Raw genomic sequence first — 517,071 nt, forward strand, 5'->3', positions numbered from 1 at the left:
ATAAGTATTTTTTGAGTTATGGTGTATAACATTTTTTGGATCTTGCTTTGCAGCGCAAAGTTTGGCGGGCTGTAACTCTAAGACGGATTATTCAAATGCCAAATGTTATATAACATTGAACTTGCAATGAAACAGAGATTAATATGTATTTTTGAAATTTCGAAAAATACGCAATTTTTGATATATGACATATCGAGTTTTCTTTCATTTGTATTTTTTGGACTTTGGGACCATTTTTTTTAGAATTTTTATTTCTTTAAAAAAATATTTGGCTCATTGTTAACAAATATGCAAAAAATTAGGAAGGTGTTCTTTCTATAAATGTATTTATTTTACGTCACAATAACGGTTTCGAATAGTGATTTCGGGAGGGGAGCTTACAAATGGCGTGGTAAAGCTGCCTAGTGACATCACGGGTTACTGAAATTTCAATTGAAGTCTGAGTCATCTGAAAAAAGTGAAAAGAGGGTTCATTCCAACCCTCTTTCCTATAAGCGCGAGGGTGAAAAGGCTGTTTGGTTCTGACATTGTTTTAGACGCCAACGACCATAGCTGTCCGAGATGAAAGTTACAGGACGCATACATGGTGTCCTCCAGAGGTCTCACAACTTGTATATCTGGGATTTTTTAAGGTTACGTGAGGTCAGGTCGGTCACGTGACATCACTGTTATAAGTCAATGGGGAAATATAAAAACTGTTATTTTGGCGCCGATAATGATCTAAAACTATCCCACGCACATGGTATCGTGATTTCATGCACTTCTTGCAAAGTCCAATACTTTTCTTTTGCATTGGTAACCTTGCGTGACGTCATCGTGACGTCATTTATGACGTCACTAGGGTCGTACGAGTTTTTCGTCAATAACTCCCGATCAAATGGAGCTAGAGAGTCGGGAAAGCCACCAATGGACTCGGGGAGACCTTCCGAATCGAATGATATGCCATATGATACCCTTTGCCCAGCTTCGTGACATGAAGGGCTCTGACCTGACCTTGATCCGAGGTCAACTACTTAAGTTGACCTCACCCTAGCAAAAAGTATACCATTCGATGCACCTGAGCTAGGCGAACACAATGATACCAAAATCGCGGCTCTGCGGCCATTTTTTGCGAAGTTATTTACTAAAAACTGAACCCGTAACTTCAGTCACTTGACCTGACCTCAGACGCTACCGGTTAAATTGAGACCTTAAAATCGGGTACCAATCGCTGCGACTTGTTGCGGCACACACGCTCGTTTTTTCCGCGAGGCTCTAGCTCTATTAGAAGCGAAACGGCGTGCTGGGGTCGTATCAACCCCTCCGAAACCCATTTTGTTCGCGGGAAAATGAGGATTTTATAGAAAGAACACCTTTCTAATTTTTTGCATGTCGATTTGCAATGACATGAAGTTTATTTTGAAAAAATAAAAATTTGAAAAATTTTGGTCCCAAAGGTCATTAGATGCAAATGAAAAAAGATTAAGGTTTTTGCTCAACAATGAAAATTTTTCTTTGGAATTTTTAAATGGTAATATTAATTTTTGATTCATCGCAAGCTTAGTGTTCTTTACTGTTTGTTGGTAGCTTAACCCGTTCTTGAGTTATAGGCCATCAAACTCACCGTTACAAACCGAAGTTAAAAAAATGTAATGCAATATAACTCAAAAAGTTTTGATCTGAGAAGTCTGATATTTTGCCAGGCGTCTTTGGGGCCTATGATTACCCCTAGGACGGATTTTCATTAAAATCTGAGAGATGAGGGTGACGGGCCTGGTACGATCTATCGTGGAATGCCCCATATACGTCATGATAATGACAGAATTTAGATTTGGGGCAAGACGGCCAGCGGTGTAACTTTCTATATGTATGGGGGTGCAGGTGCACCCCCATCATCTGAAAGTGCACCCCCATCACGTCAAAGTGCACCCCCATAGGATAAGCGGCGCCCCACACGCCGCCCGACACCGATAAGCTCTTTAGCAGATGGCGAGGGTGATTTCCCGGCTACATTCCGTCTCGTGAACGGCGTCGTGCGGCTTTCGGGCTTGGGAAGCGTCCAGTCGTATCGTTCCCCAAAAATGGGTGAATGGGGGCACCCCGGCAAAACGGGACTTTTTCAGCCAAAGTGGAGCGCCCGAGGCAGAAGTGGGGCACGTCCAACGTAGGTTGGGATCGTCAAGCATAAGACTGGCGCCCTAGCAGAGGAGAGCCCCCCCCCCCCAGTAGGAATGAGGCACCTCAAGCAGAACTTGGGTTCGCCCAGTAGAAGAGCGCCCTCAGTAGAACACGGGCGACCCCAGCAGAAAGGGGCGCCTCACCAGAGGAAGGGCGCCCAAGCAGAAGAAGGGCACCCCAGCAGAAAGGGGGCGCCCCACCAGAAGACAGATGCCTCGGCAGCAGAAAAGGAGCGCCCTCAGCACAAGAAGGGCTCCCCAAGAAAGGGGGCGCCCCACCAGAAGAGGGATGCTTAACCCTCGCCGGCCGAGGGGGGCGGGTGCCGCCCCCCCCCCCCCATAGGGTTTTTTCGCGATAGCTCCGAACACGCTGGCGATAGAGAGCTGAAACTTGGCATACCTGACCTTTGATCCAAGTCGCATCTTTTGACACCAACCGCATTTTTGGGTCAGGTCAGGTCACTGACCTATGACGTCATAAGTGAACCTCTGCACGGTCTTCAGATGTCGCAACTTCGCAACGCCCTCACTGCCAGAGGAGATGTCACAGGGAAATGAAACTTGCAGAATCTAGTATCCATTATGAATCTCACAACTTGTATATCTCGGATTTTTCCTAAAGGTCATATGAGGTCAGGTCATTTTCGTGACCTCACCATTATAAGTCAATGGGGAAAAATGAAAACTGCTATTCTGGCGCCGGGAACGATCTCAAACTATCTCAAGCACACAGAATCGTGATTTGATGCACTCCTTGCAAGGTTAGATGCGTCACTTTTGCAATGTTGACCTTGCGTGACGTCATTTATGACGTCATCAAGGTCATATTAGTTTTTCGTCAATAACTCTTGATCAAATTGAGCTAGCGAGTCGAGAAAGCCACCAATGGACTCAGGAAGACCTGCCGAATCGAATGATATGCGACATGACCTCTTTCGACCAGCTTCGTGACCTGGGGGTGCTGACCTGACCTTGACCTGAGGTCAACACCCCAATTTGACCTGACCCGGACAAAAAGTATATCATTCGACGCGCCTGAGCGAGGCGAACACGATGCTACCAAAATCGCGGCTCTGCGGCCGTTTTTTGCGAAGTTATTCACCAAATACTGAACCGTACCCTGGGGCACTTGACCTGACCTCAGAGGTCACCGGTTGACCTAGGACCTTAAAATCGGGTACCAATCGCTGCGTCTCGTAACGGCGCACACGCTCGTTTTTTCCGCGACGCGCTAGCTCCACCAGGGGCGAAACGGCGAGGGGGGGGGGTCGTACCCGCCCCCCCCCCTCGGCCGGCGCGTATGTAGAAAACCAATAGGTCCGGCGAGGGTTAAAGAAGAAGAGAGGCACTCCAATATAAATGGGGCACCTGAAGCAAAAGTTGGGCTTGTCCAGCAGTAGTGGGGCGCCCCCAGCAGAAGAGGAGTGCCCTCAGCATAGGGCGGCCCCAGCAGAAAGGGTGCCCTACCAGGAGAGGGATGCCTAAAGAAGAGAGGCGCCCCAATACAAAAGGGGCACCTGGAGCAAAAGTTGGGTCGTCCAGTAGCAGTGGGGCGGGGGGCGCCCCAGCAGAGATGGAGCGCCCCCAGCGGCCCCGGCGGAAGTGGGGCATCCCCAGCAGCACAAGGGCTCCCCAGCAAAAGAGCAATGCCCCCAACAGACATAGCCCAGCACCTTCAGCAGAAGTTGAGCTCGCCGAGCAGAAGAGGGGCGCCGCCACCAGAAGATGGGCGCCTCCAGCAGAAGAGGGACAGCCCCGCAAAAGAGGGGCGCCGCCTGCAGAAGGGAGCGCATCCGATAAAAAATAGGTCACTGCAAACGTCAGTTGGGCTCGCCGAGCACAAGAAGGGCGCCCTCAGTAGAAAAGGTCGAGCGACTTAACCCTCGCCCGCACATGGGGGGGGGGGGGGTTGCCACTCCCCAGGTAGTTTTCTGCTCTGCACTCAACATTTTTAGAGCTAGAAGCCTGATTTTTCCTACAGCTGCTTCTCTATCCTTCCTTGATGTCCACTGAAAATTTCAAGTTTCTGTGGTTTTTGGTTTCGGAGATATGACCTTCTTCTTCAGGTCATGTCATGATCCAAATGACAAATACCCAATATCTTGCGTTGGCTATGTGTCTTGTGAGCTTGTGACACCTTGATTTTGGTCTTTTTTGCCAGTCTTGCCTCCCACCTATCATGCATGAAACATGTTGTTCGACGATGTACAGATGTCAAGGTCAGGGTCAAGGTCAACCTAGGTCATCTAAAAACATTGCGTTTTAGGCAAGCTGAATTTACTTTTCGTGAAGTTTCTTTGACTGTATTTTTGGTAAAAGCTTCTCATTTCATGATCTCATGTAATATGGACACATAAACAATCGGTGCACACATCAGTATACACACAGACACACACAGACATACAAACACATATCATTGACCTTGCCTAACTTGACCTGAAATGACCTCAGCAGCAAAAACTTGGTCGGATAGTGTGACAAAGAGGTTCTAGCTGGCTTGGCACCACAAAACGGCTTCGTCAGTGGTATATGATGAGCAGCGCACTTGATATTCAACGGTGACCCAAAACAGCAACATTTTTTAGTTTGACCTGACCTGGAAGGTCAATGACTGACCTGAGAAGGTAAAACTGGGTATCATTGGATTCTTCTCTTCCCAAAGAATCTTTTTGGTCTCTACCGCGAAGCTCTATCTCCAACAGGAACGAAATGGCGCGGGGGGGATGGCAACCCCCCCCCCATGTGCGTTCTAGGATGGGAAAATGGCATGTGCGGGCGAGGGTTAAGCAGAAGTTAGGCTCGCCCGGCAGAAGAGGGACGCCTCTAGCAAAAATAGGGATATCCGGGAAGGGAAGTGTCAGACTCCAGCAGAAAAGTGAGACTCCATCAGAGGAGGAACGTCCATCAGAAGTAAGTCCCGCCGAGCAGAAGAGGGGTGACCTCAGCAAGAGAGAGGCGACCCCAGCAGAAGAAAGGCGCCCAATAAAAAGGTGATTCTAGCAAAAGTGGGTGTCGCCAGTCGCCGAGCATAAAAGGGCACCCCGATTCTATAAAAGTTTGGAATAAAAAAGTAAAATGCAATTTCGTTATAAATGCAATTGATTGATTGATATTGGTGCCAACGAATTTAATGTAATTTCGTAATACCCAACTTTGTACCATTGGACTCTAACATTGGGGTGTTTAGTGTTCATACAATTAAAATCGTACATGCAAAAAAAAATATTCATTTTATTTCAAAAGTTCTTGTACCTACAAGCAGGAGCATCGACATCCGTTTATCGGTGCGCCGGTGGGTCTTGGGTTAATTTAAATGAACAAAAGGCGCCAATGGGCCCTGCGCCGGCGTTAAACGCCTCCGAAGGCGTCAAAGGGCCCTTAGCTGGCGTCAGAGGGCCCCCAGCTTGTGTCAGAGGGCTCTCAGATAATGTCGAACGGTCCTCAACTGGTGTCAAACGGCGCTCAGAGGGCCTCAAAGGGCCCTCGGCTGGTGTCAAAGGGTCCTTAAAAGGCCTCAAAGGGTCCTCATATGGCGTCGAAGGGCCCTCAGCAGGCCTCAAAGGGCCCCAACTGACGTAAACGGCCCTCCGAAGGCCTCAAAGGGCCCTTAGTTGGTGTCAGATGGCCCCCAGCAGGTGTCAGAGGGCCTTCAGCTGACATCAAATGACCCTCAGCTGGCGTCAAATGGCCCTCAGAAGGCCTCAAAGCCCAAAGGGCCATCAGCAAGGTCCAAAGTGCCCTCAGCTGAAGTCAAACGGCCCTCAGAAGCAATGTCCCAAAATTTGTCGATTTGGGTGGGAAACGACATCCAAATGAAATTCATTTTCCACTCTCACCACCATTTTTGAAGTACAATTTTTCACTCCCGAGTCCCAACCAAGAAAACCTAGATTTTTTACCTATAGAAAGACAGTTGTGTGGATGCCCAGTTAGCATCAAACATTCTACACCCTAGAATAAAATGCATGTTTTTGTCATTTCTCACTCCTTTTGGATCTAATCAAATCAGCAGTTTTCCACTCTCTCCCCTCTTTTTGGTGGGTAATTTTCCCCTCTGACACCCAAGACAAAACTCAATTTTGGGACACTGCTCAGAAGGCCTCAAAGGGCCGTCGGATCTTTGGGCCCTTTGAGGGCTTCTTCGTTGCGACAGTGCTGCTTTGCCGACGAGGTGCGCGATTGCCGTGGGTCCCTCGCTCGCCGCCGGGACAGCGAAAGGTGAGTGATCGGGGCCGCCGTACGTGCTCCGGTACGGGCTTCCTGAATATCTGTTACGACTGGTACTAGGAAAGTAGGCATGCCGCCTGAAAATTGTGTCTTTGTAGTATAAATTGTTTTATGATGTTTCAACAAAAGTTAAGTTTCAAGTCAACCGAGATAGGTATAATCGCGTTGGGGAACTTTTTCGGCTGGGGCATGGGGTCCTTCGGCATGGGGGGCCCAATTTACAGGACGTACCTTCCCCGTTCAAAAATCCTGTGTGCGCACCTGTTGAGAGATATGCACTATCTATGCTCCTTGGAAGCGCCCCTATCCTCATTGAAGGTCGCCCCCATCACCAAGTGCACCCCCATTTCAAAAGCAAAAGTTACACCCCTGAGACGGACCACTGTGGTCCATCTTACCCTGTGGTGGTCCATTGTACCCTGCATATGGAAAGTTCTTTTCCAAAACATTGACACAAGTTTAAGTAAGCTAATTTTTCAGGAAGGAGTCTTTGTTGCATGTGAGCCATGCATGCAAGTGCTCAGTTAGCATGCATTCATGCCAAACGACAATCAACACACATGTTCCTGGCTTTTAGCTGCACTTCCATCACACATGAGTAAAGAATAAAGGCTCATTTTGTTATTTTACCATTCTGGTTACTTTTTCTTACAAGAGTACAGAGCAGAAGTGTAACACACATGATCGGATTGCGGGCACTGCTGGGTGGTCCGTCTTACCCCACGTTTTTTCTTGTCTGAGTTTTTGACATGTCCCTCTTTAAGAGCATCCACCACCTAGATGTCTTTAATTTGAAATTTAGTCTTTACACATATCAACAGAGGAAGGATTGAGCATTCCGAAGACTATAAATAATATGAATTACGACAGCAGTGTAGCAAGATATGCGGCCTCAAACCTTAGCTGGTCCGTCTTACCCCACCTTCCCCTACGTACCTACCTCTGCGATACGTACTTCTGTCCTTGACGTACTTATGCCATACGTACTTTATGCTCGACGTACATCTGCGATACGTACTTTTGCCCTTGACGTACTCTTGTCCATACGTACTTTATGCTGTACACACTTTTACGATGCGTGCTTTTGTCCTTGACGTACTTTTGTCCATGCGTACTTAATAATGTACCTACGTACTTCTTCGATACGTACTTTTGTCCTTGACGTAGTTTTGTCCACGCGTACTTTATACTGTACGAACATTTGCGATACGTACTTTTGTCCTACGTACCAGGGGCGTCGCCACAGATTTTCGACAGGGGGGGGGGACGGATCGGCCGACTAAAAACCCAAAATTAGGTATCGTTACCGTACTTTTTCAGGCCGATGCACTATCTGTTCAACGATACTGTGCTGAGTTCCTACGCGGTACGCGTGTTAAGTATTCATTTTTAAACGGTTAACTAGAGCCTCCGGTCTTCTATCAGGGTATAATTGTTGACACATGCCGCCAATCTGATAGTTAACTGTTAATGTATACATCATACGTGGTGGTTGCTTTAGGTATATTTGTCACAACTCTGAACTCAATCTCTTTTGGTCTGCAGTATGAATGGGCGGCGCGGGTCGGCGCGAAGCGCCGCGAGATTTCGTCGAGGTCGGATTTCGGAAATGTATATGCATAGATGTCGCTACAATAGCTTGACATGCAGTGCAAATTGTAGCAGACAGCAGTAGTTTCCCCTACCAAAGTGGTGTTTTTCTACCACAGACGCTCGTCGAGGTCGGAAATTCCAAATACGCCCTGACTGTGCAGTGTGCAATCAGCAATGTGCTCACCGACCTGCCTCGGATCTCTCATATGACCGTGGACCGTGGGATCTCTGATCTTGGACATCCCCATCGGCCTGATCATCGAGTAGGTGACCAGGGTTCGAGTCGCTTTGGTGTTTTATATAACTGTTGGAAGTGATTGTGCAAATATTTTACTGGCACTGGCTTCTACGCCCTTTTGATAAGAAACGCATTAAAGTTACTGTCGAAGCAGGTAAGTGTGTATTCAGCATATTAACTACAAGCGACGGCACCCAATATACCTATTCATGCTTCAAGATGACCTATTGCTGGCAACAGTACCTGTACAGTGTACATACATTTACTGACAACTGGCCCGAACTGCGGGAGTCTCCGACATACCCACTCGTCCCCTCCCAGTCGTCGCTGCCGCTCGGGCGTCAGCGCGGCTGGCCGATCACCATGGTCTGGCCGGGCCGCAGGGTGACCGAGTAGCCCTGGCCGGCGGTCATCCGCTGGCCGTCCGGCAGGCGCAGCGTCATCCTCTGCAGCAGCCCCGCCGCGAACAGGAACAGCATGGTGCGACTGTAGGGCTCCGCCGGACAGGAGCGCGGGCTCAGGCCGAAGCCACGCACCCGGTGGCGCAGCCGGGCGCCCTCCTCCCCGAGGAAGCGGTCCGGCCGGAACACGTCCGGGTCGCCCCAGACGTCCGGGTCGTGGTGCAGCGAGTTGATGTCCACCAGGATGACGCTGCCGGCGGGGATGTGGTAGCCCTGCAGGGTGGCGCCGCCGGCCGCCGCGAAGTGCCGGTTGAACGGAGTCAGCGTCGCGTAGCGGAGTGTCTCGTCGATGGCGGCCAGGGTGAGCGGACAAGCGTGCTGGTCCTCGATGGTGGGCGTCCGGTCGGCGCCCACGACGGCGTCCAGCTCGTCCTGCACGCGCTGCTGCACGTCCCGGTGCTCGGCGAGCAGCAGCAGCAGCCACGAGAGCGTCGTGTACGGCCCTTCCAGGCCGCCCACGATCAGGTCCTTCATCAGCACCCGCAGGTTGGCCCTCGAGAGGTCCTGGTCCGTGCGGCCCTGACTCCGAGCGGCGAGGTAGGCGTCCAACAGGTCACGAGGCTCCTCGTCTTCATTGAAGGTTTCCTCGTGTTCAGCGATGACCTGGTCAACAAACTCGTAGAAGGTGTCCATGACTCGATCGAGTTCCTTGCTGACTGAGTCTTTGCCGGCGAGTTTGTTCAGCCATGGCGCGAAGTCCAGGTACGTCTGAATCTTGGCCATGATGCTGAACAGAGTGACGCTGTCACTCCGCATCCTCAGCACCTGGTGGTCGTCGAGCTCGAACCTCCTGCTCATAAGGAGCTGCAGTATGCTGTTCAGCGCCGCCGCCGGCAGGATCTGGTGCGAGTCCACCGGCTGGCCGGCCGCTTCAGTCAGCTTCTGCGCCGTCATCGCGCACTCGTACGCGACCAGCGGCTCGATCTTCCGCCTGGTGAAGCCGAGCTTCCCCAGCGTGTTGATGGTGAAGCGCCGGTTGTCGTGCCAGTTCTTGCCCTCGGCGAAGCTGAGCCCCAGGTTGTGCCACGCGCTCATCTGACGGTACAGATACGACCCGCCGATGGCACCCAGCTGCAGGTCCTTGGACGCCTCCTGGTAAAAAGGAGGAAATGGGAGAAAAAGTCACCGGAAATGAAGTCGACTTAGTGCACTTGATCTCGTCTCATCTTTCCTCCTATCGCAACTGCCTTACGTTTATTGATAGGTAAACCATTGGAGTCGTTCGCACGTGGTGCCCGGGAAACTTGTACCGCTAAACATATTCATTTATCGTTTTATCGCAAAAACATGCCCAATCAATCACAAACCTACATTTACTAAGGACGTGCTAAATACTCATATGATATATCGTCACTTTTCCTTGGAGTCACGCGTGCGTGGCACTTCGCGACTTGCCTTGATGGTCTCGTTGGTGCGGATGGCCACCACCGGCGTGTCCATGGCCACGCGCAGAAACACGACCGGTCCGTAGCGGGCGCCGAGCCGCTCGTACATGCGCGCCATATCGCCGTCACAGAGGTACAGCTTGATGAACTCCCAGCTGCCCAGCAGCGGGATGTTGAACGGCCCTGCGGCAGCGGCAGTCCGGATCAACATGGGGCCAGGGGAGACTCCGTGCCGGGGACTTCTGGGAAGTCCTATTGCCGCAAGGCACTGAAACGCCTTCTGGTAAATACACTCCCAGACAACAATCAGACTGTCTACAGCAGGCTGACTTCGAATTGCATCATGAGGAAAGTGCTTTGTCGAGCTATCGTATCAGCTTACCATGTCGCTAAATGTTGTGTCATGCGGCCTCATGCCTACCAATGGCAACGTTCAGCAGCGAACCGCTAAACCAGTCTTGTACTTGCGCTGGCCGCCGAATAAATAAAAAAAGACAACAGGATGTGTGATAGGTAATTGTTACGAGTAGAGGTGGCAAAAGATGAAAATTTTGGGAACCAGACTCGAACCAGACCCGGCTGGACATTTCTGGAACCAGTCGGACCCGGTCTTAGTTGGAATCGGAACCAGTTGGACCCGTTCCTCACAAGTCAATTAATGCAAACTACTTGTAGGTATCATTAGTTGCATAATGTAGAACAGCCTATTTCCCACTGGGAATACTCATGAGCTACTGTGTGTAAAGAAACATTCACTCCATTCACTTCATATTTTTCAATAATGTGTAGTGTGCAAGATGTCTATAGTTTATGGTAGTACCCGGTTGGACCCATCAGAAAATTTCCAGGAACCGGTCTAGACCCAGATGGGTCCACACTGGGTCTTTTGACCAGGTCCTCGGGTCCACACTTTGCCACCTCTAGTTACGAGCGAGCGAGCGCAGCGAGCAAAGCGAAGTCTTTTCAATATAACGGAAAAATCTCAGTATGAGCGGCCCGGCCCGGCCTGGCCCGGCCTGTAACGCTTTTGAAAGGCTTATATCTCAGCAACCGCTGGACCGATTGGCCTGCGGTCTTTCTTGCTGGGTAGCCCCATCCCTTCTACCCCGTTATTGACTACTTTTGACACATCTCAGTGACCGTCGTGGCACGTGCCACGTGAAAAGTCAAGGGTGTTCATGCTGTTTTGCAAAAGTAGTGATTTTGAGAGGCTCATATCTCAGCAGCCGCTTGGGCGATTGTCTTGCGGTAATTTTTATAGGGTAGCTGCATCCCTTCTACCAAAGGTCGGATACTCTTGATCTATGTGAGTGACCCCTGCTGCACGTGCAAAATACAAAAAGAAGAGGTGCCAAATTTGTTCCCATTTCAATAACTCGGTAATTACTCGAGCGATTTCGCTGAATTGGCATACAGGTAGGCACCCACCAGGCAATGCATTCCCATGTGTTGCGGTTAGGGTGCTACTGCACGTGCGCACGTGCAGGGGGCGCTTCCAGATCTCGAGAACGGCTGCGGCGATTGCGCTCAAATTTGGTACACGGTTGGGGACCGGTTAGTAGGGTGCCGTGCAAAAGTTAGTTTGGACCCCGTTTGCACGTGCGCACGTGCAGAATGCCGCTTCCAGATCTCAGGAACGGCTGGGCCGATTGCGTTCAAATTTGGCACACCGCTAACGACCGGTTAGAAGGGTGCTTTGCACAAGCCCCGTTGGAAGCAGTTGGAAGTACCCTCTTGCCCTTCCGCACGTGCAGGGCTCACTATCACGCTCGCTCGTCCTTCGCCCAAAAGGCGTTTTACTGGTTTAGGTATGTTTTGCTTGTAACGTTGCACACCTCGATACATATAAATGCTTGGGTATTTAACCTACTTGTAACTCCATCTATATAACTGCAATTCGGTGATTGTTCGAGAGGTCAGACAAAGGTATTGTGAAGAGATGTGCCTAACTGGTTTATGTAGTGAAAAAATGCATTCAATAGATATCGTCACCTTATTGAAATGAAAACTAAACAGCATTGAGAGCTAAGAGGAGAATACAACTGTACAATCGTCGTTTGTGAACAACACGTTGATAAGATATCACGGGTGGGAAGCGTATTATATGTATTATGCATACCTGGCGGCAGCTTGCTAGAATGATTCCGAATCCTCTTGCAGACGTAGAAGGCGACAAGACACACCAGTACTGCGATGGCCCACATGGCCCTGATGTGCTCTCACTGTTCTGACCGGCGCTATACTCTCTGATCTCCTCTCCGTCGGCAGCGCTCCGTCAGAGAGAGGAAGGAGACTGTGCGTGTGCGCCGTGCAATCTGATCGCCAGCCGGCCGTCCACCGCTGTTTAGGTGGACTTTGTCCGCTCCGCTAAATATATCTGTTAGGTTATATAGCGACTGCAGCGCTCAAGGCTAGGTTTGAGCGTAAGCATTGGCTGCAGCTATTTGACTCGTACTCGGTCACCGCCGGCAGGAGAGAACTCACAATTAGGTCACAGAACTATTTTTAGTCCTCTTGAAAGGCTGCTCTGCATGCTGAAGGATCAGTCATTGCATCGAACTTACAGCGACGGCCCTATAATGTACCAAAAGCGATAAGACGGGTCATTTATTTGCCAACGGTTCCTTTGAGAGCTTCACTTGTCGCAATTGTTGTTACGCCCTGCACGTCAAGAAGGACAATAGATCGACCAACAGAACATACCTATCGATCATCAGTCACTTCTTCAAGGATAACACGAGCTGTAAACCAAACATACAAGTCGATATATCCAGGGGCGGATCCAAGGGGGGGGTCACATGGGTCATGGCCCCCCCCCCCTTGAAGCCCGGGGGCCCAAAGACCTGCCAGGGGCACCACCGGCCTATCAGGGGTATCACAGTCCTGACAGGGGCACCACAGGACCACCAGGGGCACCACAGGCCTAGCAGGGACACCACGGGCCTGGTGCCCCTGGGCCCTGACAGGACTGTAACGCCCCTGACAAGCCTGAAGTGTCCCCCGCAGGGACGTGGTGCCCCTGACAGGCCTGAGGCGCCCCTGCAAGGCCGGTGGTGCCCCTGGCAGGCCTGTGGTGTCCATGGTAGGCCTGTGGTGCCCTTGCTAGGCCTCTGGTGCCCCTGACAGGCTTGTAATGCCCCTGGAAGGACTGTGGTGCCCCTGGGCCCTGACAAGCCTGAGGTGCCCGGCCATGACAGGCCAGTGGTGCCTTGCTAGGCCTGTGGTGCCCCTGGCAGGCCTGTGGTGCCCCTGGCAGGCCTCTGGTGCCCCTGGCAGGCCTCTGGTGCCCCTGACAGACTTGCGGTGCCCTTGGAAGGACTGTGGTGTCCCTGGGCCCTGACAACCCTGAGGTGCCCCTGACAGGCCCGTGGTGCCCTTGTTAGGCCTGTGGTGCCCCTGGCAGGCCTCTGGTGCCCTTGCTAGGCCGCTGGTACCCCTGCGCCCTAAGAGGACTGGTGCCCCTGAAAAGTCTGAAGTGCCCCTCGGCAGGCCCGTGGTGCCCCTGACAGGCCCAAGGTGCCCCTGCGAGGCCGGTGGTGCCCCTGGCAGACCTCTGGTGCCCCTGGCAGGTCTGTGGTGCCCCTGGCAGGTCTGTGGCGCCCCTGGCAGACCTGTGTTGACTGGTGCCCCTGCTAGGTCGCTGGTGCCCCTCACAGACCTGTGGTGCCCCTGGGCCTTGACAAGCCTGAGATGCCTGGCTATGACAGGCTCGTGGTGCCCCTGATAGACCAGTGGTGCCCTTGCTAGGCCTGTAGTGCCCCTGGCAGGCCTCTGGTGCCCCTGCTACCCCTGCGCCCGGCCGAGGACTATGGTGCCCCTGAAAAGCCTGAAGTGCCTCTCGACAGGCCCGTGGTGCCCCTGACAGGCCCAAGTTACCCCTGCAAGGTCGGTGGTGCTCCTGGCAGGCCTCTGGTGCCCCTGGCAGGTCTGTGGTGCCCTTGGCAGGCCTGTGTTGACTGGTGCCCCTGCTAGGCCGCTGGTGCCCCTCACAGGCCTGCGGTGCCCCTGGAAGGACTGTGGTGCCCCTGCCCCTAGGGGTGCTCATGGGCCCAACAGGCCCGTTGTGCCCCTGACAGGCCTGTCGTGTATACTTGCTAGACCTGTGGTGCCCCTGCTTCCTGGCGGGCCTGTGGCGCCCCTACAAGGCCGTAGGTGCCCCTGACAGGTTTGTGGTGTCCCTGGAAGGACTTTGGTGCCCCTGACAAGCCTGAAGTGTCAAGGACAGACCCTTTAGACGCCAGGGTCAAGTTCGTCGGACTGACAACGATTCGCTTACCTGATAACGTTCCTGGTAAGTACTCACTACTCAGCGTCCACAACATATATACACATAGCACATTCATATATACTTGCTTACAATTGGTAAATGTGGTTGTGGCAAAAGTTAAGATACTGACTAAAAATAAAAATTAAAAAGAAAAAAACTGAAAATGGGGGCACCACCAAAATGAAGTGGACGAAATCCGTTGAGTTTTTAATTTTGGGTATAGGTAGGGGCACCACTTCGATTCATGACCCTCCCCTTGGAGTTTTCCTGGATCCGCCCCTGGATATATCCTACATTGAATAAGTCCATCGGACCTTTTAAAGGGCCACGAGTTTTATACGTTTCCTTTATGATTTGGTGGGATGAAATATGGTTTTCGATGACATTTTGGACAATTTTTCCGAAAAAGTTTGTAAAGTTATCTAGTTATATTACATAAATAAAGTCTAAAGATGCGTTTGATTCTGCTAGTCAATGACAAGATTGTCAAAGATACGTTTAAAACGTACAGCTAAGGCTTTTGATAAGTGGAACTTCAGTTCGAGCGGCCATTTGGGTGGAGCAAGTCCAAATCAAGTAATTAAACCAATAAATCAATAAAGGCACTCGTGTAAGCATAGCTTTATACCGACTTCAAGCGTGAAGTGCGCGGCTAGATCACACATAATACTCCGTTACACGTGGTGCCTTCTAAGCCCGAACCGACGTCACATTGCGCCGCACGCCGTTCGCGGTGACGCCGCCTACAGACCGATCTCGGATATAAACACCGGTCGAATGGCCAACGCCTTCGGTCATGTGTTGACACTGGTCAGGAGGGAACAGAGTCCAATCTATATATAGCCGGGTTCACGGGGAGCCTTGCAGTCTGCGCAATACCTACACAGTACACACACTCTATTGAGCATTGAGCCCAAGTTGTTTAATCGGTACTAAACAGCCATCAGTATCAGAGCACTTTAATCAACTAAGTGAAATATATCGACATTGTCCATGACCTGAGGCACCCTATATAACATCTGAGGGTAGGCATACCCATGGGTTCACTTCACTTCACAGTGATGTCACCATAAAACGATAACGCTACCGGCTTCCAGCATTCAGCTTCTGCTGTCCCGCAGCTACGTTATAAGTATGCCCAATGCGTCCTATAATTATAACGGTTAGGAAGCCTCTGCTTCGGGTATATGAAGCTTACCGGCCCTATTTGAAAGCCGACGATGCCTAAACAGCTTCCCGTAAACTTACCTACCAGGAACTTTTCATTACCTATTCCGCCGTAAGAGTTCATTTTCACCTCTAGTGCCTATGAATAATAGTTACGCCGTTTCCTAGTCCTTACCCGCTCGGATGAGGCAATCAATATCCATGAGAAGGTCACTACAGTGATTAGGAGTCGTTCCTTGCTTCATGTACCTTAGGTCCTAAGGTCAGAGATCGTAACAAACAGAAGTAATCCTGACGTTTAATCAGCGGGAAAGCCGACATCTAATAAAGGTCATATGGTGCGGACTAGCCATGGACCTATTACGTCAAGGCGCGTAGTGCTTCCCGAGATTTCTTAGATTGATTTTGTTTTTAACGTTCAGGCTTTTTTATTTAACCCGCGCCCCACTGGGGGAGGGGGGCTATTCATAGACCCCCCTCCCGTTTTTCTGCAATAACTTCAAACCACTTGACGTATCGACGCCAACCTTTCAGTACCTTCGGCTGCATCAATTTGACACCTTGTGTCAAAATTTGAACTTCGTAGCTACCATAGGTCGGCCGGAAATGACGTCAGAGTGACGTCATGTTCGGCCGATTTCGACGCAAAACATTGAACCACGGCAATCGCTCCCAAGAGCTCAGTTTTTAAGCTAGATCCAATTTCTTTGCATGGAAGGACTCAAAATTGACTGCGCTATCAAACTGCTATCTCGGATTTTCAAAATTTTGAAAATTACGAAAATCCTATATAATAATATTCAAAATTTATATTATTATATTTTTTCAAAAAGTTTTTGACTTTTCGAAAAAACGGAATATATGTGACAGAACGCATGCTTATGACTAACTCTAGCAAGTTTTAGCTAAATATCTTGAAAAATGGCCAAGTAATACGCATTATTGCAAAAAAATTCACAATTATTAATTTTTCAAATCAATTTTTCCGTACGTATTTGACATCGTACACCAATATAAATAGCACCATCGTGTTCCTGAGCTCAAACTGCATCCAATAGACACCTTTTTTGTTGAAAAATTTAAACTTCAAAATTTGACCTTTTTTGACCTGAAAGTGACCTGACCTAAGCTAAATTCGCCTCAAAATGACCTCGAATGACACAGACGACATCAAATTCTAAATCTATGGCCTAAATGGACCATAAAACATGTGTCACGTGACCGACGCATGATATAATATTTCCGTGACCTGTGATGACCTGACCCTGACCTGAAAATCAAAGTACAAGTTTGGTACCCTCAAGATATCTAGAGCATCTATTCACGAGTGTGTAAACCGAGGGCGGCCAGAGCCCAAAATGTGAACAAGCCGAAATGCTATTAATTTTTATTTTGACCTGACCTGTGACGTCATCGGTGACCTCGAGGTCAATGAAATTAGGTTTCGCTCGACAGTTTTTCGGGGGCTATCAGACGCCGTTTGAATTTTGACGATCGGTCCAGTAGTTTCGGAGTTAGGAGGGGGGCTATGGAGAGCCCCCCCCCCCAGTAGGGCGTGTTATACGCAGACCCCAGTGGGGCGCGGGTTAAAGCAGGGTCGGTTTCGCTATTTCACCTTTTATTGAATTAGTTTCTTAGTGACATTTTTATCGTGACATTTTTAGCTTTGTATTCTGATGAAGAGCTGTGCTGGAAATTATTAGGGTGTTTGGATTTAACTTTTTTAAACTACGAGGGTAAGGTCACTAATTAAAATGCTTTATTGAATTAGATCGTGACACAATAACAACAATTGCGGCGCTCGTTGTGGAATAAAGGAGCGTTCGTTACACGAGTCAGAAAATAAGACGTAACTATGTAGATAGTTACGTCTTTTCTTGCAAGCAATAAAACGCGCCTACAAACGAATCTTGCGCTGCACTGACCCGCGTCGACCGCAAGTCCGTTTGAAATGAGCTGGTATCTACTGTATAATATACATACATGCCTACTTCGAAATTGTTTCCGGAAAACGTTACAAAAAAAGTATGCACCACCCCTCGCATCAAGCTTGCTTACAGTCACCGTCAACTTTCCCGGGCAGTATTGATCAATAATGGGCCGCATCGGCCAATGAAATCTCATCTCAATCGTTTCCACTTCATTTTTGGCATCGCCATCTCACCGCAGACGATCATCGATTCAACTGCGGAGTGATTTTCATGCCAGCCTGTTCGACTCCATGTTAACTGAAATTGTTTTGCCGTTAGGTGTTATTTCGGAAAAAGGTGCGATTGAACTAAGGGGTTTATTGTGCAGCGAAAATGTTGCAAGATCCTTGCTCTGCCCTCCCAATATCCCTTCCTGTTCCGGATCTAAATTCTGCTCGACCCCGTGGCGGCCACCACCCGCCTGACCTTTACGCCGGTCCGACCACCCTTGGGTCACGTTCCCTCCTTGTCGACCCCTCCCCTCTCCCACCCCCTCCTCGGACCGCTCTCGCCGCGCCGGCCGCGTCCGAGCTGCATGATTAGAGCCGTCACAAGATCATCCAGGTCGGCCGGCCGTCGGTGGCGGCGGGGGCGGGGGCGGCGGCGGCGGCGGGGCGGCTGCAGGCCGCCGCCGGTCGATACTCGCAGCAGCGTGGCCCGGCCGGCGGCTGCTGCCGCCTGCCCCAGTCGGCCGCTGCAGCGTCCGTCGGCGACACCCGGGGCCGGTCCGACGGCGCACGCAGGCTCGCCACTCGGCTGCGGAAGGCATTGGGACACCCCAGTGAGCTGTGACGCAGAGCCGGACCACGGCATCTTTGGGTATTCGTGGTTTTGTGGTATTCCGTGGTGCCTCTGCGGCGACTCCGGCGCGCAGTGTTCCTGCATCTATCATTGATCGCCGTGCAGCCTTCCGAGCGGACGATTTGAATTCAACGTCCAGCAAAACTCCTGCGTCGCGCCGGATCCAGTGCTCGGTCACCCTCCCGAGGTGGTCTCAGTGCGGTACCGCGGTGACCGGCGCGGCCTCCCGGTGCCGCCCGGCGCGGCGGTGCGCGTGCCTCGTCGGTCCGTGTGGTGGATGCGCGGTGGAGGCCGGGCGCGACCATCGCAGAGGTCCCGGCGCCCGGGCGCGCTGCCGCGGAGGAGCCGGATGCGCCGGTAGCGCGCCGGGGGGCGCTCGGCCGCGGCGCCCCTCCCGCCGGCCGCCCGGCGCCCTCACACCGATGGATGCCGAACGCACCAGCGACTAGGTGGGTCCGGGAGTCAGTTCACAGACGGAAATTGTTCAGCATTGGTGCTTAACGGGGAGTCTATTTGCATATACATCTACTTGGCCGCAGCGAATGTGATTTCAGGTATCTACTCGTGACTTTCTATACTGAACAGAACGAAGCAATGGCCGAATGGAAGGAAGTTGAATTGTTGCTAAAATAATATTCAACGAACAAATACTATATATCCTTCTGAAACGGACGACGCGGGTTTTAACTTTTTAAACCTCAGGCAACAGTAACAGGACTCAGGAGCCCAAAATCAAATTCAACTTCCTTCCATCTCTCATTGAAACCAGCTACAAATCTGCCTGCAGAAAACACATGAAATAAGAATGAGGAAAAAACGTACAAAAAATGTGAGCTTCAAGTAGTTTCAAAGCTCTTTAGAAAATGCGGGTTGAATAAATATTTGCAAATCAGCGACGGACGGTTAAATGAGGACGATAGGCATATTCCTTTTCTTTGTTCTAGCAATAAGAAGGGAAATTGCGAGCAAGGGTGGACCGTACGTCTTGAACTAGAAACTGACGTCGCTCCGGCTCATGTGAATATTTCTGCTGCGCAGTGCACGTTTCATCCGAGCTTATTGCCTGGATTGTGACGACCTTTCACTTAACTGATTACCCCAAGGCACAGCGAAGGGAGTATATGATTTGCAATGTGGATGTGCGACGAAATGTAAAACGTACTCGTCGAGGTACCTGTCATGTTTAGGAATGTTGCGGCCTGCGGGCATGGGATACAGAAAGCAATCAGTGTAATTCGACTTCAGTAGTAAAGTGGAAATGATTAAGGACCATATACGAAGAGCTGTAACATAGTTTGACATTGTATTTGACTAATGACTAACGATGGTCCCACTAATAAATTTCGCTACATCCGAAACATTACTGATGACTGTCACACAATGTTCGAAGAGGTTACAGGTAGCATTGTGTGACTAAAATTTACGGAAACGTCTTCCATACCAACCATTCTCTAAGCTCAGCCGGTAGAGGCTGCAAAAGAGAGCATTGCCTAAACCTGTGCTCTTATATTTTACACAGTTTTCGGACTCGTTAAAGGGACCCTCCCACCTTCAAAAAAGTTAATGAATTGGCATGAAAAGGATGTCGCTCGGTTCAGAAAGAGCAAAAACGAATATCTACCAAATTTCATCGAAAAATATTCACCGGTTTTCAAGATATTAGACTTTTACTTTTGTTTACTTTTTGGGATCTCCGCTGTTCCTAGCGACTTTATTTGAAAGTGCGGCATTTGTTGCGCGCTAAGCAGCATATACCACCGCGTGCTACAAAACGTTTTAGTCAAACATTTGAAAATCGTTAGATATCTGCGCTGACGTCACACATTCAAAGGGGTATTCCTATGCATTAGGCCCTCTGAATCAAAATGCTGCAATTTTGAAATTCAATATTTCCGATTTAAGGCATTTCTCGATGTTGTAAGTGCCGAAACCGGTAATTGTGAGCCAGGGACCCCATTTTGGCTATCTCAACTCAAATCTAATGTTAAGGTGGGAGGGTCCCTTTAATTTCGATGCGGGAATCGATATAACCGCCCATGGTCGTTCATTCACAGCGTCTAAGCCGACGCTGACCGCGTTTGGCCGTGTGTGACAGAGCTGCGGACACGGACCAGCTCCAGTAACAGTCCCCACAGGCAGCCGCCGCTAAACACAGCCCTCCAGTAACAGTCCCCACAGGCAGCCGCCGCTAAACACAGCCCTCCAGTAACAGTCCCCACAGGCAGCCGCCGCTAAACACATTACCGGTGGTAATGGACCTGTGTACTGTGGGTATTGGGGGCCTCTCGGCCCAGCAGCCAGCGGCTGTGAACGCGAGGCGGCCGCGGAAGTACAGAACACTCGGGCATTCAGAGGGTTCTGTGTCAGATAAGTTCAGAGGGTTCTGTGTCAGATAAGGTCATTTGAAAAGCCTCGTTGGCGGGCCACGCCGGAGCGACGTTTGGATGACTGGGCCACGGATATCCCAACTGTCACAAAGTCCGTCACGACTCTGGCGTGCTGTACCACATGAGCCCTGGGAAGTGCTCTCTGTCCCGGGGGAGGCTGGTCCACTCCTCAGCATTAGCCTGGCGCAGCTGGGGGCCACAAGGCGGCGGTTTTCACGGAGAAGGCTCGGGGGCAGGCGGGCCGCCCTTCGGAGCGCAGGACTCAGCTGGGAGGCGAGCGGACGAGTCATCAGCTGAGTGGTACCGTCGAGATGGCGGAGCGGGTCAAATGGTGTCGGTCGGGTCAGGTGGTGTGTGATGGGTCGACTGTGGGTGAGGCGTCAGACGACTGTACCTGCGCCGGGTCGTATAAATATGTGCACACAGACTAGAGTATGCAAAGCTCGGCGGACAGACTGATGACGGCGTGTTCCCGGCAATTGATCACCGAATAATGATCATGCTAATGTGCAAGGAGTTTCTCGATAACCCCAGAAGTAGGCATGCCTAGCTGCATAACACTTTTCCAAACGGCAACTAAAACCAGCATTGCAGCGAGCCCGCAGTTTCGTGGTCCATTAGATGTAATGCTGATTTATCACGGATTAGCGGGGCGCGGCAGAGTCGCCTGCTGACACGACAGATCATGTCTGTCGCGCCGGCTCATCACCACCGACCCGACCCGAAGTTACCGTCTCCCCTCGGCCCTCACCACAGGCCAGACGCATTCCTCTCGTGTCGCCATCCGTTCTCATGGACCCGCGATATCGGCGGCGCCGGACCAATTGAGGCGAGATAACACCATTAGCCGGGATGACGGCTGAGTAGCACAACCAAGTGGAGTCGGCGCGCCGCTGCCGGCGCAGCGGGATGGCGCTCTGCCGCCGGCGCCAGCCGCTGATGTCAGCGCGCGGCGCCGCCGGTAATCAGGGGGCGGTCCGCGGCCGGCAGACGCCGTCACCCGAGGTTTCTGCAGCGGCCACAATGACACGTCTGGTGGCGCGCCTAGCGAGGGTGACGGCCGCGGGGCGGGTACAAACCATCTCTGACGAGCGGCGAATGGAGGCTGACCGATGGAAGGTCCCAGCAGATCATATGTCCCGGGGCGCAACTGATCGATAGAGTCCTCACCAGATTGTCTGTCCTAGACGGGGGCTCCGCAACGTTCTCAGGATTGGGGGATCCAATCCAAAAATGCACACCCTTTCACATTAAGCTATATTACGGTAGTGAGATTATTGGAGGGTCCGGAAATTATTGGGGGTCCGGAAATTATTGTGGGGGGGGGGTCCCCCGGTGGTGAAGCCCTTGTCCTGGACCTCGCAACAGTTCATTTCCTAATCCTTACTTTTGTTACCGTTTCTTAGTTGCGTTTCGCTCCCGCAGTCCGTTCGCTATTTTGGTTACCTGTTCTGACCAATTCAGAAACAGTCGGCTCGCTATGTCTCATCGGAAGATAGGCATTGTTTATACACGTTCAGCTTTGATCAGTCAGATAATTTTAAATTAAGTAGAGTAGATTGTAGTTACATCCTCAACCACAATGCGAGTGGTCCATTGTCGTCTATCCTTCCTTTGAACGGAAACGGCATTCTCTCAATTCCTTTGTACGGCAGGAACCTCTCTGGCACTTGACTTACAATGGGAAAAACAATGGCGTAGTCACACACAATGTCAACTGAAAAAGTGAGTGTGAATAAGAGTGAACAAACGCAGTTTTAAGCTTCAATGCGAAATAAAATAACAGTGAGTGGAGGTCACATGTTCCACTAAGAGATTGAGATGAGATTTAAGTGAAACAAAATAAAGCAACATGCTCATTGCAATACCTACAGGGTGGGGCAGCATAATCGGGAATAAATATCAAACGGGATTATTTGGTCATGAATCTAAAAATATAGCTCCAAGCACTATTTTAGCAACATCCTATCAATCGGTCACCTTTTACCTATCCCTCATCCTATTTGACCGCCCTCGGCGTCGATGACCTTCTCAAGGCGGGTCCAAAAGCACGCGCATGCACGTGCAACCTCCTGCTTGTCCATGATCGCCCATCAGCTTCGTACCTTGCACTGAAGACTGTTTTTACTGATGATAAGTTGTTCATTAAACTTCTACCAAAAAACGCTCCATGTAAAGAATTTGGTCGGATTTAAATCGGCGGAGTTGAAGGACCAGAAGTTTTTGGTTCATCTCAGGTGGAGGTGCCCTACACAATAACATGTCGTCCTCACTGCAGTACCAGCACGGACAGAGTCCTCGTAAGACGTGATTTGGACCGTCAGTGATCCTCTCTTCCGACGGCTCCACGTGAGTCTGCCAGAGTGCGGTTGTATTTACCAGAGGTGCTCATTTTATCCGGGCTCGATGAAGTAGGGTGCACCACGTGCACCTCCCTTGAAGACCACCCATAGGTCCATCACCCCAACAGGATGTTTACTTTGCATGACCGCTGGAATATTCTCGATACAATCCCCTATATGGCATGCCATTCTTTTTTATCGTATTCCAGTCGGTGATAAGATTTTTTGTCGCTGAAGTTTTGAACATTGTTTCTTTTTAATATGCTCAAGTGCTTCTTCCTTATATTCAAGTGAGTCATCTTGTATGTCCTCTGCTAAGAGTTATTTTACGACGATTACGTTAACCTGTTGTCCTAAGTATCCCCACACAATCCTTATCGTCCGTGATAACACGTTGACCTGCCCAGCAACCTTTACGTGGAATTGCAGGGTTTTAAACAAAATGTTCTTGTTTTACTTGTTTAACATTAGTGTCTATGGGCGCGCGCAAAGCACTTGGAGCACCGTCGAACTATTTTGCTGCTCTTTTCCAGGAAGTTGCATGCTCATGGATGTAGTCATGTCAGATGATGCACAACTTTTGGGCGTTTCATTGCCATAATATAATTTATAAAAATAATGCCATGCCTACTCATGATCAGAGCCCAAAAAGCATTCCCGATTATGCTGCCCCACCCTGTACAAGGAAACATCTCCGACAAATTCATGTACAGTCCACAGCAGAAGTAATGTGTGGTTTCAGTCATGGGTATGTTCTGCTTCTGAAGCTTAGGAACAATTAGCCAGACTACAATGAAACTTTGAATGTAGCTTATATGTATCGTCACCCTTGCAGCTGCAACTTTAGCTATTGGCACCTTCTTTTCGATCACTCCGCATTAAACAATCGCCAGTCAAAGCCAACCGTTGAGATTGGTAAAACCCTACATTACTTTAGCGGTGGGCTGTACCTATGCATATCGAATCACAAATTTGAAGAGAATTTACGTTATACGAATAAGTTAGATAAACGCATATTTCAACACCACCTGGCACCTTCAACCAGTTCAACCTTAACGTACACGTGTTTTCACACAGGACCTTTCGGTGTTAACTGCATACATAATGCCTTGGCCCCACTGAGTGCAAACTCATTTGTATCTGTTGTGTCGTGAAGACAGCGTCTTGGTGCTACATGGGCGGCAAAGTACCCCCCCCCCCCCCCCCGGAAAGTTACCCTTACGGAAGCTCCGGACACCAAGCTCCAGCGCGGAAGTGCCAACTCAAAAGTGTTAGTTACGGAGAGCTTTCTCTCCTCATAAATCACAAACTTCGCAGATCTACAGGTGTGGCCACTTGTGGCCCTTAGCCGCCTTTTTACTTTCGCACAACTTTTTGCACTAGTTAGGCACCATTATCACCACGATAGAGATGACCTCGGCGGATTGTGTCACCGCTGAATCTTTCAGTGCCGTAGATAGAGCACCTCTTTCGCGGTTCATTACCGCTGCAGCACAAAGATCATTTAATATAGCCGGCCGCCGGTTTCCGGGCCATTCCTGGCGCGGACAAATGAGGCCGTGTCCACGGGCGCAGGAAGGAAGACGGCCCGACAGCGCGGCCACATCCGTAATAAACGAGACATGGAAGGGGCGCGGGCGCTGGCCGGCCGCCAGCTCCCGGCCATTGGCGGCTCGTTGTCCGACCGATCGGCGGGTGGGAGACGGCGGCGCCGCTCCCGAGGCGGCCCCTGTTGGCACCGCTCACACACCCGCGGCTCCGACTGAGGACGCTCCGGTCCCCCTGTGTCGGCGGTACTCACACACACACACTCGCCATCGACAATGGTCATCAACCGGATGGTTGGCTTGGCGAGGTTCCATAAGAATTCGCCTCTGACCTGATCCCTGTCCTGTGTGCATTTGTGTGTGGGGAAGGGGTGTCTGTGATGCTATGTAGGATTGTGTGTGTGTGGGGGGGGGAGGGGTGTCTGTTGTGCTGCGTAGGTTTGAGTGTGTGCGTGTGGGCGGGTGCGTGGGTGTGGTTTAGGGTGCCGACTATGTGAGGAGCGGGCCGGGTCGGCGGAGCGCTGCCCCGGCCCGGCCCGACCCGGCCCGCGGCGGCGGCAGGTTCCGCCGGTCTCTGATCGATCAATACTCGAGTCCGGCGGCGGCGGAGCGGCCGTGCTGCCGCTGCCACCGCCGCCGCTGTCCGTCCGTCGGTCTGCCCGCCGGCCGGGCATCACCTGAGGTCACACCGGCGGCCGGTGGAGCAAGGTCAGAGGTCAGCTCAGAGGCCACCGTCTGAGGTCAACCGGCGCCACTCTTTCCATTCTGGATTGGCTACCGGCCCAAGGCGGAAGGTGGATTTGAGGAACGCTTTAGGACGCCGTAGAAGATAGAGATCTAAAATATGGCGGTGTTTGCCACATTGGAAAAGTGCCGAAAACGAAGCCATCTGGAGAATTGAGAGCACTTTGGATCTTCGATGAAATTTATTAGCGTCATAGGTATCTGTTTTAGGAAAGGGTTAGCTGAACGCTGTGGGACAATGATCACGTGTGAAGTACCTACACGATACGATCAGAGTGCTGAGAGCTATCGACGCATATGCTTTATTTCTCAGACAGAATCTATCCTTCAAATACGTTTACCTGGCCCAGACGGTTGTTTTGAAGCACTTCTGTTATGTTACGACATAACATATGGAGTAATCTATGGCTACGATGTTTGTAATCAATTGCAAAACATTTTAATGTAATATTGTATGGACATTCGATATTTTTTTGTGCAATATAAGAAAAGCTGAAGAAAGTTAAATTGACACAGGAAATGTAGAGTTCCGCGGCTAAATTGGGGGTAGGGGGAGGCTCACTGCTAGGTAAGCCATCGGGGCGGCACTTAAACGCGGCACGGTTCGATTGAGGACCGCCAGTCACGGCAGGCGCGCGGCATATTGTGCGCTGGGTCAATATCCGAGTGGCAGCCAGGTGCAGTCCCACGCAGTCTGACGTGGCGACACGACGACCTCAGCGGGTATGTGCGGGGTGACAGGCGTCCAATCTGACAGCAGTCATCAAATCTGACAGCCACCCATAGATCAGACATCGGCAGTGACCATGAGTGATGCCAGTGCATTGAAGATAATGGGGTGCGTTCAGCAAATGGCAGCGATTATAACACATGGACCATATGGAACGCATTAATAGTCCACAATCATCGACCTGTGGTCGGATAAGTGAACGTCACTTACCATTTTTTTTTTTTTGTATGGGCAAATAGATAGCCTTTGCAACTGAGGCCGAGTCAAGAATTTTGGCCGGATCAACGAGCGGTCAGATGCTACATCATTGGTGAAATTCGATAATTGGCGTGGAAATCATCGAATTTCACCAATGAGGAGAGAGGGAATAATTATAATTAATGTATATTGTATAACGATGAAATTTGCTGGAGTGTAAAACAGGAAGTAGCATACCGACCGCAAAAAACGGAATTATGTGGTCACTTGTGATTTGCTAGTGTTTACTTTAACCCGCGCCCCACTGGGGGGGGGGCTATTTATAGCCCCCCTCCCGTTTTTCTGCGATAACTTCCAAACCGCTTGACGTATCGACGCCAAACTTTCAGTACCTTCGGCTGCATCAATTTGACACCTTGTGTCAAAATTTTAACTTCGTAGCTACCATAGGTTGGCCGGAAATGACGTCAGAGTGACGTCATGTTCGGCCGATTTCGACGCAAAACATTGAACCACGGCAATCGCTCCCAAGAGCTCAGTTTTTAAGCTAGATCCAATTTCTTTGCATGAGAGGACTCAGAATAGACTGCGCTATCAAACTGCCATCTCGGATTTTCAAAATTTTGAAAATTTCGAAAATTTGATATAATAAAATCCAAAATTTATATTTTTACATTTTTTTCAAAAAGTTTTGACTTTTCGAAAAAAAACGGAATATATGTGATAGAACGCATTATTATGACTAACTCTAGCAAGTTTTAGCTAAATATCTTCAAAAATGGCCAAGTTTTACGCATTATTGCAAATAATTCACAATTATTAATTTTTCAAATCAATTTTTCAGCACGTATTTGACATCGTACGCCAATATAAATAGCACCATCGTGTTCCTGAGCTCAAACTGCATCCAATAGACACCTTTTTTGTTGAAAAATTATAACTTCAAAATTTGACCTTTTTTGACCTGAAAGTGACCTGACCTAAGCTAAATTCGACTCAAAATGACCTCGAATGACACAGACGACATCACATTCGAAATCTCTGGCCTAAATGGACCATGAAACATGTGTCACGTGACCGACGCATGATATAATATTTTCGTGACCTGTGATGACCTGACCTTGACCTGAAAATCAAAGTACAAGTTTGGTACCCTCGGGGTATCTAGAGCATCTGTTCACGAGTGTGCGATCCAAAAATGAGCCTGATCTGACTTGTAAGACGGCGGCCAGAGCCCAAAACGTGAACAAGCAAAATGCTAATAATTTTTACTTTGACCTGACCTGTGACGTCATCGGTGACCTCGAGGTCAATGAAATTAGGTTTCGCTCGACAGTTTTTCCGGGGCTATCAGACGCCGTTTGAATTTCGACGATCGGCCCAGTAGTTTCGGAGTTAGGAGGGGGGGCTATGAATAGCCCCCCCCCCCCAGTAGGGCGTGTTATACGCAGACCCCAGTGGGGCGCGGGTTAAGCATAAGCATGTATTTTCTAAAATTTATATACCTAATTCATTTCTTGTAATATTTTCCTTTTTAATCTTGATCCAGCATACAAAAGCGCCTACTTTGGCCTGATTACTAGGTGCATACCTAACGCCAATTACAGTCGACAAAATAAATAACCTCTTCATTCTCCAGTAACATGAACATACTGCACGGTGTATGTCGCGGTATTATCCGTGTAATCAGCGTGTGTACGCCAGTGACAGAGATTTACAGCGCTAGTACTGTCTGAATGGAGCGGTGTCGGACACTGCGGCCGCGGCTCACAATGAACTAACTGAAATGTGAGCTCCGCGGCGGACCACTGTGTAACCACCGCCTCTGTGGGGCGGACATTGCGGGGTCGTGGCGGAGTGCAAACAACCGTCGGTGTCGGCTCAGCCACTGAATGGAACATGCTTCAATGGTAAACAGGGCCCTTGTGCGTGTGTTAGCTCAGTGTAATGTCGTCAAATGGATTGATTGATACACCAGTTCGAGTGTCGTTCAACCACCGATTGGAGGAAATGAATAGAAGTATTGTGCGTAGTGACAGGAATCAAAACTACAAGAAATGTGTATAACTAACGTCTCGTGGCGGCTAGCACTCGGCAAACTACACGGTGCCGTGGCCTGAGCGCACGCTTCCGACTACTATCGCTAGATGGCACTAGTAGTAACGCCTGGAGTTATACTGTGCCGCAATACAGTAGACTGGCGCCGACTCTTCAGCGCGCGCTTTCTTATACCGTCGCTAGACGGCAGCAGCAGTAACGCCTGAAGTTATACTGTGCCGCAATAAAAGATACTGCCGCCGACGCTTGAGCGCGCGCTTTCTAATACCGTCGCCAGATGGTAGTAGCAGTAACGCCTGAAGTTATACTGTGCCGCAATACAAGATACTGCCGCCAACGCTTTAGCGCGCGCTTTCTTATACCGTCGCCAGATGGCAGTAGCAGTAACGCCTGAAGTTATACTGTGCCGCAATACAAGATACTGCCGCCGACGCTTGAGCGCGCGCTTTCTAATACCGTCGCCAGATGGCAGCAGCAGTAACGCCTGAAGTTATACTGTGCCGCAATACAAGATACTGCCGCCGACGCTGGAGCGCGCGCTTTCTAACACCGTCGCCAGATGGCAGCAGCAGTAACGCCTGAAGTTATACTGTGCCGCATTACAGCAAACCGGCAACGCTCGGCGGCGCGAGATGGGATTGGATTATGTATCGATCGAAAGATTCTGACCGTTTTGCCGAGGTTGCAACTGATGTATGAATGTAAATCTGGGTTTGGTTACAATTTTAGCCCTCCATTCCTGAGTTAAAGTTCGCCAAATAGCGGTTGAGTTACCGGCCTATTCCCATTGTGTGTTCCGGCCAATAACGTCTAGAAAAAACAATATTGCGTGATTATACACATTGTTAGAATTAGGTGCTAAGCTTGTCTTGGCGTGCTGCGTCAAAAGTAATTTGTAATTTGTATCTGTTTAATGTATGATTGCTGACCCCCCCCCCCCCCCGTGCCGTCAGATGTGCCAGCCGAGCCGCTGATGGCGCGACTCGGCCTCGCCCGGTGTCGGCCCACGTCATGCTCCTGATGTGCGCGGCCCTGCTCGTGCTCACACCCTCTGTCGGTGAGTAGGGAGGGCCCTTTGGACGCCTGGTAGGGGGAAGCTCCAATACTCTCACCGCAGAGTAAGCACACTCAATAAGAAAGAAATATGCTCTCAGGAAATCGACCGACAAACAAAATGTGCTTATATACTTGGATTTTTTCAATTAATCCCTCTACCTTGTGCGTTTTGAAAAGCACTTTGATGACCTTGGCGACACTAACATCACAAAAAAGGTCCTTAGGTACATTTTTGACGGATTACGTCTCTGGCTGACTCTAGCTACAAAGCATCTCCATTTTCAATACGCTATATTAAATACCACGCGACAAAGGTCTCACCCAGCATACCCTGCATAAGTACTTGCCTTCTCGGAGAATTTCTGACTCCGTTTCTAATTAGGTAAATCCCGCGCCGGTCTCAGTGGCCTGATAAATGGTGGCGGCTTTGGGCCACTAGCATCTGTAAATGGGCCATCAGTTCTCGGCATCGATCGCCCAGATTATGGGCGCTGGTGTGAGAGTCTAGTCTGCGCCTCACGGCCTCAAAACTCGGCCACACGTAACCTGAACTTTATAATATAAGGTTACTCCAGTAAGTAAGCTGCCGTTTAAAACAAAACCCAACAGTGCTCTGCGTTCTGACGCAACCTTGGTGACATCTGTCCATATAGGAAGACGGGAAATCCAGACTTAAAGCTCACAAGTCACAACCATCCAACTGGGGATTATTTCTAAAGTTAAGGCCGTCCACGGCGACCTTTGAAAGAAGATTATCTATCAATATCCACAGCGTTACATTCCGCAAAAAGACAATCTTCAAATGGAAACATCCCAGTTGGCACAATTGTGTTAGTTTCTTTGCACTTACTGTTCTGCCTTCGATTAACACAGCAAATGGTAGGAACTTATTGGTATGGGTTATTTGACAAGTCATCATTTGGAACATATATTAAAGATTGCGTTAGTTATGAACTCACATAGGTAAGGTGACCTTACTGCGAATGCAGTCATCACGGCTAGAGCTATTTACTCGTGCTGGGGCTTATTGCCTTAGCTATATGTCTCATTACATAGCAGCAAGCGTCTGTGAAATTCCGCACAGCAGCAGGCATAATATACCAGGTCCCTGTGCCGGGAACCTGTCCAATTAGGGGCTAATTCGACAGTGGGGAAACAAGGCTACATAGGAGCACACAAATACATTAGCACAAGGCCCATATCACGCCCAGTGCCTTGCCCAAGGGGTGGATAAATCATTTGAACGGTCTCCTCTGCCCTGAATGCGGCTTTAACAGCTTGAAATTAGGTCACTGCGTTTTAACCCTCGCCGGCCGAGGGGGGGGGGGCGGCTGCCGCCCCCATAGGTTTTTTTTTAGCTCCGAACAAGCCGGCGATAGAGAGATGAAACTTGGCATACCTGACCTTTGATTCAAGCTGGATCTTTTGACACCAACCGCATTTTCGGGTCAGGTCAGATCACTGACCTATGACTCAAGCACACAGAATCGTGATTTCATGCACTCCTTGCAAGGTTCGATGCGCCACTTTTATAATGTTGACTTTGCGTGACGTTGACTTGCCGTGTACCGTTTCAGGCCTGGAGGTGCCAACTGGACGTCACGTGACCGCCCTGGTGGGGTCGAACGTTATACTCGAGTGTCCGCTCAACTTTCCCAACGACGAGCACGTGCCCTACGTCATCGAGTGGAAGAAACAGGTGAGCTGACACCGACTGGTCGGCGGAGACCAGACAGAGCGCTCACTCTGTGTCTGTCAATGCGCCCGGCGTCCCTTTATAACTTGGCAGCAACTGAACTTCTAAAAACTTTAAAAAAACTTCTGAAGTGGGATGATGACACGAAACTATATATCAGATTCTATTGTTCCCGTTCATGAGATATCGATCACCCTCCTAGCATGAGGAGCTCTGATTATTAACATCTCAGCCGAGCTGTCAAAGGCCGTGGCAAAAGGTCATTTGGGTCTCGGGCGACAAGTTGGCTACAGTTTTTCGTCAAAAAAGATATATCAGGGCTGGCAACTTTACATGTTAAAAACATTATAGGTGTATGGCATGCACCTATGTAAAAACTGTGTACATTTCATCCAAACAAGTAATAACATATAGCCGTCATTTTGTTAACGGTTGAGAACGGTAGAGACGTTCTCCTTTCAAGTGTTGTGAAGTGGTGCACTTTCACGGCCAGTATTTGTGAAACATTGGCGTCTTTAACTGTGGCCGGTTTCATTGTGCCGCCTTGAGTGGGCCACTTTGCCGGCCGTGGAGCCCGCCTAGGGCGACGTCCTCCGAGTGCCGGGCCCTCTCCAGTCGAGAGATACGCTCCACTGAGAGCCTCTTCAGACGCCGCAACCGGCCTGAAAGGGCCGGCTGAACGCCGCAGAGGGGGGCGAGTCTCTCCAGGCGCCGCCACTGGCCGGAAAGGGCCGGCTGAACGGTGGCTGGGGTAGACAGAGGGCAGACGGAGGGCCGGCAGAGGGCGATTAGGGCAGACGGAGGGCCGGCAGAGGGCGGTTAGGGCAGACGGAGGGCCAACAGAGGGCGGTTAGGGCAGACGGAGGGCCGGCAGAGGGCGATTAGGGCAGACGGAGGGCCGGCAGATGGCGGTTAGGGCAGACGGAGGGCTAACAGAGGGCGGTTAGGGCAGACGGAAGGCTGGCAGAGGGCTGAATGGGGCCTTTAAGAGTCAACGCAGGGTTGGCTCGGTCGCGTGATGCGAACTGAGGTGTGATTTAGCACTGCACTAGCCGTGAGAGCCATCAGTATTCAGAGCCATATTCAGAGTTCAGACCCATTGATTGATTGATTGATTGATTGATTGATTGATTCATATTTTATTTATTAAAAAAAAAAACATTTTTGCAGTCATACATTTACACGGATTGGTGCAGAAGCGACAAGCGCTTATCTCTAAGCACCTCTCCCAGTTCCCTACAAGGTAGGGGGCACAACCACCGCCCCCGACCGCCCAGCCAGCAGACCAAAAGCAGAGCCGCCCGTCGCCAGTCCGCCTATTTTATGCTCAGAGAAATTACTTCCTAAAGCGTGCCTTTTATATGAACCTACCAGTGCCAATGATATAATTTTGAATGGCCCTGACCAGTACCCCACTGTCGCCGCCGCCAATACCTTGACCTTCTAGGAGAATTTCGAGTTGTCTTCTAAAAGAAAAAGCGTCAAAGTCGTGGAATACAGGGGAGACAGAGTTAAAAAGAAGCGTCCGTTCGTCAGCGTAAAGAGGAATCCCCTAACCATGACAGAGTGCAGCCGACTGAGAGGGCTGTTTCGGCTGGAAGGGCCGGACCGAGCTGAGCTGACCGGGCAGCGCCACCCCGGTCAGCTGGTAATCACTGAGGATCGGCCTAGTTGAAAGAAGCCGATTGAGAGCCGCGGAGCCGACTGTGTCCGATTCAGAGCTGGATCGGGGGCTGGGACCCGACGGTATATCCGCCACGGCCATTTTGTAGAGTTCACAGCTCTCTCAAAGTGACTTGGAGGGTGAAGGCGTAAGGCTCGCTCTCGCACCGCTCTATAGAGCCGCAATTCCTCCTTCTTTCGCGGACTAGTTTCCCGAAGAGACAAAGAACATCACACTCTCGGCTCAGTCTCCAGCGCAGTCTGCAGTCGATCTCTGGGTATTCTGCCCATTCAGCCCATCATGGAGCTGAAATCTCCGTTACGGCTCTGACGAGTCGGTCCGACGGCTCGTGGACCGGGCGGCGCGGCGCCGCCGGTCGCTCGGCCGCGTCCTGTGTCGAGCTGCAGCCGGGTATTTATTGTCGCCATCCTCCGGGCGCGGATATTCTCGGGCCCATCGTCTCGTGGCACGGCCGGCGATGGACGACGCCGGCCGCGAGCGCCAGATTGGAATGTACCGCCAGCATGGATCACTGCTGCTAGGCAAATGGCCTGTTCAAGGCTGCAGAGCTAAATCCTGACCCGCCAATGGGGGAATCTGAGGGCCGTGACAATGGACATGCTTGTAAGAATGGAGAGGAGCGCTGAAATGGTATGGTGGAAGGCTCGCAATTCCTGTAGGTATTTGAAAGATTTTGTTTTTGAGCTGTTTGAAATGGGTTATGATTGCAAAGAAGTGGCCGATGCCGTTCTTTCCAAGTTTCTTCGATGTCAAAAGGTTTGACGTCAAGTCACCCGCGTTTTCGATTTGCTTGTATATACCTAAATGTGTAAGGTTAGGTACCTCAAAAACTCTTCTGGAAATATGGACGTTTCGTTAGGCGGCACGGGCGGACATCGATAGCAGCGCCTCTATCGGTCACTAGGAAAAGCTGGGCTGTAGGCGACGAAATACCGGCTGAGTTGTCACACGTTGAATAGGTTTATAGCCATCCGTCTTGTGAAAAAGTTGAACTTTTGCCTTTAATATTTCTACAGGCAATTTTAGAAGTGTCTTCACATGGATTACAAAACCGTTTAGATCATTGTATTCACTTCAAGCCTTTCCTATTGTTCTTGATGATGCGGGAACTATTTATAATTAGTGTTTCTAGCTTAGTAAAAGAACATACTGTGCAAACGATGAAAAAAGCATAAATGGAAGATTTTAAATGCAATTTTCTCTAACAATTAATGGTAAATTCTCTACATATCAAGGAAAATGTGCATGCTAACTGATAATATAAAGTTCTTGGGGCCAGTTGTTTTCTTCTTTTCTTACGTCGCCCCAATGGCCGCGAATACACTTGTGATAACGCCTATCGTATCCTCGTTTTTAGACGTCAACAGGATCTGTATGCAATCATCTGTAGAACGATAATCAAAGCCAAGGTTCGTGAGAAAATGACATAATTTCTGAGTGTGCGCAATCATAAAGCTCTTCAAGCCGTCCGATAAATGAATATTTAGCGCCACAATTCCGAAACTTTTAATTTTCAGGGCTTAGAAACCGGACATAGCACTTATTTTTTACGACCATAGATGAAGATGCCATCCTAAAATAGGCTGTACAAATCTGTGGCTGTACCTAAAAAGCACTGCGTTTAGAGCCTCTTGAATATTTTTGTAAGAGCCATAGAGATAAAGATGCATCAACGTCACACAAAGCTGAAGAAACGTTCTGCATAATTTTAACATTATTCAGTTCTGTCATGTCAAGTCAAATTTATCTAGAAACGGTTTGGACGTTTATTCTGAAAAATCTCAGGTTTGCGCTCAGATTTTTCAGCCATCCATTTAAAGCCTTCCGTCATTGGCATTAAGCAGAGGAGGCGAATCTGGCGCGATGTCCGCCAGTTGGGGCAAAACTGTCGCGCCGCCATTATGCCGCCACGTCCGGGCCCATTGAGCGCCGGCCGGCCGGGGCGCCCGCCGCCCGCTGATGGCCAGTTAATCCCCCCGGTGACGTCAGCCAGGCGGCTGTGACGTCATCGGGGGGTCGGCCGAGAGCCGGCGTCCCGCGGGCCAGATCGGTGGCCGGCCGTGAGCGACGGTGTGCGAGCGGCCAGCTGCGCTCCGCCGCCTTATGGCCCATCAAAGGGTTCACTGGAAATAGGCTGCTCGATAGAGCACGAAACAGCGCCTAAATAAGTGATGACCCAGCCGGGAAACTGCGGGAACGGTCATGTGCTCTTACGGACCAATAAAGGAGCGGGCTGAATTGTCCCTTGAATTTGTTAAAGTAAATGGCATTGCCCACATTACCACTGACACGACTCAGCCACAGTTCAGAAAGGTGAGCTGGAGCAACTTATCAAGGTAACTTTGAGCTTTTTACCTTAAAACGTATCTGTAAGAGGAATCTACGGCAAAATTATTAACAATATCAACCTACCAGACAATTTATATGAAGACGGTTTTGCTATTGAGGAAGTAGCTACATAACACATCACATATCTTCCTTACCACAAGCCACCCCATCTGAACACAAATGTGGCTCTTGCCGTATAATGCCTGTCATCCTGAACACCCGCAGTGAAACGACTGGTCTATGTGAAACAGTTGCAATGAACCCAGCATGAGGCCTTGCGTAACACACGTTGACAGTCCCAAGAGACAAACCATATCACAGTAAAAATCGTATCACAGTAAAAGTATAAAAATCGTTAGCACGCCCGTACCACTTTTCAGGACATCCCGTCCCAAGTGGAAACTTTGTTTGCCAAATCGACTAGAACAGCGGTAGGTATCTCTGATGATAAGGGTTGCATCCAAATGCTTTGCAATCCCAGGGGCGAAAATGTTCGAAACAGTGCATCATAACTTTTATATGATGTTCGCTGAGCTGCACGTCGTCAGCTCGACTGTGACGGGAGAGGCGTCACAATTCAGACGGCGCCGTCCGCGCGGCCCGTCCCAGGAGGGGCCGCCGAGCCGAGCCGACGGCCGCGCCCGATTCGAAGAGTTGCGGCCACTCGGAAAGTTGGCCTACTAGTGTCTGGCCTTATTCATGGCGCTGTTGGGGCGCCTGTCACTCGGCCCGGAAGCGCGCCGGCCGGCTCTAAATTACTTCTGCTGGACGCTGACTCTGCGATGGGCTGGCTCCACATTAGCCGGATCGGCTCCTCTCGGGAACAGAGTTGGAAACTGAGCGGCGGAAGCAGCCGCCGTTCGGGTCCGGGCCGACTAACCGGGCCGGGGATTGGCCCGATCACTCAGTGAAACGGCGGCCGTCCCAGCCGGCCGCAGAATCACCCCCTCCAATCAGCTGGCCGGCTGGAAATGAAATATAGGAATACCAATGAACCGCGAGGAATAAATACCAAGCGCGGCTCATTCAGTCCAACGGACGGAAACCTCAATTGAAAACGGATTGTTCCGAGGAATTAATAACAATAATTGCTCAGCCGCTGTTTGCTAAGAATCGACAAAGATACCGGAAATAATTAAAATGGGTCAATTCCCGATTAATTTCATTCCTTGTAGTTTCCTCGTATTCAGTCAGTAATGAAGACTGAAGACAAGACTATGTAACTGAAAATCAGCAAGTCATATTTGAACACAACCAGTAAATAATTTACAATGCGGGTAACTTATAACTTCTTTACTTTTTGTTGACAAGATTTTGACATTTAGTCTCCTTCTCCGTTGGGTCTACCCAGCCCATCTGACGGCCCTCTACCCTGCCCACAGCACCTGCGCTCTCCACTGTACATTTGGTACGACGGGTACCCGCCACACGTAGCCGACAGCTACCGGGGCCGTGTGAGCCGCGTCAGTGTCCGCTCCAGGGAGCACGGCCTGGCCTCGCTGAACGTTACCAACGTGACCGAGCCGGACGGCGGCTGGTACGAGTGTATCGTGCACTTCCTCAACCAGTCGCCGGCCGTGCTGGGCAACGCCACCTGGGTCCACCTGGACGTTCACGGTGAGAGGGGGGAGGGGAGAGAGGGAGAGGGAGAGGGAGAGGGAGAGGGAGAGGGAGAGGGAGAGGGAGAGGGAGAGGGAGAGGGAGAGGGAGAGGGCGGGGGAGAGGGAGAGGGAGAGGGGGAGGGAGAGGGAGAGGGAGAGACAAAGGGGGATGAAGGGCATGCGTGTCTTGGTTAACTCCAATGAAGAATAGGGACCTAATTTAGACATTTCGCTTTTTATTGCCGCAGAAAATGTGAAAATGACGGCTTCGCAGAAGTGTGGTACTGACGTGTCCGTGCAGTTGCAGGGTTTAGTAATTTTCTTGGGCTCAAGAAGTTTTAGAACTAAAAATCTCAATAAGATTTTACTTGTACCACTACTGTTTTATACTGTTTTATAACGATTTTTGTAGGTATGTCGAATCGGGTAAGCCGGTTGCGGAAAAGCACACTTTCCAAACATGAACTTGTGATCCCAGGCTGAATATGCAAATTTATGGAAGCTCCGTCGGCGTGTGATTTGCATCACCGCTCTCTATTGCCGCGAAAGCAGGCGCGCCCGCCGATAGCCCGTGGCAGAGCTATCCGGCACAGCATCCTCTCAGGCGTACGACGCCCCTGCCATCTAGCGGCGGAAGCGAGAAACTGGTACGGTAGCGTGGCCGGAGCACGCAGACAGCAACACAAATGCGTCGAATTGCACTGTTCGACCCTTATTTGTTCGTGTGTCACTGACTGACTTATCGTTAACATTTTATGTGTACCGCATTTGAAAGCTAGCTCAGCATTCCCGAACACAGCGTAATGAAGTTGTTGACACGATGGCTAAGAGATTCACTTGGATACCTACACCTTCCTCATTTCTCGATTGCTATGGTTTGGTTGGGCTTTTGCAAGTCACGTAAACGCTGATGATTTTTTTTTCAATACAGCAACAATGAAAATTTAAAAATAGCAATCCAGTAAAAGGCCAACAATGCCTCCTGTCACCTGGATTATCGACGTTCGGGGTGCGGGCTGCACTGTAAGTGACTTCCACTGACCCGAACCGCTGCACAAACCATAACTGACGGACGGGCGGACGGACGGACAGTCGGTTTGACCATGAAAGCGGTACGTGTGATGGATCGACTGTCAATTGATCGACCGGCTCAGTGCGGTCGACTGCGAACGACCGCGGCCATTGACCAAACGACCTGCCGTCAGCGCGCCGGCTGACCGATGGTCCACGACCAGATACCAGCGGTCTGAGACTGGTCTCAGTGGAGAGCCCTTCAAACCCAACCAGCATTTTCCTATGGCCACCGTTTGTGACGGTTGATTCTGTGGCAGTGTGTTTGTGGCGGTCTAGTCCAAACCGCGCCACTGGGACTATATAATACTGAACGAGGCCGGTGTAAATAAATTTTCAAGACCGAGGTCCTTACTGGATTTTTGAACGAGGCCGAAGGCCGAGTTCAAAAATCAGTAAGGACTGAGGTCTTGAAAATTTATCACCGGCCGAGTTTGGTATGTATTTTACTGTATGCCAACGATGCCAACGATAAATTTATTTTCTGGACCGAAGCTCTTAGCCGACTTAGGAACGAGAACATCCCAAAATGTTGGCTTAAGTGCATTCTGGTAATGCATTTTTGACCGTGGTCAATTTGCTTACACCAATTATTACCACACCCCTCTGGCTAATGTATTTGAATAGACCAGGCATACAGTAAAGAGTCCTGACACACTGACAGACCGTCAGACTGACAAACGGACCGACAGGATGACAGACTGACAAACAGGCTGACAGTGGTCCCGGGCCTGTTTTTCAGCCGCGCCCCGACTGGTGCGGACCCCGGCCAGAGACGTGTTTGTCAACATCGGCGACTCGCTGACGTTGACCTGTCAGGCGCGGGGCACGCCGCAGCCCGTCATCAGCTGGCTCAAGGTCAGCCACACCAAATCCTCAATGTAATGAACTGTGTCCGCATTCTATGTATGTCAATCAGCTTGGGTGTGTCTGAATACCTGTTAATTAACGTCAACCAATTATTGGGTTTTGCAATTTATTACTAGTTACTACCACAGATCGTGAATAAGTAGGATAGTTTCCAGCCGAAATCTATTTTACTGATGATCTGGTATGCCTTACCGATTATAGCAATACAACGTGCAACTAAAATGATACATCACCATGTTTTACAGGAGGGTAAGCCGGTGAGAAAGTCGGACACCATCAGCCTGGAGCGGGGCGGCTCGGAGCTCAGGATGACCAAAATAGCCGCCGAGGATATCGGAGACTACGCCTGCGTGGCGGCCAACGCCGTGGGAGACGTGCAGTGGAAGTCCAAAATTATCATGGCAGGTACGACGAGCTCACCACACCGGATACATGTGCCGGCTGATTAAATGGCGCCGTTGTGCCGTGAGCGAGACATGAGCTATTCATTAGTCATGGTACGATCGTTTGGGAAATAATGTTGGAATGGAAAGCCATGCTGCGTAGTAGATGATATCTCAGGGGACGTTTTAAACCGGTAAAATGTCGAAATTTGCTTATCTTTTGATTATTTTCTGGCGTTGTCGTTTCATGCATACACTTCGCCCAAATTGTTATTTATGTACCAGGCAATATTTGTCACAGAATCTGTAGGCATTGGCCAGCCGGTACCGGTGTGACTGGCCTGTAACCCTTCCTCCTCCTCTCCGGCCTCAGGCGGCGCGGAGATCGAGAAGGGACCCAGTAACGACACAAAGCTGGCCGGCGAGCAGGCGGTGCTGCAGTGTCGCACGCGCGCCCGGCCAGATAACGTCACCGTGCATTGGCTGCGGGACGGGGTGGACGTGACGCGGCTGGCCGAGCTGCGCGGGCGACTCAAACTGGCCGACAACGGGTCACTGGTGCTGGCCGCCCTGCAGCCCGACGACCACGGCCGGTACACGTGCCAGGCGTCCAACGGGATCGGCACGGCGCAGCGCGCCTCCGCCTACCTCACCGTCCACTGTGAGTGAGATTCCTAAACCTCACCGTCCACTGTGAGTGAGCTCCCCCACCTCACCGTCCACTGTGGGCGAGCGGGGACTGTGAGTGGGGCGGGAACTGTGAGTGAGAGGGGGCTGTGGATGAGCTCCGCCTACCTCACCGTCCAATGTGAGTGAGATTCTCTATATCTCACCGTCCACTGTGAGTGAGCTCCCCTACCTCACCGTCCACTGTGAGTGGGACGGGGACTGTGAGAGGGGACTGTGAATGAGCACCCCTACCTCACCGTTCACTGTGAGTGAAACGCCTTGTGTGGTGAAGGAGCTCCTGTCCACTCTCAGTGCTAGACGGGTGGGGCGGCGGCCGTGGAATTTGAGACGGAAAAGGTGACCGGTGTAACTAATTTGACGTGGAATCCGGAAGAGTGAGTGTCGAGTGCTGCCTGTTCTTGGACAGGTGCCTTGTTATGTTATGTGTGTCAGCTGTTAGCTATTTCATATAGATCTGATCAACTACGAGCAGGTGCTGCCAAGTGTTTCGCGTCCGTTTTCGGGGCATTACGCTGAACCATTAAAGTAATGCTAATGCAGAGTTGATTCAGCATATGCAAATTTCAACCCCTTTCATGAAGCGCGTGTTAAGTAGACTTACCATTATCTGGAGATCCAACTAAAGCAGCACACTCGTTACATTCCGACAGTCACTCTCTCTGGGTAGTTTCATTGGTTTCCGAAAATGTGCACCAACTACCGCGGGCATCTGCCCACCTAATCACCTGGCATGGAGCGCAGTTTCCATTAACGACTCTCAGAGGTCACATTGAAGTAAACTACAGCCGGCACAGTGTCAGTTCAGCCGACATTTCATTGCAAGTATCACAGTTAAATATTCAGCAGGATCCCAAACGATCGGCCATTCAGTGTCGAGGGCATTTTCTACGCAGCTCTCTCTTCTAGCCGAAACTTTGGTCTGAAGTCTGATCACCGGACCTCTTTCTACGTTTATCTCACTCTCTGCAGCTCGCTGTGAGCCCGGATGTCGCTTTGAGCACGGAAGCCAAAATGCTTTCTAAACACTGAATCCCCGGAAACGCGGAGTGAACTATAAGTGCGGAGGTTACTTTGAGTTCAGAGTTGGCCCTATTCCCGCAGTCTGTTGCGAGTCTGTAGCTCGCTGTGAGCTCGAAATCAGAGTTCCTCTGAGCTCAGCGATCTGTCTGAGTTCTGAGCTCACTGTAATCCAAATGAAGTCTGAGTTCTGAGCTCAGTGTAATCCCAATAAAGTATCTCCCACAGCCTGGCGGCTGACGCGCCTGTCCGGACATCGGACGTTGCATTTGGCGGCGCTAATGATTAGGCACCAGCGGCGGCAGTGGCCGGGAAATTCATTAGGGATTGTGGCCGGGAAATTAATTAGGGATTGTCACAGCACGGGCTGCGGCGTCAATTCCATCGCCCCGGTAAAAGAATTGAACGTGATTTATTGCGTGGCTGAACGGTAAAGGCCTGGCTACACTAGGCGTTTTTTGCGTGCGTTTTTGCAGGGTTGCGTGTTTTGCGTAATATCGTTCTAGGAAAAAAGTTATAAACAATATAATTTTTACTTTGGTTATATACAAAAGCTAATATAACTCTTATGTAACTAAAATTTAAGGTGAAAAACATCACAAAAACGTAATATCGTTCTTTTTTCTAGAACGATATCACGCAAAACACGCAAACACGCAAAAAACGCACGAAGAAAACGCATAGTGTAGCCAGGCCTTAAGAGGTGTGTAAGAACCGACACATCACATCTAATCGTGTTGATTGTAGACAATCTCTTCGGGTATTATGTGGTTAGTTTCTAGCATCACAATAATCGGCCTGCATTGATGAATACCTACGTCTAAAAGCTGACGAAACCCATTGCCGAATTGTCCGCACGAATCATCTCATTTCTAACGAATCATTTTGCCGGAGTGCCTCAGTCATTCAAAGTTATTACGCCAAAAACACATTGGTTATTCAGCCACTCTTTTGCTGAAGGGTCGTACACCGTATTCATATAGAACGCGAGATGGCTGGGTTTTAGTTTGTGGAATGCAGTTGAACGGAATTGAACAAAAATGAAACCCCTTCAACCACCTATTCCTGTATTTAAGCAAAATTTCGTTCGTCGGTGGTTGGGAAAGCAATGTAAGAATACTAATTGGTTTCAGACATCGCACAACATATGTATATCGGTCCAGTCCATCTGAAGTAATGTTCCACTGTTGTCAGTCCCGGCAGACGTCCCGTACATACACCCTTGCGGTCCAGCACCTGACGGCCGTACCACATATTTCAGTCCCGGCAGACGTGCCGTACACGCCGGCGGTGCAGCACCTGACGGCCGTACCGTACTGTTTTCAGTCCCGGCAGACGTGCCGTACACGCCGGCGGTGCAGCACCTGACGGCCGTACCGTACTATTTCAGTCCCTGCAGACGTGCCGTACACCCCCGCGGTGCAGCACCTAACGGCCGTACCGTACTACATATTTCAGTCCCGGCAGACGTGCCGTACACGCCGGCGGTGCAGCACCTGACGGCCGTACCGTACTGTTTTCAGTCCCGGCAGACGTGCCGTACACCCCTGCGGTGCAGCACCTGACGGCCGTACTGTACTACATATTTCAGTTCCGGCAGACGTGCCGTACACGCCGGCGGTGCAGCACCTGACGGCCGGCTCTCCGGGCGTCATCCGGTGCCACATCCGCTCCAGCCCGCCGTTCCAATTCGTCACCTGGTACCACAACCGGCGCAGCCTCGAGCCCAAACACACCCCAGGCGTCAGCGTGCTCAAAAACGGGTCGCTGCTCATCGAAAAGGTGAGTAGGATAACTCGCTCGAGTGAGTTTCCCTGTGACGGCCGACGGGCCCGACAGGCGACAATGCGAGCGAATGGCATGGCGGAAGCGAGTTAGATGACAGGAATTTGTTTTGAAAGTAGTGAAACACAGATAAGAAAAAAAAATAAGGAGCTCGCTTTGCATGTGTAGGTGCAAACCGAAATGTGTTGTGCCAAAATTGGCAAAATATGACGCGTATTTTTCATCAAGACGAATTGATACCATCTTCTCCGCATCCAGTCACCTTTGAAGTGCGTTCTCCGACCATTCCCGCTGCGTCCTCTGACCACTACTGACCGGTACCGACAGGTGACCACCGACCACCGGGGCACGTACCGGTGTCAGCCGTACAACCTGCACGGCACGGGCGGTGACTCGGGCGAGATGCGGGTCGAGGTGCGGGAGCGGCCCCGGTTCCTGGTCCGGCCGAGGAACCTGTACCAGCGCCGACTGCAGGACACCGTACAGATGCCCTGCGTGGTGGAAGGCACGCCCGCGCCAGAGGTCACGTGGAGGCGGGTCAGTAGGGGGAGGGGTCAGTGGAGGGGTGGGGGTACGCCCACTCCCACGCCAAACTTTCAAAGCGAAAGTGTATAAAATGAAATGTATGGATAGGCACAAGCATTATGCTGATTCGTTCATCCATAAAAACATGCCAGTTTCAGTAAAGCGCAAACTTGGAAGCTGGTTATTGGTCCCGGTAAAGTTTCCTCCAACTCCTATTCCCCAATGCCCTAACGCTGATTAGGGATTTGGCTTGCCTCTGTTCGATTTGCATATTTAATTTTACCCGCCAGACATTTCCCGTTTCCAAGTAGAGATTTTGTGAGTGCATAGTCGTCTGCTGCGGAAATAATTCATCAGTTACTTCGCCAAACAATGCATACATATTTGGGTGAGGAAAATAGACTTTGTTTGAAAAGGACTTCTGAAAAGGACTTCGATCAATGGGACTGCAATAAATTGAATGATTGCTGTGTCCGACGCGATGAAGTCACCGAGCTACTTTCTCTCCCTCAGCACGACAACCAGAGCCTGCCGTCGGACCGGATCAGCCTCTCACAGGGAAACATCACCATCCGGCTGCTGCAGAAGTCAGACTTTGGCTACTACGAGTGTGTGGCGCGGAACAGCGCGGCCACCATCGTCACCTCCACACAGGTCCGTCCGCGGCCAGGGGAACTCGGGTCGGTCCGCGGCGAGGGGAGCTGGGGCGAGTCCGGGGCGAGGGGGAAGCCAGGGTCGGTCCGCGGCCAGGGGAACACCACAGGCCAACCCAGGGACCTGTTTTACTATGACACGGGGAAAGACTCCGGAAACATTTCTTCTCGTTAGAGCGATTTCCCGCTGCAGGTTGCGTTGGACAATAAAGGTTCCTTGCTGCCTTCGTAACAGCAATTATTTTTCCATGTAAAAAGTGTTATGAGACTGCCTGTGACCGAACTTCCCTGCACATCTTTCCTGGCTGTATGAGTGACGTATGAATGGCTGTATGACGATAGTCTCATCCAGTATACGTACATAGGGGAGAGTGGGGCAAAGCGGCCACCCGGGGCAAAGCGGCCACCCATCGTTTTAGCCCTTCATAGCTGGCGTCAGTTCCAATTTATGGTTTCCAATTATACTTCTCTTCACGGTCGTTCGAATGAGCCAGACCGGGGCTTCAGGCCCATCACCATTGTTCTGTGAAACACGGAAAAGCATTTCTTGCCAGGTTACCAACTATGTTTACAATTTTTAAATGTTATGTTATTCCATAACCGTTTTGGAATTTTTATAAGCGTTCTTGTCCATGCATTGCATGGTTATCGTACATGTATTCTACCAATTTTAATGTTTTTTACCCCACTAATAGCTAAGCTGGAATATTTTTGTCTCGGACGGTATGCGCGGGGCAAAGTGGCCGGGGCAAAGTGGCCACCCCCCAATTGGCCATAAGCTGCTTCCATCTGGATAAAAAACATTATTTATATTGAAATGTGTCGTCATGCATTCATCTTGGCCACTTTTCAGTTGCATGAGTTACCAAATAATGCAATTAAATGTTTATTTTCATGAAAATCCTTTCTTTGTTTACCTACAGGTGGAAGATGATAAAGTAAACATCCATCCTCGATTAACCTTGTCACCATCAAATACACTAGTCGTACACGAGGCAACTATTTTGTTTCTCATATCGGGACTTGAGAAGACGCCGGTGGCCGGCCAATATGCGTAGGTTTAAAGTTTTGTCAATATCTTTCATATGTGAACGCCTTTGGAAATAAAACGCAGTTGAAATAAAGGCAACTTACTAGGGATCACATTGGTATAGAAAGAATCTTTCCAAGTTTAAAAATCAAGCGTTGGCATCGCGAGAAGCGTTGGGGTGGCCGCTTTGCCCCACTCTCCCCTACATGTGTCAGACCCTCTCAGTTGGTGACGCGTGGTGACCTCTGTCGGCAGCTGGTGACGGAGGGCGCCACCAGCCAGGCGCCGCACAACATCAGCACCAACGTCTCCAGCTCGGCCATCACGGTCCGCTGGCTGCCCGGCTACAGCGGCGAGCGGCTCTTCGACCAGCGCCACTCAGTCTGGTCAGTGACAGCCCAGGGCGGAGTGCGGTGTACGCTGGATAATCGGTCAGAGGAGAGAGGAAGCCCATAGAAGACTCAAAGAACAAATGGGCTATTGATCAGAACTGTTTACTTAGAGAACCAACCAGACTATCGAGCAGTCAGCGCCTGTGAGTCCGAAAATCAAGTAGAAAAATCGGCCCGTGAACGGGAACACATATGATCGCTCCCCACAGTAGGCAGATGAGAGGGCCTGTACTAATTATTTTGTCCCCAACGATGCATCGATACGCCCAAATCTATATGCTCTTCACTTCAGTACCTATCGTTTTCCAACTCCTCACCCCCTATCTGTGCGACCCCCCAGGTACCGTGAGGAGGGCGCCAGCAACTGGAACACGTACGAAATCAAGGCAGGTGACGACGTCACGGACCAGGTGACCATCTACCACCTGCCGTCCGGCACCGTCTACGAACTCATGGTGGCCGCCAAGAACGAGCTCGGCGACAGCCTCTTCTCCGAGCAGGTCTCCGTCCGAACGCTGAGTACGTGGTTGAGGGGACTGGGAGGGGATCATGGTCTCTCTGGGCGGAGAAGAGGCTGAGACGGCGTGCCTCGCATGTAAGGACGTTGCTAAGTGCAAGAGAAGGGCGGAGCGGGGTATGTTGTTGAGTGAGTGCAAAAAAAGAATGGGCTGGGTAATAGATATGCCAGATCAACGAACTCGGGCCGCCTGTTCGGTCAATTATATGTAATGTCCCGCTTCAGCGCTTTATACGTAATACGTGTACTCTGTATGACCCCTTGTGTCTGTTTCCACCAGCCACGGACGAGGTGGCTGGAGTGGACGCCGGAGCAGACACGGCCGCATCCAGGAAGGAGGCGCTCGACGGAGACGGTAACTGCTCACTGTTCCTTTCCATCTTTTTATCTTTTTGCACCGATGGTAATTCTCGTATTGCAAACTCTGTTTTCAGACATGACTAGCTGGGACAGCATGTCGATCATCTTCTCGAGCTATTTTCTCACAGTAGAATGCCTTTACCCGAAGGCATAACTTGTTTTTAGACTTGCTGCGCTTACTTGCTATTATTAGTCCACGCCCAGACGCCGTCAGACACCATGCTCCTTCTGAGACGTTCCCCTGCCACTGCCCCGCCTGACCTGACCCTCCCTCCCTCTGTCAGACAGTCCCTTTGCACGGTCTGACTTGACTTCCTCCTTATCTGACAGGCCCCCTGCCCGGAGCGCCGGTGGACCTCAACGTCACCGAGTCTCACGGCGGAGGGTTCCTGGTCTCGTGGAAACCCCCCGTGGAGAGTACACACGTGCCGGTGCTCCACTACGAGGTCCATATGAAGGTGGCGGACGGCAAATGGACCAACCAGGGAGACCGGAAAATCACCAAAACCAAATACATAGGTGAGGAACTGATAGGCAGCAAGTGTAGACTTTAGAGCTAGAGGCTAGGGCATGAACTAGAGACTAGATGAACGTTTTCAACCCAAAGCAATGCTTCCTCTCCTCCGACCGTTACACAGGCCTTTGTCTCCTCCCCTGGTCCTGCCAACTGACATGTCTTCTGAGCCCTTCCTTTCCGCTTCGCAGTGAGGCAGCTGCACGGCGGCCGCAAGTACTACTTCAAAGTGCTGGCGTTCTCGGCGGCGGGCAGTACTGCCAGCGAGGAGCTTATGTACGAGGTGCCCGAGCACGTGCAGCAGAAGGCCATCACTGCCGCGCTGGTCGGCGGACTGCTGCTGCTCATCGTCTCTATCATCCTCTCCATCTGCACCGTGAAAATATGCAACAAACGGAAACGGCGACAGCAGGAGAAAGGTGGGAGAGGGAGAGGAAAGGGGAACGAGGAGGAAAGGAGGGAGACGTTGGACTTTGGACGCATTTTTACATGTAACTAAATATGCCATCTCGATTCTCAAATTAATTCAACATCAGGTTCCGTGAACATTTCTGATACAAAGCAGCCGTTATAAGTCCGCAGATCGAGCTTGCTTCTCTGGCTGTTGGCAACTCAGACCCTGAGTAACGCCTCCCCCCCCCTCCCTCGTCAGAGTACAACATGGTGGCGTGTCGTGTCACCGAGAGCCGCAGCGTGGTCAACAGTCCGGCTCCGGTACCCAGGTCAGTGGGGAGCCGCGACAGGGAGTCGTTCTCCGGATCGGGTGGCACTGCCATATATATACATACAGTGTATCAAAGACCGTCTGATTCGACATTTTAGACTAGAGGAAAACAGCTGTCCTGTGTTTACGGAGCGAGCGAAGCGAGCGGAGTCTTTTCTTAGATTAACGGAAATTTCTGAGTATGAGCGGCCGGCCGGCCGGCCGGCCGGCCGGCCGTGGTCACGGTTTTGCGACGCTTATATCTCAGCAACCACTTGTATTACGGAGCGAGCGAAGCGAGCGGAGTCTCATACTGAATTAAGGGAAAATCCTGAGTATGAGCGGCCGGCCGGCCGTGGGGACGCTCTTCAAAAGCTAATATCTTAGGAACGGGACATCCGCAGGGTTGGCAGGGGGTGGCAAAAACTGGTTTTTGCCAGTGGTTTTAACCGGTTTAAACCGGCTGGCAGAAACCCTGGTGGCAAGAACTGGCAAAAACTGGCTAAAACTCAGATGGCCAAACCTACAACTTGTCTAGTTAGGAATGGATTTGAAATGTACAAATGCATTTCTGGTAGTTATATAGATGCACTAAACATTCTAAAGCTGCCTCATTACTTATCCCTGCTTAAAATGTCTATGCATGTCGGTAGACATCCACAACGGAACGTATTTCCATGTAGGGGAGAGTGGGGCAAGACAGCCACGGTAAGTAAGGTGCCATGCGGTGCCGTGCGCATATCAGTGGCAGATGCCCCTTCGCACTTCTGATTGTGCAGGACTCACCCAGTCACCCTTGCACTGGCTCTTTTGTCACCCCAAAAGGCATCTTACTAGCTCCTTATGGAAAGCCCATGAAAATGTTTGAGTTATGAAGCATTTCAATGGTCAATGTCACTTCTGTTTGAAAGCATAAAGCTTTCACCGAATTCTCCTTAAAATGCTTCATGTTCAAATTCATGTCCAAGCATAGCATTGTGATATTTCTTAGTTTTTGCCAGTTTTTGCCACTTTTTGCCGGTTAAAACCGGTTTAAACCGGCAAATGGCATAAACTAGTTTTTGCCGGCAAAAATGCCAACCCTGGACATCCGATTGACAAGCGGTCTTCTTTACTGAATGTCACTTGGACGTAAAAGTTCTGTGGTGTGTTGGCCACCATGCGTTCTTCCCAACCACCGCACGTGGCGCGTGGTAAAGTTGGACATTTTTTAAGAACCCCCAAAATTGCAACCTCAATAACGGCACAACGGTTGGGCCGATTGAATTGAAACTCGGTAGTGGTACACAGTTAGGTCTCCATCAGATAATTCATCTGCATGTGTTAAGGTTGGGGTGCTACAGCACGTGCGCACGTGCAGGGGGCGCTCCCAGATCTCGAGAACGGCTGGGCCGATTGCGCTCAAATTTGGTACACGGTTGGGGACCAGTTAGTAGGGTGCCGTGCAAAAGTCAGTTTGGACCCCGCTTGCACGTGCGCACGTGCAGTGTGCCGCTTCCAGATCTCGAGAACGGCTAGGCCGATTGCGCTGAAATTTGGCACATCGCTAAAGACCGGTTAGTGGGGTGCAGTGCACAAGTTAGTTGGAGGTGCCCCCTCGCAATTTCGCACGTGCAAGGCCCATCCTCTCGCTCGCTCCGTTGGTCGCCCAAAAGGCGTTTTACTGGTCTCTATGACGTGCGCATTCGGAGACACTTGGGTTGAAGCGAGGTTGTTCAGGTAAACGTTTAACTATTATCCCACGTTGCGTATGAGTTAAGTCCGGTACCATTTGGCTAAGGTCTGTGTGAGTTGATCCATATTCCATGTATCTATCCATACGTCTGCTTTATTTCAGAGCGCTGGAGCGACGTGGAACCATTTCGCTGGATCATTACTGAAGACAACTGCCAAATGTGTACGTGGATTTCAGGAAAGCAGATTGATACAAATTCATCTATCGTTTTAATCAACGTATCCTACACAATCGCCAACGTTTTTATCCAAAAAATGACCGTTGTAGAAAGCGCCATACGAGTGAAGTGTTTGAATACGCGACAAGCGCGCTGCCGACTAATTCCCACTCCTGTTTCTGTCCACAGCATTCCTACAGTTCCATGAGGAGAGGTGCCCAGTCAGCCTCGGTGGATCAAGTGTGCATTAGTGGACTCAAATTCCATTGACAGTGGCCCCACCGCGGCCTGGCCCAGACAATCGACAGGGAGGACTCCCAGGACGACCTCACTCAGTGTCACACGGTCCGTATTCCTCTTTGTGGGCCTGCTCCGCTGGGAGTGTGACGGCTGTCGGCTGGCGGTCGGCCTGCATTCGGAGACTCCGTGTCTAAATAGAGTGATTTGGAGAGATCTCCAGTGTTAAATGGCGGTCGTGTGAGATTTCCACTGCTCACTCGGTGAAGGTTCCAGTGTCATAAAGACTAATATGATCGTTGAGGCGATCGGTGACTGTCCGTACAACACCGTACGTACGGGGTACGGCGCTGACGTCAGCGCGGCTCATAGGGTCAGACGGCCAACGGTACACGCTTCTGGTGCGGAACTCTGACAGACGCACAAAATAGTATGCTGCTTTCAGAGAGTGAGTGCGAATTATGCTGAAGTGAATGACTTGAGCGAGAGCTTCGAAATATTACGAGGTGTGATCCTTCGCGGCAGGTGCGTCATGTTTTGTTATGAAAGAGAGGAGAGGTTATGTTGTTTGTGGCTATATGCACGTTAAATATGAGCTGTTATACATAAACAACGCATGTTACAATGATGCTTGGTCTCAAAGATCGAAAATGTTGACGTAGGGCTGCTGGTTGCATTTCAGCAACGCTAGTGAGCGCGTTTAGGACATGGCGAGCTCTTTCACTTAGTGAGAAATGTTGCTGCAAGTGATCTACGAGTACCTACTTCTGGTGCGTGAGGGCTCCGCGGCCACGTCTCCTATTGGCCACACGATGGCAGCGCTAAGCATAGATGCCTTCTGTGAAGCTGAAAACTACAAGGCATCATGTGCGCTGTCCAATAAATTTGTTTACGGTGAATCGGCCAAGACTCATTAAACGTTTACCACATGCCGAGATATCCCTTTAACATTAGCACGTGCATTTGGGAAATGGCTTCGGCCCGCCTCGGCTAATGTTGAAGGTATTTGGGAAACGATTCGGCCCTAGGGCTTTTTGATTTTCCCAGACAAAGTTTTACTGAATATTCTGAGCGGAAGAACCAATTTTTTTTTCTAAATAGTCCGCCATCCATTAACAGATGGCCAGGAGTGCCCCCACCGCAGTCCCAGCGACGCACAGAACCTTACGTTAAAGGGACCCTCCCACCTTAACATTAGTTTTGAGTTGAGATAGCCAAGTTTGCGGCCAGGCTCAGAAACCACCATTTATCCTGGTCGCAACCCCCGCAGCTTTATGGTGTTCAAGAAATTTCTTTCCTTTACTTGCAGGGTGGGACCAGCGTGGTCCCTATCTCTTAACCATTACGGGAATCTGATGACGTCATCAGGCTTTCGAACGTCCGTTAAATGTTTGACTAAAACGTTTTGTAGCACGCGATGGAATATGCTGCTTTGCGCGCAACAAATGCCGCACTTTCAAATAAAGTCGCTAGGAACAGCGGAGATCCCAAAAAGTAAACAAAAGTAAAAGTCTAATATCTTGAAAACCGGTGAATATTTTTCGATGAAATTTGGTAGATATTCGTTTTTGCTCTTTCTGAACCGAGCGACATCACTTTCATGCCAATTCATTAACTTTTTTGAAGGTGGGAGGGTCCCTTTAACCCAGAGAACATAAAAAGAACTAGTCGCGGCACTCCCTGCTAAGAAAGTGAAATAAACACAAAAAAAAAACAGAATGATATCATGATACCATGCAAACAGATAAGTAGTCACGCCAAATCCAGCAATGACTGACCGCTATACCGATGCTACCCCATAGGACCACATACATCTCAGAAAGCAAGCATGCAATTTAGAAAAGTGATAAGCAAGTGAGTAGATTCGCATGCACAAAGCAATACCAAAACAGGTAACACTCTCACTCACATGCACGCCCAACACATGCATACTAGATATATATATACAAGGGTAGAGGCAAGTGCTGGTCAAAATTCATGCAAGGTCAATATATGCCGTCCTCCGGGTCTCATCCAACTAAGCGAGGCTTGTTGTTGGATGAAGCCCCAGTGGACGTTATGGCGTTTTGTTTCAAAGAATTCAAAATTTCAAAGAAGATATTTACGAATTGTGTGTTCACTAACAGCAACAGCAAAAGTGAGTGACTGCGTGTTTACATACTTTTGCTGTCAACGTAATTCAACTAAACAAGAGCCCTGTTCGGGTCCGCGCAAAATATTTTGCTGAGTGTGAAGTCACACATGCGATGATGTCAGCCGCCTGACTCCGCCCATGCTCCGCCCCCTCTCCGCCGGTTCGCAAAGCCGAGGGCCACGCGACACGCGGCGAACCGTGGCGCGGATGGACTGGTGTGTTTCGTTCAGTTACTAAGTAAAATGCGTTCAAATGTGGTTAATAGCAATGTGCCACTGAAAAGAAAGATAATGATACCAAAACAACACCATACTAACCACTTACAATAAGAAATATATGAGGGTAAACTTTAATCCGCGCCACTTTCGCCTCCTGCAGCTACTATTTTCTTCTTGCGCAAAACTGAAAGATTTTGCGCGAGCTTACGTCACACGTGTGACGTCATACGACGAAGGGCGGAGCTTGGCACCCGACAGACCCGAACTGCGCATGCGTGGTGCAAAATTTTGCAATAGGATGTGCTGCCCGAACAGGGCTAGCGTTATCGTTCCAATGCCAATGTATTTATTGCTGCAGAACATGTTCGGAATAATAATCATTTCTACATAATGCACGCAAAAAAAAAAACGAACAATTTAAATGCGTGAAGCATCTTAACGTGCCACAATGAAACATTTGATATTGTTCCAGCTGGGATCCAAGACGCGTTTGATTCAGCGTTTCACCCAATTTTTAGTTTTCATCACGGTTTCCTCACTCCTGCTGGACTCCATATCTTTATTCTAAGTTCTGGCGCTTCACCATCTTCATCCTCAGCCTTTTCAAACCCTAAATAAGGGGGAAGTAGGAATTTCATCTTTCATACTCAACGCAGCCTAATAATGAAAAACACACAAAAAAATAATCACGGTGACTATAAATATGAACATAGTATTAATATAATATTAACACAATATTAAGATTTAAGTGTAAAATATCAAATGAATATGATATCAACTGTTGCGCCGGTACGGCATGTGGTAAATCTCTTCCCAACCTTGGGCTGTGAAAATGCAGTTTTATTCACCTCGGTTTTTGGCTACGGACCTCGTGCCTACCGGCACTCGGTCCTCCGCACAAAAACCTCGGTGAATAAAACGCATTTTCCCAGCCCCGGTCGGGAATATATATTGCCACACGATTATTAATGTCGATGTAATAATGAATGACTATGAGTGACAATGACATTGTGGTTCGAGGTGTGGAAATAACAGCGCTTCTCAAACTGAGGAATCGCAATCGGGTTACTCAAAATCCGTGGGATGACCTTTTGAGAGGTCGGTTATTGAATCGACCATCATACCGACTGAGGGGAGTAAAGTGGTGGTCGCCCCAAGCGTAAGAAAATAATTTGTGTGATTGGCTTGTTTGGGGCATTTGCGTGCACTTAGATTAGCAAGCGCACCTACAAATATAGCACATGTACGAAAAAAAATATGACATGTGAAGTCAAACCTACATTTCGCATTGTGCAAAACCATTCGAAAGAGGAAAACAACTTAACAAATTTTCTTTCGCGGCAGGAGCATCGCTTGCCACAAGAAGGTATCGGCATCGATCTCACATCTACCCTTTGCGGTCACAGGATACAGGTAGGAGTGCTCTTCGACCATCCATCCTTGGATACGATCTGACCTTATCAGGTATAATGTCGAAGGCTTCACGAAGAGGAGCAATGTTTTACAGGATCTGCCTGTCAGTGTTATTACTTGCATCAATATCCTGAAACAATAAAGATATTTTATTCCCGCAAGCCGTCCTCCTTCTGTTGGTCAATAATGAGTGATGATTTCTTCGGACTTATAATCCCCGAAAACAAAGCAGCTAATGGAGTCGGTCTCAGCAGAAACTGTGATACTGAAGCACGTCGAACTCACCATCCCCGGTACCATGGTTTTGCAGCTGTCTGAGCCACAGCCGATTCAGAGCAGCGCTAACAGAGCGCGGCTCTATAATAAGGAAGCCGTACCTATTATCCCTACAGCCTCTGCCGGAGACAGTCGTTCCGACGCACTGCCATTTACCGGACGCAGGAGAGCTTTGATTGCGTGCCGCAGATCCGGGAGCTAAGTACCTACCGACACGCTCAGCGATCGGAACAGGCGGTTCTGTTTTGTTCAGCTGGATAATGACTTTCGGCGGTATTTAAGAAAAGTTCTTAAATTTGTGTACCAATTAGGTTCAAGACTCTACAAGAGCAAAAACTTTCCTAAGCTGACGGGCCTGAGCGCTTTTTAGCCATTTCGTTTACTTTATTGAATTGAAACGATTTAATAAGGATATTTAAGCATAAATGATTAACAAACATGTGGGCTTCTCTTAAACAAAGAAAATATACATATGCGTCGATATTTATTTTGTCATCGGTTCCATGAAAAAAGATTGATACAAGTCCACAATTTCACAAAAGAACATCTCACTCTGCATCATTCGCCTTATAGGTTGATTACCTAACCCGCGCACCGACGGGGGTCTGCGCCAACTTCGCACCGACGGGGGGGGGGCGGATGACCGCCCCCCCCCTGAGATCTCGAGAACGAAGCAAGATAGCGACAAGCGGTAAACGGCATCGGATACGCACGGTCAAGATCTACAATTTTTACTAGGGTCATTTTCAGGTCAGGTCAAAGATGACGTCACAGGGGTCGAAAAAGTCAAAATGGCGGCGCTGGATAAGGAGAGAGTTTTTCTCGAATAACTTTCGAATTAGTCAAGATAGGAACAAACTAAGGGCAGAATCGTGATCCCCTCGTCAATCCGCATCGAATGATATATATGTTGACCTCGAAAGGTCAAGGTCAAAGGTTGACCTCAGGTCACGTGACCTCGAGGTCATCATGTATATCATTCGATGCGTCTTGACGAGCTGAACACAATGAGACCATCCACGCGTCTGTATCTTGTTCCTGTACGGAGTTATTGGCCAAAAACCTTTGGTGACCTTTGATGACGTCACATGACCTCACAGCTGCCCAACAGCAAAACAGACCTCAAGGTAGTGAAGGTTGATCGTATATGAAGTCATGTATGGTATATGGGGCCATTCCGACCCGTTTTAGTGGTAAAAACAGGGAGTTGATTTTCCCCCATTGACTTATAATGGGGAGGTCGCGAAATTGACCTGACCTTAGGTCACCGATAGCAAAATTCCGAGATAGGTATACAAATTGTAGCTACTAATGACCTTATAACATCCTGCGACTTTCAAAGGCCTCCGACATCTACTGTAGCTCTGGCACGGTGACAAAGTTGCAAAAAAGTGACTTGAGGTTGGGTCATTCAAAGTGACCTGGTGACCTGACCTTGAAAGGTAGGAGGTTCAAACTTGCACACCATGTGTAAAATTGATGAGGGTATAGTCATACCAAATTTCCTCCGGCCTTTCCACGGAGTCCGAGTCGGTCGGTCTGGCTGTGAACAGGTCGCTGATCTGCTCCAGTGAGAGTCCCCTGGTCTCGGGCAGAAATCCGGCGGTCAGCAGCGCCATACCCAGACTGGCGGCCGTGTGAACCACAAACGTCCCGCCGAGGCCGAGCGACTCCCGCATCATCGGGTACAGCTTCAGCATGAGGAACCCGGCCGAGTTGAGGCACGTGACGATGATGATGGCGCCGCGCTCGCGCAGTCCGCTCGGCAGCAGCTCCGAGGCGTACGTGAACAGCACCGGGCCCAGTAGGCAGAAGTGGGCGACAGCCACCAGCAGGGCGCCGGTCAGCGCCAGGCCGCCGAGCCGCGCCTGTCGCGCCGGCTCCAGCAGGCAGTAGGCGGCCACGGTGGCGCACCCGGCCGCCGAAAGCGCGCCGCCCAGCCGCAGCAGCGTCAGCCGGCCGTACCGGTCCACCAGCGGCAGCGCCGCGCCCACCAGCAGCAGGCCCAGCGCCGGCACCAGCAGCGCGCGCTGGTAGCTGCCCAGCGGCAGCGCCAGCGGCTCCAGCACCAGCGGCGTGATCTGCACCAGCGCCGAGCCGCCGCACCAGCCGACCAGCGCCATCGCCACGCCGCCCCGCACCAGCGGCCGCAGCGACTCGGGCCGGCACAGCGACGGGGCGCCCTCCGACCCGGCCGCCGCCGACTGCACGGCGGCCAGCTCGACGGCGGCGTCCGCCTCCGGCCGGTAGAAGGTGATCGCGCGGCGCGCCTCCTCGGCCGGCCGTCCCCGCGCCAGCAGCCAGCTGGGCGAGTCGGGCAGCAGCAGCAGGCCGGCCGCGCACAGCGCCGGCGGCGCGCAGCCGGCCGCCAGCAGCAGCGTCTGCCAGCGCAGCCAGGGCGCCGCCAGCAGCACCGCCACCTGGCCAACGCCCAGGGCGGCGTTCAGCGCCGTGGCGGCCAGCGCGCGCCGGTCCGGCGCCACCACCTCGGCCAGCAGCGCGCGCGCCGGCCCCTCGGTGGCGCCCAGCGCGGCCACCATCAGCAGCCGGCCCAGCAGCACCCAGACGAACGAGCCGCCCAGCGCGGCGGCCAGCGCGCCGGCCGCGTGCGCCGGCATGGCCAGCAGGCAGAGCCGGCGGGCGCCGAGCGGCCCGGCCGCCGGCGCCGACACCAGGCCGCCCAGCAGCGCGCCCAGCATCGTCACAGACACGGTCCAGTTGAGCTGGCCGTCGCTGAGGAAGCGGTCCGGCTGGCGCGGCACCTGGATCAGGGTGACGCTGTTGATGCCGAAGGTGACGCCTAGGCAGATTAGAACCTGCGATGTCACCAGTAGGGCGAACGCCTGGTGGGATCGAAATGGAGATGTCAGAATGTCTGTTGGAGGCAAGACTACTAGGAAACATGAGCAAGGAAGGATTGAAGTGGTTGGCTAGAACGACAGGATAAAGGTACGAACTCGTGTGCATTTGACCGCGTAAGTAATGGCATAACCACAAGGCGAATGACTTAGATGTCCCCAACCCCGTCAGACTTTTCAAAGTTGAGAACGGAGAGACATCAGACTAGCGATCAAGTGCTTGCCCAGCGTCCGGCCAAAAATGCTGGGATGTATCAAAGAATGCCTTAACCCTCGCATGTGTGCGGCGTTTGCCAGCTTCTAATGTGTAGTGGGGGGGGGTCGGTTGGACCCCCCCCCCTTGCCGTTTGGCCCCTGATCGAGCTAGAGCTTCGCGGAAAAAACGAGCGTGTTGCCCGTGACGAGAGGAAGCCGATGTTACCCAATTTTAAGGTCCTAGGTCATTCGTTGACCTCCCAGGTCAGGTCAATGACCCAAAGCCGGGAAAATTGGGACCTATTCGAAAGTCGTAAAGTGTGGCTGCTAAGGGGTTTTCGGGGTGCTGATCACGAATATCGTGTTAGTTTTGATCACAGATGATGCCTTTAAGCATTTAGACCAGGTCGGGTCAGGTCAGGTCAGGTCAACCAGTAGGGGATGTGACGGGTATTCGTAGTACGTGTCAACCGCCTCTGACAGCTTCGTAACATGTTACGAAGGCACCAAAACTACTTCGTAAATGTTCAAATGGTTGCTAAATTCGAATTCAGCTCCAAAAACTAGCCTAGAAATATGTAAAACTCAAAAAGTGAGTCGAGGTCACCCGAGGTCACCAAAGGTCAATGACCTGACCTGACCTTCAGGTGACCTTGACACCCACCCTAATGCATGGGAGCAACATCAAATCACATGTTTGAACGTTTGAAACCACGAAAAGCTTGCAAACGCGCGGCTAATGCGAGCCGACATACGCCGAATCGCGATTCCGGCGAAACATGGTCTCGGAAAAGAGGTCACAGGTCAAAGGTCATTTGGGTCAGGGTCATGGAATTTTCAGGGTAGGTGTAAAATTGATCAATGCGAGGGTACTCAAAGTTTCGTCGCGATCGGCCGCTTTTTACGCGAGTTACTCGCGAAAAACCATGGGGGGTCCATCCGACCCCCCCCCCCCCCCCTACACATGCGAGGGCTAAAGTGAAGAGAAATTCAGCACACAAACAGACCCCGGCATGGTATTGTCAGTGCTCGAATGGATCGATCAGATCCCGGTGTCGGCCTCAGTTTTTGTGATCAGATGGGACACAGATCTGGCCCATTGTTGCTGGGCTGTGCGCGCGGCGGGCGCACGTGCCTGGAATGGTCTGTCTGACCTTGGTGGGTACCGGTGAGGGTAGCACCTCTCACTGGACAGTGGACACCCATAGTCTCCCGCGTCCCGCCCGGTGACCTCGGTCTGAAACATGAGGCCATGAGATCGTTACGGCGCACGCCCCGTAATGTCGCATGTATCGTGCAACGGCGTTTGTCCTGGAAGTTAGGTTCCTAACTTGGTTCACTCGCCTGAACGACACAGCTTTTTTAGAGACTGAAACAAACATCGGTGCACATTCTACACGATTAGAGACTGCAACGATGCCTCATGCTCAGCCGGCATGAAACCCAGCAAAAAGGCAACGGTAAACGATGCACAGTTGCCAGTTGGGTCCAAGACTTCCTCCGGATCATAACCGACAACGATTGGAAACAAACAATATCCCATCACGCGGAAGGCTGTAAGACAGTGGCCCTGGGCTGGTTTCAGCTCTATAACCGCTGCTCGGTCCGCTGTGGTGCCGGCAAGCTCTAGTCGCTGGTCGGCCAGCCATGGTCCCAGACCCCAGTAACGATCTTACGACGTCTGGAGTTGATGAGAGACCCGCCCATCAAGGCATAAATGAGGTGCAGGCTGCGGCTGTGGATGATTGCTGCCTGCTGGCACCCTGTAACCGTCGCCATGGTGACGAGATGTATAATATACGCGGAGCACAGTCTGTAGGTTTCACTCTGCCGCTCGGCAGAATAGACGGTGTCATTCGGCAACCAAATGATTTCAGTGAACCTATCTAGCTAACAATGCGTTTGACATGCCTGCGTCTGATCCGAACAATTGGTATTTAATCTTATCGGAGACCGTCTAAGTCGAATAACTTTATTTTGTTGCATGAATTGATTTAAAATACCCAACGTCCAGGAACGACTAACCGACACAACCAAACGCTAACAGCAGCATTATTTTCCGGCTGCGAAAAAATACAGATGACTCGATCCGAAGCTTCAATGCGCGACAAGATTACCCTCCCAGGGACCACAATCAGAACGCAATCAGCAATTATGCTGTTTCTTGATCTGGCCGTTGACGCCCACACACTGCTCATAAGGTGCTCAGGGAGGCAAAGTTTGGTTTTCGCTGCCATGACAACAGAAGGATGCCGGACAAATATCGAGCCTCTCAGTACTCAGCCTACTGTTAGTACTGCATGACTGCAGTAACGAGCAGCGTTTAGAGTTTGGCTTAGTTGCACCATGGTTACGGGCGTGGAATAAGAGGCATATCAAGGCAGAGAGCCTCAGTCCACTGACGCCCCACACACCCGGCGCAGTACTCGTCTGAAGCGTCCTCGATCATGTCGAATCCGCTCGTGAAGGTAGTGCTGGGGCTGCTGCTGACGGCCAACTTCGGCGCCCCGCTGGTCGCCGTGGTCACCAACCGCCACCTCTGGGAGGAGCCTATGGCGCTGCTGGTCGGCAACATCTCCCTGGTCTGCATGCTCATCGGCGTCAACCTGTTCACGGTGGGCGCATACGACGTGCTCCAGCTGCGCGCCGGCGGCCTGTGCCGCGCGCTCCAGTACTCCGGGTTCGGGTTCGGCGGCGGCTTCAAGATGGCCCAGCTGTGCGTGGCGGCGGGTCAGCTGGCGGCCATCTCCCGGCCGCTGGAGCACCGCTCGCTGATGGCGCGCGCGCGCCGCTGGGTGCTCGCCGCCACCTGGCTCACCTGGGCCGCCCAGGTCACGTTCGGTGTGATCGCCGTGTCCCTGGGCCTGCCGACCGCCGCCGACAGGGTGGGTGGCTACGGGAACAGCACGGTCGGCCGCTCCGAGTGCCGCTGGGAGAGCTCGCTGGCGGCCGTGTACGCCGTCCTGGCAGAGGTGCAGACCCTGCTCTTCTCACTGGCCACTGTCGGCACCCTCGTATTCACGGCCGCGGTCGGATGTCGCTCCAAAGCCCGCCTCACTCGAGAAGTTGAGGAGGTGGGATATAGGGCAGCCGCATCTGAAGAAAATCGCCAGTTGGTGGATAATTTCAGCGAGTTCAGGAAGATCGTTTGGGTGTTCACACTCACCGTGCCACTGGATATCATCACTCCGATGCTGCGGATATCTAGTCTGTGGTATCCAACGCCGACTCAACGCGATCCTTCTTCAGCTGCGCCTTTTCGGCTTGATCTTTGAGGCCTGGGGATACGGTCTGCTGAACGAAAAGCTGCGAGCTGCCTATAAGAAGACCCTGTGCTGTGGCAGGTGTGATTCTGACGCCGTGGAGCCCCTCCCCGCCGCTCCTCAGAGTGTGCCGCCGTTACTCACCAACAGATGAAACAGTGGGGGTCACAGGAACGACCCACAGCCACCGACAGCGGCAGCAGAAACCCCAGCACAACCAACAACGGCAGCAGCAGCAGAGGGAACATCGGCACAGCAGCCTGAGCTGGCGGTGGGGCCGTCACAGGCGGCGGAGAGCAACCAGAAACCAGACAGCAGCCAGAGCCCACAGCAACCAGGAACGGCAGCGGGGACATAAGCATAGCCTTCGAGATCGCGTTGCAATCAAAATGGCAAAGGGGAGTCTGAACATTCATCAGTGAAGCAATAGCAGGGCCACCACCGCAACAGCTACAACCAACAGGAACAGTTCCAGAAGCCCATGGACATGCTGAGAACATTTGTTCAAAGACGAAAGGTGGCCTCGAGTTTTTAGCAGTAGAAGGTAACCATCTTAATTTTGATATTCCAGTCATGGCAGAAACGATACGCTGGTACACGCGTCTGGATCTTTTTATCCGGCTCCCAAGGCCAGAAGGCAAAACAAGTGTTCATCCTTTTTTCTTCTTCTATTTTGCTTAACTTAGGCATATACCTATAAAAGTAACAAATTGCCATATAATGAATTGTGAAATAAATGTTTGAAATGCATTCATTGAAGCGCATAGGTTGGTCTACATTTAGGCGTTTATGTGGATGGTTGTTTACTGATGGATGGACTAATGACTTCTGCACAAAACGTTGCAACACCTGATTCCAGATATACCTAACGACGGAGTTAGAATGAGAATATAGGACGCTGGAAACAGAGCATGCATTTGGAGAAGTTAGAATGGTTGTGCTTATGCTATATATAATCCGAGGCTGAAATATACCTATAATTTAGGTAGGTACTAGGCAGGTAGCTGCCTACATGTTATCCTGCAGATTGACGATATCTATTTGAACGCTCCAGTGAATCACTTTTTGCCATGTGTCTTGAATAAAGAACTGTTATCCCCATTTTAGCATTATTTTTCATTTAGACGGCATTGAAATAATGTTACACCACTGGAAATAAAAGTGAGGTTACTGAAAATTACTCACCTGCCTGAGGACACCGCTGCTGATCCCGGAGATCATTTTCCCACAGAGCGGGGTCTCAGTGGGCGGCCGGTGAAACTGATCAGAGCGGCCCCCCGCCCGTAGCTCCCTCACGCGGTGGACTGAGCATGGGAGGAGACGCGCGGCGACCTGGCACCCTGCCCGGCCTGCCACCCGCCCCCTCACCCTGCCCGGCCTGACACCCGCCCCCTCACCCTGCCCCGCCTGCCACCCGCCCCCTCACCCTGCCCGGCCTGCCACCCGCCCCCTCACCCTGTCCCCATCAGATAGACGGCCGACTGAGCACTGCCGCCTCTGCTGGCCCCGTACTGATGTCACCCATCCAATCACAAATACATATATGTACAGATCTCGCGAGATTAAGTGGTAGGTTTTGCACTTTTACATTTCCGGTTATATCTTAGAAACTAATCGATCTACGATGAAGCCATTTTACACGATCATGGCCGGCTTGTTACCCAACAAGTCGATCGCATATTTAACACTTAAAAGCTGGCCAGGTAAACTAAAATGTTTAATGTCATGTTTTGAGAACATGTGCGGTCTGCGAAATGGCATCTGAATGAGTTAACCCTAGCCGGACCTATTGGATTTCTACATACGCAACGGCCGAGGGGGGAAGAGGTTGGTACGACCCCCCCCCCCCTCGCCGTTTCGCCCCTGATGAAGCTTGAGCGTCGCAGAAAAACGAGCTTGTGCGCTGTATGAGACGCAGCGACTGGTACCCGATTTAACCCTCGCCCGCACATGGGGGGGGGGTTGCCACCCCCCCCCCCAGGCAGTCTTTCTGCTCTGCACTCAACATTTTTAGAGCTAGAAGGCTGATTTTTCGTATAGCTGCTCGTCTATCCTTTCTTGATGTCCACTGAAAATTTCAAGTTTCTGTGATTTTTGGTTTCGGAGATATGACCTTGTTTTTCAGGTCATGTCATGACCCAAATGGCCAATTCTCAACATCTTGCGTTTGCCATGGGCCTTGTGAGCTTTTGACACCCTGATTTCGGCCTTTTTTGCCAGTCTTACCTCCCACCTATCATGGAACATGTTGTTCGACGATGTACAGGGGTCAAGGTCAGGGTCAAGGTCAACCTAGGTCATCTAAGATAATTGCGTTTTAGGCAAGCTGAATTTACTTTTTGTGAAGTTTTTTGACTGCATTTTTGGTAAAAGCTTCTCAAGTCATGATTTCATGTGATATGGACCCAAAAACAATCGGTGCACACATCAGTATACACACAGACACACACAGACATACAAACATATAATTGACCTTGACCTAACTTGACCTGAAATGACCTCAGCAGCAAAATTCTGGTCGGATAGTGTGACAAAGAGGTTCTAGCTGGCTTGGCACCAGAAAACAGCATCGTCATCGGTATTTGATAAGCAGCGCACTTGATATCCAACGGTGACCCAAAACAGCAACATTTTTTAGTTTGACCTGACCTGGAAGGTCAATGACTGACCTGAGAAGGTAAAACTGGGTATCATTGGATTCGTCTCTTCCCAAAGAATCTTTTTGGTCTTTACTGCTAAGCTCTATCTCCAACAGGAACGAAATGGCGCGGGGGGGGTGGCAACCACCCCCCCCCCCCCATGTGCGTTCTAGGATGGGAAAATGGCATGTGCGGGCGAGGGTTAAGGGCCTCAGGTCAACCGATGACCTCTGAGGTCAGGTCAAGTGACCCAGGGTACTGGTTCAGTTTTTCATTTATAACTTCGCAAAAAAACGGTCGCAGAGCCGCGATTTGGGCAGCGTCGTGTTCGCCTCGCTAAGGCGCGTCGAATGGGACACTTTTTGTTCGGGTGAGGTCAACTTGAGGTGTTGTCTGTTGACCCCGGGTCAAGGCAAGGTCAGCGCCCCCCAGGTTGCGAAGTTGGTCGAAGGAGGTCATGGTGCATATCATTCGATTCTGCAGGTACATCTTAAGTTCAGCTAGTCGCATTGTTTCCAGAGGTCTGGGTTGCAATGGTAAAGTAAGGAATCTAGTGGCGTTTGAATTTGATATCGGTATAGTTCTAGTAGAGGATAATTACTGTTTGCCTTGGGTGTTGGATGGTGAGCGATGTATGACGCGTGTAAGGTGTTGGGATGTTAATGGTATCTATGTTGCAGGGCAGCGGAAAATACGATTTCGTGTGCTTGAGATAGTATTAGATCGTTCCCGGCGCTAAAATAGCTGTTTTCATTTTTCCCCCATTGACTTATACCTAATGGTGAGGTCAGGTGACCGACTTGACCTCATGTGACCTTTAGGAAAAATCCGAAATATACAAGTTGTGAAACCTCTGGAGGATATTACATCCTCCAAGTTCATCTCCCTCTGAAAGCTTCTCTGGCACTGAGGGCGCCGCGATTTACGACATATGAAGACCGTGCAGAGGTTCACTTATGACGTCATAGGTCAGTGACCTGACCTAACCTGAAAATGCGGTTGGTGTCACAAGATGCGATTTGGATCAAAAGTCAGGTATGCCAAGTTTTAGCTCTCTATCCCCGGCGTGTTCGGAGCTATCGCGAAAAAAAACCTATGGGGGGAGGGCGGCATCCCTCCCCCCTCTCGGCCGGCGAGGGTTAACTTGGAATAGCTATAAGTCCCCAAAGGACTGAAACAGATGGACGGCGCACCTGGTTCATTGGATTATCGACTAGCGTATTCTGTGAGCCTGCTCGGTTCAACCATTGTCAGTCGTGACATCTGTTGGCACCGTGCTGCTGCCCTCTGCAGTCGGCCTTCTGCAGGGTCAGATGGGCCGACCGTCACCGCCCTGGAGGCATCCAGCTCCACCACTCTGAGCGTCAGGAGACAGGAAACCAAGCAAAGACTATCAACAGAGAATCTAGCAGAATTATTTATATCGTATTTAACTGCAAATTACTCGCAGTGAGCCACTTCAGGAGTTATGTAAGGACTATATCTAATTGACCTTATCTGACCATCCTCTCAGCTAAGCACAGGTTTTAGACTTATGACTTATCCCATTGCATCTAGTCTCATAAGGCCAAAAACTAAAAAGGTTTCAGCCGTTTACGGCTTACAACTCTTTTTTAGCACTTTTTTTTGCTATGCAATACGTTTTGGTACCCGATACGCATAAAGCAGAGACCTACGTGGACGGTGCAATATAAAAATATAACAAATAAAACATTCATTGATTTGATGAATTGTGCTTGTTTGAGCCGTTTTCACGACGTGCTTTCCGGCGAGTGCACCTGATTTGACCAAATCTGCACCATCTCTTTTACAGTAAATATCTTTATTTCATGAATTTATTTCAGTGTTTTAATCGATGATGCTCTCTGATAATATGACAAAGCAGGCATATAAGCAGTTCGTGCAATTCTAGGTGATAGCTACTAAGAGACGCACTGAACCTGATTTGACCAAATCTGCACCTGATCTGCACCAGATGAGCACCAAATGTGTACCAGATGGCCGTCGTAAAAACGGCTTGTTAAATCGCCTGATCGCAGTGGCGGATCCAAGGGGGGGGGTCACATGGGTCATGGCCCCCCCTTGAGGTCCGGGGGCCCAAAGACCTGCCAGGGGCACCAACGGCCTATCAGGGGTATCACAGTCCTGACAGGGGCACCACAGGACCGCCAGGGGCACCACAGGCCTAGCAGAGACACCACGGGCCTGGTGCCCCTGGGCCCTGACAGGACTGTAACGCCCCTGACAAGCCTGAAGTGTCCCCGGCAGGCACGTGGTGCCCCTGACAGGCCTGAGGCGCCCCTGCAAGGCCGGTGGTGCCCCTGGCAGGCCTGTGGTGTCCATGGCAGGCCTGTGGTGCCCTTGCTAGGCCTCTGGTGCCCCTGACAGGCTTGCGGTGCCCTTGGAAGGACTGTGGTGTCCCTGGGCCCTGACAAGCCTGAGGTGCCCATGACAGGCCCGTGGTGCCCTTGTTAGGCCTGTGGTGCCCCTGGCAGGCCTCTGGTGCCCTTGCTAGGCCGCTGGTGCCCCTGGCAGGCCTCTGGTGCCCTTGCTAGGCCGCTGGTACCCCTGCGCCCGGAGAGGACTGGTGCCCCTGAAAAGTCTGAAGTGCCCCTCGGCAGGCCCGTGGTGCCCCTGACAGGCCCAAGGTGCCCCTGCGAGGCCGGTGGTGCCCCTGGCAGACCTCTGGTGCCCCTGGCAGGTCTGTGGTGCCCCTGGCAGGTCTGTGGTGCCCCTGGCAGGTCTGTGGCGCCCCTGGAAGACCTGTGTTGACTGGTGCCCCTGCTAGGTCGCTGGTGCCCCTCACAGACCTGTGGTGCCCCTGGGCCTTGACAAGCCTGAGATGCCTGGCTATGACAGGCTCGTGGTGCCCCTGATAGACCAGTGGTGCCCTTGCTAGGCCTGTAGTGCCCCTGGCAGGCCTCTGGTGCCCCTGCTACCCCTGCGCCCGGAGAGGACTATGGTGCCCCTGAAAAGCCTGAAGTGCCTCTCGACAGGCCCGTGGTGCCCCCCAAGTTACCCCTGCGAGGTCGGTGGTGCTCCTGGCAGGCCTCTGGTGCCCCTGGCAGGCCTGTGTTGACTGGTGCCCCTGCTAGGCCGCTGGTGACCCTCACAGACCTGCGGTGCCCCTGGAAGGACTGTGGTGCCCCTGCCCCTAGCGGTGCTCATGGGCCCAACAGGCCCGTTGTGCCCCTGACAGGCCTGTCGTGTATACTTGCTAGACCTGTGGTGCCCCTGCTTCCTGGCAGGCCTGTGGTGCCCCTGGCGGGCCTGTGGCGCCCCTACAAGGCCGTAGGTGCCCCTGACAGGTTTGTGGTGTCCCTGGAAGGACTTTGGTGCCCCTGACAAGCCTGAAGTGTCAAGGACAGACCCTTTAGACGCCAGGGTCAAGTTCGTCGGACTGACAACGATTTGCTTACCTGATAACGTTCCTGGTAAGTACTCACTACTCAGCGTCCACAACATATATACACATAGCACATTCATATATACTTGCTTACAATTGGTAAATGTGGTTGTGGCTAAGAGTTAAGATACTGACTAAAAATAAAAAATAAAAATAAAAAAACTGAAAATGGGGGCACCACCAAAATGAAGTGGACGAAATCCGTTGAGTTTTTAATTTTTGGTATAGGTAGGGGCACCACTTCGATTCATGACCCTCCCCTTGGAGTTTTCCTGGATCCGCCCCTGCCTGATCGTTGAGTTTTTCAATTGACCTCAAAATACGAATAAGTGGAATAGGGGAAATAGATTGCGCATCGGTTGATAAAAACAGCTCTCCCCACGGCGACGAACTTTTTGAACATGTGCCAAACCGTGCTGCTCCTGCACCAGTTTCACCTTCCATCTTTTTCTCTCTCGACTCTCACTCTTTCCCCTCTCACTCGTATTAATTATGACGCCTACCTCACCAAGAACCCAGGCCTGGCTATAGAAGAACTCTGTTCAACAAACCGAGAAGTGAAAAGAGAACAAAACATTATCTCGTGCTCTCATTGGCGCGACTGTTACCGATCATATCCGGTTGGCGGCGACTCCTTCGGGCGTCTGTCCTATCCGATCCGCACCCCGATCGGCCCACGGCCGCCTACGTCCGGCCACGGCCGCCCACGACCGAGCACGCCGAGCGAGAAAGTGGCCGGGGGACGAGAGAGGCAGCGCCGGGGACGGGCAGACGGCGGCAGTGGCAGCGGGGCAGCGGACACCGGCGGCCGGCGAGACAGGACCGTCTCCAGCCGTTCACTCGAGGGCCGTATTTGTATGTGTCTCTCCGTGCACTGTGATTGTCTAAACGTACCCAGTGCCGGTGCAGGGACACGCGACAGCGTGTGGAGAGATTGAGCGACGTTAGCGACAGCGAGACACGAAAGAAGCCATACGGTGAGTTGAATCAGAGTTGAACGACGTCTGAAGACCGTCTTTTATTTATACGGTTCAGTTGTCAAGTAGCTGTAGGTAGGGTGACTGACTCCTTGATCTGAAGCCCTCCATGCACGTTGCACGAATTATTAGGTAATGCTAGTAGCCTCGATTATATATAATTACCCGTTGAGATTTAATGCATCGATTATATTACGAATATTATATGGCTTAGTACACCAAAATGTGAGAAAGGCACACTGGTACCTTTTGTGCTTGTCACTTTAGCACTTTGTGATCATTACTGTGTGACCGGAAGAGTCATTGTTGTATGGAGGTCATAATACAAGAATAATAATAATAATTTTACGTGTAATTTCATGTGTCTGAGGCACAGTTTACCGCTGATGCCCTTAATTAAAAAGCGCAGCTCATCGCTAATAAAATCACTTCTTTCCTACGCCGTTGCCTATTTTAGCAAAAGCAATGGGTAATTTTCACACATAAATTTCTTTCCTTTTGACAAAAAATCATATTTTAACGCACCTTTAAATGCATGACTTATATTTGGTTGTAAAAATCGGGAAATCTTCCTCAAGCACCGTACCGCAATCGAGGCGATCAAATCAATTGAATGATTTACGGAATGTGTTTGCGAAATGCACCTGTGTCACTAAAGTGGGAGGGATCACTCAGCTTAATCCAAACAGTATGGTAGTACCCATATTGTTATGATCAGGTTCGACCGGATTACTGCCGTTTCGTAATCCTCTGTTGCAACTTGCATGACCGTCTATTTGTGCATCATCCCATGCCTGTTTTATGCACATTAGACACGACAAGAACCCGCTTTCCCTGTATCTCATCAGGGCTAGTGCGGCCCCTGACCAGGTCTCGCCTTTTCTCAGGTCGGCGACTGCAGAGATTCCGTCACCGAGGCCGTCCGCCCCGGTCAGCGGCGCCAGTTTCGCCCCCGGTTTGGAGACCGGCTGGACCTCGGCCCGAGGAGCGGCGCCGCGGTGGAAAGTCGCCCGCCGCCCTCCGCACTCCGCCCGCCGCCCGCTGTCCGCCCGCCGCCCTCCGTCCGCCCTCCACCCGCTGTCCGTCCACCGGCCCACGCACACCATGACCCGACTCGGAGCAGCGCCGCTGCTGGCGGCGGTGACGGTGGTGATGCTGTCCGCCTGCCGCGCGGGACGGATCTACTTCCCCGGCCCGTCGATCGGCCCCGCTCCGCCGGCCCTGTGGCAGAGTCTGCACACGCTACGACAGGCGCGCCGGCTCGACGGACAGGACGACGGGGCGCCCGAGCTGCGGGCGGCCGGAGTCCGGATCGGGCAGAAGTACAGCGACCTGGAGCGGCTGCCACCCCAGCAGCCGGGCGGTGACCAGGTCCCGCCGCTGGGGGACGGAGAGCCGGCAGATCTGCAGCCGCTGGGACCAGTGGATATTCTGGGACCGCTGGATATCAGAGACCTGTCTGACAATGAGCAGACCAGTGCTCCTCGACCGGTGCGGGTCAATGACGCGGAACATCAGCAGAGCTCTGAGAACCTGCAGAGTCTGTCACCATTGCCGATCATCCTGGCCGTTGACCCCAAGGATCCTGAAGGTCCCACGAATGTACCTGTCGACACGCCAGAGCCTAGAGGCGTCAACTCAATTGTCGACCTGCAGAACCCAGAGACATTTGTTTCCTTCGGAAACCGTCAGCCGGACCCAGCGAATGACGACTTCAGACACCAAACTCCCGACGGTTTTTCCAATCCCAATCCAGATGACGTTATCACCTTAGACGAAGCCTTTGACATCAACAAGCCGGCGTTTATCTCCGGTCTGATTCCCGAAGGAGTGGTATTCGCAGCGGCAACTGCGGACGACTTCAGCAACAACGAAGAGGAACTCAGTCCGACGGACGGAGAGGATCAGCTTCCTCGGCGACCAGATCTGCAGAGCTCAGCGTCAGTGTTCGACTCGACCTCTGTGGACCGTCCGGAGCCAGAGGGGTCCTTCGACCGACCTCCGTCCGACCGAGACCCGGCCCGCACCCGCCCGGCCACAGTTGCCGTGGCCAGCGGCCCGCTGCGCTCCGACCAGAACCTGCTGAACCTGCTGGTGACCCAGGGCGTCCTGCGGCCCGTCGGTAGGGTGCGGGTCGCGCAGCTCAGGCTGGTCAGCGACACAGAACAGGAGGCGGAGGACGAGAGTGGTGTGTTCTTCGCGCCAGCTAGGTCGGACAACGACGTCGCCGTGGAGCTGGTCGGTGGGGAGGAGCTGTCACAGGCGTTTGACGAAAGGCGCCAATACAGAGCAGAGTCTAATCCTGGGCCTACTCTTGAGGCTGACAACACCGAACCTGACATCCAGCCTGACGAAGAGGAAGGGTGGGAAACATCAGCCACGAGTGACGACGCACGGGAGCAGGTTTTGGCGAGCAACATCGTGCCGATACTGTCAGAGAAGGAAGTCTTCGACCGGCTGGTGACTCCACGGGCCTCCAGTTCCAGCAGCATCGCCAGCACGGACACCACATCCCCGCCAGAGGAGTTAGAGGACGTCCCACCGGTCGCAGAGGACGACCAACCGGAGCAGCCCACTGTCACACCAAGAGTCGACTCACTAGCGGCGCGTCTGACCGAGCTGAGCTCTCGGGTCAGCCGACAGGGTACCTGGGGTAGGAGGGTGTCCAACGCGACACCCAGGGGAGGCGCTGACGGTGCCGACAGCGGGAGACGGTACCGGTGGCAGGACGCGCCCAGGAGTGGCTGGCAGCGACGGGACGATGTCGCAGAGCCAGTGTTTGTCGACACCGCTGCTCTTGAAGCATCGGAAGATCTGAACGCCGCTGGGAGCGAGCGCCACGAAGAATTGGCTGTCCTGGAGGATAACGAAGACGCGTTGCAAGAGTTGGTGATGTTAGATGAGGAGACCAGCGACCAGACTGAAGAAGTGTCAGAAGATGACGAGAATAACGGCGATCGATCGAATGCCTTGGTGGAGAAGGAAGAGGACAGGAAGCCAGCGCCCAAAAGCAAACACACCAGGGCTGAAATTCTTACCGAGCGCACGGCCAGCTTTCGCACAGAAAACAGCACCGAAGGTGAGTGGCGAGCGCACTAAATAGCGAGCACTCAGCACATGTTCATGAAGGCATTTCAAAAGCCAAGATGAGGAAAGTCCTCGAATTTTGTCAGCAGTGAAGGTCATTTGTCACTTCTGCAGTTAAATGTCCTACTTATATTTAACATCGAATCTAAATTTAACCTTTTAATGCTTATGCTTATCCCCTCATATAGCTGTTTCAGCATTATTGCAGGCGACTGGTTTACTGCAAATGACGTTCCTTATTATCACTGTCCACAGACGAGGAGGCGGGACCACCGCAGCTGGTTGGCGAGATGCACAACTGTCCGGAGCTCGGAGGGAGCGTCACTCTCGAGTGTCGCGTCAAAAACCCGCCGCAACACGACCAGATCAAGGTAACTAGTAAAGTCCACAGATGAGACATGCACCCCGCAGAACTCACCGGACGCTAAACCGCTGAATTGAGCTTTTCATTGTAAGGCACGGAGCGCAAACGGGGGTGAAAAGGGCCCAGTTTCTCGTTCTCGACTCAGTTACTGGGTCCTATACGACAGTGGCATATCAATCCTGCAGTACGATCAGTGAAACTGAAAGCTGAAAAACTGGTTTCACATGCAGACACGTAAGCATGAGTAGGTATGCCATACTTGTTCCAATATCTCTTCATGGCAGGCTGAATACTCGACAGTCGAGTGCCTTGTATAAAAAAGTGGAATCAACCCAAACCAAACCACCATCCAACAACGTTAAATTCATTAAACATCACAAAAAAACTTGTGGCAATAAGAGAAACACGAAACGAGTTTGTAATTTGCACCGTGCACAGCTTGAATTGGCATAGTTGACCATGATTTGGCGACTTAACGGCCGAATAGGTATAGTAGCTGCGCCAGATGCGGCAGCCCCAGTTGACGATCGCCGCACCCCATGACTCGGATCAGTGGGCGTATTTCGTAACATCCATCGGGAGAGACGGTCAATGACAGGATGTCTTTCCCAAGATCCTATTCCTGTCCCACAAACCCAGCCGATATCCTGTTTACGCGTTACTCCCGAGCCCCGGGCAGTGTGTTGTGGGTGGAAGGTGCGCCCCGTCCCCCACAGTGACGCGGAGATGGAGCACAGACAGTGGCCCGTCCTCAGCTGGGCCGGGGACCCGCCGGCTCCTCCCTGCCGTGCGCGCGACTCCTTTCACTGACCCGTGACGTCACCAGTAGCTGGCCACTCGGCCAAGGACCGCAGCGCCGCGGTTGCATTTGATCAGTGATGCACGGTGAGCTCAGAATGTTACGCAAACGTTTGTAAACAGCGTAAACCTACATTGAGTGACAGCTTGACACAAATGAGGCGAAACGACATGCAGCGAAGTGATGCAGCCAGCGTGGATTTCAGGTCTTGTGAAGGAGGCACGAGATTGTTGCGTGAATGAGACATGAGTTGACTGCTGAGCACCGACTGCGATATAACTTTCTCCAAACACACTCAGCCCGCGGTCAGCTGACGGGTGATGTCATACAGCATACGATGCCGGCTGGATGGCAGTCAGTCATCCGTGTGCCTAGTGTCGCCTTCTGGTTCACTAATATCTTAAAACGTGTAAACCAGCAGCATTAAATAAAAACCTGTTTGTTATACCTACATAGCACGGCTGCTGCCAAAGTTCATCAACTTCGAAGAACTGTCCACTCTCTAGTGTCGAACAGATATTTGTGATCAAATGTCTTCGAATGTCTACCAATGACCAGACTTGAGACTCTCCTAACCTTCACCGAGACTGGGACACTAACGGTTTGAAAAAAAGTAGAGCATTTGCCGTGAGACATTGCAGGGACATTGCATCAACACTCATCGGGCGAGTGCAAGCTGACACAGCGACTCTGCCTTGTTTTTCCAGCGGTTCTGGTGGGTGCGGCGCCACTTTGACGACGACCACAACGCGGTGAAGGACGACCTGCTGGCCGTGGGAGGGGTCAGCCTGTACTCGGCCAACAACACCAGCGTCCAACAGGTGGGAGGAGGGCGGCGGGACGGGGAGAGGTGGGAACTGGAAGGGACGAAGGGAAGGGAGGGAGATTAGGGAGGGAATAGAAAAGGAAAGGGAGAGATAAGACAATCTTTCTTGGTATCAGCTCACAGCTGTTATAAGACATATTTAATTATCTTTCAGCTACCAGCTGATTGCACATGGAGCAGTGACAGGTCCATGACAAGTCTCGAGGCTTCAAGGCAATCACCAGCACACAACAATTAATGTGCAGCATTGCCCTTCATTATAGCACGACCTTTTTCCCGAGCGGGATGAAAATATTTACATTCAGTTCAGCAAAGAAAGCGAATGGCTCATGTATAGGATTGATATTATAACGCATAGGTAAGTTCGCACATTAGTTGAGCAATGAACATCGCAAATAAATCACATTGATAAATAGGTACCATCGTTGGGAGTCAAAGTGACAAACATCCATAATGGTCGTAAAGTCTCTTTACACCCATTCGTGAACGAGCAGTTCAGCATTATAACCGTATATAAACTCAGAGACGCTTTCAGAACCACTGTGGAAGCCCATACATTTGTAACAACGACCAAACTCGTGTTCGCATCAATAAAAACAATGTTTTGTGCATTTATTGTCTCTTGCAGAAGTCTTCAGACTCTAACAGCACATCCATTGTCTATTGGGTCAGGTCAAATGACGTAGTGTTAACAAATCATCCTAGCGACCCGCGTCTACCGCGCCACGCCCAGCGCCCGGTCACACAGGCCGCCCAGTATCCGCTCTAGGAACGAGTCCTGCAGCGAGCGTCCCATGTGGATGGCGTCCGGGCACTCCACCCAGCTGAGAGGCCGACTTCGCGCGCACACGCGGAACATGTGCCGCGTGGTCTCCGGAAGCAGCGACGACCAGACGGTCAGCTCCGGAATCTGGGGGTGACACATAGGGACAGAGGAAGGTTTAGTCCGACTGTAGCAATAAATGGCGATACATGCAAAGCAAGCACTCTTAGCTAATCGGCGCCATCAAGTCATGAATTAGAGTAAGAGCTTGTGCACTCTGCAACCACAAATTACGCGTGTTGGGGGTCACACGACATTCGCTACTTATTTGAGTTGCAGAGAACCGATTAGGTCGTTTAAAAATGACATGTTCGTATGAAGGCTATTCAGTGCGTCAGCTTATGTCAGCTACTTACATGTGCGGTGACGTCATACAGGACGGCCTGCTGCACGATAATAAGCCCGTTTATTTCCGTTTTGGCATTCTCCGGATAGTACTTGTCCTTGACAAACTCGGAGAACATGGCCTCCTCCAGTTTCCAGACGGTGTGTGTGCTCCGGGCGAGCCGCTGCAGGCTGGGCAGCAGCCGGAGTAGGCCGGCTCTGAACAGCGCCACCAGCCGCTCGCGGCGGTTTCCGCTGTACACCTCCACTCGGAACGAGTACCAGAGGCCGCTGTTGACCACCACGGTGTCCGGACAGTCCTCCCGCCGCATCCGTGAGCCGCAGTCCGCCGCCACACCGTCCAGCACGGCAGCCATGTAGTCGTTCATCTGCGGCCGCCACTCGAGCCGCGAGGTCAGCACGCTGCCGACGACCCGCTGAGAGCACATGCCGTGTCGACACTGGTACTCGGGGCTGCTGGACGGCTCCAGGCACGTGTCGGGCTCGGGCCGGCGCGGTGGCAGCGCCGCCTGAGGCCGGCCGCTGGCGTGCACCGCTCTCACGAACAGCTCGCGCGCCCGAGAGTCGCCCACGAATGTCACGGAGGGAGGGCGGCCCAGCGCGCGGCCGGCACGCAGCAGGCGCCCGGCCAGCGGCTCAGGACGGAGACAGCGGCCGGCGGCAGCATCCCACGGCAGAACGGCCTCACTGATCAACAGCGGGCTGTCGCACTGTGAGCCGAGGCCAGAGGACGGCCGTGACCCTGAAACAGGCCACATACAGTCGGTGACTGGGGCAATGCTACAATTGCATCACCCCACTGATATGGTGTCCTATTGCTGAACACGCATACTCGCACGGTGGGATTTTTTTTTGTAGAATATGATAAAAACTTTGCATTGAAATAAGAAATTTTGAAATATTTAAAGGTGCATGATCCTAAATAGGTTAAACTGTAAGAAAATAGCATCATAAGTAATTTTCTAGCTTGAGTTGAAGCGTACATACCTGGATCCAGAAACACGCAGATGCAAAACAGCGCCACCAAACACAAAACAATCACGGTCCACTGTCGTTTTCTGCGAAATACGAAGTACAACTTCAGACGGCGGCCTTGGAAAATCGTAAACCCCATGGAAGAAAAGATCAGTAGCAGATTCGTGCAACTGCGCTACCGAGTCTGAAATGGTCGGCAAATACCTGGTGAGCCGCACTCGGGTGCCGAGACCCATCGGACAAATTTTGGCCGCCCGACCTGCCGCCTCTCTATGTATAGCGGAGCCGTCCAGTCGACTATCGCCTACGCCGACCGTCGGACTGCGTATCTCGCGAGTCGCCACCCAATCTCTGCGACAAAAACTGCACACTGTCCCGGCCCGCGTGTCGCAGAGGCGCAGAACGACTGACCTGGGTACTAATAAGGAGCGGTCCAGCTCCGCTGAAATGCTTTCTTATATTCCATAGCCAATCATCCGGGCTCGAGTCCCGTCCGGGGCACAAGCAGAGGACGGCCGGCTACAAGACTTCAGGAGCTGTTTGCTGCTTACACCATTCAGCAGCACATCAAAGACGCTACATTCAGGTCATCAGGCTCCACCATCGATGTGATTGCCACGAATCGGGGTGTAGAGCGGGCCGGCACGCTGCACTGCCACTTCAGTCCCCACAACTGGACTCGTGCTCTGGTACTGGTCCCCGGCCGCCGCCCGGCCCAGTGTGCGGTGACGGGGCGGTGCTGGCGCAGACTGGACACGACGGAGGCGAACCGCCGCCTCAGTGACGTGGACTGGACTTGGAGCCCTGTGTTCCACACTGCCGACCCCGGTGAGCAGTGGGACTATTTTACGACCGTGACGGTGCCCATTGTGAACAGCCTAGCCCCCATTCGGAGGGTCAAAGTGCGCAATCCGACGGCGCCCCCGGTGACAGAGAACACAAAAGGTCTGATGTCACAGCGGCGCGCGGCGCTCCGAGCCGGTGACCGGGATCGTTATAAGGACTTAAACCGACAGGTCAGGTCGGCTGTCCGCCGTGACACGCGCGAGGAGATCGGCCGGCGTATAAGTGAGGGCGGACCGAGCTCCATGTGGCGCAATGTGCGGCCGGTTATATCGGGAAAACGGCCGACCCGACCACTACCGGACGCGGACGTGGACGCGATAAACCAATACTTCGCCAGTGTCGGTACCTCCACCGCCCGACAGGTGGACTCTGGTGGCCCGCGGCTGGCAGTGCGCCTGCCCCGTGTCAGCACCGGCCGGTTCCAGGTAGCGCCTGTTACACCGGAGCAGCTGCGGCGCGTTATCGGCCGGATGGCGAGCAGCACGTCGTGCGGGGCGGACGGACTGTGTGTGCGGTTCATCAAACAGTGTTTCGACTCCATCTGCCCTGTCATCACCCACATTGTCAACACCAGCATCAACTCCCACACCGTCCCAACATCATGGAAACTAGCCCTAGTCCATCCTATCCAGAAGTCGTCCAAATCCACTGACCTATCCAATTTCCGTCCCATATCAATCCTACCAACCATCGCCAAAATAACCGAACGTGTCGTTTATGAACAGCTTTTTACGTACTTTACAACCCATCACCTTTTCTCCTCTAGTCAACACGGTTTTAGATTGAACCACTCGACCGACACAGCGTTACTCGCTGTAACTGACAGAGTGTTTGAGGCCATGGACCGGAAAGAGATCACCCTTCTGTGCCTTTTAGATCTATCAAAGTGCTTTGATGTTGTACCTCATGATGGACTTCTGAGAAAATTGGAGCTGTACAATGTAGACACTCGCTGGTTTAAGAGCTACCTGGCGGACCACTACCAGCAAGTAGTAGCTAGGAGCCAGCGAGGCTCATGTGATCTGTCGTCGCCTCTGCCGAACCCGATCGGAACTTACCAGGGGTCAGCGCTCGGTCCGCTGTTGTACAGCATCTACGCCAACGACTTGCCGCTGTATGCTGATGACGCGTGCATAGTGCAGTACGCGGACGACACTCAGGTTCTCGTGGGTGGCAGGCCCGGAGACATTGGTGCCCTTGTTAGCTCCATGGAACGTAGTCTTTCGCAACTTGCTCACTGGTTTGGCAAAAATGGCATGAAAATCAACGCTAAAAAAACACAGCTCATAGCTCTCGGCACTCGACAAAATCTTCGACAGGTACCAACCATTTCTATCAAGTTCATGGGCACGACTGTCTCCGGTTCTCTCATGGTGCGGAACCTGGGTGTCGTATTCGACCAATTTATGACTTTTACCGCGCACATTGACGATGTGGTTCGGCGCTGCACAGGCATTTTAATCGGTTTGAGTCACTGCCGTCATAGTTTACCTTCTGCGACGCTCACAACTCTAGTCCAATCTCTAGTCGTATCACTTATTCGCTACTGGCTTAGTGTCTACGGAACCTGTAACACCACACAAACTGGTCGGCTACAGAAAGTGTTGAATTTCGCAGCACGCGTCATCTCCGGGCGTCGAAAATTTGATCATGTGAGTGACATCCTTCATGAACTGCAGTGGCTTTCGGCGCGCAATTTACATGTTTTTCACACGCTGACATTGTTAAAGCGCATTCTGTCTACCTCTCAGCCCGAGACGTTATCCGCCAGCCTCACGCTTCGACGACATGTTCATCAGCGCGACACGCGACAGAACGAGCTGCTGAATGTGCCTATCATTAGATCAGAATCCGGTAGGAGACGCTTTTTATACTCAGCCGTGACCGCTTTTAATGACTTACCACAAACGATTCGCGACCTAGGCCTGAGCCCATTTAAAAGAGAGCTGCGGAGGTATTTGCTCCAGCAACAGACCGATGCCGGCTAGTGACGACCCGCTCGCGGGAAGTTTGATTGGGTGTGCGTTTGTGAGAATGAATTCGTGTACGATGTGTGTGACCAACTATCCTTATTTTTTAATTGTGACCCTGATCCTAGAATAGCCACGCTTGTGTGGAATGGGTCTATGATGTGAAATAAATAAATAAATAAATAAGCTTCCGTCACTCGCTGGTCGCTAGACCTACAGACTGAGAGCTCTTTTTGGTCCATGACAAGGAAGGATAATTTTATGCTTCGATAATTTGGTCCATGACAAGGAAGGATAATTTTATGCTTCGGTAATTCAACCAGCCGGTTGGCCAAAACGACCGAATGACCGACCAATCATTTAGCAAACCGATCAACCAGTCGGCAGTCAACCACCAAAGTTTCCATCACGTGCCATATTTTTTTCAGTCTCTTTGCTCCCCTGAATGACAGTCCAGCTGCTGTGCCCATTGCACATGCTGTGTTTCTAGGCTCGGATGCCGCTCTCCAAAGCTTCATCGACAGCCTGTATATGCTGATAGGATACCGCTGAGGGTTTCCTCGACAGCCCGTATGTGCTGATAGGATGCCGCGGAAGGTTCTTCTGACGGGCAGTATATACTGACAGGATGCTCGGCTACTGAAGGTTTCGTTGACAGCCCGTATGCGTTGACAGGTGGCGGCGTCGCACCAGCGTCTGACGGTGACGGCGGTGACGGCGGCCGACACCGGCCTCTACATGTGTCAGGTCGGCTGGCGGGACACGCTACAGGAGGTCGAGATGCTCGTCTTCCTCTGCCAGTGAGACGATGAGCACTGAGCAGGTCTTCGTGTCCTACATAGTAGTCAGTGTTCGAGTCAGTGTCAGTGCCTTCGCCTTCTGTGCAGTAAAACGATAGACTGGTCTTCGTCTGCGACCAGTATGCTGGTCTTCTGCCAGTGAAGCAATATGCTGACCTCCCTAAGCCAGTGAGACAAAATGTGTCCCTCTTCCATTAAGATCGGTTCAAACTACGTTTCACCACGGGAAGAGAGGTTATTGTTATGAGAGGGGTCATTGAACGCCTTCTGAGCCTCTGTCGCGCAGGAGCCGTGCGGAACTGTGTGGTGCTTACAGGAGCCCCGGGATACCGCGCCGTGGGTTACCTACAGAAAGGGTGACGTCGCGTCTCTCGCAGCCCTGTGATTTTTACGACTGTTATCGAGAGGTGATTTTTGTTTGGAAACTCGCGTGTTGTAAATATAGACATAAAGGACGATGGAGTGGACGATGGAACACGGTCATAGTTGTGGCATGTTCGGTTTGGATCTGTATATCGTAAGTCGTAACGCATAACGCTGATTTTGCGTTTTATAATAATAAACCATGTAGCACATCCCGCGTAAGCAAATAATTGTGTGACATATGTAAGTGTAAAATGTTAAGCATTAACAAGCACTGTTATATACAGTACATGCATTTGAGCATGCGTCAGGATGTCAGATAGTGGACAGTTTTGAATAGTTGACTGGCAATCATGTGAAAATGGTGATAGGTCAGCATCAAATGTCAATTGTCACATGTCATTCCAGTTTATAATATAAGATCTATAAACATAATAGTGTCCACCTGTTTTGCGTTCAGACTTCAGATCCCAAGAGTCGAGTGCCGACTGGCAACACACTGGAGCACAGACCACACTGGAGCCGACCTCGAATAAGTTCCACTGGACGTGCTGACCTCGAACGCAGTACACTGGATGTGCCGACCGGTACCACACTGTAGAAGGACATGTCGAACGAAAACACACTGAAGTAAAGTAGGAAGAAGCGACCTGAACCACACTGAAGTGAGGATCTGGCTGAAGTAAGACGTGGCAACTGGTAACACACTGGAGTAGGACGTGCCGACCTAAATCACGCTGGAATGTGAGCGGAGCACGCTGGCAGGACGCGCCAATTGGCAGCACACTGGAGTGCGGACTGTGTCTGCGGAGGTCGGAGCACAGTGTGGACTGCGTCTGCGGAGGTCGGAGCCACAGTGTGGTGGGACGCGCAGACCAGTAGGTTCGGTCGCCCATGTCCCAGCTGCAACGTCGAAAACACACAACTAGGTTCACCCTCACTGACTGCAACCGAGTTAGCAGCTTCGCAACCTACTTCGTCGAAGCCCACTGTCGGGCAATATGGTCGCGGCGTGGCGGGAAAAATAGAAAGTAGGTGCAAACTACAGACACAGGCATCTTCTTTTTAGAACCAGACATCTAGGCATGAGCCTAAAGGCCTGGCTACACTATGCGTTTTCTGCGTGCGTTTTTGCAAGTTTGCGTGTTTTGCGTAATATCGTTCTAGGAAAAAAGTTATAAACAATATAATTTTTACTTTGGTTATATACAAAATCTAATATAACTCTTATGTAACTAAAATTTAAGGTGAAAAACATCACAAAAACGTAATATCGTTCTTTTTTCTAGAACGATATCACGCAAAACACGCAAACACGCAAAAAACGCACGAAGAAAACGCATAGTGTAGCCAGGCCTTAAGGAGGTGCATGCAAACAAAAAAACATTTTATCTGTTTGTCTAACTAGTAACTACTAACTAGCCATAAAACGGCTTCAAAGTTCGAGGCGTCCGCCTTTCATTTGCTGCTACCCGGCAGTGTCGCAAAAAGGCAGCAAAATAGAAACAGAGAATGAGTCAAATACTACGCGCGACAGGCAGTTTCCGGCGCAGCACAAGTGTAAATATATCAAACATTCATTGGCTAGATATATAGTAGATATACACAAGCTAAAGTGAAACACGTATTTTCTACATATTATCGCATTCAGATATAATATTTTTAGCAAGGAAAAGAAGGCACCATATTTCTTAGCGACCATGAAGGTAGTAGTCCAGAGGGTTGCCCATGCAAGCGTTTCAGGTGAGTTTTTTTAATACCAGTTTTTTAGGAGGTGTTTCAGTTTACCTACCTTACTCATACAAACAGTCAACCTTTTGAAAAGATAATGATAACAATAAAGGGGAAATGTTTCATCTCATTATAACATTTAAGATGCATTTTATTATAGAAATGAGTGGGTTCACTCAGAAGTCAGAACAGTCCAAGTCACCAATGTGTATGTTCCTTGCGCGGGTTTGCAGGCTTACGTGGTCAATAGACATACAATGTAGATTTTTTTCACTCTGATTATGCTGCAGATAAGGTTGGCCATATTTTCCATGCCCTGATTCAAAATTAGATGCTAGGTAGTTCCACAAATATGATAATAACCCATTGAGGTAAGATAAACCAACCCAAACTCAGTAAATCCAAACCACTGGTTTGTGGCTAAAGCACCTGTGTTCATAAACATTCTGCCTCGATTATCATACTTAGTAATTATATAGCATGCCAACTCACTTTAAAACTGAACCATAAGGCATCAAATGTACCTAACCTAACATTATAGGCTTAATGTACCTTACCTACCCAACATCCAACAACTACGTCTGGTGAAAGATTTTAGGAACCCTAGCCATACTGCCAAAGTTAAGGTTGCCATTGCCAGTAGATTATTGAGTCAAGACTGGCATCTAACACCCAAAATCATTTTGTCATCCATGTCCTATTTTTCAGTTGATGGGAAGCTGATCAGTGAAATTGGCAAGGGAATATGTGTCCTAGTTGGACTATCCAAGCATGATACAACAAAAGATGTTGAATATATGTGAGTATCTATGTGGCTGTCTGGAGCTCGGTCTTAAGGCTCATTTTGTGAATCTTCAAATAATATAAATGAGCTATTTATTGTGGAACATAATTGTCATTCACTTGCTGCTTTAGATTTGTGCATGGAATATTCACAGCAAACAGCATTTATCTCACCTTCCTGAAATAGCCCAAAAGCATAAATGTAGATATCATGACATCATTATCAATATCAACAGTTTAAATTTAATCTGAAATATTTATTCTAAGTCAACTGCTGACGCCTCGCTCCGCCCCCAGGAGCCGGAAGCTGCTGAGTCTGCGCGTGTTCGAGGACGCCGAGGGGCGGCGGTGGGCGCGCGGCGTGCGGGACGCCGGCCTCGAGCTGCTCTGCGTCAGCCAGTTCACACTCTACTGCCAGCTGAAGGGCAACAAGCCCGACTACCGGCACGCGATGGGCGGCGAGGAGGCGCGGCAGCTCTACCAGCAGCTGGTGGACCAGCTCCGAGCCGACTACAGCCAGCACAAGGTCAAAGGTCAGACGAAGACCCCATCCCGCCCGTCTGCACCGTGTCCGCCGGGAGGTCCAGTCATTTTCCAGGAGGTGGTTCGATCATACATATCTTAGGGATGGTTGGGGCGAAATTACCAACACTTACGTTAGAGACAAACAAAACGCTCATTACTTAGCTCATGTTGAGCACATTCGTCCAAAGGACCCGGTGTACGGCAGGCTGCACTTGGTCGAGTGAGAGCACCAATTCAGAAACATTGTTAGATGTAGCCATCTTCGCTGGTGGTAAATGTCATGAGAAATACGATGCATCTCCCCCACCGCAGTGATGTGCATCCAATAACGGCACCCTCACTATCCGAGTTTCCTTTTTCAGATGGTGTGTTCGCGGCTTACATGCAGGTCTCGATTCAGAACGACGGGCCCGTTACAATCACGCTGGAGTCGCCATCGTCTGGAGGCGCGGACAGCAAAGCCGGCGACACCGAGGCGAGTTGACCCGACCGCAGTCGAAGCAACCATTCGACCCATTCACTGCGCTTGAGATGATTCGTCGCCACTGACTTGTTGTTTTACCTTCACAGGTCCAATTGATAAAACTTAAAATATATTTATACGCATATGTACGTACAGTGTATCAAGACCGCATCTCTTCGCAAACCATCGTATAAAATGATCAGGACTGATGAAGCACAGGGATGCTTCAGTCCCCACATCACGCAACCAGTTCATGCCACTTTCGAGGATGGGATGTCTTAGTTTGGATACGAGTTGACTTAGAAATCACGGGACACTTTCAACAACGCTCTAATTCGCAAACAGAAAATGATAACCACTTAACAGTCGACGCAAGCTAAGAACGTGACTAAGCCTGTACGCATCTAAAGAGCATGCTAAAGGCTTATAAAAATAAGCTCAGTTTGACCTCAGTGCGAATGACCCCATGACGGATCAAATATAGCGCCAGGCTTCCATTTTGCAATCTCTTGGGTGTTTCAGTATTCCACTTAGAATTCATGCAAGCTAAAAAGGGCAAAGCACTTATACGTAAAAGCAAAGCACGCCTCGCGCATGATAAATATGCAATTTTATAATAGTTTTCAGACTATCAACTAATTATGGGAACGAAGTCGCGGCACACTCACGCAAATAATTTTTTCACTTGATGTCTCAGAATCCGACTAGCACTGAGCGGTCAAAGCCATTGGAAAATGGTTTGAATTCAACATCAAAATATAGTTAAACGACTCCATGAAGTTAAGCTTCCGAAATGTACTACAAATGACTAACATGAATTATTATTGCAACCGTGGATAGGATTCAGAGTTGGTCCCGAACGTGGTTCAGCATTATCTCGTGGTGCACATCTGCATTTCGCGCTCCAAATAATGGTAATGTACCGTCGAATCAACATTACTGACAAATGAACAAACCAATGAGCTTGACTGTAGCACAACATGCCGGTGGGGGCTGCACAATGGCACGCCTATTCATCAATCCACAGATAGTGAGATCTTATTTTTGGCAAGCTCAACGAAGCATGGTATTTGCAACCTAAGCTCCAGCAGTTGTAGACTGTTAAGGCTGAGCTAGTGACAACTAAATCTGACAACTCGAGGAAGCAAACACGTATACCATTCACGCTAATTCATGCGGCATTGTTGCGCTATATCAATGAATTCCACTAAAGTGAGGTGTCACCTGTGCAATGCCAGCACAGGACAACTTAAATGACAGCTTCCTCGCAAGGCTCACCCAAAAAGAGAGGCGCGTGGTAACTCATTTTCCACGAACCCCCTTCTCTCGAGCTCACATTCCGATTCGCACGTGCTCCTAGGAAGACTGCGGTTGTCGCCACGGGACGCCGGGGGGTCGGACTGAGACAGAGGGGAGCCGGCGGACTGGACTGGGTCGGGGGGGGGGAGAGGGGCCGCCGGTCGGGGGAGGGTAGGAGGCGGCGCGGTCGGACCAGGACTGACCGGGAGACGGGTGCGGCGCCGCTCAGTCGCAGCAGAAGTCGTAGTTGGGCGGGTCGGGCGGGATCGGCGGCGGCTCCTGAGGGATCTCCAGGCCGTCCGTGTCCAGCAGCCGCAGCTTTATCTCCATGGCCAGCAGCATGTCCAGGTCGCGGCGCGCCTCCTCCGAACTCATCTTCTTGCCTGCCGACACAGGGAAAACGTGTGGAGAAATCTGATCGACACGAACTGAGCTGAAAACAGCCACAGAGGGTCTCATGGACGTGCAGCGGATACATCTGACCCCCAGATGACTGCAAAAAAAAATACCTTCCCTGAAGCTCAATATACCAAGAATAATCCTAAACGAAAAAAGGAGCCAACGAGACACGCCTCTAAATAAATGGACTCCTATGTCTGATTCAGGAGTGAACATGAAAGAATATCACCTCATTTTCACAATCAACCATAGCGCACTTCAATCAATACGCATCATGACCGCACGCAGGCGCTGTTTCGCTCTCCTGGCATCTGTAGACTTGAATAAAAGTTAATTGATGGAGTGAATTGCTCACCGAGCAGGGCGTTGATGCCGTCTGTCCAGTAGTCGAACGTCTTTCCATCGGGAGCGACAAAGTCCAGCGAGCCGCCCTCTGGCGACTCGTACAGCAGCGAGAACGCCAGCTGGAAGGTCGACTTCTTACCCCTGCGGTCGATAGGAGCACCCACACGGTCAGTGTACGTGTGTCCAGCTACACTTTGCCTGGGGCTAGGGTGTGCGGAAAGGGCAAGTGTGTAATGTAAATTGCTGAGCTGATGATCGAAAAACGGATGCAACAGTTAGAGTCTCAGTCGCTTGACTCAGCATTTCATAAGAATGCAATATATCTCCTCAGATTCCTATGTCGAGTCGAAAGTCAATCCAATGGTATGGTGTACTCAATAGATAGGCTGGATATGATCTTTAGGAGATCCTAGGCCCAGCACCTTGCAAGTGCCCACCTCTCAGACACCCATGAGGGTACCCACTCCCGCGACTGGGACGTACTTGCTGTCCTTCATGTGCGGGCAGTCGCGTCCGGTGACCAGCGCGCGCACCTCGTGCACGGCCAGCTTGTTGGTGAGCTCGTCCAGCGTCGGGGTGGCCAACTCGCTGCAGTCGCCGTAGTGGAGCACCTTGTGGTTCGGCGACAGACGCACCATCCAGAACTTATCCTTCACACGCTAAAACCGCATCGACGAGTGGTCAGAACAGACTAAGATATTTGGAGGTGTACGTGTTACACATGTCACTTCGACACGGAATGGCCAGCTCGATATTCAACAGACCCGTCGTGCATCAGATAATTGACTGACAAATCGCATTACGTTCCCATCATTCAGTTAACCCGCGAGTTGCTGGGGGGGGGGCGGCGTTAAACGCCCCCACTTTTTCGCCGGGCCATAGCATAAAAACGGCGCGCCGCAGGCGCGCCAAATTTTGGGTACCTGTAGGGAATTGATTGAAGTTTATTGTGACACAGTTTCAAAAAAATCGGTCGGTAAATTTTTGAGATATCGAGGTTTTAGTGACGTCATGATTTCTGAGTTTTCGACCAAAAACGGCATATGTTCAAAAAATCATATAAAATCACAGAATAGACATACAGACATGCTGTAAACGCCATTAGACTGCCAATACCATGATCAATCAAATGGCTATCTTCGATTATTGATTATCGTTCCGCATTTTCCATAATCTTGAACTGAATCTTGGCAATTTTTCGTGACTACTTCACGACCATGATACATGAATTTCTTAAATTGAACTTTTTGAGCCAAACACGTACACATATGATAAAATAAATGTCACCATCGTGTTCTACGCCCCAAATTACCTATAAAACATGTGTCACAGGCTGCGAATATCAGTTTTGATTTTCGGGGATATGTGCCTATCCGGTTGACCTGACCTTGACCCTGACCTATGCTTGACTGACCCCTACATGGAGCTGACACTCTTGTAGGCCTTATAAGATGGATTGTGCACCGTTTTGACAGAGTTTATGGCGAGAGGCGCCCATTGCAAAGTCCTGAAGTCCATGCTACTGCAAGCCCGATTTCAGGTGTTTGACCTGACCTTGACCCGACCTGTGACCTCAAAATTCAACTTTAAAGTACTCATCTGAAGCGTCACGTCGCGCTCTTTCGTTTGCCGCCTCGTGCGTTTCGCTGCGCCTATTGGTTCTCGAGTTATCGGCTGGGGGCGTTTAACGCCCCCCCCCCCCCCCAGCAAACGGTGGGTGGCGAAATACCCCAGCAACTGCCGGGTTAAGCATGTGTTGAAACATTTCATACTTTCAAAGCCTCTAAGAATATTGACTCGTTCTATCGCAAAGAAGGCAGCGGCCGCACCTGTCCGCGCGCCGTGTACTTTGTGAAGCGCGTGCCCTCCACCATGTAGATGAGGCGCTGCTTCTGGATCAGCTCCAGCATCTCGGGCGTTATCTGTTCGCGCAGCTCCACGATCGGCCGCGCCTGGAACAAACGAGCAAGCGCACATACACTTTGTTAGGAATTAATTCAGTCAGTTTATGACAAGATAAGTAAGCAAGGGATTTATTATTTGCTCCAGTTAACAGTCTATTAAGAATAAGCAACAGCAATCTCAACAGATATCACGCTGATGTCCGGACTCAAACGCTAAATTGGCGTTAGCAGCCACATACGGCTACATTTCTACATGGTAAGGTCTGCCGCCGGTCGGTCGGTCGGCCGCGCGCTCACCTGGCTCTCCCACTCCTCCTTTGTGTTCTGCTCCTGCTGCCAGATGGCGTTGATCTGAGAGTACGTCAGGTAGGTGTTCAGCCGGTTCCGGAACGCCTCCAGCGTGGCCGGCGGGTCCGGACGCGACTGCGGCTCGTGCTTGCCGCCGCCGCCGTCGGCCAGCTTCTGTCCGCCGTGCAGCGCGCGCGTGATCTGCTCCCGCACCACCGACATCACCTTGTCAAAGTCTTCCGCCGTGGCGCGCATCTCCTTCCACGTTTTGTTCAGCAGATTGATGCAGATGCAGAAGAACTCCTCAAAAGGCCTGTCCTGCGTGAAGAACATGGGATAGAAGGTGTTTCCCTCGTCGGAGGGCGGCACTCCGACCTTCAGGATGTCGCACAGAAGCGCCGCCAGGCGGATCGAGGTGCGCCCGAACGGACACTCGTGGTCGGAGCCGCATGAGTTCTCCAGCACCAGGCGCGTGTAGAGCTCGCGCTGCCAGCGCGCCAGGTACAGCATGCAGTCCAGCGCCAGCACCCCCGGCGGCGTGGCGCCAAAGTCGTTGGCCGGGTTGATGCCGTCCTGGAAGCCGAGCTGCTGGTAGTCCTTGGCGAAACTTCCCGGCTTGCGGTTGGTTGAGCCCTTGGTCTCGTCGTCTAATGCCAGCTTGCGCAGTTCTTTGATCTTATCTAGCACGTCCGAGTCCTCGGGCCGCACCGGGGTGCGCATCCGCGTCTCCAGCAGGTTGAGGTTCAGCGTCTGCAGCACGTACAGCTGGTGCGCGAGCTCCTCGCCCAGATCGTTGCCGCCCTTCAGGTTGATCACATACGTCTGGATGACGTTACGGAAGCCCTTGGAGTTGAGCATGGTCGTGTACTCTCCCTTGCGCTCCCCGTCGGCGCGCGCGAACAACGCGTTGATGAGCGCCAGCGCGTTCTGCTGGACGGTGGCGTCCGAGCGCTGCAGGTGCGTCACCAGCCGCGACATCTCGATCTCGTCTCCGATCAGCTCGTGCCGCTCGGGCACGTTGACGATGACGCTCTCGAGGATGGCGAGGGCGGCGCGCAGCGTCTTCTGGCTGTGTACGCTGAGTCGGTTGGGCGGCGTCTGCAGGTCGATCTGACTGCAGCGCTCGCTGATGCGGCTGGTGCGGTCGGCGGCGCGGCTGGGCGCGTGCTCGGCCGCCAGCCGGTTCACCTCGGAGGCCACGCGCGACACCAGGCTCGGCTCAACACTGTCCCAGAGCACTATGCCGTGCTCCATCAGCTCCAGGAAGCTGGTGAGCGCGTTGGCCAGCGCCGCGTCCACGAAGCGGCCGTGCTCGATGCCGGCGACCAGCAGCTGCAGGCCTTGCTCGCAGACGAACTCGGCGGCGAACGTCGGGTCGGTGCTCAGGCGGCACAGGGTCTCCAGGCCCTCGGCGGCCAGAATGTCGGGCGACTGGCGGCCCAGCTGCTGCACGATGGCGGCCGAGGCCCGCGCCGGCGAGACGTCCATGTACAGCACCGAACCGTTGCGCACTTCCAGTTTGTTCTTCTCGGTGATGTAGCGCTCTGCATTGTCGGTGAACTTGAGGGCGTACTGCGTGGAGTCTGCGAGGCCCCAGCTGTTGGCCAGGTCGAGGACGTGTTTGTGCAGCGGCAGTCGCAGGTCGAACTCGGTGAGGATCGGCTGCTTGCCGTCCATCTGCACGGCGATCTTCACCACACTGGCGTCGCTGGACTCCGGCATGGTGGCACCGACGGCCCGCGGCCCGCCTGTAACCAGACCGGAGACTAATGTAGAAAGCAGCAGCCGACTGCTGAGTCAATGCATAAATGGAATACTTGTGGAGTGGCAACCACACCTGCTTCATTCCGCCCAGTAATCTTGTTCCACCCCTCACTACGAAGGGTAAGGTAGGTAGGTAGGTACCTATTTCCCAGCTCAATGGTACTGGTAATAAATATGGAGCTAAAAGGCAAACTATACGGCCATTCGGTTTATCAACCCAGTTGGTGCCTCACAAGACATGGTTCCAACAGATTATAGAAGATAGAACTAGGGTTGTGCCACCACCAATAGCTGATTGTCAACTTAAAAAGAGACACATCAATGGAACTGACAAAAAAAATTGCAAGAAAAACAAAAACAAGTCAAAGGATGCCTGTGGCAACATGTCAGTGTAGCCTACGCTGACATCACTTGACATGTTGTCACCAGCACCCTTTACTGTGTAGGTGATATAAATGATTTCAATATTCTTTCATTGAGTTTGTACTCAGCAAAATTCAGATTTGGGTGAAAATCGTCATTTGCCCCTGGACCCCAAATTGAATTTGTAAAAAACATAAGATAAGGTTGAGTTAGGTTCCCGCCTCCTTGCCGATCGGTTGTCCTCCCACTGGTCCTCCAAACTTGGGTGATTTGTGCATAAATCTGCAAGATTTTTGTTGTTGTTGCTTTGGAAAGTAACAGAGCATTGGATATTCATGCCTGAAGCAAAAGCGGGAGATAAAGTGCCAGGTAAACTCAAACTGGCCTCTTCCAAGACTGCGCCAGGTTCGTCAAAGAAGGTAACCTTCATGTTGCGTGGAAGTAAACAAGGTGGAGATGGAGCCAGAAGTGATCAGGGAGGTAGAGATGGACAGATGGGGGAGGAGGAGGATGAACTTATTTGCCGTGGTAGTTCAGGGAAGGCTTGCCATAAGGAGATTAAGGAGGACACATGCATATGTTGTGATGTCTGCAACAGGTGGTACCACATGATGTGTCAGCTTCAGTCAGCCGAGGAGTTTGATGCTCTCAGCAGGTTCAAGATATTTTGGGTCTGTTCATTCTGCCAGGCGCTCATCCCATCCCTTGTTACACGGGCAGGACTGGACCTCTCAGAGCAGGTTGGGAGATCCCTGACCGAGTTCAAGGAGCTGCTGGTGGACCAGGCACGAGCAGTTGCGGGTGTAGCAAGTAGCAGCAGGGACCTATGTAGAGTGCAGGAAGAAGTGTATAATGATCTCAAGACGCAGTTTGAAGAACAGGCAAGCGTGATCAAAGCATGCCACCTGTCTTGTGAGGAGCAGACAAAGCAAGTATCAGACATTGTGCTCCGCATTGAGGAAAAGATCAAGTGCCAGGAAGATCAAGCTGAAGTAGTTGTTTCTACAGAACAAGAGCAGAGGAGAACCTATGCAGAGGCAATCAAGTCACTGGGAGCCAAGATAGAGGCCATATCGGCAAGAGAAGTGAGAACTACAGCAGAGTCTGGATCAGGCGAGACTTTGGTCAAATCTGTTGGTGACTTCTTTGACAAGGAAAGGCGGAAGCAAAATATTGTGGTGCATAACCTTCCAGAGAGTGTGGACGATGACCCAAAAAGAAGAACTGAGAAGGACATTGAGGCATTTAAGAATATGATCCGGGAAGAGCTGCACATCTCAACCAACATCAAGCAGGTCTTCAGGGCAGGGAAAAGGCAGCAGGATCGACCACGACCACTGATAGTTTCACTGGTCGAAGAAGGGACAAAGTGGGACATACTGAGGATGGCTCCACAGCTGCGAGACAGTGAGAGGTACCGAGGGGTGTTCCTCTCTCCGGACAGGACCCCTGAGGAGAGGGAGAAGGACCGCAAGCTGCGACTTGAGGCGAAGAGGCTCCGAGAGGAAGGAAAGACTGTCCGTATACAGAGAGGAAGGGTCGTTATTCTGCAGCCAAACCCTGAGGCAGGACAGAGTGATCGAGCTGATCACGGGAGTACAGTCTGACTAAATGAAAGAGTAAAAGACATATTGCTAGGATATCTTCGCATGGAAGGTGTGGATGGGGCCCAGCTTGCCCATGCTGCCTGCAAATCGCTTTTACAAACTGCATGCTGGAGTGATAATGTGAATGTGGCCTGTCCCATGTTGCATGACAACAATTTCACAGCACCTATGCAGAATGTGTGTGTAAATGGCACAAACCTGGGTGACGTGTTGCATGCTGAGGTAGGGGAGAGTGGGGCAAAGCGGCCACCCTAACGTTTCTAACGATGCTGACGCTTGATTTTTAAACTTGGAAAGATTCTTTCTATACCAATGTGATCCCTATTAAATTGTCTTTTATTCCAACTGCGTTTCATTTCCAAAGGCGTTCACATATGGGAGATATTGACAAAACTTTAAACCTATAGCATATTGGCCACTTTGCCCCATCCCTGAGGCAAAGCGGCCACTGGCGACTTCTCAAGTCCCGATACGAGAAACAGAATAGTTGCCTCATGCACGACTAGGGAATTTGATGGTGACAAGGTTTAACCCGCGCGGGGCTGGGGTCTCCAGCCGAACGCGCGGGGCTGGGGGGGGGGGTAAATTTTACCCCCCCCCCCCTGTTATCTCCCAAACTAATGGTCCGATTTGGAAAATTCAAACGCCAATCGAAAGCTCTCATCACGAACTACTAAAAACATGTACTTAATTTAAAGTTTGAGGTCAAGGTCAAGGTCAGGTCAAGGGTACAAATTGCAAGTTTCTACAGTATCGGCCTTGCACCGTAGTTGCCGAAGAATGGAGTCATGGACTGAGACTGATCGCCCAAAACGTGTTCTTAGGCTACCAAGACAATATTCGTTGCATACAACATCATTCAGAGGTCAAGGTCAAGGTCAGGTCAGGTCAGGTCAGGTCACCAAAAAACAAAATATAGAAAAGGGCATGTGCGACACATGTTTTATGGGTCATTTTACTCATAGAATTCAATAGGCACACTCAATAAGTGATATGGACCACCTCTGGATGAATTTCAGGTCGAGGTCAGGTCAAGGTCAGGTCAAGTGAGGTCAAATTTTGAAGTTGGTTGTTAAGGCCTAAAAAGGTGTCTATCTGATGCAGTTTTTCACGGCGAATCGAATGGTGCTATTTTTGTTTCCGTACGAGGTCTAGAACTTCCAAAAATGTCATTTTTCAAAAATTTTGTGTGTCGTGACGTCATAAAATTTTGAATAACTCCCACATTTTTGAACCGATTCTTCTAAAATTTGGTATGTAGGTGCACATAGACTACTTCTCTGACATATATTCCGGTTTTTTCGATAGACTCAAAATTTTGGATTTTGTAATGATTTTCCCAAAAAAGACAGTTTTTTGAAAAAATTTAGGCCAAAATCCAAAATTTTCAAAAAACCGAGATAGCCATTTGATAGACAAAGTAAAAAGACGTATAACCTTTTTTGTTACGTCTTGATTCCTTTAAAAATGAACATGTTAGCGGCGTTTGAACTTTTGCCGTTTTTGAGGCGAAAATGGCGAACATGACGTCACTAAAACGTCAATTTCTCAAAAATTTTCCGACGGATTTCGCTCAAATTTTCAGGGAACGTGTCAAATTGATGTAAGAAAAGGTACTGAAAGTTTGGCGCGCCGCCGTTTTTGAGATATCGCAAAAATTCGCGAGGGGGGGTAAAATTTACCCCCCCCCCAGCCCCGCGCGGGTTAAGGGAAGATGGATGTTTACTTTGTTATCTTCCCACCTATTGCTAAACAAAGAAAGAATTTTCTTGGAAAAACATTGAATTGCATAATTTGGTAACTCATGTAACCGAAAAGTGGCCAAGATGAATGCATGACGACACATTTGAATATAAATAATGTTTTTATCCAGATGGAAACAACTTATGGCCAATTGGGGGCTGGCCACTTTGCCCCGGCCGCTTTGCCCCGCGCATACCGTCCGAGACAAAAATATTCCAGCTCAGCTATTAGTGGGGTAAAAAGCATTAAAATTGGTAGAAGGCATGTACGATAACCACGCAATGCATGGACAAAAACGCTTATAAAAATTCCAAACGGTTATGGAATAAAATAACATTTAAAAATTGTAAACATAATTGGTAACCTGGCAAGAAATGCTTTTCCGTGTTTCACAGAACAATGGCGATGGGCCTGAAACCCCGGTCTGGCTCATTCGAACGACCGCAAAGAGAAGTATAATTGGAAATCATAAATTGGAACTGACGCCAGCTGTGGAGGGCTAAAACGATGGATGGCCGCTTTGCCCCGGGTGGCCGCTTTGCCCCACTCTCCCCTACCTAAGGTTTTAAAAGTTATGTACACTAACATTGATGGGCTCCCAAACAAGATGGATGAACTGTTGGTGAGAATTGAAGATGATAAGCCGGATATAGTGGTCCTCACTGAGTGTGTACCTAAAGCGCAACGAAGACCACTGTCACTGTCATTCTTTTCAGTTGGAGAAGACTACACAACATATCTCAACTTTGATCCGGAACTAGAGAATTTGGGACTGCTAAGCATAAGAGGTGTCGGAATCATGGTACGGTGTGAGCTAAGGCCAGCAGAGGTCAAGTTTGGCAGTCTCTTTCAAGAAGCTGTGTTTGTTAAGCTTAAGTTGAGGAACAGCGACATGTTAGTGCTCGGTGCTGTGTACAGGAGCCCCAGCGGGGACGGCCATAGATCCACAGAGGCCCTGTGTACCCTGTTGGAGGAGGTGTGTGACAGCCAGCCAAGTCACCTTGTACTAGTTGGCGATTTCAACTACAGAGAAATTGACTGGAGTCTGGGAATGTCAACTGCAGGAGACCAGCACTACACGCACAAGTTCATCCAAACCATCCAGCACTGCTTCTTGAGTCAACATGTGTGTTCACCAACCCACTTCATGCCCAACCGAACACCAAGTCTCTTGGACCTGGTCTTGACGTCAGAAGAGAGCATGATACAGGACCTGAACCACCGGCCACCTATTGGAAACAGCCACCATGACTGCTTGATTTTCAAGATAAGATGTTATGCTGATGTATGTTCGAAGCGTGCTCTTGTGAAGGATATGAGAAATGCGGATTTTGAAAGCATGGCCCATGATATTGAAACATCAGATATAAGTCACAGGGTGCAGAACCTAGGAGTTGAAGAGGGTTGGAACTGTCTAAAGGAATTGATAAAGTGTCTCGAAGCAAGGTACATACCAATGAAGACTGTAAGGAACAAGCGACAACCATACAGTAACAACAAGCTGATACGAGCCAAGAGGAAGAAGGACCATCTGTATGGACTCTACCGCCGCTCTGGAGATGGAAGATCGTTGGCGGATTTCAAACGGGCAAAGAATGACTTAAGGAAGCTGTCAAGAAAACTTAGAAGACAACATGAGAACAACCTGGCGAAGAATGTCACAAGGAACCCTAAATGCTTTTGGAAGTATGTCAGGTCTAAACTCAAGACGAAGGCGAGAGTAGAAGAGTTGAAGAGAGAGGACAACTCAAGAGCCCACAGCGGTAGAGAGAAGGCAGAGACACTCAGTCACTTCTTCAGTGGTGTGTTTACTGTTGAAGATCAACATACTCCACAGGCTACTTCCAGGTTCAACGGTACCAGACTAACTGAGGTTGAGATATCTGCACGAGAAGTGAAGAAGAGACTAGAGGCACTGAACATAAACAAGTCCCCAGGACCAGACGAGCTCCACCCACGGATCTTGAAGGAACTGGCGAGCCCACTAAGCCACCTCCTGAAGACAATCTTCCAGAAATCGCTGGACTCCGCAGAGCTCCCGGCGGATTGGAGAGCTGCAAATATCGCGCCCATCTTTAAGGCTGGTGACCGGAGTCTGCCTGGAAACTACCGCCCAGTGAGCTTAACCTCCATCTGCTGCAAGGTGCTGGAGTCTTTTGTAAGGGACGCTCTGCTGGATCACCTGATAACGGAGAACGTACTGTCTGAGCACCAGTTTGGGTTTCTACCTGGACGATCCTGTGCACTGCAGCTGCTGGTGGTAATTGAAGACTGGCTGAGAACTGTTGACGAGCGCAGTGCTGTGGATGTCATTTATCTTGACTTTCGCAAAGCCTTCGACAGCGTGCCGCACAGGAGGCTCCTGCTGAAGCTGAAGGCTTGCGGAGTTGATGGGCCCTTGTTACACTGGTTTCAGGCCTTTCTCGGTAACAGGAGACAGCGTGTTGCTGTTGAGGGTCACTTCTCAGAGTGGACTGATGTCATCAGCGGGATCCCGCAGGGGTCTGTCCTGGGACCTGTCTTATTCCTGTTATTTATCAACGACCTACCGGACGCCATCAGCAGCACCGTCAAGCTGTTCGCAGATGACGCCAAGGTGTACAGGAGGGTGTCCAGTGACATTGACAGAGGTCTTCTCCAGGACGACATATCAGCACTGGAGGCTTGGTCAGCTGTGTGGCAGCTCCCCTTTAACAGGAGTAAGTGCAAAGTCATGCACTTGGGGAGCACAAACCCTGGTTTCGAGTACCGGATGGCCGAGACTGAGCTGACCGTTGTCAAGAAGGAGAAGGACCTCGGGGTGCTCGTTGATGATACCCTCAAGTTCCATGAGCAGACAGCAGCAGCAGTGGGACGCGCCAACAGGATTCTTGGACTCATCAAGCGCACATTCCTGTCACTGGACAAGACTACACTGCCCATCCTCTTCAAGACCATGGTGAGGCCCCATCTAGAATACGCCAACTCAGTCTGGGGACCGACGTCCAGAGGTGATCAAGACGCCGTGGAGAGGGTGCAGAGGAGAGCGACAAGGTTCGTCCACTCCGTGCGACATCTCGAGTACCAGGACAGGCTCAGGGAACTGAAGCTCCCCAGCATGTACTACAGGAGGCTGAGGGGTGATGTCATCACAGTGTATCTGATGTTGACGGGACGCCTGAAGGTGACAGCTGGTGACCTGCTGGAACGAGAACCGTCCCAGAGAACGAGGAACCACGGCCTGAAACTGAGACAGCCCAGAGTCAACACCCAGCTGCGTCAAGTCTCCTTCTGTTCGCGCGTCATCTCGGCCTGGAATGGACTCCCAGCGGACGTTGTATCTGCCCCAAGCGTCAACGCCTTCAAGAATCGACTTGACAAGTTCTGGGCGCACCGAGTCTACGAACTGAGACCAAGGCAGTGAAGAAGACGCTTGACGAGTAGGAAACGAAGTCACCGAGAACAAGACGGAACTAAGAAGACATTGAAATGCCACTGATCGGAAATCACCCAGGTCCCTCAGGACCTTTCTTTTCCGTATATACCTAACCTAACCTAACTTGAGTGAGGTTTGATTGTTTTTATCTTCACCATAATTTACACATATAGGTACTGACCCCCACATATTGAGAACAGAACGATTAAACCTTGTAATTGGGTATCCCTCCATTAAAAAGGTTAGGGCAAATTTATAATGATAATAAAAATATTTCATAAATCAAAATGTCTTTGCAAAGAGCTTCTATTGCTTAATCTAAGTTCTAAAACATATCTACTGTGCACACCCAGTGTTAACTTGAACCCTTTAGGTTGCGCTGAAATGCTACCTACTTCAAATTGCAAACCTAGACCTTAAATGACATAAGTATAAGGTGCAAGACTGTCATTTATTTTATATGGTCTCCAGTCACAGTCAGTCCCTTCATATTAATATTAAAATTAGCTGAATGGCAGTGTTCGGGGGTTTGTCTCAATATCGCACCTTCATCAAGCCCGACTGGAAAAAATGCACGCTTTCGTCGAGAACTCGAGCGTAGTTGGGCGTTTGCGCCGAAAATTTTCGGCGTACTTCGGCGTAAATCGACGGCTTGCGCCGAAATTTTCGGCGTACTTCGGCGTAAATCGCGAAAAAAACCGTCAGGGGGGTGGCACCAACCCCCCCTCGGCCGGCGAGGATTAAATGTCTTCGGGAGTTAAACATCTTAAATATCACTTATCTTGTCTCGTGTTCGTCTCAGGGTATTTAAGTCATGTTCAGTGAACCTGATTGTGACTCTCCCACGGCGGGAACAGTTCACCGGTCGAGAGTGAGGTTATGGATTGTCGGATTCCCTTGTTCAGATAACGTATGCTATCGTGTGCGTATTGACCGTTGTGATTCCTGTATTTCCGGCGTGTGGTTTGCGAGCGGACGCTGGCAATCGGTCCCGCGTGGCCTGGTATCTGCCCGATCCCATCGGCCGTGCTTGCACCACGCCTGTTGAAGGCCCCGTCAGGCGTCAGTCACCGGTTGGGCACTACTGCTGATCAGAGCCGGGCAACAAAATAAAGGTTACATTATGGAACATGCCAGTGAGTTTGTGAGTCAGGAGATTTTGTGATAGCGAACGCTGGTGCTCGGTCCCGCATGGCCTGCTGATGTCTATTGTCTGCCCGATCCCGTCGACCGTGCCAACAACCGTCTGTACAGTAGTCACTGGAAGACAGCCACACACACATGCCAGCCCCCCCCCCTCGACGAAAAGTGCGTGGCTACAGCCTGCAGCCATCAGTAAGCCTTGAAAATTTTTGGCGCATGAAGCATGGCTTGGTAAAATAATTTCGGCGCATAAACCCTTGCGCCGAAATTTCGGCGCATCACCTCCGCCGAGAACTTCAGCGTAGTGGAGGCATTTTTTCCAGTCAGGTCATCAAGCACCAAACAAATTTTAAGGGAACTGTAATATTGTACCATAATAAAGCATGTTTTGATGATTGCTTGGTAAAAGAAAAGGCAGTCAGCCAAAGGCATGTCTATCCCAGCCAATCGGCTTCAATTGGTGTGCAAATACCCGGGTCAGTGGGGTCGGAGAGTGGAGACCGCACCGGGCCCAGTTTCACTTCACTGGTGATAGCAGCATGCTGCTATTGCACGTGTCAAATTGGGTTTCCATGGAAACATCAGCAAACCATGACGCCATCAATCTGTGTGATGTCATCAAATATTGCTGCTAACATCTTCACGGCCGTGCGATCAAACAAATGTTATCAAACGCATTCAATGAGACAGCACCTCTGTTCCAAATGCAGCTCACGGATTACAAGAAACGTCATTTAGTGTGACCTCATGGCTCATCACATTATGTCAGCTCATGCAATTTGATAGTAGCGTGCTGCTATCACCGGTGAAACAGGGCCCAGATAGTGCAGGCAATAAAGCATGTTATGACACCCACGGTATTGGTATATAGGTAGAGAACTCGATGACAGCTTGGGTATCTACACCTTGATCTTAGCTAAAAAGCCGAGAAACAATGGCACTGTAATATCATACCATCACTCACCTTGCTTATCTCTCAGAATCCTCTATCTCGTTGCTATTTTATTAAATCCAAAAATTACCAAAGAAAAACAACGCCCCATTTCTACTCCTCACAGTGCACTATGCTCTGTATGTGAAGGTTTTGCAATTTACAACTCCTCCTGATTTATTGTAAGCGACAACACAATCCGCAAGCAGGTCATCCTTGCCTCTAATTGGAGCACGCTTTGCCGCTTCTGCAATCTTTTCACTGATTGGTTATCTGTTTCTTCGGAAACAGCTTATTTCGACAAGCGAAGGCATAAGCGAATAGCCAACGCGCTGTCTGTAGCAGATGCGTCACTCTTATTGTGAGTAGTCGACTACTAATTAAAATGTTCTGGTTTCTCATTTAATCTTGCGTCATAATTTGATAGATTTATTGGCCAATATTGCGGTCGACGCATATAGGAGAAAGCACTGAGCATTAAAAATGCAACTTTCTGTCGGTATTTCACAATCATTGTTTGCGAGAAAAAGTATTTGAGGACTTCGAATCAATTTCGAGCCGGTTCGTCAGTGAGGTCAGTGACTCCTCCCCGCTCCTCCCCAGTCCCCCTCTTGGCTCCATAGCCACGTTGCGAGTTGCGACAGGGGATGAGATGAGCGCGCTCGGAAATGCGATAAAACAATGAAAGTTACCTCAGTCATTTTAATAAGATCAAAAGTCAGCTCAGGTCAATAGAGGTGTACGGTTTCGACGTTGTTTGGCGAATCGGTTCATTAGCTCGGGCATGAAAAACAGCGAATCACAGCGAAACGCTCAGACCATTCAGTACCATCGAGATAATCATACATCCCTGAATATTGCATTACCCTGCTGACCAAATGGCCCTTTACCTGTGACCCCTCGACCGACGGTTTTTCATAAAGTTCGTTTTCTTCAGCAGTAAATACAGAGAATGTTTAGGCTTTGGAGTTTTATAAGTAGGTAGGTATTATCGTATTATCTAAACCCGCGCCGTGCCAGGGGGTGGTTGAACACCCCCTACGGTTTTTCGCAGATATCTAAAAATCGGTGTCGCAGAGTGCCACCGCGTTTTCGGCACACTTGTTATGCACTTTTTTTTAATTTCAGAAGCAGAGGTCAGATCACCAGGACCGACTGAACGATCGCTTTGAATTACTTCCAGTGCTTGATAAGAGTGACAATAATAGGTAGTAGGCACAACATGTTCTCGGAATTTTGATACCGGTGACTTAAGGTCAGGTCAGCTATACGCCCTCGATTAGGCAGGTATACCCAAGTCAATGCAATGGGAGGAAAATGAAAGGCGTCTCTTTTGGACGATCGTCATTTTAAATACTCTCAAGCAACGGGTTACAGGTGAGTATGACACACCGAACGGGAAAATTGTACCTACCCGTGACCCCTCTTTATGCCCCTGAGGTCATTGCAGGTCATGAAAGGTCTCCAGCAGTTTTTGACAGTAACTTTTTATAGAGACATGCTACTTGCTAGGGTGCTGAAAACGCTTTAGTTTTGTTAAGGTCTACGGTACGGATCGACTGATATGCAACATGACCTTTTCCGGTCAGGTCATGACCTTGGACTAAGGTCAAACTTTCAAGATGACTTTAACGTCAGAGTATAGTTCATTCGACACGTCTCGGCGAGGGAAACAGTGCCGTCAAAAGGATATTACATAAAAAACATTATGGCTGTTTCAATCCGCGGCAGGTGCTCAGCGTCAACCGGGCCGGGCCGGGGGTGTTGGTTGATTCCCTCCCTCTAACTCGGCTCCTGGTCCACGTAGCGACACATGGTAAACGGCATCCGAAAGTGTCAAAAGTAGTGACAAAAGTGAGGGCACAATGAGGACATTCATTGCCCCAGTATAGGTATGCTACTTGGGCTTCGGCGGTCAATAGCTATAGCTGTTGGCTGGTGGATGACGGTATTTAATGTCCCAAGCTGCCAACCAGAGTTGCGAGACTTCCATGTCACATAAACAATAAACAAATCGGATTTTAAAGTTCACTGTGTGACCGTATAGTTCAGGCGACAGCTCATATCAATATAAGCCCGGCTCTATGTGGCCAGAAGCACAGTGGCGGCCGGGTCGACAGACGGCGACCGGTGCGCCCCAATCGCCGGCCTCAGCAGAGCCGCGCTGTTGAAGCCGTCGCTGCCGTCGAATATCTGCGGCAGCTCTGAGCCGACATGGCCGGCCGCCGGATCGTCAGCCTCGTGGTCCTGCTGGTGGCAGGCGTTCACCGCTCCCCGGCGGATGACGACCAGCAGCCGGCGGATGACATGCAGTCGGCCATCATGGCCCGGCTACTGGGACGGCTGGGGGCTGCATTGGTTACGGAGGCGAAATGTGAGAGGTGGCCTTTGGCACTGCCAGTAAACGTGGGGAGAGATTACATCCAGCCGAGCGGGAGCGCCACGGCCTGCGCCCGCTCCTGTCTGCAGCTGCGGAACCAAGGCGGCGCGCCACAGGACGGCGTCTACTGGTTCACCGGGATGCCGGTGCCGGTGATGTGCGACTTCAGCCACGACGGCGGCGGCTGGACGCTGCTGTTCGCCTCAAAACGAAGGAATAACTGGGACATGTTGTTTATTCTCAGTTATAACCCCCTATCGCCCTCACTCATCGGGCCCTACTCGATCCTGCGGCACGCCGACGCCATCCGAGACCTGGGCAACAGCTCCCGGTTCGCCTACCGGATCGAGGCGCAGGCGGCGGAGCGGGGCCGCCGGCACTGGGGCGGCGTGTGGTCCGCTCCGCGCCACTACAGCTTTGTGGACGAGACGGGCAACCAGACCGATGTGGAGCTCATCACCCGCTTCGACAGCTGGGAGTACAGTGAGAGGGGCATCGAGAAGAGGATGCCGTGGCTGAGAGGCGGAACAGACGTAGTGCTCACCACCAGTGCCCCAGACGGTGAGTTCGGCTGGGGCACTCTGGCCACCAGTCGGCTGAGCGACGACTACCACTGGAACAATGCTCCCTGGATGGAAAAGGAAGCGGAACATTCCGGCGCCGTCCTGTACTGGATGCGCGAGGAGGAGCGCTAGCCAGCGGGCGCGGCTGCTCCGCACTGTCAGACTGGACAGTTCAACAGCCTGCTCGCCAACTACTGCAGCGGTGTAACAGCTCGGGAGCTGCTTTTGACAATCATTGTCATGCCAGAGTTCGTTACCAGTATAACGCCTTTTGGGGCGACTAACGGAGCGAGCGAGAGGGTGGGCCTTGCACGTGCGAAATTTCGAGGGGGTACCTCCAACTGACTTGTGCACGGCACCATACTAACCGGTCTCTAGCGATGTGCCAAATTTGAGCACAATCGGCCCAGCCGTTCTCGAGATCTGTAAGCGGCACCCTGCACGTGCGCACGTGCAAAATGGGTCCCAACTGACTTGTGCACGGCACCCTACTAACTGGTCCCTAACCGTGTACCAAATTTGAGCGCAATCGGTCCAGCCGTTCTCGAGATCTGGAAACGACCCCTGCACGTGCGCACGTGCAGCAGCACCCCAACTCTGGCACATGGATATGCAGTGCCTAGTGGGTGCCTACCTACATGCCAACTTTCAGCGCAATCGGCCAAGTAGTTACCGAGATATTGCAACAATTACAAAACTGACACCTCTTCGTTTCGCACGTGGCACGTGCATAAGGGGTCACCCACATGCATCGGGAATAGTCCAATACTTGGTAGAAGGAATGAAGCTACCCTACAAAAATTACCGCGTGTAAATCGGTCAAGTGGTTGCTGAGATATAAGCCTCGCAAAAGCGTCCGCACGGCCGGCCGGCCGCTCATACTCAGAAATTTCCGTTAATCTAAGGAAAGACTACGCTCGCTTCGCTCGCTCCGTAATTAGCCGATGCTTAACCATATTTTTTCGCTAATACATTATACTGAATTGGATTCATTAGGTATACCCTTCCCGGAAAGTGGGAGGTGAGTGGTTACTGGTGAGTATACCTACCGGATATCAGGCAGCGTTACGGAAGATACCTCCCAAATATCGGGGAGGCCTGCCAAATGAATATACCTGCGGGATATTGGGAAGAGCCATTCATGCATACCTACCGGGTATCGGGGAGGATCACGAAATGTGCCCTTTCGGAGCCTATCGTTTCCTACTTCTTACGACACTTTTCTTAGTCTATGGCACTGTTCCAAGCGCTTTAGTCGAGACTATCTCAAGTAGATGGAATTTCAATTTCTTACCCTCCTTATATAATATGGAACTTTGAGCCAGCTTCCTTTTGAAGAAAAAAAAAACGAACTATAGGTATGGAGAGTTTTTCTCGTAGCGCAAAACACAGACCACCGTTAGACTCCCCGTGACGAGCTGCATCGAATCGATATCCATTTTATGCAACAATATCAAGTATGAAATTTGACCTTATTTGATCTAACCTTGACCTGACCTTCACTGCAGAACATAACCTAAACTGGCCCGAAAGGCTGCCTGATCCACATAATCGCATTTGTCGTGTAAAATGAATCATAAAACATGCATCACATGATATTTTCATATTTTGACCCTCAGTGACCTGACTTCTGTGACCTGACCTGGTATCAGTAACCTCAAATAGCAAAATATGTTTAACGGACAATGCCCAATCGATGATTTTTTGTTTTCAAGGACATGCATTTTACTCGATTTTACAACGCATTTCTTGAAATGCCTGTAAACGGTGAAAATTCGACATTTGACCTGACCTGTGGGCTGTGACGTCATTGGTTAGACCGGGGTCAATGAAGTTGGGTCACAAGGTAATTCCCCGTTGGGGCTATCCAACGCCGTTTTCCGCTGTTGCTATGTTGCGTGGTTCTCGAGATCTTGGGGGGGGGGCAAAATGTCCCCCCCCCATCAGACCGCGTTGCGTTTATGATTCATTCATTAATTCCACATTAGTTAGAAAAAGTGTATTTGTGATGCAAATATCCGACCCGGGGCCAGCCAGGTGGCCCTAGTACGGACCCTCTGGGCTGCTCGCGTGTTTGCTCACTGGCGTGCTGAATTTATTCCCAGCTCAGAAGACTTAGGTCACGTGTAGTGATGAGACGCCCAAGTTTCAAATGAACTTCTCTCGGCACTATTTGAACGTCAGACTACCAACTTGCTCAACTGAATCGTCGGTAATGCGCGGCTCTCAACGTTTAATTTGATAAGATACCCACCCGTAACCTTCATGTGGTATTCAATATGAGCAATGAACTCAGGAAAACTTTGATAGGCCTGATAGACGTTCATGACATGCATGGGAATCCTTCAAATGTATGTAGGTACACTTCACAGTTAACTTGTAAATTATGATCTGCTTCGAGGGGTGTCGATTTGTGAAAATGGTTGGGGTGCCCTCGCCCGTATACATTGGGGGGGGGGGGTCGAACGGACCCCCCTCGGTTTTTCGCGAGTAACTCTCGTAAAAAGCGGCCGATCGCGACGAAACTTTCAGTACCCTCGAATTGATCAATTTTACACCTACTCTGAAAATTTCATGACCCTGACCCAAGTGACCTTTGACCTGTGACCTATTTCTTGAGGCCATGTTTGGCCGGAATCGCGATTCGGCGTATTATACTCGTATATGTCGGCTCGCATTAGCCGCGCGTTTGCAAGCTTCTCGTGGTTTCAAACGCTCAAACATGAGATTTGATGTTGCTCCCATGTGTTTGGGTGGATGTCAAGGTACCTGAAGGTCAGGTCAGGTCATTGACCTTTGGTGACCTCGGTTCACTTTTTCGAGCTTTACATGTTTCTAGGCTAGTTTTTGGAGTTGAATTCGAATTTAGCAACCATTTGAACATTAACGAAGTAGTTTTGGTACCTTTGTAACATGTTACGAAGCGGTCAGAGGCGGATGACATGTACTACGAATACCCGTCCCGACCCCTACCGGTTGACCTGACCTGACCTGACCCGACCTGGTCTAAATGCTTAGACATCATCTGTGATCAAAACTAACACGATATTCGTGATCAGACTCCCGAAAAACCCCTTAGCAACACACTTTACGACTTTCTAACAGGTCCCGATTTTCCCGACTTTGGGTCATTGACCTGACCTGGAAGGTCAACCAATGACCTAGGACCTTAAGATTGGGTATCATCAGCTTCGCTCGTCATGGGCAACACGCTCGTTTTTTTCCGCGAAGCTCTAGCTGGATCAGGGGCCAAACGGCAAGGGGGGTCCAACCGACCCCCCTACACATGAGCTGGCAAACGCCGCACACATGCGAGGGTTAATCCTCGCTTAACCCTTGCCCTCGCGTCAGTGCGTCTTCCCTCAGTGGTCCTTACAGCGCGCTCCTGGTCGCGCCAGAAAGAGGACCTTGACTCGCTCCCTGTCCCGGACAGAGCAGTGTGTTTACGATGGTGAGTCCGCCCAGACCGGGGCGTCTGGGAACCGCGCTGCGCTAACTGGTGTGCTGTGCTCTCACCACAGCTGTGTTCTGTGTCCTGTGTCCTGATCACGGCTGTGTTCCGGCGCCAGAGCCTGTATGTAAGTACCTACTAAGTACGTAGAGTCTCGTCACTAGCCCCGGTGTGTTCGGTGCTCTGACCACGGGTGTGTTCTGTGCTCTGACCACGTTTGTGTTCGGTGTTCTGACCACGGGTGTGCTCCACGATCTGCAGAGCTCCACGATGGAGTCTGGCCGGCGGCGGGCCGACTCGGCGCCAGCCGAGGATCTCACCTGGTACCAGTACTACGCTCCCGGCGGCCAGCCCGCCGAGGGACTCGTGGCACAGGGAGACTACTTCACACTCAACGGACAGCAGTTCCAGGTTAGCCGGCCCTTACAATATTTGTCACAATTTCACCTGCATGGCCGTCATTTGCCGGATAGCTATTACGGTACGCGTATTTACTTCAACTTTTTAACAGTCGTTAACTAACATAGAGTTAACACAACTGTTAACCCGCGCCCCGTAGGGGGTGGGCAGAAACGCCCCCTTGTCCTTTTCCGTCGATATCTCCTAAACAACAGCAGATATCGCCACCAAACTTTCAGGACCCCTCCGGGCATCAATTTTACACATTGTGACCAAATTTTTCCAGAGGCTAGGATAAGTTGGCCACAAACGACGTCAGAAGTGACGTCATGTTCTGCCATTTTCGACCGAAAAAAGAGCTTCGCGAGAAGCTGTCAGGCCTATCAGCTTTGAAAATACAGAAAAATGATCCAGACATAAAAGGTGTAGAATTAATAGGGCTACAAAACTGCTATCTCGGATTTTTTTAATTTTGACCCCCCAAAATAAAAAAGTATTTATGTATATATTAGACAAAAAATCCATAAAGTGTTTTGAGTTTCAAAAAATGGAATATATATCAAAGTATCTTCCATCTTCTATCTACATACCAAATTTCAGATCGATACCTCTTTTTTTGGCCAAGTTATAGCGAGAAAAACTGTTCAAAAATGATGACGTAAATTTTTCAAACTCAATTTTTGGCAATTCTAGACCATGCAGGGCAAAACAAAGACCACCATTAGACTCCCCGTGACGAGCTGCATCGAATCGATACCCATTATATCAAAAAATATCAACTTTGAAAATTGAACTAATTTGACCTGACCTTGACCTGACCTTCACCAGAACGTTACCTAAGCTGGCCTCAAAGGCTGCCCGATCCACATAATCGCATTTGTCATGTAAAATGAACCATAAAACATGCATCACACGACACTTTCATATTTTGACCCCCAGTGACCTGACCTCTGTGACCTGACCTGGTATCAGTGACCTAAGATAGCAAAATATATGTTTGACGGACAATGTACCATGAACCATCGATGGTTTTCAATAACTCACCAATTTACTCGATTTCACAACACATTTCTTGAAATGCCTGTAAACGGTGAAAATCCGACCTTTGACCTGACCCGTGACGTCATCGGTTTGACCTAGGTCAATGAAATCACAAGGTAGTTCCCGGGTGGAGCTATCGAACACCGTTTGAATTTTGAAATTCGGCTGATAAATTTCCGAGATCTTAGGGGGGCCAAAACGCCCCCCCCCCCTTACGGGTGGTAGAGTCCGCCGATAGCCCTACGGGCTACGGGGCGCGGGTTAACTCTAAGACGGCTTAGACGGTTAAGAAGGCTTGTTTAAATTGCAGCTTGCGACATGTTGGACGTACTGTTTCTGCCAGATGTTATATTTTTATACGGGCATAGTCACAGAGATAAATATGGTTTGTTGGCGTTCGATGCCATTTGAGTGGTGTGCCGGCATAGTTGGCCTTTCACCTGACCTTTCACACTGTAAACAAACCGTCAGCCGTGCTGGTGCATGGTATCTGTGACCCTCGCCTGAACGACCTGTGTGTTTACTGGCGGACAAAGCTGGGCCAGGGGTGACAGCCGACGGAGCTAGGGGATGGGCCGGATTATGGTCAGCCGAGACGGAGGTATCTCTCTTTACCCCTATCTGCGGAGGTATCTCCATATCTATTCCCGTGTACTTACCTACTCCCGTACACGCGAGGCCTCCTTAGCTCGGCTGCCTGTCTCAGAACCCCCGTCGCTGGAGCCGCTGTCACCGCTAATGAGGCCTAACGACCTGCAGCGGTCATCACACCTCACCCGTCTGTCCTGTCGCGGTCTCTGTTAGATTTTCAGCGGCGCCGTGCACTATTTCCGGATCCACCCGGCGTACTGGCGCACCACGCTGCGCAAACTGCGAGCCGCCGGACTCAACACGGTCGAGACGTACGTCGCCTGGAACCTGCACGAGCCGCGAGTCGACGTGTACGACTTTGGAGACGGAGGGAACGACATGTCCGACTTCCTCGACCTGCCAGGTCCGTGTGGGCAGCTATAGGCTGTTTGTGTGTCCATACTTCACTTACCAATGTGTTTGTCCGTTTCTGGAGCATCCTCTATCCTCTGCTAGATACGTGTGTGAACGTTTAAATTTTATTGCATCGTAAAATATAGAACATTCTCAATTGAAAATGTTCATTAATTGTGGGAAACTTAACCCTCGCATGTGTGCGGCGTTTGCCAGCTTCTAATGTGTAGGGGGGGGGGGGGGTCGGGACCCCCTCCCCCTTGCCGTTTGGCCCCTGATCGAGCCTAGAGCTTCGCGGAAAAACGAGCGTGTTGCCCGTGACGAGAGGAAGCCGATGATACCCAATTTTAAGGTCCTAGGTCATTGGTTGACATTCCAGGTCAGGTCAATGACCCAAAGTCGGGAAAATCGGGACCTATTAGAAAGTCGTAAAGTGTGGCTGCTAAGGGGTTTTCGGGGTGCTGATCACGAATATCGTGTTAGTTTTGATCACAGATGATGTCTTTAAGCATTTAGACCAGGTCGGGTCAGGTCAGGTCAGGTCAACCAGTAGGGGTTGTGACGGGTGTTCGTAGTACCTGTCAACCGCCTCTGACAGCTTCGAAACATGTTACGAAGGCACCAAAACTACTTCGTAAATGTTCAAATGGTTGCTAAATTCGAATTCAGCTCCAAAAACTAGCCTAGAAACATGTAAAACTCGAAAAAGTGAACCGAGGTCACCCGAGGTCACCAAAGGTCAATGACCTGACCTGACCTTCAGGTGACCTTGACACCCACCCTAATCCATGGGAGCAACATCAAATCATATGTTTGAACGTTTGAAACCACGAAAAGCTTGCAAACGCGCGGCTAATGCGAGGCGACATACGCGGAATCGCGATTCCGGCCAAACATGGTCTCGGAAAAGAGGTCACAGGTCAAAGGTCATTTGGGTCAGGGTCATGAAATTTTCAGGATAGGTGTAAAATTGATCAATGCGAGGGTACTGAAAGTTTCGTTGCCATCGGCCGCTTTTTACGCGAGTTATTTGCGAAAAACCATGGGGGGTCCATCCGACCCTCCCCCCCCTACACATGCGAGGGTTAAATCGGAAAATTTAACATTAAATCAACCAAACGCATTATACGTTTAGTTCCAAAAACGGCGAAAAATTGTACCTATTTCTGTGCTTTCAGTACCCATAGATATTGTGGTAACTAATGAACGATTAAATGCAGACCTGTCGTTTGTCGCAGCGACTCTGAAAAGCGCTTCTCCATACCGCCGCAGGATACCTGCGTATCGCTCAGGAGGAGGATCTTTTCGTCATCCTGAGACCCGGGCCGTACATATGCTCAGAGTGGGACTTTGGCGGCCTGCCCAGGTAGGTATACATCAACATGATGTTTGTGCCCTTTATAAATAACTAGAGGTACAGGTTTACGCGATAACTGTATGTTTTGATATGTATGATTAACGGATGCATTAGTTTGGGTGTAGAAACTTGCATTTTTATTGGTATTATTTGTGAAGAACTGGGTAACTGCTTTTAATTGAACTGTAAAATATGATGGTGATGCATGCGACTTGCGAGTTCTTCGAGCCCTTTGTAGGTTAGGATGTTACTCAATTCAACCCTACCCTACCCTACCCTACCATACCCTACCCCTATCCCTACACTACCCTACCCTACCCCTACCCCTACCCTACCCTACCCTACCCTACCCTACCCTACCCTACCCTACACTTACACTACCCTACCCTACACTACCGTACCCTACCCTACCCTACCCTACCCTACACTACACTACCCTACCCTACCCTACCCTACCCTACCCTACCCCTACACCATCCTAATCTACCCTACCCTACCCTACCCTACTCTACCCTACCCTACCCTTACACTACCCTACCCTACCCTTACCCTACCCTATACCCTACCCTACCCTTACCCTACCCTATACCCTACCCTACCCTACCCTACCCTACTCCTACACTACCCTAACCTACCCTACCCTACCCTATCATACCCTACACTACACTACCACCGACAGTCCAAGTTTCAGCTAAATCGGCCCAGAAACGGCTGAGATATTGCAAAAACAAATTAATTGTATTTAACTTCTTGGAGGTAAGCTATGGTATTTCTGAGCATGATTAATAATGTAAATAGAGTGAATAACCTTATGCTCATGTTATATGTTGCAAATTGATATAATTAAAACTAAATTGATATATTTCGATATTGCACCGTCATCAGAATAAACATTATTCTGATAATCAACATTATTCATAATAATCATTATTCTGATGACGGTGCAATATCGAAATATATCAATTTAGTTTTAATTATATCAATTTGCAACATATAACATGAGCATAAGGTTATTCACTCTATTTACATAATTGTATTTACTGGCGAATCCCCTTGGCGAGCGGTGCCTTGTGTCGGCCTTCGTTGTCAAAGGTCAATGACCTCCCGGCTCTGATGCTTTTCACTCAGTTTTGCAAGCGAACAACTGAGCCTAAAGCACGTGCCCTCTGCTCGGCGCCGGTCGCGGCCCTATCACGTGCACACCGCTGAACCCACACCCTCGAAAATTTAATACGACAAATGAGTGCACGCGCTCGACTTGGCGTGAAAATTTCACCCCCGTAGCCCTCACCGTTTCCGAGCAATAGCCTGTTTAATAAGTGTTTATGCCGATTCTAATGCTAACCCTATGGCGCACATGAGCACGCGCCACGGGCGCACCCCCGGCCGCATCGTGCCCAAAATTTAATACGACCTGTTTTTTGACGTGACCCACGAGTCGTGAAAATTTCACCCTCCTGCATGAATCGACGGCGCCTTAATAAGCCTTTTAGGGAGTAACCCCGACGGCGGCGTGGGCGGCGGACTTTTTAGGATTTATAATAGTAGACGAGCCTTTTGCTCGGCGCCGGTCGCGGCCCCACCACGTGCACACCGCTGAACCCACACCGTCGAAAATTTAATACGACAAATGAGTGCACGCGCTCGACTTGGCGTGAAAATCTAACCCCCGTGGCCCTCACCGTTTCCGAGCAATAGCCTGTTTTGCCGTTTTTAATGTTAACCCTATGGCGCACATGAGCACGCGCCACGGGCGCACCCCGGGCCGCATCGTGCCCAAAATTTTATACGACCTGTTGAATGGCGTGACCCACGAGTCGTCAAAATTTCATTTTCCTGCGTCCACCGACGGCGCCGCAATAAGGCTTTTTGGGAGTAACCCCGACGGCGGCGTGGGCGGCGGCGGACTTTTTAAGATTTATAATAGTAGATATCATCTGCTCTCAGAAGTCTCGTCATATCAGCTGCGTGCCACTAGCCATGCGACGTAGTTATTTGTTCTTTTGGCATGATAAAAATGGATATTTGAGAACCGCCACCGTAAATGAAACGAAATTTAATTGTACGAATTCGTATGTTGTTAAAGGAAGCTCTTTTCATGCGTCATGTCCCAACTACATACTCATGATTGCAGTTATCTTCTCCGCAAGTACAACATTCATGTGCGATCTTCCGACGAGTACTATATGGATCGGGAGAGGAAGTGGCTGGCAGAGCTGCTACCCCGCGTCGCCGGCCTTCAGTTCACCCGCGGGGGATCTATCATCGCTGTGCAGGTGGGCTTATTTTCTTATAATCTGGTGCAGAGTCGGTTATTGGCTTATGTCGCGATCGTGAACCGTACTCGCATGATGTACCCGACAGTTGATTTAGTACGAATGTCAAAGTCCGACTTATCCATTTGTAACAATATGCCTGCCGGAGATCGATAATTAGATCGACGGACGCTGAGAACCCGTTCCGGCACGACACACAGCAGAACCGTTATACCGCTATATCAGAATCGGTATACCGCTATATCAGAACCGTTATACCGCTATATCAGAACCGGTATACCGCTATATCAGAACCGTTATACCGCTATATCAGAACCGGTATACCGCTATATCAGAACCGTTATACCGCTATATCAGAACCGGTATACCGCTATATCAGAACCGTTATATCGCTATATCAGAACCGTTATACCGCTATATCAGAACCGGTATACCGCTATATCAGAACCGTTATACCGCTATATCAGAACCGGTATACCGCTATATCAGAACCGGTATACCGCTATATCAGAACCGTTATACCGCTATATCAGAACCGGTATACCGCTATATCAGAACCGTTATACCGCTATATCAGAACCGGTATACCGCTATATCAGAACCGGTATACCGCTATATCAGAACCGTTATACCGCTATATCAGAACCGGTATACCGCTATATCAGAACCGTTATATCGCTATATCAGAACCGTTATACCGCTATATCAGAACCGTTATACCGCTATATCAGAACCGGTATACCGCTATATCAGAACCGTTATATCGCTATATCAGAACCGTTATACCGCTATATCAGAACCGTTATATCGCTATATCAGAACCGTTATATCGCTATATCAGAACCGTTATACCGCTATATCAGAACCGTTATACCGCTATATCAGAACCGGTATACCGCTATATCAGAACCGTTATATCGCTATATCAGAACCGTTATACCGCTATATCAGAACCGGTATACCGCTATATCAGAACCGGTATACCGCTATATCAGAACCGTTATATCGCTATATCAGAACCGTTATACCGCTATATCAGAACCGTTATATCGCTATATCAGAACCGTTATATCGCTATATCAGAACCGTTATACCGCTATATCAGAACCGGTATACCGCTATATCAGAACCGGTATACCGCTATATCAGAACCGTTATACCGCTATATCAGAACCGTTATACCGCTATATCAGAACCGTTATACCGCTATATCAGAACCGTTATACCGCTATATCAGAACCGTTATAAATCATAAGTGAGTCGCTTTTGGCTTAGTCTTGGATTTCAACATCATTCGCCAACATCATTCGCTGAAGTGTGTCAAAACTGTCTTTGCCGCTACTTATTGGATTTTTTAAATTATTTGGTGAAGTGTATCACCTCTTCACGTGGTCATTTTCTGTCGTCAGTCGTGCTCACTATTGTAATTCGATATCCATGCAATCAGTTAGATTAAGAGTGAAACCCATTTCTAAAATCTAACTACCAGTATTCTGTCAGGTGGAGAACGAATACGGTGCCTTCGGTTACGGCGACTTTCCGCGTGACCTGAAGTACCTGGAGCACGTGAAGCAGCAGCTGGAGCTGAACGGTGTGGTGGAGCTGCTCTTCACCTCCGACTCGCCACGCTACTCGGCGGATCTGGGAGCCCTGCCCGGCGGTACGGGGATGGCACAACAGACGGGGGGAGTGGAGGGCACTGCTGGTCATCGGCACACGGATGAACCATAATACACCGTTAAAAAATGATAACACGTTTTAACCAACAGGGTGTTTAAAAAAAGCATAACAGCGGCATTGTGACCTAGAAATAGAAACGAATAACGATACCTGCATAATTGGTGAAAATCGGGACGATATATCAAGACTCATGAATAGAATAAGCGGAATGATACACCTAGTGGTGTTGAAGACTGATCAGTTGTTTCGATTTGATATTTGCTATTCTGATCACACTTTTAGACTACGAGCGCATTTTCGAGCGATGAGTTATTGTGAGAGACTGTAGAGTGGCACGTGATGTAATTAAACCCAATCAGGGTGATGACGAAGCCTCTCCCGTGACGCAGCCGTTTCTGGTCTCCAGTTCTGCAGACGGCCAACTTCCAGAAGGACCCGGAGCCGCAGCTGGAGGCCCTGAGACGGCTCCAGGCCGACCGTCCGCGGCTGGCGATGGAGTTCTGGACGGGCTGGTTTGACCACTGGCTGGCCCCCTTCAAAGCCGGCCTCGCCTCGGACGGTGGGTCAACGCTTATTTGGCGATTAACCTTCACGAACGATCTGTATTCGCCTATGTTTGGCTGTAATCACGTGTGGTTAAAGGTATGACGTGCTTGACTCGAAAATACGAGGCTTGGTGACATTCGGTGCTATATGCGCCGTGAGATGTGGATTTATTTCACGTCCGTCAACTCCTACTGACCACAGGGTGTCATTTCTCAGAGTTTCGCGATGTTCTGGAGACGATCCTGCGCAGTGGCTGCTCGGTCAACATGTACATGTTCCAGGGTGGAACCAACTTCGGCTTTCTGGCCGGCGCCAACCAGGTCGACGTCAGCCCGTACCTGCTGACCGACGCCACTAGCTACGGTGCGCGCACACAGGCGATTACCAGTAGGGACGCTGCGTCAATACGATATTAACGCGTCGGTACTCACCATTATGTACTTACAAATTACTTCGATTGATAATAAAAATACTATCCGTAAGGTGAATATCCTTTATATCTTGTTATGCGCCAATAGTTGATTGTGATTCAGTAAAAATGCATTAAAACCCCGCTGTTGTCAATGATTTATACTTTTATTGCGAAGTAGCATTTGCAGTGTTCCGGAAGTGGGAGCTCCCTTTGAAATAAAAATCAACAACCAAAGCTGGATGTTCCGATGGCCGCCCCCCCCCTCCGCCCCCCGCAGACTACGACGCGGTGCTGACCGAGGGTGGCCGGTACACGGAGAAGTACAACATCACCAGGGAGCTGCTGGCCCAGTACTCGGTGGTCAAGTCGATCCGGCCGGTGGCGCCGCCGGACGAGTTCGCCGTGGCCGCGTTCGAGCCGGTGCCGCTGACCGAGACCGTGCCGCTGGAGGGTGTGCGCGCCCAGCTGATCGGTCAGCCGAGCGACACGCTGCTCAGCATGGAGCAGCTGGACGTCAACGGCGGCTCTGGCCAGAGCTACGGCCTGGTCTGGTACCGGGCCACCATCAGCACGGCCACCGACTCCCAGATCACCATCCGCGGACACGTCAGGTCAGTACTTGTCACGGGGTCACGGGGAGGCCAGGCCAGGTCAGGTCAGCCATTATCGTGGGGTCACGGGTAGGTCAGATCGGGTCATTGGCGGACACGTCAGGTCAGTAATGTGGTCGGTCACCAGGAGGTCAGGTCAAAATCCGCGGTACGTTAGGTCAGCTGTACAAGGGTCACATGGAGGTCAGACCAGGTCAGGTCAGTACTTGTCGCGGGGTCACAGGGAGGCCAGGCCAGGTCAGTAATTACGATGGAGTCACAGGTTGGTCAGGTCGGGTCAGGTCAGTACTTGTCGCGGGGTCACAGGGGAGGTCAGACCAGGTCAGTTCAGTCATTGTCGCGGGGTCACAGGGAGTTCAGGTCAGGTCAGGACAGTACTTGTCGCGGGGTCACAGGGAGGGCAGGCTATGGTGGGTCATAGGGAGGACAGGCCAGGTCAAGTCAGTAACTACGATGGGGTCACGGGGTGGTCAGGTCGATTCATTCGCGGACATGTCAGGTCAGCTAATGTGGTCGGTCACCAGGAGGTCAGGTCACCATCCGCGGTACGTTAGGTCAGCTGTAGAAGGGTCACATGGAGGTCAGGTCAGGTCACCATCGGTGATCACCTCAGGCTAGGTATAGTAAGGTCACACCAGGAGGTCACGTCAGCACAATGCCCTTCCAGCACAGGACAAAATGCTGCTGTGGCTTTCACAGAAAGTTCGATGTGATTCACTTGACGCTGAGTTATTGGCTGTGTGAGCGTCTGTTTTATCTCCAACAGGGATATGGCTCTGGTGCTCGTCGACGGCCAGCTATTGACGGAGAAACTACAGGGCAGCGTCACGCTGAACTCCTTCGGCTACTGGGTTACCAGGTGAGAGGCTTTCGGCTACTGGGTTACCAGGTGAGAGGCTTTTGGATGCCGGGTTACCAGGAGGGATCTTTGGCTACTGGGCCACCAGCCACTAGGTGAGGAACCGCTGATTAACGGACTCGTTAGCTCAAATAAGCCCCGTTTCTAGAATGACTCTTTGATTTTGGTACTCAATTATGTCGCTCAAAATACATATACATACTGAGTATCGTGTTCGGGCAGGGGATAGGTCTCCGTTACGCTCTAAGTTCAGTGGGACTTTGCCTGCCGTACTGTCTCTGTTTGCCTGTGGTGATGCCGGCTGTGCCGCTCCCCCAGGGACGCGTCCATGACCCTGCCGTGTGCGGCCGGGGCGCACACGCTCGATATACTGGTGGAGAACATGGGCAGGGTCAACTACGGAAAGCCACACGTCCTGAACGCCCAACGCAAAGGTACATACGACTTACAACATGTGGCTTGTTAGTTCTTAGTTGTAGAATGCAATGATTTAATGTCCCCTAGGTATTCACTTATTGTCTCGCCAGATTCACATTTGGGATGGACCGTGCGGACCGAAATATGGGTAATTTTCGTTACCAGCTTGAGAGATATAAGCATCGTGTTTAGCCTAACAGGTGATCAATATCTCTCCTAGCTTTGTTTCTTTATGCTACATCGATCCCTCCTTTCGCAGGCCTGTACGAGGGCCCGGTGCTGATTGATGGCGTTGCAGTCACCGGCTGGGAAATCTACCCCATGGAGATGAAGAAGGACTGGATCAACAAGTAAGGACTTTTGCATGCACGTCTCAACATAGTACGATAGATCTAGCGATTCCAATGCGTTCCTAATTACTCATTTGTTGTCTCAGTTTCTCTTCTATGTAACTGTTCCGAGTACGGTGCGCGTTCTGACGTTTTCCGGGTGAACTACCTCTGCAGCCTGGAGGGCTGGACTCCACTGGAGGAGGGCAGCGCCGTCTCCGTCCCCACTATGCTGAGGGGCACTCTGAGAGTGGACCAGCCGGCCGACACCTTCCTCGACATGAGAAACTTCACCAAGGGGGTGAGTGCCCGCCACACGGGGTATCCGTAGGGTGGGTGCTGGGAGTGGGGACTCACTATAAATGGACCGTAAAACTACTGAAGACGATCTACTGCTCTATTAAGCGGCGTTTTTATAACTGCGCCTCCCGTGTGCTGCTAGTTATGTTGTCCCAGTGATCTGACGGCGTATGTTGCGGCGTGTTTGTGTTTGTGTTTGAGCAGGTGGTGTTTGTGAACGGCTTCAACCTGGGCCGGTACCTGAGCGCCGGGCCCGTGTTCACGCTCTACCTGCCGGCGCCGCTGCTCAACGTCGGAGACAACACGGTAAGATGGGGAGACAACACGGTAAGATAGGGGAGACAGCATTGTTAGATGGGAGAGACAACCGGGTCAGACAGATAGGGGAGAGGACTATACGGTAAGATGGGGGAGACAACACGGTAAGATGCAGGGGAGATAACAGGGTGAGATAGGCGAGATAAAGACAGGTCGAGGCTACAAGATCAGAGGTTGGAAAATTTGATATCGATGACACCATTTAGTTGTTGCTAATTTTGATACAGTGTTGAAACTAACCAGGTATCTAGCAGGGAAGATTTAGTGATAAACGCTTGAAACTGTATTATCGCTCTTTGATCAAAGACTGACTGTTTGGCTTTTATTGACCGTTACAAATTCCTAAAGTAACATAAGATAATAGATGAACGTCGTAGTTACTTAAGTCCGTTATCACATTCTCATCGAAACTGATTCTATGTTGTTTGTTTGCAGTTGGTGGTATTTGAAGAGTTTGCCGCCGCCGATCTCGTGCTCCGATTCTCGGCCAAACCCATGGCGCTGGAGACGAGAACGGTCAGTCCCGATTGGGCGCCCATCAGCCCCTGAGCTGCCCGACACCGGCCCCATCAGCCCCACAGTTAGCCCCGGCTGGGTGCCACTCAACCCCTGGGAGTGAAAGGTTCTGATCGGGAGCTGTGATCAGCTCAGGGGAAGCAGTCAGTCATACCAGGGCACACCGATCTGTCCCTGGGAGCAGCCAACTTCGACTTAGCACCCAACAGCGCCTGAGGCCTGAGAGCAGCGGTCGGACCGGACAATACCATGCACTTAATACGACGCGTACATACGAGATCAGATGTGTCTTATAGATATCCAGCATGCATACGATAGACAATTATATGCTATATTTGTAGTGTGTTTCAACATAGTTTTATTTAGGGCAATGTATTCTATTATGAAAGCTGGCTGGACTTTCCAGATCTGCCTACTTTGCTTACAAAATGTTATGCTAGTGTTATTTCGATGTATTTGTCGGATATAGACGGGTCTATGGCATTCGTGAGCCGTTACAGCACTTATTCCTATTTCATTCAAAAACAAAAATCGACAATTATTTATTGGGATTGATGAAGACATGTAGATCGTTAGGCTGTATTGCCGTATTGCCCACGGCTTCAGGTCAGCACAATGACTACCGTATCTGCAATCACTCATATCATTCCAACACAACCGGCGCGGAACCGGGCACTCCCGACTCGGCTGGCCTACGGAGGCACACCACTAGGCCCGTCTGCTGGCAGTGTCTGTCTGCAGGACGCACACATGACGTCACTAGTGCGCGTGACGTCACCGCCGCGCCGCTGAGCTCTGCCGCGAGGTTTTCGGTGGAGTTTCGTCAGTCGGTGACGGTGGGAACTCAGATGGTGATGTGCTCGCTGGAGAAATTGATCACCGGCGTCTCGGAGGCAAACTCCTCGAACACCACGATCTGTGGAGAGAGAGAGAGAGAGAGAGAGAGAGAGAGAGAGAGAGAGAGAGAGAGAGAGAGAGAGAGAGAGAGAGAGAGAGAGAGAGAGAGAGAGAGAGAGAGAGAGAGAGAGAGAGAGAGAGAGAGAGAGAGAGAGAGAGAGAGAGAGAGAGAGAGAGAGAGAGAGAGAGAGAGAGAGAGAGAGAGAGAGAGAGAGAGAGAGAGAGAGAGAGAGAGAGAGAGAGAGAGAGAGAGAGAGAGAGAGAGAGAGAGAGAGAGAGAGAGAGAGAGAGAGAGAGAGAGAGAGAGAGAGAGAGAGAGAGAGAGAGAGAGAGAGAGAGAGAGAGAGAGAGAGAGAGAGAGAGAGAGAGAGAGAGAGAGAGAGAGAGAGAGAGAGAGAGAGAGAGAGAGAGAGAGAGAGAGAGAGAGAGAGAGAGAGAGAGAGAGAGAGAGAGAGAGAGAGAGAGAGAGGAGAGAGAGAGAGAGAGAGAGAGAGAGAGAGAGAGAGAGAGAGAGAGAGAGAGAGAGAGAGAGAGAGAGAGAGAGAGAGAGAGAGAGAGAGAGAGAGAGAGAGAGAGAGAGAGAGAGAGAGAGAGAGAGAGAGAGAGAGAGAGAGAGAGAGAGAGAGAGAGAGAGAGAGAGAGAGAGAGAGAGAGAGGAGAGAGAGAGAGAGAGAGAGAGAGAGAGAGAGAGAGAGAGAGAGAGAGAGAGAGAGAGAGAGAGAGAGAGAGAGAGAGAGAGAGAGAGAGAGAGAGAGAGAGAGAGAGAGAGAGAGAGAGAGAGAGAGAGAGAGAGAGAGAGAGAGAGAGAGAGAGAGAGAGAGAGAGAGAGAGAGAGAGAGAGAGAGAGAGAGAGAGAGAGAGAGAGAGAGAGAGAGAGAGAGAGAGAGAGAGAGAGAGAGAGAGAGAGGAGAGAGAGAGAGAGAGAGAGAGAGAGAGAGAGAGAGAGAGAGAGAGAGAGAGAGAGAGAGAGAGAGAGAGAGAGAGAGAGAGAGAGAGAGAGAGAACCAATATCATTGCGTGGTTCTCTTATCATTAGGTACAGCGTTAGGCGTTTTCTATCAAAGTTCATCTCCCCAATGTAGCCCGAATTTCTCTTGTCAATGTCTTTCTTGTCTAACCCGGTTGTCTCCCCTATCTCACCGTGTTGTCCCTCCCATCTCACTGTGTTGTCTCCCCCATCTTACCCTGTTGTCTCCTCCCATCTTACCGTGTTGTCTCCGACGTTGAGCAGCGGCGCCGGCAGGTAGAGCGTGAACACGGGCCCGGCGCTCAGGTACCGGCCCAGGTTGAAGCCGTTCACAAACACCACCTGCTCAAACACAAACACAAACACGCCGCAACATACGCCGTCAGATCACTGGGACAACATAACTAGCAGCACACGGGAGGCGCAGTTATAAAAACGCCGCTTAATAGAGCAGTAGATCGTCTTCAGTAGTTTTACGGTCCATTTATAGTGAGTCCCCACTCCCAGCACCCACCCTACCGATACCCCGTGCGGCGGGCACTCACCCCCTTGGTGAAGTTTCTCATGTCGAGGAAGGTGTCGGTCGGCTGGTCCACCCTCAGAGTGCCCCTCAGCATGGTGGGGACGGAGACGGTGCTGTCCTCCTCCAGCGGAGTCCAGCCCTCCAGGCTGCAGAGGTAGTTCACCCGGAAAACGTCAGAACGCGCACGGTACTCGGAACAGTTACATAGCAGAGAAACTGAGACAACAACTGAGTAATTAGGAACGCATTGGAATCGCTATCATTAGTGTTGAGGCGTGCATGCAAAAGTCCTTACTTGTTGATCCAGTCCTTCTTCATCTCCATGGGGTAGATTTCCCAGCCGGTGACAGCAACGCCATCAATCAGCACCGGGCCCTCGTATAGGCCTGCGAAAGGAGGGATCGCTTCAACATAACGAAGCCCCAAAGTACGTCTCAAAGAAGCCTAAAAGTCCCAAGCTCAAGGGAAACTAGTCATGAATCTTGATGGAACATCCATTGGAGATGTTACCCTCCTGAGAATTTATACCTACTATACCACACCATATCATTTCACGGACCTTTGCGCTGGAAGTCAAGGATGTGCGGCTTTCCGTAGTTGACCCTGCCCATGTTTTCGACCAGAATATCCAGCGTGTGCTCTCCGGCCTCGCAGGTCAGTTTCTTTGTCGCGTCCCTGGCGGGCGGGCAGAGGATGGTTATAAATCGCAACAGGGGACAGATACAAATAATGCTGAAAGCTTGTGACAAGCTTAATCAGCACATTTAGTTGGCATACCTACCTATTTCAGAGTAAATCTTCAGTTCTAACTATTTGAAAATGAATGGGATTTAGGTATTAATGATGTAGCTTTCCAGTAAGGAAGGCAACAAACTGTTGCCTTTTGGTAATTATGCCGTGACGCATTTATGATCATAGCTCGTCATTTCCCTTACTCCTGCAGGCTGCAACCACCTGTTACTTTGGTTCAAGTGTTAGGTACTTACTTGACGGGCCAGTATCCAAACGATTCCAGAGATAGAATGCTGGTCATTTTCCTGGTGAGCAGCTCGCCGTCGACCAGCACCAGGGCTACGTCTCTGAAATAAGTGCACAGATATTGGGTCATATTTCGGTTATGGTTTGCTTGACTCCTCTGATCTCAGACTCTAACTTGCTTTGATCTCCCCTGATTCCTCGGATGTCACCAGAGCTCGCTCTTGACCTGATCTGCCTTGGCCTGTAGACCTGAGCACCTTGTGACCCATAATTCTTATTGACCTGACGTGTCCGCGGATGGTGACCTGACCTGACCTCCCTGTGACCCCACGATAATGACTGACCTGACCTGACCTAACCTCCTTGTGACCCACCATAGTCAATGACCTGACGTGTCCGCGAATGACCTGGCCTGACTTCCCTGTGACCCCACGACAAGTACTGACCTGACCTGGTGTGACCTCCCTTGACCCCGCGGCAATGACTGTCCTGACCTGGCCTGGCCTCCTCGTGACCCCGTGACAAGTACTGACCTGACGTGTCCGCGGATGGTGATCTGGGAGTCGGTGGCCGTGCTGATGGTGGCCCGGTACCAGACCAGGCCGTAGCTCTGGCCAGAGCCGCCGTTGACGTCCAGCTGCTCCATGCTGAGCAGCGTGTCGCTCGGCTGACCGGCCAGCTGGGCGCGCACACCCTCCAGCGGCACGGTCTCGGTCAGCGGCACCGGCTCGAACGCGGCCACGGCGAACTCGTCCGGCGGCGCCACCGGCCGGATCGACTTGACCACTGAGTACTGGGCCAGCAGCTCCCTGGTGATGTTGTACTTCTCCGTGTACCGGCCACCCTCGGTCAGCACCGCGTCGTAGTCTGCGAGGAGCGGAGGGGGGCGGACATTGGTCACACATTCAGTATCGACTTATGTTTTTGGTAGATAGGAATAGTACTGCGCTATATTCCGAAGAGCGAAAAGCTTGACAAGTAGGACTATCTCCATAGTAGCTCCACAGTAGGTACCACCCGTGCCGTATTCGGTCCGTACCTACCCCATGACCCGTAGGACCCGTACCGTACCGTAGCTAGAGACGTCCGGCGTGTAGCTCGGGTTGACGTCAATCCAGTTGGCGCCGGCCATGAAGCCGAAGTTGGTGCCGCCTTGGAACATGTACATGTTCACCGACGAGTTGTTGCTCAAAATGGTGTCCAAAATGTTGCGGAACTCTGCGGAACAGGGCGATAACTGGTTGGTGTTTTTTCCTAGGCCATATTCATTGGAGGGTTGAAAACATCACTTTTTGCTCGAGATTAGAGCACCCATCGTTTGATGCCTCACAAAAATAAAAGCGTTTGCGCTTTGTTAGCGATTAAACCTTAGAAACTGCATCCTTGACCACAAAATCCTGATATTTAAAGCTCTGTCATTTTTAATTGGCTCGACTTTGGCTCCGAGTTATACCTTCGGGCGAGATGCCGGCCTTGAAGGGCGCCAGCCAGTGGTCGAACCAGCCGGTCCAGAACTCCATGGTCATCAGGGGCCGGTCGGGCTGGTACTTTTTCAGCGCCTCCAGCTCCGGCAGCGGGTCCTTCTGGAAGTTGGCCGTCTGCAGGACTGGAACAGACGCGCGGGCGCTCCGTTAGCTGAATCTTACCGCGGCTGGGCGGTAAACTAGACCGTCCAGGGTCCAGGGTGACATCAGACATGAATGTGTTCAAGTAGGTACAGTCGTTAGACGTTAGATACCCAGTATGCACTGAAGAAGTTCCGTTTATTAGCCATATGTAATCTAATCCGATGCAATTGCTCCCGAATCTTGTCGGGCCTGGCGTGTGGTACGCTGTTCATTTGGAGGATGTGTGATGATCCCAGAGCTGATGTAAAGATATTAGATATACAGCTACAGCTGACAGTATTGTGGTAAGTAAACGCCGGGCAGTGCTCCCATGTCTCCGGTCTGGGCCGGTACAACTGGAGCTGTGTTATGTTCACGTACCGCCGGGCAGTGCTGTCATGTGGCCGGTCTGGGCCGGTACAACTGGAGCTGTGTTATGTTCACGTACCGCCGGGCAGTGCTGTCATGTGGCCGGTCTGGGCCGGTACAACTGGAGCTGTGTTATGTTCACGTACCGCCGAGCAGTGCTCCCATGTCGCCGGTCTGGGCCGGTACAACTGGAGCTGTGTTATGTTCACGTACCGCCGGGCAGTGCTCCCATGTCGCCGGTCTGGGCCGGTACAACTGGAGCTGTGTTATGTTCACGTACCGCCGGGCAGTGCTCCCATGTCGCCGGTCTGGGCCCGTACAACTGGAGCTGTGTTATGTTCACGTACCGTCGGGCAGTGCTCCCATGTCGCCGGTCTGGGCCGGTACAGCTGGAGCTGTGTTATGTTCACGTACCGCCGGGCAGTGCTCCCATGTCGCCGGTCTGGGCCGGTACAACTGGAGCTGTGTTATGTTAAAACGTACCGCCGGGCAGTGCTCCCATGTCGCCAGTCTGGGCCGGCGAGTCGGAGGTGAAGAGCAGCTCCACCACACCGTTCAGCTCCAGCTGCTGCTTCACGTGCTCCAGGTACTTCAGGTCACGCGGAAAGTCGCCGTAACCGAAATGGCCGAACTCATTCTCCACCTGCACAGATTGAAATTGATTTAGAAACTGATATAGGCATGTAAGACAATGGAAGCTATGGGTTGCGAAACTGCCAAAAGTTAAACTTTTATTTTAACCCTTGCCGGCCGAGGGGGGCGGGTGCCGCCCCCCCCCCCATAGGTTTTTTCGCAATAGCTCCGAACACGCTGGCGATAGAGAGCTGAAACTTGGCATACTTGACCTTTGATTCAAGCCGGATCCTTTGACACCAACCGCATTTTCAAGTCAGGTCAGGCCACTGACCTATGACGTCATAAGTGAACCTCTGCACGGTCTTCAGATGTCGCAACTTCGCAACGCCCTCACTGCCAGAGAAGCTTTCAAAGGGAAATGAAATTTGCAGGATCTAGTATTCATTACGAGTCTCACAACTTGTATATCTCGGATTTTTCCTAAATGTCACATGAGGTCAGGTCATTTTCGTGACCTCACTATTATAAGTCAATGGGGGGAAAATGAAAACCGCTATTCTGGCGCCGGGAACGATCTCCAACTATCTCAAGCACACAGAATCGTGATTTGATGCACTCCTTGCAAGGTTAGATGCGCCACTTTTGCAATGTTGACCTTGCGTGACGTCATTTATGACGTCATCAAGGTCATATTAGTTTTTCGTCAATAACTCCCGATCAAATTGAGCTAGCGAGTCGGGAAAGCCACCAATGGACTCAGGAAGACCTGCCGAATCGAATTGATATGCGACATGACCTCTTTCGACCAACTTCGTGACCTGGGGGCGCTGACCTGACCGTGACCTGAGGTCAACACCCTAAGTTGACCTGACCCAAACAAAAAGTATATCATTCGACGCGTCTGAGCGAGGCGAACACGATGCTGCCAAAATCGCGGCTCTGTGGCCGTTTTTTGCGAAGTTATTGACCAAAAACTGAACCGTACCTTGGGGCACTTGACCTGACCTCAGAGGTCACCGGTTGACCTAGGACCTTAAGATCGGGTACCAATCTCTGCGTCTCGTAACGGCGCACACGCTCTTTTTTTCGCGACGCGCTAGCTTCACCAGGGGCGAAACGGCGAGGGGGGTCGTACCCGCCCCCCCCCCCCCCCCCGGCCGGCGCGTATGTAGGAAACCAATAGGTCCGGCGAGGGTTAAGTTGTTACTTTCAAGCACACAGAGAGAGAAGAGTTCCGTTATATCCACCCGAATGTTACCTGGACTGCGATGATGGGTCCTCCTTTGGTGAACTGAAGGTCAGTGACCTGCGGCAGCAGCTGACCAAACCACTTGTCGAAGCGCCCCAGGTAGTAATTGTCCACTGAGCGGACATGAATACCGTACTGGCGCAGCAGGTAACTGCGGGCGGCACACACGGCCGTGACAGACGCAGGCACAGCCGGCTAAACGGCGGGCTATAGGTACAGCAGGTTACTGCGGGCTGGACACGCGTACGGCACACAGGGTAAAGGCACGGCCGGCTAAACGACGGAGTAAACCATTGAATTGTCTTATATATGTATGTGTTCTCTCTTTCTTTGCCAATTAACTGACGCGCAGTATTGGAGGTGTATTTGCATTTAGGCACATTCTCATAATATGTACACGCGATATATCAACAGGTATGAAACTGTGCTTGCTAGCTTTGTTCTTGTGTGTTCGTATTGTTTTGTCGATATTCGGGTGTTGGAAAAGTCTCTGACGAAACGCGTCCACCCATGTGCTGTATGTTTTTCCTACTCAATATATATCTAATTGTCTATACATCACTCAATACTTCAGTGAGTTTGGCGCCAATTAGTTGTTACGTTTAGGATGTCTCGGATGGCCCTTGAGGCAGCAGAGAACATAAATGTCTGTGGTGCACTCGTTTTTCTTTTATTATTACAATGATAGGTATGTATAGTCGACTGCAGAATGATGTTCCACTTTTTACAGGCAATTATTTGCCTGGATTGGTAGGCTGTGCCGCATCACACGGGCTGAATTCACAAATTATAGCTTAGTCCCAATGCTCACAATCGACATGCTTAATTGCGTGATAAACGGCACAACTTGGCGCTCTGGTCAACTGATAGCTTCTGAGGAGTGGAACATCATTCTGTAGTCGACTATACACTTCGCTAATATAAGCCAGGGCTAATATGTTCGGTTCATCTGTGTTTACCCCGGCGGTTTGCAACCATACTGGCATATGGGTGCTATGTTCTGTCCATATTTTCTTACCTACCACAGCAGACCGCCGAACTGATGTGAGGCCGGTATGTTCGATACTTACCTGCGGCAGTGCGCCGAACTGATGCGAGGCCAGGGGCGGAGCTTCCTATACAGTTGGTGGGGTGGCTGCCCCACCAACTTTGTATTTTGCCCCACCAATAAGCGTTTTGCCCCACCAACTTTAGCTGATTTCTAAGACTTTGTTGCTTTGCAAATTAATCTTCTTCGCATTGAAGAGCTTTGGAATGTCTGTTTAATGCAAAATGATATGTCTTTAATGATAGGAATTGATTCAGTGTGGCATTTCATTCAACTTTATAATCGGACATTGTGGGTTTGACGACTTTTTGCCCCACCAACTTCCCTGAAAAAGCTCCACCTATGTGTGAGACCGAAATATTCTTACCTAGGTAGTGCGCCGAACTGATGCGAGGCCGAAATATTCTTACCTAGGCAGTGCGCCGAACTGATGCGAGGCCGAAATATTCTTACCTAGGTAGTGCGCCGATCTGATGCGAGGCCGAAATATTCTTACCTGGCAGTGCGTCGAACTGATGTGAGGCCGAAATATTCTTACCTGGGCAGTGCGCCGAACTCCCACTCGCCACAGATGTACGGCCCTGGCCGGAGAATCACAAACAGATCCTCCTCCTGGGCGATCCTTAGGAAACCTGGAACGTGCCAGGCAAGCTGTGATATAGGCATAAGGGACGTGTCTACACACCACCTGGACCTTTGGGCGCTACCCCAACCGATGCGTAATTCACTATGCTCGGCAAATGGAGGCCGTATATCGTTTCCTGCGAGGTGTAAAGCGGTACGCGTTCACACGTGAAGGTCGTCACTTGCGAAACCAAGCAGCTGTCTCCTGCAAATCGAAAACACATTGGCGTCGTAGGAAGGATGGCAGTTATGAAATGCGTGTCGTTTTTAAACTGCAACCGGCACGGCACGGCAGCTGTGAAGCCTTAAATGCCGTTTACAGTACGCTCACTTAGTGGGAACTTCAGCTGCTAAGTGCTACGTGCAGTTTTTTTTTTTGTCGCCAAAGGGCGTCAATTTGCATACAAATACCAGTACCGCGATGCAAACTGTCTTATGAAGCATGATGTCGATAAGTTCATTCGAGTCTCGCCTGAGCGTTTAAAATTATACACCGACTGGCGACTGACCTGGCAGGTCGAGGAAGTCGGACATGTCGTTCCCTCCGTCTCCAAAGTCATACACGTCGACTCGCGGCTCGTGCAGGTTCCAGGCGACGTACGTCTCGACCGTGTTGAGTCCGGCGGCTCGCAGTTTGCGCAGCGTGGTGCGCCAGTACGCCGGATGGATCCGGAAATAGTGCACGGCGCCGCTGAAAATCTGACAGAGACCGCCAGAACAATGGGATCAGGGGCCTGCTGGTATTATGTGGTGATAGTAAATAGTGATCAGAAGTCTTATATCAGCTAAGCGGTGGCCGAGACTCAGCATTCATGTGGTAAGACGTAAGCCGTGTAAGATGCGTGTTATCTCCGCTGCATGTCTGGACGGTCGGTACTGGGTAGGTATACTGTGCCGCAGTACACAGGAGCACGGCGGTACAGCCTACCCAGCAGGCGGCCGGAAAATGAGAGCGCAGAACAGCGAGAGGGCTAGGCTGCCTACCGCAGAAGATAAATCGAATCATCGAGAATGCTAGACAGACATGAGAGCGAACCGGTTCAGTTCAACCACACACAAGTAAGCTATGTATTGGGAAACCAAATAAAAAGGCCGATCTGTTTGATCGGTTCGCTCAGCTTTATGGTGTGGGCTGTTGGATGTGCCACGGTGTAGCGAGTGGGGGCCGGCTGACCTGGAACTGCTGTCCGTTGAGTGTGAAGTAGTCTCCCTGTGCCACCAGTCCCTCGGCGGGCTGGCCGCTGGGAGCGTAGTACTGGTACCAGGTGAGATCCTCGGCCGGCGCCGAGTCGGCCCGCCGCCGGCCAGACTCCATCGTGGAGCTCTGCAGACCGTGGAGCACACCCGTGGTCAGAACACAGAACACACACGTGGTCAGAGCACCGAACACACCGGGCCTAGTGACGAGACTCTACAAAGGAGCTCTAGGGATGGCACAACACGGGGGTCGGTTGTCCAGCTCTGTGGTCAGCCCTTACTGGTGTCTCATTTTTCCGTCTCCTACGACCCGAACTCATCGATCGTGTTGTAGGTGTAAGGTGATGCTCGTGATTAGCGCAACGAGCTTTGCATGACGCTGGCTGCTAGCTCTGGCGCCTCTGGCTGCGTCAATTTGTCTATTCAATATGTTCGAACATTTTAAACCCTGCCAAAAATGTCAGTAATGTTGCCATTTTCCTCAAAAGTAGGCATGACATTTGCTGAATTCCCCAGCATCGCAATAAGCAATGTGTGTTTGAGCTTCCCGCACAGCGCGTGAAACCGTCACACGTGTCTGGTGTGTGGTGTCCCTAATCTTGTGAGATACCGCACAGCTGTGCCTTTGTGACGGGAGAGCGACTGATGACGGCGAGGCCTCGTCCAACATGTTAGGTAGGGGAGAGGCGGGAGAATTGGGACTTATTTCTCAAGCCATATTTACTGAGATATTATTTGAAAAGTATTGTTGCCAAGCTGCTTCGTGCAGCACCAATAAAAGATAGGCCATTTCTCTGCAGCATACCATCATAAAAAACCGAGCCTATGCAGTGGTGTGGTTATGTGTGGAGAAAAACAAAAACACTCATTTTGGGGAGAATAGGGACACACGCAGGAGAAAAGGGACAGACACGAGGCTGAATTGGGACACATAAAAATGAGATATTGGGACAACATTTTTATCTCGAATTATTGATCTGTCTATGTCTAGGCAATCAATTGATACGTTGGAACTTATATTCACACTATCTGCTTCGTTAAGGCCGGGATTGTCATTCACGATCACGATGTTCCCATAAAATGAACATTTTCAGACTTCTTGGTCTTCGCTTTGATGTATTTGTGGATAGGGGGCGCAGATGCAAGCCCGTCCAAAACATGAAGGTAAATACACATCTTTTTGCACCATTTTACCATTTTCACCATTTGGTGTCCCAATTCTCCCACACCACCGCCATATCAAATCGCGCAATTTTTCTGTCATTTGTCAGTTACAGAGCGTGTTCATGCAAACTGGCAATCGCATAAAGACGGTGTTTAGCTAGCATCGCAACATCTTGAAAGAAAGATAGTTTGTCATATGCAATACACAGACAACTCAGAATAACACTCGAAAAAACAAGTTTTTTGGTGCTCAGACAGCACAGCCCAACCGACGGACACAAAAGGGTTGCTGAGGCTTCCCATCGTTGCACGACACATCGAATCAAAAGGTAAAGGCAAAAATCGTGCAAGGACGCTGCCCATTTTTTAAATATTGGCGTGTCCCTATTCTCCTGCGTCCCAATTCTCCCGCCTCTCCCCTACTAATACTATGGTTGACAAAGTTCCACAGTCATTTGCCTTCCAAGTTTATGCAAAATGTCTGCGTTTATAGTTTACTACGTCATACGTTTTCTGAAATTACGAGAAAAAAGTCAGTTCCGAGAGCATTCTCTCTCTCTCTCTCTCTCTCTCTCTCTCTCTCTCTCTCTCTCTCTCTCTCTCTCTCTCTCTCTCTCTCTCTCTCTCTCTCTCTCTCTCTCTCTCTCTCTCTCTCTCTCTCTCTCTCTCTCTCTCTCTCTCTCTCTCTCTCTCTCTCTCTCTCTCTCTCTCTCTCTCTCTCTCTCTCTCTCTCTCTCTCTCTCTCTCTCTCTCTCTCTCCCTCTCTCTCTCTCTCTCCCTCTCTCTCTCTCTCGCTTTCTCTCTCTCTCTCTCCCTCTCTCGCTTTCTCTCTCTCTCTCTCCCTCTCTCTCTCTCTCTCTCTCTCTCTCTCTCTCTCTCTCTCTCTCTCTCTCTCTCTCTCTCTCTCTCTCTCTCTCTCTCTCTCTCCCGTCGCCCGATTCTGACCAATCGTCGCATTGTTTATGCTGCCCAGCTTTGAAAGTCCATTGAAAGTTACTGACGGTGCTGAAAGCTCCTGAGATGATGTCCCGGAAGCCAGACTTCGACAATCTTACCGACTGGGACAGGCTGCGCACCAGGCGCCGTATCTTCTGCATGGTTGCGGCGGTAACCACAGAATATACAGGCGGTAACCACGGAACCTCACTGTGCTGCTCGGGGGCGGGCGGGCCCGCACGGTACGCTCTGCGGCAGCTCGGCGTGCCGGAGGAACTGTGGCACCGCCCACCGCCCCGAGCGACCGGCGCCCCGCCGCTACCGACACGGCTGACTCAGCCCTGCTCAGACAGGTGCACCCCCCCCCCCCCCCCCCCCCGACCGACCCTCCCCAGAGGGGAGACCTGCTAAGGTGCGTGTGTGTGCGACTTGCGTCTGTGAGGGGAGAGGCGTTTAGCAATAGCATTCCATCGACCATCCTAATCGTCTATATTAGCTCTTGAAACCCCTATAGGTAAAGCTGGTAAATAGTGGCTATCACTGGATGTATTTTCATGAAACTACAAAATAATAGGTTTTTAAACGCATAGTGCATACAGACCCTTTATAGGGTCATAGGGTTTCCACGCCCTATCTGTTACATGAGCACTCGTATCTGGCACTACTCCCGGATAAGTTTCGTTCATTCCGCCCCGTAAACGGTCCTTCGAGCCAATCGATACAGTCTGTCCTCGGGTGTATGTGTGTTATCGCCAATTGAAATATTGATTTTATGTCCCAGCGGGCAGACTGCTCCCTCCTGCCCCGCTGGCGAGAGTGAGATATTACCTTTCCCGTCAGCGAGAGTGGATCATTGTTATTATTCGCTGACCGAAAGCTGGTATATTTATGCCGATTCGTTAACCCGCGCCCCACTGGGGTCCTAGATTTCCACGCCCTGCTGGGGGGGAGGGGGGTGAAAACACACACCCTCTAACTCGCCTCCGGGGACACGTAGCGATACGGGGAAGGCGATGTTCGAAAGAGCGTAAAAATTATGACAAAATTATTTCGGTCACTTATTTGGTCAGGTCAAAGGTCATCTCACCAGAGGTCATTGAGAGCCACATTTCGCCGATGTTCAGGTCAAATATCGACAACTTTCAACAAACCTTAACCGACACATAACTCGAAAAGTGATGGAACTACAGCGCTCCAGCAAAGTGCATTCGATAGCTCTATTTAATCTCTTTATGACAACTTTCCTCAGATTTGACATAGCGTCAACGGTTTTGCCTCCAGGGGGCAAAAACTACCAAAATAGACGATTTTTGCGGAAACAGCTTTTCTGCAATAACTTTTGACTCAAACCTTGCACGAGCTTGCTAAGTTTTACCGGCATCGTGTTCCTCCCGTCAAGACGCAGCGAATGAACTATAATTTGACCTTGAAATGTTAACTTGAAAATTTAGCCTCAGATCAAGGTCATGACCTAACCGGAAAGAATAAATATCAGTCGATCCGTATCGTCGAGCTGAACACATCTGAAGCGCTCTAGCATACCTCTATCAAACGTTAGGCACTCGAGAAAAACTGTTAGATACCTACCATTCGTGAACTGAGATGACCTCAGGGGCAGGGGTCACGGGTACCATTTTCATGTTCTATGTCTTAGCGTGTTAAGAATGACGTTCGTCTAAAAGGGGCGCCTTTCAATTTTCTCCCATTGACTTATAATGGGGAAGTTGCAAAATTGACCTGACCCATAGGTCTATACAGAGGTCTTTACTCTTTGCCTGACCTTAGGTCATCGATAGGTATTCAAATTCCGAGATAAACATTTGTACACACTGTAGCACTTATCGATCGCTGAAAGATTCAAAGCGATCAGTCACTCAGTGTAGCTATGACAGACATTGAAACTTTAGTTATGAGATTAGGCCACTTGAAGTGACCTGGCGACGTGACCCTTATTGACCTTGGTCTGAAAATTTCACACCATACGCGGAATAGATGTATGGAGCGCCGCCCTTTTTTAAGATATTCGCGAAAAACTGCAGGGGGTGTTCAAACACCCCCTTCTCGCAGGGCGCGGGCTAACTAGAGTTTTTTACCATCAGTTTACCATCAGCGTTAGTTTGCTGTTTAGCATTACCCTTTGCTCGTTAGTGAACGGCGATAGAAGTCCATTACAACAACTCCGCTTGCAAAAGTGAACTATTAATTAGGTACATACCTACCGTCAGTTTGTTAGCGAAAGTCGTGCCTTGCTATTACTCCGTTAGTGAAAAGGGAAGTGCCTTATATGTAGTAGTCCATTTAGGTATACCATTACTCGTTTAGCGAGAATCGTTCATTGCTGATACCCTTTAAGAGTGGACCATAACTGCTACACAGCGAGTGTGGTCCATTGCTGTTACTCGGTTGGCTAAGCTGGAGGCGTGTCACTGCCGTTGGTTACCTGGGCGGCCAGCGCTCCGAGCAGGGCGCAGACGGTGACGGCCCGCATAGCGCCGCTGATCTCTCTCCTCGGTATAGGATGTTTCTCCGCAGCACCGACGGAGCGCAGACAGACGCTGGCGGCCGACCAGAGGGAACAGAGACCGGTCTGGGCCGCCCGTGGCCGGGCTCACACCTATCGGCGGCCCCGGACGGAGCCAGGTGCCAGTCTCCCACCGGATATCGGATAGCAGGGGGGCGTGTGGAGATGTCACACCACCTATCCAAGGAAACGCCCCAGGAACCCGCGACTTCTTACTATTCATGCTTAGAGACAAGTGTTGAAAGGTGATAAGACCTGTATCGTTTATACGTTCATCCCGTGATATATTATTGCCGTCAATATTTACAACATTCGGACAAACCTATTAGCTATCTACTATCTAATATCAATAAAATGCCGAGTAAGCGCTCTTACATTCTAGCGGCACTCCTACCTTCTGACATGAAATTCGCATAATCAGGACACGGAACAGAGCAGCATCATAGCACCGGCCGTCGGGTGCGATCGAGTTTTCTGCCACACGCGATATGATTCCTCGCCACACACGCAGTAGCTCAGGTCTTTTATCAACATTTGAGCACGGAGCAAGCCCGCTGAAGCCTTTCCATTTCTTTATACCACTCGGGTTACACCAGACCACGCCATTGAGCAGACACACCTGCTGATATCCCCCTCTGCAGACCGACCCGGGGTCTGCGGGCGGCCCTCTCCTGCCGCTCCTCACTCCTCCTCCTCCTGATCCTCCTCCTGGTCCTCGGGCTCCTCCTCCTGGTGTCCGTACTGGACGTGTTTGGGCGGCGGCGGCTGCTCCTGCTGCTCGAACCGCGCGTTCTCGTGCATCTTGGGCGTGATCTCGTAGACCATGCTGAGGATGCGGGCGATGATCTGCTCCCGGTGCGTGGCCACGTCGCTCTCCATGGACTTGAGGCGCGCCTCGGTCTCGCCGTCCACCCGCTGCACCATGGCGTCCTTGCTGCCCGAGTGAGCCGACTGCACCTTACGGAACTCGGCCTCCTGCTCCCTGCGATAGGAAACAGAGAGACGGATAGGTCAGAACTGTTCCCGAGTGAGCCGACTGCACCTTACGGAACTCGGCCTCCTGCTCCCTGCGATACGAAACAGAGGGACGGATAGGTCAGAACTGTTCACTGAATGTAATACTACGAGGACGGTGGGTCAGTACTGCTCCCTGTAATGGACACAGGCTAGGGGACGGGAGACTGGTATCTATCGCTCTCCGTAATGCCAGGGGGATGTATGATCCCTGATGGATCTTACATCCCACAATGAGTGGGCTTAATTGAATTATACCTATCACCTCTAAAAGTTTGTTTGAAGACCTCATCTCTTTCGATTCACTTTAATACAGCTTCAAGATAAGATCAAACGTAACAAGCAATGCGATAAGAGGGGCTTGCATTTGGGCTAGGGCAGCCACCATCTGGTGTACCGCGCTGCTCAGCCCGTCTCGGAGCAAGAAAGGTCTCGGAAAGGTCTCGGAGGAAAGGCCACCGAGCAGCGCTGACCGCCACCCCGGCGGGAGTCGGGGAGATAACTTCTGTGGGAGTTAAAGGCTCTCCGATTTGCTACCGGTGACCGATCAGTCCAGAACAGAGGATGATTAGATATGATCCAGAGAAGGTACATCTTGAATATGAAAAACGGTTAGAGAGCTGCATGGAAAGGAAATTGCAATTAACGACATAATTATTTTTATAAGGCAAGTTTTCCTCAATAGACGTTAAATTAGACGTTTATTAGATACACCAACCGACTGTTTTGTAATTTACAGTTACTTATCTTATTGCTAAATGAGCCATATCGCTAAACCTGCCAAAAGTATGATCCATTTAGGTATCATCCTTTGTGTAAAAATGTAATATCGAGGGCCGACAGAACTGCACGGAGCCGAGCCGGCGCCCTCGTGAGTGCTGATAGCGCCTCGTCGTCATGTGACCCAGATGGCGCTCTCGACACTCGGAGCTCACGTGAAACGGCCGATAAGACGGACGGACGACTTTTTGTTGACCACCAGCCTTATTAGAAATTGTGTTGTAAAATGTGTCCTAGGAAAATATTCCGAATATGGATGATGATATATTTACATTTTATTCAGTTTAGCAAAAAAAAAACACATTTCTTAAAATTCCTTCTGACGACCTGCCGTCTGACTGTCGTCTGACGACGACTTAAAATTTCTTCTGAGGTGGGTTGGTAACTTACGTCTACCGCCGAAGATGTGCTTCTCACAGAAATGAATCGGATATAAAAGTCATCCATCCACATAATTAATGCCTATCCGGATACACCGATGCGAACTATGAACGCTACAGCAATAGCCTAGCTTTCGTTGACCGTTTTAAGCACTCGAGAATTTAGACTCCTGTATCAAACATTCAATGCAACATCGTTTTATCAAACCTCCATCTCTCTTTCCCCCTTTCTCACCTCTGGAGTCCCTCGATCTCCCTGTCGGCCTGCTCCTTGGCCGCCTTCAGCCGGCGCACCTTGTTCTTCTTGGCATCTTCGATCTTCTCCACAGCCTTCTTCTCGGCCGCCAGCAGCGAGCTGATGCCGTCACTGGTGCGGGTCATTGTGACAGTCACGGAGGGGTCACGGAGGGTCACGGGGTGACGGAGAGTGCGGCGAACCGGACGGGGCAGGAGTCAGTGCGGCGCCCGCCCGCCCGCTCCGTCCGAGCCGACGCTATCGCGCCGCCGCTGATACGGTTATCGGCTCAGATCAGAGGTCGGCCACCCACCGACAGGCGTGTCCCAGCCAGACCGGGCGGGGACGTTGCAGTTCAGAGGTAAAAGACAATTGTCTGCAGGTTGACTGTCCGAGTGTTGAGCCTGGTGGCTGCAGCAGTCGCTGATCTCGCGTACCGGGGATGGGTTTCCGTCTGCATCCGTGGCGACCGGGAGATTCCGGCGTCTTGGTGCCCGAGACGCGCTGCAGTTGGAGGTAAGACGCTCTCTGCTGGCGCCTCTGGGCGGCAGGATGGAGTGGCTGCGGCGGAGGTACGAGGGCGCGGCCTCCCGGTGGCGGGTGCACCGCCTGCTGACCCGCTGCGGCGACTCCGGCGCGCGGCTGCTCGTCGACTCGGTGCTGCCGCTCTATGAGACGCCGGTCCATCCGGCCGGCCTCGTGGCCGACCTGGCACGGAACGCCGTCAGCGACAGGCTGGCGTTCCTGCGCGACCTGCCGCTCTGGGGCGCTCTGCAGGACGGCCGCAGCGCCACCATGCCTCTGCCACCGGGCCACTGTGGCCGCTGCGCTCCAGCCGAACCACTGAGGGTGATCAGCAGCAGCCGCTCGGGCAGCAGCGCCGAGGGGCTGGCCGACCTGCTCGCCGGCCAGCCGAGCTCATCCGATTACGACGCCATGTTTGAGCTCAGTGGGGAGTTCCGCTGGATGGAGGCACCGCTGGCAGCGCCGGGCGAGGAGCCGGGATGCATCAGCGCGCGGGACGCGCCGCAGCTGTGGGCCCGGCCCACCGACAGTCCGGGCTTCGTCACACTGCACTGGGCGCGCACGACCGAGTGTGAGCACGAGTCTGTGCTGCCGGCGCTCCCCGCCCTAGAGGTGCGCCGACTGATGTCCGAATTCTGCCGGGCCACGAGCTCGGCTGGCTCTGTCATCACCACCCCGGGGCCGGCAGTCAACGTGTGCCTGCCGAGCCAGGGGCACGGCGGACTTGACCACGTGCCCTGCCTGAGGCTGCCCGTGTGGCCGGGGAGGGAGGCGTTCCTCTCGCGCCGCCGAGTGACCGAGTTCCCGGCGGCGGCGGCGCGTCAGGAGCTCTGCCAGTTCGGCGTACACCTGGTACCCACCGGCCGGGAGGGCAGCGCCACAGAGCTGTACGAGTGGCGCCTCTCCTTCTCCCGCGCCGAGGTGGTGGCCATTCACCAGCTCACCGACATCCAGCGGAACGCCGTGCTCTCTGTGAAGAGAATAAAGACGGCGCTGAAGGAGAGCGGGGACAGCCCGGCGCTCAAGTCCTACTACATCAAGACGGCGGCGCTGTGGCTGGCGCAGGACCGGCCCGCCGACAGCTGGACGGGCGTGGTGGACGGCGTGTGGACGATACTCGACTGGCTAGAGCAGCACGTCGCCGCTGGCAGTCTGCCCTGCTTCTTCTGGCCCGACATCGACCTGCTGGCCGGAAAGGGAGCGCGAGAGCTGAGCGACATGGCGTCTACCATCGCGCTGATGCGCCGGCGGGCCGTGCCGCTGCTGCTGGCCTGGTGTGAGGCGCACCTGCACGACCTGCGGCTGCTGCTGGACGGCTGGCGGCCGCTGCCGGAGCGCCGGCTGCGGCTGCGGCTGGCGCGGCTGCTGCTGCGCCGCGCCGTGGTCGCCGGCCTGGTGTACCGTCCGGCGCTCCCCAAGTGGGCCGACTGGGCGTGCTGCTTCGTACCGCCGCTGGCGTCCGAGGAGCAGCTGCTCGAGTGGCGGCACCACTGCCACGCCAGCGCGTACGCCCAGCAGTGCTACCTGCTGCGGGCCCTGCTGGTGGCGCCGGCCGACCTGGTGGGCGCGGCGCCGCTCAGACACCTCGGCGGCGGGATCTTCACGTGGGACGCCGCGCCGCTGATGGACCTGCTCGACGACACGGACCTGCACTACCTGCTGGGCGACCCGACAGCGGTGGCCGCCTGGTGTCGCCGGCAGCTGCGGCGGCCTGAGGCCGAGCGGCCGGCCGGCCTGACCGCCGAGCTGGACACACCGCGAGGCCGGGCCGATCTGCTGCTGCGGCCCGAGCTGCTGCTGCGCGCCATCAGCGAGGCCGTGCCGAGCATGGGTGACTGGTGGCAGGGCGTGGAGGAGCGGAGCACCAGGTGGTCCGACCCCTGTCCCCCGCTCCTCCCCCTGCAGCGGATCCGTGATGCCCTGGAGACGCTCCTCAGCTGCTCCGAACAACTAGACTGGTTCCTGCGGCAGCGACTGCCGCACATGGACCGGGAGACGGCCGCGATCACCGCCCGGTTCTGGCGGCTGCGACTGCGGCGGCTGCTGGCCGGCGACCGGCTGCAGACCGAGTACTCGGCCGCTCTCGGTGGAACGGACCGGTGGTGTCTGCGGCGGCACGTGCTGACTGAGGACGGAGCGGCCGCAGAGGTCCAACCCCGCCTCCCTGAACAGGAGGAGCGGACCTTCGACGCGCTCATACAGCGACTGGTAGAGCTGGAGCGACGCCAGCTACGGGAGCGAGACGCAGTGGGGCGGAGGTACCTTCACCCGTCACTGGAGCTGGGGGATCAACAACTGCCAGAGCATGGGGTGCTGGGTCAGCAGCCAGAGGACCGGAAAGTGCAGGACCAGCAGTCAGAGGACCAAGGACGTGAGCAGACCCACTGGCTGCAACGCTTTCAGTTCAGGCGGCTCGGGTCCGGGCGGAGAAGTGAGCCCCAGAGGAGGCAGCGTCAGGGGATAGAGCAGCAACTCCAGCAGGAGATGCTGGAGCTGAGCCAGAGACACCAGCAGGAGCGTGAGTCGCTGCTCCTGCAGGAGCCGCTGGAGTAGGATCAGCGGCACTGGTGGCGAGCGGGGGAGGAGTATGAGGAGGAGCCTCTATCAGCCTTTTCACAACCAAGTAGTGTGGCACAGTCTATACCCAGAACCGTTTAGTGCGGCATAGCCTACATACAGGAGCGTGTAATGCGGCACAGCCTACATCCAGGGCTGTACAATGCGGTGCAGTCTACATCCAGGACCGTGAAGTGCGGTACAGTCTACATATATCCAGGACGTGTAATGCGGTACAGCCTACATACAGGCCCGTGTGATGCGGTACAGCCTACATCCAGGGCGTGTAATGCGGTGCAGCCTACATCCAGGATCGTGTAATGCGGTGCAGCCTACATCCAGGACCGTGTCTTGCCGCACAGTCTACATCCAGGACCGTGTTACGCGGCACAGCCTACATACACTGATATTCCTTATAAATACCTGGAATTCCATCTCGCATGTAGTGACGAACAAGATGGTCAGATGTCATCACAAAATGTTATCAGATACCACCCAGTCAAATCTCAAACTACTATTTGCATCGGAATATATATTAGAAAAGGTTGGCCATAGTTTCTGTTGGTCTATCCGTTGATACAATAGGGCCGCTCGCGCACAAAAACATGAATAACAAAGCAGTCATACGTCCGACAAAATGTACACAGCTGGTCGGGGAATGTCACAAATCGAAGGAAAAAGTACAAATCGAAATAATGACATCGAAAATACACAATGTCGACGACGACCGAAGCATTTCCGATCACAAAAACGTCCGTTCACACGGCTAAGTACGGCCGACGTGGTGCCGATGGAAGAGCCAGTCGACTGAAGACTGCTGTCTACAAACTAACAATACGAGCGGCCCCGGTGTCGGCCAGCACATCAATAAAAATTCGTTACGTCCAACAATGAAACAGTGGGCGCGGACGGAGCGCCGGGAGGCGGCCGGCTGCGACCGCGGTCCGTCAGAGCAGGCGCGCTGACGAACTCAGCCATACCGCGGCCCGGCAGTTCAGGGCACCCTCAGGGAGGACACAGCCCGGGCCGGGCCATCAGTGCGGCACGGGCGGCCGCTCCCGCCTGCAGGCCACTCCATTACATCTGCCTGCGGGGAGCGGCCGGCCCGGCCCCGATATGTCCGTCTGTCTGTCGGGTCGTAACAAGTCACATCGGACGGCGATCGGTTCCTCGGCAAGGCACGGCGGCAGTCCGGCCACGGTACCGCACTGCGTTACTGTACCAGTAGCGGCGCGGTACGGCACGCTGCGGTATCGGTATCACGATACCGGTAACGACGCCAGGGTAACGGCACGGTACGACACACCCTGGGGTCAGCACAGGACGGCATTCAGTAAGCGGGTGTGGCCAACGACACCTCCCGACGGGCGGCATTGGACCAATGCGGCACTGTGTAACCAATTCGGACATGACAACCATATTCAGGACGGTACACTAATCAGACGACTATACAAGGGCAGTCGGAATCTCTCAGAGCTGCGGTAAAGCGCAAGGGAAGAGCAGACTGAGGGTCTCATCTCTTCCTCGCGTTAAGTCAGTTGGCCGCACAGTTTAAGTAGAGTACGTAAATGCATCAATTAACGACTTGCTAGCCGCCTTCAGCTACCATGATTCGAGACTGCGAGTCTGAGTAGCTGCTACAAATACCTGATACAAATACAACCCGTCCATCCGTCGGGCGGCGAAACTCGCCATCGGCAGCGGCCGCGAACACCAGAGGCAGGCGGGGCTTGTGGGAATGATCTCTATGATTCTGGCACACATCACTCGCGCGCACTCTCACTCACTCAGTATTACCACTCGATCTAACTCGCCTTCACTCATAACTCGCGGCCTGACCGACCGCTCACTCCATGCGCGCCAAGCGGACGCCGCTCCTCGGTTCATTTCGTTGAATCTTTGAACACACCCGAGCCCCGGCGCCGCCGCAGCGTCCGGCGGAGGTACCACGCCCCTCGCTGCTCTACCCTGCTGCTCTCGGCTCTGCCCTCACGTGCCGGCGGCCATCAGGGGCAGCAGCACCTCGGGCCCCTTGGCCTGCGTGAGGAACGGGTGTTGAAGCAGCTCGAAGGCGGTGGCCCGCTGGCCCGGGTCGCGGACCAGCATCTTCTCCAGGAAACCCTGCATCCGAGCCGACACCTGGCGGGCAGAACGCGAAACACAGTTAGACGGGACATGGGACGAAACACCGTCAGATGGACAGGGCACTAAAGGACCATCCGAGCCGACACCTGGCGGGCGGGACACGAAACAGCGTCAGACAGGGCACTAAATAACCATCCGAGCCGACACCTGGCGGGCGGGACACGAAACATAGGGTCAGACGGCCAGGGGACGGCGTCAGGGCGTGAGGCGAGTCATAACGGCGGTCAGTCAGGTAGGACAGCGGTCCGACCGTCAGTCCGAACTACGATAACGGTCCGATACCGGCAATGCAGCCGGGATGGAAGGGTCAGACGATTACTGAGTCAGACGGTCGGCCCACAGCTTTCCCTACTCTTAGCACATGGTTTCTCCTTCTTACATAGTTACCACATACATCGCCCACTAGCCCACGGTACACCCACAACAGCTAATCCGCCAGTTTCCCACTGCCACCCCACAGTCAGCCGCCTGTGGCCGCACGCACCTTGTTGGTGTTTTTCAGTTTGGGCGGCGGCATGTCTCGGATGCGTCGCATGGCCTGCAGCGGCGGCTCGTTGAAGAAGGGCGGCTCGCCGTCCACCATCTCAATCACCATTATACCTGCCCGACAGGTCAGACGGTAGTCAGAGGCGAGGGTCATATGGCCGGTAAGGGGTACATGGTAATTGATATGGCACTTAGGTCGAACGATCCCTTTTCAATTCTGTTCCGTTTACAAACGCAGTTATGATTGAGAGGCATTATCACCGGGTCTAATTTATCTATCTATCTGGTCGCAGCTCCTAATTTATGTAAACCAAGGAAACAAACATTACAGCATAGGCTCAACAACGATCCGTCAGATTTAAGCGCGTCATTCAGCAAGTTTCCTGGACCTTTCAGGCCAACAGGCTCCCTGAATGGCCCAAGTTACGCAAAAAGCATAACATACACCAGCTGCTTCGTCTATCTCAGAGGGATGGTGCCTCCCTGGGCTCTGCTCTGCTGGGACTCCCTGGCCCGCCCCGCCGCCGTCCCCCACTCACCCAGTGACCAGATGTCCACCTCTGGCCCGTACGGACCAGATGTCCCCCACTCACCCAGTGACCAGATGTCCACCTCTGGCCCGTACGGACCAGATGTCCCCCACTCACCCAGTGACCAGATGTCCACCTCTGGCCCGTACGGACCAGATGTCCCCCACTCACCCAGTGACCAGATGTCCACCTCTGGCCCGTACGGACCAGATGTCCCTCACTCACCCAGTGACCAGATGTCCACCTCTGGCCCGTACGGACCAGATGTCCCCCACTCACCCAGTGACCAGATGTCCACCTCTGGCCCGTACGGACCAGATGTCCCTCACTCACCCAGTGACCAGATGTCCACCTCTGGCCCGTACGGACCAGATGTCCCTCACTCACCCAGTGACCAGATGTCCACCTCTGGCCCGTATGGCAGCCGGGAGATCACCTCCGGCGCCATCCAGTACGGCGTGCCCACCAGGGACTTGCGGCGCGGCAGCTCCTGGGATACTTGGGCGCAGAAACCGAAATCCGACAGCTTCACCTGAAAGATGGTGGGTAGTTACGGGTCAGCACGTGGTCAGAATGGGTAAGGTGCAGGTCAGTACGAGATAAGCACGCCATGAATGGACAAGAAATACTAAGGGGCAAGAGCGTGGGGCCATTACCCAGGGTCGGTTAACAGTGAGCGTTTGGAGTCAGTAAATGATCAGGACGGTCACAGCAGATTTTCTACGCCCAATGTAAGGGCTACGTATGAGTGGCGGGTCGGTTGGAACTCAGTAGTGTGGTCCCTTCCCTCCATCGAGAATGGCCCGTCTCTTCCTCCTTTCCCCCGTCTCCGGTCCCACCTTTCCGTCAGCGGAGAGCAGGATAGAGTCCGATTTGATGTCGCGGTGGATGACGCCCTGCGAGTGCAGGTAGGCCAGCGCCTTCAGACACTGTTTGCAGACGGTGGCGATCTGCACCTCGTCCATCCGCGAGTGGGTGACGATGTCTGTCAGCGCGCCGCCCTCCAGGAACTCCATCATCACCCACAGCTCGTTCTCCACCAGGAACGAGTTGTACATCTCGACAATGTTGGGGTGCGGGTAGTCGCGCATTATCACCACCTGAGGGAGAAGGCGGGGGAAGAACCAGTTAGAGACGGGGACTCTGTCGTGCAGAGCCAGCATGGGAAGGTAATGGTTGGAGACGCCAAACAAATGATTGGGGATAACGAGGAAATATAGAACGAGTCGTCAACGGGTAAGGTAATTCGCACATCTTACAGTTTATAGTGGGCACAAAGCAGTTGTAACTCATCTGAATGCTTGAGACGAGGTGTTATTATCACTGATGTTAGTTGTCTGACTTTCGTCCCCGTCTTGAGTTGCAATACATCTCCTACCTAACATCTCAACTCAAGACGGTGACGAAAGTCCGACAACTAACATCAGTTGTAACTCGTCCACAGTCTGACCACAAAAGCTCGACACTACGGTTGCATCCTCTATCCTCCACTCACTTTACCATGTCCTTGAACTCAGCTGTTCCCCAGCCAGCCCCATCCCACCCTGCCACCTGCCGCCGTGCCGTACCTCGTTGAAGAGCAGCTCCCGCCGCTGCTGGCGCTGCAGGTCCATCTTTTTCACGGCCACCTGCCGGCCCGTGGAGCGCTCCGTGGCGATACATACGATGCCCGTGCTGCCCTCGCCGATCTTGACGAACGAGTGGAGGTCGCCGCGCGGGTCGCCCGGACTGACCACCATCTGCAGCGCTGCGCGGAACTGCGGACAGGGAGCGGGGGGAGGGGGTCAGGGGTGGGACCGGGGAGTGCTGAGCTCGGCCACACTAGGCGGAAAATAGGCATTTTATATCTCGCTAAGGTTTTATGCATCCTAAACGGTGGCAGGCTGACAGCTATGCTGCGCAGTTATAGCCTAACTAATGCAAAGTAATGTGAAACAGCACATCGTTTGTATTAGCAAGTTGAACCACCACGATCGAACTATTAGAAACTCTTTAACAAGCAAACAATACTTCAGACAACGCTCATCATATTTTCATTTGAAAGTCAGACCAGTTTTGCTAACACTATACGTCAAGCATACCCCTGTCGAGACGAGGAACCGATACAACGGTAGCTAATCCCAGTAAAATTGTCAAAGTTCACCATCATGTGCCCATCCATGCGCCAAAGTGCGTACAAAGTCAAGTGAAAGGTCACCAGACTGAGACTCATTCCGGGTAGAGATAACCAGTTGCCAGCCAAACTTCGCTCGTTAAATTCAGTTTCTGGGGCATGGTGTACGTTTCTTTCCAGATTCATTAATATGGCACAGAAATTCGAACAAATATCAAACCCAATTTGACAGAGTACTTATGAGTAGCCCGAAGCAAGAGACGACGAGCACGAACAGCTGAGCTTGTTTATTAATGTTTATGCAGACTGTCACTTGATGCCAAAGACACTGTTTCTATGCACCCTGCGCATTCCTAAGACTGTTGCTAATGAGAGTTCAGTCAGCCTTCTAGGAAACCCGCATATCGTGCGTCTGAAGAATATTCTCCAGCCAGCGTCCGTAAGAGGTCAGTCGCCTGTGAAGACATCCGGACAGATCTACAGGAGTCCGCCGCCGCCGTCTGCCGCGCTCACCTGTTCGTGTGAGAGCCGCTGCGGTTCGTGCTGTTTGGCGTCCCGGGCCGGGCCGGTCGCGCCGCCGCCGCCGCCGCCGGCCGCCGCGCCCGCCGGCTTCAGCACGCTGTTCTGGTTGTGGTCCTCGGTGGCGGCTGAGGGTGGCGCCGGCTGCGGCTTGGGCGGCACGTGCGGGGGCGCCGCCGCCGCCGGGTGGTGGCCCGCCGGGTGATCGGGCAGCGGCATCGGCGGCTGGCGGGGGGGGGGGGGGCGTCAGCTAAACGGGACAGGGAGACGGCGAACAGGTAATAAGCAATATGTGAAAACAACAGGTAAGCGCCACAGAGCGACAAGACAGAGGAAGAAAAAACAGATTAAACTACAAAAACATCAACTTACTCCAGCCATCGAGCAAATTGAACGCAGCGTACGGCACTTTGAATCCAGAGAGTCTCTGGCTCGAAGTCGATCGTCCTACCTTCGGTAAGTAGTACTGATGTGGCTGATGTGGCTGCTGCGGCTGCTGCTGCTGTTGATGCTGCTGTGGGTGCTGCTGCTGTGGATGCTGCTGCTGGTGCGGTGACTGGTGCGGTGACTGGTGCGGCGGCGGCTGGTGCCCGGCCGGCGGCCCCGGTCGGTAGGCGTCCTGCAGTGCCGGCGACTGGTGCGGCTGGTGTCGCGGCTGCGGCAGCGGCGCGCCGCCCCCGGACAGTGCTGACGCCGGCCGGTGCGGCGCCGGCCAGCCCTCGCGGCTGTCGTTGAGGTTGGCCGGCGGCGGGCCCGGCGGCCGCGTGTTGCCGTAGAGCGGTCCGCCCGCCTGCGGCCCGCCGTAGCCGGTCGGGTCGGACGGCCCGTAGCCGGGGCCGCGCGGCGCGCCCTCGTGGCCGGCCGGCGGCGGTCCGGGCTGCGGCGAGGGCCGCGGACCCAGGCTCTGCGCTGACGAGTGCGGCGGGTGGCCGGGGTGGCCCGGGTGACCGCCGGGGTGTCCTGGGTGTCCGGGGTGTCCCGGTGGGTACCCGGGGTGTCCGCCCGGGTGCCCGCCGGGGTAGGTGCCCGGGTGCGCCGGCGGTCCGCCCGGGTGACCCGGGTGTCCGGGGTAGACGAGCGGTCCCGGCGGCCCGGGCCGCTGGTGCCGCAGCAGCGGCGACGGGTGGCCGGGGCCGGGGCCGGGGCCGCGCGGGCCCAGCTGGGACGGGTGCTGCTGCGGCGGACGGCCCGGGCCCGGAGACCGGCCGTCCCCGTACCCGAGCGGGCGAACCTGCAACAGAGCGGCGGGCCGCGTTAGATAGAAGAGAGCAAACAGGAATTATCGGTCAAACTATAAGGAAAACGGTTCCGAAACATTTACATCGGTCCTTTACATCAGACCGTCGGTGAACCCAGATGCGTCTGAAGATGCAGCCATCGTTAACATTATCAATGACAAATGGCAATCCCCTATGTTACGTCTGAAACTAAATAAACAAAAAAGAACCTCAACTTCGATTCACAGTTTACTGCCAATATATAATATATATAATAATATTATATATAATAATATATAAATGCCCTTTGAATCGTACTCTCGTATCTTCAGCTTGTACATCAAAACGAGAGGACGCATTCCTCTGGGTACCGGCACCACCACGGCAAATGTTATCTACAAGTCTGCCAGCCGGCTTTGACAGCATGTGCGAAACCCAGCAAACTTCTCACGATAGGTGGCGACCAGGCAAGATAGGTGGGTTCGCTAAGATCTCAGAGTTTTTCTATCGGACTGCAAACGAGATACGGGCCGACTATACGTCCGTTCCCTCGGCGGGGAGACCGGATATTCAGACGGTGACCGTCCGGAGCTGAGACAAAACGCCTCAGACACAACACTGACTGCGACCTTATCCCGATTTACTACGGAAACCGTCACATGCCATCATGACGGAAGAAAAAGAATAATTTACTTTAAAAACAGCAACACTTGCAAGTTGCACCCGATGTTGATTCATTGGTCAGACATCAATCACATACACCATAAATTTCAATACGGTTATTTTCTAAGGTCATAAAAGTCGAACTCATTGCCGGCGGTGGCAGTATGACGCTCTGCCGTGCTCTGACGTACAAAGCCAGACGACAGCAGATACCGCACCGACCGACCCCTTTAGTACGGCACTCGACCTTTGGAGCAGTATCAACGGGCCACACACCGACCACAAAACTCGAAACCACGGCATCTGGAGCCGAGCCTGTAGCTACAATAAACTTAACGGATGGCCTTCCCGCACATTGAATTTTTGACGGTTGAAGCAGGAATTGCGAGTGAAATATTGGCAGAAGTATTTCATTCACACAGTCAAGGTAATCACCCATTAATACCCTAAACTTCTGGAACCGTTCTTGGAAGCAACGGGGATATTTTTACCCCTAGCATGCTACAGATTGTAACCACACTATCTCTTCCGTTGAAGAGTGTACATTTTGACGTCACATATCTGTCGGATTATTCACAAAGCGCCGCATTCCTATCGCACAAAGCCTGTCAACAAACGAGGGAAAACAGGACGGCACGGCTCAGCGGCCGACGCCGCACGCGACGGATCGTGTTTCACGCGACCGGGGCGGCTCGGCACCGCCTCCCTCCCTCCCGGCGCCCGTCCCCGGTGTCCGCCTCACCTGTCCGTCTCCGGCGGGCCCGTGGCCGGGCCGCGACTGGCCCAGAGCCCCCTCCCCCCGTACCCCTCACCTGTCCGTCTCCGGCGGGCCCGTGGCCGGGCCGCGACTGGCCCAGAGCCCCCTCCCCCCGTACCCCTCACCTGTCCGTCTCCGGCGGGCCCGTGGCCGGGCGGCTGGCCCAGAGCCCCCTCCCCCCGTACCCCTCACCTGTCCGTCTCCGGCGGGCCCGTGGCCGGGAGGCGGCGGCCGCGGCTGGCCCAGAGCCCCCTCCCCCCGTACGCCTCACCTGTCCGTCTCCGGCGGGCCCGTGGCCGGGCGGCGGCGGCCGCGGCTGGCCCAGAGCCCCCTCCCCCCGTACCCCTCACCTGTCCGTCTCCGGCGGGCCCGTGGCCGGGCGGCGGCGGCCGCGGCTGGCCCAGAGCCCCCTCCCCCCGTACCCCTCACCTGTCCGTCTCCGGCGGGCCCGTGGCTGGGCGGCGGCGGCCGCGGCTGGCCCAGAGCCCCCTCCCCCCGTACCCCTCACCTGTCCGTCTCCGGCGGGCCCGTGGCCGGGCGGCGGCGGCCGCGGCTGGCCCAGAGCCCCCTCCCCCCGTACCCCTCACCTGTCCGTCTCCGGCGGGCCCGTGGCCGGGCGGCGGCGGCCGCGGCTGGCCCAGAGCCCCCTCCCCCCGTACCCCTCACCTGTCCGTCTCCGGCGGGCCCGTGGCTGGGCGGCGGCGGCCGCGGCTGGCCCAGAGCCCCCTCCCCCCGTACCCCTCACCTGTCCGTCTCCGGCGGGCCCGTGGCCGGGCGGCGGCGGCCGCGGCTGGCCCAGAGCCCCCTCCCCCCGTACCCCTCACCTGTCCGTCTCCGGCGGGCCCGTGGCCGGGCGGCGGCGGCCGCGGCTGGCCCAGAGCCCCCTCCCCCCGTACCCCTCACCTGTCCGTCTGCGGCGGGCCCGTGGCCGGGCGGCGGCGGCCGCGGCTGGCCCAGAGCCCCCTCCCCCGTACCCCTCACCTGTCCGTCTCCGGCGGGCCCGTGGCCGGGCGGGGCGGCGGCGGCCGCGGCTGGCCCAGAGCCCCCTCCCCCCGGTGTCCGCCTCACCTGTCCGTCTCCGGCGGGCCCGTGGCCGGGCGGCGGCGGCCGCGGCTCCTCGCCGCCCTCCTCTGGCAGCGGGCCCTGCGCCGGCCGGCCGCGCTGGGCGGCGCGCAGCCGCAGCGGCGGCGAGTGCTGGCGCAGCGAGTTGCTGCGCGCCACACTGCTGGAGCGCGGCAGCACGGCCACGCCGTTGTGCACGGGCTGAGCGCCGCCGGCGCCCGGACTGGCCGAGCCGCGCACCACCGGCTGCGGCCGGCCGAGAGCGCGTCAGAACATCAGACAGACAGAGTGCACTGGATTGGATAGATTGAACACACTGGATCCAAGGTAAAGATTTACCAAAAAAAAAATTAATAATCTGTAAAACATTTGTAAATGATCTACAGATGATGAAGTAATTGAACTAAAATCAAATAAATCACACAACTATAATCTATCACATTCCCTAGTCATTTGAGTACAACAGCAAACATGAGCTATGACACAATACCATTTTCCTGTCACACCTGTTTAGCTCAGTGCCACAAATGTCAGTCTTCCCTGTAACCCTAGCTGCACTGACCTAGCCCAGTACATGCTCCCAGTCCCCCCTCCCCCCTGTCACAGATGACACTGACCTTGTTGAGGTCCATCATGTCTGTGGGTGTGACCTGCAGAGGGTCCACCACACCACGAGGCCGCGTCTCCAGCGCCTTGGCGTTGCGCTCCACCAGGGAGACCCACTGGAGCGGCAGGCCTACATACTTATTTTGCCGCTCATCAAAGTCAGTGTGCACACGGTGGCAGAAGTTTGTTGGAGCCGATATCTCCAACTTCTTTGACTTTCGCTTTGACTTGAACATCTTGACAGGTGTGGTGCTGCAAAAAGATAATGTTTTTGTTACAAGTAGTTTAAGTGCATGTATATTCCTGTAAAATAAAATAAAAAATTCATGAAAATTTGTGGTAAATATTTACTTTAGGTCCGCAATATTATTTTAACAAGAAAAAATGCACATTCTTACACTATTTGATGTCCTGAATTCAGATATCATGCTTAAATGCATCAAAAATGTAAAATAAGATACTAAAACCCCAGCACATTACACCGCACTGCTGCACAATACACACTGAAGAAAGCACGCTTCCGCGACAAAAACGAAACATACAACGCTGCCCTATAAAAGAAAAAATGATGCGGATATTCATTAGTTTTCGACGTTATGAAAATGACGTCATAATACCAAAGCACAAGAAAAACGGTGAATAAAAAAGAGAAAATATTTAGCAAAGGTAATAGAGCATGAGAAAATGATCAGAACATAACCAAACCTTACCTAACCTGACCTACTGATGTTTGCCTACTGGGGGAAAAGGAAAAAGTGACTTGCATGAATAGATTGCAAGCAATGGTAAGTCAAATATTTTTAGGTTAAGTGGTTATGCATCAGGCTTCAGGCCTTCGGCCTGAAGCCAGATACACAACCACTTAACCTAAAAATATTTGACTTACCATTGCCTGTAATCTCTCCTAAGGCATTGCCTTCGGCACTGCACCGCTCCGCCTCGATTATTTTGACGTCACTTTCCTTACAATTTATTATCATCCGTAATTTCGCTCAACCTTGGTTGGACCATTTGTAGCGGGTGCGCCGCGCAGACACGTGCAGTTCCGGTCGGAGGTGGGGCCGTTGGTGGTGATACTGGTGATACTAGTGTACTGGTGCTTTTAAATTGGTTTCTAGAAGGAATAAGTATCAGAAATGAAATCAGGAGGTCTTAGAGTATCGTGTGAATGACTTTTATTTACCCTCTGTTTTGCGGACCTAAAGTAAATAAATACCAAATTTGTTATATTTTTATTATAAAAATAAAACCAAGGCAATGCAACTACCCTTACTACTGGAATTGCATAGCAAAGCATGAGGAGTCAAAATTAAGTATATTTTTTCTAATGAAGCTTCTGGGTCTGTGACCTCTGCTGCAGAGAAACTCCGGAGTCTGAATTGGAACATGCAATTCAATTGCTACCCCACAAGCTTCGTCAAATGAATTTAGTGTGGACTGTGGAGTACCAATATACACTTTATGGTTTTGGGGATAGATTTAATTGATTTTTAGGATCAATAGTTGAAAGGATGGCTTACGGCCTGAGCAATGGGCCAAGATTGAGATGATTCACCAGAGGCGATAACGGGAAGACTCGGTGCCCTGATCGACTTATGAAACAAGCGAGAACACAAACTGAGAATTCAGGTCCTATCTCAAATATCAAAGAGGTTATAATTTATTTCCAGCGGCTGGAACCAATTAATATAGCAGGAAAATCGAAAAATAGCTCAAAAGAGACTCACCCAAAACGCTCTCGAAGGAGAAATCGTCGACGACAGCGACGCCTCAACTCAAAATGGCGCAATGTTTTGTTGATAGCGAGAAAGTCTCTAGTATATGTATTATTTCTCCAAATTTTGCGAGTTAACGAAAAATATTCGTTTTTTTCAAAGAAGAAAATGAAGCTTCTTTTCAATTACGGAATTACCATTGGGCAAAAATACATTGATAAGATTACCATTAGGCCTATATTGATTTAAACTTGTCATCCAAAAGTAAATTGAATAGAAATTTTTCCCTAGTCTCAAACTTCCCAAATGTGTTCTAGGAAGCATATTGTAAATATGCTGAAATCACCTCGGGAGAATATTTGCCAATGGAACCGCCAGGGAAGCCGAAGGCCGATTATCATTGGTGATTTTCCGCTAGCGCTAACCTACGAATATCAACATTTCTCGCATGCCAAACACACGTGGCTCCCTGCCTTGCTGTAGCAACGTGTAGCAGTAGGGGGCGGGTCGGTAAACAAGTTCAAGTGTTGGAGAGACTGCAGGGTTTTATTAGTGTATTGGGGAATTATTGTGTAGGTATTCAAGAGCTTGTAGTAAGTAGGAAACAAAAATACACAGTTTCTTTTGTCAATAATTATCTCTCCTGTTTGAACCAAGGCCATATTGATATATGCTTGAAAGTTGAACGCTCCTGACCCCGGAACCCTGTGGGCTGTGCTCACTGCTCATGAGCTGCTTTCATTCACATTGACATTGCTTTTCACTTTGCACATCTGAATCTCAATTCTGAGCTAATTGATAATTCAAATTTGAATCAACTGTAATGACTTCATGCAATTGTTAAAAATGCTTAATTTGACATGCAGATGTTACTGACATCCCGACTGGAAAAAATGCACGCTTTCGTCGAGAACTCGAGCGTAGTTGGGCGTTTGCGCCGAAAATTTTCGGCGTACTTCGGCGTAAATCGACGGCTTGCGCCGAAATTTTCGGCGTACTTCGGCGTAAATCGCGAAAAAAAACGTCCGGGGGTGGCACCAACCCCCCTCGGCCGGCGAGGGTTAAATGTCTTCGGGAGTTAAACATCTTAAATATCACTTATCTTGTCTCGTGTTCGTCTCAGGGTATTTAAGTCATGTTCAGTGAACCTGATTGCGACTCTCCCACGGCGGGAACAGTTCCCCGATCCAGAGTGAGGTTATGGATTGTTGGATCCCCTAGTTCAGATAACGTATGCTATCGTGTGCGTATTGACCGTTGTGATTCCTGTATTTCCGGCGTGTGGTTTGTGAGCGGACGCTGGCAATCGGTCCCGCGTGGCCTGGTATCTGCCCGATCCCATCGGCCGTGCTGGCACCACGCCTGTCGAAGGCCCCGTCAGGCGTCAGTCACCGGCTGGGCACTACTGCTGATCAGAGCCGGGCAACAAAAGAAAGGTTACGTTATGGAACATGCCAGTGAGTTTGTGAGTCAGGAGATTTTGTGATAGCGAACCCTGGTGCTCGGTCCCCCATGGCCTGCTGATGTCTTTTGTCTGCCCGATCCCGTCGACCGTGCCAAAAGCCGTCTGTAGACAGTAGTCACTGGAAGACAGTCACACACACACGCCAGCCCCCCCCCCCCTTGACGAAAAGTGCGTGGCTACAGCCTGCAGCCATCAGTTAGCCTTGAAAATTTTCGGCGCATGAAGCATGGCTTGGTAAAATAATTTCGGCGGATAAACCCTTGCGCCGAAATTTCGGCGCATCACCTCCGCCGAGAACTTCAGCGTAGTGGAGGCATTTTTTCCAGTCGGGACTGACATTTGAATTGGAACGGATGGCCGATGGGAAATATGACCGCAGACCGAGTAAACCCAAATCTGAAGTCTGAACCACTGCAGATTGGAAACGGGCCATTTCTCCAGCTGCAAGATAACCCTATTGTCTCAAATACATTATTTTATTGGACAGTCATGCCCATAACAGGGTTTCTTCACAGTAACCCATCACTTCATGAGAAATCTGAACCACGGCAAATTGAAATCCTCACCTTGTATCAGTATATCCACAATGGGAAATCCCCATTTTGCATACATCTCACATTGGTTCAATGTCAATTGTCAGGTGGTTTGCAACAACCAGACTTGGCTGCCCGCTAAGCCAAGCTCGTATGTCACAGATCCACAGCTGTGACCACCCCACTGGCATCCTCAATCTTGATCACAGGTATCGAATAGGATGGTAGCGGATGGTAAGACTCAGGAGATTCTTAAAGATAGGTAGGCAACACAGTCCTGACTCCTGCGTGCTGGGTCCTGGGTCCATTGCCAATAAGTCAGTTCTGGCTGTCAATCGCCTCTTCATGCTGCAAACCGATTGAATGGACATGTTTGCCCGTCCCGTAGGTCAGTCGGTAGAGCGCTGGACTCCCGGTAGTGAGAGCCCGGGTTCGGTAGTGAGAGCCCGGGTTCGAGTCGCCCCGACGCTCGATATTTGAGACTCCTGACGGGGATGGTCTGCAGTTCGTGAGAGCAGCCGCAGCCAGTTGAAGTCAGTTGAGTGGGACAGGCCGTGTCCGGCTTTGAAGGGCACGTTAAACTTTGGCATCTAAATTCTCCTGTTACCCGGAATTGCGCGATAGGACGGTAGGGGTCGGGTTCTACGCAACAAGCTCTGCTTAGCGTGGGCTCCGGCTCTGTCAATCCGTACATTCAAACATTCGAGCTAATTTTTGTTTAATGTTCTGATTTGCTGATTTACCAGCCTACATGAATGGACATGTTTTGATTTGCTGATTTATCAGCCTACATTTAAGCCAAAAACCTGATGTATGGCAGCTCAGCCTGGGTTTAAATCAAGTCACCACTCCAGTCTCTGGTGCTTGTTCTTGGGGATTTTCTGCAGTTGATGGGAGCGGCCGCAGCCATTGAAGTCAATGCATCGGACGAGTTGGTTGGCTTTGATTGGTACACTGAAGTACACATCCTAATTATTTCAATTACGAAGGCCGCATGACGGAGTCTGTTTATCAAGCTCTGCTCAGCGTGGGCCTTACCGTATAAGAATAACAACCTTACGGTATTATAAAAACGAAATGTTTGAAGGCCATACATACGAAATGTCCCAGAGATCTGATTGTGAGTGTCTGCTAGGAAGCATGTCATCCGCCGGAATACGAACATTCTCTGCCAGTCACTTGAAGCGGCCTCAACCGCTAGGTGCCTCAGCAGCATTCCAGTGTCGTTTTTACGACAGCTGGCGCCATTGTAACGGCTGCATCGCGTGCTGCTTACATGAAGCGTACAGGAAAACATGACCAGTCTGTATGGATTATATCAGTTTCACCACGGGCCGATTGCTGATTGTCACCTTATATGCTTGACGACCACCAATATGGTGGTCGGTCATATTGTGATTATTTTTGACAGCAACGCGTTAGAGTCGTACTTCAGCTTATCATTGTATCTTGATAAGAAATATCACATCAACGCTGTTTAACTTAGGATTACAGCTCATCTTATCCAGCGTAACCGACGCATTAGCGTAATGTCTGGTTTTCCTGCGCCTATCTCAGTGCCTGATATGACCGCCGATTCACCGAGCTTAGTCGAACCAATATGTTCCAGCTGCCCTTCGTCCTTTTGTGTTGGTTTCTTTGCTATATTGTATTCAGCTTTGTTGTGAACCTAAGGTGCTTTGTTGCTTGCTCTAAGTCCGAAAAGCTTCTGTTTACTCTTGTTGTGGTATCCAAAAAGACGCTGCTGTAGCGGTATACCGTTGTCAATACAATATTTCACAGATGGTTGGTGACGTTTGGGTCTTATTACCCGATATTTGATCGTCCTTCATAAACTCACTAGGACAACCTTTGAACGCCGCCCATTCAGATCTTTATCCTGCCCGTGTTTTGGCGATTTTTCCCGTCCATTACCTCTGCTTCCTCCTTTTTCCGTCCATGTCTGTCCTCGTCTCGCCACCGTTTCACCCTCGGCGGGTGCTCTGTGCCGGCGGGCCTTCCTCACGGTCCGGTGGTCACGTGACATGACGCCCCGTGACGGCCAGCTGACCGCCGCTGCTGCCGGCCGGCTACCGTTCTGCTACCGTGCGGGCCCGCACGCCCGCCCCTGTCCCTCCCCTCACCCTCCCGCCAGCCCCTCCCCTTCCCCGCCTTCCTCCGCCGCCGTGGCTCCTGTGTGAAGGGTGCCCGCCCCCTCAGTCTGTCGGGTGGTGCTAGGGCGCCGGGTTTGGGTCATATCAGTCTGTTTATGACCGGCACGCTGTGATGCCGCTGGGTCATAGCCGGCCTGAATCTCCCCTGTGTATCCTATCTCAGTGCCGCAGCGACTGGTTCGTACCGTAATCACTCGTGTTTTCCGTCACTGGCCGCCGGATAGGTCAGTCTGTCGGACCTGTGGAGACTCTGAAAAAACTGCCGAGTGCGGTGGGGTTACTGACACACAGTGACGGTCGTCGGTCGCCCCCCGTTCAGTGAGGCCGGCGGTAGGTACGGTGACCCCCGTCTCTGCCTGCAGTGACGGGACACGGGTCGGCCGCCCGCGGGACCCGCGGCGCACCGCCGCCGACCGACTGAGAGACGCAGACAAAGGTGAGTGGAAACGGGCGGCGGGAAGACGGTAGTAGATGCGGTTACGTGGTATTTCACTCGTGCGTATATTCGTCCCAGTGTGGTTTTGTCGACGGTGTGACTAGCAGACAGACAAGGAAAGTCAAAAAGAAGGCTGTCGGCTGAGCTGAGTCGGGCAGGGCTTAGTTAGTTGATAATTGATATGCACTGTGGGGCTGATGCATCGTCATTCGTCCCCGATAAATTGCTAAACTTTGTTCCGTTTTTTTTTCGGATCGGGTCTCGGCAGTCGTAGATCGTGCCTCGATAGCTGTTCATGATTGTAATGTAAATTTGTTGAGGCAAGGCCAGTGCTACCCCAAAACGCGAGCTACCAAGAGCTGTTTGGATACTTCAACCGCATCGAGCGGATCAATGTGCCATTGCGAATACAGACCACACGTGCAGTTCCGTGATCGTTATGGAAAGGCCTGCTCCGGCCGAGCCCCGGGCGGTGTAATGTCGCGAACTCGCGACATTGCACCGCGGTCCGATATGAGACATTGGCCGGCGGCCTGCCGCGCTGATGGCAGAAGTTGACCTCCGCCGGCAGACGGCCGAGCTCGAGACGGGTCAAAGGGCCCGTACAGTGTCTCCAGTATGGAAACGGCAGGAATGGTAATAAGGGACGCTCGTGGTGTGGTTAGAGGAATCGGTCAACGACGAAAGTTGTGCAAGATCTCTCTCTCTCTCTCTCTCTCTCTCTCTCTCTCTCTCTCTCTCTCTCTCTCTCTCTCTCTCTCTCTCTCTCTCTCTCTTTCTCCCCTCTCCCTCTCCCTCTCCCTCTCCCTCTCTCTTGCACGGCGAGCCAAACATTTTACTCAAAAACGTCAAAAGATGTGTAAAATTCGGCGAACAGCAGCCCTCTTCCACTGTGTCGTCGACATGGAAACTCGGGGACAGGGCAGAAGCTGTCCAATGCCTGCATCGCACAACTTTTTAACAGGGATACCAGAAAGTTTGTTTACTCACCGTGTTTCACGCGGATTTTCCCGGTAATACACTGCACGCTAGTTAAGTGGGAATCGGGGCAGAAGTTTGGTTATTACCGTGGTTGGCAAGTGCATTATTGCTTAGTTGTACTCGCTGCATTTCTTAAGAAGTTTTTTTTGCAGGATTGCGTGGACACGTGATGTCGTGGAGTGTGTCGCTGTTACCGCCGGGTGTTGATTTTGTGGAAGATTGTGAAGACGTACGCTAACTTTCACAGATGTTGGTGACTTGGCATTGCATCGACCTTATCAGCTTGTGATCTGAGCTCTAACATGGTGAAAGATATTTAACCTGGTGATTAGTCAGCTATTTGAATTTTGATGGGTTGCGTGTCGATTGTCGAACCGTCGAGACTCGTTTTCGTTCTCGTTTTGAGATTTGAGTTGTCGACTAACAGGCGCGGGCCGTGTTCTGGTTTCAGATGTTTGTGTCTGCGGGGTGTCAGCTGTCGGAGGGGAGCCGCCCTCCCCCGTCCGTCCCGGCGTGGCCCGCGCCCCTGAGCGCCGCCCCGGTCCCCGCTCCACCGCCCGCTGCTCAGCCTCAGAGCGTGTCCACCGGCTGGGGACAGTCGCCGCAGCCACCGCCGGCCGGCGCAGGGGGCTGGGTGGACCGGCAGCGGACCGGAGTCGGAGCACCACCCGCTCCCGGTCAGGGATACGGCCTGCGACAGCAGCAGGCGGAACCCCAGTGGAGACCGCTGCCGGGTCCACCGGGTCCGCAGCAGGGCCCGCCGGGTCCGCAGCTGTATCCGCCCGGCCATGGCGATAGGACCTCGTCGGGGTACCGATGGAAACTGCAGGAACACTCCTACTATAGACCGCAGCAGTACCAGCAATACCAGCAGCAGCAGCAGCAGCAGTATTACTGTCAGCAGCAGCAGCAGCAGCAGCGGCGGCAATGGCGGCCGCGGGGCCCTCAGCACATCCCGCTCTCAGCACCACCAGGCGGACCGACCCCGCCGTGGGCTTCCACCGCCCCAGTCCGCCCCGCCGCCCCGGGTACCGACAGTGACCGCCGCTGGTCGGCCGAGTACCCCGCCTGGACGGTACCCGCGGACACCCGCAGAGCGAGGTGGTACTCGGGGAGCGACCGGCCGCTGTCCTCCGCCGCCGGGCTGGGGAGAAACGCCGCGGATAACCCTTCACACTTCCCAACTCAGCGGGGAACGGGCCACCCAGCGGAGTCTGCGTCTTACGAGCCCCGTACCGGGGGAGAGCCGGGTCACTCTCAGCCACCTCGCCCCTCTCTGAGTGGACTATGTGCGTCCTCAGCTGCTGCTTATTCAAACGGCTCGCCGGGCAAATGGACGGGTGCCTATTATAGGGGTCTTCAGAATGGACCAGTGTTGCGAGCAGGGACACAGGGCACTGCGACATTTGGAGATATGCCTAGTCACCTGGCTGAAACTGGGTACAAAACATCGGGTAGTTTGACACAACATCAATATGCCGTCAACAGTACAAGAAGTGTGAGCTATCAAATGTCCGTTCAGAGCTCACCAGGAAGTACAAAAAGCGCTCCGTCCGTCAGAAATGGCGGCGTGGTTTACAGCAGTCTGCAGGAAGCGGCCATCTCCAGTGTAGCCAATCTGGTGCCGTTGAGCCAGCCGTCTGGCCCCAATGTCGACCGTGGGCTGTACGGCATTTGGGGACGTGCACCAAGCTCTCAGCCCGTCTCTGGTAACGCTGCCTGGAGATTGCCGAGCTCTACGTCTATTGCATCACATGACCAAGGGGTCCCTGCGATAGCTGACACTACCTCCAAGCTCTTCACTGCCAGTATCAATGCACAAGCTGGCCATACATTCAATGGTCCCTCTCAAACTCCTCCGTCCTCCAGTCGCACAGCGGCGCCTGGACGGGCGTCGGCCAGTGACAACGGAACTGCTCCGGACTGGCCGTGGAGGGGTCCTGTCGGCGGACTGCCGACTGGAGAATCTGACGGACGGGGCGAACCACCGTCTCTCGGCCCTGACGGCGCCGGCGGCTCCAGAGCCGACCTCGACGAGAGCCGCGGTCGGAGTCTGTCCGGACGCCTGTCTGTCCCCGACACAACCTCTGGTATCGAGCAGCGAGACCATGGGAGAGCGACCACCGACCCCACGGAGTCAGCCTTGCGTCTCATTGAGCCGGTGGGCCGCATCAGCCCGTCTGATAAACCCCAGCTGGAGGCGGAGGATGGGGAGCTGAAGATCGAGTCCGCCCTGAAGGAGGAGCCCCCGGGCTGTGACACGGCGCTGAAGACTGAGGCCGGGGCGGACACTGGGTGTTCTGAGGCCGGGGCTGACCCTGACCGGACAAAGCTGACGACGGAGCCGGCGGCGGGCGGTCCGGACGGAGACGGCGACGGTCCGTCCGTCTGTCCGCCGCCACAAAAGGAGATCGTCAGCTGCGACTGCGACGTCAAAAACGGTACGGAATCGTTTGAACTTTCTGTTTTTCGAACTAATGCATACTTTCACCATAGCGCTATAGCTTGAAAAAATCAAACTATGGCAATGATCAAATATATGTCAGAAAAATTGTTTCACCTACATAATATTTCATACTTTTCCCAACTAGCCATTTTGTTAGCAATTCATGAAAGAGTGGAATTCGTTACAGATCTGCACTCAATCCTCACCGTTGGTTCATGGGTAGTTACTAACTTCAGGAGCTGCTCCACTTTTGTAGCAGCGGCCCCACCTTAACGTGTAATTTGTCACCAGTGCGTGCTTCCCCATGCAGAGGTGGACGTGGACCCGGTGTACTGTCGGCTCCGCGGTACCCTCACACTGTTCAGATCTGTGTACGCCCCTCTCTGCCCTCAGAGGTGGACGTGGGTCCGGTGTACTGTCGTCTTGGCTCGGCCGCCACCCTAGAGGAGCTGAGACAGCAGCTGGCCGAACAGACTGGCTTTTCCACGGAACAGGTAGGAGGCACCATACTGACTCACCATGGAACAAATAGGGTAGCCGACCAGGCTGACTTTACCATGGAACAGGTACGACGCTGTCTAACAGCGTCCGGCGTTTACATTCATAACTGCGCTCGATAGGATGCCAATCGAGTTTAATGTCTTGAGGGTAGTTGATTAGTTTTTTGTTCCAAAGTAGTCCGTTTTTAGTCGTGACTTAGTCTGTTGAATAATGCATCTTGTAGCGCGAAGGGTGTTTTCAGCATCGGTTTAATCTCTGCTCGGTGTGATTTTATGACTACCCCTTATGATGGTACATACTCTGCTGTCGGTGACTCTCGTGTTCCCTGTGTTGTGCAGGTGCGCCTGGAGACGGTCAGATACACGGGCCACGAAGGGAAGACCGAACAGGGCTGTCCCATCGCCAAATGGGTGAGTGACGCTCAGACAACGGAGCGCGGCAGCGATCGGGCCGGTGGGGTCTGCTTTTTACCCGTGTGTCGGCTGTGGCACTCCTCAAGCGGCACCGACCTGGGACTGATCGTATTGTGATAACTATTTCTGCGTTATTGCGGAGTACACTCCAAAGCGTTAGGAAAATTTTAGCTACGGTGGGCGAGCGTGTCTTTGTTTTTGCTTGCTCCCTCATTAGGTTGAGTAACTATGAAATTACAGCCACAGATTCACCCAACTCTCATTATTTATTCGTCCCATTTCTCAGCTTATCGTGCACCATTAAATACACCAGCCCCGCCCGTCTGACCGACCCTGTGGTTTCCTTCAGTTCCTCGTTCCTGAGCCGTGTCCGCCCGTGTCGTGTCGCCCTCGGGCGGCCAAGGACGACCCCGCCGGTCAGTGACCCGGACAGTGACCCTGGCGCTAACCCGGGGGTAAGTGACCGACCTCTCCAGCGGTGGGTCGGCTCAGTCCATTAGTCCCCTCCCCCCCCCCCACACACACACACCACCACCGCCTCAGCGCCACACGACGCTCCCCCTCCCCCGGGTCTGTCTTTTTCCTCGCTCCCGGGCTCCCAGGGATGGGCCTTCACCCGTCCCATCCCGCCCGAGTCACGGCCCCGCCCCCGCCGGGCCGTCCGGCCTTCAACCCGTTCTTACCGCCGCGCTAGGCCGCCGGACCCCGGAGGATAACCCAATCACGGCGCGGTCTTGACCCGCCAGCAACTGAGGCGACCCGAGCCAGTGAACCCAGATCGATCACAGACAACCTTGCTGCGTATGTGGCGCCAGGAAATATAGGTGGGTAGATAAACCACACTTACCGTGGGCCCAAAGTGCTCCGTTTTTTTTTTTTTTTTTTTTAGGTCGATTTACCTTTAAACGCATATAATTATTTCCTTGGCTGCTAAGAGTTTTCCTGAAAGATAAATGTGTAGGAAGGAGACAAATGTTGGTGACGCTTCCCACCAATATCCTTATGAGGTCATCGTGGTACCTATTCGCAGCAGTTGTAGCTCCATGACGTTACTGTGATTGACATGTTACCTCTGTGCTGTTTCTTATTCATTGCCACCGCGTGGTCAGTGAGTGTGTTCTCTCGCATGCCCCAGTCTCTTCTACATAGTCGTGTCCGCTTCCCGAATGGACTGCACTTCCGTCCGGCGGAATTTACCGCTGGGATCCGCCTCCCCGGCCGCTCCTTCCCTGTGGCAACGTCCAATGTGCGCCACATTTGTCTGCGGCCGTGAGCCGCGAGTGCGCCACCAATGTCACCGCGGCGCTGACGGATGGCGCGGTGGCCGGCTCGCTGAGACAGTTTGGGGTCGCGGCGACCGGTCCGCCGGCCGGCGCTCGGAGCCGCTGCCCGGTACCCGGAGTCATGCAGAAAGAGGTCAGAGGATCACAGATGGGTGCGAAGCACGCTAGGCGTCCTCTCCTTCTTCCCTGTCCCTTCCTCGCTCTACTGCTCAGCCTGCTTTATTGAAACGCGGCCTCTAACGGCCGAGGTTGGTTCGAACGGGCGCGACAGCCTCGCTGTATTTTGCTTTTGTTTATTTCGATCATTGTCAAATATTCATTTTTACTGCCAGTTTTGCTGTTTTATAATTGATAATCTGTTAAATCAGTAAATGACTGACAGAGTTTTTGTTCGAATGTCATGGACACCTTGGCTTTGTGAGGCTAGACTGTGGATTGTTCTACTCACGTTGCGTAATTTATTTGAGGCGGAAGCTCGGACCAGTTACCTTGCAGCGCCCACGCAAAGGCTAACGGGTGTAGTTTGGCAGGGTCCGAACGGATGGCACGGGACCGACCCGAAGTCGTATGTACCAGGGGTCGTCCACAGGAAACGATACCTCAGTGGCCGAGAGCCATTGTCTCGAGCGTGGGCAGACAACGTGAGATTAAAGCAGGCATTCCCGAAACAGCACTCTTGTCGTTTAACGGTAAACCCGGGCCATTTGTAAAATGGATGAAGACCAAAATGCCGCCACGAAAACTTTTGTTCCTGACACGCATACCGGATCGGCTCACGTTTTGATAAGTTGGTCTGGCGGGATGCTCTTATACGATTAATCCCCGTTTACACCGGCTTCGGTGGACCTCGGCTATTCCCGAGGCGGTGGAAGTCACCATGCTGACCTCTCAGAGACGCTACTACTGCGTCGTGGCATGCTGGGCCATGCAGTTGAGATGTTCAGTTCTGCATCGGACATGTTTCAATTAGACACGTGTAATTCAATTATGTTAGCGGGCTTATTCGACCCAAAGGTCACGCAGTTCCGTGTCTTTGATTGCCGATGATGCGGTAATAATCCTCGGTTGGTAGATGGCATCAAATAAGTTGCGTCGGAACATCTCCTCATAAAGTCGTCCGCTCGGCTCCGTTCGAACTTATCCCGGACCTGGTGTGCCATTTCATCTCCAGTTTGAATTATTTACCTTCGGCGAATTGAGACGACCCAAAGAGGGAAAATTGTTGCTAGCCCGCCGAGTTTAACTAATGAGCTTCTGAATTCGGTATGTTCTGCGCCATGTAGCTAAATTTACCGCCGGCTACTAAGGCCCACAGAGACGGCATACGCCTGTAGTGTCGCCCTCCTCTCACTATATCATTTATCGATGGGCCACCCTTCCCTCCGGTCAGTTTCCCGAATATGGTGCCGCTGCGACCCTCGCGGTACTTAGTGGCAGTGTTGCGTGGTATGTTATCGGGGAGCCATCGTCCCCACTGCAGAATGGCGCTGGAGCGCACTATGTAGAAGCTTATTTGTGCGCGTACTTTTTTAGGCTTTGGTAGACCTATAGCGTATTCAGTAGTGGTAAGAGTTTTCATTGTCGTCTAGTGTATTATCGTCCGTTTTTGGCCCGCATTGCAGCAGGCAGCGGACTGGGCAATCGCTGCCGTTCCTGTGGGCAGCTCTCTTTTGGCAATTGTCAGCACATACAGCCGGGCCACATTCAGACTATTTTCCGGGAAATGGCCGAATTTAGCAAATGACAGCTCCTTTGCAGAATCCTGGTGATACCAGACATCGCCATTCGAAAGTGAGCAGGAACTTTACTATTTTGAGAAGCATTGTCGAGCTGTTGAAAACCGCAACAAAAATAAATTGTGCTTTCTCACGTACCATTGGGCATACTCCAAATTCCATGCCATCGTGGTGTGTGAATGCTTCGCTGGCACCGACTGGTGGGAGGTGTCGATTTTTACTCGTTTTACGTCACGGCCACGGAATAGCACGGTACTCCTGTCCAACATTAACCCTGTATCGATGCTCTCAGTAAGGTAATGGTTCCGTTCATTGCTCGCGGTTAATCGCACTGACCGGCCGGAGCTGCCTCTGTACCTGTTCGAAAGTGATGAGGAGCTGGACTATTTTGAGGAGTGCCGTCGAACGGGTGTCTCTGCCCGGTGGGCTGTTAGGTGTTAGCTGCTGAGGCGGCTTCCTGAGCTGACGGAGGGACTCGACCACCTCCCCAGCGCCGGAATAGAACCGGCGCGCTGGCTTGTCAGATAATGTGCGCCATTGTGGCAGTCACATCGCGCGGAAGCCTCGCCTGGACCTGTGGAGGCCCTGTCACCCAGCCGGATCCCTCGCCTGGACCTGTGGAGGATGGCCCTCCTGTCACGTGGCCGATCCCCTCGTTATGGGATTATGGAGCTTCTGTCACGTGGCTGGCCCCCTCGTTTGCACCGTCGGAAATCCGTGGCGCTGCCTGAAGACACCCGATACCTGTCCCATCGGGCGCCGCAGGGCCTCGCAGATACTTACATAATGTGCGGCGTTTCTAATATTAGATGGAACCGAAGAAGGCAGCAGAGCTCAGAGCACGAGGTCTTTTTGCACGCTACAGTCCAGAAAGTTCGTCCTCGTCGAAAGATAGTGCGACGAAAAAGAAATATTAGTAGGAATTCGCGGAATGTTTGTATTGGAGTCTATTTACGTTTACAGATCAGTGCACTTTCTCCCTGGATTTCCCATCCGTAATTGGCTGTCCGTGTTGTGCGAGTCTTGTAAAGTTTTGCTGCCCCAGCGCCAACAGCATCTGAAAACAGCCTGAGCAGACTGTCAACTGTCGTAGGAAACTGCTTGGAATAAGTATCTGTATCCGAATGGTGTGCTGATTTCGTGTAGTGTTGCGATTCCTATTGCGCGAGGAGATGCACAAAAAAGTCGCTTGTCGCTATGCATTTCACTGATGTCTGAGCACTCGGTATATCAGTTTGTTTTAAAGATGCTCTACGGCGTTACCATGCCGGTTCAGCTTCTGATAGAGGCGCATGCATGCATCAAACGAGATATGTCACCAAAGTTCCAATCAAAGCGGTCTGTTGTCATACAAGGAAGTGTGGAATCTAGTGATCGTCGATAGTTACACATTCCTTGACCAGCTTCTCGGAGCACCTTGCATAATCAACTGTCTCGGAAGGTGTCGGATCAATAATTCGCGGTGCCTGGTAGATTGTACTGTGTCGTCAGTGTGCCGCTCAGCAGGTGTTATTGTGTAAGCCTATTCACCAAGCGTTCAGGACCTCCCCTTTTTCATCCTAGTCAGCCCTCCTCCGTGTTTACTTCGTCCCCCTCTCAGAACACGCACATCCCTCCGCTCACAGTTTATCACTCAGCCTCTCACAGCCCAACCCCTTACTCACTCACCACTCAGTGCTTTGTATCCTTCTCGCTAACAGCTCGCAGCTCTCACCCGCCTTTCTCACCGCTCCGCGCCCCCTCTCACCCCCCTCTCTCTCTCTCTCTCTCTCTCTCTGTGTCAGGTGCTCCGGCGGCGGGACGACTCCGAGCAGCTGCTGGCGGTGGCCAAGCGGCGGCCCGGACACCGGTGCCGCTTCACCTTCCTCGTGCTGATGCTGGTGGTGTGGGACGCGCTGGCGCCGCGCCGAGCCGACACCCTCTACAGCTCGCTGGTGGAGCGGCTCAACCGGTCAGCCACGCCCACCAGGAGAGGGTGGGTACGGGAGGCACGCCAACCAGGAGAGGGTGGGTACGGGAGGCGAGAGCACACCAGGAGAGGGTGGGTACGGGAGGCACGCCCACCAGGAGAGGGTGGGTACGGGAGGCACGTCCACCAGGAGAGAGGCGAGAGCAAGCCCACCTGCAATTGCATGGTAGGTGGAACCACGCCCACGTCTGGAGATGCTCGCTGAGGGGGTGGGCTACCTGAGCAAAACCCACTGCTGAGTCTGTTATTAAAAGCACGCCCACACAAAGAGGCGAGCTGCACTGACCACGCCTGCTCATCGAAGGGGTTTCGAGACAACGCCCACTCGGAGGTTCGGATTACATAGGCCACGCCCACTTCAAATGCGGTCAGCTAGTGATCAGAATTTGAGCTCACATCCGTAAACGAAGGGTTAGCTGTAACGAACTCGTAGTAATTTGGTGGCATATTGCATTACATATTAACGTTTTCCGTGCAAGTCGCCGGCTAAAACGCGTTGGGTTGCGTTACAAAGTCGCCGCTACCTCCGCCTATCTGGCTGAGTGGTCTGCGGCCCGCGCCGTCTCGACGGCTGAGGTGGCATTCAGTAGTCCAGTGGAGTGTTTTCACCCGGCACTGGCCGCTCAGAGCGTCAGCGGCAGTCCATTGGCTGGGAGTCCCAGGTCGATTTGAATGGAAAACCCGACAGTGACGGAGCCGGACCTCGTCTTCCTATACCGGACGTAGAGCCATGGAGCGATGGGTCGAACTGAGCGTACTGGGGCTGAGCAGTAGGTGCATTTGTGTAACACTATGGATAGCTCAATGGATATTGCTGATATTGATAGACGAGCTGCCAAAGGTATGCTGACGTCATGACTTCTGTTTAGTCAGAAATGATACCGTTTTTCGCTGTATATTTATAGCGTAAATGGCTGTATCTATTGTTCAGGGCCACCGACCCGCATTATGACTTCTGGGCTTTCCTCGTTAATTCGCTGTGGACCAACCATCACTAAAAATACGCCATCCAAATACCCAGCCGTTACAGAACGATCACCATTGCGTAGTACGCTTGCTTTGATGACGCCTGTTTGCTTTGATGACGATCACATGACCGCAAATGATAAGCCGGTGTAAGCGGTCAGCGCGGCGGCCCATTTAGCGGCTCTGAGCCGACGCCAAACTCCGATCCCCGGCGGGGACTGCTGCGGAGCTGGTGGGGGTGCCCCCCCCCCTACCGGACGGAGGACGGGCGCAGCACTGGTGCCCCCCCCCCCTCCCCCCGATAGAGGACCTCCGTGGAGCTGGTGTGACCCACCCCCTCCCCTCCCCGCCAGGTGCGGCGCCAACCGGCCACGGACCTGCATGTGCCAGGGCCTGGACTCCCGCTCCGAGGGCGCCTCCTTCTCCTTCGGCTGCTCTTACAGCATGTACTTCAACGCCTGCAAGTTCGCGCGCAGCCACCAGGCCAGGAAGTTTCGGCTCAACCACCCCGATCAGGTCAGTCGGGACGCTGGGCGGGGCACCTTTTGGTCAAGGCAACTGAGCTTGTGGCCACTGAGACACTGTATTAGGATAATTTAATCTTTTATTGGGTTTAGTTTATCCACGTACATGTTCAAGGAAAGCTCACTGTTTGTGTAAACTATTCATTGGTTTTCAAATGAGATAATGAAATTGATTGGCATATCCTTTTTCTCATTTGTGTGACAATTTTGTTGGAGTTTTCCATGTTACGATAGACGGGGATGAAACGCACTCATCCGTCCATCGATTGAGTTCCAATGAACCAACCTGAAGGAACTGAAATACCGGATAACATTGCAAATCTCTTGCAACGAGTTACCCCGAAGATTTACGAAAGGCAAAGTTCTGTTGTCACCTGGTGAAGTTCTGTTCCGTGGATGTTCCATCGGTGGGGTAGTTACATAACGCTGGGTCATTTCATCCTCATTTTACGGCTTCAGAGGAGCGCCGTTTCGCCCACCGGGCCGACGCTCTCGTACAGTGTGTCTAAAAAGAATGTACCGTCGCCACTACGTGGCGCTGGTGTCGCGAGCCGGTAGTTGGCTGAATCCGCACCAGACCACACATTCCCAAGCGCTAGGTGACAGCTGCGCAGCGGCCGGTAGTAGCGTAAGCCCGAACTTTCGTGACACGACCCCGGGGGGGGGGGGGAGGGAGGGGAGCGGGCGGGGCAGCGCGTGTAGGGAGGGGTGCTCCAGCAAGCTGGCAGTTGTCGCGGCCAAAGGTCAAGGGGTCACACACCAAGCGAACGGACGCTGATGTGGGTTCGTGGGGATCATGAACTTGTGTGTGATAGGTGCGTCTTGCGATGCACGGGTGATACGTCAGGTCTAAGCCAAAGGATTCAGGGGAGAGCTGAAGAAAAACATCTGGTCAACTACGGCGAATAATGGTGCTGAAAAATGGAAAGTATGGGTCAATGCAAGCCTTCATGACTATAAACAACTTTTCTGAGGACGCAAAGGCCAGCATTGAATAACGATATCCGGATCGAAATTAGCAATGATTTATATATAATTAAATGCCGAACTAATAGCGCTGCAAAACCCTCCTAGTAAATTGTCAAGTCGGATTATACCCACTTGAATTAAACTATCCTAAATAAAATTGTAAATTAACTTTCTAACACTGACGTTCTTTATCATACGATAAGTATGGGGTTAACCAAGATTCAGCATCTTCCGCATTCAAACAATCACCTGTAAGGCTAGAACATTAATGGCCAGGTAAAAACATGGTCGGGATTTGAATAACCGGATTATAAGTCGATTTTTTTTAGTCGGGATTTGATAAGTCGGATTTTTTTACGCCAACCGCATTTTTAAGTCAAGTCAGGTCACTGATCTATGACGTCATAAATGAGCAGTCCTAAAATGAACTGTGTGAAACATTTTAATAATGTATGCTATAAAATGATGCTATATAATGCTATAAAATGAACATTTTAGGACTGTGCTAAAATGTTCCAACTTCGCAACACCCTCAGTGCAGAGCTTTCATAGGGAGATGAAACTTACAGGATCTTATAGTATGATCGAGAGGTCTCACAACTTGTATAAATGTATATCTAGGATTTTCTGAAGGGTCGCCTGAGATCAGGTCAGTCTCTCACCATTAAAAGTCAGGGGAATATGGAAATTGCTAGTTTGGTCCGGAAATGATATACAACTATCTCAAATTCTCAAGCACACGGAATCGTGATTTCATGCGCTCCTTGCAAGGTCTGATGCTTCAATTTTGCTTTGTTGATCTTGCGTGACGTCATTTATCACGTAACTAAGGCTATCAGTTTTTCGTCAATAACTCCCGATCAACTAAAGCTACCGAGTCGATAAAGCCACTAATGGACATGAAAAGACCTGCCGAATCGATTGCTATGCAATATGACCTCCTTTGACCAGCTTCGTGACCTGACGGGCTGTGACCTGACCTTGACCCGAGGTTAACACCTTAACTCTCGCCCGCATTGGTGTTTTTCCAGCCTCAAACGTATAAGGGTCCGTTGGACCCCCCTTGCCGTTTCGCCCCTGATCGAGCTAGAGCTTCGCGGAAAAAACGAGCGTGTTGGCCGTGACGAGCGGAAGTCGATGATACCCAATTTTAAGGTCCTAGGTCATCGGTTGACTTTCCAGGTCAGGTCAATGACCCAAAAGTCGGGGAAATCGGGACCTGTTAGAAAGTCGTAAAGCGTGGCTGCTATGGGGTTTTCGGGGTGCTGATCACGAATATCATGTTAGTTTTGATCACAGATGATGTCTTCATGCATTTAGGCCAGGTCGGGTCAGGTCAGGTCAGGTCAACCAGTAAGGGTATTCGTAGTAGGTGGCAACCGCCTCTGACAGCTTCGCAACATGTTACGAGGGCACCAAAACTACTTCATAAATGTTCATATGGCTGCTAAATTCGAATACAGCTCCTAAAGCTGGCCTAGAAACATGTAAAACTCGAAAAAGTGAACCGAGGTCATCAAAGGTCAATGATGACAAACCTGGTCAAACCTGACCTGACTTTCCGGTGACCTTGACACCCACCCTAATGCATGGGAGCAAGATCATATCCCATGTTTGAACGCTTAAAACCACGAAAAGACTGCAAACGCGCCGCTAATGCGAGCCGACATACGCCGAATCGCGATTCCGGCCAAACATGGTCTCGAAAAGTAGGTCGCAGGTCAAAGGTCATTAAGGTCAGGGTCATGACAATTTCAGGGTGGGTGTAAAATTGATTAACGCGAGGGTACTGAAAGTTTCGTCGCGATCGGCCGCTTTTTACGCGAGTTATTCGCGAAAAACCGAGGGAGGGGGTCCGTTCGACCCCCCCTCTATACGGGCGAGGGTTAACCCGCGCACCGACGGGGGGCGGATATCCGCCCCCCCTGAGGTTTTTCGCGAATAGCGGGAAAACCGCGGCGCGTAGCGCCGCGAAATTTGGTATGACTATTCCCTTATCAATTTTACACATGGTGTGCAAGTTTGAACCTCCTACCTTTCAAGGTCAGGTCACCAGGTCACTTTGAATGACCCAACCTCAAGTCACTTTTTTGCAAATTTGTCACCGTGCCAGAGCTACAGTAGATGTCGGAGGCCTTTGAAAGTCGCAGGATGTTATTAGGTCATTAGTAGCTACAATTTGTATATCTCGGAATTTTGATATCGGTGACCTAAGGTCAGGTCAATTTCGCGACCTCCCCATTATAAGTCAATGGGGGAAAAATCAACTCCCTGTTTTTACCACTAAAACGGGTCGGAATGGCCCCATATACCATACATGACTTCATATACGATCAACCTTCACTACCTTGAGGTCTGTTTTGCTGTTGGGCAGCTGTGAGGTCATGTGACGTCATCAAAGGTCACCAAAGGTTTTTGGCCAATAACTCCGTACAGGAACAAGATACAGACGCGTGGATGGTCTCATTGTGTTCAGCTCGTCAAGACGCATCGAATGATATACATGAAGACCTCGAGGTCACGTGACCTGAGGTCAACCTTTGACCTTGACCTTTCGAGGTCAACATATATATCATTCGATGCGGATTGACGAGAGGATCACGATGATGCCCTTAGTTTGTTCCTATCTTGACTAATTCGAAAGTTATTCGAGAAAAACTCTCTCCATATTTAGCGCCGCCATTTTGACTTTTTCGACCCCTGTGACGTCATCTTTGACCTGACCTGAAAATGACCTTAGTAAAAATTGTAGATCTTGACCGTGCGTATCCGATGCCGTTTACCGCTTGTCGCTATCTTGCTTCGTTCTTGAGATCTCAGGGGGGGCGGTCATCCGCCCCCCCCCCGTCGGTACTAAGTTGGCGCAGACCCCCGTCGGTGCGCGGGTTAAGTTGATCTCACCCAAAGAAAAAGTATACCATTCGACACGCCTGAGCTAGACAAACACGATGCTGCTAAAATCGCGGATCTGCGATCATTTTTAGCGAAGTTATTTACCAAAAACCGAACATGTGCCTTGGGCCACTTGACCTGACCTCCGAAGTCATCGGCTGACCCTGGTCCTTAAATCGGAGACCAATCGCTGCATTTCGTACCGACGCACACGATCGTTTCTTTCGTGAGGCTCTAGCTCAATTAGGGGCGAATCGGCGAAGGGGGTTGTTTCCTCACTTCCAACCCCCAACGTCCCCTCGGTATTCAGAAAACCTGAAGGTCCGGTGAGGGTTTAAACGTTTCTCCTGAACGAGGAAGAAATGTGAAAGTCAAAGCTCTATAGACGTCCTGTAAAAGTGGCCATAATAATAAATTCGTTAGAAATAAGATGCTTTTTAAACGACTTCCTCATATAAAATCGGGTGCTGGGACCAATCTTATAAACGCTTTAGAATGGACAGGGTGTCACTGGCTAAAGTTTGGGTGCAGAAAACGGCTATTACCTAAATGCAAAATGGTTTTCATGCATTTCAGTCAATTGTATATTGTCGGTCCCAGTGGCCGAGCTAATAAAAAATCGGTAGTGTTTTGCATCTTTCACGCCCTAAGAAACTACACCATCTATCGAAGTGGGCGGGCTTATTTGAATGGGAGGGCGCATTATGCACGAATCGTGTGCTTTCGTTTATTTTGGACTGTATTTTACCACATCCACTGCTGGTATCACTATTAATATTATCTAATGCCGTGAATGCGACAGCATTCCATTTATAAGATTGGGCCAATGGAGTCGCGCCCAGCGAGCTCGGTTTTCCGCTCGGCCGCTACGGGCCGAGGAAGTCGGTCTTCGCCTGAGGGCAGGACGAAGGTCAGCGAGGGAGCGCGGGGTCAGCCAGGTATCGCCAAGTGCCGAGCGAAAGCCGCTCCCTCCCCTCTCTTCCCCTCTTCTCCCCTCCCCACCTCGGTATAGATGGGGAGGGACCGAACTGCCAATGACATGCGAGCGGTCAAGGCCGCTCTCGCGGCAGCGACCCTGGCGGCCGGGTGCCGCAACTGGGATTCAGCCAAGTTACCGATTCGCCTCCTGTGGGAGAGCCAAACCAGGGGACATACTTTTTAGATATACTGTACAGCGCCGGCTCGCTCTCGCCCGGCTGGGCTTTCCTCAATAGTGTCGATTAGAGTTGCAAAGTTTCCCTACCGCATTACCGGCATGCCGGTAATTTTTCACTACCGCAGGTTTTTTTGTGGTATCTGGCATGTCTTGCCGGTAGCATGCCGGTATTTTTTGTTTTGCACAAAAAAAATTATTAGCATATGATTCAAACTTTGGACACTAAGAGGAAAATGTGGCATCTCTTGTAGGGGTAAACTGGAATCAACAATGCAGGTTTTTTAGTATGCCGGTAATTTGGTGGTGTTTTTGCTTTGGGCGTGGTAGCATGCCGGTATCCCCAAAAAAATTTGTGGGGCGGGGCGGTGCCGGTAGCAGCCTTTGGGGGAAACTTTGCAACTCTAGTGTCGATATCAGCCGGCGCTTTGGCCCGCTGCCGAAAGGTGATTACAAGAGGCAAGGCCGGCGTATTAATCCTGTACGAGCTGTTATTAACGTGAAAGGATCCCATCGCGGTGTCATTTCGGCTGAGAGCGCTCTGTATCCGCTGAAAATGGAACGGCTGGCTGGCCTCGGCGATTTAATTGGGCAGCAGGGCAGTGCTACACGGCTGTGACTATTGTGCTGTTTTATATAACTAACTACAGAAATTCGTTTTTTCCAACAGTGCTTGTCGGAAAACGAGATCGCGGGACGGGTTGATTAGTTTAGGGTTACTGGACCTACAATTTTGACCTTCTAAAAAGCATGGAAGGCCTCTTGTATTGCGATTTATGACCAACCTTCAGTAGCTGCTCATCACTTAACGCATAAATGCGAATTGCAGGAGCAAAGCCAGCAGAGAGTGGATTGCTCGAACTGCAGAAACTGAATGGAAACCGGGGCCGTTACCCGGATGTCAGGTGTACTGTATACGGTCATGGCTGCTCGTCACCGTTATCAAAGAAAGCACAGCTCTCCCCATAGAACGGTCCCACCTTTGCTGGCTCTGATCAGCTCGTCGCTCTGCCCCGGTAACTGGCCTGCGGTACTGTGATATGTGGTGTATATGTCGGCTGTGGGCGGCTTCCGGGGCCGGTCTCGTTAGTTCTCCGACACACGGCGGCCGGCGGTGTCTTTTTAGGACAGCGCAGATACAGAAATACCTGGAATACAACAGAGACAGAAATAGCGGCCGGTGATGAGCCGGTTACAGTGTCGGGGCGGCTGTGTGATGAGCCGCTGTCAGCCGGGCCGCTGTAGTGAGCCTGTGGTGCAAGGGGCGGCTGTGATGAGCCGCTGTCAGCCGGGCCGATGTGGTGAGCCTGTGGTGTGAGGGGCGGCTGCGATGAGCCGCTGTTAGCCGGGCCCCTGTGTTGTGAGGGGCGGCTGTGATGAGCCGCTGTCAGCCGGGCCGCTGTGGTGTGCCTGTGGTGTGCCTGTGGTGTGGGGGGCGGCTGTGATGAGCCGCTGTCAGCCGGGCCGCTGTGGTGTGCCTGTGGTGATCCTGTGGTGTGGGGGGCGGCTGTGATGAGCCGCTGTCAGCCGGGCCGCTGTGGTGTGTCTGTGGTGTGAGAGGGGCGGCTGTGATGAGCCGCTGTCAGCCGGGCCGCTGTGGTAAGCGCCTGTGGTGTGAGGGGCGGCTGTGATGAGCCGCTGTCAGCCGGGCCGCTATGGTGTGAGGGGCGGCTGTGTGATGAGCCAGGCCGCGCCTGTGCCGGCCTGTGTCGGCCGGTACGGCCCGGGTCTGCGCGCTGTCGCCCCCTGAACTCCGGCCCGGCGTCGGTTTGACACGGCGGGATTCCCTGCCGAGGACACAGAATGGATTACCTGCGGAGGGACCCGCCGTTCCTGGATCCAGTGCGTGGCAGACGGCCGGCAGTTCATTGCTGATCGGTCCGGGAGGATCGATGGGGCTCGAACGGTTCCGAGAACATGAGGCAAGTCGGCGCTGGCAACTGAAGTAACATATCTGCATCAGAACTCAGAAGTCCGTGTTGGCAATTGCAGAAGCCAATATAACCAGAAAGGCTGTTTTGAAAACCTAGAAGCTACTCGCGCCAATCGATGTCAATGTTTAGAGCTTGCTTAGCGGAGAGGGTGACATTGTTCTTTATTTTATTATCCAGTTTTATAGGTACTGACTAAATCATGATAAAATGATTGGTTTTGCCCACAAATAACTTACTAATGCGAGATTTGCCCCCGGGTAACCACCTATGCTCGGAAAGCTTTCTTGAAGAAGCGGACTTATGCAAAGGTAAAGGGTAAAAACGACAGAGAATCTGGTATGTGCATTATGTACTATGTAGTGCACCCACATCCTGGCCGAGGTCTTATCCTCCGCCTGGCAGTCAATCCTCTGCAGTATCGGGCCTTCCCTGTGGCCGGGAAGGTCTTACAGATCTCCCTGCATAGGATATTACAGAGCTCGATATAGACATGACTCTGGTAATATTGACCATCACATGAGCCGCTGTGATGCACCGACTCCAGGACTTTGCCTGGATATAGCTCCTCTGGTCGGTGGCTACCTACTTATGTTAAACGGTTTGTCTGGCTGGCTGTGTCTATTTCCATGTGTTTTGTCGATAAACGTGGGTATTTTTGTCATGTCTGAGCTGTGATGACCAATAGTGGGAGCACTTTAAATAAACGAAATGAAAAAACGAAGTTAATAACGTATTAGTACAACCGTCTTCTTGTCATTTCCATAATCGATATTCGATTGCTTGCAATCTTCGAATGCTGTACTTTTGTTTTATCCAGTCATTTACTTATTCCATTCTACAGCATCGCCAGAGGATATCTTGATAACGCCTAGCTTATTTCCGTTTGTGAAGAACTGCATCTTGGTATGTATATTCCTCGAAGCCGGCAGAAAATGGCAGCAGTTCCTTGGACCGTTTGTTGAAGCAGCGCGTCCCTCTCAGGCGGAGAGGGATCACGCGGCCCTTACGGCCGGCCCGCCGGCGCTCCCCGCTGCTCCGCGCAATCATTGCGCCCTCGTTAGTCGGATCGGTCGCGGCGACTTGTTGCCGCCTCTGCCGGCCTCCCTGAGAAGTGAGAGGTACACGCTAATGAGCGCGTGTGGGGGAGGCCCGTGCACCGCCCCGCGGTGGATAGAGGCGCAGTGCAGTCGTGACATCTGCACCCCTGATCAATGCGAGTCATTATACTGACACGAGGATAGGCAGAGCGTGCTTTGATCTCTGTGGAAAGAGGTCCGCTCTCCTATAACTGGCGTCTGTATGGGGTGAAAACGATCCGGCGTGCACGTATGATCCTTGCCCACGGCTGCTCCGCCGGGCAGGGCTATCGGTGACCCGGGGACAGCACCGAGTCTGTCGTTTTTCTACCACCGGTGTCCTCTCCACCCTGAGGGCTGATGGACGCGTGGCTGATGAAACCGGTATCTAGCTATATGAACTCAGTGGGAATAGGCCACTACCTGAGCCCAGTTTCGCGGTACGCCGCTACACGCCGCTACCAGGTAATAGAGCTCAGTTTCCATGGAGACATAAGCAGAATTGCCCATTTAGCCCAGGTGTCCGCTGCCCGAGACGAAGCCATGTCTGGCTGCCGTCTAATTTGTAGAGCGCAGCTCGGCGCTAACTGCGCGATGGAAGAGCTCGCCTTTTGTTTGGACGGCGAGGTCGGGCACTATATTTGGCCGGCGACAGGCTCGTAGAGCGGCCAAAGTTGTGGTCGTTTTCACCCCATTGGTCGGTAATGATGCTTGGTCAGGGGCGCTGCTCCTAGCTAGGTCAGGGTCAGCCACACGGCGCGGCGAGTGCTCAGGACTTACTGCAATCGTAATTAAAAATTGAAAGGACTCGAAATGGTGCGGTGTCGGTGAGTCCATGAATTGCCTTCTATCCAAACGGCCTTTTATACGCAGCTTTATCAGAAACTGTTTCATAGCACCTGAATTATGTTTGTAATTCTGAAGCAGTAGAGCAACACCTCATTATCTGTTAACAGTTCTTACTTTTGTTTCTTGCTTAGATATACCTACTAGTTTGTGGCACGCTCATGTTTTTCACAAGAGTATTTACGTATGCTCAGTGCCCGTCTGACTTAAGTAGGTATATCCGTAGGTACCTAAGTATAAGCGGGACTATTGTCTGGACGGGTATTGTCGGAGATCCGGTGCTCATACTCTGGGCCACAGGTGCTCGGCTATGGCCGGGGAATTGGAGCTCCTTCCTGGGCCGCAGGTGGGTGTGTATTTCGGCCGGCCCTCGAGCGGCGCCCGGCAGTGCGGTTCGCTGGAACGACGACTGGATTAGAGGCCGGTATGAGAGGCTGCCGCCGTCCGCGGCACCCCACCCCCAGCTCACAGGGAGGGGGGGAGCTGTCGGCAGGAGCCGCGGGGGAAGGGGCAGGAGCCGTGTTACCCTGAACTCACGGAGACGGGGGACTGTCGGCAGGAGGCGCCGCTGGAGCAGGAGCTGCAGGAGCTGGCCACCGAAATGGCGCCGCTCTACCGGCGAGTGGCTCCCGTCGCCTACCAGAACCAGGTGAGAACCACGAGCAGTGATAAGAACCAGGTGAGAACCACGAGGACAGGTGAGAACCTCCTGAGAACCTGTCGAACCCTGTGGCGCTGAGTCCCCGAGTAGCTAGAACTCCCTGCTGGTCCAGGTCGATATCTCGGAACGATAGATCCGAGATAAACAGCATAGTCCAAATAAGCACTAAAGGCGGATCAGCTGCGCGCTTTGAAGCGATGTCGGGTGTCACCGGTACCAGAGCCAAGAGTTCCTGGAAGGTGGGACTGGTAGACGCGGCATTAATCCTTACGTCATTAGGAAGGAAGGGAAATTAGTGGAATTTTTATGAGAATTTAGATGGTGATTGAAAAGCTAATGCATTTTGGGATCTCTTCGATGAAATAAAAACATTTTTTTCGCTGCTTTGAGGTACAGTCCTATTTTACTTGGACAATGAGTTTATTCGATAGAATGGATCTCACGTGTCCGAAATCCTAGCTGCTTTGAATACTCTGCCCTCGACGTAAGCCATTTTCTTTGGCATGCACCCAGATAGGGAAGTACCGTTGGCTTTATACAGGCAGATGAAGAGAGGGCACGCTGAGAGCTTCATTGGTTTTGTTGACAGCCAAACATCGCATGTAAATTGATTTTGATTTCGAACTTTTTAGAAAGTCTTGATAGAACTGGTCTGGTGTTTTCATCTGTGAAATTTGTATTAAATGTGGTTATTTCCCCGGTGAATGTCCGATGAAGTCTGGCAGAGTAGCGCTATGGTGACAGCCGATAATCTTCCTATACGTTATCAGTTACATAACCGTGCTGAATAGTTGGCTTCATTTCTGACATCTATCATTGGTCGGCGCTCATTTGAACGGGCTGGACAGGCTTTCCGTTTGCCACTTTGGTCTCCCGGTCCCAAATAGTCTGTCATAACCAGTAAGCATCCGTCATTAAGTAAAGGGCTGTTCATTCATGCCTGGTTGTGTTCCTCTTTTGTACGGAAATAATAGGTATTTTGGACACTTATATTTGTGACAGCTTTATAGTCCATTGTCTAATAACGTCGCTGGCATATGACACGTCCCATTCTCTGTTACCGGTTATATAGATGACAGGAGTACGCTCCGTCCAGTTTGGGCGCTCCCCACACCACTGTGACACCCTGCTAATCAGCGCCCTTCCCTCTGCCCCTCTGACCCCTCTCCCGCTCTCCCCAGGTGCGCTCGGAGCAGGCGGCGCTCGAGTGTCGTCTCGGCCTGGCCCCGGGCCGGCCCTGGTCCGGCGTCACGGCCTGTCTGGACTTCTGCGCGCACGCCCATCGCGACATCCACAACACGCGCGACGGCTGCACCGCGGTCAGTGCAGTAAAGGGGTGGTTAGAGCGGTCACCGGGCGGTCGGCATTGGTATATATTTATTTATTTACACCGGGCGGTCAGCATTGGTACCGGGGCGGGACACGCTGTCGGCGTGTCCTGCCCCGGTGGGATTTACCGTCACTCAAAACTCATGGTAATACACCGCCTTACTGAAGCAGATGGATATCCCAGCTCTATCATCCTGCCTGATGTGCGTTGCTGTATTGCTTCATATTCGTCTAGGCAGAAATCAGCGTGTCATATTAACTCGGGTAGTTTCTCTGGCGTCCTTTCATAACTTGTATCATCATGTTACGTAACACGGGTATGGGTTTCTTATTGTGGGAGCCGGGTGTTCTCCCGCCATGTGTCCGTGTCCGGCTCTGAGAGAGGTGCCCCGTGTGTCGACCGCAGGTGTTGACGCTGCTCAAACCGCGAGCGAGTGACGTGGAGGAGCCGCTGCCGGGCCAGGGTGGTCCAGGCGCCTCAGTGGGGCAGCCGGCGGCAGTTCAGTCGGGCACTCAGCTAGACCAGACCGACACTGCGGACGGAGAGAGAATTTCTCAGAACACGGCTCCCGCTGTAGGTGAACGGGATGACGGACTGAACGGGTGGTTTTCGGACGCCCAGCTGAGCTCTGCCGGACAGCTAACTCCTAACGGACTGTTGGAACCCAACGGACAGCTGAATTTCTCAAACGGTCATCTAAATCCACCAGACGGTCCGCCTGGTCTGTCAAACGGTCTTCAGTCCCCTGGCGTTCAGCCGGGCCCTTCTGATGGTCAACTGAACACTTCTGATGATACCGATCAGCCTGCTCTGTGCCCTGGCCCGCCGGACTCTCAGCCCGCGCGCCCGACGGCGGACCCCGCTGAGGGGGCGGACAGCCCCTCCGAGCCCCCTGACGAGCAGCTGCACGTGCTGCCCCTGTACGTGCTGGAAGAGAGTGGAGAGGAGCAGAGGGACGGCGTCCAGCGACTGCACAGGTGAGCACGACTAGCCGGAGCGGCTGGGGTTACAGATCCTGGACTATTGTTACATCCTGATCAATGGTCTACGTGTTAATGTGAATTATATAAGCACAACGAAGTTTGATGATTCATTAGTTGATGGTTTGTAATAACTTCTGCGAAGTTGCAGAGGAAGTCCATACTATTCGTCATATTCTCTAGATTAGAGTTGCCCGAAACTATGTACAGAAGCGGAATGTCCGTGCCCTCTAAACTCAAACACTTCAAATTGCGATAACTTCGATTCTGCCCCCGCGTCGTGAACTCAGTGCTCCCCCTCTGAATATTCGTATCCGCCTTTTCAGTTACCCGGTGGAGATCCGCCGGCGGGAGGTGCCTCTGGCCACATGCACGGTACGTAGGGCTGCCAAGCGGCCGCTCTCCTCCCGCCCGGGCCCGGCGGCGGCTGCTCCCGGGTCCGCGCTGAGGGGCCGGGTGTCGGCCGCCGCCCGCCCCGTCCACTGGCCGGGTCTGCAGGAGGCGCTGGGCAGCTGCGGTCGGGCCGTGGTCGGCTGGCTGGGCGGCGAACCCGGCGCGCTGTCCGAGCTGCAGCCGGGAGCGGGGTCCGGTGGAGGCTCCCCGTCCGGCTGGTCCCCTCAGGGGAGTGCCTGGGAGGCCGGCGGGACGCCGCAGAGACTGCTGACGGCCGCACACTGGACCCCGGCCGCGGGGAGGGGGGTCAGTCCCCTGTCCGGGTACCGGACACCCGAGACGTACAGCGGTGAACTGCACTCTCCCCAGCCGCAGCACACCGCTCCTCACTGGAGTAACGGGTCCTCGCCGCTCGTCCCCGCCGGCTGGACCTCTGCCGGTGTCGTGTCCCGCTCTGCTCCCATATACCCCGAGACCCCAGCTCTGCCCCGTCTGTCCGACCCCGCGCTGTACCCGGGTACCCCGGCTCTGTCCCGTCCGTCGGACGCCCGTCAGCCGCTCGGCCCGGCCGCCGGGTCGGCTCGGACCGCGCCGGGTGACGGCCGGGACGTGCCCGGTGCTCCCGCTGTCGGCCCGGCTCGGCAGCAGGGGCAGAGTGTACTGCCGGGACAGGCAGTCAGTGGGTCGCCGGGCTCCGGCACAGCCGGCGGACGGGCTGAGATGGACGGAGCGCACCGCTCCCACAGCGGGTATCCGTCCGACGGTGGCGGTTACATGACTGGAGCACACAGTGCAGGGTATTCTACCCCAGGCCTGTCCAACTCTTACACCCAAAACGGTGACGGTCACGTCTCAGGTCCGCATAGCTTCGACACAGCGTCGATCGGACCTCTTGCCAACGGTGTTTCCAGCCATTACATGCACTCTCCGGTACCCAGTGATTACAGTCCTGGGTACAGCTTTCCTGGCATGTCAGCCTCCTTTACCCAAGCGTTTAACACCTCTAGTCCTGGTTTCGTGACGAATGGCTACGGTATAAACCCATTTACCCTTGCTGAGCACAATGTTCACCTTAGTACACCCGAGTCTCCCACGATGGCTTCGAATGGCCATACGCCCTACTCTCCAAATACCCACACCTTCAGCCCAGGTACATCCCACTCCCTCCCCTTTATATTGAACTCCCCCGTCAGGCACTCTCCTCTCCCCGAGACTCCCAGTGCTCCTCTGGATCCTACTATGGCTCCTGACGTCCCCCACTCCGGATCTTGGACTGGGGCCGGCGGGGACCGTTCGGAGGCCGGCTGGGACCGTACGGAGGCCAGCGGGGGCCGTTCAGGGGCCGACTGGGAGCGCACGGAGGACGGTGTCCGGGTGCGCCGGTACCAGTCGGACTGCTCGGCCTCCTTCTCCGACCGCCGGGCGGGCGGCGTGGCCGTGGCTCTCACCCACGGCTCGCTGCTGCTCGAGTGTGCCGTGGACGAGCTGCACGCCACCACGGCGCTGCGCCGGCCCGACCGGCGCCGGCCCAGTCGCCTGTCGCTGGTGTTTTACCAGCACAAGGGCCTGCAGCGGCGCCGGCACGGCTGGATCACGCTGGAGGAGCGCCGCCGGCAGCGGGAGGAGCGCCGCCGACAGCGGGAGGAGGGGAGGCGGGCGGCCGGGGCGGACCGTACCGCCGCCGAGACGGGCGGGGGGACCTCCACCACACAGACGTGGAGCACAGCGCCGCCGGCGGCCGTCCCCTGTCTGGTCACCGGGCCGTACGCGCCCTGGCAGATGGGCTACGTGGCCGCCATGGCGCCGCACCGGCCGAACCAGGAGCTGTTCATCGTGTGAGCGCCGGACGGCAGAACCACTGGTGCCGAAGGGAGCGGGTCTCCCAGTCCCGGTTCTTGGCTCCCAGCTTTTAGCTCCAAATCCCGTCTCTGCTCTCGAGTCTGCCATGTCCCGGTTTTACGCTCACTACTTTCGATTCCTGGTCGACCTCCGGCTATTGTCTCCGGCTGTTGTACCCCCGGCTCCCGGCGGTCAAATGGATGCGGATGCGGGGGTTGCCAGGTCCACTGCCTAGGGGACAGACGTGATCAGCAGAACCGCCAGTCGTCTGTCTGGATCGGTGTCAGGCTGTCCGGGTGGCTGTCTGGTGGCAAATGACAGGCGACAGACACATTGGGGATTTCTGCGGCGCCCACGGCAGATGATTGCCTGTGGTGGAATAAGACCCATATCGGATAGTGGCGCGGGTTTTCACCTGGTCTGACATCTGGTAGTTATTATATGTCGGACATGCTCAGCTCTCTTGTTCGCCAGGGTATGATAGCTATGTGCTATGCCATAGTCATTATTCTTTAGTCTTTACTGAACGCAGCGATGCGTTGAGATGCCGCCTTGTTTTAGCACACCACTGCCAGTGTTGTACAATTTTACGCAACGGTACAACGTGAGGCGAACTCTAATGTCGGCGGATGAAACTGCCGTCGGTTCATGTCATACGATACCCGCCTCAGACCTCTCCGATAATAATGGCCTACCGAGTAATGAAGATGCGTCTTTCCACTCACATGTCACGCGGAGGATAAATTTGTAAAAGCTTGATAGAACATATAGAGGTCAATCCATTTCTGAAGGTCAATGTTTTGGGGCATTAGCATTCAGTGGATAAGTATAGGTACCATGGCTATCGCGTTTAAATCGGATTTAATTTTGCGACGGTCGCTATAGGCGGTGAGCTGATTGCGACTGGCGGTCCGTGTGCCCTGTCTTATATCTGTGATGGTACCGGCGCGGAGTTTTATACCGACATCCTCCTTGTGCACCTGTTGTCGTCCTGTGAGCCCTTTTCCGGCTGTGATAGGTCTGGGCGTAATTCGTGAATTTCTGGGAGCTGAGACGTAGCGATGGCGTCTTTTATTGATGATCGATTCGTGTCATGTTTGTTGCATTGTATGCAGTGCTGCCGCTGTCTGGTTCTTGTTACGACGTCCTCTATAAGGGATCTGTCCCCGTTTGTAGTTTGTCAGTTATGCGGTGTGTAACATTTTATAGGACTGTAGCCGTTGTTTTTAATGTATCTGTGTGTTACCCGTTATATTTGCCGCCGGTACCGAATTGCCATAAACACTAATATGAGTGCATACAGTCACACTGAAATCAGCGACGCCACTACACTGCCAGAGCTTGTTCAGCAGTCAATAACTGAGTACAAAAACGACAGTACCTTTATACCGAATGTTCTAGCTGAGTCATCAATAGTGGCTCTCTGAATGACTGATGTCATAGGAATGTCGCCGCCATAACTGCTTGTTTCAGTTCTATTTTAGCTTGCCCTCAGTGGGATTCGGTGATATGGCCGGCCTTTGAGGTCGGATTGGGGCCGACCCCACAGCGGTTGTTATCTATAGGATTCTATCTGCGTTGTTTTGCATGCGTGTGTTGGGTTTTAATTTGTGGCTTCGTAAACTGTCTATTTGTTTACCGTCGTCGTTTTATCGGATCGTGTGATTTTATTGGAATATGTCGAATATGGGTAACTGTGCGTCATATCATTTTTCCACCGAGATTGCCGTATGTTTGACAATACAGGGTTCGGTGCGAGTTCCCGTCTGTCTCTGTCACTATGCGCCGTGTGGGGGAGACTGAAGCCCTATAATCCGTCCCGGTCCTATCCTCTGTTCCCCGACACACCCGGCACCTCCGACACAGACAGTGAGGGATGGTTTGAGCGTATATTGACACCGAGCATTTGTCCTGGACGGACCACGGACACAATGTATCACACTAAGCGCCGGCGCGGTCACAGGGGCTGTGTACGTAACTCTGTTACCACCCGAACCAACATTCGCGCCGACATACCTGACACACATCGGGAACACCTTCCACCTGGCGCCTGCCCGTGAGGCGGGAACAAGAACTGGCGACACACCAGCATCACGAGATTGATGTGTTACGTACTTCACAAACTTCTGACACGGCGTTGCTGCCTTCCAACTGATTGAAGTCCGAAGATAGAACAGTTCATTGTTCATGAATGATGGTACAGAATAGCAACCAGGCTAGAGGCACATGCTTAGGGTGCTTCCTGAAGTTATGTTCTGTGATGTAAAGACGGTGAAATATTTATTTCTTCTGACCTGGTTCAAAAAAAAAAAAAATGATGAGGTTAAAATGAAATAAGCACAGAGTCGGAAAACCTTGTTACGGAGGGGGAGGGATGTGCCTAATTCGCTCCCCCAAAGAAAACGTATTACAAAGCTTGTGACAGAGTCCAGCGAGGATAATTGTTATTGTACCATCTACCGGAACATGACGAGTGTGTCCCTTTCTTACATTCACAGCCACGCGAACCGCAAGGACAAGCGAGATAAGCTCTCATTATTTCAGTTAGGTACAAGGTGGTATCACGGTGCTGAGTCTTCATCAAAACTATTCTAACTATTTCACTGTCACCTTTAGGACACAGTCAGGCAAGCTCCGAGATCCAAATGACTTTTGCAAGTTGACCTGCTGCCCGGGGGCTGCACCGACTCTGGACAGCGGGGGCCGCTCAGTTCCGAGATGCCCGGCTTCAGGCGGATTCCGCCGCTCTCCTCTGCCCCCCCCCCCCCCGCCCCCGTCTGGTCACCTGCGGTGGCGGTGGCCACTTCTGAGGAAGCCCCGGCTGTCGATAATCCGGCGCGGTAGGAAACCTGCCGCCGCCCGTCCCAAAACCGTCACGAGGTCAATAAATCAATGAGTTCACGGGAACTGTCTGAGATGGCCGGCCCGGCTGACCAGGTGACTAATCTGTTCTGTGCCGCCGCTGCCGGACACCTCTGTGGCGGCGGCCGGCCGACCGTAAAGCCCCTGAGAGAGCCGCTCCTATTGGTGGACGGCGGCGGCGGCCGTCAAAAATACCTGCACATTAACACTCCCGGACGTCCAGATTAGCTCGGCGTGGTTCGCGGGACAACTGGCGGAGAAGACGGGAGCTCGGGGTCTCAGGAGGTCAGGGGCGCGGTCCGGAGAACTGACCGTTCCTGGCTTCCACTCGTCTGGATAGATTGCTAGAAATGTACAGATTATCTACTCTGGACGGTTTGGCCGCGCCTCTCGACAACAGCACACGCGCATACAAGATCGACAGATCAAGTAGAAAAACACCACAGATCAATGACAGGACATCGTTGAGATTAGATTGTCGGAATATCGTATCCAGGCGCATCAGCAGTGCACTGAAAATTGCCACCTGTTCAACAATGGCCCTGAGCAGAACCTCATACTTGACGATTATAGACCCAAACACACACGATTTAAATACGAGATCCATTGGTAAGGTTGGCGTTCCAGTGAAGTGTGTACACCCGTGCAATTTCTGGCATTAATCACTGAGCTGTACAGTACATGTTTTATATGACATACGATACGATCTTTCCTGAGATCAACTTTGATCACGGCATTGCCAATTCAAGGCATTGAAGAAACCGATCCAGCGACTGGAGCAGATAGCATCAGACTTGTCTCGGGGATAAATCTGAGACATGTCAGAAGTGAGTCTGACAGAACCGATGCCGAAACACCGCCGAAGAGGCAGTCTATTGGAGGGCGGAAATAAGGTGGATATTGTGTAACGATCGGCGAGACGTCTGCTGGAGCCGATTGGACGTCAGAAGACGGTCGAAGGCCGGAACAGACGCCTGTGCAGGACTTTCAGCCGGATATTGCGCTGTTTCCAGTCGCGCCAGAGGTGTCTGGGCGCGGGACGGCAGCCCGTTCACACGACGGTGGCCGGCGCGTTGACGGTGACGGTGCCTCCGGTGCTGACCGCCTCTCGGCTCACCGTCAGGGCCGCCGTGGCCGCGTGCAGGGGAGCGACCAGGAACGGCTGGTTAGCCGCCACCGCGCACAGACGCACTCCCGAGCCCACTCTGTGGAGAGGGAAAGAGAAACGGTCACTGCATGTCCAGTCGTGTGCTGCCGAGAAGATTGACTCGACATTCCCAAGTGGATATTGAAATTAGGCAAGTCCGACCGACCCGTTGGCTCTTCCTCTTGACGGGTTGTCAATACGGTATCATTGCGTATTTTTTATGGTATTCATAGATTGTACGAGCAAATAAAATAAATAATAAAAGGCGGTATCCGCAGCATCGACTCCGGTTGCCGGTCGGTGCTGACCTGAGCGCCACGGAGGTGGTCTGTGCGGCGGCCGCGCGCCGCCGGCCCACCCCCAGTCGGGCGGGCAGTCCGCTGAACAGCTTCCTCAGGCCGAGCTGCAGTTCGGAGCTGTTGAGGCTGTACAGGAACGGGTTGGCGGCTGCCGAGCAGGCGGCGAGCAGCAGGAGCCAGTCGCGCGGCGGGCCGCCGCAGCCGAGCCAGCGGGCGCGCAGCACGGCGCCGCCGGCCAGCGGGCCCCAGCACACCACGAACACGGCCACGACCAGCAGCAGCAGCGCGCCGCAGCGGCCGCCGGCCGGCGAGCCGCTGCCGCGCACTCCCAGCGACGCCTCCACCGTGCGGATCGCCTTGACGTGCGTCCGGGCCACGCAGTAGACGTACAGGTAGCTGGCGACCAGCACGCAGCAAGCCGGGATGAAGACGGCGCCGGCGGCCACGGCGGCCAGGCTGCGCTCGGCCGGGTCCATCCGGCAGCCGGCGGCCGGACCGGGCCCCAGGCAGGTGACGCCGGCGCCCACCAGCAGGCCGCACAGCCACACGGCGGCCACGTAGCGGGCCACGGCGCGGCGCGTCACCAGGCCCGAGTAGCGCAGCGGCCAGGCCAGCGAGGCGCACCGGTCGCCGGCGATGGCGGCCGTGGTGAGCACCGAGCAGACGGCCAGCGCGGCCACGGCGGCGGCCGGCAGCAGGCGCAGCGGGCCGGCCGGCGCCGGCGGCGGCACCAGCAGCGCCGTCGGCAGCGCCACGCCCAGCAGGCCGTCCGAGAGGCTGAGCGCCAGCAGCAGGCCGCTGCCGGCCGTCTGCGGCCGCTGCTGGCTGCGCGCCGCGCTGGCCGCCACCAGCAGGTTGGTGACGACGATCAGCGCGGCCATCAGCAGCGTGACGGCGGCGAACAGCGCGGCGCACAGCTCGGGCCACGGCGGCCCGGCGGCGCGCACCGGGCCCGACTCGGAGGCGGCGGCCGTGGCCGTGACCGGCGGACCGGCCACTCCGGCCGACGCCAGCCGCGCGAACTGGAACACACGAGAGACAGTCATTGGACACTGCGCAACTCCTTCAGTGACGCCTTCATTGAATCTGTCAAACGTCTGAGCCAGCACTAAATGTGTTTTCATGCAATTATCATGAATTTAATCGTGCCTGATTGCATTGCGCTGCTTATTTCACTAAGCCAAAATGTGCTGGAGCTGCGAATTTCGCAGCGACAGACCGGCTTCGGCACTAGCTTGCTCTCGCACGGACCACCTGAGACGTAGGCTGTGCCGCAGCGCATCGCTGCTCGGCGGGCTAGTCTAACTGACAGAGGTTACAGGCGGACTCGGCACTCGGCAGTCCAGCGAGCGAGCCAGCCGGTTTGCTAGCGGTTTACCTACGGCATGTTAACCTTTGTGCGTTTTATGCTATATTTTTAAGTGTGAAGGCATACTTTTAGTCTGCCGTTCTCTTTTCTAGATTGGTTTTAGATGGTTTTATTACCTAATGAGTAATGTTCCTCTAAAGTCGGCCAAGCAGGTCCTGTGACTGTGTCTTTTTGCATGGCCAGGCTCAAGAGTAAATGAAACTTGAGTTTATTTCGGGTCAATCATTTTATTAAATGATGACCTCAATAGATCTGGTATGCTTGGACTGGACTCTAAAGATAATTCATTTTAAAGTAGGTAAGATACCCGATACCATAAGACGGCCAGGTCTATTTGATGCCTTGACTCGCAGTTCGGTGATATTCTGGTTCGTTACCGAGAATTGCAGCCTGCAGGCATCATTAGTTGTGAACTAGGATACCTAAACTTTTTGCTCAACATTTCATCATTCGTATGTATGAAGACGGACACGTATAATGATATGCGCACTGACAGAATGACCAGCTCAAAGCCCCTCCTGATATGCCCGAGTCATAATAACTAGTTCATCCTGCGCTATTTTCGCATCTTGAATGGATAGTGGAAACGAAATTATTGGTGCGTGTCAAACTGTTAATTGTTTTCCACAGAATTGGTTAATACACATACCTAAACCTACCTCCACGTGGGTGGGTGCCTACCTACTAGGCATTGTCTGAGCAGTAGCCACTCGTCCTAACACCCTAACATAAAAACAGCGAACATTGCGAGTCGATTATTGCGTTGTGCGCACCGTTTTTCGACAGATGCGGTGCATTAAAGACCGTCTATGTTTGTTTTGGGCTACATTACGTCTGATGGCTCAGTAATGATTGTGTGCGGATCGGATGTGATTTATCGTGACAGTCTGTCTCTAACATTATCCCTGCTCGGCCCACGGCCGGTAATCCGTGGCCAACTCACGGCTATACTGCTGAGACTATGGGCTGAGTCTCTGGGGGACGGATACCATATCGGATAAATGCTCCAGGAATGGCCGCGATGCTAAATATACACAATATTGAGAGACGGAGAACTGAGCGCTCCAGTGTCTACAGCTGGTGCAGCTGCTGTTTACTATATATGGCGGATATTAGGCTGTGAGCCGCAGCCCGCTATTTGTGCCCAAAAATATCCCAGACATGGTCCAAACAGAAATGGTCCTTTGTCCTTTGATGTTGTCTCTGCGGTTACTTGGCTGGGACATCCGGGTGATAGCACTCGTTCAGAACCAAAGTCATCACGGTGCTCGAATATAAGCCATTGTGTCGGTTATCTAATCCCCACTGGCTTGTATGTGTTCAGTTAATTTTTTGCAAACTGCAGTTGCCAGTTCCGGCGGAAGGCACACCAATGGCGTACAGTCTGACTAAGCCGCCGGCCGATAATCCGATTAGCTTTAAGCCGACGCCGGATGTTGTGTTTGGGAGGAGAGCGAAATGCTCGGTTGGTTAATCTTCATTTGCAATATTACAGGTATAGCAGCCTCGACTTCATCTGGCTACGTCGCAGCAAATGGCAAACGTACGTAAATCTTGTTTGTTTCAATGACTCCGCTTAAATTCACTTGTAAAAAGAAGGGACACGCTCTAACTGTCCCCCAGTGAGGCGTGATGTCCAAGGTGCCCATCTTCCGGACCAGGAGACTCTGGGGGTCCGAGGGAGACTGGAAGACGCGCCCTGTTCGACGACCCGAGATTACTTGGCAGTGCTCGACCTGTGCTAAGTTTCTAAAGTCCAGTGCCTGTGGGAGGGAGTGGTGGAACGGGAGGGCCGTCTATTTAAACCATATCGATAAAAAAAAAAATATAGTTGACGTAAGCAATGTATGAAATCTGCGTGCAGTATATATTTTTTTATGTGATAATGAACTCGGTTATACATCTGAGTTTGGTTCTTATACATATACCTAGTATGAACAAATTTGAATCGATCAAACACTGAGCATCGTCATCCCTTAATGACCACGAGATTAATGAAGTCACAATAACTGTTTGTTTGCTATCTGTAATAGCATCTATGTCACCTGTGGGAATGCCTGATACCTACTGAACCTTTTCGTGGCAGTTGGCACAAATCAGGCTAATGTCATCGACTGTCCAAGAATGGTAACGACGGACACTTGTGTCGGTTTATAAATGGGGTTATGGGACTCTAACGTAGAAACAGGTCAAACATATTGAGATAGGTGATGTATAAAGCACTCTAGATTGCCGTTGCTTTTACGAATTTTGTTAGGACTACCTACGCCATGAAAGGACGAAATTTTAAGTAACATTAGAACTAGACAGCTTTTCCATTATTGCACAGTGTAGAGACAGACCATGTATCCGAAAGTCCTAATAAAAGCTATTTAGTTTTAGTTTTATTCTCGAAAGAAACGTCACTCTTCGTCGATTTCGGGTGCTGCGGGGGGGGGGGGCATTTGCCAATGCCCCTTTCCTTGATCCGCTAGTGAGTACGTAAAATATGCAGATGGAGGATGTGAACACGCGGTAACTCACCATTGCCAGACGGCCGGAGGGTAGTTCCATGGTAGCGGTGCTGACCGCCTCCAGCAGCTGACTACACCGGCTGGTCCGGTCCGTGAGGACCTGTCCGTCACCTGACCCCGGTGAACTGCCAGCCAGGGGCGGCAGACGCGCCTCCGTCACCCCGGTCCGCCCTCCCAGCCAGTGGCGGCAGCCGCCGCGGTCACCCGGACCAGCAACGACACCGTCTGTCGACCCCGACGCGCCCGAGCCGTGCCGAAGCGTCGCTGCCGACGTCCGACGAGCGACTGCCCCGGGCCGCCGCACCTGGCCGTCCCGACCGCCGTCCCCATCGTCGCGGCCGGCGCAGCGTGCACGTGGAACACACGGAAGCAAGCCGGCTGTCCTCGGATGTCCGTAAGCGGATTTGCTCCCTGGGAGCAACCACAAGGCAGCGATATAGCTAATGACCATTTTATGAATTTTGAGCTAAACAAATTGCACTGGATTACCTCGCCGGACGAGGGGACATTGGTGCTGTTTCCTCATGAAACGTGATGGCTAGGAATGGGTCAATAATAGCTCGGCTTGGTGACCTGAGCGACTTTGGCAAGAACAAGATTTCGACCTGATGTAGAATGTCACTGTACGCTCCTGAACATTTCAAACACGATGGTTCCACGGCTCTGCGGCCATTTTGACCATTTTGACGAAATTATTTCCCATAAACCGGACCCTGCTGCCTATTGTGCCTTTAGACCTTTTAAACTGATCTCAGCGGTCACTGGCTGACCTAAACCTAAAAATTGGATAGGCAGGTAGGTATGCGCCAGTCGTTGGGACTCGTAGGTAAGTCGTAATAGCAGTAGCGCACACGCTCGTTTTTCGCGAAGTTCTAGCGCACCTAAGGGTGAAACAGCAAGGAGGAATGAGCAGCCCGAATCGTGATCATTCTTCCGTTCGGGACAGAAGAAACAGCAAAAGCAATCTGAATTCTGAACTCTGAAGACATTCTATTTACCTCGCTGCCGCTGGCGGTAGCTTATCGAACTGTCCATAGATGGCAGCAAAATCGAACGCCTGAATTTATGCTGTGCCGCATAGACCAAATTGGGTGTCTGGCCATGGATGAAGGAATCCCTTCATCTATGGTCTGGTTCTTGGCCACCCATCCATAAGAAGTTTAAATAGAGCGAGATGTTAAACAAGCCGGTCAGTTCTGAAAATTTGCTATTACAACTGGTGTATTAAGAGGTACAACATTTGTTTTCTTTTCAGATTTACGGATCATGAAGAACCGTTGGTGAAGGCTATGACGTCATTTTCTAGAATCATTTGTGCTACCAGATTAAAATTTTTATATATCAAAAGCGCCACTTCTGTCTATTCACATGTCTTCAGGCGCGTAATGTGTTTGTGGTTTATATTTATATCTTTTTTTTTGCCGTAACTATCTTGATCTAGGTAGTGTGGATTTGGGTTTGAATGTGGCTGCAATTATATTGTTTTGAATACTTCGTTGTTTGTTTTTATACCTTTGGGAATCCCCGATTATCTTGGTTTATTGTTACCTATTGGTAATTTCAAAGCTAGTCCGAGGACATTAAAATGACAGCTGGGAGGAACGTTGACGTGATCTGAAATGTAAGTTGCATTTTGGATGTATCAAATGTTTTTAATTTTTTTCCATTTTAACTCCATTCAATTTTCAGCCACCCATTTGTTTGGTTTTTGGGCCATGTAACACTCAAGTCTCAGCTTCAGTTTCTTTACAGTGCTCAACAATCAACATTGGTTTGCATGGTGGCAATCACAATGCCCTGCATATTGTCATGGTCAGGTGCGTCGTGCGAGATGCAGTTATTTGGCTTCATAATGTTGTGCTTGGATGGGCACTCCATCCAGGACTGCCATCCACTGTTTGAGTACGTGCCAAATATAATGTTGGATTCTAAGGGCTGCGCGTGCCGCCTAATGTGCGATGAAGCACAGTCAGCTGAATATTTGGCAGCTGTTGGGTGCCAAATCATGCACTGATGACTCAAGATTACTTTGATTCACCTGGCTACTTGAAATACTTCACATTTTCAGCATGCAGGCACTGTATGATTACATGCAAAATGCATGCCTAGCCGGTGGACAGCCACCATTTAGGCTTTCAAACTATCTATGGTAGCAAGGTTTAGTATCTATTGGTCCAGCTGATATGGGTGTTGGAACTTTATGTAGCTAAAGGCATTTGGATTTCTGCTCACAATTGTAAAATGAAAGACTACTTCTTAGATGCCTACACACCAGTTTTTAATTTTTGCAGGTGTAAGGTTGAAGGTGCATCTCAAAACATCTGGCAGGTGCCCTAGTCTAAGGGCATGTTCAGTATTTCCTTAGATGAATCATATTATTCACAAAATACCTATTTTACATTGCTTTTGATTTTTTTTATGAAGGACAGAAGAAGGATATATTGGCACAGAATGGGGTGACTGGTGACATGGATGGCCATTTTGTGCACCGCTTACACATTGTGCTTCAGTTTCAAGCAAACTCAACTCATGAACAGGTCCACAGCATGCTGCCAGCTGATTTACCAGTTGCCTCTAATCAAGGATTTGAACAATTGACTTTGAGATATCCTGTGTCACTATACAATAGGAAAGTAATGTTACAGTTTTCCCAAAGAAGAATAATATGATAAAAATATAAATATGAAAGAAGTTAAAAAAGGTGGTAGGTAATGAATTAACAATAAGTATAAAATAGCCTGAGTAATGTTTCCCATTGTTTCTTTAAAGTCAGGCTAAGAAGAATTAAAATGAGTGTAATGCCCTTGTCTCCTGTTGACCCACTGGGTGTGTGTTCCTCTCTGACTACCTGTATGTGTTTATAGGTATCTTGGCCTGTATTGCCTCACTGATGGTGTGCCGGCGTGTTCCAGGCAGCGGCGGCTGGCCGGGGCCGTGATGCCGGACATTGTGCCCAGCGTGGTGCCGGCCGTGCTGCCGGCCGTCCCGCCCGCCGTGCCTCCCGCCGTGCTGTCGGCCGTGCCGCCGGCGGACGGCTGGGATGACTCTGATGACTCTGAGGAGTACGACGGCGACTCGGGTGCCGGCGCCGAGGGAGACGAGGGGACCGCAGATGACGAGGCGCTGCTGGGGAGCGTCGCCTGCGGCCACCCGGTCCGACACCCGAACAGGTGAGTCCGGGAACCGCGGGGACGGATAGGTCCGGTGGGCTGACTGTGGGGCACCGATCGTACAATATGGGCCACTTCACGTTTCAAAGTGTTGCAGGTGTCCTACTTAATTCGTCAATCCAGTCTTTACTGATGTCTGACATAATAAGGCTTTGCAGATGCAACTTCGCGTGGATTTGAAACCCATCCGGCTGCGTTACTGCTGCATCCGTGTTCGATGAACGCCTGTTGTAGGGTGACAAAGGACGATCCTTATCAGGGCGCTCGGTCCGACGTCAGATTGTTTACGGTCCAGTGCATGCTTTGAACCGAATCGGGAAGTCAAAGTCCGGCGCCGTCTATTGGGGTTACATGAGTTCTGAGGCAGTGTTTATGTATCGGTCATAGATGATGTCAGCGCACTGGCTGGTAATGAGACTGGTCCAGTTCCGATGGCCTCCAACTGTACTGCGGCTGTCAAGACTGATTGATGAGTATCATGCATCGCGTTATAGGCCGGCTAGCAACACCGCACATCACTGGGATAAAGGGATAATGATGGGCAACCGTGCAAGGTAGGGCTATCGCACTATCTCTACATAGTGGCAACTAAGCCACACCACTAAGGTAGACAGCTGCTCCGTACCATATGTAAAGAAATGCTGAGATACTTTGGTGGAATGAGAGTAGCTGGCCTGTGCCCACCTTCATAGACGTCCTGGGGAACCTCTCATGAACCGGTAAATGGTACGTTGCCGATGTTTGGCGGTGACAGACTGATTTGTCCTGCCACCTGCTGACAGTCGCTCAAACTACTCTGCTCAAACGCCAGGTGGCGGTGTAATCTCACCGTGAACATCTGAACGGTCTTGCGAGAACCAAAGATATAATTCGACTCCCACAATGCAAAGGTGTGCGTGATATAAGGTGTATGCCGTCCACGACTTCACATGGTAATGGTTGGCAGTCTTCTATGTCCGTGGCCTAAGCAGCCCAGTTGGGGGATCGTCCGATCTACTTGTACATCAGCTGACTTGCGTTGTAGATAGACGAGAGTGGATGCTGACGCCTCCGTTCCGACGTATCCATCCGCAGGATGCTGAAATCCTTCTCCTCCACGCCGCAACCCCCACTCCGGGCTGGACAGGCCCTTCATCGCATGCGGGCTGCTACCTTGGAGCGGCACCGCTGCTCCCGAGGGAGCGCACCCCGTAGCCGAGTGCAGAGAGTGCTTGGGGGCTGGTCGGCCTGTCCATTCGGACAGGCTCAGCCCCGGTGACTCTAGGATGTCTACCCAAGCCAATGTCTCCCCCTAATTCCTATCATCCTTCCGGCTCTGAAATGGTCTTGTCAGACCAAAAGGGGCTGACCCAGCAAAAAAAAAAAAAAAATGACGGCAGCGGCGTTTGGTCAGCGGCAGAGGTTTATTTACGGTGAATGACAAGATGAAGTCGGTATCCCAGGTCGCCCGTGTCCGATTACGTGAGTGTGCCCAACGTTCGACTCTATTCGGTCGTCTTCCTGGACTTTCCTGCTCTTGGGAATTCGCAGGTTAACATGCCACTTACAGAGGGCTCGAACTTTTCGAAAATCTTTTCGTTCAAGTTATTTGAACAAAATCTATAAGCACTTATTTTAACTTCATTTTTTTTGTATTTCTTAAGTCAGTTTTTGTATTTTGTTCTTTCGCGATTGGCGTGCCAAAGTGAAGGATCAAAAATCGATTTAGCACACAAGTTTGCTAAAAAGGTTTTCTTCACTTTTCTCTTGACTTTTCTTTTTAAAAAATCCAAGGATAAATGGCCTTGATCCAAGGCCTCCAAGATTGACTCGATTAACACCTGTAAGGTTGCTGCAAGGTATTATAATTTTAAAGACGGTGGTTCGCGCCTAGCGGTAATAATTTGGTATTTCGAGCGTTCTGTTCTGGTAATTTTGCTTCAGCTACATTGTTGGCACACGTTTGGCAGCGGCGGCCTCCTCTCAGGTCGGCCGGACTTTGCCGCGCCGAACCTTGGCCGGCTATCTGAGACCACGGTCGGTCGGTCGGCCGTCCCATGAGCCCGGCCACTCCGCCCGCCGCCGCCGTGGTGCCCGCTGGCCGCCGTGGGGACACCCAGTGACTGAGGCGCGCCGAGCTGTCGTGTGAGGAGATCCTGCTGACCGGGCCCGACCGGTCTGCCCGCCCGGCCATGGAGTCGCCGCGGAGAAAGAGTCTGGAGCCGCGGAAGAGTCTGGAGGCGCACAGTCTGGAGCAGCGCCGAGACTCGGCCGTGGCGGCCGCCTGGGGCCGGCTCAGCATCACATCGCTGCAGGCCAAGGCAGAGCAAGCGGCCGACGACGAGCCGCCCTCGTAAGACAGTCGGTCGGACGTGGGTGTCAAATGGACGGGACTGGGAGCCTGCTAGGCGAACGGGGACTTTGGAACGTGGCCTTTTCCCGGTCTACCGTCAGAGACCGTGGTCTGGCTAAATGATAGGGCCCTGATCCATGTTGACAGATCAACAGTCTACAGGGGCATTTCAATTGACTGTGCGCGGAGGGAACAATGCGTACCTGCCTGATTTATGTTTCAGCTTTGCTGAACTTATGGCACCGACCGATGCGCATAAACACGTACAACGGCCTTTATTCAATTTCCTTTTTGTCCAATGCGATTCCTGTTTTTTTTTTTTAGGGTTTATCAAATCGCAAAGCTGAAGTTGGCCCAAAATTTGATAAAAGGTGCTCTTTTTCTTGACCTATCTAATTTCTTCGCACCTTCATTCGCTACCGTAATTTTGCACACTTGAAGATTTTTTTTTTTTTAATGTTTTAATCTTCATATTTCGTTATACGGAAACCATGCTGCTGCGCTAACTCATCCCGAATGCTCGTGGCTTTATCTTGCCCTATAAATGCATCCTTATGTAAGGAAACGGAGTCATTGATATGTGCGAGTCGACACTTGTCCCTCATCCATTACATTTGTATCACACTCTCTGGATCCTGCAAATCGCACGGCCTGCCACTGACGACCCGTCTCCCTGCTCTGCTCATTGTCAGGTCGACTGTGATTTACTGCATCTTCTACCTCCTCGGCATGGGCACGCTGCTGCCCTGGAACTTCTTCATCACCGCCGACTCGGTAAGACTCGCGAGCTCGCTCTCATTGTGGATACTGGCAACGATTCTGTCTGTTATCCCACCCTTGATTTTGTTATTATGTTCTTCCTGGACTGATTAAGCCCATTGCATGTCGCTGCTACTGTGGCGCTAAGCCGGTGTTTGCCTTGACAAATGCAGTGGCTTTGTTCGGCCTCTGTTGGACTATCGGCCCGGCAGAGTTGAGTAGCCGGAGCAGTGGGGCCACTCGAGCTATCTGCGGAGCCGGGCGCCCCTCTGAGCTGCCGATTAGTGTTATCGGGCCGAGTCTCTGCACTTCAGCGCCGCAGCGAGGCCCGCTCTGGCCGGGATTAGCGAGCGACTGATAGTCATTGGGTCCTCCGCGTGGCATCTCGGAGTGTGGGGGGGGGGGGGGGTCGTAGGGGATGCGATCCAGACCGAGATCGTTAAAGATAGATGTAATGATGGCGACGGTTTCCATCGCGGTGTTGCTTTTAGCACTGTTTGGCACTGTGACGAGCCGCCCCAAGTTGAGTTGGAGCTCCTTGACTCCGATCGGGTGGCCTTTTCGCAAGCTGAGTCGGCACTTTTGCCCATGGAGGTCTGGAAATATCCGACGGCAGATTGTAATTGTTACTGAGCTCCGGTAAGCAGGTTATTCAGTGTCAAGTTAAAGCGGATATTTTGAACCTGTGGATGTTGTCTGATTGGGCTTGACAGCACTAAGTAGTCGAACATTTTTGGACATAGGAAGTAACTAGTACTGCGCTACCAAGTCTTTCTGTCTCTGCAGCTCTTGCGTGGCTGCGCTTTTACATATTCTCGAAACAATCGTTCACAACGCTCCGCTGTCACCATATCGTTTGAGCTGACGCCATTGCCAAGCCGCATATTTTGAGCCGTGTCCGATGCCCCTTCTCTTTTCCATTGCAGTACTGGAACTACAAGTTCCGGAACGTGACCAGTGACAGCACCGATGACACGGAGCCCACCGAACTGCAGTACAACTTCTTCGGCTACCTGAGCGTGGCCTCCATGGTGCCCAATACCATCTTCCTCACACTGAACGCAGTGCTCGGCCACAAGTGAGTCCACGCCGCGGCGGAGCGGAGGTACGGGGCGGGAGGGGGGTGGACGTCAAGGTTTGACCCTCACCAGTTAGGTCAGTCCGGGAGGCCCGTGGTCCCTACTCCTTACTGGCTTTTACCAATAGCTCCTAGTACAGTCGTTACAGCGAAATCTAGTGAGGTGTAGCTCAACATACCACACGCATCTGACTGCTGTGTGTCTACCTACCTCTCCACCCTTCCTGCCGGCAGCATCAAGCAGCAGGTGAAGCTGGTGTCGTCGCTGATGCTGGTGATTGTGTTTTTCATCATCACCACTGTGCTGGTGCCCATCGACTCGGACGACTGGCAAAACACCTTCTTCGCAGTCACCATGGTCATGGTGGTCATACTCAACAGTGAGTGATCGGAGGGAGGGGAAGGGGGTATCCTCAATAGTGAGTGGGCGGTTGGCTGGGTAGTAGTTATTGGCCTGCATAAGGACATAATCTCGTCAATTTTCTGGATGAGACGCGTGCGATGCGATGCTTAGTTTTCACTCTGGTATTCTCGCTGGCCGATTGTGTTATTTATTTTCGTGTCTGGCTGTTCGCACATCTATACGTGCGGTGTGAATCTCGGCGGTGCGGTCAACTTAAAAAGCCGCCGGCATCTATCAGTTCTCTCTTTTTTGCCGCGATCGTTTTTCAGATTCTGCGTCAAGAGGGATAAGGCGCCTGTCGAGAGCCGTCTCCCGTTTTGACATATCATGCCACTGTCGCAAAAACGTCACAGGCTCATGTTACGCCGAACACTTGAATAAAGTGGTACTTTTGTCGCTTATGTAATAGATACGATTTTTTTTCGTTTCCTAAGTTTATGCATTGTTCGCTGCCATCCCCCTCCGGGTGTAGCATATCTTATGCAGTCTGATAACCCAGAGAACCCATCCTCCCTCGTGCCTATATAACTGATCTTAGTCTTCTCCTCTTCGCTAGGTAACCCCTCTCCATTGTTCCGTTTTCAGTGGGCGCATGTAGCAGTGTTTTAGGGCGGCATGCTCCCTGGCTGTGACCCGGCCTCCGTTGTGTGTTCCAGGGCTGTTCCCTGTTAACCCCTCCCCGCTTTTCCGTTTGCAGTGGGCGCGCGGTGTTCCAGGGCGGCCTTTTTGGTTGTCTGTTCGTTATCTCTGTAATGTTCCGTTTGCAGTGGGCGCCGCGGTGTTCCAGGGCGGCCTGTTTGGTCTGTCTGTTCGTTAACTCTCTGTAATGTTCCGTTTGCAGTGGGCGCCGCGGTGTTCCAGGGCGGCCTGTTTGGTCTGTCTGTTCGTTAACTCTCTGTAATGTTCCGTTTGCAGTGGGCGCCGCGGTGTTCCAGGGCGGCCTGTTCGGTCTGGCCGCCCAGTTCCCGGCCCGGTACCTGTCTGCCGTCATATCGGGACAGGCGCTGGGAGCCGTGTTCGCCTGTGTGGCCAGGTCAGTCAGCGGGAATACGGCTGCCCGCGACGGATATAGATTAACGGGGTGGCACCGGGTACCGTGGGCTGTACCGGACCTTCCGGGGTCGAGGACCGTTTGTTTCGTGTCACATTTCATTACCGGGCGCCGAAATGCTGATTGAAGTAAACTCAGTGATTTTAATTTTTGTCGATCTGATTAATTTAACTTGTGAATGCATTACAGCTGATTGTCTGCGCTGTTTGGCAGTCGCGGGGGAGTCGCTTCCCCGGCTGGCTGGACCCAGATCCGTGTGACTGAGTCTGTCTCTAACCCCTCTCCTCGCCTCTGTATAGGATCGTCTCTATAGCTGTATCATCTGGCCAGGACCCAGACTCCGCGGCCGTCAACTCGGCGCTGGTCTACTTTATCCTGGCTGACGTGACGCTGGTCGTCTCCATCGCCTGCTACGTCTGGATGTCTCGCATGGTGAGATGGCGTGGTGTCCTTGGTGTGGGTTGGGGTCCAGCTACTGTTTCAAAGCTTTACATGAGCCAGGTATTTACGTACGTCCCAGGAAGAAAGTTGAAGCTACGGACCAATTGAGGAGACCTTGCGTCCTAACTTAATCAATGTCAAAGCTAGTGTCTCGGTCCAAGATCACTTGTCGTCAATTGGCGTGGTCGTCTAATCTGTCCGTTGCAATCTGCGCCAGTCTGCCGTTGAGAGGTGCTGTGTCAATAATGAGCTAAGATCTCGGTCCACGGTGGCCACTCGGCGCCGAGGGCTCCAAGGACCCTGGCCTTGTACAGTCACCAGCACTTGCTACTAATCACCTCGTTTTTGTTCAGTAGTTTGAAGACCGATCAATTTTCAGTCGCGCAAGATACGTCAAACGATCCGTTTGGTCCCCCGATTTTCGAATATCTAACTTGTTTTTGTATATTCGAAGCATTTTGGGATGGAGAGCCAAAAAACCTCTTTTCTGCCGTAAAGTGTGCCCCAAGAAGTCGTAGAACCTAGCCCCGCCTCTGATCCACAGACCACTAGTGCCATCTCTTGTCAGCCGAACAAGCCGCAGAAGTAAATAATGTCACGTGACCTTTGCACACGCTACAACTACTACGCAGCTGTAGTGGGGGAAGCGGGGCGGAGGCGTGGAGGGGGACGCGATCGGTCGGCTGGGGTCAGGTCGCCGAGGTCAGAGGTCATCCGCCGGAGGGCGTTTGAGCGGTTGGGCCGTGTGGGCTGGGGCCTGCGGAGTGGAGAGCGCCTGAACCTGTCTGGAAACAAGCCCTACAGCGCTGTGACAGTCGAGAATATTGTGAGGAAAGAGAGAGAGGGAGAGGGAGAGGGAGAGGGAGAGGGAGAGGGAGAGGAGAGAGAGAGAAAGAGGAGAGAGAGAGAGAGAGGGAGAGAGAGAAAGAGGGAGAGAGAGGGAGAGAGATAGAGGGAGAGAGGGAGAGCGAGAGAGAGAAAGCAAGAGAGAGCGAGAGCGAGAGAGAGAGAGAAAGAGAGAGAGAGAAAGAGAGAGAGAGCGACAGAGAGAGCAAGAGAGAGGGCGAGAAAGAGCGAGAGAGAAGGCGAGAGAGAGAGAGAGGGCGAGAGAGAGAGAGGGCGAGAGAGAGGGCGAGAGAGAGAGAGAGAGAAGAGAGAGAGAGAGAGAGAGAGAGAGAGAGAGAGAGAGAGAGAGGAGAGAGAGAGAGAGAGAGAGAGAGAGAGAGAGCTAAGAATGACTGGAGGGAAGGGATAAGGACGGGAGGAGAGAAAAGAGAGACAGAAAAGGAAAACCAGAGAGGGTAAAATGAGAAAGAGGGCAATGGGTAAATCAGTGAGAGGGAGCGAGAGAGGAAATATTTAGTTGTGTCAGCTTGTTTCACATGTAAAACGCAAATTTGCTTTTCATCATTACAGCTTCGGATTGGAAATTAAATCTTAGCATTCTTATGATAAACCCACGTTGACGGGATGCAAAAGCGGCGGAACACCTGCAGTTAGGGGAGGGGGGGGGGACTCTTGGTCCTATTATTTCCATGCAACGCTCATAGGGCTAATGTTGAAATGCAAAAATCAAAGGGGGGCACGGTGCCCCGGTGCCCTCCACGTTCCGCCGCCTATGACGGGATGGGGACGCTTTTATGGTCGTCGTTGGGAGCTCGGCACTAATGGGGTCTGGGGATGATGTTGAAGGTTTCGCAAATGTTTCATAAAAGAGATGCTATTTTTTGCACAACCTATAAAACATTTTTTACGTTTGATATGAAAATGTTAGGCCCAGTTCATTCAAGATCAGGTCCACGACTCCACAGCTTACAACAGGAGCTAGCTAGCATAACAATTAAGTTAACCCGCGCCGTGTTGGTGGCATGAACTTTCCGTCGGGTGCTGGGAGGGGCCGGGGGGCGTTTCACGCCCCTTCGTCTAACTCGGCTCCTGGGCCACGTGGCGACACGCGGTAAGCGGTAATGGAAAGAGCGTCAAAAATAAGGACGAAAACACTCGGTCATTTTAAGGTCAGGGCAAAGGTTAGGTCACCAGGATTCATCAAAGGTCAAATTTTGTTGATTTCAACGATTTTGAACACCCGACGGCTAACTCGGGAACCAATAGAGCTACAGCGCCGCAGAAAAGCGCATTCGATAGCTCTTTTAACGCTCTTTCGCCAGCATGTCCTCAAATTTCACCTCAGATCAACGGTGTAGCCCCCAGCCAGTGGACACCGCTCTGATTGACCTCAAATTTGACCTTCAGATCAACGGTGTTTTCACCGCTCTAGCACGTCTCTGTCAAAAGTCAAAAAACTGCTGAATACCTTTTTTGTCCTAAAATTAACCTCAGGGGCACACACAGGGGTCACAGGTGCGATTTTCCGATTCAGGGTGTCATGTTTATTGTTTACCTATGGACCGATGTTTTGAGTGGGTGTAGAACGAAATTCGTCCAAAAGAGGCGCATTTCAATTTTCTCCCATTGACTTATACCTAATGGAGCAGTCGCAAAATTGACCTGACCTTAGGTCACAGACATAAAAAATCTGAGGTATCCATTTTATATACACTATTACCCTAAGCAATTACTGAAAGTTTTAAAGTCCGCTCAGTCGGTGTAGCTACAGCGAGCTTTCGATTTTTTTTTTCTGAGGCAAGGTCACTTGACGTTACGGTGACCTGACCGTCGCTGTTTTTTAGATATTCGCGAAAAACCTGAGGGGGAAGGGCGTAAACCCCCCCCCCCCCCAGCACGGCGCGGGTGGTCGACATAGCGACTCGGACTGAACAAATGCCTTTAACGTTTTAACGGTTGAATAAGGTGAGAGGATTGAGGTAGGCTTGTATCGGATTTTCTTCTGCTTGTCGGTAGTTTGGGTTGAAGTTAATTTCGCGAGCTGTCCATAATCATTAAACAGGGAAAATTCAGCTGCACATCATTCGGGTCAAAGTAATACCAAACATTCTCAAATTTTGTAGTAAAGAGCCAGTAATCTACGAATATATTTAAAGAACAATTAGAAAAAGAATAAGCGGACCGGTTTCGTCTATCAAAGACTTCTTCAGCGCTTTTTCAAAAACGTATAAGAAAAAAACTAGCAGTGACAATCGTTTGAAATAAAATTGGATTCAGTAAGAACTAAGAACTTCATTGTCCGAAAACCGCTGACAGTTGATAGCTCAATGACACTTAGAGCCGTGCATAAGGAGGCGTGAAAACACTCTCCTCATCTCGTTCTGTTACGAGAGGACCATGTCATGGCGTGAGAAAGGTGTTCTCAAAATAAATGACACTGTATGAGTGAATAAATAATCCGCGCCCCCTTGGGCTATTGGCGGACCCTACCACCTGATCGGGTGGTGCAGCCGTTTCGCCTTCCACCTGAGATCTCGGAAAGTTACCGACCGATTTTGAACATTCAAAGAGCGTTCGATAGCAGGGAACTACCTTGTTGCCAGGTTTTGTTGACCTAGGTGCAACCCATGACGTCACAAGTCAGGTCAAAGGTCGCATTTTTTCACCGATTTAGTCTAAGGAATGCGTTACAGTCAGTTAACACATCTAATAAAAGGCATGTAATCGAAAAACATCGATGGAGCGCTGGTTGTCTAATACATATGCTGCCTAAAGAGGTCATTGATGCCAGGTCAGTCTCAGTTCACAGAGGTCAGGTCACTAAGGGTTACAATATGAACCCAACTATGCTAGGGTCGTGTGATACATGTTTTATGGCCAATTTTACATTTAGAATTCAATGGTGTGGGCTAGACGGCCATTGGGGCCAGTTTAGATTACATTCTGGTGGAGGTCAGGTCAAGGTCAGGTCAAAGAAGGTCAAATTTGAAAGTTGATATTTTGCATAAAAGGGGTATCTATTCGATGCAGCTCATCACAGGAAATCCAATGGTGGTCTTTGGCTTGCTCTGTGTGTTCTCTGACGGCCAAAAATTGAATTTGAAAAATTTTACGTAATAAATTTTGAGTATTTTTTTGGCCATAACTTTGCTAAAAATGGAGCTAACGAGTTTAAGTTTGGCATACCTAGAGCAGATAGTTCTATAACATATATTTCAGTTTTAATTTTGAAAGTTGTTGGTATTTTCGGGGTGTTTACTTCTATAGTTTTGATGGTCAAAATCAATTTTTGTTTGGAAATAAGAGTTGCAGTTTGGTAGCGCTGTTTATTTTACATCTTTTTTATTTTAAATATTTTTCGTTATCTTCAAAACTGTAAGCGTGACAGCTCTTCCCGCAAAACCTTTTATTGGGTCGAAAATGACAGAACATGACATCCCTCTGACATCATTTGTGACTAACCTTTCATAAAAGCTCTAGAAAAATTTGGTCACAAGGTGTAAAAATGATGCCCGGAGGGGTCTTGAAAGTTTGGTGGCGACATTTGCTATACTTTAGGAGATATCGACTGAAAAGGAGAGAGGGGGCCGTTTCGCGCCGCCCTCTCCCCCCCCCCCCCTCAACGGGGCTTTCAGTTGCTGCTCTCACAGAACTATTGGTTATATTACAACGTAGTGGAATTGCAAGTGGCAATGTAAGCTTCCTGCCAGCGCCGGACCAGAGTTTAAACATGCAGGCTGAATTTTAACATTTAACTTTTGAATTTTTAAACCGTTGAGCTTTTTAGAAGTTGTATGAACTGTTCAGCTCCTTTTGTGGTCCATCACAGCGGGCTTGTATGTCATTTGTCAACCAAAATCGAATTAAAAACTTTTTATTTGGTCTGGCTACCTCGCCAACTTCTTAACTGGATCGTTTAGTAGCTTTTGATTGGGCACTGCCCACGTTGTCTGTCTAGCTTTTCGTGTCATAGACACTGTCTATGACACGAGAAGAGGCTGCTGACATCGTTTGTCGCGGTTGGATAATACCAATCCACGTCCCAGTGGCTGCTCGATCGCACTTTCCCTGGCCCACCTCTCCCACCAGGCTAGACTTTGCCCGGCACAGCCGTCGCCTCAGTGCCTCGGGCGGTGACCCGTTCAAAGGGGCTCACAATTCGTATGGTGCCGTGGCTCTCAAACCAATACAGAACAGTTAAACGCAAAGGCTCACTTTCCATATAAGGCGAACGGCTAATTCTGGCGCCGGGGCTTCATTCATGCTAAGGCGCCCAATCACAGCGCCGCATTTCAGTTAGTGTCGGGTGCAAAAGCTACTATGCTCCGCCCCTCCATCACGTGACCCTGCCCTCACGTGGCCTCAGTCACGTGGTGTTTCCACTTCTTGGCGCATGGCGGCGCTAGTCTCGCAGGGGCGGTGGTAGCTTGCTCCCCCGCCGTCCGGGGGTGATGGGTAGCAACTGCTGGTGACTGTACGTTGGATGCGGTCGAGTGGGGCGACCGGTAGCCGCCCACAGTCGAGTGCAGTCTCCGAGCACGGAACACTCGCGGTGCACGGGAGGACAGTCGGACAAGCAGGCCTTATCGAACAGATAGAAAATGGGGGTTCGTCGGGCACAGAGTCTCCTCTCGACAAATTTATCGGCAGAAATGAGGACTTTCTTACGTAAAACAGAAGCTATTTACTTGTTCGAGGCGACATAGTCTAATTCATGTCATGAAGTCTTTTTGAAATGAAATATGAAAAGCTTATATAAACTTTTTGTCGGCATCTTTTTGTCCACAATACTCGGTAACGGCCCTCTGGATGCAATGTCCTGCGTATAACTAAAGGGATCGGACTGCAGTGTCACAGACTTGTCTCCATCATGAGTAGGTGCACAATGGGTAATGACTTCATGCGATGCGCCCACATTGTTCTGGCATGCGACATTTGCGCACCAGTCCTGGGAGCTGGGATGGTGACGGTGACGGTACCGCGGCCTCTGATCATCTGCGAGGGATTCGTATCTCTGGTCTGGAGGGCGACTGCCGCCGCGGCGGTGCCTTCCAATCGATTGCGCCCGGTCTGGATAAGATTGGCTGCGAAATGTGAGTCACTCGAATACAATTACACGGGAGCAGTCAAATAAAACCACAATGTACTGAATCGGGGAAATGGGAGGTGCCATAAAGATTGTCACATGTCACAGTTTGGTTTTATTTGGACACCGCTGTCCTGGACTTAACACTCCCTCCACATATCTTCTCTGTCGCTCTACCGCCCGCCGTCATATAGATGATATATGTCTCGGCTCTGCACCCAGTCGTTTAACGAGCACTACAATCCCGCGGCCTCCGATGAACTCATTCCCTAGTCCCTACCCTCTCTGACCGTCCCTTGTGTCTGTGTCCCTGTCCAGGCATTTTACAAATACTACTTGCGAAATGACGAAATGACAGACGGCGAGGGCTGGCGTCTGCCACCGATGAACTCATTCACTCACTCACTCCCTGTCCTGTCTCCAGTCGTTTTACGAGTACTACACTCGGGCGTCCCGGCTGACGTCTGCCACTCCCTCCCAATACTGACCGGTGACTCGGTGTCTCCCCTCCCAGTCGTTTTACGAGTACTACACTCGGGCGTCCCGGCTCACGTCTGCCACCGATGACGAGTCTGTGGCACGGGCCGACTCAGAGAGGTCTAACGACATCTCCGTCTGGAGAATCTTCCTCAAGGTAGGGCGCTCCGTGATTACGGCGACTGTATAGTTTCTTTATTGACAAGTGTCTGCTTTTGCTGTCAGAAAGGAAAGAGATCGGCGTTATTTGTTTTATTAAGCCTTTGTTCCTCAAAGTTCAGTAAGAATGCTGCCTACGCCTCAGTATTAGGCCGGTGCCCAGCCTCGCACTTACAAAGCACGATAATGTATGGCATAGTCTGAGCCACAATCACGGCGAGCAGCACGTCTCGTCGGCCGGCTGTCCCCGCCGCCTGCCCGTTGTCGGTACCCGTGCAGCCCGCTGACGCTCCGTGTGTCCCCGCCGTCCCCGTTCCCAGATCAAGTGGTACGCGCTCTCCGTGTGTCTGGTGTTCGTCGTGACGCTGGCGCTGTTCCCGGCGGTGACGGCCAAAATCATCCCCAAACGCCAGGAGGACGGCGACCCAAACACGTGGACGAGTAGGTGGCGGCGAGAGGGGAGGGAGCAGGGGTGACCCCACCACTTTGGCCAGTAGGTGGCAGCATTTTCGGACGGTGGAGGGGAGTGGGGGAGGCTGCGCTCTGCAGCGTTCGGTTCTTGTTGACGGGCATTGAACATGATCGGGATGTGAGGGTTCAACATTCGGATCAATCGTTTTATAGTTCAAATCTACTAAGATGAGAAAAAAAATCAGAAAAATATGGTTATCGATATATTTTGTGAGTGTTAACGTTTTTAGTTGTTGTTGTTTTTTTTTGCAGTGGTTGACCGTGTCATGTCGTGTTTCAGGGGATTACTTCGTTCCCGTGTGCTGTTTCCTCCTGTTCAACGGCTGTGACTATATCGGCCGGATCCTCGGCGGATTCACCGTCTGGGTGAGTGTTTAGTGACAGTTTTGGAGCAGGACTGGGGACTGGGGACTGGAAGGCATCAGCTAACCTAGCCTCAGGTTAGAGCCTTCTCTAACCTGTGCTTTGTGTCTCATCACAGCCCAAGATGAACCACTGGTACCTGGTGCTGGGGTTCACGCTGTTGCGGTTCGCCTTCTTCCCGCTGTTCATGTTCTGCAACAACGGCCAGAAGAACCTGAGCATCGTGTTCGAGGAGGACGCCTACTACATCGTGTTCATGGTGGTGTTCGGCCTGTCGAACGGCTACCTCTCCACCCTCTGCATGATCTACGGACCCAGGTGAGATGGGTGGACGGCTAGCCGGCTGCTGTCGGGGCAGGGCAGAACCGGATCGAGTGAGTCATGATTATGTGGACGAAATAGCTCATTGAGTTTGAATTACTCAAACCCAGCTAGCTCAATCATGTACCAATCTAGGCCATTGATTTTACCTCTCGACAGTCTGACGGCCTTGTTTACCTCAGTGACAATGCGTTGATCCAGTCAGCAGTCTGACACTCTCCCCCCCCCCTCCCCGATTGCCAGTCTGGTGGAGCCGGAGGAGCAGAACACGGCCAGTTCTATGATGGCCGCCTTCCTCGGCCTCGGATTGTGCTTGGGCGCTCTTCTAAGTAACCTGTCCATCAGTCTGCTCTGACCTCCATCGGTCTGCTTTAACCGAGACGGAGGCAGGACGGACGGTCAGTCGGCCCTAGTCGGACTGAGGTAATGTTGCGCGGTGCGAGGTACGCAGACGCCGCGAAATGTCAGTCGCTGTGAGACTCGTGACTGAGGTTCTACTGAGCAGGGGCTACCCGTCCGCACTGACTGGCCACAGGACGCCACTGGATGATAATGATAGGGGTGGGTCTAGCCGCGGCGACCCGATGTTGTGAGGAGAGTCGGCACGGTCGAAGCGTGCTGCTGCCCCAGTCGCGACGACGGCGTCTGCTTTTTTATTCCACGGGCGGTGACAATCTTACCGACAGCGGCCGGTGCCGAGTATTGCGAACTTGCCGGCGGTATATCGGAGTGTTTTTGAAGGCGTACTGAGCTTATGAGGTCAGACTGCAGAGCGGTCAGGTCGGAGTTGATCAGGGCTCTATCGTAGTGCCTGTGCTATTTAATTTTACACGACTTATCAAATAATCGTGAGTTCCTGCTAGATTTCTGTTTTACTGCCCTTTGAACAAGTTAAGGGGAATGTACCATTGTACATATAGGTACCAATTACTATTTTGTGTGCATGGTTACCCGGCAATAGGTATGCACCTTAGGTCCGAATTAAATTGTACAACAATCGTCGGCGATCTCACGTCACCGCGCTACGTTGCCATCGTCTGTTGATACCGTAAAGGTCCTTTGACGTTTAACCAGAGTCGAAGTCGCTGGCCGCACACTTTCTATCCGCGGTCAGCGCTGTACTTACATAATTTTCTAACCCCAACGTTTACCGGGAGTCGAACCAAAGCATTTGTGTGGAGCGGGGATCGTGTTGTGCGCAGGGGACATCAAACGACAGTAGATAGCTGCCGCCTGTTGGTCGCATTTGCGTCATCCGCAAATCGTCGGATGGCGACACTACTATTACGGTGTATTGTTGAAATGTGCATATGTCAGAAATGGTGTTTAAGGAGCTGTGATCGCACAAAACGCGACACCCGTATCATTCACGGTCGTTATCCCTCACACTGCTGCTGAATTTCTGCGGATTCGACCACAGCAGGGCCGCGGGGACAGCCTCGGACCAACTCATGGGACCAGTGCCTTATCGTTGCGGGCCTCCAGGGCTAAGCGCTCATACAGTACAAGGCGAGCCGTTTTTCCGCGCGCTCCTGTGAGGATGGGCAACAGTGCTGTTGTGTGAATGCGTTGGCGTATATTGCAGTGCGTGATATGATATTTAATAGCCGAACCGAATACATGGTTATCCCACCGAGATATCGTGTTGACAATTATGCGTCGGAACTCCTGAACGGTTCGTTTGCCTACCAAATCAGTCAATTCTCAAAACAAATAAGACGTCCTCCTACTGATGTATTGCACTTCGTTCACCAAACCCATAACGCACGCACGGGTAAAACGTTGCGCCCGCACATCACAACCCAAAACCAACTTACAAGCTCAAGGAAGCCCCACGGTTCCGCACATGAACGCAGCAAATAACCTTTCAGGCTCCTTGCTCCCATACTTTTTTCTGGCCACCGAAACCCACACAATATGGAAGTCCGTCTGGGGATCCTCGGTTCCATTGGCAATTCCGCAGAACAAGCAGTGATAAATAAAAACAAAGTGCTTAGATATAGACTGCCAAAGAAAACGTCATGATAAACACTAGCCTGAGCAGCGAGCAATGTTTCCAATGATATACTACAATCCACATAGATTTGTGCAATTGAAATCGACATAACGTTGACAGCTTGTGTAAATAATTGAGTGCCAATATCATATGTTCATCTATCGATTCCCCCAGTTGTCCGCTCGTGAGCTCCACAGGGTCCTGGCCGGCCTAGTCACCTTGAAAGACTTCTATCATATACGGCACAGATGTCACGGACACTTACAATGCCTCGATAGGCGAATAACCGTTACGAATATGAGACAATTCGGATATCATTCAGTGTCGTACAAACGCACAATTCTCGGTTAGGCAGTCGCCAACATAACTGTCGGGCGTCGGCGCATGCTCTATCAAAATACTTACTTTCCGCCACAACTCACAGAGTCGCTGGATACTCACTGTTGAATGTAAACACTATAAACTGCAGCTACCTGATGTCGCGGCACTAACGCTGACCCCGTCAGCTTACTACCCCGTCCACGACCGTCGCCGGATCCGCCGACCTCAGCTGGCCGAGTCTCTGTCGGCGCCGCTCGCCTGCAGCTGCTGCTGATAGGCCCTCCAGGCCGCGTCCAGCCGGCCGGCCAGCTGCGAGAGCTCGCGGATCTTGGCGCCCTGCTCCTCCACCGTGAAGCGCAGGTCCTCGACCCGCGAGTCGAGCTCTGCCAGCCGCTGCTGCTGCGCCTCCTCGCGCGCCTCCTCCTTGGCCGCCGAGCGGTTGTACTCGTAGATGAGGATGGTGGCGGCGATGGCGAACACGATCCCTGCCAGCAGCAGCAGCGCCGCTCCTGAGGAGCGCGGCGACACCGCCATCGGAGCCGCCGGCAGCCAGACGCCGACACAGGGGCAGGAGTAACGAGTACCTACTGCTCCTCAGGAGCGCGGCGGTACCGCTCCTGAGGATCCGCCCAGGCCGAGACACCGACAAGGAGGGAGGGGGAGGCGTAACAGGTCTAACAGTACCGCTCCATGAGGAGCCACCCGGACTGAGACACTGAAATTGGAGAGGAGGGGAGGCATTATTGGGAGAGGAGGAACCACATGTGATGGTAGAATGTACAGTGGGGGGGGGGGGGGCATGAGAGCAAGGTTTGGGATGTGGCATGATATGGAGTAAGAAAAGCAATCCATCATGAGAGTACATTTAACAAATCCATACTTTTTCACAGACCTTTCATTTGTGCCTCACAGTGACAGGATGACACCTACCCCATTTATTTCAGGAAAGCAGTAGTAACTAATGGGTGTAAACTGAGATGTGCTAATCTTCAAAGATGGTCCATCTAGATATGCAAAGACCAGTAGGCTCAAGGGAGACAGTATAAGTAGGCAAAAGATATCTATTAAAATCCAACTGATGACAAATCAAGAATTGTATTTGCTATCAAAACAGTGTTTAATATAAACAGCAAACATACACACTTACCCTCTCCAATCATGTTAGCTCCAATTTCAATAGCCATGGTCTCATTAAGCTTGGGGATTTCTCCAGATCTCCCAAGGCCAAGAACCCATAGCCGGGTTTTCACCTCACACCAGTGGTAGACTGAACAAAAAAGCATGTCAGTTATACATGTCAATGTGAGACATCAACTTACCAATGAAAATATTTTCAGGATTAAAATTTTATAAATATTAATTGAACATGAGAAAATGATATCAAACACAATATAAAAGGAAAATTAAGTATTATTTCAGCAGGATTACTCGTGATTACAGCTTAGTTTTATGTACCTAGTGATAAGCTTACATTTTTCAAATCAGCAGTGATAAAGAAAAATTATGTTAAACGATTGGCACAACAGCCTTGGCACAGCATATACTTCAGATGAACATTTACTATTTATAAAGATATTTAACTTACTTTGAGCAGGTGGCATGCACACATAAGTGCGGAAAAAGTAATGATTCTTTGCCCTTTCCTTCATCGAGTTGGCAATGGGTCTGCTAATTTGTCTGATAATAAGTATTCCCAGCTTTGAAAGCGGAAATGATCCACCCATTGTGGCTAAAAATGCAAATAAATAGCCCTCAGATGCAGCTTTGATCTCTCCGCCCACCAAAATCTATGAGCCATATTTTGTCTCATCAACACCGTTTTCGTAGCACGTTGGGCTGCCATATTTCTTCGGCACATAAGAATCCCCCTACGACCGAAGAACATTGGAATTTGATTGGAATCTAATCCAGTCACTCCTTCCCGGGTTCGTTACATTAGCCCTGCCAATTCGCTTTGGAATCATTGCATAGCACCAAATAAAAAAAAAATCAGCAAAATCGGCTAAAGCGAGGTAATACTGTATTTCAACAGTGCCTGTAGCGGTAAATGTGTTGTCCTCTGAGTCTGGTGTGCTTTTTTCAAATGGCACGACAAACCCCGGCACCATATGGCCACGTTCATGACCATACGTCCTGTTTATATTGGCCATCTTTCTGCATTTGCTTTACCGTAGCCTTCGCCTCGTCAAGCGGCACCCCCTTGGCCTGGGCTACGGCCTCGACTACGACCTCCTCGACCCCGGCCGCCATCCCCCTGGCGTCGCCACACACGTACAGCAGCGCCCGGTCCTCGAGCAGCCAGCGCGCCAGCCGCTGGCTCTCCTCGCTGAGCACGTGCTGGACGTAGCGCTGCGGTCCGCCGGCGCGCGAGAACACGGCGTCCAGCCTGGTGAGCGCGCCGTCCCTCTGGGCCGCCTCCAGCTCGTCCCTGAACAGGTAGTCGTGCTCGCGGCTGCGGCAGCCGAACACCAGCCAGGCGGGGCCGGCGAGCCGGCGCGCCCGCCGCTCCTGCAGCATGCCGGCCAGCGGCGCCAGTCCGGTGCCGGCGGCGACCATCAGCAGCGGCCGCGCCGCCTCCGCGTCCGTGTCCGGCAGCCGGAACTGGCCCGGCCGGCGGCGGTACAAGGGCACCGTCAGCGACCTCGGCTCCTCCTGCGGCTGCGGGCCGGCGGCGCGCAGCAGGCCGTCCAGCCAGCCGGTGCAGAGGCCGCGCGCCGGCTCCTCCACCACCGAGAAGACGATCCGCAGCCGGCCCGGGTGGAGCCGCGGCGAGCTGCTGGCCGAGTAGGGCCGCGGCGCCAGCGGCGGCAGCTGCTCCAGCAGCAGCTCCAGCGGCGGCCGGCAGCTGGGGAAGGCGGCCAGCAGCCGCAGCGTGCCCACGCCGCCGGCGCGCACCAGCCGCAGGTACTCGGCGCCGCCCTGCCGGCTGGCCAGCTCCTGCAGCCGGCGCCGCTGCCGGGCGTCGGCCGTGTGCGCCGGCAGCGCCTGCAGCAGCGGCTTCTTGGGCACGGCGCGCACGTCCAGGCGGTGGGTGAGCAGGCGCCGCGGCGTGTCCGGCGCCTCCAGGTGCGCCGGCACCCGGGCCGCCTTCTTGGCCGTCTCCGGGATCAGCGTCACCCGGCAGGGGGTGTCGGCGCGCTCCTCGGTGCCCGTCAGCCGCAGCAGCTGCGCCACCTCCTCGGCAGAGTTGGGACAGAGCACGCCGACCGTGTCGCCGGCGTCCACCTCACCGCCCAGTCCGGAGCCGTCCAGCGTCACCGCCCACACCGTCTTCAGCGCCTGGGGCGCGGTCAGCCGCTCGGCCCGCAGCACCGGCGCGCGGCACACCGGGCCGTCGGCCAGCGGCAGCGGGCCGCGCGCCAGCTCCGAGTCGGCCGCGGCACCGGCCGGCCCCTCCGGGAGGTACTCCAGACGGAGGAAGCGGGCCGGCGCCGGCGGCACCGTCAGCTTCACGGCCGCCAGCGCCTCCGACAGCTGCGTCAGCGCGGCCGGGACCGGGCCCGCACCCTCAGAGGAGACCATGGCGGCGGCGGGACAGCGAGCTGGCTCCCGAGACTGCAGCTGGCCGACTTCTGCGGCTCTGGCGGCGGCGGGCTCAGCCTCTGCGACGGTAGCGAACTGGCTCCTGCGCGGTGATCCAATCCAAATGTCAGGGACTTCGACGCAATCGCAGTGACGATAGCGTCAACAATCAAGGGTTCTTTGGGATCAGCTATGGATGGTATAAGGGTACCATGAATGGGGACGCAGCTACCGTACCTGCTGTAGTCCGACGCCCCAGAGGAATGGAAACGCACATAAAGTTTCCAGACCAGCGACCATTTTCCCAGAGGCGAGTCGCTGCATGCACCGCAGACCAGTAAAACAGCCATTCACTTCAATCATGTATATCGAGTTCATGTCACGGATAACCAAATCACACCATAGGAAACGTTACGTCAAGCAGAGCACCACAAGAACTAAAGCCTCGCTGTAAGCGGGTACAGCAGACACTAGAGATACTAGTCGAGTCGTCGGACGGGCCGTGCCGACTCTGTGCCGTACGGACCCGTACACTTCTATTAGGATTGTGTTGTACCGACCGTCCATAAACACGATTATTTGTCGAACGGGCAGTCCACGTAGCGAAATGTGTTTGACTCGACACACCCTGAAGCCAGGCCATGCCTCACGGCCGACATATGCGGCCCTAGCCAACGTTGTTTATAACGGAACACCCCAGCGCAGGTACTATCGAATATTGCGACGTACCCATCTAGGCAAGTACAGCTAGCGCGGCATCAGTGGTGATACCTTCATAAACTTATCCAGACCTAGAACTGTGTCACCTAAGACTTATCAAACTTCCATAAGATATGCATGGCAAATCACAAACTACAGACACAGAGCTAACAAAACCTATGATTGTGTCGTTACGCCGAATTTTCCTAAAACATTGCTCCGGGCACGTCACATGCACGATGGAGGCCGCAGCGGCGCACCCGCCAAAGGCCACAGTCGTCCTGAACTGACCGCCGATTAACCTACCTCTGCCGACCAGACTCCCGCGAGCCGCGACACTACCACCTCCCGCCCGCTCGCCGCCGCCCGGACACGAATCTGCGCGTCATCACACTACCTCTACGGTCCGCCGGTCGGGGCCGAGCCCCTCTGCTCGTCCTTGGTTATCGCCTGAGCGGGTGACAGGCGGCCCGGCGACGGGCCGGCCAGCGGCCCGCCAAAGCAGGGCGGAGACGGGCCGGAAATGGCCGCACAATGCACAGACAATCAGATCTGAGTCAACTGGACGCATCGGGAACTGGCAGATACTCGAGACGTCGATGATTTTGTAAGATGCTTTAACAGTATAGAAAGTGGAGCGGGGTTGTTCTTGACAGATAACGTACACGCACAAACAACATCTTAAAGCAGCTAGGCATTCGTAGACAAAGACATTCATTATCATGGAGATCCTACTGGTAAAAACATCGAGCAATGTCCTGCGATTCCATGACGATCATCTAGTGAAATGTGCGGTAAATTCCGTACACCTGACCCCAGCCCAACCGTGGCGGGCAGTTCAAACACTCGCGAGCGCGCACACAGGCGTCACGTCGGCTTGAACTTGACCGAGTAACCGCCGGCCTCGTTCTGTTCCATCTGGAAATTATCCGTGGATAGTCCGAACGGCCGCATGAACATGTTGCCCAGCTCCTTCAATTTGCCGAGCATCTCGCTCTTGAGCTTCTCGTTTCTCTCGGCAATGAGCGGCGGCAGGCGGGTGACGGCGCGGCGCGCCTCGCCGCAGTCGGGACGCAGCTCCAGCAGCCGCTTCCAGTCTTCCAGCGCCTCGTCCAGCCGCTCGGTGCGCTCGTAGATCTCGGCGCGCCGCTGCAGCGGCCGCGCGTACCCGGGGTCCAGCTCGAGCGCGCGCGAGCAGTCGGCCAGCGCGCCGGCCTCGTCGTCCGCTCGGGCGCGGCAGGCGGCCCGGTTGGAGAACATGACGGCGCGCTCGGCGCCGGCCGCCAGCGGACACAGCTGCAGCGCGGCCGTGTAGCGCTCGCGGGCGGCGTCGTACGCAGCCGCCGCGTACAGCTGGTTACCGTCGGCCTTGAGCAGAGCGGCGCGCTGCCGGCGCTCCTCGCGCTCCTCCTCCGTCTGCTGCTCGTCCAGCTGACGGAGCGCCGCCTCGTCCACCGCGTCCGGGTCCGCCATCAGCTCGGCGTCGTCGTCACTGTCGCGCGCCGCCGCGCCGGTCGCCGCCGGAGCGTCAGCGGCGACCGACGGGTCCGGGCTGCGCTCCGAGTCGTCCGGACTGCGCTCCGAGTCGGACGCCGGACGGGACTGGGAGTCGGCCACGGCGTCCGCCAGCTGCGCCATGTCCGGGGCGGCTCCGGCCGGCCGCGGCGCCGCCTCATCCAGCGGCGAGCCGGCGGTGGCGGCCGCGGCGGGCTCCGAGCTCTCCAGCACGTGCCAGCTGCGCGCCATCGTCTCCGGCGTGGAGCCCGACTCGGAGGAGTCCGCCTCAGAGGACTGGGAGGCGCGCGGCCGCTCGTCGCCCTCGGACTCGTCCCAGTCGCACTGGCCGGCCACCCCCGGCGCGGCGGGCGCCTCGCTGACACTCAGATCCCGGCCGACTCCGTCGGGCGCCACCTCAGCGGGCGGCGCCGGCTCACTCCGGCACTGGTGGCTCTCCTCAGCGGGCGCAGAGGGATCAGCCGCCGCGGCCGGCTCATCTGAGGGGGTTGCTACCTCAGAGACATCTACAGCGCTGGAGTGGGACGCAGGCTCACTCGCAGGAGATTCTCCTGAGCAAGGAACATCGGCATCGGGACTAGGAGTATCTTCTACTGAGCTGAGCCGGTCCGCCACTGAGTCGGTACTCTTCTGACCCGGACCGGCAAGGTCTTCTGATGGGCTTAGGCGGTCCTCCACGGGACTAGTCCGGTCCTCAGCTGGGGTGGTCCGGTCCTCAGCCGGGCTGCTCCGACCCGTGGGTGAGCTGGTAGGGGCTCCCGCTGAGCTAGTACGGTCCTCCGCTGGGCTAGTACGGTCCTGGGCCGGGCTGATCGGATCCTCCGCTGGGCTAGTCCGGTCCTCTGTGGGACGGACCCGGTCCCCATCTGAGCTAATTCGTTCCTGAAGCGGGCTGATTCGGTCCTCGGCTGGGCTGCTCTGCCTCTGAACCGGGCTAGTCCGATTGTGGACCGGGCTGGTGCGTTCCCCCGCCTGGCTGATGCAGTCCCCTGCCGGGCTGGTCCAGTCCCCCGCTGGGCTGGTGCGATCGTCGGCCGGGAGGCGGCAGTCCTCGGGAGTCGGACAGTCCTCGTAGATCTCCTCATCCTCAGATGAGCTCAGACAGTCCTCAAACACCTCTTCCGGTGCCAGGACGTCACACATGGTCAGACTGCTGGCGCCAGGACGTCACACATGGTCAGACCAGGATGTCACACATGGTCAGACCAGGATGTCACACATGGTCAGACTAGGATGTCACACATGGTCAGACCCCCTGCATCAGGATAGGATGTCACACATGACCAGTAACTCTTACAAAGCAGAGGTTAAAACTGCAAGTAAATTCACTTGGCTAACAGTCTGCATGTTTGGGTTCAACACATTGTCTGAGTATGAAGGTGTGCATCTGAGCTGCATGTTTTTTTCATACCAGGAGTGAGGTAGGCACTAGGTATGAAACATGGGGCCAGTTCAGGGATAGGAGGAGTACGTATTATTTATCACTTATCAGTATGGTTTGAGTAGTAGAATCCAGTACAAGAAGCACAAGAAAGAGCAGTGGTGGAGTAAAGTTAGATGGAACTGGAACTGGAAAGGAAGTAAGGGTTCACTACAACACAAGTGTAGCAATAGGGGTAAAGGTAATTAAAGTGTCATGGCTATGTCTCTTTATCTTTTGCAGGCTTACTTTCTGATCATTTGAGCCACAGCCCTCATTCTCACACCATTCAGGGCCCTGTTTCACCGGTGATAGCAGCACGCTGCTATCAAGTTGCGCGAGCTGACGTAATGTGATGACGCCATACTAATGACGTTTCGTGTAATCCGTGAGCTTTTTCATAGCTACGTTTGGAACAAAGTTGCTGTCTCGTTGAATGTGTTTGATACATTTGTTTGATCACACGGCCGTGAAGATGTTAACAGCAATATTTGATCAGATGACATCACACAGTTTGACGACACCATGGTTTGCTGATGTTTCCATGGAAACCCAATTTGACACATGAAATAGCAGCGTGCTGCTATCGCCGGTGAAACAGGGCCCAGGAGAGCACAAAGCAGCAGCAGAAAGCATTGGCCATTGGACATCAGCGTCTGTGACTGCAACATTAAATTAAATGAAAAGGAGAATGCAAGCAACAATTTTTCACATTGAAAACTTACAACTTCAATAAAAAATGACCAAAACATGAACAAAGACACTGGATCTGTTAGGTAGGTACCACAAAAAGTGCATAAATATTACTAGCCATCACATCAAAGATTATAAGCAATATTTTGTAAACGTAGTACCAGTACATACCGTTACTTTTGTAGGATGAAAAGGCACCAAACAATAATTGAACGATTGATAATATAGCAATGCACACGTATGTCCAATCAGTCCCTAAAACGCAGTTCACACATGACCGTCAGTCTGTCGGTGTCGGGCCCGTCACCGTCGACCTGACGGCCTGCAGCCCGTCAAACGAAAGTTGAGATTTGGTAGCTCCCATTGGCTGCCATATGTTGTGACAGAAATGGCGCACCATTTTCGAGATGGACGCAGATGGGGGAAGGGGATGGGGGAGGGTAGAGGCCGAGAAGTTAAAAATATTCTTTGAATTACGGAAATAAAATACCGCGCTTTTACATTTTTATATCAAATAATGCTGCAATTTTATTTTAATGAAAGACACATCGGTTCGCTGACTTAAATCAAGGAGCGAATCTCAAGATATTGCGCCGTAATAAACACTTTCATCTCAACAAATGGATAGAAAATGATATAAATTATCTTAAAAATGTATTTAAGCTTCATGCTGCATGATAACGTTCCTTTTTCTCTTCCTCCAACACGCAGACATTCAAACCGACGGGCCCGTCACCGTCAAAAGTTGAACATTGCTGAACTTTCCAAAGCGACGGCCGTCAGGTCCGGCGCCGGCGCAGTCAGCTGTTGCCGGCCGTCAAACGCTGCCGGTTCACACATGCCCGTCGACCTGACGGCCGTCGCTCCGTCGGTTTCGGCCGTTTTGACGGTGTCGGGCCCGTCACCGGCAGACCTTACGGGCAAGTGTGAACTGCGTTTAACTCAACTGTGACCAGCTGCGCGATAAATAACATGTGAGAAATATTTTTGGTGAGTATTTTCTATCCGACCAGTGGCTTCTATCCGAACAGTGGAAGCTGGACAGCCACGGCTGACTGTTGTTCTGTTGGTGGGCCAGCGCCGCCTCCCACCGGCCACCATACGATGACGGCCGCCGGAGACCGAGCACCGGTACCACCGGACAAAAAGTGGAATCGGCAAGGCCGGGCTAGCGACTGTCTGCAGATCGGCAGAGAAGAGCTGAGCTGCACCTACGCTGCAGGGCAACTACCGACTGCAGTGGCTTTACCTGTTTTTGTGTGACCAGCGAGGAATAAAATGGGCGCGAGACCGAGCAGCGAGACACACTCCTCACACAGTCCACACCACGTTCGACAACACCCACTCTGCAACACTCCACTCAACATGCACCAGTAAGTACCTACGTAAGAATGACTCAGACCGGACGGTCTGCCCCAGCCAGCTCTCTTGGAGCTGTGCTGTGGGGACAAGGTGACGTGATGTCTTCTAGGAAGTCCGTTTAACTTGCCGAACTATTCGGTATATGGTTGAACTGTTTGTTTTGTCTTTCGGCTAACCATCCGGTTATCTCTTTCGGCTTTTTGTTTGGTGACCGTTGACCGCCGTTGTCCGGTCTCACTGCGCTGCTTGTGTTTCAGCCTGCCCGCCATCATGACGCTGACCAGGGAGCCGATTGGCTCGGCTTGGCGGCAGCAGGCTGTTCTTTCGGCACTCTTCCGGCCTCTCCAATATCGGCATACTCGAGTGCGATAGCAACTCGAGTGGGACTGATTTTCGGTCTTCTTTCGACACTCTTCCGTCTTCTTCGATATCAGCCTGTGCTAATGCAATGGCTATTCGTGCAGGACTGATTTTCGGCCTTGTCTCGTTTAATGACTCGATCGCTTCCTTTTGACATTTTGGTTTCGACCTCATCTTTTGGCTCATTTCAATATATCTACTTTTAACTCATGTTCACGTCTGTATGGTGGATGGTGTTGGGAACGAAGGAGGGAAAGGAACCAGAAACACACATATATCGATCGCGTTTTCATCAGTAATACCCCTAGACAGCATATAGAGTAAAAGATTGAAGAATATAATCCCCTAGACAACAGATAAATAATCAGGATGCAATGTAGGCTATACAAAGGGACCACTTTCAAATTACATTGGGGGCTCGTCCGGGATTTCAAACTCTGTTCTGCTCGAACAGGACCCTGATTGTATATGCCGTTGATTCATTGCATGTTCTTGCTTGTAAAGTTTTCAGGTTCTTTGTTGTTCCAGAATGATTCGTCGTTGGTGTAACTTGCTGCTCGTGGTTCGTAAACTTTCCGTTTCACCGTGTTCGTGAATTGACTGGTCACAATTTGTGTATTTCCAGTTGCCTTTATTTGATGGTGAATGGCTCGAGTTCCAGACTCTACTAGGTTCGTCAGGCCAATTGTTGGTCCGCATGCTGCATGGACAACCTACATTGGACGCACCGTCGAGGTCGCCATCTCTTGAAGTTCATTTGATTCAGGTTAGTCTTGCTTGCTTCTGTGGGTCTACTTACTTTGCCTTCTGGGTATACGCTATTCGGTCGTATGCCTCGCAAATTAATTCGTTCGCATCGTTGGCATGACAGCAAATGGCTACCTAACTTCATAGGAGGTATAAATGAATGTCCTGATATGCGCCATTGATTACATCCATTCGATTCCTTAGACTTGAAAATATGTTTGGATGATACAGGACTTGGTATTCTTGAACTTTATTAAGAAGTTGCCCGTATAAGGTGCTCATATAATGCCGACTTGGTGTTGTTGAGCTGGTCCGTAGGTTTGATCTGATAACTTCGACTTGGTGTTATTGAGATTTGTCTTGACCTTTAATGCTCAGATGTTACTGACTTGGCTTTAGGGAGCTAACACTGACTTCGTTGCCATGACACGTTCTGATGATACCGACTTGGTGTCATTGAACTTTGGGGTAGCTGCCATAGGACGTCAGTGACCAGGTGCATGGCAGCACAGTGGTCAGCTAGCGTATTCGGGGCAATAACCATCCACAGATAAAACATCGCGAGTTCGATCATCTGATCGCCAAACCGGATATGCGATTTGATCAGTGTTTTCAAGATCGCGGAAGTATCCCATGATCAAGGTTCCGGAGTTCAGAGGTTCGTTGTCAGAGGTCCGTTGACATAACCTTACATGGCCCTGACACAGTCCGAAGTGTCATTGTGACTGAGTGGATTGATGCCTCGCTGACATGATTAGTTATTCTTTTGGGTTTTTTAACTGGTTGGTCACTGGTAGAGTTGCATTATGGCTGAGTTGTTGACAAGGTTCAGTGTACAAGATCGGTTCAATGTTTCACAGTTTGAGATGTCATTTATTTGTGAGAGTACAACGTCGTTTACATCTATTCAGTTCTTACACAGGAATTTCAATATTTCAGAGCATGTGGCAGGTTTCCGGTAAGTTCAGGTGAAGTAATTCTGTGTTAGACCCTTTGCCCTAGTTGATAGGTAAATTTTGTATTAATTAGTCATTATTGGTTAACATTGGACGGCAATATACTTTAACTTTGCTTCGGTTCAAACAGACAGTCATCTCATCAGTCAGTTGAGGGTTGTGATTTGTGAAGATAATCCCAGTCAACATTGGTGATACTCCCGTCCAGTTGGGAAGTATTTGACAGAATGATAAACGCATTTGTTATTTGGCGGGTGATGTGCTGGGCCAGAAATGTGGTTGGTGATACTCCCGTCCAGTTGGGAAGTATTTGACAGAATGATAAACGCATTTGTTATTTGGCGGGTGATGTGCTGGGCCAGAAATGTGGTTTCCGTTTATTGAGTAGGTCGTGCCGTCTGCCTACGTCCCTGAGAGAAGGGCGAGTGCTAGGTAGGACGTGCAGCCTACAGACGTCTCTTGGAGGAGGACGTCACCGGACCGTCTGCTCGCGTGGAGCAGGACGGCAGTCGCTGCCCGGACGCGTAGGAGCTGAGGAGAACTGGTGATAGGGCCTGCCCCACCTATCTACCAGAGTGAGTAGCATGGCAGAGGGTGGTCCTCTGGGGGTCCATGCCCACCGAACATACACCGGCCGGGTATGGGTGGAAATTCTCGGTCAGCTTACGCTCTAGGCATAAGGGCTGGGCGTGCAGTGACGGGAGCAGCAGGTCACTGGCACATGCGACACAACAATCCATGCTAATAAGGTGGCATGTGGATAACGGAACCAATGGAGCGTGTAAGGCGGCAAACCCCACCGCAACTGCACTGCTACCGGAGTATAAAGAGTCGAACACTCCGGCGACTACAGGAGAGATGAGGCCAGCAGCGGACCCGACCAACAATTTACTTGCTTCAGCTGAGGTGACCGCAGCATCGATAAGGAAGGTGGGTTGTTTTATATCCGAGATAGGATGACTCGGTTGACTTGTTTGGCACTGCTCAGGAGTTGCTGGAGCAGCAACCCGACTTACAGCTTAATGACTTTGGAAGGTAGTCGCAGCAGTCGATCGGAAAGGTGTGATTCACATTCAAGGTTAGATGGTTAGATGATTAATTGGTTGCTTGTTTCATTGCACAGGTGTTGCAGAAGCAGCAAACCCGACCAACACCATAACTACTTTAGGAATTGTACTTCAGGAATTGACCAGTGTCGGATAATTGACCACAGTGTCGATAAGACAGGTGTCTTAGGAAGATGACTCGGTTGCTTTGCTTCGTAGTTCGTTTTCACAGGTGTTGCAGAAGCAGCGATACCGATCGACGTTAACTTGTTTCAGAAGATGACCGCAGCGTCGATAAGAAAGGTGACTTGTTTGCTGTGCTTCGTTGCAGAGATGTTGCAAAAACAGCAAACCCGACAAACAGTTGAAATGTGAGTAGACTTCAGGTGACTGCAGAGGGAAAGATAGTGTTTAAGACGGAAAGTGGTTTTCGTCTCGTTTTATCTCCATTCCATGGCAGGAGGTAGTACGACTCGAATCCTTGCTTAGCTGCACTTTGCAAGTCATAGCAAGTGCAAAACTCTTCAGGAGTCCATCCCGTGGCTCATCTCCAGAGTAGGAAGATAGACATAAATGCTTCATGTTCTGCTTCATCGTGAATTACTGCGTGGGTCTTGCAGTTGAGATAACAAGGCAAAGAAAAATAGTAATTCGGCCGTCAGCAGTTACCATGTGAGCTGACTGAAGCCGAAAGGGTTCGATTTCAGCGCAGGAACGAGGCACGAGACGTCCCGAGGGAAGGTCTTTCCAGAAAAGCTAAACCGAGCAGAACCGCAACGGTAAGGGACAATACAACATTAACGAAATATTTGCTTGATTCGTTGTCTCGACTTTCGAGTAACACTTAGGTTAATGTTTTTATAGCAAGATTCTGGAGTAGCATCAACTGTGCAAACTGACCACACCTTTTCCTGTGGAACGATTTAAATATGAACCCGAAAGCCTATGCAGTTAGAACCTGCAATCCTATGTGAACTCGTTCAGCACTCATGTGAATCATTTGGCAATCCCAAAGCTGAACGAAGAGTCAACGTCATATTGAATGGAAGGTGTACCAGTTACTGTGGTTGACTTTCGTTGTATTGTCTGCAACAGACACCGCGCTGCCGAGTGGAGGTCCTGATGGATTTATCCAACCCTGCATGGAGCGCCACCGTCTCGTGAGTGACCAGCGACGGTGATGTCGGGTCACGAACAAAAGTAAGAACAACCTTGGAGATCGAAAGATCAAAAGCCAACGGGCATGTGCTCACTTGTTAAAGTAAAGCAGATGAGTTTGCTACAATCTACTTCAGAGTATGCATGAAGGTCGTGATAAGGGTCAGTTGGTGCTTGAGGTACAAGTTATGGTGAAGCAACAATCTTGTGCATTGCCTTGAATCTAGATCCAGCGACAATCAATGGATCTGTGCAGACCAAAGATGCGCGGGCATAGTACCGGCATAGCCATAGGACATGGACAAACTGCTCGTGTGCTGCGATGCTGGCATCGTCTGGTGCCTCTCAATGTCCTCAGGTCATTGGCGCCATAGCAGCAGAGCGAGTCCTACACAGGTATCTGAGATACCAGAAGGTCTACAGGCACAACGAACCTCTCGGCATGACAGATTGACTTCAACCCTAACAACTCACCCGAGCCCTTAGGTCCCACATCTCGATGCTGACTGCTGCCAGAAGTCTGAGCCGCATCCTTCTGTTATGACAGAGGCAAACGATCACTCGCCCATTGACTGTAACTTATCTTCCTCCATGCGTGGCAATTCAGAGCAGACGGATGGACACATCACGCTAACGCTCGGGAATTTTAAAGCCCAAGCCCGTATTGGGAATTGTTAACATGAGTACCTTTCATATTACATGGCGTGTTCCTCTGCTAATCCTTTTCGGTTAGCCCCGATATTCCTTATCCTTGAAACTGTCACAGGTCAGTAGCAAGATGTGGTTCCCAGAATAGCATAAATGTAAATATGCTTTGGTTGCTTTACCAGTATTTGGCATCAAGCAGCAGTACCAATTTGCAGTGCTTGGGTTATTGAAGCCATACGATCTGATGAAGTTATGATCAATTAAGATTCAAGCTACTTAGTACTTTGTATTTTGTACTAAAGTCATATTTTTAGGAAGATACAAAACGGTTTAAGACAGAGGGTTTGTCGCATTTGACTTATCAACGAGTCAAACTCAATTTAGACTGTGAACCATCTAACTATTACGTATGTGTACCCGTTCATCCCCAAAGGTTACAGTTCTTCGTTCGCTATAAAAATGGAAGGGATGTGAGAAATATTTTTGGTGAGTATTTTCTATCCGACCAGTGGCTTCTATCCGAACAGTGGAAGCTGGACAGCCACGGCTGACTGTTGTTCTGTTGGTGGGCCAGCGCCGCCTCCCACCGGCCACCATACGATGACGGCCGCCGGAGACCGAGCACCGGTACCACCGGACAAAAAGTGGAATCGGCAAGGCCGGGCTAGCGACTGTCTGCAGATCGGCAGAGAAGAGCTGAGCTGCACCTACGCTGCAGGGCAACTACCGACTGCAGTGGCTTTACCTGTTTTTGTGTGACCAGCGAGGAATAAAATGGGCGCGAGACCGAGCAGCGAGACACACTCCTCACACAGTCCACACCACGTTCGACAACACCCACTCTGCAACACTCCACTCAACATGCACCAGTAAGTACCTACGTAAGAATGACTCAGACCGGACGGTCTGCCCCAGCCAGCTCTCTTGGAGCTGTGCTGTGGGGACAAGGTGACGTGATGTCTTCTAGGAAGTCCGTTTAACTTGCCGAACTATTCGGTATATGGTTGAACTGTTTGTTTTGTCTTTCGGCTAACCATCCGGTTATCTCTTTCGGCTTTTTGTTTGGTGACCGTTGACCGCCGTTGTCCGGTCTCACTGCGCTGCTTGTGTTTCAGCCTGCCCGCCATCATGACGCTGACCAGGGAGCCGATTGGCTCGGCTTGGCGGCAGCAGGCTGTTCTTTCGGCACTCTTCCGGCCTCTCCAATATCGGCATACTCGAGTGCGATAGCAACTCGAGTGGGACTGATTTTCGGTCTTCTTTCGACACTCTTCCGTCTTCTTCGATATCAGCCTGTGCTAATGCAATGGCTATTCGTGCAGGACTGATTTTCGGCCTTGTCTCGTTTAATGACTCGATCGCTTCCTTTTGACATTTTGGTTTCGACCTCATCTTTTGGCTCATTTCAATATATCTACTTTTAACTCATGTTCACGTCTGTATGGTGGATGGTGTTGGGAACGAAGGAGGGAAAGGAACCAGAAACACACATATATCGATCGCGTTTTCATCAGTAATACCCCTAGACAGCATATAGAGTAAAAGATTGAAGAATATAATCCCCTAGACAACAGATAAATAATCAGGATGCAATGTAGGCTATACAAAGGGACCACTTTCAAATTACAAACAAAAACAGTTCCAACTGCGTAAAAAAATGCTTCGTGATATGGCACAACTGCGTCGACACTGTCGAAATTATTCGCGGGCAAATTCCTTGGAGTAAGAATAATTCCTTCTAAGACGTTTATAAATACTCTGCAGGGAATTCGATAATTTTTAGAAACTTATGTTATGTAGGTTTAGTTATTGCAAATAGGATGTGATTCTAGTAATTTTTGAAATTTAATGAATTACAATCCCCCAACATAATAAATAGCGAACAGACCAAAATTTGGTTTGAAGTAAGCCAGTAGTGCATGGAAAGTTTTCCCCCTACCAGTGAATCATGATGACATCATATGGATCGATTTCAATGACGTCAAAAAATACTAACCAATCACAAGCCAGATATTTTGTTTCGAGATAACTACATGACGTCATAGCACCAAAAGGTCGACCCGACCCCCACCGGACACGATTTGGTAGCCGAGGTCTGTGACGTCAGCCGGGCGTGAAGTTTTCCCTTCACCATAGCCTTCACACACAAACCGGCCGAAGTTCATGCCAGGATAGCCCGGCTTGAAAGGGCAAAAATGATTAAATTTTGCCCTCAATAGATTCATTGCTTCATTTTATAACTAAAAACGTCCGTTATCAGGACTCAATGAAGGTAAAAAGTACTCAAAATCGAAGTTTAAGAAAATGCTGTCCGAGCACAATCTGGTAACATCACGTGACCTCTTTTAAGCAGAATGTATATAATTCAAGGATGTTATTACACGATTGCTGCCTAAAACATCATAAATAATACGCTTGTAACATTTATTGCTTCTGTTTAAGTCATAACATTGCAAAACGCAAAGTTTATCATGGAAGTCACGTGACCAAAGGTATAGCAGGGGTTGGGACAAGCACTCAAAGGATTTCAAGTTTTTTAATTAAATTATATAAGTTTCATGATGAAATTGATAGAATGTATTTTTTCCTAATGAAATACAAATTTTCGTATGTAAAATATTTTCCTTATGGGCGAAATTCTCCATATAAGAAATGTCAGTGACGTCACCAGGGCTTTACTGGGCTTTACTCAAAACATCGGACCTACCTGTTTCTTATAGGTATCTTGGGTCGACCATGCCCAGCGGCGTCAGTTTGTGACATTTCGGCTGGGGGCGTCCAGTGGTGTGCGTTGTTTTGTGTTGGAGGTGTTCGTGTTGAAAACATCCACGAGATATCTTTCATTATCCACTGAATGCCTGTCATCCTTGCAAGAAGCTTAAGTGGAAAGTAAAGGATGTGCTAACAAGTAACAAGTTAACAACACCACTTGTTGCACTTCTTTGGGCCGTCGTGGTCGTGACTCGTGATTGCCTTGTCTCAGTTTCAAGAGTTGGTGTTCTGGTTTAATCGGGCCCTTCACCTTCTCTAAATTTCCTGGACATTTGTAGCACAATAAATTTTAATCCATTGAAGAGACTCAGACTTCAGCACTTCACAATTTCAATAGGTAAGAGACACAGTTGCATGTACCTACAGCTCGAGTTGCAATGACCAATGATCAATTGATAAAAACTGATTTTTAGTACGTAGGATGCAAATTAAATGTTCAAATGTGTGCAAAATGCAATGTCCATCAGTTTGACTGCTTTTCTTTTTCAGGTCGCAACTGCAATTTCTCAACTCACTTGAGTTTGTGTTCAATGTATTCCAGTTTGGCTTTCAGCAGGCATGAATGAGTTGCTTATTGAATGTCTTACCCTGTAAGTTATTGAAAGTATATCCTGGTGTAGCTGATTGAGTTTAGTTATTGTTGGACACAATACCCCGAATAACTAATAGCAATTACCAAAAACATTAGCCACCTAAAGGTGCTTGTGTTGGATTGGGAAGTGTTGCAATACCTACACCTACCTGTCTGGAGAAATTCAAATAATTTAAAGTGTTAGGGAAGTACACAATCACAAGCAAAGTATACTTTCACATAAGAGAGATATGTATGTCCCTCTTTGCTCTAATGTTGAACATTTTAAGGTGATGTCATAAGTGGTAGACTTTTGTTTGTTTTGACTAGATTATGTTGCAGCAGTTTTTGTAATGGTAGGTGGTGACTGGGACCATACTTTAAGAAAAATTACAAATAAGTAAGAATAGTTGTCATGCAAAATTTTGATCAAAATGAGATGAATTGAGTGAAGACTGATGACCAAAAAATTTAACGAATAGGTTACAGACAAGTCCCTTGCACATTAAGTGGCATTTCCCACAGCCACCCCAGCTGTTAGCAGTGGGCCAGCGGCTGAGTACCGGTGACGCCCGCGGTCGGTGCGATCTCTGGCCGGCTTTGTGGGCCTGGGCCGTCCGTCCACACTCGGCGATGACGTGATGGCCGGGTGGCTGCCAGGCCGACCTGGCACAGGCCCGGGACGTGCGTGACGCGTGTATCCGACCCGGCAGCCGCCGTCACCGCCGGCTGTTGTGACAGGTCGGGGATGCGGGGGAAAGAGCGTCGAGGGCATACGAGGGAGAGAGAGGGACCGAGCGAATACGGGAGAAGAGAGAGGTCGAAGGGATACGGGAGAAGAAGAGGTCAAAGGGGTACGGGAGAAGAGAGAGGGCGAAGGGATACGGGAGACGAGGGAGGTCGAAGGTATACCTACGGGAGAAGAGAGAGGTCGCAGGAATACGGGAGAAGAGAGAGGTCGCAGGAATACGGGAGAAGAGTCGAGAGAGAGAGAGAGAGAGAGAGAGAGAGAGAGAGAGAGAGAGAGAGAGAGAGAGAGAGAGAGAGAGAGAGAGGGAGAGGGAGAGGGGGAGAGAGAGAGAGAGAGAGAGAGAGAGAGAGAGAGAGAGAGAGAGAGAGAGAGAGAGAGAGAGAGGGGGGCCTAGGGATACGAAGGAGAGAGCGCGCGGGAGAGGTACGAGGGCATAGCCCGAGGGATTGTCTGTGCAGGGAGGCCCGCCATCATTTATTGATGTCCTTAATTTGCTTCGGTGTCATAGTTTGTGTGAAATGGGACTTTCTACCCAACCGTCATGCCCAAATCGATGGAGCGTAGGGATTTTGCTTCGTCACAAGGCTGGAACCTGCCAGCGGATTAAAACAGATCTGTTGTCGCTTGCCTCAATTGCCCCGGAAAGTCTTCTTTTTCAGGAAACAGTTTCTTGTAGGTGTGGTGGCTTACAGATTGCATGCGTAAGGTGCAGGTGCAGAATAGTTGGGCCTCATCGGCTCTCTAAGTTTGGTCGTATCAATGTTCATTGTTCATATTGACATCTGGCCTGATTCATGATTATTCTGATTTAGCTTAGGTGCTCCACGAAATAATGAATGGTTGTGTCCAAAACGCACGGTTTGAAGCATCATTACCCGTTGTTGCATTTGCATTTTCCTCCTTCTCTTCAGTCATCGTGCATCGCGTGCCACTTCAAGTCCTTTTTCCGCTGTATATAAGAACTGGTTTCAACTGGCTTTAAGCTGCTGCGATTCATAGTAAATTCATGTCGTTATAATTGCACAATGCGGCTCGATTGTCCTTTCCAAGTACTGATTTCATCTCTTTGTACGCAAATGACTGGTGAGTTGAACTACCGCGCGCAGCAGTGGTTGTTAGTGCTCTGCAGTGACGGTGAGCCCCCAATCGGGGCGGCGGCTGTCGGCGTGTTCCCAATCGGTGCCCTGATAGCTCGTCAAACCTACCACTCCATTATCTGATGGGCGTGCTGCGGCGCCGGGAAAAGTCCCGCGCGGCCCCGCCGGCCGGAGCGCCGCCTCTCCCCGGCGCGGTCTGTTGGCCGCCCCCACCTCCCTCCGTCTCACCTCCTCGGGAAGCCCGCGCTCGAGTCACGCCTTCTCAGTCGGCGGCGCCAGAAATCCCGGCGGAATCGACACCGGCGAGGTCAGCCGAACGACCGGTGATCGGAGCGGTTGGCGGCCCTCAGCGGCGTGGGGCGCCATCCTCATGAAAGAGTAATCATCGGTGTAGTTTCTTTGTTTCTTTTCCCTCTAGGTTTTGTTGGAGTGCCTCCGCTGCCACCTGGCTTAGGCTGCAAAGACCCGGAATATTGGAGAGCTTATAAGCCATCAAATCATGAGGGACATGACGGACCGTGCTTAGTCCGAGCGCGGTTAGTCTGTGACCTCTGGAACTCTGGACTGGTTGCGTTGAGTGGTGTCAAAGTCGCGGAGTCGGCCCCGCCTGTCCTGAGTCCTGAGTCCTGAGTCCCTCGTTGACCTGTGTACTGTGTCTTAGAGAGACCTGTCTGCCATGGAGACTGACTTGTGTTCTGTGTTTCAGAGCACCGGTGTCACCATGGAGACTGACTTGTGTTCTGTGTTTCAGAGCACCGCGGTGCCACCATGGAGTCGGCGCCGGCGGACGGACCCCGGAACGGGAACCTCAACATCAGCGATGTCTGTGAGTAATGAGTATCCTACAACGGCCGGTGACTGATGTCGGCCTCTTTACCGGTGTCACGCTGACAGACAACATCCTCCAAATAGCCGGGGTACCCCTACAGATACATACCGCACGGTGTCCAAGGTATCGTACCCTTCAGCCTTCAGGTGCCAGCTCTTCATTCAGACGGAGATCATGTTTTATACATTAGGGTGGCTGATCGACGACTGAGGTGTCTGGCCCGTATTGGGACCTCGGGTGTCGTCCTGGTTTCACGGCCTGCCTGTCCGTTCCATTCAGGACAGTCTGCGTCCACGCCACACGTGGCTGCTAGTGAGTCTGATCACGGGCCTCCGGAGGGGCGGGGGGTATAGAGTGCGTGACTACGTGTCCTTGAGCGGGCCGTGTGCGCACGGCGCGGGCCCGGGGTCGTGATGTGACCCTGGCCAGGTAACCCGTGCCGAGCTGCGGCCCACGACAGGAAATCCGTCTCCGCATCCGGCCGGGCCCTGGAAATGTGTGTCGAAGTGTATTGGATGTGCCATTCGAAGCAGAATGGCAAGATTGCTGAAGTTCTCTTCATATATTCGAATTTGGGAGCTCTATATTCCTTGGTTTGTGTTATAGGTCCCATGCATTCAGTGGCGCGGGAACCGGGGGGGGGGGACGCTAGCGGGGGCTGAATCCCTCCAACTTTTCGGCTGGGGGGGGGGGGGGCACAGTGATACAAATGGGGTCCACGAGTGGCCATAAATACCGAAAAGGCCCAAATTTCAAGTTCACCCAATCGAATAAAACGTAATATGGCCAGTCAGGCAAATGTTTGGGGTGTCTGAAAAAGTATGATTTTCATAATTTTGTCAAAACCAGCCTCGTGTATGATTGTCAGAAGTCGTGACATTTTCTATACCGTAAAATGACTGTCAGATACTCGCAAGTTCACAGGCCGCTAGCGTGCGTTCATTTCGTACAAATGGCAAAAATTATACATGACAATGATCCCCAAAGTCTGCTGCTTCTAATGCAGGGTCACAAATAGCCGTACCTTTTTTGGTTTGGCGTTGATTTCACTATTTGTCATCATGTTGCAATCGCTGTTTTTTACTAAAAAATATTTGCTTTCGTTTCACCTACAGCAGTTTACACAGTGTGTGCCCGTTAGTGCACCATACCATAGCATTCCCTAATCATTTCTGAGCCGCACTGTGAAAAAAATTAAGGCGCTAGCACAGGGCTGACCGGCGCTACTAAGGTTTTCGTCCGTTGCGGTCGGGTGCCGCGGTGGGCGGGCGGCCGCGCCGCGGGCGGGCGGCCACAGCGGGGGTTCGCCGGTGCATCCCTCTCCTGTTCCTAAACGAAGTGCCCTAGCGCCTTGCAATAAAAACCAACGGATTGCCCTTGACAAGATCTCGCGAGTGAGCATATTACTTTTGACTTAAGGTCAATATTTGACCTACTTATAGCAGGTCAAAGTCAAACGTCTGTCGAAATTGCAATCCGCGGTGAAAGCAATCCGCCCCGACCGCGGCACCCGACCGCGCCGGACAAAAACTTCAATAGCGCCGGTCTGCCCTGTGCTAGCGCCTTAATTCTTTCACGGTGTGGCTCAGAAATGATTAGGGAATGCTATGGTATGGTGCACTAACGGGCACACACTGTGTTAGCTGCTGTATGTGAAAAGAAAGCAAATATTTTTCACTAAAAAATTGTTATTACAACATGATGACAGATGATTAGATCAGCGCCAAACCAAAAGAGATACGGCTTTTTGTGACCCAGCATGAGAAGCAGCAGGCTTTAGGGATCATTGCCATGTATAATTTTTGTAGTTTGTATTAAATGAACGCATGCTAGCGGCGTTTGAACTTGCAAGTATCTGACAGTCATTTTACGACATAGAAAATGTCACGACTTCTGACAATCATACACAAGGCCGGTTTTGACAAAAACATGAAAGCTATGTGATTTCAGATGCACCAAACATTTCTTTCGTTAGCCATATCGCGATTTACTCGGTTTGGTAAACTTGACTTTTTGGCATTTATGGCCACTCGTGAACCCCATTTGCATCACTGTGGGGGGGGGGGGTCTTGTAATGTATTTGAGCCCCCCCCCCCCAGCTGGAGGAATCGAAATCGGAAATCTACCAACATAATTTCATAGATTCACACATAGGCGCGGGAACCGGGGGAGGGGCAGTGGGGGAAGCTTGCCCCCACAACTCTGGGGCCGTGGGGGCGGTGCCCCACAACTTTTCATGAGGTCAGGAACCGTTGGGGCAGCTTGTCCTCCCCAAATTAGGGGTTGTGGGTCACAAAGCAAGAAAGCATGTAAGTGAAAAATCCACCTCTTTCACTGGCTCGGCAACTCATTGGCAGATTAAAACCTTTATTCCAGGCTGCCAAAACGGCAGTTTCTTCACTCAGCTGAGACGGAATACCTCACTTTTTTTCTTTTTCGCTTTTTTTCCGTTGAAAAGGCCAAGGTCTGAAAAATGTGGCCTAAAACCGGTGAGAAAACTAGATTTGGGGGTACCCTAGGTTGATCTCTATTATGGTTGAGCCCCCCTCCCCCCCCCCAGTCTTGAAGAAGTTCCTGCTCCACTGCATGCATTGAGTGAGTTTTCTTTCATTGGGGACTTTTTCATGTGAGCCATGCGCGTATTGGGTAGTTCCCAAAATGTAGGCACGCCTGATGGCTTGCCAGACCCCTATTCGTGCTTTGGAATGATTCGATACCAGTGAGGTGAAGAGCCACAGTCGCTGTAAATGAAGGCTCACGGTAGGATGGTCACGGCTCGTAAAGGAGAGTTCAGACAGGTTTCGCGGTATTGACTGCATTGTGCCGGATCCATTAATGCGTGGCGAATCGGCGCCGGGCGGGTCAGAGCAGCGCGACATGCTCGGTTGTGAGGCTCTTTTGTCCCTTCCGCCCTCCCGTTCAGGGCTGTTATGCAGGCTGTTGCATGGTTCCTGTGTTTTCGCTGATAGCGGTGGGATGCTGTGTTCCGGGTAGTTAGGTCAGCTGGGTGAATAGCGCCCGGTGCTGCGCATGTGTTTGGTGCTGTTTTCTGCCTCTGAAGTTCCGCTTTTGTCGGATATCCGTATTTTATTGGCAGCCGATGGGAATGGGTTCCCGACGAGTAAATCATGCCCGATGGTGAGGGCCGTTTTACCATCCCATGGTGGTACTGTGCGGGGTTTAGGTGGTTCTAACGGCGCCGACAGTAGGTGCGGAATTTCATCGGTCGGCTGTTTATACGCGCTCTTCGTCCTCGGCTCGCCGGCGATAGCTGTTTGGAAACGACTCCAACGATAACATCCGGCACGGTGAAGGGCGGCCAGCGGAGGCAGACGGGCGCCGGGCTGGCCGGCCTTTCCACCTCTGTCGCAGGGGCAGCTATCGGCCGCAGCTTCTGACCGGTCAGCCCGTCCGACGGCAGCCCTCCCAGTGGCGGGCAGCTCGCTCCTGTAGCTAAGGCCGACAGCTGTCCCCTGTAGGGCTGACAGCTCGTCCCTGCCGGCGCCGCTCCGTCATTTTGTGCCCCATTGGCCACACTGTGTGTTGGCTGGGAACCGTATCGGTCGGCCTCGCTTTGCCGACCGGTCACGGCTGCCTGCGTCACCGTCAACAGACAGCGAAGAACTGGTATCGGACTGAACATATTGAACAGCGGATATTGCACAGGCAGTGGGTGGTGAATATTAAAGAGAGGATGCGGGACGATAGGTTATAAACATTGAACGGAGAAGAGCAGATGTGGGACAGGCCAGCGGGTGGACGGTGGGCTCCGAAACCCAGAGCGCTGCGCCATGGGAGCCATGATCCGTGACAGTTACATATGTAGTCAGCCAGTCACACCTGACCCGACCGCCCCTGATCGGCCTGCGCCGTCTCGCGGCAGACGTTTCAGCGCTCCGAGCCCAGTGGCGCGGGCTGTCGGTCCGCTCAGTGGAATGAAGGCTTAGTCGCCGCTCAGTTACAGCGCTAATCCGACCAGTTTGTGATTTTCACGGCTGCAGACGGGTCTCGAGTAGGCAGTGTGGCTGCAGCCAGTTGATGAGTTGATGACCTTGTGACTGCTGAGTATCGGCCGAGAGTCCTAACCGTAATTTGTGGCACATGGCCATACATCATATGCCACATAAGGGCTTCATTGATGTGGTCTGTGAAAAAAGAGGATTAGATGAACGAGTAACGCCTTTTCATTGAGGCAAACTTTCATGCCTTCATTTTATTGTCCGATGCTTTGTTCAAGCCGTGGCAGACATGTGAACTACCTATCGGATATAAGTCGTTGCTGGGTACCGAGCCCAAATGCAAGGATTTGTGGCGGCTCGTAAGCAGCGAAAACCAAGTACCAAGTACCAAGTCCTTTGATGCATTACAAGATCATCTGCCCAGCGGCGGCCTCGACTTACTGCGTAGCGCCTGAATAAATTGGCACGAGGGCAAATCGGCCCAAGATTCTTACATATAGGCCATCGACGGTAAATGTGTCGTCGCGGCCACGTCACCAGCTCTGCGAAAACCGCCGAAAGCTCCGTCAGCCGCTCTCCGGGAATCCGCCCACGGGTTCGCTGAAGGCAGCGGTGGCTGTGCGCGGCCGGCCGTGGGCGCTGGGCCGCCGGCCGGCCGGCCGCCCGCCGTCGGTCCGCGCGCCGCGCCGGCGCTCCCCTGGCCGCCGGCCAGTCGGCGCGTCGGTCTGGCCGACGGCCAGGTTCCGGCCGATCGTCGGCGCCGACGGCCGCCAGCCGACGGTCCGTGGGGGTAGCCGGTCTGACGGTCTACAGGGGTCGCTGGTCTGACGGTCTATATACAGGGGTCGCTGGTCTGACGGACCGAGGGGGTCGCCGGCGTCGGGCCAGGTCATGTAGGTACCGCTGGAGATGGGAGAAGTGCAGTGCAGTCCGACACTTTTCACGGCTGAGCTGCGACGTCAGACGTGATTTAGCCAGATGTGCAACATCAAGTAATTTACGTTGCTAAAGTATCTAAAAAAAGATAATGAGATGAGATTTAGCTGGCAATTTATAGGCTGTTTCTATGATTGTATTTTAGTGACTCTAGCATCCGGTAAATCTGCAAATCACCCCAAGCGACGGATGCAGCACATCTTTGTTGGTAATTCCCGAAGTATGGCTTTATTACCGACTGAGGTACGGAATGCATTGCTGCTATACGGCCGAGGGATCGGCCATGCCCAAGGTGATGGCTGCGGGGCTGGGAAGGTCCCAAGGGCAGCGGACACCCCGAGGTGCTGATGTTGCGCCGGTTCATCCTCCTCTGTACCCACTCTGGAAGTCCCCAGCTCAGGGCGGCCTTCTGCCCCTCGCCTCCCCCTAGTGGTGACGGCTGTCTGAATGCAGCCAAACAGCTTGGAGCACTTTTTGAATATGAAGAATCATAGACCACTATATACCAAGGTATAATACATATAGGTATATAGTGGTCTATAGTGGTCTATAGTAGTCTATAGTGGTATATAGGTATTGAGGTATATAGTGGTCTATGGAAGAATGCAAAACTGGTATAGCTATTGCAGTTTATTCCAATGTAGTGTCAACTGACTGCGCAGTGTCCAGCATAGTAACTAATGCATTGTAAGCGACTCCCGAAGTACTGTGTTGTTCCTGAATTGTGTCAATTTTAGACACATAAGTCATAAGTGGCTTCCTGTCAGCTTTTTGGTGTGCGATGCCATTTTATTTGTCAAGTAATTGTGGGGAAGTTTTACGACTTACAATGTATAATATTACACATGACGAGCGAGCCTAGGCGGTGACAATCAGGCACCTCCGTTTGTCATGGTAGGTACTGTAGCGTACAGGCGCCGCGCGCGCTCTGCAATTATGTGGGTAAACCCGGCGATCGGTACACCTATCCGTGCTTCTATCCTCAGGATACTGAAATCCTTCTCCAAGCCGCAACCCCCCTCCGGGCTGGACAGACAACTTTATCTCATGCGGGCTGCTCCCTTGGAGCGGCACCGCTGCTCCTGAGGGAGCGCACCCCGTAGCCGGGTGCAGTGAGTGCCTTGGGGCTGGGTGGCCTGTCCTCTGGACGGGCTCTGCCCCGGCGACTCACTAGGGTGCCTGCCCAGACCAATGTCTCCCCCTTATTCCTACCATCCTTCCGGCTCTGCAATGGTCTTGTCGACCGAAAGGGCCTAACCCAACAAAACAAACAAACAAAAAGATCGGTACAAGTTTCTCTGACATGCCGCTCGTTAGTCGGATCTGCCCTTTGGTCTTCAGAGCTGGGTTTTGCGAGTGGGCGAGCTGTTCGGATCATATCCGCCCATTAAGCACCCGCCCAGTCCCATCGTACCCGCAGCAGTCCCAGCGTACCCGCCCAGTCCCAGCGAGTACCCTCTCAATCGAGCCCGGCCGGCGTGGTGGTCCAGTCTCACCTGGCGCCGACGGGAAAACCCCGCCGCCACGCCGCGCCGGCGAGCAGTGGTGACAGCCGGGCCCACGGACCTCCTCATGGTGAGGACCGGCGGCGGGGCGGGCCCGCAGACTCCCGGGCGGGGCGACGGCGCGTGTCGACGCCCCGCCGCCGCCCACCGGGCACCGAGCTGTACTTTACCGAGTATTGTGTTCTGAGTCTGGTACAGACAGAGTGCTGAGTGCTGAGAACCTCGGCTGCTTTCATGGTGTTTGATGTAGTTATGCTTACGGTAGGTCGGTATATGACAGATCTGGCTGCTTATCTTTGTCGCGAGCTGCTACTCTATCCGCAGATTATTCATGGCATAGTGCCTCGGAATGGTGGGAATTTCTCGTCGTCGGTGCGCTACCCCATAGATTAGCTGCGAAGGGTCATTAGGTACGTCGGTGACGAGCAGGCGCTCCCTGGGGTCATCGATCTAGTGCCGGACGGACCACCGTATCGTGTAGTATTGGGTGTGGTTCTGTCTATCACGGTACTGCCACCAGACCTTGGGATAACCCGGGAATGGGATTACCAGCCCGGGTCCTGCTCGTAACGAGCATTTGGGGCCAGTTCGTCATTCACGTTATGGAGGCATGCCGACCAGCCGGCTTATGGTGAGTTACATGCTGAGACGGATGGCTTAAGTTTTTCATGCTAGCTATTTTATCATGCGTCTGACTTGCCAAATAAGTAAATAAACGAATGAATATTATCCGTGTTGCGGTGCTTCGCTCAAACCACGTGACTCGGTTCTTTAGCTCGGTCATTTAACTCGCGATTCGGTTGCCGCACAGCGGTCATGCATCACGTGACTCTCAGCCCGTCGGCGGGTGCCGGCGGAAGTTCAGTGTAAGCACGGTGCTCCGTGTTGATGGGGGGAGACGGTGCGCGCCGTCCGCCGCTGTCCCGACGGCGCAGCGCGTCTGTTGTGTAAACAGGGCGGAGGGTGGAATCCGCCCCTCCCGCCGACTGGCTGCGACCGGTCTGGACCCATCCCCCGCGCTGCCTCTTCCCTGGACTTGTGCGTGCCGCTGTCCGTAGCTAATGGTGCACCCGACACGGTACCGTAAACCGGGGTGAGTTGATATGGGGTGGTGAGTTGATATAAATTGCTCGAAAAATGTTAAAATGTGTGCTGCTCATCCATTTGTAAACCAATTTTTAGTTTTATTTTTCTGTGAAGTGAAGCAACCAATAAGTGATGCATATAGCTGAGAAAGGCATGCATGTGGTGCAGTGCCTTCTTAACACATTACTTTTTTCAAAGTCCTTTTTTTCTTCTGATTTTGAAACTAAGGAAAAGTCCCCACCCTACAGCAAAGACGGTGGATATTCATGAAACAACATGCACTGGGAAAGAAACTACCATCAATTTACTGTTGATCCCAGGTAGTTTTGGGTTTCACCTATAACAACGCTTTTTTATAATTTTAAGAAAAGTGACAGGTGGTGAGTTGATATGCCATCAGGTGGTGAGTTGATATGCATGATAAAAGCTGATACCAGGCTGGTAGGCATGCAAATTAGCATGAAATATGGGTCTGCAGTAAGAGAAAGTCAATTAGACCAACTCTTCTCCTTTTCTTTCCCCACATCATTCCATCAACCCCAAAAGCTTTAGTTTTTTCTGAATGCTTGAGACGAGGCCTGTTAGTATCACTGATGTTAATTGTCGGACTTTCGTCCCCGTCTTGAGTTGAGATGTTAGTTTCACAACGTTTCAGCCAGTAGCTTCTCCGGCCGTAGTCAAGCCTGCCTCGATAGTGGAGTGGTTACAACCGTGGACCATCACCGGGGAAACCCGAGTTCGATTCCCGCTGACTACAGGAGCTTTCGAACTGTTTGACGCGTACGGCGCAACGCCACCAACATCCAGGTCCTTGAGGGTCAAAGAACACCTGACGAGTGACGACGGCCGGAGAGTAACTGGCCGAAACGTTATGAAACTGAATCTCAACTCAAGACGGGGACGAAGGTCCGACAACTAACATCAGTAACCCCAAAGTTTTTTTTTTTTCTGTGGACATACCTAACATGCAAAAGGCACAGCACAGCTCCCTGTCAAGTCTCAAGATGGCTCCCTACAAGCTACAAAGGAACACTATAGAACACCTATATTACATACAGATTAAAAAAACTGTTATATTTATTCGTAGTTTCGAAAATGACAGAACTGTCATTTCTGTATGGCTAACAGCGCGGGAATTCTGATCTCGTGAAACTGATTAGTTTTCCTGCTTGGCAGTTGCCAACCGAGAATGAGAGGCAAAATGAAATGGAACAAACAATATAAAGAAATTGACTGGTGTTTAGCCCTCGCCCGTATTCGTGTTTTGCCAGCGTTTAACGTATGGGGGGGGGGGGGGGGGTCCGTTGGAATCCCATCGTCGTTTGGCCCCTGGTGGAGCTAGAGCTTCGCGGAAAAAATGAGCGTGTTGCCCGAGACGCGAGGAAGCCGATGATAACCAACTTGGTCATTGGTTAACCTTCCAGGCCAGGTCAATTACCCAGAAGTCGGGAAAATAGGGGGTTATTTGAAGTTCGTAAAGCGAGTTTATTATTTTTTGGCTGTTGCTGATCGCGAATGTCATGTTAGTTTTGCTCACAGATGTCTTCGTACATTTAGGCCAGGTCAGGTCAGGTCAGGTCAACCAGTAGGTGTCCTGCCGGCTATCCATAGGGAGTGTCAAGTGTCAGCTACCACTGACGGTGTCGTAACATGTTACGAAGGCACTAAAACTACTTCATAAATGATCAAATGCATGTTAAATTCGAAATCGGCCCGAAAAAAACTACCCTAGAAACATGTAAAACTCCAAAAAGTGAACCGAGGTCACCAAAGGTCAATGACCTGACCTGACCTTCAGGTGACCTTGACAGTTGACACCCAAAATACTGCGTGGGACCAACATCATTTACATGTTTGGACGTTACAATCACAAAAAGACTGGAAATGCGCGGATAATGTGAGCCGACTACGCCAAATCGCGATTCCGGCCAAGCATGGTCTCGAGAATCAGGTCACAAGTCAAAAACCATTTGAGTCAGAGTCATGAAATCTTTAGAACATGTGTAAAATTGATAAACTCGAGAGTTACTGAAAGTTTCGTCGTGATCGGCCGCTTTTTGCGCGAGTTATGTGCGAAAAGCCGAGGTGGTCCGTTCGCCCGCCTATAAGTGCGAGGGTTAATTTTGGCTTTTGATGCCGAATTCTGTTTTATGTCGCTTAGAATACAGTCCGAATTAGATTCGCTTCACTTCACTTCATTAATATTTTGTTGACTACCAGTCAACAAAAGCTCAGAAGTATATGTATTCTTTCATTTCAATCCATTATTTCTGTCAGAGGCATATCAACCTTGACCCGCAACTGACAATGTGTTTTAATTACAAGAAAATACACTTGTAATTCCAAAATATATTGCCAGTTTTGATACCGTTGGCTTGAGGACACGTGACTAGCCAAGTTCAGAATGTTCTAAGTAAAACTAAGTATCATAAAGCGAAAAAATGATGCTGCTAAAATCAAGCCATTTTGATCGCGCTGTGTTGGACATGATTGGGTTTTCATGAATGTGAGGTCTGCTGCCAAACTACTAGCATTTTTCTAATGGTTTCTTTCAGGATGTGTTCTCTCATCCTTTTTTTAAACAGTGGCATTTTATCAACTCACCTCTGAGCTTCTTTAGCCGAGAAATTTTGAAAAATCCAAAATCATATCAACTCACCCCCTGTGGGGTGGTGAGTTGATATGAACTTTGGCGTTTTAAAAAAGGGGCTTAATATATACATTTTTTATTCATTTTTGCTGATTGCCTCCCCAAGGCATGTGCCATGAAACTGGCACAAAAAGAATTCCGTAAATGAATGTGGCTTTTAACGAAATCTAGAATAACCTCAAAATCCATATCAACTCACCCCGGTTTACGGTACTTGCAGAAGACACGTGTTGGCCGGCCTGCACTCCTAGTGGAAATTCCAGACGAGTGGACGGTCATGCTCCAGATTTATGTGAAAAGTGGAAAGCTTCAAGTCACTGTGTTCTGCCTAACAATATGCCAGTTTCTTCACTTGCGTATCTTAGGCAGCGTGAGCTGCATATACTGAGATTTGTACATTTTTGTTGGAGCTTAGGAAACGGCCTTGCTCGCTCATTTATCTCGTGAACCAGGGGAACCCGCAACATTTTGCATTGAACGGATGAACACACTTATAAAGGAATCCAGTTGAAGAAACTGCTCTTTCCTTTCACTCGCCCATCATTCGGTGTGTAGTTAGGCCTCTGACAGGGGTCACTGACCTCTGACCTCTGACCGGTCAGCCGGCCAATGGACGGGGTTGGTCAGATAGGCGTCATCGTGGAGACTGCCGGAACATCTGAGCCGGTCTGGCGGTGCACGGTGGCGGCGGCTTCCACTCTAATTATCACTTCCCGTAGCCGTCTGCTGGGTAACATTCCGCCGTCCACCGTCCACCGCCCCGCCCCGCCCCGCCCCGCAGTCTTCCCGCCCGGGCGCGCACAGCTGTCCCGTCGCCGTGCTGGACTTCCCGACGTTTTCGGGCCGGCTTTCAGTGGTCCGGTGCCGCCGGCTGCGGGCTGGCCGCGCCGGACCGAGTCAGACCTGAGAACGGACCAGAGGACGGGGGCCACACCGCCAGACGCCGGAGCTGAGGTGGGGTGGTGTCGGAGCTGAGGTGGGGTGGCGCCGGGAGCTGAGGTGGGGTGGCGCCGGAGCTGAGGTGGGGACTGGGGTGGTGCCGGTGCTGAAGTGGGGTGGTGCCGGAGCTGAGGTGGGGTGGCGCCGGGAGCTCTAGTGCCTCCCTGGTTAGAAGTGTCACCGGCGCTCACCGTGTCGGTAGACATTTACCGCGACCAGAGCACCGCTGCCCTGCACGCTGCCGGTGCCTAGTAGCGTGGGTCAAAATGTCCTGTCTTTTAGCTGTAGTTGTAGCCTTTGTTAGCTATTACTTCGTGCCTATTAGAAGGTTCGTTACTTATTTCTTCATCTCTGCATGGTGCTTCGGTAGTGATATGGTTGCTTGTTTTCTTCGGACTCCGATATTGCCAAAATATCACTTCATGGAGCAGGTATGCCTAGAAGGCCACTGATTGGCCACTAATGAAGTGGCTGATGTTTCCACACTTCTTCAAAGCTTGGGCACTACTAATCGCTATGTTGGGCGTTGGTGTTTCAGTCCTTGCAGTTGTTTTGGGGGCTTCGTTTTGTAACATTGTGGATTGTTAAGACGTTGAGGAGAAAACTTTCTTACTGTTCAAGCGCATTTGATGGAGAAAGCTGCGTAACAAGCATTGCTATCGGCCTAAGAACTACAGAACTGAGCTGCTCCCTGTGCCTCTGCCGTTCTTGGCTCGGCCATTCTCATTTCCGACCCTGAATAGTCAGCTATGGGAGCTGAATCGCTAACTTATAATAATTTTACCTGCCTTGTGGTAGAAATGGCTGAACCTGCTCGTTAAACTATCACATTATAGGAAGCAACTAATTGGCACTTCCACCTTCGACAAAGTACCGTTTACGTGTGGCCCGGGTCATTCAGGGCTCTGAGTATCCCTCCTACAATAACACCTTCTATCTTCATACACTCCGACCGCCTCATCGTTTCTGCACTCATTCCGCCATCCGGTTTGAGGGCCCCGGTTTGAGAGCCCCGATGCGTGACGTATTCTGGGTTTACCCAGCTGCGGCCGTGGCTAACTATGACGTCATGTTCACGCCGGCTATCGCAGGGCGGCGGACCGGTGCCGCACACCTGGTGAGGAGCTGGGTGCCGCCCCGCGCGCTCCGTCCGTCGGTCAGTTAGCTGCAGCTCTGACCACCAGTCAGTGCAGCGCCGTCCGGTGGACTCTGTTCAGACGACGGCTCAGCTCGTGGTCCGAGGACCGTTCACAGGGTCCGGAGGTCGCAGACAGGTGTGTGCGGCTGACCCTGAACTGAGCGTGCCGGCCGGCGGGGGCTCGGTGGTTACAGTCAGCGATCAGTGCCCGGCGCGGAGGTGTCAGGAGCGGAGCGGGGAGGACGGTGACGAACTCAGGGACTGTGGCAGGGACTGTCGACCATCTGTGGCCGGCGCGACTCTGTGGAAGTCGAGAGGAGCACCCAGACAGGTGTGGAGGCCAAGGTCAGGAGGTGAGTCGGCGGCGTGTCTCATAAGCTCATACAGACCGGAGGTTCGTACCCACTGCCCAGGCGCTGATACGGACTGCGGCTGTTTTTGGGAATGTTTGGGGATCATATGCACTGCTCTATTGCCGCTGTCACACCGAAGCCGAAATGAAGAGGCTCTCCCCGTAGCATCGTACCTCGACCCAAGGGACACGCAGCTGCCACATGGCGTGTGTGTGCGCCGGCCATAGGGCGAGTACCCCGTGGCTAGCTCGCTCCCAGGGACTGTGGAATCCTACCACAACGGTGCGTGGTGTGAGTGCAGCCGTTTTCACCGAGACTGTGTGCACTCGGGTTATTCCGGCACTTTGTGCGGTCCAAACTGCTACTCATGCTGAGGCGAGCTGCTGCGGTTGCTGCGACGGATGGCCACTCCGACCGCAGAGAGAGCCTCCGACCGCAGGGACGACGCACGGTGGTTGGGAGCCGTTCTTGTGACACAAAGTGACTGCGGCGAGTACGGTGGGGCTGGAGAGCGGCGCTTTTAACATGGGAACGGGAAACGCCCAGATGCCCGTGTTCGCGTGGGAATATGGTGCCATTAATAAATAAGATAAATAAAGATGTCCACCGTCCAATTTCTGCGGCGATCCTGCTTCCCTCGTCGATGGACGGGTTTCTGGTGGTAGACCGGAGTTTCTCACACTGTTACCCGGGAGCCAGCCTGCCCGGACTTCAAAGCTACCCACATGGCTTCTCTCGGGCGTACCCGCGCCGGTTGCACAGATCGTTTGGCTCATCTACACACCTCACCCAGATCTGAAACCCGCTCTGCTGTTTCCCAACGAGCGGGATTGATGTGGAAGCCGTATGCGCCGGTGCGTATTGCGGACTCGGACCCGTGCTTACGGCTGACCGTGGACGGGGGACGGGACGGGAGTTTTATGCGCCAGTGCGTACCCGGATCCTGTTCACTTGTTCAGTGTCCACGGTCTACTGAGCTGCCGACCTCTGAGTCACTGATTGTCGAGAGGACGGTCGGGTGCCGCCCCGCCCTCCACCCCACCCCTCTCTGTCTTCTGCGGGCGATTTCATGCCACCGTATGAGTGGCTGAGTCCCGGGCCCTGTTAAATGCGAAATGCTACCTGATGCCACCAGGTATTGGTGCTCGATTACTATGGATATGTGAGAAAAAAAAAATGGACAATCCTGCTGATATTTCCATAGAAATCGAGCGTCAATACCTGGTAGCGTCGGGCAGCGGCGTGCCGTGAAACAGAGCCCGCACGGTGCTGCCTAGCCACACGTCAGCCGTGTTACATCACCGGAGCAACCGGATTTGATCCGGTGACGTCATTACGAGTAGGCCAGTGACGTCATCAGCCGACCGAACGGCGGACTACCTCTGAGCGCCACGGATCGCTTCCCGATCCGCCGTGAGCCATGGGCATAATGATGGCTTTCTCTGGGGTTATTACCTTCACTTATAGCGTCATTCATCAATGCATCGCGGCCGATATTCCTAGAACCCCGGATCGTAAATGAAACCGGTAACCCGACACTTGGTCCCGTGGTGGGCGGAATCCAGATTACTTTACTACCAGGTGGAATGGGGTCTCGCGGTGGGTATCGTGTGAGCTCTCTGAGGGCCCACAGTGCATGGGCGCAAAATGACCGGGGACCCCAGTAGTCGGCGCGCCCTAAAGATCCAAAAAACAAACCCTTGAGGCTGTGTTTCGGGGTGTGAGCTATTGCCGGTTGATATCGTCTCGATAGCGGGCGGACCCAAACCGGTGGTCCCGATAGGACCCGACGGGCCGTCGGGCGGGGATATCAGATCGATACGCACGATTAAAGATAGGCTGTGGTACGGGGCGGTATGGCAGTGGCTTGTCGGCGCGCTGGCTGGCAGGGCATCCTAGGACCTCTCCCGCTGCAATCACGGTTTTACGCTTGTTAGGGGACATCTGGTGAACACTTGTGCTTAGTGCTATTATCGACTTTCACGAATGCCGATCTACAAGTCTGAGTGGGCTGGGCGGGATTCTAACGTTTCTGGCTGTCTCGATTCACCAGTGTGATCGTTTTCACCTGTCTTCCGCTGTCATTTTGTGTTCCTATTTCTCCGGCGTTACAGCGGCTGACTGTGGTTTTTCCGTCTGTTTGCAGTGGATGTAATACAGACGGACCTGGACTACGCTGACACAAACATGGCTGGATACGCGCCGGCCGGACCAGTGCCGCGGCCCGACGAGTTCGACCCCCTCATCCGAGCCAGGTGAGATGACTGTGACCCCTCTCCGCGCGGAGCCTTGACAACTCAAACTCGGCTGATCGAATATTTCCCGAAGATGTGTAGATTATTTGCTGTAGGATAGGAAGGAATATTTATTGACTGATATGCGATTTGAACAATAGGACCTGTCGACCACACACCCAGGCTGCCCATTGTTGGTCCGTTGGTCCTTTGATGCCGTGAAGGCCGGCCTGTCTCCTGTACCCCGCCCGGCGGCTCTGCCGGCCTGCTATCACAATGGCGGTACCCATGAGCTGCGTGCCGGCCGCCATTGCGGTGCGAAGGTCACGGCCGGTGCACTGCAGGTGACCGTGATCAGTCGGCGGTCTGATCAGATCCGATCGGACCGGACCCGTCCGACCGCGCCGGCCGTGCGTGCGTCCGTGTGTGTATGTCTGTGCGCGCGGCGCGTGTGACCTTCACGGCTGTCTGGCGGCTCCGGGGAGCCGGAGCTGGAGCCGGGGCCGACCTTGGGCAGCTGATCGGGGACGGAGGGCCGGGTTTGTGCGTGCAGCCTGCACAGTACACACAGACTGGTTAGGAGGAGGGAGAGGTGGGGGGAGGGGGAGCGGTCTGTGCGCAACGCTCACAGAGCCCTGTGGGGTGGAATGGATGGTTGTCTTATGTGGGAATGTTGAAAGGGTATCATAGTTCGGTGTCAGGTAATACTGTCACAGATTCACACACGATTATTTTGGCGATGAAACAGATTTACACACTGCAGCTATCTGATGATCGTTACCACGTGAATGAAAAACGCACTTTTCAAGTCAGTTATTTGTTCATCCCATGACGATGGAAGGTAAGGTTAAACGAAAATTTTTATCGTTTTCAGCTCCGAATAGATAAGGTATGTTTATCATCCGCCTTATGTCGGTCCATCTGACCTGTCTCCCTCCCTGCAGGCCGCAGGCCGATGTCCTCCCCCCCCCCCCCTCCCCCGGCAGGCGGTAGGCTGACGTTCCCTTCCCATCCCTGTAGGCAGCAGGCTGACCTCCCCCCTCCCTCCTGACAGGCGGCAGGCAGAGGTGGAGATCACCGAGCAGCCGGCCTCCAAGGCACTCCGGTTCCGGTACGAGTGCGAGGGCCGCTCGGCCGGCAGCATCCCCGGCGCCAACTCCACCGCCGACAACAAGACCTTCCCCAGCGTGCGCGTGGTGGGCTACCAGGGCCCGGCCGTGGTGGTCGTCTCGTGTGTCACCAAAGACCCGCCGTACCGGCCGCACCCGCACAACCTGGTCGGAAAGGACGGCTGCAAGAAGGGCGTCTGCACGGTGAACCTGAACGTGGAGACGATGTCGGTAACGTTCCAGAACCTGGGCATCCAGTGCGTGAAGAAGAAGGACGTGGAGGAGTCGCTGCGGCTGCGCGAGTCGATCCGAGTCGACCCCTTCCAGAGTGAGTAGTCGGGGGGTGAGAGTCTGTCCGTCAGGGCCCCTTCCAGAGTGAGTAGTCGGGGGGTGAGTCTGTCCGTCATGGCCCCTTTCAGAGTGAGTGGTCAGGGAGTGAGAGTCTGTCCGTCTGGGCCCCTTTCAGAGTCAGGAGTCGTGGAAGAGAGGGTCCATCCCTGTCCTCTCAGAGAAGGAGGTCGAGGTCGTCTCTGGCAACGGGGGTTCCCTGCCTGCTGAATGACGTGACATGTCCTTGCTGTTCTGGCGCTTACAGTTTATCGTGTAGTTAGTGGGTCAAAGATGGGGATATCCATTCAGCGAAAACGTGCGATGTAGGCCAGAGGTAGAGCGTCATTACAATTGTAAAGAAACGGCTCAAGGCAGATGGGTAGATTTCATGGCCTGTGTAAATCGTTAGTCATTCCGCCGAGCACTCTGCTTCCAAGACTCTAGGCTGGTATTCATGATACAGCGCATACGTAAGGAGTTTATGTCGGTAGTTATACGAACGGTCCTACGCTCCGTCCGGCCGCGGTGCGCCGCGCGCTCCACCGCCTCCATCTCCGGCCGGTCCCTGCGGTCTGGCCGCGGGCCAGAGGCGCGGCCCCCTGCGTCGGAGGCAGCGGCAGAGGTGGCGAGGGCGCCTCTAGGGCGGCCACAGTAACGTACCGGGGACGGGGGTCGCGGCGGCAGCTGGGGTGGCCGCCTGTCGTTTTGGCAGATACAGGCGGAATACAAGTCACAACCGGTAAAAGTGCCTCAGTTTTGCTGTTGGCAATGCCAAAACAGCTTGAAAAGGTCTGAAAATAATTGATATTTGTAAAAGGGAACGGATCGCGACAAAATTTGAAGAACGCGGTAAACGTGGGCCTTATGAAATAAAAAAGAACGACCCAATGCACATTTATTTGGCTTCGGTCGTAGCATTTTGGGGCAGAAGTCAAGCGCTCACTCTGCGACTGGTCGCTGGCCAAGTACCAACGAAAAGAGCACGCGGCGCTCGGTGAGTCCATATTTCAGGGAACGGTTGTCGACCAAAGCCCTCAACAAATTAGCTGACAAAGGCTATCAGCCCATCAATATCACAGACTTTTCAGAAAGGTCAACATCGGAGAAAGCCAAGAACACAATGATCGATGATAACCGTGAAAATATTAAGTCCAATGCCGGCGAATTTGATTTCGGTTCACCTGCCAGGTTAGACAGCGGTTATCCACCGTTTTATCTGCAGAAAACCTGCAGCTAATGGCGGCTGCTGCGCGTCCAGTTATGTTCATCTGACCTTGACGCTGCCTGGATTCCGCTCATTACTGCCAATATTCATTTCTTAAAACCAACGTTACACACATTCGACGCTTCAGGCATGTATTATATATCCCATATCATACATATACAAATGCAATCAGTCTGCGTTGGTGCTCCGCACGGTCCGGGTGCTTCCGACCGACCCGCCGGTATTCGAGGCGGTGTCTCTCCTCATGGAGACGGAAGTCAAGGAAGTCAAGGAAGTGGTCAGCAACCTCTCGGCAAGGTTTGCTAAGCTGGAAGAGGCAGTGGCAGCTATTAGCCAGCAGCTATCATACGACAGCGCCGGTCGTCGGCTAGTCGTAGAAGACGGCCATTCACAGGCTCAAGACGCAACTCCCGGTGAGTTCGAACTGGGGTCTTCAAGGGACCTGCAAGCGGATTTTAAATCAATCCGAGATAAAGTGGCCAAAATCAAGCTGCCTGCCGACCTAGTCGTAGGAGATTCGAGAACTGGGGTAGGACGGAACGACTGGCCGAAGTTCCAAACTATTCAGCGTTGTGCCAGATTTCAGGAGACAACTTTAAAGATACTGTCTCAGTGTTCAAGCGCCAATTCAGAGTCGGTCATCGCTGACGTCACGACAATTGCGCTTGCGCAGCTCAGATTTTTGCAAGAAGAGTATACCAACCTTCTCGTGGCGAATCAGTTTGACGACGGAACGACGAAGTTGTTCCAGACGCTCCAGAACAACCCAGCGTCGTTCTCGCCTGGAGCGCTGGAAAATCTCCAGCGGGCTGTCTCTATCTCCGGAGCGCGCCGCCAGGTCAGTGCCGCTGACAGATTCCGCGGCCGAGGTGGCTCGGGGCCGAGAGCTCCAATGTGGGGCCGTGGGAGCTGGCGCCATCATCCGCGATACAGGTAACTCCGCACGAACCTCGCTCCCAACACCGACTATAGCCTACATCAACGGAAACAGGAGCTTCTGCTTAAGCCACACAGAAACTTAACGAGCGCAATCATCCGCGATACAGGTAACTCCGCACGAACCTCGCTCCCAACACCGACTATAGCCTACATCAACGGAAACAGGAGCTTCTGCTTTTGTTTGTTTGTTTGTTTTGTTTGTTTTGTTGGGTTAGGCCCTTTCGGTCGACAAGACCATTGCAGAGCCGGAAGGATGATAGGAATTAGGGGGAGACATTGGTCTGGGCAGGCACCCTAGTGAGTCGCCGGGGCTGAGCCCGTCCGAAGACAGGCCACCCAGCCCCAAGGCACTCACTGCACCCGGCTACGGGGTGCGCTCCCTCGGGAGCAGCGGTGCCGCTCCAAGGGAGCAGCCCGCATGAGATAAAGTTGCCTGTCCAGCCCGGAAGGGGGTTGAGGTGTGGAGGAGAAGGATTTCAGTATCCTGAGGATAGAAGCACGGATAGGTGAGCTTCTGCTTAAGCCACACAGAAACTTAACGAGCACCAACGCAGACTGCCCCGGCCCGCGACCCAGCACCGGGTCGCGGGTCGGCCACCTTGCGGCGAATGTGGTAACTACGGTTGAACAGCGCCGGTACGATGGTCGCTCTTCGCAGATACCATCTGCACCAAAGTACGGTCATGAGCTGTCATTCACGCAGATGCAGCTCCGCGTCGCGACCAGTCCTGACTGGGAGCCAAATGCCTGGATGCGCCTTCTGTTGAGTGTCGGCCGACCCTCGTACATAACTGTGATCCACATTGGCCCCTTGCATAACGCTACACTGTGCTGTTTTCCGTGGCGGCCCCTAATGTATTCCGCCGTTACACGACTGTAAAGTGAGTACTCCGCTGTTCCGCCTCAGATGACCTCGCGGTCGGCGCGTCTGTAAACTCCCGCCGTCCGTGCCGCTCATCCAGACGGCCTCACTATTCAGCGTATGGAGCCGCCATGCGCCCTGTCGAGCCGCTGTCTGACGTCCGATCCGATACCCCAGCGGCAGTGATTTCCATAACTGTCACGGTGACGCCGTCTGTCCGGTGTCGGTGCCAATGTTTACATTAACCACCTCCTATCCCCCTCCCAGGGGAACCGGGGGACGTCATTAATGGGCCAAAGAGCTGAGAAAGGGACGGACAGGATGTGGAGGTTTCGTTCACAAACCGAAATCAGTAGAGCTTTATTTAAAAATAGACCCGCGGGATGACTTAGTTAAGACGATCCCTGCCTCAGGTTCCCGTACGTACCACGGACCTCTGTATCCCCCTGGTGTCAGTTGCCCCGCCCCATGACACTTTCTGACCCGTGCCGTACCCATTGTTCCCCCCCCCTCACATAACCCATTGACCTGTCGGTCCTGCCCCCCCCCCCCCCCCCGCTCCCGTCTGTCCGTCCGTGGCGGTCCGATGTTATCACCGATCGCCCGTCCGCTGAGGGCACGGCCTGCCGGATGTATGTACTGCAGGCCGGAAGGCGTGGCTGGCGATTGTGTTATCGAAGCGACTCTGTGTTATCAGGCTGTAACGGGGGACAAAAAAGGTCCGCAGCGCTCACTGATGTGCCAGCACTGGTTATCGGAAGGGTATGTCAGCGGTCGGAGGAAAAAAACTACGGTCATTGTTTAACCCTCGCCGGCCGAGGGGGGGGGGCGGGTGCCCCCCCCATAGGGTTTTTTTCGCGATAGCTCCGAACACGCTGGCGATAGAGAGCTGAAACTTGGCATACCTGACCTTTGATCCAAGCCGGATCTTTTGACACCAACCGCATTTTTGGGTCAGGTCAGGTCACTGACCTATGACGTCATAAGTGAACCTCTGCACGGTCTTCAAATGTCGCAACTTCGCAACGCCCTCACTGCCAGAGGAGATGTCACAGGGAAATGAAACTTGCAGGATCTAGTATCCATTATGAGTCCCACAACTTGTATATCTCGGATTTTTCCTAAAGGTCATATGAGGTCAGGTCATTTTCGTCACCTCACCATTATAAGTCAATGGGGAAAAATGAAAACTGCTATTCTGGCGCCGGGAACGATCTCCAACTATCTCAAGCACACAGAATCGTGATTTGATGCACTCCTTGCAAGGTTAGATGCGTCACTTTTGCAATGTTGACCTTCCGTGACGTCATTTATGACGTCATCAAGGTCATATTAGTTTTTCGTCAATAACTCTTGATCAAATTGAGCTAGCGAGTCGGGAAAGCCACCAATGGACTCAGGAAGACCTGCCGAATCGAATGATATGCGACATGACCTCTTTCGACCAACCTCGTGACCTGGGGGTGCTGACCTGACCTTGACCTGAGGTCAACACCCCAAGTTGACCTGACCCGGACAAAAAGCATATCATTCGACGCGCCTGAGCGAGACGAACACGATGCTGCCAAAATCGGCGCTCTGCGGCCGTTTTTTGCGAAGTTATTCACCAAAAACGGAACCGTACCTTGGGGCACTTGACCTGACCTCAGAGGTCACCGGTTGACCTAGGACCTTAAAATCGGGTACCAATTTCTGCGTCTCGTAACGGCGCACACGCTCGTTTTTTCCGCGACGCGCTAGCTCCACCAGGGGCGAAACGGCGAGGGGGGGGTCGTACCCCCCCCCCCTCGGCCGGCGCGTATGTAGAAAACCAATAGGTCCGGCGAGGGTTAATGTAATGTGCCGTTTTCAATGGCGTGTAAATTTGATGAAATGGTCCTCCACCGACAGCGTTTTTCATGGGCAGACAAATAGGGTGTTTTCTGTGCCCGACCTTTTTTGCGAAGGTAAACCACATCATACCGTTATGACTTATGTTTGAGTATCATGCATTGACGTCAAGATATATATCATGCATTCTCTTTAGGCTTTAGTTCAAAATGTCTACCGTTTTTTCTGCTTGTTCCAGTGCGACAAGGTCATGATCGCTGATAGTACACGACCTGTTGTGGGGCTGTATTGGACGATGTGACCATGTGTGACCTGGTATGACCCTACGTTCCCTTCTGTACCATATGTTTCTTACTGTGACCCTGTGCCCCCGCCTGTTCCAGCCGGGTTTGACCACCGCCTCCAGCCGACCACCATCGACCTGAACGCCGTGCGGCTGTGCTTCCAAGTGTTTGTCGAGGGCCACAAGCGGGACCAGTACGTGGTGCCGCTCAAACCTGTCATCTCGGACGCCATCTACGATAAAAGTGAGGCGTGAGGCACGTCCGGTCCGTACACCCCGTCCCCTTACCGCTCAGAGGTGTGCCGGGCGGAGTGGCACCGCGCCGACAGACGATACGGATAGTGCTGAACAGGTGGACAGGTGGTGCGGAACGTGGGGGGTGGGGGATAAGGATTAGATATCACGAGAAGGGAATGTGAAGATGAAAGCTTAACGCGTGATATCGGCGCCGGAGACAAAGTTTGGCTCTGCTAGTCTGAGACTGCCTTAGGGAAGACGCGTTTGAGGAATGCCCGACAGCCGCCGCACACAGGACTCCGTGACAGAGGACCGTTAGCTGACCTTGCTGGGATGCTCTCGCCAAGGCCACCAGGCTAGGATCGCTGTGATACCATTTGCAAGTGTTATACTGATACATCACTGATCTGATTTAGCCTCCCATTCTCACGGCTCTACAAATTCACGGCCAAAGCCAGGCTCGGTTGCAGCCCGTTCCAGGCGATCTGGTGCCATCCGCTCTCTCCCGGGGAGAGTTGTGCAGAGAGTGGGGCCCTGCCTAGTTAGTATGTACGGAGCTGAGGCTCCCAGCTGTCTGCAGTACCGGGGGGAGGGAGATGGGCCCACTCTGCGGCGCCGTGTCGGTCCACAGGGAGGGGAGGGGAGGGCGGTGTGACTCAGTGCTCCCAGCTGAGTGTGTCAGCGGCGGCGGCGGCGGCGGCTCTCCTCCGCCGGGGAACCCCCGACTCTGAGTCACTCCACGCACTGCGCACGAGATCGGTGGCGCCTCTGAGACCGCCCGACCTTTGGGTAACGACCCTGGGCGTGCCCCGCGGCCATCCAATGGGTCACTCTGTGTCACCGCTGACTCAGGCAAGGCCGGCCGGCCGGCCGGGCGGCCGTGCGGCGCCGTTAGGGGCCGATCGATGGGCTGACGAATTCCGCTGTGACGTCACCGCCCATTCAGCCGGGACCGTTTCGGGGTTGGATCGATGGGGCTGACGAATGGCGCCGTGACGTCATCGTTCATTCATTTCGGAGGAGCGGAATTCCGCGGAGGGCCCGGTGGACTGGGGAGGGCGGGGTGTTTGGGTGAGGGAGGTCGGCTGTTTGGTGGTTGGTAGGGATGACAAGTCCGTATGACGAGCTATGAGTAATGTGGGTCTGTGTGCTGGGAGGTATGTAAACTCAACTGTGAGAGGCACAGTCCATTCGGAAACGATAACAGAGAAGTCGTTCAATGTATTTGCGTCTTACAAACTTCTCGGTCAGCTATTACTGAGTTGATAAGGAAAAACCATATCTGATGTCAGTTTTATATTGCATGCACAGTTGATCGGTGTAAAAGAACCAACTGATTGAGCCGTTTGTCACCTCTGGCGTCATTGGCTGCACAGTGCACACTGCACATTTGACATGATGCCAGCTGTATCAAACAAAAATGTAGATAGAGTCCCGGATTTATAACGAAATTGTGAACCCGTCTGTAGCTGTCGACACAGCGGGCGCCGCCCAAGGCCGAGATATCGTATCAATTTCTCCCGAAATCTGCCCATGTGGGCCCCCATTGTTTCCCAGTAAGGCTTAACGTTGAGTGTTGACTATCTGTCAACACCTGTTTGGTTAACAACGCTTTTGATAGTGTTAATCTACAGACTACAACAGATCAAACGGACCTGATTACCCAAACGTGTGTGTACGACTTGTGACAAACCTGCGCCGTTTTCCTGCTCAGGTAACAGTTTCCCCGTCATCTCTGCTATAGCGCCTTCAGCGCACGTTACTGAATCTTTATCGGCCCGCTGACGTGGTCCGTTGTATTCCAGAGTCCATGTGTGATCTGGTCATATACAAAATGTCCGACTGTTCGGCCTCAGTGGCCGGTGGAAAGGATATCATCCTACTCTGCGACAAAGTCACCAAAGGTAAACAGGTGGGCCGTGGGTATCACGGGGCTGGAGAATGGACTGGGCCGGCCAGCTGATCCCTCAGACGCGTCACAGATACAGGGTGTCCCATAAGTTCCTTCTCACCTAAATTTTTCGTTTAGAGGCTCTCTTGTTTAAAGTCACGCTAATTTTATTTTGTAACTGAGCTTTTGGGGTTGCCATGGCAGCTGTGAATATGCTCCACAGTAGCTAATTCGTCTAGATAAAATATTTTTTGCAAGAGAGTTCACTTCCTGTGGGGACGGCTTGCGCCGCAACATAGAGGTCTCCGATACGGGTACGTCTCGTTATTTAGTCCGCACGTGGGCCATTTGCGACGTTGAGGGTGATTGAGGCCATCCAGTCTGTAGCCAATGTCTGCCGCTAACTGGACGCACAGTCGGCAAGTGATGCCGATGATTTGTCGGGAGTCAATCGCTGCAAGGCTATGCTCTTTTTTGTCAGCTCTCAGGAGTGAGCCATGTGGCCAAAACGGTGTGGCGCCAAAGTGGCCGTCAAAAAGGTCTTAGCGTTAGAAAGTTGGTAAGCAGTCTTCAGGATGGATTACCAGCTGTCTGAGAGTATTATTTCGGGGTACATAACTCACGGTCACTTAGGCTTAAACTTAACGGAGGACGCAAAACAGTCGAAAATGTCTTAAAATGGCCAAACATTTGTTTCGTTATGCCTGAGGCTAAACATTTGGAGGGCCGATGACATCAATGTGGTCATCTGGACTACCTAGTCCGTGTTCGAGATAAAACACCCGTCTAAACCCCAAAACGGTCCCATATGGGCGACGGAAAAGGCCTTCGTGTCATCCCGCTTTATTCCTATGCCAAAGGCCAGGGTCACGGTAAAGTGGGGTAATATGCGTCCAGACGCTGAGCAGGTTGCGATTGATACTCCAGAAACAGTGTTGGGACGCAGAATGCTTCTCCAAGAAAATCTAGGAGGAGTTTCAGCCTTCTTGCTTAACTCGAACCGCAAGTATGAACACATTTTGGGAGGAGAAAATGGCATCCGGGAGGTCGTAGGCCCATCTTCAAGCAAGACAGTGCATCAGTGCAGAAGTCAAGCAAAGCTTAAAAGCAGTGCCAGGAGACTGTGCAGGCGTCTGTGGCAAGACCACATCCCAGGCAACTCATCGGATCCAAATTTCATAATAATGTGTTGGAAATATTGAAATTGAGGCTCGTCGAAGCGAAGCGCTGTTCCAGCCTCGAGGAGCTCACGGTGCATGTCAAGTCAGTCTGGGCTAACTTCAAGCCTGCTATACTGCCAAACATGCCGGTTGGCATGCCGCAGAATGTATTCATGTGTTTGCCTATGAAATGGGGAGCACATTGAGGGGTCATAAACATATCAAAACGCTATGTACTCTGTTTTACATGCAAATATAAGGTGAGAACGAACTTATGGGACACCCTGTATATCAACATGTTGCAGAGTTTATCGCATCGTGCATCGCCATCAAGTCCATACTGTGCTATGCGCATTTACTTCGTTGATTGTATCTGGGGTAATTAATGCAACCGTATTTGTAGTTTGTACGTATTAGCACGCTAGTTTTCGCTACAGCACAACAGGCACAAAAACGCTCTCATTAGATAGACTTTGCGGTGCGTAAACTGAGCATAAATAACAGCTACACTGGTGTGCAGATATAACCGGCGCAGCATTGTAACACACTCTCAGCTGACGGTATATCGGCCGTATTCCAGACGATATTGAGGTGCGGTTCTTCGAGGTTCGCGACAACCGACTGCACTGGGAGGCATTCGGCGAGTTCTTGCCTGCCGATGTGCACAAACAAGTCGCAATCTGCTTCAAAACGCCACGCTACGCATCACTAGAGGTACGCTCAATCTTACCACTAAATCTTAGCAGCAAACCTTAGATTGGCACGCTACCCAGTTTATTGCGGCTCAGCATTCACCTTCAGCTGGTAATGTAATACCTGGCTAGTTTTATAGCTGAGCCCCTTCAGCAACGCTGGCTTCGTGCAGCTGTTCTTCTGAGCCAAATGCTAAACTGGTGTCCTGTAAACCCCCGGAACATGCCGTGCTAGTACGGCAGGGAATATGCTCCCTGCACCGAGCTGACGGGATTCCGTCCGGCTGGGATCCGGGCCCCGTTAGCCGGGTTTCCTGGACGGAGGCGCCCCGTCTCCGTGACTTACCTCACCGGTCGCCCAGTTTACCGCCGGGCGGAGTCACGACATGGCTGCATACCGCCGGCCAGCGGCGTAGTAGTATAGTAGAGGCCTGGATCAGTGCAGTGCATGGGATACGGTTATATGAGTTACACGGTAATGAGTAACAACAGTACCTACCTACCTGATATAGATCAGAAACTAGTTGAGTTCCATATTCATTAAAAACATATCGATTGGATATCGATCCTTGTCCTGTCTTTTCGTGTAATGTGCTGTCTGTCTACGTTCTTCCCGCTGACGGTGACCTACCGTGGTCCAATCCTACCATATCTGCCCTTTCTACCTTGTTGTCGGTCCCTCCTATCCTATGTCATGCTCTGACCTGACCTGACGTGCCCCTTTCCCCCGCCTGCCGTCAGCTGGAGTCGCCGGTGCGCGCGCAGATCCAGCTGCGCCGGCCGTCCGACAAGCAGTGCAGCGAGGCGCGTCCCTTCACCTTCACACCGCTCGACTCAGGTAGGCCCTTCTGGTCGTACAAGCGCGCCAAGACGCACGTGTCGCTCTTCCACCGGCTGCTGAGCTGGGAAACGGGCGACGAGCCGAGCGCCAAGCGCGGCGCCTCGGCCGACGGCCGGCGGTCAGCCGAGCTCACCTCGGCCGTGCTGGGAGACCTGCCCGCCCCCGCCCCCGCCCCCGCCCCCGCCCCGGCCGAGGTGCAGCCGCCGCTGCCGCCCAAGCGGCTCCACCGGGTGAAGCGGGACACGGACTGTGCCGACTACGCCCTGCCGATGCCGGGCCAGTCGCGGGTGGAGGCGCCCACTAAAGCCGAGATCCTGCTGAGGCGGTACACGGCGCCCAGTCCCGGCGGAGAGACCAGCCCCGGCCGCGGCCTCCTGGCGGCCGACTTCAACAACGGAAACTACGAGCGCGTTGAACAGATGGCGCTGTACGCCGGCGTGGCGCCGATGGCCTCCGCGTCCGAGTTTGACGAGGCCAGTCTGGCCTACTATGATGTGGATAATAACGTCAGTGGGCCGCCGCCCAAACCGACCCACGACGACGAGGAGATATACGGCGCGTGGATCCGCCGCTGGGGCAGCGTCACCTCCATACCCACCACCGTGCTCGATCTGTACGTGTAGGGCGCCGCTGAATTTTGTCCGTGGAGGTGGTAGTCTTCTGGAGCACGCTCACCGCGCTGCGAGCGTGACAGTAATTGTTTGCTCACCAGGAGCCATAATGTTTGTTTTTGTAGTGCTGGGCACTCGCTGTTATTCGAAGGCAGCGGCTGATGTTCGGAGCAGCGCTCAATTTTGTCAGTTTCGTCTGTAAAAAGCGCCTCTCACTTTTTGTTTCGGGAGGCTCGTTCAGACAGGCGAAGGTTTTTATAGGAGCGGATTCCCGCGTGCGTCAAGCAGACCTCACTTGTTTGCTCCCGCGGTGTTTTGTGAGCCGGTCTCGGCCTGTTGTCTGTTTCCTTTGAACTTGTTGCAGGGTAGGGCGCCGGCCGGGCGGTGCTGGATGCTGCTCTGTCCGTTTTGGACCGGTTCGACCTCTGCGAGTCGATCACGGCTGGTCGGTCGTGCGCGCTGTCTGCCGTAGTGACCAGTCTGTCTAGCCGCGGTGACCAGTCTGTTAGCCGCGGTACGATCTCCAAGTGTGGGTGGGAGCGGTGGGAGGCGGCCGGCCGCGCCGCTGGTCGGACGGTGGCCGGCGGACCAGGCGGGACTCCCAGTGGTGTGGAGCACCTCTGCCGTCCCCAGGGACGCGCTCTGAGGGCCGGAGGGGCCGCCAGCTGCGGTTTGTGCAGTGTTCGGCACTCCGCCGTTATGTATACGGGGTGTGGCGGCGGTAGTTCATTGTTTGCACTGGAGGGTGACGGTGTTTTCACCCGGGCTCAGTTGAACCGTTGTCGCGTTTTCGCGTTTTGTTATCCCCGTAGAAAGACAGCTGAAGCAACCCGAAATCCCCGCGCTACCCCGTATTTTCTAGGCAAACTAATCGCAATGATGCATTATTTGATACTAGTCCTTGTGCGCTGTTGATAAGTATGTGTGAACCCGTTTTTATACCGACGAGCTTTTATTCGTCTCGTCGTAACCATCCTACATAGCATAAAGTGTGATATAATGACAATGGGTGCGTCTGCGTATGAGAAGTCACCGTTTTCCGTGCGTTGTTTGTGTGTTTTGTCTCTCGACCCCGGTCTGATCTTGCCGCTGGCGCTGACCCCTGCCCGACCTCTGACCTGTGTGTGTGACCTCTGACCTGTGATCTTTGTCTGACCTGTGTGTGACCTCTGCAGACGGTATAGAGGAGAAGAAGAGGAAGATGGCGCGCAACTCTGGCCGTCTTCAGCAGTACCTGGCCGATAACCTGGGCGGCGATCAGGGTCCCAGTGAGTTCTTAAGTCCCGGGCCTCCTTGCAGGGAGCGCTTTGGAGGACGGCGGAGACTCGGGTGGCTGTCTCGGGTTCTCTCGGTGCCTGTCTCGGGCTCTCGGCTTTACAGGTGGCGGCGGACGTCTCTCGGTCCTTCCCTGTGCCCTCTGCACCGGTGGTCGGTCGCCCGCCCGCCGGCTGTCGGCGGGTCTCTGTCTCCTCCGCTTGCCTCTCTGCGCTATCGCTTCTGGCTTTGGGTCGGGACTGTGGAACGCTGGTATCGCTGCGGCTTCTGAGGATTATGGTGACTGTGGTGGTGGGGTGTTTGTTCTCTGGTGATGTTTCTTGCTCTGGTGACGGTGTGGTGTGTTTGTTGGCGTGGTGTCGGTAATGAGATGGCTGAGCGCTGTCCTGAGGTTTACCCTTCAACCTTACTTGCGAATTCAATCCTACAATGTCGCGCCTGCTCTTTTGGGTGGGTCAGTCATGCGTCACACAAATTTTTGGCAAAGGTGGCCTTTTATCTGGCTGATAAAAGACTCTGGAATGTAGCCGAGATGCAAATAACCGATGCAATTTTCTACACCGTAGCTATGTTGTACTGGAACTGTCTGGGCTGACAGTAGGACAGTCCGGATAGTTTTTGAGACATTTTATGAGTGGACAAGGTGGACTTTTGGAATTGATGCTGTGAGCTTGGTGTGATTGTTTGGAGCTCCCTGGCACCCCGCCTCTGTCAGGGGTCGTGGCGTTATTTTACAGAAGGCCGCTGCTGTCCACCCCAATCCGTCTTCCCTATAATATCAAATCCCTTTATGTAGGACGTGCTGAGCGCGGAGCCCTGGGTGTGCTTGGCTCGTGAAGTGCCCGATGGTGTGCCAACCGAGACTGTGTGGTAGTATTTTCGACTGTTGAGAGTGATGAGATGATGACTTTGATACTGGCCCCTCCCCGCGCTCCCCCACACCGAATCAATGCGCTTGTTGCAGCTCTTGATACCGCAGTTTTAATAAAGGCTGTTTATTTAAGGGAATGTTTGCATCCTATTGTCAACAAAATCCACACCATATACTTTATAGTACCTACGATCTCGGTATTTCGATCTCCATGGAGTCCCAGCTGGAATAATGATGGCAATGATCAGGCAATGATCTTCCCCGAGCCGGCGATGACCAAGCTAAGTGAGCGGCATGAGTTAGTTTTGTGGTGCTGCATCCACATACGAGGCTAGTCCTTCCAACCCGTTTCAGTTTGTGATGACCTCATTCGTTATGTGATGGCTCGACACCGCCATCACAGCTCTTTCTGCACTTATGTAAACAACGTTTTCATACTACGATTTGTAGGTGTTTTGTATTTCCAAGTGTTCTCAGAAGTGACCCCAGATGTTTGTGTTTTGCATGTTGCATGGTGTTTATTGCTTATTTATGCTTTCAGTTTCTCCTTTTTGCTTTGCATGCCTCACATTGTACTCATTTGCTTGTCCGCTTTTGTTGATTTAGTGGCATCAGTTAATTGTTTTGTTTTGCTATCTAAAAGCAGTGCGAAATTTCGCAATGTAGCTTTACCTACTTGTTGCTCGATATCCTAGCCGGTGATCAGATATGTTCAGCAATCATGTGTCCCACACTTTTCAGAGTGGCGGTTAGCATATTTGTATTATTGAAGTATCGTCACATCTAGCTAGTTCATCTTCACAGTAACATAAGTACGGTCACACTCAGTTATATTCTCATGGTTCCATGTGTTGTTCTTAGCGCTCACACAGTCGCACAATGAGCTCCGCACCCACCACCCGCCCCAGCCGGCACCCTACTAACCTCTGTGGGACCGACAGGCGTGGGCCGGCCGTTCGGCGATCTCGGCGCGCGACCCAAGGTCAAGGCCGCCGCCAAACGGATGAAGCAGATCAAACCGGAGCCCGTCGGTGAGTGATAGACCGTGCCCGCAGCGGGCGGTGATGAGAGGGTGATGTTGTTGGTAGTGTTGTGGGCCCTAAAAGTATGTCGGCCAGTGACTTACCAGTGATTTTGTGTGGTACGGGGACGGGAGGGAAGTGATGGTGGACGAAAATGGGACAATATTGGTAGGATAGCGCGAAGTCAGCTCAGTGCAATGATGCTGTGTCCCCTGATATGCCCTGTGTGCCCCTTCCTCCCCTCCCCGTTACCTCCAGCTCGTCGTTCCCCGTCTGACGCCGTCTGTCGTGTTCACAGACGCTCCGGCCGCCTCCGATCCGGTGTTCGTGCCCTCCTCTGCCGGCCGGGGGGCGGCGGCCGCCGGCGGGGCGGCCATCGTCTCGCCGTCGGGGATGTCGGGCGGCGGCATCGTGCAGCAGACGCAGTACATCCGTCCGGGCGGCGCGGCCGGCGCCGAGCCCATCAAGGCCGAGTACCTGTACCCGGTGCCGGGCGGGCCGCAGTACCAGGGCTACCGGTCGCCGCAGCACCCGGCCGCCACGCCGCCGCCGCCGCCGGGCGCCGTCTCGCCGGGTCCGCCGCCGCCGCCGCCGCCGGCCGGGCAGCACCAGCTGTTTGACATGGACGCGCAGCGACCGGTCACCTCGGCGGCCAACATCGAGCTGGACCTGAGCCAGCTGAACTCTGCCGACCTGAACCTTCTCAGCTTCCCCTCCGACCTGGACGCCAACCAGCAGGCCATCGAGGGCCACCTCTCCAGTAACCTGTCGCAGAGTCTCAGTTTCCTGGAGGAGGGCGACGCGCCGCCGCCGCCGCCGCCGCCGCCGGCCGCCGTGGCCGTGGCGCCGCGGCCCGAGCTGGCCGGTCAGGACGAGCCGCAGGACGCCCAGATGGACAGCTTCACCCGCAACACCATCAGCGAGCTCGAGTTCCTCAACCAGCTGAGCAAGCGGTGAGCGGCGCCGCCGGCCGGGCGGGAGTACAGTGATCTCCGGAGACGGGTGAAAGGCTTGTGAGCTGGGCGGTGGGCGCCGCCAGAGGTGGGCGGACGGACTGCGGGCGGCGGGACGGCCGGCCGCTGGGAGTATCCGGCCGCGCAGTACTGCTGTGTGGACCCGCGGACAGAGACCGGCCGACGCCGGGCCGTGCCGGTCAGAGAGGTTGTGTGACATCACTCTCATCTCATACGAGATCCACGGCTACCGGCTTTGTGGAACACCTAGTGTTCAGATCGCACCCATCATGTTGTTTAGTAGACGCTTCGTATGTGCTGTATCCGCCGGGAAAGAACTTTGCGCCATCCCATGTGAAATCGCAATATTGGCGTGCCGGTGGTCGGGCGGGTCGCGAAGCGCGCCCTGCAATCTATTTGATGTGATTTGTGATGTGTTGTTTATCAGTGCCGAATGACGTTACTTGGTGCATAATTGGTGGTCGTTTGTATGACGTGCAGAGCGCTGCCATTGGTGGATAGCTAGTATTTTCGTATTTGTGTTGGTGACATTGTCGAGGCAGTATTTGCGGAGCCGGCCGCTGTTTTGGCCGGTTCGTCCTGCTGCGTTTTTGCAATAAAATAGTGTATGCAATCATACCCAGTGGCCACTTTTATGGAACTCGAGGCAGTGCTGCACGAGGCGAAGAGCGGGTAGAATTAAATCGTTCCCGGGCTCTGCTACTGGCGGAAGTCTCACGCTACTCGCTAAACAATGCTCAGTAACCATATGGCATGACCGTGCGAAGCCCTTGGGGGTCGAGCACGTGAATGATGCGACGGGTGAACCGGTTACTGCCCAGTCACTGACTTCATAACCACATCCCGATAACCCAGCGGGTGGTCGCGTGCACACTTCACCCCCGATCAGCCATCGGTGTCATTTTTAACTGGTCACGGATAAGCTCACGAAACACGACATGCGAAATGGTTTTTACGATCTCAATTTGATCCGGTGGGAAGTGATCGCTTGTGACTAGACTTTCCCTGCCTTCACGCACCTTCTTTTCTAAGGCCATCTGGTAGCACAGGCCAGAAAACATGGTGCCTTCTCGGTCTTGTTGAGCAGAAGCTTTTGTTTATGAAAAATTCAGTCAGTTATCAGTATCATGAATATTGAATGCTGCGCCAGAAATGAGGAGCGAAGGGGCTGTGCCTTGGGTCGAGATTGTCATTGGGATAATGGTAATTCACAGAAATTGAAGAGAAAAATACTGGCTAGAAATCGGTTAAAGTAAATTTTTGAATTACTGCATGCATATGCCTATGAGAAGCTGATTCTTATGTATTATAAGGTTGATCTGCTCACATCATTCATTTAGCGGCCTCAACCTAGCATCGGTAAAAACTGGGGCACCATTTGAAAAGAAAACATCTATGATACTTTTTCTTGAAATATGATGTTTATACCAAGTTTATACAATACTTTAATACATATTTGTTCCATGATGGATAATTCTTGTTGAAAATTATCAAACAACTAATAAGTATCAAATTTGTTTGCAAAAATAACAAAACAACAAAAATATAAAACGAGGAAGCTATAAATGACGTCATGTTATTTGATGTAAACATCAGTGACCTTGAACTTTGGCTCCAAATTTAAAAAAGGCTGTCTGACGCCAGGTCTGACGCTACACGTGGTTTTGTGGCGCGATTGCTGCGCGTTCTTTTGTGTGCTAGAGAGCAAGCTAGATAGAGTGTCTGTCGTAATAATTTTAGTTACACATGGATGCCTTTTTATGTAAATCCTATTACTTGTACTCTAGGTAGCTAAGCATTTAAATGTCACATCAACTCCCGCTCTTGTAAGAATGACATCAAGTGGCGCGCTGTCTATGGAGGTGCTCCCCACCGAGGTGCTGGAGCGCATCTTTGCTGAAGTTGAATTAGAAAACGTTCCTGCACTCTCAAGAGCTTGCAAACGATTTGAGGCTATCTTTGGATCGTGTGATATAATATGGCGAAGACTCTTTCAACTGAGGTAAGGAATGGAGGATGTCCAAAGCTAAGTAAACAATTCAAATTGCTCTTAAAGTCTTAACATAACTGAAAAGAATATTATCAATTTTCAAAGAGCTGTGGCCTGTTTGATATGGTGCTTATGGTTTTCTGTGCATTTGTCCTCAAGCACATCGCATTTGTCCATCCTGCTCACCGGTGGCGGACCTGTTGCAGGTTTGTGCGCATGTGTCAGTCGTCAGAAAAGGAGGAACTGGAGTTGCTTTTGGCATCCCAGGGCCACAGCTGGTACGGGCTCGCCCAGCACCGACTGCAGATTGGCAGAATGCTGCGCGAGCGTCTCGACTACCTGGCCGACCGGTACAACGGACTGGGTGAGGCGCTGCCAGACCCCGTGATGGAGGACTTCCGAGCGATGGTCCGCCACCACGGCTCACTGATCATGAGGGACGCGTTGCTGGATGAGGTCGTCCCCAGGCAGCAGCGAAGGTGAGAAAGGAGAAATTAAGTACCTAGGTCTCATGCAATACCTGTTGTACCAGACTAGGACAGGGCAGGGTAATAAAGCCGATCAAGAGATCAAAGCTATCAGCTCTCAAATAATGAATTTGCTTTGTATTTGTTATGCTTGATTGTGTCATTTCATGAGTCATCTTAATTTCTGTAATTAGGGTAGATATCAATAAATCCATTCCAACCACTGGCAGTGGCCCAGAAACAAGTGGCACCTACCCCCGTCCGATGTCTGACCGGGTGCTCTTTCTGTCGGCCAGGGGCGCGCTGGCCCGCCGGTACTACGCCACCATGGTTTACCGCGAGATAGAGCGCGACCTGGTGCTGCTGCCGATGATGCGCTCGTTCACGCGTCTGCCGGAGCAGTCGCGCACAGTGACGGCCACCTTCCACCTGCTGAGCTACTGGCTGCGGCCCGAGCTCGACCCGGGACCCACGCCCGACATCGAGGGGTGAGCAGACGCCCGCCGACGGACTGGCTGGGCTTCACGAGTCTGTAGGGTATTGGCGATATTTGAGGCTACTCGGGGATAATTATTACAAATTACATAGTGAGCATGTCATTTTGAAGTAGACGGGCTCACAAAGATTCCCACCGTTACTGTAATCACCGGGAATGACCTGCGGGAACACTGCGGTAGAGGGCCACCTCTGACGACCTTTGATCTTCGGACTTATGATTCTCTGACCTCTGGGTGACCCCTGACCTCACTCGCTGTAGGTGCCGCGGCAGGTGACCGTTAACCTCCCTCCCCCCCCCCCCAGGTGTCACCGCCAGGTGGCGCGGCGGGTGACCTCTGACCTCCCTCCTCCAGGTGTCACCGCCAGGTGGCGCGGCTGGTGACCTCTGACCTCGCTCCCCCAGGTGTCACCGCCAGGTGGCGCGGCGGGTGCTGCGGCTGGTGACCTCTGACCTCCCTCCCCCAGGTGTCACCGCCAGGTGGCGCGGCGGGTGCTGCGGCTGGTGCGTCAGCGCCACCCGCGCCACCCGCTGTCCGGCTGGGCCGACTGTAAGCTGACGCCGGACGGTCCCGGCGGCTGGACGCTGACCGAGGGCCGCCAGCTGCTCGACTGCATCAACCTGATCGTCTTCGGGCAGATGGAGCTGACGCTGCTGAAGGGCCGGCTCGGCGGCGAGCTGAGCCGCATCTGCGACCGGGTGAGTCGGCAGCTGAGCTGAGCTGAGTCGGGGACTGGGAGCTGAGCTGAGTGCGCCAGGGGGCTGGGGAGCTGAGCTGTAGACTGTAGAGCCGATCGCTGATCCAGTGGCCTTCCGTCCCTCATTCTTAGTAGTAGAGCGATGGAAAAACAGATAGCCACGTAGTCACTAGTGTGCTTACACTGTAATGTAACTGTAGTTACAGTTATAGTAACTCTGCCATAGTTTCATTCGATAAGGTGGCTGCACATCACCTCACGCTTTGCGTAGCTAATGTGCCTCGGCGGTGCAGCTGCCTCGAACACTACCGAATAGTGCCGTTGTTCGTTCTGACCCGTGTAGCCGGCTGTCGTATTGTAGAGGAGTCGGTGTTGGAGCCCCGCTACCACGCCGTCCCGCCGCCTATACTTACCCCGCCCGGTCCGCCGGTCCGATACAGAACTGCAGCGTCTATGAGGAGGACGATTTTGGCGAGCTCTCCGGCCAAAGGCTCCAGCGCGCCGGGCCAACGCGGCAGAGACCGCCCGAAGGCGAAAAGGTCAGTCACTGGGATATTCCGCAGTGCGAGCGCTTGACGGTAAGACTTGAGCCTTGGACGGCCTAGTAGTTGGCTTTGTGGTGTAGTTTGTACCTTAGTTAGCCACAGGACGTGTCCACCATCCGCCGCCTGCACTAACCTCCTCTCCCGGTCTGCCGGTCCTCCGCAGAAACTCAGTGCCTACAAGAAGTACATGAATAAGCTCCAGAACTCGCACTACAGGCACACCGAGCCGCGACTGATGCCCCCCGAACGGAGAAAGGTCAGTCTAGGGGACACTGAGCCGTGAACACGATCTGAACCGCTGGCTGGTCACAGGGAAGTACGGTCCGACGGAGCGGAGCTCTGATGCCGATGGCGATACCGGTCGGCACCCGACTTCAGACTTGCGTCCGTCCTAGTGTGTTCGTTCGGTCGTGGTAGTTTGGGATTGGTTTCAGTGGTGTCGCAAATTAGATTAGTTGGTATTAGAGATAGTCGCTTAGTTAGATTAGTTACTTAGCGATAGCTGCTATTCATATGATTTTGACGTTTGTTATGTGTAATGCCTTTGAAATGTGGATAATCACTAATGTCGGTTCCTCTAGCCCTGGTTGTGCCTGTGTTGACTGCCGACCCGCGGCTCTCAGATTCGTTCCCTGTGTACCGCACTGCGCCACCCAGCAGTCCCACACCCCCACTGCGCCGCCCCGCTGTGTCCTCACGGCCGTCCGCGCCGCAGGTGTTCTCGGCGTACTCGTCGTACCTGGCCGGCGGCGGCCACTTCCTGGGTGTGGTGTCGGCCGTGTACGCGTCCGTGGCCGGTCTGCTGGGCCTCGAGCTGCACTTCATCCTCTGTCCCGACACGTGGCTCCTCTGCTGGCCCATCGGCACGTGAGTCGACGGGAGGGGAGGGGGGGCTGCTGTCCTGGGAGGGGTCGGGACTCGGGAGGGATGCCTGCTCTGCTGGCTGCCGGAGCAGATCGGGACGTTTGCGAGGGTCGGTGCCTGATGGTCTGTTCCAAACGAACGAGAAGTTTTGTCAGCGATGTTGCGTTGAATGCTGAACTAATTACAGGGTAACCTCAAATAACACGCCTGCTTATATATAGCATATTAAGTAATGATTTTATTTTACTGAGATGATTCTTTCTGCTTGCTTCTGAGCTGCTGTTTCTTGTTTTTATGTTGTAGGTAAAATCGGTTATGTATTTGGATCGGGCGCAGCGAGTGTGACACTGGCTGCGCGCTGACCTCCGAGGCTCCGACTGACACCAGTCCCCGTGCGTCACCCGCTGTCTGACACCGGCCCCCGTGCGTCACCCACTGTCTGACACCGGTCCCCGTGCGTCACCCGCTGTCTGACACCGGCCCCCGTGCGTCACCCACTGTCTGACACCGGTCCCCGTGCGTCACCCGCTGTCTGACACCGGCCCCCGTGCGTCACCACTGTCTGACACCGGTCCCCGTGCGTCACCCGCTGTCTGACACCGGCCCCCGTGCGTCACCCACTGTCTGACACCGGTCCCCGTGCGTCACCCGCTGTCTGACACCGGCCCCCGTGCGTCACCACTGTCTGACACCGGTCCCCGTGCGTCACCCGCTGTCTGACACCGGCCCCCGTGCGTCACCCACTGTCTGACACCGGTCCCCGTGCGTCACCCGCTGTCTGACACCGGTCCCCCGTATTACGGCAGCGAGGACCGCCACATCTACGTGGACATGAACCAGAGCGGCGCGCAGCTGACGCGCAGGGAGGCGTGCCTGCAACTGATGTTCCAGTCGCCCGACCACGCGCCAGAGGCCCTGCTGGAGCCCGTGCCCAAACACAAGGTGGGCTCAGTGGTCTGGACCAGATCCCTGGGAGGGTGCTCATTGGGTGGTCATGATCTAGACATGTCGCAGCGTGCATTGACAGTCGTATGTATGACGGCAAGGGAGTCTTCTACGGTCTCTAATACTGTACGCGGAATGATGAATGCTGCCATTTTCATGTGCAATGTGTGTGATATCAGTTTGTCCCTCTAACGGTGGCGCCGATTTGCAGCTGCTGTGGCGGCTGGTGTCAGTAGGGTCTCACATCCGCTCCCCTCTGTTCACAGCTGCTGTGGCGGCTGGTGTCAGTAGGGTCTGACGTCCGCTCCCCTCTGTTCACAGCTGCTGTGGCGGCTGGTGTCAGTAGGGTCTGACGTCCGCTCCCCTCTGTTCACAGCTGCTGTGGCGGCTGGTGTCAGTAGGGTCTGACGTCCGCTCCCCTCTGTTCACAGCTGCTGTGGCGGCTGGTGTCGGGCATGTTCTGTCCCAAGGATCACGCGCTGGCGGTCGCCGACCAGGTGTCCATGCGACTGCTGCACTACTGGCTCTTCGACAACTGCGAGATCCACGAGATCTCCATGTGCTCCATGGTGATGGTGCTGGAGAGGAGCCGGCCCATGTACCTGCACAGACTCTCCCAGGTCAGTCAGGGTTTCAGAAGCCAGACTCCGCGTCGGCCCATGTGCCTACACAGACTCTCCCAGGTCAGTCAGGGTTTCAGAAGCCAGACTCCGAGCCGGCCCATGTACCTGCACAGACTCCCCCAGGTCAGTCGGAGTTCAGTAACACAGACTCTCCCAGGTCAGTCGGGGTTCAGTAGTGCAGACTCCGACCCGTCCCATGCACTTGCACAGACACAACGCATGTAATGAATATTGTGTATTCAGTGTTGTGTAATGGATATGCAAACAAAAAAAAAAAAAATGCATGCATTATTTTCACTTGAACCCAATCTCAAAAGAAAACAGTTCAGCTGACTGTGTTTCTGTAGCTACGTGTCTGCTGTATGTTACGCTCGTCTAGAGGTGTCTCAAGTCTCAGCTCTTTGTGTGTGTCTGTCTGCTGTGTGACAGACGCGTCTAGAGGTGTCTCACCTTCTGTGTGTGTCTGCTGTATGACGGACGCGTCTGGGGGTGTCTCATCTCCTGTGTCTGTGTGCGCGGGTGCTACTGGGTGTATGTCTGTCTGCTGTGCGACAGGCCCGTCTGGAGGCGTCTCACCTGGTGGAGAATCCAGTCGCCGAGCGCACGGCGCTGCCCGCCTACCTGGACCGGCTGCGAGCCGACCACCTGCGACTCGTGAAGTCGGTCAACCTGCAGCGCTCCAGAGACGAGCAGATGGTCAGTGGATGGTTTGCCCGGGGGCCGGGGAGCCAGGTACAGTCCACAGCAGAAGTAATGTGGGGTTTCAGTCATGGGTATGTTCTGCTTCTGAACCTTAGGAACGATTAGTCAGACTACAATGAAACTTTGAATGTAGCTTATATGTATCGTCACCCTTGCAGCTGCAACTTTAGCTATTGACATCTTCTTTTCGATCACTCCGCATTAAACAATCGCCAGTCAAAGCCAACCGTTGAGATTGGTAAAACCCTACATTACTTTAGCGGTGGGCTGTACAGGTCAGGGGTCGGGACAGCTCCCTCCACGGCTGGTCAGTGGCGGTCCGACCGGGCCGGGGAGCCGGGTACAGGTCAGGGGTCGGGACAGCTCCCTCCACGGCTGGTCAGTGGCGGTCCGACCGGGCCGGGGAGCCGGGTACAGGTCAGGGGTCGGGACAGCTCCCTCCACGGCTGGTCAGTGGCGGTCCGACCGGGCCGGGGAGCCGGGTACAGGTCAGGGGTCGGGACAGCTCCCTCCACGGCTGGTCAGTGGCGGTCCGACCGGGCCGGGGAGCCGGGTACAGGTCAGGGGTCGGGACAGCTCCCTCCACGGCTGGTCAGTGGCGGTCCGACCGGGCCGGGGAGCCGGGTACAGGTCAGGGGTCGGGACAGCTCCCTCCACGGCTGGTCAGTGGCGGTCCGACCGGGCCGGGGAGGGGGGGGGGGTGTGAGTACAGGCCAGGGGTCGGGACAAATCCCTCCACAGTCCACAACTGCCCTATAAGGAAACTCTTCAGTACCTTTTCTGGGACAACTCTGGTGTATCTATAGGTCCGGGAAGCCCTCACACACCGTGTTGGCGCGGGCCAAACGGCTGCGATGCTGATTACTCCCACCACCACTCTGTTCTATGGGCATATTTGATAGCTGGTGCATCTCTAGCTGTTTATTGATCGTTTTGTTTTGCTGGGTTAGGCCCTTTCGGTCTGACAAGACCATTTCAGAGCCGGAAGGATGATAGGAATTAGGGGGAGACATTGGTCTGGGCAGACACCCTAGAGAGTCGCCGGGACTGAGCCCGTCCGAATGGACAGGCCGACCAGCCCCCCAAGCACTCTCTGCACCCGGCTACGGGGTGCGCTCCCTCGGGAGCAGCGGTGTCACTCCAAGGTAGCAGCCCGCATGAGATAAAGGTGCCTATCCAACCCGGAATGGGGGTTGCGGCGTGGAGGAGAAGGATTTCAGTATCCTGAGGATAGAAGCACGGAACGGTGATTTATTGATCGTTATATTGCTGCTCGCGCCCTGCCGCTGTTTGAGTGGGTATATGCCGTAAGGTGTTGGCTCTCACTAACCGTGGGTGTCCTCCGGCCCGCAGATGGAGGCGAAGCAGTGGCCGCCGCCCGAGGGCTTCTGCCGGTTCCAGGTGGGCGACATGGTGCAGCTGGGAGACCACCCGCACCGGCGCGCCGTCGTCTACAGCGTGGTGCTCCGACTGCACCTCGTCGCCGGAAACGTGAGCTACTGGTCGGGTCGGGGGAGGTGGGCCATATTATGGCTGCTTGTTAGGTCGGCGGAGGTGAGCCATATCGTGGCCGCTGGTTACTGCTAGCGACACGAACCAGCTCAGTCTGATACTTACCGCAGAATGTTGCCATGGGATACTGTGGGAGGGTAGATAGTAGAAAATATATTTGCTAATTATTTGAGGGCATGCTACCAAGCCGCGCTACCCTACTGACGCGCCGCCCCGCTCCCCAACCGTACTGGCTGTCCGACAGTACCTTTCTATCCGTGCTGACGCCCCCTGCCCCACTCCGCCCCGCAGCCGTGTCAGCTGTGCGTGGTCGGCCGGCTGAACCCGCCGCCGCACCATCTCCGGGTGGGCCGCTACCGACTGCTGCTGGACGGAAACGAAAAGATGGACGTCGAGGAGGGTGAGTAGGGACTGAAGGAGCCCCCACCCCCACCCACCCCCTCTAGTAACGGGTCAGGACGGCGGGGATCGTCCTCTACCGTGGTGACCCCAGAGTCCTGACAGTGTTAGACTCGGTAACCAAATAAGCCTCAGTTTGTATGTGAGATATCGTTCGGTGGAGACCCTGAACTTGAACAAGTGTTTCAGTTGTTTCGGACGGTTGGTAGGTATCCGCTGTTCCCCCGCTGTCCGCCAGCCCGGCCCCGTCTAACACTCTCATGTGGCCCTCAGACTCCATCTGCGCCAGTCCGTGGGCGGCTCCCATTGAGAACTGCGAGCTCGGGCGCTACTTCACGGGGTTCGATGGGCGCCGGTACGTGCCGCTGCCGTCGCTGGCTCGGCGCGCCCGGGAGCGGCCGGACGCCGGCCCGGTGGAGGAGCACCGGCCCTGGCCCCGGCCGCTGCGGCCGCCGCCCGTCTCCTGGCGGGTCGCCTGGCCGCGCCGGCTGCCCTACGACGTCGAGTTCCAGCCGGGCGATGAGGACGCCGTGGCGGCGCCGCAGGAGATAGAGCTCGGCGGACTGGTGCTGCACTAGCCGGGCGGCCTGCGCTCCACACTAGTGAGGCCCGGTGCTCCACTGGCATGTGCTCCACTAGAGATGCTGATGCGGTCTGGTACTCCACCAAGCGTGTCGAGCCCGACCACATGCTTTTGAAGAGGAGCGCAAATATGGTCGTACCCGAGTGCCTTATGATCCACTGAAGTGCCCAGATCCGGCTGTTGTTGAAGAGAGAAGAGTGGTGCGGATGCGATCGTACCGCGCTGCCCTACACCTCGGCGGCTGGCTGGGATGCAGCTGTACCGGGTGGAAGGAGAGGCGGATTGGGACGTTCAGCTCCTGGCGGCGTCTGAGTGTGGGGTGGTAATTTCAGCTCCTCCTTCTGGTGGTGGTCTCTATCCTTCGGCGGCGGGCTTTTCTCTGTGTGTGCTAGTCTCTAGGAGTGGGACGGCCGAGGACCCCTACCTCCGGGCTCCGACTGACCTCAACTCAAGCAGGGTAAGATCAAAGGGCGCCCGTGTGCAGGTTTAGGTGTGGTGTTTCCCGCGGCCGGCGTCTTTCAGCGAGTTTTTGTGTGGGCGATCACGCTGTCAGCCGCTGCAACATTCTTTCAATCAGTTACCGGTAGGTATCCATACGGGTGGAGTAGTTCATATAATCAGGGTTTGATATTTTGTTTACCATCTCAGGGTTGCGTCTCGTTTAGCTCAGCGGCAGTGCGATGGAGTAGGTAGAAACGAATGGTCATGGAGCTTTTCAGGGAGTACAAAGGTGGTTATCGTGTCGAGCCTTAGGTCCCCTGCCTGCAGGGAACTACCGAGGTGTAACCGTGCGTATCTGCTCAGGACCAACCATGGATGGGCCAATGTACTGCAGCTTTGTATTGGTTATACTGCTCTTGCATTATTAAGTGGACTTTCTTATTTTAGCGCGTATTTGTCTCATTTTTATGTCGCATTTACAGCCGTGTGTCTCGATCTCGATGGGTTCCAGAATTGTAGGAGATTAGAATCAGTGCCATTCCGCCATCCCGGCCTGTGCCGTGGTTCCTGGATTGTCTTTCTTGGGTGACTGTTTATCACCAAATTTACAATCTGATCTCGTTACGATCTCGGGCATCGCCATTTACATGTAGTAGCAAACATATCTTAGCTCAGGTATAGCTCAAGTTTTAGCCCGCCTTGTAACTCAGGTTTTAGCTCTCTAGTAATGTTGGAACGTACAGCTTTGAACCCCGTATCCGCCGTTTTGTAGCTGCGTGGATGATGCCTGAAATATGTGGCGTGCCTGTAGCTGTGTACCAGATGTGAGCCGCCCGGCGTACCGGCGAAGTGTTACCGTCTTTCACAGGGTTTTACGGCTCCGCCGAGGTCTTTCACTACTCGGCGTGGGTCACCAGCCGAGGTCTTTCAGGGCGGAGGCCGTCCGCCGCCGCCGGTGCCGTCCGTGTACTGTGTGACGCTGTGGTGCTCCAATACATGGTCTTCCATAGCTCTGTGTTTGCCTGGTGGGCCGCGCGGATAGCTTTTATGGTGTTTCCTCGCCTGCCTCATTGGAGAATAGGACATATCTCTGGAAATGTCAGACACGGGTCTCCGGACATCTTTTTAGAATTCACAGTGTTGTCAAAAGAAACACCATAATTAGCTAAACGTGTATTTCAGATCAGTCAGCTGTTACAGCGGTGAGTTATATAACCAAGTTTGACATTGAATATTCTCGATGAGGCCGCAGTCAGTTGATATAAATATGAACATATTACGCTGAAATGAATAGCCCCAGTTGGAGGCGGACGTACCTAATGAAACGCACTCGTACCACTAAGCGAGCCCCACTCATACAACCTCATTCATACAAAGCTTGGGTAAAACTCTGCAGTTTCGGAGGGCGGGTCAGGTGCAGGTTGATGGGCGGAACTCTAAGGAGGATGAGTGATTAAACCCAGCTGTCGGACTGAAAACTGGTGGATCTCGCTTTTAAAATAATGCACTTTCTATTTACAAGATTGCGGTAGCTCCGTATTCCCCACCGTTATCCTTACATGAGAGCACCTCTAGCACGTGGACACCCCCGCGTCGGTCGCGACTGTGAGGACCCCGCTCTGTCCCTGGTTGCCCCGTCCATCCCGTGCGGCGTCCTCGGCCGGCCGGGACGGGTCGGTCGGCGTGTCTCCGCTCTCCGGTCCGCCAGCAGCCGATTCCTGCCGGGACGGAGCCGCGTCCTGCTCCTGGGGACCGGCAGCTCCTCCCGTCAGCGGAGCCGCCTCCTCCTGCTCCTGGGGACCGGCGGCTCCTCCCGTCAGCGGAGCCGCGTCCTGCTGCTCCTGGGGACCGGCGGCTCCTCCCGTCAGCGGAGCCGCGTCCTGCTGCTCCTGGGGACCGGCGGCTCCTCCAGTCAGCGGAGCCGCGTCCTCCTGCTGCTGGGGACCGGCGGCTCCTCCCGTCTCGGCAGGGTCCTCCCCGGGGGAGCCCCTCCCACTGTCGGCGCCCGCCTCGGTCGCCGGGCAGGGGTCGGCCTCGGCGGTGGCGTCACTGGCAGCGTCACTGTCCGGTGGTGAGGCAATGACGTCACTGCCTGACGCGGTGGTGACGACACTGGCCGGTGCAGTCGTGACGTCACTGTTTGGTGTGGCGCTGACGTCACTGTCTGGCACAGTCGTGACGTCACCGGCTGGCGCGGTGGTGACGTCACTGGCCGGCGGTGAGGCAGTAATGTCACTGTCCGGTGCGGTGGCGACGATCTCCGTAGAAGAGGACTCGGTGGTCTCGGCTGGCGACTGCAGCTCTGGTTCTGGTTCACTTGTGACGCCAATACTCGAGTCAGGTCCGCTTGTGACGTCAGAGCTCAGCTGGGCTTTACCTGTGACATCAGAAGTCGTGTCGGCTCCATATATGACGTCAGAGCTCTTGTCGGGAGCCTCTTCAGAAACTTCACAGACCGTGATCTCCGGGGCAGCGTCGTCCTCCGCCCGCTGGTCCTGGCTCACCTCGGCAGGTTTCTCCGTGGCCTCACTCCTGGGGCCCTCAGATTCGCCGGTACCGCTTGTGACGTCATCGGCCGTCCCCTGCGTGACGTCACACATGACCACCTGTATCTGGGGGACCGGTGCGGGCGCCGTCTCAGTAGCGTGTTCCTGTCCCGTGCCGTGTCCCTCGCCCCCCGGTCCGGCGGCGTCCGCGGTCAGCTCCGTCTCGGCGGTGGTGCCGTCGGCTCTGGTGCGCCGGTGGTGCCGGTGGTGGTGGTGGTGCCGGTGCTTTCCCCCGTGGCCCGGCGCGCCGCCCTGGCGCAGGATGCCGCGCAGCTGGTGTCCGGAGCCGGGGTCGTTCAGCCGCGAGAGGGCGGCGCTGTAGCCGCGGATGCTGTCCCTCACGGCCTCCCGGTGCAGTTCCAGGTCCGCGAACAGCTCCAGGAGCGCCTCGCGGTGGTCGAACAGCACCGGCTCCGGCTTCCCGGCCGGACCCGTGACGTCATTGGCGCTGGATATGTCCCGGTACACGCCCGCCTGCGAGGTGTCGCTGCTGGACCCCTCTGGAAACACAGCACACGTCAGTGACGTCATCGAATGTAGCTGAGTCGGTTGTGATTATTGATAGGCATCGCGGATTTAAACGGCTGTGCGTCGTAATTAGCGTAAGCAAAATCGTTACCCTGACGTTGGCACTGTGATTTGATGCAGTTCTACTGCGAGACATCATGAAATTAAAGCAGCCACGCAACCCAGTAGTCCAGGCGTTGGCCACTCAGTTCTGGCAGTCAATCGACTCACCCTCCTCGCAGTTCCACTCGCGGTCGAAGCGGCACAGCCGGCGCCGCAGCGCGCGCAGCATCCGGCGGGCCTTCTCGCAGAGTCTGTGGCGCGCGTCCGAGCCGCAGTTGGTCTCCTTGTGGAAGAACACCACCATGCCGAGCAGCAGGAACAGGAACAGGAAGATGCCGAGCACCTCAGAGATCAGAACACCTGCAGGTACAGGGCAGAGTGCGTTACAGTGGAGGTCAGAAACAGGGGGGGGGGGGGTAATTAGCGATTGTCATCTAATATCAGACGTTCCATGACCTACCACCATCTGCCGAGATCTATATCACAACGCCATGACCTACCCTCTCCCGAGGCATGTGTCACGGATCGTTGACCTACCCTGTGCCAAAGCCCACCGGCCTCCGATCTACCCTCTGCCGAAGCCCGTGTCGCGGGTCTATGACCTGCTCCCTGCCGAGGTCCACTGATCAGTGACCTACCCTCTGCCGAGGCCTGTGTCATGGGTCGTTGACCTACCTTCCGCCGAGGCCTGCATGACGGGCGCCTCGATGAGGTTGCCCTCCCTGACCAGCTCCAGACGCGCCTTGGCCGTCAGACGCTCCAGCAGCTTCACCGTCCGGCGCTTCTCCTCGTACGTGAGGGAGTCATCTGAAACGGGTAGTGACGTCATCCGGAGCAGGGAGGGCATGGGTCGCCTGGGAGGGTGTCCTAGGTGGCGCTGCTGGCGGCGTAAGCTGGTGGCGGCACCTGGGCCACAGCCAGACTAGGTGAAGGCAGAAAAGGCTAAGGCACTAATAGCCACAAGTGGCGACCCTGACGCCAGCGATATCCGAGCTTTGCTTAATTTCAGCAATTAGTTTAGTAGTGCTAGTTATAAACACGCCATGCAAGCAATATTGCGCGTTTCTATCGCTCGTGGCCTGGCGGCCGAAAGGTCCTGCAACAAACCGATTCATGGCAATGACAACACAGAAAATCAAACACTTGCAATGACGTCCGCTTCCCAACTCTCGCCCAGGTACGAACACGAACAAAGAGAAAAAAGAATATGCAGTTCTGCTTTTCGGAATCATGCCCCGGTGTCCGGTTCAGGTGCACTCGGGGTCCCGGGTCTGTAAGAGACTGCACAGCCCAAGCCGAGTCCTTCCCAGTCTCACTTACCGCCGTCCATAGGCAGCAGGTCGTCCTCAAAGTGAGGAGCCATGACGTCCTCTCCCGTAACCGGCGCCGTGGTCGATGGTAGGCGCTACCGCTGTTACGGAAGCTCCTCCGGTCCCGGCAGCTGCTGCTGCAGAAGATCCTCCCGACTCACTCCTTCGGATGTCTCTCCAGCACAGGGTTAAATGTCCGCTCAATAGACGGTCAAAGTGTTCAAAGTGTCAAAGGTCCAGTGTCCGTCAGAATGCCTCTGGCGCTGTCGCTCTCAGCTCAGCTCACCACTCACTGCAGCGGCCCCACTCGGCGCCTGAGGCCGAACCGTCCAGCGATGGAGCCCCGGGCAGCCAACAGAACCCTCACAAATACACACCGTCCGTTCAGCGACCCGTCCCAGCCGCGGGGGTCTGACCTGACCCGGTCAGCACTCACGGCGCCACTGGACCCACTGACCCAGGTCACAGAACACAGCGACACGGGCGTCCGCTGACCCTGACACGCACAGCGCCGGCCCGCGACTGGCCGGCCGGGCGGCGCGGGTCCCTGCGTGTCCCTCCTGTCCCCCGGCGTCCCGGGCGGGTCCCGGTGGGCCCGACAGAGCCGCGGCCGCCCCGCCGGGACGCCCACCCAGGATTATCCCCGTAGGTGCGCCCCTCCGACCTGTCAGCTCCCGGGAAGCCGCTAAACCCGGCTAACCCTGGGCCGCGCCGCTCGGGACTGAGTGCCGGCAGCGCAGTGCACGGGTCGGAGTGTGAGCGTATAACCGCCGTGTGACAGGTGCAGTTCAGCAGCCAGGACAGCCGATAGCGGGCAGTGGGCTTTAAAAACGCATGAAACAGCGTCTGCATCGAAAAGATGAAAACATGATCCCTTATTTCACTGTCATACTGAGATTGTGATGCTGGTATTTATTTGAGTTCCCTACTTTCTGTTTGAGAGTTGGTGATTTGGAATGCCTCCCTGCGTAAAGATCTTTGCATGACACTGACATTCTGGAAACTACCCGGAAACTATTGGAAACTAGGTAATTTCACCCAAACTTATCTCGGCAATAGCTGCAGATTACAATCTCCGTCGGCGCCCGTTCCATTCACCCCCTAACGAGCTCCCCGCTGTTAGTGGGTGGGCCAGGAGTCATTTTAATTCCGGCGGAATTAGGAGCCCACCAAGACGGTAATCTTCGACTCGGGTTTCGGTGATACCTGACACCACAGGCCGGGGCCGCAGGCGGACCTGAGGTCCATTGGCGGCGCCGGATAGCAGATCTCTCCTAATAGCTGCTGACGTGACATCAGGGACATACGCGTCACCCCCACTGGAGATTAGCCTGCTACAATGCTGACCACCCTGCGCGGACCCACCACCACACCTGGGTATTTCAGGGGCTTACACAGCGGCCGGGCAGCTCCCATGGCCCCAATTATATCACTAAGTAGGCGTTAATTACCGAGCCCCAAAGTATGCGGCATTAAGAGTATTAACAGGTGATGCTGCTAACGGGTACCCTCATAGAGCCCCAATGCCAGTAATGGTGGGAATCCGGCTACATTCGCGGTATTTACGGAAATGAAACAAAGGCAAGAGGAGTCTGCCATACAATCTTATTCGGAGATGTAGCGTTGCATCCAATTTTATAGTTCAAAAGCCATGCAATTTGTGTGTACTTTGTTGTAATTCCAAAGCTAGGCACGGATTCGCCATACCGGTCAGCGGTGTCCGTGTCCACGGGGCGCTATCACTGGCTGAATCAGGAAGGATCGGCTCCCTATTGCGCGGGTCTACACGTCGGACCGAGAGGATCGCCCTCAGACCCGCCGCCAGTGAACCGTGAACGGGTGGCCTGATTGGCAGGCAGGGGTTCAAAGGGGCGCCGGCACCCCCCACAGCGCGGCCGCTGGGGTCAGACGTCAACAGAACTCAAAGGGCCGGGTCCACGACAAAACTGGGAAAATTAATCGTGACGGGGCAAGAGTAGGATGTAACTTCTAGTCCTGAAATTGACAACGGTCAGGAGTCAGGACGAATTAGGTTCAATGTCGACTGGCTTTGAGTAGGTACTCTGAAGGACCGTTCGCTGCCGATAACAGTACACGTAGACAAGAACCGGAGTAGCCTGCCACCTGTCCTGTCCAGGGCCGCTCGCGCCCGGCACGCCCGCGCGGGACGCCCAGGGCCGCTGGGTGCCCGGCACGCCCGCACGGACGCGGAAGTGCGTGTGCGGGGGTCGCCGTGTCGCTGAGGTGACCCGGGAGGACAGCTCGATCAAGTCGGCGTCTAATGAGCAGAGCAGGGCTATCGCCCGCCCGTCGGACCTCCTCCCACTCAGCACGGGACAGTGTGCGTGCGGGCTGCTGCCCTATCGGAGCATCTGCCGTACCAGAGACACCTGGCGGCGAGAAACACAACTAAAGGATGATGAAATGGTCCCCTGACCACGGCTCTGTAAAATGGGGCAGCATTATCCCCAAATCCCAGCCAGTTCGTACCGGTAGTGGACAGTGCAAATAAGTCCTCCCAGCCTACAAAAATACGCGCCCGAAAGCATACGTGTCGCCGAGACCCAACTTCATAAAATAATTCGCGCCGAGCAAACCAGTCAACAAATAGGCCCGGTTAATCTTCAGCCCAGAGATCGAGTATTTTTAAGAATCGATGCCTGAATTCGTACGCTACACTAGGAAAATGGTCCATACTGTTTATTTCACGCAGCTGATGCATATACAACAGAACGTAGAAAATCAATGTTATCGCTGTCTTTTGATAAGGCCCCTCTCACAAAACCTACGGCACACAAAACGGAGTGAGTTCTAGAACAGCCAGGCATCAGGAATGACAGGCGGTGCCGGCGGCAGCGGCCAGGGCGCCCGGGGCGGTCCGTGCGCGGTGACCCGCACACGGACCGGCGGCGAGACGACCCGACCCCACCGCCGGGCCCCCTCCAAACGAGGTGTCCAGGTGACAGAGAACGCCGCGTGCAAAGAGCCTTAGTGAGAAGGGCGGTTGGCGCAGAGAGCGGCGGCGCCGGCCGGCCGGAGCTGCCGTCAGTCCGACGGCCCTCCCGACCCGGCGGCCGCGGACAGCATCGTTTGCCAGTTTGTACTCTCAGAAAGCAGTCTCCTCTACCCAGTGGCCACCCTATCGTGAAACGAGTATAACAACAAAACTTCGCCGAAACACGGAAAACGGCGCCTATCGCGCCGTATTGAATTTCTGAGACTACTATAAAAACGAGCATTGTCCACCTGCCTAGCTGACTGCGAGATTCCCAGTTCTCACTCTCTGGAAGTACAAAAGTACAAACAACACTGTCGCCTCAGTTTGACTAGAAAGACACATCCATTTGGCGGCGCGGAAGGCACTGAATGCGACACTCACCGGCGGCATCCCCGGCAGCGGCGACTGGAGGGCGGCACACAACACCCGCCCGGCCCGCCGGCAGCGGAGGAGGCGCTACTTTTTCACCAGGGCGGCCAGCTCGCGCATCCGGTGGGTGCGGCACACCTTCTCTCCGTCAGCGGCCTTCACGGCCTCCAGGGCGGCCGGGCTGGCGCGAGCCAGAGACACCAGGAACCCCTCGAACGCCTTGATGACGCTCTCCTCGGCGTACCCGAACCGGACGCTGCCGAACATGCGGACAATCTCCGTCACCCAGCCGCTGTCGAGTATGAACTCGGCCAGCCAGTCCACCTCGGCCGCCAGCTGCGAGAGCACCTGCAGTCCGAGGAACCAGAGCTCCTTGAGGTCGTCCCAGACGCCGCGGTAGCGCGTGGCCACCACCACCGACTGCTGGTTCAGCGAGTCGTCCACGTTGTGCGCGTCCCAGAGGAAGCGGACGGCCGCCTGCGCGAACCGCACCAGCTCTGTCTGGTGCTGGCGGGCGGCCGCCGCGTGCCGGTGCAGCAGCAGCAGGCCCAGCACGGTCAGGTTGCTGCGCAGCAACAGGTGCGAGCCGTCCACGCCAGCCAGCTGCTGCACCAGGAAGCGCTGCAGGCTGAGGAACTCGGAGCTGGCAGTGACCCGGTCCGCCTCCATGACCACAATGTTCATCAGGCAGCCGCAGACGGTGGTCAGAGCCTGGACCGGCTCCGACGGCGGATCGTCCAGCTGGGCGGCGGGGCGGGGCTGGGAGAGGAGAGGCGCCGCCAGCTCCCACCTGAGAAATGGCACAGCAAATAGCGTCAGATGTCACGAAATCATTCATTGTAGAATAAGCATGCAAAAAGAGGAGACAAGACAAGGGTATAAAGCAGCAATTTCCGGCAAAAAAAAAACAGTCCTTCAGTCCCAGCCTATTACTCTACCAGTCCGCACAGTCCGGTCACAGACCCCCGGCGGGTCCCCTCCCCTTCTCCGTTCCGTACCGGTGATGGAAGTACTCGATGAGCGTCTGGTCGCAGTCGAGCATGAGCAGCACGTATCGGGCGCGATCGTCGGCGGTCAGGTGACAGAGCGCCGGCAGCAGCATCCGCAGCAGGTCGGGCACCTCGGCCGCCGCCGCCGCCGCCGACTGCTGCCGCCGCATCTCGAACGTCTCGGTGCACATGCGCAGCAGAAAGGGCACCAGGTGCAACACCTCGTCCGGGTACGCCGTCTCCTGGAGGGAGGGAGAGGTCAGGTAATGCTATCTTGCCAGCCCGACAGACACTGAATACAAATATACACGTCAGAAGCATGCTCCTGAGATAAACAATCTTTCGTTCGCTCGAATAAAAACAAAATGCGGAGAGTGATCCTGACCCCTGACCCACCTCGGCCAGCCAGGCGAGCGCCACGCGGATGCAGCTGTAGATGAACATGGTCTGCGTGCGGGAGAGCTCGGGCGCGTCCTCCTTCATCACAGCCGTGAGGAAGGTGATGACGGCACCGCACGCGCCGCGCATCGCCACGATCAGCTGACGAACAGAGCCGGGGGGGGGGGGGAGGGGTGAAGTGACGGGGTGTGAGGCAGCAGGAGTGCCCCGTGGGTGGATACACCGGGTTAAGGTTTCACACGATGCCGGCTAGTGCGCTAAAATCTAATGAAGAAAGAAAGGTCAACGGCAATGGCAAAGATTCGAAGCTAACACCCAGGCTGAGACCACAATAAAAGTCAAGCTGACAAAAGATGACATCGCATGCCCGAGCGTTCCTTCCCGTTTCCACCTCCAAGCACCCCTAATATCCAAAGGCCCTCCAATCTATCAATCAGGCGAATCATCACGCCGGTCCTCCCGGTGCCATCACCCACCTGCTGCCGCTGTTTGGCGTCAAACTCGATCGGCGACTCTCCGATCAGCATCTCGAACATCTTCTCCAGCACGAGGAACGAGCTGGTGAGCAGCTCACTGTGTTTCACCGCCTGCGCCAGCGTGCGGTCCTCGAGACCCATCCGGATCTGATGGAGGAGAGGGGAGATTAGACGGCGTGCGGTCCTCGAGACCCATCCGGATCTGGGAAAGGTTGCGCAGAGTTGATCTGACGGATCGCTCTGAAGGATAGGTAGTCTGTTTATAGGACGACAATTCTATGGCTTGTTCATAACATTTTGGCTAGCAGGGTTCGACCAAACATCCATTAGCAGCATCACGTAGTTACAAGCTCCCACACTGACCTCAATGCAGAAGAGGTTGGTGTAGACCATGACGAGCTGGCGCTGTCTGTCGGGCTCCAGCGCCGTGTGCCGCACGCCCAGCACCTCCACCACAGCAGCGGTCAGCAGCAGCACGGGGCCGCGCTGCTGCGCCGTCAGCCGGCTGGTCAGCATGGTCAGCAGGGCGTCCAGCAGCGGACGCCGCCACTGGTCCGGCTCAGACTCGGGCAGCGGCTCCGGCGCCGAGAGCAGCGCCACGCGCAGGTCGGCGCACAGCGTCCAGCGCTGCTCCGTCTCCTCCAGCTGCAGGTCCATCGTCAGTGAGCGCATCAGCCGCGTGAACAGCTCGGGCCGGCCGCGCCACACGGCCGCCCGCTCGGCCCGCAGCAGGCGCCGCAGCAGCCGCCAGGCGGCCTCGGCGCCGCACAGCGTGCTGCAGATGACGTCCACCAGCAGAGTGACGGGCGCGGCGGCGAGCAGCGCGGCGCGCGCGGGGCCGCCGGCGCGCGCCGCCGCCTCCAGACACTGGTAGCCGTCCGAGAGCATCACCAGCTGCTCCTCGTCGCCGCTGGCCTCGCGCAACACGTCGCAGATGAGCGGCACCGCCTCGGCCATCGCCGGAGAGCCGCTCACACTCTCGTCCTGCAAGAGGTACCAGGGGGAGTTAGTTAACCCCCGCAGCGGTGAGCCGCTCACACTCTCGTCCTGCAAGAGGTACCAGGGGGAGTTAGTTAACCCCCTCAGCGGTGCAGCGTCCCAAAATTATATTTCGGCTTGAGTGTCGGAGGGGAATATTTGTCACTAGAACGAGTGCTGAGAGTGGAAAAATGCCAGTCAGAAAGGTACAAAAAGAGTGGAAAACACGGATCAACAATGTATTTGTGAATGTTGAAGATTGTGGGAGCTACTTTATAAGATAATTGAATCGAAAATGGAGGGAGGTAAAAGGTACCCGCAGAAAAAAGCTCTTTATTGGTAAAACAGGGAGTGAAAAATTGTTCTGGAAAGCTTAAGGTGAGAGTGGAAAATTATTTCGATTTGGATGTCATTTCCCACCCAAACTGGCAAATTTTGGGACACTGCAGCGGTGAGCCGCCCACACTCTCGTCCTGCCAGAGGAAACAGGGGGAGTTAGTTAACCCCCCACAGCGGTGAGCCGCCCACACTCTCGTCCTGCCAGAGGTACCAGGGGGAGTTAGTTAACCCCCACAGGGTGAGCCGCCCACACTCTCGTCCTGCCAGAGGTACCAGGGGGAGTTAGCTAACCCCCACAGGGTGAGCCGCCCACACTCTCGTCCTGCAAGAGGTACCAGGGGGAGTTAGTTAACCCCCTCAGCGGTGAGCCGCCCACACACTTGTTCTGTCAGCGGTACCAAAGGGGAGTTCAGTAACTATTCGGCGGCGAGCCAGCGAACACCTCAGTCCGACGTGGCGACGTCATGATGAACAGAAGAATACGATAACTTATGAATGGTAAAATAAGAAACCTATGGGTGCGAAAACACCTCCGCAATTGACCTCAACGCCATGCAGCCTCACCTGTGAGAAGCAGCTGAGAATGGTGAGCGCGATCGACCTGAAGAGCTCCGGCGGACAGCCGGGTGGCGCCGGGCTGCCCAGCATCCGCAGCAGGTATTTGAAGCCGATGGCGTCAAACAGCTGTTTGCGCTCCTCCTCGCCGCAGTCAGCGGCGTTGACCAGCTGACGGGGGGGGGGAGGGGTCAGGTCAGGTCATACGGCGGGTCACAGGGCAGGGTGTATTTGTTCATGACACAAGCTCGAGCAGGGACCGGTGGCAGGTGATCAGTCACCGGTGTCAGTTCGACACACCACCCAACACAGCCACACAGACTGGGTACAACAACAGACAGACACGCCCGTCCGGCCCACACGCCGGCTGAAACACCGCGGTAAAACACAGACGACCTGCGTACAACAACAGGCAGCCTCGTACAACAACAAACAAAGTGCGTACGCCAGACAGACTGTGACGGACGAGCGCCGACGGCTCGTTTTCACGCAGGGCAGGAGCAGGGCGCAAAGAAAATAGCACTGTGTCGATCGCGGCAGGACCGAAATCGAGTACCGAAGGGTCAGCCGGCACCGCTCTACCCAAGTATGGGGTGACCGAGTGGTCACTGACGGTGTTGACCTAATCTGAACAGCAGTGGATATATGGTCAGCAGGGGTTAATGGTCAGCAGCGGTCACCGATGTCACCGACCAGTACTGACAGCTGCCCCGGTCTCTGACCACGTCACTGTGCTGACCTGGCCACCTGGCCAGTGACCAGCTGCTGGCACTCGACAAGGCACATGCGTCAAACGGGATCCTCTCGGGGAGAAGAGACAATGGTCTCCACGCCATCGGCCCAACTGACACAGGGCGAACTTTAAAATTCCAGCGTCGTGTGTTTGTAGCGAAGGTGCAGTGATTCGGTTTAGGTTTAACTGATAATGATGACGGTAGTAAATGTAGCTCGTGCGCTATGCAACGGTTAAAAAAATTAGTGGACAACTTTAACGCTTGTTACATTTGGTACCCACGACCCAGAAACGACTACAAACATGAGACTGGTTTGTTTCGTCATTTATCCACGCATTTCCCATTTGAATACGGAGAGTTGCCACCACTAATCACCACCAACTCTGCTCACTTCCTTACCTTGGTAACCATGAGCAGGGCGGCGAATTTTTCCGTGTCGCTGCCGGCCTTTTTCAGCATGTCGGCGCAGCGCTGTACGTCGGCCTTAGCACTCATGGCTGGCTGCTGCCGTACTAGAGACGACGGCCTACGGCTGTGGTACGACGATGGCACGGCCGAGGTACGGCTGAAGTACGGCGTGGTACGGTGGAGGCAGCTCAGCGCTGCCGAACACAGACGGATACACAGACAAAGGTTACACTGTGTTACAGAGCTCAAACCGCGGGGTGACACAGCGGCCAGACCCAGGTATCGACGGTAGGACCAGGGGAGGGAGAGACCGATGATAGACGGAGTGTCGGGGAGGGGGAGGGGAGGGGGAAGGTGGTCCGGCGGCGCACAGGTCACTGACCCCGACAGTGACAGAAATAGCCGCCCGCCCGGGGGCCAGAGCGTAACGAGGGCAAAAAGGAAGCAGAAAAAGTAGCAGGGCGTGTTTATTTATTTTCAGAGTTGCCGAGACGGAAAGCAAGTGGCAAAAGACAACACATTTGGACATAGTTATTTTAGCTTGCACAGGTGCAAGAAATACGATAAGGGTAACAGAGCTAAGCACAGGCAGTCTGGCGGGGAGTACTTGCCAAGAAGCTGATTCAGCAGGGGCGTTGTTCGGGGAGGTCTGTAGCGTTTTCGATTCACTTAGCACGGTAGTGTCTATTTAGCTACTATTAACCGGTATGCACAAGCCACACTTTTTGTGACACTACCTATCCGCACTTCCCGAGGCTATGCCGCCGCCACCCGAAGAGGCGCCCTCTGGCCAAAGATCACAGTGCCGCTCGCGTGAACTTCCACATCTAACGGGCTCCGCACACCTTCCCCGACTAGGGCCGCCTCTTTGGCACGGTTCCAGGGAGCAGCCGGGCACCCGGGGCGGCTCGGTGGCAGGGTCCACGCCCCGCCGACTAAACCAGCCGACCGCCGGGGAGGGGGGAGTTCGACAGCACGCAGCAGCCGCCGGCGGCGCTCAGCTCTCAGCGCGCGGCACCCCGCCGCCGGCCGCCGGCCGACCCAGAACGGAGCGGTGCCAACTGGGCGCCGGCGGCCCCGACCGGGCGGGGAGGGAGGGGCGACACCGCCCGACTGGCCACACAGTCGGGGGGGGGGGGGGGTCCGCAGCCGACCGCCGACGGGTCTCACGGGGTACCGACACCGACCGACCCGGTCACAGTCGGGGGGGGGGGGGCCGCAGCCGACCGCCGACGGGTCACGGGGTAGAGACACCGACCGACCCAGCCACTATGAGCCACACAGTCGGTGGTGAGCTCCGCGGGGACGTCACGACGATAAAGAACTGCAGCTTTCGTACCGCTAAACTGAATGACATCAGCGGCAACGAATTTGTTGTCATTCCAGAGATGGATACCAGGACAATTTTTGAGAACCTTCCCACCTATCTATCTCAGCCTGCTGGCATAGCTCAAGACGCACCGAATAGCCTTTACTATATAAGAACTGTTCACCACCAGTTATAACAGACCCCAGACAGACTGAGAACCAGCTTTCATTATCACCCAGCGGACGGAGGTCTCAGTCACCTCGGCACGGACGGGGGGAAATAACTTCACTGATCACTGATGTCCGTAAAAAAACGACATAAAAACGACGTTTGTCGTTCCGGTGAATAAAACAGGTGATGAATCTGCAGGTGCTATGCATCACCAAACCTGATACATAGCACCAGAGATAGCCATACACCGAGAATAACTTGTAGGAGCCGGGAGGTGTTGCGAACTTACCAGGAGGCTTTTGCACCTTTTGGCAATCATCATTATGGATGCGCCTCAATAAATGAAATTCATTAATTATATCTCATCAACAACAACTTAGTCGGGCTTTGAAGGGCAAGGGCTGCAGTGCTATGGTGCTGTGCTAAGGTGTTATGCAAGGAAAAAAACTCACTCATAAATGATCTCCATTATAAGAAAACGAATACGACAGACACGAAGCTTACCGCGTCTCACCCAGTTGTTAGCTGGACGCGGCACATCGTGGAAGCCGCCATGCTGTTAGACCTGCTATGGCGGAGCTGATAGAGCGCAGCTACTCGAAGCAGCACACCGCTGTAAAAAGAAATTGAGGAAAACGAAAATAAATCGGTATTTCAACATTAATATGCAGCTTTCTGAGACAATGCAAATACATGCGGCTAAAGGTTATATGAGATGAACACTAGCTCATCTCCTGTCAGACGTGTTAATACTATAGTGGTGTGAATAAATAAGTTATAATGCATGCCACACATCAGCAACACACTAGCACATAGTAGGTCTAGGATAAACTATCAATGACACGCTTGAATCATTTCAAGCAATGCTTGCATACATTTTGGATGGCACAAATGGCAGTGGTACACTAGTAAGTACCATTAGTTGTATGCAATGGCTTGCTGCAGTGCCCAGGGTTAGGTCCTGATCCACCATCACCTACTGGTTATAATATAAGAAGGCATGAAGAGCAAAGAGTGCCATTAAACCCGACCATCTTTGTCCTGTATACATTATTTTCATTTCATTAGCCAGACCATCACAATACTCTATTGCGTTTTGTCCTCCCCAAGTTTGTCATTTGAACAGTGCTCCTATTAAGCCAGCTGGCATATAGCAAGAGAGGGTCATGCTGGACCTGGGAGAACCATGCCACCATCTATATGTGGCACATTTAACTTTCGATTAATAGGTACCTAATGTTACTATTCACCAGTTAACTGGGAGTGGGCAAGGTCGGGAGATGGGTCCGTGGCGTCATTTGCCACAGGCACTGCCTAGCAGGGCACCCAGGCTGAGTACCACCCATTTGTCCATTTGGACAAAGTTCCAAAAAAGGCTGTTGGTACTGGTAGGTACTGTCCTAAACCATTACAGATCTCTACCAGTCAAACACAAGACGATTTTCACCGACCAACAGTTTGGTTATAAGCATGGGTCTCACGCCAAACACAAGCACAAGCAGGTCTCATCGTGACACTCCATAGTTTATCATCACCTCTGCAAGGCATTTAACCCTCGCCCGTATAGGGGGGGGGGCGTACAGACCCCCCTCGGTTTTTCGCGAATAGGTAACTCGCGTAAAAAGCGGACGATCGCGACGAAACTTTCAGTACCCTCGAGTTGATCAATTCTACACCTACTCTGAAACTTCCATGACCCTGAGGCCTGACCCAAATGACCTTTGACCTGTGACCTACTTTTCGAGACATGTTTGGCCGGAATCGCGATTCAGTGTATGTCGGCTCGCATTAGCCTTGCTTTTGCAGTCTTTTCATGGTTTCAAGCATTCAAACATGTGATATGATGTTGCCCCCATGCATTAAGGTGGTTGTCAAGGTCACCTGAAGGTCAGGTCAGGTCATTGACCTTTGACGACCTCGGTTCACTTTTTTGAGTTTTATATGTTTCTAGGCCAGTTTTTGGAGCTGAATTCGAATTTAGCAGCCATATGAACATTTATGAAGTTGTTTAGGTGCCTTCGTAACATGTTACGAAGCTGTCGGAGGTGGTTGACACTTACTACGAATACCCAGCAGGACCCCTACTACTGGATGACCTGACCTGACCTGACCTGATCCAACCTGGCCTAAAGGCATGAAGACATCATCCGTGATCAATACTAACATGATATTCATTATCAGCACCCCAAAAAAACCCATGAGACAGCCACACTTAACGACATTCTAACGGGTCCCGATTTTCCAGACTTTTGGGTCACTGACCTGACCTAGGACCTCAAAATTGGGTATGATCGGCTTCCTCTCGTCACGGGCAACATGCTCGTTTTTTCCGCGAAGCTCTAGCTCAATCTGGGGCGAAATGGCAAGGGGGAATCCAACAAACCCTCCCTCTTGTACGTTCCCGGCTGGAAAACATCAATACGGGCGAGGGTTATATTACCATTCTTAATTGCAAACTTTGAGTTAGCTTCACACTCAAATCTCAATGGCTTGAGCACGGCTTGAGTACCTAGGTAGGTACGTACCTCACTAACAGTCAAGTGAAGAAAATGACATAAATTAGTGATCATTGAACAACCACTGACCTTGACCTCCTGTGCAGTCTTATCTGAAATATTAATGCTCTTTTGCTTAGGGGTTGGGGCCTAATTTGGGCCTAATCAAAACCAAAAATAAAAAACTCCACGTCCTACACTACACACGCCTGCAAAAAACGTGAGCGCCATATTATGTTCTGAGTTCGCCACAAATGTAGTCAGAGGAATAGCTTCCAAGTCTATTTTTCCCTTCAATATCTCATACTTCCCCTCTTTGTATTTTATCAAAATATTGGTTTTTGTTGAAATAAAAGTAAGTTTTCTTCAAACAAGTTTTTTTCAAAAAAAAATTCGAGGATGTTCAACTATCAAATACTGGTCAACTACACCAAAAAATGCATAAATTGGAAAGCAAAGAGTAAAAATATTTTTCCCAAGGCGAAAATACCACTGCTTGTGGTAAAAACCTCCAATTTAAAGCTGCCATATCACCACACGTCCTCTTGAAAGCATGGCGCCCACGCGTGCGGATATGGAGGACGGAGTTGAAATAAAATTTGCCCAAAAATTGGCAGGGAATGAGAAGGAGGGACGAGATAAAGCGCTAAGAAAGCTGAAGAAATGGATACAACTGAAAGCATGCCAGGACTCGTCGGACTCTGGTAAGTAAAACCTGAAAGAACCGGTTTTACTTTCTGATTCCGATTCACCCTGCTGCTGCAGCCAATCTGGCTTCGCATTTGATGCTGTATCAAGCCTCTGATGAATATTGAATCTCTAAGGATGACAATTTGCAAATTTTTCAGCGCTAGATAGGTACTGTATGTCTGGTGCATAGTTTGGGTAGCTTGCTTGCAATGTTCAGAAATCGGAATTGCAATCTGTTATCATGAATTTACAGTTACTATGTGATGCTGAGCTGTTGGACATGCCATGGATGATAATTGTGAATAACATTTTTTAAATGTAATTCTTAAGTACTGAGCTATTTAAGAGCTATTCTTCTGAGCTATTCTTTATTTGGACGGTAGACCTCCCTCCAATCATATTATCCCATTTAGAGGAGAGCTGCTTCTCCTTCTCCTATTCCCCTTCTCCCAGGCTACAGCTGAATGGAGAGCCTGCCCCACATCTGGTGATGCTTATTGTTATCAGGTTCTGTTGCTTTTTCTTTGTCCAATAAATAGTGAGAATATCAACATTTACAAAGATGCATTTTGCTAAAGTTCAAGTCAAAGAAAATGCATTTGATATTGTTCTTTCATTAAAGTCTGCTTGTGATGATCAGGCAAAACATTTGAGTGAGAAAAAGAAACATTCAAGATTGCTTGTTATTTCAGCCAATTATGTCTGCACTATGGTGTTGGTAAGACTACCAGATGACACCTCAGCCAGTGACAATATTCTCTGTCCTAACTTTCAGGTCATTTTTAAAGGGATCTATGGTTTCATGGACTGAAGCTTATAGCTTTGTATTCCTTATTTAAAGAGTAATGACTTTGGCATTCAACTAGAACTTTCCAGCTGATTGTGCCCCAAATAAAGCAACCTGATCACTTTGAGTCCAACCAATATTCCTAAAAGTTTGTTGAGTATCTTATTTCACATGTGTTTCTCCTGAGCTGTGTCTGTTCATGTCAAAATGGTGTTTTAAGCTATCGCCATGCTACAAGGATCAATATGTGTCATGTAAAATATGTACCTACCTAAGGAAAGATCAATTTCTTTAAAGACCAGCCTAGAGTCTAACTCTGGGGCTCTGATATGAAAAACTCCATCCAATGGCATAATCCAAGTCACTCCCAGTTCCAACTTCACTACATTTTGTCTCAGTTGCTTCTTAAATAAGTTCTGGCCATAACACTGGTTCAAATGTTATCGCTTCACAGGCAGTGTTCCATTTTCACTTGTGTATTATGTTCCTCATCTTTTTCTGAGCGATGGAGTAGGTAACAATGGCAAAGCTCATGTAAGCAAGCTCAAACACCCTTGCACCTTGTCTCTGAGTTTATCACTCATATACCTATGTGACTACATCTACCAACATGCCTGGCTCTGAGGTCGGCATGATTATCGTGCTGACATCAGATGATTCTGATGATGCCATGTCAGAATCTGCCTTTTTGATAAGACGAGATACCGTCGGCGACCCGGCGGCTCAAACCCCGCCCGCCGCTGCGGTCGTCCGGTCCGCTGTCTGACCGTCCGCCGTCCGCCCGCAGCGTTCACCGAGCTGGAGCTGCTCAAGCTGTGGAAGGGCCTGTTCTTCTGCATGTGGATGTCGGACAAGCCGCTGGTGCAGGAGCAGCTGGCCGAGGAGCTCAGTCAGCTGGTGCACGTGTTTCCGCACCGGCAGGACGGCGTCACCTTCTGCCGCACCTTCTTCACCACCATGGCCCGCGAGTGGCACGGCATCGACGTCATCCGACGCGAGAAGTACATGATGGTGAGTCCAGTCGGCGGCCACAACAGTCGGGCGATGGTGCGCAGAACTTTGAACTCGGTATAGTGATTACATCGTACGTTGTACTTGCGGTGCCCTCGTGTTTCTTATATTTGTGATGTTTTGAACTTGTGTCGCTAATGTTCTCTGCCATGTGTATGTCCTGTCTTGAGTGTACTTTTCTGGCGTGTCCGCCGTCTCCCGCCGTTTTGTCGGCCATATATCCGCGGTGTGTCTGACCTCCCCCGCTCCCCCCCTCCCTGTGCGGCTGGTGCGCCGCCCGTCTCCGGCGTGTGCGCTGTCCCTGTCCGCCATATATCTGCGGTGTGTCTGACCTCCCTCTCCCCCACCCAGCTGGTGCGCCGTCTGCTGCGGCAGACGCTGGCGCTGCTGCTGCCGGCGGCCGCCGGCGGCGGCGGGTCACTACCCCGGCTGGTCGCCCTCTGTGAGGAGTCGTTCGCGCGCCGCGAGGACCCGGCCACTCTGCCGCTGGGCCTGCAGCTCCACCTGGTGGAGATCTTCCTGGAGGAGGTGGCTAAGGTGGCCGGCGACCGGCTCACTGAGGACGACATGGAGCAGCTGCTGGCACCGTTTGTACAGGTAAGACGCCACTGCAGGGTAGAGACGTCCTCTGCAGGGCGGAAGTGGGCCTACGATGTGCCCTGAGTGTGTGCTAAGCTTTCAGACGCTGTGGGTGCCCAATGACCACCGAATACCGTCCTCAGGACGTGACCAACTTACCTACCGTACGGCCTCGGAGGCTAATTATTACCGTCTCTGCGCCGTCCTCAGGTTCTGAAGGTGACGAAGCAGTCGGCGCTGCGCGGCACCATCACCGACAGCGTCTTCTACCACCTGATGCGGCAGAGCGACGTCGGCATCGCGCACGACGCCATCGTCAACGGCGAGACGCTCGGGGACGACAGCGACGACGATAACGACGAAGCTGAGGTAGGAGGGGGAGAGATGGGAAGGGTGGGCTGAGGAAGGACGTCAGAAAGGGTGGCATGGTTCTTGTTTGGGCTTTTGTGCTAAGGAAATCCAAAAAAGACTGTGAAAGAAACATGTTACCATTTTGATTCGATGCTTTTGCAATGCTAGTGGGTTAATTGGTGTATGTTTTTTTCACATCCCGCACATTTCTGTCTTGTATCTCCCATTGTGTTTTATCCTCTGTCCCCTTGTGTCCCCTCTCTTTCAGGACTGTGACGGTGGCGGTACCGATACCGACTCCCCGGCGGGTGATCTGGTGCTGGGCCCCGTACTGACGCCTCTCCCTCTCATCCCTCCTCCCCCTCAGGACAGTGACGGTGCCGGGTCTGACTCCCCCTCTGGTGATCCGGCGCTGGACCCGCTCGCGCTGACAGCCCCTCCCCCTCCCTCAGGACAGTGACGGTGGCAGTGCCGGGTCTGACTCCCCCTCTGGTGAGGCTGTGCTGGACCCGCTCGCGCTGACAGCCCCCTCCCCCTCCCTCAGGACAGTGACGGTGGCAGTGACGGGGAGGACTCCCCCTCTGGTGATCCTGTGCTGGACCCCCGGGCCGGCGGAGTGGACGTGACGCTGCCGCAGCTCTCGGTCGACTACGGCCGGCTGGCCGACTCGCTGACCGCTGCCGGAGCCGAGCCCAGCGTGCGGCAGAAGAACCGGACCGCACTCTACCGGCTGGCGCAGCAGTGAGTGGCGGTTACGGGGTACTGGGATATACTGTAATAGTGGCCTGGCGCAACAGTGAACTATGAAGGAAAAAACTATGCTTGCAGTTATTTAGATTCACGTGGCGCATCTAGGCTAGGTGTGAAGAATCGCGGCGTATCCTCTGTTAGTGTTGATTCCAGTCATGCTCCCAGTCTGACCTGTGCCCTCGTCACGGTCAGGTTCCGCGATCTCAGTGAGGGCGAGTACCCGCTGGCGCTGAAGATCCCCGACAACATCGACTCGGACTCTGATCTCAGTGACGAGGACCTGGCGGCCGCCGTCCTCCGGCTACAGGTCAGTATAGGGTGGCACGGGTGGAACTTTGTGCGGAGCTGGGAGGGCCCAGGCGCAGCAAATCCGCCGCCGCCCTAGCGGTGACCTTGACCTCCGCGGTCTGTTGCGGCTCCAAAGTCAAGCCGGCGTCGAATTTGGAGAGCTCGGGCCCTCCCAGCTCGACACAAAGTTTCACCTATGCAGGTAGGTCAGGGTACGGGCAAACAGAATCGGTCTTAGTGTACGGTCAGACAGGGGATCGGTCATGGGGACCTGGCCGCCGCCGTCCTCTGGCTTCAGGTCAGCGTCTGCTGCTGTTCTATCCCGCCCCTAAAAAAGTATGCATCAATGCAGTAGCATACCGTCATGCATCTATCCAAAATATATTCTTAGTAAATGCGATTAGGGTCCTATATTTGCTTATTCGAGTTTCTTTTGTTTGCAGTCAACAAAGAAGAACCTGAACAAGGACAGCAGGAAAAACCAGAAGAAGCGCCAGCTGACTGAGGCCGCTGAGGAGCCGCAGCCGAAGAAGAAGAAGAAGCTGAGGCACAAGCAGGTGCTGAGTAACGGCGTGATCGACACGGGTGACGAGCTGATGGCCGAGGCGGCCGGTGCTCCGCCGCCCACCGAGACGCCCGCCGAGGAGGCGGACCCACAGACCGGCCGGCGCCGGACGCTCAAGGAGAAACGCCGCCTCAAACTGAAGGAGAGACGCGAGGCCGAGCTGGCCAAACAGAAGAAAAAGAACAGGAAGGAGGCGAAGAAGGCCAAACTGAACGGGGACGTGCAGGAAGAGCACCAGGGTATGGCGAACGGGGCGGTTTTAAACGGTGATCACGACACGGAGGAGGCCGCGCTGGTAGTTGATGGGGGCAGCGGGGAGCCGGCCGAACCGACCCCGAGCTCAGCAGAGCCGCAGGAGAGCGCGACCCCCGTCACAGCGTCCAAGAAAAAGAAGAAGAAGCGTGCTGCGGAGGAGGAGTCTCCAAAGACAAGCATCGTACCCGCTAGTATAGAGGACGACTCCACCTCTCCAAAGACAAAGAAGAAAAAGAAGAAGCAGCTGAACAAGTCAGCAGCCGAGGCGCCATCGCCAGCAGCTGAGGTTCCATCTCCCGCGCCGGCTCCTGTCCTAGAGAACGGAGCCGCATCGCCGCCCGAACAGAAGAAAAAGTCCAAGAAGAAGAAGGCGGCGGCGCCGGCGGACGGAGCACCGCCGGGTGACGCGCCTCCCGCCGCCGCGGCTGTATCCTCGATCGACTGGTCGCTGGGCACCGAGGACAACTGGGACGACGCCGACCCGGCCCCGGCGGTACAGAGGCCGGCCAAGAAGGCAGCGGCCCAGCCGTCTGCCGTGGCGCACTTCGTACCCTCCAAACCGGTGCCGGCCTTCGTCAAACTGCGCACCGGGAAAAAGGGCGCCGCGTCACCAAATCAGGTCAGTCAGAACTCGGGGCGAACTGAGAAAACTTGCTCAAAATAAAGTAATGTTTTGCGTTGCATATTGATATTTTTGCTTCAAAACATAATCTAGTACTTCCATTCCTTCCATACGGCGAAAATAATTAAGGCGTTTTCTTATATCAGCCTGGGACAACTGTTGCTGTGTCACTGCTGACATTGTACCGCACATCCTGCAGAAATCTCCGGCCACGCCTCGGACTCCGGGCAAGACAAAAAAGGTCATCATCAACCTGGCCGAGAACAAGGCACAAGGTCAGTCTCTGAATACACAAAGGGGTCGGTACCCAAGGTGGGGCTCTGTGATCGTCTGATTAAGGGTGATATGAAGCCTATCGAACAGTTACGGACAAGTGCAGCCTTAGCTAGGGGTGGCTGAGGTGGTTGATGTCTATTCTTGTCCTGCCTCGTGTACGCAATGTTCAATTACTATGTGCGCAATTCTCTTCTCGCCGATTTTGTAAGCGTGATTGGTCCTTACGTGATCACCAGTCTTTATGCCTTGCGACATTTTACACTCTGCAGTCTGCACCCTTCCTCCGACAGGTTTCCAGGAGCACCTGATGTTTAACTCTACTCTGATTTCCCCGGCAGGTTTCAAGGAGCACCTGATCACGGTTCGCAACTCGCCGCAAGTCCCGCACAACCCGAGCCTGCGGCCAGTCAAGGGCCTGCTGAAGCCCTCCCCGGCCCCCTCCCCGGCCACCCCGGTCGGCGGCTCGGCCGGCGGACGGCGCAGCCGCGCTGCCGACTTCTTCAGCGTCTGAGCGGGGCGGGGAGGGTAGCGAATGGTCCAGTGTCGTCGGTGACTGCGGGAGGGACGGTCCTCCAGTCGGGGTGTTACGGTGCATGTGTTGGTCTGACTGGTCGCGGTTGGTTGTTTGCGCGCCGTGATTTTGAAACTGTTGATGCGTTATGCAGCGGTGAGATGTGATTAGGATGATGTGGTGCCGACTGCGTGTGACCTGTGACCTGACCTGGGTCAGTCCGGAGTCACAGCGGCCTCCCGGCCGGTCTCTGGGTACAATTTCCGCGCGGGTCGTCTGTGGTCGTTCGGCCGCCTGCAGCGCTGTGTGTTGGGTGGCACCGAGCCGCCCCCCGCGGCGGCTCAGCCGGGTGCAGTTACGGCGGCAGGTGCCGCTGTGATCGCCCAGTCGCCGCCGTGCTCGGCGTCCGCCGGGTACCTGTCTCCGCTGGACGGCGGCGGTTCAGTGGACGGGTCGGCGCCTGGCGAGTCGAGAGGAAGGTGATGTGTCCCCGCCGACCCGGACCGCGCTGTCCTAATGCACTGACGGGTCCGCGCCGGCCGCCACTGGCCCGGCGCGTGTGCCGGTTTTATCTGAACATTTTGATCCATATGCAATTTGACAATAGAAAGGTCTAATTTTGGCTACTGTGTCTGCTGTCTGCCGGTTCGTGTGAGTGATCTCAAAGCATAACAACTTCATTTACTCTACAGGGTGATGGTCAGATCGTCACTCGGAGCTTTGAAGCACTTGCCCAGCCCCTCACAATGCGCTCAAACATGCAGTTTTATTGCTTTATACGATATACACGCATATACAGCCTGACGAGTCGCTATGTACACCGCAGTTTAAACACTAATGCGCAAACGTATCACAGCTTGGTCAGCTTACTGTGAGAGAGAGAAGTGAGAGACGACTGGCTGGCCGAGCGCGCGCCAATACCCTGGTGGCGCGACGCGGCCACCGCACACCCTGTCTGGTTCGCGCGCGCGCGCCAAACGATAACGCAATCCCTGAACCCGCCTTGGGCCGCGGCGTGGCGGAGCGCCGGCACCGCAGCCGCTTCACACGGGCAAACGGAGGTGTCACACTAAATAAAACACAGGCGTATCGACCACGAGGCGAGTCGATTTCGAATAAAATTCGGACCAGGATTAGATCGGTGGTGGATTCATTAGTTCTGTTCCGCGGCGTCTTCGTCGAGTTAAGGTAACCAATTGTCTGTTAGGAGTCACCGGTCGGCCGTTCCTGTAATGTACTTGCGGCGCCCGGACGGAGCGCCCAGCGGTCACCCTCCGTCCTAGACTGGGCCCGACGGCACGGGCTGCTCCTGAACGGACGCGCCAATGCCCGGACCAGGCGCGTCACAAGTCGCCGAGGCGCGCGCACACCCGTACGCACGGCGCGCCGCCCACACATGGCTGAGCGGCACAGAGTTAGTTCTATATCACCAGGTACGAGTGGACGCACCACACTCCGCGCACTGAGCGCCACTGAGGTTCATGGCACAAACTGAGTCACCCGCGGCGCGGGCACGGAACACTGGGCGGGGGCGCGGCTGTCACGTGACGGTCAGGTCAGCCGGCTCCTGGGACGAGGTCGAGCCGCCGCCGGCGTCTGTGAACGAACACGATACGGCTTTAGTAAGCAGACACACGTGGAGATAATAAACTGATCAGCTTTAATAAAGATAGGGTGAAGCTCGAGATTTTCGTGCATCACGCAGTTTAAGACTTCAGCAAGCAAAACTAAAGTCCCGAGAAACAAGCGACCGAAGTACCATGAATAGTGATTTTGTGGTTGCGCCCCCTGAGAACTTATGCACACCGTATCAGGCATCAGCAGCAGCTCGATAGAGCTTCACACAGCCTCTGATTCGCCGCGCGGCGGACTGACCTTGTGACGTGTCGTCGCCGGATTGGTCGGCGGCGCCGGCCTTGGCCTCCATCTGTCCCAGAATTGGCTGCAGGATACGGCGGCGGGCGTTGATGAACCAGTTGTTGACCTGGACCAGGCTGAGCCGGGTGGCGGCCGACAGCTGGTGTTTCTCCGCCTCGCTCGGGTACGGGTGCTGCCGCAGAGAGAGGGGCAGGGGTCAGAGAGGCGGAGAGAGCAGAGAGAGGACAGAGGAAGGGAGGGAAGAACAGAGGTCGGAGAGGCGGAGAAGACGTAGGTGGAGAAAGAAAAGGCAAAGTTACATGAGTGTGGGTCGTCGTCGATGCCGACCCTGTCACAACTGACAAATGACTGGCACGGAGACGCGTTAGACACGGAGAGTGCATTGAAGACTGGAGGCATTGAATGATGAAAGCAAGAGAAGTTGCAGATGTTTGATGCAAAAAGTGATAAATGTTTGGCTTCGTGAACTAGCGGCATGCCGGGCATAAGCAAGCACCATCGCACCTGCAGGTAGCAATATTCCCGTCATCTGTCCACACATGCAGGCCGTCACGCTGCAGCGTATAATGCCCATTGCCCACTTACCGCCATGTGCTGGAAAAGCCACGACTTGAGCACATCGGTCGAGTGTTTGGGCAGCACGCCGCGCTTCTGTTTCCGGCCGCCAGGGTCGCTGTCGTCGTCCGTACTGAGCGACGACGGCGACCGGCACCCTGTGACAGCAAAGTGAGAGGTCAGGACAGCGCCAGCGGCACGGCGGACGACTCCTTGAGGGGATGCAAGGCAATGAGCTAGAGTTGACCGAGAGTCGACAGTCATATTAACACCAGACAACACGACCAAACGTCGGAATGCAGTATAGGTACTCGAACAGCGAAGTGCGAACTCATAGTAATGTTCATGACTAACAATCGAACTACTGATTACGCAGACACGGTTCGAGCTGTGTTGAGCGTTTTCTCGCTCCTATTCACGTACCTGTGTACCCGGGCAGTGCGCCGCCGCCACCACCGTCGTCTGCCGCCCCGCCGCCTCCGCCCGTCGTCTCGCCGCCGTCAGCCGACTCAGTTTGTGCATGACCCAAGACTAGAACCTTCCCCCTATCGCGGACTGCCTGGAACAGTGCCGGTGACGGAGAATCCACACCACCAGGGGCCACAGGGGGGGGGGGGGGGGGCACAGCAAACACTGGAGGTCAAAACGTATAAAGACATATCATCCTCGGCTCTCGAGCAATGTCATGTCTACGCATCTATTCGCAAGGAATGGGCATATGATTGCGTTAATTCTGAAACCACACGACACAGGCATATCATCCCCACCTTAACATTAGATTTGAGTTGAGATAGCCAAAATGGGGTCCCTGGCTCACAATTACCGGTTTCGGCACTCACAACATCGAGAAACGCCTTAAATCGGAAATATTGAATTTCAAAATTGCAGCATTTTGATTCAGAGGGGCTAATGCTTAGGAATACCCCTCTGAATGTGTGACGTCAGCGCAGATATCTAACGATTTTTAAATGTTTGACTAAAACGTTTTGTAGCACGCGGTGGTATATGCTATTTGCGCGCAACATCTGCCGCAAACGCCGCACTTCTAAAATAAAGTCGCTAGAAACAGCGGAGATCCCAAAAAAGTAAACAAAAGTAAAAGTCTAATATCTTGAAAACCGGTGAATATTTTTTGGTGAAATTTGGTAGATATTCGTTTTCGTTCTTTCTGAACCGAGCGACATCACTTTCATGCCAATTCATAAACTTTTTTGAAGGTGGGAGGGTCCCTTTAACCGCAGCAAGTCATCGGACATTATGAATGGCGGTCACCGTCATTCATAAAGTCGGTGTTGTGGTATCCCCGTGTTGTGGTCAGAGTGGAAGGCAACCGTGTTCGCTGTTGATCGGTGTGGCCAGTGGGCAAAGGACGCGAGATTCCTGGCCTGTATAGTCGACTACAGAATGATGTTCCACTCCTCAGAAGCTATCAGTTGACCGGAGCGCTAAGTTGTGCCGTTTATCACGCAATTAAGCGTGTCGATTGTGAGCGTTGGGACAATGTTATAATTTGTGAACTCAGCCCGTGTGATACGACACAGCCTACCACTCCAGGCAAATACTATGCCTGTGAAAAGTGGAGCATCATTCTGTAGTCGACTATACGTGGGAGCTCCTAGATATCGATTATCGAGGAACTGCAGTCGTGAAGAGTCCAGTGACCGAATTGCACGAAATTACAAATGAGAAAACCCGACGCGTGAGCCCTTGTCTGAGACATGCGTGCTATACCATCGTATGCATAAACTGATCGTAGGTACATAACTCACTTCTACACACAGTAAACGCGCTATACTGTCGGCAGCCCTCCCCCCCCCCCCCCACCACCACCACCTGTAAATACCGAGCACCACCTGTACATACCTACATGTACCCCACCCCTCACCCCGGTCCCCCGTCGGTAACGGCTCCCGTCCCGCGACTCGCTCATTTCGTCCCCCGCCGGGCGCTGTGTGCCGTGGCCCGGTGCAAATTTCCATGTTGCGCGCCGCAGTGCAGTGCAGCTCCGGTCGCTCGACCGGCGCCGGTCGCGGCCCGCCGGTCCCGTAATGGCCCGCTCCCATGATGAGGCGCGTTACGGCGCGCACTTGGCCGCGTCGGCCGGCTCGCGCGCCACGATTGCCGTCAGCACGCCAGCGGATCGTTTGCCGCGCGGCGCCACTCCGCGGCGCGGCGCGGCCCGCCGCCTTTGACGCCCGGCCCGCCCCCCGGCCGTTTTAACGGGGCGCGCTTCACGCCACTGCGAGCCGCCCGCATCGAGCCGGGGTCCTGTAGGAGGCGATGGGCCGGAGCTAACGAGCGCTGGTGCACGCTGCACGGGCTCCGTGCACCAGGCGGAGCGGGGATCGGCGGCCAGGCCCTGCGCGCGCTGTTTGGGTTTGGCTGCGCGCGCCCGCAGGGAGCTGAAGGGTTGAACACCCGCAGGAGACTGTTTGTGAGGTGTGAGGGCGGGCGCCTGTGGGTGCGAGCCGCACAAGATCGATGCTACCGCGTACCTACGAATACGTGAGAAGGACGGCTACTGTCGCGGCCCGGTGGCCGGCTGACGTCAGGAGCGGAGCGGCCCTTTATGGCCCCTTATTGGCCATCAGGTGGGACAGGCGGCAGATAGGACGTGGGGCGCCGATCGGCGACAAGGCCATCGCTGAGCTGAGCGTCATTTACTACCGCAGGCCACAATAGGCACCCTCCCTACCCTACAGACCGCGTTTCAAACGGAGCATGGAGCATGCATTGTATCTGTCACACAATAGAAACAAAGGGATCCGAATGCATACACTTGGTCCGGCCAATGCACCGGCAATTGCAGGCGAACGAGGCCTACGGAGCGCGCTTTTGACGTCCGCCGACCACGTTGCGAACTTAATTGGTCGTACTTGAGGCACTCGAGTGGCTGTTCTATGACTGTTTTTACCGCACGTCAGCTACTATAGGCGCAATTTGTCTCGGATGAGCTCACAGAGACACTTCTGACCCCATCCCCACCCCTGAAGGCAACAGGTGCAACGAACATGCCTTCGAATGTCAGTCGTTCCGCATACATGACACCTTAATCACGGTGCATCTTAATCGCAGATCGCCGCTGAATGCACCACTGAGAGTGAGCTCGACAGGGTCTGGCGGCTCATTTCCGGTGGATGGCTGTACAGTGTACGCGCTGTATACGCTCGTACATACGGTGCACGGGTGAGTGCACGGGTGCCGCCTCCGCCCGGGGCCGCGGTCAGTCCGCGTATACCCTACGCCCGCCCGGCGGCGGAGCACGATGAGCCGATTGCGTGAGGCACCGGCCGCGGCCAGCACCCATTTTCCGGCGGATAAATTCGCGCAGAGTAATTAATGTCACACTTGCGATTCATCCGTCTGTTCGGACATACATGCAGCATGTGAAAACTGAAATAATATTGCACAATCATAGACCCATTACGGCCATCCGCTGGGAATTAAGGCACATTGACGAGCTGAAATTGGTGTTTGGTGTAATTTTACAGAGCTGTAACTGCGCCGGGCGGCCATTACGTTCGGGCCGGCGGCGCCGTAAGTGGCGTGCTGTGCAGCCGGTAACCGCGACATTAGCGGCGCGCCGCCGCCGCCGCGCCGTGCACCGACCGGCCGCTAACGGCCGCAGAGATGTTGCCCTGTTAGTGGTATGTGATAATTTTACTGAAATGGATGTATCCTCGTACGGGCCAGATGGCCGGCCGGCCGCCGGCCGTCACGCCAGCAATGACCCGCTAACGGCCCCGTAAGCGGCTCTGATGGCCGCACGGGTGGGAGTACGAGCAGGGGATGATGAATGCCGCGCTCGCAGCGGCGGCCGGCCACCGCACGTGTGGAGCCCGGTGACGGACAGCCCGCAGCGGCACTACACCTGACCGCGGCGTCACCGCCGATTTGTGCGCCGAAGATACACCGTCCCGCGTCAGCCGATGACAAAGCGCCGCACTTTACGAGCTCGGCGATAGTGGCCATATACCTAAATCAGCGCTATATGAGCGGGCCGGGCGGGACGGGATGTAAGTGATGTGCAGGCGGCGGCAATGTGCTGCCCGGCGCCGGGGAGGCCGACAGGCCGCTCTGCTACGAGTCAGATTACCGCGGAATGCAGCGATAAACAAACCCGACGAGAGGCGCCGGGCCGGAGCTAACACGCCAGCTAGGACCGCCCGCCCCCGCCGGCAGGGAGGGCACTGGTGCAACTGAGCACACAGTGAGGAGGGACTGGAGGGAGGCGGTACCTACTCGGTATGGGGCCATTTGTTGATACTGTGGTGTCAGTGTCAGTGTCAGTATCAGTGTGTGTCACTGACACAGTGCCTGGTGGTGCAGCAGCTGCTCGCTCGCCCCGTTGATATACTGTGATGTCAGTGTCACTGTGTCAGTCAGTGTCAGTGTGTGTGTCACTGACACAGTACCTGGTGGTGCAGCAGCTGCTCGCTCGCCCCGTTGATGCTGTGGTGAGAGCCCGGTGAGCTGGCTGGTGAGTCGTAGTAGTCGGACCTCAGCAGGTTTTCACTCTGCATTTTGCCCTTGAGGCAGGTAATGTACCGGTTACAAAAGTCCTTACACAGCTCTTGCACTTTCTCCAGCTCTAACAAGTGGATCCGCAACACCTGGATCGCCTTGATCATCTGAAAACACAGCAGGATACAGTTTGTGAACAGCAGCGCCCGGTAAATTTGGGAGTGTCACGGACTTTTGATTTGCTTAGTGAGCGTTGAGAACGGAAGATAACAAACGTCAACAGTGAGCGTAGACAATTCACGCCTTAGTGTTCGTACAAATGAAACGACTGACTACGCTGTGCTACTTAAATAGACCATCATTAAAACTGGTTATTTAATTATTTCGTGCGACACAGTCATCTTATAGGGCAGCATAGCCCTGCAGTAGACGCAAAACGTACGATCGCTCATCCCATCCTGTCATCACTCCCTGCGTGTCCCGTCCCGTGGCCCGTTCCCTCCCGCTCGTCCGTCTGTCCATTTCGTGTCCCGTCCCGTCTTATCCCCGCGTTCCGTCCCGTGGCCCGTTCCCTCCCGCTCGTCCGTCTGTCCATTTCGTGTCCCGTCCCGTCTTATCCCCGCGTTCCGTCCCGTGGCCCGTTCCCTCCCGCTCGTCCGTCTGTCCATTTCGTGTCCCGTCCCGTCTTATCCCCGTGTCCCGTCCCGTGTCTCGTTCCCTCCCGCTCGTCCGTCTGTCCGTCCCGCATTGCTTCCTGTCTCATTCCGTCCCGTGTCCCGTCCGGTTTGGTGCCATGTTGCACCCCGTCCCGTCCCATTGGTCCCGTCCGTCCTCTCCCCACTGACCAGCTGGTCGACCTCGGGCTGGTCAATGAGGAACGGTTTCCGGTCGCGCTGCTGGTGCTGGATGAACGCCTGCACGTCGGCGCTGAACGTCTCCGCCGAGCACACGTCTGCGGTCTGTGTGGCCAGCTCGCACTTCTCCAGCAGCAGCGCCAGCAGCGGGAACAGAGGGTGCTCGTAGACGGCCCGCTTGTCGGCCTCGAACTGCGCCTGGCTCTGGTGGTAGTGCGGCGCCGCGGGCGGCGCGGCCACCTCGGCCGGACCGCCGCCGCCGCCGCCGGCCGCCACCGGCGCCGGCACCGAGCCGTCGTGTAGCTCCGAGTAGCCCGGCGACATCATCTCAAACAGCATCGGGTCCGACGCATGCCTGAAACACAGAACGACGGAAGGTCAGCGGGGAGCACGGCGACGGGACGGGAGACCGTCTGGAAACGAGACAGACCTCGTGGGCGACATCGTAGACCTCATGCATCATAGCTCGGGTGTTCAGTTCAGTGATTCTGCAGTTCACGATTTGCGGATGATGAAATGGCGCTGCTGGTCTGTGGTCATTGCCAAGTCAAACCACGAGGGCAGCCATGCAGTTCTGAAGTGTCAACAATAGATTTCTGTAGAGTGTGAACACTATCGTCAGCTCGAAGACCGATTACCGGCCCGCTCCCTGCAGGCGATCATATGACGCCGAGCGGCGTCCGCTCCGTGATGTATCCAAATTGAGCTCAGACCGCGGCTCACGACTCCCCGTCCGCTAAGCCGGGCTCCATTCCCGTCTGCCGCCCCTGGGCTACGCCTGGTGCTTGGCACCGACTGCAGGGGCCGGCGGCCACTCGGTGATTAGCGTGATTTATTCGCGCCATTTAATACCACCCACCGCAGAACTATTTACCGCAATAAGCCGGCCTCGGCGCCGCGAATGCTGCAAATATTAAACAGGCCAGCGCCCTGCAAATAATTAAGAGTAGAGCCCTAAGCAGCACGTATACGGTGGCGCCTTTCCATTATGCATGCTAATGTCCGCCGGGCAGCAGCGTTCGGCAGTCAGAGGTTACACGCCAGTCGCCACGTAACTCCCGAGTTCCACTGCGCGATCGTGGCGTGGGTGGCGCACAGGAGCCGCGAGCCGCGCAGCTATCCCGCAGTACCGCCGACCGGGAGGTGACCCGCCCCGACCCCCAGCAACACCCCCGCGTGACCCGCACCGAGCCCCAGCGACACCCCCGCGTGACCCACCCCGACACCCCCGCGTGACCCGCCCCGACCCCCAGCGACACCCCCGCGTGACCCGCACCGAGCCCAGCCGCTCCGCAGTTGTAAACTCATCAGCCAAACACCGCCATAAAAGCATAAATTATGATTGTATATCATCCATAAACTGGCGCTATGTCGCCGTCGCCGCCGGATTCTGCCGCATTAATTAACTGGCGGTTGGCTGAGCCACCATTCGCCCCAAATCTCGGCGGACCACCGCTTTTGTCTTGGTGCGCTGAATTGGACGACTTTCCGCAGCGCTGCTCAATGAACGATGTCCGAAATAACTCAAACTAGTGTGAATTATGTGCCGAGGGCCATAAAAGCGGGTGTGTAAAGACCCGGCTCATAACATAACAAGCGTCAAGACAATAGAATGACTAAGGTAAGTGGATGATTCATTAAGTTGAGTGAGGAGTGGAGTCACCCACCACCCGCTCTATATAAGCGCCGGCCGCCGGGCTGGGATACCGTCCGTCGGCAGCTCCCCACATCTCGGTCAATATTTAGCACGGGCCAAACTCCCGGCGGCCGGCCTGGGTAAGCACACATCCATCACCATTGCCGATTGGACACACATTCCTGAGCAGGTGGAGGGCCGCAGGCCGGCCCGAGGGGTGTCTGTCGCAACACTAACCGCCGCTGAACGACCGGCTGACCGCGGAGGGAGACCGGCTGGCCGACCCCACTCGGTGACGGCATTGGTGAATATCCAGCCGATGAGTGTGTATACTCACATACCTAAACCTGCCACAGTCACCATACTCCCCGCCTCCCCCCACCGCACTGCGGCTGGCTGGACCGTCCGGCGATCGTCAGCGGGCACAGGCCAGATGAAAAAGGCCGCCCGGCAGGCGATCAATTGGTATGCGCTCATAAAGAGTCGGTTATGCTGCAATGTTTCTCGGTTAACGGGGCGCGCCGGCGACCACCTAGGGGGAACGGCGGCGGCCGCTCGCGGAACGGCTACATCACAATCAGCCGACTGAGACCGACGTAATGGGGCGGACTGTGAGGAGCCGAGCCGGGGAAATGGTATGTGACACGTCTTCAGCCAGAGCCTGAAATGGTCCACCTACTCACTCTCCCATGCCCTCCGTCGCCCTCACACGCCGCCCAACCCTTCCTCGCCCCGCTCTCTTTTCCTTGCTGTCACCCTGGATCGGGCGGTGGTCGGCGTCTCACGCCTGTCACCGTAAATCACATTCAATAGCGACTTACGGCGGTGGACGGCGTCCGGCATATGGCGGCTGGCGCCGTCACTTTGAAAACCGACCAGCCGAGCAATACAAACACATCGTTCACTAAATGAAATTTATGTTCCAGAAACAAAACTCCTAACGACACTATGCCAATGAGCTTAAAATGCATGAACGGGGTCCACTGGCAGCTAATGCAGTGTCTTCCACAAAATGCGTCAGATTATTACTCCGATGGTATCTCAGAGACAGCGCGTACCAGACAGGCTAAGTTCAAAGGAATACGAACGCATAGGCCGTACCGATCATAAATTATCTCAATAACCGACGCCCTGTCCCTGCACCAGAGTTAGAGACAATAGACATCCTAAACTCCCCAGCTATGAACATTGGACAGTGGACAGCCGCCCGTCTCCCCGTTCCTCCGCGGACCGCGGTCCCCGCCGTTCCCACGTGGCGGCGCCGGCGCGCGCCCGTCGGCCGCACGCACATTAGCACCGCGCCAGAGCCGCCTGTTAGTGCCGCCGGGACGCTGTTTTTGTGGCACCACCGGCGGTGACCGGAAGGAGAGGTAGCTGCCGACCGATCCGCCCCCTCGGCGGCACCGCGCCGATCGGGGCTGATCAAGGAGCACGGGAGTCAGCGACTCGGGGAGTCTGAGTCGTCAGCTGAGCTGTGAGTCAGTGACTCGGCGAGTCCCATCCCCGCGCTGACTGCCGTGTGTTTTTCTGGGTAGGTGAGTCACGCTTTCGGCGGTGATATCGGCCGGCCTCGTTCCCCGAACTCCCACCTAACAGCGCCGGTCCGTCGGACACCAGACTCGACTACAGACAGTTTCACCGGCAGCGCATATTGGACACAAATACAGAGTTTTCCGAATGGATTTTACAGAAATTATACAGGCATGAGCAACTGGAGGCGACTCTTTACCTATGTAGATCATAGCTTACGTGGTTTGTCATACCTATGATAAATGGGTATGCATCGCAATTATCAGTAGGTACCGAGCAGGCAAATCAACTCCAACTCGTTTGACTGAACAGATATGTCAAAGGTATCTCGTAAACGTCATTCTAACATGCAATAAACAAAAGCTCGTCGCCACAACAATGCTTGAATGACATCACCACTGACCCAGCGACAAGCTTGCAATTGTCAACCATTTGGCGACCGCCTGCGGTCCTGGTCACCCCTGGTGCCGCCCTACGGACCTCAACCCCTCCCCGATACCGTGGCGGCTCCGCCCCTCCGCCCTGGCCCCCGTCGCCCTCCGCCCACCGCCGCCGCACCGTGCAGCCCCACTGCCCCCGCACCCCTCCCCGCCGCGCCGCCGCCCCCGGGCCATTACCGCGGCGGGCATTCCCGTTTCGCCGTAGTTGGTCGGTGCAGAGTCTGCAGCGCGCGTCACGGACTCGCGTCACGGGCCCGTGTCACGGCCCTGCGGCGTGACGGTCCGACATCGGCTGTCGTTACACCCCCGGCGGGTCAGAGGGGAGGGGAGGGCGCCCCCGGACCCGGGTCAGGAGCCATTGAGCGCCTGTTTAGCGATCGGTCTCAATGGCGCGCCGGTCGGCGCGGGGCGGTCGGTGGCTGATTAGCGATTAGCCCCGGCGCGGCGGCCGATGGAACGGATTAGTGTACCGACGACCGATGAATAGGGGCGCACACCCGTCCCAATGGACCTCCATCCGGTATGTGCACTCTATTAGAAAGGTAAAACACTACACGACCCCGCCAACCATATCGGTCATGACAAACAAATGAACAAATAGCGACGAGCGGTACACAATGGGTCATGTTTGTAGGTGCTGATGGTGCTTATGTTTGTTGACGTCAAGGCCCGTAAACATGCATCAGCTTCGGTAAACATCGATTAAAGAGCAAGGCTAAATGTCTACCGAAGCGCTTGGTCGATGATGCACTGAAGTGCCGATCTGCGTAAAACGGTACAACGCTCGCCTATGAAGCGCACGTTTGTGTCCCGCCGGGCCAATGAAGGACACTGTCCTATTCACCCTTTCCCTCGCTCCCGACTGTCCTCCTGTCCCTCCCCCCCCCCCCCTCCCGTCTGTTTGTCGTTCCGTCCGTCACCTGTCCCTCTCCTATCCGTCCTCCCCTATCCTCCTCCGTCCTCCCTCCGGCCGCGGCCACGGGGACCGCCGGTGATAACACGCATTAGAGCGGTCGGCGCACACCCGATTGGCGGTGACGACCGGTCCCCGATGATGGACCAAGACGGACAGAATGGAAAATAATCACACCGGACGCGGCGCGGGACGGACGGCCGGCGCACGGCGGGACGGGGATGGACAGGTATACATACAGGGCGTCCGGTGTCGGCTCTCAGACAGGTGACGGAAGGGGACGGGGACTCGGGCGGTGGAAAGGTCAGTGGATCGGTCAGTGACCGGTGGTCAGTGATCGGTCATTAGTAGTCCACATAACCCTCGCCTGAAATGCCGTCAAACTATACCTACATATACGGCATGCAGCGCCGTTCTCCTGTCATTAGTTTCACACACATTAGCCTGACTGCGCTACCGCACCGGCCATGGGACGAAAACAGCGGCGACAGGACAGTAGAGCTAAATACTTCATTGAGCTAACTACACCTACCTACTGTCGACATCAGTAACTACAGCCCCGGCTGGTATCAGCCTCTATTGGCGCAAAAATGGGAGCCTGCGCATCGCCGCGGCATTACCGTCAGTGTCATTTGCGTTCGCTTCAGTACGTTGATGAGGCCAGGTATTACCAACAAAGCCGCGTGGAAATAAATAAATTACCTGCTTTGCTAGACGGAGCGTATCGTTGGTGAACTAGTGTTCGCCTCTGCAGCAAAGAAGTGTTTGCACAGTGCCTCGCCAATGCTCTATACAAACACAAATGACTTTATATCATGAAAACGAGCATTGCCCTCCGGTCACAGGCCAGGCCGGCGCGGCCCTCGGCTACCGGCGCGGCCGAAACGACCTCTAGTCAGCCAGGCCGGCCGGCTGAATGAAGTTGCTCCCATCAGTCGGCGCGTCACGGTACTGTGAGCACCAGGAGGGGGAGGCCGCCGCCGCTCGGAGCTGTAACCGCCGCGCTGCAGCGCCGCGGCAGGAAGTGGGTGACTTGCAGCCGGCGGCCGAGAGCCGGCGCAGCTCTGTCACAGGTTCAGAGCCCGTCACCGATCCGAAACAGAATAAACTCAGACATCAAACAGAGACGCCCTTATAGACCAATCACAGGCCCATCGGGCAGGCGCTACCACAAGAGCAGCCGACGACCGAAAGGGTCTGGCTGATAGTGAAACAAGACAGACTGATGTTCACGAAAATCTGTGTTTCTATACACATCAAACACAATGGTAATTACAGAAAAGCAGTACCTATGTCCGATAAAGGCTCATTTTGGAGTAATTACTACTTACTTGCAGCCCAAATTGCAGGGAGAATCAGCTGTCCTGCTCTGATGATCATGTATATTAGTCGGTAGCAGCGTATGTCGCCTGGAGCCGTGACGGGCCGCATAGCATGACGCCCGGCTCTGCACTTTGCCCAAAAATAATTGAATGAAATGAAATAGACTGGAATGAAATGCAATGAAATATAAATAATTGAGGCGAGGAAACGGCAACTAGCAACGGCGGCCCATTTGGTACACAAACTAACGATCGTACCTAACAAACCGTCCCGTTGAATCACACAATCCTGCCAGCTGATCGGTGCGATGACGAACTCACTCACCTACCGTCTATCTGTCCCCACTGCCCATTAATATCAGTGATGCAGTCCCAGGCCTCCGTTTGTCAGATTTCCGCCGGCCGGCCGATTGTCGGCCGAAAAACTCGGCCGGCGGGACCGTCTCTTCAATCGCCATCAATTCTGAGCGGCCGGCGCCGGGGAGCAGGGCTTCATCCCGGTCCGGGCGGCGCGACATCTCTGGTGGCCCGGCGGCGCCGTGACGAGCGGACAGAGTATCACCTCTCGGCGGAGCGGCCACCGTCCAGCCACCGCCGGCGTCCAGTCAGTATTCCATAGGCGCCAAATAAGTCTGCCGTTTAATACCGGGCTCGGCCGGCCGGCCGGCGCGCCGTCCGAAATGGCCAGTGGCCAGGCGGCTCACGTCTGCCCGGCCGGCCGCCGGCCCGCCCAGCGCCGTAAACTCTCCACTAACACGCAGTTTAAATGCAGTGAATAACCGCAGCCCATAGCGCGGCATTAGGCTAGGCCCTTTAACGCACTCTTTGAATGCATAACGTGCCGGCCGCCTCAGCCGGCCTGGGATGACCACTGGCGAGGGGGCGTGACGTCACCGAGGGCCGGCCGCCGGCCACGGGGGACGGACGGACGGGGGCGGGTATGTGGACCGGCCACAGGGGTATATGGACCGGGCCGGGATGGATAGCGGACTGAGACTGGTCACTGGAGACGGCAGGGCGGTGATTGACACTTAGACAGCGGGATGAACTGAATGAATAGTAATTGATTACCTAATGGTTAGTCTGAAACGTGAGAGCTGTTTGTGAAAAGTGTGAGAGGACAGCCGTTTCTTTGGTTATTAGTCGTTTTGGGTTACCGCAGGCGCCCACCAGCCCCCTGCGGTCGCCCCCGGCCGGGTCATGGGGCTGACCGCAGCCCTGCAGCCCGCGCCGCCGCTGGCTGGCTGCCGTCGCCCCAGCCGAGCTCTGTTTGTTGACCGTCAGCCGCCAGATGGATGGACCGGCCGCCGCGCCAGGCCCGCTTATTAAACACTCCACTTATCCAAACTTCGGCACGAGTTTCAAACATTACGATTCGGACGCGCGGCCTGGCCGGGCGTCTCTGCGGCCCGACTGTAAATCGGAACACACTGGGACCGGGCCGGGCCGGACACAGTGACACCGCCGGCCGACAACTTTTCAAACGGCATAACTCGCCCGGGAAGTACACTTCATTACGGCGCGCCGGCAAATGGGCCGAAATGACACGTTGTCGGCGCGCAGGCGACACGGTGCGCGCGCCGGACAGCGCCGCCGCGGCCGATATCGCGTCACTCCGTCACGTCACGTCACTAACGTCACGGCCGCGGTCCGTCCTGGGCAGGCCGTCACGGGCGTCACTGGAGCTCGCCGTGACGGCGGCCCACTCCGCCGGGAGAGACTGTACAGCCGGCGGCACCGACCGGCGGTTCGCCATCAAAATCCGATCGGTCATGTGACGAAATGGCAGCGTGTGCTGGGCAGCTGGTCGACAAACCAGCGCTTCCGGCGGCGGCGCGGACAGGTCCGAGCAGGGCTCTCACGGCGGCACAAACGGGCCGTACTCCGTGCTGGGCAGAATACAAGGTCGATCGGTAATCAGTCGATACGAGTCCCTCGTATGAGAGCCTCGCTCCTCAACACCACAAACCTGATTCTTGTCGCTCATCCCCACAAACCGTCCTCTACTTAGCCGTTCGCGGCCGAGCAGACCCGCCGAGTCTCGGTCAGTCCCGGTCCGCCCAGCCCCGCTCCGATACAATAGCAGCTCGCGCCGTCATCACAGCCCCGGCCACGGTCGGATCGCGTGAGCCGCCGTGCTCAGCGCCGCTCCGCGTCCAATGGCCGCTCCAAAGGGTGGACAGAATCGCCCTCTGATCCGGTAAAGGTGCAATTAACGCCCGGCACACGACACCGGGCAATGTGCCGGCCGTCGCTGCGGCCGTACCGCGCGGATTACACCGGATTAAAAACACATAAACACGATGGAGAGCAGCTTTAGAGCGGCTCTGCGGTCGGAACGGTCACCGGCTGTCGCCAGGTACACGTGTTTCGTGCTCTGTTTTTGTTCTGTCACGACTGGGGGCGAGGGAGATGAGAAAACAAACAAAGAACGCTTTTGTCATGGTGTTTTGTGCTGCCGTCCTCTGCCAAACACGGCTGGAAACGTAACGTTTCAAGTGCCGCACGGCGCCGCACAATAATCTTGACTGAAATTCACCTAGGGTGGATGGCATTAAGCCGTCCAGCAGCACTGGATGAAAATACATCACAGCCGAGTCATTTAGTCCAGCACTTCATTTCAAACGTCAGATGCATTTGTCCAGGGTTCCATTTAAACCGCAGATGCATTTGGCAGAGAGCGCGGACAATTAAGTGACATACGTCCTGTGGCGGTTTTCGGGCCGGCTGAGTCGGTCTCATTTGGTTGGATTTATGGTCGTCCAATATATCATGCCGAGGCCGGATTCGGCGCCCTGCATCTCCCAGCGCTGCAGAAACCGCGCGCGGGCTAATGATTCTAATTCGACTTTTAACTGGCAAAACATTTCTGAGGCGCGGCAGCGGTGAGGGCATAAATCACGCGGCCTCGTCTATTCCCTGCTTAGCATGTCGTTACCAGGGATGAGAAGAACAAATTCTTAATTACCACCGGATCAATATTCAAATTCGGGAGCCCATTGCAGGCAGCGGCCAGGGTTTTAAACGGCAGGAAACTCTGATGGAAAAGAATACCGGAGCCAAGAAGAAATTAGAAGACCAGGGGAAGAGCAGTCGATGATTAACTTCCCCCAGTCGGGAGGGGCCTTTTTGCCCTCGGATGATGCAACTATTGACGTATGCGGCGCCACCCCAATAATCGCCGCCCATCACCGGTGGCTGTTTGCACATTCTCTGTCACGGACATTTGTCCGGTGATGTCAGCGAATGCCGGCGCTGATGTATTTGTCGCGTTCGCGGAGACATAAATATTTACTGGGCTGTACATCGCCGGCCCTCCCCATCGCTCGGTGCGCCGAATATGTGATATGTTCCAGATAAACAATACCTAACGAACCACAAAATAAGGACATTATTATAAAGAATGGGCGGTGAATATATAATAAACAATAAGTTTAACTAAAATATGGCAGCATATCCAAACGATGACAAGCAAACATTGACTGATTATAAGGCATTTACCACATCTTAAGTTTGGAATAGACTGCTCTTTTATAACTAGTAATTAAATTGACTGATGATGACGGAGCACCACGAAGATCCCAGCATCACCATCAGCATCAATTGGAGCACGAGAACCCCACTCTTTAACACCTGCTCGCCACGCTTTAACACTCGTCCTCCTGAGGTTATACTGAAGTCCCAGTGATTTTACTCCACCGAGCCAGTACCGCAGGTCACAGCCTCCCGCACCTCACCAACGCACGTTCACGTAATGCCAGTCGTATACGGTTCATAAGTACACGTTGTCGCCCGCCGGAGACGCCAATCACACCCTCCTCTCGCAGTGCAGCGTCTGGGGAGCCTGGCCGACCCCACAGCCCCCGCGGCACACGGCGGGGGCCGGTACCCCCGCACCGCGCCAGACGGTGAGGCACGCCGCCCGATTACCGCACCCTGGGGACATCCATCGAAGGGCCATACCAGACACACGACTGGTGGCCTGTGGCAGCAGTAGCAGTACGACGAACTGGACTGGCGCGATCCAGGCGCCGCACTCAGCGGGCCAGCGGACGGCGGGCGGCGGGCGGCGGGCGGCGGGCGGCGGACAGCGGGCGGCGGGCGGCAGCGGCGGACAGCGGACGGCGGGCGGCAGCGGCATGCCTGGTCGCCAGCCAGCCGGCCGGCCGCGCCGCCGAATTCACACTGAATGTATAATCAAATACAATCGGCGGCCGCGGCGGCAATTAGGAACTTCCTGACGTGACGGCGGGCGGCGCGGCCGGGCGCCCCTCCCTCCCTCCCCACCAGGATGGGGGCGGGGCGGGCGTACCGACAGCCCGGCCTGTCGGACCGCCACACCACTGTCGGTACGGTCCGACGGCTCTGTCCTGTCGGCACGGCCCTGTTCCGACTGACACCGGTCACTGGCCAGCCAACATAGGTGGGCACGATCCGTTCCTCCGTTCCTCCGTTCCGGAACGCCGTTACAATTTTTAGGAACGGAGGAACGGACTCGTTACATTTTAAAAAGGGTAACGGACCAAGTAACTTCCGTTACATTGGTTGTTCGTTCCTCCGTTACAAGTTAACAGTTAAGTCCGTTCCTTCGTTCCTCCGTTACTTTTCGTTGTCCGAGCGGGTTGATCTTTCAGCTAACCCACAGACATTAATGCAGCAGCGGAATAGTGGATTATTGAGCAGCCCTGACTTGAAGAGGGAAGATGGCCTCAGTGTAGTGTACATACAGTGTACTGGCCTTCCCCAATGAGCCGGCGTTGCAGTATGTGTTCGCAAAGTTCAACACGGGCGTCCCTTCAAGCGCCTCAGTAGAGCGCATGTTCTCAGTCAATGGGAAAAGATGTGCTACGTGCAAAAAGAGCTACCATCTCAGAAAGTGGCAGCGGAACATCTTCAATTAAGGGAGAGGGGGGGGGGGGCACTGCCGACTTTTGGTCCCATTCTTTCCATGCAACAAACATAGGGCTAATGTTAAAATGCCAAAATCAAAGGGGGCACGGTGCGCCGGTGCCCCCCCCCCGTTCCGCCGCCTATGCTCTCAGCTGCCAACCTGGAACGTCTAGTAGGTATTCGTGAAGGGCAACCGGCATCTGGCCGGGGACAAGTGATGCGCATCAGTACCACCAGACGTTCCAAGGTTTAGTGTCCAATCAGGGCCCACTGTCTTGGTAGATTTGGTGGGCATTCCGCTTTCTCGGTAGGTTTCGTTTGTGTCAGAATGGTCTCAAAAATGTGTAAAATACACCACATTTTAACGTTTTTTATTTTGCTGTAACGGAGTAACGGACTAAAAGAACTTCCGTTACATTATATGCATAGGAACGGAGGAACGAGTAACGGAAGTCACGTTTTGAGGGAACGGAGGAACGAGTAACGAAGTTACAATTTTGGGGAACGATGCCCACCTATGCCAGCCAAACAGACTACCGCCAGCGAGCTCAGCTAATGCCAGGCCAGGAAAGCGACCAGGGCCATCTGGGTGTCTGGAATATTCACATGCACAAAAAACAGCCATACATCACGTGAAACCAGCAGTTATCGTGAGCGTATCGCCGTGATAACTGGCACCGGGTGGCCGGATCGAGCAGCACGGTGGTGGTGGTTAATGTCATCACTAGCGACCGTGACTTCCCGTCTGCGCTGTACCAGATCTGCCAGTTCGGACCGAACTGCGGCAGGCAGTATCATCCGCCGGCTCCGATCACAGCTGGACTGCCGATGAATATATTCATCGGCCGCGGTATCTCACCTGGAGGAGCCCAACGGAGCCATTCATCACCGACCAACCAACGTCATGAAGGTGTTTCACGCCCCGGCAATTTCATTTCGCGGCGGGGGAGAGACGGTATGAATATTCAGGGAATGCGGGCACGCGAAAAAAATGTCTATTGGACCGACAATACCTAACAAAATAAACTGGCACAAAAAAAAAGCTAAAAAGACTACTTACACTATGCGTGGTGCTGACCCGGTGTTAGTCTTCAGAGTTATATTTTATCGCACTGACGGACGATAGCTAGCCATGAGGATTACGCGAGCATTAAAAGTACGTATACTCGTATACAAATGAAAATGTATAATTCAATTCATACCAAATATTTTGCTCCAAAGACAACTGATCAAATTTCGAGATTCCGGCACGTTCCGGTCCCTGCACCAGCCACCGTACCGGCTTTATCACCATTTTCGGAAGGCGCTCTGCTAAACGCCACAGAGCCCATGAACACTGCAGCACACCGGAGCCCATGGAACGGCCGGAACATGGGTCCGGGGCGCGGCCTTTCAGCCGGCCATCGGGGTCGATGCATAATGTCGTCCACTTCGAAGTATCGCCGGGACAATCAGCCGAAATACGCGTACTCAACGGCTGCACGACACGCGAGCGTCCCGGGTCAGCGCGGCGGGCCGGGGGCGGGCGCGGCCGCCACTGCAGCCCGCCGCCCCGGTCAGAGTTCATTAGTCATACGACCCCGGATCGTTAGCCGAAATGATCACTTGGTAAAACACGCTGCAGCAGCGGCCGGCGCCGGGGTGGTTAGCGCGGGGCCGGCGCCGCTCGGCAGCGAGGAATAATAATGACCCGACGCTGACCTCGAGACGGCGGGCCGTGACGCGGCCTGGGACACCGCCGGACAAACAGCTTCAGTCCACCGGCGCAACCAGACAGCTACTTAGTTAGTGCCCGATAACTGTATGTACACTCGAGGGCAGATTGATGTTCCACCACTCCCTACCCATCGGGCTCCCATGGCTCAGCACTGGCTGCTGCCAGTGGCAGCACTGGCAGCACTGGCACTGGCAGGCAGTGCTGAGCAGTGCTGAGGGCAGGCAACACTGGCAGCAGCCAGTGCTGAGCCATGGGATCGCCCGATGGGTAGGGAGTGGTGGAACATCAATCTGCCCCCGAGTGTACAAGGTGGAGGAGACTACCAGGCCTTCATGTGCGGAAGTAAACTACAAAAGACAGTGATCGTGTCAAATGATATCGCAGCGGCACGAGGGCTGAGTGGAATGAACAGCGACACAAAGTTGACTAGGTAGCCCTGATTCTCAACATTCATATGTCAAACTCCTAAGCACAACCATATACGACACTGATAGAAATAGTAGAGTCATCCATGCGATCATTTATCAATTTTGTCACCTTTTGACACTAATGATAGCTCAGAGAAGTAACAGTCGAATAGCACCCGGCTTCTCCAGACGAAGAAGCACAGACAGACCGTGTCTCTGAGGCCAGACCTGCGGCCTGCCGCTCGTTCACAGACCGGTTAGAGCCGTTCAGAGCCGGCTCCTTTAGTCGGAAGACGGACAGACCCGTCCTCCGCTCCGCTCGCGTCAGCGGCGCAGCGGGAGCGAGGCGCTCCCGTCAGCCGGGGGCGATGTGACGCAGCAGTTCCAGTTGTGGCGCGTCAGTTCCACTCGCGGCGCGGCGGGGACACAGCCCGCCGCTAAACGCGAGGGTGAGGGTCACAGTGAATCAGCTGGAGCCGGCTGGAATTACCCGGGCCACAAAGAACCACTGAAAAGGCTTGGTCCGCCCAGTGACGCCGAATAGCACGTGCAGCGTCACTTTGGGACGCGCCGGCCGAGCGGAGGTGCCACCGCTATCGGCCGGATCGGGGACCGCCCAGAAACAGCACCGCAGTCTGGCGGGAAAACTGGAATATGCTGACAGAGTGGCGCATCGCTCCAAATCGGGGAGCCGACACGGCGTCAGCGTGCACTGCAGTTGCCAGCATCATCACCCACCCATGGCGCGGCCGTGACATCCACATAAATCATGCAAATTCGCGGCCGATTGCAACTGGCGGAGATAACGACGGTACATTGCCAGCGGCATATTGACACCAGGAGCCATGCCAACAGCCGGCAGCTGGCAAATGGGGATACCTCCCTGGCCTGGCAGAGGCGGGACGCGGCCCGTGACCCCCGGCTACTACCAGTGCACAGCAGCACGGTCAGACAATGCCCGGCGGGACCGTCTCAGCACAGCCGCTCCGGTGGCCCGGCAAACGCATGGCGCTCCGGCGCGGGTCGGCGTTTTCGGCGGCGCGTTTCTGCGCGGTTGGGCGTGTTTACAATATGTGTGCGTGGGTGGGTGGATGGGCATTTGGGGCCGATAGCCTCTCGACTGCACGTCTTCCCGATGGTAGTGAAATGCTCGCAGTCTGTCCCACTACGGATGGCTCTGAATAGTTCAAGCGACAGGACAGAGTGATGAACGCTGAAGTCCCAAATGAGTTCTTCAGTCGCAGCTATGCTTTAATGTCGAAACCATGACGCATTCACTCCGATATTCATAAACCAAATCTGCCGATCATTCCCCTCAGATTACATGAGCACGGTACACCATTCTGGCAATCTGACTCGATTGGGAGAACGGCATGTTCCAGGGGAGGGTTTCTGACAAATCACAAGGCACCCGAGCTCCTTTGGCGGGTCATTCCTCAATCACTTGCCGTTTCCGTGAAACTGTTTGATGTGCACCGTCCTCTCAGAGCCGGTGTCCCAGGAGTCCGCCCATAGGTTCCAAGGACCCCGATGTTAGGTCCGATACTGGGACCGACTGCAGCGGCGCGGGCACAGGTCCGAAGCACGAACTGAGTCGGCCCGCAATACGCCGCCAGTCACGCGCACAAACACAATTCATATTCCCGGCCGGGCCCACTCGCCAGATGCAGCGCTCGATATCTTTGGCAGCCACTCCGAGAGATGTTTGTGATCCCGGCGAATGCTCACCGGTCTGCAGAGGCCGGTCAGGACGTGGTCCACGGTCAGCAAACGGCCCCAGGAGCAGGGGTGCCGCGGCCGGCCCGGGGCTGCGGGACAGGAGCTGTACAGCCCGGCCCCAGAGACGCAGACTGCAGGGCCAGTGATCCGTGGTCCGCCCGACCAGAGATAACACGCCCAGTCAACTGCGAGTGTTGATGGATTCAGTTACCAGTAGCCTACTCCTCGCCGAAACCAGATACGGCCAAAAACAGCCCTGCTGCAAGGTCCCACCGATCTGCTGGACAGCGGGGCCTCTCCCGTGCCGTGAGCGCTCCCCATGGCGCGGCGGCGGTCCCAGTTTAGTAGCCCGTAAATCACTCATCGGACAGACCGGCGGCCGCTCCACAAAAACGTCGTCCGTCGACGGCGTTCCGTCCGCCGGGGAGCCCTGTGGCCGCAGCGGCGGCAGATGCGTGATGTCACCAACCGGTGCGGTGCGCCTTATGGACCGCAGCGACGCCGGCTGACCGCGGCCGGAGCGGGCGGGGGAGAGACGACTGGACGGACAGGGGAGAGGCGACGGAACGGGAGGGTATAGACCGGGGAGACGACGGGACGAGAGAACACGGCCTGACACCGGACGAGGAGGGCGACCCACGGGGCACGGGGAGACGGGGAGAGACGGACGGTGCCGAGTAGCCGACGGCACGGTCCAATGTTCGCTCCCCGGGGTAACGTATCGCACCGAACACATGGGGCGCATTTCCGAGCATGTTCAACTAACTACAAACACCTGCACGGCAATCATATATGACAGAATGGCGTGAAAGAACTGAGGATTTCTATCGTATGCACTATATAAAAAAAATAGCGGCAAATACCATAATATACATTCGTTAAAACACAATCTGAATCACCAAACGAATGCCAAGCACCAAACGAATGCCTGCATTACGTTATAATGCAAAACAATTCAATGAATGAAAATAGATTGTTTTACGGTCAATAAGGAATCTGTGAACCAATCAAAACACGAAATAACGGCATCATTACAAGCCGTGCAAGCCACCGGCAATCCTTTGCCCATAATCTGGTTTACGAGGTGGTAATATTTAGCGGAATGGCCGTAACTTTTTTATCGCCGTGCCACGCCGCTCAAAATGGCGCATTGACTCGCGGCGCTCGGTCGGCCAGCTTTAACCTCGCTCATAGTTTAATATTTGATGGACTGGTCACGGTGCTAAAGCCGTTCGCTGTTCACGTACTGGATTAAGTACTCCATACACGACGATATGGACTTCAACGCCACACAAACAGGGAATAAGTGCAGGCCGACCCTACTTTCACTTCACCAATCTACAACAATGCGTTTAGTGAATAGCATGGTGATACAGAAAAACTGCTTAGTGAAGTTTATGAGAGCATAAAGATGCCCAAATTGATGATCATAATCAAAAGAAAATGAACCATCAGTGACATAGAAGAATAGCATGAGAGTTCCGTTGATGAATATACTCCTGAGTAAATATCATATTTAATGGTGCTTTTCATAAATTAAGGTAGAACACCAACCGCCCAACCCAAGTACCAGAATCCTGTCTGATCCTCGCATAGTCCCGAATCATCCTCAGTTGAGCCTTTTAGTTTATCCCCGGGCAGACGGCTGCCTAGCCGCGGTTAACACCTGCCTAACCCGGAGCCGGCCACGCGCCGACCACTGACGGTCCATGGAGACCACTGACGGACCACGGCGGACCGCCAATTGACCGCCGACAGCCGGTGTGGTTTGTGGTCCGTCACCGCGAACACACCTGGTTTGAGATTTGTTTCCGGTGGATAAAAACAACAGAGACGCTCACAGGCTAGACAGTTTTCTGGTTTAGGTAATAAGGTGGCTCCATAAACTTTGATTTTTACTAGTTTGAAGTCGATGTCTGAGGGCATGATATAACCGTAAAAATCTACTTATCCAACTCAAAACTCAATCCCTATCAATCCTGACCGGAAGCACCTTCAAAAACATCACCCAACATCATCAACTGACGCCATAAGCCGTCCATCGTCACTTTTGCCGTCATCTTTAACCCGGCAGTTGCTGGGGTATTTCGCCACCCACCGTTTGCTGGGGGGGGGGGGGCGTTAAACGCCCCCAGCCGATAACTCGAGAACCAATAGGCGCAGCGAAACGCACGAGGCGGCAAACGAAAGAGCGCGACGAGACGCTTCAGATGAGTACTTTAAAGTTGAATTTTGAGGTCACAGGTCGGGTCAAGGTCAGGTCAAACACCTGAAATCGGGCTTTCAGTAGCATGGACTTCAGGACTTCGCAATGGGCGCCTCTCGTCATAAACTCTGTCAAAACGGTGCACAATCCATCATATAAGGTCTACAAGAGTGTCAGCTCCATGTAGGGGTCAGTCAAGCATAGGTCAGGGTCAAGGTCAGGTCAACCGGGTACGCACATATCCCCGAAAATCAAAACTGATATTCGCAGCCTGTGACACATGTTTTATAGGTAATTTGGGGCGTAGAACACGATGGTGACATTCATTTTATCATATGTGTACGTGTTTGGCTCAAAAAGTTCAATTTAAGAAATGCATATATCATGGTCGTAAAGTAGTCACGAAAAATTGCCAAGATTCAGTTCAAGATTATGGAAAATGCGGAACGATAATCAATAATCGAAGATAGCCATTTGATTAATCATGGTTTTAGCAGTTTAATGGCGTTTACGGCATGTCTGTATGTCTATTCTGTGATTTTATATGATTTTTTGAGCATATGCCGTTTTTGGTCGAAAACTCAGAAATCATGACGTCACTAAAACCTCGATATCTAAAAAATTTTCCGACCGATTTTTTTGAAACTTTGTCACAATAAACTTCAATCAATTCCCTACAGGTACCCAAAATTTGGCGCGCCTGCGGCGCGCCGTTTTTATGCTATGGCCCGGCGAAAAAAGTGGGGGCGTTTAACGCCCCCCCCCCCAGCAACTCGCGGGTTAATTAACCCGGCAGTTGCTGGGGTATTTCGCCACCCACCGTTTGCTGGGGGGGGGCGTTAAACGCCCCCAGCCGATAACTCGAGAACCAATAGGCGCAGCGAAACGCACGAGGCGGCAAACGAAAGAGCGCGACGAGACGCTTCAGATGAGTACTTTAAAGTTGAATTTTGAGGTCACAGGTCGGGTCAAGGTCAGGTCAAACACCTGAAATCGGGCTTTCAGTAGCATGGACTTCAGGACTTCGCAATGGGCGCCTCTCGTCATAAACTCTGTCAAAACGGTGCACAATCCATCATATAAGGTCTACAAGAGTGTCAGCTCCATGTAGGGGTCAGTCAAGCATAGGTCAGGGTCAAGGTCAGGTCAACCGGGTACGCACATATCCCCGAAAATCAAAACTGATATTCGCAGCCTGTGACACATGTTTTATAGGTAATTTGGGGCGTAGAACACGATGGTGACATTCATTTTATCATATGTGTACGTGTTTGGCTCAAAAAGTTCAATTTAAGAAATGCATATATCATGGTCGTAAAGTAGTCACGAAAAATTGCCAAGATTCAGTTCAAGATTACGGAAAATGCGGAACGATAATCAATAATCGAAGATAGCCATTTGATTAATCATGGTTTTAGCAGTTTAATGGCGTTTACGGCATGTCTGTATGTCTATTCTGTGATTTTATATGATTTTTTGAGCATATGCCGTTTTTGGTCGAAAACTCAGAAATCATGACGTCACTAAAACCTCGATATCTAAAAAATTTTCCGACCGATTTTTTTGAAACTTTGTCACAATAAACTTCAATCAATTCCCTACAGCTACCCAAAATTTGGCGCGCCTGCGGCGCGCCGTTTTTATGCTATGGCCCGGCGAAAAAAGTGGGGGCGTTTAACGCCCCCCCCCCCCCCCAGCAACTCGCGGGTTAAAGTCAATTTTACCGGGGACTCCGACCCAGCGGCCATCACCTGCCCGATCGTTACCGGTGTCACCTTAACCGTCACCTTTCCAGTGCTCACCGGCCGACCCCCGCCACCGACGGCCAGTCGCCGCCGCGAAATTTAGTTTTATTCCCGGTACAAATGGCGCGGCTTTGGCGGGCCTCTGGGCGGCATTAGGGCGGTATTTGGGCGGCATTTGGGCGGCATTTGGGCGGCGGCGGGGCTCGGAGCGCGGCTCGGCGGTGCCGCCGACGGCCGCCGCGATTACACCTAACAATTTATAGGGCACCTAACGGCCGGCCGGCTCACCGAGTCATTATGTGGGACCGACCAGCACCGCCGGACCGGCCGGAGGAGGACGGGGAGGGGCGCCGGAACAGGACAGGGGACAGGGACTGGGGACAGGGGACAGGGGACAGGGGACAGGGGACAGGGGGAATACAGGGATGAGCGGGCAGCGGCATTGTTAGAAGGTGGACACTGGACAAAACGGCTGATGGACCTTGGATTTGAAGGGAAGGTGATCGGTGGCCGGCAAATGTTGGCCGACGGACGGTGGGTGCATGACGTTGGCGATAGCAGGCAAACAGAGGCGGGGTCGTATTCCCTCTGTGTTCCAGTCTGAAGCTAGGAATAGAACACCATAACGCCAGACAAAGTGTTCGAGTAGACAGGACTGGCCGGAGGACAGAGCGGGACAGCGCTGCGGGCCAAAACTGGGCACCGAGGACAGTGGAGGCCGCGAGGACCACAAAGGACCGCAGAAAGGACCGCCGCAGACCCGCCTACGCTGCCCTGAAAGGCTGGGACACAGGCGGGAAACGTCCCGGCTGGTGCCGGGCGGACGCCGGCCGGCGGGGGGCGAGGGAGGAGAGGGGAGGGGAGGGAGGAGACGGACCGCGGGACGGGTGACGACGAACGGAAAGAGCAGAGAGAGAAAGGGACGGCCCAGATGGCGCCATTTGGTTCTAATGTAGCGGCTCACAGCCTTCGGGAGGGGCGCAGACCGCCGCCGACCGGCCGCCCGAGCCGAAAGGAAGCTGCCCGGCGGCACGGAAATTCAAATGTGCCCTCCAGTTGGGCTGATTGGGCACCAGTTGAGCAGTTAGGCCGGTTAAGCCATGCAATGGCTTATTGCTGGCTGCTGGTGGTGCAAAGAGCCGCTAGACATAGTCCAAACATACCGATCCGGTCCCCAAGGACGCAGCATTGTAAAAAAACGGCCGTCAGAGCTGTATAAAGTTGAAATTGGTGGCCAACTTTAATCACCAGTCACCCCTGGTCGGCACCGTCCATCCTGGTCACCCTGGGACGCTCAATGTCTCTCACTGGGAGCCGTATGGGCCGTCACGTGCCGGGCCCAGAAGTCCGCATCCAGCCGACGGCCACCTTTTCCCGGGCGCCAGAGGCCCCGGCACAAGTTCTCCCATTCATCTCCGACCAAACGGGCCCGTAAATCTCATCCGCGTGTTTTAATGCGCCGCAAGGCGCGCTTATTTGTCTTGATATAACGAGCGTAAATCAAAACCCAGCGCCATAACTTTTTGGCCAAACCGCTGTGACCACCGTTTTATTGGAGTCTCTCAAGGGACCACGTCTCGGGCGTTATGAGAGCCATTTAAAGTAAGCCAAGTTGATATCCATCAAGATTTATTTCCCCATAAATCCGGACGATTCTCATTTCAGGACAAATTCTATAGCAATGTTATTAAATCAGATGGCGGAACAAAACAGGCGTGGCGCGCTCTGCGCCCGGACCAGCCGACTCGGTCTGCAATGTGCGCGGCCGCAGCGAGACGACACCAAATTAAATGAGCGACGAAACTTTCCCCCTTTAATATGGCACTGACCACGCCTCGAGAGCCAAGTTCGACCGTTATAAACTAGCGCAGAATGCAATTTCGGCGCCGTTTTAGCCACGTGCCCGTCGCCGCGCGGCCAGTTATGTTTGTTTTCGTATTTCATAGCACGCCGTTTGGGTCCGTCGCTCCGCGTCGCCGCCTCTTATGAGACCGGTTGGCCGCAGACGGCAGTGACAGCGGTCACCGCAGAGGGGCCGAGGGGTGCAGAGGAGAGCCGAGACCGCCGCTAGGAGACCGGCACAGGCATCGCAACAAAGACAATAAACGATGTCACTGAGAAGTTTTACATTTACCCATTTGTCATTTACCCGAATATTTACCGCAGAAACAAGTTGCTTGAAACAGAAACGTCAAAAGACCGACAACTTCCGTCTGCTACCTCCTAAAAGGACGTTTATTGAGTGGTTTGTTGCGATACGCCAAACAACGGCCAACTGAAGGCTCACCAAACTCAGCAAAACAGTGCTGAAAGGTGCCATGATAGGCAGAAATCAAAGAAGGAATAAACCGAAACTTCAATTGAACCAGACACAGGAAAAAGAAAAGCAAAACAATCCCACACAAAACCTGGTCGTACTCGCTAGAACCGCTAATCAGCCGGGCCCAGGCATATTCGCGCTCAATGGTGTTAGCGCCCTAACGAAACCATTGCCGCTAGATGGCAGTCAACAAACGCCTGGAACTAGGCTGTGCCGCATTGCACCCGGAGGCCAAAAGGCCGCGGCGGCCAGTATCATTAACTGGCAATTGACACTTGTGGCATTGTTAGGGATGGAGAAGAAGCGTGTCAATGCAATAGCGTGGATTATGTGACTGAATCAGCACACTGTACTGCGCAAGCTATGATTGATTATGTAAGCAAGCTGAAAATACAATGTGAAGAGGCTAAACGCCACCTAAAATGTGGACTCCCTCTTATCGCTACAACACAAGACACAAAATCCCGAGTCACGAAAAGCATCCACCAACGTCAGGCTTTAAGCCGATATGATCGGAGGTTTGCTAATGGTCCCAGCTACGGGGCACAGGTATGACGAGGTCTACCGCCAGATCTATCCCAACTGGGGAAAAGGGAATGTCACAAGCCTGTGCCGAACTCCGGCAGCGTCTCAGCCGCGCGATGGATCACCGACAACATCGCAGACCAGTGCTGGAACATCGGGAATGTCGCGGCCATACGTTAGACCAGGGGCGGGCAAAGTCCGGCCCGCGGGCCGGATGCGGCCCGCCAAGCTCCGGCGTCCGGCCCGTGGCCTGGATAGGCAGCCAGCATTGCAATCCGACCCGCGAGACCTATGATTTCTAGTGCGTGTGTGTGTGTGTGCATTTTACATAAGCACCCTTGATTTTTAGTATGGTTGTCATGGGTCAAAAGTCATTCGTTTGTAAGTGTAACTATAGGTATTTGTCTCTGTCATGAGCCAGTCATTGCCCGTCGTTGGTCAGTCGCGTCATAGCAACATAGCATCCATTTTAGTCATCGACAAACGAAACTATGGCGAGCTTAGCACTCCGGCCCCCCAGTTGCTCACAAATGCAACACCCGGCCCGCGCTCCCAAAAGTTTGCCCGCCCCTGCGTTAGACCAATGGGATGTGGCGGATAAGGACCATCGGTATTCGGTAATGTGGCAGTGCTGTGCGGGACAACGCGGGGCCCGGCTGGCCAGGGCTGTTTGGACAGCTGCTCGGGGCCAGACAGTCGGTCCAGACTATTCAAGGCCGCGGAAGCCTCACTGGGCTGCCAGGGACCACTCTGGGCCATTATGGACCATCCAGGACCATCAAAGCAAACTGGACAGTCAGCATTGTCAGTTAACTACCGCAAACGGCATATTACAAATATCGGGAATGGGCGCCATTCTGAAGTCAAAGGTGGCAGAAGGGCCCACCAGAAGCGTCATCTGACGCCCCCCTGGGTGTGAGCCCGCAGGGCAGCGACGCCCGCGGGTTGGGGGGGGGGGGCTGCTGGCGCCCACAGGGGTGATGCAGGCGCTGCTGGCGCCCACACAGTTCCAGATGCGGTCCAGCACCCTGCCTTTATGTGCACTGTGCACTGTTGATGTGTGCTTTTACACGATATGTGAGAATGTGTGCCATGCAGTAGACGCGTGCAATCTTGTCCGAGAACCGTCTCGATGGGACGGAGACAACACTTAACTTGACTTAACACTTAGAAGCTATTAGCTAACACAAAAGCTTGTTTTTTATCTCACATTTGGAAAATCTGCCTGTGACATGGTATAGGAACTGCTCATGTTTTCTTCTCAAAAGTAAAATATAAAGAACAATGAAGTCGTAACGTCAACAAAACATGCTAGACATTTTCCTATAGATCACGTATTTTCATCAGAATGGGAATGAAAATGATTCCAGCTATTCGATGTCTTCAACTTTACGTAAGAAAACTCCCGAATTAATAACCAAATGAAATGAATTGTTGCACAGTTTAACGAGTATTCACCCATCGATATAGCTCTATTTTGACGAGTCGGCGCCGATTGGCCGTTCACCCGGCAGAGACCGGCAGCCAGGCGGCCCACCCAGTGATCAGTGTCCCCGGCGCGGCTCCTTTGAACGCTCTGCACAGCATGCCGGCCGGCCGGCACACCAATGCCAAATGACATTGTGGACATAACGCATCGGCGTGATTGACGAGGCCCGCGGCGGCGCTCTGCGATAAAGATGCACGTAATGCACGGTGTGCAGCAGCTTTGGACCGGTCCACGGACCACCCCTGGGACCGTCCCCAGGACCACCTGGTCTGCAGCTCATTTCGGCCCAAAATGGACCGCATTGGCATAATTGACAAATCGATGTCTTTCCTTTAGCGGAGCCCTATTACTCCGAGGGCCTGGCGACACTTTGTACGTGTCAACATGCAGTCGAGGCCTGCCTACATTGATCTACATAAATGAATGAAACAATTATTCCGAGTGTTTGCACAGCCTAATAAGAATACAGTTCAATAAAGCGAAACCATAAACGGTTCCCCTCCTCAAATATTGATTCATAATCCATCCATTATAATAAAAATGCATCAAACTTTCCATTTAGGGATGCCTACCTACCTACTGTTACTATCGCTATAAAAATAAATGTGCACTTATTAGTACGCTCTTCAGATTTTGGTTGCTTGGCACGCCAGCATGACCGAATCAAAATTTCGTTTAAAACAACGAATTCATAATAAATTATATCGCATAAATTGAAAACAAGAAGTGGCGGCCGTGGGTCGGCAGTAAAAAAGGGTAGGTGGGTGCCGCTGCGATATTAGAGGTCGTCCAGTGCCGCTGAATATAATGACCATATGACCAGGGCGTGAGATCCAGAGAAGTCCAGATAGCTTTTAAAGCTAGGAGCGAAAATGAATGACTAACTTCAGATCCCGTCCCTGAATTTTATGTGGAATATTTATTCCGCATTCACCATTCTAGCCATCACAAGTGCAGTGTTTTCATTTACCGTCTTACCTATCAATAATCGGTTCCAACTTCTAGTCTAACCCATTGGGGCCCTTGGGGGCTTATGGGGGCCTACGTTGGGGCCTATACAGGGTGTAACTGCATTATGTACATATAAGCGTCCCAAGTAATGGGTTGAGCAATTTAACCAGCGTTCAGAACCTTTTGGCACAGACATATAGGTAAGCGTCAAACCGCGCGCTTCAAATAGCGATAGAGCGAGCTGCGAGGATGATGTGGTCCGACAGGCACCAATAAAAACAAAGAACCCAGTTCGCCATTTCAGTGAGTATATATCTCCGGTCAGCCCCCAATAATGAACAGCTCGGGGCCCGCCTGCAAATCGGCGCTCCGTCGGCTATCGCCGGCGTGACCCGGCCGTTCCATTATGTGACGGGCGTTTGTCCTCCATAACTCGGCCGCCGCGAATGTCAGTGCCGCGGGCGGCGGTCGCTCCTGTGGCACCCACGCCGCCGTTCGGCCCGTCAGCGTGCGATCCGCACCTCCGACTCATTGGTGAGGCACCGCCGCCGGCCGAGCTGCCGCCGGGATATAAGGGCTGCCGCAGCTCAATAATAGAGCGGCGCCGGGAGAGGAGGCGGCCGCCGGCGGCCCAGGCACGGCGCCGATCGGCCCCCGGAGCCGGCCAGACGCAGAAATCGGGGAGGGGAGACCGCGCCGCCCGTCCCTCCAAGGTCACGTGACACACAGCCCGGCGGCACATGGCGACAAACAACAAAAACACGCCGCCCTGAGGTGCGCAGGAGTGGCCGGGGCCGGGGCCGATGGGCTCTGAACGCGCCCATCAGCAGTTCGGACCGGTCTCGTCCCACTCCGCCGACAATAAATGGACCCGCTGGCCATTTGGTGCGAAACTGCTCCTGCGGCCAGCGGGCCGTGACCAACAGCCCCCCCCCCCCCCCCTGCACGGTCGCTCCCCTGAGCCCCAGGCGGTACTCACGGCAGAAGTCGGTCCGGTCGTGAGCCGCAGCGTCGTCCACCGCCAGCCGCCGGTCGCTCCGCGTGTCAGCCCGTCGCGGCGCTCACTCGCTCCACGGTAGATAAAAATACTAGGTAACGCCGAGAATTTCCTTCAACATGGACCCTATTGGTTCACATTCCTGGCATTCCATTAGCAGCATTTACATTTTCAAAATCGATAACTACACTACAGAATTCGCCCAAACTGGCAAAAAAGCCGCATCTTTTGATTTCATTGGTGAATTATTTATCTCTTGCCCATCTAAATTTTACTTACGCAGAAAAGTAATTAAAATCAGGCACTCAAAAAGCCTTTTTGCCAGCGTCGATTTCGTGAAATCCAAAGATTGGGTTGATGATATTAGGACACTCGTAAATTCAAAATCGCTCAGAGATTTCAATAAGGTACAACAATCCCCTCAAATAAGATGTTAAGGTTAATTAAAATGCGGAAAACCCTGGGGCACCCTCAGCCATCACCTCCTATTTTCCAGTATTTCAGCTATTTTCTTCGCTAAAGAGGTCTTGCTTTGATGATTTTTTTACTTCCACGAAATCCTCAGTTATTGATTATTCCAGCTATATGGTCAGTAACCACTCAGTTAGATGTTATCGGCTATAACTGACCCTTTCTTCCAAAAATTTTGCTATGAAAAAAATGATAAGTACTAAGGAATTCGCCCAGTTTCGAGACCATGGGCTTCCGTTTGATATTTTCTCAGCTGAATCTAAATAGAATACTAGAAACAATTTTAACTGCATTGACGTTTTACCAAAGTTTAGATGTTAAGGAATCACAAATTGGAAATAAAATATTATAGAATTTCGTCGGCCGTAGGGAAAGCATGCTTCTATTGTTTTGGAGCTGCGTCTCGTGCGTCTCGTGTGCGTCATTTCCGCCGCACCGCCAAAACATGAGAGAAGTGGGGAGGGTGTCACGAAGCTATCAATTATAATTAAATTATCTCGTTATCAGGTGAGACAGAAGTTGAATTTCGTGTCTGAAATCAGATATGTATTCATATCAGTTAAACTTTGAAATATTTTTCCATTGGTTGTGGCAATTGTGCTTGCTGTTGCGTGAAATAATAGGTATGCCTGGTTACATCGCATTTTTGACTAGGCTCTAGCTTATTTATTTTGTGATAATTTCCATGCAGTGATCTTCGCATATTTAGAGGGGATCATTCTGTAAATTGTTCAGCACCATTGCCATCTTTTGCAAGATAATGGATGAAGCCAAGGCCCTAAAAACAGATGGAGCTTGCAACGATCTCTATGTAAACACGGCTATTGTCCTTTTAGCAGCACCAAAAAAAAACAAAAAAACAAACAATACAAACAAAGAAGGCAAATGTAAAGATAAAGTCCTAAGAAGATTTCAAGGATATTGTTATTCATATTCTTACATTATTTAACATCCTGAATCCTAAAATGATACTTACGTGTCTCGCAAATAAAAGAAAAACAATCAAACCTGACCTTACCTTACCTACTTACCTATAACCTACCAACCTACAACCTACAACCTAACAACCTACAACCTAGCAACCTAAAACATACAAATCTACAACCTAAACTAACCTAAAACCTGAAATTTCTGTTGTTGCATATCAACAGTGTCACAATTGTAGTTAGGACTTCATGTTGACAAATACCAGAAAGAAAATAATAGCCGACAATGTCCTACATTTTACCAGCTACAAGAATTAGAAATGATATTATTTTTGAGAAGTGCTTTAGCTTGTGATGTAACATCCAAATATAAATAGGTATGCGCGCCCATATGAGGGTGCATATTTGGCTTCACATGGCTCAGGCAACCTCTCCATAATGGCCATTCTTTGTATGACACCCACACTGAAAGTGCATCTTTGCTGTAGTTATTGCTGACATGCATTCTCATGTTTGCAGGACAATCTCCTATCATTTATGAAGAAACCAGGGCTATTTTGAAAATATATCACTCAGAAAAAGCAGCAAGCCTATAATTCTGGCCAGTTATCAGTGGGTAAGTTTATTAATAAGCAAAGGTTTCCTCTCTTTCTTCAAACACATGAATGTCAGTGAGGTCAGCCTTCTGGTGGTACAAAAGGAAGCAGCCACTAAATATTTACAAACTTTTGGTTGTGCTTTGCATTGTTATCATTTTCATTTAGAAGCACATGTTCACATTGCTCATTGTCATCTCAGCAAATATGAATTGCTTTAAAACATCAAATTTGAGTCAGTTAGTTGTGCAATCAGCATAAAATGTTCATGCAGTTGAAAATATGAAAAATTGTTGACTTTCCTGGATATGGTTGAGTCATCAACAATGACTTGAGCCTGGAGTACTTGGGTGGCCAGTGGTGTTGGGTTGCTGTGAGCATGTGCTATTCTTTATTATTGCAAATAATACTGAATGTATACAATATATGTTGTATGGTGCTCCATTATTCTTATTAAGCCCAATGTTAACTTTTTTGTTCTGTGTGGAATCAATGCAGGTTGTATTTTTAGTCATGACAAGGTTCACTGGCAATTGACTTCAGTGTGCATACCTTTTGAAACCACTTTTGTTTGTTTGTTTTCAGATTAGAGAAATGAGCTTATCAAACAGCACGAATCCACGATGCTGGCGGTCTAGGCCAGTAGCCAGCTTCAGCTTCTGGCGATGGAAGGGGCCTTCGGCTGATGCAAGACAGCCCTGGCCCCTGCCAGCCTGCCCCGCCACTGGTGACGAGCGCTAGCGCGTCAGCGACCGCCCGAGCGACTCTGATCATCAAGCTGTGCAAGTAATGCTCTACCTGCTGATCTACCACCGAGGGCTCCGCGCCGGCCGCATCCGAAGGAGGATGCGCCATGTACTGCGCAGCCGAGGAGACCTACTGGCCACTCGTGAGGCCTACAATCTGCATGACCATCAAGTACGTCCGAGGCGCTCTTTCTCCCAAGCCACCTGGGTATGGACGGACGGGCCGGCTGACGCAAGAGTCCGCAGCGGAGGGGCCGGGGCCTTGGCCAGCTCTGCACCAGCTAGAGCGCGGAGATGGCTGCGCTCCGCTCAGCCATCAGCGCGACCACCTGTGGCACCTGAGCGCCCCGGTCGTCTTTTGCACAGGCTCCCAGGCGGCGCTCGCGACACTGAGGGAGGGCCCAGCCACACAGAAAACCTCGATGGGCGCCGCCGTGTGGACGGGGCTGGCAGTCCTGTTCCGCCAATTCCACCTGCAATTGATGCCGTCCCATTCCGGCATAGATGGTAACAAGCGCGCCGACCAGGCCGCTAAGGAGCCTCGAGCGCGAGCCTCGAGCGCGGAGGCGGCCCCGCTCCCCCAGGCGACAGTCCCGGGGGATGTTGGCACTGCCCACCGCGCGGCCATCAGATTGGCCCGCCACTGTGCCACCGCCGCCTGGCCGGACAGTTGGTGCCAGTTTCTGATGGGGGGGGGGGGGCTGCCTGCCGCCGCTAGCGGTTGCGGAGTACCGAGCATCGGCTGCCGATCTCTACCGGCTTCGTACGGGCCAGTGGTTGGGCTTCCGCCAGTATCTTCACTGTATAGAACAGAACCCTACTGACGAACGCCGCCAGCGCTCCGACATCGACTCCCCCCCCCCTCCCCCATCACCTATTCTTTCGGTGCCCGGCCCTCATATGACGGAGCCTCCGTCGATTCGGCACCGTCTTCCTGAGCCCCGAGGCGGTCCGTGAGCCGTGAGGACGAAGAGGTGGCGGCCCTGACGACCGCCGTGAGAAACCTCGAGAGCTGTACCATTACGCCGCGGTAGCGGCTGGAGGAAGCAAGGACAACAACACTGAAGGTCACAGCCGCCGCGTGGTCCCGTGCGGCGGCGTGCTGGCTGATCGTAAAATGCCCACGCCGCGCGGCGGTCCTGGCAGTGGTGGACCGGGCTGTGGTCCAGTCGTAGCCCGACTAATGTTCAGATTGGCGAGGTCTGCTAAATGCCGCCGCGCGCCGTCCGTGCTCCGTGACCGGGACCTCGTCCGCCCACTCCCTCTCCGAGCTGACTGATACGCCGATGATACTGCCACCCTCAGCGCCGGCGCGACGATCCAGACAGCACTAGCTGCAGCTCAGCACTCGGCGGACTTCATGGTGGGGTGGGCGGCGCGCAACAAGATGACGATCGCCAGCCAGAAAACGCAGATAATGGTGTTGTCCCAATGGAGCCGGGACGCCAAAGATGCCGTCATCAAGGTATCGGACGTTCCTGTCCGTGCGACCTCCACCATCAAGCTGCTTGGGGTCACGTTTGTTTGACAGGCTGCTCCATTTTGGAGAGCACTGCACCAACCTCAAGAGGAAGGCTGGCCCTCGCACCACCCAGCTGCGCAAGCTCACAGGACACTCCTGGGGACTTCAGGAGCACCACCTACGCGCGGTGGCCAACGGCTACGTCCGCGGCGCCATCGAATATGCGGCGGCCGCGTGGCTCCCCGCAGCATCCCGCTCCCACCTGGAGCTGGTGGACCGGGAGCTGCGCGCAGCGGCCCGCGCCGTGACGGGGTGCCCCAGGTCAGCGCCGACCCACGCTCTCATGGCGGAGGCCAGCCTGCCCACCGCGGAAATGCGACGCGCCACCCTCGCGACGAGGTTGCTGGCGCGCGCATCCGCACTACCCGCCGGAGATCCGCTCCGGGAGCTCGCCGAAGCCTCACGTCCCTGCCGACTCCGCAACATCACAGGATGGCGCGACGAGGGCAGACGGACGCTGGACGCCCTGGGCGTCACCGCCTCCCAGGTGGAACCCATGGTCGTTGCACAGCTCCCTCCGTGGACCTCAAGTGAGGGGATCACGACTTCCTGTGCCGTTCCGCCCGACTGCGTCCGTAGCGCCGGCGACCAGGCTCGCCGCGCGGCAGCGGAGGCCATGCTGGCCGACCTCCCCGGAGCAGAGCGGGCGACGTGGGTGTGGTCTGACGGCTTGGCGGAGGGAGGCACCGTGCGAGGAGGGGGCGGCGCCCTGATCGTCCTCCCCGCCGGAGCCGAGTGGACGGTCAAGACCCCCGCCGGCGCCCTATGCTCCAGCACCAGAGCTGAGCTGGTGGCCCTTCGTGCTGCCCTGGAGGAGATTGCCGAATCAGACCTCACACCAGACCAGGACACTCACCCGGACACCATCATCGTCTGCCTCGACTCCAGGGCGGCACAACAGACAGTGGATGCGGGACCGGCGGCGCAGACGAGCCAGCTAGGCGACGCTATCTGGCGGCTCCTAATGCAGCTGGCCAACCGCGGTCGCCGTCTCCACCTCCAGTGGGTCCCGGCCCACTGTGGTCTGCCGGGCAACGAGCGGGCCGACATGCTGGCGATGGAGGCCGCCGAACTCGAGCAGACCAACGCCCCCCCCCCCCCCTGGATGTCAAGAGCATCACCCGCGCCGCCGCCAGGTCTGCGCGCCGATCATGGCAGGAGAGCCTGCCCGGCGGCTGGTACTGCTCTATCTTCCCGGATCGGACCCTGCCTGCACCGGTGCGACTCGACAGCAGAGAGGCAGCGGTGGATATTCACCAGCTACGGGCCGGCCAATGGAGCGTATCAACACAGTACCTCCACCGCATCGGCCGCCGGCCGACCCCCGACTGCCCCGGCTGCATGGACACCGCCTGCCCTGCCGCTCGGTGTCTAGTGTGCGGGGAGGAGGCGGACACCCCGCAGCACGTCTTGCTGCGCTGCCCGTGCCTGTGCGGGGCCCACCTGTGGCTGGCGCGATGTCTGCCCCGATATGCTGATTACTCGACGTGCCCCGCTCCTCGATGGAGCATGTATGGACTGCCTCATTGCCGACTACTGGCAATCCTTGAGTCCTAATTGTCCCCTAGACAGAGGGCTGCCGTTGGGGACCGGGGTCGCGTTATGCTCCTGCTGCTAAATTAACAGGCCACAGGGTTACTCTTAAAATGGAGTGGTTGCTGGATAGCGTAGGACATATCGGGCTTAAATAATATTTATGAGATCTGCGCTAGGAGCAACATTTTTACTCGTGCCAACAATCATTCGATGCGTCAGGTACAATTATGTTGTTGACTGAATTGAATGTGTGTAAGGATATGTATGAGTTGTACTCGTAATTTTATTGTGTCCTGTATTTGTTCATGAGTTGTGTGAGGGTCAGTGAACTCTCTCCTGCGTGGCCTTAGTGATCCGAACCGGGTTTTTGACGTTCAATAAACGACCGATGATCTATATCGATTTATTTCTACTTGTGAAACTGTGTCACATTACCTGCGTATAATAAATGCAGTGTGAAGAGACATGGTTTGCTCGAATGAGTATTAAACGGAGGCGTGGGTTGCGCTCGCTACCTTCAATCATTGGCTGACTGATCCTAGTTTGGTTATTGTGAGGACATTGCTTAAGACTTCCTGGATTTCTGAAACATTTCTGATTTCCCGATCGGAAAATGTTAATGTTTCGCCACTGGTTTCAATGGAGTATACACGAGTTCACAAATGGAGTTCGGGTACGCGGCGCTTCACCGTAGGAATCACAACAGTTTCCTTTTCGTCATATATTCTAAAATCGAAACCTTCCCAAGAATCAAACCGTTTGGAGTCATGGCGTAGTAATATCTTCGGGCTATGTATAGGTATTGTAGATGTTCTTCGTGACCGGTGCTTATCCAAACTCTGGCTTTCAATCAGAAATGAAGTTGCGAATGCACATCAAAATAGATAAAGGACTAAAATATCGACTCTTCTTATTATGAAAGTAATAATCTGTTACTTAATCTCAATAGTAGTTCAAGCATTCGGATCCATTCTTGTGGCATGTGATGATAGTAGGTATTATTTACTAGCCACGACTAAACACGGAAAAAAGTGAACCAAGGCATCCCCAAAGTCTGATCTAAAATTATTTTTATTATTTTTATTCTTTTAGAATGTAGATAATAAAAATTGTAAATGTGGTGAAGTAAAAAGAAAATTATCTATATGTCAATTTAAATAAACAACTCAAGAAATTCAACACTTCTAACTCCATTACCCAAAAATATAATTTACTAGCCACGACTTACTCCGTACAGTAAGAAAAACAAGGTGTACCCGTAGATGACGCAGTTCAAAAGCAGCAAACACATAATCAGTTGGCGCTGTTTTCCCGTTGAAAATGCTCACGGTGCCCGCCTGACTCGCTCCTTTTGTCCGTCGGCGGCCGGCGCATTCGATCATGGCCGCCCGTTCACCGGCGCCGCGGAACGACGCACGGGCGGCGCCAGCACACCGGAGTAGGGGGCAGGGGCGGCGCCAGCGCAACGGAGTGGGGGAGCAGGAGTGGCACCTGTCAACACTGGTGTGAGGGAGCAAGGGAGGTGACAGCCGACTCCCGCCCTCAGCTACTGTATATGTCAGCTCACCAGGTGTGACAGCTCTATAACGGTGACAGCCCACCGGCCGTGACCTCAGCTCCCCAGCCGTGACCTCAGCTCTCCAGCCGTGACCTGTGACCCGGTGACCGAGCCGCTGACGTGGATCAGCAGTGTCGCAGGGTGGGGACGCGTCCAGGCGAGACGGCAGCGGGTCACACTGGACTGAGCTGACTCCTCAGTTGGCTGTATTCTGCAGTCGGCACACGGCGGAGCGCCCCGGGACGGGCCGGGCGACAGAGGGACGCACCTCGAGTGCAGTGTCTCGGCTCGGGTTCTGCGCTGGTCACCGCTGCACCTGATCGGACAATGCTGACGGCTCCGCTGCGCCTCCTGCCTCTGCTGGTGCTGCTGTCGCTTCCCCCGCGGCTGGTGGGCGCCGGCCGGCCGCTCGGCCGACTGGGACCCGGCCTGGCGGCGCCCCTGCCTGACCTCACGGAAGTGGACGACCCGAACGGCAGTCGACAGGCGGCCATCGCAGCTGCCGCCGCCGCAGGTCAGGTCAGGTCAGGTCAGCCGTGAGAATGGCTCGGTTTGACCCGTAATACACAGCCCGATTAGGTACGGGTGTCGGCACTGTTCGTGTAATGCAAGGCCTTACAGGTCAGTATAGAAAGGAATTTACATAGTGCGATTCTGCTGGTCCTCGCAAATCAGTGTGGCCTTTGTATGTTCCACAGGAACTCCCGGCGCGGTGGTGCCCCCCACCAGTCCTGTGGACGCCCTGCTGGGACCGCTGAACGCCAGCAGAGCTGACCTGTGGACTCCCCCCGCTCCCGGCTGTGAGGGGGAGGACTCCCGGGTGACCGGGTCAGCCGGCGGCGCCGGGTCCTCCCCACAGGCGTGTCGGACGGTGGGCTTCACCGCGGCCAAGGCCAACTACCGCCGACGCAAGGCTGGAGACAGGGGCACTCAGGTTAGTCTGAGAGCGGGGCAGGGGTACCTACACACTACACAGGTCAGTCTGGGGGCGGGACAGGGTACACAGGTCAGTCTGAGTGCGGGGCAGGGCACACAGGTCAGTCTGTGGGCGGGGCATACACAGGGCAAACTGAGGTCAGGTCAGGTTACACAGGTCAGACTGATGGCGGGACAGGGTCCTAGTTTCAGTTTCAGTTTGTTTTGATTTGGGGTATACAGGGTGCTACCCATTTTGAGTGTTTTAAAACCATATGTACGGGTGCGTCTGACTCGCACTGTATACTCCGAGGACCGTCTCACATACCGAGCTAACCGCGTCCCCAGGTGGTGTTCGACAGGGTGGTGACATCGGTCGGTCGCGGCTGGGACTCGGCGCGCTCCCTGTTCCACTGCTCCTGCCCGGGGCTGTACTTCTTCACCTTCCACGCTCTGTCCCCGTCCCAGGGGCGGGCCAGGTAAGGTAACAAACGGACCGCGGGCGGACTTGCGAGCTGCTTGATTATCACTGCAGGTGTAGTTAGTAGGATCGCTAATGTGCCGAATAGTTGGTGCTTCTCAGTGACCAGTGTCTGCCGCCATGCCTAAGGTGTGAAGAAACGGCGCTATGCTTCACTTATCACTTTTTATTGTCCGTGTATAGGTAATTAATCACTTATGCAATGCTGACTGAATGCACCTATTTATAGTGGTTATAAGTTATAACTTATTTAGCTGCAATGCAAGAGGGAACCTCAGGGTAGATTTAATTTTTAGCGCCGAAGTTACGCAGAAAGGATAACAGCTCGGCATCCTCGTTTGTCCGGCAGGGTGGACCTGATGCTGAACTTGAGTCGCGTGCTCAGCTCGGAGGCCAATTACGGCGGTTTCGACTCGGGGTCCAACTCGGCGCTGCTGCGACTCGGTCGCGGAGACATAGTGTTCCTGTGGCTGGCCGAGGGCTTCCTCTACGAAAACGACGCCAGGTTCCGGGGCTACAACTCACTCTCCGGGTACAAAATCAACTAACATGTCCATTTTCCATCTGATGTGCCCAGCGCAATATGTTCACCGTTTGCATGTCTAGGTATACAGTACCTACATGTCTAAGGCCGTCTACATGTCTGAGAATAAGGGGCGTCTGAATATGTTTGTTTTACGTAAAACAGTGACTAAGTCTGACTAAATATGCACCGATATGTGATAGCTACTTATCCTGTCCAAATATACTTAGGTATGTACACGTCTAATAGGTGTGTCTATGGACTATAGGTATTAGGAAGGAATATATATATATCGAAAATATTCGTAACATTTCTGACGGCTCTATCTGAGTCCGTTTAAACATGTCATGATCTAAGAAACCTAGCTGTATGGAAAGTTGTAAGTAGGGGTAGGCGTAAGTAGGTACTGAGTACATACTCATCTCGGAGGTCAGTCTATCAATATTTGTGAAGGTATTTTCGTCTCAGATAGGAATGTCCGACGTCCGCCTAAGCAACCATGCCGGCCTGGTGCTAAATGCCCGTCTATCGTTTGACTGAAATGTCCATTTAAACGTTGCTTACATATAGCCGCTCGTCAATATATATATATATATATATATATATATATATATATATATATATATATATATATATATATATATATATATATATATATATAGGGGAAGCGGGGGGAGCACCGCCACCTTAAGTATTTCTGCTCACCGAGCTGATATGCGTAGTAAAAACGGAGCTCTTTTGCATTCATGTGAAAGTAGGAATGTTTTCCTACATGTTGGCATAGTTTCCAGCGCTCCATTATAAAATTTCGCTACTTTACAGACGTCAAAAACAAGTCCTGCATTTTTCGTCCTCCAAAAAATGTGCGGGTAGCACCGCCACTGATGGCGATGTTATCCACAGATCGGCCTTACGGTGACAGCCACCCTTGGAAGCGTTACTGCTGTCTGAAATAGTAACTCAAACTCATATAAGACACACAAGAGTTGGTTGTTAGTTTGTCACAGATCAGACTGTTTGTTGCGGACAATATGCATATAAAGCATGACCAATTCACGTTTATTTCGAAACATCCAGTGAAGTCAAACGCGAGGTTAAAAAACAGACGACGTTTGCGGCCTAACTAAAGCTCTTCTCCGAGCTGAGTGAATCATCATTGCGGCTTTATCCATTTTGCCACCCCTTGGGGTAGCACCGCCGAGCATGGCGGTGTTACCCCACTCACAGTCATGGACCGACAACGCCCCGACAGCAAAACAAGCCGGGATGCGATTCTTCTGTAATTCCTTTCTCAACAAAGAGCACTTCATGCCCTCAAATTTAACGTAAAAATCAAGGCATTTTGACTTGAAATGACCACTTACCTGCTGCTCAAACATGCCAAATGATTACAACGATGGTTTGAAATTCACAAAATGGGCAATTGCGATCTCAAAATCAAATAAATCTTAGCGAAACCTACCTCACGCGGCGTCCCGTTTCCGTTCGGACACCGAAATGGCGGGTGTTTACATTTACAATTCAGAGTTTTGCCGATGGAGAGGATGGCGGTGTTTCCCACATGGCGGTGCTACCCCCGCTTCCCCTATATATATATATATATATATATATATATATATATATATATATATATATATATATATATATATATATGTATATATATATATATATATATATATATATATATATATATATATATATATATATATATATATGTATATATATATATATATATATAAAAGTACTCGGCTATTCCGGACAGTTTCGTGACTGTATTGTTGTCACTTCGTCAGCGGTAATAAGTAATATAAACATTTTCGAGATCACATTTTCAAAACACAAATCTTCACACATTTTTCCTTTGGACCCGCTTCCATCCAGACAAATCCACACAACCCTCAGGTCATCCCTATATAGCGAGAATTACTAACAATAATTCCAACCATTTGCTGTGACACGACATATGTGATACGACATAATATCAGACCATTACACGACAGAGCCGCCTAATTTCACTATTACACATTACAACTTACATACAGTCACGCCTACGCCAATTTCTTATTGAGCCCGCCCTGACCCCTATGCGTATTAAAAAGTCCCACCCATCTCTGTTCCCGTATTCTTCTGTATGTAACCCAATTCCTCCAAACCTTTTCTAGTCCGACAAATTTAGCGTTCGATAAGTGATGACCCTCACCATTGAAATGCGCCGCTACCTCAATCTCATTTCGCCTGCAGCGTATAGACGACAGATGGTTTTGAATTCTGTGATATAGGATCCCCCCTGTTTCTCCCACATAAACAACACAGTCACACACAGTACAGAATGCCGTAAACAACATTACTCGATTTACATCCAATCGTTAAGTCGTAGGTGCACACGTCACCCCCCGTTCCCCGAATCCTCATTTGCTCTTTGTACATAACCTTGCATACCACACAATTTTTTCCACAGCTTCCATGATTTCCCTCCGTTGTCTGGCTTACTCGTTTCGTTTTTTTATGCACCAAAAGATCCCCAAGATTGCATCCCCTCTTAAAAGATACAAATGTTCCTTTGTCGGCACCAAATGCGTCTTTAAGGTTATCAGAGCGCATAAGTAAGTGCTTCTTACTCCTAACAATGTTCCTAATATCAGGCAAGTGACTAGAGTAAGTGACCACCAAAGGGACCCCCTTCTTGATAGACCTCCCCACCCTACCCTCCAGAGCTGCTTTTCTGTCCACATTCTTGACCCGGCTAAGTCCACTCTTAATTATAGTTTCCGGATAACCCCTGTCTAAAAGATTGCGAGTGATCTCATTGGTTTGGTCCAGGAAGTCACTCTCAGAGCTGCAAATTCTCTTAGCTCTCATGGCCAGACCTGAAGGGATAGCCTTCTTAACGTGTAGCGGGTGATCAGAGAGGAAGTGGAGGTGAGCTTTTGTGTCCGTAGGTTTCGAGAAGATTGTGGTGTGTAGTTCTCCTTTGTCTATAGTCACACGTACATCCAAAAACTCTATTTCCGTGGGTGAAAACCTAAGGTCTAACTTGATGTTGTCGTGGATGCTGTTGGCAAGAGTATGGAATTCCCGTAGCTTTTCTTCACCATGAAGCCAAATTCCAAAAATATCGTCTATGTATCGTAAATACAAAAAGGGTTTTAGTGTAGAAGACTCCAGTAACTTGCCCTCCCACATTCCCAAATACGTGCACGCATAGTTTCTACCTAATTTTGACCCAATTGCCGTGCCATTTACCTGAGTGTAGTGGTAGGAATTCCCAAGGCTAAAGTTATTATTATCCAAAACTAGCTCTATCATTTCGATTACTTCTGATGTGGGAATGCTCGGATTTGATCTAGAATCTAGGGCGTCTCTACAGGCTGCAATGCCCTCGTCTCTCGGGACACTAGGATATAATTTACTGACGTCCATACAAAAGAGCAGCGGTGTCGTCGAAACAGGTAACTGAGTTTGACCTATTTTGTTAATAAAATCTGTAGTGTCTCTTACAAAAGAAGGCTGGTTTAAGACATGTGGTTCAAGCTGCTTTTCTGCTAGTTCGGCGATCCTTTCTGTCGCGTGACCCCGTCCGCTTACTATTACCCGCAAGGGGTGCCCCTCCTTGTGAAGTTTGGGGTTCCCTTGTAGATATCCCGGCGTAGGATGTGTCGGGATGAGGTACCTGTGTAAATGTTTGCCAATGTAACCACCTTTAAGGAGCCTATCTGCCAGGTTCTTAACCTTTTTGTGAATAATCTTCGTCTGGTCTCTGTCTTGGAGTCTGTAGGTGGAGGAGTCATCAGTTTCACGCTTAAGCCTGTCAAGATAGTCCGCCGTGTCCATGACAACTACCCCCGATCCCTTGTCAGCCGGCCTAATTACAATATCCTGGTCGTTCATCAATTCTACCAGTGCCTCCTCCTCCTTTTTACTAAGGTTACCCTTTCGGTTCTTTGAAATCCCTCTGACAGCGCTCTGGATGACCTCCTCTAAATATAAATCCAGCCATGGGTCCCTACCCTTTTCAGGTGTCCATCGAGATTGTTTATATTTCGAATCTTGGTCAACTAAGGACTCGCCACCAAAAGTCCCATTAGATGGTACGCCCAACTCTTCACCTTGATGACCTGCTGACCAGAATTCACGCAGTCTCATCAACCTCTCCCATTCTTTGAGCTCTGCAAGAAGGTGCGTAACTTTCTGTCTCCTTACAGGTACAAATCCTAACCCCTTACTTAAAAGCGATAGCTGGCTAGGTGACAGTTGTTTGCTGGATAAATTAGTAACTTTAACGCGACCCTTTTCTACCATGTACCTGCCTTTCCCTTTGCGTAACGGACCAGCTGAGCTATCGGTGGCCGTAGCGGTATGGGACACATCGCAACCCCCAGCTGTATCATTATCCCCCGCCTGGGCCGCACTGGGACAAGAAGCCACCTGAGACGGTGCGGGACCACCTGATCCACCAGCTACCTCCTCACCAGGGTCAGCTAATCTAGGCACTGCAGTAGGTGCCACAGCGGCTGGCGAGTTCAGCTGCACAGGGGTCACAGAATCATCCACAGGGTGGCAGGCCGCCGTTCCAGCCCCGGGCACTGATGCTTCATCTACAATACCCTTAGTGTTCACACCAGTATGCAGCCCCTCTCGAAGTTTGGTAAGCTTGCCTGTCTTTACCCGCTGAAGGCGGCTACCTATCCGTGTTCGGTCACGACTTAGCTGGGTTGACAGAGAGCTCAGATCAGCTGCAGACAGGACGATGGACAGATGCCTCCAACCCCGGTCGTACTCCTCCTTCAGGGAGGTCAGCTTCCTACTGGCGAGTTGTTGACAGGATCTGACGAGGTCGTGAGAAGCCCGGTCGACTATCTTCATCGTGATGCTGTCCTCTTCCTCAAACTGCGATCTCCATCTTAGTTGAAAGCCTTTCGGAATTAGATGCTCTTTGACGCAAATGGATAAGAAGTCCTTGTGTGACTGAGTCCGAGTTATCTTGTTGCTCAAATTCCTGAGTTTGCTGGCCGTCATCGGGCCACCGGTAGGCACCGGCAGGGGGGCTTGAGATTCAGCACCGTCTTGTTGATGCCGCTCTGGCTCATCCTTGTCGCACAGCAAAGGACTGTCTGAGTGAGTGGTAGTAGAAGGGCCTACTGACGGAGGGTCTTGGACGTCGTCACACAACACCATACGCTTGCTGGTTCCACATATGGGGACCTCTTCCGAATGCCTCACAGGGCGCGGCACCTGGGATAAACCCGCTCTAAGGTCCATGAGATGAACTGATCTTTGTACAAAATAGATATTGAGAGCTTGCTGAAACAGTCGTTTTCTGCTGACGTGCTCGTGGAACCCACGCATGTCACAGGCACCAACTATACCCATGCCCTCGTCCGTCAGGCGTAACCACTTGACGGTACCAAATGTAGGCGCACAGACTACTGCCACTGCATCATTCAAAAGGGCTTGATAAGAGTACTGAGTATGAACATCGATACTGCTTAAGAAGGCAGTTTGAGTCGGATGAGTATGTATCCAGCCGACCACCGAGAGGTTGGTTTCAAGAAGTTTTTCAGCCACCAGTTGATCATTCAGCATCTCCACCGTGTTACAGGTACCCGTTTGTGGTGGAACTAGCAAATGGGTGACCACAATGCTGTCTTCATCCACCTGGCCACACAAGAGCCCACAGGTTTCGATACCCTGAACGGTATTACCTTCAGCCTGAAGCAGAAACTGCTCTTCAAAATCTCGAGGGACGAATAATCTTCTAGGAATATCCATGTCGAATCGATCGAGAGAATCGTGTCGTTATCGTACGTAAGGATTATGAAAATGTGATATCGTCTTTTGTTTACGATTACTGGTGAAGCATAATAGTTCTCAGCAAGTATATAGAAATAAAAATAAAAGTACTCGGCTATTCCGGACAGTTTCGTGACTGTATTGTTGTCACTTCGTCAGCGGTAATAAGTAATATAAACATTTTCGAGATCACATTTTCAAAACACAAATCTTCACACATTTTTCCTTTGGACCCGCTTCCATCCAGACAAATCCACACAACCCTCAGGTCATCCCTATATAGCGAGAATTACTAACAATAATTCCAACCATTTGCTGTGACACGACATATGTGATACGACATAATATCAGACCATTACACGACAGAGCCGCCTAATTTCACTATTACACATTACAACTTACATACAGTCACGCCTACGCCAATTTCTTATTGAGCCCGCCCTGACCCCTATGCGTATTAAAAAGTCCCACCCATCTCTGTTCCCGTATTCTTCTGTATGTAACCCAATTCCTCCAAACCTTTTCTAGTCCGACAAATTTAGCGTTCGATAAGTGATGACCCTCACCATTGAAATGCGCCGCTACCTCAATCTCATTTCGCCTGCAGCGTATAGACGACAGATGGTTTTGAATTCTGTGATATAGGATCCCCCCTGTTTCTCCCACATAAACAACACAGTCACACACAGTACAGAATATGCCGTAAACAACATTACTCGATTTACATCCAATCGTTAAGTCGTAGGTGCACACGTCACCCCCCGTTCCCCGAATCCTCATTTGCTCTTTGTACATAACCTTGCATACCACACAATTTTTTCCACAGCTTCCATGATTTCCCTCCGTTGTCTGGCTTACTCGTTTCGTTTTTTTATGCACCAAAAGATCCCCAAGATTGCATCCCCTCTTAAAAGATACAAATGTTCCTTTGTCGGCACCAAATGCGTCTTTAAGGTTATCAGAGCGCATAAGTAAGTGCTTCTTACTCCTAACAATGTTCCTAATATCAGGCAAGTGACTAGAGTAAGTGACCACCAAAGGGACCCCCTTCTTGATAGACCTCCCCACCCTACCCTCCAGAGCTGCTTTTCTGTCCACATTCTTGACCCGGCTAAGTCCACTCTTAATTATAGTTTCCGGATAACCCCTGTCTAAAAGATTGCGAGTGATCTCATTGGTTTGGTCCAGGAAGTCACTCTCAGAGCTGCAAATTCTCTTAGCTCTCATGGCCAGACCTGAAGGGATAGCCTTCTTAACGTGTAGCGGGTGATCAGAGAGGAAGTGGAGGTGAGCTTTTGTGTCCGTAGGTTTCGAGAAGATTGTGGTGTGTAGTTCTCCTTTGTCTATAGTCACACGTACATCCAAAAACTCTATTTCCGTGGGTGAAAACCTAAGGTCTAACTTGATGTTGTCGTGGATGCTGTTGGCAAGAGTATGGAATTCCCGTAGCTTTTCTTCACCATGAAGCCAAATTCCAAAAATATCGTCTATGTATCGTAAATACAAAAAGGGTTTTAGTGTAGAAGACTCCAGTAACTTGCCCTCCCACATTCCCAAATACGTGCACGCATAGTTTCTACCTAATTTTGACCCAATTGCCGTGCCATTTACCTGAGTGTAGTGGTAGGAATTCCCAAGGCTAAAGTTATTATTATCCAAAACTAGCTCTATCATTTCGATTACTTCTGATGTGGGAATGCTCGGATTTGATCTAGAATCTAGGGCGTCTCTACAGGCTGCAATGCCCTCGTCTCTCGGGACACTAGGATATAATTTACTGACGTCCATACAAAAGAGCAGCGGTGTCGTCGAAACAGGTAACTGAGTTTGACCTATTTTGTTAATAAAATCTGTAGTGTCTCTTACAAAAGAAGGCTGGTTTAAGACATGTGGTTCAAGCTGCTTTTCTGCTAGTTCGGCGATCCTTTCTGTCGCGTGACCCCGTCCGCTTACTATTACCCGCAAGGGGTGCCCCTCCTTGTGAAGTTTGGGGTTCCCTTGTAGATATCCCGGCGTAGGATGTGTCGGGATGAGGTACCTGTGTAAATGTTTGCCAATGTAACCACCTTTAAGGAGCCTATCTGCCAGGTTCTTAACCTTTTTGTGAATAATCTTCGTCTGGTCTCTGTCTTGGAGTCTGTAGGTGGAGGAGTCATCAGTCTCACGCTTAAGCCTGTCAAGATAGTCCGCCGTGTCCATGACAACTACCCCCCATCCCTTGTCAGCCGGCCTAATTACAATATCCTGGTCGTTCATCAATTCTACCAGTGCCTCCTCCTCCTTTTTACTAAGGTTACCCTTTCGGTTCTTTGAAATCCCTCTGACAGCGCTCTGGATGACCTCCTCTAAATATAAATCCAGCCATGGGTCCCTACCCTTTTCAGGTGTCCATCGAGATTGTTTATATTTCGAATCTTGGTCAACTAAGGACTCGCCACCAAAAGTCCCATTAGATGGTACGCCCAACTCTTCACCTTGATGACCTGCTGACCAGAATTCACGCAGTCTCATCAACCTCTCCCATTCTTTGAGCTCTGCAAGAAGGTGCGTAACTTTCTGTCTCCTTACAGGTACAAATCCTAACCCCTTACTTAAAAGCGATAGCTGGCTAGGTGACAGTTGTTTGCTGGATAAATTAGTAACTTTAACGCGACCCTATATATATATATATATATATATATATATATATATATATATATATATATATATATATATATATATATATATATATATATCCTTTTGTAAAGTGTCTGTCCAAACATATCCTTGGGCCGTGGCCGATAAATGTCATCGATTTGTCGATGAACACTTACGTAGGTATATTCCGTCCGTACATTTCCGTCTCCCTTAATTTACGTTCATGACTTTCAAACAGCAGCGGATCATAGGTATTCTACTGTTGCACAAACACGTTGTTGCTGTTTTTACAGGAAAAAGCGTTTAATCTATATCTATTCTATGACTGAAATGACTCGGTTGCCGCGTGAATATTTACATCACTGACATGTTGTCGAACTTTCGAACTTCACGGACCTCGTCCCCGGAGTTGAGATGTTAGAAGGGGACGAAAGCCCGACGACATTATGTCAGTGATAGGCACTTATACCTTGACCTCATGTCAAACATTTCGAAGCCCGTCCGATACGGAAATGTTCGTGCGTGCTCGTGATCGTTCACTCGTTCTCGTACTCGTTCTCTTTTGTCACCCGGAGGACCATAAAGTTATTGTTCATATATGTAAAAGTCTATTCTTGATTGATAGCGAAACGATTAACCCTCGCCCGCACATGGGGGGGGGGGTTGCCACCCCCCCCCCCAGGTAGTCTTTCTGCTCTGCACTCAACATTTTTAGAGCTAGAAGGCTGATTTTTCGTATAGCTGCTCCTCTATCCTTTCTTGATGTCCACTAAAAATTTCAAGTTTCTATGATTTTTGGTTTCGGAGATATGACCTTGTTTTTCAGGTCATGTCATGACCCAAATGGCCAATTCTCAACATCTTGCGTTTGCCATGGGCCTTATGAGCTTTTGACACCCTGATTTCGGCCTTTTTTGCCAGTCTTACCTCCTACCTATCATGAAACATGTTGTTTGACGATGTACAGGGGTCAAGGTCAGGGTCAAGGTCAACCTAGGTCACCTAAGATAATTGCGTTTTAGGCAAGCTGAATTTACTTTTTTTGAAGTTTTTTGACTGCATTTTTGGTAAAAGCTTCTCAGATCATGATTTCATGTAATATGGACCCAAAAACAATCGGTGCACACATCAGTATACACACAGACACACACAGACATACAAACACATATAATTGACCTTGACCTAACTTGACCTGAAATGACCTCAGCAGCAAAATTCTGGTCGGGTAGTGTGACAAAGAGGTTCTAGCTGGCTTGGCACCAGAAAACAGCATCGCCATCGGTATTTGATAAGCAGCACACTTGATATCCAACGGTGACCCAAAACAACAACATTTTTTAGTTTCACCTGACCTGGAAGGTCAATGACTGACCTGAGAAGGTAAAACTGGGTATCATTGGATTCGTCTCTTCCCAAAGAATCTTTTTGGTCTTTACTGCTAAGCTCTATCTCCAACAGGAACGAAATGGCGCGGGGGGGGTGGCAACCACCCCCCCCCCCCCATGTGCGTTCTAGGATGGGAAAATGGCATGTGCGGGCGAGGGTTAAAACGGGTAAATACGGCGGTCACAGATGCAGCGCAATTCGTCGTACTCGGCACGTCGTTCACGTTAAATCACGTAAGGCCGCGTCGGCCACGTCGTAACACCGGGCCGTGTCGCACCGGCGGAGTCCCGTTGAAGACTGTCGGGCCCCCGTCCCGTCTCAGCCTTCGTGGTACGCACAACACGTGGGTATGAGAACCAGGACAGGGGCCAGATGACACATATGTGAGCGGCGTGGCGCGGCGGACCGACCGCCGCGCTCCGAGCGCCGGCCGTCTTTGCGAAGATATCAAAAATGCCTATTTGCTCGCTAATACCTATACCTAAATAACAGCCTATGGTGGTTACAGGCACCTACACATGACAGACCGACTGAAATTGCCGCACCGGCTTATAAACAACGGCAGCATTGTGCGTTATGGCCAAGACGCCTATATAAAGTATAAACCTTATAGGGTTATGGGCTGGCCTTATGGGGTAGGCGTTGCATGAGTAGGGGTAGGTTATTTCAAAGCAGGTTCGAAACAGTCATAAAACTTTTAGTGTTAGAACTTAGAAGGTGACGTAACTTAGGGAGCGCAAGCCAATTTTGCAAACTTATAGAACCATTGATAAGATCAGTTTTTTTTATACCGTGGATTAGACTGAGATTATCAGTTGCTCTTTTCCTCTCCTGTGCCTCTCAAGATTCCTTTCTCTTTCTTCTAGCGTTTTTTGGTATTCAGTGAAAATTTAAATTTGGAAGCAACCTACAGTGACAGTTTAGACGCACAAGTGACTTTTAGGACAATGGCTGCCAACTTCCGCAAATTTTACACACAAAATCGGTTGAGAAAATTGGGACGCCGGTGAAAACAGGGCGCCGGAGGGCATATTAGTCACGTGGTATTTTGAAGTTCTCCCCCTACAGCGGCCTTCTACATGCTAAACGTCACGTGTAAATTTCACGAACCTTGATCAAATCGCCCCAGGCGCCCTGTTTTCACCGTCGTCCGAAAATTGCGACACGCGTCGCGCGGGCGCCACGTGGAAAAGTGCGAAGGTAGAGCGGAAAATTAAAAAATCCACAGTGTATATAAAAAAGTCAGTGTAATTCACTATTCAGTTTGTGAGTCCCGGTTGTACCTATCCTATCATCATCAGTTCTGTGCCTATTCCGTTTGGTACTGTTTTTCGTCCTTGCTTTTCAGTAGGTAAATGATGTAAATGAGTATTGGAAGCAACTGCGCAGATTGAGATAAATTTTATTAAGATTCATCGTTGCCTGCAGGCACTCTGCTAGCACAAAGCTGATTAAAAGTGACATTGATGTTAGGTTATTGTTATCACCTGTGCTGGTCAATGATTTGAATTAGCACCAGGGCTGCGGAGTCAGAGTTGGAGTCAGTTGGAGTTGACACTTGACAGTTCTGCCCGGAGTCAGAGTTGTAATCAGAGTCGCTAAAATCTTATCAACTCCAAATCCTGAGTCAGAGTTAACGCTGCATGGCTCTACGTTATGCACTGCACCAGTTTGACGATACTGCGCTCAAAATTTGTCGATAAAAGGCCATTTTGCTGTTTTGCACGAATATTTTCAGCAAAAGAAGCAGAAGATGGTGATTGGTGAATGCCCAGAACCTGCTTTTTAATACTGCATGTTTTTTTTTAATGCATTGTGCAGCGCAAAGCCTTGGAACGCACAAGGGATTGTTTCAGGCAAGATAAAGACATCTCCATTATTAACTTTGATATGATGCAGATTTTAATAGAACTGTCCAGAGTTGGAGTCAGAGTCAATTCTTGTAGTTGGAGTCAGAGTCAGAGTCACCCTAAAATCCATCGACTCTGCAGCCCTGATTAGCACGGTACTGTTATTGCTAGTTTCTCTAGATTCTGGAAAGCTGCCTTCCTTCTGTCACTTTTTGTGCTTGTTGCCAGTGCTTTGACACATTTGTGAATTGTGTTGCATTTTGGGGAGTGTCATTAGTTATGGCTTCATACTATCATTTTTTTCCAGATAAGTTGGAGTGAAGTTGATCAGGAATTGCTGGTGATCAGTTCCAGTTGGTGAGTACAGTGTTGCTATTCCCTATTTGGGGAGTTGCCACAGAACAGATGGATTCATTATTGTCTGGCTTTCTTAACCGTTTCAACTATCAACAGCAGCATAGCAAGCTATACTCCACCCATATGACTATAGGCAATTAACCCTCGCCGGACCTATTGGTTTTCTACATACGCGCCGGTCGAGGGAGGGGGGGGGGGCGGTACGACCCCCCTCGCCGTTTCGCCCCTGGTGAAGGTAGCGCGTCGCGGAAAAAACGAGCGTGTGCGCCGTTACGCGACGCAGAGATTGGTACCCGATTTTAAGGTCCCAGGTCAACCGGTGACCTCTGAGGTCAGGTCAAGTGCCCCAAGGTACGGTTCAGTTTTTGGTGAATAACTTCGCAAAAAACGGCCGCAGAGCCGCGATTTTGGCAGCATCGTGTTCGCCTTGCTCAGGCGCGTCGAATGATATACTTTTTGTCCGGGTCAGGTAACTTGGGGTGTTGACCTCAGGTCAAGGTCAGGTCAGCACCCCCAGGTCACGAAGTTGGTCGAAAGAGGTCATGTCACATATCATTCGATTCGGCAGGTCTTCCTGAGTCCATTGGTGACTTTCCCGACTCGCTAGCTCAATTTGATCAAGAGTTATTGACGAAAAACTAATATGACCTTGATGACGTCATAAATGACGTCACGCAAGGTCAACATTGCAAAAGTGACGCATCTAACCTTGCAAGGAGTGCATAACATCACGATTCTGTGTGCTTGAGATAGTTGGAGATCGTTCCCGGCGCCAGAATAGGTAGCAGTTTGTATTTTTCCCCATTGACTTATAATGGTGAGGTCACGAAAATGACCTGACCTCATATGACCTTTAGGAAAAATCCGAGATATACAAGTTGTGAGACTCATAATGGATACTAGATCCTGCAAGTTTCATTTCCCTGTGACATCTCTTCTGGCAGTGAGGGCGTTGCGAAATTGCGACATCTGAAGACCGTGCAGAGGTTCACTTATGACGTCATAGGTCAGTGACCTGACCTGACCCAAAAATGCGGTTGGTGTCAAAAGATCCAGCTTGAATCAAAGGTCAGGTATGCCAAGTTTCAGCTCTCTATCGCTAACGTGCTCGGAGCTATCGCGAAAAAACCCTAGGGGGGGGGGGGCGGCACCCGCCCCCCCCCCCTCGGCCGGCGAGGGTTAAGACTGGTAACCTGCTCTTTTTCTCTACATTGTCTTGCAGGTAATATGTGAATGTGGCAGCTCAGAGCTGGACTTATTTTCTCTGCTTTCAGCATTTCACTCTGGCAAGGGCATTTAACTGCACAAACCTGTGATACTATAAATACCAATAATGCAACTAATAATGTAGTTGCATTGCCTACGGCCTACCCAGTACCTAAGGAAAATAAATAGGAACCTAGGAACCTATGCAACATGCATAGGCATGCAGGGTGTCAAAATGGTTGGCAACTGCTAAATAACTATGATGCAAATTGCAATAATACTGTAAAAATCAAAATGCCTCTATGTATGTTTGGGATATAACCTCGCTGCTGGTGTGCCCTAAAACTACAAATCATAATCTGCATGTATGCCACGTGCAGTGCTGTAAATGAGGCCGCTTTCTGGTCCCGGCGTTTTATTCTCCTGGTGGGTTAGCCCCATCTAGCGCTTAGCCTTTCGGGACCCTCTCAGAGCCGCGGTTGTTTTCGCCGCTCGGCCCATTCGAGATGCAAAGTTGATAGTCACACGAAGTTTATTTGGGGCATGTGAATATACGACTTCGAAATTAATCGATTCAACAAAACCTTTTTCTTTCATCTATGTGCATACATTTAACAGTAAATCCAGGCTAGCCTGGTTTGGCTGACCCTAAATAAGCTTCGTTTGACTATCAACTTTGCATCTCGACTGGGCCGAGCGGCGAAAACAACCGCGACCCTGAGTGGGTCCCGAAAGGCTAAACGCTGGACGGGATTAACCCGCCCGGAGAATAAAATGCCGGGACCAGAAAGCGGCCTCATTTCCAACACTGGCCACGTGTCAATACTCTTTGGCAGGCAATTGCTCAGGAGCAGTGTGGGCTATAGGGTTGAAATTTTCGTGCGAAGTCGGACTCGTGCACTTCTTTGTTGAATCAACTTTTCGAAAGGGTGGGTTCAGTGGTGTGCACGTGGTGGGCGCATATTTGCTGCGTTTTGGGCCGTGGCCCGTGTGGAGCAGAGGGAACGTACTTTAGGCTCAGTTGTTGCCAAAACTGAGGGAAAAGACTCTGAGCTCGGCACGTCATTGAATCTTCGACAACCATCGGAGACATGCGATACGATGCACCGCCCGCTGAGGGGACTTTGTAAACGCTTGAAAGCTCACGAGGAAATTAAATATATTTGTTATTGCAATAAAGCAGCCATTACTAGGCCGATTACGGTAAAACTTGGACTGTCAGTGGGCACATCGGACGACGCATTACCTACCGTGTGTGGGGAGCTAATGCACGTGCATAGTTCCTGCTTGTGAATCCATAGCTCTAAGGTATCTAAGGTCCATGGTATATCTGAGAAATGCTCTCAGATTTAATGCACAGGCAAAAGCTTAGCCTCCAGAGAGTAAAAACTAGAAATTTAATGTTTTTATTGAACTCGTAACTATTTCTGCAGTAGCTGCAGACACCAAGCTTGTATTACGTTGTTTTACCGGCATCGCGTTTCTCTCTCGAGACGCGTCGAATGAACTTTACATTTACATGAAAAGGTCAACTTCAGAATTTTATCTCAGGTCAACGTCACGGAAAAGATCATGTTGCATATCAGTCGCTTCGTATCGTTGAACTAAACGCAGCTGAGGTGGTGTTTTCGTGGCTCTAGCATGTTTTCTCTGAAGTTATTGTTAAAAAACATTTGGACATGTTTCATTACCTGAGATGACCTCAGGGGTCACGGGCCGGTATTCTGATATTTATTATAGTCAAACACAACTTTTAAATATCACTCACTACATACGCCAGCTGAGGCGGAGGTCGGCGACAGGGAAAGGCAGGGATCGGGCCGGCTGTAGTGAGTAGTCAGTGAGTGGGAAGTGACATTCAGACTCTTAATTTGCCAAGCATACAGACTGCACTTCATGAAACTGTCCCGTATTACTTTGTACATGGACAGTTCCCTCAGTTGTCAGAGTGGTCCATCTGTTGAATTGGAGCCGGTGCACACCACCCCACTCTTATCGAGGCTGGAGTCTTGGCAATTGGCATACACACTTAAACTATGTATTGATCGCCGGGAGCTTTATCTTGAGACCAATGCGCTGGGCACAGTGCCTTCAGTGCTCAGACCAAGCTCAGACAACAGCTGGACGTTGCGTCGTGAATGGTGAATCGTGCCCTCTTTGTGGGGTTGAGTCCCTCGGCCGAACTTTGTGCGCATCTTGGGCAGCCAGCAACTCAAAACTCTCCTTTGAGACGTTTTCACCTTTTTTCCTGAATGTGACAGTGAACCACCTTGTATCCTTGGATTCCTGCATTGAATGAACAGGTATGTTTTTTTTTTAGTTTCATCCTTCCATCCTACCTGTTGGGGAATACTTTGCTAGCATTGTTATGTACCCTCATGATTGTACGGTCTTTATTTTTACATGTTTGTATTTATGCGTGTATGCTTGCGGTATGTCTATTACCTACTTAATGGGATTACTTTGCATACGATAGGAGATAAGTGAATGTCTAGCATTTGTAGATCGGATGCCAATTATAAATATTGTTTGTTATGTTCCTCTGGATTGCTTTTTTGCCAGTTTTCTTATTTGCCAAAAACAGAATTTACTTCTCTCAGTTTTATTTATGTTTGCTCACACACAAAGACTCTTTTGCATAGGTGGCGGTTTTTATCAGCTTCTGTCTCGAAGAACAATAAGGTTATAAGTAAGTTGGCATGCACATTTGTTCAGTTACGGTTTTATCTACTAAAAAAGCATGACCTTCCATATATGGGGCGTTTATCGGCATGTTCTTTAGCGATAACCACTAATCCATCGTCGTCGCTGGAGGAAACTAGATCACTTTGGACAATGCCAATGCTTTGGTGTGTTACCAAGGAATTGCTAGGTTGTAGTGCTCAAAAGGTTCACAGATTTTTTTTCCGGCTGAATTGGTAAGCCATCATATACCTCGTACCTATTTGTTTGTGTGATTTACATAAATGTCATCGATTCTTCTCCATGCAACCCTTGTGCCCCTTCCCTGCAGGCTGCAGTGTAGGAGTGTTTATGGACTTAACCGTAATCTTGTGGGGTGCTGCTATGAGGTCAAACTTGTGGGGTGCTGCTTTTATCGCTTTCCACATCATATTTTTATTTTTTTGCATGAATCCTGGTAACTAATTCTAGGACTTGCAAATACCACAATGTCACTTGCTTAGTATTACTAGGGGTGGTCATGAAAGTTAAGGTAAACATCTAAATTTTGCCATATTCTTGGCTGTTTTGATGATCTGACTTGAATTGAGGGAATGTGTTGGCCTGCAATGCTGGGTGACTCGGTGTTTGTTTCCAAGTCTGGCCGGCCCTTCTCGGAGGGGCCGGCGCTCAGCTGACCGCCAGAGGGCGCTGTCTCAGTGACCCCGTGCCGCTGTCTCCGGAGGAGCTGACCTCGGCGCCGCCGTCCCCAGATGGGCGTTTCGGTCGGCCGGCCGCTGTGTACCGCCATGTCGGGTCCGGTTGCGCGCGCCTGCCGCCCCGTGGTGCTGTGCGGCCCCTCGGGCGCCGGCAAGTCCACGCTGCTGGGCCGGCTGCAGACCGAGTTTCCGGGCCTGTTCGGCTTCTCCGTGAGCCACACCACGCGCCAGCCGCGCGCCGGAGAGAAGGACGGCGTGCACTACCACTTTGTGACGCGCGAGGCCATGCTCAAGGCCATAGAGGACGGCCAGTTCATCGAGCACGCCGAGTTCAGCGGCAACCTGTACGGCACCAGCAAGGCCGAGGTAGGCAAGCCACATCGCGCCTGTATAGTGGCACACTTCCTTAGGAAATGACCGTATAGGTGTGCGGTATAAGAACACTGTGCTCTATAAGTGGAATGCATAATTGCATGTTGCATGTTGTTTAATGCATTTAGTCAAAGTGGTGAAAAAGGTCGCGTTTTGCTTTTTTAATATGGGTCAACATGTATCCAATGTCACTGTGTTACGGAAACCTGAATGCTCTGCCGGGTGCTACTGTTATTCGGCGGCTGTGGTCAGGTTGTCTGTCTGTCCGCCAGGTGGAGCGTATCGACAGAGGTGGCGCCATCTGCATCCTGGACATTGACGTGCAGGGCGTGAAGCAGGTGAAGCAGTCGGACCTGAGCCCTCACCTGGTCTTCATCCGGCCGCCCAGCATGGACGAGCTGGAGCGCCGTCTCAGGTGGGCCGCCCATACGCGCCACGGCTTCCTAGTCATACAGCCGACCGAGTGGCTAATTTAACTCTGACATCTCGAATGTTTGTAGTATTTAGTAACCTGTGTGGTTCCGTTGCCATGCTGTTTCCGCGAGAGTTCGCTCCCAGTGGAGTGTGACCTGTCGCTGCTCGATTGGCAGAAACCGTAAGACGGAGACGGAGGAGACTCTACAGAAGCGTCTGGCGGCGGCCGCGGCCGAAATGGAGTACGGCCAGACGCCGGGTAACTTCCACGCCACCGTGATCAACGACGAGCTGGACCACGCGTACGAGCAGCTGCGCCGTATTCTGCTGCCCATCATCGAGCAGAAAAAGGCCAACGGCGCGGCGCCCTCGTAAGGCGGCGCGGAAACGGAGGCCGCCCGCCGAGACCTGCTGTACAAACCGATACATACAGACAGACTCCTGAGCCGGATTCAGAAGTACGTGATACGAGCGATCTTCATCTGGACTAGTTCGGACGACGTCAGGTCAGCACCCCTCCTCCACAGCCAAAGTTGATCGCCGTCTGCGCGCGACCTGACCAAGACATGCACCGTTTTCGCCGTGCCATTTCGACGTCCGCTCAGGGTTATTTGAGGGCAGCAGGTCTGTTCCACCACGTGGGCCCCCGTTCTCCGACCGGTAGTTTGTTGTTAGCGTTCGCTGTTATCACCGACACAAGTGATCACACTATCCACCGGCCGTCAGTGGATTCAGTTGGCCTCGCTGGCCTCAGTAGTTTTAGGTGCGGCACTCATTTTAGTGACTCGCCGGAGTTCCGGATAAAGCGGAGTGTCGAGTTACAAATGGAATGAGGGCGGTACAGTCTCTAGTTCAGGACGAGTTGAGGTAGTGGCCTGTGGTTTGCAGTCTTGGTGGTGGAATAACGTTTCGAGGTCGATTTGGGGTGGCTGCAGGGTGGTAACAGTCGCTGGGTTTCTAGTTTATTTTTGACTTCCCTTTAAGTCAGAAACAATGCAAACGCTTCGATGCGGCTTTTTGCTTTGGAAGTGTCTTTGGAAGCGGGTGGGATAGCTTTAGCTAACTGTGGTGCACACTGTTTCGCCGTTGCATCCACAATGCGGGTTTTCCGTTTTCATGTCGTTCTCAACTGCATGTTGACGTGTGTCCAAAACTGGCACCTGGGTGTTGTGGCCAACAACAGATCTATCTAACACGGGTTACGTGGGAAGGCGGGGAGAAGCAGTTCACGTGCGCGAGCCTGAAACGCTAGTTGCTACGGTTGTACACTGCTTCACACGGGGGACCAACCAGCCACATGCTTCCACTTGGCTATTAGCTTTGCGACTAACATTTATGCATGAATGTCCGATGACCACATTTTCTGTCAAATATTTATTCAGTACAGACAATAACGTTTCATTGCTGCTTTGTTCAAAAAAGCTGGTGTAGATAACGGCTCACGAATGACTTGCGCTAAGCAGGAAGTGATAAGATAAGTATTACGTTTGACAGCTTGTCTTGCCTAAGTCAGGAAATGTTATTGTTGATGGTTGATGTGACACCTGATTCTGCGCGGCGTTGTTCGATGACGAAATTATGAGCACACTTTAGACCCACAATGCGGTATCTTCAACTGTCAACTTTACCGCTATTTGTATTTTTTATGTTATGAATACTTCCTGCTTTGTTACGTTTCTTACTTATCCTGGACTATTGAGGCCGACAGGTTGTAGGCGCGTTGACTGGTTTTCACGCTCTGCTCAGTACCGTGATGCATCTTATTAGCAGAATCTGTTTCTGCAGACCGTTGGATGTGGCTCACCGACCGGGCATACGCTTTGCAACAGTTCCTTTTTGCGTGATTTTTGTGTGTGCTTGGTTTTATGCTTGACGGCATTATTTGGTTGTAAAAATGCGTGCCATTTGCTAGCTCAATCGTTTTTTCGAAATATTTTAGTTAATGGTTGTGAGATGCCACCAAACCTAAAGCGAGATGTTGTTCGAGCCATCGTTTTTTTTTGTGTGTGCTCATTTCTAGTAATTGAGGCACGGAATGGTAGCAAGCCGCTTAATTTCCACAATATCTGTGGAATACCATCAAGTGCGGACTTGCACGTGGAGCCCAAGCAAGTGTAGTAGCGGTGATGTATGTGACTGCGTTTCACGTTCACCGCGCGTTGCACCATGTGTAGCAATAAATAACATTCATGACTTCCTGTCTGACCGACTTGAACGCGGGAAGAGTGTGCCTGCTGAAGTTTGATTTGAATGGGCTGTCGGTGTCTGCCGAGCCAGTTGCGGAGGCCTCGATCGAGTTAAACCCCCGCACTTCTGGTCCATACGAGCTCAGTCACGCCGTAGGGGCTGAATCAAGTGTGGTATATTTGCTGATATGCATATTTTCACAATTGGGTACCACATGGGAACCGATCGCATTGGTCAGCTGCATCATGTGCGATAACAATTCCATCAGTCAACTTTGTACATCGACTCGCGGCTGTTCACCTAGTCACAAACATTACCTGCAGCACTTGGTTACAGAGTTCGTACACAGGTTGGGAATTAGTCGTCTGAATCGAAATGCTTCTGTGAGTTAAAGGGACCCTCCCACCTTAACATTAGATTTGAGTTGAGATAGCCAAAATGGGGTCCCTGGCTCACAATTACCGGTTTCGGCACTCACAACATCGAGAAATGCCTTAAATCGGTAATATTGAATTTCAAAATTGCAGCATTTTGATTCAGAGGGGCTAATGCTTAGGAATACCCCTCTGAATGTGTGACGTCAGCGCAAATATCTAACGATTTTTAAATGTTTGACTAAAACGTTTTGTAGCACGCGGTGGTATATGCTATTTGCGCGCAACATCTGCCGCAAACGCCGCACTTCTAAAATAAAGTCGCTAGAAACAGCGGAGATCCCAAAAAAGTAAACAAAAGTAAAAGTCAAATATCTTGAAAACCGGTGAATATTTTTCGGTGAAATTTGGTAGATATTCGTTTTCGCTCTTTCTGAACCGAGCGACATCACTTTCATGCCAATTCATAAACTTTTTTGAAGGTGGGAGGGTCCCTTTAACGATTGCCTCGTTCATCAGCGTGATCCATCATGCTTCTTGGGTTCACCTCTATAAATCATTAGGACATAGAACAAAAATATTAGTGAATGTGGGACAATTGGTAATCTGTTTTTCAAATATATCCAAATCCGGTGTCCGAAAGGCACAGGAGAGGACCTTCTAAATCCTACTTTACCGCACTCAGGTCGGTGTGATGGCATTCCATGCGATGACGATACCTTACGCTTCACACCGCTCAGGACCGCGGCTCGCTGCCAATAAACAAGCGGCAAGTGTGCCACGTGACCGACATAAGTCGTGTTTACATAGGGTTCCCTTAATCTTCCCCTATTTCTCCCCTATTTTCAGATCGAATTTTAGGCATCATAGCGCTCGCGTGTAACGTTGCTATGGACGCTATTGTTGTTAGAAGCATACTAAGCATCGTTTATGCTGTAAACAATATAAATTGGGCTTATTTAATACTCGAAATTCAACAATTCATATTTTGAAGTAACTTTATCCTGCCCTTCAATTCCCTCTTTAAGCGACAAATAGGGGAGGATTTGGTAGCGTAGCGCCTTTCCAAAAGCTGCTACGCTACCATATCCAGTGGTTCTCAAACTATCACATCACAAAAGCGGCGTGCTGATTGGCCGGCAGTTCCGAATCGTCCGACTGGTGGTCCCCGACTCGACAAGCGTACGTGCGCCGACTGAGGATTTTTAAAGTGACCATCCCACCTTAACATTAGTTTTGAGTTGAGATAGCCAAATTGGTGGCCATGGCCTGCTAATGCCGGTTTGGGCACTCACAACATCGAAAAATGCTTTAATTCGGAGATATGGAATTTCAAACTTGCAGTTTTCGGATTCTAAGGGGCTAATGCATTGGGATGCCCCCTTAGAATTTGTGACGTCAGTGGTGATCTAACGATTTTAAAACCTTATACTAACATCTTTGTGAAACAGTGGTGGATATATACTATTTGCGCGCAACATCTGCCGCAAACGCCGCATTTCCGAAATGAAGTCGCTAGGAACAGCGGAGATCTCAAAAGGTAAACAAAAGTAAAAGGCTAATATCTTGAAAACCGGTGAATATTTTTCGGTGAAATTTGGTAGATATTCGTTTTTGCTCTTTCTGAACCGAGCGACATCACTTTCATGCCAATTCATTAACTTTTTTGAAGGTGGGAGGGTCCCTTTAAGTGGCATTAACGCATAAACGGCAGAAAGTCAAGGCGGAAATTCGACAGGTGCGGTGTTCTGATATTGCCGTGGATGTGATTACACCTACTTGAATAATAGCTCAGCCGTTTAAAGTATGTTAAATGCCAGATAGTTTTCTGATTTTTCTTGCTTTGAGCTTTCATGTGCTATCACTTTTACCTCAGTGTCTAGTCTGGAAGCTATTTGGGAGAGCCCTAAAGGTAAGTAACAATTGCAAACTGCTTCTAGAATGACTTAGTTGCGCCATATTTGTAGTGAAGCGAGGTAAAGGAGACAGAGGATTCCTTTATAAGGGACATTTAAGAGACAAATAAGGGAAGATTAAGGGAACCCTATGTAAACACGGTTATAGTAGTTTCCTTACACGCAAGCATAAGACTATGTGCAACACTAGGAATGATGGACACTACACGCTCATGATCTCTAATGTTAGCATTCATGTGTAGCATCAATGGATTTACACACAACTCTCAGCATGAGTGGCGTATGCAAAAACGCATACTTTTAGCGGGATATTTAACACTGATTCCCGGCGTCAGTCGGCAGGGACTCAGTCTGAACTGTTCGGGGGGTACGTCTGTACCGCGCAGCTCCGACAGCACAGTTTGGTACCGCACAGCTCCGACAGCACAGTTTGGTACCGCACAGCTCCGACAGCACAGTTTGGTACCACGCAGCGACCTCCGGCCCCAGTCCAGGGCAGCCGTTGCGGCGCGCCGCCCTGTACAGACCACTCCGTGCTATCACTGATTGGCGGCTCACGTCCGCCATTCGACGCTCCAAGACCTGGCCGTCCGTTCCTGATACCGAATTTCCTGATTGGACGTATACCTCCTGCAGCGCACTGAGACATCAGGTCACCTGTCCTGGCCATTACTTCTCTGAGCACTGTTCAGCGGCCACACGACAAACACTAGTGAGTGATGAGTGAGGCCTAACAACGGACCCATGCGTTCTTCTGACGCACAGCCGACCAACACCGCCCTGGGCCGGCTCCTCAGAGGTGAAGACGCGGAGGACCTCCGCCGTCTCGTGGCGCACAGCCTTTGAGTACCTCGCCTGCGGCAGCCGCCTCAGAGTATGTAGACGTTAAAATTGTCGTTTCGGAGTGACATCTGTGCCTCCTGGAGGATCCTGAGGCGCGGTCCGATGGGGATGCCCAGCTTCTGCAGCCGGTCCTCGGTCATGTAGGGCAGCTCGATCATCCCGATCCGCTCCCGCTCGAACAGCGCCGCGTACTTCTGAAAACGGGCGGAGAGACACATACCGGTCATGGCATTGTCTGCTTGCATTATCCGCTGAGGTAGATTCTAACGGATAGCGTTTGTCTAATGAAACAACCTACGGTTACTATGCACATAGAGATCAGTCGGTGCGTCGCTTTCATCAAACTGGGCTCTTTCGCACACTTTCTAATTCCGCAGAGTGTTTCAAATAAAATTACAACCAACTTGTATTCTCGTTCTCGTACAATTGTGTACATTGTCTTATTCTGAAGAAGACCTGTTGGTCGAAATATCAATACAGTAATATTTGGCTATTCAAATAATTTTTAAATGTCGAGGAGAGGTCATTTTTTCATATATTTTCTCTCTCTAATATTCATAATGTTCCTCGCAAGAGCGCTCCAAAGAATAAGTTCTGAAAATTACAACCAAGCTAGAACAAGTGTTGTGGTACCTATTTAAGCTTTTAGATACCGGGACCGGAATTTGACAGCAGCTGATGTCATACAGTCAGTTGCCTCCATCCACTATCCACTTCTGCTCGCTCCTACTCCCCTCTCGCCGTCCCACGCACCTCATAGCCGAGCTTCTTGAGGAAGATGCGCAGCAGCGGCGGCTCGTCGCCGAAGAACTTGGTCAGCTTTCTCACCCGGCCGGGGTGTGTGAGGGAGGGCACCGCGTCTCGGAACGCCTCGAACTCGTTGGCCGGCCGGTGGGGGCGCAGCGCGCGGCCCGGCGAGGTGCGCAGCTGCGTCAGCTCCGTGCGGATACTCTCCAGCTCCTGGGGGTGGTCGGAGGGTCAGATACAAGGCGGGAATAGAAAGTAGGAGAAGCGATCGCTCTTGGGGAACCTGTTGCAAGTTTGATTAGTCAGGCACAGCCGCTTATGTGTTACCGCTTCAGGGGAAAAAGCTAACGAGATGTAGTAGGTATAGGTATTGTGGCTGGTGAATGGCGGTGTAACCGAGTATCAAGATTGGCAGCAACAAATGAAGTGTCTACTCCGTCAGACACTGTAAAGCCCAAAGTCTCCCTGGTTCCCGTCCGAGCGGGTACCTGGAACATGAGGTGCTGTGTCCGCATCTCCGAGGACAGGTGCGCCACACTCCTCGCCAGCGTGACCACGTGACTCTCCAGTCGCTGGAACCGCTTGTTGACGCCCTGGGGACAGAGACAGGTGTAAGGGTCATCTGATCTGTTGGTGGATATCATGTCTATATCAGGGCTGAAGAGAGAAGAAGCTGTGTGCTAAACAGTGCCCATTGCCTAGCATGCCACCTCTGGCGTGGCACATTTTTTTTTTCGTGGCTGCTCATCTAGTTGTCATCTACGATATTCGCTAGCTCTATTCAGCATCCGCCTTATGATGGACGTACCTTCATGTCCTTGAGTTTCTTCCGGTCGTCCCTGCGCCGCTCCTTCACTGGCCGGGCCCCAATCGAGGACGGCAGGGACGACATGCTGCCGTACATCCTGTGTTTGGTGAGCCCGGAGCGGGGCAGGCGCGCGCCGGGAGGAACGCGGCGCTGGCCGCCACCCAGCAGACGCAGCACCTGGCGAGGGACGAGATTGTCAGCTCCATCAGTCATAGACACTCCGACATCCCCCAAAGTCACAGACAGCTGCCAGTTCCACCCCGCAGTCCCAACCCCCGCCGCCGCCGCGCAGCACCTGGCGAGAGACGGGACTGTCAGCTCTACCGGTCATAGAGACCCCCGCAATCCTTACAATCACTGACAGTCCCCAGTTCCACCCCGCAGTCTCAACCCCGCCGCTATCCTCCACCCAGCACCTGCGAGGGGCGGGATTATCAGAATTGCGGGCATACACCAACCATGAGTGGACTTTCAGGGCCCAGCACCTCCCACAAGCGTCACCAACACTAACTGCCACACTCATTGAATGCATAGTCAAAGGCTCCTCTCATCGCTACCATCCCATGTCTGGCCAAGTCCCAGTATGTCACGGAGAGCCGAACGTAGCCCGTTGTTCCGTCCGTCCCCCGTCCGTCCGCCGCCCGCTCACCTCCGAGTACATGCCCTCGAGGCTCTCGAGCTGTTTGCGGATGGCCGGCCCGTCGGCGGTTGCCTCGAGGACGGTGGACTCGTCGTCGGTGGTCTGGTCGGTAGTCGCGTCCAGCATCGACTCCAGGTCCAGACCGGTGGTCATCGAGGTGACGTCGCCGTCCGTCCGACCCGCGCTGCTCACCGACGCTGCAGAGGGGAGGTGGTGGTGTTCTGATCGTGGCTGTGTTTGGAGTAGTTCGTTTGAAGGGGAGGATGCTGAAAAGGCTGCCCAGCCAGCTTAAACAACACCAGCGGATTTAGTTCCAGCTGTGGAGGAAGTCGGCCAACTGCCATACAAGATTGACCCACCAAAGACCTTCGTATGTCGATACCGGTATACAGCTGAACTATGAACTAGCTGAAGAACAAGCGTGACCTACCCTCTCCCACGTTCTAACCGGCGCGGACGTACCGAGTCGGGTGTTGAGGGGGATCCGGTGTCGGCTCCTCATATCCCGCGGCTCCCTGGTGAGCGGTACCTCCTGCGCGCGGCCGGGCCAGGCGCGGCCCTGGCCGGAGCTGCCGGAGCGGCGCACGGCGGGCCCTCCGTCACCGCCGCCTCCCCCTCCCCCTCCGCCGCTGGACATGGCCTCCAGCAGGTCCGGCTGGCTGAGGCCGCCGCCGCCGACCCCGACCGACTGCCGGGCCGGGGACGGGCTGCCGGACTGCGAACCGGCCGGCGAGTCGCCCAGCGGCAGCGCCGGCAGCGGGGGCGTGCCGCCGCCCCCGCCCCCACCGGAGCCGGATCCGGGTCCGGGCGCGGGTCCGCCGGCGCCCGTGGAGCGGAACAAGCGCGGGTCCAGGATCTGGCGCAGCTCCGTCTCCACCATGTCCACCCACTCCGAGTCGTTACCTGACGGCGAGAGAAGGAACAGACGTCACCGTCACATCGGAAAGGGCGGATGCACATTATAAGCAAACAAACCTATCCCTCTTGACTATCAAGACGTGATGTGTAAAACCACGGCAGGGCACTATCAAGTCTCGTCTAGTCGTAGCGCGCGCTGCTCACCTGAGGAATGGCCTGCCTGCAGGGCGGCCGCCATCGCCTGCTTCTGCCGGCTCGACTGCACGTCCGAGTCGAGGCTGGAGTCGAGCGGCGCCGGCGAGGCCATCTTCTGCGGCCGCTCGCCGCCGGCCGACTGGCTGCTGCCGTGGCCAGAGTCGGACGAGTGGCCCAGACCGCCCTCCTTCTGCGCCTCCTGGCGCGAGGCGTACGCCGGCTCGGCGGCCGCGGCCGGCTGCGGGTCCTCGGCCGGCGGCGGGCTGGCCGGAGGCGGCGGCGGCCGCTGCGCGGGCGGAGCCGCCGTCTGACCGTACACCCCCTCGGCGGCCGGCCGGGCCGGGCTGTCCTGGCGGCCCGGGGTCTGCTGAGGGCCCCCCGCGCTCCCGTTCGCCGTGCTGGTCTGTTGGGAACTGAACGCCGGCGTCTGAGCACCGCTGAATTGAGGCACAGAGGTGGGAGGGCCGCCGAGCTGAGGTGCAGATGTAGGCGGGCCGTTGAACTGTGATACAGATGTAGGCGGGCCGTTGAACTGAGCTGCGGAAGTCGGCGGACCGTTGAACTGTGCCGCAGAGGTCTGTGGACTGCTGTAGTGGGCAGTAGAGGTCTGCGAACTACTGAAGTGAGCCGCTGACGTCTGGCTGCCGCTGTAGGTCGGCCCGGCCGGCTGGCCGCCGCCGTAGGTCGGTCCGGCCGGCTGGGTTCCGCCGTAGGTCGGTCCGGCCGGGTGCTGGCCGTTGAAGTGCGCCGCCGCCGGCAGCTGTCCGTACAGCGGCTGGCCGCTCAGAGGGTGACCGTTGAAGTGCGGCCCGCTCGGCTGGTGTGTGCCGTACGCGGGCGGAGCCGCCGGTCGCAGCGGGTGCGCTCCGTGCGCCGGCCGCGGCGGCGTGGAGCCGTAGACGGCCGGCCGGGGCGGCGGGCCAGGGTACGGCTGCGGGGGCAGCGGCCGCTGCTGCTGCCACGGCGCGCCGCCCGGCTGCGCCGCCGTGCCGTAGATGGCGCCCGCCGCGCCGGGGCCGTACTGCGCCGCGCCCGGGGCGTGCTCGGAGGCCGGGGCGCCGTAGCCGGGGGCGCCGCCGTACTGCGGGTGGCCGGGGTGCGCGGCCGGCGGCGGCGGCGGCTGGCCCAGCCGGCTCTGCGGTCCGGCGCCGAACCCGCCCGTGTAGCCGTACGGGGCGCCCAGCGGGCCCCCCGAGGGCGGCGTGTAGCCCGGCTGGGCGCCCGACTCCAGGGAGAGACTGGACATGCTGTACAGCACGCCGCTCTCGTCGGTCAGGTTCGACTTCTGCGCGTTGTGCTGCATGGCCTTCCGGAAGCTGGAGTTGATGTTGGACGCGCGGCCGTTGACGGCGTTGTTCTGGGCGGGGGCGGCAGCGGGGGCGGGCCGGCCCGTCTGGTCGGCGCCCAGCTTCCCCAGCCGGTTCGATATCATGTCCTTGATGTGGTAGTACTTCTTGGTGAGCGTGCCGTTCTTGGCTCGCTCCTGGTCGCCCTCCGTCGGGTCGGCGCCGGACGCCGGTGTCGGCCCGTCCGCTGCTGACCGGGGCGCCTGCGCCGACATACCCTGTAACGGAGGGGTGCAACCGGTCAGTTCAATGGCACTGACACGGAATATAGATCCAGTTTACTCCTACGCGTCTTCTTTTACAACTCCAGTCAGTATAAAACTGCTGGCTTTACGGCTTGTGCCTTCTGAAGCACATGAAAATAAAACCTAATAAGATGACCTTTTTAAAACGGTCACCTGAAAAGCCGAAGAGCTCTTATATCCGGTTTAGCTGAAGACACCAAACCACTCCCTTCCGAGCGACCTGTAGAGGCGTTTTATTGAATGCATAAAGCCCTCCTTCAGAGAAGGCGCGCCAACCTAACTGATGGGTGCAGCCCCAGGTCAGACAAGCAGGCCTGACACCGTTCAGCCTATATTCTTTTTACAAGGCTTGATATATCGAGCAATATAAATACAACCGCAAAATGCGACCGTTTATGTCATGGTATACTTTTCATTAGGGAGTGCTTGCTCCCTTTCCATAAAACGATTCAAACATGCGGAACATGTTACTCTATATGACCCCAAATATATGAGCAAGTATAAATGCGTATTAGGAACAGATTTTCCAATCGGCTCAGCATTGTGAACCGTTCGTAATTCGCTTTTTCTCTGCTCATGTATCCCCGGTCAATGAAACGGCGTCTAATAATTAATTTTGATTTTGTATGCATTACTTTTAATATCTCAAATATTGTTACCTAGTGACTGGGTCAGAGCGAACCAGTTGCGCTCACTGACTCTCAAAGGGCTGTTGGACGCCGCGCCGGCTGTCGGCCACGGTCCCTCTGTGACCGAGACCGTTCCATCCGGCCCAGTTCCGGACACCGGTCCCAGTATCGTACCTACTCGACAATAGGCGGCCATCGGGGGCGTATTATCAGACGGCGCGACCCGGGCCAGAGGTTCTCAGGCCGGCTACCATTCGGTCCAGCGAAGAAGACATTGTTTGGTGTCACTGTAACTGTTAACAGACTGCCGACTGTTACCGTCATTTGTTACCTGTTGGTCGCGGCAGTGTCGGAACTATCGCCCTCAGTGGTGTGAATCACAGTGGCCAAATGGCCGCGCGTGAGCCCGAGCCCGCAATTATCCGGCGACTGGGCCGGGGAGACATGCGTTTGTGTGTGTGAGAGAGAGAGAGAGAGAGAGAGAGAGAGAGAGAGAGAGAGAGAGGGGGGGAGGAAAGAGCCCAATGGTCCCAACATAAGGATAATGTCTGTGTGAGAGCGACCTGAGCTAAAGGCTGATATGCACTTCCTCATTTACCTTGCACTATATACAATATACATACAATGGCGGTCTCAAATTGAACCGAGACTGCATTAGCACAACAACCAAACACTGGTGACTGCAATCGCACATGAAAAAGTATCATTGGTAACTGCAGGACGGAACACAAAGCTAAGGCCAGAGTGGCGACTGCAGTTTCAAACATAAACGTAACACCAGCAAGCGTGAAGACTGCAGACTCGAACATAAACGTAACACCAAAATGCGTGGGCGCTTCTCGCATCCTGTGTAGAAGCTCGTGATGTTTTTGATTGATAGTTATGACTATCCTCACCGCTGTGGGTTGTGGCGCGCGCACCGACTGCGAGCCGCGCCCCCAGCCGTCCCGCTGGAACATCCTGCTGCAGGCGTCCCTCAGAGTATCGGAGCCGCTTGCGCCGGCCGCCGCCGGGCCCGGCGCGTACTCGGGCTGACCCCTGCCGGAGGCGCGGCCCGGACCCTGCCGACACACACACACACACACACACCCGTCACCGGTCAGCGCGTCACATACATGCATGCATGCATGCATGCATGCATACATACATCATACATACATACATACATACATACATACATACATACGTACATACGTACATTTACACGTACATACAGTTATACACATTGCCCCTTGCCGTGTAGGTACTAGCGCCAGATGTTCGGCTCTTCTATGAAGTGGCGTCGCATTTGCTTGGTACGACACAACAGGTTCTCCGTACTACAATAGCGACATTTCCACTAATCTAATGCACAACTACTACACTATATAATCCACTTAGCACGATGCCATTGTTGGAAAAATTACATGTTCTCAGAAAGTCAGTAGGGCGTGATCCTTCTCAACACGTACTGTATCAGAACGCGCAGCGCTTCAAGCTGCGACCAAAGATAGATATTAGATAGACTGGGAATTTCATCTAGTGGAGTGTTGGTGGAGCATGAGCACGAATTAAGCATGTCCTCTCTTACCCTGTAGACGCCGTAGGGGTCCTCCCCTACCCTGTACACGCTGTGGGGACCCTCCCTTACCCTGTAGACGCCGTAGGGGTCCTTCCTTACCCTGTAGACGCCGTAGGGGTCCTTCCTTACCCTGTAAACGCCGTGGGGGGTCCTCCCTTACCCTGTAGACGCCGTAGGGGTCCTCCCTTACCCTGTAGACGCCGTACGGGTCCTCCCTTACCCTGTAGACGCCGTACGGGTCCTCCCTTACCCTGTAGACGCCGTACGGGTCCTCCCTTACCCTGTAGACGCCGTAGGGGTCCGAAGGGGTCCTCCCTTACCCTGTAGACGCCGTAGGGGTCCTCCATGGCCGGGTTGTCGATACCGTCTCCGAGGGAGGCAGAGGACTGGAGCAGCTGGTCCCTGCTACCGGTCGTCTGCCGCTCCACCTGGAGAGAGCGGAGAGCGGCTGTCAGGGCAGATGCAGAGGAGACGTGACCTGTTCCTGCTCCTATGAGACCACCTGGGTAATGCAGGAACAGTTCCAAGGTAATACATGTCCGCTCCTCATGTCCGCTGCTTTCTGTCTGCCTACGCTGTTTTGACTTATGCCAATGCCGGTTGAAGATAATTGAGCGTTGAGCACAATTATTTCTGTGATACATCAGTCATCACCCCAACAGTTTCCTGACAAGGCTGATTGATCGTGCCGTCAGCAGCAGCGGATATGCCGTACTATGGTCAGCCGACCACGCCGGCGCTGGCTCTGGCGGCCTATATCCGAGTGTATTCAGATCCTACATCAGTCCTGTCGTGCCGCGGGGGTGACATCGGCCCGGAGCCTTCTACATCCAAAGAGGGAGCACTAGTGGATTACTGAGCCATGATCAACCATATACTAGAGGGGTGGCTCAAGCGATGCAGTAGGCATTTAAACCTCCGTAGTGATGTAGCGGCGATGTCTGAGAAACGTCGTCATCGGAACAACAAAGCATCACTGACTTTCGTGAGCTGAATACCAAATGGAGAATGAAGCAGCGCTGACGTCAGATAACTCAATTTGAATGCATAGTTTGATCTCTTCTGATATTTCTTCTCGCTTATCAGACAGTCATGCAGAAATTCGATGGCATAAAAGCTATTTCATTTCGGAAACCCTTGCAACAACTCGCTACAAACGCATACTTTCGCCCAGCTGCCTGCGGCCAAAGCTATCTTGCGCAGGCTGTCCCGACCACCACCATGATCTCGCCGAATTGCACTAAAAACTGTGGGAGAATCGTTCGAGCGTTGTATCTGCAGTTCTTTCGGTGCAGTGTTGTCACACTTACAGGGCGTTAGAAGCCGTTCACAGGGTGTTGGGCGAGCGTGAGATAAGGCATGGTTCACACGACTCGCGCTGAGCTGAGATTATATCGGCCCGCTCGGTAGCTGACTTCTCCCCGTCCGCCGCGGGAGGCTGGGGCCACCGACCCTTCTGTGTCACTGCTGCACCAGTGATGATTGATGAGACCGCGGGTTCGAACCTTAAGCTACACTGCTGCTAGTTTTTTTTCTAATGTTTACTGTCCTAATTTTACTCACACTCGGCTTCGAGTATTGCTGATTCATCTTACCAGGGAAGTGCATAGGATCTCACGCATCTTCACCCCCTGCAGATCAGATCGTCTGACAGGTCTAACAAACTTTGAATATAAAACTACTTGTCACCTTTCAGCAGCATGCGGATTGTTAAGCATTTTTGAGATTTGTATGTCTTTCAGACCTGCAGCCCTTGCCACTTATGACCTATTCACTTGTCTTTGCCGAGGAAGTCGCGCTATCACCCCTGTACTTACGCTTGTGCATCTTCAAAAGCAGCTTGCACAACACGTTCTTCTATGTTCCGGCATAAGCGACCAAACTATTCGCTGATCTCCGTTCCAGCTCACACCACCTCACCGCTACCTTCACGCCACTCGGATTCACTGAATTCCTCTTCCAGAGGACACCGCTCCTCTCCCCACAAGGCACCGTCTCCCGCCCCTCGCTAGCCGTCTCCGCGCAGCACTGCCGCGTCTCGTGCAGCGCCGGGCGGCCAGTGCACACTGCGCGCCGCCCTCCGTGCAGTGTGCACACTGCAGACGCCGTCCGCGGGCGGTGCATACCAGCCGAGCGGACTGGGATGCTGGGCCGAGCGGCGGCCCGCGGGCTGCACTGCATGCCGCCGCCGCCCGGCCAGGTCCGGCCCGGCCCGCGGTACAATTAGCCGCCGATTAGCCCGGCACAGGAGATGCAGCCGCCGAATCGCGCCTCAGATCTCGGCGGCGGCGATTCGAGCCGCGGCGGGGCACTTTAAGAGCCGCGCAGCGCACTTTAAACCGGGCGGCGGCGGCAGTGTTTTGACCTCCAGACGGGCGATTCTCGTGCGCGCGCGCGTTACGAGTGGGTCGTCATACCGGCGACCTTGGCTGTGAGGTGCCGGCGGATACCGGCAGAGCCCCAGCTCTGAGCAAGACCGACAAAGGCCGCACACAGGTGGGCGTGCGTGAAAAAACAGACGTGTCTGCCGGTTACTGCAGCGATCCGATCACTGAACGTCGACTGACGGTGACGGTGATCGGCACACGTCAAACCCGCTTACCAACAGCATATCCAGACACGACACGGATGGAAATTGTGCAAGACTTCATGTTTACGGTTTTGTCACAACCAGTCGTCGGCTGCCAAACAGTGCAGTGTACGGAGCACAGACATAGGTATGTGCGCTGTCGTTTGCTTCAAAATTTTGTTGTCCAGTTACTTATCCATGCCAAGTTGAAAATCGGTCGTTTGATCGAAGAATGATTACAGCTAATTGAAGTTCAGCCTGTGCTGGACGGTTTATCCGAGGCCGCAATAACCTCATTGCGTTATCTCTGTACACCCGCTGCGCCACGGTTTGTGTGCGCCACGGATATTTGTGTGGAATGTACGGGGTGGGAGTAGCCACGCGCCCGGGGCCGCGGTATGTCGGCGCTGCATGGAGATATCGCGTGCAGGCCGGCCGGCGCTCGGGGAAGGTCCCTCCCTCCCCTCCTCCCCTCTCACTGCCGGCGGCACTGTGATCGATGGAGCGCACCTCGGCGGCATCCTAACCGGGGTGAGACGCGCCCCTGGCCCGGAGGAGGGCTCCGGTACCGTGCCGTCATCACGGGTCAGCGCGGCGGACGGTGACGGACACAGAGATACGATCAGAGATACGGCGGCACACCGAGCCAGTGTGCACGTCAGCGGCCTGATCTGTGATGACTATCGTAATTAACATCTCCATCAGAACACCATGCATGCTGGCCACCCCAAGATCGATCACTCCCGGCAACTCAACCACTGACAGGCGAACATGCAACAGAGTCCAGACTGAGAAAATGAGATAATCCGAGAGGTGCGAGCATGCAGTGAAGAGGAGAACAGCGGAAATCGAGCGGTGCAGACCATAGTCATGTGCGCGCTGGTGGTGCATTGGTGCAGCATCTTGGTGCATGGGTGCAGTGCGGGTGCCGACCGCATGCCCTTCCTCCGCTCGTGGCGGGCGGTGCTGTGCTTCCTCGGTAGCCAGCTGAGCCAGCAGCCGCGGCAGCTGTCGGCTGGAGCCGCGGCAGCTACTCACGCCGAGGTTCTCGGAGCTGCGTCCGCCGGCCAGTCGGCCGCCGCGGGTCAGACTCAGGCTGCGCGCAGCGTCTGCCGGCGTCGGGCCGCCGTACCGGCCTGCCGCGGCCTCCTCCGGCAGGCGGCCATCGCGGCCCAGACTGCGGCTGTACTGCTGGAAACTGGTCTTCTCCACCGTCTTGTCGACCAGCGAGAGCTCGCGCTCCACCTGGCGTCGGCCGGGGCGGCGTCACGCCGGGGAGGCATGGGGAAGGCGCACATCGCATAGAGGAGACTCAACATTCTTTTGGAAATCTGTTCAAACACTACTGGGATTTTTTGAAAAGTGCAATGCACTGGAAAAGCTTCCAATATGATCATTTAACCCAAATACAAGCTATCGGATTGTATTATTAGGTGTAGTCATTTGCAGATAGCTTTATTCTTATTGAAGTTAATGTGTTAAAGTACGGCCCAACGTATGCAACCATCCCCAGAATTGAAATAGCAGGGAGGCTGATCCTCCATCACATTATGAAGCTGTTCACCGTTCTGTTCAGGCTGCTACTTCTCTCCCCCTTCACTTGTGATGTCAGTGTGTGCCTATCATCTGTCTGGTGATGAATCTTTCCCCGACACACAGCCCCGAAGGCCGAAATCCCTCAGCAGAAAACGCCAGATACCATCTCTGGCAGGCGGATTTCGGGCCCCGCCGAGCACAAAAACTGGACGGACAATGGCGATATAGTGATGGAGTGTGTCCCATGGAAGTGTCAGGTGGGCGGGAATGTCCACTGGGTCTGACAATGGGGTGTGTGACAACATTTCTCCGGGGAAAAAAGAGCAAATGTTTCAGAAGCCGTGGGTGCTCGCCTAAAGGATGTTTTGTGTTGTACCGCAATTAGTTTCCTATTGCTGGAACTGATATAAAAAGGGACGCGTATTTATCAAATGGTCGGAAAGCTGAGTGTTTGTGTTACGTAAATAAATCACGTGGTATAACAGATGTTAGCTAAAATGGTCACTGACAGCGCGAGGTATTTCACTCCAGGCCAACTACGAACCATTGCTGATGAACTGTGTGACCCCCCGGCGAGACGGTTTCCCCGACCGTCCTCGGTCGTCACTCACCGGGAACTTGCTGGAGTGCAGCTGGATCTCCTGGCTGGCGAGCATCGGATCGCTGCCGGAGAGCCGGCCCGGCGCGGCCCCGTTGGTCACTGGCTGCTCCCCCAGCTGACGTGGCGGCGGCACCGACTTGTACACGCCCAGCTCACTCTCTGAGGGGGACACAACGGCACGGGGTTAGGACAACTGACCCACTCTGAGGACAACACGGCGGCACCGACGGCACTCTGCGATCCAGCACACTCTGGAAAACGATAAAATAGAACAGGGTCACAGCGACGGGCCGTTCAACTGCACGTCAGTGAGGCGCAACACAATGAAATACCGAAGTTTTACGAAATATGCAGACTGGTTATGTCTAAATATTTGCAACAAAAAAAAAACAAACAAACAAACAAATATAATCAATTAGAAATGTAGCCGAGAGAGAGACGAACCATAAGTATGTGCGTTTGGTTTGAGGAGTTGTCAACTGCGCTGAAAACCGAAGTTGAGGTCACATGACCGTTATTCGGAGACTGCCGCGAAGTCACGTGCCGCCACCCGGAACAGAGAGGCGTCATGTGGCCGTCCGGACGGGCAATTTGATGATATCGGGGTCATAAAGTGAGCCGCCCAGACACAAAGGAACGGCACACGACGGGCCGAGCGGGACACCATACCGAGCGGGACACCGCGCCGGGAAACGGGCCGCACGGGAAACAGGTCGACCGGCGGCACACGCAAACACGCACACAGGCACTTCATAGAGCGTGGAACGCGCGGTATTTTAAGATTTTTAGATTTTAGATAAAGTTATGACAGTATGTTCAAATTTTAAGACGTACGGCTGGTGCCTGGTACTGTTTTCTGGATGGGGGACTGTTTTCTGCTTCACCTATCATGACACCAAGGATTTGTTTTATGGTTTAAGTGTACTTATAGTTATTTTGGTGTGTTTCAGCCTACCGCCGAGTACCTACTGCTACTGCTAGTGTCGCCTGTCGGCCAATACACGGGTTGGTAAGTACCGAGTGCCTAGCAGAGCTCTCTGCCCGCCAAGTACTGCTCAGGTGCTCAGTGTCCGTCCCTAGGCTCGGTACCAGCTAGTCGGCGGCTCCCAGTCCGTATGCCGGGGTGTGCGGTGCCGTCTGATGCCGCCGCGGGAGGCCTCCCGCCTGTCCCCGGGGCGGTCTCCCACCCTCTCCCCCTCTCCCTCCCGCTCTCCCTTTGTGCTGTCCCTCTCTCCCTCCGCGCGGACACACGGTAGTGTGAAGGCGCTCCCCGCCGAGCCATCGGACAGACCAATCCGCGGAGAGACGGCCTCTGTACACTGGTGAGCCGCGGAGCTGATTAGCGCAGCCCCGCGGGGTCCCAGCCAGTCACCGTGTGATGACCAGACACCGAGCGGACACCACGCAGCGCTGGGAAACTCCCAGTCGTGCATCACGGCCAGGGCAGTTGGCTGAATAAAACTTTGACCTGATGATCCAGCACTGAGCTGCCAAGGCTCCGGCTCGCGGCTCCATGAGCTCTCTGAGCGGACTAAGCTCCGACTCCCCGCCCCCTGAGCTCTCTGAGCTCCGGCGGACGCCGGGCGCGTGCCGTCACCGGCGAGCGGAGTCTCCAAGGCCAGCCACGCGCCGCGCGCCGGCCGCCACCGGTGATTACCGGCAATTATGTCGCCGGCCGCGGCGGCACCGGCGCTCCGCGTCTGCCCCGCGCCGTCTGGGGCCGTATGGAGTGGTCTGGGACCGTCTAGGTAGGCCTAGAGCGGCCTGGGGTCGAGTTAGTCGGACACAGTACCCGAGGTTCCGGATTTGGAGACCGTTTTACACAAACCGACACGGCTTGATCACGCCGTCCAAGCTGAGATCCTCGCTGTGGGAGTGCGTTAAATGTATTTCGAACGAATACATGCATCCCTGGAATAGATGATTCAGACCATAGTGTTACTGGCTATTGTGTTGCGTGTTCCGGTCAAGCATATTGCAAGCAAAGAGCTAGGCACGGCGCTACCGGAATGTTCTGCCGGAAACAACCATTGAGAACGATGTCATGTTGAGTGTTTGCCCCACACCGATGACTTCCTGCTACTAACAGCCCCCCCCCCCCAATCAGCAGCGGCGCGTCACGTGACCAGGAGGTGTGACGTCACGGTCCGCTGTGCTCGGCCGGAGGGGGGGGGGGGTGGAGGGCGAGCAGGTGCACCTCTGAGGCAGGTGTGCGAGGGGCGGGGGTCTGTGATTACCCCGTGGACCGCTGCGTTTGGGGTCGGTGGAGGGTCTGCCGCCGGTCCATCCGTAAGCGCTGTATGGCACTGAGAATGGACGGGATATCACCAACAACAGGAAGAACAGAGACGTTAGGCTCCGAGCGATCACAATGTGCCGGTCACGGAACGGTGGGAAAATTAGGCTATGAGCTGCCGCGGTCAGGGTCAGACTTCCTGCCCGCCGGCGATTGTTCGCAGCCGCTCGGTATACATATGTAGACGAGACCTGACCGAACAGTCGCTCCTATGAGCCTCCTCCGACGCTGAGCCGCCTCTCATAGGCGCCGTGTTGAGGCTCACGGTACCCTGGGTTTCCGCTGACCGGCCACTAGAGGCAGAGCACTGGTGTTGATAATCGGCACTGATCAGTGATCCGCATACAGTCGTCAGTCGGTGGGTCTGCTCTGTGACCCGGCGCTGTAGTGACCTCCTCACCGACACCCTCCTCCCCGGCGGCTGTCCCCAGGGAGGTAGTATCCCCATCCCCGGACTAGGAGGCGCCGCCGGCCGTCTCTCTAGGCCCCGTGAAAGCCGACCCTGGCCGCGGCCATTACCGCGTCTCTGCGCGAGCCTCCGGCGGGGTGAGAGGTCGGACGAGAGGACCTGCCTTCTGCCTGCGGCGCTGGCCCGCTGCTCTCCACTGAGCCGGGCCGGGCCGCCATTATATAGGGCTGCAGAGCACCCTCCGCAGAGACCGGCGCTTAATTTGGCGCATTTAATGTAATTATAGGCTAGAAAGTGAACTACTGGGTAAGATGGATGGGGCTGTATCAAACGATTTCCGCGCCCTGAACGATCACCGGAAAATGGGCCTCTGAAGTGTTCAGTTCTGCTAAGGCGACAGCATCCGAGTTCCGCCGTTGTCCACAAATACCGTACTTCTTGCTTTTACTATTACTTCATTGAAATGATTGTGGAATATTGTACCATGAGGAATACAATCGCAAATGGCAGCGTCAGAGACGGAAAATAACAAAGACTTCAAAGAACAAATTGCGTTTCCCATCTAACATAGTTCCTTCGGCATATAGATCACCCGCACCCCTCCGTATAACAAAGGTCCTATCAAAGTTACGATGACGGTATCGTCGAACAGCGCCGCCGTATCACAATATCGGCGGATTCCCGGCCGTATATCCCGGCCGCTCTGACCCGCCCCCAGGGTGCCCTCTGCCGCAGTGGTGCGCGCTCGGCGGCTCCCAGACGACTCCCGGACGGCCCGCCGTGCCGCCGGAATGCCCCCGCTCTATACGGCCAATCACAAACAGGTCACGCGCCGGCACGGCTCGCTAATCGGAAAATCACTTGTCACACGGGGATTGACGCGGAGCTGGAGCGGTCGGCAGACAATCAGCGGCGGCCGCGGCGGTCACCGGCCCATCGGCGGCGGGAGGGGTTACCGGTAGAGAGCGGAGGATGGGGAGGGAGAGAGAGGCAGAAAACGGGATAAGGGAAGGATACAGAACAATGGAGAGAATGGTGGAAAGCGAGAAAGGATAAGGTTAGAAAGTAGGGAAGAGAAGGATAGAGCGCATAAGAAGAAACGTTAGGGCAAGATTCAAGGTAAAGTCAGGGAAAGTCGGATAAAATCAGTAAGGGAGGACGGGAAGGAGAACAGTTCAGTCATCAGTGAGTACCTAGTTCTGATAGAGAGGCAAGCAATAACTACGCTTGTCGCTGGCAGCAGACACACGCGGGAGCTCGATGACGGACTCGATCGGGCGGGACACCCTGACACGTGCTGCGTGCTGTCCCTCTTCCCGGCGACGTGTGGCGTCTCCGGCAGCGGCTTCCGTCTGCCAGCTGTCAGTTGTCACCCACAGACGGAGACAGAGAAACGAGGCACCTGGGTACGTCTGTTCCGCGTCCGATGGGAAGATAACCGGACCGTCACCACAAGTCATACAAGAAACGGAACAGAGCAGAGACGAGGGGCGAGGAGCAGGCGAAGACGAAGAAAGACAAGGAGAGAGAGGGAGGGAGAGAGAGAGAGCGAGAGAGAGAGATTGGGAGGAGTGAGGGAGGCTCGGGGAAAGAGACAAAGATAGAGAGGAAACAAGTGAGTCTAATGGCCCTTGCAGTGTATGCAATATGATGGAATGATTAAATTAAGGGCAGGACTGAGCACTGACAATAAGGCCAACCCTGTGGCGCAGCTAGGCCCGTGGAGAGGCCCCGGGCGCCTGGCCAAGGTAAGCGGTGGGTAGCGTGTGACCGGCGGCCGGTGTGGGAGCCGCGCCGATCTGCGGTTTCCGGACACACTGCCCAGCCTCGTGGCCGGGGAGCGGGCGGGCACGGCCGGAATGGCCGCAGGCAGAGCTGGACTGGCCAGAGGCCAGACGGACTGGCCAGGGGCGCAGACGGACTGGCCAGAGGCACAATAGGACACTCCATGCTGGGGATTGTTGGTCGGCACACAGTACCACTGCTGTATGGTGGCTCAGTGTGACACTCCCTGGATGTGCTCGCATCACTCAAGACGCACTTCGTTTGCACGTAAACACACGCCATTTTCCTGCAGATGTGATTGGATTGCGTAACGAGCGCCACTCTGTCACTCGATGTGTAATAGCAGAGTGACAGACAGGGAATTACCTGCGCTTGTATGCACTGCAATTAAGTCATGTTCATGTGATCCTTCCTCCTACTTGTTTTGCCTTGTCCTACAGTAAAAATGACGAGCAATGAAAATGTGTAAAACTACATAGCACCCCCCCCCCCCTCCTCGCGCATTGTGTTAGTCACCTGTTAATTGCATCGTATGTACCAACACAAAGACTAGGAAATGGAATGCGTAATGGTCTCTTGCCCTGCAATGGAACATATTTCTATGAAACAGCGTTTAGCTGGATGATTTTTTTTTTCAATTCCGCTACCTAACTAGCCAGACTGACCGTCTGAATCCCATGCAGAGCCGATCGCCTCGCGCACTTGCCTGCGTTTCCGAAGGTGTGGATTGGCTGCAGACTCTGACACCTGCGCAGGCGCACCTGACGCATACGGCGGGCACTGGCCATCGCCGACCCGACCGCAGCCCACTGGTCACAGGTCACCGGGGCTAACAGCCCACTGACTACCCGTGTCCCCCAATCAGAGACAGGAGGGAGTCAGCCCAACTACTGGGCTCGGCAACACACCGGAGTCATACCGCTGTAAGGACAGCTACCGCTTCAATCACTGCTCCAACCACCACTCTGATCTCCATGCGCTGCTAAAACCACTGCTCTGAGGTTTTTGAGTAGCCAGGATCGACTCCCGAACTATCGTCGAACTCCACACTTTGAGCTGACTTTTATTGCAGGGTACTGCGCCGCCAGCTCACTGACAACACTTCGACTCAGATGTCACAGCAGCTTCCCTCGCCGGCCACTCCGCTAACCATCACAGCTACCACAGACACCGGCCGGCCAAGGCAGCCAGCCAGCGCTCCGCCGCCGACCACCGGGCTATCACTGTCCGGCGGAAGGCAGCTCGCCACCCCTCGCTGGCCGCCGCGCGCCACTGACCGCCGCCCCTGCGCCGCCACCCGCCGCGTTACGACCTGGCGATCGGTGGCGCGGCGGGGGCGCTCACAAGGCCCGTCGGGTCACTCATAAAACACACCTCGGGACCGCCCGGCCGGGGGTGGCTCCTCCGTCAGACCTCTGCACGGCCGACCGGCTGCCCCGGAGCACTGCCTGGAGCACTGCACTTCCCTGCGCTCCCCGCGCGCTCTGCGTCGGTCCGCGCCGTGGCGGTGTCGGCGCTGGCGCTACGGCCGCCACTGATTCGTGACTGAGCCCGCCGCCGCCGCCGCCGCGGGCCAACCCGACACGCACCGCGTCCCGTCGGCGTCCCGTCAGCCCCCGGTGGCGTCCCGTCGGCCGCCGGCGGGCTCACAGTCACCCGGCGCAGTCAGACGCGACGCCACTCCGACAACACCAGAGCAGGCGTGGTCCGGAGCAGGCAGGGACCAGATGGTCCAGGACTGGACGAGACGTGACGATAGCCCTACGGTCCAAGACCAGACGAAATGACCAATTTACCAGACCACTCACACATGCTGACATCCTTGAACGTCTGGTTTAGAGCGTCGAAAGAACCAGACACCGTCGATGGTTTGGGGGCCTATGTATGAGTAAATTACAGCTGGGTTTATTACAGAGGCATTGGTAGGTGGTAAAGGCTGGCCTGGGACAGGTGAACTATGATCAAACAGTACAATTTCAGGTGAAGTTGTTCTCCGTGTTTTTGTTAAGGGCCTATTGTATGGAGATGAAGAAGCACGAATGACACTGTTCTTTGTCATCGCTTCACCTTCATGGTTCTTTTGGTGGTGTTTGGTGATAGGCTCTCGATGGGCAAAAGAAGTTCCAATGTTATCCTTTTGTGACTCACTTCAGTCTCTCGTAGTATTTTCGTATCTGTGTTACCCTTATGTGAGTTTATACAGTTCCTAGTGTTAGTCTTATGTGACTCACTGCAGTCTCGTGGTATTCTCGTCTCTGGAGCTACCCTTATGTGAGTTTTTGCAGTCTCCAATGTCAGCCTCATGTAACTCATTGCAGTCTCTCGTAGTAACTTTATGTCTCTGGTGCTACTCTTATGTGAACTTTTGCAGTCTCTAGTGTTTGCCTTATGTGACTCATTGCAGTCTCTCGTAGTAACTTTATGTCTCTGGTGTTACTCTTATGTGAGCTTTTGCAGTCTCCACTGTTAGCTTTTTTTGACTTGCTGCAGTTTCTTGAGTAAGCCTCTTGTTTCTGGTGTTACTCTGATGCGATTGTTTGCAGTCTGGTGCTATAGCGTTATATGACTCGCTGCAGTCTCTCGTGGTAGCCTTTCTGATGTCTTTCGTCCGTAAATGTGCGGACTATTCCAATACATCATCAGCTGACATTCAATACCATGTGTCGACTCCGACTCACGACTCCGGCACCAAACCTGCCGGTAATCACCTGATGACCGGCTATAGCTAACAGCTTGCCGGCGGCGCTGTTCGCCTTGGCCCACTGTTTTGGCTGGCCCGGCGGGCAGTGAAAGGTTCGGACCGTGTCCAGACTCACACGGAACCCAGCGCAGCGAGACAGACGCGGCGAGTCACGGTCGGCACTCACGACCGGTGACGACACGTATCACGGCCAGTGACGGCACGTATCACGGCAGTGCGTACGTGTCGTTACTCGCGGCGTGCTGGAAGGGAGGACAGGAGGGCCGATCGGCTGACTCAGTGACCCGTGGGATTAACGTCTCGCACGCAACAACACCTGTCAGGGAGAGGTGAAACACCATCGAGCTGGAATAGTTCACACGAGGGGAGGGGTATCAAACGTTTAACGCATACGATAACTCCTCGTATCAAATCATAGTGTTCAGTGAAGAGAAACGAATGAGATTCGACTGCAGTCAGCACGCCGACTGATGAGACTCAGCGCGACGCAGTGGAGGAGCTAATTACCACCTCGTTTTCTAATTACCCTCTGGTCATTAGCCACTGCATTGTGAGCTATGCGATCGTATCTGGGGCCGTGGGGTCACGCGCCGCTGAGCAGGGCCGGCGGAACGGAAAACCGGCGCCTTACCGTGCGAGCGTCGCCAGCTGCGCACACTCGGATATATGACCAGGCCGATTAGTGAGCAGCCTGAAGAAGGGGTTCACATGCCTGTCTAGCAAATCTCAAATCACTCCAAGAAGATATGTGTTGTCGTTCAGTCTGTATAAGCTGGCAGAACTGAGCATTAGCTGCTCAGAGCAGTTTGGCCCAGACGCATCGACAACATAAGGCCATACGAGAGGACTCAATGACTTGCAGAAAATTCACTGCCGCCTCAAGGATCGGTCATAAGCGATCTGCCTCTGTGAAATTTCTGCGCAAAAATACGATAAGTTGGGCTCTTGGTGCGGGTGCGTTGAACCATTGTTCCGGTACATCGGTCCGGCGGTGCGGGTTCGGCGGTCCGATGGTCTGTTGGTCCGGCGATCCGGGTCCGGCGGTCCGATGGTCTGTTGGTCCGGCGGACCGGGGTCGGTGGCGGGCGAGGTGCGCCGTGCGGCCACCTCCTCCGCCGGCCGGTGGCATGAATATGGAGCATGGGTCGGTGCGCGGATCGGGCCCGCCTCATTGACAATGCATGGGCCTGGGAGACCGGTAGGTAACTGCCCCTACGGCCGAGGGAGGGGACGGGAGGGGATGGAAGGGGGTGGCAAAGTGGGGATCGTTACGGAACTGGCAGGTGTCGAGTCAGTCACAAGGTGATGTGATGAGGCTCATCGTCCCTGTTAAGCTAACCGTTCATATTTTTGTCATACTGGTGAAGAGTCAGCGGTCTCTATACATGAACTGCATTTTTAGAGTTCGCAAGAGCCGATGTAGTGATGGATCATGATATTCGCCATGATAACCCTCCAGCAGATGATTTACTGTTATTGCATAATCAATGTCGGCGCGAGGTAATGTGACGGGCGCTACTTCAGTGATGGACGGCCGCCCGCCCGGATCAGAGATTGATGGCGGATTACACGCACTAGTCACGTGCCTGCACCGACTAAAGACTCGCGCAAGGGGCTCTTAGTACAGACAAGGGTTTTAATTACGCAAACTGGCACATCAATCATTACCCTATCCATTCCTCCCGGGAATGGCGTCATGGTCAGCTCTGAGGGCAATCTCCCCAGCGGTGCCAGCTGCTGCTCTGCCACGAGCGCCACTTGGGGGCGGTACCAGCTCATCAGACCTCAGCGGCCTGAACGCCACCTGGGGGCGGTACCAGCTCCTCAGACCTCAGCGACCTGAACGCCACCTGGGGGCGGTACCGTACCCACCAGCTCCTCGCCCGCCATGAGCGCCACCTACCCTTGTGAGCCAGTCCAGGTCCGCAGACCTCAGCTGCCGTGAGCGCCACCTACTATGAACGTCAAACCCCTTGAGACCCCACTTTTTTGCGATAATTTTTAAATGCGTCAACTTCCGCTGACAATATTCTGGCAATGTATGTTTCAAAACCTGCCGAAACTTTTATTACTAAGGTATTTTGACGCCAAACGATTATGGAAGGTACTTCTCATTCACTCGTAATGTTAAGGTCAATTCAGGCCCGGGCAGAGGCTTGCGCTCGGCCACACTCGACCCCCGCCACCAGCGCCATCTGCTCTAAATGCCATCTACCAGCGCCCGCTACCGCTACCAGCTACCGCCCACCATCAAGCCTGAATGGAGCGAGAGACGCGAGTGACCGGTCGCCGGGCAAGGAGCGCCGGAGGGGTAGGGCGGAGCTTAACGCTGACGTCATTACGTGGCTCCGCCCCATGAGCGCGTAGCCTCTACCCAAACAGCAGATTCGTTCCGTGAAATTTAACATTACGAGTGAATGAGAAGTACCTTTAATAATCGTTTGGCGTCAAAATACCTTAGTAATAAAAGTTTCGGCAGGTTCTGAAACACACATTGCCAGAATATTGTCAACGAGAGTTGACGCATTTAAAAATTATCGCAAAAAAGTGGGGCCTCAAGGGGTTTGACGTCCATAGTAGGGGACGGTACCAGCCCCTCAGACCTCAGCTACCATCAGCGCCACCTAGGGGTCATATCAGCTCCCGAACACCATGAGCGACATCTGCTTGGCAGAGCAAGCGTCTAAAGTGAGCGTTGGGCATGGAGCTATCGCTTTGTAAAAGTACGTATCTGGGACATATTTCTTTCAATCTAAGTATCCATGGATATCGCAATCTCAATGATCCAATAGGAGTCTTCAAATAATGTTCCCACCATTCCTATACGGCTTTTCAGAACAGAGGCACGTCAACTACCATTACCCCCCAGTCCATACACACTGCAGAGAGCGCACAACCCACCCCAGCCTGCGGGGGGCGGTGGCCTTATCTCCCTGTGACCGTGTCTCCACCACCACGTGCATCCATCTCGGGGCGCGCGTGCGCCCCTGACAGGCCGGACCAACACAAACAGCTCGGGCCGCGTGACCGTCCCACCGAGCCGCCGTTTTTACAGCCGGCCGTCCTCAATTAGTGAGAGCAGTTGCGTCAGGAGTCGACCCTGGTCGGCTGGGTAATAGACGACATGGGAGATGGACCACGCCGTGTGTGTGTGTGCGTGGTGTGGGGGGGGGGGGGGGCTGGGGAGGGCTGATTGGTATCAGCGTGTAGTGTCGGCTGTTAGCGCTGTTAGAGACAGCAGCGAGCGACACGTCATCACTCATAGAAACGACAGCCACCAGTCAAACGGCGCTAACAAGAACACTGCTGTGAATTAGCAGAAGTAACAGGAGCTGATAGATGTTAATGAGGTGAAGGCAGCTGATATCTATTGATAGCAGCTGTAACCACAGTAGTCGGCAGCTCACACTGCCAGTGCTACCGTCCTGGCCCAGTGCACTCAGCCGCCGAGGGCCGCATTCGGCTGGGCCCTGCTGGCTCGGTGGTGAATGATATCCCGCAGAATGGTTCAATCGCCGGCTGTCATGTGCTCCGTCTCTGGCTAACTGAGCGTGAAGCGGCGAATTTTTATTGGCAGTGATTGATTGCCGGGGTGTTATTGATTGTCTGAGGTGTCTGCCGGACCAACCGGTCCGCGGCGCAGGTTATTTACAGACTCTTAACGGGCCCAGAGCTAGGGGCGACGCCTCCACAGTGTCCATAGACAGATACCACAGTACAAAAAGCGCTCCTATTTTCACAGCACGCGTCAACCGTGCTACTGTAAAGGCTATCTTGCCCCAGATCGGTTCTATTGTCCCCCATGTTGTGCATGTAAAGATAACATTGTATGCTGACCAGCAACTATGTACGAACTGTTTGATTGTTCACTTGCTGCAAGTTTAATCAAGACAATGAATTATGCAATATCCATGGAGTGGCGAGCCGCTTACCAAGTGAAACAACAACTGGCGACTGAAATATGTCCGCGCCTCTGACAGCGCGGCGATCCAGATCTTGGCCATGAAAACACCTGCCAGCAGTGACAGGCAGCAGCACAATCACCTCTGTCGGCTGTTTTCACAACACGGCGCCAGGCCAATCTCATGAAAAGGCGAGCCGACGGGTCGTTTGCCGGCCGGCCGACCCAAACAGCCCTCTCTGCTAAGGAGCAGCCGTGCGTGCTGAGCCCGTCCCTCCGCTGAGTGAGACGCGCGCCGGCAACTGGAGCGAACAACAGGTGTCGTCAGCTCAGCTGGCCGACGCGCCGGCCGACCGTGACTGTGACCGTGACTGTGACTGTGACTGTGACTGTGACGGCGCGCCCGGCCGCGGTCTCAGTCACTGTCCGTGACCACCCGAGCCGGATCAGACGGCTGGTGGACCTGATGAGTCTGGCATAACATAGGCCTTCCAGCGGCGGCACGGGGTGGTGGGGGATCCGAAATTAGGGGGTGCGGAATTCCGTACTTCATTCTCAAAATAGAACAGAACTATTGAAGACAATATAAGACGCGTCATTACTCCAAATGGGCAAGTTTCTGAAGTTACCCCAGTTACTAAGGACCCATACACGGTACAGATTACAAGAAAACATTGAACGCTTTACAGCTTTCCAAACTGAACTCAGGTGATGAGGCACACGCCGGTTAGGGGGACGCCTCTGGGCGTCTCTGGACACCAATAAAAGCTGCCGGATGCCGGTGGGCCCAGACGCCAATGGACGCTCAGCCGTCCGCCATTCCTTTGTGGTTCGGCGTTCAGTGATTTGGCGATGATGGCCCTCCCCCGCCTGCGCACCCTCGCCGGGCAGATAGGAATTACCTGGCGACCCTTCCCGCCGCCCCCAGCCGGGCGGTGCAGAAAAACAACGCGGGCGGCGTCGGCGCGACTCGAAGGACTTTCTCCGGCGGCGCGGCCGGCGGCGAGGATCGGCGCAGCGGCGGCGGGGATCGGCGCAGCGCCGCAGCCGCCGCGCCGGGCCGGCCGCGACTCGCACCCGGCTGTCGTGTGCGCCAGCGTCCCTGCCCGCCCGATAGGCAGTGCATTTCCACGGGAAAATCGGTGAAACATTGACCCGAGCAGGTCACCGCTCCATCCGTCAGCGGATCAAAGGCTCTTTAACACGGTCACTAACAGACCATAGCCGAGCTCAATCAAATCGCTGCCATGAATAGCCTGTACCATTTTGTACGACGACGTTCAATTGTTTTGGTGAGTAATTCGAGGATGATTTTGATATGGTTGTAGGTTCTGCATTCCTGCCGGACCGCAGGGTCGTTAAGTTTTAGTTCTGGCTGACCCCTGCGACCCTTCTCGCGACACCGTAACAAAGGTGACTCCGGGGGTCAGCTGGCGCACCTGGCGGCTCGCCAAGGCCGCGCCAGTCATGACTGAGTAAAACAACACACGCAATATTCCGGCCGGTGAATTGAGTGCACCGAACGAGGTCAGGCGTGCCGCAAAAGACAAACTGAAATAGCGCACTCTGACAAATTGAATGTACGTAATACATCAAAAGAAACTGTGTTCTAAACCTATTCATGTAATTCGGATGTTGCCAGCAAGAGTTATGCTCACATTACGGGATGTTTGCAGCTTCATGCATGGATGCACATGTCCGCCGGCCTACCGACCGAATTCAGGGCGTCAGTGTTGATCAGTGGCGCTGCAGCCAAACGCCCGTGTTCTGCAACTCAATGCCTGTTTGCAAACATCTCACAGACAGGCTCTCCTCTTGTCTCTAAAGAAACCACTTACAAGCTCTCGTGGAGACAGGTCCTGAATGCTAACGACGTTTAAATGGTCGGCGGCGGCGGCGGCCACTGGAGGAGAGCCTTTCGGCGTCCCTTCCACACAGACTGGCTGCCCTTTAACCCGGACCGCTGCGCCCGCTAAATGTACTGTCTCGAGGTCACGGCAGAAGGCCCTGTTATCTCAGCGTGCTGCTCCTGGTTGCCTAGAGTCACGAACAGTGAACTGTGAAGTGACGTCAGCAAGGGAACATTTGAGTGAAGTAAACCGTTTACGAATGTTTTCACTTCTCTGCTTGAGAAGTTAAATCTGTCTGTCAGTCTTGTTGAAGAATGAAGCCTACTAGATATGCTATTGCTGCTCGGGGCTTCCACTATAGATTCAGTCAACTTGCATCACACTGTAAGCCCCCCCCCCTCTCTCTCTCCCCTCTCTCTCTCTCCCCTCTCTGTCCCCCCTCTCTCCCTCCCTCTCTCTCTCTCTCTCTCTCTGCCTCTCTCTCTCTCTCTCTCTCTCTCTCTCTCTCTCTCTCTCTCTCTCTCTCTGTCTCTCTGTCCCCCTCTCTCTCCCTCTCTCGGCCGTCCTGCCGATCAGGCGGCCCGGCGCGGTCCGGTGGTGCGGAGCGGACCGTCGCTCTGGCGCATCTAATGGCTTCCTCCATGAAGCCATCTCCGGCTGCCGTGACGTCCAGTGAGGCGTGTACCCGGCCCAGCTCGGCACTGACGGCCCGGCGGCCGGTGGGTGAGTGACCGCGGCAGGCAGCACGCCGCCGGCCCCAGGCGCTGCAGCGCACCACCCGATCACCTCAGCCGAGAGGCGACGAGCCCCGCTGGTAGGTAAGGCCCACCTGACCGAGCCCTGTCGGTAGTTGTGGCCCACCTGACCGAGCCCGCCGGTCAGCTCGATTAACCCGCCGACCGCCGACGGTCCCTCGCTGGCCGACTGTTATTGGAGTAGAGCGGACCCGGCGGTCGGCTATAAAAAGTACCTACCGGGTCTCGGGTACGCCGTCGATAGGTAGCCCGCTGAGGCAGACGCTAAGGATTAGCGCACCCCGTTCGGACGCGGCGCACCGCCAGCCAAGGTCGGCCAAAGTAGCTTAGCACGGCGGCCGACCGGGCGCTGAATTTCACAATCCCGTCAGACGGGATAGGTGGCCGGCGATGCGTCGTAGACGGGTGTAGTGCTGCGCTGCAGCCGCAGTTGCCACGCGGGCGCTCATTGAGGCACTGGCTGCCCACTGAATTAAACTGGCACCGTGACTGAGGTGTTTTGATGCATTATCATAAAGAGCAATATTGCGGCCTTCAAAAAAGCTTCAAATAAACTTGAGGCACTCTCTAAGCTGCCAAATTATTATTTTATGCTCTGAATGTGCCAGAACAAATAAGCTAACTACATACTTCTTTGGTAACCTAATTTCGGTTGAAGATGTTTCGCCATTGACAGTAATGAGAGGTTTCGTCACCTAAAATGCGCTCTAGTCATTGACCCTTACATCACATTAACATCTTCTCGCGCTCCGAACAAGAGCTGGGACAGTCGCCCCGCCCTCCCCGGAAACGTACACCGTCATTTGGCTTTCACACTCTGCTGCCTCTGGTCCCCCTGGCGACCCCACGGCGACCCCACGGCGACCCCACGGCGACCCACGGCGACCCCACGGCGACCCCACGGCGGACCCTCGGCAGGTCCCCGGAAGCGGGCACATTCCCCGCCAGAGGGGGGTTTCCGGCCCGCCGCTCAGCCCCGCCGGCCGGGCAGATAGGTCACTCACGTCACCTTTGGCTGTGACCTCCGCGACGCCTCGGAGTGTGACGCTGGGCTGTCGGCGCGGAGCAGGACGGCTGTCAGCCCTCTCCCGGCCTGTCTTTAGTTACTACAGAGACATCATACTCGATAGTTTAACCATACACTCCGAGGGTCTGACCCTGGAGGGCTGACTCATTTGGAAGTGCACATTGCACGCCTTTCGCCCACCCCTCCTCTGAGCCGTCACCGCCCGCCCGGTGTTGTAGGAAACGTCTGTGTGGTATCTGAGTCAGCACATTAAAATCGGCCGCACGGAACCGACGGCCTCCGGTAGAGCGGACGCCGCGGCTCGACATGTGAAGGGCACCCCCACCTGGCGTGACACGACAGAGGGCCGTCGGCAGGTGGGGGAGGGGGGAGACACCCGGCGCTCCACGCACTGGGGAGTAGCCGGAGGGGGGGGGGGGCAGCACGCCGGCACAGGTGCCCCAGCGCCGACACCCCCACAGCTGACATACCGACATACCGGCCGGCCTATAGCTGCCGTCGGCACCGCGCCGCTCGAATTCCCACACGCCGGCGCTGGGCTATCGTGTCAGCATGCACACAAGGCATGTGGGGCACGCTTAACAGGGCACTTGGACGGGGCAGATGAGAGAACATGGTCGCCTGGATTTATCATCGGGGTGGCGTGCGCCGGTGAAAATGCCAATTTGGTTGATGTATCGCGCCGTGTGTTCAGCTGTGGGAGGTATGCCGGGCGTGCACCCTTTACCAGCAGACTGGTGGTCCGGCTGGCGGTCAGCGGAGTGTCTACAGATCCCGCCGTTTGGCAGGGGCTCGGTGCCTACTGTAAGCAGCTAACACCTCACGCAACAGGACCTTAGATAAAAGAACCATAAGCCTCTGTATAAAGTAGCAGATAACCTGAATCATCATTACACGGCTCCAAAGGTTGTTCACATGGTGCTGCCCTTTATTATAAATGTGGATTGTTATTCTTCCTCGGGGCCAACTCTCGCCTGCTCTGCTTTCACTCTCGGGCGCCATTTGCCGCCATTAATCACAACATCTGCTTTAGTTAATTGCTTATTCCGTAATTAGAACACTTAAGGGTCTTAATGGTACGGTGGCAAACACCCGAGCAAGATAAATTAATATCAAAATAGAGCAATTAATTTATAAATCTACAGAGCTACACGCTTTTACAATGGTGTGGCAAATAAGAGGAGCGGCAATATGCTCGTCACGGTACAAATGTAAGAACCTCTGTGCGCGTGCCGCTTCCCACCTTATTCTCTCGAGTAACAGGAGCGCAAGGTGGCGAAATACGAGACAAGTCCTGCAGATGCCCAGAAAGCCGGTATGTAGGACTGATCTTGCGGGTGTCCAACAGGGCGATACCTAGGGGGTAAATGCTACAGGACACCTTGTCCAATTAATTCAAGTTGACAACGTTTATTTGGCCAGGTGGCCGGCGCCCACAGGACCAGAAGGTGCACAGGAGGGTCCTTTCAGGAGTCTCCAGTGCAGACCGCACCCCGGGAGTGTAGTATCCTGCCTCAATGGCTCGTCAGTCACCTGTGCGTCTCCCTGCCAGCAGGCAATGACTGAGCTATCCGCGGAGGTGGCTGAGGTATCGGATCAGCTCCTCTGCCCGGAGGTGGCTGAGGTACCGGATCAGCTCCTCTGCCCGGAGGTGGCTGAGGTATCGGATCAGCTCCTCTACCCGGAGGTGGCTGAGGTATCGGATCAGCTCCTCTACCCGGAGGTGGCGCGTGGACGGCACCAGGTGTTGGACGGGCCGACTGACGCCCGCTGACGTTACATCACAGCCGTGTCATGGACTGACAAAGCCCCCTCCTCCTCCTCCGGCGGCTGGATGCGTCAGTGAGGAGGAGGCGGCGCCCGAGCGGTGCGCAACGCGTCTGTACCGGCACCATCGGTGGCCGTTCGAGACGGCGCAGCAAAGGGCAGGGCCAGTCGAACAGAAAGGGCAGGGCCAGAGCCGGAGCGGAACAGTAAAGCGACGGATCAGAAGCGATGGCAGCGAAAACAGAAAGAGCGGTTTCAGCAGATATGCAACTAACAAGGTCTACCACGGTGACTAAAAACTTCGGACAGCGTGGCGTACCTATCACTTAGGTGAACATGGCCTTCCCTGTGTCGCCCAGCTCTGGAAGATGCTGCGTCCATTACTCATCTGGAGAGCTAGATATACGAGCGAATGTTTCATATTTGACGGCCGAAATAAGCGGGGCGAGCAGATGTTAATGAGGATGAGATATGGCCTCATTAAGTGTTTACCATTCATTACGGCACCTGTCGAGTGTTTGCCCACCTGGACAGACACACATACAAACGCCGACACGTCTCGGCGGTCACGGCCGTCCGTTCCTCCCACACATATCCACCGGCCGGCGGTACTGTGGACCAGCGATCACGAACGTACCGCCGTCAGTGCCGGCAGCGGCGGCGTCTTACCTGGCCAGGCCAGTCGTCACGAGGGTGCTCCTTTCACCGCCGGGGTTCACCAGTCGCCACTCCAAACAACCACGGCCGTCCGCCCACCACTGGCTGTACCACTGACTGTCCGCACCGGCGGAGTGCCCAGTGTCCGAGCCGTCACCCACGGAGCTCACTGCGTTCGACACCCGCCGCCCACCGGCCTCCGCTCGCCGCGCACTGAAGACGGCCCTCGGCAGCCGAACGGCCGGCCGGCCGGCACGCGCGTGCCTCCGCCGCCCGCGACCTTGGTGGGCACTGCCATCTGTCGGCGGACAGCGGAAACTGACGCCGGCCGATCGGGGACGGAGGCTGCTGACCGATCGGCCGATCGACTGGGGTAGTTCACCGCTGACCAAGTGCTGCTGACCGCTGACCCAACTGCTAACTCCTGACCGCTGACTGCTGATGTGACTGCTGACCTGACGGCTGACTGCTGGACTGACTGCCGAACGGCTGGGGTAGGCCACTGCTGACCTTTGACCTGGCCGTCCACTGCTGAGCTGACTGCCAACTGCTGACAGCAGCTCCAGGTCGCCGCCGGCTGAGCGGCTGAGTGCTGGACTGCTGCTGACTGAACACTGACATCGTGCAATAACTTAGCCGACTACAACTGACCGATATGCTTTGGCTAATAAAACTGATCAGCCCTTCTCGTCAGATCGGTGACAAAATTCATTGACGGTGTCGGCCCGCTGCTGACTGCGTTGATGCCCACTGCAGAGGCCCTGCACTGGCTCAGGCCTCAGGCAGTCAGTTTGAACAGCAGTTCGCCATTTCACGTTCAGAATCATTGACTGAATTCGTGGACTCGGCCACGAACCGGTTAACCCACCAACGGTTACGGAGGCAGTCGCCATTTGCGGAACTGATGGTGTTCCACGGGACATCGAGACCGGTCCAATGTTTTAAAACAACGGACACATTACATCTCGTCGATTAGCAGCCGGCCTGTCCGCCCTATCACCGAGATCGTTTGTGTTTACGCTGCCGTTGTGTTTTCGGAGACAAATTAAGGCATTACCGGCCGACGCGGACGGTCTGGTGCCCACCAACGGTTTCCGTTTAACCCTATTCCTGGCGGGGGGGGCCTCAGGAGCCCCCCCCTGAGGTTTTTTGGTTATATCTCCCAAACGCGTTGAGCTAGGAAGCTCAAATTTTCTGACTTTTCCTAAAAGGCTTCTACGCAACATGTCTGAAAATTTTGAGTTGATCTGACCTCAGGTCAGGTCACCAGAGGCGGTTTGGTGACGCTACCTCAGAAAAGTTTGCAATCACGCCAGAGCTAGAGTTTTTGACCGATCAATGTCTTCTCTTCAGGGTTTAGTTAGGGTACCAGTATGTGCAATTTGTATGTCTCGGAATTTTGATATCGGTGACCTAAGGTCAGGTCAATTTCGCGACCTCCCCATTATAAGTCAATGGGGGAAAAATCAACTCCCTGTTTTTACCACTAAAAAGGGTCGGAATGGCCCCATATACCATACATGACTTCATATACGGTCAACCTTCACTACCTTGAGGTTTGTTTTGCTGTTGGGCAGCTGTGAGGTCATGTGACGTCATCAAAGGTCACCAAAGGTTTTTGGCCAATAACTCCGTACAGGAACAAGATACAGACGCGTGGATGGTCTCATTGTGTTCAGCTCGTCAAGACGCATCGAATGATATACATGATGACCTCGAGGTCACGTGACCTGAGGTCAACCTTTGACCTTGACCTTTCGAGGTCAACATATATATCATTCGATGCGGATTGACGAGAGGATCACGATGATGCCCTTAGTTTGTTCCTATCTTGACTAATTCGAAAGTTATTCGAGAAAAACTCTCTCCATATCTAGTGCCGCCATTTTGACTTTTTCGACCCCTGTGACGTCATCTTTGACCTGACCTGAAAATGACTTTTGTAAAAATTGTAGATCTTGGCCGTGCGTATCCGATGCCGTTTACCGCTTGTCGCTATCTTGCTTCGTTCTCGAGATCTCAGGGGGGGGGCCGAATCGGCCCCCCCCCCGCCAGTTTCTTGTCCCGGCGGAGCCCGCCAGGAATAGGGTTAAGGACGGCGTTCCGACGGGCGTGTCCAAATGTCAATGGTCGGCCACATTCCTCAGGATGGGCGGACAGAGCGCCGGGAGAGTTTCCCAATCCAGCCCCCGGGAAGAACTCCCGAGGCCCCACACCGCTTCTAAGCCGACAGAATGACACACCGTCACGCACCGTCTAAGCTGAAACGGCTTATTCATACAAAAAGGTAAAATTATTATGAACCGAAAGTTACCTATTTAAAAAGATAGGAATTCTGTGGAATGTAAATTCACATGAGCCACCCTAGGTCAGCAAGAACTCTTAAGATGCCGGTTTAATTCGATTACCTGCGGGTCGGCGCCCACCCGGGTCTAAAACACGAGGTAAACATGTACCCATAAAATGCAAATTGGCCAGGCCGGTCGGCAGCCTCCCATACCATTATAATGTAAATGAGCCGGCTTACGTCATCACTGTGTAACGCATTCCTGGACGTTACCCCATTGGTGCGAGCTGGCTCATAATTATTTCGACAGCAGAAACTTTTGATGGCTTACCGGGCGTCCAAAACGTAAGCACGCTGCACGAGCGCAAGATGGAACGCTGAAGGAATCTTCACCCTTCTCTATGATGAAATCAAGCATTTCTATGCAAGTAAAGCTTTGATCTGATATTGATGTTGAATGAATGCTACCCAACCAGCATGGTTGTAAGCTGCACGGCTAATTAACAAGCAGGTACACGAAATATTCAGATGATTATCTCGCACAACATTGGGGCACCGCCAAAAGGGACTGCCAACGGATATATGGAATTGACAGAAGGATTATCCGAGACCAACTCATCCTACCACAAGAGGAGGGTCCCGGCGACATAAATATAGACCAAGAGAAGCTCTACTTTACAGTGCAGGTTGGAACCAACTGAACACGAACTTACCTTCGGCGTGCCCGCTGGCTATCTGGGCAGGGGGCGGCGGCTTGTGACGCATTCTGGGTGGCAGCGGGGGGCACTGGTAGACGGGCCGCCCTCCTGTGGAGTGCTCTGACGCGCCTCCTGAGGTCACCTGCCGTCGGAGAGGGACTCAGAGAGTGACCGGCTTCCCTCGGAGGTCACAGAAGAGTGACCGAACGTGCACTCCCCCCAGGAAAGTCACAGAACAGGGATTCGGAGTGTCACAGACACAGGCACTCGGAGTGTGGGACTCCGGAGTGGCACAGACGCATAAACTGCACGTCAGGGCAGCTTTGGGTTATCCAAGTAGGTATGCGACCGAACGAATATCAAATAAAGAACTTGCCCTGTCACGAGCTCGTTCGGCGAATGACATACACGCTCATTAGAAACATGTGCGCCAACTCTGTACTAGGTAGGTACTTAATTCGCTTATTTTCGAGGCATGCTACTAAAAAAGTACCGAGCCAAATAAAACTATTAAGATGCCTTCACATACACCTACACGTCAAACAAGGTAACGGGCATCCCGCGACCCCGCAAATTTGATCCAACTTGGATATACGGAGTGCTGAGTGTGACTGACCTTGTGCTGAGCGAGCTCCTCAAAACTCAGCGTCGGGTCGGCGTTGTTGTTTTTCATCTTCATCGCGATCAGCGTCGTTCTTTTCCTGAAAACACAGCCACGAGCTCGTGTTACTGCATATCGGTTTCGGTTGCACTTTGCATCATCCTATGCGATGCACGATGTCGGTGAATTGTGAAAGATCCCTCGATACGGTGCGATGTAAAACAGAAAGCTAAACGGTAAATTGGTACAACGGAAGAGGAGTGGTGATTCGATCACTCAGCACAACACCTTTATTGGTAACACACCTGTTCCACGCTTTTTTGTGTGATAGACAATAAATCATGTCTGTAAAAAAAAACTTTGTGCTTAAAGTTCACACATTCGCAAGAGCTTCAATATTTGTCGTACCCGTGTTAAACATAATTTGATGAAAATAACCATGTGTAAAAAAGAGAAAACGACCACCATCTGACTGTCATTGATGCGTGTCTCTAACCGAGGAGGCCGGCAGCAGGAGCCGGTCGGCTGCGAGCCGCCGCCCCCGGGCGCCGGTCACGTGACCAGACCGGGCCGGGGTCGGATTACGCCGCTCTCGGGGCGCCCGGCGGTCGTCAGTTCCAAGCAGGTCAGTTCAGCGCCGCCAGCTCACGCCAGTTGTGCGTGAGGAGGCGGGGCGCGTGTTGTGGGCGGGGCTTGTTGTATCGGTCTTTTGAGAGAACATGGAGGAATTGGGAGAACATGGAGTCTGGAAGACGAAAGTGCATTGTTGATCTTGTTGTTACGTGAGTATAACATTCTATCACGACGATGGAGGGGCCCAGTCTAGAAGCAACCAGACCAAAGGTGAGTTGAACATCTAGTAAGAGACATCTGGTTGTTTGAACTTGTATGTTTGTTTTTGTTTGTTTGTTTGGCAGTCGTTTGGTTAGTTCATGTCATTGTTGTTGTGTTTGCAAGCATATCAGGATAAGCTTCTTTTACTTTATATATTTTGCTCATTTTTGTGTACTTTGTTTACAACTTAACATCTTCATAAAAACCGTGCACATGTCGAACACTGCTTATTTAATGCGCTTACAATAATGTTCAAGATGACGCGTGAAATTCCTCGTGCTAGCATCAGAAGGGGCAATTGTGCTTCTGTGCAAAGTGCAAACGACCATGGTAATTCCCGGCTGGCTGACCAGGTGCTCCATGGCAATGCGTCAGTTACTATCGGCGCCGGTCGTCAGCGAGTCGTTCCGGGAGGGAGGTCACCGGCCCAGCGTCACACTCGACTGCGCACAGCGGTCAGAGGTCAGAGCGGCACACGGTCAGCGGTCAGAGGTCAGAGGGACACGCGGGCAGAGGTCAGAGGTCACAGGGGCACGCGGGCAGCGGTCAGAGGTCAGAGCGGCGCACGGGCAGCGGTCAGAGGTCAGAGGGGGGCACGGACAGCGGTCAGAGGTCAGAGCGGCACATGGGTAGCGGTCAGAGGTCAGAGGGGCGCACGGGCAGCGGTCAGAGGTCAGAGGGGCGTTACGGTCCAAACTCCATAGACAAGCGGACATACGGTTTTACAAGAGTTAGGCGACGAAATACTCAGCTTAATTATTAAGTAATGGGCACCATTAGGTAGGCCATACAATTTTCTGTAGTACCGCATAGTCGCTGCAGTCAAAGGTGTTCTGGTTTTTATGCTATATGCCAAAGAATTTTTGCGTGTAATCACCGGTGACACGACATATTTCTGCTTTATTGGGTTGGGCGGTGAAGTCGATGACGTGATCACAATGAAAATGGCTTAGTTTTGTAGAACATTGAATTCTGATTCCGGCACGACTGTCGCTAGTCCATTTTTTATTATAAATAAACCATTAATTGCGGTACAAAGTCAAAACTAGCCCGAAACGGCGCCCGCAGCGGCCGTTAGCACAGCGGCCTTATGGTAAACAGGATAGTTCACATTCCCGCCGCTATGCGAGTGGCGGCGGCGCCACCTGTCCTCATGTCCGCCTTGGACCGTAACGGGGCACGGACAGCGGTCAGAGGTCAGTGGGGCGCACGGGCAGCGGTCAGAGGTCAGAGGGGACACGGTCAGCGGTCAGAGGTCAGAGGGGCGCACGGGCAGCGGTCAGAGGTCAGAGGGGGGCACGGACAGCGGTCAGAGGTCAGAGCGGCACATGGGTAGCGGTCAGAGGTCAGAGCGGCACATGGGTAGCGGTCAGAGGTCAGAGGGGCGCACGGGCAGCGGTCAGAGGTCAGAGGGGCGCACGGGCAGCGGTCAGAGGTCAGAGGGGCGCACGGGCAACGGTCAGAGGTCAGAGGGGCGCACGGGCAGCGGTCAGAGGTCAGAGGGGCGCACGGATAGCGGTCAGAGGTCAGAGAGGCGCACGGGCAGCGGTCAGAGGTCAGAGGGGCGCACGGGCAGCGGTCAGAGGTCAGAGGGGCGCACGGGCAACGGTCAGAGGTCAGAGGGGCGCACGGTCAGCGGTCAGAGGTCAGATGGGCGCACGGACAGCGGTCAGAGGTCAGAGGGGCGCACGGACAGCGGTCAGAGGTCAGAGGGGTACGGTCAGCGGTCAGAGGTCAGAGGGGCACGGTCAGCGGTCAGAGGTCAGAGGGGCATTTATCTCCTTTCTTCGCGTGTGACATGGACTTTCGTTTCTCCGAGCTACCCTTAGCTTTGCCCCGTTGATTCAGTTTTTGGTGAATCACGATATGGTTCACACGGTCTCTCACCCAGTCCTGGCAGCTCACTGGCCCTCACTAGTCCTCTTCAAACCAGCACACAGGGTTGCCGTTAGCGCAGCTCCAGCTCTCCGCCGTCAGCGGGCAGCTGTCGGCTCTGCCGTGGGCTGCCGTCTCCGGCTGCAGTTTCGGGCGGCTCTGCGGTGCGGTACCGGGCCGCAGCGGCCGCTCGTCACGGCAGTCACCCGAATCGGACACGGCTCTCGGCGCACCGCGGGGGACGACGGGGCCGGACCGTCTCCAGACCACGGACAGACCGTCTCTGGACCACTGACAGACCACTGGACCACTGCCGGACCACTGGACCACTGCGGTATCACAGACCAGCCGGAGCACGGCTGATACAGATACAGATACAGATACAGATGTATTCAAACAGGATCCCCTCTGAGGAGGGGCTTTTCACATGTTCACGTCAATGAAAAACCGAAAATACAAACAATGAAGCGCATACATAACTCTTTCACGCACATGCATTCGTTCAACATACGTTCATGTTGGTGGCGTGGCCAGCAGCACATTTTTGACTTTATAGCGGTACGACAGAATACCTGGCTCGACTCCCAGCTCGTTCAAACGAGCTATGCCACGGTAGCAGAGCCTACGGCGGCCTGCTTCCGTACGAATGGATGGGAGTGTGAAATAGTAGGCGCGCCTGGTGTCGTGTCTATGACGCTGGCTAGCCCGCTGGCCAAGTGTACCTCGGAGATATTCGGGCTGTCCGGACGTGATGATGCGCTCTACAGCGCTCACAGTGTGATACGTTACTAACTGTTTGGCAGTCAACCACTTCAGCTCCTTAATGACTGCCACAACATTATCGCGACGCCGCCGACCGGATACGACACGCGCACAAAAATTTACCACTTTCTGCAGTCGACAAAGCTGCGTCTCCCCACACGATCCATACACCGATAAACCATACCGCAACACTGACATGACCAGCGCTCCGACAATCTGCCTCAGGGCTGATCGTGGTATCACGTGCCGTGCGTGTATCAGCGCCGTGAGCATGCCTGTGCATTTCCGTGTTACGGCATCTACATGCGGCACAAAGTTGAGGTGGCGGTCTGAGGCACAGCTGAACGCACGCACTGCACTGAACCGCGCCACTACTGATGGATTATCACGGCTCCTGTGACCTCACCACCCGGTCCGCCTCTTCGTGCCGTCAGAGCTCGGCGGCGCGTGGCGCGGCGCTGCTCAGTCTGTGTGCGCCTCCCTGGGGCGGCTCCCGCCGGCCACTGTGCAGTTGTGCGGCCGTGTCTGCCGGCGGGCCTCACCGGACGCCGGCCGTGGGAAGGTCTCCGGTAATTGGCCGGCTCGGAGCGGGTCACCGCCACCGGGCGAGCCGGGCAGGTGCGGCGGACGCGCGCCCCACTTCCGGCGGGCGCGGGGCGACCCTCTCCGTCCACCGTCCCCCTCCCCTCCCCCTCCGCCACCGATACCCGCCGTATCCGGCCACCCGTTCCTGCCGCAACACCCGCGAGGAAAATAGGGAGAACTGGCCTTTGTTTGTGCTTGTGAATATGCCTGTGTGATATAGAAGGGAGCATTCTGAAATGCATTCAATTAAATTATGATTTACCATCGGTATCGTAAATGCACTGAAGCAGCCGCCGACTATTGCCGTGCTGTTGGCTTTCGATCCTAGCGGCTCACTCGCCACCGAGTCGGTTTAATGCCGATTTTTCCACCGGTGCCGCGGACCGCCTTCCATCCGGCCGATAATGTGCGGGGCCGCCGCGCGCCTCAGTCCCGACTGACCGTGACGCCGCTCCTTTGTTGTGCCAATGGAGCAGGTGGGCATTACTGGTCTGATCTCCTATTTTTGGAAAAACGGAAATTGAAAGGGTATGCAATGGGTGGACAAGTTTTTGCTTGATAATATCAAATGAAGGCAAACACTCGCATGATTTTTCATGGTTGATTGTTCGATCGGGGTCAGATATTCGGAACTGACAAATGGACCTTTATGTCGCAGCTGAGAGCGGGGCAAAGCGACCCTCTCTACACTGTGGCAGGGTTATTACCTTTTTAGCCATTTAAAATTCGATATGGAAAAAACTCAGGTCATTAAGTTTGCATATTTCAAAATTGCATAAAATTATTACGCCAAAATTGTTTTTATGGGTAAAGTGTCAAAATATTGGACGCCTGGCAAAACATCCGCCCTGCCCCACCCACATCGGATTTTCGTATTTTTTATTTGCATACCTATTTTTGGGCAATTTACGAGTATACATATGGGACCGTACTGAAACAAACCATTTCATTCACCGAAAACGTGTCGCAAAGCTTCCAATCTTTCAACGAAATCGAATACTGTATATACACCGGATAGATATCAGATAAAGACATTTGAGCTCAGATCCCACATCTATCCAATCAGATCCATGCAAATATCTGACTCTAAGTTAGATAGATGTGCTATACATAATTACGGAGCGAGCGAAGCGAGCGTAGTCTTTCCTTAGATTAACGGAAATTTCTGAGTATGAGCGGCCGGCCGGCCGGCCGGCCGGCCGGCCGGCCGTGGTCACGCTTTTGCGAGGCTTATATCTCAGCAACCACTTGACCGATTTACACGCGGTAATTTTTGTAGGGTAGCTTCATTCCTTCTACCAAGTATTGGACTATTTCTGTTGCATGTGGGTGACCCCTTATGCACGTGCCACGTGCAAAACGAAGAGGTGTCCGTTTTGTAATTGTTGCAATATCTCGGTAACTACTTGGCCGATTGCGCTGAAAGTTGGCATGTAGGTAGGCACCCACTAGGCACTGCATATCCATGTGCCAGAGTTGGGGCGCTGCTGCACGTGCGCACGTGCAGGGGTCGTTTCCAGATCTCGAGAACGGCTCGACCGATTGCGCTCAAATTTGGTACACAGTTAGGGACCGGTTAGTAGGGTGCCGTGCACAAGTCAGTTGGGACCCATTTTGCACGTGCGCACGTGCAGGGTGCCGCTTCCAGATCTCGAGAACGGCTGGGCCGATTGTGCTCAAATTCGGCACATCGCTAGAGACCGGTTAGTAGGGTGCCGTGCACAAGTCAGTTGGAGGTACCCCCTCGCAATTTCGCACGTGCAAGGCCCACCCTCTCGCTCGCTCCGTTAGTCGCCCCATAAGGCGCTATACTGGTGTGTATTGTGTTCTATGCTCTATTTTTATGGTATATGTACTAGGACGTACTTGTTTTTGTTTTTTTACTTAATGTTTTGTGCTCTAAATTTAATATGCACGCTATGCTTTATGTTGTAGGCACGCGTCTTTGTTACGATTTTTTTCTGGTGTGCTCTTTTTTGTTTGTTCTATGTTGTGCATGTCTTCTATGATTTGTTCTATGTTGTAAATATGTGTTATTTTATGTGCTCTATGTCGTATGTCCTACTCTATACTCTGTTATCTGCTATATGTTCTATATCATGTTTTCTATATCATATGTTCTATGTTCTATGCTCTGTTCTATGTTTTGTTTCTTCGTGTACAGATGGCGACACATGCCGGCCATCCCGACATGCGAGGACGGGTTCCCAGTGCTCACCATTCACCTCAGAGGCCGCCACCGTACCGTTTCACCACCGCTGGCTGCATGGTAAGTACCCATCGACTGGGACCCGGCATTGTTCGGAGATAACTTACACAGTTGGGATGATGTCCTGTGATACACACATGATCTATACGGGCGGGGGGAAGGGGGGGTACGTAGGTAACGACCAAATTTATGGGGCAACGTCATTGTTAGATGTTCACTTGGCATAAGAATCACGTAAAATGGGAATACCTATGACCGGCTTTGTACCTACCTATTTTGAGATATCAAACAACCATATTCCCTAAATTGAACCATAGAATCACTAGAGCTGTAAAAATGCGATGTGTGTAATTATGAGGGTACAAAAAATATAGGTAGGTAGAAGGTACAATTAAGGTCATACCTAATCCTATGTGAGGTAAAATGGACGTAACATGCTATGGGTTAGGGTATGATGGCCACTTGGCTCAGTTCCTTATGTTACCTTGTGGTTTGTTAGCTTAAAATGCTTTCATGGTTCGGAATGTGTTGTGCATCGATTGATCGAGGCATGCAGGTATTTTATGTAATTTTCTAGTGGATGAGTTCTATCGTCAGATTAAAATCCAGCTGCAGGTAAATGAAGATAAACATTCAGTAGATTGTATTCATTTTATGATTACTTATAGGTACGAACATGAACGGCCGCAGGGAAACAACCAAGGACCAGGCTACCCTTTGAATCACGCTTTGGGTTCGCACAGCTTCAATTCATTGATACAATTGCTCACAAATGCAACAAACATTTACACGATCAAGTCATTTCTACACATATGTACCATATTTACACACTCAGTGCGTGGTCGTGCACTGAGCGCACAGCGAGACATTATAGAACATGTCATTTATATAAATCCGTTCTGAATCTGGAATCCTATGCTTTGACTCCGTATCTTCCGCACGTAGAAGTTGTTGACGTAGAAGAGGTTCTTGAGGTCGTTAAGCGAGTACTGGGTGCCCCGCTCGTCGTGCTGGGCGAACATGAGGAACGTTTCGACCAGGTTCACTTCCACCTCGTTTTTGCCGCCGTCTGTCCAGTCCTGGGCCATGTCATAGGTGCGCTGCAAAACACGGCCCAACGCGCTGTTAGTGGGAGCGGCACACCTAACCATTGGTGGACGCGCCAACACTCGGGCTCAAATTAGGGGTAAGGGATTAGTGTAAATGCGTATATCTTTTGATTTGATATTCTATTAGACGTCTAATAAACGCGTAAATACAGGCGTTCTACAGGAAAATTTAGAGAAATGCTCGTATACTGCAAGGGACTAGTTCCGTCATCCAACTCGCATGAACTTGACCAAAACACCTATGTGGACTGACCTTCATGAAACACTCGAAGTCCATGAAGCATGTTTCGGGAGCTTCGCCATCCTCGGCTTCCTCAGCGGCGCTGCAAACAGGTTAAATTTAGCTACCGGCGTACAAAGATGGAAGGAGGCGCGTGGTCGTTGGTCATTGGGCTATGTCAGTTATGTATCGCTACTTCCACGCGTCTTTTACAGGAACGGAAGAGGGTCAGTGAATATTAACCCGCGCACCGACGGGGGTCTGCGCCAACTTAGTACCGACGGGGGGGGGGGGCGGATGACCGCCCCCCCCTGAGATCTCGAGAACGAAGCAAGATAGCGACAAGCGGTAAACGGCATCGGATACGCACGGACAAGGTCTACAATTTTTACTAAGGTCATTTTCAGGTCAGGTCAAAGATGACGTCACAGGGGTCGAAAAAGTCAAAATGGCGGCGCTAGATATGGAGAGGGTTTTTCTCGAATAACTTTCGAAGTAGTCAAGATAGGAACAAACTAAGGGCATCATCGTGATCCTCTCGTCAATCCGCATCGAATGATATATATATATATATATATATATATATATATATATATATATATATATATATATGTTGACCTCGAAAGGTCAAGGTCAAAGGTTGACCTCAGGTCACGTGACCTCGAGGTCATCATGTATATCATTCGATGCGTCTTGACGAGCTGAACACAATGAGACCATCCGCGCGGCTGTATCTTGTTCCTGTAAGGAGTTATTGGCAAAAAACCTTTGGTGACCTTTGATGACGTCACATGACCTTACAGCTGCCCAACAGCAAAACAGACCTCAAGGTAGTGAAGTTTGATCGTATGTGAAGTCATGTATGGTATATGGGGCCATTCCGACCCGTTTTAGTGGTAAAAACAGGGAGTTGATTTTTCCCCCATACATTGACTTATAATTGGGAGGTCGCGAAATTGACCTGACCTTAGGTCACCGACATCAAAATTCCGAGATATTCAAATTGTAGCTACTAATGACCTAATAACATCCTGCGACTTTCAAAGGCCTCCGACATCTACTGTAGCTCTGGCACGGTGAAAGTGACTTGAGGTTGGGTCATTCAAAGTGACCTGGTGACCTGACCTTAAAAGTTAGGAGGTTCAAACTTGCACACCATGTGTAAAATTGATGAGAGAATAGTCATACCAAATTTCGCGGCGCTACGCGCCGCGGTTTTCCCGCTATCCGCGAAAAACCTCAGGGGGGGCGGATATCCGCCCCCCCCCCGTCGATGCGCGGGTTAACAAACGGCATTTACAAATCACCTTAATTTGCAAGCAGCATTTAGGTATACTTACAATTCGTTCATGTCCAAAACGCCGTCGCCGTTGTCATCTAGCATCTGGAAGATGCCTCGAACATCAGCAATAGTTGCATCGTCCCAGCCACTGCAGAGGGATCGGAGTTTGTCCATACCCTCCTGCCCATCAGTAAACTTTTCCATCGCCTGTTGAAAAAAGGCGTGTCAATCGGTGTTCGGTTACGCAAATAAAGTGTCACAAAACTATTCATTAAAGGGACTATCCCACCTTTAACATGGGGTTTGAGTTGAGATAGCCAAGTTTGCGGCGAGGTTCAGAAACCACTATCTATCTAGGTTGCAACCCCCGCGGCCTCTTGGTGTTGAAGAAATTCGTTCCCTTCATTTGAAAATGGGCCTTGTGCAAGGCCCTATCTTTAACATGGAGCGACCGTTAGTGTGACGTCACCTCGTTTAGTCATTCTGATTTAAATGGGTTTGTTCGTTGAAAAATCGCTTAAAACTTGGTCTGAACTTTGTTGTGGTGCCTACAGAGTAAAAAGAATCAGCTTTATGGCAGTAGGTAATGTGGCCTGGGGAAGGAGGTAATTTTGGGCTGTGACGTCACATATTTGAAAGTTTGTGTTTGGAATATGGGAAGCCTAAGATGTTTAATGAAAAATAAATGCCAGAACCGTGTTCCTGGTCCTACAATCTATAAAGTCGGGCACAATTTAACTGGTTTTAACAACATTTTAGAAGGTGGGATAGTCCCTTTAATGACGGTATTTTTAAGCGATTTTGTATTAACAAAATAGTACGTACTCACCTCATGCAGTTGTCCCCTGGAGATCTTCATTTGGTCATAAGCTGACGCGGGAAGACAGTCAAAGCGTTTGACCACGTCTTTTGCTGACACCTGGTTGAGATCTAAAAAATGAAATAATTAAGGTTACGAAATAACTTAAAATGCATTTTCACATGGAGTTAAAACTGAATAGGTACTCTACAAGCAGCCAAATAGGACTCGGCATGTAGTTTTTGAACATGAACCTACTTTACCTACCTACTGTACTGCACACTGTGCCTACAGGAGTCTGGGTATAATGTCATTTTTAAATGTTATTACTCACTTACCTTTTAAAGGAAGGCCGTATAATATTTTCGTCTGTTGGACCGGAAACGAGAAGCTTCGGAGGGAAAACAACCGGATTACTTTGGAAAGACATGTGCCCATGAATCATCATGATTTGCTAATAAAGCTCTAATTTGCAATGCTGGTTCAAATAATTGAACGTTGTTTTTCCTTTCACCTTGGTCATGAATTTTACGTTAAGCTTAACAGATGTAAAATGATTGGTGCCAAGTTATATTCAAATAATACTATAGTAAACACGGCACGCCATTAATCGCCGCCTAAAGGAATTTACCGAATTCACCGACTTGCTTTTTGGATATTGGATGACGAGCACGTGCTTTCCATTTTCACTTCCTATCAAAGAAAATGAAAAAAAAAATGTTAGGCAAATAAAGGCGTATCATAATGTTGAAAATGACCTTATGCTCATGTTACGGTAGTGAAATGATAGTGAAATAAGGCAAGAAAATATATAAAAGCATAAGAAATGTACTAAAATATATTGTACCAGAAATAAATCGAAACTAAACTTAACTTAAAAACCAGAAATAAAGCAGAACTCCGGCTTATGGAAAGGTTTCGTACCTACCTAATTATTTAATCTTCATTATAATTTTGTCAGTGATACGCATGATATTTTATGGCGCTTTTAATGCATTAGCTCTACGTGTCCTTCGTGTGGACTAGAAGATGAGGTAACTCGTAACTCGGTTTGTCTCATAACTCTGTTTGTCTCGTAACTCGTTGGTAACAAGATCGCTGCCGGAGAGATCCAGTTGTTTGACCCGTGCTTCGATAATCAGCCCCGCGCCTCGTGTAAATTGCGAGGGAACTCTAGCGATAGGTGTGACGTTTTCAACCATTCGTGGTCGGTGTACAGCCCTTTCGCATGTACTATGTAGGCCGTCCGCGTTATGAAAAAGGCCTGGCCTGGCGAGGGTTAAGGTACAGTCCACCGCTAAAGTAGTGTAAAAAGTTAGCGGGTAGTTAAGCTTTGCATCTGTATCTTAGGAACTGCTTGTCAGTCTACCATCAAAATTGGAATATAACTTGCAAGTACCTACCATCATCCTTGCAGCTGCAATTTCGTCTTTTGCTCTCTTCCCCTGGATCACTCTGTATTTGAAAATTCAGTCTAAGCCATCTGTTGAGATTGACAGAACCTCACATTACTTTAGCTGTGGGCTGGACCTGAGCCATGTCTTTCTCGGCTGCTCTTCCAAACTCTCCCTTCTGCGATTGTCTAGTTTATTAAATCGCAAAACATAATAAAACATAATAAAAACACTAACAATAACAAGACAGGATTGATGTAGCAATAAATAATGATGCGTAACTCAACAAATGCACATTAATACTTTTTCACATCGATGACGTAACAATACAGTACCTAACGGGAAACGCTGCGACACAAGCTGTAAAATAGCTCCTTGAAAGAAATACGCTTGATAGGTACCGACATTTTATCTACCAATCTTGCACTCTATTTTCATTCTTGTCCGGGTCATTAAGATAAAATTTGCGACAATTTGCAGCATGCGTTTTCATCAGGGATTCTGCATCCTAAGCGTTACAGAGACAACAACGTCACCAAGGGACCTCACTCATGAGATATATGTAGCTGACATACACAGACATGCCCGACACAAACGCTGGACACTAGTTAATCATTGAGGCTTCGACTTGCTCTTTGCCGATCGAGCGGGCACATACTTTTTGCCGTGCTTCCTGAGCTCGCTTTTGGAGTGCCGCGGCTCGGCCGGGGCGCTGTGGTCCTCCTCGGCGGCCGGCTGGCTGCGGTCCTCGGCGGCCGGCTGGCTGCGGTCCTCCTGGTCTTCCGGTCCGCTGTGGTCCTCCTGGTCTTCCGGTCTGCCGTGGGCCTGCTCGGCGGTCAGCAGCTGGTCCAGCATGGCGTCCAGGTCGATGGGCCAGGCCGACTTCTCGGCGCTGCGTCGCCGGCGCCGCCTCTTGCCGAAGGCCAGGAAGGCGGTGGTGCCGAGCACGGCGGTGCCGGCCACCATGACGGCGCCCATCAGCGGCAGCTGCCTCTGCAGCTCCTGCAGGAACGTCGGCGCAGGAGTGGTCGTCGTCGTTGTAGCCGCCGTCGTGGTCGTGGTCGTGGTCGTGGTGGTTGTCGTCTCGGCCGCAGAGGGCGCTCCTGCGTCCGCCGCCGGCGCTGTGTCCTTGAGGACGATCTTGGTGTTGTCTGTGGTAGTGACCTTCACCCCGAGGCTGCCCTGAGCCACCTCTGTGACCGGACCCTCGGCGGGCAGCTCGGTGGCAGGCGCTGCCTCTGTGGTCCGCTCGGTGGTGACCGCGCTGGAGGCGGGCCGGCTGGTGGTCGGAGTCGCCGCCTTCTCCGGTGACGGGGCCGGCGTCTCGGCGCTGGCGGCCGGCGCCGGGGTGGTGGCTGGGAACACGGGCCGGTTGTTGACGAACACGGTGGGTCGGCGCTGGGCGTCGGGCGCGGCCGTGGCCGGCGGCTCGGCCGTGGTGGTCGGCTCCGTGGTGAGCGTCACGCCCAGCTGAGCGGCGTTCTCCTGCGAGAGGATGGTGGGGATCGGGCGCGGCCGCAGCGACGGCATCGGCCGGAAGCCGGGCTCGGTGACCCGCGGAGCGTCCGTGACCGGCTCCATGGCGCCGCCCTCCGAGTCCTTCATGCTGTCCATCATGTCGTGTACCATCGAGGCTTTGTGCGAGGCCGGCTGGGCGGCGGTGCTGAGCGTGATGAAGGTGACCGGACTGTTGGTGGTCTCGGGCTGCTCCGGGGCTGGTGGCGGCGCGGAGGCAGGCATCATCTCTTCCTGCATCATGTCCTCCTGCTCCTCCATCATCTCCTCACCCATCTCCTCGGGCTCCATCTCGGGGTCATACGAGCCGCTGCCGTCCGGCTCCTCGGCCGACGAGACGAGCTGGTCGCGCAGCGTCTGGATCGAGTTGATGACGCCGTCCTGGAGCGCCTCGTAGCCCTGCAGGCCCGGGTAGCGCTCCGAGACGGAGACGGCTGTGTTGGTGCCGCTGAAGCCGCCGTTCATGGTGGAGCTGATGATGCTGCTCACCATGGCCTCCTGCTGCGGCGTCAGCGGCTCGGCGGCGTCCATCACCATCAGCGGACGAGACACCACGTCCGCCTTGCTCTGCTTCTGCGGCGCCGGCGCGCCCAGGGCGCCGCTGCCGCGCACGCCGCGCAGGTAGCCCAGCCAGGCCTCGGGGATGTGCACGCGGCGCGCCGGGTCCGCCGCAGCGCCGGCCGCGTGCGGAGAGATGATCTGCGTGCTGCGCTTCCGACGCCGACCTAGAAACAGAGGCAGCCAAAGCGGTGAGAAGGCCAGCGCGCTAGCAGCCACCGTGGGCATCAGCGTGTTAAACATGTTGGGTCCGGCGGGCTGGTTAGTGGCGGCGGGGCGAGCAGGGGCAGGCGCGGGCGCCGGGTCGGCGAGGGAAGCAGGCGGGGCGACCACCGGGGGCGGGCTGTCACCCAAAGCGTGCTTGTAGTCATACGTGTGCCCGAAAAGCTGCTTCATGGGGTTCACTGTAACCGACTCAGCGTAAGTGTAGTTAGCGGGGTTAAAGTTATGCGGAAGCAGGCCGAGGATGCTGTCGTCCTCCGCGGCGGAGACGTTGGGGAAGGGCACGCTGTTGAAGGCGTTGGCGGCCGCCGGGAAGACGTTGGGCAGCAGCGACAGGATGCTGCCCACGGTGAGGTTCTGGTGGTTGACGTTCGGCGAGTCGACCACCGGCGCCGGCGTCGTGGTCGTCGTCGACGGCGGCGTGATGGTCACCGTGAAGTAGTAGAGCGGGTCGTGCGTGGTGGTCTCGGGCGGCGGACTCGGCGGCCGCAGACCGGCCCCGGGCGAGGCGGGGTTGGCGGCCGGCCCAGCGGCGCCCCCCGCTCCGCCGAAAAAGGACGGTCGGACGGTGGCGGAGGGACGCGGAGCGCCGTACGAGGAGGCGGGACGCGGGCCCTGGTACGAGCTCGGGGGCTGGGGGGCCGAGTACTCCGTCTGCGGCCGGGGGGCGCTGTACCCTGCTGAGGGCCTGGAGTCGCTCTGAGAAGGCGCCTGCTGGGGAGGCCGGTACGCGCTGGAGCCGGCGGGCGGCGCCGGTGTGGGACTGGGGTCGGCGGGCGGCTGCGGCGCCTGGTGGGCCGCCGCCGGGGGACTGTTCGGAGGCCGGTACTGCTGGTCCGGCGCGTCCGACGGCGCCCCGTCCTCCTCGGTGACGACATTGATGACGTAGATGTTGACCACGTTGGTCTTAGAGGTGGTGTTGACGTAGAAGTTGTTGTTGCGCCGGATGGTGGTGTTGAGCAGCCGGCTGAGGTAGGACTTGTCGACGTCGTGTCTGCTCAGCACCGCCTGCCGCTGGCTGGGGTCAATCTGCTGGCCGAGCAGGCCGCGCATGATCATCCTCATGTAGCGCTCGTCCACCATGTTGTTGTTCATGGTGGCGAGAACGAGGTCAGAGTCGGGGTGTTTGATGAGCTGCGCGGTGGCCTCCTCCACCTTGAAGCTCTGGTTGCCGACCCGGTGGTGTCCGGACAGTTGGCTCAGCACGCGCATGATGCCCACCTGGGTGCCGGGCGGCAGCACCGTCACCTGCGGCGAGGTGTTGGTCGACCCGTTGGACGTCACCACCACGTTGAACGTGTCCACGTGCGGGGGCAGCGCCTCGGTCTGGACGGGCGAGCTGGCCAGCTGCGCCAGCAGGTCGCCGGACAGGTCCGGGCCGCCCACGGCCGGGTCAGCCGGGGCGGCCGGGGGCGGCGGCGGCGGCGGCGGCGCCGGGGCGGCCACCACTGGAGGTGTGGGGCTGGGGCGGGGCGCCGGTCGCGCCTTCAGACGCTCCACGTGGCCGGCGGAGGGCCGGTACTGGCCGTCCGGCAGGCGGTACTGGCCCTCTGACGGACCGTAGTGACCCTCTGATGGACCGTAGTGGCTCTCGGGCGGGCGGTGCTGGCTCTCTGACGGGCGGTACCCGTTCTCCAGTGGCCGGTAGTCAAAGCGGCGCTCAGAATGTCCCTCCTGTGAGCCTGGAAACGCAGCCGAATACAGAACGGTGCCGTCCGGTACGGGGTTAGTCACAGAGACACTGCAGGGCTCGCCCCACTACTCTAGGCACCTTGGACCTAAGAATTATATTGGGTTAGTATACTACAGGGTGACCATACGCAAATATTTACAAATATGAGAAGTTGTACCTCATTAAATGTAATGAAATAGAGGTGGGGCAATTATTTACGAGACCTGACAGAAGTTAAAACAAAAGTTCATGCAACTGCTCCGGCTATAGGATCATCAGCACATTATGCTACATTATGTGCGGTGTGCACTGTTAGCTTTAAACGTTTTCAATATGTCAACGCGAACATGCTTGGCTACTACAATTTATACAGGCGAACATTCAGTGCATCATATATCGTCTCATGAATGCAAAACAGGTACAGACTAACAGCAATTTGGGAGACAATTTTACATGACTGACATATTCAGATTGTGCGTATGGTGTAGTGATGGGGCGGTGTCAGGTGTAAACTGGGCCTGTGTTCCGTCCGTGTCGGCGTGTGCCCTGTGTGGTGGCTGGCTGGTGTTGTCTGTTCCGTGATCCACTAGCGCCGCTCTATCACGGCGGCTCGTCACGGTCCACCTGAGTGTGTGTGAACACCGCGCCGTCTCCATAACGGATAATGTGTCCGACTCCGAAACCAATCTGTCTCTCTCTCCCTCTCTCTCTCTCTCTCTCTCTCTCTCTCTCTCTCTCTCTCTCTCTCTCTCCACCTCTCTCTCTCTCTCTCTCTCTCTCTCTCTCTCTCTCTCTCTCTCTCTCTCTCTCTCTCTCTCTCTCATTCTCTGTCTCGTATGTTTTCCTCTGTCCGTAGGTTCCCTGATCTTCTGTCCGTGTTCTGCTAGCCGTGTTTCTGTGTTTCCAGGTCATCTGTCCGTCAGTTTCGCAGGTCTTCTCTCCGTGTTTTTACTGTCCTCTGTCCGCATCCCCCGGTACTCCGCCCGTGTTCCCCTGTCCTCTGCCCGTGTTCCCCTGTCCTCTGCCCGTGTTCCCCTGTCCTCTGTCCGTGTTCCCCAGTCCCCTGTCCATGTCCCTAGTCCCCTCTCCGATGGCTACACCGACTCACCGTCGCTGGGCAGCGCGGCCCCGCCGACCATTGTCAGCAGCACTGAACAGGCGGCGCAGACCGTCACCAGCCGCCATCCGCCGCCACCGCAGGCCGCCATCTGCCGGCAGAGAGCCGGCGCCGCCGGTCAGACTGACAGACTGACGAACAGATGCACAGGAGAGCCCACACGCACAGGGACAGATGGAGACGCGGAAACGGACCGTAACAGTCCACCTCCGGCGTGACCTGGTTGTCAGTCTATTACGGACGGAGGGATAAACAGCCCAGTGGGACACACACGGACAGACGACAGACGCTCCACTGACAGACACACTCTGCACGGGAGGACAGGTGGGCAGATGAACCGACAGCCGACCTCCACTGGACAGCGGGAAGACGGTCCGCGGCCACTCACAGACCGGCTGGCGGTGCTATTTAGAGTACCGCCGTTACATAACGCGGCGGCGGTCCGCGGCGGTGGCTGTCAGATAATCGGACTGCCCTGTCAGCGGCGATGTAGGACATCTCGCGGCTGCCAGAGCCGACACCCATTACTGGTGAGTGGGGTAGCCGGCGGTCCATCACGAGACCGCCGGGCGGTCCATCACGAGACCGCCGCCGCCGCGAGACGCCGCGTACAGTGAACTGGGACCGACCACCGAGCCTGCTGTGGACGACATACGAGTCACACGGCGGCCGAGGCAGCGCCACGACGGCCGGATATCTCGGCCGGATAGTGTCGGTAGATAGCGGCCCCGGGGCGCTACAGATAGAGATCGGGCGTGTCGTCCCGCGCTGACGGAGCCGCTGGTGGGACCGGACCACCGGGTATCCTGTGTATCAGCTGTCTGTAGGTGATACTGGATACCGCTGTGGCCCGCCGCGCCGCTGTCTCGGCGCCGACCGGGACCGTTGGTTGTTGGCGGAACGGGCACACGGAACCAGTTATCGGGACGCAGATCGCGGCAAAACATAGATCACATGGTGATTGGTGACTGCCCGCTGGCGGAGCGGTGCCGCGCGCTGGAACGGCGGGACCTCGGTATACGGAGCCAGGAGACGGCTGGTAACACCGCAGGGCCAGCTGCCTCCGTGGACGGCACGGATATTCATGATCTGGCGGAATTGTGCTGCAGATTTTGACACAATACACCAGTGAAGAAAATGTATCCGGGCATTGTCCCGTGATTTGAGATATTGAAAGGATGAGCTAGTTGGTTCTAGAAACATTCTCACTTATTCAGATTTCAGAAGTGCGCCCACTGCATTCATGCATGATTGGCGAAGGCCTACATACTCCACTACCACATAATCGAAAGTGCCCCTACCTATCGGACCGTGGAATGCGCACAAAGAGTACCCCAGAGGCCAGTCAGTGTAGGTTATCCCGAATGTTCGTTTCACTACTAATGTATTTATGTCTTTACAGTCACAGAAGTTGTAATAAAATTTTCAGGTGAGTGATATTATGTAATTACACTTTCTGTAGGTATAACTTTCAGGTTAATAACTAATGGTTTAAACTTAGCGCTTAAGCTACTTCATTACTTCATAAACACTTCATCCAATGCATTCATGGGCACTGATGAGAAATATGAGGCTGGTAAATACACCTTTTACAGCGGCGGCAGCTGACGGAGTATGATAGTCGAGTTAGGAAGGGTTAGGGATGGGGTGGGAGGGAGCGCTGCCGCCGTACCGACTGTCAGCCACGGTCGGCCGCCGCCGACCCCCGGTGACCCGGTTCGAGCCCGGCCGGCAGCGCGCGTCACACCGCGGCGTGACGGCACCGCGTCACGCCGCGGTAACACTGACCTCTATCGCTGGGCCGCCGCCGAGTCACGGCGTGTGACCGCCGCGTGTCGGCCGATTTGCGGGTCAATCACACCGGCCGGCACAGAGCACTCCGGCGGAGACAGATGAGAAGTAATTTAGCCGGCTGAATGGAAACTCAGATCCGAGTGTAACAAGTCCCCATTTCCATTGAATGAGATGCAGTTAGTCGAAGTTTTCTTTTGAGCTGATACTTACGACATTTACTGACTTTTAGGTCGTTAAATTACTTGTTTTGGATCAATGAAGTCTACCTATCTGGTACCGGCTGTAAAGAACTATCAGGGCAGGAAAGGATTATTCGGCTACCTTGCGTAAAATAACTACGTGAGGCACTTAACCATAAAGTGATTAAGGATGGTAAGGGGCGCATACATCTGCTCCAGAGGTCGACGTTCCGCCTCACCGCTGATCTATGTACGCCAAGGCGGACGTGTCTGCTATGTGTCCCGGCCGTCACGCTTTCCATCTGACTGACGGCGAGGCAGTTGTTCTGGTCGGTCCGAGGACTGATAACACAGGACCCTCAGCGTGTGTGAGCGCGCGAGCGAATGTAACTGTGTGTTTTCTCTGGGTACTGTTAGACGTGAGAATGTTAGGTAGGTAGGAGCTAAATTTTCATACCCAATTCCGTTTGGAGCAGAAGAGCTGTCTCTGCAGAGTAATGGTTACCGTGATGCTGATTGGCACTGGACCCAGTGAAAGCCATTGTTATTCGATACACCGGTTTCAGGTATTTGAACGTTGTGCTGAGCATTGTTAATAAGATTATTAGAAGGATGAAGAATAACCTGTTGCTCATTTCTATCAGAAATAGAAAAAATAAACCAATATATATTCGGGCGTGGCCCTTCTTCAGTGGTACAAGATCACAACCGGTTGTGATCTTGTACCACTGAAGAAGGGCCACGCCCGAATATATATTGGTTTATTTTTTCTATTTCTGATAGAAATGAGCAACAGGTTATTCTTCATCCTTCTGATACACCGGTTGTTCCAACAGAAATAGGCGCCGTTTTTATTATTGAATAACAAACGCTGCTCTTCCCCCAACATCTTAGACAATGCTTATTATCTTTGTTTCATCACTTGGACAGGGTTGTGCTCGACTCAAAAAATTTGCCGACTCGACTCATCATTCAACTTCTGAAAGCCCTGACTCAACTCTGACTCAAACAAGGAACTTATTTTTTCCCTTGACTCGACTCATGACTCAAGCGGCTCAATGAAAATATGAGTCGACTCAAACTTGACTCAAATTTTTTAGTAAGTCAAGCGAGTTGACTCAAAATTGACTCAGACAAAAAAGTTGTTGAGCGGGGGAGGGGGGTGAAAAAATCCGGCAGCAGGGCCAGGGCGAAGTTGTAAAGCGGGGGGGGGGATGAACAGCTTGTTTCTAGAAAGTTGAGTTAGCTGACTCATGTTCCTAAATGTTTGACTCAAATCAATGTCAAAAGTTATTTTACTGACTCAACTCTGAGTCAACTCAACGTCTTAATATTTTTGTCCGACTCAACTCTGACTCAACTCAACAGCTCAACATTTTATCCGACTCGACTCAAATCTGACTCATTTGAGTCAGAGTTGAGTCAAATTTCTGACTCGACTCATGAGTCAAGCACAACCCTGCACTTGGATAAATTCTGCCTGCTTCACCGGTAACAAGCACCAACCGCAGGCTCAGACAACTCATTATTCCTGAAGTCTTCCCTAATGATGCTACTCCTCTGTCCCGGCTGATTTTCCAGCTGTTTGGTTATATTGCTTGAGCACTGCACTCCCCCTCTCTCTCTCTCTCTCTCTCTCTCTCTCTCTCTCTCTCTCTCTCTCTCTCTCTCTCTCTCTCTCTCTCTCTCTCTCTCTCTCTCTCGCGCGCGCGCGCGCGGGCTGTATTCAGGTCAGCGTTCTCACGCACTGGAAGCAGCGCCCACAGGCTCCCGGTATGGCGCGCAGTTTCACGGGACCTCGTGCAGGAGACAGGGGAGGCTGCCTCATACCAGACTGTTCCGTTCGGCAGCATGATACATCGCTGGGCCTTCCGGGGAGCGATTGACCGGGAAAGTCCACTGAACGGTATCTATTATAGAACAGGTCCCGATACTTATTGTTATGATTATGCTACCGATGCGACCCGTGATTTATTGGACTCTTCATTGCAGTCGTGCTTATCAATATAATTTTGCTGACGACATGAGAACAAGAGGCTGTTGGCGTCTGGCGATCCGGTGGTCTGGCGGCCCACGGCTCCCCTGTCCCGGTGCACGGGTCGCTCTGCGCGGCACGGCCGGCCCACGGCTCCCCGTCCCGGTGCACGGGTCGCTCTGCGCGGCGCGGCCGGTCCACGGCTCCCCTGTCCCGGTGCACGGGTCGCTCTGCGCGGCACGGCCCCAGCCCACGGCTCCCCCGTCCCGGTGCACGGGTCGCTCTGCGCGGCGCGGCCCCGGCCGCCGCGGCCCCGCGGACGGTGCCCAGCTGACCGATTTGCATCTGGCCGGCCGGGCCGAGACCGTTAGCGGCGGTGCGCCACTGTCGACGCTGGGTCGGACGGCCGAGCGGACACCGGACGGGTCGCTCACCCCGGTCCCCGCCGGCCGGCCAGCGCGTGGACACACTCACTCATTCACCTCAGACACACACACGTGACGCGCCGGGGGGCGGCTGCATGTGGGCTGTTGTAACCGCACAATCAGCTGGGGTCAGTGGGGGACGCGGCAGTGGAATAACACCAGCCCCAGCGGCGCCACAGGGAGACTGACAATGAGGGCGGCTGGAGCAGGAGAGCGGAGGGCTTATGTCGGCCAAACTAAACAGGCCGTCCTTTTGTATGAGCAGCTGCATCCACAAATGCACATTGCACATCTACGATGGGTCGTTTGACACCTATTTATGGACTGTTGTGCACCTCAATTATTTCCACGATCTCCAATATCCTGCACGCTCTGTTCTGTGGTCTTTCAGTAACGAACAGGCTGCTACACGGAAAGCACGCTACAGATAGCCGGTGTCCGCAACCGACGTTTGTGCCTGCTCTGAGCTGCGGGGATGGGACCTTTTGTCGGGATCGCCGCCGCATCCTCTGCGAACACCGCCAATACAGCCGTCAGTATACCGACCGGGATCAGCCGTCAGTATACCGACCGGGATTAGCCATATACTGGCCACCCGGGATCAGCCGTGAGTATACCGACCGGGATCAGCCGTCAGTATACCGGCCGGGATCAGCCGTCGGAACACCGGGATGAGTCGTCAGTATACCGGCCGGGATCAGCCGTCAGTATACCGGCCGGGATCAGCCGTCGGAACACCGGGATCAGACGTCAGTATACCGCCCGGGATCAGCCGTCAGTATACCGACCGGGATCAGCCGTCAGTATATACCGACCGGGATCAGCCGTCAGTATATACCGACCGGCCCCAGCCGCCGACCACCTGACGCGCGGTAACCGCCAGCCACCGACCGATCACCGGCCGCCTGACAACCAGCCTGCTGGGAAACAGCAGACCAATGGACTGGCAAACAACGAACCAACACACTGACAAACAAAGGACCAGCGGACGGGCATACAGCGGACCAGCGGACTAGACTGGCAAACAGCGGACCAGACCACTGACAAACAGCGGACCAACAGACCGACAAACAGCGAACCAGGAGACTTCTTAACGGCGGATCAGCAGGCTAACTGAACAGGGCACCAGAAACCCACCTGTGGCCAGTGGAACGGCAGACTTTTGAGTAAATAGCTATCAGAGCTACCGGTCTTGATCTACCGGCGGAGCAGGGAGTCCACAGATCAGTGAGCAGGCAGACTAGTACTCTACAGCACAGTGGACCAGCAGGCTACATAGAGGTCGGACGAAGGAGCAATGGAGCGAGCTACAATGCCTGTCATTTTTAGCCATTTTGCAACTCTGAATCACACTTACACGCTGTAGGGCTGCAAATTCATGGTGTTCTTGCACACGCACGTAGGTATGTAGCCAGCACAGATTATGCAGCCATGACCGGGAAACTGCAACTCGTGAGTATGTAGCTAACGCCAAGAGACTGCAACTTTTAGTATGTAGCTATCACCAGGAGTCTGCAACACTAAGTGGGCAACTATCTCAACTTTAACTATCATCAAGGGACTGCAACTTTAAGTATGCAGCTACCCATCATTGGGAGACTATAACTATGAGCATGTAGCTATCACTTTGAGACTGCAGCTATGAGTATGCAGCTAACACCGGAAGACTGCAACCAAGAATATGTAGCTAACACCGGAAGACTGCAACTCAGAATATGCAGCCAACACCGGAAGACTGGAACCAAGAACATGTAGCTAACACCGGAAGACTGCAACTCTGAGTATGTAGCTAACACCGGGGAAGGCTTCAATCATATGTAGTTATGTATCACCGAAAAAAACTGTGAGACTGTCAGTGGTAGCCTGTCCCGTAACTCAGATGGTAGAGCGTTCGACTCCCAGTAGTGAGAGCCCGGGCTCGAGTCGCTCCGGCGCTCGATATTTGAGACTCCCGACGGAGACTAGTCTGCGGTTGGTGGGAGTAGCCGCAGCCAGGTAAAGTAAGTTGAGTGGGGCAGGCCGTGCCCACTGTCCGGCTTAAACCTGACAGTCGGTATAAAGGGCACCTTAAACCTTGGTAGGTATCTAAATTCTCTCGTTACTCGGAATCGCGCGATCGGACGGTAGGGGTCGGGGTCTACGCAACAAGCCCTGCTTGGCGCGTAGGTTCCGGCTCTGTCAATCCGTCCATTCAAACGTTCGGGCTAAACTTTAAAAAAGACTCCAGCGCTAAGTATACATATATCAACGGGAGACTGCAACCCTGAATATGTAACTATCGCTGAGCTGCAGCCTGTCAGCGTTAGTTACAAACTCAAAGCTATGGACTCCCGGCCTTAGTAGTTATCCTGGTGTTGCATTCTCCTTTTGATAGCTACATATTCAGAGTTGCAGTCTCCCCTATGATGCTTGACATGCTTTCAGTTTCAGTCGCCTAGTGAAAGCTATACCTACATACTCGGAGTTGCAGTCTTCTGGTGGTAGTTACATACTTAGAGCTGCAGTCTCCCGCTGATAGCTACATGCTCATGAGCTGCAGTCTCCCGCCTCCCGGTGATATTTACATGCACAGGGTTAAAGTCTCCCGGGTTGAGAGCAATATATTCAATGTCGTAGTCTCCAGTTGATAGCTATACGCTCAGAGTTCCGTCCAGCCGGAGATGCATGCTCAGAGCTGCAGTCTTCCGGTGATAGCTACATACTCAGGGTTCCAGTCTGATGATAATAGCTGTATATTTAGAGTTGCAATCTCTCGGTGATAGCTACATACTGCGAGCTGCAGTCTCCCGGTGATGGTATCACACTCATTACCCAGAGCTGCAGTCTCCGTCGGTGATGTTCGGCGCTGCAGTCTGGCTCTGCCGCGCTGCCACCCACCTCTGACTGTGTGGGAGCTGTTCGGCCGTGTCGATCGGTGTCCGTCGGCTGCTGCTCCTGTGTCCCCGCCGTCCGCCGCCGTCTGCCACACTGCTCTGAGCGGCGGCCGTCCGTGAGCCGGACTCCGCAGCGCCGCTCGGTCAGCAGCGCCCTCTCCGTGACCTACATCGGCCGTCCGGTGTATTCCGGCCCGAGTCTCCGTACGGCAGACGGCTGATACACACAGACTGCTGACAGTCTGCTGACGGACAGACTGCCGACAGACAGACTACTGAACGACTGCCGCCAGACTGCCGCCAGACGACTGCCGCCTTCGTCCGTCAGATTTCCCTCCCGACCGTCCCTGACTGGTCGGCAGTTGGCGTGGCCCGAGCCAGGGCCGGAGAGTTCAGGGAGGGCCTGGGACAGTTTTTTACCGGGCTCGTGACTGAGGCGCGGCAGAATGAAGGTCCTCAATGTAGGATGGTGAGACTCTCTGCACGTCTCGTTCTAGGATGCCGAGTCTGTTTGCAGGACCCATTGTGAAATTTCCAAGCGGCCGGAAATCATGTTTGCTGTGCGTTACGGCAACTGGGCGGCTCGCTCTTCTCCAGACGGACAGACCGACCGTCCAGGCCCAGCCAGTTGAGTACGGGGTCTTCTAGGAATTTGATGATTAATTTTGTATGTTGAGGAATATACTCTTTTTGAAACTGAAGGCGTGCAGCGTATGAAAGTTCGCATTAATTTGCACCAATTCATATGACATTGGTTCTCATACCAAACGGGGAGTTTCTCCCCGGCTGAAGTGATGGTTGCAGGTAAAAATAACGTACTTTCCAAGTCATGTCATTTCATATTGGAGGAAGTGCACATTTATGTGCTCTCTAATTTTGTTTTCATATACATATTAGGACCGGATATATAATATATCCGGAGGATGCATCCAATGCAAACCGCCCAAGACGGCGTTCCGAACGACAGGGTTGCGTATGCTGAGTGGGCAAGTGCCGCGGGGTCAAGGATAGGAATGATTTGGTCCTGAGCGTGGAAAGGACGAATGGACTACCCTCTGAACTATTTGTGAAAATATATGCAGTGTTGAGTCTGATCATGATGTGATTTTATTTACCATAGTTATTTCGCAGCTTCACTGCAGCTGACTGCTAGGTTCGATACTGTTTTCTACATATACTTGACAATTAAATCAATGTGGTAGTGGCTTATTACACAGATGACAAATGCACATAATCACAAAATCACTCATGCATGTTTGGTACGATTCTTCAGCAGTCGCCTCAGTCGGCGCCTCCTTCGGATCGATCGCAGCAGCCTCTGACGATAGGTGGGTATAAGCTGAGATCCGTCGTCCTGCGGATAGATGGCGCTGAACGGAGACGGTACCGGGACCAGCCGAAACGAGAGCAGGTATTGCAGCAGCGGGGGGTACGGCCGGCGGCCCACGGACCTGAAAAAGGGGCATTGGGATTGTAAATTCTTTCAAATTTGAGCTGAAACACAATGCTGCACAGCAGTCAACGACGACCAATTAAGGACGCATCAAATACCTACCTAGGTACTATTGAGCGCAGAATCCGCGCTCATACCGGGACCGAGGCTGGGCCACGGCGGGGCAGGCCTGGTGTGTCAGAGAGTGTACCGATTAGTGTGATGCGGCACAGTATCCTATGAGGGTCACGGAATGACATGACCTGGCTGTTTCTGTTCCGAGTGGGGCGGAAAGCCGGGGAAGGAGAGCCGCAGTATGCGGCCGCAGCCCGCGTGGAGTGTGTGCGGCTAGACGTCAACGTGAGCGTGATGGCACACCTCAGTGGTCTTGACAAGGGCAGGCTCATCTTGCTTTTCGATCAAGGTCACTCTGTCAAGCAGGCGGCAGAGATTCTCGGTGTAGCTCTAACTACTCCCAGGCGGTGGAAACACCGTTATGAGCAGGAAGGGGAAAGGGGTTTGAAAGCGCGCTGTGATAAGTGTGGAAGAAAACGGAAGACGACGGAGGAGGAAGACAGGCGCGTGGTGGAGGTTCGTACTTTTCTTTTATTATTTGTTGCTGTTGTCTTTGCATTTCTAGGTCAAGACGAGCGTGTAGTATCAGATGACTAATCGGGCCAGCATAATGATAATATCGGGCCATAATGACTAATCGGGCCGGCATATAATGATAATATGTCGATTAAACAGCATGTCTAATTGATTAAACGTGTCAAACTATTTAATGAGGTTAGTGCTTGTACGAGGAACATGTTTATAAATAGTAGAAAATGTAAAAACCTGAACTTTTTTCCTCGATAATTACCAAAACTAATGCTGTACAAATATATACTTTACTTGACAGAATGTAATATTTATTTCGACCACAGGTCTTTTTCAAACATTTTCAAATTAGAAAAGTGTCAAGCTATTTACTTCAAGATAGGATTGATAATAATAGCGAGTAATTTTTTCGGATCTCGCTTAATGTCGAAAGAGCCACAGCTCAAACATTTTATGTTCATGTTGAATGCTTGTAAAGTTTGTGAGACAAAATCAGAGCACATAAAAAATTGAACCAACTGAACAATAGTTGGCGGTTTCCTGCCCTCTGGGTGTCTTAAAGAGACAAAACCTAAGATAAACGTTTTATGGTCTTTGTGTAACAGGTCAAATGCCAGTAAACGTTCGATTGCACAAGTCATATCCAGGTAGATATCGTTTTTGCCCAGCACGCCGTCTTCCCCGCACTCTTGCAAACGGTTCCATGTCAATTCCACCAGTGGCATTTCAAGCAGGTCAAACCAGTGACAACTACTCAACCAGTGACATTTCAACCAGTGACAACTCAGCCAGTGACATCTGAACCAGTGACAACTGAACCAGTGACAACTCAACCATTGACAACTCAACCAGTGATAACTCAATCAGCGACATTTCAACCAGTGACAACCAGTGACAACCAGTGACAACTCAACCAGTGTGCTAAATGCATTGGCTCTATTGTCACAAACCACGTTGGTTAAGTTGTCACTGGTTGAGTTGACTGTATACCCTTGTGAACATGTGCATTTTTTCATTGTTGTTAAATATGTCTTCACTACTTCGGCAGGTGTTTTTGCCCTCCGTGGAGGAAATGCACCCCGACGAGGAGCGACCCTGGACTCTAATGCAAGACAACGCCCCATATCCACACAGCGAGGGCAGTCAAGCAGTGGTTCGAAGACCACGCAGACTCAGTAAGTGGCATCATAAACCTATCATGGCTGCTAACTCTAAAGGCTGCCCCACACTGGACCTCGCATGCGGGTTGCGAGTTTTTGGGTTTTCGGGTTTCTTCAAAATCAAATAATACAATCTAGCTGAGCGACCCACACTACTATCTAACAAGCGAGTCTGCATGTTTTTAGCTTCCGAGCTACCTTGCATCGCATTCCAAAAGTTGATATTGAGTCAACTTTCGATTTTCCTCGCTGCGAGGTCTGCAAGCGCTACGAGGTTTGCGGGTTTTTCGTTGGAGTCGAATTTTGGTTCGTTCATGCTGGTATTGCGACTATATGTAGTTTTCTGAAGGTGTACCGGCTTCACAGCATTCATGAAGTGACCATGAGGGTACGGTCTAATTACTCTATGAGTTAGTATTATGCCCGCAAACTCAAAACCCTCATGCGAGGTCCAGTGTGGGGCGGCCTTAAGTTGTGGTATGGTTTAGCTAGGTGACCGGTGACCTGATGGCATTATTTAAAAAAAAAATTGAGATGCTGTTTATTTATTCATCTGTTTATTCATTTTCACCCCAACAGCAATGCATCCCAATTAGAGGAGGCGAGGCCTACGGCTATGTGCGGGAGGCCGCTTTGCCCCTGGTCACCTCGTCCCCGCCTGTTATAAACTTATTGAGATAACTTAAACAATTATTTAAAAAGTTCTTAAGATGCCTTACAAAATTGATCAGTAATGATCAAACACTTTCCAACAGGTGTTATTCGTTGCACCATACAGCTTCATATAGTCATGACCGATGTGTCAACCTATATCACGTTACAGTGAGTAACAAACATGGTTTTGTTCGCAGGTTCGTGCCATCCCCTGGCCCTCAATGAGCCCAGACCTGAACCCTATCGAAAATGTGTGGTCTCTAATGGTTCATGAGCTGGAGGAGGAGCTGCGCCAGCCCGCCCGGCAGCTCAACCAGGACGAGCTCTGGGCCGCCGTCTTGGCGAAATGGGAGGAGCTCCGCCGCCGCCCCGGCTACTTCCGGAGCCTGGTGGCTATTACGTCTCCACTCCGCACTGCCTCACACAGGCTGGCTCGTGGAGACAAGTTTATTGCTGAGGCAATCTGGGCTCATACACGAACACTAGTCTGTGCTGACCGCGACGCGACGACCACCGCACACGGCACACACGGCGCACGACCGCACCCGACACGCGCGCCAGACCGACTCTCTCGAGCCGCCGCGTCTGCGTGCCGGCGCCGCCAGTGGCGTCGCCAGCTCCCGGGCGGAGGGGGACAATTCGCGATACCACACCCTGCCGCCCTTTAAACGAACATATTCCCAGGCGCACGAAACAATGGCATGAGCACAAAGCATCATTTGTTTAGGCGCGCGCCTTCAGGGTTACCTCACCCCTTTACGTGAAACAATCACCTTTCAATCACAATCACAATCACAATCACAGATCCAATCACATTTCAAATATCGGCGATCAGACGCCGATAAGCCGCCCCGGGCGCCTCCGACGCCGGGCGGAACGGCACTGCGGAGCGCCCAGTGTGCGCGCCGCGCTCACGTTCAAGAGGCCCCACTGCACTGACCTCACCGGTGCAGCCGCCGCCGCCGCCGCCGGGGTCACCGGCGTCGCTAGCGCCGCCGCCACCGCGGTCACCCAGGGCACCACTGAGGCCACCGGCGCAGCCGGCTCCTCCCAGGTCACTTGCCTGACCGTCGCCCCCGCTGGGGTCACCGGCCTGACCGTCACCGAGGTTATCGGCGTGGCTGACGTCGCCGCCGCCGCCGTCACCGAGTGCACCACTGAGGTCACCTCCGCTGTCACCGGCACCGACACGACCTCCACTGGGGTCAACGCCACTGATACACCCTCCGATGAGGTCGCTGGCACTGCCGGCGCGGCCGCCGTCACCGCGGCAATCAGCACGATCATCGCCGACGGGCCGTTTGGCGCCGCCGCCGGTGTACTCGTCGCTGAACCCTGCTCGTCGGACGTCGCCGACGGTCGCCGCTCTGACACTGCCGATACCGTCTCCGCCACCGAAGCTTCTGGCACGAGCGTCTCCGACGGGCCGCCCGGCACCGCCGCCTCCGCCGACGTACCGGTGTCCGCTCCCTCCGCCGGCGCCCCGGCGCCCACCGGCTCCATCGGCATCCCGGCGCCCGCCGGCTCCATCGGCGTCCTGGCGCCCGCCGGCTCCTGCAGCATCAGCATCCCGGCGCCCACCGACTCCTTTAGTGTCACGGCGCCCTCTGACTCCGTCGGCGCCGCTCACTTCACGGTCCTCGCTGCCCTGAAGCAGCGACCGCCAGTCGAGGCGCATGTCGCGCAACCAGTCCCGTCCTATCAGCGGTTGGTGTCCGAGTCGGTCGCTGACTACGACATTCAGCCGCCTACGCTGGCCGCCGAACTCCGCCTCTACGGTCGCCTCGCCGCGGACCGGCACCGTCTGGCCCGTAAACGAGCGCAGCTGCACCGTTGATGGTCGCAGCTTCAGCCCCGGGATGCTGCCGTCCGCCACGATCGAGACTGGCGACCCGGTGTCTGCCATCATCTCTGTTGGCCGGCCGTTGACTGTCACCGTGACCAGTGGCAGCCGGTCCTGACGCTGTGTCCTCCGCTGCGCCACGGACGTCACGGCGTCCACAGACGTCACCTGACCGCATCCGGGGCAGTCACGCTTCAAGTGCCCTGAGTCGCCGCACCTGAAGCACCGGCGCGTTCCGCCCCTCCGGCGCGGTCCGCCGCGTCGGCTGTCCAGCCGACCGCCGTTTGCTGAGCCGGGCTGTCGGAAGAATCCGCTCTTCTGCGCCGCTCCTGCCGTCAGATGCACGGCGCAGACCTGCCAGTCGGCCTGGTCGCTGTCCTGGATCAACTTGACAGCCCGTCGTTTGCTGCAGTCCCGTTGCAGGTGTCCGCGCTCTCCACACCGGTAGCAGCGCGGCGCGCCGGCCCGCCGTGGCCGCGCACCAGTCTGCCGGGGCCGCGCACCGGCCTGCCGGGGCCGCGCGCCGGCCTGCTGCGACTGCGCGCTGGGACAGTGGTCCCTCCAGTGGCCCAGCTCGCCACACTGGAAACAGCGCTGTTCCCCTCGGCTGGGTTGTCCGAGCGCCTGCACCTGCTGCTCCTCCTGAGGTACGGCCAGCTGGCCGTCCTGCCGCACCTCACGGAGCAGGCGGTCGGTCCGCTCCACATTGTGGACTATGTTGACGACGTCTTGGAGGCTGAGCGGCTCCTGCGCCTCCACGGCCCGCTGCAGCACTCGCTCTTGCAGGCGAGGAGTGCAGCCCGCGATGGCCTGGTCCCGCAGGGCCGCGCTGGCCTGCTCGGGCGGGAACTGGCACCGAGCTGCCGCGAGGCGCAGACGGGACAGGAACGCGTCAAACAGCTCGCCTTCCACCATGCGCAACCGCTGAAACGCGAGTCGATCAGCGATGACGTTGCGCTGCGGCGCCAGGTAGCTTCGGAGTTTAGCTACACACGTCGCATAGCAGCCGGTCACTCCAGTTGTCGGCTCCGGGAGCGTGCCGTACACCTCCTGCACTTCGGGTCCGAGCAGGTGCAACAGGATCGCCGTCTTCCTCTCGTCCCCAGTGACGTCCAGGGCCGCCATGTACAGCTCCACGCTGTTGAGCCATCGAGGAAAATCCGTCCCCGGCTGGTACGGCCCCACCGCCGGCAGACTCAGTCCAGCCGCCGCCATCCCGTCCGCCGTTGACGTCCACTCGTGGTCCCCTCAAGCCTCCTCACGCCGCGGCCGCCGCCGCGCGACTGAACCGTCAGCTGGCGCCGGCCAAGGTCACTCAGCAGTGACTCGGGCTCCCTGCCGCCCGTCCCTGGCACCGCCGCTGCGTTTCCCGCGCTTTCCACTGTCGGGGGAGTCACGTGACCGCGACGTCACCGAGACACGTGACCACGCGCCTGCGCACTCGACCAGCGCACCCGTCCGAAAATGGCCGCCGAGACCCAAAAACTCGGACAGCGCTGAACACAGGGGGGACTCAACACAAGCCCACGCCCCCGTCAGTCGCAGGACACGCAGTTTACTGCCGCTTACCAGTCTCCGCGGCTCCGTCGCAGTCTCACGCGGTCCACAACTGCACAGCACAGCGTTCGGAGTCGCCCACGGCCCAACCACGGCCTCCGCAACGAGTTCGAATTCCTTGTCGCCAGGTATTACGTCTCCACTCCGCACTGCCTCACACAGGCTGGCTCGTGGAGACAAGTTTATTGCTGAGGCAATCTGGGCTCATACACGAACACTAGTCTGTGCTGACCGCGACGCGACGACCACCGCACACGGCACACACGGCGCACGACCGTACCCGACACGCGCGCCAGACCGACTCTCTCGAGCCGCCGCGTCTGCGTGCCGGCGCCGCCAGTGGCGTCGCCAGCTCCCGGGCGGAGGGGGACAATTCGCGATACCACAGTGGCCTCGATGAGGCAGCGAGCGGCTGGAGCAGTGCTCCGAGGCAGCGGGCGGCGGTGACCGGTGATGCAAGACCGGTCAACGCCGGTCGGCCACACCTCCTACTAAACCGTTCTGTTTGTTTGTCATCTTATGTTTAAGAACAGTGTTTTGTTTATAAATTTTACTTATGTTACCTACATGTGATTAGTGTGCAAGATGTATATTAGTATAAATGTGACTCAGTGACAAGAGGCTGATGCCTGATTTTTTTCATGATGTGATGTTCAGGGGCTTGAAACGTCTCAACTATTAGTGCGAGCTAGGAGTGCTATGATCAGCAGCACTTGTATACCGGGTGGCCCAGAAAAAACGTTCCCAATTTTAAATCAATATTTCTCAGAAAGTGATAAAGATACAACATTGAAACTTCGAATAGTCAATGCGGCACACATTTTCAGTAAATGGTGCGATTTTCATGGTGTTCGGTAAATTACTTTTTAAACGGTTCGTGTTTCAAGCATGCCATGTAAAAATTATTTTTTTGCTCCGATGCTTACTAAAAAATGTGAGTGAGCGGGTCACTTTTACCCCGCGGCACCGCGGCCTAGAGCCATGGCTTCTACTGGCAGCTAGTCTCATTGATGGTTAGGGTCTCAGGATGACACATTCCCTCAGGCAACCACGATGGCTCTGTGCCAGCGGCATCGGAAGAAGTTTCCAGTTTTCTAACCATCTTGTGGCTCAAATGCTTTCCTGGCTGACATTCCTGGGAAAAGGTAGCTTTTCAACCAGTTTTTTTTTTTTGTCATCTGCTGGCAATGTTGTTTTTCATAAGCTATTATGTGGTCTTCTGGCACAGGAACCAGTCTGCTTTAGTTTGTTTTCCTTATCCGGTCGATTTACTGTTTGATCTACTGAAAGGAGGGTAATCAGCAGTAATCCATGCACCGTGCCACTCCTGCTCGAAACATGATTTGGTGTTGAAACGAATGGCATCCATGAGCACCATTTTGGCTCAGTATTTGAATATTTGGCACATTAGTGAGACAAAAATATTTAAAATAAGAACATACGTGTTGTTTTCATTCACGTGCTCTATTTTTTATTCTTTTTTATAGCATGGGACGTCTAACCCTATCATCACTATCGTTTGACATTGCAAAAACTTCTTGCTTAATTCAACTCAAGATTCCCAGCTTGAAAATGATGGTATAGTGTTATAATTTGGCATACCAATGCGCAAAAAAAATGACGCAAACTTGATGAAAATTTTGGCTCGATATTTGTACTCGAATTTGATATATGTATAGGCCTCCAAAGTTCGGAACGTTTTTTTCTGGGCCACCCGGTATAGCATCGCTGGATTATGTGCAGTGAGAATAGACTTGATTACTCAACCTTTTATCCGACAAACCCCAGGACTTCACTTGAACAAATATATAGCTGACACTCCTGGCATGTCTTGTTTTATTATTTGAAAAACTGTAAAGCTTCGTTTTTAGACGTAGGTGCTACTAGCATGCAGTCATTCCTCTACTGCAGTCATTTCCTCTAACAATGAATTAGTCAACTCTAATTCATTGACAGCGAGAGTTTTATCAGCACCCAGGGCTTCAACAAATTTTGAATGACTCCGACTACTAATAAAACTGTTCACTCCGACCGACTACGGTTCCGGCTTCGACATCTTTTGCATTGAGGATTCCTAAAACGGTTGTGCAAAAGATGAAAAGGAAGATTAGTGCACTATGTGATATTTATTTTAATTGTCGCCCGTGGAAAGGGCCGCACCCTCCTGAGGGTTTTCACGAATAGCGAAAAAAGGCGGCACGTGCCGCCAGCTTTCCGGCTACCTTATGGACTAGAGATGTCAATCGGATACCAACTTCTTGGTATACCTATACCAAACCGATACCAACTTGGTATTTGGTATTTCAATCGTAATGTGTTTGGTATTTTGTTGGTATCATGAACCCTCAATAATGTATAAAAGGCTAGGAAATCGGTAAAAAGTTGGTATTTCCTCATTTTTCCAAGTTGGTTTGGTTTCGGTATTTCCCCATGGTTTTGGTTGGTATTTGGTTTGGTATCGGTATTCAGATTTTCCGTAATTGACATCACTATTATGGACCATCCTTTGCGCAACTTTTAGCGAAAAAATGACCGGGTCAGGTCAGGTAACATAGCCATGACGTCACAAAGGTAACAAGGTCAGGCCGATTTTGCACGAAAACGTAGTTTTTCGTGCTTTTAACGATAATATCGGTCACACTTTGGCATTGTTTGGGTCAACATGGCACTGACACACCCTCCATTGACCTATGTAGGGTCAAGGTCAGGTCAGGTCTAGTTCAGGTCAGTGACCTCTGGTGACCTCTTGAAGTTTGACTTTCCGGCGGTAATTTTTGGCCCTGAATTCGAATCTGATGGCCAAATAAAGCTCGGGCACTTGGTTTATTGAGCGTCTCAGGGTCAAGGAGAAGTCACCGACAGGTTAGATAACATTTCCGACCCTAAATGTCAGACGGCATTTTCGACCACCCGGGGCGCGAACGCGACCCCGCCGGCTTCCGGGCGCTCTGCCCCGGAAGTTATCGCGTAAAATGTGACAAACTATACACCAAAATGCACCAAATTCATCCAGAAATACGATGGTGAAAATTCCATGACGATATCTGCCATAGCGGCGACGCTACAGGCGCGCAAAGTTAAAAATGCCGATTTTCCCGAACTTTGATCTTTAACCTGCCAAACTTAGGTCAAATATTGACCTATGGTCAAAAGTAATATGCGCAATCGCGAGCTCTCGTCGAGAGCAATACGCTGTTTTTCCGCTAAGCTCTACCACGACGCGTTTCGAAACGGCAGAAAGGGTCGTACCCCCCCCCCCCCTCCACTGGAAAGGATGGCGAAATGCCGTCCACGGGCGAGGGTTAAATTTTTAAATTGCAAATTTCTTAAGCGCCGATTCGGGCAACTTTCATAACTGTAATACCGAGGGGCACGCATTCGTGACGCATGCCCAATAAATGTGAATTGTTATGTCACATTGACGTTATGTTATCATATAGTTCGGAGAAACAAAAAGTCTAGTTCAGACAGAATGGCGGTGGCCATAGGGAAGTTGTGGCATTTTCGCTTATAGTTCGGCTCAGACTTCCGGTGAGATTTGTGCTTCCGGTACTTATTTGATAGGAACATAATTTTTATTAAGGTGAGACGAGCATTTTTGAGAAACATGGCAAACTTCCATTTATAGTTAATAAAAAGTGTGCTCATGGTCTGGAAGAGCAAGGTTAAGAGCAAGGAGCAAGGCCAAAAACATCAGGAGATTTTCTATAAAACGTTGCGGTGAGAGCAAAGAGGGCGAAGAATTTAAGGACGATCCGAAACTACGTAACGGCACACCTTAAAACACAGAAGCCTCTTTAATCGCATTCCTACAGAAAGGGGTCTTTCTCCGGCTGGTCGGCCATATAATACACCGTTTCACCATGTCTGTGGCCTGCCTGTGTAGGGGAACAGTTATCTGCTGACACCGCCCGGGCCCGCTCCCCGCAAACAGCCACCGTGATCAGTGGAATTCAAGCAAACCCAAAACTTTGCTGGAGAAATAATCCCAATATACACAGTACACACTGCCGCACTAACTCCGCGCGGGCTGCGACTGCATGAATCGCTCCCCTTCCCCGGCCTCCCTCCCCCACTCGGGGGAGGGAGGCCGGGGCGGCTGCCTTCCGTGCGGCGGCTGACCCAAGTTCACCAGACAGCAGCCGCCTGGATGGGATACTGTTCCGCAGCGCACTATCGGTACACTCTCTGATACACCAGACCTGTCCCGCTTCGGTCCCGGTATGAGCGCGGATTCTGCGCTCAATAGTACCTACAGGTCTCGTGGGTTTTAGCGGTAGATTTTGCCCCCATGAAATTTAGTAAATTTTCGGCTGTATCTTCTTCGTCTTAAGCTATTAAGTGTTGAAGATGTGATCGATTTATTTGTATGCAATATGCATGTCTGTCATGCTCCTCTAAAATGGCTTCATCGTGCATCGATTAGTTTCTGAGAAATAACCGGAAATGCGAAAAGGCAAAACCTGACGCTTAATCCCGCGAGAGCTGTACCTGCGTCTCATACCTACAGTTCAAGTTGAGCGAAAAAGGTGGGCTCAAGCCATTTGATAGCATGCCCTCAGCTTCAGGTATCTAAAGTTTCCATTAGGTATGTGTTTAAAATACTGTACCAGCGAGATGGAGATTATTTAACCCTCGCCCCGTTGGGGGGGCCATTTTAGCCTCCCTGTGGTTTTTCCTAAATAGCAAGAAAACGGCGGCGCGCAGCGCCGCCAAATTTTCAGTAACCTTCCCGGGCATCAATTTGACACCTTCACACCAAATTTCAAGTCTTAGGTCACCTTAGGTCAGGAGTTATTGAGGTCAAACTGAGGTCATGTTCGAGCAAAAATGAGCAAAAAACATGCAGTCTTGAAACGCTCACCAAATCTACAGTTATCAAGCAATTTCAAAGTTCTTTATATGGTCTGGTAGACAAAAAGCGGCGCTACAAAACTGCCATCTCGGATTTTTCAAAAATTTGGGTTTTTGACCCTCAAAATTCAAAAAAATTGTTTTTTAGAAAAACTAATAAAAATAAAAAAATCCGAATTTCGAAAAACCGGAATATATGTGATAGTCCCTGCGCTCGTCTAGGTATATACATACCAAATTTCAGATCGATATCTCGTTTTTTGGCTAAGTTATGGCGAAAAAACAAAACAAAAATGATGACGTCAAATTTTTGAACTCAATTTTTAGCGATTCTAGACCACGAACGGCAAAACAAAAACCACCATTGAACTCCCCGTGACGAGCTGCATCGATTCGATACCCATTTTATGAAAAAATATCAACTTTGAAATTTGACCTAATTTGACCTGACCTTGACCTGACCTTGACCTGACCTTGACCTGACCTTGACCTGACCTTGACCTGACCTTGACCTGACCTTGACCAAAACGTGACCTAAGCTGGCCCCAAAGGCTGCCTGACCCACATAATCGCATTTGTCATGTAAAATGGACCATAAAACATGTGTCACACGACACTTTCATATTGTGACCCCCCAGTGACCTGACCTCTGTGACCTGACCTGGTATCAGTGACCTCAAATAGCAAAATATGTGTTTGAAGAACATTTCCCCATCGATGATTTTCAATGAAATGCATTTTACTCGATTTTACAACGCATTTCTTGAAATGCCTGTAAACGGTGAAAATTGGACCTTTGACCTGACCTGCGACGTCATCAGTTTGAGGTCAATAAAATTGGGTCACAAGGTAGTTCCCTGATAGGGCTATCCAACACCGTTTGCCGCTTGTCGCTAGGTTGCGTGGTTCTCGAGATCTTGGGGGGGGGGGGGGCAAAATGCCCCCCCCCCCCAACGGGGCGCGTTGCTCGGCAGAGCCCAACGGGGCGCGGGTTAACCCTCGCATGTGTAGGGGGGGTCGGATGGACCCCCTCTCATGGTTTTTCGCAAATAACTGGCGCAAAAGCGGCGTATCGCGACGAAACTTTCAGTATCCTCGAGTTGATCAATGTTACACCTGCCCTGGAAATTATATGACCCTGACCCAAGTGACCTTTGATCTGTGACCTATTTCTCGCGGTCATGTTTGGCCGGAGTCGCGATTCGGCGTATGTCGGCTCGCATTAGCCGCGCGTTTGCGAGCTTTTCGTGGTTTCAAACGTTCAACCATGTGATTTGATGTTGCTCCTATGCATAAGGGTGGATGTCAAGGTAACCTGAAGGTCAGGTCAGGTGACTGACCTTTGGTGACCTCGGTTTACTTTTTCGACTTTTGCATGTTCTAGGCTAGTTTTTTTTTAGTTGAATTCGAATTTAGAAACCATTTGAACAGTTACGAAGTAGTTTTGGTGCCTTCGTAACATGTTACGTAGCTGTCAGAGGCGGTTGACACGTACTACGAATACCTACCCGTCACCAACCCATGACCTGACCTGACCTGACCCGACCTGGTCTAAATGCTTAGACATCATCTGTGATCAAAACTAGCACGATATTCGTGATCAGCACCCCGAAAAAAAATCCATAGCAGCGACACTTTACGACTTTCTAACAGGTCCCGATTTTCCAGACTTTGGGTCATTGACCTGACCTGGAAGGTCAACCAATGACCTAGGACCTTAAAATTGGGTATCCTTGGCTTCCTCTCGTCACGAGCAACACGCTCGTTTTTCTGCGAAGGTCTAGCTCGATTTGGGGCCAAACGGCAAGGGTACCAACCAACAACCAACCCCCCCCCCCCCTACACATTAGAAGCTGGCAAACGCCGCACACATGCGAGGGTTAAAAGAATACCTTTCATATATGAATACTACACAAACCAATTTTCACAATTACCAAACAGTTTTAAGCGCACATTTTGGCCATTTACACACGCACAGAACGGATTCACGGTCTGTACATACCAGGGCTCACCTGTTTGGCACAGTATACCGCCGGCTGGAGTACGTCGGGTAGGACGGTCTGACGTGAACCGGGTGTGGCTCGTTTAGGTGGCCGCCGCCCCTCCGACTCAGTCCGGCGTGCGGGCCGTCCGCGCCCGGCGGCGGGGCCGGCCGGTACTGCGGCTGTACCCCGTACCCGGCAGAGTACCGAGAGGGGCTGGCCCCGCAGCAGCTGATCAGCAGCAGCGGTAGCAGCAGTAATAGTGACAGGGCATATCTGCCCACCCGGAGTCGACACACGGCCATGGCGTCGCGCTGCTGCAGGTCCACTTTCTCCGCCCGGCGGCGGACGAGTGTGCTGTTCGGGCGGCGCCGGTCCTATGGTTCCCCGACTGGCGACTGTCCGGCGGCGCGCTCCCTGTCCACAGCGCCTCTCTCCTCCCTGTGTCCGCCCCGGCCGCCGGTCCCCGCTCTTATAGCGCCGCCGTCACGCCAGCAGCGCGGCTGGTCCGGCGGTGCGGACTCAGAGGCTACTCTGACGCTCATTATCAGGAGCCGGCTGAGATCAGAGCCGGTGATTGGCAGACGGAGGTGCGTGACCGGCCCAACTGGCGACCGGAGGTCATCTGGTCACCAGGGTCATCTGGCCGCACAGTGGGGCGCGTGATGACGTCACAGGGGGAATTAATGACCCGCGCGTGGCACGCAACCTCAACAGTGGCAGATCTCGCCGAGTTAGGTAACTGGTTTTAGTTTTTTTTTCATTAGTCACACGGAGAAAATATTTATTGGTAATTGTATATCTCATATCTGTATACGTAATGTATAGGCGAGACATTGACGATGCGTGGGACGCTAGAACTATCGATTGGCATAGCATCACTCATCAGCTATTACGTGATTTTCGCAAACAAACCAGACTTATTCGTAGCTTTATTTTACACATGCCGCACAAATGACGGTGAGATACGCACACATATCCTGTTTAAATTTACGCATGCATTTATATTATGTATATGCATGCACTTCTGCCGTGTTCTTCAATGGGAAGCACTGCCTTATAGACGGCGTCAACTTAAGCCACGTGTATAGGCTGATGAAGCAGCTCTCAAATATTATCTTACATATTCTATTTAAATATGATTGCACTGTTAATAATTTATCATTTTCATTAATGTTTCATAGACGACTCCGTTATATTACATTTTGGATGCGGTTGAATTCATACCTACCAGTTGCCTTCACATGCTGACTTTTTCTGATGTATTGGATCGCCAGATTGGCATGGGACGACTTTGCGGAGTAGTTTTGAAATCTCTGGTCAGCATCTGTTCACATATAAGCTAAAATTTACACAGCCCGCTTATCTCTGAAAATAGACCGCGCCTGGTCTTACATATATGACCGATCTCGAAGTTCCCGCTCAGTATCAAGAAGTCTTCGAGCTTCATATCTTATTTCACTCTTGCAATACACCGGAAAAGTAATTTTGACGTGCTCCAAGTCCTCTCACATCAACACATCCAGATAGATATAATTTGACACAGTTTACACACAGTGCAAGGCGCTCGCGGCGCCTCCAAGCGGTGCGACGTCCCGCAGTACCCTGTCGAGCGGCTGGTGGCTGCGCGCGGCGGTACCTACCTCAGGGTACCTCAGCCGACAGCTGACGATGGCGCCCGCCGCCCTCTAGGGTGCCATGTTCTGCAGGATCCAGTCGAGGTACTCGGACACCTTGGTGTAGACGCCCGGCGTGGCGCCCTGGCCGCAGTTGGTCGCCCCGAACGAAGTCACCCCGATCAGATGGAACGGCGGCCCGTAGCGCTCGTGCATGATGAGCGGCCCGCCCGAGTCGCCCTCGCACGAGTCCTGGCCGACGTTGCCGCCGGCGCACAGCTGCGTGGCACCGAGCCGCGCGCGCAGCCGCGAGTACGTGGACCGGCAGCTGGTCAGGTTCACCATGGGCACCTTGAGCTCCTGCAGGGTCGGGCTGGTGTCGCCGTCTGCCGGACGGACGGGGGAGGGGGGGGGTCAGGTGGTTGGTGACGCTACCGGCGGGACACGGGGCGTGTCCGTGACACTACCGGCGGCACACGGGGCGCGTCCGTGCTGATCTGTGTGACACGAAGGGCCAGCTGTTACCGGTGGGTGGTGCTGCCGCGCGTGGCGGATCTGTGTCATTAGCGTGTGAAATTCATTTGTGCTCACTAGCAGAGGCGAGGTCGGTTGGCAGTCGGTAGGGCACAGGGTCGGGAGGGACAGGAGTCACTCACAGGCCTTGGTGAGTCCGAAGCCGGCCACGATGGCGTCGTCTCTGGGCAGCTCGCTGGTCCGCCACGGGCCGAACGGCATACAGATGGGCCGCACCCAGTCTGAAACGGACCGGCACGGGGCCCGCCATAATAACAATCGAGGACCCGTCATGGGGAGCGTCGCCGGCCTGGAATGGTGACGTCACGGTCTGTTATGGTGACGCCACAGTACCCGGTCACACATGACCCCTCGGGGCCTGGAGGACCGAGGGGAGACGTGGGATACCTACGGTAGGGTGACCTAACGGAGCGCGGTTCGTGTGACATGTTTGTCCCACACATGGCCTTCTCAGACAGACGGTGTTCTACCTGAAGTGTGCATTCGTAAGCAGATGGCTACTGTTATTTCGCCGTAATATGTGTAGCGGTACGAGTGGTCAGGCAGGCACTAATGAATGGGCTGACCGCATTGTTACTGAAATATTTCCAGAGGGAATCTCGTTCAAGTGATGAAATAACCATCGGGACGACATAATTACTGTTGACGGTCAGATAATTTTACACTAATATTGTACTTAAGGAGCTACGAGAGGCAGAATATAGCAAAAATAGCCTATTAAAGAGCTTTGGGAGCAGCCGGACTTGATCTCAGGACTCGAATATCACGGCAGTAAACTAGGAGGAATAATATTTTACAAATAGAAATGTTAACTGTGAACAAAATTTAGCCGTTTCTACCAATGCCACTCCCGATCTGACACATGAGTGGCAGTTATAGCCATGCGGCCCGTAGTGACTGAACGGCCTGTGCCGGCGGCGGCACTCACTGGAGAAGGTGACGGGCGTCTGCAGCCGAATCAGCGCTATGTCGTTCCAGCTCTTCTCCGGCCGGTCGTACTGCGGGTGCTTGATGATCCGCTCCGGGGCCACGTCCACCGGCGGGTCGTTGCACTCGGTCGTCTTGTTGTTAAACGGCGACTGGGGACCGCCGCGGGGACGGGTTAACGCAGGCGTGGAGTCTAACTGTGAACGTACGCTCCGTACCGGTGCTTGGTGACGTTAAGCTATCGTATGTACGTTATTAAATACGTGAGATCCCAGTCAGTTGAGCGGAATTCCTGCCTACTTACCACCGCGCAGTCCACCTCCGTCTCGAGGTTGTGCTCCCCCAGCCGGATTTTCAAACTGCCGGCGAGGAACAGAGCATGTTGGACGTTGGTCAATGGTCATGCTAAAACAATTTCCTTTATACTGTGGTGAGGTGTTTTCTGCTCTTTCGCCTGCCTGATATACACCAGTTTTGGTTAACTTTTACAACACTGAAGCTCTCTTAGACGGTACACTCTTTGATCGATGGTACTCTCTTTGATCCACAAGTTCCTCTTTGATGAGCTTCTGACGGTACTGACATCACTCCAGTTGGAACCTGCGCGACTTCAGAGAGGGCGTCTCCCATTTGCTGGGATAGGCCAAATACTAAATAGTACCTACTTCACCTACACTCGACCTTTCCCGGGCCGGATCCGGTCCCCAGTCCTCGGACAGCCCTCCCCTCTGACCGAGCTAAAGATAGGCCTCCTGGAGGAGCCTGCCTTTAGGCGCCTTGTGCGCCTGTGCGCCACGGTGGGAGGTGTAGGCCGCACGGCCCGCCGCGCCCGGCCTGCAACCGGTCGCGGAACACCAAACGGGCTCCATCGCGGGCTCTCCGAGAGGGACCTCACGGCGGCTTCCGCCGCCATCTCTCCGTCCACGAGAGGTCCTGCTGGCGGGCTCGGGTGCCGCGCGCGCAGCGCAGCCCCGCCCACTGAATGATCAGCGCACCGGCCGCGCCCCCCCCCCCCTCCGGCCCCGGCGACTGAGGGGGTGCCCGTCGGACCCCGGGGGGACTGGACCGGAGGTGGATCAAGAACCGCAGATACCTCCGCAACCGTACGCGCCGAAGCCGCCTCATCGTAGTGTGCTGGAACGCGGAGGGGCTCCGTACCAAAGCTACAAGAGCCCGAACGCTGGCTCCCAACGCGCGGCCATCAGACTGCCCACGACCGCACCGTCGCCGCTTGGCCGGAGGGCTGGTACCGGTCCATGACGGGGAACTGACTGCCGCCACCGGTCGCGGCGGGGGACCGATCATCAGTCGTTGATGTTCATCAGCTCCGCGTGGGTCACTGGCCGGGCTCCCGCCAATACCTTCTAAGAATTGGACGGAACCCTTCCGACAAATGCCGCCAGTGCGCCTGACACCGACTGTGCGGCGGGCCGGTGCAGCATATGTAGGGAGGAGGCCGACACGCCCGGCACTTATTCTTCCGGTGCCCGACCCCATTTGACGGCACCTCTGAAGGTTCGGATCAATATTTCCAAGCCCGAAGGCTGGCCGTGAGGACGGAGAGGTGGTGGCTCTGGCGGCCGCCGTGAGGGGCCTCCAGAGCCGCACGGCTACACCGCGATGACCGCGGCTGGAGGGAACTGAACTGAAGGTAGCCTGTTGTGGGATTTAGCCCGGCCTGCTGTGGGTAGGTACTCACATCTCGCCCTTGCCGGGCTTCGGTATGCAGTGGGCAGCGGTCACCACGTATCGCTCGTTAATCAGCACGCCTCCACAGCTGAACTTGATTTTGGGCTCGGTAGGCTCGGCCGCTTCTCCGGCCTCCTCGTAGTAGTAGCTGTAGTAGTCGTAAGTGGCCTCGTCTGCCGGAATACAGTGACAATCCACCTCCTCGCCACTCAGCTATGGAGCGGGATAGTCCATAACCACCTTCGCATACCCATCCATATCTTATCGAAACACATACATTTCGAAGCATCATAATAAAAGTGCCAGCGAATTATCTTATTTCATGACAGTTTATGACTCATCTTCACTTGCAGCTATATAACTGCAGATCGGCTCTATTGCCCTCTCCACTGCCTTCAATGACCCCTCACCCCCCCCCCCCCCCAACTGAAGGGTTTGCACTGCCACTGACCCACCATTAAAGCGTAGCGTAGGACAGGATTCACGTGACGATCACCCTTGAATTGGAGCAGCACACAGATTGGAGTTGGTACCTATCTTTCTGACTCACCTTTGTAGCCGAGCAGCGCGAGCCACGGGTGTCCGCCCAGCTGCGCCTCCTCGCCGCCGACGATCCGCTCCGTGAACAGGACACCGCAGTCGCGCGGCAGCAGCAGCCGCTTCGGGTTGCCCTCGGGCGTGTTGGGGTCGAACTGGGACAGGTCGAGCGGCGCCGGGGTCGTGGTGGTCGTGGTGGTCGTGGTGGTGGTGGTCGGCGTGGGAAGAGCGCAGCAGACCACCAGCCCTCCCTGCCGGCGCGGACAGTCAGTGGGAGGGGCACCTCACAGTCACAACTCACAGAATCAGTAGGACACCTCACACAGTCACAAGGTCAGTGGGAGCCTGAGAGGAACGCCTCAGAGTCAAAGGGTCAGTGGGAGGGATACTTACAGTCACAGGGGCACTGGGAGGGACACCTCACAGTCACAGGGTCAGTGGGACGGACACCTCACAGTCACAGGGTCAATAGGGCACCTCACAGTCACAGGGTCAGTAGGACGCCTCACAGTCACAGGGTCAGTGGGACGGACACCTCACAGTCACAGGGTCAGTGGAAGGGACACCTCACAGTCACAGGGTTAGTGGGAAGGATACCTCACAGTCACAGGGTTAGTGGGACGGACATCTCACAGTCACAGGGTTAGTGAGAGGGATAGCTCACAGTCACAGGGTCAGTGGGAGGGACACCTCACAGTCACAGAGTCAGTGGAAGGGATACCTCACAGTCACAGGGTCAATAGGACACCTCAGTTACAGGGTCAGTGGGACGGACACTTCACAGTCACAGGGTCAGTGGGACGAACACCTCACAGTCAGAGTCTGTGGGACGGACACTTCACAGTCACAGGGTCAGTAGGACACCTCACAGTCACAGGGTCAGTGGGACGGACACCTCACAGTCACAGGGTTAGTGGGACAGACACCTCACCGTGCGTACTGACGCGACTGGATTCTGGATTCAGGATCGTGTAGTTGTTAGGTGATGTTTGGCTACGAAGCGAGGGGACGGGGATCGATTTGGAATTGATGTTTACACCAATCGATTACGAGGCCATAAACACCGTCCATACGAAATATCCGACCTGTGTGGAGCAGATGCTGCCCTTGATGCGGGCGATATCTTCGCTGCTGGGTTTTCGTCGGATCAGCTGTTGCATGGAGGTGCAGGAGCGCAGGCTGACGCAGACGCCGGGCCGCTGCCAGCCGTCCCTGCAGGAGCGGGCCGCCGCCGGACCGGCCCCTGGGGGGGGGGGGGGACACCCAGACATGGTCAGTACTAGTATATAAGCCTATACCCTCATCCCTGCCCAGTGCCCACACCCGAGTAACACCCACGTCCGGTCAGCACCCATACCCGAGTAACGCCCTCATCTGGTCATCTGGCCGCCGCCGGGCCGGCTCCCGAGCGGCGGAAACAACCACTTCCGGTCCGTACAGCCCGGTCATTGATGCTCCGGCTGGTGTAGTCAAGAAATCCACAGCTCTGATTTCACAAACAATACCCGCGCCCTGCTGAGGGGGAGGGGGGGGGGGTTGAAAATCCCATTGTGGTGTTTCGCAAATATCTCAAAAAAACGGCAGCGCGGAGCGCCGTTTTACACGAAAGGTCAAGGTCAAAGGTTGACCTCAGGACACGTGAACTCGAGGTCATCATGTATATCATTCGATGCGCCTTGACGAGCTGAACCCAATGAGACCATCCGCGCGGCTGTATCTTGTTCCTGTACGGAGTTATTGGCAAAAAACCTTTGGTGACCTTTGATGACGTCACATGACCTTACAGCTCCCCAACAGCAAAAACGACCTTAAGGTAGTGAAGGTTGATCGTATATGAAGTCATGTATGGTTTATGGGGCCATTCCGACCCGTTTTAGTGGTAAAAACAGGGAGTTGATTTTCCCCCATTGACATATAATGGGAAGGTCGAGAAATTGACCTGACTTTAGGTCATCGATATCAAAATTCCGAGAAATACAAATTGTAGCTACTAATGACCTTTTAACATCCTGCGACTTTCAAAGGCCTCCGACATCTACTGTAGCTCTGGCACGGTGACAAAGTTGCAAAAAAGTGGCTTGAGGTTGGGTCATTCAAAGTGACCTGGTGACCTGACCTTAACCCGCGCCGGGCCGGGGGTGTTTGAACCAGGTTTGAACACCCCCCTGTGGTTTTTCGTAGATATCTCGGTTTTTGGCACACCTGTTTGTGCATCTTTTCCGCACATGTTGTGAAAATTTCAGACCCAGGTCGCCTTAGGTCAGGTCACCAGGTCACGCCAAGTGACCTTACCTCAGAAAAAATAAGAATGCTCGTCATAGCTAGATCGATTGATCGATTTCCTTGAAAGTTTCAGCGATTGATTAGGGCAACATTATCTATCAAATGTATATCTCTGAATTTTGATATCGGTGACATGAGGTCAGGTCAATTTTGCGGCCTCTCCATTATAAGTCAATGGGAGAAAATTGAAAGGCGTCTGTTTTGCACGAACGCTATTCTAGACACTCTCAAACATCGAGATGAAGGTAAAATTGACACAGTGAACCGGAAAATGGCAACTGTGACCCCTCGTTATGTCCCTGAGGTTATCTCAGGTCACGAACAAAATCTAACAGTTTTTCGCTAATAACTTCTGAAAGAGGCGTGCTAGAGCGCTGAAAACGCCTTAGATGTGTTCGGCTTGACGTTGCGGATCGACTGATATGCAATATGACCTTTGCCGGTCAGGTCATGACCTTTGCCTTGAGGTCAAATTTTCAAGTTGACCTTTCAATGTCAAATTATAGTTCATTCGACGCGTCTTGACGAGAGGAACACGATGCTGGTAACAGTAATGTCCTGGCTCTTTTGAGTCCAAAGTTATTGCCGAAAAACGTTTTTCGTAAAACGGCTATTTTTGGAGTTTTTGCCCTCTGGAGGCTAAACCGTTGACCTGAGGTCAAATCTGAGGACATCACTAAGAAACTAGAAATGTCTGTAAAAGGGCTATCGAATGCGCTTTTCCGCGGCGCTGTAGCTCTATCGGTTGCCGAGATAGCCGTTGGCAGTTTCCAAAATGTTGAAATAGTTAACATTTTACCTTTGGTGACCTCTGGTGACCTGACCTTTGACCTGACCCAAAAAAATGACCAGAGTGTTTTCGTCCTTATTTTGGACGTCCTTTCGACTGCCGTTTACCGCGTGTCGCTACGTGGCCCAGGAGCCGAGTTAGAAGGGGGGTTCAGACCCCCCCCCCCCCGGCCCGGCGCGGAATCTCAGAGCACCGGCCCGGCGCGGGTTAAAAGTTAGGAGGTTCAAACTTGCACACGATGTGTAAAATTTATGAGAGAATAGTCGTACCAAATTTCGCGGCGCGGAGGTTTTCCCACTATCTACGAAAAACCTCAGGGGGGGAGGGGGGGGGCGGATATCCGCCCCCCGTCGGTGCGCAGGTTAATGTTCAAATAGTTACTAAATTCGAATTTAGCTCCAAAAACTAGCCTAGAAACACGTAAAAATCGAAAAAGTAAATCGAGGTCATCAAAGGTCAGTGGTCTGACCGGACCTTCAGGTGACCCTGACACCCAGCCTATAATGCATGGGGCCAACATCATAACTCATGTTTGAATCATTGAAACCACGAAACGACTGCAAACGCGCGGCTTATGCGAGCCGACACGCCGAATCGCGATTCCAACCAGAATGGTCTCGAAAAGTAGGTCACAGGTCAAAGGTCAATTGGGTCAGGTTCATGAAATTTCAGGATAGATGTAAAACTAATTACCGCCAGGGTACTGAAAGTTTCGTCGCGATCGGCCGCTTTTTACGCGTTTTTTTGCGAAAACCCTCACTCCAAAAACTTGTTGCATCAACCCTGCTCACATGTGAGCAGCAGTGCAGTGTGACTCATCTGTGGTCAGCAGTGCAGTGTAGCTTACCTGTGATCAGCACTCAGCAGTGCAGTGTAGCTCACAGGTTACCAGCAGTGCAGTGGGTGTCGGTGAGCTTACCCTTGGCTCACCTGTGACCAGCAGCAGTGCAGCCACCAGGAGGAGGTGTTCGGTCCGTGTCGCCATGTTGACCCGTCCGTCACTGCAGTCTCAGTTCTGACCGCGCTCGGCTGCCGTGGTCGCTCTGGCGCTCCGGCTGACCGCTGACCGCCGACCGGGTGAGTATAAATATTTACTGGGAGCGCCCCCACTCCGCCCCGCCTGCCCGGGGCGACTGCAGACCGACTGCCGGCCGTGGAAATGCCGTGACGGTGGCGGTGTGACGGCATCTTAGTGACGGTACTCTAGTGACGCAAACGACGACATCCGTCGGGGCTCCGGACGTCGTAGTGGCTCATGTGTACCCATGTCACCAGTGGCGACTGATGACACACTGGCACATCCGTTAATTTATACCACGTAAAAATAATAAATACAATCGGCCCAAATATATCTTCATTGGATAACCCGCGCGGGGCTGGGGGGGGGGGTAAATTTTACCCCCCTCGCGAATTTTTGCAATATCTCAAAAACGGCGGCGCGCAGCGCCGCCAAACTTTCAGTACCTTTTCTTACATCAATTTGACACATTCCCTGAAAATTTGAATGAAATCCGTCGGAAAATTTTTGAGAGATTGACGTTTTAGTGACGTCATGTTCGCCATTTTCGCCTCAAAAACGGCAAAAGTTCAAACGCCGCTAACATCTTCATTTTTAAAGGAATCAAGACGTAACAAAAAAGGTTATACGTAATTCTACTTTGTCTATCAAATGGCTATCTCGGTTTTCTGAAAATTTTGGATTTTGGCCCAAATTTTTTTTTCAAAAAAAACTGACTTTTTTGGGAAAATAATGATAAAATCCAAAATTTTGACTGCATCGAAAAAACCGGAATATATGTCAGAGAAGTGGTCTATGTGCACCTACATACCAATTTTTAGAAGAATCGGTTCAAAAATGTGGGAGTTATTCTAAATTTTATGACGTCACGACACACAAAAATTTTGGAAAATGATTTTTTTCGGAAGTTCTAGACCTCGTACGGAAACAAAAATAGCACCATTCGATTCGCCGTGAAAAACTGCATCAGATAGACACCTTTTTAGGCCTTAACAACCAACTTCAAAATTTGACCTCACTTGACCTGACCTTGACCTGACCTCGACCTGAAATTCATCTAGAGGTGGTCCATATCACTTATTGAGTGTGCCTATTGAATTCTATGAGTAAAATGACCCATAAAACATGTGTCGCACATGCCCTTTTCCATAATTTGTTTTTTGGTGACCTGACCTGACCTGACCTGACCTTGACCTTGACCACTGAATGATATTGTATGCAACGAATATTGTCTTGGTAGCCTAAGAACACGTTTTGGGCAATCAGTCTCAGTCGATGACTCCATTCTTCGGCAACTACGGTGCAAGGCCGATACTGTAGAAACTTGCAATTTGTACCCTTGACCTGACCTTGACCTTGACATCAATCTTTAAATTAAGTACATGTTTTTAGTAGTTCGTGATGAGATCTTTCGATTGGCGTTTGATTTTTCCAAATCGGACCATTAGTTCGGGAGATAACAGGGGGGGTAAAATTTACCCCCCCCAGCCCCGCGCGTTCGGCTGGAGACCCCAGCCCCGCGCGGGATAAGGGGCAGACACAAGCCACATGTGGTTCTCCTGAGTCTCTCCACAATGGCTAAAATATTTCTGCAGCCTAATTACCTCCCCGCCCTGCCTCTGCACGGGACCATTTCTCACCATCCTACCTCTGTAGGGACCAGTCCTTCCAGTTTTACCGCTGTACGGGAGCAGACCTTCTCCTTTTAATATCCCCGTGCGTGAAAAGTTCTGACAAGTTCTCCATGAACTACCTCTGTACAGGACCAGTTCTCCGTCTACAACCACTGTACGGGACCAGTTCTCCCCGTACTATCTCCGTACGGGACCAGTTCTCCCTGAACTACCTCTGTACGGGACCATGGTTCTCCTTCTACTACCTATGTACGTGACATGTTCTCCCCGTTCTACCTCTGAACGGGACCAGTTCTCCCCGTTCTACCTCTGTAAGGGACCAGTTCTTACTGAACTTCTGTGCGGGACCAGTTCTCCCTGTACTACCTCTGTACGGGACCAATTCTCACCGTCCTACCTCTATACGGGACCAGTTCTCCCTGAACTATGTACCTCTGTACGGGACCATGGTTCTCCTTCTACTACCTTTGTACGTGACATGTTCTCCCCGTCCTACCTCTGTACAGGACAAGTTCTACCCGTTCTACCTCTGTACGGGACCAGTTCTCCCCGTCCTACCTCTGTACGGGACCAGCTCTCCCTGTACTACCGCTGTACGGGACCAGTTCTCCCCGTCCTACCGCTGTACGGGACCAGTTCTCCCCGTCCTACCTCTGTACGGGACCAGTTCTGCCTGTACTACCTCTGTACGGGACCAATTCTCACCGTCCTACCTCTATACGGGACCAGTTCTCCCTGAACTATGTACCTCTGTACGGGACCATGGTTCTCCTTCTACTACCTCTGTACGTGACATGTTCTCCCCGTCCTACCTCTGTACAGGACAAGTTCTACCCGTTCTACCTCTGTACGGGACCAGTTCTCCCTGAACTACCTCTGTACGTGACTAGTTCTTCCTGTACTACCTCTGTACGGGACCAGTTCTCCCTGAACTACCTCTGTACGTGACTAGTTCTTCCTGTACTACCTCTGTACGGGACCAGTTCTCCCTGAACTAACTCTGTGCGGGACCAGTTCTTTCCGTTCTACCTCTTTAAGGGACCAGCTCTCCCTGTACTACCTCTGTACGGGACCAGTTCTCACCGTTCTACCTCCGTACGGGACTAGTTCTTTCCGTTCTACCTCTTTAAGGGACCAGTTCTCCCTTAACTATCTCTGTACGGGACCAGTTCTCCCCGTACTACCTCTGTACGGGACAAGTTCTCCCTTAACTACTTCTGTACGGGACCAGTTCTCCCTGTACTACCGCTGTACGGGACCAGTTCTCCCCGTCCTACCGCTGTACGCGACCAGTTCTCCCCGTCCTACCTCTGTACGGGACCAGTTCTCGCACTACCTCTGTACGGGACCAGTTCTCCGGACCAATGCTCTCGGCACGGTCACACCAACAGCTCCGCATCGACTCACAAAGCGAGGCTGGTCAAGCGCGGATTTATTTGAGCCTGCTGACACGATGTGGTAGGCGGACAGTCTGAGCGGGGGCGGGGGCGGCGACAGCCGACGGCGAACACCAAACATCGCCAACACAACACCGGTATGAACAGAGCACGGCGGGGCGGTGGGGCGGGGCGGCGAGCCGCGCGGCCTCACACCACACGGAGCGGCCGCCGCCGGCCAACACAGGCTACACCAAGCACAGAGCGCGCGCGCGCGGCGCCGGGGACCGGGGGACGACGGGCGGGGCGGGGCGGGGCGGCGCGACGGAAGCCCGGCGGAAGAGTCTCGCCGCCGGCGCCGGCGGTCCGGGCGGGCAGCGCGCACCTGCGGACCGCCGCGCCGCGCCTGAGATCGCCTGTACACCTCACCAGGGCGCCACGCGAGATCACATGTATCACAAGCCAACTCCGATTAAAACAGCGCTGCCAAAAGCGCGCCTATAAAAATACAGCACCGCCGTCGGCCAGTGCGCGGGACAACATTCAGCCATGCGGGCAGCGTCTCGCCGGCGGGCGCCGCGGCCTCTGCCGGCCCGGCGCCCCCGCGAACAACAACGTCTCCTTAAAATACTAAAAGTCGCTTCACAACGCAACGAAAAACAATACCGATTGTCCACGGAGCCTCCGTATAGCATAACATATCTCTCGCTCGTTCGGGAATCTCATCATTGTGCTGCGGCCGACCCGGGGTCGCCTCTCTCAGAGCTAAAACCGTACCCGTGTGGCCGCCTCCCCGGGCGCCAGGGAGGCCCGCCCGACAGGCAACAGGGCCCCGCCGGCGGCGACACCAGCGCCGCCTGGCAACTGACACCCGCCTGACAACTACAATCTCCGCCCGTGGCCACTAGAGCGCCGAGCCGGCCGGCCCTTACCGATCAGTGTGAAAGCCCGGTTGATCACAGACGTCCCAGACGTCAGCCGACGCCGGCGATCCCGGCTGGCGTCAGCGCCGGCCGAGCGCTCAGCTGGCTGACACGGAACGCTTGCGTTTCCAGCAGTCGGGGTACATGCGCTTCTTCTCCTCGGCAAGAATGCGCGCCTGCTGGGTGAACCGTTCGCGCTCCTCGGGCGGCAGGCCCTTCCAGGTCTCCCCCAGCATCACACTGATGGCCCTGCGAGGGAGAGACAGCGGACCGGGTCAGTACACAGACATACGGCGGGCCGGGTCAGTACACAGACATACGGCGGGCCGGGTCAGTACACAGACATACGGCGGGCCGGTCAGTACACAGACATACGGCGGGCCGGTCAGTACACAGACATACGGCGGGCCGGGTCCGTACACAGACATACGGCGGGCCGGTCAGTACACACACAGACATACGGCGGGCCGGGTCAGACTCAGTACAAAGAGATACGGCGTCCGGTCAGTACACAGACATACGGCGGGCCGGGTCAGTACACAGGCATACGGCGGGCCTGGTTAGTACACAGACATACGGCGGGCCGGGTCAGACTCAGCACACAGACATACATCGGGCCGGGTCAGTACAAAGAGATACACAGACATAGGAGGCGCCGCCGCCGCACCCTCACCTGTTGTCCTTTCCCGGGTGCTGGTTGATCAGTTCCACACGGTACTTTTTGGCGAACAGCATGAACCCGTTCATGGGTCGCTTGGGCTTCACGGGCTTGTCGGCGGCGGCGGCGGCGGCGGAGGCGGCGGCGGGAGAGGGCGGCGGCGCTCCTGGGCGGCCGCCGCCGGCCGGTCCGGGCGGGGGCGGCGGCGGCACGACGCGGGCGGCCGGCGAGCCGGGCGGCGTGTGGGCGACGGAGAGCGGCGGCCGGGGCGACTGGAGCGGGCCGCCGCTGGTCAGACAGACGTCGCCCTGGCGCAGCTCCCGGCACGGCACAGAGTACTGCTCGAACGTCTGCTCGGGGCACAGCGACGACCAGCCTGGCGGACCGAGAGAGGTGGTCAATAGATGGACGACCGGACTGTCGGGGGGGGGGGGGCAGAGTCAGTAGAGGGATACACTGGAACTGTCAACAGAGGGAAGAACGGAATGTCGGAAGGATACAGGCAAAGGAGGGAGGGCCACCGACGGAAAGGCACGGGACCCGCAGTTGCTACTGTACAGCGACCTTGAGTAAATTGTCCCAGCACCCTCACAGGGAACAACGATAAGCTGTCAGAGGGTACTCACAGGAAACCTCAGCTGCTCTTGTACAGGGACCGACAGTCGATATCAATGTTATCGGTTGTTACTGGACAGGATATACGGCTAGAGTTGGGGTTCGTGTACAGTAGCAACTGCGGGTCCACAGCCAATTAAAGTACAGATGTACTTACAGTAGGTGCACACATTGGAGGACCAGCTAGCCATTGGCAGAGTCAGTCGATTCTAACAGTTCCACAGTGTCACAGTGACCGTTGCTGCACTAGGCCTGGTATACCCTGTCGGTGGCCACCGCCGTGCATTGTTACAGGGCCGACACGCCGCGTTCGCGCCCACCCTGACCTGTGACTGGCCCTAACCGAGTCGGTTCTACGCCCGCCGCGCCCTCTACTGACCGACGTTCTGCACGAAGAAGGGCTGCTGGACGGCGCAGGCGGCCAGGAACTCTGGCTGTCCCGTGTAGACGGCCTGCAGGTGGAGCACGCAGCGGTCCGGCTCCACGCCGACCACGTCCGTGTGCACGGCGCGCAGCAGCAGGCCGTACGGCGCCGCCGAGCCGTCCAGACGCACCAGCTCCTCGACCGGCATCCAGTACGGCTCCGACAGGTGGAAACTGATCTTGGTACCTGCGCACACAGACACAGACACACACTGACAGGGCTGCGGTACCACGGCATCACATCCAGTACGGCTCCGACAGGTGGAAACTGATCTTGGTACCTGCACACACAGACACACACACACTGACAGGGCTGCGGTACCACGGACACACATCCAGTACGGCTCCGACAGGTGGAAACTGATCTTGGTACCTGCACACACAGACACACACACACTGACAGGGCTGCGGTACCACGGACACACACCCAGTACGGCTCCGACAGGTGGAAACTGATCTTGGTACCTGCGCACACAGACACAGACACACACTGACAGGGCTGCGGTACCACGGCATCACATCCAGTACGGCTCCGACAGGTGGAAACTGATCTTGGTACCTGCACACACAGACACACACAAACTGACAGGGCTGCGGTACCACGGACACACATCCAGTACGGCTCCGACAGGTGGAAACTGATCTTGGTACCTGCACACACAGACACACACACACTGACAGGGCTGCGGTACCACGGACACACACCCAGTACGGCTCCGACAGGTGGAAACTGATCTTGGTACCTGCGCACACAGACACACAGCACACACTGACAGGGCTGCGGTACCACGGACACACATCCAGTACGGCTCCGACAGGTGGAAACTGATCTTGGTACCTGCGCACACAGACACACACACACACACTGACAGGGCTGCGGTACCACGGACACACACCCAGTACGGCTCCGACAGGTGGAAACTGATCTTGGTACCTGCGCACACAGACACACACACACTGACAGGGCTGCGGTACCACGGACACACACCCAGTACGGCTCCGACAGGTGGAAACTGATCTTGGTACCTGCGCACACAGACACACAGCACACTGACAGGACTGCGGTACCACGGACACACACCCAGTACGGCTCCGACAGGTGGAAACTGATCTTGGTACCTGCGCACACAGACACACACACACACACTGACAGGGCTGCGGTTCCACGGACACACACCCAGTACGGCTCCGACAGGTGGAAACTGATCTTGGTACCTGCGCACACAGACACACACACACACACACTGACAGGGCTGCGGTACCACGGACACACATCCAGTACGGCTCCGACAGGTGGAAACTGATCTCGGTACCTGCGCACACAGACACACAGCACACACTGACAGGGCTGCGGTACCACGGACACACATCCAGTACGGCTCCGACAGGTGGAAACTGATCTTGGTACCTGCGCACACAGACACACACACACACACACACACACACTGACAGGGCTGCGGTACCACGGACACACACCCAGTACGGCTGCGACAGGTGGAAACTGATCTTGGTACCTGCGCACACAGACACACACACACACTGACAGGGCTGCGGTACCACGGACACACATCCAGTACGGCTCCGACAGGTGGAAACTGATCTTGGTACCTGCGCACACAGACACACACACACACACACACACACACACACACACACACACACACACACACACACACACACACACACACACACACACACACACACACACACTGACAGGGCTGCGGTACCACGGACACACATCCAGTACGGCTCCGACAGGTGGAAACTGATCTTGGTACCTGCGCACACAGACACACAGCACACACTGACAGGGCTGCGGTACCACGGACACACATCCAGTACGGCTCCGACAGGTGGAAACTGATCTTGGTACCTGCGCACACAGACACACAGCACACACACACTGACAGGGCTGCGGTACCACGGACACACACCCAGTACGGCTCCGACAGGTGGAAACTGATCTTGGTACCTGCGCACACAGGCACACACACACTGACAGGGCTGCCGTACCACGGACACACATCCAGTACGGCTCCGACAGGTGGAAACTGATCTTGGTACCTGCGCACACAGACACACAGCACACACTGACAGGGCTGCGGTACCACGGACACACATCCAGTACGGCTCCAACAGGTGGAAACTGATCTTGGTGCCTGCGCACACAGACACACACACACACTGACAGGGCTGCGGTACCACGGACAAACATCCAGTACGGCTCCGACAGGTGGAAACTGATCTTGGTACCTGCGCACACAGACACACACACACACTGACAGGGCTGCGGTACCACGGACACACACCCAGTACGGCTCCGACAGGTGGAAACTGATCTTGGTACCTGCGCACACAGACACACACACAACACACAGACACTGACAGGGCTGCGGTACCACGGACACACATGCAGTACGGCTCCGACAGGTGGACACTGATCTTGGTACCTGCGCACACAGACACACACACACACTGACAGGGCTGCGGTACCACGGACACACACCTAGTACGGCTCCGACAGGTGGAAACCGATCTTGGTACCTGTGCACACAGACATACACACACTGACAGGGCTGCGGTACCACGGCATCACATCCAGTACGGCTCCGACAGGTGGAAACTGATCTTGGTACCTGCGCACACAGACACACACACAAACTGACAGGGCTGCGGTACCACGGCATCACATCCAGTACGGCTCCGACAGGTGGAAACTGATCTTGGTACCTGCGCACACAGACACACACACAAACTGACAGGGCTGCGGTACCACGGCATCACATCCAGTACGGCTCCGACAGGTGGAAACTGATCTTGGTACCTGCGCACACAGACATACACACACTGACAGGGCTGCGGTACCACGGCATCACATCCAGTACGGCTCCGACAGGTGAAAACTGATCTTCGTACCTGTGCACACAGATAAATATTGAACGAGCTGCAGAGGAACGGTACCAAATCAAGGCTAAATCACAGGAAACATATCTTGATAGCCGAAAGAAATGACTCGAGGATAATCCAGTGCCACGAGCAGGCGCGCTGTTACACCACAGATGCCCCTTACGCCACCTGCGGCCGTCTCCGTCCTTCTCACCGGCCATGAAGGTGTGCCAGACGGAGGAGTGCCAGGCGTGCGGCGAGGCGGGAGGCACGCCGGCCGGCGGAAACAGGAAGCGGTCGCCGGTGCGGATCTCCTCCTGGCTGGAGCCGGCCGACGAGCTGACGTGGCTGGGCGCCGGGCTGAGCAGCGCGCTGGGCGTCAGCAGCGCCAGGTGCGGCGTGCACGGCACGGACCGAGACGTGGCGTCCACGCGGATCAGCGGCCGCGGCGAGAGCAGCGGTCCGGCGCCCGGCGGCGGCGGCGCCGACAGCGGCGGCTCCTCAGGCAGCTCGTGGTCAACGGTCGACGGCACGCCGTCCTCCAGCTTCAGGTTACTCCAGCTGAACGCTCTGTCGGAGCGGACCGGGGCGTCAGCGGCCGACTGGGGGCGGGTCGGGGCAGCGGCCGACTGGGGGCGAGTCGGGTCAGCGGCCGACTGGGGGCGGGTCAGGGCAGGGGCAGGCTGGGGGCGGGTCAGGGCAGCGGCCGACTGGGGGCGGGTCAGGGCAGGGACGGACTGGGGGCGGGTCAGGGCAGCGGCGGGCTGGGAGGCGGATCGGGTCAGGGGCGGACTGGGGGGGGGGGGGCGGGTCGGGTCAGCGGCGGGCTGGGGGGCGGGTCGGGTCAGCGGCCGACTGGGGGCAGGTCGGGGTCAGGGGCGGGCTGGGGGGGGGGGGTCGGGTCAGGGTTGCGACTAGCGACGCTTTAGAGGTAGGCTGGAAAGAGCTTAGGGGACGCTTTGAAGCAGTACGAAGGGTACCGATGGACATGCCACGACTAAGAGAGAGAGAGAGAGAGAACTTTGTATTTACAGACACTTAGTCCAATGCTACATAACATGAAGATTCATGGCACTCCCAGAGCATCATTCCATGCCGCTCTTAGCGGTGATCGCCGGCGTATGTCACTGTCAACCAGGACATTGATGATCGCGTTGGTGGATGCATCTAAACGCTGCATGAAACCCCATGCTGCTTTTCGGTACATCACGTCAAAATTATCTAATCCTTCACACACATGCATAGACGAAGCGCTACAGAACCTGGAGTAGCCAAAGAATATTCTGACAGCATTGTTAAGACACACTTTGAATTTTCTTATAACCGCAGCACTATAAGCACGCCACAAGTGAACACAGTACACAGAAGCACAGTAGGTCGTGAATAAATACTTTTTCACTGCATACGTACACATGCCAAATTTGCGAATGAGCGAATTGGTTCTACAGCACAGCATACGATATTGCTGCTGAATCTCAAGATCATCACGCACATTGTCAGTCATGAAGTAACCAAGATATTTGTACTCACTTACAACTCTTAATATTGTGCCACAAAGAGACAGCTCAGGAGTTTTAAGATTTTTCAAAGCCTTTGGACGCATAATCAAGCATACAGTTTTCTTTGTGTTGTACTTGATATCATACTCCTCTGCAAATCGTTCGCAAGTATTCAAGAGCACTTGCAAGCCATGGTGAGATGGCGAAAGAAGGATGACATCATCAGCATAAGCAATGTGATTCATGCTGCCTACTAAGGCAGCATGAATTCATGCTGCCTACTAAGGCAGGCCTATAGGTAAAAAAGACAAAACAATCAGTGACAGTGAACTGACCTCGCTGGGTCTCACTATTCACTAAACACTGACCGAGGATCGATCTCAGTGTAGAATAACATCAGCCCGATAGTCGCTATTTTACATCACATTATTGAATAACAAATAAATGCCGGTGCGCGATACCTTTCATATATAAAATGTTCAACGAGATGGGTTGCATTATTTATATTGGTAATACACGGTTGTTTAGCAACAGAAGGGTACGGGATTAGAATAATGGAGCTCACTTGATAGCCTGCATTATAGACCACTATATATCGGTATATAGTGGTCTATGCCTGCATGAACTCCAGCACCCATCCGCAAACTCCACCAAGATGATGGAACTGTGTGCCAGTGACACACACGGTTGCTGCGAGCGTCGAGATGGCGCACACATCACTTTATCGAATCATGACTGCCGTCCGCAGAACCGCCAGTCGTAATCAGCTGAATTGGACTCGAGTGGCTGACTCACGCGGTCGACGCCTCAAAGACCCCGTTCTCGGAAACTGCGGGACGCCGTCGGGCGTATCGCTCTCGGGTCTACAGCCGCGAGATAAGATACGGCCCGGCGTGCATACTGACCGCAGCCATTTCTCATCAGCCGCCAATGGCTCGGCACCAGGCGGCAGGGCTGGTCCGGCAGGGACCCGTCACATTTCGGACACTACCATTGATCAGAGTATCGGGAACGGCAGTGCGGCGCGCGTGCGAACCAACTCCTGACGAGTGCGCCCGGCGGCTGTCCGGTTCGGCGAAGATAAGTGCTCCCAACTCGGGAGTCGACTGGGCCGTCCCCGTGTCGCTGCGGCCGCCCCGTGTCGCTGCGGCCGCCCCCGTGTCGCTGCGGCCGTCCCCGTGCGCCGGCTCGCGTGCACTCTAATCCGGCTGACGCAAATTTCCACAAACCGCCGCGCGCCCGGCCGCGCCGTCCATGAAATATACATGCGTACCGGCGGAGCAGCGGCGGCGGCGGCTGCTGCTGCTGCTCGGCCATGCCAGTCACGTGTCCGGCAGTGGCTGCATGTCGCGTGCGTCGGCGGCAGCCGCCGGGCCGGCGCCGCGGCCGCGGCCGCTAAGTGGCTCGGCGGCGCGGCGTACTCCGCGCGGCGCCAAGGCCGCGGCGGCGCAGTCGGTCACCGCGCGGCGGCCACCGCCGGGACAGACCACTGTCAGACCAGCAGGACAGGACAGACCACTGTCAGACCAGCAGGACAGGACAGACCACTGTCAGACCAGCAGGACAGGACAGACCACTGTCAGACCAGGACAGGACAGACCACTGTCAGACCAGGACAGGACAGACCACTGTCAGACCAGCCCGGACAGGACAGACCACTGTCAGACCAGCAGGACAGGACAGACCACTGTCAGACCAGCAGGACAGGACAGACCACTGTCAGACCAGCAGGACAGGACAGACCACTGTCAGACCAGGACAGGACAGACCACTGTCAGACCAGGACAGGACAGACCACTGTCAGATCAGCAGGACAGGACAGACCACTGTCAGACCAGCAGGACAGGACAGACCACTGTCAGACCAGGACAGGACAGACCACTGTCAGACCAGGACAGGACAGACCACTGTCAGACCAGCCCGGACAGGACAGACCACTGTCAGACCAGCAGGACAGGACAGACCACTGTCAGACCAGCAGGACAGGACAGACCACTGTCAGACCAGCAGGACAGGACAGACCACTGTCACACCAGGACAGGACAGACCACTGTCAGACCAGGACAGGACAGACCACTGTCAGATCAGCAGGACAGGGTACTGTCAGACCAGCAGGACAGGACAGACCACTGTCAGACCAGCAGGACAGGACAGACCACTGTCAGACCAGCAGGACAGGACAGACCACTGTCAGACCAGGACAGGACAGACCACTGTCAGACCAGGACAGGACAGACCACTGTCAGACCAGCAGGACAGGACAGACCACTGTCAGACCAGCAGGACAGGACAGACCACTGTCAGACCAGGACAGGACAGACCACTGTCAGACCAGGACAGGACAGACCACTGTCAGACCAGCCCGGACAGGACAGACCACTGTCAGACCAGCAGGACAGGACAGACCACTGTCAGACCAGCAGGACAGGACAGACCACTGTCAGACCAGCAGGACAGGACAGACCACTGTCAGACCAGGACAGGACAGACCACTGTCAGACCAGGACAGGACAGACCACTGTCAGATCAGCAGGACAGGACAGACCACTGTCAGACCAGCAGGACAGGACAGACCACTGTCAGACCAGGACAGGACAGACCACTGTCAGACCAGGACAGGACAGACCACTGTCAGACCAGCCCGGACAGGACAGACCACTGTCAGACCAGCAGGACAGGACAGACCACTGTCAGACCAGCAGGACAGGACAGACCACTGTCAGACCAGCAGGACAGGACAGACCACTGTCAGACCAGGACAGGACAGACCACTGTCAGACCAGGACAGGACAGACCACTGTCAGATCAGCAGGACAGGGTACTGTCAGACCAGCAGGACAGGACAGACCACTGTCAGACCAGCAGGACAGGACAGACCACTGTCAGACCAGCAGGACAGACCACTGTCAGACCAGCAGACAGAACAGACCACTGTCAGACCAGCTCCGGCCGGGACATCGTCTGACCAGCTCGGTCAATTTAGCTGGGACATGGTCACTGCAGCACTAGAGTCCCAGACATCGCTCAGAAGAGACGACATTTGCCGGGCGTGGACTGCGGCAGAGAGATCCTAGGGCTGTTCACGGGCCCTGTGTGCGGTCGGACCGCACACAGCCTCGAAGCTCCGCCCACTGCGTCCCTACGTCAGCCTTCCGTCACCGCACACAGCGATCGCTGTGGCCGGTCGGGACTGGCCACAGCGGACCGTCCACCGCACGCAGCCGTGACGTCAGAACCGCCTACCCATCCCCTACCCCCACGCCTGCTGGACGCACCGCACACAGCGCACGCAGCAGTGTGCGGTGCCCGTGAACACCCCTCATATCGCGACAACACGCTCGTCAAGGAGCCTATTTAAATGTCACTGTCAAGTGGCGCTGTAACAATGGCGTAAAAACGGCCCAGGAATTCGGACACGGGAAAGCAGCCGCCGTTCACTCTGTCTTCCACACAATGGCAAGCTACTGGGCAGCTGGCGAGACGGCGTGGTCAGCACCGCACCGCCCCGGCAAACGGCCGGCACACACACACACACACATACACACGGCGAGCCGATCCCCTCCCACACCGCAGCGCGTCATAGGGCGGCGACACAACAGCCAGCTCCGCGAACTAGCTATTTACGTGATAATATTCTTGCGGCCTGTGTGGGCGCACGCGGCGCTGCGTCCGCCGACACCGATTCACGGCATACCTCCGACCGGCGCGCTATTTCAGTCCCATGGATCAACACATTTCGGCGAAGGCCGCTGCGGCGCTGTCCGTGGCGGCGGCGGCGGCGGCCGGCCTCTGGGCCCGGCGAAGGCCGTGCAGCCGGCTGCAGAGCGGCTCGCTGCCGCCGAGCCGCGGCCGGCGGCCCAGTCGCCGGGCGCTGGCCGGTCGACGAGCCGCCGCCCCTCCCCTCCCCTCCCCTCCCCGTATCGCACACAGCAGCCGATGACGGGGAGGGGCTCAGGGGCCAAACAATACGAGTCCACCATGTGATCGGTAACAGTGTTGAACTATCGTAAGTTGATCCTACAGTATCCAACTGAAAATAGTGTCCGGCTATGAAAAAAAAAAAACTCGTCACTAGTCTTTGTCTTACGCTGGTGTGACGATCAATGACGCTCGGATGGACGGACGAGATCAATCTCAGCTCCGACCGCAGTGAGGCGGTGTTCTCAAAGGGAGCCACTGACCCCTCGGACCTAACCAGAGAGCCACTGACCCCTAGCCCTCACCCTCTCTCTACCCGCAGGGACCCGGACCGGAGGAGGTCCGCCGCTGGGACCGGAGGAGTCACCCCGCTGCACCTGTAACCGGCGCGGCGTGCCGGCGGCACCTGCCGCTGCAGTGACCTCGCCGCCGCCGCCGCGAGTACGGCGGCGCGCCGCATTAGCGGCCGGTTACGTGTCGCCCGCGCCCGGATGCGGAGGCCCCGAGCTGCGGCGCCGCCGCACGGCCCAGCTCGCGGGCCGCCATGCGTGCAAAGTTAATAGCCGGCCGACAGGGACAATGGAGCGCCGTCCGCGTGCCGTCCCGGAGGCGGCGGTGAGTCAGCCGGCCGCGCCCGTCGCTCCGCCCACACACAACAGACCATTAGCGGGCGCAGCAGCCGTGCCACGCGCCGGCAGCCCGCGAGGAACTTATATAACAAAACAACAACAAACCGCCCCACCGCCTGCCGCGAAACCTACACCCAAACACAAAACTGCAGCAACAAGTCACCGCAAGACGAGAAACACCATAATCCGGGACTTAGCCATAGTGAATCGATTTCCGATGCGACACGGTTGAATGGACCACCGACAAAAACCCGTTTCCGATCCGTGGTTCCGAGGAAGACTTGTTCACTTTCGTTCTGCAAGTGTTGTGATACGGCACGGCAGCTTTGGAATGACGCGATCCTGCCGCTCCTTCATTGTTGGCTACCGTTTCGTGCAGACGGCGCGGCAGGAAACAAACGCTGTCAGGCGACCAACTGATAATCCACTATTCCGTGTACCAATGCAGTGTGCTAATGTGGTACTAATACATCCCAAGTGTTCTGTTACCGGTGGTTATAGTTCGAAATGGACGTTAACAGGTGTCTTGCGAAATAACGTGCACATACGTACTACACAATTTGTTCAGGAACGCACAAGAGCATAAGGCCACTAGCTGTCCAGCATACACGTGCAAACAGCTCGCAGACGCATTTCCTTCTCTCCCACATTTCTGCCACGGTAAACTGGACACCGAGAGACATTAAATGAAACGGAGCGGAAGGGATACAAGCCCTCCTCTCGAACGGGCTGACACCTCGTCCCCAACAGAGGACCGTGACTCGCAGACCGGTCACCAGGAGCCCGCCAGCGGCTGTTCCCGGCCCGTGCTCCGTGGCGGGGAGCTGCGGCCGCCGACACACCGCCCACCGACCCACATTACACAGCGCGTCTCGCGCGGGGTGGCACATTACACAGAGCGTCTCGCGGGGGTGGCACATTACACAGCGCGTCTCACGGGGGGTAGCACATTACGCGACCGGCCAATTAGGATCAGGTGCTCGGAAGGTCCCTAATGTCACCCGGGACTCCCCCAGTGTCAGAAGTCGGCAGCGAGCGGCCGGCCCAGAGCTGACCCCTCGGTGACACATAATGCACTGGAGACGGGTACGCCGAACTGCTGACAGCTCATCCCAACTGGTGATACGCTCCCCGGGAACTGGTGACAGGCTATACCGAACTGGTGGCCCACTACCCGGAACTGGTGAGTGGCTAACGGGCATTATGTCAGGCATTTAATGAGTACCAATACAGCATATGTTACCATGGTCTGGGAACTATGTACCGTGGCCTGGGGTCCGAGGAGCTCGGTCTCGTGGTCTGGTAGCTCGGTCCCGTGGTCTGGTAGCTTTGCCCCGTGGTGTGGGAGCTCGGTCCCGTGGTGTGGGAGCTCGGTCCCGTGGTGTGGGAGCTCGGTCCCGTGGTGTGGGAACTCAGTCCCGTGGTGTGGGAGCTCGGTTCCGTGGTGTGGGAACTCTGCTCCGTGGTGTGGGAGCTCGGTCCCGTGGTCTGGGAACTCTGCTCCGTGGTGTGGGAGCTCGGCCCCGTGGTCTCGGAGCTCTGCTCCGTGGTCTAGGGAGATCTGTGCGTGGTCTGGGGAGCTCAGTCTCGTCTGGAGCATTCTGTGTCGCTCTCGTGGTTTGCCAACTCAGTCCTGTGGCCTGGGCAGGGTGTCCCGTGGTCTCGGAGCCCTGTACCGGGTGCGCGCCCTGGGCGGCACACAGCAGCCGGTGCACGCAGCAGCCGGTGGGCGGTGCGGGCCGGCCAGTCGACCTTTGGCCTTCCGAGCGCGGCCCGGCGGCGGCTGCAGCGGCCGCCGGCCGCCCACGGCTACCGCGCCGGGTCGACGGCACGGCCTGGAGCGAGACGCCGTCACCGACAGGACCGCGGACACCGGGAGTCCGGGACCGGCAGGGCCGCGCGGGGCGGGCACACGGGCCGCCCCAGCCGCGGGAGAGCAGCCGGCACCACTCGGCCTAACGGGATACGGTGGAAAGTAGCGTGCGTTAGCCCTCCAGAGCACAAACCAACACGCCACTAAATATACAGAGCAAAACATAACTGAGTTCTGAGAGCTGTCCCCTCATAAGATAAGTTCGGACATGCTGGAGCTTTCTCTAAATCGACGAAATCGATACCATAAATGTTATTAGCCCAAAAAGCAATGAAGTAGAGACTGCCAAACAACGCAATCTCCCAGCATCCATCTCCCGACAAGCCAGTCCGACAGCCCACGTAGTCTGTGCACGGACTGTCGAGTTCACACACTGGAACGCAGTGCTGCTGTGTCCGACAGCGCAGGGTCCCGGCCAGCACGCGCAGGGATCCATCATCGGACACGTGACATAATCGTAAACAGCGGGCAGCCTTCATCTGTCGCCAGTGAACGCTGTCCCTGGTGTCGACTGGAGTGAGACGACAGCGTGGAACATACGTGTGGCGCGGAATCCCCGACATCAATTGAGCAAACACGAACGGCGCTTGACAAACTGCAGTATGTCCAAAAAACGGCGTCCCGAAATAGTGCTGATCTATCGTGATAAAATTTAAGACATGTTTAACTAAATAATGTAAGTCACGGTTGTTCAGTTTTCAAATAGAACCACCTCAAACGCACTTCTCCAACAGGTCTGAGTGGTGGTGGGTGAACCTACCGCAACATATGAATAAACGTGGCAAATGAATAAACAGAGACACTGGCCAGGTCATCCCAATCTGGTAGTGGTTGTGCGCTCGTGGCGGGAGTCAGACGGGCGCGAACAGCACATCGACTCCGCGGTGTTAACCAAAGCACGATTTATTTACAATGAGTGAGCCAGCCCCCGTTTCCCTGGATAGGCATGAAACATCCCGCGGGCAGTCCGTGGGCGGCAACACAGAATAGTCCACGCTGCGCTAAATTCAGACACAGTGAACTCCCATCCCAGCCTAGTAAGGCCTCATAAATGCGGCTGAGTTCGCAGACTGACCGGGTGGTCTAGCACGGGGGGGGGGGGCGGCTGTGTCACTGGGTGAACGGAGTCCGACGCCCCTTCCCGACCCCCGGTAACGTGGGTAAGCCCGCCTGGTTCCCACAGCAGCCGCCACCGCCCAGCCGTCTGCTGTCAGTGCCCTCCGTCTCCGCGTTGTACCATTTCAACATGGCGCGGTGCCGCTCCCGTTTGGTCCGCCCCGATAGTTCCGCTACCCGGGACACCCTGTACCCTGTGGGATACCCTGTGACCCCGTGTGGGAGCCACCCGGTGCCACGTGCCCGGGTCATGTGCTCAGAGTCAGATCAGGTGCGCACCACCGAAGGCCGTGTGGGAACCGGCAGAAGTTCGTCAACTCGGTAAACCTGCTCCTGATCCCAGATCCAGGCGAATTATTCACTTCTAAAAATACAACACTAAAGTAGATTAAAAGGAATCGTCTTACGTCCAGCATTATGCACGCTGACCACATAACCGGGGAGTGTTTTTACAGAGAAGCAGCCAGCAATCAGACACGATCATACGTTTTGAGTTCCATACCGGTTCTTAGCATTGCCGACATAACGGAGATGATATACCCAACGGTAGTTACTCAGCACAATGCACTGACACACATTGCAAAGAATACGGCTACTGTTTCATTTAAAATCCCATAGACGCTTGCAGGTAGGACGAATAAAAATTAATAAGCACTTGTCAATTAAAAATCATCATATTAAGCTATCTTTCCGTCAAACGTCAACAGGGAAGGCCGTCGTCCCGGAAAATGGCTCCGGCGGGTTGCTATCAACATTGGTATTTGGAAACAGGCCGCCAAACTACAGTTTAGTAGGCGTAGTTGTGTTTTCAACTGAAAACCGAAACCGTTACAGAACACATTTATTTCCCCAGTAAAACGGGCATTGCGAGTTTCTGCGATAGTACTAGGGGGATGGACAATGGTCACAGTTGTTCCGAACTGTTATTTGCCCGGTCTAAAATATCCGGAGCACATAATCGTTTGTACAGATAGGTGGCAACGCCCATCAGCTGCGAGCCAGCCGAATACCGTGTCATTACTTCATGTCGAGGCGGGCCGCACTGGTCCGACAGATGCAGCACCGCCGAAGGAACGTCAGGTGAGTGATAGACCCACTGGTCGCGATAGACCCCCCCCCCTCCCTCCGGCGGCCGCAGCTCGCGGCTCAGACCCCTGATGGGCCCGCTGGCCGCGACAGACCCCTGTGCAGCTCACGACCCCGGCTAGGGCCGCGCCCGCCCGCCCCCGCCGGCGTGTGCGCGGCCGCGGCCGCTCCAGTGGCGGGATGAGTGTGCGCGCGTGACTCACCGTTTGCGGAAGGGCAGGTTTTTCTGGTGGTACGGGCTGCTGGGCGATATGACCGGGATGGCGGTGCGTGGCGGGCACAGCAGCGGCGACGCCGGCATGCGCAGGTCCAGCGGCGGCGGGATCGGCTTGTGGCGCTTCACGGCGGCGGCGGCCAGCGGCGGCCCGCCGTGCGCGGCCAGCGGCCGCTCTGGGCCCGGCTCGTCGGCGCCGGGCTGGTGGAGCTGCAGTGGCGGCGGCGGCTGCCGGCGGATCCCGGCGCCGGCCGGCCGCGGCTCCGGCGCCGTCGGCAGCGGCTCCTCGCCGCCACTCAGCTCCACGTCCATCTTTTCAATTTTCACGCTCACATCCATGGCGGCATACCGCGGAGGGAAGGCAGGCAGGTACGGCAGTGTTCGCTACGGCTACAGTCTTCGCGCTAAATATATCTCTTCAGCTACAGTTCACAGCTCAGTTCCTGGGAAAACACAAACACGTAACGTCACAAATATTGCCGAACAGCAGCGTAAATAGGCCATGGGAACTGATATTAAATCTGATTTCAGCCGGGAGAAAAGGTCCGCCGTCGGTCGCAGTGCTGAGGTCTCCCAGCTGTGAGCAGGGTTTGACGCACCTGGCAGTGGCTCGGCTACCGCCAGGGCCAGCGGCTGGAGGAGGCTGGAGCCGATAGTCTGGAGCTGATCAGGGCTGAAACCAACAGCGGCAGCTGCAGCCGACAACGGCTGGAGGGGGTATAGGCGGCTGGAGCAGGCTGTACATCGTGCGCTTGGCGGACGGGATTGGCACGGCGCTCAAACAATGACTATGGTAGCAGATGGTATAAAGAACCCGCCTTTGAGTATGGGAGCTAGAAGCCGCTTCTTTTTACGACTACGTCTGCAGTTTCTTACTTGCTGAGCTTCCAAACAAAGACAAAGCGTACAATGTATGGCAATCGTCAACTAATGATTGAGAGCAGGGCATCTCCTGCCCAAGTGTTAAACTTTTTATCAAAGTGGCGGCGAACGCGTTAGAGCATATTTTGGCCTGATGCTCGTCGATTAGGTTTTAGCTACGTCAGTCCATGTTTCCAAACAATAACAAATGGGCATTACGTGGCAATCACCGATCACGCAAGCAATCACAAGGAATTTGGAAATACATGTGAACAGTAACGAAATGTATTTCTTTGAATCACAGCCGACTGCCAAGCATCTAATCATAACGACTCTAGCCCGAGATGGGCACTTGGACGAGAGAACCATTTCACGCCATTCTGCTAGCTAATTTATCTCATAATTCAGAGATATCACGGGCGGACTGAAAAAGCCAAAATCTGCAATAAAACTCATTTCATTGAGCTTGTGTGCTCGCTGATATGAATGTGAAACTCGCTGCAGTAGACACAATAGCAAATTTCTAGTGTCATTCTCTAATCTCTAGTGTCCACTGCCCAATGAACAAATAGCGACATTGACCCAGTACTACTACTTGGTGGATGTCACACAGCACTAGCCTTGGGAACAAGAGCTGATAGCCTGGACACATAGCTGGGTCTACGAGCTGGCGCTCTCCCTGTGTGCCATCTGCATGTGTTGGACAGCGGCGGAGAAGTGCCAGCCACCAATGCCAAGGCGGCGGTGATTGCTGAAGCCAATAGTCATACTGAATGATGGGACAGGATGCTCATTGCTCAGGATGGGGCCACCCCATGTAGTAAGTAGGAGTTGACATGGTGCTTTGGTGTCATCAGGTAAGAGGCGAACTGATTGGATGTATGATGATTTGTGGTGATGGTAATAGCATCATGTCCTTATTGAAGCACAAAGTATGTAGGAATTGATAAATAATATCAATGAAAACTGACGTGTCCTAGTAAAATACAGCACACACATCCTGGAGCAAGCATTTCAGTCACACACATGCTGTGGCCTGTGTGTCTATTCAATTTGCTGGTATCAAGTCACATAATCCCTCATATGGAGAGTGCTAATAACATCCAGCATGGAATTGATAGAAATGAAACATCAGTCCATCATGACTTAAAAATTACCATCTGTAATAAGTGTCATTGGCTCTTCTCTTCAAAACAATTGGAGCATGCTTTGTGTTTGATTTAGGATATCATACAGAGAAAAAAGAAAAGTTTGAAACTGGTAACTAGATCTACCTATTGAATATGTCCGTGCTTATTGAATGAATCAGCGCATAAGTTGAATGTAAGACTATGCCCTGCACAACACACCATAACCAAGATCAGGCATCAACATGATTCAGATTAAAACCAGGGTTGTCCCCTGGCTTTTTGATAGACAAAGAGTCAATATGCTCATGCACACATGCATTATGTTTCAAATCATTGAGCTTTTAAGGTACCAGATCAATTACAGGTCCATCAGGATCCCAATGCATAAGAGATCACATCAGGATTCTCTTATAGTTACTTCACTCAGCTTATCTAATTGAAACTTAGGGTCTGTTCTTGTCACTCCACGAAGCACTCCTCATTGTCCCATTATCAAATGGCTTCATCACACCTCCAACCTCCTGCATGCTCTTCCAGTAAGCTCATCTTTTAAGGTACCAGATAAGGTGCCGCCGCCGCAGCCCCAGCAGCAGCAGCCAGCCGGCGCTGCGGTGCGCGGCGCCGGCTACATCATCGCTGGTGGACGCATCGCGGCCGACGGAGGTGGGGCGAAGGGAGCGGCCTCGGCCCCTGCCTGCCGCCCGAACGCCTCCCTCGGGGGCGCAAGCCCCGCCCACGCGCCTCACCTTCTCGTGGTGGGGGTGTTCGCACCAAGAGGCGCATCTACCGGAGTCAACCGACGACTTCAGCTGCGACCGAGTCGCACACCGTCAGCGCGGCCCCCGAGTGGGGGGCTGCGCCTAAATGAATAGCCGACGGGAGCTGCGGTCCGCGTCCCGACCACTGGGCGCGGACCGCGCCGGCGGCGATGCGAGGGGAGGCGCTGCCGCCGGCCACAGGAAGGAGAAGGAGGACGAGACGCTACCGACAAAACCAGAGACGGACACCAAACAACCCACCAGAAGAGTCACCAGAGCCATGACAAGACAAGAAGGAACGGCCGATGCCCGAGCAACTGCAACCACTGAAAGTGCAACTCTGCGTAAGGCAATGGCGCAGCTCATTGAGGCAGGAAAGCAGTGTCCCACGGAGGTCTTCCAGTTGTGCACAACCGTAGAGGCGGAGACGCTACGTGAAACGATGAAGCGACTCATCCAACGGGGCAAACAGTGCACGGAGGAGGAATTCCGACTCGACAGTGGACTGCTCGAGACGTCAACAGACAAGACGGAACCTGAACCACAAGACATGCCAGCCTCCGGTCCACCGAGACGTAACCCACCTCGCAACACCCGAAGACAAGACACTCGGAGCCCGGCAGGGGACACACGCGAGGATCGGCCGAGGGACGGGGCCGTGGAGCAGGCCCAGCCGGAGAGGCCCCGTCCCTTCGCCGCCCTTGTGAGTGCAGCCAGAGCGCTCCCACAAGAGGACTACCGACCACCAGAGCATCTGACACGAACAACACGAAGTACAAAACTAACTCACAAGGCAGAACTACACATAATTCAGTTGAACGCTAACGGCATCGGTGCAACAGAGAAGAGGGCAGAGATCCTACGATACGCCGAGGAACAAAAGGTAGATGTCCTCTGCCTCCAAGAAACCAACCTCCGACAGGGACAGGAGACCCCGAAGTTCGAGGGATGGGAGGTAGCGGCGCGGGCTGACAGAAGACAGCATCGAGGAACGCACGCCGGAGAATCCCATGGATACGGAGGTGTCCTGACCCTGGTCCGTAGAGGATGCGGCTTCGGCTTCGAACCGATAGCGTACGACGTACGAGACAGAAACTCCGACGCAGTCATGATAGATATCCAATCAACGACACGAACTGTAAGGCTGCTAAACGCGTACATAGCCACAGTAAAACCAAGTAACGAAGACACGAGAAGGGACGAGTTCAACCCGGACAGCCTCCCGCAGGGAAGAAACGTCATCATCGCAGCGGACATGAACGCACACCATGAACTCTGGGACTCCAACCGTGCGAGAGACCCCAGAGGAGGCAGGATCGCCGAGTGGATGGACCAACATGACATGTGTGTGCTCAACTCCGGAGCTCCGACGAGACATGATGCGAGCGGAAGAGGCACCACACCAGACGTCACAATCTGCCATGCCGCCCTGAGCGGCGGGATCGAGTGGTGTATCGGGGAAGACCTGGCGTCGGACCACCGCCCGCTACACATCAAGGTGGAAATGCAAGTCAAAACGCCGCCCCCAGCAAAGAGAAGAGCGAGACTGTGCCTGCGGAAAGCAAACTGGACACTGTACCGAACACTGACCGACCACAAATTCAAGCACAAGCTACGCCGCATGACATCGACCGAGGCAGCGACAAGAAAACTCACTAGAATCATGGTCCAAGCGGCAGAGAAAGCCATCCCTCGCGTGCCACCCCGGAGAAACGCGAAAGCATGGTGGTGTGAAGAAGCCGAAGAAGCCGTGCAGCAAAGAAGGGAAGCCCGAGACGCCCTGAGGAGAGACCCTGGAAACGAAGATCTGATGGCACAATGCACAGAGAAAACCGCACAAGCGAAACAAGTTGTAAAACGTGCAAAGCTGAACGCATGGGCCCGCGAATGCGAGAAGATGGACGCGGCGACAGACAACTCGCACCTCTACTCCACAATCAAGGCGATGGATGGACGCGGGAAGAAGCAGGGATCGACAGCTATCCTGAAAGTGCACAGAAGATCTGCAAAAACAGCGAAGGAAAAAGCAGATGTCATGGCTAAACACTATGCCCAAGTCAGCCAATCACAATACTCAGCCTCAAACCAGGAACTCAGAGACCACCAGAAGGCCAGACGACAGGCGGTGAACAAGGCGGTAGCCCAACCATGCAAGCAACACCCAAACTGTCGGGGCAAAGTCTGCCGTCCCTACAGCCTGACGGAGCTGGAAGTGGCCCTGTCTCACATGAAAACAGGTGCCCCCGGCCCGGACGGAGTGATGCCACAGATGCTGAAGGAACTCAGCACGGCGGGCAGGAAGACGCTCCTCAGAGTGCTGAACAAGAGTCTCGCATCGGGAGAGGTGCCCACCGCCTGGCGCAGAGCCAAGATCATACCGATTCACAAGAACGGGAAACCCCCGGAACAGCCGTCGTCGTACCGCCCCATCAGCCTCACCAGCTGCATCTGCAAACTGGCCGAACGCCTCCTCCAGGGCCGACTGGCGTACCTGCTCGAAGCGAATGGCACCCTCGTCCCAGAACAGGCGGGCTTCAGATCCGGCCGGTGCACAGAGGAGCAGATCGCCCGACTCGGCCAAGATATCATGGATGCCATGGAAGCGAAGCCCACCAAGAGAACAGTCCTGGTGGCTGTAGACATGACTGCCGCGTACGACCGTGTCAATAAAACCAGTCTGCTCTACAAGATGACGGACATGGATGTTCCACCATGTATGATGAGGTGGATCAGGAACTTCCTGGCAGATCGAAGAGCCAGAGTGGTATGGGACGAGACGGCATCCGCAGAGGTGAAGATGCGGGAGGGCCTGCCGCAGGGAGGAGTGATCTCACCGCTCCTGTGGCTCTGCTACATCAACGACCTGGCACCAGTGCTGCGGCGGCACGACGTGCAGATCGGCATGTACGCAGACGACCTGATCATCTACGCCAGTGACAGCAGTGTCCCCACAGCCCAGGCCAAGGTGCAGGCGGCAATGGACGAAGTAGAGGAATGGGCCTACGCCTGGAACATGACAATCAGTGCCACCAAAACCAAGACAATCTTATTCACCTCCAACGTACACGAAGTAAACTCAAAGAAAAAGGTGGACATCTGTCTGGGGGACACGACCATACAGCAAACCAGCGAAGTCACAGTGCTGGGAGTCGTCTTCGATACCCAACTGTCTTTCACCCAACATGTACAGCAGTTGAAGGGCAAGCTGGCAAAGCGACTGCAAGTCACCAAGGCTCTGGCGGGAACCACGTGGGGTTGCAGCTCAGTAACCCTGCGAAGGATGTACTGCCAGTTCATCCAACCCGTAGCGCTGTATGGAAGCGCGGCGTACATGTCGCTGAGCCGGAAGACGAACAGGGAGAAGATGGACCAGGTCGCGGCCGCCGGAGCCCGAATCATCACGGGCTGCCCAGCCGGCACGAGGACGAGGGTGGTGATGGCGGAGGCCAACATCCGGAGCATCTCTTCTCTGGCTGAAGAACAAGGCGCGATCCTGCGAGAGAGGGTCATCCGTCTCCCTGACAGCGTCCCGGCCCGACAGACGGTCACCAGGAAGATGAGGAAGCGGCTCGTGAACCGGCAGACCTGGCGCGAAGAAGCGACCAAGATCGCGAAGGAAGCGCTGCTTGAGGAGACGGAGAGGGAGGCAATGTCCCTGCCACCGCGCCCCCCGTGGCTGTCGATGGGGAAAGGAAGGATCAGCTTCCACACGGAATCTGGTGACACCACCTCCAGACATGATCCACCGGAAAGAAGGCGAGCGGCAGCAGAGCGCGTCCTGGAATCCCTGCCGCCCACGGACTCAACCTACTACACTGACGGTTCCACGGAGAAGGGGTTTGGAGTTGGCGGAGGGGGAGTTGTCCGCATCGAGCAAGGCCGAGGCAACGCGACCTGGAGCGTACCGGCCGGCAAGTGGTCAAGCTCGTACCGGGCCGAGCAAGTGGCGTTCCTGGCAGCTGTGAGGGACGCAGCGGGAGCCCCAAAGGAAGTCAAGACGACCCGCCTGTGCACGGACTCACTCTCACTGGTAACCTTCCTCAAACAGGGTACCAGAGGGCCCGCCCCAGAAACCCTTACCGAGATATGGACAGGCCTGAACCATCTCAGTCGCAGAAAAGTGAACGTGCAAATCGTCTGGATCCCTGGCCACGCAGACATCGCGGGAAATGAGCAGGCAGACCAGGCTGCAAACACCGGAAGGACCCTCCCTCAAGAAACGGCCAAGATCGACCTCCCGTCGGCGAAAGTGGCCATCCGTGGTGTGTGCTGGAAGAAATGGTCTGGCACGTACCACACCACCGTGCCCCCGGAGCACACTCACCGGAGAGCGACGGACGGGCGCTGCCTGAAGTATGAGAGTGAATGGGCCAGACGGGACCAGGTTCTGCTCCATCAGCTGCGAGCGAACCGCTGTCCACTGCTCCAAGCCACACTAGCCAGATGGAACAGGCCGGACACCGACGGCCTGTGTCCCGAGTGTGGCGTGCCGGAGGACACGGAACACGTGGTCTGTGAATGCCCGAAATACCAGGCGGCGCGGTCTGCGCTCCTCGGCCACACCCCGACACTGACGGTGCTACAAGAGGACCCGGACGCGGTGCTGAGGTTCTTCAGGAGGACTGGCCTCCTGCCGGAGGCTCGATGATCGGCCCGCCGGAATCGCCGGACAACAGAAGAAGAAGTAAGCTCATCTGGGATCTCCTAACTCCTAAGGTCTTCTTGCACTCTTTAAGTGTGGTGGATTTATAAAGGCTAAAAGATGCATACATTATCAAAAGTATATAAAATCATATTTGAGTTGAAGAGGAAAATTATTGGGAACCCAGGTCACAGGAGTGTCAGTACCATCATCATACATTTTCTGTGAATTTGAACAAAAGAAGCTTGGGCCAAGCTTCTTGCTTCAAGCTTCTTCTGCCAGCCAAGCTGCTTGGCTGGCAGATGATCCTCCCATGTAATAGAGATTGTCCAAAAATAGAGACTATTTGGCCTTCTCAATCACAGAGAACTATCCAAGTTTGTTTAGGTTGACGTTGAGTTGAGTTAGGTTGAGACTCAGTTCCCCCCTCCATTCTGCTTCATTTTATGCCCAAACAGTTTAATAAATGGATTGCAGATATAACCATATGATGTTATTGACATGATTTTAGTAAAGTATTAAGTAAAATACAACTAAAAAACAAACAAAAACATACACCATGGTGTAGCACCATAACATACCTGCAGCATAAACAATATTTCAGGGCGATGACTGTTCGCTGGTAAACTGGTGTGTTCTTTGAACCTGGGTTCTCATCGGGGCGATGTTCGTTCACAGTTTTTTATCAGCAGGCTACGAGCATGCTATTTCTTGACTCCTCATTCGTCAAATTCACATGGTCTATTCATTTGACCATTGACAAAGAGAGGCCAGGAAGCACCAATAAGAACTTTCTTATATGAGAAAACCGATAACATGCTAGTAAAAAACAGCGACCTAACAGAGCTCAGGTCTGCTGCCTTATCCTAATGGCTACAAGACCATTGGAAACCCTACCAGAGAACCGTCCTTACCAGGTGATGGGCAGGTCAAGGTGAAAGACAAATGGCCCATATTACGGACGCCGGTGAAAACAGGGCGCCGGAGGGCATATTAGTCATGTGACATTTAGAACTTCTCCCCCTTCGTGGGCCTTCTACATTCTAAACGTCACGTGTGAATTTCACGAACCTTGATCAAATCGCCCCAGGCGCCCTGTTTTCACCGTCGTCCCATATTACCCATCAAAATCCTAATAAAACCACCCACTTCTAAGAGGTTGTAGTTTCATGGGGCGTACAATACAGCCTGATGTAAAACACTATCAAGTTTATGAAATTGGCCAAAGGAATAGGTAATTTAAGAATGGAGCTTATTAGCCCAATTAGATTTGAGGCAAAATGTGATCGGATAAACATGAAATAAAGACAAAAATGTGGCATAGCATACATAGAAATTATTAGGGAAACTTCAACAGACATGATACCTACATGAAAATGAATAAAAAATGATAGTAACTTGAAATCAAGCAATTTTTAAGCTTAACTAGCATAAACAAAAGAAATAGACAAATATGGCGCATGCCCTTGAACTATCCTTGGTCCTATCCTTGATTCAAACCATGGAACATAATCGACATCAATAAAAAAGTCATTACCTACCAGCGCATAGGAAGCAGAGATCAACCTGCTCCTTCCACCTCCCAGCACGTCAAAACACTAACAACGCCACCCCCCAGTCGCGCCCATTTACAAGGGCTCAAGGATGCAGCAAATTGTTTCTTTTCCTGCATGTACAAACTAATATGACGTCACAAGACTTCAGAATCCGTGCAGGGTATTTATTGCCATGGCACGAAAAAACATTTATAAGTATTTTGAATTCTGCATATCTATGGATTTGAAGATCTTAAGATTTCATCAAAAAAATATCAACAGCTATCACAAAGTTTTTCAAGAAAAATACTGAACGATATCACATCTATGGATATCACACTTACTCGAACAACGAGCTTATCTATTGAAGAAAAACGAAATTTTATTTTAGTTGGCATAAATATTGAATAGTTTTTATGGTTTGCAGGTAACTTAAAATGGAAAGAATAAAATTGTTCGGAGTCTGTTGTTATTTTAACCTGAAGCTACTTCACTATCACACTGCAGAAATAAACGTCAACGGCCGAGCACTTTATGTGCAGACTCGTAAAATGCCAGGATATGGTTCGTGCTGAAACGCCAGCCAATCAGCACACCATTTTTATATGACGACAATGAACCAATAAAATGAATATTTGGAAAGAGTAGAATAAGAGTACCTACTACACACGCTGCCAATTCCACAAAGTACAAACCCAGTAAACATGCCGACGTCGGCCCGACGTCGGTCCAACCTCGGCTCGACGTCGGCTGGATGTCGGATATGCCCGCATGTACCGACGTCTAGCCGAGGTCCAGCCGACGTCGGGCCGACGTCGGACCGAGATAAATTGCTGAGGTCCAGCCGACGTCGGGCCGACGTCGGGGCGACGTCGGACCGACATCGGCCGCTGTTTTGACCGTTAAAATAATATAAAGTACATGTTTCATGTTTCATAAAGAGCTTCTGTATCCAAAATATCCTCAGGAAACTCAAATCTTCCTCCACGCCGCAACCCCCTGATCCGGACTGGACGGGAAACTTTATCCCATTTGGGATGGCCCGTAAGCCGAGCTCGCCCGTAGCCGGGTGCGGTGAGTGCTTGGGGGCTGCTCGGCCTATCCTTTGGTCAGGCTCAGCCCCGGCAACTCACCAGGGCCGGGCCCAGTTCATATAGAAAGGCCAGTCGGCAAGTGTCACTTTGCCAAAGTGCCACTTATCAAAGGGACACTTTGGGAAACGTTGGTGCAGGTGTGTAAGAGTGGCTATATGAATCCATTGTGGGGTCGCCCTAATTCCAATAAGTGTCACGTAACAGCAATGGGACCAGGGACTCTATATGAACTGGACCCAGGGTGCCCGCCAAGAAGACCAATGTCTCCATCCTATCATCCTCCCGGCTCTGAAATGGTCTTGTCAGACCGAAAGGGCATAACCCAACAAAACAAACTATATTCGATATCTGGCTGCGTGGTGTAGTGGTTAGCGCACTAACCTCCCGTTCAAATGACAAGAGGTTCGAATCCCATCGCCAGCTGATGCTTTTGGCCTAAACATGCCGACGTCGGCGACTGGGGGGCTCGAATCCCGCCGCCGGTTGATATTTTTGGCACGTTGTCCCAATAAACATGCCACCGTCGGCCCCGTCGGTCCAACGACGAACGATCTCGTCAACCTCGGCAAACGACCTCGGCCCGACGTCGGCTCGACGTCGGCTGGACTTCGGCTGGACGTCGGAACATGCGGGCATATCCGACGTCCAGCCGATGTCGGGCCGAGGTTGAACCGACGTTGGGCCGACATCGGGCCGAGCCTCGGCCCGACGTCGGGCCGACGTCGGCATGTTTACTGGGAAGTTGTTTCCCTGCAGCACTGTACACGTTCAGGGTATATATAACTCAATATACCCTGTATAGAACAACGCACTGTACGGGGAGTTGCGGCGCGGGGGCCCAGGCAGTAGCGGCGGAACCATATCTATGGGCGGAACACCTTTCCATGCAACGCCCATAGGGCAAAATCAAGGGGGGTGGCACGGTGTCCCGGACCCGGTGCCCCCCCCCCCCCCCGTTCTGCCGCCTGCGGGTCAAGGCTGTGAAAAGGGCCATGTAGCATTATTTGTATAATTTTTGCTTACGGCGTCGGTGCACGGCGACAGTTTTCATATGTCACGAATCCGGTAGGTACATATATCGAGTGCCGAAACGACTCAATTCGAAGCACTGGCGGATCATGCTAAAACTCGGGTAATGCGTAATGCTAAAACTCGGGTCTTTTTTGGAGGCAAGCTGGCTTTGGGGGGCATGGCCCTAAGTCCTATCCCCCCCCCCTGGACCCGCCAGTGATTCAAAGCCCTAGGCTCGAGTTCACTCGCGGTTAAATGCAACTGAGCCTAGGGAACTCCGCCTAAGATTAATTGCAATTGTAGCAAGACAAAGAAACTCAAAGACAACACGTAACACGCATTATTTCCATAAGAATGCTGGCTGCTCGTCGCCTCGCGCGATCCCCTCTGTCCCGTGATATAAAGGTTTTCTGCTAAGATACGTTCTACGACTTACACGACCCTTCCTCCCAGTTTCTTTCCAGGCAATGCCTCGAAGGTCAGACTCCCCCGTGCTACAGATGATTGATTAGCACCGGCGCCAACGCAAATGACATCCTGTCTGCCTCGCCAGAATTGTCTCCGGAGCGCCGTTCGCCAGTCCCCCTCCATTGACCGGCTTACACGAACCGTCTGATTCACCCGCCGCGGGGCGGAGCCCGGGTCGCATTCGGTCGCCGATAAGAACGTCACTGCTTGCAGGAGGGCGTCGCGCAGGGTCGATGTGGCGACGGGAGGTGTTTGAAAGCGATGCGTTCCAGTGCAGTTGCGGAAAACCGAGATCAGTGACGAGCGCTGCTGCCTGTCCACCACTAGTTCATATATTATTTCACTCTGCTATGGACAAACCGCACACCACAGCGAGAAAGAAGGCAACTGATTGAGTGAAAACAAAATCAAAACTCTGGCAAGCCTAGTCAACCTGACACCCCATAAATACCCCGCGGCACGGTCCACCGCCGCTCGTCGCCGACGTCCCCGACGTCATAGTGGCGCACGACATTATATACACTCAGTGGTCACATCAGTCAACAGGTGAGAGCCTTCAGCAGGGCAACAGCTCCTGCCCATGCACATATGCCGTTCACACGTCACATTCAACAGTCCATCTGTCAACATCTGCTTCACATTTGTCACCATTGCCACCGCTGACCGCCTTTCATCATCCGCGATCGACTATCTGCAAACACCGAGTTCCAGCCTGCCACTGCCGGCCGTCCGTCCGCGCCTCCGTTAGACTTTTATCTGCCACCATCGGCCGTCTTCAGTCTGCCGTACCCGACGACGCCGACCTCCACGCGCGCTCGTCACATTGTCAACACTCGTCTCACACCACAGCATCACTCCTCTTTTGACGCCATATGCCTCATGAGGTTGGCCACTAGGACGTTGATGTTCTTCAGATCACTCTGAGAGTCCGTCTTAAACTGCACGCACTGCGGGGAAGTACATCACATCTAAGAACACAGGAATAACGTTACGTAATATCTCACATTATGACAATTAATTATCAAGGCATAGCGTGACTTTTGCTTGGTTATTATAAAACGATTGTGACTTATCAGTTTACTCTATCGTTATCTTCTGTTTAAAAATAAACATTTTACACGTTACGTGTTTGACAAAATTAAACACAAATACTCACTACAAATGCTACTTAGCAATAGACAACAGTGGTCGTGTTACAAAACGATTTATTAGTAAAGCTAATTTACCTTGACGTCGTCGGTTATCTTCACCACAAGTGCTCCGTCCGAATGGACATACTTCATTGTGTATCTCACCTAAAACAGAATAGCAGGCATGTGAGGAGGAAGTGTGAGGTTCCAATATTTGAATAAGACCTCAAGCACAATACACTGACACTAATTCAAAGCAGGTATGACCTGGACCAAACAAAACACATCAGGGGTGGAGATCTGTCAAAATTTCAGGGGGGGGGGGTCAAGGCTGGGCAGATGGAGGCGGGCTGGATGCAGTAGGTACCATTGACTTACATAGCAGTAATTCGTTTTCAGGGGGGGTCCTGACTAGAAATGTCAATCGGATACCAACTTTTTGGTATACCGATACCAAACCGATACCAACTTGGTATTTGGTATTTGAATCGTAATGTGTTTGGTATTTCTTTGGTATCACGAACCCTCACTAATGTATAACAGGCTAAGAAATCGGTAAAAAAGTTGGTATTTCCCTCATTTTCCCAAGTCGGTTTGGTTTCGGTATTTCTTCGTGGTTTTGGTTGGTATTTGTTTTGGTATCGGTATTCCGATTTTCCGTAATTGACATCACTAGTCCTGACCCCCCCGTCCCCCCCCGAGATCTCCACCTCTGAAACACATCAACTAATACAATGCCAAAAACATAAATTTACCGTTCGTGTTCTGCAACTATGGAATCTTTTTTATGTGCATCCCACAGCCCACTTGGCAAAGTGTACAAATCTTTCTCGTGGTTTGGGTGGCGGGGCATCGAGCTCCTTATGGTGATTGGTGGCAGGCGACGACCCTGGCTCAAGTCGCTCCAGCGTCTGATAAAGATACTTCTGATGGGAAAGTTCTGTGATTGTGAAAGTATTCACAGCCAGCTGAAACCAATGAGTGGGGCACACCGTGACTGTATAATGTACAGTCCACAGCAGAAGTAATGTGGGGTTTCAGTCATGGGTATGTTCTGCTTCCGAAGCTTAGGAACGATTAGCCAGACTACAATGAAACTTTGAATGTAGCTTATATGTATCGTCACCCTTGCAGCTGCAACTTTAGCTATTGACATCTTCCTTTCGATCACTCCGCATTAAACAATCGCCAGTCAAAGCCAACCGTTGAGATTGGTAAAACCCTACATTACTTTAGCGGTGGGCTGTACCTATATTAGTGAACATGCTTAGCTTAAGTTTCTCATGCTTTTAAAGTGCTCCAATAAGCTGGGGTGTTTTTTATTCAATCTATCTCCAACAGGCTAGTATATGCCCACTTATAGGAAGGCTCGTGTTCCTCCTGTTCCGGGTCGAGCCCACTCCCCCTCCACCCCCCCCCCCCCCCCATTGGTGTTTCGCGAATACCTTCCTCGCTAAAAAAAAAGGACGATCGGGATGAAACAAAGACAGGACAGGGACCTCTAGTTAATCGATTTTAGTGATTTTACACCTAACCTGATAATTTCATGACCCTGACTCGAAAGACCTTTGACCTGTTTCTTCTTGAGACCATGTCAGGCCGGAGAAGCGATTTGGCGGTATCAGCGCATATTATCCATGCATTTCCAGTCTATGTGGTAGTAAGCATTCCAACATGTGAAATGATGTTTGGCCAATGCAACATGGTGCGTATCAAGGTCATGTATACAAGTAGGTGAAGGTCATCGACCTTAGGTGACCTTGGTTTACTTTTACCAGTTTTACATATTTCTATTATAGTGTTTGGAGCCAGTTACAAATTCAGCACCCATTTGAACATTTGAGAAGTAGTTTAGGTGCTTATGTAACATGTTACAAAGCTGCCAGTGGTGGTTGAGTCCTACTATGGATAGCCAGCAAGATGCCCACTGGTTGACCTGACCTGAGCTTCTATTGACCCAATCATGGGCAGCACATTTATTCCAATAAGCTCTAGCCTGATCAGAGGCCAAATGTCAGAGGTTCCAATGGACCCCCTTTCCCCTACATAAGACGTAAAAAGACCAATGCAGACGAAGGTTGATATTGAGGGTTGATAAGAAAAGTCACTGAATCTACAAGCACAACATGCAGCTGAAAAACAAATTTAAATAGGAAGTGAATAGGCAATACACATAGATTTGAGATATCATGCTGAACAGCATCACCAGTATAAATCCAGTGATTTCAGTTCTCAGTCTTGTATCTTGCAGGCTGTCAGACAATCCAAAAATGTTTTATTCATGTCAACCAACAAATAGTCTGCATGGTACCTTACCTTCATGGGATTTGCAAGATACAGATGTTCCACAGCTTTTTCAAACTCTGGCCATGACTTTAAGAATGTCATTTTTTGTCAATTCCGCACCAATGATGCACCAAACTTGGTTATGTAGGTTATCTGAAAAAGGAATATTGAAAGCAGTCAATATCAAGCCATAATGTAACAGTCAGGCCTACACATAACTTCTCCTTGCCTGAATCCAGTAACCTCAATTTGCACTACAGGCTTGTGCTTTACAAATCAGTAGGCGGAACTATGGTCATGAGTACCCAAATATAGGAACGTTCCCATTTTTGGGAACGGAGTTCTCAAATATGGGAACGGGCGTTCCCATTTATGAGAACGGAAGGCAATTTTTCGGCCGTTCGCCCACTAAAACTCAAAAGTGCATCACGTCTCAAAAAAGTGCACGCTGATTTAAGTATCTACTAAATCTCCATAAAGTTATCTTTAATCTGACCGTGGAACAAGGAAATTGACTGTGGAATGATATTTTTAATGATTTTTTAAAAATGACAGAATGGTGGAAATATGGGTTATACGACATTTAACATGCAATTTTAAGGAAAATGAAGCATTTTTTACATTTTGAGGTCAAGTATAATAATTTTCGTCTGGTTATGAAGTTTCATTCTAGCGACACCAGATGCTGACATATCAATATGCAAGCGAACACGCGGACAGTCCCGAGGTAATATTGTTGACTTTTGGTGTCGGGGCGATCGACCGCGTGGAACGTCAGTGATTTTACCGAACTACTGTTGTAAACTCAGTTTCAGTGGTTTAAAATCATTCAGCTGTATTTTATCAGCCCTGAAAGACATATTTTATTTGGATGCTAGCTGTTTAGCGTTGTTTTATAAGCAGCGTCATGAGCGTGGTTTTTGTCTTCGGCGTTTCTAAGCATGATCGTTTGGGGGGAATTTCTCTGATATAGGTCGCTCTGTGTGGCTTATTTATAATTTTTATGCTGATTTCGATCATTCCTCGTGCCCATCCTACCAGGCCTTTTGCCACTTACACTCATTAGGAAAGGAAAAAACTAGATTTTCATTGGGACTAGGTGTTTTGAGGGTGTAACATATTCAGCGTTCCCATTTTTGGATACTTCTTGTGCTCGTCAACTCTCGGTGATTAGCAGACAGGTGCTTGACATGTCTCCACCCTCGGCGCGGACGGTGGATATAGGTATGGAAGACCTTGTTGAACATCGCTGAGCGTTGTGGATTACGTAATCCTGCAGAGGGGGGCGTGTCCGCTGCGAGATCGACGGGAATAAAAGCGCAGAAGACCGGGCGAAACATGCAACGGTCTTGCCGGAAAGGTCATCTGATGATTGTTGCGTTAACAATAATTTGCGGCGTTGGACGTGATGCTTGTTAATGAAAAGAGCCCCTGAAAGGCGTCGGTGAAATCGTTCCCAATTTTGGGTACGCCGTTCCCATAATAAGGAACGCTTGCAGCGCCAGTGTACGAGAGCGTTCCCAAATTTGGGCTCGCGGCCTGGGTGATGGACTGCTTTAGAAATAGGGGAACGATTTGAAACTACGATGGGCCTTACAATATCAAACTCTTTCCCAACAATATTGAGACAACTATCAGGCGGTTCACGATCGTTTTATATTTTTTGGACGTCATTTAACGGTTCTTTTTCTTGTTTTAAATAATGCCTACATGGCGTTCCCATATTTGGGTTTATCGTTCCCAAACATGGGAACGAAAATGCGTTCCCGAAAATGGGTACGCTTGACCATAGTTCCGCCTACTGAAATAGTTACCTATGCTCTGTGGATGAATCAATGGCCCTGTTCGGTGGCTGTTTTTATATCAGCGCGCTGTCGGTTTTCCCATATAAGGAAGTTATTGCTGGCGCTTCTTGCCCTCTCATTGGTCTAACGAATAGACCACTTGAATTTGACCAATGAGGAGCCAAGAAGTATCAGCATGCTCACAGCCTGCTGATAAATAAACAGGGTGCGAACAGAGCTATTGTCAAAGGTTACCTTCGATGCTTAAAGCAATGTATACTTTTTCATAAATAGTAGACCTCAAGATAACAGGATGAGGAACCTGAGGGACTTCCAGTCTCAAGAGACCGAGACTTAGCTGCCCATATATAGCAAAATCCCTCATGTCCTCCCACCCCCATAAGATCGCTCACAGAAACCTATATACAGAAAATTAAAAAACATGCCTTTTTGGACGAATCAGACACAGTACACCACTAAAAATTCCCAAAAATGGAATAATGTCCCACACGGTGCACATAACATCTGTGTGTGACACACGGGCAAGACAATTCAATGTTGATGCTAAATGTTGTGGATTCAGAAGAGTGATATATTTGACGTCATTCTGCTTTAAATTTGTTTTGCAAAAAAGATAGATAGTTTTAAGCAAAAGTAACTTTATAGTGAGGTTTTCCTAATATATTCATTATGATTCAATTAATTTCAGTTGTTTTTTTTTCTATCATGAAGCCAGAGGAAGGCGATCGTGGAAATAAGGGTGATGCAGTCCTTTTCCGGCTAAAATATAAAAGCTCTTTTGTCCTTAAGCTTTTTTGATTAATTCAACCGTGAATAGGTATTTTGGCTAGTAAAAATTTATGGTTTCTACACCTTGAGCCAAATTTACTCATATGTACGTCATTTATTAAAACGAAATATACGAATTCCACGTTTTAGGAGAACCACGTATTCCACATTCATTTATGGGTGTCTAAAGACGTTCCCAACGCAGGCGGGTAAATGGCCTTGGGCAATGCCATAGGCAATGCTGATGCTGATGCGCCTTGGGTAAACACAAACACTGAATCCGCTCCACTGCATAAGCCATAAACTCGATTCGTTGGTACGGCTCTCGCGAAATTAAGCGGTAGGTTTTGCACTTTTACATTTCCGGTTATATCTCAGAAACTAATCGATCTACGATGAAGCCATTTTACACGATCATGGCCGGCTTGTGAACCGAACAAGTCAATCGCATCTTCAACACTTAAAAAGTTTTGGCTTTAAGACGACGAAGATATAGCCTGAAGTACACTAAATTTTCCAGGTGCAAAACCTACCGCTAAAACCCGCGAGACCTGTACATTTATCATTCCTAATTTAATTTATGCTAGAGTTTTATGTAGACCTACCTTGTGTATGCCATGTACGCCAGTCGGGCCAACTACTAGTAGTTGGATTTTACAAATAAAAATGTCCTGTTTCAGGTTATTGGCTTTACTGAACATGAAAGAAATAGTTGGTTTTGAATCATCACAACTCTGCTTCAACAAGGAAGAATTCTTCAAGGTATGTGTAAACTAAAGAATGAATAGCTACTCAGCTTCAAATCAAAATCATGGATTTGTAGGCATTCTTATTTGGGCAAATGAGTGGGTATCTGCCTATTTTAATTGTTTTTGAAGTTCCTACCTAAGCCTAATTGTTACTGAGGCACTGCAATTCATAACACCCTTTGGTTAGAAATGACTTAAAGGGACTATCCCACCTTTAACATGGGGTTTGAGTTGAGATAGCCAAGTTTGCGGCGAGGTTCAGAAACCACTATCTATCTAGGTTGCAACCCCCGCGGCCTCTTGGTGTTGAAGAAATTTGTTCCCTTCATTTGAAAATGGGCCTTGTACAAGGCCCTATCTTCAACATGGAGCGACCGTTCGTTTAGTCATTCTGATTTAAATGGGTTTGTTCGTTGAAAAATCGCTTAAAACTTGGTCTGAACTTTGTTGTGGTGCCTACAGAGTAAAAAGAATCAGCTTTATGACAGTAATGTGGCCTGGGGAAGGAGGTAATTTTGGGCTGTGACGTCACATATTTGAAAGTTTGTGTTTGGAATATGGGAAGCCTAAGATGTTTAATGAAAAATAAATGCCAGAACCGTGTTCCTGGTCATCTAATCTATAAAGTCGGGCACAATTTAACTGGTTTTAACAACATTTTAGAAGGTTGGATAGTCCCTTTAACAGACAACAAATAAGAGTAACTTGAACTACTAAAGAATAAGTGAAATCTGATGGAAGGAAATAATATTAAGTTGATCGAAGAGAAGGTACCTATCAGTTGTTTAATGTTCAATACAAAATATGTTATTGAATTGTCATAAGTAATTGCCACTTAGTGGGGGCAGTCTTGAAGCCCTTTAAAGGAAATAGTTCACTTTTAACATGGGGTTTGGAACTGGAATAGCAGTTTTGTTGCTTGCGCTGAGACTAGCACAAATCAGAAGCTTTTACGGCCCAACGATCACCCTAGACGAAGATATTCCATTTTTCGTTCCGAAAAGAGTGCCTTGCAGAGGAATGCGTGCCTTGCTGAGGAATGCAGTCACGTCATCGTCAGCCAATCAGAATGCTGCTTACAGCCGATGGGTTTGTCCTACGCAATATGATTGGTCAACGCGTAATAAGCTTCCGCGTCAAACATTATTTTATATAGAATATAGTTCTTCTTATACTAAAATATAGAAAATAATCCTTTTTACAAAAACGTTTTGTTTTATTTTCTGATCATTTTGAGCATAAAAAAACATAAATCCATAGCAAAATACTAATTTCAGGAAAGTGAACTATTTCCTTTAAGTGCATGACTTAAAACATTTTAAGAAACATGTTTTGCATATATCTTCTTATATATCAACATCCTAAAAAGTTAAAAGCAGCCATTTAGTTGCCCTAGTAAGGGCAAGTAGGTACCTTTTGGGCTAATGAGTCAAGTTCACTCATCATGAATGACATGTTGACATGACATGATGACCTAACATGATATTGAGATTATTTGTAGCATCTTGATAGCATACATTGATTATTCAGGACTGAATAGGGTTAAAGAACTGGCATGATCAAGGCATGATCAGTTAATAGAATGCCTACATCTAAAATCGCTGTTTTGCACCTTTGCCATCAATGCTTCTTTGTTGTCATTGCACCTTTGCTGTCAAAGGTAAATGTACCACAAGGCAAAACCTGAGTTTCTACCAGCAAGTATGATTTTCCATCAGTAATTTCTGTTTGCCATCATTGAGTTCCATGTGCTGTCAGTAAGCCCTGTTTGCCGTTATTAAATTCCAGTTTCTATAAAATTTTGTTTTCTGTCAGTAAGTTCCATTTTCTGTCTCTAATTTCCGTTTTTCGTCGGTAAGTTTCGTTTTTGGCGAGTATGTTCCGTTGTCCTTTACCAAGTTTGGTGTTCGGTCACTAGTTCCGTTTTCCCGTCAGTGAGCTGCGATATCCTCCACTCAGTCCGTCGCTGTGCTGTCGCTAAATTGCACTGTCCTTTAGTGAGCTGAGTGTCTGGCGGCGCTCTCCGGCAGGATGAGTTCAGCGTGGACGGATTCGTACTGCGGTACCGCCAGCAGGCCGGACTGGAGAGCCTGCGCACCGACCTGGGCATGTACCTCAAGGTGCTGCGCTCCTCCATGATCGACCTCATCAACAGGGACTACGCCGACTTCGTCAACCTCTCCTCAAACCTGGTCGGGCTCGACGCTAGCATCAGCAAGCTGGAGATGCCGCTGGGCCAGCTCAAGGAGGAGGTTCTGGTGAGACGCTCCCGACCGTCCGCCGAGCGTCCCTCACCGTCCGATACCGTCCGCCGAGCGCCCCTCACTGTCCAATACTGTCCGCCGAGCGCCCCTCACTGTCCGATACCGTCCGCCGAGCGCCCCTCACTGTCCGATACCGTCCGCCGAGCGTCCCTCACTGTCCGATACCGTCCGCCGGGCGCCCCTCACCGTCCAATACCGTCCGCCGAGCGCCCCTCACTGTCCGGTACTGTCCACCGAGCGCCCCTCACTGTCCGATACCGTCCGCCGAGCGTCCCTCACTGTCCAGTATTGTCCACCGAGCGCCCCTCACTGTCCGATACTGTCCGCCGAGCGCCCCTCACTGTCCGATACCGTCCGCCGAGCGCCCCTCACTGTCCGATACCGTCCGCCGAGCGTCCCTCACTGTCCGATACTGTCCACCGAGCGCCCCTCACTGACCGATACCGTCCGCCGAGCGCCCCTCACCGTCCAATACCGTCCGCCGAGCGCCCCTCACTGTCCGATACCGTCCGCTGAGCGCCCCTCACCGTCCAATACCGTCCGCCGAGCGCCCCTCACCGTCCAATACTGTCCGCCGAGCGTCCCTCACTGTCCAATACCGTCCGCCGAGCGCCCCTCACCGTCCAATACCGTCCGCCGAGCGCCCCTCACCGTCCAATACTGTCCGCCGAGCGCCCCTCACTGTCCGGTACCGTCCGCCGAGCGCCCCTCACTGTCCGATACTGTCCACCGAGCGCCCCTCACTGTCCGATACCGTCCGCCGAGCGCCCCTCACTGTCCGATACCGTCCGCCGAGCACCCCTCACTGTCCGATACTGTCCGCCGAGCGCCCCTCACCGTCCGATATTGTCCACCGAGCGCCGCTCACTGACCGATACCGTCCGCCGAGCGCCCCTCACTGTCCGATACTGTCCGCCGAGCGTCCCTCACTGACCAGTACCGTCCGCCGAGCGCCCCTTACTGACCAGTGCCCCGTTACTGTCACTGTGTATTAGTTGCCTATACGAGTACGACCCATTTGTTGGTGCTCCTCTGGTTATGAGCGACGAACCGGTCATATGACGGGGAGGTTCCGTGCTGTCTGAAAGCCATTATTGTTCCGAATCATGTGGGTCCCGCGTGTGACGTGTCCCTTCTGACCGGTGTCCGTGTCCCTTCTGACCGGTGACCGGTGTCCGTCTGACCGGTGTCCGTCTGGCCGGTGTCCGTCTGGCCGGTGTCCATCTGGCCGGTGTCCGTCTGACCGGTGTGCGTCTGACCGGTGTTTATCTGACCGGTGTCCATCTGACCGATGTCCATCTGACCGGTGCCCGTGTCCCGTACTCCCGTCTGACCGGTGTCTATCTGACCGGTGTCCATCTGACCGGTGTCCGTCTGACCGGTGTCCGTCTGACCGGTGTCCGTCTGACCGGTGTCCGTCTGACCGGTGTCCGGTGTCCGTCTGGCCGGTGTCCATCTGGCCGGTGTCCATCTGACCGGTGTCCGTCTGACCGGTGTCCGTCTGACCGGTGTCCATCTGACCGGTGTCCGTCTGACCGGTGTCCGTCTGACCGGTGCCCGTGTCCCGTACTCCCGTCTGACCGGTGTCTATCTGACCGGTGTCCGTCTGACCGGTGTCCGTCTGACCGGTGTCCGTCTGACCGGTGTCCATGATCCGTCTGACCGGCGGCAGAGCGTGCGCCGCTCGTTTGACGAGCTGCTGGAGCAGACGGGCGGCCGGATGGCGCGGCTGCACGAGGTGCGCGCCCAGAAGCAGTACCTGCGGCTGCTGGGCTCTCTGCCGGGCTACCTGGACCGGCTGGAGGCGCTGCTGGCCTCCGCTGACGATCCGGAGAGCTGCGACCCGGTGAGCGACCGCCGACCGCGGCTCAACAGTCAGTCGGGAAAGAAACGCGCTTCGGTGCGGTGGATTCATCAAGTCCGACTAAGGAAGGGATGGTAAATTGAGAGTCACCGTACCAATGGACCTAAGGAATGGATGATGATGTCAATTGGCTCGGTGACACAAATTTAGCAGCCATTCCTCAGTCGGGCTTGATGGATCCACCGCACCAATAGGCTGGCAGTCGGCGCCGCTCGGACTTACCACAGCGGCCCAGTGTTCAGCTGTGTTCCCGCTGACCGCTCGACCTGAGTGACCTCTATCAGGCCGCGTTTTTACGGCCATGTGTGAGCGATCGGTTCCTCACTCCCCCCCCCCCCGCCCCTCTGACAGGACGGCGACACCCTGGAGCGGGCCGCCTCCGAGTACAACCAGCTGACGTACGCGCTGGGCCACTGCGGCGAGCGCGCGGCGCTGGTGGGCCGGCTGCGGCCCCGCGTGGACGCGCTGGCCGGCCGGCTGCAGGAGCGGCTGCGCGCCGCGCTCCTGGCCGGTCTGGAGCGGCGTGACTCGGAGCGGCTGACGCACGTGCTGCGAGTGTTCGCAACCCTCGACCAGGTGGGTATGGGGGGGGGGGGCAGCTACTGCTCTGGACTAGGTGGGGCGCTGTGGCAGCTTCTCTTCAATTCTCGGTGTGTTCTAGCCGGCGCTCTGACCGCCAGACGTTAACGATAGAGGTTCTGTTCCGTTCTCATCTGTAGTTTCTGCTCTCTCCACCAGGCGGCAGTAGCGGAGGCCCTGTTCCGTTCTCACCTGTAGTTTCTGCTCTCTCCACCAGGCGGCAGTAGCGGAGGCCCTGTTCCGTTCTCACCTGTAGTTTCTGCTCTCTCCACCAGGCGGCAGTAGCGGAGGCCCTGTTCCGTTCTAACCTGTAGTTTCTGCTCTCTCCACCAGGTGTCAGTAGCGGAGGCCCTGTTCCGGGACCGGGTGGTGGAGCCCTACATGGAGGAGGCCATCAGCCCGGCGGCGCTGCGGGACAGCCCTCGCGGCCTGCGCGGTCTCTTTGACAACGTGCTGCGCTTCGTCTCGGAGCGGGCCGGCCTGCTGGTGTCCGTCACTCGGCGCGAGCACGGGTGAGAGGGGGAGCGGGACGGCGGGGGCTGCTGGGCCGGTGCCGTGATATGCGATGTACCCGCGCCTCCGTTACGATCCCTGCTCCGATGGTTGACCGTCGCTCCCGGTCCTCTCTACCCGCAGGGCCCACACGGCGCCCCGGTACGACTTTCTGGTGAACGCCGTGTGGCCCTGCATCGTGGAGAAACTGGAGCAGCAGCTGCCGGCCATTTTCGCGCCGGGAAACCCAAACACGCTCTATGAGGTGAGACAGGTCCGGCAGTCGGCTCTGTGTGAGGTCAGGCCGCTGCCCTGGCACACGGCTATGCGTATTAGCGGCATAGATTATAAACTCCCAACAGCAGACATTAATAGTGTCCGCCTATCCGGTGTAGTAACACGTCCCCTGTGTCCCGGCAGCGTACACGGCCAGTAGTGCCGTCCAATAGTGTCCGGTGTAGTAACACGTCCCCTGTGTCCCGGCAGCGTACACGGCCAGTAGTGCCGTCCAGTAGTGTACGGTGTAGTAACACGTCCTCTGTGTCCCGGCAGCGTGCACGGCCAGTAGTGCCGTCCAGTAGTATCCGGTGTAGTAACACGTCCCCTGTGTCCCGGCAGCGTACACGGCCAGTAGTGCCGTCCAGTAGTGTCCGGTGTAGTAACACATCCCCTGTGTCCCGGCAGCGTACACGGCCAGTAGTGCCGTCCAGTAGTGTACGGTGTAGTAACACGTCCCCTGTGTCCCGGCAGCGTACACGGCCAGTAGTGCCGTCCAGTAATGTCCGGTGTAGTAACACGTCCCCTGTGTCCCGGCAGCGTACACGGCCAGTAGTGCCGTCCAGTAATGTCCGGTGTAGTAACACGTCCCCTGTGTCCCGGCAGCGTACACGGCCAGTAGTGCCGTCCAGTAGTGTCCGGTGTAGTAACACGTCCCCTGTGTCCCGGCAGCGTACACGGCCAGTAGTGCCGTCCAGTAGTGTCCGGTGTAGTAACACGTCCCCTGTGTCCCGGCAGCGTACACGGCCAGTAGTGCCGTCCAGTAATGTCCGGTGTAGTAACACGTCCCCTGTGTCCCGGCAGCGTACACGGCCAGTAGTGCCGTCCAGTAGTGTCCGGTGTAGTAACACGTCCCCTGTGTCCCGGCAGCGTACACGGCCAGTAGTGCCGTCCAGTAGTGTCCGGTGTAGTAACACGTCCCCTGTGTCCCGGCAGCGTACACGGCCAGTAGTGCCGTCCAGTAGTGTCCGGTGTAGTAACACGCCCCCTGTGTCCCGGCAGCGTACACGGCCAGTAGTGCCGTCCAGTAGTGTCCGGTGTAGTAACACGTCCCCTGTGTCCCGGCAGCGTACACGGCCAGTAGTGCCGTCCAGTAGTGTCCGGTGTAGTAACAAGTCCCCTGTGTCCCGGCAGCGTACACGGCCAGTAGTGCCGTCCAGTAGTGTCCGGTGTAGTAACACGTCCCCTGTGTCCCGGCAGCGTACACGGCCAGTAGTGCCGTCCAGTAGTGTCCGGTGTAGTAACACGTCCCCTGTGTCCCGGCAGCGTGCACGGCCAGTAGTGCCGTCCAGTAGTGTCCGGTGTAGTAACACGTCCCCTGTGTCCCGGCAGCGTGCACGGCCAGTAGTGCCGTCCAGTAGTGTCCGGTGTAGTAACACGTCCCCTGTGTCCCGGCAGCGTACACGGCCAGTAGTGCCGTCCAGTAGTGTCCGGTGTAGTAACACGTCCCCTGTGTCCCGGCAGCGTACACGGCCAGTAGTGCCGTCCAGTAGTGTCCGGTGTAGTAACACGCCCCCTGTGTCCCGGCAGCGTGCACGGCCAGTAGTGCCGTCCAGTAGTGTCCGGTGTAGTAACACGTCCCCTGTGTCCCGGCAGCGTGCACGGCCAGTAGTGCCGTCCAGTAGTGTCCGGTGTAGTAACACGTCCCCTGTGTCCCGGCAGCGTACACGGCCAGTAGTGCCGTCCAGGAGTGTCCGGTGTAGTAACACGTCCCCTGTGTCCCGGCAGCGTACACGGCCAGTAGTGCCGTCCAGTAGTGTCCGGTGTAGTAACACGTCCCCTGTGTCCCGGCAGCGTACACGGCCAGTAGTGCCGTCCAATAGTGTCCGGCTTAGTAACACGTCCCCTGTGTCCCGGCAGCGTACACGGCCAGTAGTGCCGTCCAGTAGTGTCCGGTGTAGTAACACGCCCCCTGTGTCCCGGCAGCGTACACGGCCAGTAGTGCCGTCCAGTAGTGTCCGGTGTAGTAACACGCCCCCTGTGTCCCGGCAGCGTACACGGCCAGTAGTGCCGTCCAGTAGTGTCCGGTGTAGTAACACGCCCCCTGTGTCCCGGCAGCGTGCACGGCCAGTAGTGCCGTCCAGTAGTGTCCGGTGTAGTAACACGTCCCCTGTGTCCCGGCAGCGTGCACGGCCAGTAGTGCCGTCCAGTAGTGTCTGGTGTAGTAACACGTCCCCTGTGTCCCGGCAGCGTACACGGCCAGTAGTGCCGTCCAGTAGTGTCCGGTGTAGTAGCACGTCCCCTGTGTCCCGGCAGCGTACACGGCCAGTAGTGCCGTCCAGTAGTGTCCGGTGTAGTAACACGTCCCCTGTGTCCCGGCAGCGTACACGGCCAGTAGTGCCGTCCAGTAGTGTCCGGTGTAGTAACACGTCCCCTGTGTCCCGGCAGCGTACACGGCCAGTAGTGCCGTCCAATAGTGTCCGGCTTAGTAACACGTCCCCTGTGTCCCGGCAGCGTACACGGCCAGTAGTGCCGTCCAATAGTGTCCGGCTTAGTAACACGTCCCCTGTGTCCCGGCAGCGTACACGGCCAGTAGTGCCGTCCAGTAGTGTCCGGTGTAGTAACACGTCCCCTGTGTCCCGGCAGCGTACACGGCCAGTAGTGCCGTCCAGTAGTGTCCGGTGTAGTAACACGTCCTCTGTGTCCCGGCAGCGTACACGGCCAGTAGTGCCGTCCAGTAGTGTCCGGTGTAGTAACACGTCCCCTGTCCCTGTTTCCCGCAGCGTTACACGGCCAGTAGTGCCGCCCAGTAGTGTCCGGTGTAGTAACACGTCCCCTGTTTCCCGCAGCGCTACACGGCCAGTATGGAGTTTGTGGAGCGCTTTGAGCGCGCCTGCGGCACCATGTCCAGTGTTGAGAGACTGCGCGCTCACGAGGCCTACGACAGCTTCATGAAAAAGTGGAACCTGCCCGTCTACTACCAGATCCGGTGAGCCGGGAGCCCCGAGTGGCGGGGAGAGATCGGGGAACAGGCGGCCAGCTTCAGGGGAGCTGATCCGTCCCATTCCCCAACAGTTTAGTGCGGATAGTGAGAGCGCTGAACAATTAACTCGTGGCTGGGTAGGTGTATGAGACGTGACACTGTCGCTTTGATGATATACTCTGGGTCTGACTGATCGTAGTTGCCGACTTTCCGTGATATGGTAACTGTTCTGACCCCTCCCCCGTCCCCCCTGGTTCACTGACTGCAGGAGACCGCTCTGACCCCTCCCCCATCCCCCCTGGTTCAGACTGCAGGAGACCGCTCTGACCCATCCCCGTGGTTCAGACTGCAGGAGACCGCTCTGACTCCGTCCCCCTGGTTCACTGACTGCAGGAGACCGCTCTGACTCCTCCCCCTGGTTCAGACTGCAGGAGACCGCTCTGACCCCTCCCCCCTGGTTCAGACTGCAGGAGACCGCTCTGACCCCGTCCCCCTCCCCCGTGGTTCACTGACTGCAGGAGACCGCTCTGACCCCTCCCCGTGGTTCACTGACTGCAGGAGACCGCTCTGACCCCTCCCCTGGTTCACTGACCTGGTTCACTGACTGCAGGAGACCGCTCTGACCCCTCCCCCTGGTTCAGACTGCAGGAGACCGCTCTGACCCCTCCCCCTGGTTCACTGACCTGGTTCACTGATTGCAGGAGACCGCTCTGACCCCCCTCCCCATGGTTCACTGACTGCAGGAGACCGCTCTGACCCCTCCCCCCCCCCTGGTTCAGACTGCAGGAGACCGCTCTGACTCCGTCCCCCTGGTTCACTGACCTGGTTCACCGACTGCAGGAGACCGCTCTGATCCCTCCCCCCTGGTTCAGACTGCAGGAGACCGCTCTGACCCCCTCCCCATGGTTCACTGACTGCAGGAGACTGCTCTGACCCCTCCCCCTGGTTCAGACTGCAGGAGACCGCTCTGACCCCTCCCCCCTGGTTCAGACTGCAGGAGACCGCTCTGACCCCGTCCCCCTCCCCCGTGGTTCACTGACTGCAGGAGACCGCTCTGACCCCTCCCCGTGGTTCACTGACTGCAGGAGACCGCTCTGACCCCTCCCCTGGTTCACTGACTGCAGGAGACCGCTCTGACCCCTCCCCTGGTTCACTGACCTGGTTCACTGACTGCAGGAGACCGCTCTGACCCCTCCCCCTGGTTCAGACTGCAGGAGACCGCTCTGACCCCTCCCCCTGGTTCACTGACCTGGTTCACTGATTGCAGGAGACCGCTCTGACCCCCCTCCCCATGGTTCACTGACTGCAGGAGACCGCTCTGACCCCTCCCCCCCCCCTGGTTCAGACTGCAGGAGACCGCTCTGACTCCGTCCCCCTGGTTCACTGACCTGGTTCACCGACTGCAGGAGACCGCTCTGATCCCTCCCCCCTGGTTCAGACTGCAGGAGACCGCTCTGACCCCCTCCCCATGGTTCACTGACTGCAGGAGACTGCTCTGACCCCTCCCCCTGGTTCAGACTGCAGGAGACCGCTCTGACCCCGTCCCCCCTGGTTCAGACTGCAGGAGACCGCTCTGACCCCTCCACCTGGTTCGGACTGCAGGAGACCGCTCTGACCCCTCCCCCCTGGTTCACTGACCTGGTTCACTGACTGCAGGAGACCGCTCTGACCCCCCTCCTTATGGTTCACTGACTGCAGGAGACCGCTCTGACCCCTCCCCCCTGGTTCAGACTGCAGGAGACCGCTCTGACCCCCTCCCCATGGTTCACTGACTGCAGGAGACCGCTCTGACCCCTCCCCCTGGTTCAGACTGCAGGAGACCGCTCTGACCCCTCCCCCTGGTTCAGACTGCAGGAGACCGCTCTGACCCCTCCCCCCTGGTTCACTGACCTGGTTCACTGACTGCAGGAGACCGCTCTGACCCCCCTCCTTATGGTTCACTGACTGCAGGAGACCGCTCTGACCCCTCCACCTGGTTCGGACTGCAGGAGACCGCTCTGACCCCTCCCCCCTGGTTCACTGACCTGGTTCACTGACTGCAGGAGACCGCTCTGACCCCCCTCCTTATGGTTCACTGACTGCAGGAGACCGCTCTGACCCCTCCCCCCTGGTTCAGACTGCAGGAGACCGCTCTGACCCCCCTCCCCATGGTTCACTGACTGCAGGAGACCGCTCTGACCCCTCCCCCCTGGTTCAGACTGCAGGAGACCGCTCTGACCCCCCTCCCCCTGGTTCAGACTGCAGGAGACCGCTCTGACCCCTCCCCTGGTTCAGACTGCAGGAGACCGCTCTGACCCATCCCCCTGGTTCAGACTGCAGGAGACCGGCGGCGCGCTGGAGGCGGCGCTGGCCTCCGGCGCCGCCGGGCCGGCCGTCTGGTTAGCGCTGCAGCGCTGCTGGAGCTCGGGGGTGTTCCTGCGGCCGCTGACCCACCGGTTCTGGCAGCTGAGCCTGCAGATCGTCTCCCGATACGCCACCTGGCTGACGGACAGGCTGGCCGCAGAGGTAGGGGTCAGACGGGACGGGGACAGGTACCGGCGAGGGATAGAGGTCCGGGTCAGACAGGGGACGGGGACAGGCACCGGCCAGGCATAGAGGTCCGGGCAGAGGTCCGGGCAGACAGGGGACGGGGACAGGTACCGGCCAGGGATAGAGGTCCGGGCAGAGGTACGGTCAGACGGGACGGGGACAGGTACCGGCCAGGGATAGAGGTACGGGTCAGACAGGGGACGGGGACAGGTACCGGCTGGGATAGAGGTCCGGGCAGACGGGACGGGTCAGACGGAGGGTACGCGTCAGACGGATGGGGTCCAGGTACGAGTACGAGGGGCAGAGTGACGACTGCCGTGCAAACCAGGGACAGGGATAGTATGAGTCGGGGAAGTGGACCGGTTAACCGTCTCTGTCTGACAGACAGGGTCTAGGTACGGACTCTGTATAGGGCCTTGGGTACGGACTATAGGCCGGGACAGGGCCGTGGTACGGTCCGGGCACAAACTGGTCGCGGCGGCGCGTCTCACTGCTGGCTCCGTTTCCAGGAGCGGCGGTCGGGCGAGGTGTCCCTGGAGGAGTGTGTGCGCCACCTGGCGGAGCTGGCCGAGCTCGAGCGCAGACTGGACTCGTTCCTGGAGGAGACCGTGCTGCCCGCGCTGCCGGGGCTGCCCGACGAGGCCGCCCACTCGCTCAGAGGTACGGCAGCGGCAGCCCCGGATCACTGGGGGTGGTTCCAGACTCTCAGAGCGAGTCAGTAGAGGGCAGCGGTGGTCCTGATCCCGAGCGGCGATCCCAGGAACTCAGCGACCGCACCCTTCCGCCATCATACCCGGCACACACTCCCAATGGTATAACTTTATATTGAATAGCCCTCCGCTCCCCTCACACAGCGAGTCCGGACACTGACTATATAACTAGGCACCCTCGCTCCCTTCTTCCCCTCCCTCCTGATCTGACAGCGAGTCTGGCCACGGGCCGGGCGCGGTTGATTGCTGCGTACCCCTGTGTAACTGTGTACCTCCTCTCCTCTCACGCAGCCAGTCTGGCCACGGGCCGGGCCCGGCTGGCGCCGCTGCCCGCCCGGCTCCGCTCGCTGCTGACGGAGCGGCTTGTGGCGGCCGCCGCCGAGCCGATGCGCGCCGTGCTGGAGATCCCGCGGCTGTACCGCCGAACCAACCGTGACCCGCCGGCGGCCGCCTCCGCCTACGTGGCGGCGATGGTGGCGCCGCTGCGACAGTTCGCCGACACGGTCTGCGCCGGCCTGGACGGGCCCGTCACCGCCGGCCACCTCACCGGCGTGGCCACCCAGCTCTGTACGCTGTGAGTGGATCGAACCTTCTTCTTTTTTTTGCAATGAGCAATGAGCATTGAATTTTGTATGATATTGACAACTCTCCATTATCGAACATCATTGAAGTTCACCGTCCATCCTGATTAGCCCCCCGCCACCGGTCCTCTATTTACCGGTAACACGGCGGTGTGCGGCCGCCGGCAGGTACGGGGACAAGGTGGCCCAGGTGCTCACCTCCGTCCAGAAGATGGAGGAGTCGCTCCGCAAGCTGAAGAAGTCGCGGCCGGGCGCGGCGGCGGCGCCGGCCGGCGGCACCGATGACGACAAGATCCGACGGCAGCTGGCGCTGGACGTGGCGGGGCTGGGCGGCCAGCTGACGGCGCTGGGACTGGCCGCCGACCGGCTGGACGAGTACCGCGCCCTGCTGGCCCTGGTGGCCGCCGCCGACGGCTCCCAGACGGACGGACCATGAACGGACGGACCATGAACGGACGGACCATGAACGGACAGACCATAGACGGACGGACCATAGACGGACGGACCATAGACGGACGGACCATAGACGGACGGACCATGGACGGACCATGGACGGACGAACCATAGACGGACGGCTCCCAGGCGGACGGACCATAGACGGACGGACCATAGACGGACGGACCATAGACGGACGGACCATGGACGGACGGACCATAGACGGACGGACCATGGACGGACGGCTCCCAGACGGACGGACCATAGACGGACGGACCATGGACGGACGGACCATAGACGGACGGACCATAGACGGACGGACCATAGACGGACGGACCATGAACGGACGGACCATAGACGGACGGACCATGAACGGACGGACCATAGACGGACGGACCATGGACGGACGGACCATAGACGGACGGACCATAGACGGACGGACCATGGACGGACGGACCATAGACGGACGGACCATGGACTGACCATAGACCTGCGGATCGTTAACTGACGGACAATACACTGACAGGCACAGACTGACAGATCATGGATGGGGTCATGGATAGACCATATGTAGACGGACCACAGACAGACTGTTGACCGCCGCCGGCTGATCATAGACGGTTGACTGACAGACGGGCACCATTGGTCGGCCAGCGGGGCATGCAAGACGTGCGATGAGGGCATTATTACGCCGTGCGTAGTTCACGGAGAAGGGACCTTTGAGGCAGTTATGGATGCGATGAGCCGCCCTTGTTATGTATTCTAGCTTTGTGTGACTTATGGTGTTGGATGCAGTGCGTCTCGCACATATTTATTGATACCGTCAAAGATATATTCAAATATACATAATTATGTCACTATCATCATTGTTCGATACTGTTTCCCTCGCAAATTGCGTGTACAAGCTTATCGCCATGGTTTCCAGACCTTGTCTAGAACTTCTTCTCTCGAGAAAGCCATGGTGGGTACTTCGATTTACTAGGCGACATTCGTGAGGTTCAGATCTTGCTGATGGGAAAACGGGACCTTCGGCTACCTTTTTGCTACTGACAGCCACAACTGTATTAGTGGTGCCTGGTGACCTGTACAAAAACTGGCCGGTCTACCGCCCATCCCTGTCGGGTCGGCTCAGAACCGGCCATCGCTCCGCGCACTCCGGCCGGGCGGCGGGTTCCGTTGGACCGCTGTTTGTGGGGACGCTGTCTGTGCTGCTGAGGACGGACTGGACTGGACTGCCGCCCCCTGGGAGGGTGGTGTCCTCCGGGTCCCTGTCCAGGACCGGCTGTCCATCGAGGAGGGAGCAGGCCGCCCTGTATCCAGACCCAGCGGAAGACGGTGCTGGCCCAGCTGGGAGCAGATGCGGCAGCCTACTGACTGACGAGCACTCGGCGGACAGACCCGCGTAAGTACGCCCTTATCCCAAGATTGAACTAGTTAGTCCTTGAACTGAAGTCCTGATTTTGATTATTAGTGTCATGCGGGGCAGCTGATGTAGATAGCGCAGGTGTAGTTACCTACCAACCATTGGCGTCTTTCAGCTACGCAAGAAGGAATCGGCAGACACAGACACCTGGGCGAGCGAGGAGGGGAAGTCGAGACCGTGTTTCCGCCAAAAGAGAAAACAACCAAGGTAGGTGGTAGGTAACTACACCTGCGCTATCTACATCAGCTGCCCCGCATGACACTAATGGGACCGTATTAGAGCCGGGCCCGGCGATAATCACGGAACATTAGTGTCGGGGAAGACTGCGGCTGGGCAGACTGCGGCGACCCCTAGGAAGAACAACTAGGGAGAACAACATTCGACAGATGGCAGCACTAGACGAGATAATCAGGCAATACTTTAATATTAATGGGAAAGGAAATAATGACAATAGTTGTTCTTCCTAGGGGTCGCCGCAGTCTGCCCCGCCGCAGTCTGCCCCGCCGCAGTCTGCCCCGACACTAATGTTCCGTGATTATCGCCGGGCCCGGCTCTAATACGGTCCCATTCTCATCACGTTATATTCTTGTTTGCATATTGATCTGATCTGCTGTGAGCGTGTATCGTTTCTAAGCTGCACCGTCCGTTCCCAGGTCTCAGTCTGTGGAGAGGACGGGTGACGCCGGCAGCCGCTGCCGACCCGTCTGTGTAGCCGGACCTGCGCAGCGCCGTGTGAGTACACCGACTCTATCGGCCCGCCGGCCCTGCACCCCACCCACCGGCTGGAGCCGACTGCGGCCCGCCGGCCCTGCACCTCACCCACCGGCAGCTGGAGCCGACTGCGGTCCGTACTCGTATCAACAGGGCACTGATCAACGTCCCGGTCCCACCAACCGATCGGCCAGACGACCGAACGACTGATCCACCGGCCGTCCAAACCAACGACGAGCCACCGTCTAAACGAACGAACGGATTACCCTCCTGTCCGCCCGTCCATCTATCGGCCCGTCTACGCTCCGCTCTACCTGTCCGCCCGCCCGTCTATCGGTCTGTCGGTCTGTCTACATTCCGGTCCGTCCGCCCGTCCGTCCGTCCGTCTATCGGTCTGTCCACACTCTGTCCTCCCGCCGGGCCGCCGGCCGCCATGCAGTACCGTCTGTCGCTGTACCTGGGCGGCGTGGCGCTGCTCGTGCTCGGCTCCTGTCTGGTGTACACGGCCGGCAGCCTACAGCAGCTGCTTCAGCAGGCGCACGACAAACAACAGCAGATGAACGTCACACGGGCGGCGGACGGCGGGGAGGGACAGGACTCCAACGGCACTGGGGTGGGACAGGACTCCAACGGCACTGGAGAGGGACAGGGCTCCAACGGCACTGGGGTGGCCACAACCCTCACCGGTACTGAAGAGGCCCCGAGGTCGAACTCCACAGAGGAGGCGAGTGGAGGGGCGGCGGAGAAGCTGGATGCAGCGGAGTCGGTGACAGCAATGGCAGCTGACAGTCCCAGTGTGACAGTGACAGCTGAGACAGCCGGTCCCGGTGTGACAGTGACAGCGGCCGGCGGTGACAGCTCCCAGACAGCCCCCGCGCGGCCCCAGACTGGCGACTACGACTGGCTGTGGTGGCTGGCGGCCTGACCCCCCTGTCCTGGCCCGCTGTGACGGTGCCCTTCCCGTGACTGCCCCCCCCCCCCCCCGTGACAGTTGGAAATACACCAATGGAAGCAGGACGACCAGTGTCGGCAGTTGCGTGGCTGATTCGGTGTTTTTCCATTTTTTCCGTTTTCAGGCATTATCCTGTAACAAAAGCATGGGAAACTTTGGTTTCCTCCATAATCTAGTTTTACAGCAAGCGCAGTTTTTCTTCTTCTTTGTATTGCCTCCTTTTAATTTAAGACAGTTCGGAGACTAAGAACCCACATGATGTTTTGGAAAGGCTCATGCATGAGACGAACCAATGATTTACTCACGCCACATACTTAGCGAAATACTACATATACCTTAAATGTAACGGGGCGAATTAGCCATCAGTCGTGGAGGTAACACGTTTTTGTCGCACTTCACCCAAAGGCACAGCAGATACAACCCCGGCAAATTAAACTCAATGTATATACTCGGGGTTCATGACGAGTATAACTCGAACTCAAAATAATTGCACAAACTCGCGACAGAGAGCTGAACAGCGCTGGCATGCGCACTACGTACCGGCTAATCAGTTGGAAGTACGGTGCCTAATTAGAATGTCAGAAGCTTGAACAATGGCTGAGCTAAAACCCCACATGCTTAATGTTTGCACATTGCGTCATTCAATTGCAATCGCTGAGGCATGTGCCCCGACACACCACAAACGCACGCCACATGTCACAATATAGGTACCACGCGAATAATGGACACTGACCGCGGATACATGGTGTACGCCGCGGTCTTGGAGAGACGGAGTCACACGACATGGATGTTGTCCAGGACTCTCACCCAGCCCGACAACGCATCCCTCTGGGACCGCTGTTTGGTGCATCCAAGTTTCAATCGAGTCACTTTTGTTCGGTGCGTCAAGGTCCTCGACTATACGCCACTGTGAGGTGATTTCAGCGTGTCTCTGCGACCGATAAGGCACTGCGATCGTCTCTTTCGCGGTCAGCCGGATAGCCGTCTGTTTTGTTCCGGCAGCCGGCGGGGCGGCACCTGCGAGGGTCTGTCCCTGGCTACCAGTGTCGACCGCACCAGGTGGCGCCACCCTCCCCAGCGGACCGGCCCCGGCAACACCCGGCCCTCCTGTGCGCGGCTGCAGCGGTCTCTCGCCGTCCTCCACTGGCAGTGGATACCCGGCAGTGGGTACCCCGGCGGTCAGTAGCGCGGCGGTCAGTACCCCGCCAATGGGTACCCCGGCGGTGGGTCAGGGCGCGGCGCCGCGGCCGGCCATCTCTGCCAGGATACGGCGCAGGTTCTCGGCGCCGGTCAGGTAGCCGTCCTCGTGGCTGCCGGGCCGCCACGGCGCCCGGTGGCTGACGCGCGCGCCGGCCGGCAGCGGCGTCGTCTTGGCGAAGTCAATGAGCCACACTCCGGCCCGGTTGGCGTCGTGGACGAACAGCAGAGACGAACCGATGAACTGGAGGTCAGGTCAGCGGGATATGGGGTCAGAGCAGGGTCGACCGTGGATGCATCGATCTTGCATTGTGTTTTAGATCACGAGCAGAAGTTAAGTGACTTTCCGCTGAACGTTTACATCAACCACACGATAAGGACAACCGTGACAAACTTGTCCGTAATTGAAGGCATGTATCCCGGGGCTAACATTTTGATGGTCATGCTGGTCCAGAACACTAACTATAGGTGTTCACCGTCCCCCGTAGGACCGGGCTAGTGACCTGTTCAGCCTGACGGGATCCCAGAGCACGCACCTCGTGTTTCCTGAAGAACTCTGATCCGTGCAGAGTCGCCAGGATCTCATCCAGTCTCGCCAGGTACTGTGTCTGTAACGCGGGCGGGCTCAGTGAATGGTGAACGGAGCCAGCCGGCTTATATGTCACCGCCCCGGAGTCCCGTCCTCCCGGGCTGCGGCAGCCGCTGGTGCCCAGGTCAGCAGGACGCTACTAACGGGGCTATGTATGGACAGATTGGAACCCCACTGCGCCTCCCTGAGCTGTGTCCCGCATCAGGGGTATGTGCGGGCCGGTATACGTACCACCACGTTCGGGTAGCCGTCTGTGAACATGGCGATGGCCGCCCGGATCTGCCCCTCCGACCGGGTCGTCTTGAAGTCCTTGCTCGAGTAGCCGCGGCTTTTCCGAATGCCCTCGATGCGGAAGCCGAGGCTGGCTGTGGACGATATGGTCTCCCGCCACACCATGTACCTGCGGTAGGGACGGTGATGTCGTCCTTCTTCCCACAGAGCCGCTGACCCGACATGACACCGTTCTCAGCACCCGCAGTCGACCGCCTTTCAATCTGCATTTTGTATTCACAAGTTCCCATACACAGCCATTTGCACTTGCAACAGGAGCCGTTACGGGCCGTATATAGGCTGCTCCGTATGATATCACGGCAGGGGCGGCGGCGGGCTGTGGCGGCGGCCCACGGTACCTACACAGGGCCCCATGAGGTCACCCGAGGCTGCTGAGGCAGCGTCTCTGCCCCGCCGGCACGCGTAAAAACCGACGGAAAAATACTGCGGTCCCGGTCTGTGGAACGAACAGCCTATCAGCGGAGGAGCGGGTCGGGAGGCTAATACGATACCATACAGGCCGATCCCGACTAAAACCGTTACACAACCTCTATCTATATTTCGCGTATCGGTATGGGCATGCTTTACATAAAACGACAAACGATGTGATTTTTATCACCGGGTCGAGGTCGGCACAGCGACAGCGCAATACAGGCGGACAGGGCCGAGCCATAACCAGCGGTCCTCTCCACTGATCAGTCCTCCGCAGTCAGTGCCGAAAAATGGGGTGGAGTGGGGACCGCCTGAGGAATAAGCCCTGCTTGAGGAACTGATATAGGTATGCACGATAAATGCGTGTTAACATTATGGCGTCATGGATCTATCTCGACAAAAAAGCGCTAAATTATTCTATTGCGTTTTACCGTGGAACTGACCTGTGCTTTGTGGCACTGACCCATGCATTGAGACGGTGTGTGGGACTGACCTGGGCTTTGTGACGGCCTTCAGCCTGTGTTCCTCTTCGGTGGGAGCCGTCTTGTCGACGGCCATCATCTTATCGTACATGTCCTGGAACAGGAGTCAGGTCGCCGGCTCAATACACACGTTCCTATCCCGAAACTGGACTCGCTTCTCAATACAGACGCGTATTGAAACGGGACTCTTGGCAATACGGACACGCATCGAAACGGGAGTCACTCAGACGATCTGAAGCGGGACGCTCCTCACGTGCATTCTCAGGACATGTACTTAAACGACGGGCATGATTCGTAAGAACGTTAAGCATGGACATAATGGCTTTTATAAATATGGCAACAATACGGTAGATGGCAGTGATCGGCCACCAATCAACCGCAAATGGACACAGCAGAAGGCCCTGATCAGCGGCAACCGGTACCTACACGTCAGAACCCTCCCATCGGACGTCATACCGTGAGCACTCGGACTGATGACGCACGAAGCCGCCCGATCAACAGCTTTATCGGACTCCCGCACCACATAAACGGCTAACAAGCCTTAGATGTGATTGTCAAAGATTGTGACAAATTCAGTCCAAGACATTGGAGTCGTTCGCTAGCTCTACCTTTGGCAACCAAAGCAAATGTAGAGGTGCCGTAACAAAAAAGGTTTTCACAGGGAGCAGATTGCCCCATGCACGCACCTTCCTGAGTTTGGGGTTCACTTTGGCCTTGGCCAGCTCCTCTTCGAGGTAGGTGCGAACGCCGATCTTGCAGTCCATGACGCAGGGCTCCACGAAGCCGGCCAGCAGGTCCTGCAGCTGCAGAAACTGCTGACCGTCTTCAGACTCGGTCTGCAACGCAAACACTACTCGTAACATAACGCTCCACGAACTCGTACGAAATTAATCAGCTGGAATAATTCTAAATTCTGCTCTATAGTATGTTAAATAGTAATTCTCCTTACCACGTTAAATCAAGAATAACTCGGTGATTAAAGAAAAAAATGACAAAGTCGATGTAAAATCTGGCATATGAAATATCCAAACCCCAACAGTCTACAAAAGGAACATGTTGTCCATGCCTTTCCATGTTCTGACGCATAATTTTTCAAACGTATACCCTGAGTAGGTCACAATTCTTCTATTCTCAGCATATCTCAACGAGGTGTCAAACTCAGGTGGGTGGACGGCTGTCCCTCCGACCTCGGCCGTTTGAGAAATGTGTGGACCGACGTCCGGACTTCGAAAGCCGACTGGAGACCTCGGCTCTCACCATCCGGGGTCAAATCGGCCCGCGACCGGTCAGATAGGTATAGTGAGCGACTGAGCAGGACCCTCATTACGTGAGACGGGGTATTCGGTCTACTCTGTCCGCGGCGCACAGAACCAGGTCCTCGCCTGTCCCCGGTACTCATATTGTCGGTACTGGTCCCCGGTACTCTGGTGCGAGGGATGACCGCGGTGCTCTGTACTGTGTACCAACTACCAAAGCCATATATATATATATCCTTTATACTGACCTCTCCGCGGTACTCGGCACTTACTGACCTGTCCGCGGTACTCGGTACTCGGTACTGTGTACTGACCTGTCCTCGGTACTCGGTACTATGTACTGACCTTCCGTGGTACTCGGTACTCGGTAATCGGTACTGACCTGACCGCGGTACTCTGGCACGAAGGGCCGCAGGCTGTCGTCCATCAGCTCCTGGAGACACTGCTGCTCGCGGCCGCAGAGCCTCTTCTGTATGGTGCCGTCCCTCCCGGCCCGGAAGTTACCTGCGGCCAGTCGGAGCCTCAGCGCGACCTTTCACAGACAGCCGCCTCCAGGAGGGCGCCGCCCCGCGCGCCGCCGTGCATGCGCGGGGCTCATTAATTAGCAATTAACCCAGTGCGGAGGGAGGTGCCGACGTGCGCCGGCGAGGGAGGCGGTCCAGTCGGAGCGACAGACAGACGGCCGCGCCAATCGCTCCGTGATGTCCTCTGAACATGCCGCCCATCCCGATGAGCGGCGGAACGGGAGAGGAGTCGGGAGCGGAGCGGAGCCGACAGACGGACAGGGGAGGGAGAGGAGTCGGGAGCGGAGCCGACAGACGGACAGGGGAGGGAGAGGAGTCGGGAGTGGAGCCGACAGACGGACAGGGGAGGAAGTGGCCAGAGTGGCCCATTCGGATGAGCGGCTGGATGGAATTCAGAGGGCTGGCTCCCGGCATTCAGATCGCAAGACAGGCGCATCGGCACATACAGAGGGACCCTCGAGTCCAGCAGGAGGTGCCGGGCGCTCACGGTACACACGGTCCCTCGAGAGGGAGAGGCACCGAGTCTGAACTCACCCTGGTGGCCGGCGAGCTGAACCCACAGGTACTTCTGCTTCTTGTAGGTCTGGACGAACGGCGTCCACTGGACCACCCCCTTCACCTTGCGCCACTGCGACGACTGGGGAGCAGGGCAGACAGCCGTCAGAAGACCGGACAGCGGGAACGACCGAACGGTCTGCAAACGTCTGTCCTCTACTATAAGTTATAGCTCGGCCACACGCAGCGGAGACGTCACTCGACCCGGACCGCTCTGCGGGGGCGGTGGAAGGGGCTGCGCTGCTGATTTACCGTCCGTTCAGCGGACCCTCCCGACACCTTTAACAGGACTCTCACACGGGGCTGAGCGGTACGGGCCGCACTGCAGGGCACGCGGCCCAGCCCTGTCACATAAATCCCACCCACGTGGAGCTCCCGAACCCCGGCGCGAGTAATCACACACAGTCAACACCCCGAACTGGTGGCTGGGACACTTGACTGTCTTTAGCGTCGGTCATCATATGCTGGATAATGGATATGTTGCATGCTTATGTTCCAGCGTGCAGTGTAACCGTTATCACCTGAGGCAATTTAAACGTCAATTTCATTATCAACCAAACCGGGCGGCCGTCCTGTGACTGGTTCCGATATTGTCAACCGCAGGCAGTTGGTGAGCCGGCCAACCCACGGACACGATGGGCGGTTTAGTGACGTCACCCCCGGATGACGTCACACGCGACAGGCACGCCCGGTTTAATGACGTTCGGCAGGGGATAAGCGGCTGGCACGATGCGCTCCGCCTCATAACTGGCAATCGGCCGGCGGATTATCGGAGGGAAAAGCTGTCGCAGGTGTCCGACGGCTCATTAAAAGCCGCGGTTGTTGTATGGGATGGAGACTTTTCTCGTCGGCATCGATTTAATTGTTTAAAGGTTAAAAGGTACAATCGAGGTTCCACACTGCCATAGGCCCGATGGACTCTGCCTGGACTCTATCGATCGACCGTATTCCAGGGCAGAGCTGTGTGCTCGGCGCGGTGGCTGGGACCGTACGGTACGGTGCCACCTGCTCGGCAGACGCGGCACTGTGACCGGGGTCCGGGCCGTGTACCGCCGGCCGGTCCGGGCCGTGTACCGCCGCGCCGGCCGGTCCGGGCCGTGTACCGCTGGCCGGTCCGGTCCGGGCCGTGTACCGCTGGTAGGTCCGGGCCGTGTACCGCTGGCCGGTCCGGGCCGTGTACCGCCGGCCGGTCCGGGCCGTGTACCGCTGGCCGGTCCGGTCCGGGCCGTGTACCGCCGGCCGGTCCGGGCCGTGTACCGCTGGCCGGTCCGGGCCGTGTACCGCCGGCCGGTCCGGGCCGCCCCGGCGCCGATCGTTCCACTGTCCAGGGACGGTATAGAGTCGGCTGGGGCTCCACCTCGGCGTCTGTAGCCAGCGGCACGGAGGTGCTACACTACCACCACTGCGCTACGGTGTGCACTACCGGCTTGTAGCAGCGCCTCAGCACCCCGGCCCGTCCCTGCCGGCAGCTCCTCTCCCACCCATCTCCGGCAGCTCCTCTCCCTCCCACCCCTCTCCCTCCTACCCCTCTCCCTCCCGGTAGTTTCACGGATAACCGGCTCCCTCCCTCCACCCGTCCTTGGTGGCGGAGAGGAGGGGGGGGGGGCGCTGGGTCCGCCACCGTTACAGTAGCCACACCGCTGCCGCTACTGTAGCCACCCCGCTACTGCTTCTGTAGCTGCAGCGTCGCTACATATCCGTTCCTCTCGGGTGCGTTTCCGAGCCGTGGCGATTGTGCGGAGGGCAGATAGCACGGCTCGCCGATACTGACGCGACCACTTGAGACACACGCACGGGACGACCTCAGGTTTACCACATAGGCGCGATATCAGCTGGTGGGTGACGTCAGAGACTGAACACGGCTCAATGAGAGCCACGGCGAGCGATAACGCATGGAGACACCGATTTCCCGACGGGAGATTCAGAGCGACGCCGCTCTTCGTGTTAGACGGCCTGCACAAAGCAACTAATAAAGTTCTTAGCCTTAGACCTATAAAAGAGGCATTATTATACATACATGCATTATGCATCTATCAAGTAAAGCAGCTTCCATACTTTATACATATCTTAGCCAGTATCCTGTAACCAGTTAACCAGATCCAATTTTACCGTAAAATTGATAAGGGAGGTGGCACCTCCCTTACCTAATAGGACCTCCGCCAGGACTGCGACCTCTATGTGGCCCTCATGTCACGTACCGAAATGGGAAGGGGCGCTTCTGCTGTCGTGGTCGTTCTGTGCAGTGCACTGCCATTCACACTAGCTGAGCTACCTGTAACAGTGTTCCCTCGCGCACCTGAAACAGCATCTATCTGCCAACCGTCTGACTGGTGTTTACTTTTACCCATATGATTGATGCCTGACTGATGTTTACTTCGTATGGTAGGTACTAACCTAGCGTTTGGCCTTTGCCAAATTACGAGCGTGACTTGCACTGCATGAAATCACACCAAAGAAAATCGAAGAAAGAAAAGAACGAGGACCGTGAGACGTTGCATGCATGCTCTTTAAAACTTCGGCCAGCAGCATTTAATCCCGTTTAATATTGGCGTTCCGTGCACTATGTTTGTGTGTCCTATTATCATAAGACGGATTCTCGAACCGTGAAGCATGCATCACTCTACTTAAAGGGACCCTCCCACCTTAACATTAGATTTGAGTTGAGATAGCCAAAATGGGGTCCCTGGCTCACAATTACCGGTTTCGGCACTCACAACATCGAGAAATGCCTTAAATCAGAAATATTGAATTTCAAAATTGCAGCATTTTGATTCAGAGGGGCTAATGCTTAGGAATACCCCTCTGAATGTGTGACGTCAGCGCAGATATCTAACGATTTTTAAATGTTTGACTAAAACGTTTTGTAGCACGCGGTGGTATATGCTATTTGCGCGCAACATCTGCCGCAAACGCCGCACTTCTAAAATAAAGTCGCTAGAAACAGCGGAGACCCCAAAAAAAGTAAACAAAAGTAAAAGTCTAATATCTTGAAAACCGGTGAATATTTTTCGGTGAAATTTGGTAGATATTCGTTTTCGCTCTTTCTAAACCGAGCGACATCACTTTCATGCCAATTCATAAACTTTTTTGAAGGTGGGAGGGTCCCTTTAATTGGCTGGGGAAGGTCGGTAGGCAACCCGGAGATTAAAGTTCTTGTCTCGTGTCATCTTAACACGAGCATATAACGCCTTCTTAGGAGTTATGCCCGGCATATAAGAGTCCAAACACACACAAAAACACACACACACACACACACACACACACACACACACACTATATAGGTAATAGCGGCGAATAAACGGTTGGAAACGCGACCTAGGGACGTATCAATGCGGACACAGAAACCGGCGAAACCACTGACATATGCAATTAATTAAAGCAGATAAATGTTCTGTGGAAGGACCACGCAACTTCAGACTAAATGTTTGATTGAACAAAGAAAGCATTAAAATCTCCCGGACCCTGCCTACACAGCTGCAGCTGCCGGTGCAGGGCCGCTGTTTGGCGGCCGGGGCCGACGGCCGTCCTCCCAGAATAGCACCGACGACTGATTGAACGCACCGGCGCTTTGTCCCGGCCGGATCGTGTGTTTACGGGCGCGCCGCTCGCAGGGCGGGTATAGGGGATCTCCACGCTGCTGTCTCAGAGGCCGCCCAGTGCCGGCACCGCAGCACTATCGGCTATCAGCCCCGAGCCATCGTCATTTCCGCCCTGGCCCCTCGACAATGACGGATAGCGGCGACGTGTTAACACACCTTTATCGGCGGCAGATCATTGCGACACCTGTTCCCGCTGTACCTATACCGATTATTGGCCACAAACAGTGACTCAACTCCTTGAAAACGCTGCGTATGTGTTATCAGGACTGCTCAACAAACATTGCATACATCGCACACGTGGCAGCGTAACTTTTTGTTTTATTTCGCATGTAAGACGGCATCGGCCCTATAATGACCGGAATTGGCCGGGAGACTACTCCGCAAGGCAAACGGGAAACGTGCACGTCATATTGCATATTGAAGACATTTATTCCCGATTGAGGATGGATTGGCTCAGGCGAGGGCATCGGTTCTCGATAAAATGAGTTCTCCTAACAGATCCATTGCCAAAATAATGTGTACCTTTTTATAGATACTATTAATGTAGTCAGACCATTATTACGAGCGAGCGAGCGCAGCGAGCGAAGTGAGTCTTTTCAATATAACGGAAAAATCTCAGTATGAGCGGCCCGGCCCGGCCCGGCCCGGCCCGGCCCGGCCCGGCCCGGCCCGGCCCGGCCCGGCCTGTAACGCTTTTGAGAGGCTTATATCTCAGCAACCGCTGGACCGATTGGCCTGCGGTCTTTTTTGTTGGGTAGCCCCATCCCTTCTACCACGTAATTGACTACTTTTGATACATCTCAGTGACTGTGGTGGCACGTGCCACGTGAAAAGTCAAGGGTGTTCAAGCTGTTTTGCAAAAGTAGTGATTTTGAGAGGCTCATATCTCAGCAGCCGCTTGGGTGATTGACTTGCGGTAATTTTTGTAGGGTAGCAGCATCCCTTCTACCCAAAATAGGATACTCTCGATGTATGTGGGTCACCCCCAGTGCACGTGCAAAATACAACAATAAGAGGTGCCAAATTTGTTCCCATTTCAGTAACTCGGTAATTACTGGGGCGATTTCGCTGAAACTTGGCATACAGGTAGGCACCCACCAGGCAATGCATTCCCATGTGTTGCGGTTAGGGTGCTACTGCACGTGTGCACGTGCAGGGGGCGTTTCCAGATCTCGAGAACGGCTGGGCCGATTGCGCTCAAATTTGGTACACGGTTGGGGACCAGTTAGTAGGGTGCCGTGCAAAAGTCATTTTGGACCCCGTTTGCACGTGCGCACGTGCAGAATGCCGCTTCCAGATCTTAGGAACGGCTGGGCCGATTGCGTTCAAATTTGGCACACCGCTAGCGACCGGTTAGAAGGGTGCTTTGCACAAGCCCGTTGGAAGCACCCTCTCGCCCTTCCGCACGTGCAGGGCTCACTATCTCGCTCGCTCGTTCTTCGCCCAAAAGGCGTTTTACTGGTGCTAATGTTTAGTATGCCCTCAGTAGTAACAGCTGATCTGTGGACGAATCTACGAAAAACAAAAAATGTAAGCACACTGAACCGCTGTTCAGAATCTGGGAGTTGTCAAACAGAAGCTGAGACGAAAAAGCCATTGGGGGCGACAATAAGCCGAAACCGGAGAAACAGCAGTTAACCTTTTCCCAGCTAATCGGGGGTTGACGTGGCCCAGGATATGTATAACATACATCCACGGTTCACTCTATCAATCATGTGATCTTTGAACAGAGGAGGGAGAGTTGTGTCGCCCATTTTCTGACCGGGCCTGTTGTAACTTAGTCAGACTTTCCTAATGGGACCGATGATATCAGCTAACTGCATTCGCCAATCGGCCCTTTCCCCGATTTGGGGCATCCGATGATCGGTCGGCCTCTAACCGGGCGCCCATATATCAGTCGCACGGAGGAGAGGTGAAGTCACCCAAACAGCGACACAGAGCGCGGGCGGCCTGCAGCGCGAGGACGGCGTGCCGGTACCGGAGCCGACACACGGCGGGGAACAGGACAGACAGCTCGGCAGACAGCTCGGCAGCCATCACGACAACGGTCACGGCAGGAATGAAATCACGAGAACGATCACGGCAGGAGTCATGGTAGCAAGCATGAAAGGAATTGCGGCAGTACAGCAGTGTCTGCGGGCTAGCAGCGGCTCTGCCCGGCCCCAGCCTGCAGCGGTGGCCCGACCCGTCCGCAGCCCCGCAGCCCCGCAGCGAGTTGCGGTGGCGTGCAGCGCCGCACGCCTGGCCGTGTCGCGGTCACCGTTTGACGTCACTGCTGACGTCACACCTGCCGAGGTGTGGCGTCATCCGTCTCCCACGGCTGACCAAAGCTGGCCAAAGCTGCAGCCCGGCGGCCACCCACCCACCGGGCCCGGGCCGCCGGCCGCCGCCATACGAGCCCCAGTGCCAGACGGAGCGTGTGCGAACGCGGCAACCGTGATGCAACAGTCCTTAGCGCGGCCGCACTGTTATGGCTCAATTAAGCCGTCACATATCTCAGGCGAAATGTTCAAAATTAGGCTTACCACGATAATGTTTATAGTTGTGTAACTGGAAGGCGGTTTCACTTTTGCAGGCATGACATTGTTCATGCATGCGTTATGAGCCGGAATAAAACTGTGCAAATCCGTACGTAATGTCACAAACTGACGTAGTGCGTCGTTACTCGGTACAGTAACTTCATATCTATCTACACAACGGGCTGGCCGGCATGAGCGCCCATAACGGAGCCTTTGCACACTGTTCATAGAGACATAAGTCAAAAGCTAACCCGAGACAAGGTGGGAGGTCGTCCAATGTCCGTATACAGCTCGCTGGAAGACGTACGCGCGTTTCTGAGCCGCTCGTTTCTCCCGGTTTTACAGTCGCGTCCCCGTAAGTGCAGCAGACCGTTTAGTATATGCGTATGACCCGCACTCTACTGACCAAAGAGCGATGAGGTTCGATAAGCTTATGCTAAGGAGAGAGAGAGAGAGAGAGAGAGAGAGAGAGAGAGAGAGAGAGAGAGAGAGAGAGAGAGAGGAGAGAGAGAGAGAGATGTTTTGTACGGCGGAACTTAGCCCTCGTGGGCCCGGGGGGCGTGATGTCCCTTGATGACGTCACAGGGTCGATTTTGCTAGTCCTCTGCACGGCAAATTTTGGCGTCACAGACGTGAACTTCAAATAGCTGCCAAAAGTAGAATTTTAGAGATAAAGACAAATCTCGAGCATGGTTGCATAGCGTTTGACCTAAAGAAAAACAGAAAAATAGTTTTGGTGACCTGAGGTCGAAGATCAGGTCAACGACCCCGAGTCTGTGGTTTTAGCTTTTAACAAAAACAAAACTTCAACAAAAATGGTCCTAGAGCTATGAAAATGGTACCAACGCATTTGCCTCGTCAATCCGCGTCGGATGATATACATTTCGTTGGAAAATGTCAAGTTTTATGTTGACCCTATGTGACCTCGAATGACCTTTGATTGACCTTGACATAATGAGAGGTCTTTCCTGATGGATTCTTAGCCGCTGATCACGAATATTGGCATCTGGTTTCCTTCAAGCGTTCATTTAGAGCCTCTGGATGGCAGAATTGTCTTAATTTTATTACTAACGAATCAGTGATATAGCCTCTAGCAAGGATACTTTTGCGTGACCTTGACCTTAGAGCAGCATGATATCGTAAGATGAACCACACACAAATAGGTACCGGATAAGCCTCAAAATATTTCAAAACACCTTGGAAGTTCGTACGCAAGATTTTCGAAAAAGTGAAAAGTTTGAGGCCACTTTTGAGCATGATCATGACCTTGAACTTTCTCTTTGGGAACATTTTCGGAATCCCCTGATTCTCTCCAAGGCCGGGGCCCTCAAGGCACCCCTTGGTTAGTGTGCTGGCGCGAGGTCGGACCAGAAAATCACCTTCTGGTTACATATGTTGTTCTGCATGAACCTCTAGTGCTTAATAATACACTTGGCTCAAAAAGTATCATATTGTTAAGGACCAGTCTGGAGGAATAAAGTCTAACTGATGATATTCTCTGAAATAACACATACACCACGGCATCCAGCGTTAGCTTGCATGCTGACACTTAAATGGACGTTAGCCCTTGTAGCATCGATCACATCACAACAGAACACTCCATTGTCTAGTTAATTGTCGCCCTTTAACTAAAAACATGATTTTTCTACCTTAAATAGTTTAACCTTTTTCTGCATTTTTGGTCCCTTTTTTGACCATAGCATATTTACTTCTCTGACCTTATGTTGTTCCCAGTCGCTTCGAGAAATCATTTGCGCCGGTTGTAACTCAGCCTAGTCTCAGGTGTGGTATATCTTCTTCGCTTAGGCACAGTTAATACCTTACTGATCAGCAGCATTGCGCCGTGAGGTGTCAAAAAGCCCCTCCACGTGCATTTTCGGGGCCCCGACCCTTCCTCAGGTCAATATCTTCACAATTACACCACTTCAGCTTTTCGGACTCCCACACCCTTTAGAACTTTCGTCCCATTGTACGGTACCTATGTAACTAATTAATGACACTAATTTTGACATTTTAAGTTTTAATTTGGCATTTGTAGGGGAAGCGGGGGTAGCACCGCCATGTGGGAAACACCGCCATCCTCGCTATCGGCAAAACTCTGAATTGTAAATGTAAACACCCGCCATTTCGGTGTCCGAACGGAAACGGGACGCCGCGTGAGGTAGGTTTCGCTAAGATTTATTTGATTTTGAGATTGCAATTGCCCATTTTGTGAATTTCAAACCATCGTTGTAATCATTTGGCATGTTTGAGCAGCAAGTAAGTGGTCATTTCAAGTCAAAATGCCTTGATTTTTACGTTAAATTTGAGGGCATGAAGTGCTCTTTGTTGAGAAAGGAATTACAGAAGAATCGCGTCCCGGCTTGTTTTGCTGTCGGGGCGTTGTCGGTCCATGACTGTGAGTGGGGTAACACCGCCATGCTCGGCGGTGCTACCCCAAGGGGTGGCAAAATGGATAAAGCCGCAATGATGATTCACTCAGCTCGGAGAAGAGCTTTAGTTAGGCCGCAAACGTCGTCTGTTTTTTAACCTCACGTTTGACTTCACTGGATGTTTCGAAATGAACGTGAATTTGTCATGCTTTGTATGCATATTGTCCGCAACAAACAGTCTGATCTGTGACAAACTAACAACCAATTCTTGTGTGTCTTATATGAGTTTGAGTTACTATTTCAGACAGCAGTAACGCTTCCAAGGGTGCGTTACTGCTGTCTAAGGGTGCGTTATGCCTGTCCCGTAGCTCAGTTGGTAGAGCATTGGACTCCCGGTAGTGAGAGCCCGGGTTCGAGACGCTCCGGCGCTCGATATTTGAGACTCCTGACGGGGATGGTCTGCGGTTGGTGGGAGCAGCCGCAGCCAGTTGAAGTCAGTTGAGTGGGACAGGCCGTGTCCGGCTTTGAAGGGCACGTTAAACTTTGGCATCTAAATTCTCCCGTTACCCGGAATTGCGCGATCGGATGGTAGGGGTCGGGGTCTACGCAACAAGCTCTGCTTAGCGTGGGCTCCGACTCTGTCAACCCGTCCATTCAAACATTCGAGCTAAATTTATAAAAAAAAAAGGTGGCTGTCACCGTAAGGCCGATCTGTGGATAACATCGCCATCAGTGGCGGTGCTACCCGCACATTTTTTGGAGGACGAAAAATGCAGGACTTGTTTTCGACGTCTGTAAAGTAGCGAAATTTTATAATGGAGCGCTGGAAACTATGCCAACATGTAGGAAAACATTCCTACTTTCACATGAATGCAAAAGAGCTTCGTTTTTCCTACGCATATCAGCTCGGTGAGCAGAAATGCTTAAGGTGGCGGTGCTCCCCCCGCTTCCCCTACGTGCCAAACTCTCCCATTGACGTGCTATTTTGGGTAAGCCTGCCAATGGGCTTTTGGTAGTCCTTGTTTAAAACGACCTCCAACGCCACTGTTTTCATTACATCCGTGAAATTTTATGCTCGGTTATGATAAAAACGTCCCTTTTATCTCTATGCTAAGTTGCATCGTAATAGCTTGCTTCACTTTTGATATGCAGCCATTCAAAGTTTGTGTCAATTTTTAGTGAACACCCTATAGGTAGCAGCCACACTTACCGACATTCTAACAGGTTCCGATTTTCCCGACTTTTTGGAGATTGACCTGACCTGGAAGGCCAACCAATGACCTAGGACCTCAAAATTGGGTATCATCAGCTTCCTCTCGTTACGGGCAACACGCTCGTTTTTTTCCCGCAAAGTTCAAGCTTGATCAGGGGCGAAACGGCAAGGGGGTCCAACGAACCCCCTCCCCCCTCCTTATACGTTCGCGGCTGGAAAAACACCAATACGAGCAAGGGCTAAACCTTGACCTCTGACCTTTAAAATCGACCTGAGATAAAAAAAATGTAAGTGCTTTAGAATTGTGTCGTAGACCTTTCTTTTGGTACCTACTGCTTTTGTTCCCGTGGCTCCCTTATTTACAGAGTTAGACAGGGGGAGGCGAAAAACGACCCCCTCCGCGGGCTGCGGTGGTTGGGATTACCCATCGGGCCCGGCCGGGTTAAAGGGACACTCCCACCTTAACATTAGTTTTGAGTTGAGATAGCCAAATTGGTGGCCATGGCCTGCAAATACCGGTTTGGGCACTCACAACATCGACAAATGCTTTAATTCGGAGATATGGAATTTCAAACTTGCAGTTTTCGGATTCTAAGGGGCTAGTGCATTGGTATGCCCCCTTAGAATTTGTGACGTCAGCGGAGATCTAACGATTTTTAAATCTTTTACTAAAACGTTTGGTAGCACGCGGTGGTATATGCTGCTTTGCGCGCAACAAATGCCGCACTTTCAAATAAAGTCGCTAGGAACAGCGGAGATCCCAAAAAGTAAACAAAAGTAAAAGTCTAATATCTTGAAAACCGGTGAATATTTTTCGATGAAATTTGGTAGATATTCGTTTTCGCTCTTTCTGAACCGAGCGACATCACTTTCGTGCCAACTCATTAACTTTTTTGAAGGTGGGAGGGTCCCTTTAACTGGGTAGTTCGCTACAAGCAGACATGTAGCATAATTTATCAAGTAGCAGGCATGCATAAGACGACTTGGGCCATTGCACACACGAATGTACCGTGAATGATCTACTTAGCTGGGCCCGGCCGCATGCACGCTGGATGAGACTGCCGACGGGCTGCACGAGCTGGGTGCTGGGGCGGGGGGGGGGGGGGCGCCCACGCAGGAGCGAACAGTGCGCCGCCGGCCGAACAATGCCCGCATTATGTCCGTGGGGGGCGTCAGGAGTCCGTGACCAGGTCGGGCCGTGACGGCGCCGCTGAGGGCACAGGGTCGGCCGCCGCCGGACACACGGGATGGTAGCGTGTCACCGCTGGGGCATTCCACGATAGATCGTACCACTTTTTTCCAATTTGACACCCTCATCTCTCGGATTTTAACGATAATTGGTCTAAGGGGTAATCAGGGGCTCTGAATCCTCTTGTAACAATTTCAGGCTTATCAGACGAGTGGTTTTTGAGTTATAGTGTATAACATGTTTTGGATCTTGCGTTGCAGCCCCAAGTTTGGCGGGCTGTAACTCTAAGACGGATAATCCAAATGCCAAATGCTATACGGCATTGAACTTGCATTGAAACAAAGAATAATATGCATTTTTGAAATTTTGAAATATATACTATTTTTTATATATAACACCTCGAGTTTCCTTTCATTTGCATTTTTATGCCTTTGGGACCAAATTTTTTTGAATTTTTATTTGCTTAAAAACATATTTGGATCATTTTTAAGCAGTATGCAAAAAATTAGGAAGGTGTTCTTTCTATAAATGTACTTATTTTGCGTCACCGTAATGGTCTCGAATTGTGATTTTGGAAGAGAGCCTACAAATGGTGTGGTAAAGCTGCCTAGTGACATCACTGGTTACTGAAAGTTCAATTGAAGTCATTTTTGCCTCACTTTTACGTTGTTGACCTTGCGTGACGTCATTCGTACGTCACTAGGGTCATAAGAGTTTTTCGTCAATAACTCTCGATCAAATTGAGCTAGAGAGACGGGAAGGCTACCAATGGACTCGGGAAGACCTTGCGAATCGAATGATGTGCAAAATGATCTCATTCACCCAGCTTCGTGGCCTGACCCGACTGTTAACCATCTCTGTAGCGGCGCTGTTAGTCCAGCGCCGCGCTGGTTGGCTTTGCCGCGGACTCGGGGCGGTCACGTGATGCCCGGGGGCTGGCTGCCGGCTGGGCCGCCCGGTCGGGGCGCGGAGCCAAATACACGGCAGTGTGCTTACCCGAGGTCAGCGACTTAAGCTGACTTCACCAGAACAAACAGTATACCATTCGACGCGCCGGAGCTAGGCAAACACAAAGATGCTAAAATCGCGGCTCTGCGACCATTTGTTGCGAAGTTATCTATCAAAAACCGGACCCGTAATTTTGGGTCACTTGAAATGACCTCAGGGGTCACCAATGAACCCGAGACCTTAAAATTTGGTATCATTCGATGCATCTTGTAACGGCGCACATGCTCGTTTTTTCCGCAAGGTTCTAGCTCCATTAGAGGCGAAACGGCGAGCTGGGGTCGTACCGACCCCCCGGAAACCCATTTTGTATACATTTAAATGAGGAACTTATAGAAAGAACACCTTTCTAATTTTTTGCATGTCGATTTTAAAGGACCTGAGGTATATTTTGAAGAAATAAAAATGGCAAAAATTTTGGTCCCAAGGGCCATTATAGACAATTTAAAAAAATACTACGACTTTTTTCAATATGTAAAGCTTTTCTTTCCAATTTTAAAAATACTGTATTTATCTTTGATTCATCGTTAATTCAAAGCTGTTTACCGTTTGTTGCTTGCTTAGCTCGTTTTTGAGTTATAGCTCATCAAACTCACCCTTACAATCTGAAGTTAAGAAAATATTATGCAATGTAACTCAAAAAGTTTTCATCTGAGAAGTCTGATATTTTGGCAGGTGTTTTTGGAGCCTATGATTACCCCTTGTACCAATTTTCATTCAAATCTGAGAGATGAGGGTGACGGGCCTGGTACGATCTATCGTGGAATGCCCCCGCTGCTCAGCCGCCCGAGAGCGACCGAGGACAGGTGGCATAGAGGGCACCGAATGCCGCCTCTGTGGGGCTCTGAGCTGGTCCTTAGGTAGGGCATCGACAAAAGACTTTTTTGTATCCTTTATCACCTACTTGCATGTGGGTAATTTTATTTCAATTGGTTACGATCTGCATCAGTTGGATGCGCTCGTAACTGGTTTAAGCCTATTAGTGGCAGGCTCCTGGCTACCCCTATTAGTGGCAGGGGGGCTGTTTAGGACCCCCCCCCCCCTGATATCTCGAGATCTAACGGGCCGATTTTCAAAATTCAAACGGCATTCGATTTCGCTTAACGTGATCTACATTTCTAAAAAATAAAAATTAAAAATGTCAATAGGGGGGTAGAGGGGGGTAAAAACGGGCAAATTGCAGATACATTTTAGACTGTTTATCACGGCCAGGTTTCTGAACCAATCTTAACGCAACTTTTGCCGATCGATAGAGAATGAACCAGGAATTCACATGTATCCTAAAAATATGCATTTTCAAAAATCACAGGCGGATACAGATTTAATTACTAATTAGGTATTCCCCAATATTCAGCACCTGGACGCGCCTATGATTTTAGGGGAAAACATCGCTTGTAAGTGTTCACAAATACATGGTATGGTGTATTTGATCGCTTTCTGGCAATGTTACTACTACGAAACCGCTCATCAAATGGTACTGTACATTTCAGTATGAACCCCCCCCCCCTTTTTGGATGCCTGGATCCGCCTATTATAGCAAAAACGTGTCAAAGGAGGATGCACAATAACTTTGTATATGTTATCACATGATACCTTTCATTCACTGTTCGTAAAACTGGTGCATACAGTTATAATACATCAGCATCGTGATCTTCGCCCAAATGACTCGCTTCACGAATTGGACCCCCCAATTCCCAGTGCTCTGGAGCCGCCCCTGGTAAAGTTATGAGCTTGAAATTTTCAGGGAATGTGCCCAACTTAGTTTTAGGAAAAGTCAGAAAATTTCAGCATCGTAGCTTCAGCGGTTTCGGAGATATTCCCGAAAAACCTGAGGGGTGGATGAAAACAACCCCCTGCCACTAATAGGGTTAACTCGATCGTCGCGTTACGGGCGTTTCTCTACGCTGCCCTGTTACGGTGCCTCTACCCACGTTTTCAACACTCGGCAGTCGGCAGGCTAAAGTAGGTATAGGGCAAGACACGGTGTCCTGAAAGAAGCTAGTGCTCCCGCTGTCCCGTATCTGCCTGTGTCCTCCCGACCCACTCTCTTACCTAGCTGCGACCTCGGTTTGACCTGTGAACTCTCAGCGCAGCTGTGCGCGGGCCTCCGGGAGGGAGGGGAGGGGAGGGTGCCCCACGCGGCCGACCGACGGGTGCTGATTGCCGTCACAGGCAGCCAGTGTGTACCGCCAGCAGTCGGCACCACAAGTGTTTGAGTCTGAGTCAGTCGGGGCAGGGGGGGGGGGGTCCTGCCGAGGTCGACCGACGCCCCACCGAGTGCCGAGGCGACCCGTGCCCTCGATAGGCACAACGATACCCGCGACAGTAGGAGCTGGTCCCAGCCAGTACGCGGATGTTGATACTGATGGCTCGAACGCCCGGGAAAAGATAACAAAATAAACGCGTGTTTTATCGACTCTGCCTACATAGGATGAGACGCAGTTGATAAACGGTGGGCCGCATCAGCAGCCCGGTTTTAGTTCCAGCACGGCGCCGCGCTGGCCGGGGCGGCGGGCCTGTGTGCTGCCCGTTCCGCCGCCGTGTAACAGTGGCCTGGGTATATAGGGCCTTGGTGGCCTGTTTGTTGTTCACCTGCCGCGTCCGTGTATTTTCTTGTCAGCGTATTGCAGTTAAATGACAAATATTTGCACGGCGGAACTATTTCCAGGAAATAGCCGTCTTTTTCAGGATTACATATAGGTGTTTCTGGTCAGCATATTTGGGATGTCTCGTATTGAAAGTACGGGCAGTTTAGCTCATATTTAACACTCATTATTGGTAAAAATCATGATACATAGTGAGGAGGTTATTAAAGTGACCATCTCACCTTAACATTAGTTTTAAGTTGAGATAGCCAGAAGGATGTCCCTGGCTTGCACTTACCGGTTTGAGCACTCACAAGATCGAGAAATGCCTCAAATCAAAAATATATAAGTTCAAAGTTGCAGCACTTGGATTCAGAGGGGCTAATGCATTAGAATGCCCCCTCTGAATGTGTGAGCTCAGCGCAGACCTAGTGATTTTAAATCTTTTACTAAAACGTTTGGTAGCACGCCTGCTTTGCGCGCAACAAGTGCTACACTTTCAAATAAAGTCGCTAGGAACAGCGGAGATCCCAAAAAGTAAACAAAAGTAAAAGTTTAATATCTTGAAAACCGGTGAGTATTTTCCGATGAAATTTGGTAGATATTCGTTTTCGCTCTTTCTGAACTGAGCGACATCACTTTCATGCCAATTCATTAACTTGTTGAAGGTGGGAGCCGGGAGGGTCCCTTTAAACTGGGAGAGCAGCCAATGCCATTGCTCTGCACTCAAGCAATAAGTAATCAATTTCAGATTTCTTATAGGTATCACTAGAAATTTGGGAGGGAAGTGTTCCCTCATTTACATGCAGCCTGGTGACATGTCTGTCGAAATGTGCCGGTTGTCTCTATCATTTTTTGCATTTTTTGGTTGTTAGCAGCATCGGTTGTTAGCCATCGGTAACGAGATACCCTATACCCTTACACCCAGCTGCATGCGCTAGTGCCCTCGGGCGCCCGTCATTCGGAGGTCACAGAGTTCCGTGTGACGTCACATAATTCTGTCTGTCTGTCCCCAGGGGTGAGACATGGCCCGTCACTCAGGGGTCTTACAGGGTTCTCCCATAGGGGGTTTAAGGGATAAACCCCCTGGGCTGACATAAAACCCGTCCCCTAGTGGTTAATTACGGGTCACAGAGACTCAGGAGCAGGACCCTCTCGCCGGGTCGTCGCCGCCCGCCGGGTCCCGTCGTCCGGGTCGCCCTGCCCCGCTGTCGGCCCCTCTGCCGGGGATCGGGGCGTGGCGGCGCACCGACCTTGGCGGGCGTCTGCTGGCGCTCGGGCTCCTCGGCGTCCTCCCAGTCGGAGCTGAGGTCGTCGCTGGACGCCTCTCCGTAGTCCATCTGGGAGCCGAACGGCAGCTGGCGGCCGTAGTCCTCGTACCCGCCGCCGGCCGCCGCGTCCGACATCCCGCGCTCCGCCGACACAGTCCGCCCCGCTCCTCAGTCCGCCCCGCTCTGCACTGCACTCAGCAGACAGTCCCGCTCGGCACACAGTCCGCTCCCCAATGTCGCCACCCTGGCTGTGACGGTCGCCGGACGGTGACACCGCTCGCAGCACCAGCCAAAAACACACACGTCGGCACGCGCGCGGCGCCCCTGGGGCCGCCCACCGCGCGATAACGAGGCTGACCCCGAGCCCGGGCGCCGACTGATTCACGCGCCGTACCGCCTCCACGTGCGCCGCCCGTACGAGCGGCAATGATTGGGCGGCTGCCGTCGGCACCTGACGAGCCGCCGCCGCCGGGACCGGAGGGCCACCAGGAGGAGGCGCCGCGCCGCCACCGCCCGGCGGCCAGGTGGCAGCCCTGCCGGCGGCGGCGCGGCGCGCAACGCAGACTGCTGATTGGAGTACGGCCTCCGGCAGCGGGTCGGCGCCGCCGCCGCCGGCCGGTACAGCCTCTGCGGTGGCCGGGGACGGGTCAGGAGACCCACCGCCTTATACGGCACGGGGATGGTCCCGGGTCTCTCCGGTGGCCACCGTGATTCAGTTTTAGGGCGACCGGCACACGAGAGGCGGCCGTGTGTCAGCGGTCGGCGGTGCGCCATCCCCTCGCCTTCAGCCGGCGCGGTGTGTGGCCGAGAGGGTGGCGGCCGAGCCGCTGGCGGCGGAACGACGGCGCATTATCTCGGTCAGAACCGCAAATAAACGAGTCGGACAGGCCGGCGACGTCCTCACCAATGTCGGTTACTGACTGACATACAGAATTACAGAGCACCGTCAGAAACTAATTACATTCAGCAACAAATGCATCGAATAAACCCTTCCGCACCCTTCCTCAGTGCTCACATATACCCTGCCCGGGCTGACGGTCCCACCGCCAGGTAATGCTACAGGTGGCTGTCTGTTGCACTCCTGTTGGCATTGGCCTGCAGTGGTGGGTCAACTCCAGAAGGAGCAAACCGTTCCGGAGTGACCTCTTGAATACACATGGCGGCTGTTCCATCGGGACGCTCCCGTGTCAACGGGGCTTTTCCGGCCAATTGCACCAACCGAATTCCCACAGCCTGGTGACCAATGTCTCGCTCAATTCTCCAAGGGACTCCGCCACGGATATTTGGTGGGAAGACGATCTGTCTTACGGCCTTTTCCTGGTTATTCGGCTGTTGAGCACGCTACGAGCCGAAGCGATGTTTAAAGGGTCGTGATATAATGGTAGTTCACTGACTGGCTGCAGCCTAGCCCCGACAGCATGCCCGCACCTGAGTATATACTGCGAATGACTGGGCCTAGCACAGGGGCGCGGGAACTACTTTCCGACTGGGGGGGGGGGGCACACCATAATAGAGATTAACCTAGGGTACCCCAAATCTAGTTTTCTCACCGGTTTTAGGCCACTTACCTATTTTTCACCCCTCGGCCTTTTTCAACAAAAAAAGAAAACATTTGCAAAAAAAGTGTGGTATTCCGTCTCAAAGCTGTGGGGGCACCGCCCCCACGGCCCCAGAGTTGGGGGGGCAAGCTGCCCCCACTGCCCCCCCGGCTCCCGCGCCTATGGCCTAGCATTTACCTACACACAGGTACATTCCGTAGAATGTAGATGCACCTGTCTCTTTGATATGTGAGCAATCCTGAACATAGCCTGGCTGACTGCGATTCGTGACTTTTGCATTTCGTGATGATTAAAACAACGTCCGAGAAACGTGAAGCTCAAGGTAAGTCCTAGACTCACCAAACAAATACCATGCCAACTGCGCCGTAACTCGTGCGAAACATAATCTATTCCTTATAAGCTAATGCACGTGAAACATACTTTACTTCAGTTCCTAATGTAATTTGCTGTAGGTACCTACTTAAGAAAAAAAGACCGTGAGGCTGCCCAGCCTCAGCCGTTCTAGCGAGCCGCCCCGGACCAGAGTGTGTGGCTGTCGAATGTTCGAAGGCGCAGGCCTTTATCAATCGGTCCTGAACCAGAAATTGCCCGATATAGGCATTACAGGAAGGGTGCAATGGATGATAAGCATACTGATGATGCACTATCAAATAAATCATGTCCCTGTCGATACGTGTCGGGTCGCGGCCGGCCGGCCGCGGACCATTTTCAGAAGTGGCGGGCAGACCGTGCGTCGAGTACTTGCTTTCTCGCGCGGCGGTACTGGGGTTCACTAGCATTGTTTAAAATATTTTCATTTGCCATGAACTTGAAATTATACACTGTAATTAACGATCTTTTGTCAATTATTACAAGTTCTTCAAATTTATTCTTTGAAAGCAAATGATTTCATTTCACTCAAGAATTGTCTTGTCCACCACTACAACCGCCACCCAGCCGCCATCCATTGGAAGAGATAGGCTCTGCGGCACAAAGTGTCGTTTTAAACTGGACTGGGAACCAATGTGTGATGACATTTCGAGCTAAATTTATGCTCATTGTGTACCTAGAAGCATTGGGAACAACGCTCTGACTGTACATTTTTAGATTTTTGCCTCTAAATGGAAATATTTACAATCAAGTACTTTGCGAGCGCAGTTTAGAAGCTCCCGTAATGTTAAAGTCCTATCTCCTACAAGTATGTAAATACTGCTCTTGGGAACCAACAGTTCGCATCGTACTAGCTTTAAATTATATCCATATTGTTCCCAGTACTTTGCTGAACACTGTGGTGAGTGTACATTTTTCGTTTTTTGCTTTACAAGCGTAAAATTCGTCTGGTTTTATACCACTTCATTCGCCTCCATAGCCCGGTAACGGCGCCGCGCGGCGCGGCCGGCCGGCGCCCGCTGTAGTTCCAAACACTGCCCGATAGATGGCAGGCGCAGAAGTGGTCCCAGCCGTCCCGGTACGAGGTGTTTTGGATCAATCAAGGCGTTAAAAGGGACTTTGAAAGCGTTTCTTACCAGAAGTGTTACGGATGTACAATGGCTATGTTTGGGACTCATCACAATAACTTCATTTGCCTTATATGGACATTGGGCAGCGCCGTCCGAATGGCTCTCTGCGAGTCGTGGCACGGCAGCCGCCGACTGATGGAGCCTAATTACAGCGGTGACGCAACGGTTTGTGGGAGATACGACGAGCCACCCGGTGATTGGTCCGTGAGGAGCGTGCGGAACAGGCAAACGATTCACGGCCTCGGGTTCAGCAACAGCACTGTGTCAGCAGGCAGCCACTAGCGGCACCGACACCGGTGATCAGCGCGCTGGGGGGCGGGTCTGACGTCACCGGGTGCGGGCCTGACGTCACACTCACCGCGCCGGGTGTCGGACCGGCGGTCCGCGGCTCCTCCTCCTCGTCCTGGCTGAGCGTGCTGACGCTGCTGTACGACCAGCTGGAGATCTTGCGACTCGTCTCCGCACTCCTCCGCCGGCCGTCTCCCGGGCCGGAGATCGTCCCGAGCCCGTCCTCCAGGCCTGAGGTCGTCCTGAGACCGTCCTCCAGGCCTGAGGTCGTCCCGAGACCGTCCTCCAGGCCGGAGATCGTCCCGAGACCTTCCTCCGGTCCAGGGATCGTCCCGGGATCGATCTCAGTTCCTAGTTGACCGTTGGCCGCCGCTGGGCCGTCGCGCGGCTGCATCTCGGAGCTGTGGTGCGTGGCGGCGCGCTCCAGCCGCCCGTCGTCGTCCAGCCGGAGTCCCTCGGTGTCCAGGTCGAGCAGCGAGCCGCGCCGGCTGCGGTCCCAGCCGGCTGAGCTGACCGTGCTGCAGTCGGAGACGGCCGACAGCCGGCGGCCGCCGCCGCCGCCCCCGGAGGCCAGCAGCTCGGACCACGGCGCCGGCCACGAGCGGCCGCTGCAGTCCGACACCACGAACGTCGGCACCCAGTCGCCCGTCGGCGTCGGAGGCGTCGCCGGAGCGGAGGGCGGGTCCGAGGGCACGTCACCGGCCGCCTCCCCGTCCGCCGCAGTGGTGGAGCCCTCCATCTCCTCGCGCCGCTGCTGCAGTGAGAGCCACTCCAACCTCTCCATCCAGCTCTGCAGCAGGACGCTCACCCCGACGGTTCCTCCCGGCTCCGGCGCGGCGCCATTCTGGCCGGCCGGGTGCTTTGCGAGACCCTCTCCGCCGCCCTTGGTGCTCAATCCGACACAATTGGCCGCGGTCGTCACATCCTGCCGCTCGACCGTCGGCCCCGGTCCGGGAGCTGCTGCCTGGCGCGCCGCCGGCTCCGGCTCCCAGCGCGCCCGGCGCCGCTGGAAGAGCCGCCTGCGCTCCTCGGCCGAGCCGCGCGCCCAGTGCTGCGCGTCGCCCCCTCCGGCCGCCGGCTCGGCAGCGGCTCCGGCGGCCGGACGGCCTCCCTGCAGTCGGTCCAGCTGGCCCACCGAGGAGGCGGGCGCCAGCGGCCGCAGCCGGAACTGGGTCCGCCGGCAGCGGGAGGCCGCGTCCCCGGAGGACCGCCGCCCGGAGGACACGTCCTCGGAGGACTGGCAGCGCGGCAGCCGGCCGCCGCCGTCCGCGGCCGCCGGGGGCGCGCCGTACCGGGTCGGCGGGACGCCCAGGTGGACACCGTCCTCCGAATGCCAGGTCCCCACGCCGCCGCCGCGCCGGCGCCGGCTCTTCATCTCCCGCGGCAGAGGCCACCGGCTCACACCAGCCTCACACCGGATCACTGTCACATGGCTCACTCGGCGCCCTCCCAGCTCCAGCTCAGCTCGGCGGAGCCGTCTCCGTTTCGGTCAGGTCACTGCTGGGTCAGGCCGCCGCCGCTCCCACCGACAATCTGGAGCCTATGGGCTATCCGTCCGCGGCTGCACCGCTCGGAGCGTCCGTCCGTCGGCTGCTGAGCGGCGTGACCTGCCCCCACTCTGGTCTGCACGCGCCGCCCGACCGCACTGCCGACCGGCGGGCCCGCGCGCCGCCACCACCCGGCCCGGCGCTCTCGTAAGCGGCGATAAAGGCGGCGATTATCAGCGCACGCGGCTGGCTGCGGCCGTCTCCCGAGCACTTCTGACGCACGCACGCAGTTCACGGAGGGGCCCGAGGTACACGGCACGACCTGGGTCACGGCGCGAGCGGCGACACAGCACGAGTGGAGACGAGTGGTGAGAGATCTAGGACCAGCGTTGGCGGATCTAGGAAATCACTCACTGATGAGAGGCCTGGCGACTAGGGATTCAGTGGATCGAATTCTTTGGACTTCCAAGAAGCCTCATTATCACTTACTTGTTGATGAAGATGGCAACAGAACCATGTCCCAGGCATTTCTCACAGCCAACAATGGCTACCGGGTTCGAGTTCACACCAATAGAGATCAGGATATCAGGTCAGACCTCGCTGACCTGGCCGGTGGGTCAGGTCAGGTCAGGACAAGTCAGAAGGCGCGCCACGGCCAGCTCACGGCCACGACTCGTAACGCGTTCTGGGCGGCGCCGAGCGTCGCCGCGGACGCGGCACGGCGCACGTCACTTTCACCGTCCGGAGCCGCGGAGTACATACCACTTAAAGGTGCCGGGAGTTCTACCGACAGGTGCCGGGAGTACTACCAAGAGGAGCCAGGAGTACTACGGACAGGAGCCGGGAGTACTACCGACAGGAGCCGGGAGTACTAGCGACAGGAGCTGAGAGTACTACCGACAGGACTGCCGGGAGTACTACCGACAGGAGCTGAGAGTACTACCGACAGGAGCCGGGAGTACTACCGACAGGAGCTGAGAGTACTACCGACAGGAGCCGGGAGTACTACCGACAGGAGCCAGGAGCATTACAGACAGGTGCCGGGAGTACTACAAGAGCCGGGAGTACTACCGACAGGTGCGTACTACGGACAGATGCCGGGAGCACTACGGACAGGTGCCGGGAGCATTGCGGACAAGAACCGGGAGTACTACCGACAGGAGGCGGGAGCACTACCGACAGGTGCGGGAACACTACGGACAAGAACCGAGAGTACTATACCGACAGGTGCCGGGAGTACTACCGACAGGAGCCGGGAGTACTACCGACAGGAGCCGGGAGTACAACGGACATGAGCCGGGAGTACTAACGACAGGAGCCGGGAGCACCAGTAGCGGCGGAGCTTCCTCAATCAGGGGGGGGGGGGCACTGCCGACTTTTGATCCCACATTCCATGCAACGCCCATAGGGCTAATGTTAAAATCCCAAAATCAAAGGGGGGCACGGCGCCCCGGTGCCCTCCCCGTTCCGCCGCCTATGGCCGGAGCATTACCGACAGAAGCCGCCCGAGACCGAGAGCTACCGATAACCGTCATCTCCCCGACTCACCCCGATTTACATCGCCCCTCGCCACCGGGCTGAACGGCAGACTGCAGTCCGCACCACCGGTCTGAGAGGCAGACTGCAGTCCGCACCACCGGTCTGAGCAGCAGACTGCAGTCCGCACCACCGGTCTGAACGGCAGACTGCAGTCCGCACCACCGGTCTGAACGGCAGACTGCAGTCCGCACCACCGGTCTGAGCGGCAGACTGCAGTCCGCACCACCGGTCTGAGCGGCAGACTGCAGTCCGCACCACCGGTCTGAGCGGCAGACTGTAGTCTTCACCACAGGGCTGAGCGGCAGACTGTTAGTTTTGAGTTTTGACAAAAGAATAGTTTGTCATTTGCACCTTCTCGGAGAATACCGACATTTTTTTCGTTATTCTTTCACACATACCAACTTCACCAACTACTTGTTTGTCTACACACCTACTTGTTGCCGTGCTTGGGCTTCATCCTATGTGATATGAGATACATAATCGTGCGTTTCCGCTGTCCTATAGAAGGTTTTACTTGTTATTATCAACCGAATGAGGTATTAAAAAAAAAAAATGTTCCCTTATTTTTCACTGTGCCTAATGAGATAGGCGAATAAAGGTCAGCTTTCCAACTCCCATTCAATAGGAGGCCCGACAAGCACATGAATTCCAAAAAGTCCACAACATCGCGCCGTGTGCCGGCCTGGCCCCGGCCGCGGTGAGCCAGTGGCCACTCGTGTGCAGTGTGCACAGCCTGGTGAGACGCACTGGCGCCTGTTGCACACAGCGGCGCCGCGGTCGGTCCGGGTGGCGTAAATCGGCCGTCAATGGCCCGGCCCGGCGGCTCACACGGCGGCACCGGCGGCGGTTTCACGCCGGCAGTCGGCCGCTGCAGGCGACATGAGCCGATAAAACGCGCTCCGTTAGCTCCCACGGTACTGCATTCCCAGCGCGTTTGTGCAAGAGCGCGCGCCGCCACGGCCCGGCCCGGTCGGTGGCGGGGAAACAGGGACAGAGACAGGGCCAGGGGCGGCACCAACTGACTACCAGGGGCCGGCGGGACCACGGGCGGTACCAACTGACTACCAGGGGCCGGCGGGACCACGGGCGGTACCAACTGACTACCAGGGGCCGGCGGGACCAGGGGCGGCACCAAATGACTACCAGGGGCCGGCGGGACCAGGGGCAGTATCAACTGACTACCAGGGGCCGGCGGGACCAGGGGCGGTACCAAATGACTACCAGGGGCCGGCGGGACCAGGGGCAGTATCAACTGACTACCAGGGGCCGGCGGGACCAGGGGCGGTACCAACTGACGACCAGGGGCCGGCGGGACCACGGGCGGTACCAACTGACTACCAGGGGCCGGCGGGACCAGGGGCAGTATCAACTGACTACCAGGGGCCGGCGGGACCAGGGGCGGTACCAAATGACTACCAGGGGCCGGCGGGACCAGGGGCGGCACCAAATGACTACCAGGGGCCGGCGGGACCAGGGGCGGTACCAACTGACGACCAGGGGCCGGCGGGACCAGGGGCAGTATCAACTGACTACCAGGGGCCGGCGGGACCAGGGGCGGTACCAAATGACTACCAGGGGCCGGCGGGACCACGGGCGGTACCAACTGACTACCAGGGGCCGGCGGGACCAGGGGCGGCACCAACTGACGACCAGGGGCCGGCGGGACCAGGGGCGGCACCAACTGACGACCAGGGGCCGGCGGGACCAGGGGCGGCACCAAATGACTACCAGGGGCCGGCGGGACCAGGGGCGGCACCAAATGACTACCAGGGGCCGGCGGGACCAGGGGCGGTGCCAACTGACTACCAGGGGCCGGCGGGACCAGGGGCGGCACCAACTGACGACCAGGGGCCGGCGGGACCAGGGGCGGTACCACATCTCGGTGCTACCTCCCTATCTCTTTCCTCGGATATCTCCGTCCTGCCGTCCGTCTTAGTCTCCCGTCTGTCTCTCTGTCCTCCCGCCTCCCAGCAGTCTCTCGTACCAGGTGTGTCCGTCGCGTGCCGCCGTCTCTCTGTCCTCCCGTCTCCGTCTCTCGGCCCGGGTGTGTCCGACGCGTGCCGCCGGAGCTATCAGGAGGGCCATCTCCGTGTATCGGCCTCAGTATCGCCCGGCCCACCCGGTGGCGCCGGCCGGGGGCGGCCGAGGACACACCTCAGTTGCTCCACATCGCCGCAAACGGATCGGCAGGACCGTTTCCTACAAATGAAGTTTTGCTGGTGACGTGACGGTTTCGCCCTAATCCACAGCTTGTGCATGTTTTTTTTTTTTTTTGCAAACTTAGACGAACTTCTTTTGCAGAGCACGACTTGACGCACATCGCAGCTTTCCATTCAGAAATGAGGTTATACCAAATAAATCACACGTTGAAACAGCGGCTCATGTATTCAGTATTAATAAACTTCACTCATATCGGGCGCCGAGCGAACAAGAACGACTGGTGCGACTCTTGCTGAGACACCGACCCGAACATCGGTCCATCACATGTGCTAACACCGTCGGGCATGCATATGTATGGTGGCATGTTTAGGTGAAGGCACGCCGCGCTAAAGTTCGTCCACGCTGATGGAGGAGGGGATTATTCACGGACAATGGGTGGCGGCGATACGCTGCTGGACGGCAGAATCGTCCCTCCAGTTAATCAGCCGGCACGACCACCAGCGGCCCAGTGTTCAGCGTGCAACTGCAGCCGCCGCAGCGGCTAGAATCGAGTAGCGCACTAGGGGCGCCGCGGCCCACCCCAATGTCTACACATTATAACAACACACCTACCCACGACAGGGCTGGATTAGAGCATCTCAACGCCAAAACTGAAAAGAGTGGCACCTGCCTCGGTGACACCTCTGCGCTCCCCGGTGTTTGCTACCGTCCACATTGACGCACTATTTGTTGACCAGTAGCCTCACATAGTACCAGCGTCTACCTTTACCTGTATGATCGGTTACACTGCCCCGTCAAAGTAGCACCCAGGCTGCACGTCTCCAGAGAGATATTATTACGAACAAAATTCCACCCAAGCTCCGCAGAACGGTACGGAAAACACTACACGCGGCAGCAGAGAAATGCTTCAGCCAGGTAACAAGCAATTAACAGCGTGTGGCTGAGTAAATAACACTTCAGTTCCTTATAAGGATCTTAGTAACGAGAGTCGGTGCAATGAGAGGCGAGGGTTGTGGAAAACGCGCACATCGCCCAGTAACATGCACTAACTAGGTACAGCCCACCGCTAAAGTAATGTAGGGTTTTACCAATCTCAACGGTTGGCTTTGACAGGCGATTGTTTAATGCGGAGTGATCGAAAAGAAGATGTCAATAGCTAAAGTTGCAGCTGCAAGGGTGACGATACATATAAGCTATATTCAAAGTTTCATTGTAGTCTGGCTAATCGTTCCTAAGCTTCAGAAGCAGAACATACCCATGACTGAAACCACACATTACTTCTGCTGTGGACTGTACTACTTGGCCGATCAAAGTAAGCATCGACACGGCTAAGACGGAGCCGTGACGGTGAAGACAGTCACATCTAGTCTACACACGCGTTCAGCACCTATACAAGCTATTATATGGTACCTGCGCGTATTACTCACGCGACTAGTCTAGCAGAGTGGATATATCTCATATAGCGTGTAGCGAAAATATGGTAGCTAACCACCAAGCCGTCACTGAGCAGCGCGCAGCTCAGCGGGACAGGACGGCGACAGGACACACTCACACTCTCACTCACACTCTCACATACATTCTCACCTACACTCACACCAGCGACGGCCGTGGATGCGTCGGGGTCCATACCCGGCCGCCTGTCGCTCGTCGCAACACTCAGGGTGCACCCCAAAGGCCCCGGCGGCTTATGGCAGAATACCGAGACAACGACCGAAATCACCTCCATTTTTGACTAGTCAGTACAGAAATTTAACCCGCGCCCCGTTGGGCTCTGCCGAGCAACGCGCCCCGTTGGGGGGGGGGGGCATTTTGCCCCCCCCCCCCCTAAGATCTCGAGAACCACGCAACCTAGCGACAAGCGGCAAACGGTGTTGGATAGCCCTATCAGGGAACTACCTTGTGACCCAATTTTATTGACCTAGGTCAAACCGATGACGTCACAGGTCAGGTCCAAGGTCCAATTTTCACCGTTTACAGGCATTTCAAGAAATGCGTTGTAAAATCGAGTAAAATGCATTTCATTGAAAATCATCGATGGGGAAATGTTCTTCAAACACATATTTTGCTAGTTAAGGTCACTGATACCAGGTCAGGTCACAGAGGTCAGGTCACTGGGGGGTCACAATATGAAAGTATCGTGTGATACATGTTTTATGGTCCATTTTACATGACAA

General features: G+C 53.4%; 33 protein-coding genes and 1 long non-coding RNA gene across 67 annotated transcripts; 13 read left to right on the forward strand and 21 right to left on the reverse strand.

Moving 5' to 3' along the window:
* Positions 1–8,359: 8,359 nt before the first annotated feature.
* LOC122378222 (cytochrome P450 2D3-like) lies at positions 8,360–9,968 on the reverse strand. Its single transcript, XM_043359041.1, has one exon. The coding sequence runs from the start codon at positions 9,708–9,710 to the stop codon at positions 8,556–8,558; it is 1,155 nt and encodes a 384-aa protein (XP_043214976.1). The 5' UTR covers positions 9,711–9,968; the 3' UTR covers positions 8,360–8,555.
* A 57-nt stretch (positions 9,969–10,025) lies between these two features.
* Positions 10,026–12,352, reverse strand: LOC122378174 (cytochrome P450 71B21-like). The gene is made up of 2 exons (XM_043358929.1): positions 12,180–12,352; positions 10,026–10,243 (listed from the first exon to the last, which is right to left on the reverse strand). Exons 1-2 carry the CDS (start codon positions 12,262–12,264, stop codon positions 10,026–10,028), a joined length of 303 nt encoding a protein of 100 aa, XP_043214864.1. The 5' UTR covers positions 12,265–12,352.
* A 5,818-nt stretch (positions 12,353–18,170) lies between these two features.
* On the forward strand, positions 18,171–50,174 carry LOC122378221 (protein turtle-like). Of its 2 annotated transcripts, none has more exons than XM_043359040.1 (18): positions 18,171–18,714; positions 29,225–29,328; positions 30,905–31,026; positions 36,418–36,652; positions 38,450–38,565; positions 38,823–38,982; positions 39,334–39,621; positions 42,259–42,449; positions 42,780–42,989; positions 43,491–43,631; positions 44,916–45,046; positions 45,393–45,571; positions 45,850–45,924; positions 46,260–46,448; positions 46,635–46,862; positions 47,096–47,165; positions 48,984–49,047; positions 49,228–50,174. In XM_043359040.1, the coding sequence occupies exons 1-17, from the start codon at positions 18,692–18,694 to the stop codon at positions 49,024–49,026; spliced, it is 2,505 nt and encodes an 834-aa protein (XP_043214975.1). In that variant the 5' UTR covers positions 18,171–18,691; the 3' UTR covers positions 49,027–49,047; positions 49,228–50,174. The 2 variants fall into 2 exon arrangements, with proteins under 2 accessions (XP_043214975.1, XP_043214974.1); XM_043359039.1 differs by having other exon boundaries at positions 48,984–49,043.
* A 3,113-nt stretch (positions 50,175–53,287) lies between these two features.
* On the reverse strand, positions 53,288–55,934 carry LOC122378175 (glucose facilitated diffusion protein-like). The gene is made up of 3 exons (XM_043358930.1): positions 55,702–55,934; positions 54,829–55,620; positions 53,288–53,354 (listed from the first exon to the last, which is right to left on the reverse strand). The coding sequence occupies exons 1-3, from the start codon at positions 55,932–55,934 to the stop codon at positions 53,288–53,290; spliced, it is 1,092 nt and encodes a 363-aa protein (XP_043214865.1).
* Positions 55,935–66,391: 10,457 nt separating this feature from the next.
* Positions 66,392–78,289, forward strand: LOC122378223. Its single transcript, XM_043359043.1, has 5 exons — positions 66,392–66,654; positions 67,542–69,733; positions 69,997–70,112; positions 71,612–71,725; positions 77,365–78,289. The coding sequence occupies exons 2-5, from the start codon at positions 67,759–67,761 to the stop codon at positions 77,491–77,493; spliced, it is 2,334 nt and encodes a 777-aa protein (XP_043214978.1). The 5' UTR covers positions 66,392–66,654; positions 67,542–67,758; the 3' UTR covers positions 77,494–78,289.
* On the reverse strand, positions 72,329–74,225 carry LOC122378224. The gene is made up of 2 exons (XM_043359044.1): positions 72,910–74,225; positions 72,329–72,640 (listed from the first exon to the last, which is right to left on the reverse strand). Exons 1-2 carry the CDS (start codon positions 73,654–73,656, stop codon positions 72,446–72,448), a joined length of 942 nt encoding a protein of 313 aa, XP_043214979.1. The 5' UTR covers positions 73,657–74,225; the 3' UTR covers positions 72,329–72,445.
* Positions 78,290–79,406: 1,117 nt separating the features above from the next.
* Positions 79,407–115,496, forward strand: LOC122378225 (beta-galactosidase-1-like protein 2). 4 transcript variants are annotated; one of them, XM_043359045.1, is made up of 18 exons: positions 79,407–79,595; positions 80,292–80,382; positions 80,664–80,899; positions 81,254–81,366; positions 103,211–103,360; positions 105,194–105,383; positions 106,646–106,739; positions 108,865–109,006; positions 110,507–110,666; positions 111,093–111,245; positions 111,449–111,595; positions 111,922–112,255; positions 113,022–113,114; positions 113,433–113,548; positions 113,791–113,881; positions 114,038–114,161; positions 114,365–114,466; positions 114,914–115,496. In XM_043359045.1, the coding sequence occupies exons 1-18, from the start codon at positions 79,553–79,555 to the stop codon at positions 115,025–115,027; spliced, it is 2,493 nt and encodes an 830-aa protein (XP_043214980.1). In that variant the 5' UTR covers positions 79,407–79,552; the 3' UTR covers positions 115,028–115,496. The 4 variants fall into 4 exon arrangements, with proteins under 4 accessions (XP_043214980.1, XP_043214983.1, XP_043214981.1 ...); XM_043359048.1 differs by lacking the exons at positions 79,407–79,595; positions 80,292–80,382; positions 80,664–80,899; positions 81,254–81,366 and adding an exon at positions 97,448–97,536; XM_043359046.1 differs by lacking the exons at positions 79,407–79,595; positions 80,292–80,382; positions 80,664–80,899; positions 81,254–81,366 and adding an exon at positions 102,915–102,949.
* LOC122378226 (engulfment and cell motility protein 1-like) lies at positions 81,468–96,856 on the reverse strand. Its single transcript, XM_043359049.1, has 6 exons — positions 96,589–96,856; positions 85,599–87,337; positions 85,227–85,349; positions 83,881–84,056; positions 83,408–83,538; positions 81,468–83,036 (listed from the first exon to the last, which is right to left on the reverse strand). The coding sequence occupies exons 2-6, from the start codon at positions 87,309–87,311 to the stop codon at positions 82,879–82,881; spliced, it is 2,301 nt and encodes a 766-aa protein (XP_043214984.1). The 5' UTR covers positions 87,312–87,337; positions 96,589–96,856; the 3' UTR covers positions 81,468–82,878.
* Positions 115,497–115,521: 25 nt separating the features above from the next.
* Positions 115,522–129,777, reverse strand: LOC122378227 (beta-galactosidase-1-like protein 2). 2 transcript variants are annotated; one of them, XM_043359050.1, is made up of 15 exons: positions 129,570–129,777; positions 125,007–125,156; positions 124,342–124,531; positions 123,747–123,840; positions 122,170–122,311; positions 120,819–120,978; positions 119,813–119,965; positions 119,431–119,577; positions 118,893–119,226; positions 118,368–118,460; positions 117,941–118,056; positions 117,677–117,767; positions 117,404–117,527; positions 117,099–117,200; positions 115,522–115,910 (listed from the first exon to the last, which is right to left on the reverse strand). In XM_043359050.1, exons 1-15 carry the CDS (start codon positions 129,615–129,617, stop codon positions 115,839–115,841), a joined length of 2,016 nt encoding a protein of 671 aa, XP_043214985.1. In that variant the 5' UTR covers positions 129,618–129,777; the 3' UTR covers positions 115,522–115,838. The 2 variants fall into 2 exon arrangements, with proteins under 2 accessions (XP_043214985.1, XP_043214986.1); XM_043359051.1 differs by lacking the exon at positions 129,570–129,777 and adding an exon at positions 127,249–127,445.
* A 133-nt stretch (positions 129,778–129,910) lies between these two features.
* LOC122378229 (V-type proton ATPase subunit G-like) lies at positions 129,911–132,868 on the reverse strand. Its single transcript, XM_043359052.1, has 2 exons — positions 132,060–132,868; positions 129,911–130,632 (listed from the first exon to the last, which is right to left on the reverse strand). Exons 1-2 carry the CDS (start codon positions 132,203–132,205, stop codon positions 130,332–130,334), a joined length of 447 nt encoding a protein of 148 aa, XP_043214987.1. The 5' UTR covers positions 132,206–132,868; the 3' UTR covers positions 129,911–130,331.
* A 2,789-nt stretch (positions 132,869–135,657) lies between these two features.
* Positions 135,658–141,152, reverse strand: LOC122378249 (serine/threonine-protein kinase PAK mbt-like). Its single transcript, XM_043359102.1, has 6 exons — positions 140,928–141,152; positions 139,870–140,058; positions 139,141–139,401; positions 138,689–138,833; positions 137,770–137,885; positions 135,658–137,279 (listed from the first exon to the last, which is right to left on the reverse strand). The coding sequence occupies exons 1-6, from the start codon at positions 141,150–141,152 to the stop codon at positions 137,130–137,132; spliced, it is 1,086 nt and encodes a 361-aa protein (XP_043215037.1). The 3' UTR covers positions 135,658–137,129.
* A 27-nt stretch (positions 141,153–141,179) lies between these two features.
* On the reverse strand, positions 141,180–146,940 carry LOC122378176 (serine/threonine-protein kinase PAK mbt-like). The gene is made up of 5 exons (XM_043358932.1): positions 146,919–146,940; positions 145,250–145,490; positions 144,639–144,878; positions 141,401–141,783; positions 141,180–141,183 (listed from the first exon to the last, which is right to left on the reverse strand). Exons 2-5 carry the CDS (start codon positions 145,472–145,474, stop codon positions 141,180–141,182), a joined length of 852 nt encoding a protein of 283 aa, XP_043214867.1. The 5' UTR covers positions 145,475–145,490; positions 146,919–146,940.
* A 7,230-nt stretch (positions 146,941–154,170) lies between these two features.
* LOC122378177 (DNA N6-methyl adenine demethylase-like) lies at positions 154,171–178,188 on the forward strand. The gene is made up of 12 exons (XM_043358933.1): positions 154,171–154,230; positions 154,623–154,962; positions 155,361–155,461; positions 155,807–155,878; positions 160,685–160,875; positions 162,189–162,351; positions 171,789–171,878; positions 173,072–173,209; positions 173,626–173,793; positions 174,058–174,197; positions 174,527–175,342; positions 175,670–178,188. The coding sequence occupies exons 1-12, from the start codon at positions 154,171–154,173 to the stop codon at positions 176,430–176,432; spliced, it is 3,042 nt and encodes a 1,013-aa protein (XP_043214868.1). The 3' UTR covers positions 176,433–178,188.
* A 7,770-nt stretch (positions 178,189–185,958) lies between these two features.
* Positions 185,959–203,215, forward strand: LOC122378240 (equilibrative nucleoside transporter 1-like). 3 transcript variants are annotated; one of them, XM_043359074.1, is made up of 12 exons: positions 185,959–186,243; positions 187,535–187,792; positions 190,817–190,898; positions 191,810–191,961; positions 192,196–192,341; positions 193,280–193,397; positions 193,715–193,847; positions 200,303–200,422; positions 200,745–200,865; positions 201,176–201,261; positions 201,377–201,576; positions 201,823–203,215. In XM_043359074.1, coding segments are annotated over exons 1-12 (1,530 nt in total). In that variant the 5' UTR covers positions 185,959–186,241; the 3' UTR covers positions 201,935–203,215. The 3 variants fall into 3 exon arrangements, with proteins under 3 accessions (XP_043215009.1, XP_043215008.1, XP_043215010.1); XM_043359073.1 differs by lacking the exon at positions 185,959–186,243 and adding an exon at positions 186,317–186,439; XM_043359075.1 differs by lacking the exons at positions 185,959–186,243; positions 187,535–187,792 and adding an exon at positions 189,093–190,124.
* Positions 203,216–203,303: 88 nt separating this feature from the next.
* LOC122378242 (putative OPA3-like protein CG13603) lies at positions 203,304–205,716 on the reverse strand. Of its 2 annotated transcripts, none has more exons than XM_043359076.1 (3): positions 205,482–205,716; positions 205,044–205,163; positions 203,304–204,405 (listed from the first exon to the last, which is right to left on the reverse strand). In XM_043359076.1, the coding sequence occupies exons 1-3, from the start codon at positions 205,618–205,620 to the stop codon at positions 204,122–204,124; spliced, it is 543 nt and encodes a 180-aa protein (XP_043215011.1). In that variant the 5' UTR covers positions 205,621–205,716; the 3' UTR covers positions 203,304–204,121. The 2 variants fall into 2 exon arrangements, with proteins under 2 accessions (XP_043215011.1, XP_043215012.1); XM_043359077.1 differs by having other exon boundaries at positions 203,304–204,381; positions 205,482–205,700.
* A 183-nt stretch (positions 205,717–205,899) lies between these two features.
* LOC122378243 (methionine synthase reductase-like) lies at positions 205,900–212,083 on the reverse strand. 3 transcript variants are annotated; one of them, XM_043359082.1, is made up of 2 exons: positions 211,917–212,035; positions 205,900–207,521 (listed from the first exon to the last, which is right to left on the reverse strand). In XM_043359082.1, the coding sequence occupies exon 2, from the start codon at positions 207,416–207,418 to the stop codon at positions 206,015–206,017; it is 1,404 nt and encodes a 467-aa protein (XP_043215017.1). In that variant the 5' UTR covers positions 207,419–207,521; positions 211,917–212,035; the 3' UTR covers positions 205,900–206,014. The 3 variants fall into 3 exon arrangements, with proteins under 3 accessions (XP_043215017.1, XP_043215014.1, XP_043215013.1); XM_043359079.1 differs by lacking the exon at positions 205,900–207,521 and adding an exon at positions 207,768–210,785 and having other exon boundaries at positions 211,917–212,083; XM_043359078.1 differs by lacking the exon at positions 205,900–207,521 and adding an exon at positions 207,768–210,782 and having other exon boundaries at positions 211,917–212,061.
* Positions 212,084–212,636: 553 nt separating this feature from the next.
* LOC122378244 (transcription factor p65-like) lies at positions 212,637–255,612 on the forward strand. Of its 4 annotated transcripts, none has more exons than XM_043359084.1 (11): positions 212,637–212,735; positions 223,965–224,039; positions 238,755–238,863; positions 239,897–240,279; positions 245,521–245,664; positions 247,463–247,561; positions 249,289–249,422; positions 250,142–250,238; positions 252,028–252,120; positions 253,940–254,029; positions 254,319–255,612. In XM_043359084.1, exons 2-11 carry the CDS (start codon positions 223,982–223,984, stop codon positions 254,975–254,977), a joined length of 1,866 nt encoding a protein of 621 aa, XP_043215019.1. In that variant the 5' UTR covers positions 212,637–212,735; positions 223,965–223,981; the 3' UTR covers positions 254,978–255,612. The 4 variants fall into 4 exon arrangements, with proteins under 4 accessions (XP_043215019.1, XP_043215018.1, XP_043215020.1 ...); XM_043359083.1 differs by lacking the exon at positions 212,637–212,735 and adding an exon at positions 220,739–221,131; XM_043359085.1 differs by lacking the exons at positions 212,637–212,735; positions 223,965–224,039 and adding an exon at positions 236,231–236,608.
* Positions 255,613–256,626: 1,014 nt separating this feature from the next.
* LOC122378245 lies at positions 256,627–266,268 on the forward strand. Of its 5 annotated transcripts, XM_043359087.1 has the most exons (14): positions 256,701–256,996; positions 257,191–257,463; positions 257,748–257,939; positions 258,415–258,646; positions 259,086–259,184; positions 259,354–259,446; positions 259,906–260,057; positions 260,861–260,996; positions 261,431–261,619; positions 262,178–262,318; positions 263,678–263,815; positions 264,128–264,236; positions 264,509–264,826; positions 264,865–266,268. In XM_043359087.1, exons 1-13 carry the CDS (start codon positions 256,827–256,829, stop codon positions 264,811–264,813), a joined length of 2,229 nt encoding a protein of 742 aa, XP_043215022.1. In that variant the 5' UTR covers positions 256,701–256,826; the 3' UTR covers positions 264,814–264,826; positions 264,865–266,268. The 5 variants fall into 5 exon arrangements, with proteins under 5 accessions (XP_043215023.1, XP_043215027.1, XP_043215025.1 ...); XM_043359088.1 differs by having other exon boundaries at positions 256,627–256,996; positions 264,509–266,268; XM_043359090.1 differs by lacking the exon at positions 259,086–259,184 and having other exon boundaries at positions 256,654–256,996; positions 264,509–266,268.
* A 151-nt stretch (positions 266,269–266,419) lies between these two features.
* Positions 266,420–270,300, reverse strand: LOC122378246 (collagen alpha-1(XV) chain-like). Of its 2 annotated transcripts, XM_043359094.1 has the most exons (5): positions 269,696–270,225; positions 269,064–269,182; positions 269,014–269,026; positions 268,544–268,735; positions 266,420–268,305 (listed from the first exon to the last, which is right to left on the reverse strand). In XM_043359094.1, exons 1-5 carry the CDS (start codon positions 269,736–269,738, stop codon positions 266,831–266,833), a joined length of 1,842 nt encoding a protein of 613 aa, XP_043215029.1. In that variant the 5' UTR covers positions 269,739–270,225; the 3' UTR covers positions 266,420–266,830. The 2 variants fall into 2 exon arrangements, with proteins under 2 accessions (XP_043215029.1, XP_043215028.1); XM_043359093.1 differs by lacking the exon at positions 269,014–269,026 and having other exon boundaries at positions 269,051–269,182; positions 269,696–270,300.
* Positions 270,301–272,370: 2,070 nt separating this feature from the next.
* Positions 272,371–282,137, reverse strand: LOC122378247 (neurochondrin homolog). 4 transcript variants are annotated; one of them, XM_043359097.1, is made up of 9 exons: positions 281,996–282,137; positions 279,925–280,023; positions 277,922–278,124; positions 276,798–276,959; positions 275,280–275,900; positions 274,917–275,063; positions 274,438–274,581; positions 274,051–274,283; positions 272,371–273,842 (listed from the first exon to the last, which is right to left on the reverse strand). In XM_043359097.1, exons 3-9 carry the CDS (start codon positions 278,015–278,017, stop codon positions 273,140–273,142), a joined length of 2,106 nt encoding a protein of 701 aa, XP_043215032.1. In that variant the 5' UTR covers positions 278,018–278,124; positions 279,925–280,023; positions 281,996–282,137; the 3' UTR covers positions 272,371–273,139. The 4 variants fall into 4 exon arrangements, with proteins under 4 accessions (XP_043215032.1, XP_043215030.1, XP_043215033.1 ...); XM_043359095.1 differs by having other exon boundaries at positions 279,915–280,023; XM_043359098.1 differs by lacking the exon at positions 279,925–280,023 and having other exon boundaries at positions 281,996–282,124.
* Positions 282,138–282,401: 264 nt separating this feature from the next.
* On the forward strand, positions 282,402–289,212 carry LOC122378250 (ribosomal RNA processing protein 1 homolog A-like). The gene is made up of 9 exons (XM_043359103.1): positions 282,402–282,609; positions 284,170–284,393; positions 284,745–284,990; positions 285,183–285,341; positions 285,868–286,064; positions 286,266–286,380; positions 286,805–287,800; positions 288,003–288,078; positions 288,418–289,212. The coding sequence occupies exons 1-9, from the start codon at positions 282,459–282,461 to the stop codon at positions 288,588–288,590; spliced, it is 2,337 nt and encodes a 778-aa protein (XP_043215038.1). The 5' UTR covers positions 282,402–282,458; the 3' UTR covers positions 288,591–289,212.
* Positions 289,213–289,342: 130 nt separating this feature from the next.
* LOC122378251 (homeobox protein PKNOX2-like) lies at positions 289,343–321,225 on the reverse strand. The gene is made up of 7 exons (XM_043359104.1): positions 321,131–321,225; positions 296,333–296,696; positions 295,439–295,654; positions 291,447–291,582; positions 291,054–291,181; positions 290,466–290,640; positions 289,343–290,186 (listed from the first exon to the last, which is right to left on the reverse strand). Exons 2-7 carry the CDS (start codon positions 296,678–296,680, stop codon positions 290,131–290,133), a joined length of 1,059 nt encoding a protein of 352 aa, XP_043215039.1. The 5' UTR covers positions 296,681–296,696; positions 321,131–321,225; the 3' UTR covers positions 289,343–290,130.
* An 839-nt stretch (positions 321,226–322,064) lies between these two features.
* Positions 322,065–327,341, forward strand: LOC122378252. The gene is made up of 3 exons (XM_043359105.1): positions 322,065–322,126; positions 323,065–323,161; positions 323,727–327,341. Exon 3 carries the CDS (start codon positions 325,339–325,341, stop codon positions 326,782–326,784), a length of 1,446 nt encoding a protein of 481 aa, XP_043215040.1. The 5' UTR covers positions 322,065–322,126; positions 323,065–323,161; positions 323,727–325,338; the 3' UTR covers positions 326,785–327,341.
* A 1,001-nt stretch (positions 327,342–328,342) lies between these two features.
* On the forward strand, positions 328,343–330,670 carry LOC122378231 (C1q-related factor-like). The gene is made up of 4 exons (XM_043359056.1): positions 328,343–329,017; positions 329,202–329,437; positions 329,767–329,897; positions 330,249–330,670. Exons 1-4 carry the CDS (start codon positions 328,831–328,833, stop codon positions 330,445–330,447), a joined length of 753 nt encoding a protein of 250 aa, XP_043214991.1. The 5' UTR covers positions 328,343–328,830; the 3' UTR covers positions 330,448–330,670.
* Positions 330,671–341,231: 10,561 nt separating this feature from the next.
* Positions 341,232–350,007, forward strand: LOC122378237 (guanylate kinase-like). 8 transcript variants are annotated; one of them, XM_043359068.1, is made up of 6 exons: positions 341,232–341,476; positions 342,393–342,442; positions 346,291–346,337; positions 347,083–347,394; positions 347,673–347,815; positions 347,991–350,007. In XM_043359068.1, the coding sequence occupies exons 4-6, from the start codon at positions 347,083–347,085 to the stop codon at positions 348,187–348,189; spliced, it is 654 nt and encodes a 217-aa protein (XP_043215003.1). In that variant the 5' UTR covers positions 341,232–341,476; positions 342,393–342,442; positions 346,291–346,337; the 3' UTR covers positions 348,190–350,007. The 8 variants fall into 8 exon arrangements, with proteins under 8 accessions (XP_043215003.1, XP_043215004.1, XP_043214999.1 ...); XM_043359069.1 differs by having other exon boundaries at positions 341,232–341,435; XM_043359066.1 differs by having other exon boundaries at positions 341,407–341,427.
* A 2,328-nt stretch (positions 350,008–352,335) lies between these two features.
* Positions 352,336–388,385, reverse strand: LOC122378232 (collagen alpha-1(I) chain-like). 3 transcript variants are annotated; one of them, XM_043359057.1, is made up of 14 exons: positions 388,345–388,385; positions 385,619–385,706; positions 385,018–385,144; positions 364,880–365,028; positions 363,771–363,977; positions 360,484–360,591; positions 359,499–359,663; positions 356,392–357,946; positions 355,792–356,232; positions 355,339–355,526; positions 354,690–354,866; positions 354,370–354,474; positions 353,888–354,094; positions 352,336–353,328 (listed from the first exon to the last, which is right to left on the reverse strand). In XM_043359057.1, the coding sequence occupies exons 2-14, from the start codon at positions 385,679–385,681 to the stop codon at positions 353,161–353,163; spliced, it is 3,660 nt and encodes a 1,219-aa protein (XP_043214992.1). In that variant the 5' UTR covers positions 385,682–385,706; positions 388,345–388,385; the 3' UTR covers positions 352,336–353,160. The 3 variants fall into 3 exon arrangements, with proteins under 3 accessions (XP_043214992.1, XP_043214993.1, XP_043214994.1); XM_043359058.1 differs by lacking the exon at positions 363,771–363,977; XM_043359059.1 differs by lacking the exons at positions 385,018–385,144; positions 385,619–385,706; positions 388,345–388,385 and adding an exon at positions 382,030–382,219 and having other exon boundaries at positions 352,337–353,328.
* A 4,111-nt stretch (positions 388,386–392,496) lies between these two features.
* On the reverse strand, positions 392,497–395,919 carry LOC122378238. Its single transcript, XM_043359072.1, has 5 exons — positions 395,617–395,919; positions 395,309–395,409; positions 394,538–394,686; positions 393,231–393,300; positions 392,497–392,968 (listed from the first exon to the last, which is right to left on the reverse strand). Exons 1-5 carry the CDS (start codon positions 395,714–395,716, stop codon positions 392,753–392,755), a joined length of 636 nt encoding a protein of 211 aa, XP_043215007.1. The 5' UTR covers positions 395,717–395,919; the 3' UTR covers positions 392,497–392,752.
* A 911-nt stretch (positions 395,920–396,830) lies between these two features.
* On the reverse strand, positions 396,831–409,097 carry LOC122378233 (flocculation protein FLO11-like). The gene is made up of 3 exons (XM_043359060.1): positions 409,007–409,097; positions 401,748–401,847; positions 396,831–398,912 (listed from the first exon to the last, which is right to left on the reverse strand). The coding sequence occupies exons 2-3, from the start codon at positions 401,845–401,847 to the stop codon at positions 397,285–397,287; spliced, it is 1,728 nt and encodes a 575-aa protein (XP_043214995.1). The 5' UTR covers positions 409,007–409,097; the 3' UTR covers positions 396,831–397,284.
* Positions 409,098–424,006: 14,909 nt separating this feature from the next.
* On the reverse strand, positions 424,007–432,607 carry LOC122378235 (phenoloxidase-activating factor 1-like). The gene is made up of 8 exons (XM_043359062.1): positions 432,394–432,607; positions 429,476–429,633; positions 428,404–428,641; positions 427,864–428,026; positions 426,469–426,523; positions 426,166–426,316; positions 425,360–425,458; positions 424,007–425,089 (listed from the first exon to the last, which is right to left on the reverse strand). The coding sequence occupies exons 1-8, from the start codon at positions 432,446–432,448 to the stop codon at positions 424,776–424,778; spliced, it is 1,233 nt and encodes a 410-aa protein (XP_043214997.1). The 5' UTR covers positions 432,449–432,607; the 3' UTR covers positions 424,007–424,775.
* LOC122378239 lies at positions 432,436–447,530 on the forward strand. Its single transcript, XR_006255992.1, has 2 exons — positions 432,436–432,540; positions 446,736–447,530. It is a non-coding gene; the product is annotated as an uncharacterized LOC122378239 (long non-coding RNA).
* LOC122378234 (HMG box-containing protein 1-like) lies at positions 436,173–460,373 on the reverse strand. The gene is made up of 6 exons (XM_043359061.1): positions 460,264–460,373; positions 451,321–451,774; positions 441,211–441,566; positions 438,067–438,297; positions 437,088–437,448; positions 436,173–436,663 (listed from the first exon to the last, which is right to left on the reverse strand). Exons 2-6 carry the CDS (start codon positions 451,668–451,670, stop codon positions 436,513–436,515), a joined length of 1,449 nt encoding a protein of 482 aa, XP_043214996.1. The 5' UTR covers positions 451,671–451,774; positions 460,264–460,373; the 3' UTR covers positions 436,173–436,512.
* A 2,767-nt stretch (positions 460,374–463,140) lies between these two features.
* LOC122378230 (signal recognition particle 9 kDa protein-like) lies at positions 463,141–468,601 on the reverse strand. 3 transcript variants are annotated; one of them, XR_006255991.1, is made up of 4 exons: positions 468,540–468,574; positions 466,277–466,399; positions 464,057–464,125; positions 463,141–463,777 (listed from the first exon to the last, which is right to left on the reverse strand). XR_006255991.1 is itself a non-coding variant. In XM_043359053.1 (4 exons), the coding sequence occupies exons 2-4, from the start codon at positions 466,346–466,348 to the stop codon at positions 463,682–463,684; spliced, it is 237 nt and encodes a 78-aa protein (XP_043214988.1). In that variant the 5' UTR covers positions 466,349–466,399; positions 468,477–468,601; the 3' UTR covers positions 463,141–463,681. The 3 variants fall into 3 exon arrangements, 2 of the variants coding, with proteins under 2 accessions (XP_043214988.1, XP_043214990.1); XM_043359053.1 differs by having other exon boundaries at positions 468,477–468,601; XM_043359055.1 differs by having other exon boundaries at positions 468,549–468,569.
* Positions 468,602–469,073: 472 nt separating this feature from the next.
* LOC122378248 (conserved oligomeric Golgi complex subunit 2-like) lies at positions 469,074–483,079 on the forward strand. 2 transcript variants are annotated; one of them, XM_043359101.1, is made up of 12 exons: positions 469,074–469,159; positions 469,500–469,581; positions 471,599–471,826; positions 473,505–473,678; positions 474,048–474,272; positions 474,609–474,787; positions 474,912–475,032; positions 477,833–477,972; positions 480,279–480,471; positions 481,005–481,155; positions 481,497–481,779; positions 481,955–483,079. In XM_043359101.1, the coding sequence occupies exons 2-12, from the start codon at positions 469,519–469,521 to the stop codon at positions 482,220–482,222; spliced, it is 2,025 nt and encodes a 674-aa protein (XP_043215036.1). In that variant the 5' UTR covers positions 469,074–469,159; positions 469,500–469,518; the 3' UTR covers positions 482,223–483,079. The 2 variants fall into 2 exon arrangements, with proteins under 2 accessions (XP_043215036.1, XP_043215034.1); XM_043359099.1 differs by having other exon boundaries at positions 469,074–469,135.
* Positions 483,080–485,732: 2,653 nt separating this feature from the next.
* Positions 485,733–511,355, reverse strand: LOC122378180 (inositol-trisphosphate 3-kinase C-like). The gene is made up of 8 exons (XM_043358936.1): positions 509,782–511,355; positions 490,592–490,694; positions 489,916–490,037; positions 488,964–489,113; positions 488,289–488,371; positions 487,325–487,493; positions 487,041–487,112; positions 485,733–486,748 (listed from the first exon to the last, which is right to left on the reverse strand). The coding sequence occupies exons 1-8, from the start codon at positions 511,084–511,086 to the stop codon at positions 486,536–486,538; spliced, it is 2,217 nt and encodes a 738-aa protein (XP_043214871.1). The 5' UTR covers positions 511,087–511,355; the 3' UTR covers positions 485,733–486,535.
* Positions 511,356–517,071: the final 5,716 nt, after the last annotated feature.

This window comes from Amphibalanus amphitrite, unplaced genomic scaffold (genome assembly GCF_019059575.1).
Source record: "Amphibalanus amphitrite isolate SeventyFive unplaced genomic scaffold, NRLGWU_Aamphi_draft 000056F_arrow, whole genome shotgun sequence".
Taxonomy (NCBI): domain Eukaryota; kingdom Metazoa; phylum Arthropoda; class Thecostraca; order Balanomorpha; family Balanidae; genus Amphibalanus; species Amphibalanus amphitrite.

What these genes read in the sequence shown, in the direction of transcription:
- LOC122378222 (XM_043359041.1), bottom strand. Translation starts at nt 9,710, where the DNA reads ATGAGCGCGTGGCACAACCTGGGGCTCAGCTTCGCCGAGGGCAAGAAC.
- LOC122378174 (XM_043358929.1), bottom strand. Translation starts at nt 12,264, where the DNA reads ATGTGGGCCATCGCAGTACTGGTGTGTCTTGTCGCCTTCTACGTCTGC. An exon ending in TTCTAGCAAGCTGCCGCCAG is followed by an intron (nt 10,244 to 12,179) that starts GTATGCATAATA and finishes CCGCTGCCGCAG; the next exon opens with GGCCGTTCAACATCCCGCTG.
- LOC122378221 (XM_043359040.1), top strand. Translation starts at nt 18,692, where the DNA reads ATGCCGAACGCACCAGCGACTAG. An exon ending in CCGTCATCAGCTGGCTCAAG is followed by an intron (nt 38,566 to 38,822) that starts GTCAGCCACACC and finishes CATGTTTTACAG; the next exon opens with GAGGGTAAGCCGGTGAGAAA. An exon ending in GGAGGCGCTCGACGGAGACG is followed by an intron (nt 45,925 to 46,259) that starts GTAACTGCTCAC and finishes CTTATCTGACAG; the next exon opens with GCCCCCTGCCCGGAGCGCCG.
- LOC122378175 (XM_043358930.1), bottom strand. Translation starts at nt 55,934, where the DNA reads ATGCCGGCGCACGCGGCCGGCGCGCTGGCCGCCGCGCTGGGCGGCTCG. An exon ending in GCGGCGCCCTGGCTGCGCTG is followed by an intron (nt 55,621 to 55,701) that starts GCAGACGCTGCT and finishes CGACTCGCCCAG; the next exon opens with CTGGCTGCTGGCGCGGGGAC. An exon ending in GACTCGGACTCCGTGGAAAG is followed by an intron (nt 53,355 to 54,828) that starts GCCGGAGGAAAT and finishes GCTGTGGCTCAG; the next exon opens with ACAGCTGCAAAACCATGGTA.
- LOC122378223 (XM_043359043.1), top strand. Translation starts at nt 67,759, where the DNA reads ATGACCCGACTCGGAGCAGCGCCGCTGCTGGCGGCGGTGACGGTGGTG. An exon ending in CACAGAAAACAGCACCGAAG is followed by an intron (nt 69,734 to 69,996) that starts GTGAGTGGCGAG and finishes CACTGTCCACAG; the next exon opens with ACGAGGAGGCGGGACCACCG. An exon ending in ACAACACCAGCGTCCAACAG is followed by an intron (nt 71,726 to 77,364) that starts GTGGGAGGAGGG and finishes ATGCGTTGACAG; the next exon opens with GTGGCGGCGTCGCACCAGCG.
- LOC122378224 (XM_043359044.1), bottom strand. Translation starts at nt 73,656, where the DNA reads ATGTGGCCTGTTTCAGGGTCACGGCCGTCCTCTGGCCTCGGCTCACAG. An exon ending in TGTATGACGTCACCGCACAT is followed by an intron (nt 72,641 to 72,909) that starts GTAAGTAGCTGA and finishes TGTCACCCCCAG; the next exon opens with ATTCCGGAGCTGACCGTCTG.
- LOC122378225 (XM_043359045.1), top strand. Translation starts at nt 79,553, where the DNA reads ATGAAGGTAGTAGTCCAGAGGGTTGCCCATGCAAGCGTTTCAG. An exon ending in GACCGACGCCACTAGCTACG is followed by an intron (nt 111,596 to 111,921) that starts GTGCGCGCACAC and finishes CGCCCCCCGCAG; the next exon opens with ACTACGACGCGGTGCTGACC. An exon ending in TCAACGTCGGAGACAACACG is followed by an intron (nt 114,467 to 114,913) that starts GTAAGATGGGGA and finishes GTTTGTTTGCAG; the next exon opens with TTGGTGGTATTTGAAGAGTT.
- LOC122378226 (XM_043359049.1), bottom strand. Translation starts at nt 87,311, where the DNA reads ATGCCGGAGTCCAGCGACGCCAGTGTGGTGAAGATCGCCGTGCAGATG. An exon ending in AGTACACGGCGCGCGGACAG is followed by an intron (nt 84,057 to 85,226) that starts GTGCGGCCGCTG and finishes ATGCGGTTTTAG; the next exon opens with CGTGTGAAGGATAAGTTCTG. An exon ending in CCGCACATGAAGGACAGCAA is followed by an intron (nt 83,539 to 83,880) that starts GTACGTCCCAGT and finishes TATCGACCGCAG; the next exon opens with GGGTAAGAAGTCGACCTTCC.
- LOC122378227 (XM_043359050.1), bottom strand. Translation starts at nt 129,617, where the DNA reads ATGCGGGCCGTCACCGTCTGCGCCCTGCTCGGAGCGCTGGCCGCCCAG. An exon ending in GGCCGGCATCTCGCCCGAAG is followed by an intron (nt 119,578 to 119,812) that starts GTATAACTCGGA and finishes CCTGTTCCGCAG; the next exon opens with AGTTCCGCAACATTTTGGAC. An exon ending in TGAGAAACTTCACCAAGGGG is followed by an intron (nt 117,201 to 117,403) that starts GTGAGTGCCCGC and finishes GTGTTTGAGCAG; the next exon opens with GTGGTGTTTGTGAACGGCTT.
- LOC122378229 (XM_043359052.1), bottom strand. Translation starts at nt 132,205, where the DNA reads ATGACCCGCACCAGTGACGGCATCAGCTCGCTGCTGGCGGCCGAGAAG. An exon ending in GAGATCGAGGGACTCCAGAG is followed by an intron (nt 130,633 to 132,059) that starts GTGAGAAAGGGG and finishes TTCCTATCGCAG; the next exon opens with GGAGCAGGAGGCCGAGTTCC.
- LOC122378249 (XM_043359102.1), bottom strand. Translation starts at nt 141,152, where the DNA reads ATGCCGCTGCCCGATCACCCGGCGGGCCACCACCCGGCGGCGGCGGCG. An exon ending in AGCGGCTCTCACACGAACAG is followed by an intron (nt 140,059 to 140,927) that starts GTGAGCGCGGCA and finishes CCCTGTCCGCAG; the next exon opens with TTCCGCGCAGCGCTGCAGAT. An exon ending in TGCTCTCCGCTGACGGAAAG is followed by an intron (nt 138,834 to 139,140) that starts GTGGGACCGGAG and finishes ACCATCTTTCAG; the next exon opens with GTGAAGCTGTCGGATTTCGG.
- LOC122378176 (XM_043358932.1), bottom strand. Translation starts at nt 145,474, where the DNA reads ATGTTCAAGTCAAAGCGAAAGTCAAAGAAGTTGGAGATATCGGCTCCA. An exon ending in ACATGATGGACCTCAACAAG is followed by an intron (nt 144,879 to 145,249) that starts GTCAGTGTCATC and finishes GGCCGGCCGCAG; the next exon opens with CCGGTGGTGCGCGGCTCGGC. An exon ending in GGCCCGCCGGAGACGGACAG is followed by an intron (nt 141,784 to 144,638) that starts GTGAGGCGGACA and finishes GCCGGCCACGAG; the next exon opens with GGCGCGCCGCGCGGCCCCGG.
- LOC122378177 (XM_043358933.1), top strand. Translation starts at nt 154,171, where the DNA reads ATGTCGACCGTGGGCTGTACGGCATTTGGGGACGTGCACCAAGCTCTC. An exon ending in GCTGTCCCATCGCCAAATGG is followed by an intron (nt 155,879 to 160,684) that starts GTGAGTGACGCT and finishes TCTCTGTGTCAG; the next exon opens with GTGCTCCGGCGGCGGGACGA. An exon ending in CTCAGAACACGGCTCCCGCT is followed by an intron (nt 173,794 to 174,057) that starts GTAGGTGAACGG and finishes CCGGACTCTCAG; the next exon opens with CCCGCGCGCCCGACGGCGGA.
- LOC122378240 (XM_043359073.1), top strand. An exon ending in CCGGTCCGACACCCGAACAG is followed by an intron (nt 187,793 to 190,816) that starts GTGAGTCCGGGA and finishes GCTCATTGTCAG; the next exon opens with GTCGACTGTGATTTACTGCA. An exon ending in CGACCCAAACACGTGGACGA is followed by an intron (nt 200,866 to 201,175) that starts GTAGGTGGCGGC and finishes GTCGTGTTTCAG; the next exon opens with GGGATTACTTCGTTCCCGTG.
- LOC122378242 (XM_043359076.1), bottom strand. Translation starts at nt 205,620, where the DNA reads ATGGGTGGATCATTTCCGCTTTCAAAGCTGGGAATACTTATTATCAGA. An exon ending in GTGCATGCCACCTGCTCAAA is followed by an intron (nt 205,164 to 205,481) that starts GTAAGTTAAATA and finishes TTTTTTGTTCAG; the next exon opens with TCTACCACTGGTGTGAGGTG. An exon ending in AGCTAACATGATTGGAGAGG is followed by an intron (nt 204,406 to 205,043) that starts GTAAGTGTGTAT and finishes CGCGCTCCTCAG; the next exon opens with GAGCGGCGCTGCTGCTGCTG.
- LOC122378243 (XM_043359079.1), bottom strand. Translation starts at nt 210,775, where the DNA reads ATGTGTGACGTCCTGGCACCGGAAGAGGTGTTTGAGGACTGTCTGAGC.
- LOC122378244 (XM_043359084.1), top strand. Translation starts at nt 223,982, where the DNA reads ATGGAGTCGGCGCCGGCGGACGGACCCCGGAACGGGAACCTCAACATC. An exon ending in GACCCCCTCATCCGAGCCAG is followed by an intron (nt 238,864 to 239,896) that starts GTGAGATGACTG and finishes CCCTCCTGACAG; the next exon opens with GCGGCAGGCAGAGGTGGAGA. An exon ending in CTGCGACAAAGTCACCAAAG is followed by an intron (nt 247,562 to 249,288) that starts GTAAACAGGTGG and finishes GCCGTATTCCAG; the next exon opens with ACGATATTGAGGTGCGGTTC.
- LOC122378245 (XM_043359088.1), top strand. Translation starts at nt 256,827, where the DNA reads ATGACATCAAGTGGCGCGCTGTCTATGGAGGTGCTCCCCACCGAGGTG. An exon ending in CCCACGCCCGACATCGAGGG is followed by an intron (nt 257,940 to 258,414) that starts GTGAGCAGACGC and finishes TCCCTCCCCCAG; the next exon opens with GTGTCACCGCCAGGTGGCGC. An exon ending in CTCTGCTGGCCCATCGGCAC is followed by an intron (nt 260,058 to 260,860) that starts GTGAGTCGACGG and finishes GTATTACGGCAG; the next exon opens with CGAGGACCGCCACATCTACG.
- LOC122378246 (XM_043359093.1), bottom strand. Translation starts at nt 269,738, where the DNA reads ATGGCTCCTCACTTTGAGGACGACCTGCTGCCTATGGACGGCG. An exon ending in CCTGCTGCCTATGGACGGCG is followed by an intron (nt 269,183 to 269,695) that starts GTAAGTGAGACT and finishes TACCCGTTTCAG; the next exon opens with ATGACTCCCTCACGTACGAG. An exon ending in CGAGTGGAACTGCGAGGAGG is followed by an intron (nt 268,306 to 268,543) that starts GTGAGTCGATTG and finishes CTGTGTTTCCAG; the next exon opens with AGGGGTCCAGCAGCGACACC.
- LOC122378247 (XM_043359097.1), bottom strand. Translation starts at nt 278,017, where the DNA reads ATGAGTGCTAAGGCCGACGTACAGCGCTGCGCCGACATGCTGAAAAAG. An exon ending in TTCTCAGCTGCTTCTCACAG is followed by an intron (nt 275,901 to 276,797) that starts GTGAGGCTGCAT and finishes TACCTCTTGCAG; the next exon opens with GACGAGAGTGTGAGCGGCTC. An exon ending in ATCGAGTACTTCCATCACCG is followed by an intron (nt 273,843 to 274,050) that starts GTACGGAACGGA and finishes GCCATTTCTCAG; the next exon opens with GTGGGAGCTGGCGGCGCCTC.
- LOC122378250 (XM_043359103.1), top strand. Translation starts at nt 282,459, where the DNA reads ATGGCGCCCACGCGTGCGGATATGGAGGACGGAGTTGAAATAAAATTT. An exon ending in CCAGGACTCGTCGGACTCTG is followed by an intron (nt 282,610 to 284,169) that starts GTAAGTAAAACC and finishes GTCCGCCCGCAG; the next exon opens with CGTTCACCGAGCTGGAGCTG. An exon ending in CTCTACCGGCTGGCGCAGCA is followed by an intron (nt 286,065 to 286,265) that starts GTGAGTGGCGGT and finishes CGTCACGGTCAG; the next exon opens with GTTCCGCGATCTCAGTGAGG.
- LOC122378251 (XM_043359104.1), bottom strand. Translation starts at nt 296,680, where the DNA reads ATGCTGTTTGAGATGATGTCGCCGGGCTACTCGGAGCTACACGACGGC. An exon ending in AGCAGCTGCTGCACCACCAG is followed by an intron (nt 291,583 to 295,438) that starts GTACTGTGTCAG and finishes GCACTGTTCCAG; the next exon opens with GCAGTCCGCGATAGGGGGAA. An exon ending in CGCACTGCCCGGGTACACAG is followed by an intron (nt 291,182 to 291,446) that starts GTACGTGAATAG and finishes TTGCTGTCACAG; the next exon opens with GGTGCCGGTCGCCGTCGTCG.
- LOC122378252 (XM_043359105.1), top strand. Translation starts at nt 325,339, where the DNA reads ATGCCGTCATCAAGGTATCGGACGTTCCTGTCCGTGCGACCTCCACCA.
- LOC122378231 (XM_043359056.1), top strand. Translation starts at nt 328,831, where the DNA reads ATGCTGACGGCTCCGCTGCGCCTCCTGCCTCTGCTGGTGCTGCTGTCG. An exon ending in CTGGAGACAGGGGCACTCAG is followed by an intron (nt 329,438 to 329,766) that starts GTTAGTCTGAGA and finishes CCGCGTCCCCAG; the next exon opens with GTGGTGTTCGACAGGGTGGT. An exon ending in CCGTCCCAGGGGCGGGCCAG is followed by an intron (nt 329,898 to 330,248) that starts GTAAGGTAACAA and finishes TTTGTCCGGCAG; the next exon opens with GGTGGACCTGATGCTGAACT.
- LOC122378237 (XM_043359068.1), top strand. Translation starts at nt 347,083, where the DNA reads ATGGGCGTTTCGGTCGGCCGGCCGCTGTGTACCGCCATGTCGGGTCCG. An exon ending in ACGGCACCAGCAAGGCCGAG is followed by an intron (nt 347,395 to 347,672) that starts GTAGGCAAGCCA and finishes TCTGTCCGCCAG; the next exon opens with GTGGAGCGTATCGACAGAGG. An exon ending in GAGCTGGAGCGCCGTCTCAG is followed by an intron (nt 347,816 to 347,990) that starts GTGGGCCGCCCA and finishes CTCGATTGGCAG; the next exon opens with AAACCGTAAGACGGAGACGG.
- LOC122378232 (XM_043359057.1), bottom strand. Translation starts at nt 385,681, where the DNA reads ATGAAGATGAAAAACAACAACGCCGACCCGACGCTGAGTTTTGAGGAG. An exon ending in AGCCAGCGGGCACGCCGAAG is followed by an intron (nt 365,029 to 385,017) that starts GTAAGTTCGTGT and finishes TGTCCCCCTCAG; the next exon opens with AGAGTGAGCTGGGCGTGTAC. An exon ending in TCGAGGGCATGTACTCGGAG is followed by an intron (nt 354,867 to 355,338) that starts GTGAGCGGGCGG and finishes GTCCCTCGCCAG; the next exon opens with GTGCTGCGTCTGCTGGGTGG.
- LOC122378238 (XM_043359072.1), bottom strand. Translation starts at nt 395,716, where the DNA reads ATGGGCACATGTCTTTCCAAAGTAATCCGGTTGTTTTCCCTCCGAAGC. An exon ending in ATACGGCCTTCCTTTAAAAG is followed by an intron (nt 395,410 to 395,616) that starts GTAAGTGAGTAA and finishes TTCATTTTTTAG; the next exon opens with ATCTCAACCAGGTGTCAGCA. An exon ending in CCAGGGGACAACTGCATGAG is followed by an intron (nt 394,687 to 395,308) that starts GTGAGTACGTAC and finishes TTTTTTCAACAG; the next exon opens with GCGATGGAAAAGTTTACTGA.
- LOC122378233 (XM_043359060.1), bottom strand. Translation starts at nt 401,847, where the DNA reads ATGGCGGCCTGCGGTGGCGGCGGATGGCGGCTGGTGACGGTCTGCGCC. An exon ending in GGCCGCGCTGCCCAGCGACG is followed by an intron (nt 398,913 to 401,747) that starts GTGAGTCGGTGT and finishes CTCTGTTTCTAG; the next exon opens with GTCGGCGTCGGAAGCGCAGC.
- LOC122378235 (XM_043359062.1), bottom strand. Translation starts at nt 432,448, where the DNA reads ATGGCGACACGGACCGAACACCTCCTCCTGGTGGCTGCACTGCTGCTG. An exon ending in TGCACTGCTGCTGGTCACAG is followed by an intron (nt 429,634 to 432,393) that starts GTGAGCCAAGGG and finishes CCCCCCCCCCAG; the next exon opens with GGGCCGGTCCGGCGGCGGCC. An exon ending in CTTCGGACTCACCAAGGCCT is followed by an intron (nt 425,090 to 425,359) that starts GTGAGTGACTCC and finishes TCCGTCCGGCAG; the next exon opens with ACGGCGACACCAGCCCGACC.
- LOC122378234 (XM_043359061.1), bottom strand. Translation starts at nt 451,670, where the DNA reads ATGGATGTGAGCGTGAAAATTGAAAAGATGGACGTGGAGCTGAGTGGC. An exon ending in AACCTGCCCTTCCGCAAACG is followed by an intron (nt 441,567 to 451,320) that starts GTGAGTCACGCG and finishes CCGCTCCGACAG; the next exon opens with AGCGTTCAGCTGGAGTAACC. An exon ending in CACCCGGGAAAGGACAACAG is followed by an intron (nt 436,664 to 437,087) that starts GTGAGGGTGCGG and finishes TCTCCCTCGCAG; the next exon opens with GGCCATCAGTGTGATGCTGG.
- LOC122378230 (XM_043359053.1), bottom strand. Translation starts at nt 466,348, where the DNA reads ATGACATTCTTAAAGTCATGGCCAGAGTTTGAAAAAGCTGTGGAACAT. An exon ending in ATCTTGCAAATCCCATGAAG is followed by an intron (nt 464,126 to 466,276) that starts GTAAGGTACCAT and finishes ATTCTGTTTTAG; the next exon opens with GTGAGATACACAATGAAGTA. An exon ending in AGATAACCGACGACGTCAAG is followed by an intron (nt 463,778 to 464,056) that starts GTAAATTAGCTT and finishes ACTTCCCCGCAG; the next exon opens with TGCGTGCAGTTTAAGACGGA.
- LOC122378248 (XM_043359101.1), top strand. Translation starts at nt 469,519, where the DNA reads ATGAAAGAAATAGTTGGTTTTGAATCATCACAACTCTGCTTCAACAAG. An exon ending in ACAAGGAAGAATTCTTCAAG is followed by an intron (nt 469,582 to 471,598) that starts GTATGTGTAAAC and finishes GCTCTCCGGCAG; the next exon opens with GATGAGTTCAGCGTGGACGG. An exon ending in CGGACAGGCTGGCCGCAGAG is followed by an intron (nt 480,472 to 481,004) that starts GTAGGGGTCAGA and finishes CTCCGTTTCCAG; the next exon opens with GAGCGGCGGTCGGGCGAGGT.
- LOC122378180 (XM_043358936.1), bottom strand. Translation starts at nt 511,086, where the DNA reads ATGAAGAGCCGGCGCCGGCGCGGCGGCGGCGTGGGGACCTGGCATTCG. An exon ending in TGAACCCCAAACTCAGGAAG is followed by an intron (nt 488,372 to 488,963) that starts GTGCGTGCATGG and finishes CTCCTGTTCCAG; the next exon opens with GACATGTACGATAAGATGAT. An exon ending in AAGGCCGTCACAAAGCCCAG is followed by an intron (nt 487,494 to 488,288) that starts GTCAGTCCCACA and finishes TCCCTACCGCAG; the next exon opens with GTACATGGTGTGGCGGGAGA.